Source organism: Pipistrellus kuhlii, unplaced genomic scaffold, assembly GCF_014108245.1.
Source record: "Pipistrellus kuhlii isolate mPipKuh1 unplaced genomic scaffold, mPipKuh1.p scaffold_m20_p_54, whole genome shotgun sequence".
Lineage (NCBI taxonomy): Eukaryota > Metazoa > Chordata > Mammalia > Chiroptera > Vespertilionidae > Pipistrellus > Pipistrellus kuhlii.
This window is the reverse complement of record NW_023425556.1, coordinates 1,542,318-2,119,033: the sequence shown is the minus strand read 5'-3', so window position 1 is coordinate 2,119,033 and position 576,716 is coordinate 1,542,318. Positions and strand designations below refer to the sequence as shown.

Genomic DNA, 576,716 nt, shown 5'->3' with positions numbered 1-576,716 from the left:
GAAGAGTAAAGTGGGTTTCCTGTACATGGTATTTGCCCAAAAGTTTTTTAAAACATTGCTACCTTGGTCCTACCCCCAGATATTTCAATAGATTTAATCAGGGAGACTGGATTTGGGGATTTTTAAATGAACTGTATGTGATTGTGATGTGCACTCAAGATTGAGAACCCCAATGTAAGAGTTAAAATAAATAGCTGTTAAATTAATGATAAATACATTTTTAACTTGTGTTTCTTTATAACAGCTTTATTGAGATACAAATCATGTACTGTAAAATTCACTCATGTGGAATATACAAGCCAATGTTTGTACAATTCCATGATTCCCAACAATCATTACAATTTTACAACATTTTTGTCACCCTTTCCCCTAGAAAACCCAGTACCAATTAGCAATCAATCATCATTTCCCCCAAACTCTTACATGCCTGGAGCCACTAATCTACTTTCCATTTCCATAGATATGCTTATTCTAAATATCCTATATAAGTGTAACCAAATAATATGTGGTCTTTGTGTCTGACTTCTTTTAGTTAGAATAATGTTTTCAAGGTTCATCCACATTTTAATATATATCCAATATTGCATTCTTTCTATGGCTGAGTAATACACAATTGTATGGATATACAACACTTTTAATCCATTTACAAATCGATGGGCATTTTTATTATTTCCACTTTCTGACTATTATGAATTATACCCTGTGAATATTTGCGTGCAAGTTTTTGTATGGACATATATTTTTAATTCTATAGAAATGGAATTGATAAGTCATATGGTAACTTTGTTTAATCTTTTGGAAAAAAAATATTTTACAAAGCACTGCACCATTTTTCATTCCCACCAGCATTAAGGATTTCAATTCCTCCACATCCTGGAAAACACATGTTATTTAGTGTCTTTTTTTTATTGTCATCCAAGTGGAAGTGAAACTGCATGTCATTGTAGTTTTAATTTGCATTTCCCTGATAGCTAAAAGCATTCAGCATGTTTTCATGCACTTTTTGTCCATCTTCTTTGAAAAAATTACTGTCATTATTTATTCTTTTTTTTTTACTAACATAATATTTTAAAATATATTCAAAACACAAGTCTATCATCAGGTATATGATTTATGATTTATTTTATTTTATGGATTGTCTTTCCACTTTATTGGTGGAATAATTTGAGGAAAAAGGTTTTTTCAGTAAATTCTACTTTATTTTTCTTTTGATACTTGTGCTTTTAGTGTCATATCTAAAAATACTTCGTTAAATCCAAGATTATGAAAATATTCCTCCTATATTTTCTTATAATAGTTTATGGTTTTAGCTCTTAAATTATAGAAATCCAATGCCATTTTATTAAATATGTGGCTATCTAGTTTTTCTAGCAATATTTGCTGAGAATACTGGGTTTTTCCCCCATTGAGTTATCTTGGTACCCTTGTCCAAAATAAATTGTGAACAGGAGGATTTATTATGGACTCCTAATTATGTTTCCTTGATCTATATGTTTATTTCTTATTTTTAGTACCACACTGTCTATAGATATTCTTGATTTATAGTAAGCTTTTAATACAGGGTTTTTCTTTTTCCTTTGTAAAAAAAATATATATTTTTGCTATTTTGAGTTCTATACACTGAGTGGCCAGATTGTTATGATCCCTGAACGTATAATAATCTGGGCACTCAGTATATATCCTATATAATAAAATTCTAATATACAAATTGTCCCTTCAAACAGGAGCTCAATCAGCAGGCAGGCCAGCCAACTGCCCATTTCCCCTTCCACTGGCCAGGCTGGCCGGGCACCACCCATGCATGAATTCATGCACTGGGCCTCTAATACTGAGTGACCAGATTATTATGCATTCTGAAATTATAATAATTCTGCCATTCAGTGTATATTTTCATATAAATTTTAGAATCAGCTTGTCAAGTTATTTAAAAATGTAGTTGGATTTATGATAGGAATTATGTTGAATGTAGATTGATTTGAATTTTTGACATCATAACAATATTAAATGTTCTGATTCATGAACATGAGGTATCTATCATTTTATTTAGGTCTTCTTTGCTTTATTTTCATATTTTAAATTTCCACTTTACAAGTTAAAAAAATATATATTTTATTGATTTTTTTTTTTTTTTTTTTTTTACAGAGAGGAAGGGAGAGGGATAGAGAGAAACTTTGATGAGAGATAAACATCTACAAGTTGCCTCCAGCACACTCCCTATTGGGGATGTGCCCACAACCCAGGTACATGCCCTTGACTGGAATCAAACCTGGGACCCTTCAGTTTGCAGGCTGACACTCTATCCACTGAGCCAAACCGGTTAGGGCAAGTTTTAAACTTCCTAAATTTATTCCTATATATTTCATCCTTTAGCAGCTTTTGCAAATTAAATTATTTTCTTTTGAATTATCATTGCTACTGTATAGAAATTCAGATAGGATTTTCCATGTACAAGACTCTATCATCTACAAATAAAGGTAGTGATAATTCTTCCTTTTCAACATGGATGTCATTTGTTAATTTTTCTTGCCTATATCTTCTAGCTAGAATCTTTGTTACAGAATGTGAGAACAGAGGTCCTTGATCTTACTTAGAAAGGAAGCATTTAGTCCTTCACCATTAAATATGATGCTATCTGCAGTTATTTCATAGTCGCCCTTTATTGTGTTGAAAAAGTGTCTTTATAGTTCTTATTTATAGTTGTGTTGATGTCATTGCAGTTTTAGTTAAAAATTTAATTGATTTTCAATTATTAATGAACTTATATGTCTCATTGCTCAAAATTCACTGAAGGAAAAGCAAAAACCTTATGAGCAAAATGTTTAATTCATGCACAACTCATCACATAGTTACTACTGGTTATGTAGTAGCTGATCTTGGCAGTTAATTGTACCTAAAGAAAATCAGTTGCTTAAAAAATGTGTGAGATTGTTCTTAAAGGAATGTACATTTCTTTCTACATTTAAAATGAATGAGTCTTATCTTTATAGGTTTGGAAACAGTACAGTCACTGGACATTGTACATTTATTCCAAAACTATTTAAGGCAGCTGTTCATATAATGTTGGTCATAAACTTTCTTTATAAAATTGCTTTCCATAAAATATTTAAATGATCTCCACATTTATTTTTGAAATATATAGAAAATTGCCTAAGTTAATTAAAAATTATCATACATTTAAAAAATTTTTTCTCTACTAAGAAATGGTTCAATTGTTTTAATCTTCCATGACTAGACAGAATATCTCAAATAATATTTCCTGCATTTAGATTGTAATTGAAGAACTATTTCACTTAAATAATACCAGGAAAGGTATTGTTAACCTTTCTTTATTGGGGGTTCCTAAAAAATTAAGCAATGCAGGTTATTGACTTTGAGATTAGATTGCTTTTAGATGACATAGCCTGAGAGTCTATGACTTATTGCAAGTAGGTGTTCTGACTCAGTGTTAAAGTCTGTTCAATCATGAAATGATCCCTACAATATGATTCTTAAAATAAGTAGATTAAAAGAGACATTTATTTTGTTTATTTCTTTGTGACAATCATTGATTTAAATTTCTTCTATATTCTGATTTTAGTAGAAGCGGATAATGACATAATCTAACAAGGCAAATACACAATTTAGTTTCTCCTTTAGAATATGCAGCCAATATTGATCAGGTCACATAGTTTTGATAACTTCAATATACACCAGGTAAATAGATACATAGAAAAGGGATATATAGAGAACCTATTTTCTTACTTAATTAGCATGAACAATGTTTCCTGAAAAGTCTGATTTTAAAATCTGTGACTTCCAAATACATTTGTAGTCTGCCATTGAAAATGCAATGAGATACAGAAAACAGAAAACCTATTTATTGCTCACCTAAAGAGGCTTTGGTAAAATGAGAATAAAGATTAGAGTAAACCTATTAAGAAATGGGACAAATACAATAATCTATAGAATCTTGGGGGGAAAATCAGCACAAAGGTGAAACTTTTTATTTTAGTGTCAAAGGTGATCATTAAAAAAAAGAGTACAGACAATAGTGGTTGAAAAGAACAACAAAGGAGATAAACTCATAAAACCCAGCTTTAATTAGGCAAAGAGTGAAAATGTTGTTAATTGGCTTGGACAAGAATATGTTTAATTGATTAGAGTCTTTCTTGAATTTGTGTTCACACTTTGGAATGGAGACTACCAAAATGACATTTGCATTGCTTGATAATGATACTAATCATGGTAGTTTGTAAAAATAAAAAAATAAGAGTAATAATAGACCATTATGAGTGCAATTTTTGTTAGGTTGTAAGCATCAATGGTTCGTGAATGTGAGAATCAGAAAATGGAGAGAATATGATACTAAATAAAGAGCTAAGATATAGTTGGAAATGTAGATTTGAGACAATTGCATGATGAAACCAAAAGAGTGTTTGATTTTAAAAGAAAGAAGATCTAATTGTCTAAGCATGACAACTTTGGGTACATCATTTAAATATATGATAAAATGTAGAAGTCTGAATACCATTCATATTTTGCATATATTTCTAAAGCCTTATAGATATAATTAATTTAGTCCTTACACTAACTAAAATAAACATTATTTGATGGTAAAGTCTAGAGTCTTTACCATTTTTGTTCTACCAAGTATGTAATACCATAACTTCATAACTTATTGTACTTCAGCAATAAAAAATGATAGTTTCCCAGCAGCTATCAAATGTGGTTAACCACAGCAGAACAATTCCAGGAAACTTAGTTCTAGCAAAAAAGCATTCATTTAAAGTATACAAAACTTTTAAAATGTAATTTAATCAGTCAGGATGAAGAAAAGTAGATATTGTGCATCTGCAGCTTCCCTGCAAAACAACCACAGCATAGCATAAAGTTCAATTTATAGGGGGGAAGTCTGATTTTGCAAGAAAGCTTGAAGTACAAGTCATAATTTTGCATGATTAATTAATTAGCCTTATTGGATATATGCTATTCAAATATTAGCACCTTAAGTCAGTTTTATTTTTTAACTTTTTGAAGACTGTATGAATGATATATCAAATTTGTACTATCTGAAGAAGATATTATCCCCCAAAAAGGACACACATACATAAAAATATTTGTATATCCTAAAAAATACTTGTATATACATAAAAATACTTGTATATGTGATAACCTATAAATCTCAAAATAAGAACATTCCCATCTATAATTCCATAAAGGCAAATTATTTAGATTGGTCTTCTCTTTTACAGTCAAAGTAACTCTCTTAAAAACACAGAATTTAGTGACAAAAATAAACTCAGAACCCAAACTCTTGACTTTTTATGTACTCATTAATATAACACACTGACACATCATGAGCTTCCTGGAATGAAGCAAAGTGAACCAGAGCAGCTGACATATGGTTCATCATTGAACTGTCAAATTTGTTTTCAAAAATTCAGGATGTACCTAATAACTCACTTCTCAGATTGTGTCTGGACAAAAATGAGTAGAGTTAGAGATACTTTTGACTTGAAAAAAAAAAAATATATATATATACACACACACACACACACACACACACACACACACACACACACACATATATATATATCAATATATATATATATATATATATATATATATATATATATATACACACACACACACCCAGTGACCATAATGGTGGAACAACCAGAACAAATGGACCAACCAGTGGCTATGACACACACTGCAATACCAATCAGCACAATATGGGCCTCAATCAACCCCCAGCACCCTGATCAGGGATTGGGCCAGCCAGCCAACTGCCAGCAGCCCCTCCCCCCAACCAGTCCAGCCCTATGGGCCCCCATCAGGGCAGGTTGGCCGGACCTCACCCATGGATGAATTTTTGCACCCAGTCTCTAGTTTGTCATAATGGATTTCACTTGAGCTTTAAATTTCTCACTGAAAATGTCAAGGAACTTATTTAATTAGACATATCACAAGCTTGAGATATTTTCAGGCAATGTGCTGAGTTGCTTGAAAAGTAAAGCTTTTTTAATCTTCCAAGTTTAAGTTTCTTCAATTCCCAGAATACCTGCCAATACATATATTCATTCAGTGGGCATTATAGTAGGGAATTGTGTTTCAATGAGATCCAGATTCCACATGCAGAACATATGTCAATTCTTTTAAGTTAACCCTTCTAGTCTTGCTTATATTAATAAAACCATATACAGTTCCGTAATTCAAGTCTTCTATTTTTACATGAGAATGGGAGGAGAGAAAATTTTATACTGGGAAATATTACAATATTCTTACCTGAGTTAATAACTATCCATGCATCCCTGATCTTTATTTTTCTCTAGCATACATCAAATCAAGGATCCTTAGAATAGGTTTCCATGCTTTTTTTTTTTTTTTTTTTTTTTTTTTTTTTTTACAGTAAACCACAAGTCAATGATTCTTATTCCAAATTTAGTTTGGGGTTTGGTGCTCTTGTTTATATTTCTATGGGGAAGTTATTGTACAACCAATGAGAGGTTAAAACCTCAGCTAATTGAGAGTAGAATATTTTAACTTTGTAACAAAAGTTTATTTGGGGCTCATATTCAGAAGTCAGATTATTCATAACCTTCTCACACTGGTGTTGGCATATTTTCTAATAGGGAGTGAAACTTACAACAGGCCAATTGAATAGGGACATTTTAAAGTTTGTCATTATTTAACCAAAAAATTGTTTATCCTTTAGTGCTTGTCCACACAAAATTTGGAAACATATTTTGATGTGTTTAACATACCAGAAGATGCATACTACTAAACATAATGGGCATTTTGTGAGTTTTTTAGTCATTTGACTGCCATTTTCAAAATGGCATATTTTATTTTTTTTATTTCAAAAAATAGTTTTACATATAATAATGTTACATGCAATAAAAATTGATATTTTAAGCAAAAGCATTTTAAGTATAATAATTTTATCTGCACTAAACATTGATATTTCAAAAAAAAACTATTTTAAATATGTTACATGCAATAAACATTAATATTTCAAGAAAAAACTATTTTAAATATATTACATGCCTAATGTTAATATTTCAAGAAAAATGATTTAAAATATAATAATGTTACCAAAACTGTTCTAACGAAGTATAAAATCACAAAAGTTGTAGGAAATAATAAAAATTTGCAAATAATAGAATTATTTCTATTATATTCTAAAATATATTTTTCCTCTGGCTCTATTTTGTTTCATCAGTTTATGTTGTTAATTATATTCCAAACATGAATGAGGTCATGTGATATTTACTTTCTCCACCTGACTTATTTCCTGCATAGTATTCCATTGTGTAAATATACCAGTTTTCTAATCCACTCATCTGCTGATGAGCACTTAGGCTGTTTCCAAATCTTAGCTATTGTAAATTTTGCTGCTATGAACATGTCTTTTCTGATTGGTGTTTCTGATTTCTTGGGATATATTCGAAGAAGTTGGATTAAAGTGCCATTTTTAATTTTTTGAGGAAACACCATACTGTTTTCCACAGTGGTTGTACCCATTTGGATTCCCACCAGCAGAACCAAAGCATTCCTTTTTCTCCACAATCTGGTCCGGAACTTGTCATTTGTTGATTTGTTGATGATGGCTATTCTGACAGGTGTGAGATGGCACTGCATTGTTGTTTTGATTTGCATCCCTGGGATGATTAGTGACTTTGAGCATATTTTCATATGTCTTTTGGCTTTCTGTTTGTTCTCTTTTGAAAAGTGTCTATTTAGGCCCTTGGCCCATTTTATGATTGGATTGTTTTTCTTCCTTTTGTTAAGTTGTCTGAGTTCCTTGTAAATTTTGGAAATTAAATCCTTATCAGTGATAACATGGAAAATATGTTCTCCCATGCAGTGGGTTTTCTTGTTGTTTTGTTGATGGTTTCTTTTGATGTACAAAAGCTTTTTGTCTTGATGAAGTCCCATTTGTTTATTTTCTGCTTAGTTTCCATTGCTATAAGAGCTGTATCAGTAAAGATATTGCTATGACATATGTCTGATATTTTGCTGCCTATAAGTTCTTCTAAGATTTTTATGATTTCCCATCTTAAGTTTAAGTGCTTTATCCACTTTATTTTTGTATCTTGTGTAAGTTGGTGGTCTAGTTTGATTTTTTCCATGTATTTGTCCAATTTTCCCAACACCTTTTATTGCAGAGACTATCTTGACTCCATTGTATTCTCATGCTTCCTTTGTCAAATAGTTTTTGTTGAGTATAATGTCTTTGGTCAACTTCTGGGTTCTCTGTTCAGTTCCATTGTTCTATATGTCTATTCTGGTACCAATACCAGACAGTTTTGAGAACAATGGCTTTGTAATATATCTTAATATCTGGTATTGTAATCTCTCCAACTTCATTATTCTTTCTCAGGATTGCTGCAGCTATTCGTGTTTTTTGTTTTGTTTTTTAATATATTTTATTGATTTTTTACAGAAAAGGAGAGGGATAGAGAGTTAGAAACATTGATGAGGGAGAAACATTGACCAGCTGCCTCCTGCACACCTCCCACTGGCAATGTGCCCACAACCAAGGTATGTTCCCTTGACTGGAATCAAACTTGGGACCCTTCAGTCCACAGGCTGATGCTCTATCCACTGTGCCAAACCGGTTTCAGCATAGTGTCTTTTATTTTATTTTATTTTATTTTATTTTATTTTATTTTATTTTATTTCTTTATTTATTTATATCCCAGATACATTTTTGGAGAATTTATTCTAAGATCTTTGAAGTTTTCCCTTGTTTTTTTTTTTTTTTTTTTTTTTTTTTTTTAATGGGGATTGCATTGAATCTGTAGATTGCTTTGGGCAGTATGGACATTTTAATTATATTAATTCTACCAATCCATGAATATGCTTCCATTTGTTTGTCTTCCTCTCTCTTTTTTTTCAATGTCCTATATTTTTTTCAAATATAGGTATTTTACCTCTTTGGTTGTTTATTCCTAAGTGTCTTTTTTTTGTGTGTGTGTGTGCAATGGAAAAAGAACTTTTTTTTTGTTTTGTTTATGTTTCTGTGAGTTCATTATTTTTGTATAAAAAAGCCATAGATTTCTGGGTGTTAATTTTGTATCCTGCTACATTGGCAAATTCGTAAGCATTGGTTTCTCATATATGGCCTTTATCATGTTGAGATATGCTTCCTCTATTCCCACCTTGCTGAGAGTTTTATCAAAAATGGGTGTTGGATTTTTAAATATATATATTTTATTGATTTTTCACAGAGAGGAAGAGAGAGGGATAGAGAGTTAGAAACATTGATGATGAGAGAGAATCATTGATCAGCTGCCTTTTGTACACCCCCCACTGGGGATGTGCCCTCAACCAAGGTACATACCCTTGCCCGGAATTGAACCCTGGACCTTTCAGTCCGCAGGCCGACACTCTATCCACTGAGCCTAACCGGTCTTGGCCGGGTGTTGGATTTTGTTGCATGCTTTTTTCTGCATCTATCAATATGGTCATGTGATATTTGTCTTCCAATTTGTTTATGTGATATATTAAAGTTATTGTTATGTGAATATTGCATCCCTGGGATAAATACTGCTTGATCATGGGTATGATCTTTTTAACATATTGCTGGAAGCGATTTGCTAATATTTTGTTGAGTATTTTAGCATCTATATTCATCAGGGATATTGGCCTATAATTCTCTTTCTTGCAGTGTCTTTACCTGGTTTTGGAATTAGGATAATGCTGGCCTCATAAAAGGAATTTTGAAGTGTTCCTTCCTCTTGGATTTTCTGATATAGTTTGAGGAGTATAGATGTTATTTCTTCCTTAACTATTTGCTAACACTCACCTGTGAAGCCATCTGAAGCAGGGCTTCTGTTTGCTGGGAGTTTTTTTTATTACTAATTTTATTTCATCATGTGTTATTGGCCTATTCATGTATTATTATTATTATTATTATTATTATTCATGCATCAGTTTTGGGGAGTTTGTATTGTTCTAATAATTTATCTATTTCATCCGCATTGTTCAGCTTGTTTTCATATAGTTGTCCGTAGTACTTTTTTATAATACTTTGTATTTCTGTGGTTTCAGTGGTTACTCCCCTACTTTTGTTTCTGATTTTATTTATGTGTGTCCTCTCTATTTCTTCATAGGTCTGGCTAATGTTTTATTGATTTTGTTTATCTTTTCAAAGAACCAGCTCTTGGTTCCATTGATTTTTAATACTGTATTGTTTAGTCTCTTTGTTATTCATTGCTGTGCTAAACGTTATTATTTCCTCCCTTCTACTTAACTCTGGTCATTTCGTGTTGTTCTCTTTATAGTTCTTTAAGTTATAGGGTTAGTCTATTGCTGATTTTACTTTTTTTTTGAGGCATACCTATAGTGCTATGAACTTCCCTTTCAGGACTGTTTATGTGTGTCCCAGAGGTTTTGGGTTATTGTGTGTTCATTTTCATTTGTTTTCAGAATTTTATTTCTTTCCTGATCTCATTGGTAACCCATTCATCCTATCTAATAAAAGAGTAATATACAAATTAACCATCACTCCCCTATACCCACAAGCCTCTCCCACCAGCCACACCCACTAGCCAATCAATAAGGAGTATGCAAATTATCCCAACCAAGATGGCTGTGGCCACAGAGAGAGCAGGAGGCAGGCTTGAGTTTCCCTGGAAATGGAGGAAGCCAAGCTTTCCACACACCCTCGCCAGCCCAGGTATCCACTTAAGGCTACAAAGTTTCAATTATAGAATATAAATAAATCTCAACAAAAATGACGGCAACCACAAAGCTGGAGAGAGCAGGAGGCTGGGATTGTCCCAAGAGATGGAGGAAGCCAAGCTTCTGCAGCCCTGGCCTGCTTTGGCCTCTGTGTAAGGCTACAAAGTTGTAATTATAGGAGATAAATAAATCCCAACAGAAATGGCTGCCATCTCAGAGCAATCAGGAAGCTTGGCTTAGCTCCAGGTTACAAATTTTCAATTGTAGAAGATAAATAAATCCTAGATACCAGGATCCCCACTTGGGTCGGTGTGGATGTGGCCAGCCTGCAAACCACCTCAGGCCATGAGCCCAGGCCACCCCATGACACAGGGGACCTCCATCCTGAACTGGGACACTCTTTATGTCAAACCAGCTGACCCCCACCCATGCACCAGGCCTTTATCCTATTTAATAACAGACTATATGCAGATTGACCATCACTGCAACACACAAGATGGCTGCCCCCCTGTGGTCAAAGATCCTTCCCCCCTGTAGACACAAGTTGGCTGCCACAAGATGGCCAGCAGGAGAGGGCAGTTGGGAGGGACCAGGCCTGCAAGGGAGAGTAGTTTGGGTGATCAAGCCTGCATGGGAGGGCTGTTAGGGGTGACCAGGCTGGCAGAGGAGGGAAGTTGGGGGCAAACAGACTGGCAGCGGAGCAGTTAGACATCAATCAGGCTGGCAAGAAGTGGTTAGGGAGTGATCAGGCTGACAGACAGAAGCAGTTAGGGGCAATCAGGAAGGCAGGCAGGCGAGCAACTAGTTGGGAGTCAGCAGTCCTGATTGTGAGAGGGATCTCAGATTGGAGAGGGTGTATGCTGGGCTGAGGGACACTCCTTCATGCATTAATTTTGTACACTGGGCCTCTAGTTGTTTAATAAAATGCTATTTAGCCTCCATATGTTTGAATGTTTTTGGGTGTTTTTTTACTATAGTTGATTTCTAATTTCATTCCATTGTGATCTGAGAACATGCTTGATGTGATTTCAATCTTCTTGAACTTGTAGAAACTTATTTTGTGTCCTAACATGAGGTCTATCTTTGAGAATGAACCGTGCATACTTCAGAAGAATGCATAATCTGCTGTGTTGGGGTATAATGTTCCATTACCTTGAGTATTTCATTCCATTCCCTTCTTGCCTGTAGAGTTTCTGATGAGAAATCAGGTGTCAGCCTTAGAACACCTTTGTAGGTAACATATTTCTTTTCTCTGCATGGCTTTAAGATTCTCTCTTTTGTCTTTAATTTTTGGCATTTTAATTATGATGTGTCTGGGTCTGGGCCTGTTTGGATTTTTCTTGTTTGGGGTTCTCTGTGCCTCCTGAACTTGTGTGACTTTTTCTTTAACCAGGTTAGGGAATTTTTTCTGCCATTATTTCTTTAAACACCTTCTCTAGGACTTTCTCCTTGTCTGCCTCTTCTGGCAGAGGCCTAATGGCATGTTTCCATACTTTAACATTTTTGAAAGTGATAAAATATTATGGTTAATCCATGCAATTTTGGGACAAGATGAAAGCCTCCATCTCATCAAAAGATGGCCACTCCCACATCATCACAAGATGGGTGGCCCCATGTCACCACAAGATGGCCACCATAAGATGGCTGCCACAAAATGGCCAGCAGGGGAGGGCAGTTGTGGGCAATCAGGCCAGCAGGGAAGGGCAGTTGGGGGTGATTGGGCTGGCAGGAAAGGCAGTTGAGGCCATTAGGCTGGCACAGGAGGGAAGCTGCGGGTGACCAGGATGGCAGGTGAGGGCAGTTGGGGACCATCAGGCCAGCAGGGGAGGGCAGTTGGGGGCAACCAGGTCTTCAGGGGAGGACAGTTATAGGCAATTGGGCCAGCAGGGAAGCAGTTAAGTGTTAAGCAGGCTGGCAGGGTAGTGGTTAGGGGGTGATCAAACTGGCAGGCAAAAGCAGTTAGGGGCAATCAAGCAGGCAGGCAGACAAGTGGTTAGGAGCCAGCAGTCCTGGATTGTGAGAGGGATATCCACAGAGGGGTTCTAGATTGGAGAAGATGCAGGCTAGGCTGAGGGGCTACCCCCAGTGCACAAATTTTGTGCACCAGGTTTCTAGTAGAGAAATAAAGTGAAATGAAAGTATTCTTTTTGCCCTGGCTGGGTGGCTCAGTTGGTTGGAGAATCATTCTGTACACAAAAGGGTTTTGAGTTCAATTCCAGGTCAGGGGACTTAGACTGTGGGTTTAATCCCCAGATGGATGTGTATGGAAGACATCCTATGATATTTCTCTCTCACATTGATGTTTCCTCCCCTTCCTTTCTCTCTCAAATCAATGAAAACCATATCCGCAGGTGAAGATTAAATATAAATGTGCTGTTTCCTTTAAAAAGCTTTGGTGTAATAACAAAATGTCACAATTTCTCATCCATAAAGTGCTTATTACTTTGTGCATAGTGTATAGTTTACCTAATGAAATAGGTAGTGTTAAAAATGAGTTTCATACTTCTCTCATGGAATCCCTTTGAGCTCATTCAGGGAGCAACTGGAGATGATCTGAGTGTAGAAATGTGAAAAATGTTTGGAGAGCCTGAAAGACATCTTATCCTCCCTCCAATAAGAGGTTTGCTCTACCACTTTACTGAAATATCTATAACAAGGTTAATACTTTCCTTTATGTTGCTATATCCAATGATCAGTTTACAATTATTTATCTTATTTGACCCACCTGCAGCATTTGAATCAGATGATGATTTACTTCTACTTGAATTACTTTCTTCTCTTAGCTTCCGGAACCTCACTGTGTCTTGTTACTCTAACACCAAAGCCATTCATTCCCAGTATCATCTGCTGAATGATCTTAATCTTCTCAGACTCTTAACATTGAAGTGACCAGAGCTCCGTTTTCCAATCCCTTCTCTTTACTTTTTCTTTTTTAGCCAAATGTTTTATTATACAACAGTAGAATTGCACATGCATAAGAAATACTCATTTCAAAGTGTGTTTTTTTTATTGTTGACAATCTTATAGATACTCCCATTTTCTTCCCTGCCCCCCTCCACCCAGACCCTGCTCCACCCTATCTACTCTCACTCTTTTGGGGATATCATAGGGTCTCATGGTTTAAATAACATCAACATACTGATAACTTGCAAATTTACATCCTCAGCTCACACTTCTTCTGGATGTCTAATAGGTATTTTCAACTTCATATGCCCGAGACTCAACTTCTGATTCCCTTTCTCCAAATGTGCTCTTCCTGAAGCTTTGTAATCTCAATTGATGGCTCAAACTCTAGACTCCTGTTTCTGTTACACCAGATACCAAATCCTTAAACAACTACTCTGGGCTCTACCTTTAAAATATATACAATCCAACCAGTTTTGACAATGTCACTGCTACCAATCTTGTCCAAGCCACCATCATCTTTTGTCTAGCTTATTGAAATGGCTTCTTAACAGGTATTCCTACATTTTCCGTTTTCGTCCAGGCCATTTATATGGCACCTAGCCAAACACATACCAAACACATTTCTGTGTCACAAAATTTGTTCTTTTTGTTTTATTTCCCAGGATTCTCTTTCCTCAGATATTCAAATGGCTTGCTTTTTTAACTCCTTTAGATCACTGTTCAAAGTCAGCTCCTCAACAAGACCTTCCTTGATGACTCTATGTGAAATAGCAACTGTATCCTCCAGAAAAGTTTATCCCTTTGGTTTGTTTAAAGTTTGTCACACAGAATTGATCACTACATAATGGATTATGTAGATTTTATTATGTTTATTCTCTTTAAAACTTCTTGTAGATTATGTTCCCCATGAGAGCAGATATTTTTTTTTATGGTTCTACTTCACAGCTATGTCCTTAATAAGTGGAGCAGTATATCACACAGAGTAGCTGCTTATTAAATAGTCATTAAATAAATGCTCATATGAAGTGTCCTTGTCTTTTGTGTTCTGGATAGATCATTGGTAGTTTATTCTCATAAAATTTAACATATTTTGAGCTTTGGTGAAGATTCAGATAACGCAAAAGCCACTGAGTTTTCATAAGTACTGACATGTCAGCACTAGTCAGTATTTTCAAGGCATTGGTTGCCATTTAAAATGTTTTGTGTTTAACTTATTTATTTACATATTAGAGACCTGATGCACAAAATTCATACACTCGGGGTGGAGTTGGGAGGTCCCTCAGTCTGGCCTGCTTCCTCTTGCAGTCCAGAAGTCCTCGGGGAATGTCTGACTGGCAGCTTAGTCCTGCTCCCCACAGTCAGACATCCTTAGTGCTGCTGTGGAGGTAGGAGGGGCTCACACCACCACCACTGAGCTCTCCAGCAATGAGCCCAACTCAGGGCTTCTGGATGAGCTGTGCTCACATTGTGGGAGTGCACTGACCACCAGGAGGCAGCTCCTGCATTGAATGTCTGCCTGCTCATGGTCAGTGTGCAACATAGCAACCAATCATTCTGCCATTCGTCCTTTTTATTATATAGGATTTCAGAATATTCATTGTTTTATATAAATTTTTAGGAGGGATATTAATTCCCAATTGCTATCTTATCTAATAAAATATTAATATGAAAATTGACCATACCTCCTCTACATCCACAAGCCATGCCCATCAGTCATGCCCACCAGGCAATCAGAACGAGTATGCAAATTAACCCCAACCAAGATGGCTGCAGCCACAGAGAGGTTTGGGTTTCCCAGGCAATGGAGGAAGCCAAGCTTTCCACCTGCCTTAGCCAGCCTAAGCTTCCACTCAAGGCTACAAAGTTTCAATTATAGAAGGTAAACAAATCCAAACAGAAATGGCAGCAGCCACAGAGCAAGCAGAAGACTTGGCTCCACCCCAGGCTACAAAGTTTCAATTGTAGAAGATAAATAAATTCCAGGTACCAGGGCCTCCACTTGGGCTGCTGGGGGGTGTGGCTGGCCTGCAAACCACCATAGGTCCCTTGCCCAGGCCACCGCACACCCCAAGAGAACCCCCACCTTGATCTGGGACACCCTTCAAGGAAAACCAGATGGCCCCCACCTGTGCACCAGGCCTCTATCCTATCTAATAAAAGAGTAATAAGCAGATTGACCATCATTCCAACAAATAAGATCAAGATAGCTGCTCCCATGTGGTCAAAGATCCTGCCCCCATGTGGAAACAAGATGGTCACCACAAGATGGCCTGCAAGGGAGGGCAGTTGTGGGTGATCAGGCCAGTAGGGGAGGGCAGTTGGGAATGATCAACCCTGCAGGGGAGGGCAGTTAGGGGTGACCAGGCTGGCAGAGGAGGGAAGTTGGGGGCAAACAGACTGGCAGGGGAGCAATGAGACATCAATCAGGCTGGCATGAGATAAGGGGTGATCAGGCTGGCAAGCAGAAGCAGTTAGGGGCAATCAGGAAAGCAGGCAGGAGAGCAGTTGGGAGCTAGCGGTCCTGGATTGTGAGATGGATGTCCATCTGCCCATTTAGGCCCAATCCCAATGGGGCCCCAGATTGGAGAGGGTGCAGGCTGGGCTGAGGGTCACCATAACCCTCTTCCCCCTGTGCATGAATTTCATGCACTGGGCCTCTAATTGTGATATATACCATAAAACTAGTGTCTTAAAACAATGAAAATTTATTACTGCATGATTCTGGAAGACAAAAGTCCAAAATGCTTCTATAAAGGGTAAAACAGCATGCTATTAGGGCTTTATTCCTCCATGGAGGCTCTTGGGATGAATCTGTTTTCCTGTATGTTCCAGCTTCTAAAGAGCTGCCCATATTCTTTGGCAAATTCTCGCATCAATGTGATGTCTGCTTTCCTCTTCAGATATCTTTTTCTGACTCTCTTCCTTCTTATTTTCCCTCATAAGGGCCCTTTGGATTATGTTGCATGCACCTGGATAACCCAGGATAATTTCATGCTTTGAAAACTCTTTAATTTAATCACATCTGCAAGTTAACATATTTATAAGTTCCGTGGTAAGGATGTAGACACTTTTGAATAGTCATTATTCTCTCTACCACATAGGTTTGAATTTTTAATGAAATTAATTTATTTTTTTATTATATAGATTTTTTTTAATTTCACAGAATACATTTTACATTAAAGATTCTCACAGTGAGAAAAAACAATTTATTATTTAAAGTTTTGTATTTGTGAATATTATTTTGGGACAACTAAAATGAACACATTTGAGGAGTTAAGTATCAGCTTAGAACATGTAATATTTTGATACCTTTACAGGGTACCTCTTCCCTCTGACTGGAACTTCTCTATATTCAGAAGTCCTCCAGGCTCTTTTTACCAGGACTTAGAAATTAGTAATGTGAAATATCCTGATAGTAATAGCATTTCCTAACTTTAAAGTTTCCCAAAGACATATAACCATCAGTAACTGGTATCAACTAAACTAAGGGGAAAAATTTTCAAACATTAAGTGTTGTATAAGTTTCTTCTGGCTTTACTTATTAATTAATAGATTTTCCTCTCTCCATAATTCTTAGGGAAAATATAGAATTTTGATTAGTTATTGACAGTAATAAAGCTGAATTCCCTTTAAGAGTTTGGTAAATTAAAATGCAAAAGCTCATATATAATGTTCAGTTACATTGTGAGCCTTGAAAAGCTGGAGGATAACCTCATTCACTTACCAGAATGTGGAACTCTGTCTCACAATTTTTTGGATACAATTCCTCTCAAACCTTTTCCTCACAGATTAAATTCTATAACTATTCAGGTGACTAGGAGAAGAAGTTTATCTCACCAGTGGACTAATCTGTTATTTCTTCCTTATTGTGAGATGAATGGCATGACAGAGCAGAGGCAAAGAAGTGTACAATCAATTTCAAGGTATTAAGTCAGTGCTTTCATAACATAACAACAGCTTTCAATATCCCCACATGATAGTTGAAATAACAAAGCCCAGCAAAGGTGAAAGCCCAGAGAGCCAAGAGGCCTGCCTTGGCATATTTCTGCAATGCATCCTTTTCAACATAGTCAATAACAACTTGTCCCAAGGCCCCAGTGACTATGGAGAGAGAGAGGAGTGCAGCCAGGGAGTAGTCCATCACAGAAGAAGGATTCAAATATGCAGCTGGAAGTAGGCCCAGAAGCAAAACACTGACAACCCTCTCACCAGTTCAGTGGAGAGACACAGCTTTGGAACCAGAATGGTGGTTGGGTGACAGGCGAATGTGCTATATTCCACACCATCTTGAGGTAGGTTGGTCCTGGAGAAATGCTGCTATTTGAGCAAGTCTGACTAGTGGGGTTCGGAGGAAAGGGAGCTTGGCCTCCTCAGGCAACGCAGAGGGCACTCAGCCTCCACACACTCGCCATCTCCCTCCTAGAGGTTCAAGGTCATCTAATGAAATTAATTTAAAGTGGTGATAGGAAACGTGAAAATCTGGAAAAAAAGAAGATGAAAGAAACCATTTCAAAGTAATATATGGATCTTACTATGAGAACTTAGGCATAAGAGTAATGTTTTCCTGTTTTTTTTTATAATTCTGCCAGTACTGTTGAAATAATATATTCTGCAAACCAGTCTGCAAGCTCAGGTTTTCATCTTAGCAAAGAAGGAAATGCAGATACTTATTAAAATTTGATTAAAAACATTGTCAGGTCTTTATTAAATAGCATACTGTTCTGTTTTTAGTCTTGGATGAAGGTTCAAGAGAATTTTATTTGCTCTAATCCTTGGCTAATCCTGAATATAAACACAGAAGTGTTTGTTCTTCTATGTGTTATCATAGACATTAAAATCCTCCTATTGACTTTTATAGTCAGTAAAAAATAGAAAGGTGAGAATGTGGATGAACTGTTCTAGAGAGAGTGAAATTTACCAAACATCTAGCTGAGACAATTCTCACCTCCTTCCATTTATTAAATTTATAAACAAAATTGATATCAAAGATGATTCCAAAGGCATTGATTCTATGACCTCACAAGGGAGAAACTTGAGCAGTGGAAAGTCTATATTTATAGCAATATGCATCTTCAACATAATTACATATTTATGAGATTTTTACCATGACTATGTCTATTTGGAATATAATTTAGCATAGTCAAATTTGTTTGGCCTAAAGCCATAAATATAATGAATGTTAATCTAGTTACATGACTAAGACTGTAAAACCTGTAGGGGGGTCTAAATGTAGTGTTTATATATTAAATTATCTTAGCACTTGTATAAATAAACAGTTTGTCTTTAGGTTTATAGACATGGTATAGGGGAACAGAAACATTCATAATTTAAATATAACAGTAGAATTGCATTAATTATATCTGCAAATATTATAAATACTGGTACAACAAGGGTTACATTTTTTACAGCCTATTACATTATGTATATCCACATTATAAAATTATCTTTAAAATTCTGTATACTGGTATTATAGCAAATTCTTCTGTTGATGAGATTCTAGGTTGAGAAAATATGTGTTGCCTGGAAGGCTTGACTCAACCTTGACCTATGAACCAGGAAGTCATGTTTGATTCCAGGCCAGGGCACATGCCTGGGTTGTGGGCTTGATCTCCAGTTTTGAGCATGCAGAAGGCAGCTGATCAATGATTCTCTCTCATCTTAGATGTTTCTGTTTCTCTCTCTCTCCCTTCCTCTCTGAAATCAACAAAAATATATTTTTAAAAAGAAAAATTGTGCTAATTAACAGATGCCACTTTATTTTTACACTAGAGACCTGGAGCTCAAAACTTGTGCCCCGGTAAGGTCCCTAGGCCTGACTAGTAATCAGAGCCCATCTGTGGGTCGACCAGCAAGGAGATTGGGGAACCTCTGCTGGCACCTACTTGGCTGGCCTGGCATCACCTGCTTGCCAGCCGTGCCCCCCCACCCCCCACCCCTCACTACCTCCGCTGGTCAGGACTGTGGGCTGGAGGCAGCTCCTGCATTGAGTGTCTGCCTGTTGGTAGTCAGTGCATGTCATAGCAATTGGTCGTCCCACAGGTTGTTCTGATGTTCAGTCAATTCACATATTAATCTTTTATTATATAGGATCAAACATATTATTTTGGTTTTTTCAACTGATGATTTCATTTAGAATTTTATGTGATATTTTTATAATAACTATCATGTTTTTAGTATAATCATCTCCCCAAGCTTACATATTTATTTTTGTCTTTATTATTGAAAGTATTACATATGCCCTTTTTTCCCCAAATTTGCTTCTCTCAACCAGCCCTGCCCCCACCCCCACATAAGGCCTTCAAAATATTGTTGTCTGTGTCCATGGGTTATGCATATGTGGATACAAGTTCATTACTGGATCTCTTCCTACCAACCCACCCTTCCCTGCCTTCTCTCTGAGGTTTGACAGTCTATTTGATACTTCAATGACTCTTGGTCTGTTTTTGATCATCAGTTTATTTGTTCATTAGTTTCCACATGTGAGTGAGATTGTGTGATACTTATCTTTCTCTGACTGGATTATTTAATTTATCATAATGCTCTTCAGATCCATCCATACTGTTGCAAATGATAAAAATTCTTTCTCTTTTACAGCTGCATAGCATTCCATTGTGCAGATGTATCACAGTTTTTTGCTTTTCTTAAAATTTTTGTTTGTTTTGTTTTGTCTTTTGCATATCTATATCTATACCTACATATATCTATATTTTTTATTTTAAACTTTATTGTTGAAACTCTTACATGGGCCCTTCTCTCCCCACCCCCATTAACCTCTTCCTGCCTGCTCCCATCCTCCCTACACCCTATCCCAGGCCTTCATCACTCCATTGTCTGTGTCCACATATGTACCATAGTTTTTTTATCCACTCATCTGTTGATGGGCACTTAGGCTATTTGCAAATTTTATCTATTGGAAATTGCATTGCTCTGAACACAGGGATACATAAATTATTTCTGATTGGTGTTTCTAATTTCTTGGGATACATTCTTAGAAGTGGGAATACTGGGTCAAGTGGGAGTTCCATTTTTAATTTTTTGAGGAAACTCCATACTGTTTTCCAAAAGGCTGCACAAGTCTGCATTCCCACAAGCAGTGTATGAAGGTTGACTTTTCTCCACATCCTCACCAACACTTGTCATTTGTTGATTTGTTGATGATAGTCATTCTGAAATTTTAATGATGTTGATTCTACCAATCCATAAGCATGGTATATTCTTCCACTCGTGTGTATCTTCCTCTATCTCTTTTGTCAATATCCTTTAGTTTTCTGAATACAAGTCTTTAATCTTCTCAGTTAAGTTTATTCCAAAGTAACTTAATTTTTGTTGTATTGTTAAATGGGATTTCTTATTTAGTTTCTCATTCTGTGAGTTCATTAATGGTATAGTAAAATGCCATAGATTTCAGGGTGTTGACTTTGTATCCTGATATGTTGCCATATCATATATTAAATCTAGTATTAATAGTTCTTTTTTATGGAGTCTTTAGGGTTTTCTACACACAATTTCATGTCATCTGTGAATAATGACACTTTCATTTCCTCCTTTGCAATTTGGATTGCTTTTATTTCTTCTTGTCTGATCACTATGGCTAGCACTTTCATTATTATGTTAAACAGAAGTGGTGGAAATGGGGATCCCTATCTTGTTTTAAGGACAAATGGTGTGACTTTAAACCACTGAGTATGATGTTGGCTATAGGTTTGTCTTATAAATCTTTTATTATGTTGAGGTATGATCCCTCTATTCTTACTTGGCTGAGAGTTTTTATTTAAAAAAAGGGTGCTGGGTTTTGTTGAATGCTTTTATTGCATCAATTGATATATATGACCATGTAATTTTTGTATTGCAATCTATTAATGTGCTATAGCACATTTATTGATTTTTGGATATTATACCAACCTTGAATACCCAGAATAAATTCCACTTGGTCATGGTGTATTATCTTTTTAATGTATTGCTGGATCCAACTTGCTAACATTTTGTTGAGGTTTTAAGCATCTATGTTCATCAGTGATAATGGCCTGCAGTTCTTTTTCTTGGTAGTGTCTTTATCTGGTTTTGTGATAAAGGTAATGCTTGCTTTATAGAAAAATCTCCTAAATGTTCTTTCCTCTTAAAATTTTTGGAATATTTTGAGGAGGATAGGTGTTAGTACTTCTTTGAATGTTTGTTAATTATTTATAGGTATTTGGATTCAGACCCTGTGTAGTTGTGTAGACCAGGGCTTTTGTTTCCTGGAAGTTTATTTAATTACTGCTTCAATTTCCTCAGTAGTTATTTATCAAAAGTCAGATTTTCTAAATCTTTCTGATTGAGCTTTGGAAGATTGCATGTTTCCAGGTATATGTCAATTTTGTCAAAGTTGTCCAATTTGTTGGAATAGAGTTGTTAATATTTTTTACAATCTTTGAATTTCTGTGTGTCAGTTGTTAGTTCACCTCTTTCATTTCTGATTTTGTTTATTTAGGTTGGTCCTCTATTTTTGTTTCTTGGTGAATCTGGCTAGAGGTTCATCAATCTTGTTTATGCTTTCAAAAAAATGAGCTCTTGTTTTTGTTGATCATTTGTATTTTTTTTTTTTTGTCTCTATGTCATTTATTTCTGTTCTTTTATTTGTTATTTTCTTCCTTCTGCTTACTCTGGGCTTTTCTTCCAGATCTCTTCCTAATTCATTAAGTTGGGTTAGATAACTTATTACTAGTTTTTCTTGTTTTTTGAGATAAGTCTGTAATATCCCTTTCAGGATTCTTTGCACTATATCTTATCAATTTTAGATTGTTGTGTTTTCATTAAAATTTGTTCCAGATGTTTTTATTTCTTCTTTGATCTCTTTGGTAACCCCTTCATTGTTTGACCACATGCTATTTAGGCTCCATGTGTTCTATTTTTATTTTTATTGTTGTTGATTTCTAATTTTATGCCATTGTGATTTTAGAAGATTCTTGATATGATTTCACTCTTTTTGAATTTTTTTATTGGTAGCTATTATTTCTTTTTTCCCTTTATTGATTAAGGTATTTCAAATGTGTCCTCATCCCCTTATTGCCCCCACATCCCCAAAAACCCTAGCTTCACCCTCACTCCCTGTTGTCTGTGTCCATTGCTTTGGCTTCTATGCATGCACACAAGTCCTTTGGTTGATATCTTTCCCTTACCCCACCCTCCCCTACCTTCCCTCTGAGGTTTGAGCATCTGATCAATCCTTCTCTGTCTCTGTCTATGTTCTTATTCATCGGTTTATGTTATTCATTATATTCCTCAAATGAGTGAGATCATGTGATATTTATCTTTCTCTGACTGGCTTATTACGCTTACCATAATGCTCTCCAATTCCATCCAAGCTGTTGCAAATAGTAAGAATTCCTTCTTTTTTATTGCAGTGTAGTATTTCATTGTGCATATGAACCACAGTTGTTTGTAATCCACTCACCTGCTTGTAGGCACTTAGGCTGTTTTAATATATTATTTATAGTGAATTGTGCTGCTATGTGCATATAAACTTCTAATTGGTGTTTCTAGTTTCTTTTTTTTTTTAATCAATCTTTACTGTTCATATTATTACAAAGGTTCCTCATTTCTTCCCCCTTCCACCAGGTTCCCACCCCACCCTCCGCCCCCTCCCCACCCCCCATTGTCCTCATCCATAGGTGCACAGTTTATGTTCAGTCTCTTCCTCCCTCCCTTTCCCCCCCGAGAACAGTCAGTCCACTCCCCTCCCATATCACCGACTCTACTACAATGAACCGCTATTATTGTTCATCAGGTTTTTCAATCTCCTTTTGTTGTTGTTGTTGTTGCTTTTTTTAATTAATAAACTTTTACACTTCTAAGAATAAATTTTAAAATCTAATAATTTTAAACCTTGTTTTTTTCTGCCCTGGGAATTGAGAGCAAACTTGTTTACATGTAAACTTGCCCTTAGGCTATCAAAAGGTGTAGCCAATCAAGTGTGAATGGACACATTGTTTAAACATAGCTGCTGGATGGAATTGGATTACCTGTTCTGGGTGGGAAGGGCTTGTCATTCCCTTTCTCCATTAAAATTAAGGTGTTAGCTTTAAAACCTCTTTTTGGCAAGAGACCTTAAACTTTCAGAACTTTAAATTTTTCAGATAGTAAATCAGTTACTTAGTATTTTCTCAAATCAATAATACCTCCACATGCCCAAGGATACACTTCACACAAAATACATTTCCAAATAGATCAGCCAACCTCATCCAGACCCCACACAAGGTACTCACAGATCAACACCCCAGGGCTACACTAACTCAACACATCCAGATCTAAGCCTTCCTCATTTGATTCAGCATACCCTTAAGTTCCCCCAAAAGTTTCCAGCCATGTCTGAGAGGCAGCCTTGGGGCAGAGGCAGGTGAGGAGCAGGCTGTTCTGGGCCTGGCTGCTCCGGGCCTGGCCTCTGTTGCTCTGGTCCGTTCCCCAACCAGCTGCTCCGGGTCTGGCCACTTCCGCTCCCGATCTTGGCTGCTCCGGGGGTGGCTGCTGCTACTCCGAGCCTGGCTGCACCCAACCCGGCTGCTCTGGGCCCAGCTGCTCCGGGCCCGGCCACTCCGGGCCTGGCAGCTCCCAGCCTGGCTGCTGCTGCTCTGGGCCTGGCCGCACCAGACCCAGCTGCTCTGGGCCGGGCTGCCCAGGGCCCGGAGCAACCGGATAATCCGGGCTTGGCTGCTGATGTTCTGGGTCTGGCTGCTCCGGACCTGGCTGCTCTGGACCCAGCTTCTGCGGGCCCGACCACTCCAGGCCTGGGTGTTCCTGGACTGGCCACCCTGGGCTTGGCCGCCTCCGCCTCAGGCCTGGCTGCCACTGCCCCAGGTCTGGCTGCTCCAGGCCTGGCTGTTGCTGCTCTGGTTCTGACTGCTGCTGCTCTGGGGCCTGGCTGTTGTTGCTCCAGGTCCGGTTACCACTGCCTTGTGCCTGGCCACTCTAGGCCTGGCTGCCGCCATTCCAACATTCTGTCCTTTTTTTAAAAAAAAAAAAACAAAATGCATTTATGTTGCAATGTTGGCTGCTGAGTTGAGTTCTGACTTAGTCTTTGATTTTTCAAGATCTTCTTTATATTCTTCCTTAAGTAATTTTACTATCTTTTGCTCTGACTTGATTTCTTCACATTGAAAACTTCTTCGGTTTCTTCCTCCTTGTCCTGGAAGCTCAGCAGGTTGGCCAGTGGCACCCCTTTGTTCTCCGAGGGCTCCTGTGCAGCTTCAGCCTGTTGCAGGGGTCGGTGCCGCCCAGGAAGCAGCCCCCAGCCTCGGCTCTGTGGCCCGCGCTCAGTGGTCAAAGGCCCAGGGGCACTCCCCACCCCCCCCCCGGGGGCCCCGTTGCCAGGATCCTTGCTGGTGCTAGGCTGGCCAGTGTCCGGCAGGAGTTCCTGCTTCTCATTGCATTCCTCCAATCTGGAGCTTTTATTCTCCTTCCCGCTAGGGGCGTCTAGCATCAGAGTCAACAGACTGTCCTCTGCACGCAATGTGTGTGACTCCTGGGGCTCTGCTTTTTGCTGCTCCCCCGGGATTCCGCCCGAGCCTAGGTCCCCAGGGTCTGGCCCATAACTGGGGTTCAGTGCTGCTGGTTCTGGGGTTCAGCCCAGGCCAGATTTTTTATTTCCTTCCTGCTAGAGAACACTGGGCAGGCACCCAGCCTTCTCCTCCTCTCTGGCTGCGTCCTCTCCACGCGCGCACTTGTGAGTGCGCGCAGTATGTCTCTGTACCTTAGGATTTTTCAGCTCCTCTGATTTTCCTTCTGGTTTTCTCTTTCCTTCTTGTTGTAGAATTTCCAGTCAGTCGACTACCTGTAGCTCTGGGCAATGTCCACTCTACATTTTAGTTGTATTCCATTGAAATTGTTGTGTGCTGCTGCGGTTAGGTGTCTACCTGAGCAGCCATCTTGGATCCTCCCCGCAAAGAGTTTCTCTGGTTTCTTGAGATACACTGAGTGGCCATATTTTTATGATCTCTGAATGCATAATAATCTGGCCACTCAGTGTATATCCTATAAAATAAAAGGCTAATATCCAAATTGTTCCCTCTACCAGGCAGGCCAACTGCCCATGTCCCCTCCCCCTGGCCAGGCTGGACCCCACCCATGCATGAATTAATTTTATTAATGCACAGGGCTTAAAAAATACACACACACACACACACACACACACACGAAAATAAACAAATGAGACTACATCAAAGTAAAAAGCTTTTGCACAGCAAAAGAAGCCATCAAGAAAATAAGAAGGCCCACTGCGTGGGAGAACATATTTTCCAATGTTACCACTGATAAGGGTTTAATCTCCAACCTTTACAGGAAACTCATACAACTTAACAAAAGGAAGCTACACAACCCAATGGGAAGAAAAAGAAAAAGAAAAAGAAAAAGAAAAAAAGGGGGGGGGGGCAATGGACCTAAATAGGTTCTTTTCAAAAGAGGACATAAGGAAGGCCAAGAAACATATGAAAACATGCTCAAAGTCACTAATCATCCAAGAGATGCAAATCAAAATGACAATGGGATACCATCTCACAGCTGTCAGCGTGGCTATCATCAACAAACAACAAATGACAAGTGCTGGTGAGGGTGCAGAGAAAAAGGAACCCTGGTGCACTGTAGTGGGAATGCAGACTGGTACAGCCACTGTGGAGAACAGTATGGAGTTTCTTCAAAAAACTAATATTTGCAAATTTATATGTTGTAGTTTATAACATTTGGTCAAAGTGTTACAGAGTTCCCGAACAATCAAACAATGCAGGAGGAGAGTTTGGAGAGACTCACTTTATTCATCGTGCAATGGGCTTAGAGAAAATGAATTCAAATTCTAAGCAAGGCTACAAGCAGAACTTCTCTTTTTATTAAAGAGCCAGGCCTATGTGCATTTAGTGGTTATCTCAATGTTGGCCTTGAAAACAATACAGTTCTATCCAATTAAAAAATGCACCTGGCATGGCATTGAGATTATGGCATATCTAGTCTCTGGCCTACAAGGTCATACAGCTAAGTTTATTATCATCATTATTCAAACAGGCTAAATCAGACTAGAAATCAAACATTTTTAGAATAAGAGAAGAGGCCACCTAAGTGCAGAAAATTCCAAACAGTAGTTTGTTACAAAATAGGGGTTTTCCTTCTCAAAAGATCTAGAAGCAGTAAAGAACTAAACCAAGCATGAATCAAGAAGATATTTTCAAATGCAAAGAGCAAGGGTCAAAACATGGGTATGCATTGAATGAACAGCAATTACTATGGGGGTCAGCTTGTATGAGCAAGGGCAGACAGAGTAAAACAAAATTAGTAACTAACTTGAGGCTGCAACATAAAGGTGTATTGTAGGTGAGGTTATGCCCAATGAGGTGTGACTTGTAAGAAGATAATGTACAATGAATTAATATTATAAATAAGTTCTGTATTGAACTATGATATTTTTCTTCATGGTATTTATAGCAAGTTAAAATAAATCCTCTTATGCCCTAATGCTTATTATAAATCAGGGTGATTATATTTATCCTGGACTAAGAAGAAAGACGTGGTAGCATTTACTAAATACTAATGATATATTCAAAGAACTATTCTAATTGCTATGTTTCATCCTTAAAACAATTGCATGAGAGAAATGTTTTCATTCTTTTTAAAGATGAGAAAACCAAGATTCAAGTAAGGTAACTAACTTTTACAAGGTTTCAGAACAAGTTACCTTGCCCAAATTGTATTTGAATTCATATCTTTGATCAAGCAAAGTTTGTGTTTATAAATTCTTTCTTATTTTTCCTATCTACTCAAGAGATATATACAATCTATGTGTATAAAAATGCGGGGACCAGAACACTGTAACAACTGGAAATGACCAGTCACTATGACGTCCACTGTGCTAGCAAACCAGTCTGATCAGGGTGGGGCTGGCTGTTCAACCCCCCATGGCTCCTCCCCCTGGCCGGCCTCACCCCTAATCAGCCCATCTCACCCCAATTGGCCCGAAGCTCCTTCCCCCAGGCAGCCATGTCCCTGATTGCCCCTTACACAAATAGGGGGTGGGGCTGGCTGGTCAATCTCCTGCAGGCCCTCCCCCAACTTAGTCCTGCCCCCAAGTGGGCTCCTCCCACACTCATCAGGGGCATGCTTGGCTGGCTAACCTTCCATAGCCCCTCCTCTAGCCACTGACCCCTGATAGGCCCATCCCACTCCAATCAGGGTCAGGGCCCCCTGGGCAATTGCCCAAGGCCCATTAGCCTGGCTGGCCTGGCCCTGATCAGGTCCCAATCAGGGTGGCCTGCCAGCCAACCTCCCATCATCTCCTCCTCCCAACAAGCCCACCCATTTGGGGCCGGGCTGGCAGGATATCACCCATGCATGAATTCGTGCACTGGGCCTCTAGTTATAAATAAAAAGGCAAATTGATTAGATATTTAAAACTTAGAAGACATTCCTAAGGGCTTAAGCTAGAAGGATCTTTTGTCTTCTTATATTCTTTGAGATCCCTATTTGACATATTTTTTTTAATTACTAGAAACCCGGTGCATGGATTCATGCACTGGTGGGGTCCCTCAGCCTGGTCTGTGGGATAGGGCTGAAACTGGCTCTCCAACATCCCTGAGGGGTCCCAGATTACAAGAGGGCACAGGCCAGGCCGAGGGTCCCCACTGGTGCATGATTGGAGCCATGGAGGGATGCCGGAGGTTGGCTCCAGGGTGTGTCCACCCCATTTCGCTCAGTCCTGATAAGCTGGAACCCAGCAGCAAGCTCATCTACCTGGTCAGAGCATCTGCTCCCTGGTGGTCAGTGCATGTCACAGCGACTGGTCAACAAGTTGACTGCTCCCTAGTTGTCAGTGTACATCATAGCTAGCCTTAGCATATCATTAGCATATTACACTTTGGTTGAATGGATGACTGAACAAGTGGACACTTAGCATATTAGGTTTTATTATATAGGATGTTATAATCAGTATAAAGTATGCAGTTTAATAAATAACGGTGGATTAAACTTTGCTGTTAGGTTCATTTCTTCAATCACTTTATTCAGTCAACATTTCAAGCAATTGCATTTTCCTTGATATTCAAAAGAATTCCAGTCTATCTCATCATTCTCAATATTGTTTCTATATATGCATAGAATGAATATGCATTTATATTATTTATTTTTATTTTATTGATTTGAGAGGAGGGAGTGAGGGAGGGAGAGAGAGAGAGAGAGAAAGAGAGAGAGAAAGAACATTGATGTGAGAGGCACACATTAATCTGTTGCCTCCTACACATTTCCAAAGCAGGGATAGAACCTGAAACCTCCATATGTGCCCTGACTAGGAATCCCTGCCATCATTTCATGCACCAGATGACAATACTCCATCCAACCAACTGAGCTGAATGGGTTGAATGTACATTTATTTAAAATAAATTTTCAATGAATCTAGTAAATAAAATTATTTGCTCTTTCCTCAATACATTTGATTGGAAAGTAATAATATAGTGAAGAAAAAATTTTGGTTTATGACATGTTGCTTTCTCAAAAATATAGAGAATTCATCTTTACTTTTTTTTCTTCCCATTTTAACTAGTCTTTAATGATTGCTTACTATAAAATCTGCTATGAAATAAACTGAAGTGATTTTAATTTAGCTTCTGAAGTTTAAAAAATAGAGACATAATAGAGATGTAATTATGATGTTGGTGTTTTATTGAGGCTTTTGTTATTTTTACATGTCATAATATGCAAATATTTCCTAATGCTCAAATAAATAGTGTTATTTTTTCTCCAATTTGTAAATTAACTCTAATTTAAAAATCCAATTTTTATATTTGCTTGTTATTCTTCCTTTGGTCAAGGTAAATTTGCTGTAATTAAACTAAAAATTAGAGTTGGTCAGGATGGGAGTGCAGTTTTATATGTCACATCTATTTTTTTTCTTCAGTTTTCCCAGTTATATTTCAGACAGGTTTTTCCCCCCACCAATTATATTTATTATTTTTCTATTTTTACTTATTTGGATTCCTCTCTATTCCTCTGATTACTCTTTGTTTCAGGTTTTTAGCCAAGTGATGCAGATTGTAGACTAATTTGGTTCAAAACATTTTTTTAGTACATCACGAAATCCCTCGAGGAAACTCACGAAAAATTATAAATGTTATTATTGTATAAAGAGGTTTAATATAATCATAATACATAATTCCATGGTTTCTTTACAAAAGAAATTAGATTTACCAATACCTTAGTTCAACATTTTTTAAAAAATATATTTTATTGATTTTTTTACAGAGAAAAAGGGAGAGAGATAGAGAGCTAGAAACATCGATGAGAGAGAAATATCGACCAGCTGCCTCCTGCGCACACCCTACTGGGGATGTGCCCACAACCAAGGTACATGCCCTTGACTGAAATCTAACCTGGGACCTTTCAGTCCGCAGACCAACGCTCTACCGCTGAGCCAAACCGGTTTCCGCTCAACATTTTTTAAACTATAAAAATCATCTTAGCTTTGTTCATTATTGGCTTATTGATATCAACTAAAGAAATGTAGATATGTATGTTTAGCAAACAATATTATATAATGTTTTTAAATTGTTAATTATTAAGTTCTTTTTTTGCTGAATACTAATTTTAATTAATAGATTAAATAGTGTAACTTCATGATTCTTCTTATTTAATATTGAATTTACACTTAAAAACCAATTTCTCATAGTAGCCATGTTTGTGTTGCCAATAATTTAATGTAAGCAGCAACTTTAAAAAACTCAGAGGACTTCCAAGACAACAACTGCACAGGACAGTTTTTTTTTTTTTTTTTTTTTTTTTTAATTTGAAATCTGTTACTACTTTGTTTCTACCTAGTATGTGGATTTTTCTTGGAGTTGAAAACATTGATTTTCTCAGTTTTAACATTTCTTCACCAAATACTCAAGCTGGGAGGAAGTTCCTTCTTGTGCCTTATGATATGAATCTTGACAAGTCCATAATTTCAATAATAAAATAGAATTGTTCCCTCTTGCTGCTCACATTTGAACCCAATATCCCGATTAGGAGACAATAGGTGTATAATTCCTTACTCCTAATTATTTTATAAAAGAAAAAATAATATAAAATTGCTGTGGCTACCAGTTCCCTGACAAAACTATTCACACAAATTTTGTCTCTAGTTTGGAAAGTGAACTATCGTATATAATAAAAGGCTAATATGCAAATTGTACCCTTTGGAGTTCGACCAATCAGGAGTTCAACTGCTCACTATGATGGGTGCAAATCACCAGGGGACAGCGAGGAATGAAAAAAGGCCCCAGCCAGCAGCCAGAAGAAGCCAGGCCTCCGCTGGCAGCTGACAGCTGGGTGAAGGAAGGCTCCAGCCAGCAGCTTGCAGCTGGCAGCTAAGGAAGGAAGCCTGATCGCCAGCCAGGCCTAGAGACCCCACCCATGTTTAAATTTTGTTCATGGGGCCTCTAGTAGAAAATAAAATGATAAATTCATAAGTCAATTCTCTATATAGTTGGTATAATTTTTATGTCTGAATTATAACAAGCTAGACAGAGGTGATGCAATTATAATTATTATAATTTATAGTTAAGGGCATACCTGTTTAACATTTAGGAATTATCAGTGCATATTTTAATATGTAACTGAAAGATACTTTTCATTTGATATATCATTAGAAATATTTCCTGTAAGCAAAATTGCATGGTAGTGATAAAAACATTATTCTGGAGAAAGGTTAATTCATCTTCACTGTAAATTGTGGGTGTGAGTGGGCAATATTAGTACTATTGATATACAGCAGATCCTCTTCATGATGTCACCTAGTTTATATACAGTATAATTTGTATATATTTTTTTGTAGTAGAGACAGAATTATGCCGTAATCTAAACTGCCCTTGTGCCATATATTTCATTGTAGGGAGTAGTTCAATCTTTAGTTTATCTTTAGCTATACTGTATTTATGTCTATTGATAATAGGAACATTATAATTTTTACTAGAGGCCGAGTACACAAAATTAATGCTTGGTGGGGGTGTTACTCAGCCCAGCCTGCACCCTCTCAATCTAGGACCCTTTGAGGGATGTCCAACTGCCCATTTAGGCCCAATCCAGGTAGGGCAGTTGGATATCCCTCTCACAAACCAGGACTGCTGGCTCCCAACTACTCAATTGCCTGCCATCCTGATTGCCCTTACACACTTCTGTCTGCCAGCCTGATCACCCCCAAACCATTCCCCTGCCAGCCTGTTGGCCCCTAACTGCCCTCCCCTACAGGTTTGATCAACCCCTACTGCCCTCCCTTGCAGGCCTGGTACCTCCCAACTGCTGGCCTGATTGCCCACAACTGTCTCTCTTGCAGATATGGTCCCTCCCAATTGCATTCCTCTGTTGGCCATCTTGTGGTGGCCATCTTATGTCCACTTGGAATCAATCATCTTTGACCACATGGGGGCAGCCATGTTGTGTGTTGAAGTGATGGTCAATTTGCAAATTATTATTTTATTAGATAGGAGGATTAGATAGGATAGAGGCCTGGTACACAAATGGGAGCCAGCTGGATTGTCCCGAAAGGTGTCCTGGATCAGGGTGTTCCCTTGGGGCATGAGACAACATGGGTGAGGGGCCTCTGGTGGTTTGCGGGCCAGCCACACCCCCTGGCAACTCAAGCAAAGGCCCTGGTATCTGGGATTTATTTATCTTCTATAATTGAAACTGCGGGGGCCTGAAGCTGCAGGATCTCCCTTTTCCATGTCCTGCACAGGAAGAGAGATGAACAGACCGGTTCTATGTGGAGGTGGCCAGGGATTGAGAAATATTAGAAATAAAGAGAGAAGACATAGAAATAGATTTCAAGCTGGGAGCTGGGAGGGCCACTGACCTCCTCTGCTGGAGAGGCAGACTGACGACCTCCTAAGCCACCCAGCACATCTATTTATACTTCAATCCAACAAGGGATTTCACAGGACAACAAGGATCCTGGGAGAGCCCAGGTTCCGCCCACTCCTTCCTCCTGGACAAACAGGCCAGGAACTAAGAACATCTCCTCACTCCCAGGGCGGGAGTGCAACTGACATGATTCTGCCAATATCCTGGGTCCAGTCAGCAACAATCTAAAGAATATCCAGGTGTCTTCCCATTTGGCCCTCTACATAAAACTTTGTAGCCTTAAGTGGAGGCCAAGGCAGGCCAAGGCTGTGGAAACTTGGCTTCCTCCATCACTGGGGGACAACTTAAGCCTCTTTCTCTCTCTAACTCTGTGGCTGCCTCCATTTTTGTTGGGATTTATTTATCTTCTATAATTGAAACTTTGTAGCCTTAAGTGGAGGCCAAGGCAGACCAGGGCAGGTGGAAAGCTTGGCTTCCTCCATTGCCAGGGAAACCCAAATCTCCTGCTGTCTCCATGGCCACAGCCATCTTGGTTGTGTTAATTTGCATACTTACTCCTGATTGGCTGGCAGGCTTGGCTTGTAGGTGTAGCAGAGGTATGGTCAATTTGAATATTACTGTTTTATTAGATAGGATGAGTTCATCCATGTCCCCAAACCCTCACTTGTGGCAGCTGACACTCTCTTCTCTGTGTCTATGAATCCATTTCTACTTTGTTTATTAGATTGTTTTGTTCATTAGATTCCACATATAAGTGGCATCATATGGCATTTATTTTTTTTTCTGAATGGTTTATTTCACTTAGCATTAATTGCAATAACATTTAGTATTTGGAGCATACAATTTGCCAAGCTATTATTATATACTAGAATCCTGGTGTACAAAATCCAATGATGGGTGGAGTTCCTAGGCCAGGCCAGCAATCAAGGCCTATGGGGGCTATATCACCCTGTCCTTATAGGGTTCAGGCCAGCCAGGGCCTGATGAATGGGGCCTGCTATATGGGGGAAGGGAGAGAGGTAGGTTGAATGGCCATGGGAGGTTGGGTGTGGGAGCTCACTCATCACCAGGGGTGGCTCTTGTGTTGAGTATCTGCTCCCTGGTGTCATAGCGACTGCTCAACTGGTCATTTTGATTGTTCCAGTTGTTCGGTCTTAATGGTCACTTAGACTTATATATGCAGATTTTTCTTCTCAATTCCAAAATAATACTTTTTTATTTCAAATTAAACATTGATATAACAGGTAATAAAGATTAATATATTTCTCAATTAAAGACATTTATGTGTGAAAATATTTCCAAGTCACTTTTATTTATTTGTTTTTTTGGTTATTTTAATTTTTATTGAGGTAACGTTGATTAATACAGTTATGTAAATTTTAGGTACAACATTATAATTCAATGTCTGCATATTTTAGTGTATGCCCCCTACCAAATGTTTATTTTCTTTATGTTACCATATATTTGACCCTCTTTACTCACTTTTCTTCCTTTACCCATTTTGCTCTCTGTACCCACTCTACCCCTCTGATATCAGTATCTATGAGTTTTCTTTTGTTTTGTTAGTTCATTCATAATTTTTAGTTTTATATTCCACATATGAGTGAAATAATATGGGTTCTTTTGCATCTGACTTATTTCACTTAATACCCCTGAGAGCCATCCATGTTGTTAAAAATTACACTATTTCATGTTTTTAATGGCTGAGTAATATTCCAGTGCATATGTTTGTGTGTGTGTGTGTTTGTGTGTGTTTTTCTGTGTGTGTGTGTGTGTGTGTGAATACACTACGTCTCCTTTATCCATATATCTGTTAATGAACAGTCAGGTTGTTTCCATGTCTCAACTGTTATAAACAATGCAATAGACAAATGGTTACATATAACTTTTTTAAATTATTACTTTCATATTTTTTGAAAAATGACCCAAATGAGTAATTGCTGGATCATACAGTAGCTCTTTTGTTTATTTAAGGAACCTTTACACTATTTTTCCATAAAACAACAGCCTATGAGGGTTTCCTTTTCTCCACAGTCTCTTCAACACTTGTTATTTCTTGTATTTTGATAACAGCCATTTTAACAGACATGAGTTGATATCTCATTATGGTTATGATTTGCTATTCCTTAACATTAGTCATCAACATCTTTTAATATGTCTTTTGGGCAGCTGTATGTCTTCCTCAGAAATATGCCTATTCAGATTCTCTGCCCATCTTTTGAATTATCTTTATCTTTATCTTTATCTTTTTGAATTATTGAGTTATATAAGTTCTTTATATATTTTACATATTTATCCCTTATCAAAAGTAACATTTAAAAATATCTTCTCCCATATTTTTATTTCATTGATAGTTTTCTTTCCTGTGCACAAGTTTTTTGTTTGATATAGTCCCCATTTATTTTAGCTTTTGTTAGGGGTCACATTTACAAAAACACCACTGAAACAAATATACAGAAGCTTAAAGCCTGTGTTTGCTTCTATGTATTTTATTGTTTTAGGCCTTATATACAATTATTTGCTCAATTTTGAATTAATTTGTGTATATGGTATATAATGATGGTTTAGTTTCACTCTTTGTCATGAAGCTGGCTAGTTTTCGCAACACTATTTTTTTGAGAAACTTTAATTTTCCATTATGCACACTTGTCTCCTTTGTTGTAAATTAATTTTTCATATATAAGTGACTTTTTTTTATAAGTTCTTAATTATGTTCCATCGATCTGTGATTTTTTTGCAGCCTGTGCCATAATTTTTCAATTATTGTGCCTTTATAGTATAGTTTGAAATTGAGAAGTGTGATATCTCAGCTTTGTTCTTTTTTTTCAAGATTGCTTTGGCTCTTCAGGATCTTTTGTGGTTCCATACAAATTTTATGATTTTTTTTCTGTTCCTGTGAAAATTGCCATTTGCATTTTGGAAAGAATTACATTGGATCTATAGATTGGTTTTATGTAATATGGACATTTAAAAAATTTAGTTTTTTTCAACACATTAACATGGAATATATTTTTTATTTCTTCATGTGAAAAACACACTTCATTGCTTGTGCAATAATTGCATGAATTATTTATACTCTTACACATTATAGAAAATTTTTAAAAGTAATCAATGTTACCCCAATAAATTAAAAAGAAATAAATAAGTCAAACTAAAATAATGGATAAGGCAGAATCAAAAGTGAATACTTTTATTTTATTTTATTTTATTTTATTTTATTTTATTTTATTTTATTTTATTTTATTTTATTTTATTGATTAAGGTATTACATATGTGTACCTATCTCCCCATTGCCCCAAACCCCAACACTCATGCCTTTACCGCCCTGTTGTCTGTGTCCATTGGTTAAGATTACATGTATGCATACAAGTCCTTTGGTTGATCTCCCCCACTTACCCCCACTCTTCCCTACCTTCCCTTTGAGGTTTGACAGACTGACAGATGCTTCTCTGTCTCTGGATCTATCCTTATTCATTAGTTTATGTTGTTCATTATATTTCATAAATGAGCGAGATCATGTGATATTTATCTTTCTCTGACTGGCTTATTTCATTTAGCACAATGCTCTCCAGTTCCATCCATGCTGTTGCAAATGGTAAGAATTCCTTCTTTTTTTTTTTTTTTTTTTTTTTTTTTTTTTTTTTACCACAGCGTAGTATTCCATTGTGTAGATGTACCACAATTTTTTAATCCACTCATCTGCCGATGACCACTTAGGCAGATTCCAAACCTTAGCTATGGTAAATTGTGCCACTATAAAAATAGGGGTTGATATTTCCTTTCTGAATGGTGTTTCTAGTTCCCTGGGGTATATTCCTAGAAGTGGAATCACTGTCAAATGGGAGTTCCATTTTTAGTTTTTTGTTTTTTTTAGGAAAATCTATACTGTTCTCCACAGTGGCTGCTCCAGTCTGCATTCCCACCACCAGTGCAAAAGAGTTCCTTTTTCTCCACATCCTAGCCAACACTTGTCTTTGTTGATTTGTTGATGATATCCATTCTGACAGGCATGAAATGGTACCGCATAATTGTTTTGATTTGCATCTCTTGGATGACTAGTGACTTTGAGCATGTTTTCATATGTCTCTTGGCCTTCCTTATGTCTTCTTTTAAAAAGTGTCTATTTAGGTCTGTTCCCCATTTTTAGATTGGGTTGTTTATCTTCCTTTTGTTAAATTGTATGAGTTCCCTGTAAATGTTGGAGATTAAACCCTTATTGGAAATAACTTTGGCAGATATATTAGCCCATGTAGTGGGCCTTCTTGTTGTTTTTTTGATGGTTTCTTTTGCTGTGCAAAAGGATTTGTTTTAATGTAGTCCCATTTGTTTATTTTCTCTTTAGTTTCCATTGCCCTAGGAGCAGTATCAGTGAAGAAATTTATTTGGCATATGTCTGAGATTTTGCTTCGTGTGGATGCCTCTAGTATATTTATGGTATCCCATCTTATGTTTAAGTCTTTTATCCATTTTCAGTTTATTTTTGTGTATGGTGTAAGTTGGTAGTCTAGTTTCATTCTTTTGCATGTATCTGTCCAATTTTCCTAACACCATTTATTGAAAAGTATTTAAAGTACTTTTGTATAGTGATCCTATGAAGATATTGGACATTTATATTTTTTCTTTCTAGTAAATGAAGTTGAGCAAGTGATAAATGATTAAAGGTAAAGGAGATTTTAAAATATGGGAAGGATTTGATAGGAAGGAAGGAAAAGGCAGGATAAATGTAGTGAAGTATCTAAACGTGTGGAAAATGTGGGATCAACACCATTTCATCATTTGAAATGGAAGCAGCAAGTAATAATGGGTGACATGGAAACCACTTGAGCTTCTTTTTATTTTCTAAACCATAAAGAAATATTTTTTGAAAGAGGGGACAAAGAGATTAAAAAGCTTGAAAGAATAGTGCAAGTTTTCAGTTATTGTAATGGGAACAGAAGAAATGGAAAATGAACAAAACAATAACACAAGCTTTATTGAGGTAAAACTCATTTTAATGCCCATTTTCACTGAATGTCTAAGCATTCCACAAGGCAAATTTGAGAATTAAATGGTTCCATAAACATAAAGAACTTTATATTAAAAAAATCACCCTATATCAAGCTACTAAATAATCAATTAATCTCACTCTTTTGAACTCTTTCAAGTCCTATTGGGAAAAAAATGTATTATATAGTTTTATGACCTTGTGCTAACAACTTATAAAATTTTGAAAATTTATTATTTTCTTTTGAATTATGTTTAGAATCATTTTAATGCTTTTATAGTCACCTTTTAAAGAGTTAAAAACCTTTTAATAGATTAGTCCTGCTAATCTATGCTGCTTATTTAGTATATTCTTAATAATTCATGGTAACAGCAATGACAATAATCACTTTGAAAATAGGGATCAAATGAAGTTTATAGTAGTGTGTGTGTATGCTCTTGTATACATGTGTCTTCATTTGGGCTTAATTCTTTGAAAAATTATTTCTAAGTCATTAGTTTGAAATATTTGTGTCTACTGCGATTATTTTCAGCCACTCTCATAAATAATCTAATGAATAAGTAAGCATATATTATTCTTTTAAGTTGTTAAAAATAATTTAGTGATATCTTCTGATAAGAAATTATATTTACAAAGTTAAAGTTCAAATTATCTGGTATTAAATAATATGATGACTGCATAACTCTTTTGCTGAGTATTTGAGGGTCAGTATTAAGGCAATACATTAATTGGCTTTCATTAAGAATTTTGAAATATGAACATACATGCAGAATTATAATGTTGTGTAGTTAATATTTTGGTCTTCCATGTGCTAATAAAAATGTATTTTTTTAATTTAATAAATTTAAATTATGCAATAATGAGAAATTTTTCTCAATTAAATTTGATTAACTAGGACTTATTATAAATTATATCATACTTTTCCCCCAATAACTTCTGTAACAGATACAACTTCTGCCAAGTTTCTTGAATAGGCACTTCATAGAGATATATGATCACTAGGTCTTGCTGTCTATATCTGGATGCTTGTCAGGATCAGTGAGCTCTTCACAGAAATATTAAGAAAAAGCTTTTGCAATATGAACATTTCAGCATATATGGATAATCTGTGTGAATAGCATTATTCTGCTATGGATGACCTCTTTGCACAGAGTGATAGCTTCATCCTTTTTCATATCATTATATTTGCTGGGGGGAAATCCTACTGTGCTACATCATAATAACATGTAATCTTCTTGTTCAGTTTAGCTGAGATTTAAGAAGACTGCTCATAAAAGCTGTTCTTTAAAGTCTGATCTATAATTTTTTTCAGAATTACCCCAGCAGAAAAGCAAGAGGCTTTATAAGAAAGATACAACCATTAAAACTCTTAAATGAAGATTAGTTTCAAGTTTTACAATACGGTACCAAGCCATCTGGCAAATCTCATGTCAGGATTTGTTAAACCTCTGAGCTTTCTAAATGTTAATTCATCCCTCTTCTGTTCCATCTCTCCTTCCCTAAACACACACACACATATACACTTGACTTGATGATTAAGATAAAAGATCTAATTAGACACTTGACTTGATGATTAAGATAAAAGATCTAATTAAATGTTCCAAGCTTGTTGATATTTCCACCTAGAGATTTGTTAGCCTTGAAGACAATTTCAAAATTGTTTGCTTTTGGCAGTACCCTCAAAATCCTTTGGATAAATGAATATATTCTTCTCAAATTACTCTCCTCTTTTTACCACATTTTCCTCAGGTCTAATTACATGCAGAAGGAGGATCAGCATACAGGTGTGATATCAACCCACTTCAAGGGGACTCGGATGAGTCTGGAAAATATTAGACAGGTCTATGAAGTAATCCAACATTGTTTTACTGAATATCTCATCACTTTAGCTTTGAAGACAGCAGTTATCCTAGAAAAAGTACAGTCATTAAATCATTTTTATTAAATTGGTGTTAAATTGTTGTTGCACCATTCCATCCACAACTATCAATTTGTGTTTTGCTTTCAGAAATTCATTTCTCTTGACACCAATTTGACAAAACAAACAAACAAACAAACAGAAACCCACAATGTTCTATCTGTGCCAGAATACTGATAAATATAGATTTGCATGTCACTTTAATTCTAACAAATGTCTCCTAATTACCCTGTGGACAGGAACCATTAGTAAATTGTGACTTTGTGTCCAAAAAAACATGGTATAAATTCAGCTTATAAGCTTATACAGGAATACTTTACTTTGTATAACTTATTAGGAAAGCTTAAAATTACTCATATTTCTTCAAGCATGTAATATATACAGTATTTCCAGGAAACATAACATCTTAAGGATATGTGCAAAGTTTAAATGAATATCAATCTCAAACCCATGTTTAAATTTACTCATTCCAACACTATTCTTCTTGTCTCCTTCCAAAAAGGTTTTCATTGATTTTTAAGCAAATTTAAATGTCCTCTTTAACATTTTAATTAGTGAATTTATTTAAAACTTTCAATCATCAATTAGGTTGACATTTTATTTTTATTTCTTTATGAATGAATTTATATGTAATCAAAAGAGGTTTCTCCAATTAGAGAGTATGTACTAATTAGAAAAAGTAATGAATAATTATATGTCTGATTCCCCTGTTCCCTCCACACTCACATTACTGTGCTATTTATTTGTTGAGATATACAGAAGTATTTTGTAAGTAATTAGAATTTCTAGTTTCAAAATGTTGAAGTGAAAGGGAAGAGAAAGTTAGAGAGGGAATCATGTGGTTGATGACTCTAAAAAGCTTCCAGTTTATGTTAAAAGGGAAGATATATCAGTAATAGTTCAAATGAAGAGGATAATTATAAAGCATCAGGCACTTTACTATAGTAACTTAGTACAATATAGTGATACTGAGACTCATGCTATTATACTCATTTCACAGATGATGAAACTAAGAGTCCTTTTTTAATTTGACAAAATTCATAAAACTATTAAGATATAAAGCCAGATGCAAATTCAACAGGCCCTGCTTTTCCACTGTTGCTTGAGTAGATTTCAGTATCTTTTAAACATTTGTTGTTTCCTCAAATATTGACTAGCACCTCTACAGAAACTCATGGCAGGAGGACCTTAAGAAGAGTTAAGGAGATAAAAATTAACTAAGTGCCTTTCCAATTTCAGAATATCTCTAGAGTATATTCACTACCATTGAAAAATTTCCCTGTAATTTATTATAGAATTAAAAATTGATATTTTGCCAAGGCTTTTAACATGAAATTCTTTAACTAAATATATTGTGATAAAAAATAAGTTCCAGATTACAATTCATATTTTATAAATGTCAGTTTTTTATGGATTTATTTCTATAGTAAGGACCTCAATTTTTATAAGGAAATAAATTACAATGAAGGAAAGTTTTCATAAATGTAATCACTAGAAACATCAACCACATCCTGATATGTCTTTTAAGTATCATTATGGTATATACTACATTGACTCCAAAATATTTTTATATGCTGGTTTGAGAAGGTTTTTCCTCCTTCTTGTCAATATGTCAATCGTATGGTAATAAAATATCTATACTCTATCAGTTAAACTCACTTTCAGTCTTTGATAAGCTAAAATAAAGGGATGGCTGTGACAATTTACAATGTCACATTTCTATAAAACCCAAGATTCCTGGAGTGTGTATAATTACCAAGAACATGAAAGCATGCTTACATTTCTAATGGAAATTCTGCTACATTTGAGAAAAGAATGTAATAACTAAATACACTAAAACTCCTCTGGATTCTCATTTTGCTAGATTTTGAAAGAATAATTTAATTTTGAGACTATAGTTAGAAATACCATGTTCTTATTCTAACTATGATATTATTGCCATTAGGTTTGAGTGACAATTAAATTTGCAAGTTGAAGGATAAATGATACATTTCACATTTCTTTTTAAAACTGCCACAGAATCAGTCTGGGTTTATCTCACATAGCAGTTTGGGGATTAGGTTAAAGAATGCAGTTAGTATGTCAGATCATTAAAGTTCGGGTTCTATGCCACACTCAGGAACACATTTGAGAAGAATGATTAGAAGGTTCTGCTGGATTTAGAAGGTTCAATCAAATTATGATGCTTCAAAAGCCTTTTCTTGCAAGAGGGTTAGAATTTGGGAAGTAAATTTTACTCTTTTTGGTCACCTGTAACAATTTCTTGTTATTTTCCTGAAAGACTAAGTCTTTTGGAAAATGAAAATATTTTTCCATTTATCACAAAAGCTGTATCATTGTGGTTATTTTGTGCTATAATTCACAATTGTATGCATAAAAATTTAAATAGCAATTCCCTTACTTCTTGCTTCAGAGAAAAATTGGGAGAGATTTAATAAATTTGGGGGCATTTACTCTGAATTGATGCTTCTTATGAGCAGTCTCCTTCTACATACAATAAATAAAATCATTCAAGCAGACTATAGACATTTTATTAGGGCATGACATTTTTGGATTCTGAAATGTAAAATTATATAAATGAACATATTTCCTTTCATGTATATGTATTTAATTAGGCCAATGGGGCATCACTAATAAATTAATGTATTAGTGCTTAAAGGATTTAATTGATTTTTAAACATTGTTGAATTGTTTTTCAATGTCTAAAGTATGAATCAGGAAAAACAAGAAGATCCAATATTTATCCTTCTCTTGGAAGTATTCCTTTTTCATTTTTATCAATAATGCCAGTGATATGTCTCAAAGAAGATCAATGGTAAGACACACTTCTCACTCTTCAGTTTTGAGCACTGTCTTAATATGAACTGGATTAAAATGAAGTTTAAATATGTGAAGCCTGTGATTATTATGAAGCACTTAACTTTTTATTGACAGCTTGGCATCTTATTCTTAAAGGGAAAGATACAGTTTGGTTCAATACATGGTGCATTTAAGAAAACAGAAATGCAGTTCTGCATTTTATTTCTCAGGTGTCACTGATGAACCATATTTCATTTTCTTAAAATCCTATATAATAAAGAGGTAATATGCAAATTTACCATTACTCTAATACACAATATGGCTGCCCCCATGTGGTCAAAGATGGCTTCTCCCATGTGGACACAAGATGGCTGCCACAAGATAACCAGCAGGGGAGGGCAGTTGTGGGCAATCAGGCTAGCAGGGGAAGGCAGTTAGTGGTGACCGGGCCAGCAAGAGAGGGCAGTTGGAGGTGACCAGGCCTGCAGGGGAGGGCAGTTAGGAGTGACCAGGCCTGCAGGGGAGGGCAGTTGCGGGGGAATAGGCTTGCATGGGAGGGCAACTGGGCTAGCAGCGGAGCAGTTAGGTATTTATCAGGCTGGCAGGGGAGTGGTTAGGGGCAATCAGGCAGTCAGGCAGGTGAGTAGTTGGGAGTCAGCAGTCCTGGATTGTGTGAGGGATGTTCCAGATTAGAGAGGGTGTAGATTGGGCTGAGGGACATCCCCCCCTCCCCCACTCAGTGCATGAATTTCATGCACTGGGCCTCTAGTACTTAATAAAAGTTTTGAGCACTAGTATTTCCTAGAATTGTCATTTCTCTCATTTGCATGACAGTTCATTCTCAGCAGCTCTATATATTGGAGCTATTTTATTAGACAAGGTCCTAGCTATTGACTTTATAACTGTGGGGTTTGGTGAAATGGAAGGGGTAATGAAGGAACATTGCCAGGAATGAGAGTGTTATTTTATCTTTAAGTTATTTTTGTACCAAGCAAAATTCAATAAATTTATAATATTTTTATATTGCTGATGAGGAAGAAACTTTTCTATACCCCCCTAGATTATTTTGGCTTGTATAATAATTAAATCTACACGGGTCAGATTAACAAGTGGAAATAATGAAATTTAATTATTTATATACTAGTGGCCCAGTGCACTGAATTTTTGCACATGAAAAGGGAATTAATTGGAGGAAATATTTTAATATTGCTATTTGCCCTTTCTTTATAATAGAAGTGTCAGAGATGAAAGAAAATTAGTAAAATGTATATGAAAATCTTCCTCCTGTCAGAGTCTGGAGTGCACCACAGGACCCAGAGTCAAGTCCCCGCCCACCTGTTAACACTTCGAAATCGCATGAGACCCAGACTTGGCCATCCCCACCCCCATTGGGCGAGATCCAGACATGGACGGCCCCATGTCCATCAAGCCTTGCCTGGCAGGGGGTGTTGGCTGAGGTCTCCAGTCAAACCCTGCTTGGCAGAGGCCTTAGCCTCAGGTTCTCCACCCTGGCCCAGTACCATGCAGCCTCAGGTCCCTATTGATCACTCATTACGGTAAACCTGCCTCTGCTATGGGTGTAGTCATCTTGTGTTATGGGAACCCCACCTCCACTGTGGGTGCAACCAACTTGTGATGGTGTGAGGGTTAATTTTCATATTAACTCTTTCTTATATAGGATGTATGGGAACCCCACATACATGAGAGGTTCAGAGACAGAAAGGGAAATGAGGTGTTAATGATGAGGTATGACATCTTATAAGTGAAATCTTAGAATTTCATAAGGTCGTTGCAGAACCATAGGAAGTCAATAATTAGTAGTTTGCCCTGCAATAAAGATAGGACAAAAAGGTTATCTCTGATAGTCTCTTATTATGTGCAAATTGTTTAATTAAAGTTTTCAAGCCAGTTAAGTTGGAGTAGAAGTTTCTCTTGAGCCTGCATATTAGTTGCTTTTAGACAAAATCATCTGTACATCAAAGAGAAATATTTTGGGGTGATTCATTCTGAACCCTTATAATATTGAAGGAAGCATGTCATACCATAGAGATGTTTTGTTGCCAGATTTAAATGGATAAGATACATCCACATAGCATTAAACATTTAACCACCTAAAATTCCATTCCCACTTAATTCAATGGGCATTTGAATGTGGCATTATACATTTGATAGAAGGCAACAGAGACAGACATAAAATTGCTCACAGTTGACAAAAACAACAACAAAGTTTAAATTAGTTGCTTAACATATGCATGGAAAATACAACTCTAATAGACTAGGTTTAAAAATAAATCTGAGACCTGAGTACACATCTGCTTAGTAACTTGAGTAGCACAGAACACTTAGCTCACATACATTTGAGTGTATCTACTTTGCTTACTGTAAAACTTTTATAAAATCATCAGCTAACATTGCAAGTCCACTTAGACTGTGTGATTAATTTATTTCCTCATATATTTGTTCCACCATTGAGCTACATTTTCATACCACTTCAGTCATACTGATTACATCCTGGGTTTCCCTACCTTGTGAAAAGAAACAAACAAAATATCTTCTCCATCCTCTGTATCTATAACTCGAAATCACTTATTTCATAGATTTATCCATTAATCATAGTTATTAGTCTGTCTATTATCTTTCTCTAAATCAGGGGTCAGCAAACCTTTTCTGTAAAGGGCCAAAATAGGTCTTTATATAACAAAGGGTAAATATATTTCAAACAAAATCTAATTGATGATATTCAAATAATCAGTTCTAGTAATAATGGGTAGTTTTTATGTAACACAGACCTACTAATGAGATAAAGTGAGGGTTTTTTCACCTTTTTTTAAATTAAGGTATTACATATGTGTCCTTATTCCCTCATTGCCTCCCCACCCAACTCCTGTTCATGCCCTCACCCCCCGGTGTCTGTGTCCATTGGTTATGCTTATATATGTGCATACAAGTCCTTTGGTTGAATTGAGTTTTGAATCTGATCTCTGAAAATGTCCTTTCACACAGACAGGTACTGATAAATACTTCTATCAGAATACAATCACATAGTTGTAGCTCAACATGTTTATGTCTTGAAAGGGATGTAAAGAATTCTATTAGATTATTTTCTTTATGTGTATTTGCCATTTAGCATGCTATTACATTGAATAGTAATCATTTCTAATTGAAGGTTATGCAGAAGCTCTTCAACCTCATATTTGTTGAAACATCATATGGAGATGAAGTTTTGCTTTTGGTTTTAGCTTCTATAGTGCTGGAGTGTAAAAAGTAACTTGACATTACTTTGATGCAAACACTTTTGTCATCAAAATTATTTTATTCCAGCATACATTTTGCATATAAACATTGGTTTAACCTTATAATATCGGGTTGATTTATTAAGAGACATCAAGTCTGCAGCAAAAACTACTTTGAAAAGTGGTTCAGAATTCCATAAGAGTGCTCAAGGTTATTTCTTCTCATTAAGCAAAGTTTCAATCTTGGCTCAGAGTGTAAAAAATCTCAATAAAAATTTGTCACAGTTAAACCATCCAACTGCTTGTGTGCTCAGGAATGTCTGGATATATAAGTGTTTTCTTGTTTGTTTGTTTGTTTGTTTTGCAAAAGTTTACAGAATTACTATCATGTTATTAACAATAGTGTATGAAATTCAATAACATGATAGACTCATATTTTCCACAAAGTATGCGCTCTTGAATAATACAGTAAATAAACATAGGCTTTGAATATCTTACATTTCCCAAATTTTGTAAATTTGTCCAACTGAACTCTTTTCCATACCACATATATTTTACCCACTATTAGATGTAGCACTTCTTAGCATATCCCACTTCAGATTTTACTGAGTTACTGTTTTCTCAAATTTTAAAAAATATCATTCCCTTTTCTGTTCAAGTTTATCCTATCCTATCCTATCCCATCCCATCTCATCCTTTCCTATCCTGTTCTAATTTTCTTCTATACTTTTCATAGTCTGATTCTTTACTAACTTCAAACTTGGCATTGTTTTATCAAATAAATAACAACAACTAAGCATTGTTATAATATCTAATAAAACACAAAGACAAGGAAAACCATTCAAAGTAATTTGTTTTGGTTTTGGTTTTTATTCAGTATTAATGTAGCTGTCAATGTCCTTGAATTTTTGAGTAACTATTCTTGTTGAAAGGATGACAGCCTTAAATTTAGTTTCTCTCAGCACATTTTCTTTGGATGTTATAAGCAAACATAATTTAATGAATTCACCATTAGTGTTTTTGTTGTTGTTTGTTTGTTTTTTCTGAATGGCTAACCAATAATATTTTTAGAGACTTATTTTGGTCACAGCCTTCTTTTCTTGTTTTTGTAAAGAAATTCTGCTGTGATGAGATGTTCCATTTTAATTTTCTAATTCTTCTAGCCATTGCTTTCTTATGAGTTGGGATATTATGATGAGTGCTTGGTCTGTTCATTTCAATGTGTTTTGTATTCATTTTGTCACAGATATACTGTCACTGTATAATAAATGCAACTTGACATTTAATTTGATAAAAAAATAAATAAATTTTGCTCAACTGGGACTTAAAAGTGTGATGTTCCAAATCTGGACATCTCTTATTTTCTTGATTTCAGAGCATGGATACTCATTAGTAACAAAAAATAAATAAACGGTGATGGCAAAACTATACATGTGGGGCACTTGACACTTTAGGGGAGGAAAATAATTTTCCTTCTATTCTTCTAGGTCTCTTGAATGAGACCGCTGTGATAAAGGACAGATTAAGGGGGGGGGGCCACAAGTTGAATAACAACTATATTTCTTGTATTTGTGGGAACTCTAGAAAAACTGAGTAGCTCTCTGAATGTCCCAAGCCATCATCTTAAATATCACCTCTAAAGACAAAAGAAGATTTTGGGAATGGGGAGATGCAGTTATGGAAGGCTGTACTAAAAAGCACCTTAAACAAGAAGAGGGTTGCTATGTAAGTATATGTCTGCTTCCTTCTCCATTGATAAGACTTTCTAGAGATTTAACACATTCTTATCCTCCTAAAACAGAGATGGAAACACCTTTACAAAAGGAAATGTTCTTTTTAAAATGTAAATGTGATTCATAAAAAGGTAACTTCCAGTGGATTTAAAAGATTTTTATATGTCTGCTAATTCTTCAAAATAATCAGCCTCAAATAATTCTTATATGAAAAGACAAGTTTTGCAGTGATAAATTTTGGTCCTTTTCAAACCTTACATAGGTGTAAATTGTAGTATACCAAACAACAGTATGATGTCCTAAGACAGTGGTCTGGAAACTCATTAGTCAACAGAGCCAAATATCAATAGCACAACAATTAAAATTTTTTTTGAGAGCCAATTTTTTAAAACTTAAACTTCTTATAACATCACTTCTTCAAAATAGACTTGCCCAGGCCATGGTATTTTGTGGAAGAGCCACACTCAAGGTGCTAAAGAGCCACATGTGGCTCGCGAATTGCAGTTTGAAGACCACAGCCCTAAGATACATAAGATCTTTGTCACTACCACTCAACCATGCTTATTATAACCAGAAATCTTCCAACAATCACTGGGTTTTTTGTTGTTGTTTTTTTTTTGGTTTCCTTGAAAAATATCTTCCTTTCATATATCAATTTATAATATACTAATGGCCTTGTGAATGGATTCGTGCACATTGAGAGGAAATTAATTAGAAGAAATATTTTAATATCGCTATTGACACTCTATAATAGAAGTGTCAACCAAATTCACGATCAACAATGCCATATCAAAACACATGTGTGTGATTGGCGCCAATGATAGCTTGGTATGTATAGCAAATGCCATGAGTCAACATAGTCTTTTATAAATACAGAATAAACTTGCTTAATTAGATCTGCTTTCTGATGTAGCTAAACTTTTTACAACCCAGTGAAGCACCCCAAATTCTCTTTAAGGTAATTGTTAGCAACACACCAGTAAATATCAACACAAAGCAGATTATTATTGTATATCACACAGGGAGAACAACTGGTAAAATATTTAACTGCACCAGTGTTTGACTGTATTCTGCCAAGTGAGAAAACCTGAAGTCATTTTCAAGGTCCACCATTTCTTACTTCTTTTCAGATGGGTCACGTTTCTAAGCTTTCTAAATCTCCGTTATCCAGCTAATGAAAAGAAAATAGGATTCCATTGAGTCTCCTATCTACCTACTCCAGGACTTCTGTGAGGATCAAATGAGATGAGGCATGAGAAAATGCTTCACAGACATTTGGTTAAAGTGTGAAATATTTGCACCTGGTTATAAAGCAAGTCTTGTTCCTGGGCTGAAGGAACTCCAAGCAGGCTAGTCACTAGGGAGAGGAAACAGGGTGTTGCTATGTGACATCATTACCTGGTGCCCACAATGACTGTTTCCAGGCTGGGCTGGGCTGTGGGCTATATTTTGTGCCATGGGGTCTTGGCAGCATTGGCGGTGATTTGGTGGGCTGTTTCTTCACGGTGGTGGCAGGGCCTGTGTCCCACTTGGGGGAAGCTGAGTATTGCTTTTACAGCTCCAGGTTTGTGGTGCCATTTCTTTGTAAATGGCCAGTGCATGTCACGGCAGCTCCTAATTTGAGCATCTGTCCCCTGGTGGTCATTGTATGTCATAGTGACCAGTCAGATGGACAATTAACATATTAGCTATATATATGTATATGTATATATATATATATATATATATATATATATATATATATATATAGTTACCAAATGCTTTATGTTGTATATGAAAAGCACATATTTAGAAAATGTTATAGTATACATGCAATAATTTAAAGACAGAAAATATATTGTGTGTCCTGAGAAAAATTAAATGGATACAGATATATTCTTTTCAAGACCTTGATAATTATTCTGAGTTGGTAGGTTTTGATCTGTGGATCAGCTCATAAATTTATTAGCATTTGTAACACTTATTAAATATATTTGCATTATAACAAATTTGTGATGTGGTGGCACACAAAGAATAGATTTAAATTTTAGACAATGGTGAATTCCTAAATACAAGCTATTTAAAGCAATTAAGTTGTAAAAGCACTGGACTGAAAGCTCTTTAGCTTATATTTCAACCACTTAAATAGTTTAAATTTTCCTTTATAATTCCATTCATATGTCTAATTGAACTCTAAAATATAACACTGGAATGTAAACTCAATGAGAAAACTATTTTTTTTTTATTCTCAGTACCTAGAGTTGTGCCTATCACATTGTAAATTCTTAATCTGTTGCCTAGAAAAATGTATTTACCTAGGGATTATTTAACTATACTTGATGAATGTGTGCAATACACTATATTTTTATTCTTAACCAACCATTTAAAAACATTTCTTTTTTTTTTTTTCCTTTTCAAAGCCAATGAAGGAGGTTGTAAGATCTCACACCCCCATGAAAGAGACAACAGTGGAGGTCTGGGTGCATCCTCAGCCACAGGTATGAAGGGAAAGACTTGATAGTTGCTCTTTATCCTATTTAATTGATTTTTATGAATGTATAAGAAACATTAAATTTTTAAAATTAATTTACTGATTTTTTAATTTTTGGATTGACTTTGAGAGAGAGAGAGAGAAACAGAGAGAGAGAGAGTTCAATTTGTTATCTCACTTAGCTATACAACCGTTGGTTGATTCTTGTATGTGGCCTGACCAGGGATCAAACCCACAATCTTGGCATATCAGATGATGCTCTAACCAACTGAGCTACCCGGCCAGGGCCTTGCATTATAAGAAATATGCTTAACTTGTGTTTCTTAATGTATTTTCTATAACATTTTACTAGGTGGTTTTGTGCTTGACTCTAAAGTGACAATATGACAATAAATACATATTTTTTCCAGTATGGTTTGATGATGATAATGGAGTTAATTTGTATAAGTATTTAGTTACCATGTGTGTATTAGTGTCAAAATGATATATTCTAAATGATTATATATTCCATTTATGTTTTTTACTTCTCAGATTGTATATTGAAAAAAAGTTGAGAATTTATGTTTTATAATATTAATTAAATTTAAGGTATAGCCTGTTAAAGAGGAAAACACAGGCCCAAACTATCAATGGAAGTGGAGTTCTTGGGGATCCATGAGGAAAATAATTTCTGCAGGCCCCCACAGTAGGATGGAGCTTTGTGGAAAGCATTATTGATGATGTAAAATTAAGGGGTTCCCCTCCAATGTCCCATCTCCCTTCATCTCACCATGGAAGAAGTCTAATCTTGGCTTCAGCAGAGCCAGAATTAAGGCCACTGCCCAGAATTTCTATTCCATATTGAAGTCCAGTCCAAACTAGCATCTGGCTATCTTAGCTTATATTCATAGTGCAGTCCATTGTGTGTGGGGTTTGCATGGCCCTGGGCCATGCACAGAGCAAGAGAGCAATAAGTTGAAAACTAGAGAGAGAAAACTCTTTGTTTGGGGATTTTAACTTTCCAAGATTTCACTTGTTTCCACTACATAGCCAAATCATTATTCCCCAGACGGACTAGCAGGCAAGCATCTTCCCTGCATCACCCCCACTTCATTTCATATTTACCTATCTTTCCCTTCTCCTCCCAAAATCCAGTACCAAATGGCGGAAGGGAGTAACGTTAACCCCCTTTGAGGAACAATAGTGCCTGAAGCAGCGACTTCCTGGTGAAGCTTCCCAGGTGACCATGATTATAATGTCTGGCCTTCCCTTTGCTCTCTTCTGATTGCTATTATTAATAAACTATCTAATTATGATGATAAAAATGCCACCATTCATGCTAATATCCCATGATGCTGAACCTAGACTTTAATACCTGATCTAATTACAGTTCAAGAAACATTGTTAATCAATCAATCTGAAATTTTCTGGTCAAGCACCAGTAAAGTAATTTGTCATGATGTACCTTCTCCATACCCCATACAAACAAGAGACAATCTGCATGATAAAATACCTTTTCTCTTCCCCCAAAGGAAAGATGCCCCAGACCAGTGGTCAGCAAACTCTTTAGTCAAGAGACCCCACTCCCTAACCACTCCCCTGCCAGCCTGATTGATGCCTAACTGCTCTCCTGACAGCATGTTTGATCCTAACACCCTCCCCTGCAGGCCTGGTCCCCCCAACTGTCCTCCCTTGCAGGCCTGGTCCCTCCCAACTGCCCTCCCTTACTGGCCATCTTGTGGTGGCCATCTTGTATCCACATGGGGCAGCTATTTTGTGTGTTGGAGTGGTGATCAATCTGCACATTACTATTTTATTAGATAGGATAGAGACCTAGTGCATGGGTAGGGGCCAGCTGGTTTGCCCTGAAGGGTGTCCCAGATCAGGGTGAGGGTTCCCTTGGGGCCTGGGACAGCCTGGGCTAGGGGTCTGTGGTGGTTTGCAGGCTGGCCACGCCCCCGGGTGACCCAAGCTGAGGCTCTGGTATCTGGGATTTATTTATCTTCTACAATTGAAACTTTGTAACCTGGAGTAGAGCCAAGCCTTCTGCTAGTCTGTGGTAGTAGCCATTTCTGTTGGGATTTATTTATCTTCTATAATTGGAAACTTTGTAGCCTGGAGTGGAGGCCTAGGCCAGCCAGGGCTTCAGAAGCTTGGCTTCCTCCATCACCCAGGGCAATCCTATCCTCCTGCTCTCCTAATCTCCGGTGCCCACTGAGTAACAAGTTTCTCTTTCAAAATGAGTGGGCACTCAGAAGAATTTGGGGACATAGAGGTGAGTTTTGTCATTGGCACCCTGAGTCTGTCCTTGAAGGTCAAGGGATTCTCATCCTTCCCTTAGCCTATAATTGACAACTTAGAATAGTTCAAGGGTTTGGAGTGGCACCTACTTAACCCTTGGATTACATAGGTTGGGGAGTGTTTTCTATTCCAATCTATCAGCTCCTAGTCAAGCCATTTAGGGTCTTCCTGAGGTATAGCCTGTTGGCAGGTGGGGTAGTGATCAATCTGATCATGGGGGACCCCACTGGCATTTTCTAAGAAGTATTCATCCCCAAATTGCTGAGATGCATCATCTAGAACTGACAGCTTTTCTGATCCCAAGAGAGTCTGATTCAAGAGAAGTATTACATCTTCCCATGATAAATCAAAGGTTTATGTCAGGCCCTGAAAAACATCTATGTACTTGTCAGGGTCATCTTATAACTTTCCTAAATGAATCTTAATTTGTCTTAAAGTCCTGTAGGTAAAATGTAACCTGGACCCAGATGGGTCTAAACTCTCCCCAAGCCACTTTCTGGAGAGGGCAAAGGGTAACTGTGGGCATGGGTGGCGAACTTCTCTTGGGTTTAACTTGGAATGGTCCTTCTAAGGGTTTTAGATAAGGAGGACAAGATGGCTCAGAAGTACCGTATTTTTCGGACCATAAGACGCACCAGTTTTTAGAGAAGGGAAATGAAGAAAAAAAGATTCTGAAACAAATAGTGTCCTAAAATATTTTATGTGCATTAAAACCCAACATCACAGTCATAAACACATGTAATCAACCCTGTAAAGTAAACAGCAGCATTTAGAACCATTTTAGAGCCGGGCAAGCACACAGAGACCACACAGGGCCGGGCAAGTAAAAAAACTTTTTTTTTTAAAGTATATGTGTAGGCTATATTTGGACCATAAGACGCAGGGACTTTTCCCCCCCACTTCTGGGGGGAAAAAAGTGCGTCTTATGGTCCTAAAAATATGGTACTCTATAGGCTACTAGCAACTGTCACATACTTAGGCGTTTCTGACTCTCTTGGTAACACCTTGGGGCAATACTTCCTGGAGTGGGGGGTCAATTTTGCATGGATGACACATTTTCTGATTGTCTCTTCAGGAAAATAAGGCCTGAACCTATGGAACTTCAGACCACTTCTCTTCCCTCTTACAGAAAAGATCTAATTGCAAGATGGTATTATAGTTAATACTGCCCCATGATTCTCCATCTGCAAGCTTATATTGAGGCCAAACTTTAGTACAAAAGATCAGCCACTTTTTCTTCAGGGTTTGTGGATCAAATGAGTCTCAGTTCCTTAATACAACCTAGGGGGTTGCTGACCTTGGTGGAAAATGAGGAGTTATCCATCTTAAAAGACAAAAAGAATAAAGAGGTGACCAGCACCATGTTGTTTGGGCCATCACAAGGAGTCTCTTGTGTAGGGAAGATAAGACTGTTTGCTAATGCATGTCCACTAACAGAACTGACCTACAGGACTATATGCAACTAGTGGCCCAGTGCATGAAATCTGTGCACATTAAAAGGGAATTAATTAGAGGAAATATTTTAATATTGCTATTTGCCCTTTCTCTATAATAGAAGTGTCATAGATGAAAGAATATTATTTAAATGTATATGAAAATCTTCCTCTTGTCAGAGCCTGGGGTTCACTGCAGGACCTAGAGTCAAGTCTCTGCCCACCCACCTACACCTCAAAATCATGTGAGACCCAAACCTGGCCAGCACTACCCCAATTGGGTGAGAACTAGACCTGGCTAGACCCACCCCTGTCAAGCCTTGCTGGGTGGGGATGAAATCTCAGGTTCCCTGGCCTGGCACCAGATGGGTGGCACAGTCTCAGGTTCCCTGGCCTGGCACTGGGCGGAGGGTGCACCTCAGATCCTCAGGCACATGCCAGGGTGGGTTGCATGCCTGACATCCTCCATCAAGTACCACTGGGCAAGGGACATGGCCTGAGGTACCCCTTCAAATCCAGCCAGACAGGGAGCATTGTCTGAGGTCCCCTGTCAGGCCCTACTGGGTGGGGGGTGTGGCCTGAGATCCCCCAGCCTGGTGCCAGGGCAGGGGCTACAGCCTCAGGTCCCCCAACCCGGGGTGAAGGGTGCAACCTGAGGTCCTCTGGCCTGGTACCAGAGCGGTGGTTGTGCCTTGAGCTTTGATGTCAAGCCCCACTGGGAGGGGCCATGGCCTGAGGTTAACCATCAAGCCTTTCTGGGTGGGGGCTACAGCCTGAGGTTTCCTAGGCCAGTGCTGGGATAGGGGGCATAGCTTAAGATCCTACAGCCTGGTGCCAAGGCAAAAAGTATGGCCTCAGATCCCCCAAACTGGGGGAAAGGGTGTGGCCTGAGATACCCTGGCCCAGCTTGGCACTACGCAGCCTCAGGTCCTTGCTGATCACTCATATGGGAACCCTGCCTCCACTGTGGGTGTAGCTATTTTGTGTTACAGGAATCCCACCTCTGCTGTGGGCACAGCCATCTTGTGTTATGGAAACTCTGCCTCTGTTTTGGGTGCTGCCATCTTGTGATTGTGTAAGGGTTAATTTGCATATTACCTCTTTATTATATAGGACTGTAGCCCTGGGCACGAATCCATGCATGAGTAGCTTGCTGCCATTTGCCTCAGGGGCCACATGCCCACTGCCACTGGTAGCTCTATGCTGCTCATAGCTCACTGCTATGCCATCCTGTAGTTCTCCACACACTACCCTGCCCTCCTGTAGCTCTCCTATCTCCTAGCTTGCTGCTCTGCCCTTCTGTAGCTCTCCACCACTTGTAGATTGGTCGTGATGTTGCAGCCTAATGGATAATTAGCATATTCCTCTCATTATATAGAATTATCAGTCTGATCTTACTTGATTTAAGTATACATCTGGCTTAAGAAGTATAGAACGGCCACCAGCCAATCTGAAGAGCAGGCTGGGTGGGAGTCTGAGGTGTCAAACTCTCCTGTCCATAGATCCTTATTTTAGTACAGATTAATTCTCAAGGTCCCCTTTTACTTTGTTGTGACCTTCCCAGAAATCATGAGAAGCACCTGGCAACTTTACCTTGCTAAACCTTGAGATTGCTGGCTTCTTTGCTTAGAGAGCAAAATTGCCCTTTTTTCCTTTTATCTTTATCCCTCCCTTTCTGTGTATTCTTTTGTTATGGAGATTTTTTTAACCTATTTGCTCACATGTCCTTGTCTGGGGAAAATAATGGCTTGTTAGATACAAGTAGACTGTAAATTGTCCACATCGTTTTACCTTGTTTTAACTTCCCTGTCTTAGTTTTGTTACAGAAAACTGAAGAAGAACAAAGCAATACTTAGAGAGATGGAGTTATATTTATTACGTGCAAGTCCAGAGGAAAATGACTCAAATTCTGGGCCCCAACACGCAGGAATTTTCCCTATTTATATATTTTTATCTTCTTTGTATCCCAAATATGGAGTGTTTCTGGCCCTTTTTACAAGTTCTTAAAGAGCCCATATATACTGGGGCTTTGAGACCTCAACCAGAGGCTTGGCCTGGTGTCAGCACTGATAACATTGTCTGGGGAAGGTTTAATGGCCTCTCTGTAGTGGGAGTAGTCTTAGCAAGCAAGAATTTACAGAAGCCAAATAGCAGGGTTACAATTTCAAACAGCAGTTTTTATATAAGATGGATGCTTTATTCCCCAGTAGTTTTATGTTACATGTTTCAAATCATTGACTCTTAATCATTGTAGTTATATTTACCCCTGAGGACTATAATCTTAATTTTCTGCCTAATAAAGTTAGTGGGCCTTTTTATAAGATAAGGGCCTAGAATGAGGGCCAAGAGTAATCTCTAGAGTCTGAAGAGTCCTGGACTCTCAATTTTTCCTGGGTTGTCTTAAGCTGAGTTGGGATTCCATTGACCTTGACCACTGTGGAGGTGGTCCTTTCCAGGTAGGAGTCAGTGCTTGAATGGGAAATTCCTTTACCCAAACAGAGTCACCACGGTGGAAGGGATGAACCAGATCAGAAGTTGGTACATACAGAGAGTTTCCTGGGTAGACTGTAAAGCCTGTAAGAACTTGAATAAAGACTGGTTATGGATTTTAGCTTTTCTATCAATAGATTGGGCAGGTCAGGATCTGGAAGAGTCACTAGAATCTTTAGAGGCCCCACTGGTTTTAGGGCAGCCTCCAGGGCAGCTTCATCTGTGGCCCGGTTTCCTCTTGCTTCTGTGGAGAACCCTTACCTTGTTATACTGATGAGTACCTGCTATCAGTATAAATTGTTACTGATATTTCTTTTGTCTACCAGAGAGCCTGAAACTGGGTGACTCAAGTGTTTGACATCAAGTGCTCTAGTGTGCTCTGGAGTAAAACCTTGGAGTCATGTGGGGCAGTTAGGATTAGTTACTGCCTGAGGGTTAACTTATTTGCTTTTTCAATAAGCATAGGTGTGGCTTCTACCGCCCAGAGGCAAGTAAGTCACCCAAATGCAAAGGGGTCAAGTCTATTGGACAAATAGGCTACCAGACTTTTCCAGGGGCTGAGACTTTGGTGAGTACCTCTTTGGCTATGCCCCTTGTCTCACATACATAGAGGTGGAAAGACTTAGTTACATCCTATAGCACTAATTGTCCCACTGTCCTTGTTCTGCTCATGTCGGTATAACTGCCTCAAGGATCCTGGCTCTGGATTCTTTAGGGAAAATGGATGTTGAATTACTTCTGTAGCTGCTTCGTGCTGAGGAGGGATGGAGTTTTCTCTCAGAGCCAAGAGATCCTTGCTGTCTGTCACGGGGATGATGAGGCCTAGGATGATGAGGTGGGCTTTTGACCTGGCAGAGACAAACTGTAGCAATTGGCCCAGTAGAAGGGAAAGAAAACATTTCAGTTTTAATGACCTCTATTAAAATATAATTTTTCTCCTCAAGATTACCTCTATGTTTATCAAAAGAGCCAAATAAAGGCTAATTTATCTATTATATTTAATTTGTCCTGATTGTTTGCATAAACACAACAAGTATGGTAACTGACTACCTTTGCCAGAATTTCATGATTGAATCTTATTGTGCCCTGTAGGGCCAGGAAGCCAAGCCATCCAGCTGCCTTTAGGCCTGCCTGTAGTATCTGCTGAGTTGAGTGAATCCCTCACCTGCACAGCGACTCCACCTGGGCCCACACCCTAGGTTTTAAGGCCCATCACAGAAGCCCTCCTACTTGTCACTGGTACTCGTTTTACCTTGTCACTAGAGTGCATGGGGTTCCTGCAGGGACAGAGAGGTGCCCTTATTACTCCCCTTCTAGTCTGACTAACTGCCACTGATGGCAGGGTATGGGCTTGATACTCCAGCACCAGCCATTTTCAGGGCTACCAAGAAGGATACCAGGCTTTCCCCATGGCACTCTTATTGGCTTCAAGTCTTCAGAGTTCAGAGAGGGCTCTTTAAACATGATACTCTAGTCAAAGTTTCTGGTCAATAAAACCACTATTAGAAACCAGCCTTATTGAATTTATGCAAATAAATGTATTGCCATGATTTATTAAGCATTGCCAAATTTCAGAGGAATTATATAAGGAGAAAAATATACTGACCTGCTTTAAGATCTTCTGATTTTCCTTGTCAGTCATTTCTATGGATTCTTCAGAGTAATATAACTGTGTTCAAATGACAAGGAGGAATCCAAAATGTGCCTATATTCAAGTAGACAATTATAGCTGTCCTTGTAGTAGGGCTCTCCCTATTTGACTTGTCCTTAGAATTTAATATGGTCTCTAAGAGGGGTGACATGCCCTCTGAGAAAGGACTAAGGTAGCTTTATTGCTTTACAGGGTCTCATGTCACAGGACCTCACAGGGTCTGTAATTCCTGTAACAAAGGGCTGGTACTCACGACACTTCCCTCTGTTCCAAACAGGCCTTCCCCAGTTTCCTAATGTTGAGGTTTGTGCCAACCCTGACATGGGCATTTTCACACAGGCCTGCAAGACAGTAACATTGGCATTGTGGCCATCTTAGGTAGCCAAATCTTCTACCATATGTGACACATGGTAGGGCTATACAAATATCTTAGGGAGGTGACTAAAGTCTAATCTTGAACTTCCCACACAAAGCAAAATTGTCCTTGTCTTTCTGGAGTCATGACCATGAAGACACAGGCATTATCTAAATATATCATACAGTTTCCTGAAGGCCGCTGTCAGGGCTGTGCATGGTGGCCAGTTCTTCTTTCTAGCCACAAACACAGCCCGTCTAATTTCCCTGAAATTTATTCTGGCATGGGAAAAAGTTGTTTTGCTGTAAACAGGCAGCTTAACCCCATACAACTGGGCTTGGACATCTGCCTACAAAGCTGTAATTTATAAGTTTAACATGTGGTCTTAGGTCCTTCCAACCCAACAGGGTCTCTGCCATCCCTCAGTCAGACTCCTCCTCTCTTGGATATTCTCAAAATCCTGAAGGCTCCCTGGTCCAGGGAGAGTTCCTTTGCCTTTCCTTTGCTCTTTGACTTTTAAGCTGCCAGTCCAAAACAGCCAGAGTTGCAGTTAGAAACAGCCTTGAATATTACAAAGCGCTTCTGTGGCAGTGGCTTGGATATTAGGCCCCTTGCCTTCCCTCTAGTCCTCTTTGTGGCAGAGCAGCGACTAGGCTTCTCTCAAGGGAGTGCACTGGAAGGGGATCTCAGTCCCTCCTCTTCCAGCAACAATAAGTACTGAACCCTTTCAGTACATTTGCAAACAGGGAGCTTTCACTAGCTCTATCTGCTGCTTTCACAGATCCCAGGCCTGCTGCTCTATCCCTGGGGCTGCAAGGAGACTAGTAGCAGTATCTGGCTTCTGGTTTAACTGCTGGAGCCAGCAAGCCAAAGGCCTAAGTTTTGTATTGCTCACTGGGTAGCAGTGGGGCAGCTCTAGTGTCAGGTTAATGTCTGCTGTCCCCTGCTTTTCTTGCTGCTGAGGCTTCTTCCAGGGCCACTGTAGGCAGCTCAGGCATGTAGCCCCTCTAACCCCCTTCTTTCATCTGGCTCATGGGGGATGAGTCTGCCTAGCAATCAGTTTTCGATCTTAACCCCTACTCCAGCAAAAACGGTCTGCAACCAGTAAAAATAAACAAAAGCCTATCTCTCCCAGCTTCATAATTAACTGCTGACACCTCCCAGTTTTTTGCATTAACCATTTACTCTGTCCTTAGCAGGGGAAATAAGGCAAGTGGTCTGAGATCCTGTATAACCAGGTTTTTACATTTAAGGATACTTTTTTTCTTTTTCTTTCTGTAACCGTTGTTTTCCCTCATAGGTTTTTACTCAAAGCCTCTAGACTCCTAAAGGATCTTAAATCCTCATCTTTTACCACTCTTGGTTTCTCTGTCTACCCTCTCCCCAACCTGTCCCATGCCCGAGTCCAGTTGCTTGTCTCTCTTTTTGATTGTGAGTCAGAGGAAGATAATTCCTACAGAGGGAGAAATAGAAACAGTGGGAGTTTCAGACAAAACTACAGACTACTGCGGTAGCACTCCTCCCTTTTGAAGTCTGAGGCCCACAGACCTGTGGGGGAAAATGATTCTTAGCCTGGAAAGATAGAGGAGGATATGGGTGTGTAGGGAGATTTCTTGAGAACTGAAAGCCTGGATGGTCTCCTGAAAGAAAAGATCTTTAATCCAGTTACAGATGCTATTAGTATTGGGGGTCCATAGATAGTTAATAATAACTTCAGCCTTAGTTCCACCTTGGACTATGATGTCACAGCCAGGGTCAGGGCCTGTAAATCTCTCCTCCCTGTGGAGATGTAAGCCCTGCCCCTGGAAGTATCCGATCACCAAAAGAGATGAGAAAACCATAAATAAAAGTTCTTTGTTCTTTGAAATGTCACAAATTTATACTTTTAAAGTAACCTAGGACTTTAAAATTTCAATTTAATATAGCAAATTCACAGATCAGTACAAACTGAAACCCTTACTTATACAAAATTAGAGACATTTTTATAAGCTAAATGGGCTGATTCCCTTCCACTGTGATAGAGAGCAAACATCTCTGAGAAAAATAACTCAGCAGTGCTGCTTAAGACATTTGCAGACCATCACAGTAGGTCTGCCCTATCTTTAAATAAATTAAACAATAGAAAGAGATAACAAATACTCTCTTTAAACAAATTAAACAATAGAAAGAGATAACAAATACTCTCATGTGTACAGCCAGAAGGCACAAAGTAGCTTTCCCTACACATAGACCAGTTAATGACAGTTAATGAGCAAATAATTATGCCAAGACAGACAAACATCCATACTCACACTCTCTCAGTACACTAGCTCCAACTGAAGCTGAGCAGATAAATGAAACAATGCCCAACTCCCCAGACGGGCTTGGGAGCACTCCAGGCACCCATGCCCTGGAACATAATTCTTGACCAACATCTTGGTGAGAACCTACCACAGGAATTAAGACTGTATTCAGTCCCCCATTCTCAGTAGCAATTGACTAGTCACACACAAACAAACAACAGAGTGAACTCATAATTCCTTCATTCATCTCCAGAGTCCCACATTTATTATACTAGCTAGTCATAGTTTTTTTTTTTTTTTTTTTTTTTTTTTTTTTTTTTTTTTTTTTTTTTTTTACTTCTACTAGATATTTACCCAGAGTTTAAACAGTCACCTGATCCCTGACTCCTGATTAATTTGCCTGAGGAAGCTCTATGGCCTCTGTGGAGGTGATCAAGCTCCCCCTTCCACTCACTTGGAATGGGCTGAACTGATGGGGCCCCTACCTTACAGATTCTGTCAACAGGTCCAGAAGTGTCTGTCAACTCTCTCCAGATGCTGGATGGGTCCTGGGCTGAGGTCTGGGAGTGCCTGGAGTCCCCTGGTTCAATTCTGCTAAATCAACAGAGCAGCATCTCCCAGAGGCCTATCCGGCTCCCCAGGGCCCCTAACCTGGCCCATTCACCAGAGGCCAAAAAAGGTCAATCCTAGTAGTTCCTCGGTTCAGGAAACCAATAATGTTACAGAAAACCAAAGAAGAACAAAGCAATACTTAGAGAGATGGAGTTACATTTATTATGCGTGGGTCCAGAGGAAAATGTCTCTCCAATTCTGGGCCCCAACATGCAGGAATTTTCCCTATTTATATGTTTTTACCTTCTTTGTCTCCCAAATAAGGAGTGTTTCTGGTCCCTTTTGCAAGTTCTTAAAGAGCCCGTATGTACTAGGACCTTGAGACCTCAACTAGAGGTTTGGCCTGGTGCCAACCTTGTCTGGGGAAGGTTTAATGGCCTCTCTGAAGTGTGAGTAGCCTTAGCAAGCAAGAAGTTATAGAAGCCAAATAGCAGGGTTAAAATTTCAAACAACAGTTTTTATATAAGATGGATGCTTCAATTTCCCTTCATAAACCTTTCTACAACTTTCAGGAATACTAGGTTTAGAGCCCATTTTCTTTTACCCTCAAAATGTATCTCCATGCCTCATGCCTTCTATTATCAAATTGCACAATATCAGCTAATAGCCCTTAGAAGCCTCAATTTCCAATGATAAAAAAAGGCAAATAACCAGAATTTCTTAAATTGACCTTTATGAACATATTTTAAACACACTCAGTTTCTGGGCACACTTTTTAAAACTTATTTTTATTGTTGATAGTATTACAGATATCTCCCATCCCCTCTTCTATCCCCTCCTTCCAGCCCCTACTGTCACCCCAGACACACTTAATAAAACCCAAGATTTTACATTTACGATACTTTGAAATTCACTTTACAGACTTTTAGCAATAAAGACAAAATCAGGTGATCTAGCAATGAATTATTTAACAATTGAAATTAGTTAACTAATTTTTTTCAGATGACTAAGTTTATTCCTCCCTCCTCTTCCCTGAGAAACTTGTATTTTTAAAGATGACCTATATAAGAGGTTTTTTTAAAAAAACAAACAAACAGGTATTTGCATTTCAATGGTCCTAGACTTTAGTTTCATAAAGCCAATTATCTATAAGTATTTTGAACTAAACAGAGGAGATTTTCGAATGGTAAAAGGATTTGGTGGCTTAAATTGTTTCTGGAGCCACACCTCTAACCCAGTAAAGATTTTAGCCTAGAGTCTCTGAACCCTCAACTCTTAGTTCCACCTGGAGGACCCCAGAAAGCTCAAAGAAAGTGAGCCTGAACCTAACTTGAAAAAGAAGAAAAGATCATGATTTCAGTCAAAGGACAAGGGTCTCTCTCTTTCTCTCTCCCTCCTTTGGAACCAACCTGACAAGGAAAAGCCACAGGGAAAGGCCCGGTGCTCCTGGGGGCATGGACACCATCCCACAGTGGTGAAACAGAATTTTTGGTCTGGAACATGTGGCATTCCCTGCTCAGACTGATTGACACGCTCTTTGTCGGAGTCGAAAAATTTATCTACGGACTATGGGAGATGGCATAGCAAAGGTGGAAATTTATTAAAGAACAGGTACAGACTCCCACATGGGGAAAGGAAAAGATTTTCACAGCACAGACTCCCACGCAGGGAGAGGGAAGGAGTTGCACCAAGTCTCTGTTTCCACAGTTCATAAAGGCTGTAGATCTTTGTGCCTTGATATCCCCTCTGATTGGTCACTCTTTCCTTGGACTGGTTACTATACTAATTTCTGAGCTCAAAGGAGGACATTCACATGGACACATGAGGTTTTCTTTTCCTCCTTCCTTTTATTTTGTAAATAGACCTTTTGTTGTTTTCAGCTCCCTCATTCTATGGAAATGTACCTGTTGCAACTTTTCAGCCCCCCTATTCTATGGAAATATACCTTCTGCTGCCCTATGTTTCTTCCATGGTTCCCTTAATTTAAAAAATTTCCTAAACCTGTATTTTTCACCCCTAAAAATTCCTGTTGTAGTGGGGTACCTAGTGTAAACTTCCCCAGTCCATGACTGACCCATCCTGCCATGAGCAATAGCTCACCCACAGAAGGGCCAAAATCCTTACCTGCAATGAAAAAAAAAAAAAAAAAGCCTGATAAATGGCTTACTTATCTGGGGTCAAAAGAACAGTTGGCTTTGGAGTATGTCCACCCTTGCCTGCTGCCCAACTGCCTTGCCCCTGGCCCTTCCACATGGCAGCAGTTTCTCCTCTATGCAAGATGGCAAGAGCTCTGGCACTGCTGCTCTGCCACCTTCCTGCCTCCTGGGTCCCCAGCAGGGGTCAGTGGAGCAGCACCTGTGGAGAATGCGAAGACCATGGTCAAACTGGGAAGCAGAGACAAGGAGCAGCATGATTTCCCTGCTTTAGATGTACAAATTTCTAAAAAATAAATTCTACCACTGAAATGACTCACATCACATAGTACTTATCAGGAATCTGTGAAGTCTTGTCACCCTGGTCCAGTGAGCTGGATTCTCCTCCAGCTCCTTCCTCTCCTTAGCTGTGCCCTGTGTTCTGTAGATCTTGATGGAACCTCGAAAGATTCATCCAAAATATGGTTCTCAGGTCTGAGTCCATTGTCTTGCAAAATTGATAAATAAATTCTTAAACAAAAATGGTTAGAGGAAGTGTTGCAGAATTTACCAGACAACCGGAAAACACACAACAGGTACTCAGAAGATTCAGTCAGGGAAAACCCTTTATTTACAGATCTACTAGAATGGTGACTCAGGGGAGTCGGTTTCCAAAGCCTGAGTGATGAATATGGATGAAGCTTTCCCTTTATACCCTTAGTTTCTTTGTCCCTCAAATATTAATCAGGCTTCTGGACTTTTCCTGGGCTTTGCAGCCCTCCATGAGTTGGGATGGGGGAAGTGAGATTACTTTTAGAGGCTTGGCCTGTCTGGTGCTAGCACAGCCAATCCCCTCAGGGATCATGGCCTCTGTAAATCGGAGTATTCGGGACAATAGGTTCTGTAAGGCAGGACAGGCATAACAGATAAGAATGGAGTTAATTATCTGCTAGCAAGAGTGTGTGTCAGAATGCAGGTTACTGGCATAGATTCAGATAGCTACCCCCCAAATGTCTTATTTTGCCTTTCAGAAGCAAAGTTTATTGAGAGAAGCAAGTTCTGGAAAAAGTGCAGCTGGGGTTCCTGGAGAGTTCAAAGCAGGCTGGTGTCCAGAGCTTCCTTTCCATGTTGTAGTGGGATGTAGTTCAGCATCCAAACTAATGAAAGTCCATCAGTCCATGTGTGGAGTCCCATTTGGCCGTAAGCCACGTGGGCACATGGGAACATATTCCCTGCCACAGGAGACCCAGGAACCCAGTATGCCAGAGAGAGAAAAGAGAAGCAAATGTGCTTCTTGGTCTATGGGAAGATATATGCTTTCCTTGCTCTTCATTAATTCTTTATAAGAATTCTGCCTTAGTAACATCCTTGGAATTGGTATTATGTCTCACTGTCTTCTGATTAGTTATCTGCAAGCTGCCTGTCTTAGCAATATCCATACATTTTAAAGCTAAAGTCTCCCACACCCAGCAGTGTTGCTTTGGCAACTCCTGCCAGATGGATTCACTGGCTAAACATGTCCCCTGACTACTAGCTTCCTTTTGTCTCCTCATTATTAACTCTACCAAGTTCTTGCCAATTACTGATACATTTATTGGTTTATTAACTTAAAATCTTGTTAGAGATACAATAGTTTCTTTCCTAATTAGTGCTTTTGGCTTGAAGTTCTTTTATTAGGCCAGTCATTTAAGTATATGACAGCATTGATTTGATTGTCCTTACTACCTGAGAGTTCAATTGAAATATAAGATATATCATAGAGTCCTGACTTACACTGTATAGCTATACTACGCATATAATACAGATAAGGACATTTCAACCTTGTTTTTGATAAACATTGTACTTAGCTTTAAAAAGTTTAAAGGACAGATAAATAATTTTTACAGTTCCTTATGATATAGCTCATATTTAGCATGATATTGAATACTCATCTACAGAATTTAAACAGAAACATTATTATTTTTAATATATATTTTTATTGATTTTTTTTACAGAAAGAAAGAGAGAGGGATAGAGAGTTAGAAACATGGATGAGAGAGACATCGATCAGCCGCCTCCTGCACACACCCTACTGGGGATATGCCTGCAACCAAGGTACATGCCTGTTGCAGAGTTCCCGAACAATCAAACAATGCAGGAGGAGAGTTTGGAGAAACTCACTTTATTCATTGCACGATGGGCTTAGAGAAAATGAATTTAAATTCTAAGCAAAGCTATAAGCAGAATTTCCCTTTTTATTAAAGAGCCAGCCCTATGTGCATTTAGTGGTTATCTCGATGCTGGCCTTGAAAACAATACAATTCTATCCAATTAAAAAATGCACCTGGCATGGCATTAAGATTATGGGCATATCTAGTCTCTGGCCTACAAGGTCATACAGCTAAATTTATTATCATCATTCTTCAAACAGGCTAAAGCAGACTAGAAAGCAACATTTTATCTAAGAATAACAGCAGAAAATTCCAAACAGCAGTTTGTTACAAATAGGGGTTTCCTTCTCATGCCCTTCACCAGAATCGAACCTGGGACCCTTCAGTCCGCAGGCCGATGCTCTATCCATTGAGCCAAACCGGTTTCGGCCAGAAACATTATTAAAATAGAGACATAAAAACTACTTGAACAAGTGTAAAAACTGAAAATTAATTTATTTCTATTCTTCCATTAAAATCATGAAAGTCTTTGATGGTATCTAACATTCAGATGCCAATTAATTAAAATTTAGATACCAATTAGTAATTAAAATTTATGGCATAGGTAATAACTGAAGTTTTATTTTTTAAAGCTGGACAAATGGTTTCCCATTAAGCAGAATGGTTGTTATTTATAAAAGCCTACTCTTCAATGAATTAAATAAATTTTTGAACCATAAAATCATAGGTCAACTTATTCTTTGAGTGAAGAAAATAAAAATGATTTTGTTCCTTTCTTTATTAAAAATATCATTTTATGTCCATTTTTTTGTTAGACTCTTTAAAATGTTTATGGACCAACTAGGAAACATGTCTTCAAGTTCCAAGTGAGATTTTTAAAAATTAACATGGTTTTTATAATAATAACATTGGAAAATAAATCAAATCACCCAGAGAACCATTTCAATGTTTAGGGGATATGGAATTATAATCATTCTCTGTTCCTAACATCTTAGCATCTGTCTAGTACTTCGAAGAAATGGAGAGCTACTTAAAAATGGTGGTTGACCATGTGAGTGATTGGAAATTTTCCTCTTTTCTACTTTAGTTCTTCTTCTAGCTTTTTTAATAATCAAATTGGCACGAGAAAGATCAAAAGGAGAAAACCGTAATAATGTATGTACATTCAGGGGTCATGGGACTGGAGGACAAGTCCTACAGTTGACATTTACACTGAATGGCTAGTTTATTATGATCTCTGAATGCATAATAATCTGGCCACTCAGTGTATATCCCATATAATAAAAGGCTAATATGCAAAGTATCCCCTTGACCAGGATTTTGACCAGCAGGCAGGCCAGCCAACCGTACATGTCCCCTCCCCCTGGCCAGGCTTGCTGGACCCAAACCATTCACAAATTCATGCACTGGACCTCTAATATATATATTAGATTATTATGCATTCAGAGGTCATAATAATTTGGTTACTCAGTAAATATGCCATTCTGGACTAAGAAGGAAGTGGTAGTGATTTGGTCTTCAGGATGGTAGGCAATTCAGCGGTAAATGAGAAGGAGAAAACATTTGGTTAACAAATTTTTGCCAGGCCACCCAGAAACAATGGGTCACAGAGGGTAGTCAAACAAACAAACCTTATTAGATTTCTTCAGATCTGCCACACTTAGTACATATTATGCTAAAGTGGTAGCTCCCTTCCTGGAGCAGGCTTTTCTATCTGAAATTTTTAGGCAGGTAAGGAGAGGTAAAAGGTCTTATTAAGTCTATTTAAAAACAAGCAAACAAACAAACAAACAACAACAAAACACAAAACAACTCAACATAAATATTCCCCCCAAAAGGCATGAAGTGGGGTGGCACAATCTACTCCACCACACCTAGCTCTGTACATGCAGTATACATATGACAGTTGACACAGAATTCTTGTTTTGTTGTAATGCACCAATTTATAATGACTCACTATTTTCCCTTGCATAATAAATCCTCCCACACCTTCCTTGTTCCCATTCTGGAGCAAGTTTAAAACTAAATAAAATTCTGTAAAAAAATTGGAACAAAATAAAATTTAGTATATCATTTGGAGTATTTTCATGGTTTTCTATGATGTTCAATAACAACTGCTTTGCTCATGAAAAATATTCTAAGATAAAATTCTGATTATGAATATAAATGTTAACTTGACTACCACTCTATTAAGTACAGTTATATTGTGATCACAACTTATATTTATTAAGGAATAAGTAACTCAGTGCACTATTTTTAGGCAACTGGTGTAGAATGTGTAAGGGTGGGGAATGGAAATATTATTTAATAGTAATTACCCAAATCTTAATGCCCACAGCTAGTGAATCATATGTATTCCACAAAGAACATAATTGACCTCTGGCACAGAAAGAAAATAAGATAGTACAAACACTGTGAAATGAAACAAGAGAAATAAGGAAAGGAAAACAAATATTTACTTTGAAAAGATGGTGGAAGTTGTAAGTGGCAATAGGATTGTTCGCAGTAGTGAGAATAGCACCAGGTGTTAAATTGGTGGGATCAGACTGGACCTGGGTTCAGCAACCTCAGCACTTGAGTTCTGGCTAGGAAAGAATTCAGAGCCAAGACTCCAACTATAAGAGAATGTTTATTTTAAAGGTCACAGGGCACAGGAAGTAATGTGCCTGGGGGTGGGGCAGGGAGGGGATTGGAAGGGAAAAGAGAGGGTCTGCTCTCAGGAGGTAGAATACCTTGGGTGGTGTTCCTAAGGGCTTTTAAGGGTGGGGATTTTAGGGAAAGTGTCATCCATGTGTTTTTGCTTCTTTTCTGGGCCTCAAGCTGAAATACAACTAAGGGATAGATTTTATCTTTAGGGACATAAGCTTCTGAATTCAGCTATAAATTACTCAGGCATGTTTGTTTGGCTATCTGACTCAGTTTTCCCATTCTACTTGCCAAGGAATTTCCCTAGCATCTTAATATCCTGCCTCAGAATTAATTTTATTTAACAAAACTTATGTAAACTTACTATGTACCAAGTAGACTCCTAAGCAATTAAAATATTAACTCATTTAATTCTCATTACAAACCTATCACTACTATTATACCTATTATTAACCCTGATTAGAAATGAAGAAGTTGGGATTCAGAGAGATGCTAGTAAGTACCAAAGCCAGGATGCAAACTCCTTGAGTCTGGCTTCAAAGTTCCTTTAAAAAAACAACAACATATGACAATTTCCAACTAAGAGTGGACAGCAAAAATGAACGTGGTCCCTAGAAAAAGAAGTATTTTAAAAGAAGTCTCTCTGGTTTTAAACTAACATAATTTTCTACTCAGAACAATTGCACATATGTTCATATGATAAATTAAGATTACCCCTCTTATGATTCTGGCATGAAAATTGAGGAACAATAAAGACATGGGGATCATAAAGAATATGAGGTATTAAACAAGAAGGAAAATGCAGTTTTTAGAAGTATTAAATCTACTATAATAATCCTTAATGAAAACATTTCTGCAAGATGAGAAAGACTATTTACCACTGCTAGAATTCCCAAAGTTTTAAAGAATTATCTTGTAATCTTGGAACAGTAGCTAACAGGATCACTCATTCAATATGTTAACAATAAATTTATTTGATGAAGGAATTGCTACACTAATCTCATATTTTACCAAGGTATAGTTAAGAAATCTACAGAGGTTTGAATAACCAATTTTCATAAAGTAAATTTAGCTCTTATAATTCTTTCATATTCTAAATGACCTACACTCCACACAGAATAAGTCACACAAATTTAATTTTTTTGTTTGAATTTGTTTTTAAATAAAACAACTACAAAGTTTAGATGCTCAGGTTAAGGTTGAATACCAGTGTCTTTACTTCTCTTGCCAGGAAAAAAAAATAACTCAAGAAAACTGCCTTCTTAGACTAGGCATAGCTGAATCAATTGCTAGACTACACTTAGGCAACATTTTGTATTGATTTCAATATGTGTCTACTTGCTGTGTTTCTTCTTTAGCAACAAAAGTATCTTGAAAAAAAATTATTGAGGTCATGAAACTAATGCCATTATAGTAACCTGGTTATTATTAAGGAGGAAAAAGGAGACCAAATAATATATGCATGCCATTTATACAGCTTTGCTGAAAAGCTGCATTTTAACTTAGACACATGCCCAATAAGTTCTGAGTGACATGTTAAGGTGCACTCCTGTAAAGCAGACCTGGGAGGAAATTGGTGGACAGGATGGGTGTTGCCACAGCAAATTCACCAACCTAATAATATATAAAATTCTTGTCTACAAGGACTGGGTGGGATCTTGGGACTTCTGTTGCAGGAGTCTGCACTCCCATAGTCCCATATGGCCCACGTCAGTGTACTAATGGACTTTGATTAGCTTACATGCTAAACTATACCCAGCTGCAACATAGAACAGAAGCTCTGGACACTGGCCCCATTTTTGGCTCCACTGGAACTCCAGCTGCACCTTTCCAGGACTGGCTTAAGGGCATGGGCCTTTACAACCTGAGGAATGTTAACTTCATCCAAATAAAGCCTTTTTCCATATGTCATTCTTCCAAGCTCATCTTAGAAAATTCATTTTCTAAAGATATTGTAAGAACTTCCACCTCACTCCTAGGAGCAAGAGGGAAGTTTGACTAACAAAAATGGGAAACTGTACATGATGGTAATAATAGCTTCCTTTAGTTGTTAGCCTCAGTTTCACATCAGATAGTACTTTTGATAATGTTCTGTAGATATACACCTATTAAATATTTTGATACACTTCATAATTCATGTTTTCATGAAAGCCCAAAGTCTTTATCTTTTGGCTTGAAATTCAGGAAGTGTTTTTGTTGCTATGTTTTCTCTATGTGTGTTCTATAAGAATGTAAGCTATTATGGGAAGGATCAAGGATCAGAATTTCTTCAAACCATAACATAGGAACTTAAAAAAAATCTTTATTGATTGAAGTATCACATATTTGTCCTCATCCCCTCATTCCCTCCCAAACCCCTCCCCACGTATGCTCCCACCCCCCTGTTGTCCATAACCACTGGCTAGGACCACATGCATGCATACAAGTCCTTTGGTTGATCTTTCCCCCTTTCTCTCACCCTCTGCTACCCTCCCTCGGAGGCCCAACAGTCTGATCAATGCTTCCCTGCCTCAGGGTCTGTTTTTGAGTTATTTTCATCCTCCAAGTTTATGTTATGGAAGACCTTAAAATGTCAAGCCAAGTTTAGATATAACTCTTTAGACCAGTGTTTCCCAACCTTCTCTCATGATGAGAATCACCTGGTGGAGTTGTTAAAACACAGATTCCTGAATCCCAACTAAGAAGTGCTAAACTAGAATTTTTGGGAACATATAGGTAAAATTGTATACTTAACTAGTGCTCTAAGACAGATTTTATATACAGAGCACTAAGTTAGGTATGCAATTTTACCTATATGTTCTCAAAAATTCTAGTTTAGCAGTTCTTAGTTGGGATTCAGGAATCTGTGTTTTAACAACTCCACCAGGTGATTCTCATCATGAGAGAAGGTTGGGAAACACTGCTTTAGACAATAGGAAGCCTAATTTAAAGGAAAAAACAATCAACATGCCCTGATGTGGCATTATACAAAGGTGTAAAGTTTTATTTTTAGACATATGGAAAATACTCAACATTGGGAGTCCCAAGATTTAGCCATTGTCCTTGACCTTTAGTGGTGTGTATATTTTACTTTTAATAGTTAATAAATTTTATTTTAAGTGACTCCTAAAAGCATCATGCTGGCTGCGTTCTCTACATTAATTATTTCCTTTTTATTGTCTTTAATTCTTTATAAGCAGTTTTGCTGATGTGTATCTATTAATAACCACATTTTTAAGTTGAGAAAACTAAGGTGCATAGAGATTAAAAAATGTGCCTCAGTATTCTGATTCTAAGTCCATCAACTTTCCCCCAAAATACATTGCTTCCCATTATTACAATTATTTTTAATGAAGGGGACCAAAGTTTTGCCATCACAAAAACTATACCTTTGGGCATATTGATTTTTTAAGCTGATCATTAAGAAACAAAATACTCAAAAAGAACCTTTTACCTTCCCCCTTTCCTGCCTAGGAGATCAGATGGTAAGACCTGGTCCAAGAAATGAATTTTAATCTTAGTATATTAGATAGAAAAGCTGCAAGCAGGAGTCTGTTAAGTACATCCCTCTGATGTTCCACTGTTTTTTAGGATGCCTAGCAGGAATTTGCCTTCATTTGTGTTCCACTGTCCCTCAGCTACCTAAAATTGCCTACTTTCTTTATAAACTTTGTATGTATTTGTCCTATTAAATCTATCTCTGTTATATTAGCCCAGCTCCGTGGTCAGCAAACTGCAACTCAAGAGCCACATGCGGCTCTTTGGCCCCTTGAGTGTGGCTCTTCCACAAAATACCATGGCCTGGTGAGTCTATTTTGAAGAAGTGGCATTAGAAGAAGTTTAAGTTTAAAAATTTGGCTCTCAAAAGAAATTTCAATTGTTGTGCTGTTGATATTTGGCTCTGTTGATATTTGCCAACCACTGGCCCAGCTAGAAGAATTTGCAAGGTGGAAGAAAAATATATATATTTGTAGCTTTCACAATAAAGAATGTCTATTCAGTGAACCTGCATCCCAAGCATGGCCTACAATCCCAATGATTGCTTTGGCATGTTAGTGAATCTCAGGTAGCATAGTGGATTTGTGCCATGGCTACATATACAAGTCATATGAGCATGCACAGTAAATGGGGAACATTTTTCAGAAGCTCTTGAAAAACAAAATATTAGCAACCAATTTTGAAAAGAATTTTGAAACTATGATGTTAATTTCTACTGATTATTACAGGTTTTAACATAGAAAATAAATATATACTTTTTATTTATTTATTTTTAATTTTTTTTGTTTAAGGTATTACAAATAGTAGTACACATGTATCTTTTTTTCCCTACTGACCTCCCCACAGCCTCCCCTACCTCAGCACTTGCCCTAGTCCCCTCTCCCCCAGTGTCTTGAGTGTGTTGGTTGTGCTTATTTCCATGAACACAAGTCCTTCAGTTCATCTCTTACCCCCTCCAACCCTAGACTACCTTCCTGCTGTAGTTTGATAGTCTGTCAGATGCTTCTTTGCTTCTGTTTATTTTTGTTCAACAGGTTGTAATGATCTTTATTATCCATAAATGAGTGAGATCATGTGGTATTTATCTTTCACCAACTGACTTATTTCACTTAGAAGATCCATCCATGCTGTTGTCAATAGTAAGAATTTCTTCTTTTTTACAGCAGTATAGTATTTGATTGTGTAGATGTAGCATAGTTTTCTAATCCACTCATCTGCTATTGGGCATTTAGGCTGTTTCCAACTCTTAGCTATTGAAAATTGCTTAGCTATGAACATAGGGGTGCATATATCCTTTCTGATTGGTGTTTCTGTTTTTTTTTGTTTTTTGTTTTTTTTTATATTCCTAGAAGTGGTATTACTGGGTAAAATATGAGTTCCATTTTTAATTTTTTTGAGGAAAGGCCATACTGTCTTCTCTTCCACAGTGGCTGCACCAGTATGCATTCCCACAGGCAGTGAAAAAAGATTCATTTTTCTCCACATCCTCTCCAGCAGTTGTCATTAGTTGATTTGGTGATGATATCCATTCTGACAGGTATGAGATGATACCTCATTGCTGTTTTGATGTGCATCTCTCAGATGATTAGTGACTTTGAGTATGTTTTAATATGTCTCTTATCTTTCTGAATGTCCTCTTTCAAAAGGTGTTTATTTAGGTCCTTTGTCCACTTTTTAATTGGGTCGTTTATCTTACTTTTGTTAAGTTGTATGACTTCCTTGTAAATGTTGGAGATTAAACCCTTATCAGAGATAACATTGGCAAATATGTTCTTCCATGCAGTGAGCTTTCTTGTTGTTTTGTTGATTGTTTCTTTTGCTGTGCAGAATCTTTGTATTTTGATGTAGTTGTATTTGTTTATTTTCTCTTTAGTTTACATTGCCCTAATAGCTGTATAAGTAAAGTTTGTTTATGTGTGTATCACATTTATTGCTTTGTGGATGTTGTACCCATCCTTGCAACCCGGGATAAATCCTACTTGGTCATGCTGTATGATCTTTTTGATGTACTGCTGGATCTGATTTGCTAGAATTTTGTTGAGGATTTTGGCATCTATGTCCATGAGGGATATTAGCCTATAATTTCTCTTTCTTTGTATTGTCTTTATCTGGTTTTAGGGTTAGGTTCGTAGAAAGAGCTTGGAAGTGCTCCTTCTACTCGAAGTTTTTTGAACATTCTGAGAAAGACAGGTTTTATTTCTTCTTAGAATGTTTGATAAAACTCCCCTGTGAACTCATTTGGTTGAGGGCTTTTGTTTGTTGGAAGTTATTTTATTACTGCTTCAATTTCCTCCATTTATTGACCTATTCAGATTTTTTTTTTATTCCTCCTAGTTGAGTTTTGGAAGGTCATATTTTTTTTAGGAATATGTTCGTTTTTTTCTAGGTTAACCTGTTTGTTGGAGTAGAGTTGCTCATAGTATATTTTTATGATTCTTTGTATTTCTGTGGGGTCTGTTTTATTTCACCTTTTTCATTTCTTATTTTGTTTATTTGGATGCTCTCTCTTTGCTTCTTGATGAGCCTGACTAGAGGGTCATCAATCTCGTTTATCATTTCAAAGAACCAGCTCTTGATTTCATTGATCTTTTGTATTGTTATTGTTATTAATTAATTAATCAATCAATTTATTTATTTATTTATTGGTCTCTATGTCATTTATTTCCACTCTTATCTTTATTATTTCCTTCCTTCTGATCACACTGGGCTTTTCTACTTTCTCTCTTTCTAATTCTTTAAGTTGCAGAATTAGATGGTTTATTACCAGTTTTTCTTGTGTTTTGAGGTAGAACTGTAATGCTATGATCTTCCCTCTCAGGACTGCTTTCACTGTGTTCCAAAGATTTTGGATTGTTGTGTTTTCATTGCCTTTTGTTTCCAGGATGTGTATTTTTCTTATTCTTTGATCTATTTGATAAACCACTCACTATTTAATAGTGTGCTATTCAGCCTCCAAGTATTTGATTTTTTGTGATTGTCTTTATCATAATTGTTTTCTAATTTTTACCATTGAGGTCTGAGAAGATGCTTGATATGATTTCAATCCTCTTGAATTTGGAGAGACTTTGCCTATGCCCTAATATGTGGTCAATCTTTGAAAATGTCTCATGTGCACTTGAGAAGAATGTATATTGTATAGTTTGGGGTGAAATGTTCTAAGGATGTCAATTAAGTCCACCTGATCTAATGAGTCATTTGAGATTGATGTTTCTTTGCTAATTTTTTTGTCTAGAAGATTTATTCAGTGATGTTAATAATGTATTAAAGTCTTCTACTATGATTGTGTTGCTGTCAATCTCTCCCCTGATATCTTCCAGAAGTTGTTTTATGTATTTGGGTGCTCCTGCATTGGTGCATAAATGTTTACTAGAGTTAAATCCTCTTGTTGTATCGATCCCTTTATAATTATGACGTGTCCTTTATTGTTTCTTGTTATGGTCTTCACTTTGAGGTCTATTTTGTCAGATATAAGTATTACTATCCTAGTTTTGTTTTGTTTTGTTTTGTTTTCATTTCTATTTGCCTGATATTTTTTCCATCCCTTCATTTTCAGTCTCTGTGAGTCCATTTACTTAGGTGGGTCATACATGTAGACAGCATATAGATGGGTCATATTTTTTTTTTATCCATTCACTCATTCAATGTATTTTATTGGAACACTTAATACATTTATATTTAATATCATTATTGATAGGTACTTGTTTGTAGCCATTTCTGCACTTTATTCCCGTATTTCTTCCTCCCTTTCTGTTTCTTCTTTTTACATCACTCCCTTTTTCTTGCATTGCTGCCTATGTAGTGATAAAAGTCCCTTAGACTTTTCTTAGACTTTTTTTGTCAGCAAAGCTACTGATTTCCCCTTCAATTTTGATTGATAGTCTTGCTTGATAGAGTATTCTTGGATTCAGTCCTTTGTTTTGCATCATTTTGCATACTTCCTTCCATTCCCTTCTAGCTTGATGTGTTTCTGTTGAGAAATCATTTGACAATCTGATGAGGGCTCTTTTGTAGGTAACTATCTCTCTCTTTCAGCCTTTAAGATTCTCTCTTTGTCATTAACATTTGCCATTGTAATTATGACATGTCTTCTTGTGGTTCTTTTGGGATTCATATTGCTTGGGACTCTGTACTTGTGTGACATTTTTCTGCCCCAATCAGGGAAGTTTTCTCTCTTTATTTCTTCAAATAGATTTTGTTATCCCTGCTGCTCCGTTGTCCTTCTGGCAGTCCTATTATATGTATGTTACTTCATTTCTTGTTATCCCAAAACTCTCTTAGGTTCTCCTCCTGGTATTTAATTTTTCTCCAGTTGCTATTCAGATTGAGCTTGTTACTCTACCTTATCTTTCCTAACTCACTAATTCGGTCCTCTGCTTCTTCTAGTCTACTGTTGAAACCTTCCATGGTGTTTTTTATTCTAGCTATATCTTTTGATTTCTTTCTGATTTTTGCATAGGTTGTTGATTTTCTCATCTATCCTGTGTGTGAACTGTAGGAAGATTACTCTGAATTCTTTTTCTGTCACATTGCATGCTTCATTTCACAATTTGCATTTCTTGCAGATCCCTCATTTTCTTTCCTTTTTGGATTGTTGTTTCTCCCCATTCTTACTATCACCAGAAGGTTCTAAAGAAAAGTTGTGTGGGCCTGGTCCATGTGCAGTGGGAACTTTGCACCCACCCAACTGTCATTGAAGAGCTCAGATACCAAGACTTATGGCTGGTGTAGGTTGGTGGGAGCCACACTCGCCCAGGATTAGAGTCACCAGCGATCAGTGTGGCCTGGTGTATACACCTAGAATCAGGGACCCTGCCTGCGCTGCACTGAAACAGACCATGCTGGCATGTGCCCTGAAAATCAAAGTCTCCTAGTGCATTCCAGAAGTCAGAGTTCCCCTATGCTCACAACAAGAATTGAGTATCAGAGTCTCTGTTTCTTGGTACGGCCTCACACAGAGACCAGGGTCCCTGTGTGTGCATGTACCAATAATTGGAGTCACTGGTCTTAGTGTGATTTTACTGGGAATAAGGGATCCTAGCTGCATGGGAAGAGAAATAGAGTCAAGTCACTGGTGTTCAGTGCTGCCTTTTGCCCAAAGAATCAGGATCCTGGTCATTTTGGGTGACTAGTTTCATAGTAGCACTGTGTCGGAAGGAGGTACACTCTTGTGCTGTGGAAAACAAACTCCCATGTGTGCTTGCCCAGAATCAAAGTCAGGTGGCACTGCCACCCTGTGTGGGTATGAAGTTTGATTGCCTATTGTGTTGTGGGGAACAGATTCCCAGTGTCAGAGTGCTCTCAGGCTCAAATTCCTGTAGCTTCTCTTAGGCCTGTAAGAGGGGAGGGTCTAGCAGTTCCTATGGCACATGCCATGAGCCTGTGGGTGGGGGATGGGCTCTGTGACTCACGAAAATCTGCAGCCAGGATGTCTATTCTTGGTGTCTGTAGGTCTGAAGCAGTGGTCCCACTTCTCTGTCCCCAGTGGCTGCAGGCTTCCTGTTTATGTCTGAGACCAGACTTGGTGGTGCTGAGTCCAGGATCCTAGTCTGAAGCAGCTCTGTTTTTCAAGATGGTGTGGTCTCTGTGCCCACATTGGCCACCCCTAGAGTGTCTGTGGTGGCAATGGGGCTCTACTGTGTAAGACAGCCAGGTTTGCCAGACCCTTGGAAGATCTGTAGAACTTAACTATCTATAGCTCATACACACACACACCACACATGTCAACACACTCCTCTATCTCTCCCTCACTCTCTCACACTCTCTCCCTCCCTATCTTCCTGCTGGTCACCATCTTCAGAATCAAAATCATAAATTTGTACTTTAAACAGCATTTAAAACAACAGTAATTCAAATGAGTAAAATATAAATTCTCTGTTTTTGAAATATATAGAAGACAGCAAGGGCTAACATTTTTTTTTACCATATTAATCATTTCTTTACATAGAATTTGAATTATGATTCACCAGCCTGCATGAGTCTTCGAGCAATGCCTAGCACCCAAGCTAAAACAAATTGTGTTTTTAAAATATATTTTTATTGATTTTTTACAGAGAGGAAGGGAGAAAGATAGAGAGCTAGAAATGTCGATGAGAGAGAAACACCGACCAGCTGCCTCTTGCACACCCCCTACCGAGGATGTGCCCGCAACGAACATACATGCCCTTGACTAGAATCGAACCTGGGACCTTTCAGTCCACAGACAGACGCTCTATCTACTGAGCCAAAATGGTTTCGGCAACAAATTGTGTTTTTAAATGCCCACAGGGGAATACTATAAAGTTGGCTTAACTTCCAGAAGTCAAAGACCCTGAACTAGTGTGTGGGATTATGTAGAAAAAGAATTTAAGCAATGCTAATATTCATGGTCTTGCAACCATATGATAGGGTTCTATTCATAGAAATACTTTGGCCAATAGCTCTCCCATTAGCTATCTGTGAAGCCTTGGGCCAGTGATAAAGTCTTTTTATTTGTCTCTGTATCTGTAACATGGGAATATTTATGCAATTTTCATAAAATTGTTGTTGTTATTGAATGAGAGCATGTCTTCTCTCTCCCAGTTGCTTCTGGGGGTGGGATTCTTATGATATACTGAGAAAAGGAATTTTCTGAGACACACATTGGAGGATGCAATATGGAAGAAAGCTTTATTTCCATGCAATTACACTCCTGGTTTTCCAAAGTCCCAATTTCCCTTAGTCCAGTCAAAGAAGGAGTATAGCTGAGATTTCAGTAGAACTAAAATAACAGCCAGTGACCAGAGTTTCCTTTCCATTTTGGACCTAGGTCCAGTTCAGCATCAGGCTAACTATAGTCCATTAGCCCATTGCAAATAGGAACCACATGTCCATGGGCCATACAGGTAAATGCAAGAGAGCCAAGAGAGCACATCCCAAGCAACAAAAGAGAAAATTCCTTTAAGGGGTTATACCAAATCTTCATGCCATTGTAGTGGCCACTCCCATTCTGGCCAACCAGCTCTGTCCCCAGGTGGATTGATAGAAAAGTACCTTCTTTATGTCACCCCAACTTTACTGGCATGTATCTATTTTCCATATGTGATTCCTTCCCACTGTGTTTTGCAGATAACATGCCTATAATGTTTAGTCTTCCCTTTGATTTTTTCCTGTTACTAATAACTAGTTAGTTACAATAGTATCACTATGAAAGCTAATACAATAGATTCTAAAGCAAACACATAGGTGGTCAATAAAGGAAATATCAAATTCCTTTTTTCTTTCTCCAATCTCATCTCAAAATTAGAAGGTAAAACAAGAAGCAAGGGAAAATTATCATAATATGAGCTGGGCAAATGAAACTGGTATTAAGAAACATGGACATTCAGCTGTGGATGTCCCACCCCAACACATTGATTTCTGCACTTAGATATTATGATTACTGGGCATCATAAAGAACTTTATGATGAACTGAAGATCAGTTCTTGCCCAAGGTAGAGTTGGCTTTCACAATCTGCTTTTATAAAAATATAAATATATTTAAGGGATATATAATGGCAGGGGGCTGCTTAGTATGATGTGGAAGTGTTTCATCTCAGACTTTTGACAGATAACAATCTTAATAATGAATCTTCCTTTCCAGGAATTATTTATTTAGAACACATCTGTGTCACGTGTGACTAAAAGGCACTAACTTAGTCAAATAGCAATTTAGCAGGTTGCATGCCTCTGAGAATTTAAAGATTTTCCTTTTTCCTTTGTTTACTATTTTCTTTGACTTTAGAGTAGCAAGTCCTTCCCTGTTTCTATCTCCATCTCATAATTCTTATTGTCACACACTGTAGAGCATCCTAATCCATCCTAATCCTATATCATAGCCCTTCTCTATGATATAGAGTTCTTTTATATGTTGTTAACTAAAGGTATTGAAAAAAAGAGTAAGACAACTGAAGAATTTCTACTTTATGGGTAGAAAAGTAATTTTTATTCTACCCTTCTAAATTCTTCTGGTTGGTCTAATAATTAAATTGTCATAAAACAGATTAACAGAAGACAATAACCAAATTTATCTTGCATGTACATACAGGGATACCATAGGACTATAGGACTCCAGGACAAATTGGACACTTGAGACATATATCATCTTGAACTAAGGAGAAAGTCCAGTAGTAGTTTGGACTTCAAAGGGAAGGTAGAGAATTCACAGGTAGATGAGAAAAAGCAAATATTTTGTGAACAAATTCTTGCCAGGCCATCCAGAAACAATGGAGCACAGAAGGGAGTCTAACAAATAGACCTTGCTAGGTTCCTTCAGGTCTGCCAACTTTCGTTCATATTATACTAAGGTGATAGCTCCCTTCATAGAACAGTTTTTTCCCCCCATCTGAATTCCTTTAGGCACATAGAGGGGAATGTGTAAAAGGTCATATTGAGTCTTTTGTTTTCCTGAAAAATAATAAGCTTAAACTAATCAATATTCCAAAAAAGGCAGATTTTGGGGTGGCAAAACTCTGGTTCCCCCTCACAAGTAATACTGAAATTTCCACCAGGCTTCTTCGGCAAAGATCTTTTGTCAGGATTGAGTTACCTTAGAAAGAATTCACAAGAGAGTTTCCTAATACAATATTTCATATGCATATTCTTTACAGTAAGATTGCAAAAGCAAATCACCTGGCCGATAGCTGTAAAATTTCTTGTTTATTTTTATTTATTTATTTACTTATTTTTAATTTATGTAATTTCTTTATTGATTAAGGTATCCCATATTTGTCCTCATCTCCTCCATGCCCATCCCAAACCCCTCCCCACACATGCCCCCATCCCACTGTTGTCCTTGACCACTGGTTAGGCTCATCTGCACCCAAACAAGTCCTTTGGTTGATCTCTCTCCTTTATCCCCACCCTCCCCTAACTTTCCTCTGAGGTCCCACAGTCTGATCAATGCTTTTCTGTCTCTGGGTCTATTCTTGTTCATCAGTCTATGTTGTTCATCATTTCCCCTAGATGAGTGAGATCATGTGATACTAGAAATACACTTATAAGAACCGAAAATGAAATAAGCAATAATGGTTATGCTGAGAGGCAAATGAATCAGTCTATAGTGTGTTTCTTTCTGAGCCAACAGTTTTTTTGAGTCCCCCAATTCCTATGTCAACCAGTTCTTTATGTGCACATGTCAGCAATGATATTTCAGTTCTGGATGGTGAACAAATAGTGGTAATGCAGGTCCTCCACTCTCTGGTTTGGTCCTGGGCAACCTTCAGCGACTCACAGCTGCTGACTGCTTGTATGGCAAGGCTTTGTGAGCATCTTCCATCTCTGGACTGTTTCTCTTCTGTCATCATGGCTGGAGCACTCCTACCAATTCCTCTCTATTGGAGGAATCCACATGGTCTCAGAGTTGTTTTCTGAAAATATACAACACATTCTCCACCAAAAGTTAATAAAAATATTTTCTATAAATTTGACTTGGGGTCCTTTTTCATTTGTTGCCCAAACAATTTTCCTTTGTCTTGTTTGACACCATGTATGTTTTACATGGGTGTCTTGCTGTTGGTATTACAAATGAAAGTTAATTTTCTAAAGTAAGAATTTCCTATATGTAATTTACTTACAGGATATTTTTCCTCACATGATATTCTTCTACTATCCCCCTTTTTATTTAAATAGTAGGAGGCTTTTGAAAATTTTGTAATATAATCTTGATAGCTTTTAAATTTTATTATTTTTTTGCACTAAAATATGATTGCTTTCTGTTAATTACATGTTACCCTATTTTACCATGAGATTAATTACCAAAAAAAGTTTAGTTAACACTTTAGGAACAGCTTTTTGTCCAGTACAATTGATTTTTCTAGAATATTAGCTTATTTCAATTAACCAATTTAAATCAGTCTGAAAACTAGACTACCATTCTACTGTCAAACTCAACACTCTAACAACAATCTGATTTTACCGTGTAAATATTAGGGGAAAGGATTATTTGCCTTTTTGAGTAGGCCCCAAACATTCCTGGTACTAGGCTGGGTTTAGATATCAAAAACCCCAGTTCTCCACATCATGGGTACAAGACAACTCAAACAAGTCTTGTTGCAGTGAGAGGGCAGCTGCTATAGGCCAAGTCTCTGTCTGTTATGTGGGTCCTGATTTGAGCTGGGAATTGGAAGGTAAGCAGCCATGGAGGCAGGAGACATCCCTCAGAAGGGGTGAGGGTTCAGGCCCCTGCAAAGTTAGGGGCTTGAGGTCTGTGCCCCACCTCTGTTGACCCCCAAGTTCGCTCCTGATGGCCCCTCTGCAACTGTACCTGTCTTAGGTTGTTCCTTTCCTGAGGAATCTTATCCATCTTTGTCTAACTAGCCATTCTCTGGGTCTAAGCATGATAATGTAAGGTTCAGTTTTATCTCCTTGGTAGCCTACGCCCCAGTGGTTTCCACTCCCAGCACCTGCCTTGGGATTCCCTTGCCTGCGGGCAGGGCCTGGGCACTGATCACATATTTTGTGAAACCCAGGTTTCTTCTCCAGGGAGGGCCCAGCTCACCCCACTGGGCAAGAGACAGATCCATGCTACCAGCCATCAGGAGGCTTCAACCTCAGCATGAACAGAAAGCTCAGGCAACAGCTGTGGGCAATTTGATTGTGAGAAGAAGGTCCCTCTTGGCCAAAAAGACAAGAGCGGCCAATAAAGAATGCTCAGGTACCTTCCCAGGGGTCCTTGTACACAGTGGAAGGGATTAAATTCTTTGATGTCCTTTTTTAAAATATATTTTATTGATTTTTTACAGAGAGGAAGGTAGAGGGATAGAGAGTTAGAAACATCCCTGAGAGAGAGAGAGAGAGAGAGAGAGAGAGAGAGAGAGAGAGAGAGAGATCAGCCGCTTCCTGCACACCCCCTAACAGGGATGTGCTGCAACCAATGTTCATGTCCTTGACCAGAATCGAACCAGGGACCCTTGAGTCTGCAGGCTGACGCTCTATCCAGTGAGCCAAACCGGTTTCCGCCTTTCATATCCTTTTTAAATTGCTGCGAGACATTCAAAGATTTAGTTTGTAAGTTTGTTTGGGATAATTGTACATTATGCTGTTGTAATTTTAAAATATCTTGAGATTTGTCACCTTGTTCTCCAAGCACCAAAAAGATAATTTTTTTTTTCGATACCCAAAGGTACAAGGTACTATTATAGGTATTGGGGGGCGGGGTAACAAAAATCTGGGAAAAATTATAATGTCATTGTAGAATAATATCATGTAAGGATATTCTTTGCTCTAGGCCATGGCAGTTCTATTTCAAACTGGCTGCCAATTTCTTTTTTTTGTATAGACAAGGTCTTAGTTTCATGTTCTACACCTCTCCCAGGAGCAAGTATTGACAGTCCCTTCCTTTGGAAGTCTAACACTGATTATAGATGATGTCTTAACATCTATAAAAATCTTCACGTATCTCTTTTTTTATATTTCTACACCTTTCTTTCTGGTCAATTGACTAATGCATTCTTATGTTCCAATCAATCTAGACTTCTTATTCTTCCCTCAATAGCCTTACACTTTTACACCCATTTACTAGTTCACACACACACACACACACACACACACACACACACACACACACACACGAGGCCTGGTGCATGAAATTCGTTCGAGGGGGAAAAGGGGTCCCTCAGCTTGGCCTGCACCCTCTCATGATCCGGAACCCCTTGAGGGATGTCTGACTGCCAGATTATGCCTGAACCGCTGGGTCCAAACCACTCACCTGCCTGCCTGCCCTTTTTTGGCAAGGGGTCAAATGGTAGGACTTAATAGAACAAGATACCCATGAAGCAAAGCTGACTGTTTTACTTTCCATTTATCATCATTGCTGCTCTTCATAATTCCATCAGTGTTCTTGGAACATCAGGTCAAATCTGAAACATGATCAGAAGAGCTTTGCTGTTTGGAGGCCTCAATAATTGACATCCCAATTAAAGCTACATTTAAAAAATCAGGTATAGTCTTAATTTTTTCAAGACTATCAAGTGATCTTTTAAAATACTCAATAAAAGAAGTTGGAAGCTGGGTTATTTCTAAAGTATTGGTACTGAGCTACTTTTATGTTTTGTGTATTTACAAATAATGGGAATCTGCTTGCTTTGCATAAGTATTGAAGGTACACAGAGGGAATTTAGTAATCTGCCTTGCCTCTTTGATGTAATATATATATAATGAGAGGTAACAGTGAGGCTCTCTTAGGCCATTTTATTTTTTTCTCAGCTTTATTGCGATATCATTTATATATAACATTGTATAACTTTAAGGTGTCCTTTGTGTTAAGAAATAAAAATTGATAACTGTAACTGTGTGAGAAATAAGAACTGCAGCACCTCTGCCTTTCACCCTGAAGCCTCCTTCCCATAGAACATGGGGCTTCATGAAGAAGTATGTAATCAAATTATGCTGAGCATTAAGGCAAAATGAGCACTATATTTAGTCACACAACTGAGCTGTCTCTTAATTGAGGAAGTCATACTTTAGGTTTTTGTCACTCAAAGGCAACACTGGAGTCATTTAACCAGCATAGCATGTGTTCTCCTTGATACTTTAATGAGATTGTAGTAGAGAATATATATATATATATATATATATATATATATATATATATATATATATATATAGAGAGAGAGAGAGAGAGAGAGAGAGAGAGAGAGAGAGAGAGAGAGAGAGAGAATTATTAAAATATTGAGGGCATTTTTCTTTTTTTAATTTCTTGATTAAGGCATTACATATGTGTCCTTATCCCCCCATTGAGGATTTTTTTCATCTTTAAAGGTGTCAAAGTACATTCACTCTTACAAGAAAATAATTAAATGAACAAAAACTGCAACGATCTCTTAAAAGTCATAATTATTCACAGAACATGCACCTTAGGCATCATTTACTTTTACTTTGCCTAAAATATTTATGTCTTGGCAAACTTGTTGGTTTTGTTACTAATGGGAAGATGTCTTTATCCTTACCTGTTGATCCTGGAGGTGGATTTATTGCAATATTATGAGAAAAATAATTTTTTTAGACTAGCACAGGAGGATGAGATATCATCAAAAGCCTTATTTCTGTGGAATTATAGCCCAGAGTTTCCAGAGTCTCATTTCTGTTCATCCAGCCAAGGAAGAAATGTAGCTGTGTCTTCAATTGGGCTAGAATCAGTCAGTGTGCAGAGTTTCCATTCTTCCTTAGGGCACAGTCCAATCCTACATCCAGATAGCTAAGCTTGTTTTTCCCCCTGCAGTCCATTAGTCCTTTGCATGTGAGGACTGCAGTGACACATGGCTATGGAGGAAACACAGGAGAACGCAAGAAGCAGGAACAAGAGAGCCCCAGGAGCCAAAAGTGACAAAAGAAAAAGGAAGTGAACTCATTTGTTTGGGGAATTATGTGTCCCCAAATCTTTACAGGTTTGCATTGGCTCCACCCATTCTGGCCAGTGATCTCTGTTCCCAGGTTTGGCTGATGGACACCTTCTCTAGTTACCCCAACTTCACTGTGCAAACATTCATCTCCCCCTTTGACCAGTCCTTTCCTCCAGCAAACTGAAGGGAATGGGCTGTTGTCTTCCATAAACACAATTATCCTTCTTCCTCTTCTCCCTTGCATCACCTCTGAATATTTGGCATTGCTGTTAATATGTAGCATAGGAACCTATTAAGCTTCTGTTGATATATTTTATTATCATAACAACTTTTAAAAGCTCTGTTGTTAGTCTGAAAGAGAGTTCCACAACATGTTAAATGCAATTTTTTTCTTTTAATATTCTAATGATAGTATCTTTGATAGCTCTTCTGAGGCAGTTACTGGGAGTGGAAATCAGGAAAGAGCTCTGATTTGTAGTGGCATCGGAGCTGAAATTCAAAGCCACGAATGGTCAAGATCAATGACACATTTGTTAAAAAACAACAACAACAATACACACAACAACTACAACACACACACACACACACACACACACACACACACACACACATAAGAACAGAATTTTTCTGTTCTCACACACATAAGAATAGACCCTCAATCAGCAGTAATGGTTTTTATTTCCCAAACTCACACAGAAAGGTAAACATCAAACTAACTCAAAATGTCCCTATCCTGTTTAACAAGATAATGATTTGCTAGTTGCTTTTCAAAACAACAGACAAAAACAGCAAGTCACAGAGTCAAAACATTTGCAAAGGAGAGAACTTTAACCTTTGCCTGCAGTGATAACCAGAATTTTGCCCTTCCCATACACACAGAACCAAAGAACCAGGACATAACCAGGAGAACTTGAACACTAGATCACTTTCTAAAGTGAAGGGTCCATTGTCCAGGAAAATCTGGTGTTGATGCCCCTTACCATAAATGGCCAGCTCCAAGGCCCTCCAATTAAAACTTAACTTATCAATACTTCCCCATAAACCTATAAAATCTGCCCCAACCCAGGGAGTTCAGAATTTCCAACATTAGTTTTCTGTTCTACTAGGTGTTACCATATAAATATATATATATATATATATATATATATATATATATATATATATATATATATATATCCCTATATGCAAAGAGATCAAAAGGAGGAACAACCAAATAAGCGGTTGCTTTCACGTGCGCTGACCACTGGGGGTGCAGCATTTGGAAATGGCAGGCATCAGCTATGGCAAGATGGTGAAACAGGTGAGCTGGAGCACCAAACCAAAGCGGGGCACCAGTCACTGTCATCAGGGAAAACCTTTCATGGTTACTGAAAAATTATTTGCTCCTGCTGGGTGCTCCCACCTGCTGCCAGTGCCAGCCCTGCTCATACTCACTGGCAGTGCAGGGCACCAGTACTGATTGCTTAGCGCCATCAGTGGGTGCAAGCGGCTGCTGGTAGTCCCAATTGCTTCTGAGGGCTTCTCTACCTCCCTCTGATCCGGAGGTGTGATTAGGCAGCAGTCACTGCTCACAACCTCTGCTGGCACTGGCCCCAATTACTCTGCGCAAACAGTGGGTACAAGCAGGGCCAGTACTGTTAGTGAATGAGAATGGTGGCAGGAGTGGGGCAACCTGTCTCAAAGCCCACGATTCCTATCAAGGTGCATGGATTTGTGCACTGGACCCCTAGGCCTATCTAATAAAAGAGTAATATCTAAATTGACTGCACCTCGGCCACACCCAAAAGCCAAGTACACCAGCCAATCAGGAGAAAATATGCAAATTAACCCAATCAAGATGGCTGCAACCATGGAGAGCAGGAGACTTGGGTTTCCCTGGCAATGGAGGAAGCCAAGCTTTCTGCCTGCCCTGGCCTGACTTGGCCTCCACTTAAGGCTACAAAGTTTCAATTATAGGAGATATATAAATCCCAACAAAAATGGTGGCAGCCACGGAGCTGGAGAGAGAAGGAGGCTTGAATCAGCCCCTGGTGATAGAGGGAGCTAAGTTTCCACAGCTCTGGCTTGCCTTGGCCTCCACTTAAGGCTACAAATTTTGAATTATAGAAGAGAAATAAATCCCAGATACTAGGGCCTCCGCTTGGGTCACCAGAGAGTGTGGCCAGCCTATAGACCACCATAGGCCCCTCACCCAGGTCCCCCCACACCCTAAGAGAACACCCAACCTGATCTGGGACAACCTTCAGGGCAAACATGCTGGCCCCCACCTGTGCACCAGGCCTCTGTCCTATCTAATCCTCCTATCTAATAAAATAATAATATGCAAATTGACTGTCACTCCAACACACAAGATGGTTACCTCATTGTGGTCAAAGATGACTGCCCCCTTGTGGACACAAATAGTGGCCACAAGATGGCCAGCAGGGGAGGGCAGTTTGGAGGAATCTGTAAGGGAAGGCAGTTGGGGGTGATCAAGCCTGCAAGGGAGGGTAGTTAGGGGTGATCAGGCTGGTAGAGTAGTGAAGTTAGGGGCAACTGGGCCTGCAGCAAAGGGCGGTGGGAGGGGACCCAGGCCAGCAGGGGAGAGCAGTTGGAGGGGCCCAGGCCTGCAGGAGAGGGCAGTTCAGGGTGACCAGGCCTGCAGGGGAAGGCAGTTAGGGGTGACCAGGTCTGCATGGGAGGGCAGTTAGGGGCAAACAGGCTGTCAGGAGAGCATTTAGGCATCAATTAGGGTGCAGGGGTGTTTAGGGGGTGATCAGGCTGGCAGGTTAGTGGCAATCAGGAAGGCATGCAGGTGGGAGCCAGCAGTTCTGGATTGTGAGGGGGATGTCTGACTGCCTGTTTAGGCCCAATCCAGGTAGGTAGGATCAGGCCTAAATGAGCAGTCAGACATCCCTCAAGGGGTCCCAGATTTGAGAGGGTGCAGGCTGGGCTGAGGGACACCCCCCACCATGCAAGAATTTTGTTCACCAGGCCTCTAGTTTATAATAAAAACAATTTTTCCTCCACTGCAATTCTTGGTGTTTAGTGTTTGGATCTGCTAGTATGGAAAATCTCTTTTTGTTGATAACAGTAGTAAGTGGCATAATTGGAAACCAATCTCCTATTTTACATAATAGTTCCTTTCCATAATAGTTTTCTCCCTAAAGCTAGTATGCTTTGATTAACAGAGTTGTGTCAATATCAACAGAAAACATTTAAATTATATTGGATCAATTTAGACTGAACTGGATTACCTTGAGAAAGTCCATTTTGAGGAACAAGTATGTGAAAGAACAGGTTAAAGATCTAAAAAAACAACTATTGGGTCGGCAACTAAGTACTTGCGTATTTTTAAAAGAAAATCAAAGACAATTTTTTCATGGAACTAAATAATTTTATTCTGTAATGTATTGCCCATTTTGATCAATGACCTTTTGCCATCTTTCAGGCAGCATCATAATCCCACGTTCAAAAAACTTCTGGTTTTTATTAGCAAAAAAACTGAATCAGGTACGATTTGACATCATCATCATTATTGAAATTTTTACCATTCAAGGAGTTTTGTAAAGATCGAAACAAAAAGTAATCAGATGGTGCAAGGTCAGGACTATATGGTGGATGTGGCAAAACATCCCAACCAAGCTCCATTAATTTTTGCTGAGTGACCAAAGATGTGTGTGGCCTTGCATTGTCATGATGGAATACAACACCTTTTCGATTTGTCAATTCGGGCCGCTTTTCTTCAACTGCATTGTTTAATTTCGTTAGTTGTTCAATGTAGACATCAGAATTGATCGTTCGGTTGGGTGGTAAGAGTTCAAAGTAGACAATTCCTTTGTAATCCCACCAAACTGATAACAAAACCTTCTTTTGATGAATATCAGCTTTTGATGTTGTTTGAGTTGGTTCACCTGGCCTGCTCCACGATCTTTTCCGCTTGATATTGTTGGAAACAACCCATTTTTCATCGCCAGTTATCAGTCGTTTTAAAAATGGATCATTTTCATTACGTTTCTTTAGCAAATCGCAGCTGCTAATGCGTTGCGTTAACTGTGATTCTTTCAGTTCGTGAGGAACCCATGTATCGAGTTTTTGAACATAGCCAAGTTGTTTTAAGTGATTTTCAATGCATGTATGTGATACATGAAGCTTCTCTGCAATCTCACGTGTTGTACTGTGACAGTCCGAATTGATTATTGCTTTGATTAGGGCGTCATCAACTTCAACTGGACGACCAGAGCGTTTTTCATCTTTGAGTGAAAAATCACCAGAACGAAATTTGGCAAACCAATTTTGACACTGCCGTTCTTTTAAGGCTTCGTCACCATAAACAGCACATAACTTTTTATGAGCTTGCGATGCGTTTTTCCCTTTGCGGAAATAAAAAAGCAAAATATGACGAAAATGTTCCTTTTGATTTTCCATTTTTCAACGAACGCCAAACGAAAACTACAAAACAGATCAAAAAACCTTTTTTTACTGATTAACAGCTGAATAGCCAACTATCAAATAACAAAATGTGTTTTACATTTGTACTACGTCTGCAACCTAAAAATTCAACTGAAGCCATATATGTGTGAAACCCGCAATTACTTAGCTGCCGACCCAATATATTTTCCTAAATTTTAATTTTTCCAATTACAGTTTATATTTAATATTATTTTGCATTAGTCTGAGGTATACATCACAGTGGTCAAACAATCTTAAACTTTATAAACTGGACCTCCCTGATATTTCCAGTACCCATCTGGGGCTATACATAGTTGTTACAATATTATTAACAATATTCCCTATACTGTACTTTACATCCCCATGACTAAATTGTAACTACCAATCTGTACTTTTCAACCCCTTCACCTTTTCATGCAACCCCCTAACACTCCTCCCCTCTGGGAATCATCAGCCTGTTCTCTGTCTTTGTATCTATGAATCTGTTCTGATTTATTTGATCATTTACATTTAAAAATATATATATTTTATTGATTTTTTACAGAGAGGAAGGGAGAGAGATAGAGAGCCAGAAACATCGATGAGGAAGAAACATCAACCAGCTGCCTCCTGCACATCCCCCACCGGGGTTGTGCCCGCAACTAACATACATGCCCTTGACCGGAATCTAACCCAGGACCCTTAAGTTCGCAGACCGACGCTCTACCACTGAGCCAAACCGGTTTCGGCATGAGCAGAGTAGCAATGATAAGCCAGTTATGGAAGGTTACCAGGTTGCAAAACCTGGGGAACCTAGCAATGGATAATTGTAAGGCCAGATCTCACCACCAGGGTGACCTTTCTACCCCAAACATACTGATGGTCATGAAGTTTTGATGCTTTCCTGACTTTTCCTCTCCAGGCATGTAGTAAGCCATAATGTAGACATCATTAGAAAAACAGGGGTACCATTGAATAGCCTCATACAACTCCCATACAAACCCTTGTATGACCACTCCATTAACAACTAAGCCCTGGATATAACATCTAGGTTTCAGTTGTTTTCAGGCATGGTGACTATGCCATGGCTGACATTAGGATCACCGGCAGTGACTAATGACCCCCTGCCCTGATGCCATACAATGAGTGAAGACAATGATCCTTAAAGAACATATCTGGAAAGCTGATGAGTATTCTATTGAAATCTTACCTGAGACTTCCCCTAAGATCCCACCTCTGGAGAAGAGATAAAAATCCTTAAGATGGAGGATCCAGATTGCAGCTCTCTCTCTCTCTCTCTCTCTCTCTCTCTCTCTCTCTCTCTCTCTCTCTCTCTCTCTCTCTCTCTCACACACACACACACACACACACACACACACACACACACACACACAAACTGGTGCCTTGCTCCACCCCCTTCTTTTCCCAAGATGCATGCTCTTTCTCTCTGGATCAAGCCTGCCCCTTTCCCACTCTCCTTCTCCCAAGAGGGTTTTATTTGCTTTACTTTCTCCTAAGCATCAAAGGCCTTTATTTTGCCATAGTAACTTGTTTCCTGAGTTCACATAGCCCAACTGGCTCACTTCCTCCATGGCTCACTTGTTCTACCCTGTGACTTCCTAAATAAACTTTTGCTTTAATTTGAGTCTTGGATTTGAATACTTTCTTAGTTAGAACTCAAGGGCCAAGGTCTAACATCTGGTGTCAGTTCACCATTAACATTATAATATTTTACTTACTGGTAAGTTACTATTATAGAATCAAGCCATAGAAGAGATAAAGGAAACTTGTTAAGCAAATATTTTTTAGATTTAAGGAAATTTTCTGTAAATGCACTACAATTTGATTTGTACAAAGATAATTTAGTCTGCACTTAATCTAAAAATGTGAAGTTGAACTGCTTTTAGTAAGACAGCCCACAATATATTTACTAGCAGGGCACAGTACTAGATTCACACTACAACAGTAGCTAAAGGAGGAATTTATGTTATCCCAATGGGAAGGAATAAGAAAAGACTTTTTTGTGTGTGGATCTCTTAAACCTTTATTTATCTATCTATTTTTTAAATATATGATTTTATTGATATCAGAAAGAAGAGAGAGAGAGAGAGAGAGAGAGAGAGAGAGAGAGAGAGAGAGAGAGATCAATGATGAGAGAGAATAATTGATTGGCTGCCTCCTGCATGCCCCTCTATGGGAATCCAATCGTGACCTCCTGGTTCCTAGGTCAATCAATGCTCAACCTCTGAGCTATGTAAGCTGAGTATAAACTTTTATTTTATTAAGATCAAGATATATAACAAATATAAAATAATAAACTTGTTTTTTTACTGCCAGAGAAACAGAGCTTTGAGATAATATAATAGAAGCAGACATAGAATCTAAGAATTCTAACAGGAATTCTAACCTTTTATATTTAGATCATGCTGGAAACACTGGTAATTGGCACTACTATTCCGTCATTTGACATCTTAAACAATGCCTAAGAAATTCAAGAACTTTTTTTTCTTTGGGGCTTAAGCAACCTTAATACAGCCAACTAAACTTGTGCATACTAACCATCAGATTAAGTAACTCTAAAGATTGTTTTAATTATTAGAGAAGGATTTTGCAGAGAGGCTTCCCTGTTGGTCTTCCTTCCCTTTTAACTATTTCAAAATGAGAAGCTAATGGTTTAGTCAAATTCAAATGGGAAATTCAGAACCTGCTTTTGAAATGCCAAAAGAAAAATAGACTGAAGCCTTGAGACTACAGGATACACCTACGTTCTGCCCATGTAATTTCATCTATATTCAAATTTGAAAGCAATAATTCTGCACTTGCTCCCTGTTCAATGAATATGATTTCACTTGGGGAGGCAATAAATCATAGTGCTTAAAATAAGTAAACTCTATAAATAGGCAACACCCATCTTTGAATCTTACTTCAGTTCTTACTAATAATCAATGTGGGAGAGAAAAATAATTTTATGCCTTCCTTTCTAAGTTCTTCTGACAGTTCTAATAATCAAATTAACACCAGACATATTAACAGGAAAATAACCAAATTTATTATTGGTTATCATGGAGGAAAATTATATTTTACCTTTCAAGGTTCTTCTGGGTGGACTAATAATCAAATTTACATGAGATAGATTAGCAGAGAAGAACAAGTTAAAGTTTATTAACAAGTATGTTTTCTGTATACATGATAGAGACCCAGTAACAATGAGTAACTGGCCAGTGGTGGAAGCCATCTTAAATACCACCTTCAGCTAAAGACAAAAGATTTTGTGGTTGGTGTCAGTTATGAGAGGGTACCATAAAAAGCACAGCAAACAAGAGTAAGATTGTTCTGCAGATTTAAATAGCCCAAGCCTTCTCCATTGATTGTGAAGGCATGCCTCACACAATGAGGGAAACATTCTCATCAAAGGAGATTTCCTTTACAAATGTAGACTTTTTAAAAAGGATAACTTCTACTTGGTTTTCAAAGTTTCTCCTAGACCTGTTGTTTCTTAATATTAACCAGCCTAAAATAATCAATATCTAAAAGATGCATATTTTGGGATGACAAACTGTACTTCACTTCCATACGTATATTTTAGGCAGTGTGGATGGCACCAGGTGTTAGACCCATGGGGTCAGACTGGACTTGGGTTCAGCAACATCAGTACTTTAGTTCTGGCAGGGGAAGAATTCAGAGCTAAGACTCCAACTATAAAATAATACTTATTTATAAAATCACAGAAGTTGGAAAAGTAACTACATGAAGAAATGAAAGGGACAACGAATGGGTCTGAATTGCCTGTTCTTACTTGAGCCAATTTAGCAGGGACAGGTTTGAATCATATATAAGCATTTATTCCAATAACTAGTGGACTGGTGCATGAAATTTATGCACATTAAAAGAGCATTAACTAGAGAAAATAATTTAATGTTGCTGTTTGCCCTTTCTCTATAATAAAAGTGTCAATGATGAAATAAAATTATTAAAATGTATATGAAAATCTTCTTCCTATCAGAGTCTGGGGTGCGCTGTGGGGCCAGAGTCAAGTCCCCATCCACCTGAGTGTGCCTCAAAATCGCAAGAGACCCAGACCTGACCAGCCCTACCCCTGTCAAGACCCACCATCTGGGGGGACACAGCCTCGGGTCTCCAGTCAAGCCCTGCTGGGCAGGGCATGCAGCCTCAGGTCCCACGGCACATGCTGGGCAGGGGGTACAGCCTGAGGTCCTCTGGCCTGGACCATGGTAGGGGGCATGCTTTGAGGTCCCCCATCAATCCCTGCCAGGTGGGGGCATGGCCTGATGTCCCCAGTCAAGCCCAGCTGGGCAGGGAGCCAAACCTCAGGTCCCCCGGCCCAGCCCTGTGCCACACAGCCTCAGGTCCCTGCTGTTCGCTAGTTATGGGAACCCCACCTCTGCTGTGGTTGCAACCATCTTGTGTTATGGAAACTTTACCTCCACTGTGGATGCAGCCATCTTGTGATGGTGTGGAGGTTAATTTGCATATTACCTCTTTATCATATAGGATGCCCAGTATATGGGAGAGCAGCAGGTCATCCATGAAAATCTGCTTTACAACTCCTCATAAGCCAGTTGCTTATATGGAGTAGAAGGACAAAGGTTACATGGGGAAGTAGGAAAAAAGAATAATAATGGATATACAAAATGAATAAAAAATGGTTCTAATGGTTATAGATTACAGAAGATGGGGCCTGGGGTGTTCCAAAGGGCTTAATCTTTCTATGACAATAATATGTTCTCTCTTTCCATGTTAATAGGCAGTTCTGGGATGGATGGACCACATTCCTGATTAATTTTCTTGTTGGGGTGTACAACTCTCAGCCAGGTTAGAATGAGCTTTCTCTGATCAGAACAGAACAGCCATGGTTAACAGATTGTTCCTAATGTTAATGAGTTTAGGAAACAAGTTATATAAAAGTATATATAGGTAAAGTTATATAGGAAACAAGTTATATAAACAAGGGCCCTTGGAGCTTGGGAGTGAGGAAGCTAATGTCAATGAATCTTGGGGGAGGGGAGAAAAAGGGGAAGGGAAAGGCCCCTGTATGCTCCAGGGAGGAAGATCATGCTGGGTCTTTTATCCTAAGATATTACAGGTGGAGATTTCAGGGGAGATCCCAGGGTAAGATCTCAATAGACTATTTAGCAGTTTTCCAGGTTTGTCCTTTCAGGGTCTAGGACTCCACTGATTGATTGGCCTGCACTAGGGCAGGAGGTCATTATTCAATGCAACTGGTTCTGTGGTCAGCTGTGGCTGTTTTTGTTGCTTTTCTGGGCCTGGAGCTGAAATACAACTGAAGCCTAGATGTTATCTCTAGGGAGGAAAGGTCAGGGAGCCCAAACTTCATGAGCAGCAATATGCTAGGAGAGGAAAGGTCACACGGCGGGGGGGGGGGGGGGGGGGGGGGGGCAAGGTCCTTCTCTACAATTGTAGATTGCTAGGCACCTGAGGCTTTTCACCCTGGTGACCTTTTGTACCTGCCCCATTGTCCTTGCTTTGCTCATGTCTCTCTAACTGCCTATCACACATGCAGGGGTTCCATAAGAATATGGGACCCCTATACAAATTGGCAGTTGAGGCTTATATGCCATTCTGAATTGAGAAGAAGGAGTGAGAGAATGGGACTTCAAAGGGAAAGTAGGCTAGTCACACATGGAGAAAAAGTTCAAGTATTTAGTCAACAAATTCTTGCCAACCTACCTGGGACACAGAGGGGAGTCTAACAAACAAATTTTGTTAGATTCTTCCTTGTGTTGACCTAAGAAAAGTCCAAATTGGTAGAGATATTTTAGGAATTTACTTGTGCCAACCTGACACAATATTCTGAGGAGCAAAATCTTAAATGCTCCAGAAAATAACATTTTAGTAGCTTCTTTTGGCATTTTAAATTAAGAAAGGTTGGAGACCGCAAAGTGGGGATTTGACTCTAGGATTGTTCACAAGACTTTATGCAAAGGTTTTTTCTGAGTCTTTTGTTTCTTAAAAATAAGCAGCTTAAAGTAAGCAACATTCCAAAAAGTATATTTAGAGGTGGCAAAAACTCTGCTTGCTCTCAACAACAATGGACAAAATAGTTAATTTATCTAAGTCTCAGTTTTCTCATAAGTAAGAGAGAGGTGGTAATATTGTACCTGCTGCATAGGGCTGTTGGAAAGATTGAATTCAAGAATGGATGTAAAACATTTGAGTCAGTGCCAGGACTTATTAAAAGTCTGGAACAGCAGCTGTTATTATTTCTCGAATATTCTTTATTTTGACACCTAAGAAGGTACTGCTTGCACTAGCAAGTGCCTTTTTTTCCCCACTAAAAAATTAAGTTTTTACTATGAGATCTTATCAATACTTATAGACATCTAACCCAAAGTGAATAAGCAGAATTTCAGATGTGCATTGTATAGGTGAAAAGATGCACAGAGATATTTAAGACTGCTTTTTAAAAAATAACTTTAGCCAAAACCGGTTTGGCTCAGTGGATAGAGTGTCAGCCTGTGGACTGAAGGGTCCCGAGTTTGATTCCGGTCAAGGGCATGTACCTTGGTTGCGGGCACATCCCCAGTGGGGGTGTGCAGGAGGCAGCTGATCAATGATTCTCTCTCATCGATGTTTCTGACTCTCTGTCCCTCTCTCTTCCTCTCTGTAAAAAAACAATAAAATATATCTTTAAAATAAAATGTCTAAAAAATAAATAAATAAAAAATAACTTTATTGATTAAGGTATTACATGTGTTCTCATCCACCCATTAAAAGACTATTTCTTTATTCAAACAAAATTATGCTTTGGATGGGGAGAAGAGTCACATTTAAAAAAAATCTCAAATCTGCTTTAATTAAGGTTTAATTTTGCATTGCAGACTGTAAGTACTATAGAAGTTCAAAACTAGTGGGACTGATGTGTACTGTAGTACCTAGTAATGACTTATCAGGAAAAAAAAGATTTGAGCTGAGCCTTCAGAGATTATCATGATTTACATAGAAGAAAAAAATGGGGAGAATATTCTATTGGGCTGTAAAGTGGGAAAATTGTCAACAGGGTTAGCAAAGTCATAGTAGGGGAAACAAAATGACATCTGTGGGGTTGGAATAGCAATCCTATATAATAAAGAACTAATATACAAATGGTCATCATGCCATCATGCCCTCATGCCACCATAATGCCTCAGACACTCAACACTGGGAGAGAGAAATGGGGACCAGCTAGGCACAAATGAGCTCACAAGAGAGGAATAGGGATCAGTCAGGCTCTGGCCCTGGAGAGGGACAAGCCACCTTCCCTGCTGTTCCAGTGCCAGAAGCTGTGCCTACAGCCTGGGAGAAGGATAAGCCACCTGCTCTGTGGTCCCGGGTGTCTGCAGCTGCAGCACGGTCCCCTGCAGCTGTGGCCAGCCCAGGTGAAGTTGGCCAGGGTCCTGGGTGCCTGTGGCCAGCCAGAGGAAAGAAAGCCTGGGTCCCTCCCGGGTGCAGGATGAGGCAGAGGTGGTTAGGGGTGATCATGCCAGTAGGGAAGCAGTTCAGAGCAATCAGGCAGGCAGGCAAAGGTGGTTTGTGGCGATCAGGAAGGCAGGCAGACAGGCAGGCAGGCAGAGGGATTAGGGGTTATCAGGCAGGCAGGCAGGTGAGCAGTTAGGAGCCAAGGGTCCTGGATTGTGAGAGACAGTTGGACATTCCTAAAGGTCCTGGATTGGCGAGGGTGCAGGCCGAGCTGAGAGATTCTCCTGTTCCGTGCATGAATTTCAGATTCATGGGCCTCTAGCCATATTATAAAGACAGCCTGAAGCAGCCATCAAGTCTCACATCATTTTGACCAATTCTCATTATTCTTCTCAGACAATTCCAAAAGATGACTGAGTGGTAGGATTGCTTGGCACAGAAGAGTTTAAATTTGTTTTCCTCCCTGCTAAATGATTCTGAAAATAAATGCTAATGCCTAGAGAGTTGCACTTTCAGCTTACTGTGTGATTCCATAAAAGAACCATTAATAATGTCAGAATGCATTAACAGCCTGGAGAGGAGAAAAACTCTAGACTTGAAAATTTCATGAAAGCACCTGGAATAAATTGTTAGCTAATACCAAAGGAGTGGCAGAGTTGACATGAGTTTTTCTGGGTATAATTATATCATAACTTTTCCTATTTTATATTAAGTCATTACCCATTAGGGCTATTGACATGTCTAAAATAACATCTTAATATTTATTCTGGATAAACTGAAATAGAAAAAGGAAGAAGGTTGTAACTAAGCTTATTTCTTACTGGTATAGTATAGCTCCAGTTACTACCCTGTTTCCCTGAAAATAAGACAGTGTCTTATATTAATTTTTTCTCTCAAAGTTGCGCTAGGTCTTATTTTCAGGGGATGTCTTATCTTTCCATGCGCTAGATCTTATTTTCCGCGGCGGATGTCCTATTTTCGGGGAAACACGGTATGTAGCCCAGGCCCTGATATAGTCAGTGAAGAGAACTTATGTGGTTTTGGTTTATAAACCCACTTTATTAAAAAACAATTTTCTGGTCACTCTTAGAAATTACTTCTAATAAATCGGATGCTTTTTTAGGTACAGTTTAAAATATTTTACAAAAAAAGCATTAAAACAATCTTCAAGTTTACAAACTCAGAAATCTTAATTACTTTATTGCTTTGAACTACTATAGATTTCACTGGCAAATCAAAGTCAATGGAGTGCAATCACTAGAAATTTGAAAGCATTTTTATTGATTTTTTAGAGAGAGAGGAAAGGAGAAGGAGAGAGAGAAACATTGATCAGCTGCCTCCTAAACATCCCATACTGGAGATAGAGCCTACAACCCAGGTATGCTCCCTGACATGAATCAAACTGGCAACCTTTCAGTGCATGGGACAATGCCCAACTTACTGAACCACACTGGCCAGGGTGAAATTTGGATAACCTTGAAGGAAAATAATAACCCATCTTTGTATGGCAAAAATCCTGGTCATATTCTGAAATATATTTATGCTAAAACTATTGAAAACCATTTTTAAGTATAAGAAAATTTATTTTACAAGAATAATATCCAGAAATTATGAGCTCTTTTTCCCTTGTAATTTGTAAAATTATAGTAAAAAACAAATAAAGTAAAAACATGTCCTTGAGATAGTTTGTACTTATATACTTACCATGTATTCTGAAACTCAATTCTCTCATTTACTTATCTTTGTTGTGTATATCTCAATTTTGTCCTAAAGAGTTTCTATCTATGCATATGAACACACACACACACACACACACACACACACACACACACACATATATATATATATATATATATATATATATATATATATATATATATATATATAGCATGTGGGAATGTATATGCATTTCTGTGCCCAGAAGTCCTCCTATTTGGGTTGCTATGGATGTTGCTGGAGTCAATAGAATTGGTGTTCGGGTAACTTGTTTGTTCCTTTACTTCTTGGTAACAAAGAGACAACAGGAAAACATTACTGTAAAACTTGCCAGAGATGTTTACAAATGTTATGTCTCTGTCAGCTACCATCTTTCCCCAAAAATAAGACATCCTCAGAAAATAAGACCTACTTACAGGTTTCCTTCTGAGTGAGATATAAGGCATCCCCCGAAAATAAGGCCCCCCTAGGCTAAACATGAGAGATTTGGTCCACTGATTCTGAAAGAAATGGAGTCACAAGAAATTCACCAGGACATTCAGGAATTGGATTGTTATGATGATGTTCCAGAAGCTGATGACATGATTGTCATTGAATAAATGAGTAAATTCTTGATACTGTAGGATTCACAGTTTGTCTGGTTTGTGTTGACAACTACCATACTACCGTACCCTATACAGGTAATAAATTTCCTTTATTTTTATTTAACAATAAATTTGTACCATATTCTTATTCATGGAAAAATAAGACACCCCCTGAAAATAAGACCTAGCACATCTTTGGGAACAAAAATTAATATAAGATACTGTCTTATTTTTGGGAAAACAGGGCAGTACAGTGGTCAACAAATTCATTAATCAACAGAGCCAAATATCAACAGTACAAAGATAGAAATTTCTTTTGAGAGCCAAAATTTTTAAACTTAAATTTCTTCTAATGCCACTTTTTCAAAATAGACTCACCCCCAGGCCATGGTATTTTGTGGAAGAGCCACACTCAAGCATGTGGCTCACTGCTAACCACAGAGCTAGTATATCAGAGATATCACAGACATTCCAATTTGATTCTTGTTGCTTGTCTTACCACAAGAGAATATGGTTGTGCAGAAAGTCCATGAAGTATATTAGTCACTGTTTTAAAGATTTAAATTTTCAATCTGCCACAATGACAGAGTATAGTCTGGAAGTACATAAGGTGGCAATAGGGAATAATCAGTAATTCTTCACTAACATCTATAAATATGGAGAACAAACATAGTAGCTCTGGGCAATTTTCTTTTCTTTCTTTTAAAAGAAATGTAATTTTACTAGAAGTCCACTGCATGAAGATTTGTGTAATAGGCTTTCCTTCCCCTGGCTGCCAGTATCGGTTTTCCTCTGGCACCTGGGACCCAGGCCTTTGCTCTGGCTGCCACCTTCCATCTTCCTTGGGTAAGTGTCTTCACTCTGGCTGGAGCCTTCAGTCTTTGCTGCAGGTGTCCTGCCCCACCTGGCAACTCTGCACCTGCATGTGTACTGCCCAAGAGGCTGGGGGCATGGCCACCACAATCTTTGTTGGGTTAATTTGCATACTCACTCCTGATTGGCTGGTGGACATCACAAAGTAACAGTCAATTTGCATGTTTCACCTTTATTAGTGTAGATTGATTTCAGAAAGGAAGAAAGAGGGAGAGATAGAAACATCAATGATGAGACGGAATCATTGATTGGCTGCCTCCTGCAGACCTTCCATTGGGGATGGAGCCCACAACCCAGGTATGTGCCCTTGACCAGAATCAAACCAGGGACCCTTCAGTCCCAAGCCAGCACTTTATCCATTGAGCCAAAACAGGTAGGGCTGAGCAGTTTTAATAAATATTTCACTTGTTCTAGAGAATTTGTCTATGTAGCATATTATAGATAACCTTGTCCAGAATAGAAATAGAAAGACTACTCTGATTATTTTTATTAAGTCTTGTCTTAGTAGAGAACAATATATGTTTTCTGAAATGTGCCCATTTTGAAGTACTAGAAGATAATTTGAAAATAAACTCTTTCACTGTTTAGTAATTTAAAAAAAATGACCTACTGGGAGAAAACCTTCAGTCATTACATTTTGTAATTTGTTTGTGTACTGTTAGCTATTTTATAGCTGAGTATCTCAGAGGGGGAAAAGCAGCTTATCTGGAAGAAAGGGCATCCTGAAAATTTCTGTTCCTTCCCTCCCCTCCCCCCATTCAAACAATTTTTCTAACAGCAATAAACATGTCAGAAGGAAGCCAAATGGGCAAACTGGGGAAATTCTATTCTATTACAGGGAAACCAAATGCTAAGAAGATCTTTTGTATGAAGCCTACAGGGCCTTTAATATATTTGTATTTTCCCTTTGCAGCTGCATAGAGATATAATGATATACTGGTATAGCTAAATATGTTGTATCTGTTCTTCAGTCATTAGAAATTAGTTGAATCAGATTCTCACAGGTACAAAAAGTATCATCTGGCGTATGAACATGTATGTCAGCATTATAAGTAGGCCTATGCCAATTTTAACTTCTTATGGACATAACTAATAATGTACACTTCTCTCAAAAGATGCCATTTGGTCATGTAAATTCCCAATCCATAATGCTGTATTATTGTGCAAAGGGTCATGGGGGCATCATTGACCGTCTCTTAAATACATCTTTGGGCTGAAAATAACAAGGAAGACTCATTTTATTCCATGTGACTATGTTGAGCAACTTGTAATGTGGGCCACACAAGAGGATTCCTAGGAGGAGGGCAAAGGTTCACATAGACCTCCAAATGCAACACTGGATTTATAAGGAAACATATATGAGTATATTTGGGACTCACCCATTCTTTGATCATGATTTATATCACAGCCGCTATTGTTGCATGAATCAAATGTCATTGATGCAAAGTTTATGTAATTTAAGATGAACAATTACAGAACAATTTATGACAGTTGATATTGTAAAAGCTGTGTTCAATGTGTTAATTTTTCTTAAAAATAATGGACTAGAATGATCAGTGGAAACAGAGACAAAAAGAAGGAAAACACAAATGTGAAGCAAAATTGCAAAATAATAACACTGCAGTCATAGCCCTCCACCAGAGTATATATGGCCATATACCACACTGAACCACTAGATGGTGCAATCTACAATTTTGTTGATTCCATGTTCTCTCAAATTTTGAAAATTACACCCAAAACCCTGTGTATGTAAAATACGTAAATGTCCCTTCTGAAATTGCTAAAAATATACAATATCTGTTGTACTGGCTACTTTCTAAAGGTCATTTCAGCCGGGACCAGTTTGGCTCAGTAGATAGAGCGTCGGCCTGCAGACTGAAAGGTCCTGGGTTCGATTCCGGTCAAGGGCATGTACCTTGGTTGCGGGCACATCCCCAGTAGGGGGTGTGCAAGAGGTAGCTGATCAATGATTCTCTCTCATCGATGTTTCTAACTCTCTGTCCCTCTCAATTCCTCTCTGTGTAAAATCAATAATATATATATATATATATATATATATATATATATATATATATGTGTGTGTGTGTGTGTGTGTGTGTGTGTGTGTGTGTGTGTGTGTGTGTATTTTTTTTTAAAAGGTCATTTCATAACACTACTTGCCAACAAATATGATTTTCTTGCCTCTGGGGGAATTACACATGTGCATACCAAAGTTCATACAAGCACTCACTTCCCCCTCGCCCCATCCCCCAGGCCATATCAAAATGAGTCCAAGGTTGACAATGTAAACCAGAAACTCACAACTAAGAGAAAAGTTCCTAATCATGACATTCAGGCATGACCTAAATATAGTTCAGTAGTAAAATTTGACTCTACCCCAACTCGTTACCTACTCTTATGCATTGTTTCTTTTTATTCCCTGCACCCTAAACCCCACCTAATACCTCCTAGAGCCTCACTCAGTTGTACTCTTTAGCCTAATAACTCATATTGTGGATTGGTTCCTTATATTTAGTAATATTATAGTATGGTAATAAACTATGACCCCCCATTGATTAGGATGATCAAAATGGGGTAGTGATAGGAGAAATATACAAGATAAAGAAGAAATATATTTTTAAAGGTTAAAATGCAATTTCCCAAGGAACAAATAAGAATTGAGCTAGCAAAGAAGAGAAACCTGAAAGGTATTGGCAGGTGATGCTGGTGATATTGGCCGTTCTTACTACCTTGCCAAACATGAAGGTTAGAAAAACTTAACTTATTATTGAAATGTCATAGCTAAGATACATTCTTTAAAATTTCTTTATGGATCAAGGTATCACATCCCCCCATTCGTACCCCAAACCCCTCCCCATGCAAGCCACCATCCCCTGTTGTCCTTGACCACTGGTTAGGCTTATGTGCATGCATACAAGTCCTTTGGTTAATCTCTCCCCCTTATCCCCACCCTACCCTACCTTCCCTCTGAGGTTTGACAGTCTGATCAATGCTTCCCTGTCTCCAGGTCTATTCTTTTTTTTAATACATATATATTTTTATTGATTTTTTTTACAGAGAGGAAGGTAGAGGGATAGAGAGTTAGAAACATCGATGAGAAAGAAACATTGATCAGCTGCCTCTTGCACACCCCCTACTGGGGATGTGCCAGCAACCAAGGTACATGCCCTTGACTGAAATCGAACCTGGGACCTTTGAGTCCGCAGGCCGACGCTCTATCCACTGAGCCAAACCGGTTTCAGCTCCAGGTCTATTCCTGTTCATTAGTTTATGTTGTTCATTATTTCCTCAAGATGAGTGAAATCATGTGATACTAGAAATATACTTATAAGAACCGAAAATGAGATAAGCAATGATGGTTATGCTGAGAGGCAAATGAATCAGTCTATAGTGAGTTTCTTTCTGGGCCAACAGTTCTTTTGAGTCCCTCAATTTCAATGTCAAACGGTTCCTTATGTGTACATGTCAGCCATTGTATTTCAGTTCTGGATGGTGGACAAATGGTGGTAAAACAGGTCCTCCCCTCTCTGGTTTGGTCCTGGGCAAACTTCAGCAACTCACAGCTGCTGACTGCTGAATGGCAAGGTTTTGTCAGTGTCTTCCATCTCTAACTGATTCTCTTCTGTCATCATGGCTGGAGCACTCCTACCAATTCCTCTCTATTGGAGGAATCCACATGGTCTCAGAGTTGTTTTCTGAAAATATACAACACATTCTCCACCAAAAGTTAATAAAAATATTTTCTATAAATTTGACTTGGGATCAAATTTCACTTGTTGCCCAAACAATTTTCCTTTGGCTTGTTTTGATACCATGTATGTTTTTCATGAGTGTCTTGCTGTTCGTATTACAAAAGTTAATTTTCTAAAGTAAGAATTTTCTATATGTAATTTACTTACAGGATATTTTTCCTTACATTATATTCTACTACTATCCCCCCTTTTTGATTTAAATATTAGGAGGCTTTTAGAAATTTTATAATGTAGTCTTGGTAGCTTTTAAATTTTATTTTTTTGCACTTAAATATGACTGCTTTAGGTTTGTTACATAATTTTACGAAATGAACTACCAATAACACTTTAGGAACAGCTTTTTTTTTATATAAGTTTCTTTTTTATGTTTCATTGATTTTTTTTACAGAGAGGAAGGGCAAGGGATAGAGAGTCAGAAACATCGATGAGAGAGATATCCATCAGCTGCCTCCTGCACACCCCCAACCAGGGATGTGCCCGCAGCCAAGGTACATTCCCTTGACCAGAATCCAACCTGGGACCTTTCATTCTACAGGCTGAAGCTCCATCCACTGAGCCAACCCGATTTTGGCTAGGAACTGCTTTTTGTCCAGTACAATTAATGTTTCTAGAATATTTGCTTATTTCAATTAGCCAATTTAAATTAGTCTGAAAACTTGACTACTATTTTACTATCAAATTTAATACTCTAATAGCAATCTTATTTTACTGTAAATATTAGTGGAAAGGATTATTTGCTTTCTTGAGTAAGCCCTGAGCATTCCTGTTGCTAGGCTGGATTTAGATATCAAAAACCCCAGTATCCCACATCATGGGTACAAGACAACTCAAACAAGTCCTGTTGTAGTGAGAGGGCAGCTGCTGGCCAAGTCTCTGTCTGTTATCTGGGTCCCAATTTGAGCTGGGCATGGGAAGTTAAGCAGCCATGGGGGCAGGAGACATCCCTCAGAAGGGGTGAGGGTTCAGGCCCCTGCAAAGTTGGGGGGGGGGTGAAGGTCTGTGCCCCACCTTTGTTGACCCCCAAGTTGTCTCCTGATGGCCCCTCTGAAACTGTGCCTATAGTAGGTTGTTTTTTCCTTAAGGAATCTTATCAGTCATCCTCCAAGTCCAAGCAGGGTGATGTGAGGTTCAGTTTTGTCTCCTTGGTAGCCTATGTCTCCTTGGTAGCCTATGTCTCCTTGGTAGCCTATGCTCCAAGCCCAGCACCTGCCTTGGGATTCCCTTGCCTGCGGGCAGGGCCTGGGCACTGATCACATATCTTGTGAAACCCAGGTTTCTTCTCCAGGGAGAGTCCATCTCACCCCACTGGGCAAGAGACAGAACCATGGTACCAGCCATCAGCAGGCTTCAACCTAGGCATGAACAGAAAACTCAAGCAACAGCTGTGGGCAATTGGATTGTGAGAAGAGGGTCCATCTTGGCTAAGAGGGCAAGAGGAGCCAATATAGAATGCTCAGGTGCCTTCCCAGGGGGGCTTCTATACAGTGGAAAGGATTAAATCCTTTCATGTCCTTTTTAAATTGATGCCATACATTCAAAGAATTAGTTTGTAAGTTTGTTTGAGATAATTGTACATTATGCTGTTGTAATTCTTTTTTTATTTTTTTATTATTATTTTTTAATATATTTTATTGATTTTTTTACAGAGAGGAAGGGAGAGAGATAGAGAGCTAGAAACGTCAATGAGAGGGAAATATCAATCAGCTGCCTCTTGCAAACCCCCTACCGGGGATGTGCCCACAACCAACGTACATGCCCTTCACTGGAATTGAACCTGGGACCTTTCAGTCCACAGACTGACGCTCTACCACTAAGCCAAACCAGCTTTGGCTGTTGTAATTATATTATATCAAGATATCTGTTACCTTTTATCTGGTTAATAAATAGGTGGTACTGTTTATAGGTCTATAAGAAGATAATAAAATTTCTGTGATACATGACTTGTATATTGCATTGTGTGCCCACCATCCATAGTCAAATCTCTTTCTGTCATACATTTGGCCCCTTTTACCTTTTAATACTTCCGACCCCCCTTTCCTCTGGTAAACACCATAAAGTTGTCTGTATCCTCAAGTTTTAGTTTTATATTTCACATATGAATGAAATAATAGGGTTCTTAGATTTTTCTGACTGACTTATTTCAATTAGCATTATATTCTCAAGATCCATCTATGTTGTTGCAAATGGCAGTATTTAATCTTTTCTTATGACTGAGTAGCATTCCATAGTATATACGTACTACATATTCTTTATGCAATTATCTAGTGAAGGATGCTTTTTGGTTTCCATATATTGGAAACAGTAAATCATGCTACAATGAACATAGGAGTGCACATATGTTTGAGAATAAATAGCTTCCAGTTTTTCAGGTAGATACCCAAAAGAGTCAGATGGTAACTCTATTCTTAATTTTTTGAGGAACCACTAAACTGTTTTCCATAGTGGCTGTACCAGTTTACATTTCCACCAGCAGTGAATGAGGATCTATTTTCCTCCTAAATTCTCCAACACTTCTTTAAAAGTCATAACTATAAATTATCTACAATATTCAATTCAAATATCTATTTAAACAGCTTGATACTCACTGAGATTATCAATTTAGGAATCTATTTATATTCTTTTCTTTTTTATTATTTTTAATTAAATTTATGGGGGTGACATTTGTTAATAACATCATATAGGTTTTATTATATCCTATATAATAAAAGAGTAATATTCAAATTGACCATCACTCCATGACACAAGAAGGCCACCCCCATGTGGTCAAAGATGCTGCCCCCATGTGGACACAAGATGGCCACCAAAAGATGGCCTGCAGGGGAAGACAGTTGTGGGCAATTAACAGTGACCAACTCAGCAGGGTAGGATAATTAGTGGCAATCAGACTGGCAAGGGAGAGCAGTTAGGGGTTACAGGGCCAGCAGGGGAGGGCAGTTGGGAGGGACCAGGCCTACAGGGGAGGGCAGTTAGGGGCAATGGGTTGGTCAGGAAGCAGTTAGGTGTCGATCAGGCTGGCAGGGGAGTGGTTAGGGAGTGATCAAGCTGGCAGGCAGAAGTGGTTAGGGCCAATAAGGAAGGCAGGCAACTGAGCAGTTGGGAGTCAGCAGTCTTGGATTTTGAGAGGGATGCCCAACTGCCCATTTAGGCCCAATCCCAGTGGCATACAGCCTAAATGGGCAGTTGAACATCCCTCAAGGGGTCCCAGATTGGAGAGAGTGCAGGCTGGGCTGAGGGACACCCCCTCGTGCACAAATTTTGTGCACTGGGCCTCTAGTCTTATTGAAAATAGCCATTCTAACAGTGTGCGGTGGTACCTCATTATAGTTTTTGTTTGCATTTATTTAATAGTGAAGTTGAATAACTTTTCATATATGTGTTTGCCATTTGTATGTCTTCTTGGGAGATTCAGACTTATAAAACATTTTGCCAAATAAATAGCAATTTTATATCCAACATAGAAACTATGGGTTTCAATTCCTTAAAAGTTGTTGAAAGAAGGAACTATTGGGAAGATGTCAATGGCGGGGAACAGGATAAATATGTAAAACTTAAAACAAATGTAATACTTTATAAATAAATAAATAAATAAATAAATAAATAAATAAATAAATGTTTTAAAATAATTATAAAAATCTGAATTTTATTTATAGATGTTAAACAATATTTAACTGTTCCTTTTCACTCCTACCAGTTTTCCATGGGTAATATTCATGAGGAGTGTATTGTTTTATCTTATCATTAGGAATAAATTCACTCAATACGGCTAATGTTGAGAATCTAGGGCACATGTGTCAAACACAAGGCCCGCGGGCCAAATCCGTCCCACCAGGCCTTGCAATGTGGCCCCCACCGTGCTGTCATCACTGCACTCCGCTGCGTTTCCATCACAATGACAGTTTATGACTGTTCAGTAAACCATTCGGCCCGCGATTTAGGCTGGATTTTAGATTTTGGCCCCTTCTCTGATTGAGTTCGACACCCCTAATCTAGGGTATAGAGTTCTTTGGCAAGCAATCATACATTTCAGTAGATTTTTTTATGGAATTATGACTTAAACAATAGTATTATTTATGCTTAAATCACCCACTATGCTTTTAATCTATGTAATAATGAAGTGTTTCAAAATGATTTAATGGTTCTTAAAATCTGCAATAGTTCATTCCCTCTTTTGTTCTCTTTTCCAGATTAAATAAGTATGAGTTATTTCATATTTTTACTATATTTTATCTTAGTTGTCTTATGTTTTATACTAATTTCAAAAGTGGCATTTCTTTCATTGTGCTAGTAGAGGTAAAGTTTTTATAGGTGGAGGTAGTTGGCTTTTAAAATCTATATTTCAAAAATTGAACAAAGTTAAATATCCTTTAGAATTTACCTGAAATTTATAATAAGATTTAGATGAAAGAAATTAAATCCAAAGGATGAATAACTTTATCAATTTCCAGTATAGCACGCTTTGGAATAATATGAGTTTGGGTTGGAATCCTATCTCCGTTCACCATGGGCAAGTTGTTTGTCCTCTTTGCTCCATTTAAACATTTAAAGTGGGTCTGTAGTTCTGGCCAGGTGACTCAGTTGGTGGGAGCATGGTCTGGTACACCAACAGGTGACAGGTTTGATTTCTAGCCAGAACACCTGCTCAGGTTGCAGCTTTGAGATTGAAGTTATGTATGGAAGGCAACCAATCAATGTTTCTCTCCCTCCTTTCCCCTCTCACTAAGATGAATAAACATATCCTTGAGTGAGGATTACATTTTTAAATGTTTAAAATTTAAAAATAAAAAATAAGGTTGGTCTGAAAAATAGGATAGTAACAGTTCTCAATGTGGAGATGTATTTATAGAATTAAATAAGAAATACATGTACAACTTTAGCATAATGACTGGCATAATGTAAAATCAACAAAAATAAATTATTATTTATAATGACGTTTTTTGTTATTAATGTAATCCAATTGCCAGTAGAAGGATAGAGATTCAAGAGAGTTTATAAACTCCTTTTAGGAGATTATCAATACTCAGTATCTAAAATGAGAACTTCCTTAACCTGTTAACCGAGCGGGACCTATAAATACGTCAAATCTAAACAATATCGGGAATGGGTAGGAATATATGTTTCGCCCCGAGAGGGACGGTATATATTTTTTTGTAATCTTTTTAAAAAATATTGTATTGATTTTTTACAGAGAGGAAGGAAAGGGGAGGGATAGAGAGTTACAAATATCGATGAGATGAGAGAGAAACATCGATCAGCTGCTTCCACACCCCCCACTGGGGATGTGCCGGCAACCAAGGTACATGCCCTTGACCGGAATCGAACCTGGGACCTTTAGATCCAAAGGCTGATGCTCTATCCTCTGAGCCAAACCGGTTTCGGCTATTTTTTGTAATCTTTATCATTGTTTGTAAAACTTATAATTTTTTAATTCGACGTGTCCATTTTATTTTGTCGATATTCTTTTCTATTTTTTTTATAATTTTGTATTTTCCTTTGTGTTTTTTATATATATAAATAAACGAATATATATATATATATATATATATATATATATATGTATTCATTTATATATATAATTTATTTTCATTAAGTATACATAAAAAATAATATGAAATTACGTCCTCCGGGCCTGACATACTGACACATCCTAGTGAAAGAGTACCCGTCATTAAAAAAGGGAACTCCCCAGTTAACAGGTTAATCTTGCCTTATTATCTAAAAGCTCCAATGTAGTGACTCTTCAATCTTCAGTTCCATATTTGTTGTTATTTCTTTTGGTTTCTAAGACCACATTTAATTACAATGATGAAATAAGTCTATTATCTATAAAATCATTTATGCCAAGACTTGGTTAAAACAAGTCAGCAACTTGTCAGTGCTGAATAAAACAATGGCTAACTGGTTGCCACTTTAGAGCAGTAATGAGATTACCTATCATTAATCTGTGGTAAAGTGCTTTGCTCATGTTTCATGTTCCTGGCTGTAATGAAGAAAGCAAGTTTATTTCAGTATTTTATTATGTCTAGTAATAATTAATGTCGTTTTCTAATACTTTTTTAAATCGAATTTATTTAAACAATACAACAAAATTTAAACAACAATATAGTTGCCGTTGTTTTCTACTACTTGTGCCCAACGCTCAGGAAGCATTTTAATCCCTCTGTTGTAAAATTCTTGTGATTTTGATGCAAAAAATTTGGTCAATGCATTTTTGAGGCATTCTTCATTATTAAATTTTTTTCCAAGAAGAAAGTTTTGCAAAGAACGAAACAAATGGTAATCAGAAGGGGCAATATCAAGAGAATATGCAGGTTGAGGGAGAACTTCCTATTCCAACTGGCGCAGTTTTTCAGCAGTGATTCTTGCAGTATGCGGTCGTGCGTTATCGTGGTGAAGAATTACGCCCTTCTGATTAATCAGCGCGGGTTCTTTTTCTCTTAAAGCTTGGGCTAACCTTTCCAATTGGGCACTATATACTGCACTTGTAATGGTTTGGTTAGATGGTAAAAGTTCATAATGAAGAATTCCTTTAAAATTCCACCAAACACACAACATCACTTTTTTTGCATGCAAGTCAGGTTTTGGCGTGGGCTGCAGAGCCTCATTTTTGTCCAATCATTGAGGCCACCTTTTCAAATTAACATACAGCACCCATTTTTCATCTCCGGTAACAATTTGCTCTAAAAACGGCAAACGGTTTTGACGAGAGAGGAGCGAACTGCAAATTGTGACTCTTTGATTACGGTTGTTGTCGGTCAACTCATGAGGAACCCATTTTCCAAACTTTTGGACTTTGCCAAGTGCACGCAATTGATTGGAAATTGTTTTTTTGTGAACAATTTAAAGTTGTCGCAAGCTCTTGTTGGGTAATTTGAGGATTTTGCACCAAAAGAGCTTGAAGAGCTTCTTGATCAAAATTGGACACACAGCCTCGACCACTCCTGTCATCTAACGAAAAATTTCCCTTGCAAAATTTCTCAAACCAACGCTGGCATTTTCTGGCGCTAACTGCATCTTGACCAAGAGCACTACAGATGTTTTTTGCAGCCTCACTTGCTTTTCTTCCTAATTGGAACTCGTAAAGCATGCAGTGCCGAATATGCTCTTCATCCACCATCTTCTTAGCCCTAGTTTTGCAACAAAAACCAAACCAAACACAAACTTTTTCAAGCAAAACTTGTTAAGTGCACTTCACACGTTCTGTAGATACCACGTGTTTGAAGGTTATGTCAATACAAGTCAACGCCAAGCAAGATTTTAAACGAATGTTAAAAAACGGCATTAATTATTACTAGACCCGATATCCATGAAAGGCTCAAAGGCTTTAATGATTCCCTTTCCTACAGAGAAATGAGAGAGCAGGGCAGGGCGAGGCGAACTCCTGACTAGAACCCTGACTCCACTGTGGGGCAGGGCTGAGTTATCCTCCATTTTGTGTAACTGCACCCTAGCCCTCACCCAACCAATCAAGGTCAGCCAAAGCAGTGACATCACCACCAGGGCTTGGCAGAGTTCTGGCTCTCTTTTGCCATGTGGTAGGCCTGTGTGGGACAGAGCACATGTTAACATGAAAGAGGCTCTTTTGTTGATTGCATCGAACTTGGCTCCCTGCTGGTCTTTGGGGATCATGGAATCTCATGGAATCTTGGTACAACACAGATAAACCTCCATATCTTTTAAGAAAACAAAGTTTAGCCAAAAGTTTATGTTTCTGAGAGTTGTGGGATGTTTTGACAATTTTCATATTTAAAAAATATATATATTTAAAAGACCTTATTATCTTGATAACTTTGATTTTTTGTCTTTTTTGTGTGAAATTATAAGATTAAAGTAAAGGCAAATATTTTTTTTGCATGTGTACTGTAAATATTTTACATAGACATCTAATTCCTATGATGATATTATATAATATTGCTATTTATAGACAACATCATACCAAATAGGCAGGCTGGGATTATGCTTCATAACAAACAGTGTTCAAGAAAGATCTTTACATTGAAGTTATATTTTTACCACTTACAAGTTGACTAATTTAGGATGAGTTATATAACACTAGTGAGCTATACTTCATGTTGTGAGAGTTAAAAATATCACTGAGTTATTGCAAAAATTAAACGAGATAATACAGTGTAAAGATTTAAAATAATGTTTGATTCTTGTTAAGATCTCATAAATTAGATCTCATAAAGTCTAGCTATTGCTGTTTTTTCTCATTGTTTCTCCTGTTGTCCATACATTTATAATAATTAAGTAGAACACACTTACATGTACTCATGACAAAGCATACTAGTCATTATTTTAGAAAACATGGTTTGCTTTCATATTTCATTTCTATCCAAATATTTGTGTGTGTGTGTGTGTATGAATATATGTTTCTGCAGTTTGACATGTGCTTAATCTATTTTATAGTCATTTCACTTTATCTCCTATATATCATCTGCCTCTTTTTTCATACATCATTCATTCCTCTTTTATTAATTTTCCACATTTGTCTCATGTATTGGATTTTGGATTAAAAGTTTATGAAATGAGTGGATCCCTCCTTATATATTGATTTAAGAAGTGAGAAGAAATAATATGCACTTTACGTTTAATATGCAATCTGTTAACCAAAAAGGTTTCTGTGCATCACCGACATTTGGCCATTTCTTTTTCTTGTTTAATTAATTTGCATAAATATTGTTGGTTTGGAGTCCACCAAACATAGATTTAATAGTAACATAAATGGTAAGTATTATGCTGATGTCAAATTAAAAATGCATTATGTAGAGAAATAAACTGATTTCAAATGAGAATTACATATGCTTTGCAATATCCATGATAAATATGCTTTCAATTTTAATATACCTAATCATGTAAATTAACTTAAGAGTACCAATATAGATGAACTGCAATTGTCTATGGGACTTTTTAAAAATATTCACAGAACCATGCTGTTTGGTATTATTGACTATACATTCTGGACAACTAAGGAGATTGGTATACAAATCTCAAACTCATACATTAACTGACTCAACTGTATGATTGAACATTGTAATATAACTCAGAACCCTTTATTTCTACTCCATCATGCACCATATACTACAGTCATTTATTATCCTCCATTACCAGTTTCTGTACTATCCTCTGGCATATGCTCAGATGAATTATTACTAAAATTAGTTAGTAGCATTCTTTATTTTTCCACTGAGACCAAAGCTTATTGTTGTGAAGATTTATAAGTCATTTTTACAATACCGTTCATCCTTTAAAATTTTTGCTTATCTCAACATTTAAATAAAATATTCAAATATGCAACAACTTTGAATAATATTGCAGTAAATTATTTTATAACAATTCATTTTATTTTGTTAGCTAACACATTACTCAGTGGCTTAAACATACACACACATTTATCTTATGACTGCTCAAGATCTCACTAGGCTGCTATCATGGCATCAATCAGAGCTGCAATTTTCATCTGGGGCCCAAAGTCCTCTTATTAACACACTGATTGTTTTCAAAATTTATCTGCTTATGGTTGTAAGACTGATGCCCCTGTTCCTGTTTGCCTGCTAGTTGTTGGCTAGGTACAATTCTAGAATCCATCCTTGATTTCTTGATACTTGAGGTAGCCTTCAACTTAGGCAGTCCACAGCATGAATGCTTATTCTCTTTTAGAACACCTGCTCTGCATTTCTCTGATACCCTTTTCTTGAACAAGCTGGAGAAAACCTGTGCTTTTAAATGGTTAAACTGATTAGTAGACCCAACCAAGATAATCTCCCTTTTTGTCATAGGATCCTATATAATAAAAGTGAAATATGCAAATTAACCATCACTCCACTATACTCACAAGCCATACCCACTAACCAATCAGAGCAAGTATGCAAATTAACCCAAACCAAGATGGTTGCAGCCACAGAGATCAGGAGGGAGGCTGTGTTTCCCTGACAATGGAGGAAATCAAGCTTTCCACACACCCTGGCCAGGCCAGGCCTCCACTCAAGGGTACAAAGTTTCAATTATAGAAGGTAAATAAATTCCAACGGAAATGGCAGCAGCCACTGAGCTGGAAGAGCAGGAGGCTGGGTTGCTCCAGGCAATGGAAAAAGCCAAGCTTCTGCAGCCCTGGCTGGCTCAGGCCTTCACTCCAGACAACAAAGTTTCAATTATAGAAGATACATAAATTCCAACAGAAATGGCTGTGGCCAGGGAGTAAGCAGGAGGCTTGGCTCTGCTCAAGGCTGCAAAGTTTCAGTTGTAGAAGATAAATAAATTCCAGATACCAGGGCCTCTTCTTGGGTCACCAGGGTACGTGGCTGGCCTGTAAACCACCACAGGTCCCTCACCCAAGCCTCCCCGTGCCCCAAGGGAACCCCTACCCTGATCCAGGACACCCTTCAGGGCAAACCAGGCAGCCCCGACCCATGTACCAGGCCTCTATCCTATCTAATAAAAGAGTAATATGCAGATTGATTTTCATTCCAACACACAAGATGGCTGCCCCCTTGTGGTCAAAGATCCTGCCTTCATCTGGACACAAGATGGCCACCACAAGATGGCCAGCAGGGGAGGGCAGTTGGGAGGGACCAGGCCTGCAAGGGAGGGCAGTTAGGGGTGACTAGGCTGGCAGAGGAGAGAAGTTGGGGATGACTGGGCCTTCAGGGAAGGGTAGTTGGGTGGGGGGGTCGAACCTGCAGGGGAAAGCAGTTGGGGGGACCAGGTCTGAAGGGGAGGGCAGTTAGGCATCAATCAGGCTGGCAGTGGAGTGGTTAGGGGATTATCAGGCTGGCAGGCAGAAACTGTTAGGGGCAATCAGGAAGGCAGGCAGGTGAGCAGTTGGGAGCCAGCATTCTTGGATTGTGAGAGGGATGCCCGACTGCCCATTTAAGCCCAATCCTGTTTAGGCCTGGCGAGATTGGGCCTAAACGGGGAGTCAGACATCCCTTGAGAGGTCCCAGATTGGAGAGGGTGCAGGCTGGGCTGAGGGACCCCCCCTTTGCACAAATTTCGTGCACTGGGATTCTAGTCCTATATAATAAAAGCCTAATATGATAAGTGTCTGTTCATCAGTTCAACCAATCAAAGAGTAAAATGCTAATGATATGCTAAGGCTGCTCAACCACTCTTTAAGACATGCACTGTCCACCAGGGGACAGATAGTCCAGCAATCAACCAGTTGCTATGTCATGCACTGACCACCGGGGACAGATGCTTCGACCAGTAGGTTAGCCTGCTGCTGTGGTCTGGCCAATCAGGACTGAGAGAGATTATCTAGACATGCCCTGGAGCCTTCCCATGGCCCATCCTAGGCTGGTCAACATCCCATGTTCTTCCCCTGTGCTGATGGTGTACTTGCGGGGTCCTTCAGCCTGGCCTGTGCCCTCTATCAATCCGGGACCCCTCGGGGGATGTTCGAGAACAAGTTTCAGCCCAATCCTGCAGGCCAGGCCAAGGAACCCCACTGGTGCATAAATAGTGCACTGGGTCGCTAGTGTAACATAATCATAAATGTGATATCTCATCATATTCACAGGTTCTACCCACATTCAAAGAACAAGGGGTTTATAGAAGGGTATGTATCATTAGAGGTCAGCTTCTATTTCTGCTTACCACAAACCAACCCTTTTATTCTGTCATTAACATTGTTATAAATTCAGTGAAGTATAATTAGCATTCAATGAAATTCATCCATTACCTTTTAAAATTCAAAGTTTGCATTCTAAATTAAATTATCAATTGGTTGCTGTCGCCATTGTAGCTTAGTTGGTTGGAGATCATTGTTGTCCATGCACCAAAAGGTTGTGGGCTCAATTCCCGGTAGAAGGCTTGTAGGAGGCAGCCAATGGATGTTATGCTCTCACATTATTGTTTCTCCCTCCCTCTCTCTCTCTCAAAAAATCAATAAACTATTCTTTAAAAAATAATCATTTCATTTATTTTTGTAATAAAAATGTTGGCATAGTGATCAAATACATCACTCTGCAAGTCTGTTTTTTGAAATGGCTGAAAAATTATTATTATTTTTTTAATGGTCAACTTTTCTCAATCTCTAAAAGAACCAGACTAAAATTTTCCCCAGTTAATGCTGGCCTAAGGTATTTTACTTTTTATTATTCTCAGCAAAAATCTTGAGATGATGACTAAGACAAATATATATATATTTGAGCTGTTTCCAAATTTTGGATTTTATTACTAAATCTGCTATGAACATTAGTGTTCAAACTTGGTTTGTATGTAATTTTTAATTTCTTTGAGGTAAATGTTTAGTTTTATAGGAAACTGCCAAACTTTTTCACAGCCTCTATACCATTGTTTTATTGCCATTAATGATGAAATATATATATCCCTTTGGTCTCAAGTACTATGTGATCATTATTCAATGAAAATCTTGAACACAGCACAATGTCAATTTTACATATATATTTTTAATGTATGTTACTCTGTCTAAGAAAAATATTGCTCAGTATATATTCATGCTATGATACACAGGAGCTGATATTGAAGTAGCAATGATAAAATGGAACTTATTTTAATGGTACTCATTTAAATATAAATGAGAACAGTGGTCCAAATAAATTATATCATATTTTGAACAGAGTTATTATAAATTAGGGTCACCTTGCCAAAACCAATAAAGAAGACTGGTTGGCTCTGATGTTTACTGAGGACCAATACAAATGAGTATAGCTCTAAAACAAAAGCAAACAAAAAACTGCAGATACAAGCCAGATTATTTTTTCTTAAACAAACTGACAAATAAAATTAGAAATAATAGAATGAATGCATCAACAAAGAAAGGATATTCAGTGACTTATGAAAAAAACACATTTTTTCTCAGTGTAGCTAATCTTATCACTCATATCACACATGAAAGATCTGCTACATTGGTGTCCAAATCCAGTATTTTCCATGATGACGAGATCTTTTCTATTTTGTAGTTAGATCTTATTTCATTTTTCACTTTAAAAATTTTTTCCTTGTCATTTCTGTAAAACAATTGAGCATTAAAAGTTCAATTACTAAAAATTGAAAATTTGCTATAACAAAAAAGTGGACATATATGTCAGGGGAAGTGAGTTGCACCAGAGAAAATGTTACAGTTAATCTATTTTGCCTGAGACATGGAAACTTATGGTTCCTAAAAAGTAATGATTTCCCTTGGTTAGTGTTTTTTTTTTTTTGTTTTTGTTTTTTGTTTTTTTTTTTTCTTTCACTTAAGAAGGTTTTGTTTTTCAAATTCAAAATTTTATTGAGATAATTCTAGAGTTACATGAAGTTGTAAGGAATAATATAGATATATCCCCTGTATTCTTTACCTGTTTTCTTCCAATAGTAACATCTTCTGACACTACAGTATAATATTAAAACCAGGATATCGATATAGATAAAATCTATTGTACTTACTACATGTAAATTTTCTAGATTTACATACACTCATTTGTGTATATGTTCATGTATCCACCACTATAGTCAAGGTACTGTTCAGTTCCATCACCAAAACCTTCCTTCATTTTGACTTTTTATAAACATACTCATCTCTCTTATACCACTCCTTGTATCCCTGTTAAAGGGCATTTGAGCTGTTTCCAAATTTTGGATTTTATTACTAAATCTGCTATGAACATTAGTGTTCAAACTTGGTTTGTATGTAATTTTTAATTTCTTTGAGGTAAATGTTTAGTTTTATAGGAAACTGCCAAACTTTTTCACAGCCTCTATACCATTGTTTTATTGCCATTAATGATGAAATATTTATTTTCTCTGCAATTTCTTTAGTATTTGCTGTTATTATTTTTTATAATTTTTTAATCCATTCTGATATATGCATAAGTGATACCTCATTGTGGTTTAAATTTATATTCCCTGATGGCTAATTGCTATAGTATGAATGTTTGTGTCCCTCATATGCTGCAATCCTAATCCTTTAAGTGATGGCATTAGAAGGTGAGACCTATGGGAGGTGGTTAGGTCATGAGGTCAGAACATCCATGATTGGAATTAGTGTCCTTATAAAGGTAGCATGATAAAGCTACCTTGTTCCTTTCACCATGTGAGAACACACAGAGAAGGTAAGTTTTATGGACCAGGAAGTAGCACTACACAAGACACTGAGCCAACCAGGGCTTTAATCTTAGACTTCCCAGACTCCAGAACTGTGAGTAATAAATGTTTGTCCTGTAAGCCACCCAGTTTATATTATTTTATTATTTATATATGTACTTATTTTATTTATAGCAGCAAAATAGACTAAGACACAAATGATATTGCACATCGTTTAATTTATGATCTATATATCTTGTTCAGTGAAATGAATTTTATATATTTTGTTCTGAATGGATTTTTTGTGCTATTTATACTGTTGCATTTTGAGGGTTCTAAAGTATATTGTAGATACTATTCTTTTATTGTCAGATATATGAATTAAAAATGTATTTTCCCAGATTGTAACTTGTATTTTCATCCTCTTCACAGGGTCTTAAAAAGCAAACATTTTAATTTTGATGAAATCTAATCAAGATTATCTTTTAGGGATTTTGCTTTTAGTTATGAATGTAAATACACTTTGTCTAGCCTTGAATCGTGAAAACTTTCTTTCATTTTTTTTTTTTTTAGTTTTATGTCTTACATGTAAGTTCATGATTTATTTTTAGATAATTTTTCTGTGAGGGTTAGTCAATATTCATTATTTTGCCTATAGATGTTCAATTGCATCAGTAACATTTATCAAAAAGGCTACCCTATCTATATTGAGTTACTTTTGTATCTTATTTGAATGAGTATATTTATTGGCTGTCTATTCTGTTTCAGTGATCTCTATTTCTATTCCTTTGTTAGTATGTCACTTTCTTGATTACTACAGCTATCTAGTAAGGTTTAGTATCAGATGTAATTGTTCTTCCAATGTTATTCCATTTTAGCTGTCTCCAATGCCTTTTTGGGAGTTTGGTAGGGGTTGCATTAAAACTCTAGATGAATAGGAGAAGAATTGAACAATTTACTAGGTTGAGTCTGTTAGTCCATGAACACAGTATTCTTCTCTATTTAGGTCTTTGATTTATTTCTTCAGCATTTTGAAATTTTAAGATTATAGATGTTGCACGTATTTTGGCAGGTCTATACATAGTTATTTCATTGATTTTAAAGAAATTATACATGATATTATATGTTCAATTTTAGTTTATATATGCTCATTTTTGTTATATATAATTATAATTGATTTTTTATTGTGTATTCATCTTATATTTGATGATACTACTAAACTCAATTAGTTCTGGAAGGTTTGTTTTTGTATATTCCTGGGGATTTTCTAAATAGTTATTCATGTGATCTACAAATAAAGGTTGTTTTACTTTTTCCTTTCCAATCGATATGCTCTTACTTCATTTTCTTGCCTTATTGCAGGGCTAGAACTTTCAGTATTATTGAGTAAGAGTGCTGAGTGTACATATATTTGCTTTGTTTCCAGTTTAAGGAAATATAATTAATACTTTTGCAATTAAATATGATTTGAGGTACTGATTTTTTGTATATGTTTTTTATCTAATGGAAATAGTACCCTCTTATTCATAATTTATTGGCTTTTTTTTTTTACTCTCATGAGTGGGTATTGATTTTTTCAAATGCTTTTTCTGCATCAGTTTAGTTAGAATCATATAATTTTCCTCCTTAGTTTGCTTATATGGTGGATTACATATTTTTTCTCCATTGCATACCTGAAATGGTTATGAGTTATAAGTATATTTATTCATTGTTGAATTTGATTTGCTAATATTTTGCTTCTACATTCAGGAGAGATATTATTGGTCAGTAGTTTTCTTTTTTAATAATGTTTTTATCTAATATTGGTACCAGGGCAATACCAGCCTTATAAATTAATTGGAAAGCATTCCTCCTCTGTTTTTTTTCCCCTTGGAATATAGTTGGAATCAATTCTTCTTTAAATGTTTGGAAGATACTCTAGCACTCCAATCATACCATTATAATTTTCAACTAGCATAGATTTTCTCCTTCATTTAAATATTGTTTTAATATATTCCATCATTCCAACAAAGTATACCTATATTAAATTCTGCTTATTTTAACAATAGTTTTATTTATAGAAACAATGGAACAGTCCTGATGAAAACAAAACAAAACAAACAAACCCCCCCACACACAAAAAGTATTGTTGAAAGTGTAACATATGTCCTCTTTTTATTCCATCGACCCCCTCCACCTCCCTAGTCCCCCCAGGCCCTTACCACCACACTGTCTGTGTCCATGGGTTATGCACATATGCATACAAGGTTCTTGGTTGATTATCTCCCATCCACCTACCCACATTCCCCCGCCTTCCCTCTGAGATTCCTCACTCTGTTCCATGCTTCCATGTCTCTGGAAACACTCTGTTCATCAATTTATTTTGTTAATTACATTCCAAATGAGTGGGATCATATGATACTTGTCTTTCTCTGATTTATTTCTCTCCATGCTGATTCAAAGGATAAGAATTTTTTCCTTCTTTTACTGCTGTATAGTATTCCATGGTATAAATGTACCACAGGTTTTTGTTGTTGTTGTTTGTTTGTTTGCAGGGTTTTTGTTTTGTTTTGTTTGTTTGTTGTTGTTGTTTTAATCTACCCATCTACTGATGGGAGCTTGGGGCTCTTTCCAGATATTAGCTATTGTAAGTCATGCTGTTTTGAACATAGGGGTGCATACATTTTTTTATGATTGGTATTTCAGGTTTCTTAAGATACAGTCCTAGATGTGGGATCACTGGGTCAAATGGCAGGGTTTTTTTAAAAAAATATATTTTATTGATTTTGTACAGAGAGGAAGGGAGAGAGATAGAGAGCCAGAAACATCGATGAGAGAGAGTCATTGATCAGCTGCCTCTTGCACACCCCCTACTGGGGATATGCCCGCAACCAAGGTACATGCCCTTGATAGAACCTGGGACCCTCAGTCCCCAAGCCGACGCTCTATCCATTAAGCCAAACTGGTCCCAGCAAAATGGCAGTTTCATATTAATTTTTTTTTTTTTTTTTTTTTTTTTTTTTTTTTTTTTTTTTTTTTTTAGGAAACTCCATATTGTTTTCCCTAATGGTTGTACCAGTCTTCATTCCCATCAGAAGTGTACTTTTCTCCACATCCTCAACCACCCTTGTCATTTATTGACTTGTTGATGGTAGCCATGCTGACACTTGTAAAGTGTTACCTCTTTGTAGTTGTAATTTGCAACTCTCTGATGATCAGTGACTTTCAACATTTTCTCATATGTCTCTTGACCTCCTGTATGTCCACTTTGGAGAAGTGTCAATTTGGTCCCTTGCCCATTTTTTAATTGGATTGTTCATCTTCCTTTTAAGTTGTATGTATATAATATCTTTATATATCTTGATATTAAACCTTAATTATATATATCATTGCCAAATAAATTCTCTCATACAGTGGGATCCCTTGTTGTTTTGTTGATATTTTCTGTTGCTGTATAGAAGCCTTTTATTTTTATGTAGTCCCATTTGTTTATTTTCTCCTCAGTTTCCATTATCCAAGGAGATGTATCTGTAAACATATTGCTACAAGAGATGTCTAAGAATTTGCTGCCTAAGGTTTCTTCTAGGATTTTTATGGTTTACTGACTTACATTTAGGTATTTTATCCATTTTGAGCTTATTCTTGTGGATGGTGTAAGTTGGAGGTCTAGTTTCATTTTTTGCATGTCTCTTTCCAATTTTCATAGAAACATTTATTGAAAAGACTGTCTTGACTCCATTGTATGTTCGTGCCTCATTTATCAAATATTAATGGAGCATGATAACTTGGGTTGGTTTCTGGGTTCTCTGTTCTGTTCCATTGGTCTATATGCTTATTCTTATGCCAGTACCAGGCTGTTTTGATTATGGTGCCTTTGTATTATAACCTGATGTCTGGTATTGTGATTCCTCCAACTTTGTTCTTCTTTCTCAAGATTGCTGCATCTATTCAGCATTTTTCATTTCCATATAAATTTTTGGGAGTATTTGTTCTAGATCTGTGAAATATGCTATTGGTATTTTAATGGGGACTGCACTGAATCTGTAGATTGCCTTCAGTAGTATGGACATTTTAGTGATGTTTATTCTACTAATCCATGAACACCTAATATTCTTCCATTTGTTTATATCTTCTTCTATCTCTTTTTTCAATTACCTGTAGTTTTCCAAGTACAAGTCTTTTACCTCCTTGGTTAAGTTAACTTTTATTTTAATTTTTTATTGCAAAGATAAATGGGATTGTTTTCTTTTAGTTTCTCTTTTTGAAAATTCATTATTGGTGTATAAAAAATATATTTTGGGTAGTTGATTTTGTATTCTGCTGCATTATCAAATTCATTTATTAAATATAGTAGTTTTTGGTTCAGTCTTTAGGGTTTTTTATGTACACTTTCATGTCATCTGCAAATAATTACAGTTTTAGTTTTCTGTTTTTTTCTTTTGTTTTTCAGTTTGGTTGCATTTTATTTCTTCTTGTCTGATTGTTATTGGTAGCCATTCCAATACTCTGTTGAACAGGACTGTGGTGAAAGTGGGCATCCCTGTCTTATTCCTGTTCTTAGGGGAATTGGTTTTAGTTTTTGCCTATTGAGTATGATATTGGCTGTATGTTTGTCATATATGGCTTTTATCATGTTGAGGTATGGTCCTTTTATTCCCACTTTGCTGAGAGTTATCAAAAAAGGATGTTGGATTTTGTTGAATGCTTTTTTTTGCATATATTTATATGATCATATGATTTTTATTTTCCAATTTTTAATGTGATGTATCACCTTTATTGATTTGCAAATATTGTACCAGCTTGCATCCCTGGAATAATTTCCACTTGCTCATGGTGTAATATATTTTAAATGTAATGCCAGATCATTTTTGCTAATGTTTGTCAAAGATTTTAGCATCTATGTTCATCAAGGATATTGGCCTATAATGCTCTTTTCTTTGTAGTCTTTATCTTTTTTTAAAAAATATATTTTATTGATTTTTTACAGAGTGGAAGGGAGAGAGATAGAGAGCCAGAAACGTCGATGAGAGAGAAACATCGACCAGCCTCCTCCTGCACACCCCCCACCGGGGATATGCCCACAACCAACGTATATGCCCTTGACCAGAATCGAACCCGGGACCCCTCAGTCCACAGACCGACGCTCTACCACTGAGCCAAACCGGTTTTGGCTTTAATCTGGTTTTTGAATTGGGATAATGCTGGACTCCTTAAAAGAACTTGGAAGTATTCCTTCCTCTTGAATTTTTTGGAAAAGTTTGAGGAATATAGGTATTAGTTCTTTGAATGTTTGGTAAAACTCCCCTGTGAAGCCATCTGGACCAGGGCTTTTGTTTGCTGGGAATTTTTTTTTTATTACTAATTTTATTTCATCAGGTGTTATTGGCCTATTCAGGTTTTCTGATTCTTCCTGATTCAGTTTTGGAACAATGTAGTTTTTCTAGGAATTTTATAATTTCATCCACATTGTCCATCTTGTTGTCATATACTTGTTCATAGTATTTTTAAAAATAAATATATTTTATTGATTTTTTTACAGGGAGGAAGGGAGAGGGATAGAGAGCTAGAAAGGTCGATGAGAGAAACATCGACCAGCTGCCTCTTGCACACCCCCTAGTGGGGATGTGCCCTCAACCAATGTATAATACATGTCCCTGACCAGAATCGAACCTGGAACCTTTCAGTCCACAGACCGACGCTCTACCACTGAGCCAAACCAGTTTCGGCTGTTCATAGTATTTTCTTAAAACCCTTTGAATTTCTGTGGTGCAGTTGTTACTTCTCCACTTTCATTTCTGATTTTATTTATTCACATTTTCTCTCTTTGTTTCTTGATGATTCTGGCAAATGGTTCATAAATCTTGTTTATCCTTTCAAAATAAACAACAACAAAAACCAGCTCTTGGTTTCATTGACTTTTTTGTATTGCTTTTTAGTCTCTATGTTATTATTCCCTTCCTTCTACTTACTCTGGGCTTTTCTTATTGTTATCCTGCTAGTTCTTTAAGTTGTGGGGTTAAATAGTTTATTATTAACGTTTCTTTTCTTTTTCTTTTTTTTTTTTTTTTTTTTTTTGAGGTAGGTCTATAATGCTACAAACTTCCCTCTCAGGATTGCTTTTGCCATGTCCCAGAAATTTTGGGTTGTTGTGCATTCATTTTCATTTGTTTCCAGGACGTTTTTTTATTTCTTTCTTTAACCAGGTTAGGAAGGTTTTCTGCCATTATTTTTTTTTTTTAATGTTCTCTATTCCTTTCTCCCTTTCTGCCTTTCCTGGCACTTCTGCTATGCGAATATTGTTACATTTCATATTGGCCCACAGCTTCCTTTTAAGCTGTCTGCCTGTTTGTTTGTTTGTTTTTTGTTTTTGTTTTTTTAAATTTTATTATTGTTATTGTTCTCTGATTGACTTTTTTTTTAATCTGTCTTCTAATTCACTGATTTGTTCCTCAGTTTCCCCTAATCTGCTATGTATTTCTCCCAATGGATTTTTTAATTTGTGCTATGTCATTATTTCTGTTTATAGTTACTATATATATTTTTAATATTTTAAAAATATGTTTATTTATTTCAGAGAAGGAGATGAAAACATCATTATGAGAGAGAATCATTGATTGTTACCAACTACACCCCTCCTACTGGGGATTGAGACCACAACCCAGGCTTGTGCCCTTGACCAGAATCAAACCCAGGACACTTCAGTCAGCAGGTCAATGTTCTATCTACTGAGCAAAACCAGCTAGGGGTATAGTTACTATATATTTTCTCATGCTGTGGAGAATATTTACCATCTTTATTCTGAACTCTAGTTCAGATACACTTATTATCTCCATTTCATTTGTCTCTTCTTCTGGAGAATTATCTTCTTCTTTCATTTGGGGTTATTTTTTTGCCTCCACATTTTGGCTGCCTGTATAGGTTTGTGACTATATACTATATTAGGTAGATCTGCTATGCTTCTCAATCTCTCATGCAGATAAATTACATTAGTAGATCAAAGCATCCAGGGACTACTCCTGTCTACAGACTGATAGATTCTGTCTTGAATAGCTCTTAAGTCATATTCCACAGGCATAGCAAGAGTTTTTTCTACAGGGTGGGTGAATTGCTTCTGCCTGGGGGCTAATTATTATTCTCAGTCTCTTAATGGGCTTCATAAACTAAACTGTGGGGCAAGGTGGTTTTCAACAAGGTGGGTCAACTGTCTTACCCTCAGACAAAGCTGCCTGTAGAGCAAGTGCCTGCATGAGAAAGATGACCTCCACAGCATGAGGGAATGACTCAGCACAGGAAACCAGAGTGTCTGCCTTCTGAGCTCAAACCTAGAGCTCCTGATCCTGGCTTCTGTTCCCATAGCTCCAGTCCACTCTGCCCTCCCCTGCCAGAGCACAAGGTGAGTGACTTCATGGAGAATTTTGTGCATTGTCCCTTTAAGTGGATGCTACATTTCCAGCTGTCTCTCCCTGGCAAACAGCTACCACACCGCTTTTCACAGCCAGATATTACGTGGGTACTGTTCTCAGTTCTGATGCTCTCTGCTGGGGGGCCCAGCTTTGGGATTAGAACCCAGAGTTCTCAATGGAAACCCCCTACAGTTGGAATATGTCTTCAGAATTTCAGTTGCTGTCTGTGGGAGCCTGGCCAGCCCTTTCACGCCTCCACCCCTCCTACTGGTCTCGATGTCATCTCCGCTTTCCGTCCTTGGTTATCAGTGTTCTCTCCAGTGATACTTCCATTGATTATTGAGGAAATTTTTCTTGTAATTCCAGTTTGGTCCTGGGAGTGTTTGTATAACATCCATTTACTCTGCTACCATTTTTAATCTCAAATCCTGATTTTTTTAGTGTTCAAATGCTACAGCTTGGAAATATGTTTTTGTGATGAACAAAGAGTCAGAGTGGTAATTCACCTGTGAAGAATGTGCTAATAAGATAAAGCTTTTGGAGATTATTAGTCAAGATAGACAGAAATGTGTGTTTTGCCCTTTCATGGAGTAAAAGAAGATGAATAAATTATCCATAATAGTGGAAGAAAAAGAAGGGTAAATTTAACATTCATCTGAAATCAAATCAGGTTTTATTAGAGCATGTCTAATGATTTACTTTTTATCTGTATTATATCAAGCATTATTACTATAGCTCATTTTCAAGTCTTGCTATCTATCTGTGTAGTATTAGTTATAAAATATTTTTTAAATATATATTTTATTGATTTTGTACAGAGAGGAAGGGAGAGAGATAGTTAGAAACATCGATGAGAGAGAGTCATCGATCAGCTGCCTCTTGCATACCCCCTACTGGGGATATGCCCGCAACCAAGGTACATGCCCTTGACCGGAATCGAACCCGGGACCCTTCAGTCCCCAAGCCGACACTCTATCCATTGAGCTAAACAGGTCTCGGCAATTATAAAATATTTTGAATTCTGCTGTTTTTGCATATAATGTTTGATTCTAGCTAGATAATGAATTTTAATAGAGTAGAAAATACAATTTCTTTATTTTTTCAAATTTTTGTTCTTTTATTGTTTAAAGTAATACAAATAATAGTAAATATGTCTCCTTTTACAATTTCTTTAATCACTTAATAATGTGGGTCCACTGCTCAATTGAGATTTTAGACATATATCTAAAGGAATTATGTCAAATTTTAAATTAATTGCTCTATCCTTAGTGCTGACAAGGTCTCTCTCTCTATTAGAAAATTTGACATAATTCCTAGTCATTTCAAAATGAGCCACAGTCTCGGCCAAAATTCTGATCCCATGAGGCCAAGATAGAAACCTCTGTTTCACTACTGATTTAACATTAAGGGTCATGCATTAAGTCATGTGGCACTGGAGATTTATAAATGTTTAAAGCCATTAATAAACTTAGCTTTTTACTTTTGGATCATAGTCACTAGCTGAATAAAATATTTGATTTTTTAAAACTGGAACTTTATTTTATGCTAGGGGGCTAGTGCATAAATTTATGCACTTTGAAAGGAACTGTGGGCTGTAAGGATGTGGAAGGCACAGTGCCGAGTCTCATAGCATCATCTGTGTCCCTGCTTGGCCCCTCCAGCCATGGCTCTGGTCCCCTGTCTGCCAGCAACCACACTCCTGCCACTGTTGCTCTCAGGTACTGGCCCCACTAGCACCCACTGAAGGCATTGAGCTATTGGGGCCAGTGCCAATAGTGGGTGTGAGCAGGGCCATTGCTGGCAGTGGATGTGAGTGGCAGCTGCAGGCCGAAATCTCCCCTCAGGAGAAGAGAGAAGTAGAGAAGCTCTGAGGGGCAATTGGGGCTGGCAGCCACCACTCACACCCACTGATGGCATTGAGTGATCAGGGCCAGCACTTGGCACCGATAGTGGGTGCAAGTGCCAGATGAGTACAAATAATTTTTAGTAACCACCAGAAGCTAGTCCCGATGAGAGCAACCAGTTCCCCACATTGGTCTTGCTCCCCCCCTCACCTGTTCCATCATCCTGCCATGGCTAATGCCCACCATGTTCTGTGCATGCCCCCTGGTGGTCAGTGCACATCATAGTGACTGGCTGTTCGGTTGTTTGGCTGTTTGGTCTATTTGCATGTTAGCCTTTTATTATATAGAATGGTTCTAACAAACTAGATCAGTATTATACAATTTTTTATAATTCATTTTCATGAAGTGGCAATTCACTTGGGACATCAAAGCAAAAGTTTTCTCTCTCTCACAGACTTACTACCACTCAAAGCTCTTTTATATATACTAGCAATTAATTAATTGACCATCTCTACATATTTTTTAGTAGCTGACAAAGTGAATAGATTATAAAATTCTTTATTATTTATCATAGAGTTTTCAAGTTTCACACCGTGCATGATTAAAATAATAATGATTATAATAGCAATACCAGACAGTGTCTGTTGAGAGCTTACTACTTATATAACAGTGTGTTAAGTGATTTACTGTATGAATTCAATTAGGCTTCATAGGCATTCTATAATACAGCTACTGTTTTTAATATCAGTGTTTTTTTTTGTTTTTTTTTAGAGATATACAGACTCAAGCATCAAATACTTAAGCAACTTTCCCAAGGTCACACAGTTAATATGTGGTGGAGCTGAAGTTTGAATTAGTTTACTTCCAGAGCACTTAATTTTAAGTACTATGTCTGTGATATAGTAGATACTCAATGAATATTTATTGACTGATAAAATGCCATAGTTAAACCTTCAAAGAATTACAACTTTCTCATTCTTCTAAAAATACTAACAATAAATAAACAATAATAAAAATAAAAATGTCTGACTACAGAGCTCTACTACAAACAAACTCAGCCAGAGAGAGATAAATGGAAATGTCTGCTGTTTTATGTTGAATTGTAAGCTGAAAATAACAATGTCACTGTGGTAAATTGAAAAATAAAATATATAATAGATTTAAAAAGCAGTAAAATATATACAAGCCTAAGATATTTTAGATGCTTTAAAACCTAAATACTAGGAAGATTCTTGAGGCAGATGAGCCTCAAGGGGTATGGAATACTTTTTTAAATAAAGCACAGCCCCTATCTTATGCAGTCTTAATGTAGGTCTTTGATAATTCATGACTTCATGGATCATTCATAATGAATACTTTTATTTCTGTATTATTGAAATCTTGTAGCATCATAGATTTTGGAGATGAACTGTGGTAAATATTAAGTTGTGCTTTTAACTAATGTTCACTTTATAACTTTTCTAAAGCTATAACCAAATAATTATTAGAAATTACTGGAAGATGAAATCATATAAAGAAACCTCTATTACTTAAGAAAAAGCTGTCAAACTATTTCATTTCCAAAGTACTATAGTTATCTTATGTTCTTATCTCTATTCTCTTAGAAAAACTATAATTTCTGTCTGGCCAGTGTTGCTCAGTGGTTGAGTGTTGACCCATGAACCAAGAGGTTATGTTTTGATTTCTAGTCAGGCATATGATCCCCTGATTTAGATGTGCAGGAGGCAGCTGATCAGTGATATCTCTCATAAATCTTTCTATCTCTCCCTCTCCATTCCTCACTCACTAAAAAGCAATAATAACAAAATATTGTGACTAAAGACTATAATCTTTTAAATATATATATATATATATATATATATTGTTGACTGTAATTTCTTTATGGTCAAAGATGACTATTTTTGTCTTTGCAATTATTGTGTCCTTAGTAAGTAGCTCGGTGAATGAATGAATGAATTAGAAATGGTATAAGAAACAAAATTCATCCCAGGCTGTATTTCCTTAATATCGTCCCACTGAAAAGTACTCTACATATGATGCATATGAATTAGCCATATTACAATGGAACGAAGAATTAAAATGTCTGAATTCGGAAACTGATCAACTTTTCAATTTCCTAGCTTTTCTACATTATAAACAAACAAAAAAACAAACAAAACAGTTTGTGGAGCTGGCCATGTTACTTGTGTTTGTAAAACATTGAATATTGCCTAACATTAAAATCAATGCAAATGGCTACTGCATTATAAAAACAAACATTTGAATGTTCTGACTCAAGCAGAGAGAGTTATTAGTTAAGGAATTAAGTAGTATAGGGAATATATAATACTTATCTATTCAGAATTATTCACGCACATTTGAAATATTATTCATTGTGTAATTTATTTATTTCCCCACATGAAACAAACTCCTAGCATTATAATATTAAATTTTAATGTGTATACATTGAGTGGCCAGATTATTATGATCTCTGAACCCATCATAATCTGGCCACTCAGTATTTATATATTAGAGGCCCAGTGTATGAATTCATGCATGGAGGGTATCTGTCCAGCCTGGCCAGGAGGAGGGAACATGGATGGTTGGCTGGCCTGTCTGCTGGTCAAACTCTTGGTCAAGGGGACAATTTGCATATTAGCCTTTTATTATATGGTATATACACTGAGTCTTAGATTATTATGCATTCAGAGATCATAATAATCTGGCCACTCAGTGTATATCTAAGATATAAAACAGGCCCCAGTCAAGTGCATATCTAATTCCTGATTTAGTCTACATAATTTTGGTACATAGTATAAATCTTAATTTCCAATCATATAAAATTAGGATAATTTTATTTACAAAAATGAACTATTTTTTAAAAATATATTTTTATTTATTTCAGAGAGGAAGGGTGAGAGAGAGAGATATGGAAACATCAATGATGAGAGAGAGGCTGCCTCCTGCATGCTCCAAACTGCGGATCTAGCCTGCTACCAAGGCATGTGCCCTGACAGGGAATCAAACCATGATTCATAGGTCTATGCTCAACCAATGAGGCTTGCCTGTGCCTCGGGCCTGACCTTGGCGCCTGGGCGCCTGAGGAGACTGAGGGGCTCCAGAAGCAGGTGTGTGGCAAGGCCTGCCACCCTGGTGGGGCTGAGGGGACTAAGCACTGCCATCTTATGGCCATGAGCACCGCCATATTTGAGGATATGGCAGTCAATTAGCATATCCCCTCCTTATTGGCTGTGGGTGCCAATATCTCTGTGATGGTGTAAGAGTCAATTAGCATATTACCTGTTTATTAAATAGGATTTTGGGCATCATCAAAAGTAATATATTATATATTTAGACAAGAATGGTTAGTCTTTAATTCTAAAGTTAAAGTTTGAAAAGTAAATCACCTTGTTAGCAAGGATGTGAAGAAATTCAACTCTTGCCAAAACCGGTTTGGCTCAGTAGATAGACAGAGCATCAGCCTGTGGACTGAAGGGTCCCAGGTTCGATTCCGGTCAAGGGCATGTACCTGGGTTGAGGGCACGTCCCCAGTGGGGGGTGTGCAGGAGGCAGCTGATCAATGATTCTCTGTCATCGATGTTTTTGGCTCTCTATCCCTCTCCTTTCCTCTCAGTACAAAAACCAATAAAATATATTTAAAAAAATATTCAACTCTTGTACACTGTTGGTGAGAATATAAAATGGTACAGCTGTTTTGGGAAGAAGTCCATAAGTTCCTCAAATGATAAAACACAGAATTACTATATTACCCAACAATAGCTATACCCAAGATAAATGAAAAGATGTCCATGCAAAAACTAATATACAAATATTTACAGTCATGTCATTTATAGTAGACACAGCTGTAAACAATCCAAATGTTCAAACAATGAATATGTAACCAAAAGCAGTATATCCATAAAATGAGATATTATTGGTATGTAAAAAGGAATGGTTTACTGAAACATTATGCAATACAAATTAATCTTGAAATTATTATAAGTGAAAGAATCCAGCCACAAAATAATATATGTTATATGATCTCATTCACATGTCCAGAACAGAAAAATTTGAAGAAACAAACAAAATAGATTAGTGGTCATTTAAAGCTTGGGCAAAATGGGAAGATAGGGAGGTGGTAGTTAAAAGGTGTGAGGTTTTTGTTTTTTTATTTTCGAGATAATAAAATGTTCTAAAATTGACTATGATGATGATATAGTCAATTACAGATATTTTTGAATATAGCAAAAAACATTAATTTATACTTTAAATGGATGAGTTATGTGGTATGTGAATTACATACCTACTAGGGGGCCAGTGCACAAAATTCATGCACTGGGATTGGGTCCCTCAGCACAGCCTGCCCCCTCTCACTTACTGGGAGCCCTCAGGAGATATTCTAAGGATGGCTTAAGCCTGCTCCCCATTGGGAGCAGACCTGAGCCATAGTCTGGCTTCTCTTTGCTTGAGATGACTGGGTTGATCAGGGGAAGGCACCAGCCTCTTCACCCTGCTGCTGCAGCCACTGCCAGTCACCACAGCCGCCAAGGTGTTTTCATCAACATGGACTCCAGTCTCTTCACCAAGAAAAAATGACAACTTTCTTTAAGCATTTTCAAGATGTGTCTTTCATAGGATATGACATTTCCTTCTTTATTTTTCTTTTTATCCACACTTGAAGATATTTCCATTGATATTTTCACCTTCCTTCCAATCCCAAACTCAGCCCCTTCCCAAGCTAAAAGCCTCCTCCCCAGGTTTAGGCTTGGGAAAGACCCCCTACCACCACCTATGATTGCAGTCTCGGCCCCAAGCTTTAGGCTTGGGAAGGGCCCCTCCCCCCACTCTGGCACCTCTGATCATAGGCTTGGCCCTTTCCTAAGCCTAAAGCCTCCACCCCCTGCTTTAGGCTTGGGGAGGGGTCCCCCCGACCCCCTGCAAGAAACTGATCACAGGCTCATCCCCTTCCCAAGGTTAAAGCCTCCACCCCAGGCTTTAGGCTTGGGAAGTGGTTCCCTATCCTGCAGCTCAGATCACAGGCTTGGCCCCTTCCCAAGCCTAAAACCTCTGCCTGATGGTCAGCTGGGTGTAATCTGGGTGCCAAGGAGGTTCCCCAGACTCAGGCATGTATGCAAATTAACCACCATCTTTGTTGGGTTAATCTGCATACTCACTCTTCCTGGCTGTGGGCATAGCAAAGGTACAGTCAATTTACATGTTTTTCTATCAATATTATTAGGTAAGATAAAAATATTAAAATAAACTGCCATTAAAATGGAAGCTACTGTGTAAGCACTTAATTTCTTCATTTAATCTTAATTTTAAATATCCTGGAGTAGGAACTGTTATTTCTATATTCTACAGATGATGAAACAAAAGGACAAGAAGAAACATACCTGAAGTCACATACATGATAAGTGAATCTAGGCAATTGAATCCAGACAATATGGCTCCAGAATTTGTTCTTTTGACTAAGATGAATAGTTAATTATTATACTCTAGTTCTAATTAGCAATAATCTCATAATTAAAGAATAAGGGATTATCTTGTTATTTGATTCAGCCTTTAAATATTTATTGCAGTTACACTTTGAACCAGGCACTCATTAAAGCATTGAGGATACAGCAGTGTTCCCAAAGAGAAAATGACAGAATCCCTATTGCCATGGAGCTAATATTCTAGAACCTGCACTTTAGAATCCAGAAAAATTATATTTAAGCCTCATCTGGAGACCATACAAATAGGGTGATTAAGTTTTCTAACCATTTTGATCTACAATGTTTCTTTGTAAAAGGGTATGATAATTTTTCAGGATCAAGTGTCACTATAAGAATGAAATGAGATGATACTTGTGAAGCATTCATGAAAATGCTTTATACTCACTAAATGAAAGATGATGGTAGCAGTGGCAGTGATACTTTTAGAACAATATTACTAATAACAATAATTATCAACCTCATTATCATCATTAAATGTAGCTAATAATCTGAAGTTAGTATAGAATGGAGATAGAGCTTTTTAAAATTTGCTTGGATAAGCTCATACAGCTACTTATGGACCCAAGATCAAAGCTTAAATCTTCTGATTTCATATTTCATGTTCTCTTTATTGCTGTATCTACACTAAATGATTTTTATACCAGTTTCAAATTTAGAAAGAAAAAAAACTCAATAAGGCAATAACAATACGTAGATACATACTCATAAATGTGTTCTTTTGAAATAGTGATTTAAATTTTAGAAAGAAAATGGATAGAATACAGACATTTTGAGGAAGACATTTAGAATCAGTATTATTATTAGATTCAACACTATCTTTTCTTCAAATCCAACAGAATTCTAAGTTTATAACTGAATAAAGTTCTGAAATATAATATTACATGTTACATGTGTCAGTTGTTCATCTTAAATAAAAATTCAGCTAATATTCCTCCAAATAAAAGAGTTTATTCTAGAAAATCAGAAAACTGCAATCAGGAACAAGAAGCCATACCAGGTCACATGTAAGTTCACTAGGACAAAAAAAGAGGATGTTATTTTATAGAAGGGAAGAGGAACTTAGGAAGGCTGTTATAAAGAAAGAGTTCTTCCTGGAGGATTTCTTTATGTAGATAGAAGTGAGAGCTCCCCATACATATCTTCTCCATTTCAATGTTGGTTGAGTTCTTTTAATTTTTTACAGTATACTAAATAAATAAATAAACCAGTCCACAGTAGTAGTTGTATGGAGATTTAAGCCAAGTAAAAATTAGTTACACTTAAAGCTTTGATATATTTTAAGTGCAGACTTAGGGCAGCGAGGTATTCTCCATTGTTGTAGTATTAGAAACTTTACTCCAAAGGCTTCTACTTTGCTATGTTATAAACACACATGCACACAAATGCACACACACATGCAATGATAAAAAACAACAACATACTTTTTCAAGTTTTACCCAGTTATTAGACAAATATTTATTCAGGATTTAATATAAGTTCAGAGTTATAGATATTATAATTTTGACCATGCCAGTCAGAGTATAGCTCCAGTGTTTTGTCCTCGGGTTTCCTCCTCTTTCTCACCTGTAACAACATGGCCTACTTCACTTTTTTTAAAAAAATGTATTTTATTGATTTTGTACAGAGAGGGAGAGAGATAGAGAGTTAGAAACATCGATGAGTGAGAGTCATCGATCAGCTGCCTCTTGCACACCCCCTACTGGGGATAGGCCCACAACCAAGGTACATGCTCTTGACCGAATCGAACCTGGGACCCTTCAGTCTCCAAGCCGATGCTCTATCCATTGAGCCAAACCGATTTTGGCCTACTTAACTTCTGATCCTAGTTTTATTCCCTTTATTATTAATATTAGTAATCAGAAATTCCTAATAATTCTGCAAATGAGGACAGCTATGCTGTAGGTAGCAGAAATTCACAGGAATACCCTACACAGAGCCAGTATGACAATAATAGCTGTACTATACTAAGAAAAGGAAAAGAAAAGGGGTAAACCTGGATATGTGGGAAAAAGAGTTTGGAATTGCCAGAGAGACTGCACACAAGCAATATCCTTTTAGGTTATATAGATATTCTTGCATTGACCTCACCATATGTATCTGGTGTGTTCTTTATGAATTCATAGGCCCAAAATAGACTAAGCTAAAAGCATCTGGTTCCCATCAGTCATAAACATTGAGCACATAGATATTGAGGAATACCAAAATTATTTTATCTTATTTCTTTCAACTCTACCAATACAGCTATAGTCTCAATGAATACATGAATAACCCCTCAATGTGGTGACTTAACTGACGTCATTTTCTACTGTATGATGCAGAAGAAGAGAACTGACTAAATATTTAGGATATTCCCCAAGTTGGATCATACTCTTGACATTAACAATCTTCATTACACCATGTCTTGCTCCTCTTTTTCATAGATTATGTTCAACCAGTTTTATCAATCTAAAAAATCTATAGTAATAAAAGCATAATATGCTAATTAGACTGTATGTCCTTCCAGGCAACCTTCCAGATGAAGCTGGGGCTGGAGGGAAGCCTGGGCCCCAGGTGCTGGAGAGAAGCCAGTGCTGGCAGCTAGGAGAAGGAAGGCCTACTCTTGCATGAATTTTGTGCATCAGGCCTCTATTTAAATATAATTGAAGAAACATTCATTCACTGACAGAAGATTAAAAATGTACATATTCACAGCTGAAGATTAGTAACAGCAAGTGAAACTATTTGACAAATGTATATTATGAAATAATCTGAGCCCATAATATTCAGACAGGTTAACTTTCCTCCCTCCTTTACTATATATAATTTAGTTTGGACAATGATTTTGTTGATTTAATGTTTATCATTTTGCAGTCAGTTTTTAAATAAGGGAAAAAGAACCTACTTTTAAGCATGCCCCCCCCCCACTTCAAGCATGGATTTTAAAAACATTTCTATTATCAAATTTGGTATCAATTTTCCAACCTACTCACATGCTAGACAATATATTCCAGTACTTTATTTTTATTCTAATGCTCACATAGCTGTCATTCAAGAGTACCCAATTATGGCCAAACATAAAAAAACAGCCATTGTCATTCTGCGAAGTAAAAAATAGTGTTATTTAAATGCTATATTCTTAGATTTGGAAAACATTTTATGGGTTTCTTTTGTCCATGATAGTTTTTTTTTCTGAATATTTGACATTTTAAATCTGTTATTTAAGAATTATAATTCATAATAAATATATAAATACCAGTTGTTTAAAGACATTAAAACCCAAGGACATTTAAAAGAGATTACTCAATGCATTATCTTTAGCCTATACTTTCACAGACAAATAGAATTTAACACTAAGCCCTTGGTGGCTGAATTTGATCACATGAGGCAATATGCATATCATAAGATAAAAATAAATACCCAATATGAAATAAAGCATAGTTTGATTTTCTTGTATAACAATTTTTTCCCCATGTCTGGATACTGCTTCAATGTCAATTTTGAAAACTAAATATTAAAATGACAGGAAAAAATATAACCTCTTGGTCTGGGACAATGCCACAGGCTAGAAAATAAAAAACATCCATTCTCTTACTATATTAATTCTATCTCTCCTTGTAGTTACCATATTTCAAAATCAACTCTACTTTCCACTCCGGTTTTCTGGGAGTCTTTGTATCAAAAAAGGCTCTCAAAGAAACTTTAGCATAACTGTAGATATGACAGGGAATTGAGATAAAATTTTGGGAGAAAGGACTTGGAAGTATCATTAGCTAAAAAGTAGGCATTTGATCCACTTATCATATGGTGTATTCATTATCTAAAAAGGAGAATGAATTTAAAGGACAATGGAATTTTGAAAAGTAATTATCCTGTCCCCTGGGGTAGGATGGGGGGGGGGAAACAAGTTTGTAAATAAAAATAAACAAAGACTTATTTTTTTTTATTTTATTGTTTCTACTTTTTTTGTTAACTTAATTAATTATTTTTAATTCCTTTTTTTTAAAAAATAAATCTTTATTCCTCAGATTATTACAATTGTTTCTCCTTTCCCCCTCCCCCCCATAGCTCCCTTCCACCGGGTCCCCGCCCAACCCTCTGCCCTTACCTCCCCCCCCCCCGCCATTGTTCTCATCCATAGGTGTACAATTTTAATCTAGTCTCTTCCTGCACCCCCCACACCCCTTTCCCCCTGATAGTTATCAATCTACTCCCTTTATTTGCCCCTAATTCTATTATATCCACCAGTTTATTCTGTTCTTCAGATTTTTAATTCACTTGATTTTTAGATTCACTTGTTGATATATATGTATTTGTTGATCATAATTTTTATCTTTTTTTCTTCTTCTTCTTCCTCTTCTTAAATAATACCTTTCAGCATTTCATATAATACTGGTTTGGTGGTGATGAACTCCTTTAGCTTTTTTTTTTTTTTTTTTTTTAATCTGTGAAGCTCTTTATCTGCTCATCAATTCTGAATGATAACTTTGCTGGATACAGTAATCTTGGTTGTAGGTTCTCGCTATTCATCACTTTGAATATTTCTTGCCACTCCATTCTGGCCTGCATAGTTTCTGTTGAGAAAGCACCTGATAGTCCTATGGGTGCTCCCTTATAGGTAATCAACTGCTTTTCTCTTGGGCTTGTAAGATCCTCTGTTTGTCTTTTGCCCTTGGCATTTTAATTATGATGTGACTTAGTGTGGTCTTCTTTGGATTGCTCTTGTTTGGGGTTCTGTATAAATCCTGTACTTGTAAGTCTATTTCTTTTGCCAGGTGGGGGAAGTTTTCTGACATTATTTCTTCAAATAGGTTTTCAGTATTTTGCAATCTCTCTTCTTCTGGCACCTCCATAATTCTGATGTTGGTATGCTTGAAGTTGTCCCAGAGGCTCCTTACACTATCTTCAACTTTCTGGATTCTCTTTTCTTCTTGCTTCTCCAGAGGAGTGTCCTTTGTCTCTTTGTATTCCAAATCTTTGACTTGATTCTTGTGTTCCTCCAGGCTGCTGTGGGATCTCTGTTTAATATTTTTTTTTATTTTAGTCAACCTATGTTTAATTTCTAGTTGGGTCTCATTAAATTTATTGGTCTTTTTTAGGAAATTCTTGAAAAACCTTATAACCATGGTTTTGAACTTTATATCCAGTCTTTTGTTCTCCTCCATCTCTTTTGTTTGAGATCTATTTCCTTGTTTTGGCATTTTCGCTACTTCCCAGAGTGGGTAGGATCACTTTGTGTATTTTGTGTCCTATATGGCCCAGTGGGTCAGCCTCCCCAGTTACCTGAGGTAGACATTCTTGGTGCTCCTCTTTGTGGACTGTGTGTACAGCCTTGTTATAGTTAAGTCTTGATTGTTGTTGGTATCATTAGGAGGAATTGGTCTCCAGGCCCATTGGATATGAGTATCAGCTGTGTCTACTCTGGGATACCTTCTGTATTGGAGACAGTCTTATAGGATCAGACTTGCAAAATTGCAAAAGCCTCTGTGCTCAGCTTGGATGGGGTGGAGTCTCGGGGCTGAGCTGACAGTCTTGGCTTCCTTTCAGCCCTGCCCTTGTGTGTGAGCCTCAGATCACTGCCTTCCGCGGCTCCCCTGAGTTTTTGCCTGACAGTCCAGATTCCCCACGCAAGAATGTGGGTGCCCCAGGGGCTCGTTGGGAATTGGGTTGGGTATCTGTAGTCTGGAGCTTCTGACTCCTTCCACTATGGAGAGGCTGCGGCAACCTACGAGGTCAGACCTCTCTGCATGCACTCACTGGCATGTGAATGTAGACCCTGCCTGCTGTGGCTCCCGGCTTCCCCAGTGTCCCAGTCTTTGAGTCTCTAGGTGCCTTTCTCTACAGTCCAGACTCCACCTGTATGAGCCTGGGACCATGGGGTTTTGGCCAGGGCTGGAGTTCAGTGCAGTCAGAAAGGGTTCAGTGCAGTTGGAAAGAATTCAGTGCATTCGGGGACCTCCTTTACCCTCCCAACAGCCAGGCATTCAGCTGCCCTTGCTCTCTGAGCATGAGAATCTCCCTACCTCAGTGCTTTGTGTCTACCAATCAGATCTGTGAGCCTCTCTCCTCCTTCCTAGTTGTAGATTTCCCACTCCATCAGCTTTTCTGTGGTTTTGGATGATGTCTGTTCTGTCTTTTAGTTGTTCTTTTGAAATTGTTGTGTGAGGCAGCAGCTTAGGTGCTTACCTAGGCCTCCATCTTGGTTTCTCCCCTAAATTTCTTTATTGATTAAGGTATCACATATTTGTCCTCAACCCCCCATTCTAATCCCCCACCCCTCCCCATTCATGCCCCCATCTAATGTAGTCACCAATAATACCAAAATTACTTTATTAGGATCACGTCATAAAGTATTTAGTTGAACAGAATTGAATTAAGTTGTTCCTATAAACATTGTTAACATTTTGAGGTAATATCCAATGTGGTTTAGATGTTTTTGTTTATTCCTAATTTATAAATTTCCAACTAGACTAGTTTTTATAAAAAAAAAATATGTTCTTTCTTGAGATAAAGACCCATTCATTTAAAAATGGATGAAAAATATGTGATATAATAAGAAAATAATTGAAAGGATAATTTTTCTTGGCCAACATCTATGTGGACTAAGCATATAACTTAATTTTTTGATGGTGATCAAATTTTTCTATATGACTTCATATTGTTTCATGAGATTTACAATATTATTATATCTCTTTACTGAAATCACTGACAAATTCAGCAAGTGAAAACAGTTTTATTAGAAGAACAAAATTGTGTAGTATTGAACTGGGAATAGTGGCAGGCTTTGCATTTTTTAAACATGTACTTGCAGTTACAAATTGGAGCTAATCTTTTTGTTTTGCTTCATTTTGTTTTCCTTTGCTTCCTTTGCCTTCATTTTATTCTAAATCAGTGGAAATCCGAGGGGGAAAAGGCAGAAAAGGTAAGATTGGAAAAGTCAAAGAAAATTGATTTCAAAATAAGTTGTGCTATTTTTTCTTAAATTACTGAAGCTACAACAGTTACTATATAGAGTTAAAACTAAGTACTTAAGATGGCATATGTTGCATTTCTCCCTTAAAAGAGCTTCAAGCTGAGCTGTTTCCACATTTTGTATCACTTACATGATGCTGGAAGCAATTTTCAAGCCTTATTTTATTTTATTTTATTTTACTTTAGTTTATGATAGTTTAGTTTTTGCCAACACTTTCTTTTTCCAGGGTGCCAAAATGTCATACTGCTGACAGTATCATTTTGTGAATGTGGTGGTAATACAGTTATTTTAAGATAAAGTTTAGCAATAAAAAATTATTTTGGTATCAATTCACAATTTAGCAGTGACAGCAAAAGTTAGTGAATATGTAGAATGATGATGTCTGATAGGGTCACAAGGAAAATTAATGTAACTAAATTAAACATGGTTAATCAGCAAATTGGTTTTCTCTGAAAAACTAGGCTTTAAATATCATCTTTCTTGTGATATTTTTAATTTCTGCTTACATCTATTATACATGGGTAGTCTGGCTCTTTAGAAAACTTTGATTTTCCAATATGTTGCACCACCACTAAAATAAATAGTTTTTCAGCTGTTCATTGACATTTCTTTTCTAGAATTTATGCTTTAGTTTCCACAACATGTTTTGGAGTTAAAATAATTGAGTTTTCTTTAACATTTCGATGTAAGACATTTTAAAAATTAAATTCATTTATTCTTAAATGCTGTCTATATTAGAAAATAAAATGTTACCATAACTGTATTTTTGGTTAAATGTGAGTATAATATTTAAGAATTGGCTCAGTGGATAGAGCATTGGACTGTATATTGAAAAGTCCCAGGTTCAATTCCGGTCAAGGGCATGTACCTTGGTTTCAGGCACATCCCCAGTAGGAGGTGTGCAAGAGGCAGCTGATTGATGATTCTCTCTCATCAATGTTTCTAACTCTCTATCCCTCTCTCTTCCTGTCTGTAAAAAAATCAATAAAATATATTTTTAAAAAAGAATTATCCTTATCTAGTTTGAGGGTAAAAAAAAAAAAAAAAAAAAAAAAGAATCCAACCTTTGTTCTACACTGTGACAGATGTAATCAGTTAGCTCCTGAAAGTCTTTATCAAGTGTGAAAAATACCTCTAAATGGAGCATGACTAAAGTGTCCAAATTAATTTTCATTAATGTTTGAAAGATAAACTAAAATAATGGCATAGATTGTTTTCAATCAATATACCTTTCTGAGAGTTTTCAAATGCTTGTCTGAACTATCTTATCACTGTGACCTTGAAGCAGTGAGTTTTTGAGAAGTAGTTCCTTTCAGAAAGCAAAACATCAGCCGAAACCGGTTTGGCTCAATGGATAGAGTCGGCTTGGGGACTGAAGGGTCCTGGGTTCGATTCCGGTCAGGGGCATGTACCTTGGTTGTGGGCATATCCCCAGTAGGGGGTGTGCAAGAGGCAGCTGATTGATGACTCTCTCTCATCAATGTTTCTAACTCTCTATCTCTCTCCCTTCCTCTCTGTACAAAATCAATAAAATATATTAAAAAAAAGAAAGCAAAAGATCATAGGAGAGTTCAATTAAATTGAGAGAATCAAGAGTAGCAAAATGTATGTTACTGGAGAGACGAGAGAGAGAGAGAGAGAGAGAGAGAGAGAGAGAGAGAGAGAGAGAGGGAGAAGAGAGAGAGAGAGAGAGGGAGAGGGAGAGGGAGAGAGAGAGAGAGAAGCTCTTCAGATATTATTTTTTAAAATGTATTTTTATTGATTTCAGAGAGAAAGGAAGAGGGAGAGAGAGATAGAAACATCAATGATGAGAGAGAATCATTGATTGGCTGCCTCCTCATGTTTCCACTAGGGACTGAGGCCACAACTTGGGCATATGCCCTGACCAGGAATCAATCCAGTGACCTGTTGGTTCATGGGTTGATGCTCAACAGCTGAGCAACACCCGACTGGGAAGCTGTTCAGATTGTAGATGTTATGACATTCTCAACCATTCTGACAAATTGAGAAATAGATCCATTATTCTGTTATTTAAAAATTAGAATTTTGAAGAACATAAATAATGACAACTTTATCTAGTATAGTTCTTTTATTAACAGAAAAATGTCTTTGTTTCAAAAATAAGGACTATGTATACAGCACTCTGAGTGAGTTCATTTTCCTGTTCAGAAAACACATGGGTCATGAAATTTTAATATCAAACATGTTAATAGTAAATTTTAAATCAGTAATGTCACATGGGATGATAGCTGCCAACAGAAAGGCAGACTTTAAGATAGTGCATTAGTGAGAGAATGAAAGTAGAGTGTGTGGTCACATGTGGAGTGTTTATTTGTGAGTTGAGGCACAGCTATACTCCAAGGGATTGTTGGGGATTGCCAGATGGGGTTCCATTGACCAGCAGCCTCCTCTGTTGCTGAAATCCTTCCTGGAACAAAGGGCTTTGACAAGGAGATCATGCCATCTTGAAGGGGAGAGTGACTTATCAGAAGTCTACAAATCATGGGAATCTACAACAACAACATCCAGGGAATAGCTGCAAACCATAGCTGCAAACCAGGAACACTGGACCATAAGCAAAGCAAGTACATGGACTCGGGGAAGCTCTGCACCTTCTCACAGAAATATCAGATTTCTCCTAGGATAAGGAGAGAGAGAACTACATAACCAGACACCAGTAGAAGAGAGATTATGGTGAGACAAAGAAACAGCCCACACATGAAAGAAAAGGAGGCATCACCAGAAAAGGAAGTAAATTAAATGGAGGCAAGCAACCTGTCAGAAAAATAATTCAGACAAATGGTCATAAGGTGACTGAAAAGAATGGAAGATAGATTCAACAATGTGTGTTAAAACCAAGAGGAAATAAAGAAGAACCAAGAAGAAATGAAAAATAACATCACTTATATAAAGAACTCAATAGAAAGCATCAAAAGTAGACTAGAAGAAGCAGAGGACTGACTGCATCAGTGAGCTAAAATACAAGGTAGGAAAAAAGTACCCAAGCAGAGAAGCATCTAGAAAAACAAAATTAAAAACAGGAGGAAAGCCTAAAGAAACTTTGGGACAACAGGATACAAAACAACATCTGCATAACTGGGATGCCAGGAGAGGAAACTTAGCAGGAATAGAAAACCTGTTTGAAGAAATAATGACAGAAAACTTCCCTGATATAAAGAAGAAAAAACTCACACAAATCAAAGAATCTCACAGTCGCAAATAAAATGAACCCCAAAAGACCAATGCCAAGGTACATTATAATTAAATTGGCAAACACCAATGACAAAGTAAGAATCTTAAAAGTGCCAAAGGGAGACAGAAAGATAACTACACAGAATCCACCATTAGACAAGCGACTGATTTCTCAACAGAAACACATCAGGTCAGAAGGAAATGGATAAAATATACAAAGTCACCAGAAGGAACTGTCTGAATCCAAGAATACTGTACCTAGCAAGGCTATCAATCAAAACTGAGAGTGAAATCAGAACTTTCACAGATAAAAAGATACTAAAGAAGTTTATTAACACCAAACCAGCAATGCAAGAAATGCTAAAGGTTCTGCTATAAAAAGAAGAAATAGGAAGCGAAGAAGGAACACAGGGGTAAAGAATAAAAATGGCAACAAACACCCATCAATAATAACTTTATATGTAAAAAGATTATATGCCCCAATCAAAAGACATAGGATAACTGAGTGCATAAGAAAACATGACCCATATATCTGCTGTCTACAGGAAATCCACCTCAGAAAACAAAAAAAGCACACAGACTGATGATGAAGGATGGAAAAGAGTTTTTCAAGAAAATGGAAATGAAAAAAAAAAAGCTGAGGTGGCAATAGTTATATCTGACAAATTAGATCTCAAAGTGAAGGACAGAACAGGAGATAAGGAAGACCACTTCATAATAATAAAGGGAGCAATCCAACAAGAAGAAATGACACTCATAAACATATATACACCCAATATAGGAGGATCCAAATACAAAAACAAACAAAAAACAAGCAAACAAACAAAACAAAAAAACTTCTGGAGGATATCAATGGAGAGATTTACAGCAATACAATCATAGTAGGGGATTTTAATACCACACTATCACCATTGGACAAATCCTCTAAACAGAAAAAATCAGCATAGAAACATCAATCTTAAATGACTCACTAAACCAGATGGAATAAATTGATATCTTTAGAACATTTCACTCCAAAGCCACAGAATTACATTCTTCTTAAGTGCACCTGGGTAATTTTCAAAGATAGACCATATATTAAGTCACAGGCAAAGTCTCTTCAAATTCAAAAAGATAGAAATCATATCAAGCATCTTTTCAGATCACAATAGTGTAAAAGTAGAAATCAACTGCAATAAACACAACAAAAACAAACAAACACACAAACAAACAAACAAAAAACCTGCAGGCTAAATAGTATGCTATTAAACAATGACTGGGTTACCATGGAGACCAAAGAAGAAATAAAAAAGAAACATCGTGGAAACAAATGTCAGTGAAAACACAACAATTCAAAATCTATGGGACACAGGTAATGCACTCTTTTTTTTTTTTTTAAATATATTTTATTGATTTTATACAGAGAGGAAGGGAGAGAGATAGAGAGTTAGAAACATCGATGAGAGTCATCGATCAGCTGCCTCTTGCACACCCCCTACTGGGGATATGCCCGCAACCAAGGTACATGCCCTTGACCGGAATCGAACCCTGGTTCCTTCAGTCCCCAAGCCGACGCTCTATCCATTGAGCCAAACCGGTTTCGGCGGTAATGCACTCTTGAGAGAGAAGTTCATAGATCTACAAGCCTACTGAAAAAAAAAAAAAAAAAAAAAAAGAAAGAAAGAAAGAAAGAAAGAAAGAAAGAAAGAAAAAAAGAAAGAAAGAAAGAAAGAAAGGAACAATGGTAATATATTATCTAACTCTACAACAAGAAAATCCCAGTGAAAGCAGAAGGAAGGAAATATTAAAGATCAGAATGGAGAAAAAAATTACAAAAGAGCAATGAAACGAAGAGTTGGTCCTTTGGAAGGATAAACAATATTGTTGAACCTCTATCCAGGCTCACCACCATGCAAAAAGAGAGGGCACAAATAAACAAAATCAGAAATGAAATAGGTGAAATAACAACAGATCCCACTGAAATACAAAGGATTGTTGAAAAATACTATGAACAACTTTATTCCAACAAGCTGGACACCCTGCAGGAAATGGATATATTCCTAGAAAAATACAACCGTCCAAAACTCAATCAGAAAGAATCTAAAAATATCAATATTTTATATCTGCCAACTATAATGATGCTACAGACACACCATAAGGAAATGTAACTTTCTCTCTTATGAAGCAGTCATCATAAGCTTTCAGCAAACAAAAGCTTGGGGTCAGATGGCTTCAGAAAGATGTTTTACTAAACATTCAAGGAAGAACTTAAACCTATCCTTCTCAGATTACTCCAAAAACTTCAAGAGGAAGGAAAACTTCCAAGCTCATTCTGAGAAGCCAGCATCACCCTAATACTAAAACTAGATAAAGACAACACAATGAAAAAGAATTACAGGCTGATATCCTTCATGATCATAGATGCCAAAATCCTCAACAAAATTCTAGCAAATTGAAACTAGCAGTACTCCAAAAAGATCATACACTATGACCAAGTAGAATTTATTCTGGGGATGCAGGTATGCTACAATATCCACTAGTCAATAAACCTGATATATCACATAAACAAATTAAGATGTAAAAATCACATAGTCATAACAATCGATGCAGAAAAAGCATTTGACAAAATTAAACACCCTTTTTTGATAAAAACTCTCAGCAAGGTGGGGATAAAAGGATCACAACTCAACATAATAAAAGCCATATATGATAAACCCATAGCCAACATCATACTCAATGGGCAAAAACTAAAACCATTTATTTCCCCTAAGAACAGGAACAAGACAGGATGCCCACTCTCACCACTCCTATTCAACATAGTACTGGAAGTACTCTCCATTAGGATCAGAGAAGTAGAAGAAATAAAAGACATCAAAATTAGAAAAGAAGAAGTAAAACTGTCCTTATTCACAGATGACATGATATTTTCCATAAAAACATATAAAGACTCCATTAATTAATTATTAGACTTAATAAATGAATTTGGAAATGTAGCAGGATACAAAATTAATGCCAAGAAATATATTGTATTTCTATCCATTAATAGTGAACTTTCAGAAAGAGAGATTAAAAAAGTTATTCCATTTACCATCTCTCCAAAACATTAAGGTACCTAGGAACAAACTTAATTCAGGAGGTAAAAGACCTATACTCAGAAAACTACAGGACACTGAAAAAAGAGATAGAGGAAGACATAAGCAGATTTAAGAACATACCATGTTCATGGACTGGTAGATTCAACTTCATTAAAATGTACATACTACCCAAAGCAATCTATAGAATCAATGCACTGCCCATTAAAATACCAACAGCATATTTCACAGACCTAGAAAGAACTCTCCAAAAAATCATCTGGAATAAAAAAGATCCCAAATAGCTGCAGCAATCCTGAGAATGAACAAAGTAAGTGGGATCTCAATACCAGATTATAAGCTGTATTACTAAACCACTATTCTCAAAACAACCTGGCACTGGCACAAGAACAGATATCTAGACCAATGGAATAGAATGGAGAACCCAGAGATCAATCCAAAACACTCAATATTTGACAAAGGAGACAAGAACATACAATGGAGTCAAGACAGTCTCTTCAATAAATGGTGTTGGGAAAATTGGACAGATACATAAAAATGAAACTGAACCACCAAGTTATACCATACACAAAAATAAACTCAAAATGAATAAAGGACTTAAAAGTAAGACAGCAAACCATAGAAATACTAGAGGAGTCCACAGGCAGCAAAATGTCAGATACTTGCCGAAGTAATTTCTTCACTGATACCGCTCCTAGGGCGATGGAAACTAAAGAGAAAATTAAAAAATGGGACTAAATCAAAATTAAAAGCTTTTGCAGAGCAAAAAAAAACCCAAAAAACATCAACAAAACAACAAGACAGCCCAATGTATTGGAGAACATATTTGCCAATGTTATCACTGATAAAGGTTTAATCTTCAACATCTACAGGGAACTCATATAACATAATAAAAGGAAGAAAAATGATCCAATAAAAATATGGGCAACAGACCAAAATAGATACTTTTAGAAAGAAGACAGAAGGAAGGCCAAGAGACATATGAAAACATGCTCAAAGTCACTAATTATCTGAGAGATGTAAATCAGAATGATAATGCAGTACCATCTCACACATGTCAGAATGGCTATCCTCAACAAGTCAACAAATGACAAATGCTGTGAGGATGCAGAGAAAGGAACCCTCATGCACTGCTGGTGGGAATGCAGACTGGTGCAGCCACTGTTTCCTCAAAATTCTAAAAATGAAACTCCCATTTATTCCAGTAATAATAATACCACTTCTGGAATATACCCCAAGAAATTAGAAACACCAATCAGAAAGGATATATGCACCCCTATGTTCATAGCAACCCAATTTGCAATAGCTAAGATTTGGAAACAGCCTAAATGCCCATCAGGAGATGAATGGATTTGAAAACTATGTTACATCTACACATTGGAATACTAAGGTGCTTTAAAACAGAAGGAATTCTTACCATTTGCAGCAGCATGGATGGACCTGGAGAGCATTATGCTAAGTGAAATGAGCCAGGCAATGAAAACAAAAAACAAACAAACAAACAAAAACATGATCTCACTTATTTAGGAAAAATAAATAACATTATAACCTGATGAATAAAAAGATAGATACAGAGGTAGTGAAGCATCAAACAGACTGTATTGAAATTACAGCAGAAAGCCCAGGGAGTGTTCAGGAGAGGGTGAATTAGATCAACTGAAGGACTTGTATGCAAGCATATAAGCACAACAAATGGACTGAAGTCACTAGGTGGGGGTGGGGGGTGAGGGGGTTGGGGGATTTTAGGGCATGTGCCAAGGGTAAGGGAGGCTGGGGGAAGGTCTGTGAGGGGAAAAAAGGAGATATAATTATTACTATTTGTAATAATTAAAAAAAAATAAATCAGTAATGTCACAATACATTGTGTAATGGAAAATATGGTTTTGAGTGAAGGATATATATATATATATATATATATATATATATATATATATATATATCCTATATAATAAAAAAGGCTAATACTTAAATTGACCCCTCAACCAGGAGTTGGAACAGGGGGCAGGGCTTGCCAACCTCCTGTTGTTCCTTCCCCCCAGCTGTCCCCACCCCTGATCGCTCCCCTCCAATCAGGGGTGGAGCCGGCCTGCTAATGGCTTGATCTGCCCTCATTGGGTTGGGCCAGCCAGACCCCAACATTGCAGAATTTTGTGCACTGGGCCTCTAGTATGTATGTGTGTGTGTGTGTGTGTGTGTGTGTGTATATATATATATATATATATATATATATATATATATATATATATATATATATATTTTTTTTTTTTTTTTCCCCCCAAATAAAAGCAAACCTGAACTTAGGTAGAGACATTATTCAGACTAGAGTTCTGATCTCTGAAATTTGCAAGGGTCTTAATACCTAACAGAAAAAAATGGTTTCTTTTTTAGGGTAAAGTTGGGCATGTAGAGATAACTAAAATCCTTTAAGAAGAAACTGGACAAGCAAGATAAATAATCAATGGCATCCACCAGGAAAAGTCTCTCCCTGTGGTTAGCCAGTTCCAAGGAGACCCTGATATAGGGACATGTTCCACTGTTTTAGTGCTTGCTCATTGTTTACAAGCCAGCAGAGTTCAGCTTTCCATAGGAAGGAAATGTATCTGATTTAAGTTTGGTAAAGACAAAGCAAAAGTAAAAAAGGTAACTTATAAACACTTGTTTATTTTCACTACTAACTTTCTCTACCAAAAGTACAATAAAATAAATTAATAATATTATGCTTATTCTGTTCTAAGCACTGTGTGTGTATGTATATGTGTGTATATGTACAGGTATGTATGCATATTCAAGTGTACATATATACACATATTTAGTACTAACAGTAACTCTAAAAGTTTTTTTCTTACAAATGTGTAAACCATAAAACATAGTGACTTGTCTAAAGTTACAGAGCTCACAAGTAGAAGAGTCATGGTTTGAACTGAGGCAATCTGTCCAGAATAAGAAAGGAAAGGAAAAGGAAAGAAAAGGAAAACTTGAAGTCATAAACCAAATACTTCTATCTCAAAGTAATTGTTTTATTGTATATTAGTAGTTATATTGAATATATTTAATGTTATTTTTATGAAAGAAAAAGATGTTAACAAAATTTTATATCTGCCAACTATAATGATGCTACAGACACACCATAAAGCAGTGTTCACTGGTGTGTACCCATTATAGACCTAAACTGATATAATATGACTAACATAAACCAAGGAGATCAGGTATGTCCACTGATGTCCTTTATTTTGCACTTATGTATACATTTGAAGGGTATTTTGGATTATAAATTTAAGAAGGCATATACCTTAAATATAGTCAGAATGTTTATTAACTTTGAATTTATTGCAAATGTTTTCATAAAAAGTTGACTTAATCTCTTGAACTCCTGAACTCATAAATTATAAAATACAGCTTTTATGTTCAGTTTAATTCAGAGTAAGTGAAAAAATATAAGGGTCTTGTATTTGGTAAAAAAAAAAAAAAAAAAAAAAAAAAAAAAAAAAGGAGGGTAATGCATTTCCTTAGATAAAAATGAAGTATCCAAATTAATGCTTTATTGTCTTTCAGATTCTAAAACATCAAAGGACCTAGAATTTCACAATGATTTCCCCATGTATTTCAACTTAAATGACTTCAGATGTCTCAACCAACAGGATCTATTTTCATATTCTAAATCAGAAGTTTAAATTCCAGAGATAGGCACTTTTTTCTATTTTCTTCCAATCGGATCTTTTATATTTCACAAAGCTAGTGCATTCAAGGAGCAGAATAAAAGCAAATGATAGACTTCATATTCATTCACTCTTTAACCACATAATTGGGAAGAGGGTGAATTTCAACACATAGCCACCTGTGATTGAATAAATTAGTGAAATAATGTTTATATTCAACTAAAAGAGATAAATACACATTTTAACATGGTTAATATTTTAAAAAAACAATTTCTTGTTTAAACACAAACTAGTTCTCTTAGGTAGTACTAACCTGAACATTTCTCTGTAATTTTTTTCAAGATCCCTACACTTTTGGCTAAGTCTGAGTCTAAATTGCCCTCGGGGTTTGCACAAATGACCAATATTGTTAAAGAGTATGTTCACCCAAGTCCTATACTGAAAAGGACAGAAACAGAACTGAAAGATTCTCAAATGAATTTATTTCTTATTTATGTTTGCCTGAGGTGAAATATAAAGTGGCTTCTTTTAGAGTGAGCTAGTGGGTAACTGAAAGAGTAGCTATAGTAGCAAAGCAAACAAAAGTCATTTTCTGTCATTGCCCTATGTTCTCCCAGACTCCTGTCATTTGTGTACAGTAATCATTTACTCCAAGGCTACACATGAAGGAGAGGCAATAAAAATGTCTGAATAACCACATATTAAAGAATTCACTTTACTGGAGTCTTCAAAGCACCTCTGCATCCCTTATGGCACTCCACTATCCAGAAATGTGTGGAAATCCTTTGGTAAGAAATTCTTCTACACTTATAATTTGGGAGTTTGAACACGGAATGGAGCATTGAGATAGCTTAATAGGTTATATACAAATGAAATTAATTCTAAGGGTATGTTTCTGAAGAGTTGTTTACTTGCCTTGGCTTTGTAAAGTGAAGTATTATTCTCATACATTTCTTTTTGGAGTAATTGCATCAGGCTAAATCTACAGCAATTGTGAATGCCATTTCTTCTATAGATTTAATTATCAAATATTTAATTTTGTGTTGATAATGCTATGAGGGAATCAAATCACACTAAAAGCTCTAATGTAGCATTACAATCTGCAGGGAAACCCATTTACCTTTTTCCTGCATATATTCAATAGATACGCTCTTTCAGGGACATTGTACATCAGGTACTTCTATAGTGTCTTAACAGCTTCTTATTTTGCTTTGGAATACATTCATTATTTAAATCAATGGGTAATGACTGAAAATTTAGTCAGTGGCAAAAAGTGGCAAATAATTTGAAGGGCACTTCTACTTTATCTCTTTGGATTCTCCTTTTATGCTTACTTAAGAATTCTGTCAGCATCTAACTTTAATGTAGCTATCATCCCAGATAAATGTTTTGTCTTATATGTTTGTGTTGATTTGTTTTTGTTGATTTTTGTTGATTCTGTGACCCTTCTATGTACGTATGAGCATTTATGGGATCTTATTATCATGTGATTACAATGATTTCATTGTTTTAAAAAGTGCCTTCCAAATTTATGATTATAATTTTAAAATATATTTATATTGATTTCAGAGAGGAAGGAAGAAAGAGAAGGGGGTAGAAACATCAATGATAGAGAGAAGCATTGATCAACTGCTTCCTGGAGTCTGCAACCTGGGCATGTGCCCTGAATCTAACCATGACCTCCTTCACTAGGTTTCCCTTCACTAGGTGCTGCAATTGCTTAGCCCTTCTTCATTTTACCCACTTATGATATTGTTTCCTATGTACATTTATCTCCCCATCTCTTCATTGCCATCCTTGGTTTCTTACTCTTTTATAGTGCCAGTTTCAAACTGTAGTCTCCTCACAGATTGTATTTTCCACAGGCCACTGAACACTGGTGAGAAAAAAAATCTAAAAATTATACTGAAGATTTAGGTTAATACATATTTATAGTATTAAGCTGTAGGTATTATTCAGAAGTCTTTTTATTCTCCTCTCATTAATTTTCTATCTCAGCTCTCAAGACTGATGTCCAAAACTCTTTCAACCATCTTCAAATTCTTCTCACAAATTCCAACATTGAAATATCCACAGATTACTTTAAGTAATACCATCCTAATATAGAAAAATCTTTGTAAACACAATATATTAATATTTTAGTTCCTTTCCAGTCCCTTGTTTATTCTCTTTAAATTATTGAAATGCATACATTTTTAGTCTCTTTCTACATGTCATTTCCCATATTATTTAAAAAACTAGAGGCCCAGTACTCAAAATTCATGCACGGGTAGGGTCACTAGTGGCTGCTGGTTGCCAGCCATGGCCACCCTTCCCTGGCTGCCAGCCACTGACCTGGGCCTTCCTTCATTCCTCACTGCCGCCGGTGGTCAGTGCACATCATAGGGAGCGATTGAACTCCTGTTCTGCAGAACTCCAGAGGGGACACTTTGCATATTATGCTTTAATATATATGTCATCTGTCAAAAGAAACACAAAATAAAAAAGTACCCCCCTTAGGTAGGCTATTCTCAGATATTGTTGTAGTTTAGTACTAAATTGAAGGAGTCATCTTCCTTCATTTAGTGAATTTTCTCATTACACATTCCCTTCTATAATCTGTTATCTTTATCTGCCAACTATAATAAAATCCTGTAACTATTTGCCCAAGATTTTCTGCTTAGTACATCTAGAAATTTGTTACATTTGACATTTTATTTTTATTTTTGTAATGAGTTGTTCAGTTTATTTTTAATGTGTCTTTATTATTGACAGATGTCCACTTTTTCCCCTCATTGACCCCCTCTACCCTGCTCCCACCCTCTCCCCAGGCCTCCACTGAACTACTGTCTGTGTCCATGGGTTATGCATATAAACACACATGTTCACATTTGACAATATTACCTTTGCTCATCTCTCAGTCTTTTGGGGAACCTTTCTTCTCTAAACCTTCCTATGATCTGTTAAACTATTTTAACTCATGAGTATATAATGTTCATACTTGGATTACGAGCTCTTGTTAATCTGTTATATGTTTCTTCTGTATCTCCTTAATTCCTAGCACAATAACATAATTCACTTTTTATAAACACTTAGTATATTATTCTTTCTTTTATTTCCAAATTTGAAAAAAAAAAAAGAGGTTTGACTTAATCCAAAGAAAACATTTCTCTTTTTTTTGGGGGGGGGGTGTGGATTTTCAAGGAATTTTATTTAAAAATAATCAAGTAAATAAGATCAAAGCATATTTGGTTTATCATCATAATTAATTCAAATATGTATTCTGATTATCAGTGGTTAAATCATCATAATTTAAATTTGTTTACATTTCATGTTAGGTCCTTCTATGGCATTGACCTCCTTCATATTGGTCTCATATCTTTCTTTTAAAATATTTTATTTATTAAATTGATTGGGGTGACATTGGTAAATATGATCACATAGGTTTCATGTGTGGATTTCTATGTTATAAGATTTATGTAACACTGTGTGCCCACCATCCAAAGTCAAATCTTCTCATGTTACCTCATATTAGGACCCTCTTTTCTCCACACACCCTTCCCTCTGGCAATCACCACACTGCTATTTGTGTCCATGAGTTTCAGTTTTTTTGCACATATGAGTGGAATCATAGGGTTCTTAGTTTTTTCTAAGTTATTTCACTTTGAAAAATGTTCTCAAGGTCCATCCATGTTGCTGCAAATGGTGCTAATCCATCCTTTTTTTATGGGTAATTAGTATTCCATTGTGTATATGTTATCAGCAAGACAAGCAATAACAAGTGTTGGAGAGGTTGTGGGAAAAAGGGAATCCTCATTCACTGCTAGTGGGAATGTAGACTGGTACAACCACTATGGAAAGCAGTCTGGTGATTCCTCAAAAATTAAGAATAGAGCTACTATATGACCTAGCAACCCCTCTCCTGGGTATATACCAGGAAAAAAACTAAAAATAATGTATTTGCAAAGATATATGCACCCCTATGCTCATTGCAGCATTATTCATGGTGGCCAAGACATGGAAACAACCAATGTCCAGCTATAGAGGACTGGATAAAGAAGAAAACTTATTTCTAATTTTCCAGAATAAAATATACAATATTCCAATAATATTAAAGGACATTTGCCAATTATGTAGTGAATTAAAAGTGTTTGTTTCATGGTCCTCTGAATTCATGAAAAACAGAAATATGTGCCATGAAGGGTGAACTACATTCTAGACTTCATTCAGGAAACTGTAATCCTGCTTTTTCATTTATGTAGAAGTATTATGGAGAAATCAATTTTGAATATTTTTAAAGTACTTTTTCTGTAAGTTCCTAATTAATTGAAATTTCCAATTTGGACTTCTTTACTTCTTTTTTAAATTAAATCTCAATTATTGAAAGTATTATCTATGTCCCCATTGTTTCCCCATTGATGCCTTCAAACCTGCCCCTGTCCCCTGCCCCAGACCTTCACCAACCTATATTCTATGTCCATGAGTCATGTACATATGCATACAAGTTCTTTGGTTGATCTCTTCCCACATACTCATCTAACTTCCCCCTTAGATTCCACAATTTATGCCATGCTTCTTTGTTTCTGGATTTGTTTTGATCATCATTTTATTTTGTTCATTAGATTCCACATATGAGTGAGATCATGTAATACTTGTATTTCTCTGACTGGCTTATTTCATAATACTCTCCAAGTTCTTCCATGCTGTCTCAAGGTTAAGAGATCTTTCTTTTTGACTGCTGCATAGTTTTCCATGGGGTAAATGTACCACAGTTTTTTATCCATTCATCTACTGATAGGCACTTGGGCTGTTTCCAGATCTTAGCTATTGTAAATTATGCTGCTGTGAACATTGGGGTGCATGTATTCTTTCTTTTTTTAAATATATATTTTATTGATTTTTTTTACAGAGAGGAAGGGAGAGAGATAGAGAGCTAGAAACGTCGATGAGAGAGAAACATCAACCAGATGTCTCCTGCACACCCCTACCGGCGATGTGCCCACAACCAAGATACATGCCCTTGACCGGAATTGAACCCGGGACCTTTCAGTCCGCAGACCGACACTCTGCCAGTGAGCCAAACCGGTTTCGGCAGCATGTATTCTTTCTGATTCCTATTTTCAGTCTCTTAAAAAATATTCCTAGAATTGGGATCACTGGATCAAATGGAAGTTCCATATTTAATCTTTTGACGAAACTCCATACAGTTTTTCCATAATGGCTGCACCCATCGGCATTCCCACCAGTACTATACTAGGGTTCCCTTTTCTCCCCATCCTTGCCACCAATAGTCATTTGTTGATAGCAGCCATTCTGACAGGTGTGAGGTGTTACCTCATTGTCATTTTAATTTGCATCTGTCTAATGAACAGTGACTTTGAGCATTTTTTCATATATCTCTTGCCATGTGTATGTATGCTTTGAAGAAGTGCCTAAGTCCTTTGCCCATTTTTAAAAATTGGACTGTTTGTCTTCCTTTTGAACAGTTGTATTTAGTTCCTTATATATAAATTGGATATTAACAGTTTATCAAATGTTTCATTGCTAAATATGTTCTCCCATACAGTAGGCTATCTTTTCATTTTGTTGATGGTTTCTTTTGCTGTACAGAACCTTTTATTTTGATGTAGTCCTATTTGTTTATTTTCTCCTTAGCTTCCTTTGCTCTAGGAGATGTATCTGTAAACATATTGCTATGAGAGATGGGAATCAAACTGTGACTGCGTGGCTCAACTACTGAACCACCCTGGCCAGACATGACTCTATACTTCTTTTAAAATGTTATTTTATTTAGTTATGCAAAACTGGGAAGGGGTACATAACTACAATGCACCCCTTTTCTTATCCCTTAATAAAAGCTCTAAATCCCACATGAAAATGTTAGCTCTCATGCCTACCATTGTCTCATCTTGCAGCATTAAAATTCACCCACTATATCTCTTGAAACAAATGCTTTCACTTTGTGTGTGTTCTAGTATTGAGGAATTTGTGAAATAAAATTGTACATATTCATTTTAACTCTATGCCCTTTTCTGAGTGTATGGGAAATAATAAATGTGACATCTTAAGTAAAATAAGTCAAGGTTTTAAGAAGTTTTGAAACATTTTATTTAAAACAGTAGAAAAAATAAAACATTTTAAAGTTTTATTTGAATAGTATCCTTATGTATATTAAATACACTATTCTCAGATCTTTAGCTCTATAATATTTTTAGGTGTAGTTACAAATTCATCATTTTGCATATTTATCTTTCATAGATTAGGTGGCTTTTCATTCTTTTATCCCCTAGCAATTAGCAAAATTCATTGCTTTTCTTCACTCAATGCCATCGGAGTCAGTACATAATTTAGTAGCCATTTGGTACTCTCCATGACTAACTCAAAAACTGATACATTGAAATGCATATGCTAAATCTATAACGCTTTCATTATAATTCATGTCTCTTATCTCATCCAAACAATTGATACAATTACATTTCTCTACACTTAGGTTTTCATATACATAGATGTCCTCACTGGAATGATTTCAATATATCAGAGTATGTGCTTGGAGATGAAAAGATCAAAAGGAATGAGATGGGCAATTTCACCTTGAAGACCTGGCTGGATAATAAGTAAAACAGATATTCCAAAAATAATTCAATCTTACTAGTATATAACTAACTCAGTTTACTATAATAACCTCTTATAGAATATTCTTTTTTATTTATTTTTCTTTATTGATTAAGGTATTGCATATGTGTTCTTATTGCCCCACTGCCCCTCCCACTCGTGCCTTCATCCCTGTTGTCTGTGTCCATTGCTTAGACTTATATGCATACATGTCTTTTGGTTTATCTGCCTCTTATCTCCACCCTCCTGTACCTTCACTATGAGGTTTGATAGTCTGATTGATGCTTCTCTTTCTCTGGATCTGTTTTATTTAATCAGTTTGTGTTGTTCATTATATTCTATAAATGAGTGAGATGATGTGATCTTTATTTTTCTCTGACTGGCTTATTTCGCTTAGCATAATGCTCTCCAGTTCCAATCATGCTGTTGCAAATGGTAGTAATACTTTCTTTTTTTCTGCAGCATAGTATTCCATTGTGTAGATGCACCACAGTTTTTTAATCCACTCATCTGCTAATGGGCATTTAGGTTCTTTCCAAATGTAAGCTATGGTGAACATATGGGTGCATATATCCTTTCTGATTAGTGTTTCTAGTTTTTTGGTATATATTCCTACAAGTGAGATCACTGGGTCAAATGGAAGTTTCATTTTTTTTAATTTATAATTTTTGCTTTTTTTATTGATTAAGGTATTAAATATGTGTCCTTATCCCCCCATTGCCCTCCACCCCACTCCCATTCATTCCCTCAACCCCCTGGTGTATATGGCCATTGGTTATGCTTATATGCATGCATGCAAGTCCTTTGGTTGCATTTCTAGTTTTTTGAGGAAACTCCATACTGTTACCCACAGTGGTTTCACCAATCTGCATTCTCACCAGGAGTGCATGAGGATTCCTTTTGCTCTGCATCCACACCAGCACTTGTCCTTTGTTGATTTGCTGATGATAGCCATTCTAACAGGTGTGAGATGATGCCACATTGTCGTTTTGATTTGAATCTCTCAGATGATTAGTGACTTTTAGCATGTTTTCATGTGTCTCTTAGCATTCCTTATGTCTTCTTTTGAAAAGTTTCTATTTAGGTCTTTTGCCCATTTTTTATTGGATTGTTTATCTTCCTTTTGTTAAGTTGTATGAGTTTCCTGTAAATGTTGGAGATTAAACCCTTATCAGTGATAAAATTGGCAAATATATTCTCCCATGTAATGGGCTTTCTTGTTGTTTTGTTGGTTTACTTTGCTGTGCAAAAGTTTTTTGTGTTTTTGTTTGTTTGTTTGTTTGTTTGTAATGTAGTTCCATTTGTTTATTTTCTCTTTAGCTTCCATTGCCCTAAGGGCAGTATCAGTGAATAAGTTCTTTTGGCATATGTCTGAGATCTTGCTGCCTGTGGATTCCTCTAATATTTTTATGATTTCCCATATTATGTTTAAGTAATTTAACCATTTTGAGTTTTTTTGTATATGGTGTAAGTTGGTGGACTACTTTTATTTATTTTTTTTACATGTATCTGTCCAATTTTCCCAACACCATTTATTGAAGAGACTGTCTTGACTCAACTGTATGTTTATGCCTCCTATGTCAAATATTAATTGTGCATAGTGATTTGGGTCAATTCTTGGTTCTGTATTCTATTCCATTGATCTGTATGTCGGTTCTAGTGCCAGTACTAGGCTGATTTGAGAAGAGTGGCTTTGTAATATAGCTTGATGTCTGTTATTGAAATCTCACCTACTTTGTTCTTCTTTCTCAAGATTGCTGCAGCTTTTTGGGTCTTCTTTTTATTCCAGATGAATTTTTGGAGAGTTTGTTTTAGGTCTGTGAAATATGCTATTGGTATTTTAATGGGAGAGTGCATTGAATCTATAGATTGTTTTGGGTATTATGGGCCACTTAATGATGTTGATGCTACAAATCCCTGAAACGGTTTGTTCTTCCTTCTGTTTATGTCTTCCTCTATCTCCTTCTTCATTGTCCTATACTTTTCCACGTACAGACATTTTATCACTTTAGTTATGTTTATTCCTAAGTATCTTAATTTTTTGGTGAGATGGTAAATGGGATTATTTTTCTCAGTCTCTCTTTCTGTAAGTTCACTATTGTTTTATAAAAATGGCATAGATTTCTTGGTGTTAATTTTGTATCCTGCTACATTGCCGAATTTATTGATTAAGTCAAATAATTTTTTATGGAGTCTTAAGGGTTTTCTATGTACAATATCATGTAATCTGTGAATAAGGACAGTTTTACATCTTCTTTTCATATTTTGATGCATTTTATTTATTCTTCTTCTCTGATCATAATGGCTCGTACTTCCATTACTATGTTGAACATGAATGGTGAGAGTGGACATCCCTGTCTTGTTCCTGTTCTTAGGGGAAATAAATAGTTTTAGTTTTTGCCCATTGAGTATGATGTTGACTGTGAGTTTGTCATATATAGCTTTTATTATATTGAGGTATGATCCTTCTATTCCCACACTGCTGAGAGTTTATATCAGGAAAGAGTGCTGGATTTTGTCAAATGCTTTTTGTGCATCAATTGATATGACTATGTGATTATCTCTTTGCTTATGTCATGATTCACCTTTATTGATTCGTGGATATTGTACCATCCTTGTAATCCCAGAATAAATCCCACTTGGTCATGGTGTATGATCTTTCTGATTTAATGCTGGATCCCATTTGCTGGAATTTTGTTGAGGATTTTGGCATCAATGTTCTTGAGGAATATTGGCCTGTAATTCTCTTTCATTGTGTTGTCTTTATCTGGTTTTGGTATCAGGGTAATGCTGGATTTGTTAGAATATTCTTCTTGCATAAGTCTAAATTTCATTTACATGTACTTAGATTTTCTTACAGGTTTACACATTTAGAGGTAAGGGCTTCCATAAATTCACTAAATTTTCTTAAAATTGAATGACTTCTTGATCTGTACGTTTTAGACCATATCTACATTTTTGTCTCTTTGTACTATACTAGAGGCCTGGTGCATGAAATTCTTACATAAGAGGGACGGTGTCCCTCAGACCAGCCTGCACCCTCTCCAATCTTAAACCACTTAAGTGATGTCCGACTGCTCATTTAGACCCAATCCCGGTGGGATAGGGCCTAAATGGGCAGTCAGACATCCCTCTCACAATCCAGGACTGCTGGCTCCCAACTGCTCCTGCCTTCCTTCCTGATTTCCCCTAACCACTTCTGCCTGCTAGCCTGATTACCCCCAACCACTCCCACACCAACCTGATTGATGTCTAACTGATCCCCTTCCAGCCTGTTTGTCCCTAACTTCCCTCCTCTGCCAGCCTGGTCACCTCTAACTGCCCTCCCCTGCAGGGTTGATCATCTCCAACAGCCCTCACTTTCAGGCCTGGTCCCGCTCAACTATCCTCCCTTGCAGGCCTCCCAACTGCTCTCTTCTACTGGCCATCTTGTGGTGGCCATCTTGTGTCCACATGGAGGTGGCATCTTTGACCACATGGGGGGAGCCACATTATGTGTTGGAGTGATGGTCAATCTGCATATTATTCTTATATTAGATAGGATAGAGGCCTGATGCATGGCTGGGGGGCAGCTGGTTTGCCCTGAAGGGTGTCCTAGATAAGAGTGGGCATTCCCTTGGAGCATGGGGTGGCCTGAACAAGGTGGTCTATGGTGGTTTGCAGGCCAGTCATGCCCCCCAGCAACCCAAGTGGAGGCCCTGATATCTGGAATTTATTTACTTTCTATTGATACAATTGAAACTTTTTTAGCCTGGAGCAAAGCCAACCTTCCTGTTCGCTCTGTGGTTGCCACCATTTCTGTTTGGATTTGTTTACCTTCTATAATTACAACTTTGTAGCCTTTAGTGGAGGCTTAGGCTGGCAAGGGCAGGCAGAAAGCTTTGCCTCCTCTGTTGCCTGGGAAACACAAGCCTCCCTCCTGCTCTCTGTGGCTGTAGCCATCTTGGTTGGGTATATTTGCATACTCACTTTGATTGGCTGGTGGGCATGGATGGTGGGTGTGGCTTGTGGGTGTAGAGGAGGTATGGCCAATTTGCATATTACCTTTTTATTAGGTAGGATGAATGATATAAGCCTTCATGTTTTTGTTTTGTTCAAATAGCATCCCTTTTCCCATTATATTTTACTCCTTTTGGCTATAGTATTTATCAGATACCCTTTAACAGCTTCTTTTATTATACATGAAAGAGAGCTATTGTTTTCCAAATATAGTTTCAACATTGATTTAGGAGTTTTGTTTTCTCCTTGAAGTGCATAATGCTTCCAGTACGCCATCTCTTTACTAACATGACAGATTATCCTCCTTATTTTACTAAAAACAAGATGTGTAGTGGAGCAAATCTTTTCCATAGTAACTATTGATAGTTATAAATTTAATGCAGTAAATCTCTAACATTAAACTAACTGTCTCTGTGTTCTGTTTCATATTCTGTAATAAAGGTGATTGCTGGGAATTGTTTGTTGTGTAACTCTGGAACAGGCTGTGCATCATTTTTATTGATGCTAAGATGCCATATCTGTAATGTCTGTGTAAAGTTGTTTGGGTATTAAATTGATTTAAAACATTATGCATCAGATTGGTCATAACAATTGCAGTGGCTATTGCAAAAACAGGAAATCCCATTAAAAAACTGAGCAAAGAAGCCACCTGCAGTAGGATAAAATTTCATAATTCACAGCAGAAATTACCAAGGCTAAACTTAGCAGAAGTTTGTAGGGAGCTTGATTTTTAACGTTTTTTGGGCACTGTGAAACAGATAGATAACAAATGCTCATTAGTTGAGTTGCTTCTCCCATGTCTTAATATTCATAAATGAATGTGGTTTACTGCACAGTGATTCTCAAGTAGGGAGAGAGTTTATGTAGTGCTTCTCAACTCTGGCTGCATGTTCCAATCATGTAGGAACCTTTGAAATCTTGCAACGCCCAGTTTGTATCCCAAACCAATTATATCAACATCCCTAAGGTGGAACCCTATTATTGATACTTCTTAAAGTTTCCTAGATGCTTCAAATACATAGTCAAACTTGAGAAATACTTTGTTCAGTTCTTAAATTTAGATTTAGTATATTTTATTTGTTTTTGTGGAGAAACCTCTGTATTAACTCGAAAGTATCAATTGAGAAAAAATATGAGTTTTAATAAAAGATAGCCACAATTTTGTTTTGATGTAAAATATGATCCACATGCCATGGAAAAGGCCAGCAATAACCAGTAATGCATTTGTCAATGAGTTTAATCAACACAATTTAAAATATTTGCATGTGACTATGAATGATAGAAAATCTTTCAAAAAGGCAGCACATGTCTTCAACATGTTTAATCAATCCCCAGTTAATAACCCGCAGTTAAATAGCTTTTAGAACCTTACAATTTAGAAATATTTAAAAGATTCTATGATGGTTTTAACAGACTAATTTTAAATTTAGGTATTAAAAAAAGTACTGTGTTCATTTATATTGATCAAAATAACAACCATGTAATATGTAACTTTCCATATTTTATTGTCATTCCATGAAATATTTAAATAACATTGCTTCATGACACCCTTCCTATTTAAATTAATAATAGGTTAAATATACTCATTTGAAATCTGTAAATGTATAACAGCTGAATAGTATTTCCATTCTTCCTGTGGCTATATTGTAGTACTGCTAGATAAATAAAAACTTTGCCAGTCCAGAAATATTTCAAGAAAATTATCAGAGTAGGAGGTAACCAGATAAAACTTGAGATCAAATGGATGATGGGGTGAATTAAAGGCAAAGGTAACAAGGTAAGTACTAGCATATAAATATTGGATGGCAAGGTAATATTATGCATGAAAGATATAAAGCTCTGTAGATTAATGATATATGTGAGTACTCTTTTGTCCATTTACAAAATGTATAAAAATCCAATATTGCACTTTCCCAAAGAGTATGAACTGTGAATCTTTGATATTTTACTCTGAATTCATTACTCAAGGGACTGTTATCAAATGGTATATGTAAATATGAAAAGCACCCCACCAATCCTTGATGCAGGCAATAGAAGAATAGAGAAAGTTCTTAGGTATAAACTTTAATTAGTAAAAATAAATATCTGCCTAGCATATAGCTATTTGATATGTGAAATCTCTTTACGTGACACATAGAATATTTTTTAAATGTTCAAACTCAGTAATTTATCAAGAATTTGATTTTTATAATGTTTTTACTCCCTTCAGATTGGCAAAAATCTTAAAGACTAATGTTATCCAGCATTGATGAAGATGTAGGGAAGCAGACACCCATGCACTATTAGTACAAATGTAAATTGATAAAGCCTTTTGAAGGGCAATTTATCAGTGAAAAAAAAAACAAAGCAAAGAAACAAACAAAAAAAAGAATTCATTATAGATGATTCATGCTTCATGTTGTACCATGGGAAGAGATATAGAACCCCTGTCTACCTCACTGTTAGTGATGCTCACTCACAGTAATCACTAGATTAAGGTGATGCTAGGCTGATACTTCCTTGTGAAATTATATTTTCTTTTGTGAAAATACAGTATTCTATATGTATTACTTTGGCACTAATGTGAATGCACATCTCTCTATTATCCATTCTTCTAATGCTTTAACACCATTTGATAATTTTTACCTGAATCAGTAACTTCATTATGGTTTACAAACTATGGTATTTTTATTTCTGTCATTGCTTCTGCAATGACATAGAATATTTTAAGAAATGTAATAATTGTGCATTCAGTTGTTACAATGCTCTATTGTTAATATTTTGTAGCAGAAAATATTACTGCTATTTCAGGATTCCTTTAATACAAAATGCCAGAATATCAACCCCTCTGGGGATGCTATACCAACTACTAATCATGTTTAAGTTAATATTTGATGCAAGTTATTCTCATTAGCACTATCAAGAGAAAACAGACACTGCCATTTTCTTATATATCCTGCGTACAACTTTTCAAGTGGAGGTCATAACTACATTGAGAAAGTGCCCAAGAATAGACTTATAAACTTTTCTCATGCCAAAAACATAATTCAGACATTGACCATTGAAATATGGTCTCAAAAAAGCTCACCTTTTTGGCCATAAATTAACCAATACTTCCTAAAGTGAAGAGGATGAAAATTCATGAGTGATAAAACAGTTTACCAGTTGAGAATTAACCCACTGAAAATGCTCCCTCCTAAGTAATTTAAATCAATACCAATTGTCTTAAGCTATACTTACCCTATTAATGAAGGTTTAGTTCTCTACATAAGAAGTCTATTTATTGAATAACTATTAAAACATTATAGTGAGAAATGGCTCTTCATTTATTAGATACTAGAGGCCTGGACCATGACATTTGTGCAGTTAGATGTCACTCAGCCTGCCCTGCACCCTCTCCAATCTGGAACCTTTCAGGGGATTGGGCCTAAATAAGCAGTTGGACATCTCTTTCACAATCTAGGACTGCTAGCTCCCAACTGCTATCCTGCCTGCCTTCCTGATTGCCCTAACAACTTATACCTGCAAGCCTGATCACCTTCTAACCACTCCCATGCCAGCCTGATTGACACCTAACTATTCCCCTGCCAGTCCAATTGCCACTAACTGGTCTTCCCTGCCTGTCTATTCAAACCTAACTGCCGTCCACTGCCAGCTTCTTTGCCCCCAACTGCCCTCACTGGCAGTCCTGGTCAGCCCAAACTGCCCTCCCCTGTAGGCCTGCCCCCCCCCCCCAACTACCCTCCCCTGCATGCCTGGGTCCCCCCACAACTTATCTCCCCTGCAGGCCTGGTCAACCCCAACTGCTCTCTCCTGCCTGCCATCTTAGGGTGGCCATCTTATTTCCACATGGGGGTAGCCAGTTTTTACTACATTGGGGTGGCCATCTTGTGTGTTGGAGTGATGGTCAATTTGCATATTACCTCTTTATTAGATAGGACTGGAGGCACAATGCATGAAATTTATGCACAGGCAGAGTATCCCTCAGCCCAGCCTGCACTCTCTCCAATCTGGGAACCCCAGGTAAGAGCAGGCCTAAACGGGCAATGGGACATCCCTCTCACAATCCAGGACTGCTGGATCCCACTGGTCCTGCCTTCCTTCCTGATTGCCCCTCACCACTTCTGCCTGCCAGCCTGATTACTCCCTAACCACTCCCATACCAGCATGATTGATGTCTAATTGATCCCCCTGCTAGCCTATTTGCTCCTAACTTCCTTCCTCTGCCAGCCTGATCACCCCTAACTGCCTTCCCCTGCAGAGTTGAATGCCCCCAACTGTCCTCCCTTGCAGGCCTGGTCCCTCCCAACTGCCCTTCCCTGCTGACCATCTTGTGGTGGCCATCTTTTGTCCACATGGAGGCAAGATATTTGACCACATGGGGGAAGCCATCTTGTGTGTTAGAGTGATGGTCAATTTGCATATTATTTTTTTATTAGATAGGATAGAGGCCTGGTGCTAGGGTGGGGGCCAGCTGGTTTGCCCTGAGGGGTGTCCCAGATTAGGGTGGGGGTTCCCTTGGGTTATGGGGCAGCCTGGGCGAGGGACCTGTTGTGGTTTGCAGGCTGGCCATGCTTCCCGTCCACCCAATCAGAGGCCCTTGTATCTGGTGCTTATTTATCTTCTACAATTGAAATTTTGCAGCCTGGAGCAGAGCCAAGCCTATGCTCACTCCCTGGCCTCAGTCATTTCTGTACAAATTTATGTATCTTCTATAATTAAAACTTTGTTGCCTGGAGTGAAGGCCTGAGCCATCTAGGGCTGCAGAAGCTTGGCTTCCTCCATTGCTCAGGGCAACCCAGCCTCCTGCTCTTCCAGCTCAATGGTTGCCACCATTTCTGTTGGAATTTATTTCCCTTCTATTGTATTGTATAATTGAAACTTTGTACCCTTAAGTGGAGTTTTGGGATGGCCAGGGTGTGTGTAAAGCTTGGTTCCCTCCATTTCCAGGGAAACCCAAGCCTCCCTCCTGCTCTCTGTGGCAGCAGCTATCTTGGTTGGAGTTAATTTGCATACTTGTTCTAATTGGCTGGTGGGCGTGGTGGAGTGATGGTTAATTTGCATGTTACTCTTTTATTAGATAGAATAGTCTTAAGTGTAGAAAAAAACTTGAAACCTAGTCTAAAATTACTACCAAAATCAATAAATGAAATAAAAAGAAGAAAAAAATGTTTTCAGCAAATTAACCAAGGTACTCACAGAATATATTTTGCAGTTCAATATAAGTTTCCTCTATAGTATTATAAGCATAAGTATCTGCTTTCTTATCCAAATGAATTTCATGTATCATTGTTGGCAATGGCAGTTGGATGGTGATAATGAATAAGGAACATTTGTGCACTGAGTTCATTGCACAAAACATACTAAAAGATTATATGCCAAGAAAGCATGTTTCTCAATGTCTTCCTGGATATTTCTATGGTTAGGCTGTTCGTTCTCTGTAGAGCAACTTAACCTCCTTACCATTCTGAATAAAGGTGTTTTTTTTTTTTTTTATACTATAAAGCATTTGGATGCATAGTTCCATGTGTACTTTGATCTATTCAATTTTAATTTGTGTTTGTTTATATAGTGGGTGAAATGGTAAAAAAATAAAATAAAAACACACAAAAAGTAGACATCTGTAATACTATATGTAATACTTTAACCAATAATGAACTAAAAAAGAAAAAAAAGAAAAAATAAAACAACAATTGGGCAGTTGACACTTAAAATTGCAAAGTTGGATCTCACAATATGATTAATACAAGAAAATAGCCAATATGAAACAAGGACAGATAGCAATGTGATTGAGTGACATACAATTTATAGGGAACATAACATCAATTAATATTAAAAGTCCTAAAATATGAGGCATAGAATTGTTACCTCTGGTGAATCTGTTTCATAACTCCCTTGTCATATGGCTTTTTCTTCTAACAGCAAAAGCAAAAATTAAAAAACAAGTGAATTATGGATTATTAATCCAATAATCATCCCATATTTTAAACTAATCTGGATCCTAGATGATGCCATTATAGTCTTCTTAGACTAATTTGGTGGCAAAATAAAATTGACCTGCAGCATCTAAAATATACATTTTGTGTATGCTATAGAGCTTTAAATTCATTTAGTCATTCAAAAACATTTATGGAAGGGTTATTTTGTGGCTGGAACTGTCTAATAATTAGGTTGTGATATATATAAATGCATAATAATCTGGCCACTCAAAATATTAGAGGTGTGGTGCATGAATTTGTGCATGGGTGGGATCCGGCCAGCCTGGCTAGGGGGAGGGTACATGGCCGGTTGGCCAGCCTGCCTGCTGGTCAAGGGGACAATTTGCATATTAGCCTTTTATTATATAGGATATACACTGAGTGGCCAGATTATTATGTGTTCAGAGATCATAATAATCTGGCCACTCATTATTATGACCACCCCATCAGTATTTCATTGGGCCACCTTTTGCCTTCAATACTGCTGTGATTCTTTTTGGCATTTACTCCACAAGATGCTTAAAGGTGATGTGAGACATTTGACACAATGCCTGATGAATAGCACTGTCCATTTCTGTGAGATTTAATGGTTGTGGAACCAGCCGCCTGATGGCTCTTTTAACTTCATCCCACAAGTGCTCAATTGGATTGAGATCTGATAATTGTGGGGGCCACCTAAGAAAGGTAAATTCTTCCTCATATCCTTTCTCTCTCTCTTTTTTTTTTTTTGTTGTTGTTGTTATGGCAGCACCAGAATTTATTTATTTATTATTTATTTATTTATTTATTTATTTTAATTTTTATTAAATTATTATCTGTGTACATATATCATAGCCCTTCCTCCCTTACATGCCCTCCATCCCCAGAGTTTTGTGTCCATTGGTTGTACTTATATGCATGTATACAAGTCCTTCGGTTGATCTATTATCTCTCCAAGATCTCCCTACCCTCCCCGCTGTAATCTGACCATCTGCTTGTTGCTTTACTGTCTCTATATCTATCTTTTGGTTCATCAGTTTATAATGTTCTTTATTATCCATAAATGAGTGAGGTCATGTGGTGTTTCTCTTTCATTGACTGGCTTATTTCACTCAGCATGATATTCTCCAATTCCATCCAGGTTGCTGAAAATGAAGATACTGTCTTCTTTTTTTATGGCAGCATAATATTCCATTCTGTAGATGTACCACAGTTTTTTGATCCAATCATCTGCTGATGGGCACCTAGGCTGTTTCCAAATCTTAGCTATTCCTCATATTCTTGACACCACACCTCAATAATATAAGCACCTTGGCATGGCGCATTGTCTTGTTAGAAAAAGTCATCTCCATTGGGATATGCCATCAACATGATAGGATGAATTTGATCAGCAATAATATGTTGTGCTATTCAAACACTGTTCCACACAAATTAAAGGGCCCAAATCATGCCAGGAAAACATGTGCCAAACCATAACACTGCCCCCACCAGCTTGAAGGTTTGTACTCATGCATGTGGGGTGCATGCTTTAGTGCTATTTCTGCAAAATTTTCACTCTGCCATCTGCATTATGCAACTGGAAATGTAATTTATGGGACCACATGACTTTTTTTTTTGCAATGCTTGATTGTCCAATTCTTGTGTTCCTGTGCAAATTGTAGAACTTTTATCTTTGTAACTGCAGACAGCAAAGGTGTTAGAATAGGCCTTTGGCTTCCATATCCCATATGATTCAGTGTACAGTGAACAGTGCTTTTGGAGATCATTTGATAGGATCCCTGATTAAGATATGCAGTAATTTAAAATGAAAATGAAAATATGGAATAGTATAGGTGTTGTTAAAGATATAATAAAAGGAGATATGCTGAAATTTTGAAATGAATTGTGCTAAGTAATGTAATTTTAGCATTTATTCTTTTTGGCCAAGTTTCAATATTTATGTGCTAGATGGCTTATAAGGTAGGAGGTAAATTTAGTGATCAAATGTAAATACTTGCTGAAACTGGTTTGGCTCAGTGGATAGAGCGTCAGCTTGCGTATTGAAAGGTCCCACATTCGATTCCAGTCAAGGGCACATATCTTGGTTGTGGGGCACATCCCCTGTGGGGGGCATGCATGAGGCAACTGATCGATGTTTCTAACTCTCTATTTCTCTCCCTTTCTGTAAAAAAATCAATGAAATATATATTTCTAAAAATGTAAACACTTAACTTCATATAAATGTACTCTGAACACAATGAATGACAAGTGTATATTATAATGTTCCACTTTTTCTGATGGGAAGACATGGGCAAAATGTTAAGAGGTTTTTCATTATTGAGAAATTGAGTGTTACTTCCTTTATTGTTGTTGCCTACCTAATCCATTCTGACACCTCCTCTACATTCATATACCCTGGTCTACTACCCCTTCTCCAACTTCTCCCTTCAGATTTTTCTACCCATGTTCTCTTTGATCATGAACTGTATCTCATCTAAGTGATACATAAAGCCACTCACCTTTGATGTCTCCAAAAATATAAATTATACCCTATTCATCTTTGTATTCATTTTACCTGGATTAATGGGTTCTAACATTTAAAAATAGAGCTAATAATTAAAAATAAAACTATTGACAACCTTTGATTCCTATCTTTAAGAGTGAGAATTGTTGGCATAAAACTATTGTAGTTGGGAAAATGGGTTGCTAAAGACCTACCTGATCAAAATCTTTAAGGTTGAGGCTTGGCAACCTACAGAAATCAAATGTCCTTCAGGAGATTGCGATGATCAGTGAATTTTGGTAGGCTCTGTTATATATATATATATATATTTTTCTTCCTTTATTTTTATTGTTGACATTATTAAAAACTAGAGGCTTGGTGCACAAAATTCTTGCATGTGTGTGGGGGTGTCCCTCAGCCTAGCCTGCATCCTATCTAATCTGTAACCCCTTGAAGGATGTCCTACAGCCTGTTTACAGGGATTGAGCCTAAATCAGCAGTCAGACATCCCTCTTGCAATCTGAGACTGCTGGCTCCTAACTGCTCACCTGCCTGCCTGCCTGCCTGATTTCCCCTAACCACTCTGCCTACTGGCCTGGTCGCCCCCAACTGCCCACCACCACCGGCCTGCTCACCCCAAATCCCCCCCCCACCAGCCTGATCACCTTTAACAGCCCCCTGTGACAGTGTGCTCACCCCCAACTACTTCACCTGCTGGCCTGCTGGAACCAAATTGCCCCCCCTCTTGCTGGCCTGCTTGCCCCCACCTTCCCTCCCCACTGGCCTGCTCACCCCCAATTGCCCCCCCTGTTGGTCTTCTCACCCCAAACACAACCTCCTACTGGCCTGATCACACACAACTGCCCTTCCCTCTTGGCCTCTAACTGACTTTACTTCGGCCCCACCACCATGGCTTTTTCAAGAAGAATGTCCAGAAGGTCCCCTGGAAGGACTACTAATATAAATAGTAATTACCCTTTCATTAGTATAGATACAGGCCTGGTGCACAGGTGGGGGCCACCTGGTTTGCCCTGAAGAGTGTCCTGGATCACAGTGGGGATTCCTTTGGGGCATGGGGTGGCCTAGGCAAGAGGCCTGTGTTGGTTTGTAGGCTAGCCCTACCCCCATGGGTTGAGTATCCCTGCTGGGGGTGGCAATGCCCAGTCTTTGTGAGGGCCTGAGGGCTGTTTACAAGCTTGCCATAGACCCTTTAGGGTGGGGGGGTCTACTTGGGGTGCCTGGCCAGCCTGGGTGAGGGCCTGAGGTCTGTTAGCAGGCAGGCCAAGCCCCGCAGTGGGGACCTGAACTCATGGGATTGTGGCCAGCCTGGGTAAGGGGCTTTTTTTCTTTTTGTTTTTTTTCATCACTTCCTTGAGTGGAGGCCAGAGCCAGCTAAAAGCAGATAACTGGATTTTATTTATCTTCTATAATTGAAACTGTAGCCTTGAGCAGAGGCCAAAGCTGGTCAGAGTGGGCAGGAAGCTTGGCTTCCTCCATCGCTGGGGGAAACCCAAGCCTCCTATTTTCTCCAGCTCCATGGCTGCCACCATCTTTGTTGGGTTAATTTGCATAATCATTCCTGATTGGCTGGTGGGTATATTGGAGTGATGGTTAATTTGCATGTTTCTCTTTTATTAATGTAGAAGTCTATATCCTACCTTTTCCCACCTCCATTCAACCCCTATCCCCTTTTCCTTCTGTCCATAACCACACTGTTGTCTGTCTCTGTGGTTAGACATATATGTTCTTATGGTAATCTCTTCACCTTCTTTCCTATAGTTCCCTTTTCCCCCATCCCCTCTCACAAATGTAAGTTTGTTCCATATATCCATGCCTCAGTTTCTATTTTGTTCTTCAGTTTATTTTGTTCATTATATTCCATATATTAGTGATATCACATGATATTTGTCTTTCTCTAACTGGTTTATTTCACTTAGCGTAATAATCTCTAGGTCCATCCATGCATTCCCAGATGTAAGATTTCCTTCTTTTTCTTAAACATATAATATATTATTATGTAAATGTACCACAGCTTTTTTATCTACTCATCTACTGATGGAAACTTGGTCAATTCCATATCTTGGTTATTGTAATTAATGCTGCAATGAATACAGGTGTATATGGTATGTATTCTTTTGAGTTGATGTTTACAGATTTTTAGGATATATTCCCAGAAGTGGGATCACTGAGTCAAAAGGCAGTTCCATTTTTAAATTTTTGAGGAAACTCCATAATGATCTCCACAGTGGCTGCACCAAGGTGCATTTCTACCAATAGTACACTAAGGTTACCTTTTCTCCACATCCTTGCCAGCACTTGTTTGTTGATTTACTAGGGTATTGGTGGTAGCCATTCTGGCAGGTGTGATCTGATATCTCTTTGTGGTTCTAATTTGCATATCTCTGATGATTAGTGTCACTGAGCATTTTTTTCATGTATAATGTCCATGTGTATGTGCTCTTGGAAAAGTGTCTATTCAGGTCCTTTGCCAATTTTTCAATTGGATTGTTTCTCTTTCTGGTGTTGAGTTGTATAAGTTCTCTATATATTTTTAAAATTAACCCATTATCAGATGTATAATTAGCAAATATGTTCTCCCATATAGTGAGTTCCCTTTTCACTCTGTTGATGGTTTCTTTTGCTGGAAAGAAGGTCTTTATTTTCATTTAGTTCCAATTGTTTATTTTTCCTTTGTTTCCCATGGCCAAAGAGTAATATCTCCAAAAACAATTCTACAAGAGATGTCTGAGATTTAATTGCCTGTGACTTCTGGAATTTTTATGGTTTCACTACTTACATTTAAGTCTTTTATTCATTTTGAGTTTATTTTTCTGTATGATGTAATTTAATGGTCTAGTTTAATTTTTTGCACATACCTCTCCAATTTTCCCAATGCTATTTATTGAGTAGACTGTATTTCATTTTTCATGATTGCCTCCTTTGTCAAATATTAATTGAGCTTATAGTCATGGGTGTGTTCCTGGGCTCTCTTTACTGTTTCATTAATCCATATGCCTGTTCTTGTGTCAGTACCATGCTGCTTTGATTACCATAGCCTTGATGTGTTATTTTATTTCAGATATTATGATGCCTCTAACTTTGTTCTCCTTTCTCAGAATTCCTGAGGGTATTTGGGCTCTTTTTTGGTTCCATATAAATTTTTCAAAATTTTTTATAGATCTATGAAATATGGGATTTGTATTTTAAAAAGAATTGCATTAAATTAATAAATTGTTCTTGGTAGTATGAACATTTTAATTATGTTAATTATTCAATCCATGAATATTATATATGCTCCCATTTATTTGCAGCTTTTGCAATTACTTTCTTCAAAGTCCTATAGTTTTCTGAATACAGAATTTTTACCTCATTGGGTAAATGTATTCCTTGGTACCTTATTTTGTTGTTGTTGGAATAGTAAATGAAATTGTTTTCTTAGTTTCTCTTTCTGATAGTTAACTAGTGATATATAGAAATGTCAGCAACTTCTGAATATTAACTTTATATCCTGCTATTCTGCTGAATTCATTTAGTAGATATAGTAGTATTTTGGATAAGTCTTTTGGGTTTTCTATGTACATATCATGTCATCTGTGAATAACAACAGTTTTATTTCCTCCTTTCCAATTTGGGTGTCTATCATTTCTTTTTTTTTGCTTATTTCTGTGGCTGGGACTTTGAGAACTCTGTTGAGTAAGAGTGTTGAAAGTGGACATCCCTGTCTTGTTCCTGATCTTAAAGAAAACACTTTTAGTTTTTACCCATTAGTGTTGGCTATGGGTTTGTCATATATAACTTTTATTACATTGAGGTATATTTCTCTATTCCTACTTTGCTGAGTTCTTATCATAAACTATAAGCCTGATGCACAAAGATTCATGCAAGAATGGGCCTTTCTTCCCTTGGCTGTCAGCACCACCTTTGCTCTGGCCTGGAGCCACCTTTCTGTCTTTCCATGCTACCCAGAGGCCCAGAATGGCTGGGGCAGTGCAGAATGCCTACATTGTCACCATGATGATGATGCAAGCATCCCATCCCTGGCTGCTGGGCACCTACATATGCAAATTAACCAGTCTTCTTTATTGGGCTATTTTGAATACTCACTCCTGATTGGCTGGTTGGCATACAAAGGTAAGGTCAATTTGAATCTTTCTTTTTTATTAGTGTAGATGATTGCTGATTTTTATCAAATTTTTTTCTGCATCTATTGATATGATAATATGGATTTTGCCCTTCATTTGTTTATGTGGTGTATCACATTTATTGATTTGCAAATACTGTATCAACCTTGCATCCCAAGAATAAGGCCCACTTCATTGTGGTCTATATAATTTACTACTGGGTCTGATTTGCTAGTATCTTGTTGAGGATTTTAGCATCTATGTTCATCAGGAATATTGGCCTATAATTTTTTTGTAGTGTCTTTATCTAAATTTAGAATTAGAATAATGCTGGCCTTGTATTATAAGTTTAGGAGTTTTCCTCTGTTTGAATTTTTTGGAATAGTTTAAGAAGGATAAGCATTGTTTTTTCTTTGAGAGTTTTGTAAAATCCACCTGTAAAGCTTTCCATTCCATGACTTTTATTTGTTGGGAGTTTTTTATTTTTGCTTCAAATACACTAGTTGTAATCTGTCTATTCAGATTCTCCCATTCTTCTCAATTCACTTTGGAAGATTTTATTTTATTTCTAGGAATTTATCCATTTCTTCCAGACTGTCCAATTTAATGGCATATATATATATATATATATATATATATATATATATATATATATATACACACACACACACACACACACATTTTACAATCCTTTGCATTTGTTTGGTGTCAGTTGTTAGTTCTCCTCTTGCATTTCTGATTTTATTTATTTTGGTCCTCTATTTTTCTCAGTGAGTTTTGTTAAAGGTTGGTCAGTCTTATTTACTTTTCAAAGAAGCAGCTCTTGGTTTCATCAATCTTTTGTATTTTTTAAATAATATATTTAGTTTAGTTCTGCTCTGATCTTTATTACTTATTTCCTTCTACTCAATTTGGGCTTTTTTTGTTGTTAGTTTTTCCCCACAGTTTCTTTAAGTGTAAAGTTATATTGTTTATTTGAGTTTTTTGTTTGTTTGTTTTGTTTTTCCCCCTAATTAGGACTGTAATGCTTTGAATTTTCCTCCTAAGACAGCTTTTTATTTGCCCCATAGACTTTGTGTTTTGTTATCATTTTAATTTGTTTCAAGGTTTTTTTTTTGTTTTTGTTTTTTGGTTTCTTTCTTGACCTCATTGTTAAACTCATTGTTTGCTTAATAGAATGTTATTGAGCCCCATGAATTTGTGTATTTTTCAGGGTGTTTTTTCCTGTGATTGATTTCTAGGTTTATGCCATTATGGTTGGAGAAGATGCTTGATATGATTTCAGTCTTCTTAAATTTATTGTGACTTGGTTTGTGTCCTAGCATGTGGTCTCATCTAGGAAATGATCCAGATGACCTTGATTTTCTATTTTATTAATTTGGGGTACAAGTATCTGAAGATATCAATTAAATACATCGAATCTGGGCTGTCATTTAAGATGGCCTTTCATTGTTGATTTTCTGCTTGGAAAATCTATCCATTGATGTCAATGTGATGTTAAAATCCCCTAACATGATTGTATTACTGTCAATATCTCCCTTTATGTCCATCAATATTTTCTTTATGTATTTAGGTGGTCCTATTTGGGTGCATAAAACTTTACCTGATTTATATATTCTTATTGAATTGCTTTTTTATCATTATGCAGTTTCTTTCTTGTTATCTTACTATAACCTATGAATCTATTTTTATTTTCTTTGTTTCATTCTTTAAAATCTACATATAAGGGAAATCATATGGTATTTGAGTTTCTCTATCTGAGAAACTAATAAAAATACTACTTAATGTCAACTGTAATTGAAAAACTTAGGAAGGCAAAATAATTATCTCTAATAAGAGAGAAACATACAAATTGACCGAACCTTTACTACACCCACAAGCCACACTCACCAGCCAATCAGGGTGAGTATTCAAATTAACCGAACCAAGATGGTGGTTAATTTGCATATACAGGCCAGAGTGCAGACTGAAGACAGCATAGAAAGAAGCTATGTGTTGCTGAAGGGAGTAAAGCTGTGGAGAATCAAGTGAGCGGGGAGGCGGAGAAGGAAGGGAAGCAGGCAGGGCTGGGAGAAGGGAGAAAAGCTGGTGGGGCTGTGGAGGAGGGAAGCAGGCAGGGAAGAAGAGACTGCAGCAGGAAGCCCTATTGCGGAATCTTCCTGCAAGGGGCCTCTAGTTAAAAATAAATTTCTATAAAAATGTGAAAAAAAAGAATTCAGTTTTATTTCATTTTCTCTTTTAATTTTTAAATCTTTATGGTTGAAAGTAATACTTAGGTCCTCTTTTTCCTCCATTAACCTCTTCTAGCCTGCTCCCATCCTCCCCTAATCTCCATAGACACTCACCATTCCATTATCTGTGTCCACGAATAATGCATATATGCATACAAGTTCATTGGTTAATCTCTTACCACCCACTCTCCCATGCCTTCTTTTGAGATTCAACAGTGTGTTCATGCTTCGATGAATCTGGGTCTATTTTTGATTATTAGTTTATTTGGTTCATTAGATTCCACATATGAGTGACATCATATGATACTTATCTTTCTCTGGCTGGTTTATTTCACTTGGCATAATACTCTCCAGATCCATCCATGGTGTTGCAAATTGCCAGAGTTCTTTCTTTTAGATAATTTATTATAAGTTTTTCTTGTTTATTTTGAGATAGACCTATAGTGCTATGAGCTTTCACTAAGTATCGTTTTCACTGTGTCCCATAGACTTGGATTGTTGTGTTTTCATTGTTATTTATTTCCAGGATATTTTAAAAAGATTTGATCCCTTTGATAACCTATTAATTGCTTAATATCATGCTATTAATGTATTTGAGTGTTTTTGAATATTTTCATTGTAATTGATTCCTAATTTTATGCAATTGTGATCTGAGAAGATGCTTGATATGATTTCAATCTTGAATTTTTAAAGACTTTGCCTGTGTCCTAACACGTGGTCTATCTTTGAAAATGACACATGTGCACTTGAGAAGAATGTATATTCTGTACCATTTGGGGTAAAATGTTCTGAAGATGAGGTAATTCTATCTGATCTAGTGATTCATTTAGTATTGCTGTTTCTTTGTAGATATATATATATTTTTTTTTTGCCTAGAAGATTTATCCAGTGATGTTAGTGGGGTATTAAAGTCCCTACTATGATTGTATTGCTGTCCATATCTCCCTTGATTTCTTCCAAAAGGTTTTGTATGTATTTTGTTGCTCCTGTATTAGGTGTGTATATGTTTACCAGAGATATATCCTCTTGTTGAATTGCTCCCTTTTGTATTATGAATTGGCCTTCCTTATCTCTTGTTATGACCTTCCCTTGAAGGTCAATTTTGTCAGATATAAGTAATGCTACTCCAACTTTTTTTCATTTGCATTTATCTGAAAAATTTTTCCACACTTTCACTTTCAGTCTGTTGTGAGTGCATTGTTCTGAGGTGGGTCTCTTTTAGACAGCATATATATCGGTCATATTTTCTTATCCATTCAGCCACCATATATGTCTTTTGATTGGAGCAGTTAATCCACTTATATTTACGGTGTGTTTTTTTTTTTAATGTATTTTATTGAGTTTTTACAGAGAGGAAGAGAGAGGGATAGAGAGTTAGAAACATCGATAAGAGAGAAACATCAATTAGCTGCCTCTTTCACAACCCCCATTGGTGATGTACCTTCAGCCAAGGTACATACCCTTGACTGGAATCGAATTCAGGACCTTTCAGTCCATAGGCCAAAGCTCTATCCACTGAGCCAAACTGGTTTCAGCTTAAGATTATTATTGACTAGAGGCCTGATGCACATAGATTTGTACAGGAATAGGCTTTCTTTCCCCTGGCTGCCAACACTGCCTTGGCTCAGGCCCAGAGCTGCCTTTCTGCCTTCTCACACTGCTCAAAGGCCAGGAGCTGCTGAGGCAATGCCTGTGTATGCAAATTATCCCACCATCTTTGTTGGTTAATTTGCATACTCACTCCTTATTGGCTGGTGATTGTCTCAAAGGTATGGTCTTTCTCTTTTATTAGTGTATATAGGTACTTGTTGCCATTTTTATTCTTTATAACTGTGTTCCTTCTTCCATTTCTATTTCTTCTTTTTATAGCAGTCCTTTTAGCATTTCTAGCATTGCTAGCTTGATAGTAATAAACTCCCTTAGTTTTTTGTTTGTGTATGTGTTTTGTTTTATGATTTTTGTTGTTGTTGTTTATTTGTGTGTGTTTTTGTTTGTTTGTTTTAGTTTTTTTTGTCTCAGAAGCTCCTGATTTCCCTTTCAATTTTGAATGATGGCCTTGATAGATAGAGTATTCTTGATTACGTAGCCTTGCTTGAATCACCTTGTATACTTAATTCTATTTCCTTCTGGCCTGATGTGTTTCTTTCTTTCTTCCTTTCTTTCTTTTCTATATTTTATTTTTAAATATATATATATATATATATATATATATATATATATATATATTTATTTATTTATTTATTTTTTAATTACAATTGACATACAATATTATATTAGTTTCAGATGTATACCCCAGTTCTTAGACATTATATAACTTACTAAGTGATCCTTCCAATAAATCTCAATCCCATCTGACACCATACAGTTATTAGAATACTATTTACTCTAATCCTTATGCTATATTTTACATCATCATGACTATGCTGTAAAAACGAAACTGTATTTTTTTCTTTTTTTTCTTTCACAACTTGATTTTTTATTGTTTAAAGTATTAAAAATAATATTACATATGACTCCTTTTTTTCCACAATTAACCTTCCACCAGCCCTCACCCCACTCCCAGTGTCTTGCATCCATTGATTATGCTTATATGCATGCATACAAGTCCTTCAGTAAATCTCATACCTTCCCCCAACCACCAGCCCTCCCCAGCCTTCCCATGCTTATTTGCCTCTCTATCTGTTTTTGTTCATCAGTTTATAATGCCCTTTATTATCTATAAATAAGTGAGATCATGTGGTATTTTTCTTTCATTGCCTGGCTTATTTCACTTAGCATAATGCTCTCCAGTTCCATCCATACAGTATCCATGATGTTGCAAATGGTAAGAATTCCTTTTTTATAACAGTGTAGAATTCTGTTTTGTACATGTACCACAGTTTTCTAATCCACTCATCTGCTGATGGGCATTTAGGCTGTTTCCAAATCCTAGCTATTATAAATTGTGCTTCTATGAACATAGGGGTGCATATATTCTTTCTGATTGATGTTTCTGATTTCTTGGGATATATTCTTAGAAGTGGTATTATTGGGTCAAATGACAGTTCCATTTTTAGGTTGTTTTTTTTTTTTAGAAAACTTCAAAACTTTCCACAGTGGCTGCACCAGTCTGTATTCCCACCAGCAGTGAGGGAAGGTTCCTTTCTCTCCGCATCCCCTCCAGCACTTTTCAGTTGTGATTTATTAATGATAGCCATTCTACCAGGTGTGAGGTGGTACGTCAGTGTTGTTTTGATTTGCATCTCTCAGATAATTAGTGATTTTGAGCATGTTTTCATGTGTCTCTTGGCTTTCTGAATATCCTCTTTCATAAAGTCTCTATTTACATAATGTGCCCATTTTTAAACTGGGTTGTTTATTTTCCTTTTTAAAGTTGCATGAGTTCTCTGTAACTGTTGGAGATTAAAACTTTATTGGAAATAACATTAGCAAATATGTTCTCCCATGCAGTGGGCATTCGTGTTTTGTTGTTCATGGTTTTTTTTGCTGTGCAGAAGCTTTTTATTTTGATGTACTCTCAATTGTTTATTTTCTTCTTAGTTTTGACAGCCTTAGGAGCTATTTCACTAAATATATTGCTGTGACAAATGTCTGCTATTTTTCTGCCTATGGCTTCTTCTAAGAATTTTATGTTTTCCCATCTTATGTTTAAGTCCTTTATATATTTTTAGTATATAATACTTTTGTTTATGGTGTAAGTTTGTGGTCTAGTTTAATTTTTTTAAAGTATTTGCCCAGTTTTCCCAACACCATTTATTGAAGAGACTGTCTTGACTCCATTATATGGTTTTGCCCCCTTTGTCAAATAATAATAGATCATAATGGCTTGTGTTGATTTCTGGGTTCTCTGTTGTGTTCCACTAGTCTATAGTGCCCTGATCAGGATCTTTTGAGAACAATGGCTTTGTAGTAAGTATAGCTTGATATCTGGTATTGTGATCCCTTTTACATTGTTCTTCTTTCTCAAGATTGCTGCAGCTATTTGTGGTCTTTAAAAATCCAGATGAATTTTTAGGGAATTTGTTCTAGGTCTTTGAAGTATGCCATTGATATTTTAATGGGGAATACATTGAATTTATAGATTGCTATGGGTAGTATGGTCATTTTATTTATTTATTTATTTATTTATTTATTTATTTATTATTTTATTGATTTTCCACAGAGAGGAAGGGAGAGGGATAGAGAGCTAAAAACGTTGATGAGAGAGAAACATCAACCAGCTGCCTCCTGCACACCCCCCACCAGGGATGTGCCCACAACCAATGTACATGCCCTTGACCAAAATCAAACCTGGACCTTTCAGTCCGAAGACCAATGCTCTATCCACTGAGCCAAACTGGTTTCGGCAATATGGTCATTTTAATGATGTTGATTCTACCAATCTATGAACATGGTGTATTTTTCCATGTGTTCATGTCTTCCTGTATCTCTATTTTCAGAGTTCTGAAATTTTCTGAGTATAGGTTCTTTATCTCCTTCGTTAATTTTATTCCTAGGTATCTGAATTTTTTTGTTACAATTGTAAATCGGATTGTTTTTTTTTTAAGTTTCTCTTTCCGTGAGTTCATTATTGGGGTATATAAAATCCATAGAATTCTGGGTACTTAGTTTGCATCCTGATACATTGCCAAATTCATTTATTAAGTCTAGTAGTTTTTTGATAGAGTGTTTGGGGTTTTCTATAAAAAATGTTATGTCATCTGCAAATAAGGACAGTTTTACTTTTTCTTTTCCAATTTGGATGCCTTTTATTTAATCTTCTTCTCTGATTGCAATGGCTAGTACTTCCAGTACTACATCAAAGAGGAATGGTGAGAATGGCCATCCCTGTCTTGTCTCTGTTCTTAGGAGAAGTGTTTTTAGTGTTTGCCCATTGAGTATGATGTTGCCTGTGGGTTTGTCATATATGAATTTTATTATGTTGAGGTATGATCCTTCTATTCCCACCTTGCTGAAGATTTTTATCAAGAACGATTGTTGGATTTTGTCAAATGCTTTTTCTGCCTCAATTGATATGATTATATGTGTCTCTTTATCTCTTAGTTTGTTTATATGGTGTTTCACATTTATTGATTTGTGGATATTTTACCATCCTTGCATCCCTGAATAAATCCCATTTGGTCATGGTCTTTCTGATATACTGCTGAATCCAATTTGCTAGAATTTTGTTGAGGATTTTGGCATTTATGTTCAAGAAGGATATTGGCCTGTAATTCTGTTTCTTTGTACTGTCTTTATCTAGTTTTTGTATTACAGTAATGCTAGATTTATAGAAAGAGCATGGGCGTACTCCCTCTTCTTGAATTTTTTTTTTTTTTGAGAGTCTGAGGATGTTAGGTTTTATTTCTTCTTTGAATGTTTGATAAAACACCCATGTGAAACCTTCTGGTCCAGGGCTTTTGTTAGTAGGAAGATTTTTAATTACTGCTTCAAGTTCCTCCATAGTTATTGGCCTATTCAGATTTTTTTATTCCTCCTGGAGTTTTGGAAGGTTGTATTGTTTTTAAAATATGTCCATTTCTTCTAGGTTGACCAGTTTGTAGGAGCAGAGTTGCTGATAATGTTTTTATGATTCTTGTATAACTTTATTCTTCTCCATATCAGGGAAACTTTCTATCATTATTTCTTCAACTAGAGTTTTTAAACTTTGTTGCTCCTCTTATGTTGTCCCAAAGCTCCCTTAGGCTCTCCTCCTGCTTTTTAATTTTTTTTCTCCAGTTGCTATGCAGATTGAACTTGTTTCTCTTATCTTCTAACTCACTAATTTGGTCCTCTGCTTCTTCTAGTCTACTGTGGAAACATTCCATGATGTGTTTGATTGTAGTTATATCACTTTTGATTTCTTCCTATTTTATGCATAGATTGTTAATATTATTGTCATTCCAGTGTATTAACTGTATGTCCATTACTCTGCATTATTTTTCTGTCATGCTGCATGCTTCCTTTACACTTATCTCCTTTCTTGGAAATTCCTCATTTTCTTTCCTCTGGGGATTATTTTGTTGTTGCCCCATTCTATTACCAAAAGGTTATATGTTGAGTTGCGGGAGTCTGGGCCATGCGCAGTGGGAGCTTCACATCCCCTGAGTGTCATTGAAGAGCTTCGATCCCAAGACATATGGCTGCTGTGGGTTGGTGGGAGCCACACTGGCCCAGGATCATAGTCACAGGTGCTTATTGTGGCCTCATGTGCGCACCTAGAGTCAGGGACCCCACCTGTGCTGCACTGAAAAAGAGGCCCCACTAGCATGTGCCAAAAATCAGAGTCCCCTAGTGATTTTCAGGAGTCAAAAATGCCCTGTGCGTATCAGAGTCTCTGTTGCTTGGGCATCTTTGTGCCAAGAATCAGGTTCCCTGTGTGTGTGTGCACCAAGAATTGGAGTCACTGGCTCTTAGTGTGAATGCACTGGAAATCTGGGATCCTAGGTTTGCGCGATGAGAAACAGAGTCAAGTCCTTGGTGCACAGTGCTGCCTCTCACACAGGGAATGAGGGTCCCTGGTCTGTTTGGGGGACCAGGTTACACAGTTGCACTGTGTTGGCAGGAGGTCCACTTCTGCTCTGTGGAAAACAGCCTTCCATGTATGCTTTCCCTAAGTCAAGGTCAGATGGCTCTGCCAACCAGTCCGGGTGTTGGGTCTGGTCATGCCTGTGTGCACTAAGGGAAACAAACTCCCAGTGTTTGTGTACCTAAGCTCAAATTCAGTCAGCCTTCCTTTGTGGATCTGGGGATTGGCCACGGGAAACAAAGGTCCCATGTCCACACACCCAGACTCAAATTCAGGGCAGCCTCCCTGTGTGGGCACGGCGTCTAATCACAGGAAACAAACTCCCTGCATTTGTACTCTCAGGCTCAAAATCATCAGAGCCTCCCTGTGTGGGTCCATGGTCTGGCCATGGGAAACAAACTTCCATATCCATACACTCAGGCTTAAATTCAGGTAGAGCTGCTGCTGCTGTGTGTGGGCAGGAGGCCTGTTTGAGTGGAGAGGGTCCGGCACTTCCTATGCCACTGCCACGAGCTGGTGAGGAGGGGTATTGGCTCTGTGACTTACAGAAACCTGAGGCCGAGGTGCCTGGTTCTTGGTGTATGTGGGTCTGCAGCTGTGATCTCAGGTCTTTTACCCGAGTGGCTGTAGCATCCCAGTTTGCATCTGATTGGGTAGTGGCGAGGTTAGAATCCTAGCCTCGAACAGCTTTGTTCTTCAAGATTGCATGGTCTCTGTGCCTGTGCTGGCCGCCCCCAAGTTGTTTGCAGTGGCAATGGGGTTTTGCCACCTAAAATTGCCTGATTTGGAAGCCCCTTGGAATACCTACAGGATCTAACTTTCCCTAGCTCTCTCACACACACCACACACGTCCACACACTCCTCTATTGCTCCCTCACTCTCTCACACTCTCCCTCCCTACCATCTTGCTTGCCACCATTTTCCAATCTCACCTGATGTGTTTCTATTGATATATCAGTTAATAGTCTAATTGGGGATTCCTTTTATATAGTATTCTATCTCTCTATGGCAGCCTTTAAGTTTTTTTCTTTGCAGTTGATGTTTGCCAGTTTGATTATGATGGGTCTTGGTGTCAGCCTTTTTTTCATCTCATTTGACACACTGTGTGCTTCTTGGACTTGTGTGACTATTTTCTTCTCAAAGTCAGGGAAGTTTTCTGTCATAATTTCTTCAAACAGCTTCCTCCCTTGCTCAGCTTCTTCTCCTTCTAGCACCCTTTTATGTGGATGGTTTCATTTCATGTTCTGCCAAAACTCCCTTAAAAAGTCAAAAAAATTCTTCTCCTGATTTTTTTTCCAGTTGCTGCTCTGCTTGAGTGTTTTTCTACCTTGTCTGATTTATCTGATTACTAGCTGATTTAGTCCTTATCTTCTTCTAGTCTATTGTTGAAACCTTCCATTAAGTTTTTTATTGTACTAGTAACTATATCATTCTTCATTTCCTCTTCATTCTTACATATGTTGGTGCATTTCTCACTGTCATTTGAGCATACTCTAACCATTGCTCTGAATTATTTATCTGACAAATTGCTTTCCTCCATTTCATTTAGTTCTCTTTCTGTTGATTCCTCCTTTTCTTTCCTTTTGGGATTATTTCTTTGTCTCCCTATTGTTGCTATTCCTTTGTAATTATTCCTATTTATTAGATCAAACTGCTCTGCCACCCAGATTATTGAAATCGTCTTATGTAGTAGATGTTTTTAGGTACTAGTGGTTTAGTCTCTGAGGTCTTCTGGGTTGGGTGTTCTCAGGAGGCCCCCTACTTGAGATATTTGGGTTCTTCTGATGTAGTAGTGTCCTGAATTCATTGTCTCCTTTGTGAGTCGAGTTTCCTCTCATGGTGTCTGATTGTGCAGTTTGCTCCCTACAACATAGTGCCAACCTTTGTGGAGGTGATGATTGAAAATTCTCCACAATAATACTCAACGCAGAAGGAACAGAACATGGATGTGTACAAGATTCCTATAACCCCAACAAAAGTGACCACCAGAGAAAATGGAATTAGGAAAGAGAAAAGAGATCAATAATAATAGCAAGGAAAAAAAAAGAATAAAGAAAATAGAGAAAGAATATGTGGCAAAAAACTCAATAAAACAAACAAGTAAACCAAATAGTACAAACAAAAAACACCCATAGAATGGGAGGGGGGCAGAATATGTGGATGCAAAGCTTTAATAATAAAAATAAGATTAAATAATTAAATACATAAGGGAAGAATTGTGGTTTAAAATAAAGGAGTGAGAAAATAAATTAGAAAACAAGAAGAAAAAAATAAAAATAAAATAAATTTATTTTTGAAAAGGAAAATAGAAGAGAGAGCAGATAGACTTAAATTTAGGAAGTGATACAAGTTATAAAATTAGGAGTAGAAAAGAGCAAGAGAGGAGAGAAAAAATTTAGTAGTGAATAAAAAGATAAAAGAAGGAGAAATAGAGTAGGAGCAGTGAAGAGGAAATTACATATATGAATAAACTAAAAGAATAATAAAACATCAATAAAGCAGGCAATTATTGGTTTTCAAAAATGGGAAGAAATAAAGGAAAGAGAAAAACTAAAATTGGGAAAGGAGAAGAAAAAATAGTAGGATATAAAGAGACCCTACCCGAGCACTATTTTCATGCACCAAACCTCTAGTAAACAAATAATAAAAATAGTAATACAAATTAAAAAAATGAAGTTTCCTTCATTGTAGCTAAGTTTTAATGCCCCATGGGAACTTGTTTAGGACCTGAATATTCTGTTCTGTCTGTCTGCAAATTCTGGGTTTCCTATTAAGTACTTAGGTGCTGTCCACTATCAGGTACTATCTTTTGGATTTTAGCACCCTGCTTGAAACTCCAAGTGATCCACTGGTCCTCTGCTAATGTGTGTCTCTGCAGGCCTTTGCTGCAAAAATGGAGAGCCAATTTGCCGCCCTCTTTGCCTTTCTGACAGTTGTCAATATTAATCACTCAAGTTTTTGTTTCTGACAGGGCATTAGGTGGGGTTGGTGCTGTTTTGCTTTCAGAAAATAAGATGTTTTTGTTTGTTTGTTTGTTTGTTTCTCTCTGACCCAAAGCTACTTCTTCACCAGTGGCCCAAAATACAACTCTGGCCGTGGTTGGTCAGAGACCCATGTATGGAGACCAAAGTGGTTGGCTAAAAACCTGGAGTTTTTATCAATATTGTTCCCAGAATAGCTGGGCAGAAGGTCCCTTTTCCAATCCAGTAACTGAAGGCTCAATAGGACTATTCAGACCCAAAAGCTTTGCCTTTGTCTTTATTTCCTCTGTAAAGCTCAAAATGTTCAGTGTGGCAGGCTGCATCACCTGTCCTAAGGCTAGTGGGAGGTTTGGAACTTAAAAACATCACGAATCTGAGAAACCCAAATCAAAATTACAATGAGATATAACCTCACTCTTGTCAGAATGGTTATCATCAACAAATCAACCAACTACAAGTGTTGCCAAGGTTGTGAAGAAAATGGGACCCTCCTGCACTGCTGATGGGAATGCAGACTGGTTCAGCGACTGTGTCAAACAGTATGGAGTTTCCTCAAAAAGTTAAAAATTGAACTCTCACTTGAGCCAGTCATCCCATTTCTAGAAATATATCCTATGAAACCTGAAACCCTCACCACAAAGAATACATGCACTTCTATGTTCATAACAGTATAATTTATAATAGCTAAGTGCTCATCAGCAGATGAGTGGATAAAATTCCATGGTGCATTTACACAATGGAATACTAGGCAGCAATATAAGAGAAAGAACACTTACCATTAGCAACAGAATGTATGGACCTGGAGAGTATTACACTGAGTGAAATAAGTCAGTCAGAGAAAGATAACTATCACATGATCTTGCTCATATGTAGAATCTAATGAATAAAATTAAATGATGATCAAAACTAAACTCAGAGTCATAGCTGCAGGAACAGACTGTTGAACTTCAGAAGGAAGGCAGAAGAGGGTGGGTGTGGATATCAACCAGTGAACTTATATATATCTCTATATCTCTATATCTCTATCTCTATCTCTATCTATCTATCTATCTATCTATCTATCTATCATCTATCTATCATCTGTCTTTCTATCTATCTATATATCTATCTAGATATTAGGGGATATATATATATATATATATATATATATATATATATATATATATATATATAACCTAATAGTAGACAAACATGTAAATTGACCATACCTTCACTACACCACCAGCCAATCAGGAGTGATATGCAAATTAACCCAAAATTATGATGGGTAAATTTGCATACGCAGGCAGGGAAGGCAGTGCCAGGCTCCAACCACATGGTCCTGATCCAACAGGGGCCCAGGTTGTTGGGGCAGGCAGTGAAAAGCTCTTTAGGCTTCTGTAGGGCATGAGGGAAGGCCCACATTTCCGGCTGTTTCTAGCAACACAATTGTTTCTTTATTGTGTCTGAATTCTTCTCCCCTTTACAAGGTCTCTACATTCCAGTGGGTTTACCTTCAATGATAGCTGTTCATGGGAATTACTTGAGGAGTGTGTGTGTGTGTGTGTGTGTGTGTGTGTAAAATATTCCAAAAAACAAGTTTACCTCTTCAGAAATTACTGACAGTCAGACATTCCTGAGGGGTCCCAGATTGGAGAGGGTGCAGACCCACACCTCCTGTGTACATATGTTGTGCACCAGGGAAATATATATATATATATATATATATATATATATATATATATATATATATATATATATCCCATAGATACAGACAATAGGGTAATGAGGGTCTGGGGGTGGGAGGACTGGAGAAGGCTGGAAGAGGTTTATGGGGGGAGGGAAGGAGGACCTATGTGGTACTTTCAACAATAAATATATATATTTTTCAATTTGTGGAGGGAAAAAGAACATCCCAATGCAAGACTCCTGACCATGTCTCCCTGCCCCACTTCCTTCCTCAGCCTCTCTTTAGGCACCTCAAGTTTTCTTTTAATTTCAATTTTATGGCCAACATTGATGAATCAGTGATTTAGTGTGATTTCATTTCATTTTGTCTTTGACAACTATGTTTTGTTTTATGATGCCTTATTTTTCTCCTACAGGATTTCATTTCAAGTTCCAAAAATCACATTACTTTCTAATACAAAAGCATTAAGATTTTTCATGGTATGATGAATAATTTTGCAGATATGGGCATATAAAATGCTGTATCTATCATATAATACACTTAATGTTTTAAGCATGTTTATTCCATTAATTCACTTTTCACTAGCCATTGAGCTATATATAACTTATTTTATTTGAGGTATATTTTTGGACTATTTAGATTAAATGTCTCTTTTTACATGAAGTTGAGTATGGAATAAGGAATGATATCTTCCTTAAATTGTAGTGTCTTTTCCTGGTTAATTATGCTAAGTGTCTTAAGTCAGAGAAAGACATATATCAGATTATTTCTTTTTTCTTGATGGATATTACACAGTTTTTGTCAACTGATTTAAAACTTCTCATTTTAGACAAGTTATCTTTTATTAGTTGATTAAATTGCCCATATTTCTTTTAGTGGGTTCAAATTTTCAGACTCTCTATGCAATCATAAACTAACTGAACTGGACATATTAAACTGATTGTTGTAGTTAATATTTTCCTAATAAAATTCAAATTATGATATAAATTAATTCTATTTAGAGTTATATTTATAATAAATATAGGAAAATACTATCAACATGAACATATTTATATAACTTAAATAACCAATATAAAATATTATTATATTTTACTATTCTCTGAAGAAATGGCTCATACTCCTGCTAGCACTAAAGTTGTGCTTATAAATTTCATTTTAGAAAGACAAAAAAATCAAAGTTGCATGTATGAAATAGAATGTGTGTAAGACTGGATCAAGCTATTAGACATTGTAAATTATTATATGATTTTGAAACACTTATTTAACAGCCAAAGGAATTTTTTCCCCCTAAAAACTGTTGTAATGTTTATTTTATTATACTTACCTAGGATGAAATATATCAGATAAGCTTGGTAGTGTGGCTCAGTTGGTTGAGCATTGTCCCATGCACTAAGAGGCTGCTGGTTCAATTCCAAGTCAAAGCGTATGCCCATGTTGTAGGCTCCATCCCCAATACACTGCATGCAGAAGGCATCCAATTAAGCTTTCTGTCTCTCTCTCTTTCTCCCTTCCCCGTTCTCTAAAAAAACAATAAAAACATATTTTAAAAATATATAATACAATATTTTAATCCACCATGAATGTCAACAATTAAGGATAGTCATGAGAACTGGAAAACATGTCTCTCAGTCTTTTCTATATAGACAGTTACTCTTTTTGACTAACTGTCAAACGCAGGATGAAAACAGAACAATTTTTGTTGAGAGGTAAGGCCACTTTTTTGAAACCTTTAAGGAAGTTAAAATTGTATGTGTACAATAATATTTCAACTGCCTACAAAATATAGTTCATTTTTTATGTTTGAATGAGATATTTCAAATGCAATATATAGATTTTATTTGCGGGATAATCTGGTGTAAACTCTCAATGGCTTTTTGAAAAAAAATTGTGTAAAAACAAGCCTGGACTCTAGGGTCATAAAATGCTATATTTTCATATTTGGGAATGCATTTCAAATTTAATCTGAAGAACTTGATAAGATATGCCAAAATGCATGAAAACAATTTGGGTAGCTACAGAACTATGGTGTTGGAGGCCCAGAAACATTGACAGAAACTTTTATTTGCTTTTTCTCCCCTTCTACCTTTTCACTCCACATAATTGCAGATTGCATACATACAAACCTATACTGATATTGTAATGAAGACACAAGAACAGATGCGTTTTATTTTTATGAAAGATAACATTTATCCAATACCTGTTGGAGAGTGAGAATTTTTGAGCATGCTTCCAGAGAGGCCCTAGACTATGCCCCAGATAGAGTTATCAGTGCTAACACCAGGTCAGGCCTTAAGATACAGTCTCATGGCCCCTTCCCAGCAAGTAGGCCTTCTTTCAAGGGCAGAGCAGGACTGACTCTGATTTGTACTGTGCCCTCCATCTTGTGTAACTTTGTCTCCGGCATGTCTCCTTTTTGAGAAAAAACACAAAATGTGTCAATTACCCAACCTACCCTTAAATCAGCCAATATCAATGCAGCGGGAAGTAACCCAGCCTAACTGGACCTGGGCCCTCACCCCACCAATCTGAACCAACTCAGTGGTCTGAGCATCACCCCACCACCCAACCCTAAGCCCTATAAAAATGCTATACTTTCAGAGCCCAGGGCTCTCTTCATCCTGCCACTGCATAGGTAGAGGTGGAGAGACCAGGCTCGAGGTTGAATAAAGGCTCTTTGCTTTTGCATTGGACTCTGCTCCCTGGTGGTCCTTGGGGATCTTGAAATCTTGGCATAACACACAGTTTATTATTATTATACTAGAGGCCAAGTGCATAAAGTTTGAGCACTGGTGTGGGGGGGTGTCCCTCAGGCCAGCCTGCACCTCTCCAGTCTAGAGTCTCTTGAGGGATGTGCTACGTTGGATGGGGCCAAAACCGGCAGTCAGACATCCCTCTCACAATCCAGAACTACTGGCTCCAAACCACTTGCCTGCCTGCCTGACTGATGGCCCCCAACTGTCCTTCCCTGCTGGCCCCAAACTGCCTTCCCCTGATGGCCCCAACTGTCCTCCCCTGCCAGCCTGATCTCCCACAACTGCCCTCCCCTGCTGGCCATCTTGTGGTGGCCATCTTGTGACAGCCATCTTTTGGTGGCCATCCTGCAGTGGCCATCCTGTGGAGGCCATCTTGTGATGATGTGAGGGCACAAGAGCCACCTAGGCTTTTATTAATATAGATATCAGTATGCAGTGCGATGCAGATGTGCTAGCAAAATATATGGTACTTCTCTCAAGTTATTATTGAATGTGAATTTTCTGAAAAACTGCAGAATATTTTAAGAAAATAGTACAGCTGTCTATGTATGTGATAGTGTATCTTTATTCTTTAAGTTAGACTTTTGTCAGAGAAATAAAATTGAAAAAAAATTAACATAAATTATCTATTTTTTATTCAAATATATAAAATATTCACTAGAAAAAAACAAGTTTTCACACTGCTTTATTACAGACAGGTATTTTTCTTTGTTTCTTTTGTTTTACTATTATTAATGAGCCAAAAAAAAATCTGTACTGTTAGTGCACAAATATATTCAAGCAATGGCAGAAGATTCAGATTTGCCTGTAATTGAGGGGTATTGATGTTAGCCAAAAATCAACTTAACATGTTGAAAAATTAGTTGTGTGTTAGGCAGTATTGTTTAGTTCTTTAAATGTTATTTTTAAAAATATAAATAGATAAATAAATAAATAAATAAATAAATAAATAAATAATGGAATAACAAGCCATAGTTCTCAAAACTCTCTATTGCTGGAACAAGAACAGACATATAGACCAATGAAACAGAATAGAGGACCCAGAAATGGACCCAAGCCATTATACTCAATTAATATTTGACAAAGGATGCAAGAGCATACAATGGAGTTAAAACAACCTATTTAATAAATGGTGCTGTTAAATTTGCTCAGATACATGCAAAAAATGCAACTAGATCACCAACTTATACCATTCACAAAAACAAACTTAAAATGGCTAAAGGACTTGAACATAAGATGGAAAACCATAAAAATCTTACAAGACTCCATAGGCAGCAAAATTGCAGAAATGTGTCATAGCAATTTCTTTACAGGCACAGATTCTAGGGCAAGAGAGACTAAGGAGAAAATAAACAAATGGGGCTACATCAAAATAAAAAGCTTCTGTACAGCAAGATAAACCATCAACAAAACAACAAGAAAGCCCACTGCATGGGAAAACATATTTGCCAATGTTATCTCCAATAAGGGTGTAATTTCCATCATCTACAGCAGTGTTTCCCAAACTTCTCTCATGATGAGAATCACCTGGTGGAGTTGTTAAAATACAGATTCCTGAATCCCAACTAAGAAGTGCTAAACTAGAATTTTTGGGAACATATAGATAAAATTATTCAGGCGTCTTCAAACTACGGCCCGTGGGCCACATGCGGCCCTCAGAGGAGTCTGATCCGGCCCGCCAGGTTTTTTGGGCAGTGAGCGCAGCCGAGGTGTTACAGTAGGAATTAGTAGTTCATATAGTCCGGCCCTCCAGCTCTCTAAGGGACCGTGATCTGGCCCCCACTTTAAAAAGTTTGAGGACCCCTGTAACTAGATCACATGTGATCTTTGTCCTACCCTATCTAAGCAGCTGGCTTATGGGGAGCTGCAAAGCAGTTTGGTGGATGACCTGCTGCTCTTCCATACTGCCAGTGGTTTGGAATAAATGCTCACATATGATTCAAAAAATAATAACAATAAATGGAAAAGCAAATGTATATATGCAGACAGTCTCCTTAAAAGAGGTCATTTATCTCACTACAAATTAAATGGGCTTCTGCACTTTCAAATTGATACTTAGACACTGGTTTATTCTTCTAAATGATCTTACTAGTTTTAATTCTGGAGATTCTCTATTAGATAATTTAGTTTATTTTTAGGACCATAGAAATATTTTTATTTATTTTTCAATCACAGTTTACATTAAATATTATTCTGAATTAGTTTCAGGTGTACAACAAAGTGGTTAAATGATAATTTACGAAGTGGTCCTTCTGATGCTTAAAGACCCCACCTAGCACATAGTTATTACAATATATAGTTATTACAATGTTATTTACTATATTCCCCATACTGTACTTTAAGTCCCCATGACTATTTTATAACTGCTAATTTGTACTTCATTTCTTTTAAATATACTTCTTTATTGATTTCAGAGAGGAAGAAAGAAGGAAAGAGAAATGGAAACATCAATGATGAAAGAATCATTGACCATTTGCCTAGTGCATGCTCCCTACTGGGGATTGAGCCCACAACCCAGGCATGTGACCTTGGCCAGAATCAAATCTGCGACCCTTCAGTCCACAGGCTGATGCTCTATCCACTGAGCCAAGCCAGCTAGGGCCAATTTGTACTTCTTAATCCCTCCCTCTTTTCCACCCAATCCCCAAACTCCTCCCTTTGACAACTGTCAGTCTATTCTATACATCTATGAGGCTGTTTCTATTTTACTTGCTTTTTTGTGAAGAACAAAGTAGCAATGACTGAAAATACAGCAAGAAAGGGGATATAATTCATATATATTAATTTTCTTTAAACAACTCAGATCTCATGCCTACAAACATGAAAGTATTTTAAGTTAATAAGTAAAGTTTGTAAAAATAGTAAAATGGAGATTATAATCATACTTCATTGAGTTGTTGTAAGGATTAAATAAGTATCTATTAAATAAGTTTATGTATCTAAAATTAATTTTAACGGTATCTGACATATAGAAGTGCTATACAAGGTTAGCCATTATCATTAGTGGTAGTGATTATAATATTCAGTAAACTCTATTTACATGACTTTAAAACAATGGATACAAACTAGTAGCTTGCTGTTGGAATTGACTGTCAGTAAAAAAAATAGAACATGAAAATAGTGTTTCTGTTCTACCTATCTCAACACATCTCTATCTCAGTATCCACCATCCATATTGTGTATCTCTCTACTTCATGTCCTCATTCAACCAGCATCACGGATACTTTTATAAGGAGATTGAGAAGTCAAAAGTCAATGACTACTTATGGAAATTTTTGGCTGGAAGCCAGAGAGAGGTCTGGGATAGTTTGCCCTTTCAGGAGCCAGTGGGCTTTTTTAATGCCTACTAGAGGCTTGGTGCATGAAATTCATGAACTTGATGGGGGGAGGCGATCTCTCAGCACAGACTGCACTCTCTCACAGTCTGGGAGCCCTCAGGAAATGTCTGACTGATGGCTTAGGCCTGCTCCCTATTTTGGATATACTTAGCACTGCTGTAGAAGCAGGAGAGGCTCCCATCACCACTGCTGAGCTAGCCAGCCATGAGCCTGGCTTCTGACTGAGCAGCACTCTCCTTTTGAGAGCACATTGCATTGATCATCTGCCCCCTGGTGGTCACTGCTTGTTATAGCACCTGGTCCTTCTGCTGTTCAGTTGATTTGCATATTAGTCTTTTATTATATAGGACTATAGGTCCAGTGTACCCTCTCCAATCTGGGATCCCTTGAGGGATGCCCAACTGCCCCAACTGCTCGCCTGCTTGCCTTCCTAATTGTCCCTAACCGCTTCTGCCTGACAGCCTGATCACCCCCTAACTATTATACTTTCTTGACAGCCTGATTAATGCCTAACTGCTCCATTGCCAGCCTGTTTGCCTCTAACTGCCCTCCCCTGCAGGCCTGGTCACCTGTAACTGCCCTCCTGTGCAAGGCTGCTCCCCCCACCCCAATTGCTCTCCCATGCAGTCCTGGGTCCCACCCAACTGCCCTCCCTTGCAGTCCTGATCCCTCTCAAAAGCCCTCCCCTGCTGGCCATCTTGTGGTGGCCATCTTGTGTCCACATGGGGGCAGCCATCTTGTTTGTTGGAGTGATGATCAATCTGCATATTACTCTTTTATTAGATAGGATAGAGGCCTGGTGCATGGCTGGGAGCCAGCTGGTTTGCCCTGAAGGGTATCCCAGATCAGGATGGGGGTTCCCTTGGGGTATAGGGAGGCTTGTGGTGTGTTGCAGGCTGGCCATGACCCCAGTGACCCAAGCGGAGGCCCTGGTATCTGGGGTTTATTTATCCTCTACAATTGAAACTTTTAGCCTGGAGTGGAACCAATCCTACTGTTCACTCTGTGGTGGCAGCCATTTCTTTTGGAATTTATGTATAATTGAAACTTTGTAGCCTGGAGTAAAGGCCTGAACTGTCTAGGGCTGCAGAAGCTTGGCTTCCTCCATCACCCAGGGCAACCCTAGCCTCCTGCTTTTCCAGCTCAGCGGCCATTTCTGCTAGACTTTATTTACTTTCTATAATTGAAACTTTCTACTCTTAAGTAGAGGCTTGGTCCTGCCAGGGTGTGCAGAAAGCTTGGCTTCCTCCATTGCCAGAGAAACCCAAGCCTCCCTCCTGCTCTCTGTGGCTGCAGCCATCTTGGTTGGGGTTAATTTGCATAGTCGTTCTGATTGGCTGGTGGGATGGTGGTGGGTATGGCTTGTGTGGTGTAGCAGAGTGATGGTTAATTTTCATATTACTCTATTATTAGATAGGATTACTGATGATTACAGTGAAGATTTTATCTGAATTTAAGGCTATCTACTTAAAATAACTTTTGAAATTATATATCTGCTATTTTATCAGTGCATTTGTAGCACCAATATTAAATGCTTATTAAAGTGGATTTTGCTGTTTGAAATGGGCCTTTTTTTCTAACTTCATATAGCCCAGGCTAAAACAACTTCTAAAGCATTTTGAAGTCAAATAACAGCATTTCCATGATTTAAATTACAACCCATTTTATTTCAGCTTTCATTTATTATAATAAATAAGTACTTATGTACTGATTAATATGAACAAATGCACTTAAAATAGAAAAGGTAATTGTTATTTAAATAAATTTGTTGAATTAACCACAGAGTACAATTGAGAGAATAAAAAGAAAAAGAACTGAAGATATCCACATATAAATAAATAGCAAAAATTGTTATAATTAGGTCAGACACTAAGATTCAGCTAAAAAATGCAACTATATTTTATATTGTGTAGACATGGTAATCAGAGAAACAATCTAGAAAAAGAGCATAATTTAATATACAGAAATAAATTCACTTAAAAAGTTTATTTTAACTAATTAATAACATCTCAATCCTTTTTATGAATGGTTTAATAGAATTATGTAATAGCTCACCTAATAATTTTCTAGGGAAGATTATAATTTTTAAAGTACTTTTCAATCATATTTTGTTTTAACATTTTTTAAGTAATTGATTAATATGAAATCAGAAATACTTCAGTTTAAAATACTTCTTTTATGTAAGAGTAGTAGTTGAAATGACAGGTGACATTTAAAATTGTCATTAAATATACTTGTAGGTTGTTATTATTTTTATTATAATTTGATTATGGTCATTGAAGCTGTTCTTATTTGTTTCATATATGATAAAATTATTGATGAATCAAATTAGTAACAGTTAATTATTTCTTCATTTATTATTTACCTTCTATTTACAGATATAAGTACAAAATATCAGACACAAAATATGCTAATTTTACAACCTATGACATATATTTCACCATGGTGGAATAGAGCACATGTGTCAAACACAAGGCCCGCGGGCCAAATCTGTCCCGCCAGGCCTTGCAATGTGGCCCCCACCGTGCTGTAATCACTGCACTCCGCTGCGTTTCCATCACAATGACAGTTTATGACTGTTCAGTAAAGCATTCGGCCCGCGATTTAGGCTGGATTTTAGATTTTGGCCCCTTCTCTGATTGAGTTCGACACCCCTAGAATAGAGGTTAAATTATTATAGCACTTCCACAGATTCATTCAGTGGTTAAAATGCATTGTCACCACTATTCAATGAAATAACCAGAAAACAATAGTTTATTTCTAACTTCTGACTCCAGAAATACATGTTTTAACATTAATTCAAATTTCATTTTCTAAATAACACATTTTGGAACCATCAAGGGAAGTCACAATAAAGATACTTCCAGTGATTTTATAGAAAGCATATCAATATGTTGACTTGTGCAGAAATTGAGTTTGTTATCTGTAAAAGGGGAAAAAAGTGTTTGAAAAAAGTATGCTCCTATATTATCATGTTTGTCTGAAAAGAGTTTAATATTTAGAAATTACTAAGCAGTGGCATAACTAAATGTGCAAATATTTTGAAAATAAATGATCTGATTGAATTTATTGAACCAATTTTCTCAGTCACATAGTTTCAGTAGGAAAAGGTATTACATACAGCTACATTTGTATGTTAATAAGAAAAAGTGTACACATCATAGTATTTATTTATTATATGATTTATGCTTGCTTTTATATTCTCCAAGTAATTTATGTAGAGGATACAATTAGTAGAGGAGAGAAGAACTATGAAAAAAAATTGATTTGTTAAACAACACTGGTATAACATTGTCTTTCCAAAGAGTTTTGCTTGTGGAATGATAAATAGCTCTCTCTGTGTGTTTATGGTAGAGAGAAATATATCCTGTGGCCTATATTTAGTAGTGAAGAAAGAGGAAAGAGAAGGGGAAATGGAGTTGGAGCATGGAAGAAGAAATTAAAAATATAAATAAGCCAAGATAATAGTAATAATAATAACACATCAGTAAAGTGGGTAAAAAAGATAATTTTTTAACAAAAGGTGAAAAGAAAGAAAATGGAAAAGCTAATGCGGGAAAGGAGAAAAAATACAGGATGAAAACGGAGAAATGAGGAAGAAAAGATGATAAAAATAAAATAAAATTATAAAAATATATAATACTAAAAAATTTAAAAAGAAAATAAATAAGTAAAAATGTGAAGTGGTGTTCCTTTGAGGCATGTTTTAATGCCAAGATGGGCTGGTTTAGGACCCCATTATTCTGTTTTATTTGCCAATTCTGGGCTCCCTGTTAGGTATTTAGGTGCTGACCCCTGTTAGGCACTGTCTGGTGATCCACTGCACCTTTGCTTGTGTCTGTCTCCACAGGCCTTTGCTGCAAGCAGGTTGGACCAATCTGCCTGTTATGTCTGCTAGCTGCCATTCTTAATCTCTCAAGCATCTGTTTCTGTCAAAGCTTTAGGTGGAGTTGGTGCTGTTTTGCTATCTGGGGATCAGATGGATATATTTTCCCAGACCCAGGGCCACTCCTCCACAAGAGGCCCAAATTATAACTCTGGCCTTGGTTGGTAAGAGATCTTTGTATGAAGACCAGTGGGTTGGCTCTTAACCTCCAGAATAGTGGAATGGGTAGGCCTGTATTCCAACCTAGTCACTGAAGGATCTTTGGGTCTATTCAGAGCCTTTGTTTCCTTTGTGGAGTTCACAATGTAGGCAGGGTGTGGCAGGTTACTGGGAGGGGCTAGCTCTTCTGGGGAGAAATGGCCACATTGGTTTGGAGGACTAGGAAGGGTCTTGGCCACATCTTGCTGCCCTGCCTTCTTCCCCAGCCTCTCCTCAGGCCCCACAAATCTATATATCTTCCTGCATTGGAGTCTCCGGTGAGTTTTTGAAGCTGAAAAATCCTATATTCTGGGTTTAAATAATAAAAGCAAAGACAAAATGAAAGCAAAGTAACCATGAGACTGGGTTTATCTCCCCCCTGGAACCACACTGATTGGGCCACTTTTCAGGCTGCCTTTCAGGGCTTAATTCCCAGTGGCTATATTCCCAGGTCTAGATTCCCTGATATTCCAATAGCGCTGTGGATTTCCCTTTTCACAATTGGGTATTATGCCTGTCACGGAAGGATGTAACTTTGGTGTGATGTAATGTAACTCACTCTCTTGGCCTCAAGGCCAGGCATCCCTCTCAAACCCAAATCCCTGCTCCTACCATTCTGCAGGCATCTCTGCCCTTTATTATTGAAAAGTATATCTTAAGCTGTGTCTAACTTGTTAATTCTGGGTCAGTGTTCTCTGATTTAGTTGTTTCTCCAGCCTGGCCCCAGAAGGAAGTGTGCAACATGTCTGCCTATTCAGCTGCAATTTTCTTCTCTACTTGTTTTTTTTGAAAATAGATAAAAGTTCCTCAAAATTTTAGGAAATGTGTGTCTTTGTTACATAATTTACTGATAATTGGTATTTTTCCAATAGTTTTATAGATATACTATCCTTTCTAAAATTGAATTTGATTCCTTTTTTAACTTTATTGTCATCCTTAATTCTAAACTAATTTTTTTTATTATATGTTGGTAGACATTCAGTCTATTTCACTGGCTGTTTCTGGATTTTTTTTTCAATAAGTTAGACATGAAAAAGTAATTGCTATAATTCTAATTGACTTTGTAGTATTTGGAAATTAAAGTGGCCTGCTGGTTGCTGTCAAAGATGTAGGAGGTTAGTTTACCTTTCAATGAATTTTCTAGAATTGTGGTAAATATTTTGAAATATATTTTTCTGATTGACTCTATGTCTATTTCTTTTATTTTTCTGTCTGTGTGTGTGTGTAGGGGGGGGGGCAAACCTCATAGAGGATAGTTCTCCATTGATTTTTAGAAAGTGGAAGGGAGAGGGAAAGACAAAGAGAAACATCAATGTGAAAGAGACACATTGATTAGTTGCTCTGAATGCATCCTGACTAGGGCTGGAGATCAAACCTGACATGAAGGTACATACCCTTGACTTGACTCGAATCCAGAATCCATGAACTTAGTCCATGGTCAAAACTCTATTTTACTGAGCCAAACTGGCTAGGGCTATGTGTGTTTCTTATTATGAAAAACAGAAAAGAAATGAAAAACCAAGATGGCGGCCTAGGCAAACACCTAAACTACCGCCTCGCATAACAATTTCAAAACAACAACTAACAGACAGAACAAACATCATCTAAAACCACGGGAAAGCTGGCTGAATGGAAATTATACAACTAGAAAGAAAGAGAAAACCTCATGGATCAGGGGAGCCACAAAGTACTGAGATAGGGAGACATGTGTACACACAGAGAGGAAAGGTGGCCTGGCTGGTGGGAGGGGAAAGGAAGCCCCTGAGTGCACTGAACCCCAGCCCCTGCTGAAACCCCAGGGACCCAGGTTCATACCAGTAAAGTCTGGACTGTAAAGAAATGCCCACTGAAACTCAGAGACGTGGAGACTTGGGGGAGCTGGGAACTGCATCCAGCAGGGTCTAGAGCAGGGGTCCTCAAACTTTTTAAAGTGGGGGCCAGATCACGGTCCCTCAGAGAGCTGGAGGGCCGGACTATATGAACTACTAATTCCTACTGTAACACCTCGGCTGCGCTCACTGCCCAAAAAACCTGGCGAGCCGGATCAGACTCTTCTGCAGGCCGCATGTGGCCCGAGGGCTGTAGTTTGAAGACGCCTGGTAGAGGCTTGCACATGAGCACAAGTGATTGCGCACAGAGAGATCTAACTGTGGAGGTGCCACAGCTCCTCACTGCACTTAATCCCAGTTCCGACTGCACTAGCATTAAAAATATTATACAGAGACCCAATCCAGTTCAAGGCGAGCCCCCCGGGCATCCACACTCTTACAGGGGGAATCTGGACTGTCAGGCGGAAACTCAGGGGATCCATGGAAGGCAGAGGTCTGAGGTGCATGCACAAGGGCAGAGCTGAGGGTAAGCCCTGAGACTCCACCCCATCCAAGCTGAGCACAGAGACTTTTGCAATTTTTAAGTCTGATCCTATAAGACTGTCTCTAATACAGAATGTATCCCCTGCGTAGACACAGCTGATACTCACATCCAATGGGTCTGGAGGTCAATTCCTCCCAGTGACACCAACAACAATCAAGACTTAACTACAAAGCTATACACACAGTCCACAAAGAGGAGCACCAAGAGTGTCTACCTCAGGTAACTGGGGAGGCTCACCCACCAGTGCATATAGGACACCAAGCACACAAATCCACCCTAGCAACTCAGGGATGCAGCAAAAATGAGGAGACAAGAAAACAGATCTCAAACAAAAGAAATGGAGGAGAACAAATGACTGGATATAAACTTCAAAACCACGGTTATAAAGTTATAAGGTCTTTCAAGAATTTCCTAGAAAAGGCTGGTAAATTTAATGAGACCCTCGAGGATATGAAAAAGGACCAACTAGAAATTACACATACACTGACTGAAATTTATATATATATATATATATATATATAATACAGAGACTCAACAGCAGACTAGAGGAACACAAGAATCAAGTCAAAGATTTGAAATATAAAGAGGCAAAGGGTACTCCTCTGGAAAAGCAAGAAGAGACGCAAATCCAGAAAGTTGAAGATAGTGTAAGGAGCCTCTGGGACAACTTCAAGCATAGCGACATTTTTTTTTGTCTCTGCATTTTGGCTTATTCCCTGTGTCAAAAGCGTGGCTTTGTGGGCTAGGTGTCCTATAGGGCCCAGTGGCTCAGTCTCCCTCATCATCTGAGGTGGATGCTCTCGGTGCACCCCTTTGTGGGTTGTGTGCACAGTCATGTAATTAAGCCTTGATTGCTCTTGATACACTGGGCAGAATTCACCTCCAGACCAGTTGACTGTGAGGACCAGTTGTGTCTACAATTAGAGAACTGCTGTGTTGAAGACATCTTTATGGAGCAAGACTTGCTTTGGTGCTCACTGAGGCTGCCCCCAGAGTTTGTCTCTTATGGATCTGAAGAGTTGTAATCTGCTGTGGTCTCCTTTGACCACTGGGTGCACTAGCTCTTCAATATCCAAGGAGGTGGTAAGACAACCCCTGCCTCAGGACACCCAGCAGTAGCTACAGAGAGATCTGCAGTTTCCTCCTCTTAGTTTGGGGTTTGGAGATGCCCAAATGAGGCACAGCTGTGAAGCAAGGCAGGCTTCTGCTGCTAGCCTTAGACCATCTTTTGGAAGCTTTGGGATTCTTTGACCCAACTGCAGTTTGTAAAGTTAGGTTACAAAAGGCCAGGCCATTAATATGCAAACATCTCCGTGTTTAGCTTGGGTGATGTTGTAAATTGGATGGGACGGGGTCTCAGTAAATCAGGGGAAAGAGCAAACAGCAATGGATTCCCATCAGCCCTGCCCCAAAGAGGCCCACTGGGTCTCTGTGTCTGGCGGCCCTGTGCAGGAACAATGAACTCTGTGACCTCCTCTGAGAGAAAGCTGTCCTTGTGTTCCGACCTGATGCCAGGCAGTCCAGTTTCTCACCATATGAGTCTGGGTACCCAGTGTCTCACCTGGTACTGAAATTCAGAGCAGTTTGGAATTTGTATCTCCCTCCTGATTGAAAAAGACCACAGCATACTCAGTTGCCAGCCCATTTCCATATGCCTCCTTACCTTCACTCTTCTGCACTTCTGCTCCTCCTTCCAGTCTAGATGCACTTTTCTCTTACTTTCTTGTTGTAGAACTTCCTCTCAGCCAGCCTTCCTGTGGTTATAGATTATATCTGTTTTTTTCTTTTAGTTGTAGTTTTAATGTAGTTGTGTGAGACTGCAAATTCAGGTGTTTACCTATGCTTCCATCTTGGGTCCTCACTGATGGTCTTGAATTTCTTTATGATTAAAATTGTTTACAGACATTTGAGAAATAAATAACATGTATTTGTTTGTTTCTGTAAAATCTGACATACAGATTTTAGTTGTGTCTTAGATAACCTAAAATTCCAGGCAAAATAATTAGGGCAGTTTGATGTGTAAAAAGAACATTAGGTAAATGGAAACTGGCCAAGTAATTCATTTCTCAAAGTTTGAGTTTTCTGAATAGCCCAGTTGAATTTATCTATAGTGATTTTATCTCAGCCAAACTTCCATTTTACATAACTTTTATTAGGTAAAAAGTATATGGGGCATAAAATTTGTTATGTGAAATATTTAAGAAAAAATAGAAATGTAAAATGGGGATTGTACCAATCTTTCAATGTGTTCCAAAATAAGAAGTAAAATAATTCATAATGGTACAGGATGAATATTAGATATTCAATTATAATAGGCTTTTTTATGTTTTCAAGTAAGTTTTATTTTTCACCTTGAATCCTCTTCAAGGTAGAGTTGTATTCTATAGCAGCTAATTGTTATTTCTCTAAGTAGTGGCTAATGTTTGCATTTATTACTTCTTATCTTTCTGATTATTTTGTAAAGTTACTTGAAGTAATATCAGAGAGGGAATTATTATTTAAACAAGTAGTTCTTTTTTAAAAATATATTTTATTGATTTTTTTCACAGAGAGGAAGGGAGAGGGATAGATATAGTCAGAAACATCGATGAGAGAGAATCATTGACCAGCTGCCTCCTGCACACCCCCTACTGGGGATGTGCCTGCAACCAATGTACATGCCCTTGACCAGAATCAAACCTGGGACCTTTCAGTCCGCAAACCAACACTCTATCCACTGAGCCAAACCGGTTTCCGCTAAACATGTAGTTCTTAAAATAAAAGAGGAAAATAGAAAACAAAGCTCTAGTTTGTAAATATTGACATTGTTTATCCTATATAATAAAAGCCTAATATGCTAAGTGTCTGGTCATCAGGTAATCTGTTCAACCAATCAAAGTGTAATATGCTAATGATATTCTAAGGCCACTCAACCACTTGCTCTGAGGTGCACTGACCACCAGGAGGCAGACTCTCCAATCAGTAGGTTAGTTTGCTGCTGAGGTCCAGTCCATTGGGACTGATTAAGATGGACTGGCCATACCCAGGAGCCTGCCTATGATCCATCACTGGCTGGCCAACCACCCATGCCTCCCCAGTTCTGATCATGCACTGGTAGGGTCCCTCAGCATGGCCTGCGACATCTCACAATCCATGAACCTTTTGGGGGAAGTTAGAGAGCTGGTTTCTGCAGATCTTGCAGGCCATGCCAAGGGACCCCTCTTAGTGCAGGAATTCATGCATTTTTCCTGTAGTTTAAAATAAGTAGCAACATTACTTTGCAACTGAAAGCAAATTCTCTAGAAAAGCCATGATATTATTATTTTTTTTTTCCTAGTGGATAATAGGATTTATCTCCCATCACTAGTGGTTGCTTCATACACTCCAGAAAGGAAGCAATTATAGTGTTCAAGATATTAGTTTTTCACACAACAAAAATGTTTTTGTTGCCTTTTTACTATAAAAATAAACAAGCATTAGTTATTATTATTTAGAAAATATGGCTAAAAAAAGTCATATTTTGAAAATTAAGTGTCTGCATTGAATAGATTAGATAATCTAAGCATTGCCAACTAAACTGCAGGTTTTCAATTATTTCACATTACCAAATTTGGCATTACTGCTGAAAAAGCATGCCTGGAGTCCTTTTAGATAAAAGGGTAAGACACGTCTTTTCATTGACTCTTTCTGCTAGTAGTTATAAAATTATTCCATGATAAACTAATTTTTCTACATTTTGCCTTCCACAAAATTGTAATTTATCTTCTTTTTATAATATAGTTGAATGTTTGACATTGCATACTTTTATGTTTTAAAGGACTTACAGAAAAAAGTAACAAAATGGTGAAACATAAAAAAATCACTGCCAAATAAGTTCAAAGAGGAGTTTGTATTAATATATATATATATATATATATATATATATATATATATATATATGAAAGCCAAGTGACCAGAATGATGAGACAACCAGAATGACCAGAATGACAGGTCACTATGACACATACTGTAATGGCCAACTGGCCTGACCAGGGCTCTGATCAGCCCCCCACAACCTCAAATAGCACCCCCTGCCAGGCGGCCCCATACCCAATAGGCTCCCCCCGACCTATCAGAGGAAGACCTGGCAGCCAACCTCCTGCATCCCCTCCACTCTGCCAGCCTAGGCCCATTGGCCTCCATTGAAGTGCGCTGGCTGGACCACACCCATACATGAATTCATGCACCTGGCCTCTAGTATAATATGAAAAAAAATATTAGCTTAGATTTCTTTTATTTAATAAAATGATTTCATTTCAGGACAAGTTTCCTTTAAATTAATGTTGACAAAATTAAATTCTATTTTTATGTTAACTTATATGTTAATGTTAGAAATTAGGTTCCCTAGAAAAAATGTTTTGACTAATCTAATACCCAAATTGACATAAATATTGTATTATTTTCTAGTAAGTTCTACTTAAGAACTCTAAATTAAAAAAAAAGACAGGTGCCTGCCTTGAGTAATTTTACCATTTGTATCAATAGGAATGGCTAGTAGCTATTACAACCTTAGTTAGAAATTTGAATGGACTTTTCACCTGCCATAAATCATATTAACAGTTTTAAATTTACATTAAAGTGAAATTTCCCCTCTTTGAAAACCATTATTTACTACTATTTGAATTTACTACTTTATTTTAGATAATTTTTGTACTAACACAATATTTTAAAAATAATATATATCCTTTATAAATATTTCTCTCTTGGACTGCGACCAACATGGCTAGAGAGAAGATGACGAGTCCTGAATAGGAGCAATGGGGGATTGAGAAAAAGAAAGCTACAGACACAGAGACAGTAGGGAAAGCTGGGACTGGGTGGGACAGCTGCCCAATGATGGAGAGATATTGAAGAAGAGCTGGTGCAGCACATTTATTATATACAGCATGATTCCAGATAGTTTTACTAGAGTTTAAGACAAAGGAATTATGTGAAATCATGGTTATAGATCAATTTATAATTCTTCATTCTTGTGGCTTCTTTGTAATTGTTACTCTTGGCTGAACCTGGATAATTGTATCCATTCCTTGCACCTGGCTGATTTTTGATTATGAAACCCACCCCCTGGCAGCTGAGCTAATGTTCAGGCTGACAACATACCTGCCTCTGGCACAATATGTTTCCAGGACCTGGTTCTACCAATGCTACTGGACTCAGCAGACAATTATCTCCTGTGCCTTCCCAGACACTCTCTATAATCCTCAAATGAGAGAAATTAACCAGGATACATTTGAAGGCCTAAAATGCCTAACTCTCTTCTTCAGGAATGCAGGCTTTGCACAGTATCTTTTGGTGACATGGAGTTATTCAGTCAAATATCTAAAGCTGTCAATGATGGGAATGGCTGGGTTGCTGTGCACTGATCATTGTCCATGTTTTTTAAGCAATAGGAGTTTTTCGTTAGTCCTTACTTAGGTGTACAGCAAAGTTCTATGGCCATAGCAGAGGACAAAAGACAGTGCCTCTGTCCTCCGTGGTTCTATAGAATGTAAGCCTTTTGTTTTTGTTTGTAAGAAGGATAGTACCTATTATATGATAAAGACACTACAAAATACTTCACCTGAAGGTAGATACGTTTAGCTTTCTTTGTAGATGAAGAAACAGAGTCTTACAGAGGTTGACTAATTTGGCCAAGGTCATGGGGTTCTTCACATAGAAAAAACAAACCTGCATCAATCTGGACAAAAGCAGTGCTACTTCTAATATTACATACTGACTTCACATTTAAGAAAAAATGATTAATTTCTTATGGTCCTTACATTTGAATATTTGTTCAATAATTTTTGAACAAGTTATGATTGTATGTTTTTTATTGAAATGATACCAACTCATAAATGCCTAATACTGTTGTTTGCACAATCTTATAAAATACATGAACAAAGAATGCTGGATTGTTTTTACAATACCTAAAACATTGAGATATTCAATGTGTTGATTATATAAATATAGTATAAAACTGTTTATTATGAAAACTGACAGTGCAATGACTGGCAACCAGGATAAATTCATATTTTTATGAAAGCCTCTACAGTTTCAGATTTCAATATGTTTAAAATCTGAAGGCCTTATAATATGCCCTGATTTGGGTTTCCATTTAATTTATTTTCCTTTCAAGTACCATCATGAATTTTGTGAATTTCCATCCATGTCCCTGGGAAGTGCATGCCTCAGGAAGAGTGTAATCAATATATAGACTTCCCAGAAAGCCCTGAGCAAGTTGAATTACTACACATATTTCAAATCTTTGAACTTTTACAGATGCACATGAATGCACAGCAACATTAACTATACACTGTATGCATACTCACATATTCTGTAAAGTACAATTTACTCACAGAAAACCTATCTAGCATGAAGTATATTGCAAGATTGGCATCTGCCCATACATTGTAATCAACAGAGAGTCAATTTAGATATTTCAGTCTCTTTTTAACAGCTGTGTTTTGACTTGTTTTGTTTGCTAGCTAGAATGCTTGCTTAATTATTGACTGGAGTCATCTGAATAAAATTTCACTTCCGCAGAACTGGCCTCAGAGAGGTGACCTTAAGCCATAACATCCATGTTAGAAATAACAGAAACCTTTCCTTTGGGGATATTGTTTTGCAGTTATTCTTGCTCTAACCTCTTAATCAAAGCCAAGTAGAGAGTTGAAAAACAACTTATAAAATTAATTAAAGTATAACAACCAAGACAAAAATATACTTTATTTATTCATTTATAGTTTCCCAGATGGACTTGGCAAATAAACTCAATCAACTTAAATGTCACTTCATTAATAGAACAAATAATTAATTCCAGATTAAGGTCCAGGAAAGTATGAACCCTATATGATCATCTTTTTTTTTTTCACCTTTTGTTCCTGGAGCTGTGCTAGATGTTGAAGATGATAAACAAGCTGGCCATACTGTTTGCTTTGGACAAACTCACATAATAGGGAGAAATACAAAGAAATTATAAATTATAATAAAACAATATAAATTTACCAGATGCTAGGCAAATAATAATGTGATAATGGCTGAGAAAATCATGGAAGGATATATATTTGGGTTGATTTGGAATGATTAGGTATTTTAACAAAGAGAAGCAGAGGGAATGGCATTGTTCGCAAAAGTAATAGCAGAGATATAACAGTACAGGCATACTCTAGATTTGATGATAATTTTGCTTTAGCATCAGTGGAAGTCATATACCAATGCACATGGTAATATATGAAGGGGTGAGGAACAGAGAAATATTTCTTTGTGGCATATCTGGAATAAAACCAGGATAAGTAAAATTAGAGCTACTTAAATAAATAGAGAAAAATTAAGGCTATTTTTTTCTCATCACCCCAACTCCAGATCAAAGTATGTCAGTATTGGCCGAAGCTAGTTTGGCTCAGTGGTAGAGCTTCAGTCTGCGGACTGAAAGGTCCCAGGTTCGATTCCGGTCAAGGGCATGTACATTGGTTGTGGGCACATCCCAGGTAGGGGGTGTGCAAGAGGCAGCTGGTTGATGTTTCTCTCTCATCGATGTCTCTAGCTATCTCTCTCCCATCCTCTCTATAAAAAATCAATAAAATATATTTGAAAAAAAAGTATGTCAGTATTGGCCAATTCATTTTGTTCATTAGATTCCACAAATAAGTGACCAAAGAACATATATATATATTAGAGGCCCAGTGCATGAAATTCGTGCATGAGTAGGGTCCCTAGTGCTGGCCTGAAATCAGGGCCGATGTGTGGGTTGACCAGTGAGGTAATCAGGGCCCCTGCTCACACCTGCGTTGGCTTGCCTGGTGCTTCCCATTCACTGGCCCCCTCCCCACTGCCACCACCGGTCTCCTTCCTCTGCTGGGTGACCAGCAGGACAACCAGGGGCCCCCCTGCTGGCACCTGCCTTGGCTGGCCTGGCACTGCCTGCTCCCCAGCCCTGCCCCCCAACACCAGTTGTCAAGGCCTGTGGGCTGGGGGCAGTTTCTGTGTTGAGCATCTGCCTCCTGGTCGTCAGTGCACATCATAGCTACCAGTCGTTCTGCTCCTTTGTTCAGCTGTTCAGTGAATTTGCATATTAGGGTTTTATTATATAGGATATGCATAGCTCATGGACATGCACAATAGTGTATGAAGACTTGGAGGTATGGATGGGGTCTTTGAAGATAGAGGTAAAGGGGGGAAAGGCAAAATATCTGCAATACTATCAACACTAAAAATAAATTTATAAAATAAAGGTATTAATATATAATGACCTTTTAATTTAGGTTATCAACTGATATGGAGGTTGGGAAGGGTGGGGCTATGGATAGTTGTGCTAAAGGTTCTTCAGTAATGATAAATACTTTGTATTTGCCAAATAATTATTAAATAAAAGGTTTTGGTTTTATTTCCTCATTTGGTGGCTATATAGGTAGATAGCAGAGTGAGATGATGGAGATAAAAATCTCTTTTTCTGTTCTCTCCTGTTTCTGTCTCTGTCTGTCTCCCTCTAAACACATACCACACACACACACACACACACACACACACACACACACACACTTTGCTTGGGGAAGTGGTTTCTTAAGCCTATAAATATTATTAGTTAAAACTGAACTTTTGAATTATTCTCAAATATCCACTACTTCTAAGAAATCTTTCAAGAATTAAAATTTGAACATTGTGCACCTAGGTCTTTAAAGACTCTTACTTCCAGCAGTGTCTTCTGATTTCATTTTAAGGGAACATCATCATAAAATAAGAACTGGCATGTTTATTCTATATCATGCTTTAGCTCTGCTGACATACTTAATAAAATCAGTTGTTATAATCCCACCAGAAAATTGCTTAAGATGCAGAGAACCCTCTCTAAGTAAAATAGTAAATACTGAATTTGATTAATCAAGTAGACAAAATTAATTTTTCAAAAGTAGTTCCCAAATAGTTTCTGCTTCATATCCAAGGCAATTTAAAATAATGTAAAACTTCTTTTCATAAAAAAATCTATGTTTTATACCCAATAATTTATTTATTTTTAGTTTCTTTATTGATTAAGGTATTACATGTGTGTCCTTATCCCCCCATTTACTCCATCAACCCTCCCAACTCATGCTTTCATCCCCTTGTTGTCTGTGTCCATTTGTTAGCCTTATACATGCATAGAAGTTCTTTGGTTGATCTGTCCCCCTACAATCTGGTCGATGTTTCTCTGTCTCTGAATCTGTTCTTGTTCAATTTATTTAATTTATAAATTTAATTAAATTATTTTAGCAATATTTAGTGTCATTGTGAAATACACAACTATGAAATGAAGTCAGTGATGTTGTGTTTTTATTATTGTCATTGACCTAATCTATATAGTTTCTTTAATTTTCTACTATTTACAAATAAATTATTAGGGTCAAAACTTCTCTGAGACTGATATGAGAAAGAAATTTGAGAAGAAAAAAAAAGATGTTACTTTTTATTTCAAAGTATAAGAAACTTAGAATTTGTAGGTTTTGGAAACTATTCTCTTGTTGGTTCTACTAAACCAGGGACCTTCTTTGAAATTTTAATCCCTATATTCACTGAAGAACCAATTTAGACAGGTATTTATTCATTGTGCCCTTCTACATTGAAAAGCTCAATTAGGTTCTACGGCGCCAAAAGTTAAAATGTCTATGTCTCAAGGATAGGCAAACACATAATGTCAAAAAAAATTACAGTCAAGGATAAAAAAAAGAAAATGTCATCTTTAAAAGTATTAGTTTAAAATGTTTGAGTTAGAGAGTACAAATATGATATGAATAAAAATAGATAAATGTGAATTGAAGATAATTTGTTGTTATTAATTGTTTTGAAACTGTTCTCCCCACCCCCAAGTGTAAAATTTGTTTGAAAACATACTGTTAGACAAAAATAGTGTGATATGTCTTTAAAGGTTTCTTATCCATCCTATTTTAATCCATAAAGAATATTTATATATTTCCACCTCAGATTTATTCAGCATGCTACTAAATTTATTTAAAGAACCCAAAACTCTGAGCTATATAAATATGGTTATTTATGTTTGTTAATAGTTTTTTTCTTCAATTTCTCTCTTCCCCTTTCTCTCCCTCTCTCCCCCACTCTCTCTTAACAAACACAGACACCTTTTTGTCAACCAAATCAAACATATCAGACTGTATGACCCATAAATTATTAGTCATGCTCGTATCATTATCAAGTAAATGTATTACAGGTTTTTCAAATCATTATGATTAACTAGAGGCACAGTGCACGGAATTCATGCACTCAGAGGAGGGGGTTCCTGATCCCAGTCTACACCCTCTTGCAGTACTGAATCCCTCTGGGGATGTCGGACTGATGGCTTAGGACCACTCCCAATGGCCTTAAGCCATCAGTTGGACATCCTTAGTGCTGCAGTGGAGGCAGGATAGGCTCCCACCACCTCTGCTACACTAGTCAGCCATGAGCCCAGCTTCTGGCTGAGAGGCACTCCCCCTGTGGGAACACACTGACCATCAGGGGACAGATCCTGCATTGAGCATCTGCCCCCTGACGGTCAGTGTGTGTCAAAGAGACCAGTTATTCTGCTGTTCCATATATTTGCATATTAGCCTTTTATTATATAGAATAATGTCTTATTATGGGCAAGACTTCTAATTCCATTATTTTTTTTTTTTAGTTAATTAAAGGGAGAGACAGAATTTTCATCTGAGCCTGAAGCTAAAATTGCCCTTAGCTCAAAAATCTTCACATCACTGAGATACCTCTTGGTGAGGCTTATTCTAAACCCCCACACTATTCTATTATATTTATAAGTATCGGGGACTATATTATCTCTTTATTGAAAGGAACCTTTGTTGCAATGACTAACTTTACCTCATGAGTTGTGTTTTTGCTTCAAGCCTGTATCCAGTATTCATGCAGCAACTTCAGTTCTTCTGTTAAATATTTCCCTGGTATATCTTTCCTTTTCTATAAATAGTTCTAGATTTTCATCTATTAGATGGGAATAGCCCATGGACACAGACAATAGTCTGGCGAAGGCCTGGAAGGGCTGGTGCAGGGTGGAGAAGATCAATGGGAAAACAAACTTAAACAGAGGGACATCTGTAATACTTTCAATAATAAAGATCCATTTTAAATAAAGGAAAATATCTTACTTGAAAATAGTTTTATGTGAAATAATATAAGTAATTGCTCTACATTGTAATTTATATTCTCAACTCCTCTCAAAGAGATATTAATTGACCCTGTGTTCACTTAATATTAATTGACCCTATGTTCACTGACTGCAGGACTGACTTGTGCCACACAAAGACAACACTGACTGCCACAGGGGCTACGATCAGACCCTGCTTTTCTCTGCAGGCCTCTGTCTGGGCCTGATCACAGCCCCTGTGATCACAGTAGTCAGTGCTGGGTCATTGAAGTGCCCGCAGCACTGACTGCAGGATTGACTTTCACCACGGCAACCCAGCACTGACTGCAGAATTGACATCTGCTATTCTGACCCAGCACTGACCCAGCACTGACTGCCACTGGGGCTGCAATCAGACCCTGCTTCTCTCTCCCAGCCTCTGTCCAGGCCTGACTTCCTGTGTTAAGTCAAGCCTTCAGTCATTTTGGACATTACGGAACCTGGCGCTCGCTCGCTCTCTCTCTCTCTCTCTCTCTCTCTCTCTCTCTCTCTCATATATATATATATATATATATATATATATATATATATATATATATATATATATATATATATTCATTCCACAGTTAATTATAACAATATATGAAGTCTAGAGGCCCAATTCATGCACGGGGTGTGTGTGCATGTCCCAATGTCCCGTGTCCCTCAGCCCTGCCTGCATCCTCTGGGACCCTAGAGGGGTGTCCAACTGCCCTTTTATCTTTAGGATTGGGCCTAAAAGGGCAGTCAGACATCCCTCTCATAATTCAAGACTACTGGCTCTCAACCATTCACCTGCCTGACTAAATTTAATTCTTGGCATAGAATATAATTTAAGAGTTGTTTTTAACATAATAGTAATTCAATTGCTACTACAATGTTATTAACAATACTATTAATAACACTAATAAAACCTATTGCAACAGTAATATTTTCATTTTAAGGATAAAAGAGTGACAGAACTATAAAAATTGCTTTAACTAAAAAAGCTATAGCAAAATTGAAATGAAGAGTATACTTATTAATACAACTTAATTTCAATAGAAGTTTTGGTTCTTTTTTAGTGGTGTAATGTCCTTATGATCTGGCAAATAACTTTCTTTTTTCTAATTTTTATGTTGTCCTCTCATTGGAACCACTGAAAAAGACTATTAACTTGAACTTGATGATATTTTTACAGATACTTAATTTAGTTGCTGAATAATGACACTATCTTTTTTAGGTCTTTTGCTTGCTTAAGCAAGAAACTAATTAATAAGCAAGTGCATTGTAATAAACAAATACTTCAAAAAGATTTCATCAGGGGTAAAGCATATTTCTTTCTATTTACACCATTCTATGTGAACAGGAAATAGTAAAGCTTTTGCTTTAAAGGCAAAATAAGGACTTCTATAGATTCAATTAAAAGTATGATACACTATAAAAACTAATCAGAAAAGCTATCAGGCCATGATTTTTTTCTTTGTTATTATACTATTTAGGTTGGTAGTCAAACTTCTTCAGCATAAGAAAGATGGTAACTGTAGGATTTGTTCTTTACCTCATACCATAAAATGAATAAGCAAACAATAAATCCAGAAATCCATTCTTGAGCACTAGCTTTTATACATTACTTTTCACTGGTGGTCTGGTGAGGCCCTAGAAGAATGTTCTGTGCTCATCTTGAAGTCTAGCCCATTCTCCTCAACATTCAGATAGTGATATTTTACTAGGAACAGAGATGTGCATCTCTGTGGAAGGATTATTTCACCCCAAGACACCTAATCAGATTCACCCTACTTATAAAAGACTCAAATTTATTTATTATGAATATTTGGATTTCTCTTCATTTCAATTACAAAAAATGAAGTGAGATCATTTTATGCATTTAAAAAATTTTACCAGGCCATAACATATTTATGGCCAAATATTCATTATATTAAGAATAAAATTCAGCCAACTTTCCTGAGATGTGGTTTAGATAATAATATATTCTGTATTTCTTTACCAAAATTATCTTGAAAACAATGATAAGTGTATATCTCCTTTATATCTCCTAATTTATAAAAGGTGCAAGCATTACAAAAACACCTCATATACTTTTTTGATGAATAGAAGTGTGACAATAGTAAATGACAAGCTGTAGAGGTCATTGATGCCTGCTCTGCCCTATTATGTAAAGCAGTCAGGTCACACATGAGACCATCTCAGTGCAAGTGGTCTCCTATGTAAACATGACAACCTGTTGCTGGAAGGCAGTACATTAATTTAGTGTGTTCACAGTACTTAAAATCAACTTTAGCAATCCTTTTCTTCAGTATCAACAGAGTGAACAATCTGGTTTCATAAGACAGATAAATTTTCCTTCATTTTTAGCTTTGGAGCTTTGCAGGACTCTAGTATTGTTGAAATAATTCATTGACATCTTATTTTTCTTTTAATACCTTTAGGTAACAAGAAGATATATTATCCTGATAATATGTATACAATTTATTGCTGAATTAAGTTCCAAATGTAGAAAAGGTATTACTCACCATCACCTTATCAATCTTTATTAATGTACTGCAAATCTTTCAACTAAAGGACATTCCAGTGGAGAAGAATAGAAACTGAACAATCAATCTTTAGGGATGGTGTTGTACACTTCTGAATGTAACACCATTTTATGACTAAGCATTTAAAAAATAATGATTCTCACTCTTTTCACACCACACATTCTCTGACCTTAAATCAAATAATTAAAAACAGAAAAAATGGTAGTAACCAACAACTATTACTTTTCTCACAAAATTTATATAAATTTCAAATTTCAAAGAGCAATAACCAGGAGGGCAATCAAAATTGTACTGAAATAATCTAACATTAAATTATTCCAACATCAAGGCAAACACTATTTTAACAAATAAATTTTAGAAAATCCATCTTTCCAATTTAAGTAGCAAGATTGATTTTAAATGTTGGCCAGTTAAATGGAAATAAAAATTCACAATTTTAACTATATTGTTCCAGTTTTTTCCCTGTGCTGTAGAGGAGGCAGATCATAACTGTGCAGAGGCAGCACAATGCTGACTTATGCTTTAATAACAATTTGATTTAGCAGTCAAATTTTATCACTGCCTCCAATGCATCCATTAATCTAGCTCCTGTCCTCATGTTGTACCCTGGTTGTCCATCTTATGTTAGTTTCATTTATTGCTCCAGAATTTTTCTGAGCTCTACTTACCTATCAAAACTAACCTGCCCTTGTAGCTCCCCTATATAATCAACTGCTATTCAGATAAATCAATATACCACAGTGTTAATATCTAATGAGAGCAAAACATGCTACCTGTTTCAGTTATCAATGTATTAAAGTAAATCAAAGGAAAAATAATCTAATTATCTATTTCTATGTAAATAAATCATTTCAAAATTCAGTGGCTTAAAGAACATCAATTAATTTAATTTTATTATTATTATTATTATTATTATTATTATTTTTACATTTCAGAGTGTCAATGGGTCAGGTATCAAGACATGGCTGGAATGGACAGTTCTAGTTCAGGGACTCTTAAGTGGTTACAATCAGCAGTTGGGTAGACTTATAAAAGCAGGTGGCTGAAAATAAAAATTTGCCAGTATGAGAAATATAGGCATTTTGTGGCCTACATTATATTTACTAAATTACATGTTATATTCAATTACTTTTGATAAATGTTTTTGTATGCATGCTTATAAGCCTAAGCAATGGACACAGATAACAGGGGGTTGAGGGCATGTATGGGGGGCATTGGGGTGATAAGCACAAGTATGTAATACCTTAATTTATATATTAAATAAATTGAACAAAAACAGATCCAGTGACAGTCAGTCCTGGGTCATAATAGCGGATGTCAATCCTGCAATCAGTGCTGGGTCTGCCTGGTGGAAGTCAGTCCTGTAGTCAGTGCTGTGGGCATCTCAATGAGCCAGCACTGACTACTGTATGAGTTCCCTGTAAATGTTGGAGATTAAACCCTTATCAATGATGTCATTGGCAAATATGTCCTCCCCTGTAGTGGGCTTTCTTGTTGTTTTGTTGATGGCTTCTTTTGCTATGCAAAAGCATTTTATTTTGATGTAGTCCCATTTGTTTATTTTCTCTTTAGTTTCCATTGCCCTAGGAGCAGTATTAGTGAAGAAGTTCCTTCAGCATATGTCAGATTTTTATGCCTGTGGATTCCTCTAGTATTTTTATGGTTTCCCATCCTATGTTTAAGTCCTTTATCCATTTTGAGTTTATTTTTTTGTATGGTGTAAGTTGTTGGTCTAGTTTCATTTTTTCCATTTTGAGTTTATTTTTTTATGGTGTAAGTTGTTGGTCTAGTTTCATTTTTTCTTGCATGTATCTGTCCAATTTTGCCAATACCATTTGCTGAAGAGACTATCTTGACTCCATTTTATGTTCATGCCTCCTTTGTCAAATATTAATTGGGGATAGTGGTTTGGGTCGATTTCTGGGTTATCTATTCTATTCTATTGATCTATATCCTGCTACATTGTCAGATTAATTTATTAAGTCTAATAATTTTTATGTGGTCTTTAGGATTTTTTATGTACAGTGCCATGTTATCTAATACTTATATCTGACAATATAGATATCAAATTGAGGCCATAACCAGAGATAAGGAATGCAACTTCATAATACTACATGGATCAATACAACAATGGATATAACTCTGGTAAACATATATGCACCCAATGCAGGAGCACCTCATAAACAAACAAACAAACAAACAAACAAACAAAAACTGCTGGAAGATATCAAGGGAAAGATTGACAACAATATAATCATAGTAGCGAATTTATCATAATACCCCACTGACACCACTGGATAAATACTCTATACAAAAAAAAAAAAAAACCACACACAAATCAGCAAAGAATCAGCAATCCTAAATGACTCACTAGATCAGATGGACTTAATTGATATCTTCAAAACATTTCACCCCAAAGTAAAACATTTGTATATGAAGTCTCTCATCAGCTCTTAGGTATCTGTTTCAATGGTAAGAAAAGCTAAAGCATGTATAGCCCATATAACTTCAGCACATAATTATATTCACTCTAAGTCCATATCTGCAGGAAATTATTATTATAGTATAGAAATGGAGATGTTAGTATTAAACCTGAAAAATCTTACATTGGAGAGTTAAACATTGAACTTGGAACCCTTTGAACATTTTTAGTCTTTGAATTATATTGTTTCAAACCAACCATAATAAATAATCTTATATAGCTCTATATAGTGGTTTTGCAGTGCTCAATTGTCCTCAAAATTTCCCATTTGTCACCTGCTGTTGGACAGTCTAAGTGACTATATATTGAGCTATACTTTGAAGGTTCAAGTGGGTTTATTAGAAAGAACTAATAAGAAGCTTATGTTAGACTATCTGTAAGGCTGCCATGTGTTCTTTTTTTTGAAAAAAATATCAATTATTGTGTGAGAATTAATAATTTTCATTCTGAAAAGAAATAAATGCTTTCATTATTTTACTTTGGGTCCTGGCAGCTTTTGATTGTGGCTTTTATGAATTTAATTATTGAAAACATCTTAAACTCTCATAAAATGTGTACCTGGCATTATTACACACAGTGAGACTTCTGTTCAAAGTATATTTTAATCCTCCTTGCAGGGAATTTCTTCAAAAGAAATTCTTCTTTTTCTTTTGATAAGGTGACCAGACATCCCGCTTCTGATGGGACAGTCCCAATTTTTAACAATTTGTCCGACTGTTTTAAATCACCACGAGACATGGGACAAATTGTTAAAAATCAGGACTGTCCCATCAAAAGCTAGACATCTGGTCACCTTATCTTTTGAGTGACTATATTGGTAATTAACATGTAAATAAGATCAAGCCTGTAAACATTTCTTTCTCAGAAATATAAAGTATCCAATACATACCTTAGATGATTCTGAGTTGTGGAATGTGTTACTAAGAATTCTCCTTACATTTTTTTAAAAAGCCAAATACTTAAGGTAATTATTATATTTAAATAAAAACAACAAAATCACTTGAGACTTCTTCCTCTGCTCACAAGGAGAGGGCTTATCCTCCCCCTGAAATAACAAAGAAACCAAAAAAGTGTATGAAATGATGCTTTCAAAATATTGTACATATAATTACTAGCACACTGACACTAAGAAATAGACAACTAATGTGATGTCTATTATTGCATTAACTTAATGTCTGTATAACATTTCTGGTTTGTAACACAGGGAGAGGGAAACAAGGCAGAGCATAGTCAACCCTTAAAGTTGACTTTTCTGCAATTGAGTCCAGGGATGCCAAAGTGATTAGAGTCCCAGAGCAGTATTAAAAGGAAATTTATAACATAAAATTCTTAGAAAAAAAGATTTCTGATCAAGTTTCCACACTAAGAAATTAGTAATAGAATATTTAAAAAAGAAAAAAAAAGTAAGTAAAGGACAGGAAGTTAAAAAAAACTTAGAGAATAAATCAATGAAATTAAAAATAAAACAATGGACAAAATCAATTAAATCAAAAGCTGATTCTTTAGGAAGATTAATAAAAGTGATAAAACTCTAGCCAGACTGATCAGAGAAAAGAGAAGACCAATATCTTAATATTAGATTATAGTGTAATAGTATCATTACAAATTTTACAGATATTAGAAGTATAAAAGGGGAGTATTAATATGTATACATATACATTTGACAACATTGGTGAACTATATAAACTACTTTTCAAAATTAAATAATACCAAAGCTCTCTAAGGGAGAAACAGAAACCTGAATACCTTTATATCAATTAAATAAATTGAATTTATGGTTTAAAAGAGTCTCTTGAAAATGAATATTGCAAGCATGGATGGGTTCACTAGGGAATTCCACCCAGTATTTAAGAACTGGATAAGATCAATTGCTGAGAAAAATCCAGAGCAGAAAATATATCCCAACTTGTTCTTTGAGCCTGGCATTACTCTGCTATCAACACCTGAAACTGATATTAGACAAGAAAATGTGCACACCAATATTTTTCATAAACATAGATGCAAAAATTTAGTGAATCAAACCTGACAGTATAGTAAAAGTATAATATCTCATGAACAAAAGGGGCTTACCCCTAGAATGCAAGAATGGTTTAAACATTCAAAATCAATTAAAATCATGATATTAATGAATTAAAAAAAGAAAACCATATGAGCTTCTCAATTTATACAGAAAAAGAATATGAAAAATATAGCATTTATTTGTTATAAAAATAGCAATAGACTGCAAATAAAAGTTTTGCAACCTGAAAAGAAGATCTATGAAAACCCATAGTTAACATCATACAAAATGATGAAAGACTTTATGATTTCACTGTAGGAATAGGAACCAGGCAAGAATTCTCATACCTTCTATTCAACATACACTGAAGGTATCAGCCAATGTTTAATGTAAGAAAAAGAAGTAACTTAAGAAAGAATTAAAACTCTTCTGTCACTAATCATATGATTGTCTATGTAGAAAATCCTACCAAAAATTTTAATTCGCTATAATGAACACATGAATTTTTGAAGGCTATAGGATACAAGATCAATATTGAAATGTAAATTGCATATCTAGATACTAGTAGAGAACAACCAAAATACTAATCATTGATTGAAATTCTGAATGTTGTTAAGATGTAAGTTTCCCCTAAATGATTTATAGTTCTTTTATTTATTTATTTATTTATTTATTTATTTATTTATTTATTTATCTATTTATTTCTTACTTTATTGAAAGCTGAAATTAAAGAGCATGTATAAAACCTAAAGTGACCAACTCTAATTATTTTTTATCATTACTATTATTATTGCAATAACTACATTGGGAGTGACTCAGGGGAACCAGGACCCTCCTAAGAAGAAGTGTGATAATTTAGAAGTGTGTATGGAGCAGAGACTAACTTTCCAATACCTGGAAACATGCTCAGATTAAGTTGTCAGTCTTATTTTTTGTTGTTGTTGTTCTTCTTCCATTTCATTGAATTTTTTGGGGGGAGGGGGGTTCTCTTTTTTCAACTTTTATATTTTAATAATCAGAGTAATAATAATAGTCATTTATTAAAAATTTCTTTATATCAGGTATTACATAAAATATTAGCCATTCTTATCATCTACTCAAGTTATTATAATTTCCATTTGATAAATGAAATATGTGCTGGGATTGGACTTTTACTCAATTCTATGTAAACTCTAAGTTCATGTTCTTTCATATATATTTGGGGGGATGAACAGATCCATGGACTAGAATAAAGAGTTCAGAAATAGACTCACACATATACAAACAACTGATTTTTACCAAAGCTACAGAAACAATTCAGTGGATGAAGTATTGTCTTTCCAATGCATGGTACTAAAATATTTGGATATCCACATTTGAAAGAATGAACTTCAAATTTAGGTCAATAATTTAAAAATTAACTCAATATGGATCATCAATGGAAACATAAAACCTATTACCAAAGAAATTAAAGCAGTGATCAAAAATCTTTCAGCAAACAAAAGCCCTGGTCTGGATGGCTTTACAGGGGAGTTCAACCAAGCATTTAGAGAAGAATTAAAACCTATCCTCAGACTGTTCCAAAAAATTCAAGAGGAAGCAATACATTCAAGCTATTTTTATGAAACCAGAATTACCCTGATTCCAACATCAGATAAAGACATCACAAAGAAAGATAACTACATGCCAAAATCCTTGATGAACATAGAAGCTAAAATTCTCAACAAAATTTTAGCAAATCAGATTCAGCATTACATTAGAGAGATCATACATCATGAGGAAGTGGGATTTATTCTGAGAATTCAAGGATGGTACAATATCAACAAATCTATAAATGTGATACATCATGTAAACAAATTGAGAGACAAAAATCACATAATCATATCAATCGATGCAGACAAAGCAGTTGGCAAAATCCAAAATCCTTTCTTGATAAAAACTCTCAACAAAGTGAGAATAGAGGGATCATACCTCAACATAATAAAATACTTTATGACAAACATATAGCCAACATCATACTCAATGGGCAAAAACTAAACTCATTTCTCCTGAGAACAGGACAATACGGTGATGCCCACTTTACCACTCCTGTTCGATATAGCACTGGATATACTAGGCATAGTAATCAGGCAAGAAGAAGAAATAAAAGCATACACATTGGAAAAGAAGTAAAACTCTCCTTATTCACAGGTGACATGATACTATACATAGATAATCCCAAAGACTCCACCAAGAAACTACTAGATCTAATAAATGAATTTAGCAATGTAATAGGATAAAATTCAACACCCAGAAATCTATGGTATTTTTATACACCAATAATGAACTCAAAGAAAGAGAAATGAAAAATTCAACCCCATTTGTCATTGCACCAAAGAAATTAAGATTCTTAGGAAAAAACTTAAATAAGGAGTTAAAATATCTATACTCAAAAAAATACAGGGCATTAAAAAAAGAGGTATAGGAAGACATAAACAAATGGAAGAACATACCATGTTCATGGATTGATAGAATCAACATCATTAAAATGTCCATATGACCCATAGCAATCTATAGATTTAATGTAATTCCCACTAAAATACCAAAGATGTACATTTTTATGGCAGTATAGTATTCCATTGTGTAGATGTACCATAGCTTTTGGATCCAATCATCTGCTGAGGGGCACCTAGGCTGTTTCCAAATTCTGGCTATTGTAGATTGTGCTGCTATGAAGATAGGGGTGCATATATCCTTTCTGATTGGTGTTTATAGTTTCTTGGGATATATTCCTAGAAGTGGAATTACTGGGTCAAATGAGAGTTCCATTTTCAGTTTTTTGAGGAAATTCCACACTGTTCTCCACAGTGGTTGCACCAGTCTGCAGTGAACGAGGGTTACTTTTTCTCTGCAACCTTGCCAACACTTGTCCTTTGTTGATTTGTTGATGTTGGCCATTCTGACAGGTGTGAGATGGTACTGCATTGTTGTTTTGATTTGCATCTCTTAACAATTAGTGACTTTGAGCATGTTTTCATGTGCCTTTTGGCCTTCCTTCTGTCTTCTTTTAAAAATATTCTATTTAGGTCCATTGCCCATTTTTTAATTGGATCATTCATCTTCCTTTTATTTAGTTGTATAAGCTGTCTGTAAATCTTGGAGATTAAGCCTTTATCAGTGGTATTATTTGCAAATATGTTCTCCCACACTGCGGACTTTCTTGTTGTTTTGTTGATGGTTTCTTTTGCTGTAAAAAAGCTTTTTATTTTGATGTAGTCCCATTTGTTTATTTTCTCTTTAGCTTCCATTGCCCTAGGGGCAGTATCAGTGAAGAAGTTCTTTTGGCATATGTCTGAGATTTTGCTGCCTGTGGATGCTTCTAGTATTTTTATGGTTTCCCATCAGATGTTTAAGTCCTGTATCCATTTTGAGTTTATTTTTGTGAATGGTGTAAGTTGGTGATCTAGTTTCATTCTTTTACATGTGTCTGTCCAATTTTCTCAACACCATTTATTGAAGAGACTGTCTTGACTCCATTGTATATTCGTGCCTCCTTTGTCAAATATTAATTGAGCATAGTGATTTGGGTTGATATCTGGATTCTCGATTCTATTCCATTGATCTATATGTCTGTTCTTGTGCCAGTACCAGGCTGTTTTGAGAACAGTGGCTTTGTAATATAGTTTGAAGTCTGGTATTGAGATCCCTCCTACCTTACTCTTCTTTCTCAGGATTGCTGTGGCTATTCGGGGTCTTCTATTGTTCCAAATGAACTTTTGGAGAGTTCTTTCTAGGTCAGTGAAATATGTCGTTGGTATTTTAATGGGGAGTGCATTGAACCTATAGATTGCTTTACGAAGTATGGACATTTTGATGATATTGATTCTACCAATCCATGAACATGGTATATTCTTCCATCTCTTTACATCTTCCTCTATCTCTTTTTCCAGTATCTTGTAGTTTTCCCCATATAGGTCCTTTACTTCCTTAGTTAAATTTATTCCTAGGTATATTATTTTTTTTGGTGCTATGGTAAATGGAATTGCTTTTTTAGTCTCTGTTTCTGTAGTTTCAGTGTTGGTGTATAGAAATGCCATGGATTTCTTGGCATTAATTTTGTATCCTGCTACATTGCCAAATAAATTTATTAAGTCAATTAGTTTTTTAATGGAGTCTTTTGGTTTTTTTATGTACAATATCATGTCACCTGCAAATAAGGATAATTTTACTTCTTCTTTTCCAATTTGGAGGCCTTTTATTTCCTCCTCTTGTCTAATTGCAATGGCTAGTACTTCCAGTACTATGTCAAACAGGAGTGGTGAGAGTGGGCATCCCTGTCTTGTTCCTGTTCTTAGAGGGAATGGTTTTAGTTTTTGCTCATTAAGTATAATGTTGGCTGTGGGTTTATCATATATGGCTTTTATTATGTTGAGGTATGATCCTTGTACTCCCACCTTGTTAAGAGTTTTTATCAGGAAAGGGTGTTGGATTTTATCAAATGCTTTTTCTGCATCAATTGATAGGACTATATGATTTTTATCTTTCAATTTGTTTATGTGATGTATCATGTTTATTGATTTGCGGATATTGTACCATCCTTGCATTCCTGGAATAAATCCTACTTGGTCATGGTGTATGATCTTTGTGATGTTCTTCTGGAGTCGATTTGCTAGAATTTTGTTGAGGATTTTGGCATTTATGTTCATGAGGGATATTGGCCTGTAATTCTCTTTCATTGAGTTCTCTTTATCTGGTTTTGGTAGTAGGGTGATGCTGGCTTCATAGAAGGAGTTTGGAAGTGGTCCTTCCTCTTGGATTTTTTGGAATAGTCTGAGGAGGATAGGTTTTAGTTCTTCCTTGAATGTTTGGTAAAACTCTCCTGTGAAGCCATCTGGCCCTGGGCTTTTGTTTTCTGGAAGCTTTTTGATGACTGTTTCAATTTCTTCCCAAGTCACTGGTCTATTGAGATTTTTAGATTCTTCCTGGTTGAGTTTTGGAAATTTGTATTTTTCTAGGAATATGTCCATTTCCTCCAGGTTGTTCAGTTTGTTGGAATAGAATTGTTTGTAGTATTTTGTAACAATCCATTGTATTTCTGTGGGTTCTGTTGTTATTTCACCTCTTTCATTTCTGATTTTGTTTATTTGGGTCCTCTCTCTTTGTTTCTTGATTAGCCTGGCTAGAGGTCCATCTATCTTGTTTATCCTTTCAAAGAACCAGCTCTTGGTTTTGTTGATCTTATGTATTGTTTCTTTGGTCTCTATGTCCTTTATCTCCACTTGGATTTTTTTTAATTTCCTTCCTTCTGCTTACACTGGGCTTTTCTTGTTGCTCTTTTTCTAACTCTTTGAGTTGTAGAATTAGATCCTTTGTTACCATTTTTTCAAATTTTTTGCAATAGGCTTGTAAGGATATGAACTTCCCTCTCAAAACTGCTTTTGCTGTGTCCCATAGATTTTGGATTGTTGTGTTTTCATTGCCATTTGTTTCCAGGATGTTTTTAATTTCTTCCTTGATTTCTCTGGTAACCCAGTCCTTGTTTAATAGCATGCTGTTTAGTCTCCATGTGTTTGATTTATTTGGATAAAAATTTAGAACACAGTCTCTAAAAATTTCTCTGTAATCAAAAAAAAAAAAAAAAAAAAGACCCTTAATAGACAGAGCAATTCTGAGAAAGAACAAAGATGGAAGGATCACAATACCAGATATCAAACTATATTATCAAGCCACTTTTCTCAGAACTGCCTGGTCCTGGAACAAGGACAGACATATAAAACAATACAACAAAACAGAGAACCCAGAAATCAACCCAGGCTATTATGTTCAATCAATATTTGAAAAAGGAGGTAATAGCATACAATGGAGTCAAGATAACCTTCAATAAATGGTGTTGGGAAATTTGGTCAGATACATGCAAAATAAATAAATAAATAAATAAATAAATAAATAAATCAAGATCACCAACTTAAACCATGAACAAAAACAAACTCAAAATGGCTAAAAGACTTAAATGTGAGATGGGAAACTATAAAAATCCTATAAGACTCCATAGACAGCAAAATAACAGACATATTATATGTCATAACAGACACAGCTCCTATGGCAATGGAGGTTAATGATAAAATTAAGAAATGGGACTACACCACAGAAATGGGCGGCAAAATAAATAAATAAATAAATAAATAAATAAATAATCAACAAAACAACAGGAAAAATGGGAGAACCTATTTGCCAATTCTGTTACAGACAAGGGTTTAATCTCCAAAATTTAAGGGAACTCAAAAAAACTTAACAAAAGGAAGATAAATGATCCAATCAAAAAATGGGCAAAGGACCTAAAACGACACTTTTTGAAAGAGGACATACAGAAGTTTGAGAGACATATGAGAACATGCTCAAAGTCACTAGTCATCTGAGAGATGCAAATCAAAACAACAATGAGATAACATTGCACACCTGTCAGAATGGCTATCATCAACAAATCAACAAAGGGCAAGTGCTGGCTAGGATGTGGAGAAAAAGCAACACTTGTGCACTGCTGGTGGGAATGCAGATTGGTGCAGCCACTGTGGAAGACAGTATAAAGTTTCCTCAAAATGTTAAAAAAGGAATTCCCATTTGACCCAGTAATCCTACTTCTAGGACTCTATCCTAAGAAACCAGAAACAACAATCAGAAAGGATATCTGCACCCCTATGCTCATAGCAGCACAATTTACAATAGTTAAGGTTTGGAAACAACCTAAGTTCCCATCAGAAGATGAGTGGATTAAAATACTGTGGTACATCTACACAATGGAATATTATGCCGCTATTAAAATATAAGGATCATTTACTATTTACAACAGCATGGATGGAACAGGAAAGCATTATGCTAAGCAAAATAAGCCAGTAGGAGAAAGATAAATATCACATGATCTCATTCATATGTGGGATATAATGATCAACATAATTTGATGAACAATAATAGATCCAGTGACAAATGGCAGGGGATGGGGCGATTAGAGAGCAACCAAAGGACTGTGTGCATGCATATTTGCATAACCAATGGACACAGACACTGGGGAGGTGAAGGCTTGCCTGAGGTGGGAATGGCTGGTGGGAAAGGTGGGGTCAAGCAGGGAAAAGGGAGACATGTGTAAACCTTTAGACAATAAAATAAATTAATTAAAATTCAAACAATAAATAGAAATAAATACAAACTTAAAAGTATAAATGTTCCCAAAGAAAACACCTTTCTGACCTTGGATTATATAATAATTTCTTATGTGCAACACCAAAAAAGGATAATGCTTCATCAAAATGAATTATTTCGGCTTTTTTAAAAGTCTTACCTAAGAGAATGGAAAGAGAAGCCACCAAAAAAAAATCTTTGCAAGTATTATGCGTTAAAGGACTTGTATATACAATATATAAAAATTTAAAAACTCAATAATAAAATATAATGTAATTTAACATGATCAAAACAATTTTAACAGACAGTTTGAAAAAGAAGCTATATGGGTGACAAACAAGCACATTAAAATATGCACCTCCCTAGTTAGTAGTGAAATGAGAAATTAAAAAAAAAAAAATAGAATACTTGAAATTGAAAACTCTCCAAAGGAAGTGTTAGTGAGGATGTGAAGCAACTAGAATTTGCTGGTGGAAATGCAAAATGGAGGAAACATGTTGAGAAACAGTTTGATAGTCTTTTAAAGAGGTAAATATACCTAGTAACGCTACTCTTAGTCATTTGATTAAGAGAAATGAAACTAACTATAGGTCCATAAAAAGACTTTTGTGTACATATTCATAGCAGCTTTATTTATTACTAGAGGCCTGGTGCACAAAATTTGTGCACTCAGGGGTGGGGGTCCCACCTCGCAGTCTGGGAGCCCTCAGGGCCTGAGTATCATTTGGACACACTTAATGGTGTCATGAAAGGGGGAGAGGCTCCCACCACAATTATTGTGCTCGCTAGCCCTGAGCCTGGCTTCTGGCTGAGCAGCACTCCTACTGTGGGATCAGGTAAAAAGCAGCTATCCTACATACCCCAAGGTGTCTCTATTGCAAGAGGGTGCAAGCCAGGCTGAGGGACCCCATTGGTGCAAGATTGGGGTTGGGGAGATACATGGGAGATTGGCCAGCCGGGGAGGGACCACAGGAGGGATCCAAGTGAGTCCAGTCCATCTTGCTCAGCTGGCCAGTCTGGCTCATCTGGCTGGACCCCAGCAGCAAGATAACCCCCTGGTCAGAGCATTTGCCCCCTGCTGGTTAGTGCACAGTATAGAGACTGGTTGACTGTTTGCCCCTGATGGTCAGTGCATGGCATAGCAAGCAATTTAGCAGCCTTAGCATATCATTAGCATATTACACTTTGATTGGTTAAATGGCTGGCCAGTCATATGGACACTTAGCATATTAAGATTTTATTATATAGGATAGCCAATATCTAGAAGCATCTCAAAGTCCATCAATGGGAAAATGGGTAAGAAAATTGTGGTAAATCAATACAAAAGACTTCTATTTCTCAATTAAAAGCAATGTACCATTGATACATGCAGCAAAGTTCATGAATTACAAGATATCCTACATGAAATAATAAGACAAAAGTGAGCATATATGATTTTTTTTATACTACTCTTGAGAATAAAAAGTAACCTATATTGAAAGAAAGTAATTTAGTGTTCTCTGAGGTAGGTGAGTGAATAAGCAAATGGAAACAATTTAAGGTGGGAATATATGTTCATTATATATACTTTTAACTTTATTTTTATTGTTGACACTATTACAGATGTCCCCATTCGCCCTACCCTTTGCTTATATCCACACAGCCCCTGCCCACCCCCTTCCTTCTGGCCATCATTATAATATAATTTGTGTCTATTGGCTATGCATATATGTTCTTTGGATTATCCTTTCCCATCAGTATGAGTGGATAAAAATGTTGCAATACATCTACACAATGGAATTCAATGCAGCTGTAAAAAAGGAGGAAATCTTACCCTTTACATCAGCATAGATGGACCAGGAAAGTATTAGGCTAAGTGAAATAAGCCACTCAGAGAAAGACAAGTATCATTTGATCTCATTTATATATGGAAACTAGTTAAAAAATAAGCTGACAAACAAAATAGGAACAGAGGTATAAATAGATTCACTATCTTAATAATAGTGATAATTTATTTAACATATACACATGTCACAATTTGTATTGTGAACTTTAAATGTGTACAGTTTGTTGTATGTCAATTATATCTCAATGAGGTAGTTAATAGTTTTTACAGATGATTCTGGTATTCTACATTTTAAATGATATAATCAATATCACAATATCACAAAGGATAATCCAAAGGTATCTTAGGAAAACCTAAATACCTGGCAAAAAAATAATCATCAGAAGACTGTTTAGTCTTGATGTCATTTATGGCCTGATCTCTTCTTTCTTCTCCTTTAAAATTTCCTGGAGTATGGCCAAAACCCGTTTGGCTCAGTGTTTAGAGCTTTGGTCTGCAGACTGAAGGGTCCCAGAATCGATTCTGGTCATAGGCATGTACCTTAGTTGCGGGCACATTGCCGGTAGGGGGTGTGCAGGAGGCAGCTGGTCAATGTTTCTCTCTCATCAATGTTTCTAGCTCTCTATCCCTCTCCCTTCCTCTCTGTGGAAAATCAATAAAATATATTTTTAAAAATCCTGGAGTATGCTCAGTCTTGTGCTGGCTGCCTAAATGCCCATGTTAGCTGTGATATATTATTCAAATGATGATTTTCCTTCTTAACCAATCTATGCCTTTCTCACAAACGTGGTTTTAAAACCACCTCCTCTATAAAGCCTTTCCTTATTAATTTTCTGCCACTCATCTCCAAGCTTTGAGTCACTCACTACCTTTCAAACATATTGAGCTCATTTTTTCTAAATTATTCTACTTGGTTACAGCATGACATATATGATTTGAATCAATGTGAATATGGACCTTATTTTTATTTTTATTTTGGGTGCATCCTTGCTTAAGTCAGTGTTCCATGAAGAGGCATTCTTATAACTACCATTACCTGGCCCACCAAAGTTATAATATATGCCATAACTAGGGTTTTACTTTACAAAATTTGAAGTTTACGGTTTTAGACTGTTTATTAAAAATGCCCTTTTAATACAGTTACAGTGAAATCACTACCATCTGTTAGTTGTCTGCTAAACATTTAACAGTTAAGATCAGCTAAATTTCCTAAAGAAAATGTCATTAATATTCAGTGTAAATAGACATACAAATAAGAGAAATTAAGAAATCAAATACATATTTTGAACAAGTATTTCATTACTTTTGATTAAAGAATGTATTTATTTGTATTGCAGGGCAGCTTCACGCTTAACAAGAAAATTCAGGTTGTACTTTTGTCTTATTTTCCTAAACTCTTGGGAGAGAGAGAGAGAGAGAGAGAGAGAGAGAGAGAGAGAGATCACATGCATACACCTCTTGAATGTAAGGTTACAAATGTTATAAGAAGAGCATAAGATAAGAAACCTCTGGTATTTTAATTTGGCTCTATGTGTTTCTTGAATTATCACTATCACCACTTACTTTTAATACACATTGTCTGTTAGTGAATAAAAATAGATCAAAAAGAAAAATTATTGGATTTGATTTAAAAATTATGTCCTGCCCTAATCAGTTTGGCTCAGTGGGTAGAGTGCTGGCCTGTGGATTGAGAGGTCCCAGGTTCAATTCCAGTCAAGGGCATGTACCTTGGTTGCGGGTGCATCCCTAGTGGTGGGTGTGCAGGAGGCAGCTGATTAATGGTTCTCTCTCATTGATGTTTCTAATTATCCCTCTCCCTTCCTCTCTGCAAAAAATCAATAAAATACATAATAAAAAATAAAAAATAAAAATTATGTCCTAAGAATTTCTGGAGCTAAAAGTTAAAATTTAACTTTATATGTGATTTTACAAAATATTGTGTCTATGGCAATGGATTGAGTTAGTAGACCAATGGTCATCAAACTGTAGTTCCTGAAACAACAACAGTAGCAGCATTGGGAATTGGCTCTAAATGCAAATTCTCAAGCTCCACCTTATACCAACTTAACAAAAACTTCAAGCTTGGGCTTCAATTATGGATGTTTTAATAGGCCTCTGGGTTATTCTAATGCATGTTTAAGTTGATAACAACTGAATCAAACTAAGTAAAACAAAAACCTGAGTTCATATCTAGGCATTGAGAGGCTCATTCAATGAGAAATGCTCTCATGTTAAATCCCAGGATAAAGAATAAACACTGAGGGTAGATTTATGCAACATGTACATGGTTCTGAGACCTTGTTCTTGTTTGAAACTTAAAATTTAATGCCAAGCTTCACCAAGAATTAGTCATAAAATATTAAGTAAGTTATTCAGAAGTTCTGTGCTTGAATTTCTTATATACAAAATATGGATGATTATTCCAGTACATGAAGAATAGCATTTTATGATGATTAAATGGATTAATACATATGAATAATTTTAATTTCAAGACATTTAAATACTAGTATTTTGCATGAAAAGATTTTTTTTCATTATTGTATTTTTGTAACTTATACAGCTGATACTCAATGTCTGTATATGAATTGTGGCATAATTAAATAATTTCTACTATTTGAGAAAGCATTTTCACTGATGAACTAGTTTTATCAAGCATTAAAATTTCAAGTATTGGTTTGGAAATAACTTTTCACTACTAATTAATTCACTTGAAGTTGAATTTTCCTCTAGCAGGCCATATTCAGCTTCATGAGTATAGGTATTGAAAGGACTCACTTTTAGACCTTTCTTGAAGGAAAGTGGACAAAGAAGCAGGTTTCATATTCTGAATAGAGGTAGTAGCCACCCAACACTGATCACTTGATTGGTTTTACTTGACAATTTGTCCAATTTGGTTTAAACACTGTTTCATTAACTCTTCCCCCCCTCCCAAATATATATATTTTTGTTGGTAGTATTACCGATATCTCTGATTCCCCCCCCCCCTTGAGTTTTGTATCAGGTTTTTTTTTAAATAAATGTTAGAGATAAACCACTTATAAGATGTATAATTGGAAAATATGTTCTCTCATTCAACAAGTCCCCTTTTTAATTTGATGGTAGTTTCTTTTGCTATGCAGAATCTTTTTTTATTTTGATGTAGCCCCATTTATTTTCTCCTTAGTTTCCTTTGCATTAAGAGATGTATCTGTAAAGATATTGCTACATGAGATGGCTGAGATTTTACCTATGTTTTCCTGGAAGATTTTTATGGCTTCATGTCTTACATGTAAGTCTTTTATCCACCTTGAGTTTATTCTTGTGTGTGATGTGAGTTTGTAGTTTAGTTTAATCTTTTTGTATGTGTCTGTCCAATTTTCCCAGCACCATTTTTGAAAGAGTCTGTCTTACTCCATTGTATGTTCTTGTCTCCTTTGTCAAATATTAATTTACCACAATGGTTAAGGTCAATTTCTGGGGTCTCTATTCGGATACATTGTTCTATAAGCCCATTCTTGTGCCAGTACCAGGCTGTTTTGGTTATAATGGCTATGCAATATAGTTTGATATCGGTATTGTGATATCCTCCTACTTCATTCTTCTTTTTCAATATTGATGAAGCTATTAAGGATATTTTTGTGTTATTTGTTCTAGTTCTGTGAAATATGCCATTGGTATTATAATAGGGACTGTGTTAAATCTGTAGATTTCTTTGGATAATATAGACATTTTAATGATATTAATGCTTCCAATCCATGAACATGCCATACACTTCCATTTGTTTGTATCTTCATCTATTTCTTTTTCCCATGTTCTATAGTTTTCCAAGTACAGTATTTTACCTCCTTGATTTAATTTATTCCTAGGTGTATTATTATCTTTGTTGCAATGCCAAATGGCAGTGCTTTTTTGGTTTCTCTTTGTGAGAGTTCATTATTGGTGTATACAAACATCATTGATTTGTGGTGTTATTTTGTATCCTACTATCTTGCTGAATTCATTTATTAAGTCTAGTAGTTTCCTGGTGGAGTATTTAGGGTTTTCTATGTACTATATAATGTTATCTGCAAATAATGACAGTTTTATTTCCTCCTTTCCATTGTGGATGCTTTTTATATTTTCTTCTTGTCTGATTGATGTGGCTAGGACTTATGGTACTATGTTGTTACTGTTCTTAAGAGTGGTAAAAGTGGACATCCTTGTCTTGTTCCTGTTCTTAAGGGAAACACTTTTAGTTTTTGCCATTTAGTATTATGTTGGCTATAGGTTTGTCGTATATGGCCTTTATTATGTTGAAGTATGATCCGTTATTACCACTTTACTAAGAGTTTTTATCAAGAAAGGGTCCTGGATTTTGTCAAATGCATTTTCTTCATTTATTGATATGATCATGTGATTTTCATCTTTCAATTTGTTTACGTGATGTATCACATTTATTTTTGATTTGCAAATATTGTACCATCCTTTCATGTCTGGAATAAATTCTACTTGATCATAGGGTATGATCATCTTAATATATTGCATGGTCCAATTTGCTAAACTTTTATTGAGGACTTTAGCATCCATTTTCATCATAGATATTGGACTGTTATTCTCTTTCTTTTTAGTGTCTTTATCTGGTTTTGAAAATGAGATAATTCTGACTTCAAGAAAGAGCTTGGAAGTGTGCCTTCCTCTTGAATTTTTTTGAATAGTTTGAGGAGCCTAGGTGTTAGTTCTTTGAATGTTTGGTAAAATTCATCTATAAATCCATCTGGTCCAGAACTTTTGTTTTCTGGAAGTTTTTCATCAGATTGTATTTTCCTAGTGAGGTTTTTTGATTCTTCCTGATTGAGGTTTGGAAGATTATATGTTTCTAGGAATTTTCCCATTTCACCCAGATTGTCCAGTTTGTTCACATATAGTTGTTTATGGTATTTACTTATAATCCTTTGTATTTCTCCGGTGTCCATTGTTATATTTAAATCACTGATTAGACATTTATATGACTTACTAAGTGATCCATCCCCCTGGTAAGTCTAGTACTCACTTGACATCATAACAGTGTTATTATAATATTATTAATCTATATTATAATTTATGTCACCATGACTATTTTGTAAGTACCAATTTGAATTTTTAATACCTTATCCTTTTTAACAGTCCCCCTCTCGTCTGGAAACCATCAAAATGTTGTTTGTATCTCATCCGTTTGTCTCTGTTTTTTGTTTGTTTTACTTTTTTTTCCAATCCCACATATAAGTGAAATCATATGGCATTGGTCTTTCTCTGTCTGACTTATTTCACTCAGCACAATATCCTCTAGGTCAATGGCTCTCAACCTTTCTAATGGTGAAACCTTTTAATACAGTTCCTCATGCCATGGTGACACCCAACCATAAAATTATTTTTTTCATTGCTACTTCATAATTGAAATTTGCTATTGTTATGAATCATAATGTAAAAATCTGCATTTTCCTATGGTCTTAGGCTCTACAGCAGTGACTCACAGGTTGAGAACCGCTAGCAGGGTCACCTAAGACCATGGGAAACACAGATATTTACATTAAGATTCATAACAGTAGTAAAATTACAGTTATGAAGTAAAAATGAAAATAATTTTATGGTTGGGGTTCACCACAACATGAGGAACTATATTAAACGGTCACATAATTAGAAAGGTTGAGAACCACTGTTCTAGGTACATCCATGTTGTTGTGAATGGCAAGATTTCATTCCTTTTTATGGCTGAGTCATATTCCATTGTATCTATGCACCATTTCTTTTTTATCTGTTTATATATAGATGGACAGTTAGGTTGCATCCATTTTGTGGCTGTTGTGAATAATGCCACAATAAGCATATAGATGCATGTCTATTTAAATCAGTATTTTGGGTTTCTTTGAATAGATATCCAAAAGCACAATTTTTTTGTCTCTCATGATAGCCTTTGCTTAAATTCCATTTTGTCTGGTATAAGTATTGCTACCCTAGCTTTTTCATTCCATTTCTATTTTCTTTTTTTTAATATATTTTATTAATTTTTTACAGAGAGGAAGGGAGAGAGAGAGAGAGCTAGAAACATCGATGAGAGAGAAACATCGACCAGCTGCCTCTTGCACACCCCCTACCGGGGATGTGCCCGCAACCAAGGTACATGCCCTTGACCGGAATCGAACCCGGGACCTTTCAGTCCGCAGACCGACGCTCTACCACTGAGCCAAACCGGTTTTGGCTCCATTTCTATTTTCATGAAATATATATTTTTTTTATCATTTTACTTTAAGTTTCTGTGTTTCTTTTCATCTGAAGTGAATCTCTTGTAGGCATATATGCAATGATCTTCTGTGTGTTTTTAAAAATATTTTTATTTATTTCAGAGAGAAAGGACAAGGAGTGAGAGATAGAAACATCAATGATGAGAGAGAATCATTGATCGGCTGCTTCATGCACCCCGCACCCCACTTCAAGCCCGCAACCCAGGCACATGCCTTTGACCAGACTCAAACCTGGAGCTTTTCAGTCCATAGGAGGATGGTCTGACTCTAACCACTGAACAAACCAGCTAGGGCAGGTCTTCTTTCCTTATCAATTCAGCTACCTTATGCCTTTTAATTGGAACATTTAATTAATTTACATTTAAAGTAACTTGATAGACATGTAGTTATTAACTTTTATTTTTATATTAAATTATTATCTGTGTATATATCTTACCACCCCCCCTTCCATAAATACCCTCCCTCCCCAGAGTTTTGTGTCCATTGGTTGTACTTATATGCATGTATAAAAGTCCTTCGGTTGATCTATTATCTCCCCCAGATCTCCCTACCCTCCCTGCTGTAATTTGACTGTCTGCTTGTTGCTTTACTGTCTCTATATCTGTCTTTTGGTTCATCAGTTTATAATGTTCTTTATTATCCATAAATGAGTGAGGTCATGTGGTGTTTCTCTTTCATTGACTGGCTTATTTCACTCAGCATGATGGTCTCCAATTCCATCCAGGTTGCTGCAAATGATGAGAATTCCTTCTTTTTATGGCAGCATAATATTCCATTATGTAGATGTACCATAGTTTTTTGATACAATCATCTGCTGATGGGCACCTAGGCTGTTTCCAAATTCTAGCTACTGTAGATTGTGCTCCTATGAACATAGGGGTGCATATATCCTTTCTGATTGGTGTTTCTAGTTTCTTGGGATATATTCTTAGGAGTGGGATTACTGAGTCAAATGGGAGTTCCATTTTCAGTGTTTTGAGGAAACTCCATACTGTTCTCCACAATGGATGCACCAGACTGCATTCTCACTAGAGGTTCACGAGGGTTCTTTTTCTCTGCAACCTCTCCAACACTTGTCGTTTGTTGATTTGTTGATATCGGCCATTCTGACAGGTTTTAGATGGTACTGCATTGTTGTTTTGATATGTATCTCTCAGATAATTAGTGACTTTGAGCATGTTTTCATGTGCCTCTTGGCCTTCCTTCTGTCTTCTTTTGAGAAGATTCTATTTAGATCCATTGCCCATTTTTTAATTGGGTGATTTATCTTCCTTTTATTAAGCTGTATAAGCTGTCTGTAGATGTTGGAGATTAAACCTTTATCAGCAGTAACATTTGCAAATATATTCTCCCATACAGTGGCCTTTCTTGTAGTTTTGTTGATGGTTTCTTTTGCTGTAAAAAAGCTTTTTATTTTGATGTAGTCCCATTTGTTTATTTTCTTGTTAGCTTCTATTGCCCTAGGGGCAGTATCAGTGAAGTTCTTTTGACATATGTCTGAGATTTTGCTGCCTGTGGATGCCTCTAGTATTTTTAGGGTTTCCTGTCTTATGTTTAAGTCCTGTATCCATTTTGAGTTTATTTTTGTGTATGGTGTAAGTTGATGACCTAGTTTCATTCTTTTGCATGTGTCTGTCCAATTTTCCCATCAACATTTATTGAAGAGACTGTCTTGACTCCATTGTATAATCATGCCTCCTCTGTCAAATATTAATTGAGTATAGTGATCTGGGTTTATATCTGGGTTCTTGATTCAATTCCATTGATCTATATGTTTGTTCTTGTGCCAGTACCAGGCTGTTTTGAGAACAGTGGCTTTATAATACAGCTTGAAATCTGGTATTGAGATCCCTCCTTCTTTACTCTTCTTTCTCAGGATTGCTGTGGCTATTCGGGGTCTTTTGTTTTTCCAAATGAACTTTTGGAGAGTTTTTTGAAGTCAGTGAAATATGCCATTGGTATTTTAATGCTAAGTGCATTGAACCAATAGATTGCTTTGGGAAGTATGGATATTTTGATAACATTGATTCTACCAATCCATGAACATGGTATGTTCTTCCATCTGTTTACATCTTCCTCTATCACTTTTTTCAGTCTCGTTTAGTTTTCCCCATATAGATCGTTTACCTTCTTAGTTAAGTTTATTCCTAAGTATCTTAATTTTTTGGTGCGATGGTAAATGGAATTGCTTTTTGAGTCTGTTTCTGCAAGTTCACTGTTGGCATATAGAAATGCACTGGCATTAATTTTGTATCCTGCTACATTGCCAAATTCATTTAAGTCAATTAGTTTTTTGATGGAGTACTTTGGGTTTTTTTACGTACAATATATCAGCAGCAAATAAGGGTAACTTTACTTCTTCTTTTCCAATTTGGATGCCTTTTATTTCCTCTTCTTGTCTAACTGCAATGGCTAGTACTTTCAATACTATGTCAAATAGGAGTGGTGAGAGTGGGCATCCCTGTCTTGTTCCTGTTCTTAGAGAAAATGTTTTTAGTTTTTGCCCATTGAGTATGATGTTGACTGTGGGTTTATCATATATAGCTTTTATTATTTTGAGGTATGATCCTTGTACTCCCACCATGTTGAGAGTTTTTATCAGGAAAGGGTGTTGAATTTTATCAAATGCTTTTTCTGTATCAATTGATATGACTATATAATTTTTATCTTTCAATTAGTTTATGTGATGTATCACGTTTATTGATTTGTGAATATTGTACCATTCTTGCATTCCTGGAATATATCCAACTTGATCATGGTGTATGATTTTTCTGATGTTCTGCTGGATCCTATTATTTGCTAAAGTTTTGTTGAGGATTTTGGCATTTTTGTTTATGAGGGATAATTCTATATTGTCTTTCATTATGTTGTCTTTATCTGGATTTGGTATTAGGATGATGCTGGCTTCATAGAAGGAGTTTGGAAGTGGTCCTTCCTCTTTAATTTTTTGGAATAGTCTGAGGAGGATAGGTTTTAGTTCTTTCTTGAATGTTTGGTAAAACTCTCCTGTGAAGCCATCTGGCCCTGGGCTTTTGTTTTCTGGAAGCTTTTTGATGACTGTTTCAATTTCTTCCCAAGTCACTGGTCTATTGAGATTTTTAGATTCTTCCTGATTGAGTTTTGGAAGTTTGTATTTTTCTAGGAATATGTCCATTTCCTCCAGGTTGTTCAGTTTGTTGGAATAGAGTTGTTCATAGTATTTTATAACAATCTGTTGTATTTCGGTGGGGTCTGTTGTTATTTCACCTCTTTCATTTCTGATTTTGTTTATTTGGGTCCTCTCTCTTTGTTTCTTGGTTAGCCTGGCTAGAGATTCATTAATCCTGTTAATCCTTTCAAAGAACCAGCTCTTGGTTTTGTTGATTTTATGTATTGTTTCTTTACTCTCTATGTCCTTTATCTCTGCTCAGATTTTTATTATTTCCTTCCTTCTGCTTACACTGAGCAGTTCTTGTTTCTCTTCTTCTATCACTTTGAGTTGTAGAGTTAGATAATTTGTTACCATTCTTTCTTGTTTTTTGCAAAAGGCTTGTAGAGATATGAATTTCCCTGTCCAAACTGCTTTTGCTGTGTCCCATAGATTTTGGATTGATGTGTTTTCACTGTCATTTGTTTCCATTCTGTTTTTAATTTCTTCCTTGATTTCTCTGGTAATCCAGTCCTTGTTTAATAGCATGCTTTTTAGTCTCTAGGTGTTTGATTTTGTTGGATTATTTTTATTGTAGTTAATTTTCAGTTTTATACCACTATGGTGTGAGAAGATGCTTGATATGATTTCTTTCTTCTTGAATTTGAAGTGACTTTGCCTATGTCCCAAAATGTGGTCTATCTTTGAAAATGAGCCATGTGCACTTGAGAAGAATGTATATTCTGTGGCTTTGGGGTGGAATGTTCTGAAGATGTTGATTAATGCCATCTGGTGTAGTGAGTAATTTAGGATTGATATTTTTTTGCTGATTTTTTGTTTAGATAATTTGTCCAAAGGTGTATTATAAAGTGGGGTATTAAAATCTCCTACTATGATTTTATTGCTATTAATCTCTTCATTAATATCCTCCAGCAGTTTGTGTTTTTTTTTTTATGTATTTGGGTGGTCCTGTATTGGGTGCATATATATTTACCAGGGTTATTTCTTCTTGTTGGATTGCTCCCTTTAGTATTATGAAGTGGCCTTCATTATCTCTTGTTATGTCCTTCACTCTGAGATCTAATTTTTCAGATATAAGTATTGCTACCCCAGCTTTTTTTTTTTCCATATCCATTCTCCTGGAAAACCTTTTTTCATCCCTTCACCCTCAGTCTGTGTGAGTCTTTTTTTTCTGAAGTGGGTTTCTTGTAGACAACAGTTATATAGGTCTTGTTTTCTTATACATTCTGTTACCCTATATCTTTTGATTGGAGCATTTAATCCATTTACATGTAAAGTTATTATTGATAGGTACTCATTTGAGGCCATTTTTATTCTATACCCCCATGTTCCTCCTTTGCTTCCTATTTCTTTATCTTTACAGTAGACCCTTTAGCATTTCTTGCATTGCTCGCTTGGTGGTGATAAATTCCTTTAGTCTTTTTTGTCTATGAAGCTTCTGATTGCACCTTCAATTTTGAGTGATATTCTTGGATTCAGACCCTCCTTTGCATGACTTTGTATATTTCATCCCATTCTTTCTGGCCTGATGAGTTTCTGTTGAGAAATCAGTTGCTAGTCTGATGGGGGTTCCTTCTTCTTTTCCAATTACTTAAGGTCTCTCTCTGGCTGCTTTTAAGATTCTTACTTTGTCATTGGTGTTTGCCAATTTAATTATAATGTGCCTTGGCGTCGGTCTTCTGGGATTCCTTTTGCTTCGGACTCTGCAAGCATCTTGGATTTGTGTGGTTTTTTTATTCTCTATCTCAGGAAAGTTTTCTGTCATTATTTCTTGAAATATATTTTCCATGTCTTCCTCAGTTTCCTTTCCTTCTGCAACCCCTATTATTTGAATATTGTTTTGTTTTGTATTGACACAAAGCTCCCGTAGACTCTCCTCCTGCTTTTTAATTTTTTTTCTAGAAGCTGCTCTAATTGGGTATTTTTTTCCATTTTGTCTTCTAGCTCACGGATGCAGTCCTCTGCTTCTTCTAGTCTACTCTTTATGCTTCCTGTTGAGTCCTTCATTGTAGCGATGTCATTTTTCATTCCTTCTTGGTTCATCTTCATTTCCTCTTGGTTCTTCTTAAATTCCTCTTGGTTCTTCATTTCTTCTTGGTTCTTACTCATATTGTCAAATTTCTCTTCCATTCTTTTTAGCCATCTTATGATCATTACTCTAAATTCTTAATCGGGTAGGTTGCTTGCCTCTAACTTGTATACTTCCTTTTCTGGTGATGCCTGCCTTTCTTTCATGTGCAGGCTTTTTCTTTGTCTCCCCATGGTCTCTCTTTTCAGGAGGTCTGGTTATGTGGTTTTCTTTCTCCTGCATTGATTTAAAGGCACAAAATACAACACTACCAGATACAACACAAAAAGCACTGAACAGGAATGTATTTGAGATATTAATAACCTCTAATAAAGGTGACCTCTAGAGAAAGGCAAATTAGAGGATAGGAGAGAAAGAAGAAAGGTAAAAGTGAGAGAGAGGGGGGGGAATAAATAAAGAGATAGAAAAAAGAAGGAAAAAAGTAGTGTCAAAATTGTCAAAATGAAATTGGGAAATAGGAAAAGAGAGAAAGAGAGAGTCAGAGAGATAGACAGAGAGACAGATTAGAAGCAAACTAAGAGAGAAAGGGAAAACAAACTATATATATATATATATATATATATATATATATATATATATGGAGAAAATTCCCATAGTACAACCACTAATCCCAGCAAATGCTAGCAACAATACTTGGACATTAATACAAACTACAATATCCACTATTATTAAGCAAGGCTATGATAAACAGAAGTAAAAAAAGCATTTAAAATACTAAGCAACAATAACAACAAAAGAAAAAGCATATCAATTTCACTAAAAAGCAAAAAAAATTCAGTATAATAAACTTTCACACAAATAACAACAAAAGGATAGAGAGGAAAACAGTTTTTTGTTGTTGTTGTTTGTTTGTTTTTAACTACTTAATATAGCAAAGAGAGTGGTATTTATGCACTTGAGCAGGGGGTTTAAAATTAGGTCTATAAGTATGGTGAGAATTTTAGCAGGGGGTACACAGAAAGAATAGGGAAAAACTAAAGCCAGAAAGGGATAAAATAAACAGGAGATAAAAAGGTTAAAGGTTAGTAAGAGAGTGATGGCGTAAAGGTTGAGTTGAGATAGGGTTGAATGATGCTATAGTAGAGATTAAAATAGAATGAAGACTAATCCCAATGTAAAATAAAAATAAAATAATACTTAAAAAAAGAAGAAAGAAAAAAAATATAAGAAGAAAAAAAGGAAACAAAAATTGAAAAAAAGCAGTAGTAATAATGATGATTGAAATTGAAAAATGTAATAATTGAAAAGGTAAAATAAAGCTAGGGAAAAAAGAAAAAATTCATTTGTTAAGTAAAAGCTACAAAAATGAAAATAAAATAAAAAATAGAAAAATTAGCAGAAAAATATGCAGTAGTGGTCATTCACTTCCTCTGTTATTCTATTTGCACACCTGTTTCTCTGCCCCAACAGTATTGCAGTTCCCTGCATTCCACTGCACCTCAGTTTTGTAAGCTAGTCCTTAATTTTAAGTAGGCTATTTCTTAGTTATTTGTGTGTTTATTTTTGATTAATTATAAGTAATAAAAAAAAAGAAAGAAAGAAGGAAAGGAAAAAAAGAGGGCGGGGGGAGGGGAAAGAAAGTCAGTTTGTAATTCAGCCCCTAGAAGGCAGTGTTTCTGGTTTGACTTCCCAGTCTTTTTGGCTGCTCTAACTTTCTTTCTCTATGGCTCTATGTTTTGTTGAGGTAGGCTGCCTGGGTGCCGGCTTCCAGATTGTCTCTTCTCGCTCTGATCCCTTTTCCTGGAAGGCAATTTCCCCCTGCAATCTCCCAGGATATGCCAAACTGGCCAGTCCTTCCCTAGTATTCAGAAGCAAGGCGGTGAAGGGGATTAGGCACAGGAGGGGTCTGCACCAAGGTGTCCAGATGTTTTGCTTTTAGAGGGACAGTCCCGATTCTTAACAATTTGTCCCTCGTCCCTTGGCTTTTTTGGAAAGTCCCGATTTTTGGAAAGATCACACCAAATGCAGCAGTGGGTCTTGCAGCACGTGATTCTCTCGGCAGCCTCTACCTCTTTTGGCATAGCTCTGCCTGCGGAGCTGCTCTGGTGTACAGCGGCTACAGTTACTGCCTGCGCAGTGGTGACCCAGATCCCTCACATTATCCCCCCAAACTCTGTCCTTTCGGTGGGTGATTGAAGAACTCCCCTGAATCCATGTGTTTGCGCCAATTGGGGTGTCATGGCTGTTCAATGGTCTCCTCTGTTGTGGGTTTTTCAGGCCTCAGAGAAGATCCTCTTTTCTTGGTAAGATGTCATAGTTTTCCCTCTGAGCCAGTAGCACCAGGGGAGGTCTCCGCCGCCTCAGTGTTGGCTGCTTGGTCAGGAAATCCTGTCCAGCGTACCCTTACCTTCTTTTAGAGTTCTGCTACCCCTTAGCTTGCCAATTAATACTCCCTGAGCAACTCTCAGACCTTCCTTCTATCTGTTCTGGGACTAGGCTCAGAACAAGTCCATCTGTTTGGCAGCCATCTTGTCCTATTAACATTTTTTATTCATAGTTTTTATAATTTGCTGCTTCTAAGATTCTCTCTTTGTCTTTAACATTTGGTATTTTAATTATGATGTGTTTTGGTGTGGGCCTCTTTGGTTTCATCTTGTTTGCTACTCTGCTGGTTCCTCACTTCCACCCCACCTACTACTATTGACATGGCTCCTCCTGTATATCTTCACTATAGAACTTCTGTTCAGCTAGATTTCAGACATTTCTCAATGTTGGTTATTCTATAGTTTAGCTGTGATTTTGAAATGGAGGGGGCTGTTGGAACAGTATATTTCCAGTAAGTTTTTTATTTGGGCATATTATTTTCCTTAAACTATAAACTTATTTTTACCATGTGTATTGTAGTGAAAACTATATGCTGCAAAATTGTACATCAAATTTACTCAAATTTTTCAAATTTTACAAATATGTATCACAGTCATGAGGTGCATAATTCATGGACATGTCATTAACGTATTTATCTCTTTGCATCTGAGCCATTTCTAATAAAGGTCTTCAACATAAATTGTTTTTAGAAAATAAGCAGAGTCTGATTTCATTAACTCAACCCTACCAAAAAATTCATACAATACACCTTTGGATTTGGTTCCTTACAATGCCATCTCTTAGCATTAAATATATTAATACATAAGGTGAAATTGATGGGCCATAATATTTGACTTCTCACCAAAGTTACAGTGGGTTTGTCCAAAAATAAATGGAGGTGGAAAAGTATTCTTCAACCTTGCACAAATGACTTTGCTCCTATTTAAAATATACATAGTTGAAGTGTATAGTAAAATCACCTATAATTCTTTTTATGTGGCTGATCAATGAATACCTCTGTGTGCAGGGTGATGCAATTTCTATACTTCGGCTTTTAAGGTAAGCCATTTGCATTTGTGAATCAGGAAGCTCTCAACATGTTCTTCAAGTTCTGAATGCCTTGCACTTCTTCTGTAGTATTGATAAATTACTTAAGTTCTCTGTGAAGAACCTAGCCCTGTGCCTTGGTCATGGTAGATAATAAGTAAATGTTAGTTCTCCTTCCCTTTGGAAAGTTAACAGATTTTTTTATCTTTTACCCTAATTTTTCAAAGTTTTTCATTGCTCCCAGTAACATCACTGCAAAAACTACTGATATTCATAGATCATTTATTATTTTTATTTTTCAGCAATTTTTATTGAATATCCTCAATTCATTGATTATTTTCAGCCATGGGGATATATAGCTGAATAAGAAAAGCTTCTGGCTGGAGTGATGTTCATAATTACTTAAGAGAGAAAGACATGAGAATGTAAAGATGTAATACAATGTGACTAAATTGTATAATAGAGATATTCATTGATATGAGAACCTACCCGTTAACAGAGGAGGAAGCAAGTGAAATCTGTCTGTGTAATTAGAGCAGATTCCTAGAGATTAATTGAGATAAACAGTATTGATTCCTAAAAGATCATCATAAGGATTTCTTAAGGTTATAAATATGGGTAAACATATAACAGGTGGTAATTACAATGGGAAAAATAAATATCTATATATATATCCACCAGTTATAATCTTTAGTATTTCTAGGTGCCATACTAAGGAATGTAATTATAATTAAAAGCCAGCAAACAAAAAAATCCCTTCAGAATATGAATATGTAAATTTAAACACACACACACACACACACAAATTTCTTAATTTATATATATATATATATAAATTAAGAAATTAGGAAAATAGGCTTAAATAGTACAAAATACTTGCTTATAGTCACACAGATATTTAAGTATTTGAACTTCCATCTCAGTTTTTTTTTATTATTATACTCCAAACATGAATTCTTAACTTGTAAATTATATTGCCCCCTCTTAGGTCCACATTTCCATATCTAACAACTAGAATGATTTTTTTACTGTGAAGTTTGTTTTAAAAACGATTTTAAATTGAAAAACATATATTCACACAAAGAAGGCATGATTCAATTTTATCAAACCCCTATTCAAATTCTTAACACTTTTTCAAATACAATACACCAGATTCACAGCCTTTTCACATACTTTTCACAAGCTTTGTATTCAAATAGATCCCATAATTAAGCTATTATATAGATTTCTCATTCCTCAATTAGGCTAAGTTAAAAGGTTACATTTTATACTGCTTTGAAGAATTTAGACTACATTCTGTAGTCATGAATTGATTAGCTAATCCAGGTTAGGATAGCAGAGTGCAAAATTTGCAACTGTGGAGTACTGTCACAATATTATTTTTTAAAATTGCATAATTTGAATATGGAGATAGAAAGTAATCTTATCTAATAAAAGAGTAATATGCAAAATGACCATATTTATGCTACATCCACCAGCCAATCAGGAGTGAGTATGCAAATTAACCCAACCAAGATGGCTGCAACTACAGAGAGAGAAAGAGGCTTGAGTTTCCAGTGCAATAAAGGAAGCCAAGCTTTCCACCTGCCTTGGCCTGCAATGGCCTCTGCTTAAGGCTACAAATTTTCAATTATAGAAGATAAATAAATCCCAACAAAAATGGCTGCAGCCAAGGAGTGAGCAGGAGGCTTGGCTCCACTCAAGGCTACAAATTTCAATTATAGAAGATAAATAAATTTCAGATATCTGGGCCTCAGCATGGGTCACCAGGCTGCAAACCACCACAGGCCCCTCGCCCAGGCCACCCCACACCCCAAGGCACCCCCAACCTGATCCAGGATACCATTCAGGGCAAACCAACTGGCCCCCACCCATGCTCCAGGCCTCTATCCTTTCTAATCCTATCTAATAAAATAATAATATGCAAATTGAGCATCACTCCAACACACAAGATGGCTGTCTCCATGTGATCAAAGATGACTGCCTCCATGTGGACACAAGATGATCACCACAAAATGGCCAGCAGGAGAAAGCAGTTGGGAGGGACCAGGTCTGCAAGGGAGGGCATTTAGGGGTAAAAAGGCTGGCAGGGGAGAAGTTAAGCATTGGTCAGGCTGGAAGGAGAGTGGTTAGGGGTGATCAGGCTGGCAGGCAGAAGTGATTAGGGGCAATCAGGAAGGGAGGCATGCAAGCATTTGGGAGCCAGCATTCCTACATTGTAAGAAGATGTCCCACATTGGAGAGGGTGCAGGCTGAGCTGAGGGACACACGGCCCCATGCACTAATTTCATGTACCAATCCCCTAGTGTATACATAAACAACTATAGGCACTTTTAAGTAGGGAACCTGTAATTACTTTTCTATCTCATAATAGAATTCATGAGATTGCACAAAAATAAAGTAAGTTTTTATATGTTGGAAGCCCTCTAATACAGAACAATGTTTTCTTGCCTTGAATAATTATTGGATACAAACCCCAGAATAGTGGTCTTAAAGTGCCTTAGAAATATAGAAATAGATAAGGGTGTCAAATGCTTATAAATAACCCACAGTTAGATTAAATTATTTGTTTGTATTACTACCAATTCTTCTGCAATACAGTGGCTGGGCCATGTTTGATGTCCTAAAGCTCAGAAATTAACATTGATTTTAAAGTGTTTGGTTTGTTTTCTCTATATTCACAATCACTAGTGGGCTGATCAATGCTACACATTTGAATTTATTTACCATGTTAAGAAATTTCAAAGAAATTCAATAAATTATTTGAAAAAAGATTAATTGATTATTTCTATTGCAATCTCCTTTGTAACTAATCTGAAACATTTTTTTAAAGACAAACAACTGACTAAATGTACCAATATTTCTATTCAGAGTGAATATTGTATTTAATCAGAATCTGGGTGAAGACTCAGTTTACTAAATTTGGCTTGAGACTAAACATCTTTATTTGAAACTTAAGTTGTCTCAGTGTAAATATGTATTAGGTAGAGTTCAGGCAAAATCTATTTTCATTTTGGTTTTGCATCAAAGAAATTTGGAAGAGTAAAATTTAAAATTAAATTTATTTTGGAAATTCTATCTGCCTTGTTGAGTGTTAGATAGAATAGATTATAGCACAAATCAGTTCAACCCAGATGATATAAATTTATATGGTTCTATAACTTTAGAAACCAATCAAAAGCATTTGGAGGGCAGTTGGTAGGGGCCAGGCCTGCAAGGGAGGGCAGTTGGTGGTGATCAAGAAATATAGAAATAGATAAGGATGTCAAATGCTTATAAATAACCCACAGTTAGATTAAATTATTTGTATCGCTACCAATTCCTCTGCAATTCAGACTTACTTGCAGAGTAAAGTTTCACCTTACTCTTCAGTAGGACAGGTGAAATTACAGTCAAGGATGAGGAAAGAGAATAATAATTCTTAAACATGTAGTTAATTTTATTTCAAAATTAATCATATTACTAATAAATATGAGAATAAAGGACCATACATAAAATTTTTATCTAAGGTTACATCTCTAAGTATAATTTTTCATATTAATTTTTTTGTCTTTGGATAAAAATATTTACATTAAGTATGATTTTAATGCTATCAAACTAGTTTTAAATTATCTGATTGCTCTTGTTATCCATAGTTTAAAATCCACAATCCGTGCCTTTGGCAATTACTTTTTAAAAAATATTTTTAATGGAGAAAACTGGGAAAATAATGCTACTAAATTTGATACCTATTTTAATAGCATTCAGTATTATATTTGGACATTTAATTAGATATTATATATAATCTAAATTAGACTTTATGTTGATTCTGGACAGCATGAATACTGTACAATTGAGTATTCAAGAACTTAGCTTCATGAGAAAACTTTTCTTTGTGTATTTATTCTACCTCTACATCAAATTGGAAATTCCTTTAAAGTTGATTACATGACTTTTGTTTGTATTTTTATTTTTTTATTTTTTTATTTTTTTATTTTTTTGCCTCTTACCAACAAGTCCTTTGGCTCCTCAAGTTTTAGCATGATTTTCTGTACATAATATATATTCAATTATAATAAAAAACAAAAACAAAAACAAAAAAACAAAACAAAAACTAGAGGTCTGGTGCACAAAACTTGTGCACAGGGAGTCCCCTCAGCCCAGCCTCCACACTCTTCAAACCAGGACCCCTGGGGGAATGTTCAACTCACTGTCCCCCTTGCCAACATGGTAACTCCCACCTGCCACCACTATCAGCCTGGTCACCCCTCATTGTCACTCTCTTCTGGCCTGGTTGCCCCTCGCTGCCCCCACCTCTTTGTCAGCCTAGTTACCCCCAACTGCCAGCCTGGTGGCCTGGTCACACCCAACAACCCCCCTGCTGCTCTGGTTGCTCCTCACACACCCCCACCCTGCCAGCCTGGTTTCCTCCAACTGCCCCCCTTGCTGGCCTGGTCACCCCACACAGCCTCCTGTCACTCATTTTTTTTTAATTTATTTATTTATCTTTTTACAGATTTTAATGATTTTTTTGCCCCCCTCCCTCCCTCCCACATATCCCCTCCCTCCCCAGAGTTTTATGTCCATTGGTTGTACTTATATGCATGTATACAAGTCCTTGGTTGATCTATTATCTCCCCCAGCTCCTCCTCCCCTCCCCGCATTTTGTCATCCCGCAGTAACCCCCCTGCCATCCTTGTCACCCCACACAGCCTGCTGTTTGGCCATTACTGTGAGGGAGTCCTAACCAATTTGCATATTACCCTTTTATTAGTATAGATTCTAACTTAACAAAATATAAAGCTAATGAATAATCATGCCTGGGAATTATGACCATCTGGCCCTTTCTTCATGTCTTTAGGAGCAAATTAAAGGTATTATTTAATTAATGATAAGGGAGCAAGAAGCTAGAAAGTACTGTTAATTCTGTTTTATAAACCAATTAACAATATGGCTAGCAATCAAGGCAGATAGAAAAATCATTGTCTATATCTTTTCTCTCAGTCTCAGTTCTTCCTTGTAATAAGCTGCTTTTCTCTTCCAATTTATAAGGAGAGGTGATGAATATGTCAAAGAAATTTATATGGAGTGCTAAATACTTGTAAAATTAAAATCTTATTATTTACATTTTCAACAATTGTACTATAGGATTGTATTATAGAAATGCTATTAATCATAATAACTTTCATATATTATAAATACAACACTAAGGCAAAGAAAACAAATGACATTTGATAAGGAAATAAAATGGATTTATTTGTCAATAACATTTTCAGTGTAAATTATTTCTGTAGTCTTTCTCAACATCAAAGTTTATAGAATAAACTAAATTTAAATAAAAGACAAAGAAAAGGGTCAAAGGCAGAAGTAATAACTGCAAAGGATATTAAATTAATAATGTTGATTGGAAAGAAAACAATAAAATAATGGGTGTAAATCTTGGAAGATAATAAAGCAACATAACAGTATGCTATCTATTATATCTTCAGGAAACAGAAAAGGACGAATATTCCCACATATTCCTCCCAGTTTATATGATAAAGAGGTGGAAGTGCTTGTTCTTCACTTCTATTTGTCATTGTTGTTGTTATTCCTTTGTCATTTTTCTTCCTTTGATTTTCTCCATATTCTCTGTATTTTTTGTAGTTCTGTTCCTCTTGGCTTAGTTTATTGATCTCTTTGAAGGACAAGGTGTTTATAAATCTTATTAAACAAACAATAAAAATATGAAAATACAATAATGCAGGTTTATTGGGGGCAAAGCTAAAACAGATACAAATAAACAAAGGGCTGTTCAATTGCTGCATAATTTCCCTGTTAAATGTAACTATTTGCTTTTTAGTATCTTGACTGAATTTAACTCTAACTACTGTAACATATAAACAAAGCAAATAAACATAACAAAAGTCACTTAGCTTGAATCCAGGGAAACTGGTTGTTAGTCCTTTTACACAAACATTCTGACAGGTCCCAATGAGAAAACAACAGCAAAACTAACTTAGGGTATGAACCTTTCTCCCCTTTCTCCCATTGCCCCCAACTATACAATACAAATATGCTCAACATATCCTATATAATAAAGAATTAATATGCTAATTAGATCAAACAGCAGAATGACTGTCTGGAAGACCTTCCAGATGAAGCAGGGGTTGCTAGGGCCGAACCCTGTGCATGAATTTCATGCATCGGGCCTCTTGTATGATTAGAATATTAGAACATGCCTTAAAATTTTTAAAGAAATATTTATATTTTACTAAATCCAGAATGCTGTTAATTTATTATTTTAATTTATGTTATTTCCAATAACTGTGGTAATCTCAGAAGAAAACTCAAACAAAATAGAATTGCTCTATATAATGAGCTCATGTTCTTAATAATTATTTATCTTCCTTCTCAAATTATAGAAATTCAACAAGTTATTTCTGTCATCTGAATCTGTCCTTTGGAGTTACTTCACAACCCACTAAAATAAAGTCATTCATTGTTTTTCAGAATAAATTAACATACTTAATATGGTATTGGTAGCTAATTAGCCACTTTTCAGCATATACCAAAATAGTGTCAAAGGGTTAGTATCTTTATTTTTTCTGATAAAATGGATAGCTTTTAATGTATGAATAATTAATATTTCAAAAGAAACCTAAAATATAAAATCTAAGGAGAAAATACATAAATATCCACCTTTATAATAAAATGTTGTTTTGAATTTCTAATTGAAAGTTTTGGGTCTTTTTTCTTCAAATAAAGCATCATATATTAATGGGATTCTTGCATGTAGTAAAAACTACCAATGCTATATTAGCAATGAATCTATTAACTAATATGATGGATTCATGATTTGGTTCTTATAACTTCTATGACATTTAGAAGTAGACCATTTTTGTTGTGGGAGAAAGAAGGGAGAAAATGAAAGGTCACGAAATGTTTATCAGTCAATATATTGTCCTGTAAAATGGAAATGTCTGTTTAATGTCAGTGAGCAATTCAGATGGGGTCTCATGGATTATTTGCTGGGGCAAAGCATTTTTACCTCATTTTACACATTGAAGCTTATCTTCCTTTAAACTTTGCAATTATAGAATACTCAGTCTCTTACTAGGTGGATCCTCTATGCAAGATAAGCTATTTGTGCTTTCCAAGCCTCCTCTGATAAATATCAATAAAATCCAACAAATCCAAGAATAAAGAGCCTTATCTAACCATCTTCTTAGAAAATAAGGCTTTGTATTAAAATATTTACCAGTGACACATTAAATTATATGTTTAAGTGAAAGCTTAGACATATATAATAGACTATAGCCAACATTAAACAATGCTTGCATATCTTTATTTCTTACAAAACAATTATATAGTATTCAAAAATTATATTAGGTCTGTTTACTTGATGTTTAATAATTCATTCCAGTTAAGAAGGTTATCATATTTAGTTATTATATGAATACAAAATGCTTAAATTCATTACTATGTCATAGCTTTGAACATGCATTTTTCTATAGGCATTCAAACCTTAAGAAAGAATATGATATATTTTTCTGATACAAAATGTTTTATGTAGCATACAGGCGTCTTCAAACTACGGCCCGCGGGCCACATGCGGCCCGCAGAGGAGTCTGATCCAGCCCGCCAGGTTTTTTGGGCAGTGAGCGCAGCTGAGGTGTTACAGTAGGAATTAGTAGTTCATATAGTCCAGCCCTCCAGCTCTCTGAGGGACCGTGATCTGGCCCCCACTTTAAAAAGTTTGAAGATGCCTGCAAGATATGATCATTTGCCCTAGCTGGTTTGGTTCAGTGGATAGAGTATTGTCTTGGTGGACTGAAGGGTCCTGAGTTCATTTCTGGTCAAGGGCATATGACTGGGTTGTGGGCTTGATCTCCAGTAGGGTTGTGCAGGAGGCAGCCAATCAATGATTTTCTCTCATTGTTGTTTCTAGATTGTTCTCTCCCCCTCCTTTCCTCTCTGAAATCAATAATGTTAATTTTCTAATCTGCTTTGTTCCAATTTTATGCTAATTATGAATAAAAAGGACTAGGTTTTATGAAATAACTTTTAACTTATTTCCATGAATTTTCTATGTATATATGTCTATTTTGTGCTAAAATAATCTTTTTATCTTTATTTATGCTAAAAATTATCTTTTACATTCTTAATTATATATTGAATTATTTTGCTTTATAAAATAGATATTTTAAGCATTTGCATATATAGCCATATTTGTCTGTGCATATGTCTAAGCTTAGCCATAAAACTTGTTATGGTAGTGATATATGTCAAATTAAACAATTATCATATAAAGAAGTTATTCATATATAAGTAACCCATTAGGTAATTTAGGAAATTATAGAACGTTAGATGTCATTATAAATTCACATAGTTGAACTTAATGAAATGTTTGATTCTAAACATATTAATAGTTAAAGATTATTTTTTTTCCTCTTCAGGATGCCAAAATTCTGACAGTTGGAAGCAGAAAATAAAAATTTGGAAAAAATAAAGGACACTTGAAATCATAGTCTAAATTCCTGAAAGTCTTCTGCATAGAAATGGATTTGCTAAGTACAGCTATGTGATAAGAAAAACAGCTGACCCTCAGGAACAGTCTAAGCCATTTATACCCAAGTAATAACATCAGATTTGTGTCATAATATATAGTGGAGGTTCTAAATGCCTAGATTTGCATGAGGTCAAATCTATATCCTCCTTTATGATTTAATAGATCCTTCTTTTTCAGTCTATTTTAACATATTCTCATGTAAGAAAATTTAACAATTGTGCTCATCTATATAGCAGTAGAAAAGTAGATTCCACAGAAATATTTGAATATATAATTGATCTATAAATCAAATATTATCTTTATTTTTCTTATTTCCTTCAAATGGCATCATTTCAGTGCTCAATGCCATCCTTGAAGACAAACATTATATTATGTTGTGGCCATAGGTATTACATGAAACAGGAAGAGATTATGCATGGGGACCAGAGAGATATTTTAAAAGAAAACAATGGTTGATGCTCAGTTGGAGCCTCATTTTTACCTGGGAGTTGTGGGATTTCTTGTTAGGGTAATTTATAGTTTCCACTCTCCCCCACTAAACTCTGAAATTTATGTTAATTTGTACACCACTTTCACCAGGATTCCTTAAGCTCAAGCAAAGAGGTTGTTTAAGTGATTAAAACCATCTTGTCATCTCACTTCCTATATCCTCTGATGGTGAAGCTGTGGGAGACCAGGAACCAGTAATTCAGCCACTGGGTTATTCACAAAATCAAAACCAACTACAAAAATAAATATTAAACATTTTAAGTCAATGACTCTGCCATGTTAGTAAATAGCAGAAATAAGATTCTAATTATGATATATTTTACTCCTCCACTCATCTATGAGATGTTTTAACTCAGGAAAACCAAAATCAACATATGATAATGACAAATAAAGTATAGGACACTGATCACAGTCAGCACCATTGGCTTTTTGACAATCAAAATTTTCTGCAGATTTGTTCTCTTAAAATTAAGCATTTATTTTAAAAAGATCTTGAAGCACCTGACATATATGACAGGTGTGATTAGTGCATAATTGCAACTCTGTGCATGTGGCTATAGCTGGTAGTGATCATAAAATCTGAACATGGTAATTTTTGCTTAGACACTTGTGAAATGGACGTTAATGCATATATTTAGATAGTTATAAAGCTAGTGTGTACTTATATACTAATCCTTACATAAAGCATAAAGCCTTAATAATGAGAATTTCTTTTTTGTAAATTTAAATTTTAAAAATTATGAAAAATAACTAATTGTTTCTTTTAAATATTTCTAATAATTCTTACTTAACTTTTTGTAAAATAATGGCCAATATAAGGCAAATATTTAAAAATTATTTTAGTCAAAGGAAAATATGCTTTCCTGCTTGAAGTTTATCTATAATATATATTTACCTAAAAGTAAGTATAGTTTGGCATATCCTATATAATAAAGAGGTAATATGCAAATTGACCATCATTCCAACACACAAATGGTGTCCCCATGTGTCAAAGATGGCCACCCCATGGTGACACAAGATGGCTGCCACAAGATGCCCTGCAGGGGAGGGCAGTTATGGGCCATCGGGCCAGCAGGGGAGGACAGTTGGGATTGACCAGGCCTGCAGGGTATGGCAGTTAGGGGTGACCAGGCATATAGGGGAGGACAGTTGGGGGTGACCAGGCCAGTAGGGGTGACCAGGCTGGCAGGGGATCAGTTAGGTATCAATCAGGCTTGCAGGGTAGTCATTAGGAGGTGATCAGGCTGGCAGGCAGAAACAGTTAGGAGCAATCAGGCAGGTAGGCAGGCGAACGGTTGGCAACCAGCAGTCCTGGATTGTGAGAAGGATGTCCAACTGCCAGCAGGGGTCCAAGATTGGAGTGGGTGCAGGCTGAGTTGAGGGACACACACCCTCCATGCACAAATGTCATGTACCAGGCCTCTAGTATTTACATAAGAATGATCTTAGTAATCAAAGCTGTAAATGCCCCTCATTACTCATTTCTCAATAAAGCTACCAAAGCTCTTTTTTATTTTTATTTTTTTATTTTTTTTATTAATTTATTATCTGTGTACATTTTTTAACATTGGCTCCCCCCTCCCCTACATACCCTTCCTCCCCAGAGTTTTGTGTCCATTGATTGTACTTATATGCATGTATACAAGTCCTTCGGTTGATCTATTATCTCCCCCAGATCTCCCTACCCTCCCAGATGTAATTTGACAGTCTGCTTCTTGCTTTACTGTCTCTATATCTGTCTTTTGGTTCATCAGTTTATAATGTTCTTTATTATTCATAAATGAGTGAGGTCATGTGGTGTTTCTCTTTCATTGACTGGCTTATTTCACTCAGCATGATGTTCTCCAATTCCATCCAGGTTGCTGCAAATGATGATAATTCCTTTTTTTATGGCAGCATAGTATTCCATTGTGTAGATGTACCATATCTTTTAAAAATAAAAGACATATCACATTAATCTTCTCACAAACCATCAACTGCTTCCCATTCCTCTCAAAGGAAATTGAAACACTTGATCAGGACCTACAAAGCCCTCTACAAATTTCCCCTCTCCTTTCCACTCTTTCTCTGATCTTTTTTCCTAGCATTCTCTCCTGATCTTATTGAGGTCCAGTTACCCTGACCTACTTTGCTATTTTTTGAACATGCACACTACAATTTTAGGGGTTTTGTTCAATATATTCACTATCCCAGAATACTTTTCCTGCAGATCCATGCATGGCTATACCTATAATAGGATAATGCACATCCAAAAGCACTTCAGTCTTAATCCTTGGAGCCAGTAAATACACTATTTTACATGGCAAAATAGATTCTGCAGACGTGATTAAGGTTTTCAGACTGGGAGATTATGGTAGATTATCTGGGTAAATCCACATTCCTAAAAACAGAGAATCTTTACTGGCTGCAGTCAGAAGGGGATTCTCTCAGGGTCTTTCAGAAAGGACCATATCCCTACTGACACTTTGATTTCATCCCAGTGAAACCCATGTCAGAATTATGACCTAAAGAACGGTAATGTACTAAGTGTGTTTTGTTTTAAGTCACCATGTTTGTGGTCATGGTTTACAGCAGCAGTGGAAACTAAAATACTACCCTTAGCTCTTTCAGTTCTTTACTTAAAATGTCACATTTTCAGTAAAATCTGTCCTGTAGTTGCTATTTTAAATTTTCATTGCTTAATGTTCCTTATATAATTTTTTGCTTTATTGTTTCATAGTGCTTACACTATCTATTGTATTTCTATATCTGTATTGGTACAGATGTAGATATAAATATATGTATCCATATTTACTTTTGTCTCCCTCCACTAGATTGTTAGTTTTATTAAACTCAAAATATTTTTATTTTGTTTCATTCATAATTGATATATCATCATTGTATAAAACAATTTTACATACATAAAATGTTGAATCACTATTTTTGACTATATATGGTTGTTAGTTAATGATTAAGTTAACTAGATAAGGAAATTTAAGAATTGACTAAAAATAAATCGTATAATAATTGAAACCACACCCAATCCTGCCTGATATATATAATTTATGTGCTTATATAATGATTTTGTTAATGTCCATAAAATTTTTCTAGCTCTTTCCTTACTTCAGAAAATATTCTACTGAATATAAATTTATATATATTTATATTTTTAACATGAGCATAAATGAAGCAGAATAGCTTATCAGTATGTGTGAAATAATTGTAGACCTGTGACCATTTAACTTGCTGTTACATTCATTTTGTTCTATTGTGCATCAAAACATATCTATTCCACCCATACAATTTTGTCACAAAATATTTGTGCCATGATAGACATCAAAAATTGGCATGTTTCTGTAGGTTTTCCATTTTGGCAGCTTTTGAACTTATATAAACTTTGCAATTCAAAGGGTAAGAAAGAACTCGTGAGTTGATTTCAAACTTCTGAGAAACCTCTATTCAGCATGATGTTTACTTACTGTGATCACAGGACTATTTTTCTTCAGTCCTAACAAATAATACTTCCTAATCAGGTACTTCTCTTTCAAGAAGTAAAATTACACTCATTTTATAAGATTCACTTCCTTTCAACCATCTTTTCAACTGAATTCTACCCCTGTAAAACAAATTATTTCAAATTTCCTTGCCTTCAGAATAAATTGTCAAAGAACAAATCAGAGTAGGTTCAAATAAAGGATGACCTAATTTAACTTCATGTAGGTTAATGATATTCAATTTTATTAAAATATTTTATTTCACTTAAATTTATGAAGTGCACTTAATAGTAAGATTTCCTCCATTTCCTTATCTTTCTTTAAAATTCAAATTGAGTAATTTTCTATGCACGATTTTATATTAATTAGTAAAATACTAATTATATTACTTTTACATTTAAATAGCATAAACTGTGCTTGAGCCAGATTTTGTAACAAAGTGATCAAAAACTGCACACGAATTTACTGCAAGTATCATGATTCCAGTTATATGAAGTTAAATGCATGCTTCTTCAACTGTCATTATCTGTACTGTGGTTCCTTCTTCACTCAGGCAACTCTGACTGAAGGGATCTTCCAGTGTTGGGTGCAGGAGACATTCATTTACCTTCATTTACTGACACATCAACTATTGATTTACTGAAAGAATGATACAATTCCTTATGATAATCTAGAATCTAGATGTTGCCTATAAAGCATCACATAAACTATGAAGAAGAGCCATGAAATGTTTATATGGAAACTTTTGCTATTTTCACACAGTGAGAAAATTGGGGGGAGTAACTCAATCCAACTACATTATCACACCTTCAATTGGGGAGAAAGTATTTCCAGTTGTCCTATAATGAACAGAGTGATTTTTATTACCATTAAGATGTTCTACTTTATACAATAAACAATAGAAAATTTTATCATCCAAAGAATTTATATGCATCCATATGAGCATAATCAATGAATACAGAGAATAGGGGGTGAGGTATGTGCTGGGGGTGAGGACATCGGGAGAAAGGTCAATGGGGGGAAAGGAGTCTCATGTAATACTTTGAACAATGAAGAATTTAAAAAAAAAAAAAGAAGAAGAAAGAAATTTTGAAGGTGCAGTATGTTATTTTCATACTAGGGCTTGTGCCTAGAGTTAATCTATTCCTATAAATGCCATCGAATTTTGGAGAGGAAATGAACATTAGAAAGCAATTATACAGGGATACAACCCTTTCATTTGACAGATGAGAAAACTAATGCCTAGTTTTTATTATCCCAATTTACATGAACTAGAACTGAAACTGTAATGTGGGTCTCTCAATCTAGAGCACATTCTACTTCATTAAATTCTCTTTATTATGAACTATGCCCTGCAAATTTTAATAGAAACAAAGTATTCAGTGTAGGATTTTTTTCATCACGAAGATAAGTGTTGTTGTTGGCATACAAAGTCAAAGAGGAAACAACATGTTTGAAATTAACTGAATTCATGATAAAGGCACCAAGAAAAATCATTGAATATAAGTAAGGTACTCAGGGGTGGGGAGGAAGGAATTTAGCTTGTTAGTTTCAAAAACCTTAATAAAGATGAGGTTGGAAAAAAATGAAAATGGTCCTCTAACATGACTTACAGGCTAGCACTGAAATTTAATCTGAAAGAGAAACAGCAAGATAGTGGGACATTGAAATAAATAGTCCTTATTTATGCTAGTCTATAATTAAAGTTCTAATTATAATAACTTGTATTTTTAATTTATTTCACTTTTTCAAAGAAACTGTTCTTGTAATCTTTATCTCCTTTCACATCCAATAAAGTTTAGGCTTATTACTTTTCAGGAAAAAAAAAAAAAAAGATTGTTGATGGACAATCTCCTATAAAAAATAATGCAAAAACAAAGAAAAACATTCTTTACTATATCTGAAGGCTACAAATAAAATGTACACTGTCAAGTTTTATTACCTTGATATTTTATTAAAACACTAGAGGCCCAGGGCACAAAATTTGTGCATAGGGAGGGGTCCCCCTAAGCCAAGCCTGCACCCTCTCCAATCTGGGACCACTTAGGCGATTTAGTCAGATATTCCTCTCAAAATCCTAGACCACTGGCTCCTCATTGTCACCTGCCTGCCTGGTCGCCCCTAACTGCCCCCCTGCTGGTCTGATTGCTCTCACTGCCCCCTACTGGCCTAGTCCCTTACTGCTCGCCCCTACCAGCCTAATTGCCCTCAACTGCCCTTCCTGTTGGCCTGCTCTCCCCCAATTGCCCTCCCTGCAGGCTTGTTCACCCCACACAACCTGCTTGTTCAGTCGTTTGGTCATCCCTTACTAACCTCCCCTGCAGGCTTGTCACCCTATGCAGCCTGCTTGTTCAGTCATTTGGTTGTCTCTCACTAACCCCCCTGCCAGCCTAGTCATAGGCAGCCATCTTGTGAGGGCATGAGGGTTAATATGCATATTACCTCTTTATTATATAGGATGATGTTGTGAATGGTTTCCTCATTTATTAACCGAACTTAAATTATCATTGTACATTTCTGAAAATCTTTGCTTTTTTTTGCAAATATCATATGATCTAACATAAATATCCCATGTTCTATATCTGGCTCTAGTTTGTTTACATCTAAGTATTAGCAGCCTACAGATCTAATTAGGCTGCAGAGAGAGAATATAGATTCGTATGCAATGGTTTTTGAACATTTGCTATTGATCACTGCCATCAGAGAAATGTACTACCTGATCTTGAGACTGTACAAAATATACTATTTCTGTAGGTTCATATTTGCTGGCTAAGCAATTCATATATAGAATGAAAGAATAGTTCTTATTATTTATTTTGATTAGACAATCAGGATTATGATCCTGGTAAATACTTCAACTTTCATTTTCTATATGAAACCCTAGGAGATAATTTGGAGAGCAAAGCAGAAATTGTAACATTTTTTCTCTCTGTCTCTGATGCACTAATAATTAATTTAAATTATTCACAGACTGGCCTTTCTTTGCCAGGAAAGAAGCTATACTTTATATTGCTAAAAAGAATCCATTAGCAATATTAAAAACTGTCAGGTCTCTAAAAATGTGGTGTGTAATTACCTAATACTGAATTATTTAAAGAAATAAAACATATACCAAATTTAGCTCTAATATACCTGGCTATATGTCATATACTAGTAAATTCCATTCACTATTTATCTTAAGCTTATAATTATTAAGTGATTCCCTTTTCAAAATATTTCCCTTATGGTTAAAGCATAAATTATAATAGAATTAGCTTATAATAATAAAATTTAAATTCCATATACTCTCCTCCAATACTAGTAAACAAGTAAATGAAGCTAAAATATAGTAGCATAAGTGAAAGTAGAAAACCAGTTTGAATTGAAAGGGTGCCTTTCATAAATGAGGTGCCAAGCCAGCATCACTGACCTGTGAACCAGGAGGTCACTGTTTGATTCCTGGTCAGGGCACATGTCTGGGTTTGTGGGCTGGATCCCCAGTGTGGGGCATGCAGGAGGCAGCTAATCAATGATTTACTCTTATCATTGCTGTTTCTATCTTTCTCTCCCTCTCCCTTCTTCTCTGAAATCAATAAAAATATATTAAAAAATAAATAAGGTAATGGCATTTGTTCCTTATCATTTTGGTACTGTTTTCATAATCACTGAGTAAGAAAAATGAAATAGCTTGAGCTATGTGTGTTTCAACCTTAAAAGAATAAATATAGCTCAAACTATTAGGGCTGTGGCAAAGGTATCTTAGTAGGGAATTTCCATGATCTTTGGAGTAGTGTCTTGCGTCATGTAATTCCCTTAGTCATCTAAATACTTAAAGTGAATGACATTTATATAGTAACTAGGGGCCCAATGCATGAAATTCATGCAAAAGTAAGCCTTCCATCCCCTGACTGTGGGCACCCGCTTCCCTCTGGCACCTGAGACCTGAGCTTCCCTCCCACCACCAGCAGGGATCAGGGACCTGGGCTTCCCTCTCAGCCCTGGCTTTGTCTGGAAGGTGATCCGGAAGGATGTACAGAAGGATGTCTGGTCTAATTAGCATATTATGTTTTTATTATTACAGATTGCTATTTACCAAAGGTAGTCTACATAAAGTTGGCCACTACAGATGATTCAGGGATCGTAATAGAGATTATCATTGTGTGAGACAGCAGAAAATGCTTGCCTTTACAGTGAATTTGGCTCCTATGGAAGACTAAAAATTCACTAAGTACCTACTGCCAAAAATTGGTGATTCATAATGGAACAAAGTTTCAAAATCACACTTTGATTCTCACTGGAGAATACTTTTTGCTAAATAAATCATCAAAAGTATTATTTGTTAAATTTCTCTAAAAACAGAAAATGTAGGTCTTTAATTAGAATTTTTGGTGTTTTCTTTGCTTCTTTCTAAAAATGCAGTTGAATATGATTGTCAAGATTAAAGATCAGGAAGAATCTAAAAACAAAACAAAACATATTGATTTCCTGATATTGTCTTTAGTATTAACTCTTACAATAGAGAATTCAATTCTTTAACTCAGTTACAAAATTTGGAAAAACAAAATAAAATAGTGTTTTTATTACCCTATATTACCTGTACTAATCTCATTACCCATATATGTGGGTATATTTTTTTTTTTTTTAGATTTTCAGTTTTCTGCCTGTTTTTAATACTTAAAATAATTGAAGGTTGTTGAAAGATAATGTTCAGGGATATATTTTACTTTTAATTTTTTTAACCTACAGATAATTTTCATCACAAGCAGTGATTGTAGGAATAAAGCAAGAGATGTGGAAGGAGGGGGGGAGGGAATTATTTGAGGCAGGTAGAGAGTTTAGAATGGACAAGAATTGATAATATCATATATATGGGGCCAAGGTCAAGGGACCACAAGGGATGTAAAACAGAAAGTATGAGAAGTCTGGGGCAAGGATAATATGAGTTCTATTTCTGTTTATGTTGATTTTGAAAGGTCTATAAACAGCCAGTTAGAGATCTTTGATATGTAGTTGAAAAACACACACATAGGTCTAAGTATCCAAAAAGACATCTGACTAGCTTGAAAACAGAGTTGGAAATAATTGGCTAGCAGTGATAATTGAAGTTGTGAAGGAAGTAAAGATTCTAGATCCTCTTAATATACACATGTATTCATGTATACAACAAATACTTTAAAAATGTATTTATTGATTTTTTACAGAAAGGAAGGGAGAGGGATAGTTACTCATGAGTAATAAATAAATGTTTATTTATTCCAGTTCAATTCCAGTCAAGGGCATGTACCTTTATTGAGGGCACCTCCCCAGTAGTGGGTGTGCAGAAGGCAGCTGAATGATGTTTCTTTCTCATCGATGTTTCTAACTATCCCTCTCCCTTCCTTTCTGTAAAAAATCAATAAATACATTTTTAAAGTATTTGTTGTATACATGAATACATGTGTATATTAAGAGGATCTAGAATCTTTACTTCCTTCACAACTTCAATTATCACTGCTAGCCAATTATTTCCAACTCTGTTTTCAAGCTAGTCAGATGTCTTTTTGGATACTTAGACCTATGTGTGTGTTTTTCAACTACATATCAAAGATCTCTAACTGGCTGTTTATAGACCTTTCAAAATCAACATAAACAGAAATAGAACTCATATTATCCTTGCCCCAGACTTCTCATACTTTCTGTTTTACATCTGAGCCAAACCAATCAGGGCAACAAATACTTTTGAGTGCCACACACAAAATGGTAAAAAGAACATAACATTCATGCTGAAAACACAACAGTATTGAAAGTGTATTAATTTAAAGGAGAATTTGTAATTTTGGCCATTGCCAGATCCTTTTAGGTCCTAGATTTACATTTTTCTGGCAAAAAAAAAAAAAAAAAAAAAAAAAAAAAAAAAAAAAAAAAAAAAAAAAAAAAAAAAAAAAACGGGAAAAAAAAGCAATTTCAATAATACTTCTGGTAGGTTATGTATATATTTGTTACATATGTAGGTTGTTTGCTTCACTGAACTTTGTTCTAACTGATACTTGATTATTTGGATATTTCTTTCTCATGCCATAATCACACAACATTTATTGTGACTTAAAGAAACTCAGTATTCCTCTTAGCTCTGAAGTTACCAAAGACACAATCTGAAGGCCCAGGCATGAGGAAATCCTCTATCTATTGTATTATGCTCACAAATAGAGATAAAGTGTAACCTTGGGCAAACCAAATAACATTTTCCCCACTTCCAGTAGTTCCTCTTATTGCCTTTTAGCATCTTGAAAGTCTTATCTATAGGTTCTTATGTTCGTTTATTCCAAATTTGCTTATAAGGGACATGCATATAGAAAGTTTATACATCAATCTGTAGAGTACTAATAAAGAAATAACATTTATGGTTTCATCAATTCTCACTAACCTGTAGTCCTGCAGCCTTAGAATCTGAGTATTGTATAAAGTTGTCATTCAAAGACAGTAGCTAAAGTGTACATTTTACTGGGAAATTGATTGTCACCCATTGTTCAGTGGTGGTACCTCATGCCTGGGGTAAGAATAGCTGTTTTTCATCTTATCTCATTTGTGCTCCTTAACACTTACCTGCCCTTTGTTAAAAACAAAGAGAGTGAGGATACATTTTTTATGTGTGAATTATTTCCACTTTTGGGTTGTTCATAAGTGGTAATTTGTAATCACCACTAATACGGTCAAATTCTGTTTCTCATTATTTAAACTTATTGATCTCCAGGAAAGAAAAAGCACTGTGAGAACAAATTGTAGTTAAGAGTCTATACTATAGGCCATTAGCTTAAAACATCTAAATAGGTTTCTCACAATAATTAAGGATAAATGTATCCCTTTATACATATACACAATGAAGAGCTTGGACTGTTGTATTCAGTTTCTTTTAAAAAATATATATTTTATTTATTTATTTATTTATTTATTTATTTTACACAGAGGAAGAGAGAGGAATAGAGAATTAGAAACATCAATGAGAGAGAAACATCATTCAGCTTCTTCCTGCACAATTCCCACTGAGGATGTGCTCGCAACCAAGGTAAATGCTCTTGACTGGAATCAAACCTGGGACCCTTCAGTCCCCAGGCTGATGCTCTATCCAATGAGCCAAACTGGTTAACCTGTTAACCGGGGAATTCCCTTTTTAATTATGCAACTTATAACGGGCGCGTACTCTTTCACTAGGATGTGTCAGTATGTCACGCTAGGAGGATGTAATTTCATATATATTTTTTTAATTTATACTTAAAATAAATGAAAAGACTATGAAATATAATTGTTTTGCTCATTTATATATAAAGCAGAAAGGAAAATACAAAATTACAAACAAATAGAAAAGAATACCAACAAAAAAATGGAAACATTGAATTAAAAAATTATAAATTTTACAAACAATTATAAAGATTACAAAAAATATATATATTTTATTTCTATACACAATAAAAATATAAAAAGTTAACAATTACAGAACAATAAACAAAAGCACACAAATAAAATAGAAATATTGAGTTTAAAAAATTGAAATATAGATGTAAAAATTCAAAACTCAACTTCCGTGTGATATATTTTAAAACAATTGTTGATACATAGTGCTACCTTACAATTCGGACACCAGTATGTAGATTCTTTCCTAACACCTTTTTTGTAGCAAACTTGGCATTTCCTGGATTTAGTTTTTCCTATATAGCTTTTCATTTGTTCTGGAAAATGCCTTTCACTAAGCGTGATGGTTTAGATGTAGAGCTGCTTATTGATGTCTTTGGGTGGGTTTTCACTATGTTGTTATCTACCAATTTCTCTACACACTCTATCAAAAAGTGTAATTGATCCAAATGACCTTTATCTTTTTTGTATATAATATATGCATTGAAGCAGCACATATCAATTAATCGTAGAAAAATTTTTAATAAAATTTTTTACTCTATTACGGGCAGCCGTGTAGGCCACCATAACTCCATCTCCCAAATCTACGCCGCCCATATTCTTGTTATAATCCAGGACAACATTCGTTTTTTCTTGCCTTCTTCCTCTCTTTTCAATCATTGTCTTTTTGTCATTATGAATAGAACTGAGCATCAATACGTCTTTTTTATCCTTCCATTTTAAAACCATAAGTTTGTCTTTGATTTGTACTATATGTTCATTTTTTCTGTAATTTTTTTGTTTTTATTTCACTGGGGATTCCGACTCTGTTTATCCTCATTGTTCCAACAATGTCTGTATTGCTTTGATACAAGAGTTCAGCCAAATGAATTGACCTATAGAAATTATCTAAGTAAATCCTATACCCTTTATTCAGTAAGTCATGTGTTAACTCCAAAACAATTCTTGTTGAACACATCCACCACTTTCACTAGCAAAATTATACTGATTCCCTCTGTGTCTTAAATTCATTTCCAGACATGTATGGATGACTAATACCTTTGTTGTTTGGAAATATACATCCCGCCCATTTCAGGGCGCAACATATATTTCAAGGACGTATTCATATGTCCTACCCGTACCCGATATTGTTTACGTTTGACGTATTTATACTTTCCGCTCGGTTAACAGGTTTTAAGGCTGTATTCAGTTTCTTACACAGGAAAATAAAGGCAAGATAATTGAAGTTAAACTTTATTTTAAAGCAAAGCTCATATCTCTATGATACAATTCAGTGGGTAAAAGACAACAACAACAAAAACAAAACAACAGTGTTTCTAGCTGACAACATCCAATTCACTTCACAACACAATGGATTTGATATGTATAAAATATGAACTAAAATATGTATAATTCAGTGGTTGCATATACAAGAAAATTCTGTTTCCATCATTTCATTTTGGGCTATGTACATAGTAACTAGATCTTAGAAGAACAAGCAAACAAACATGTTATTTAATAGCCATATCATAAACAGGATTGTTTGATTATGGGTAAAATACTATAGATAGAACATTTTCTCATAGAGAGAATTATTTAAAGCTTCTGTTAATTTTATAAAATTTACTTAAAATACAATAGTGCTCCATTTAAAAATCAGTATGGTCCTGAGATCTTGGCACACTATCTTTTTATTTTTATTTATTTATTTAAAAAAATCTTTAATTTTGAAAATATTACCCTTTTCCCCCATTCACCTATCCTAACCCACTATGACCACCCAGGCCTTCACCACCCTATTGTTTGTATCTATCGTTTATGCATATACACATATGAGTTCATTGGTCGATTTCTTTCCAACCCCCCCCTCCCAACACACACACACACACACACACACACACACACACACACACACACACACTCCAATTTATGTTTGATATTTCTATGTCTCTGGGTCTATTTTTGTTTGCTATATTCCACAAATGAATCACCTCATGTAATACTTATATTTCTCTGACTGATTTATACCACTTAACACAATGCTTTCTAGGTCCATCCAGGCTGTTGCAAATGGTAAGAGTTTTTTCTTTTTTAAAGGTATTCCATTATATAGATGTACCAGTCTTTAGTCCATTCATCTGTTGATGGGCACTTAGGCTGTTTCCAAATCTTACCTATTGTAAATTTTACTGCTATGAACATGAGAGTGCATATATTCTTTCTGATTAGTGTTTCTGATTTATTGGGATATAATCCTAGAAGTAGGATAACTAAATCAAATGGAAGTTCCATTGAGGAAACTCCAAATTGTATTCTACAGAGGCTGAACCAGTCTGCATTCCCACCATCAGTATATTAGGGTTCCCTTTTATCCACATCCTTGCCAACATTGTTTGTTTGCTGATATGTTGATGATAGCCATTCTAACAGGTGTCAGGTTGTCATATTGATTTGCATCTCTCAGATGATTAGTGACTTTGAGCATTTTTTCATATGTCTCTTGACCTTTTGTATGTGCACTTTGGAGAACTAGTTAATTAGACCTTTTGCCCATTTTTATTGGATTGTTTATCTTCCTTATGTTAAGTTGTATGACTTCCCTATAAATTATGGAGGATAACCCCTTATCGGATATGTAATTGGCAAATATGTTCTCCCATGCAGTGGGCTCTCTTGCTTTTTTTAATGGTTTCTTTTGCTGTGCATAAGCTTTTTATATTGATATAGTCCCATTTGTTTATTTTCTCCATAGTTTTCTTTGCCCTAGGAGATGTATCTATAAGTATATTGCTATGAGAGATGTCTGATATTTTCCTGCCAATCGTTTCTTCTAGGATTTTTATGGTTTCATGTCTTACATCTTTTTTACTTTTTTATTAAATTATTATCTGTATACATATTTTAACATTGCCATCCCTCCAATACATACCCTCCCTCCCCAGAGTTTTGTGTCCATTGGTTGTACTTATATGCATGTATACAAGTTCTTCAGTTGATCTCTTATCTCCCCCAGATCTCCCTACCCTCCTCGCTGTCATGTCTTACATTTAAGTCTTTTTTTTTCCATTTTGAGTTTATTTTTGTGTATGGCATAAGTTGGTGGTCTAGTTTCATTTTTTGCATATATCTGTCCAGTTTTCTCAACGCCATTTATTGAAAATACTGTTTTGATTCCATTGTAGAGTCGACTCTTGCCTCCTTTAGCAAATATTAATTGAGAGTAATGTCTTAGGTCAATTTCTGGGTTCTTTTTTCTGTTCCATTGATCTATATGTCTGTTCTTGTGCTTGTACCAAACTATTTGGAGTACAGTGGCTTTGTAATATATCTTGATATCTGGTATTATGATTCCTCCAACTTTGATCTTGATCCTCAAGATGGCTGTGGTTATTCTGGGTCTTTTTTGTTTCCATATAAAATTTTGGAGTGTTTTTTTTAGGTCTCTGAAATATGCTGTTAGTATTTTAAAATGGATTGCATTGAATTTATAGATTGCTTTGGGTAGTATGGTCATTTTAATGATGTTGATTCTACCAATCCATGAATACAATATATTAAATATTCTTTCATTTTCATATATCATCTTCTATTTTTTCCCAATGTCCTGTAGATTTCTGAGTACAAGTCTTTTACCTCTTTGGTTTAGTTCATTTCTAAATATCTTATTTTTTGTTGCAATGGTAAATGGGATTTTTTGTTTAGTTTTACTCTCTGGTAGTTTATTATTGGTATATAAAAATGCCATAGGTTTCTGGGTGTTACTATTGTATCCTGCTATGTTGCTGAATTCATTTATTTGATGTAGGAGTTTTTTAATGGAGTCTTTATGGTTTTCTATGTACAATATCATATTTTCTGGGAATAATGACAGTTTTACTTCCTCTTATCCAATTTGGATGCCCTTTATTTCTTGCTCTTGTCCAATTGCTATGGCTAGCACTTTTAGTACTATGCCGAACAGGAGTCATGAAAGTGGGCACCCCTGTCTTGTTTCTGTTCTTATGGGAAATAGTTTTACATTTTGCCCATTGAGTACAATATTGACTATAGATTTGTCATATAAGGCTTTATATTGTTGAGGTATGATCCCTCTATTCTCACTTTGCTGAGAGTTTTTATCAAAACAGTGTGTTGGATTTTTTCCAATTATTTTTTCCTATAACTATTTATATGATCATGTGTTTTCTTTTATCTTTTAGTTTGTTTATGTGATGTATCACCTTTATTGATTTACATATTTTTACCAGTATTGCACCCCCAAAATAAATCCCTCTTGGTCATGATGTATGGTCTTTTTAATGTATTGCTAGATCCCATTTGTTGAAATTTTGTTGAGTATATTAGCTATTATGTTCATCATGAATATTGGCTTGTAATTCGCTTTCTTTGTAGTTTCTTTATCTGGTTTGGGGATTAGGGTAATGCTGGTGTCATAAAAAGAGATTGGAAGTGTCCCTTCTGAATTTTTTGGAATAATTTGTGGAGACTAGGTGTTAGTTCTTCTTTGAATATTTGGTAAAACTCTTCTTTGGAGAGTGGCTACATAGTTTGGACAAGTTCAAGCCTCAGACTGATGATAGGGCATGATCCTCCTATCGCAAAGCCACATACAAGTCCCAGCTTGGAGGTCAAAGCCTGCCCAGCACAATTATAGCCAAAGGCTGTTGTTGTATGTAAGCTTGACCTTATAGTCTGTCCTTGTAGTCCTAAGTAGCTGAGAGATGTGGGCTGTGGGAGGTAAATCAAGTGCTGCCCCAAAAAAGCTTGATTGAGTTCATAGAATTACAATAATAGGAAAGAAGCAGATTTGAAACTTACAAGAACATTATTTTTATAATATTAGTCAATAGTTAACATTTCCTGGTTGTTAAATTATTCTTTCCTCTGGGGATTGTTTCTTTGTCTCCCATTTTTCTGTCCCTTTGTATTTGTTTCTATGTCTTAGATCAAACTCTATGGCACCCAGATTTTTTGGAGGTGGTCTTACATAGTAGATTTTTGTTTGGTTGGTTGTTGTTTTTTTGTTTTGTTTTGTTTTGTTTTGTGGTACTCAGTAGTTTAATCTCTCAAAGTCTCTCAAATATCCTGAACTCTGTGTTGTAGAAAAGCCCTCAACTTGAGTTATTTGGGTTTTCCTGATTTACTGAGATCTTGAATGTTATTGACCCATCTGTGGATAGAGTCTTCTCACATGTTGTCTTACTATGTAACTCATGCCTAACCTCATCATGCAAGATCTTGTGGATGTGCTTGGGGTCCAAGTTCTTGTGACAAGGGTCACATGAGGTCTCACAGGCATGTGATTTACTGTGAGGTCCTGGAGCCCAAGGCCAGGGAAACAGGGGTCCTGGTGTCTGGAGCTGAGTTGGTTTGACTAGGGCTGGGCTGGCATCATTTAGTGAGTCACTGCAGGGATCCCAAAGCCCATAGCCATGGAGGTGGGTGTCCCTGAATCTACCGCTGAGGTAGTGCAACTCAAGCTGGGATGGTATACACTCTGAAAATCACTATGCAATCTGGGGTGGTGTTCTAAGCCAGTCTGTGTGGTGGAGAGTCTGAGCTCCTTGCCATGGCCCCTCTCTCCTTCAATATGGCATGGTTTCCATGCCTTAGCTATGCTTCCCAGGCAGTGCCCAAGCCATATCAGGGGCTCCCCATTTAGGAGATCCTAGTCTGCCAAGCCACAAGATACCTGCAAGACCTCATTGTCCCTCACTCACACACACATCCATCATGCACATTTGTACACTCCCATCTCACTTCCTTACTCACTCAAACTCTCTGTCTCACTCCTGTCCTGCCACCCAACATCTTTCTATCTACTCACCCTATATTTTTAAATGAGTTGTCTGTAAGAGCAAATAAACCTTAATGTCTAAGTATTTTTTAAAATCCCTCAATCAAGATTTATTGCTAACATCCTTATTTTCTTACTCCTTTGGTAATATTTCTTACAATATTGAATTTTAAAAACCTAAAGTCTAATTTTTATAAAGCTTAACATTGCACTTCATTTTAAAACTATATTGATTCTAGTTGTTTCCTTTTTTGAAGTGCTTACATATTATTTTTCTCATTCTGTGAAAGTAAAGTATAGCTTTATCTCTTGCTTTTTTATGCTACTTTTACTTTTTCCTTACACTGAAAATTTATTTTCAGGCAATAGTATAATTTCTTTTTCTATAACATTTGAAAAACTGGAATACTTTAATATGCATAATATTTTGAATTTGTGAACTATATTGGGCAAGAGATGAATAAATAGTTTTTATAGGAATTGAGCTAATCTAAATTGATGTCCATAAATCAGATAAGCAATTCTCAATTGGAGAAGATTATTTAAAAACTAGAAGCCCAGTGCATGAAAGGAGGTTGGACACCACTCTCATAATCTGGGACTGCTGGTTCCCAACCACTCGGCTGCCTGCCTGCCTGATTCCCCCTAACCACTTGTGTCTGTCAGCCTGATCACCCCCTAACAACTCCCCTGCTAGCCTGATTGGTGCCAAACTGCTTTCCTGCTGAATCAATTTCCCCCCACTGCCCTCCTCTGCTGGCCCAGTCACCCCCAACTGCCCTCCCCTGTAGGCCTGGTCCCAACCCCCCAACTGCCCTTCTCTGCAGGCCTGGTTGACCCCAACTGCCCTCCCCTGCAAGCCTGGTCCCCCCTCAACTTCCTTCCCTTGCTGACCTGATCTCGCCCCCAACTGTCCTCCACTGCTGGCCATCTTATGGCAGCCATCTTGTGCAAGGGTGTGATGGTCAATTTGCATATTACCTCTTTATTATATAGGATTTAGCTTAGAAAAAAAATTGGACATCATTCAATTCAAAATGTTCCTTTAGTATTTCTGGTTCCTAAACTAAAGCTTACATTTCTCTCTTTTATGTTGTAATTTTTCTTTTTTAAATATTAGCAGAACTGCTTTTGTCTAAATTTTTAAAAATGTCTTCTACTACCTCATGCTTTAAAAGAAGTTACATCATTAATCAATCAACACAATCTGTTTAGTGGCTATATGTTCCAGCCACCATTCTGGGCACAGTTGGTCTTCATGAGGTCACTAAAGTATCATTCATGTTAAACTGCATCTTGTGTAAGTGAATATTTTTTCTTTTCTGTTGCCCAATGTCCAAGAAATGCTGGAAAATATATATTTAAACATGATTACCAAGTTATGCTTTCTAATTACCAGAGCTCTTGGTGCCTTTGGGTATTTTGTGTGTGTGTGTGTGTGTGTGTGTGTGCGCGCGTGTGTTTAATTATCCTTATTTCTCATTACATTATTCTCAGAAGCTGATGTAACATTTTCAGTCTCTTCAAATTTCTAGTCCCCATCCTATGCTACTTAAAAGCCATAACTCAGCTACTGTTTTTAAAAGGAGATTATGGTGATTTAAACTGTTTTCTTACCTTCCCTTCCTCTGCACTTCAGAATATTATTAAATTTTTCCATTCATTGTCTTTTCTTGTTCCCATCTTTGAGGAATATACATATATATATATATATATATATATATATATATATATATAGTGGAATTGAAAGTATATATATATACTTTCAATTCCACTATTTTGCATATTTAAGTCATTTTTTGCATATTTAAGTCATTTAAGTCTATGTCTTTACACATGCTCAGTTATTCATTAATTTTTAAACCTATAAAAATTCTAAACATCTTAATATCTGATTTTTCTCTCAGACATATGGCCAAACCATTCACTTTCTTGCCTTCAAATTCTTTAAAGTATCATTCTATAACTTCTACTAAAAGACATCAACCTTTTAACTTACTGAAACCTGGAATTATTTTTTACAGCTTTATTATTTTATGTTCTCAAAGAAAATCACTGTTTACCAATCTCAACTGGTTTTTATAAATTCATAGCTTCATGGAAATCCCTGATGTATTAGATTTTTTTACTGTCCCCATTTTATATGGTTCTCTTCTCTCTGAACATTTGTGGTATTCCACTATTAACAGTTTTTAAATAGTAGAAAATATAAATAACATAAAATATACACCTTAATAAATTTCAGTTATGCATTTCAATAGTATTAAGTACAGGTGCACTTTTGTTCAGCCACCTAACCCCCCATCTTCAGAAAACTTTCATCTTGCACACTGGAATTTTCTACCTATTAAACAATAATTGTCCATTCCTCCCTTACCTCAGCCCCAGAAAACCACCATTTATTTTTTGTACCTGAATTTCAGTATTCTAGGTACCTCAGAGAACTGAAATCACACACAATTTGTTTTTCTGGCTTATTTCATTTAGGATAATATTCATCCATGTTGTATTTTATATTAAAATTTCTTTCTTTTTAAGTCAGAATAACATTTCATTATATGTATGTATCACATTTTATTTATCCATTTATTGATTGATGGACCTTTCAGTTGTTTCCACCTATTGGCTATTCTGAATAATTCTATTATGAATATGAGTGCACAGATATATCTTAATAACCCAGCTTTAAATTCATTTGGGTGCATATCTAAAAGTGCAATTTCTGTACTATATGGTAATTTTACTTTTAATTTTTAGAAAATGTCATATTGCTTTCAATAATGGTTGTAACATTTTACATTCCAACCAATGCTGCCCAAGGATTCCACTTTCTCTCTATTCTTGTCAACACTTGTTTTCCATGGTTTTTGTGGGGTGTTTTTGTTTGTTTGTTTTATTAGCAGCCATCCTAATGAGTGTCAAGTAGTATATCAATGTGGGTTTGACTTGCATTTCCACAACGCTTAAGGCCATTTGTATATCTTCTTTGGTGAAATGTATATTGAAGTCCTTTGCCCATTTTTTATTTATTGTGTTTTTTTATTGAGTTGTAAGAGTTTTTATATATTTTATATAAACTCTGTATCAGATATATAAATTACAAATACTTTGTCCCATTTTGTGAGTTGCATTTTAACTCTGTGATTGTGTGTTTTGATGCACAGAAGTTTTAATTTTTTATGCAATGCAATTTATGTATTTATTCATTTGTTGACTGTGCTTTTGCTGCCTTATCTGAGAAATCATTATCAAATCTAAAATCATGAAGTTCTTTTACATTTTAATTTTAAATGTTTAATAGTTACCTTTTGTGCGTAGCTCTTTGATGCATTTTGAGTTAGTTTTTGTATATGGTATAAAGAAAGGTTCTATTTTCATTATATTGCATGCATATGTCATATTTTTCAACACTATTTGTTGAAAAGATTATCCATTTTTCATTAAATGATCTTGACATCCTTTTTAAAAATCATTTGAGCATGTAGGTGAAAATTTATTTCTGGACTTATTTATTCTGCAGGTTTATTTTATTCCAATGGCTTTTTATATTATGCTAATAACACAGTGCTTTGATTACTGCAGCTTTGAAATAAATTTTGAAATCTGGAAGTGTGAGACTTCGGATTTTCTTTGTCATTGTTTTGACTTTTGGGTGTTTCTTGAGAAGTCTTTCAATCCATTAACACAAGATGCTTTAAAAAAAAATATATATATATATATATATATATATATATATATATATATATATATATATATATATATAATTGATTTTTTTTACAGAGAGGAAGAGAAAGAGATAGAGACTTAGAAACATCGATGAGAGAGAATCATTGACCAGCTGCCTCCTGCACCCAAAGGCACATGCCCTTGACCGGAATTGAACCCAGGACCCTTCAGTCTGCATAGATCTTTGGCTCTATCCATTGTGTCAACCCGGTTTTGGCAAGATGCTTTTAATTTTTATGGCTTCTTCAATTTCTTTAAGCAAAGTTATATAGTTTTCACTGAGTCCTTCTTTGTATCCTTAGATAAGTTTATACAAAAGGTTGTAGGTGCAATTCCCAGTTGGGGCACATATGGGAGGTGACTAATCTATGTCTCTCTCTCTATATCTCTCTCTCTCTCCCTCCCTGCCCCTAAAACATATCCTCAAGTGAAGATTAATTAAAAACATTATGTTCCTCAAACATATCACATAACAAGTATTATATTCTCTTTTGCAAATAGTCCTTAAATTCATTCATTCATTTTTAATTCAGCCTATATTTATTGAATTCTTCCTACTAAGTTATTGGCATTGTTCTAGGTACTGAACATATTACAGGAAACAAGATAGACAATAGTCTCTACTCCAATGGAAATACACAATAAATATACTAAAAATATATAATGTATTAGAATGTATTTATGTGCTGTGGGAAAATTAAAGTAGTAATACCACTTGAAAGTGGGTAAGTCATATTTTCAATAATGTACCAAGGTATGTTTATAAGGTGACATTTGAACAAAGTCTTGAAGAAGAAGAGAGGCTCCTACTATGGCAACTTGCAACTCTTTCCCAGCACATTGGTGGGCTGTTGGAGTGATGTGATTGGAAGGTAACTTGGAGAAGAACATTTCCATGATAGGGAATAGGCTGTGTAAAGTCTATGAGGCAGGGACATGCTTAGTGTGTATAATAATTGGTATGAGGCCATAACGGCTAAGCAATTTGAGGAAGAGAAGAATGTGAGTATGAAAGATGAGAGAGAGAAGGAAGGGCCAGATCATGTACAGATTAGAAGGTTACTCTTAGGAATTTTTAAAAACATAGCAAGCCCAATTAGAAAGCTAATCTACAATTCTTGGCAAGAAGTGTTGGTGGCATGGACCAGTGTGCTAACAGTGGAGGCAAAGAAATTGTTCAGATTCTATGTATTTCCAGCAATAATTAATGGCTTCTCTACATCAGAAGTTGCCACATTAAAATACAATAACGTATGATGAAAATATGTAAATATTTATATATCTATTAATGTATAACTTAAGTTGCTAATTATTAATATGTTAGCGTACAGTGTGCCAAAAATGTATACACATACATATAAAGGCAGTATATGAAAATCATTTCATTCTCAAAATTGAGCAATGAGCTGTTAAAATGTTTATACACTTGTCCTAACCAGTTTGGCTCAGAGGATAGAGCATCGGCCTTGAACTCAAGGATCCCAGGTTCAATTCCAGTTAAGGGCATGTACCTTGGTTGCAGGCACATATCCAGTGGGGAGTGTGCAGGAGGTGGCTGACCCATGTTTCTCTCTCATTGATGTTTCTAACTCTATCCCTCTCCATTTCTCTCTGTAATAGATTTTTGAAAAATAAAATGTTTATAAACTTTTTTGGACACTTGTATATTAATAAGGTATAATAAATACATTTTTTATAAATGAATATTTCTGAGTACAGCAAATCAGTAACTAACATAATTTACTTTTGTATCTCATATAAATGTTTATATGTAAATATATTTGTCATGTTACTAATATGTAATGTTATAAATCAATAAAGGAAACATTCCTTACCAATTTTTATGCAAATATATATATATGAGAAAAGTGCTAATTGACCATACCTTTGCTATGCCCACAGCCAATCAGGAGTGATATGCAAATTAAGCAAAAAAGATGGAGGGTAAATTTGCATATGCAAGAGGGGCGAGCTGGGTTTGATGCCACCAGTTGGGACCAGTCCACCATTGGGGACCTGGCAGGCCAAGCGGGGAGTGTCTAACATCCTCTGCAGGGTCGAGCTGATAGGTAAGTGGGTAGGGGTGGGGGAAGTGCCTGACACCAACCGCTGGGTCAAGGCAGCCCTCAGGACCCTTGGTAGGCTGTGGTGGCTAAGGTCTCTGGGATCACTGTGTGCCCCTGGGCCACCTGTGGACACAGGTGGAGCAGGCCCAGGTTGAACATTTTAATGAAAATAGGTTGCCTATGCCCTGGCCCACCACGCAGGTCCCTCGCGAGGAGAGGGCAATGGGCAGTTAGCAGGCACTAGGACTTGGAAAGGACTGGGAGCAACCTGCAGGCATGCTACCAGGAAGAGGTGCTAAACCATGATGACGCAGAGGGCTGGCTGATGGAGGCACTCAAAGGTGCAGATGAGGTGGCTCTCATTGACACTGGCTTCATAATAACAAAATCTGATTAACTAAATCGCCTTCTGAAGAACATGCATGAAGAGGAGATTGCCAAGCTGCAGGTGCAGATCCAGTAGCTCAGATCTCCTTGGAGATGGACATGTTTTTCAAGTCCGACCTCTCTGCCATGCTCAATGACATCAGCACCCAAAACTAGAAGCTGGCTGCCAAGGACATGCAGAATGCAGAAGAATGGTACAAGAACTGCTTCACCATGCTGACCAAGAGCACTGCCAAGAACACCTACACGGTGTGCACCATCAAGGAGGAAGTGTCTGAAAGCTGCCGCCTGTTCAAGACCAAGACCCTGGATATCAAAGCATGCAGACCATCATGAACTAAGCTCTGGGAAAGCAGCTGCGAGAGCTGGAGGATAAACAGAACTCCAATGCTAGTGCTATGCAGGACACAATCAACAAATTAGAAAATGAGTTGAGAACTACAAAGAGTGAAATGGCATGATATTAAAAAAAAAAAAAAATACCAGGAACTCCTCAATGTGACTTTGGACATTCACATTGCAGCTTTCAGGAAACTCTTGGAAGGTGCAGAGACCCAGCTCAGTTTCACCAGCGTGGGAAGCTTAGCCAGCTACTGCTCCCAGAGTTCCCAGATCTTTGGTCAATCTGCCTAAGGTGGTTTACAGACTAGCTCCTACTTGATGTCCGCTCACTCCTTCCCTTCTTAATGCACCAGCCACATCCAGGAGGAGCAGATTGAGGTGGAGGAGACCATTGAGGCTGCAAAAGCCAAGGAATCTAAGGATCAACACCCCTCTGAAGGAGAAGCTGAAGAGGAGAAGGAGAAGGAAGAAACTGATGAAGAGGAAGGAGAGGAAGAGGAAGAAGGTGCCAAGGCAGAATTTGGGGATGCAAAAGAGGAAGACGAAGAAGGTGAAGGAGAAGATGCCCAAGAAGCTGAGGATGAGAAGAAAGATGAAGGTGCTGGGGAGGAGCAAGCAACCAAGAAAAGATTGAGCCCCCTTTTCTTTAATTATTTCAGGAATAATCCTCCTGAAACCAGGTCAACCAAGCAGTTGAGTTCCTGATACTATATGAATTAAGAAGTCAATATATGTGATATTCTGAAGTGACTCAGGATGGACATTAAATGTTGTGCTATGACTTTTTTCCTTATGCAGAGTATCTGTGTGCTTGCAAAATGGCTTCTTGGCTTGCTGCCAGCCTGTGCATGTCCATGCTTATGAGTTCAGGATCTATGACAATGTGAATAATTTAGATGTTTACAATAAAAACTTATGAATGCATGAACTCACTGATGTTAATGTTAAACTTCATGGAGAAAATAGTTCTTTGAGTCTTTGGTGGTTAGAAATTAAAGACCTCAGATTGTGTGAAATAAACAGTAAATAAAGTTACACTGAATGACAAAAACAAACATTAGGGGCCAGGAAACATTCAAAGAGCTGGGGAACCATTATCAGATCAGGAAGGGAAGTTGCAGAGTGCTTATTATTTCTATGAATATAGCATTTTCTACTACTTACAACATATATATTATACTGTAATGTATTAGATGCCTTCCTATGGCATGAAGTATGTATTCTCATAGAATAATACTGGTATACCTTATAATTATGGCAGTATATCATATCCTATCTATATTAATAAAAAGAGTAATATGCTAATTAGACCATGAGACCTTCCAGAAGTCCTTCAAGACAAAGCCATGGTGTTGGGGCCTAGGCAGAGGCGGTTGGGGGTGATCAGGCTGGCAGGGGAGGGCAATTGAGGGCTAGCAGGCTAGCAGAGGGGCCCAGTTGGGGGTGAGCAGGCCAGCAGGGGTGTGCAGTTGGGGGCAATCAGGCCAGTAAGCAGAGTGGTTAGGGGTGATCAAGCAGGCAGGCAGGTGAGTGGTTAGGAGCTAGCAGTCTTGGATTTCGAGGGGATTGTCCAACTGCCAGTTTAGGCACTATCCTACAGGGGTCTCAGATTGGAGAGGATGCAGACTGGGATGAGAATCACTTCCCTCCCCCCTGTGCACGAATTTATATATATATATCTTGAAAGCCTTACAAGCATGATGGGAAATGTTTTTTGTTTTGTTTTCTCTTGCTAGCTCTTGAATATGAAGGTTTAGATACTTAAGGGATACAAGGGAGACAATCAGCTTGATTTGTGTCATACTGCTAATAAAGACCCTAGGTATGAGGTGAAAATAATTATATTTTGGGACACATATGAGGTTTGAATTATCTTTACAATGCAAGAAATTATATTATGTATTTGTTTCATTTTCAAATCACATTGAAAATTGATAACTCAGTAAATCTCCTCTTAAGCTCATATGCAATCAATGAATCTGAATAACTTTCAATATCAGAATCTCTTTTCAGAGGGCTAATACAAAAATATGCTGATATGCATTGTGGAGGGGAAATAGTTCTGGAAGAGTCACTGTCCTATTATTTTCTTTTCATCTGTTTATTTATTTATTATTATTATTATTATTATTATTATTATTATTATTTTGTAACAAGCAATCCTTGTTGCTTTCCTTTCGTGGTGGACAATAAACCAGTCCTCAATTTTAAGCTGTTTTGAAGAATCTTCTATAATAAAAGGGCAATAAACTAATAGACCGAATGGCAGAACAATCGAACAACCAATCAAAGCCTAATATGCCAATAATATGCTAAGTATGCTCAACCACTTGCTATGACGTTCACTGACCACCAGGGGCCAGATGCTCCAACGGGTAGGTTAGCTTGCTGACCACCAGGGCCAGATGCTCCAACGGGTAGGTTAGCTTGCTGCTGGGATTCAGCTGATCAGGACTGAGCAGGAGCCCTCCAGCGGTCCCTCCCCAGACCAATTGTGCACCAGTGGGGTCCTGCCTGCCTGCACCCTCTCATAATATGGGACCCCTTGGAGGATGTCGGAGGGCTGGTTTTAACCCGATACCACAGGCTACTCCCGTTGGGAGGGCACCAGATGCAGGGCTCAGAGCTGGCGAGTGCTGCTGTGGCACCATGAGCCTCTCCCAATTGGAACTGATTGGGCATGAGCCCACAGCAGGCACAGTGGGGCCAGGATGAACTGGATTAGCAGAGAGGAGCTGCAGGAGGCATTGGACTGTGGGTTTTGGCTTGATCCCTGCAGCCCACCCAGAGGAACCTCAACCAAGCATGAATTCATGCACTGGGTCTCTAGTAAGTTTTATAATGAATTGAACTACAAAAACAAACAAACAAACAAACAAACAAACAAAAAATATATTCACCAATAGTCTTTCCCATTCTATATTAAATATTGCTTGGTTTAGGAGCTATTAATAACCTATTAAAAATGTGAGAACGAAGACTTAGCTTTTATTACCTATTTGTAACAGAAATGAAATAACTTTTAAAAGTAAAGCCAGTGTTCCAAATGTCCATACCATGGTAGAACTGGGTCCAGTGTGGTATTAGGTTAGTTGCAATCTGTTAGTTCATTTTATGGTGTCCACATGGCCTTGAACCAAATGGGTGAATGCAGGAGCATGAAAGCCTCACAAGACAAGAGTCAAACATGAGAAAGCAAGAGCATAAGAGAACAAACATCTTTGTTCAGGAGTTTAAGCATTTCAAATCTCCCCCTTGCTTGTAGAGGCCACACCTGCTTTGGCCATTGACCTGTCCCCAGGCTTAATTGACATACAAGTATGTCACGTGGGCATGTGTCTCAATGCCCCCTGTCCATAGACCAGTGGCTTTCTGCAGAGTGTTACACTGAAGCTTTCTGGCAAAGCTGCACAAATAAATGCCTATAATATTTGGCCTTCCTCTTACTCCTTTGCTCTTATTAATAAACAGCTTATTTACATCATATCAATGGAATCTAGCAATTTGAATCTTTATGTCAACTTTTTCACCACTACCACTACTGCCATTATTTATAGACCAAGTACTGAGAAATATAAGTTTAAATTATGCAATCTTCATGCTAGTGTGGGGGAAGAATCTTTTTTGTTCCCTTTATCCTTCTAGGTTCTTGTCAAACCCCTTACCCATAATAAAAAGCAGATTAACAGGGGAAGAAAACAGTAGTTTAATAACATGTATACCTCCTGTGTGCATGGGAGATACCCAAAAAAAGAGTACATCTCCAAAATGGCCTAGGCAGTTCTATTCAATACTATTTTCAACTAAACACAAAAGATGATGGGTAGAGGAGTGCCTTGATTTCAGGCAAAGTAAATGAACTGGGGTAAGTTGTTATGCAGATTTAGGTCTGTTGCCTTCTCCATTGATAAGACTTTTTGGAGATTTATTCATCCTCTTCTTGGTACCTAGAGGGACACACTCTTATAAATAGAGATTTCCCTTGTAAAAGTAAATGTCTGTTACAAAAGAATAATTTCTACTCAGTTTTTGCAGTTTTTCCTATGACTACTGTTTCATAAATCTAATCAGCATAAAATAATCCTTATGCCAAAGAGACACAGTTTGGGGTGTCAAATCTTGCTTCCCTTTGCATAATACATATTATGGCTGCTGCTTGAAGTATTTGTCATTTTAATTGATCACTGTTAACATAAGAAACATTTAAACCTATAGAGAATTTTTATGAGTTAATTTCAGCCAACAGTTGCTGGGAAGCAAAATCTGAAAGCATTGAGAAAATGGTCCAGAGAATGGCAGTTTGGCAGCTTCTTTTAGACACCTCTGGGATTGGATAAAAAGTAAAACAAATAGACACTTTCTACATTGTGGATATATGATAGTTAGCATTCAACAGTTAATATGATAACAATAACAGGGCTTTTGTGTTTTCTAGTCTGGGGGGAAAAAAGAAACGTGCCCTGATATTCTAAAGTTATTTTATCTGAGATTCAAAAAGACAATATATAGGCTCAATTAAGCTAAAGATTGACCTTTTTTCAGGGAAGATACTGGCCTAGGACTTGGCTACCTGCCAAATCAATTTTAGTTAGAGCTTGTGAATTCAATCACATTTTCTTCTATAATCTCATTCAAGTTAGTATACTTTACTCATTTGAATTTCAGATATTTTAAATAATTGTATATATACACATTGGTAATGGGAAATAAGTTTTTTGGAGACCATATTAGATTTCAAAGTAAGAAAAGATCAAAATATTACTTTTAAATGGATGCTTTTGAACCTTAAAATTTCTGACAGGGATTATGAAGTAGCCATTTTTGAAAGAGGCTAAGAGGCATTGTAGGAGAGGGGGGAAAAATTCCTTCTATTCTTCGAGGTTTCTTGGCTGGCCAAGTAATTAAGTTGACATAAGGCAGATTAACAGGGGGGAAAAAAGTTAATTTTGTGCATATGAGAGCCCTATAAAAATATGAACTTCAAAGATAGCCCAGTAATTGAGGCTTAATTGCCATCCTGAGATAAAGAATTGGATAAGGGCCTGCAGCATCCATGAGGAGAAGAGTAATGCACAGGATAATAAAGAGAGTATATGTTTGGTAATTAGATGTTTGCCCTACCATACATATAGATCATTCAGATAAAAAGTGATCACTGGTAATAGGTCTCTTTCTGGGCTACCCTATCTAAATTGTTTTAGGTAGTGAAGGGAGAGGTAAAAGTTTTACTTAAGTTTGCAAGATTGCCTTCAACTCTAAGTAATCCACATACCAAAGTGACACACTTTGGGGTAATAAATTCTGCTACCTTCAGCATTAACAAATTTATTTTTATCTAAAAGCTATGCCTAAGCAACCTTTAGGGCAGAACAACAGAAATGACCAGTCATTATGATGCTCACTGTCCACCAGGGGGAAGACACTCAAGGCAGGGGCTGCCCCCTGGTGGTCAGTGCACTTCCACAGGAGAAGCACTGCTCAGCACTGCTACATCCTCTGAAGGGTCCCGGACTGCGAGATGTCCAAATGTCAGCTTAGGCCTGATCCCAGTGCTGTTCTCTGTAGAAGGCAGTCAGTCTGAACAACTCAGTCACTCAGGGAAGTGCAGGGAACTCAGGGTCAGCTTGCCTCCACACTTGACTCACCACTCAATGGTGTTCACAGGACAGACCGTGGTGGCCCAACCCATGCACATGCAACAGCTTCTGAAGCTCAAGCAGCAGAAAGCCATCCAGCCACAATCCAGCAGTCAGACATCCCCTGAGTTTTCCCAGACTGGGAGAGGGAACAGGCAGGACTGAGGGACAACCCTCCCACTCCCAGTGCACGAATGTCATGGACTGGGACTCTAGTAATCAAATAATCATTGATTCCAAAGGTATGTTATCTGATATTCAGAAATACAATAAACAGGATCAGTTAAGGTAAAAAAAATAATAATTGACATGATTATTTGATTGTTGATCTTTATAAATGCACCTAAATATATAAGTATAGCATATTAGTTTAAGGTGTACAGCATAATCATTTGATATTTTGTATTAGATAGAGGGGTGGGCAAAAGTAGGTTTATGAGTATACAAAACATAGTTTATCCCTGTATTATTATTAATTTTGTGTTATTTATTTGTATTGTAACTACAAACATACTTTTTCCCCTCATCTGTATTGAGAGCTTACAATGAGGTAACATCTCACACCTGTCAGAATGGCTATCATCAACAAATCAACAAATGACAAATGCTGGTGATAATGTGGAGAAAAAAGGAGCCATTGTGGACTGCTGATGAGAATGCAGACTAGTGCAGCCACTGTGGAGAACAGTATAGAGTTTCCTTAAAAAACTAAAAAGGGAACTCCCATTTGACCCAATGATCCCACTTCTAGGAATATATCCTAAGAAACTAGAAACATCAATCAGAAATGATTTGTGCACCCCTATGTTTATAGAGGCACAATTGTCAATAGCTAAGATTTGGAAACAGCAGATGAGTGGATTAGAATACTGTGGTACATCAAACAATGGAATACTACGCTGCTGTAAAAAAGAAGGAATTCTTACCATTTTCAACAGCATGGATGGAACTGGAGAGCATTATGCTAAGCAAAATAACCCAGTCTGAGAAAGATAAATATCACATGATCTCACTCATTTGTGGAATATAATGAACAACATAAACTGATGAACAAAAACAGATCCAGAGACAGAGAAGCATTGAACAGACCATCAAACCTCAGAGGGAATGTAGGGGAGGGTGGGGGTAAGATGGAGAGATCAACCAAAGGATTTATATAAATGCATATAAGCCTATCCAATGGACACAGACACCAGGGGGTGAGGGCATGGGTATGGGGGTGTGGGGGTTAATGAGGGGATAAGGTCACATACCTTAATCAATAAAGAAAAAGAAAAAAGAGAGCTTAAATAACAATTGTTTACTAAATAACCTAAACTTTTAAACAGTATGCAAACAAAGCAAATAAAATAGGTTGATTTGCTTTCTTTTACCTAAATGTAATTGCATCCTATTTTAATAAGTAGTCCCTCACTCTATTCCAGGAACCTATATTGTATTGTAACCCTAACTCCTTTGAAAAAAAAATATATAGTTTTATTAACAATACAGATTTATAAAAATCAGACATTTGAAAGATCTAAGATAGGTGTCTCTACATTAAAACTGAGTAATATTTTCAACTTTTTACATGTGATTTTTTTTAATAAAGTGAAGTTATAACTTTTAGTGGAAAGTTTAATAAACAGTAGGTACTTGGATAATGTAAAATTTATCAATAATGTTTTATCATAACATTAATGATATACCATGGGTATTAACTCGTGGTTATTTTAATTAGTTTATGGTCAAATTAGTTTTCTTTTACATCGTCTCACTTAATGTCACAGTTTATCTACAATGTTAAGTGAGGATTATTGTAGTCTTTGGGTTGTTTATTTAATTTTCAAAGCTTCATTTTTATTTATTTATTATTTTCATTTATTTAATTTTAATTAAATATATTGGTTGGATATTGGTTAATAAAAGTCTATAGATTTTATGTATAGAGTTTTAAAATACATCATCTATATATTGTACTGTGTATTCTCTACCTAAAGTCAAGTCTCCTCCCATCACTATTTATCCTCCCTTTACCATCTTCTATGGTTAGAGCATGGTTCTAATCAAAGCTTCATTTTTACATTAGAATTTTTTCTTCCAAAATGGATAACAAAACTGTACATTTTCCTCACTACTTTTATTATGTAAGTTTTAACATTCAAATAAATTCTTTTTCACAATACATGCATCAAAGTCTAAATTTCTGAAGACTATTATAAATTGATTGAGTTTAAAACACATTATATCCATTCCAACTCAGATTACTAACTCAGATTTTCATAACACAAGTAGATTATTTTAATCCTCTTTTATCCAAAGATTTTTTTTTTCAGGATCCCCCCACCCCCACCCTCCCTTTCCTTCCCAGAGTGCTCATGCCTGGTTTCCAGATATTTAATCATAAGATTATAAAAGCCAGAAAGAACTTTCTTAAAATTTAAAATAACAATGGAAAGTCTAATTTACCTTTCACAAATGACTATTTGCTGTGTAAACTTCATATGATGTTATTTTTCTAGTTTGATAATTGATTTAACTTCCTCTTGGAAATTAAGCCTTCTGTTGGTTCACTTGGAATAACAGAAAGTGCCACAGCTCACCCTCTGGATCTGAGTTGTTTTCAAGTGCAATACATTTATCTGCCCAACCTCACCTTGAAGTGTGAATTTCTACTCTTTATTCATGTTTTTGTCCCATGCATTTAGCACAATATCTAATACATTGTGGAAATTTAACAATATTTATTACACTGTGAACAATTTAACAAATATCTTTGGAATTTCATTGAATGATATATTTAAAATGATATTTCATATCACTGTATGTAAGGTAATTTGGATGTTGTTATCCAAATTTAATTTTTTTAATCCTCACATAAGGAAATATTTATTTTAGAGAAAGAAAGGGAGAGTAAGAGAGAGAATTAGAGAGAAACATTGATGTAAGAGAGGAATATCAATCAGTTGTTTCCTTTATGTGCCCAGATTGTGGATCAAACCCGCAATCTAGGTATGTGCCCTGACCAGGATCAAACCTGAAACTTTTAGATGTACGAGATAATGCTCCAAGCAACTAAGCCACACAGCCAGGGCTGTTACCACATTTAAGTGTGTATAAGAATAAAATATTTTCCAAAAGAACTATCAAATTGAATCATCACTACCCATCTTGAAATCATTGATGTGATATATTTTAGTGTTTTTGTTAATGTTAATATTAATGCTTGAATGAGCAAACTTAGATGTGATTTCTTCATAAAATATTAGCATCACAAAGATCAAAAAATAAAAGCTCTTAAATATGTGAGTTCTTAAATATTAAATCTCAAATTAAACATGCACATTTAAATAATTTATTTAACTTTCTTTTTTATGTTAATGTTTATTGATTTTATTTGAATGTTGTTGGTTGATAAAATTATATAGGTTTCAAGTGTACAATTCTATAATTTATCATCTTTTTGTTGTGTTATGTGTTCACCATCCCAAGTCAAGTCTCCTTCTATCACCATTTATGCCCCCTTTATCCTCTGCTAGCTCCCCCACTCCTCTTTCCCTCTGGTAATCACCGTACTATTGTCTGTATATATACTTCATTTCCTTTTGACTCATTCCATTTGTTTACATTTTTAAAAGTTAATGTTAAATTTATGTATTTAAAATTATTACTTTAAACAATATAGCAAATAGTGTCTAGCTAAAGAATATTCTCAATTTGAAGTTTATTATCACCAGTATTTGTTTTAGTGATTTTTAATATTTCAATTTGTTTAAGATCATTTTTAAATTATCTTATATAACCCCAGCAGAAAAATAAGATATTTATTTAGTTGGATTTTTGAAAAACATGTTGTGTGTGTGTGTGTGTGTGTGTGTGTGTCCTTTGTAACTTCAAGAATGTCTCTGTTTTGCCCTCCCTATGCCCTATCAGGTCTAAGGTCATATTGTTAAGTTAAAAGATAGTAATTTTTTGTTATCATTTAGACCAGAGTAAACTCTCATCTGTAAAAGGAAGCACAAATAGACATTTCAAATTTGTTTAAAAAAAAACAAACAAACACAAATTGTGAAATGAACAATGTATTTAATTTGAATTTATCTCACTTCTTTTTTTAAATTTCTTTATTGATTAAGGTATCACATATTTGTCCTCATTCCCCCATCCCCATCCCAAACCCTGCCCCACACATGCCCCCACCCCGCTGTGGTCTGTGACCACTGGTTAGGCTCATATGCATGCACACAAGTCCATTGGTTGATCTCTCTCTCTCTTATCCCCACCCTCCCCTTCCTTCCCTCTGAGGTCCTACAGTCTGATATATGCTTCCTTGTCTCTGGGTCTGTTCTTGTTCATCAATCTTGTTCATCATTTCCCCTAAATGAGCGAGATCATGTGCTACTAGAAATACACTTATAAAAACTGAAAATGAGACAAACAATAATGGTTATGCTGAGAGGCAAATGAATCAGTCTGTAGTGAGTTTCTTTCTGGGCCAACAGTTCTTTTGAGTCCCAATTTCAATGTCAAACATCTCCTTATGTGTACATTTCAGCAATTATATTTCTGTTCACTTCTTATGACCAAGTTCTACTCTTAGTGTTAACCCAAACAAATTTGAATTGGTTTATGGATAAGCTAATTTAAAGAAACATAAAAACTAACCAATTTTAATCTAAACACACTGAACAAATTTGAAGATTTTCAATTCCATGATGCTATTGAACAAAAAACTCTCTAACAAATCCATCTTTCAACCACACAGCTAAATTAATTATTTTATGCTATATTTATATTAGAAACTGTAGAAGATTTTAAGTTACTTGATTCCCATGGTTGCTGAGTGAAAGTGGTCTTGGTTAGTAAAATATTTTCCAGGAAATGATGGAAAAATGAAAGCATATGTTATCAGTTTACTACATTCTTCTTTTGGCAGTAAAAGTAGTAGTTGGTTACTCCTAACTCTTCTCATTATCAAATTTTTGGAAAAAATATGTATATTTACTTATTTATAGCAATAACTTAATGCTCTAATATATTTAAGTTTAACATTATATCTAAATTTATCCAATGGCATTTTTTGAAGTTTCACCAGTTCTTACTTATAATACTAATGACTACTATGCAATTTACTTATTAGTAAGATATTTGCCTTAAAATTTGGAAAACAAAATGTTCAAAATAATTATTTTCAAAACAGGTCTTTACATAGTAATGAAGAAAATAATACTAAAACATTTTCAGACACCAAGACGATATTCTATATAATTTCTAGGTGCAATTATAATTATTCTATGCAATATTCACCTAAGAATGTTCAAGGTATAAGTGGAAATCACTACATGGCATTATTTTGAGATATAATAGGAACATCAGAATTCTAGAGATAACATTTAAAATTGTAAAATATGACCAACTATACTTTGGAGTATCTAATCTTTTCAATTTGTATATTTTAATCCAAAGTATAGAATGAACTTCAGAAATAAGGACTTTTGGGAGTTTCAGTGAGACCATCTGATTTAGAACCAGAATGAAGGCCAGCCAGTTTCAGTAGAAAAGGTCTGTTTCCAAAGGTATTAAGGACAAAGATTAATAGTCTCAAGAAACAGCCTGATCACAATGGAATAAGGCTGAAGAGCCAAAATGATTACTTACAGAAAACAGGGCCTTTGACAAAAAAGTAAGAAACGTGTGTGTGTGTGTGTGTGTGTGTGTGTGTTATATCTTTGTTGATTAAGGTGTTACATATGTGTCCTTATTCTCCCATTACCCTCCATAATTGCCACTCATGTCCTCACCATCCTGTTGTCTGTGTCCATTGGTTAGGCTTATATGCATGCATATAAGTCCTTTGGTTGATCTCTCCCCCTTATCCCTACCCTCACCTACCTTCCCTCTGAAGTTTGATGGTCTGATCTATGTTTCTCTCTCAGAAGCTTTTGGACATATCCTGAATAGAGCCTGTGACTCTTCAAAATGCAAAGCAAGTAGAAGTTGTGGTATAGGAGGAAGCTTATCCTCAACTTACCCTCAAATTCTGGGATGATAAGTAAACAGTAAACTCAGTGGATTCTGTGGATGCCTCATCTGTTTTCTCACCAGCCTCAGAGATATCAAGGGTATTTTCTGGATCCTCCTACGGCCTACCAAATTTGTTGCCAAGATAGCTCTCCACCAAATTGGGATGATTTGAGAACAGCAAGGCATTACAATCTGCTACATGCATCCATAATAAGACCAGTGTAAGTCCCCTACACAAAGGTAGCTCTTTTCTAGAGGGGAAGAGGAAGTTGGGAATGTCCACTACAATGAGTTTCCCCTTTTGTACATTGTAGTTGATTATAGTGCTCCCTCATCTGGCCTCCTTATTTCACTTTAAGTGAGTTTTCTGTTAACTAATTTTATACAGATTGTAATTCAGCTTCCCTTCAATAAATTCATTCAGGGTTGCCTTTGTTTATTCATCCTTCCATTAATGTCAAGATAACAGATGGGATTAACTAGAATATTGGGGCAGAAAGAAAATGTCAATTATATAAAATTTTTAAAATAATAAATTTGTAAAATTTTATAACTAGAGTTTGGCATTAGAATTTTATTATTCTATGAGGTTAGTTTACTGTAAACTGTCAAATAAGTTGCTAATTTAAAATTATTTAGAAAATATGACTATTGAATCTTGTTTTCCCTTTTTTCCCCCTGAAATATTGGTCAGGACTCATAAGCCTCCACATCTGACATGTACCTTAGACCGACCCAATGAGAATATTTGAGAGTTGGAACATAGGATTTTACATGATTAACACATTAACTCCAGTTATTTATATATATTTAGTGTTTTCAAAAACACTGGATAAAAGATTTCATTAGCTAGCTATCAATTGTATCAAAATCAAATTTCTTTTTCTCCCTAAGTCTCAGGTATAATGAAAGGTAACAAAATTAATATAACAATGAGTCAAGATGATATATTTAAGGTAAATATATAAGATTGATTTGAGGGTTTTAATTTAGGAGACTAAATTTATTTTTGCATTTCATTCTCAGTTTATATTTAAGAAATATATGTATATAACCTTTAAAAGCAATGGAAATAATAGTATCATACAAATTTCCTTCTGGGATCATAGCATTGTTAAACTTGTAGGTTAATTTAAGATTATTTTACACCATTTATGCATGTATGTATATGTGTGTGTATGTGTATGTAGGATAAATGGGTATGGTAATTGGAATGTAGGGCCATTCTTCTTTGAATGTTATCTAATAAAAGAGCAATATGCAAATTAACCATCACTTTGCTATAGCCACAAGCCATGCCCACAAGCCAATCAGGAGCAAATATGCAAATAAACCCAACCAAGATGGCTATCACCACAGAGAGCAGGAGAGAGGCTTGTGTTTCCCCAGCAATGGAAGAAGCCAAGCTTTCTGAACACCCTGGCCTGCCCAGCCCTCTACTTAAGTCTACAAAGTTTCAATTATAGAAGATACATAAGTCCCAACAGAAATGGCTGCCACCATGGAGCAAGCAGAAGACTTGGCTCCACTCTAGGCTACAAAGTTTCAATTGTAGAAGATAAATAAACCACAGATACCAGGGTTTCTGCTTGGCTACCCAGGGGGCATGGCTGGCCTGCAAACCACCACAGGCCCTTCACTCAGGCCTCCCCACATCCCAAGGGAACCCCCTCCCTGATCTTGGAAACCTTTTCGGGCAAACCAGCTGGCCCCCACCCATGTACCAGGCATCTATCCTATCTAATAAAAGAGTCATATTCAGATTGACCATCATTCCAACACACAAGATGGCTGCCCCCATGTGGTCAAAGATCCTGCCCCCATGTGGACACAAGATGGCCACCACAAGATGCCCAGCAGGGGAAGGCAGTTGGGAGGGACCAGGCTTACAAGGGAGGGCACTTGGGGGCAATCAAGCCTGCAGGAGAGGGAAGTTAGGGGCAATCAGGCTTACAGGGAAGGACAGTTGGGAGGGACTGCAGGGGAGAGTTGTTGGGGGTGACCAGGCCTGCAGGAGAGGGCATTAGGGGTGACCAGGCTAGCATAAAAAGGAAGTTTGGGGCAAACAGGCTGGCAGGGGAGTAGTAGGGGGTGATCAGACTGGCAGTCAGAAGCAGTTAGGAACAATCAGGAAGGGAGGCAGGCGAGCAGTTGGGAGCCAGCAATCCTGGATTGTGAGGGATGTATGACTGCCAGGTGGGATTGGGCCTAAACAGGCGGTCAGACATCCTTTAAAGGGTCCCAGATTGGAGAGGTTGAAGGCTGGGTTAAGGGACACCCTCCTCCCTGTGCACGAATTTTGTGCACTAGGCCTCTAGTGTAAAATAGAAGGGGAGGACAGATTTTAGGAAAATACATCTGTATAGCAAGCTGTACAATAAAAGTGTACAGTAGTGCTACAGATATTAATTTTTTGCAATTTGTTTCCTTACATTTTCAACTATATGTAGTTCAACATTGCTTGCTGCTACCTTTCATCATTAGTAATTGTTGTTGAAAGATACAGCTACATTAGTGTGCTCTTTGATGTCTAGTGGGAATTACAAAACTCCAAGTCTTAAAAAAATTAAGAATACTTCAAAGAAAAACATTCTTTTAATCTTAGATTCATTTCCAAGAAGGGACACATTCTACATGAGTAGCAATTGTTTTTAATGTGTTGAGCACTAGGTATAGAAGATAGCAGATGGGATTAACTAGAATATTGTGGCAAAAAGAAAATGTCATTTTATAATTGAACATGGTATATGTACTATCTGAAGGGTCTAAAGCAAACAGGTTACCAATGTTTGGTATAACAAACTAAAGAAATTATTAGCATGGCTGAAACCAGTTTGGCTCAGTGGATAGAGCGTTGGTCTGGGGACTGAAAGGTCCCAGGTTCGATTCTGGTCAAGGGCATATACCTTGGTTGCAGGTGAATCCCTTGTGGGGGGGGGGTGCAGGAGTCAGCTGGTCACTGTATCTCTCTCATTGATGTTTCTATCTCTCTATTTCTCTCCCTTCCTCTATGTGAAAAATCAATAAAATATATTAAAAAAAATATTAGCATGCTAGTTGATGTTCAATCTCTTAACTTTATTTTTAAAATGTGCTAGTCATTATTATTTTTGAACTGATATTTGATCACTATCATATACATTTTTTCCATTTTATTCCTTTATTTATTTTTGATTTTTTAAAAATTGAATTCATTGGCGGTAACATTGGTTAATAAAACTATATAGGTTTCAAGTATACAAGTCTATAATACATAATCTGTATATTTTATTGTGTGCTTACCACCCAATGTCTACCCTACGTTTGTCACCACATATTTGATTCCCTTGATCCTCTTCCTCTTTCTACCACCTCCTCTCCCTTCTTGTAAACACCATACTATTGCCTGCCATCACATATTTTTGTTGTGATTTCTCTTAACATTAATCAAGAGAATATTTTGTTTCAAGTTTTTATGCAACAAATGACAATGCTAAGATTTTTATCTTTCACTGTACACTGCATAATGATCCCAACCTATATAATTCAAGTCAGAAACCATCTGTTGTTTGAGTGACATTTGGTTTGTTTAAAAGGCATCAAGTAAACAGACATGTTGTATAACTATGACCATGAAAATATATTTTGCAAATATAAAGAAGTAACATCTGAGACACAGCAATGTTAAAATAAAACTTGTGCCTTCTTCCTAGAAACAGATTTTCAAATAATTTAACAACCAGGAAATGTTAACTATTGACTAATATTATAAAAATAATTGTTTGTATCTTATGTGATTTATAAATCCATCATCTCTCAAAATCATATATCAACAGCAATAAAGAATTGAATACTCAAAGATTTGACTTTGTTAATTATGGAAATAAATTACATGGACAAAAAAAGAAAAAGGGTAGTAAGATGGTAAAAGGTCTGAAAGCCATGCCAAATTAAGATGGGGATGTTAACATGGAATTGGAATGAGGCCATGAGGCGGAATTATCTTCAGACACTTGAAGGTTTGTCATGTAGAAGGAGAATCACACTTATTATGCCGATCTACAGAAGGCAGATCTAGGGATAATTGGTGGAAATTTCTCTTTCTGTTTATGTTTTTGTTTCTAGCAGCTACCAATCGTTCAAACACACTTTAAGTTGAAGACTAAGATAACCCAAATTGTTAAAACACAGTAAGGTAGTTACGATTTTGTGCATGAACTTAGTGATAAGTATTTTAGCAATTTGCATGCCTTTTACTTCTCCTGGCATTGCTGTGTTTTTAATAGTTTGAGGCTACCTGAGGACTGGTTCTCGAAATTGGAGGCCTCTGATAATTTTTTAAAATATATTTTATTGATTTTTTTACAGAGAGGAAGAGATAGGGATAGAGAGTTAGAAACATCGATGAGAGAGAAACATTGATCAGCTGCCTCTTGCACACCCCCTACTGGGGATGTGCCCCAACCAAGGTACATGCCCTTGATAGGAATCAAACCCTTGACCCTTCAGTCCACAGGCCAAAGCTCTATCCACTGAGCCAGACCAGTTTTGACTATGATAACTTATTCATTTTAATGTAAGTCTCTAAACCTACACATGGTTTGCATAAAAAATAATGTAGATGCTTCTTTTTCTTTTCTTTTTCAAATTGATATTTGGCTTTTTTCTTCTAGACAATTGTAATGATCTGCTTTTGGCTTAATAGCTGGTTTTAATACTCCTTAATGTCACTTTTGGACACATGCCAGTTTAAAAGTTCTAGTATGTTCACTTTCAGTTTGTCTTATTCTAACTGTTAGTGATGCAACTGTAATTTCTCAAACATTTGCAATAATGGTATTTTATTTAAAAAGTCACAAAACTCTGGCAATTGCCAATTTACAGTAAACAACATTCCAGAAAGCAGAAGTTTAATCCTACCTAACTACAAATAGACCGCTTTCATTTTGATTGCTTTGAAATGAATAATGATTTAAAAAATGTAATTATGTAATGCCATGTAGTCTTCTATCATCAAAAAATATGTCTGGCCCTGGACAGTGTGGCTCAGTTTGTTGCAGTGTCCTCGGTACACCAAAATATGGTGGATTTGATTTCTGATCAGGGCACGTGTAGGACCCACCTGATAGATATTTCTCACCTCTCTCTCTCTCTCTCTCTCTCTCTCTCTCTCTCTCTCTCTCTCTCTCTCTCTCTCTCTCTCTCTCTCTCTCTCTCTCTTTTCTCTCTCTCCCTCCTTCTTTTTCTTTTTTTAAAGTATGCCTAACTCATCTGCCAAAAACTAATAAAATAAAATATATATTTTTTTTAAATCACCAAGTGCCAGGAAAGATTTAAGAGTTAACTAGAGCTAAGGAGAGATATGATTCTGGTATAATTGAGCAACATGAAGAACTTTCTGCACATGCTAAAAATATGTTATGGTATTTTTTATAAAGCCCGAAAATGTAAAAAACAAACAAAACAAACAAAAAAACACAAAAAACTTCAGAATGTGAAAGGGAAAATGAGAAATGAGACATAAACAACTAAAAATATTTTTTGAAATTAAATGAGGTTTAACTTATAACTAAATGTGCATTTGACTTCTTAGAAAGAGAGCAGTCAAATCCAACTTTGCTGGTCTGAGAAAAATTGCTTGCTGTTTTCTCACATGGCAGAAGTTGGAGCATGAACTTTCTGGTGCTATTTTTATTATAAGGACACTAGTGCCATGAATGGAGACTCCAATCTACCAATCATCTCCCCAAAGTCCCACCTCTAAATTCCATAATGTTGGTTATTAGGTTTCAACATACGAATTTTCAGGGGCAATAGACATTCAGTCTAAAGCAAGAATATTCAAATGTTTTCATATCTCCATCTGAAGAGATTGTTGACTGCCAAACTTGAATTTGCAAAAACATCCTCATTCTGTCATGGAAATTATTTTTTATTCCCTATATTTTATTGAATTTATTGTGACATTGGTAATAAAATTATATAGGTTTCAAGTGTACAATTCTATAATATATCATTTGTATATTGCATTGTGTGTTCACCACCCCAAGTCAAGACGCCTTCCATCACTATTTATCCTCCCTTCAACCTCTCCTACCTCCTCTCACCACCTTTTCCCTCCCGAAAACCATCACACTATTATCTGTCTATCAGATGTATTTTTTTGCTTACATTTTTCTACCTATTTTATCAAGCCTCTTTTGCCTTTGACAGCTGTCAGTCTGTTCTATCAATGAATTTATTTCTATTTTGTTAATTGTGTTCATTGGATTCCACATATAAATGAAATCATATGGTATTTTTCGTTCTCTGACTGGCTTATTTTACTTAGCTTTGTATAGATTTCTTAAAAAATTATATCTTAACTGTTTATTGCCTACTGCTAGTAATGAAGTATTTTGGTTAGTTTATTGTTACATATCAAACTATTCCTAATCTTTGAAGCATAACACAAAATCAATTGTACATTACATTTTTTAAGTCAAGAATTGGGGTTGTGCACAGAAGAGATAACTATCTCTGCTCCACAATGGAGGGTGACTAAAATGGGATGACTTACCAAAAAGCTTCCAGCAAACAAAAGCCCAGGGCCAGATGGCTTCACAGGAGAGTTTTACCAAACATTCAAGGAAGAACTAAAAACTATCCTCCTCAGACTATTCAAAAAAATCCAAGAGGAAGGAACACTTCCAAATTCCTTCTATGAAGCCAGCATCACCCTAATACCAAAACCAGATAAAGACAACTCAATGAAAGAGAATTACAGGCCAATATCCCTCATGAACATAGATGCCAAAATCCTCAACAAAATTCTAGCAAATCGACTCCAGAAGAACATCACAAAGATCATACACCACGACCAAGTAGGATTTATTCCAGGAATGCAAGGATGGTACAATATCCGCAAATCAATAAACGTGATACATCACTTAAACAAATTGAAAGATAAAAATCATATAGTCATATCAATTGATGCAGAAAAAGCATTTGATAAAATCCAACACCCTTTTCTGATAAAAACTCTTAACAAGGTAGGAGTACAAGGATCATACCTCAACATAATAAAAGCTCTATATGATAAACCCACAGCCAACATTATACTCAATGGGCAAAAACTAAAACCATTCCCTCTAAGAACAGGAACAAGACAGGGATGCCCACTCTCACCACTCCTGTTTGACATAGTACTGGAAGTACTAGCCATTGCAATTAGACAAGAGGAGGAAATAAAAGGCATCCAAATTGGAAAAGAAGAAGTAAAGTTATCCTTATTTGCAGATGACATGATATTGTACATAAAAAACCCAAAAGACTCCATTAAAAAACTAATTGACTTAATAAATGAATTTGGCAATGTAGCAGGATACAAAATTAATGTCAAGAAATCCATGGCTTTTCTATACACCAACAGAGAAACTGCAGAAACAGAGACTAAAAAAGCAATTACATTTACCATCGCACCAAAAAAATTAAGATACCTAGGAATAAATTTAACTAAGGAAGTAAAGGACCTATATGCGGAAAACTACACAACACTGAAAAAAGAGATAGAGGAAGATGTAAGGAGATGGCAGAACATACCATGTTCATGGATTGGTAGGATCAACATCATCAAAATGTCCATACTTCCTAAAGCAATCTATAGGTTCAATGCACTCCCCATTAAAATACCAAGGACATATTTCACCGACCTAGAAAGAACTCTCCAAAAGTTCATTTGGAACAATAAAAGACCCCGAATAGCCACAGCAATCCTGAGAAAGAAGAGTAAAGTAGGAGGGATCTCAATACCAGATTTCAAACTATATTACAAAGCCACTGTTCTCAAAACAGCCTGGTACTGGCACAAGAACAGACATATAGATCAATGGAATCGAATTGAGAACCCAGATATCAACCCAAATCACTATGCTCAATTAATATTTGACAAAGGAGGCACGAATATACAATGGAGTCAAGACAGTTTCTTCAATAAATGGTGTTGGGAAAATTGGACAGACACATGCAAAAGAATGAAACTAGATCACCAACTTAACACCATTCACAAAAATAAACTCAAAATGGATACAGGACTGAAACATCCGATGGGAAACCATAAAAATACTAGAAGCATCCACAGGCAGCAAAATCTCAGATGTATGCCAAAAGAACTTCTTCACTGATACTACCCCTAGGGCAATGGAAGCTAAAGAGAAAATAAACAAATGGGACTACATCAAAATAAAAAGCTTTTTTACAGCAAAAGAAACCATGAACAAAACAACAAGAAAACCCACAGTGTGGGAGAACATATTTGCAAATGATACCACTGATAAAGGTTTAATCTCCAACATCTACAAACAGCTTATACAACTAAATAAAAGGAAGATAAATAATCCAATTAAAAAATGGGCAATGGACCTAAATAGAACATTTTCAAAAGAAGACAGAAGGAAGGCCAAAAGGCACATGAAAACATGCTCAAAGTCACTAATTGTCCGAGAGATGCAAATCAAAACAACCATGGGGTAACATCTCACACCTGTCAGAATGGCCAACATCAACAAATCAACAAACGACAAGTGTTGGCGAGGTTGCGGAGAAAAAGGAACCCTCGTGCACTGCTGGTGGGAATGCAGACTGGTGCAACCACTGTGGAGAACAGTGTGGAGTTTCCTCAAAAAACTGAAAATGGAACTCCCATTTGACCCAGTAATCCCACTTCTAGGAATATATCCCAAGAAACTAGAAACACCAATCAGAATGGATATATGCACCCCTATGTTCATAGCAGCACAATCTACAATAGCCAGAATTTGGAAACAGCCTAAGTGTCCGTCAGCAGATGATTGGATCCAAAAACTATGGTACATCTACACAATGGAATACTATGCTGCCATAAAAAAGAAGGAATTCTCATCATTTGCAGCAACTTGGATGGAATTGGAGAACATCATGCTGAGTGAAATAAGCCAATCAATGAAAGAGAAACACCACATGACCTCACTCATTTGTGGATAATAAAGAGCATTATTAACTGATGAACCAAAAGATAGATATAGAGACAGTATATCAACAAGTAGACTGTCAAATTACAGCGGGGAGGGGAGGAAGATCTGGGGGAGATAATAGATCAACCGAAGGACTTTTATACAATACATGCATATAAGTACAACCAATGGACACAAAACTCTGGGGAGGGAGGGGATATGTGGGAGGGAGGAAGGGGGGCAAAAAAAATCAATAAAATGTATTAAAAAAATAAATAAATAGGAAAAAAAATAAAATGGGATGACTTAAATGTTTGGAGATGGCTGGGATGACTCAAATGAGGCCCAAAACTGTAATGAACAAAATGATTTCTTCACATTCATATTTAGCACCTGAACTACAGTGGCTGGAACAGCTGGGTCTCTCTGTCCTTTCTATGCAGTCTTTCCACACAGCTATCTTTAACTTTCTTATAGCAAGGCAGTCTCCTAGTAGTCAGACTTTTTTCAATGCATCTGGTCTCCTCCCCCTCCCCACAGTGAGTGCAAAACATAAGCTGCAAAATTTGGTTACAGAGGGCCTCCCATAATTAGTGTGGTGGAGTACTACATAAGGGTATGAATATGAAGAAATATGAATATTCATTGCAGATATCTTTGTAGACTAACTACTACATATAAAATTGCTGAAAACAAAATACAGCTACTGCTGGTAGAGTTATCACCCTTATTGGTTGTCTTGAGCTTTTTGTTTTGGAGACAAAATATTTGGCATCAACTGTTATCCATATTGTGTAATTGTTTTTGTTTTTTAAAGTGTAGAATCAATTTAAATGAGTTCAGATTCAAAATATTGCCTCTAATTTCTTTGAAAATATGATTTATACTTTAAATTTTCTAAGCCTACCTGATTGAATAAATTTGTTTATATTTACTGTTTTATCCCACCAGAATTTTATAGATACAGCAGTAAAATGTTGTTATATTTATTCATGCTTATTATTTAAAAAAAGAATAGTTGTCAAATAGTAACTCAATAAATTAATGTTGAAATGATTATCAGAATTTTCAATGTGCTTAAATATCTATAAAGGCTGACAGCTTCTTGCTTTAGAGCAAGTTGACTTTATTCTGCACCTGGATGTGCCTTGTTTTAAAATATAATGAAAACAACTCTGTTGCCAGGTGCAGCAGGTTCACAGAAGCCTGAAAGTGTTCCCAAAGCAACATAATGTTAGTGTGACTTCACTAGATAGTTGAAATAATGTATTTCTAAATTGGCTGCATTAAGCAATTATTCAGATCATTGCTAAAATCCTGTAATTTGCTTTCTTCCTTTCAGTCCCAGCGGCGTGTCACATTTCACCTACCAGAAGGCTCTCAGGAAAGCAGCAGTGATGGCGGACTGGGAGACCATGATGCAGGCAGTCTTCCCAGCACATCCCATGCTCTGCCCCTGGGTTATCTTCAAGAGGTGTATTTTGATCATGCTGCACCCAACAACCGCACTGAAGGGGATGGCAACTCTGATCCTGAATCCAGTAAGTTATACCTCTCTTTTCCTGAAGTATTAATGGGTTTATTGTTTGCAAGTCAAACAACTGTAGCCATAATAACACAGGCTATTTATTAATGTTAATATGCATTACACATTTTAAAAGGTAAAAATACTCAATTATCTAGGAGGCCTATATACATCCATTTATAGTATTTGAAATGTGTGATCATATCTACTTTGAATAAAACTATTTATGAAATTTAGCAGTCATTTATTTTGTTTAGTCATAGCTAGTTTTTTTCTTTATATCTGCACATATATGTATTTATATGTACATAGCAAGTCATTTTACTTTATTCATTTAATTTATTTGCATATATATATAAATTATTTTTATAATTCATGAAAATTATTTTAGGTCTATTAGGAACCATATAAAATTAATTTTGAAGGTAATAAGAAATCCTGACTCCAATGCATAGTAGTTGGTTTTAGATTTTCAATGATGTACAGAACACATGTCTTATGCCATGTTACTATTTATAAAGAGTCAGATTTGGTCTCCATACTAAAGGCATAAAAGGCTATATTTTATAAAATCTAAAGATGTTGAATTCTTAAAAAGGATCATGAAGCTAAATGGAGAACTTCGTTAAATTTATTACCTTTAAATGTATTGAACATACTGCTTCCTGACAATTGTAGGAAATACAAAATTTGGTAAGGTTATAGATATCTCAAAATATTCTGATTTCCAATAATCATAATTTGCTCCAGGTATGTTTCCTATACATAAAAGTGTATACGTACAAAAGAGCATACCATATATGAGAGAAGAGACATAGGTATAAAACAATATAAAGAAAAGAGACCTAGTAATGAGAGTAAACATATGAAATAAATTAATAGAAAATAGAAATTTTGAAAAGCTATTTTGAACACTAAGGTTTGATTGTGTGCATAATTCAAATAAAGCATGTTGTTCTGAGAACAAAATGGCTTCCCCATCATTATGTTTTAATTCTCTATTTTTGAGATTCCAAAAAATAAGGGAAATCAAGTGGTTGAACATCAAGATGTAATCTAAATACACAGAACCAATGATAACAACATTAACTGTTTTCTCTCTATAAGAGTAGATATTGGATATTAAAGGTGTTTCAGTATAAAGACTTTATAGACTTTTAGTCACCATTCCAGAAAGTCCAAAACATCTGCTATGCCTATATTCAATTTTATACTTACAATCATTTCTCACTGTTCATTCTGAGAATGAAAAATTTTATAACATGCAACACTAATTTACCTTTCATTTACTGTGTACATGCGGGCATAATGATTTCTAGTTGTGACTATATCCACTACCTGAATAAACTCAGAGTCAATCTCTAGTAAGAATATGATTATAAGTAACAGATATGTATTAAACTAAGTATTTTTCTCTTTTTTTTTTACTCCATACATTATTGTTTTAATTGTAGGCCTATAACTTCCTGCTTAACAGATAATATAAAGTTGAAATTAGCATCATTTCTATAAACTAAAGAGAGCTGATTCCTTTGAACATGCTACGTTACTAAGAACTTTTAGAGATTGCAAAGCCAACAATGAAAAAACAAACTAAGAGTAAGCATTCACAGTGTGGATCTACACTAAAATAAAATTTCAAACTGAATGAGACCAAAATGGGATGTTATTAATAATAAAAAGGCCATATTTGGTATATGCCAGAAATTATGAAACATTTACAATATCCAATACAGGTTTATTGATCCCAATTACATATGATAAATTATATATAATAATAATAGCTGTTTTAAAAATACTCACATGATGAGTTTTTTACAGGACCCTATTTTATTTACATTTAAGAGTGGACAGATTTCCCTGACCGGTTTTGTTCAGTGGATAGAGCGTCAGCCTCTGGACTGAAGGGTCTCAGCTTCAATTACAGTCAAGGACATGTACCTTGGTTGCTGGCACATCCTCTGTAGGGGGTGTACAAAAGGCAGCTTATTGATGTTTCTAACTCTCTATCCCTCTCCCTTCTTCTCTGTAAAAAGCAATAATATATATACATATATATATATATATATATATATATATATATATATATATTTTTTTTTTTTTTTTTTTTTAAAGAGTGTAAGGGTTAGCAACAATCCATGTACTAATATAGTTAAGAGCTATTTTTTAATAGCTTATTTCTACCTAGGACTAAGCATTTCTTTCTTTTAATTATATTGGCACTGTTATTTTGACCATTAAATATTTTGTTCATAATTACAGGATGAGGCAATGGCAAAATGTAAGTTAACAAAGTTATTTGTTAATTAGGATTTATTTTAAAATCGGGATAGCTGTAGGCACTAATGATAGTCATACAAATAATATATTTTTCTATTTGCTATTTTAATAAACTTATGCAAAGGGCATAGGTAATTAATAATTAATGTCCATTTCTGTATATGTCTAAAATATTAATGGGTCAATTTTTAAGTTTATTTTTACTCTGAGTAATATCAACTACCTATTCTCCTACTGGACCTAAAACTTCCCTCTAAACTATGTTCCAAAATAATATTTTGATTAGTTATTTCATTTTGGAAAATAAAGGATCTTATTATTATAAGTGTAAGAAGCATAATATTTCACTTTTAAAAGAAGTTGTATTATCCTAAAATGGCATATTAGTAAGATTTTTATACAGTGTATGTGTGTGTTTTGTTTTGAGTTAAAAGGAAAAAATAGCTGATACAAACTTTGCCATAGGAAAATAATTCTCTTAGATTAATACAGATGATAAGATATATTGATTCTTAAAAAAGAAACTCTATAGCTCTGAAACAATACATAATAATAGAGTTTGTGATATGGAGCAAATGCAAATAAACTGTGAAGTGTTAGCAAATAGTTCCACAAATAGGAATGTAAACTGCTGGAAGAAATAAATGTTGTCCTTAAGCAACTGAATTAATTTATGCAGATCCCATTTCATATTGTGAAATGCATTATAGCCTCAATCTGCTTTCTTTTCTGCTAATGAATAGCCAAAATAGTACATAGTTCTGAAAATTCCTTGTAACTTCACAAAACAAATAAAATATTTTATTAATATAATTTCCCCAAAATGTGCTAAAGGGATTTATCATTGCTACTTTAACATATAGTTCCCAGGTTGATAAAAATCTGCTGATTAGATGAAAAAATTATGCTATTCATTCTCTAGAGTGTTTTGCCAAGAATATTAATTTTCTTTAAAAAACACGCAAATGTAACCCAATTGTTTATTTCTCTTTTAGGAGACAAGTTTAATAAGACATTCTGTCTTATTCCACTTGAAAGCTTTCTGAATTCTGAAATTTCACAATTGCAATCTTCTGACTTTAGCCTTTGGTATGAAAGTCACTTAATGCCATCCTATGAGTTTTTGTCTTTCTTGGCTAACAGGTTCTGTCCCAGAGCTTTCCTCCCATGACAGCCCCATCAAATAAGGTGCATCATTTCCAATGGACCCTGCTCTTCAAAGCTAGCTATTTTGGTAGAAACAAACAAACAGAAGTCCAGTTCATAAACAGAGTTATTGATTGGTTCCAGGTTATTGTGGATACTCTAACAAGTAATGTTTTTGCATTTTCAAAGGCTATTGTGGAGATATCCAAGGGTTTGGCCCTAGTAGAGAACAGGGCATTTTATATATTAAGATATGGTATAAGTTGAGAGATTTGAGGACAGTGTGATCCTCTTGGGAATAGTCTAAAAACACTAATTACATATGGCTCAATATTCATATCTACTTATTCCATAAGTAGCATTAGGTAAAATCTAATTTATGAAAAGAAGAGTTAAACATGCTTCCAAGCTTTTTAAACAAAACAAAAAAAACACATTGCTCTGATATTATAATTCAGGCTAGGTTCTGACACATGGAAATATTAGTAAAGTTTACCATGCTAAATGTCAGAGATTTTTTGAATGTTTCATATATATGAAATCAGGTGTGTGTGTGTGTGTGTGTGTGTGTGTGTGTGTGTTCTCTTAAATAGAGAATGCATTGCCACTCTCTCACTATGGTTGATTTAAAAAAGGGTACCTTCTAAATTTCTAAAAAGCAATTGGCATATTATAATTTCAATGATCATAGATAACATGCAAGATTTTTTGGAAGAGAAATGGTGAAAGAGAATGTTTTTAAACAAATTCAAATCAGTAAGTCAGTCTTCAGTTTACCAGCCATAAATCAGTTCATTTTCAGAGAGAATTATCCTAACTGAAGAGGGGAAAGGTCCTAGTTTAAGTTATGTTTTAATTTTCTTTAACTGTCTTTCATATACATTTTAAAACCTTTTCCTGGATATGGTAATTTCACAAATTAAGTCACTTTATCTAAAAATGTTACAGTTTGTCTAGTGTCTAAAATTTGAGGTTAAAGTAATATTTATGTGGAAAATTTTATCATCTTTGAAAAAAGATATTTTCTTTCACATCACAAATTTCTATGATGCAAAAGAAAAAAATGAGTTCTAAGAGTATTTAGGACTAAAGAAGTTCTACATTTAAAATAAAAAGGAATTATTTTTCATTAATGGAAAAATTATAAATCTCTCTGCCAAACTATAGCTCAGGTTAACATCTCTTTGACATTCATTTATCTTTTGCTAGATTAGGTTTGCTTAGCACTTTAATATGGTACTAATTAATTCACAAAAGGAAGTAATTAATCTTTCCCTGACAACACAATTTGATCCTCTGTCAGTAATTAAATTACATGTTATAAAAAGTGGAAGACCAATTTGATTGACTAGAGTACTACTTAGAAAAATGATAAATTTTGTCTTGATCTGTGGAGACTATTAGTATGGGATAATATTAATTATTAGTTGAATGTTTGATTAGTAAATATATAATTCTGAATGTAGACAATTGGTAAAATTTTAAAAAGAATACTATGAAACTTTAAAGAGAATAACCTATTGGTTGCCTCTTAGTTGGGAGATGATATGTGCAAAGAGTAGCTCCCAAAAAGGTTTAATATCCAAAATATATAAAGAACTCATAAAAATCAACACCAAAGAAACAACCCAATTGAAAGGTGGACAGATGACGTGAAAATAAGCCTCTCCCAAGAAGACATATCAACAGCCAACAGATATATGAAAAGATGTTCAATCTCACAATCAGGGACATGCAAATTGAAACTTCAATGAGGTGCCACCTCACACCTATTAGATTGGCTATTATCAACAAGACAAGCAATAACATGTGTTGGAGAGGTTGTGGAGAAAAGAGGATCCTCAATCTCTGCTGAATGGAATGTAGACTGCTACCACCTATATGAAAAGCAGTCTGTTGATTCCTAAGAAAGAAAAAAAAATTAAGAACAGAGCTACCATAAGACTCAGCAATCCCTCTCCTTTATATACTGAAAAAATAAAAAGTATTCACAAAATGATATGCACCCGTATGTTGATTGCATCATTATTCATGGTGGCTAAGACATGTAAACAACCAAAGTGCCTTGCATTAAAGGACTGGATAAATAAGATGTGGTACATAAACACAATAGAATACTACTAAGCCATACAAAAGGATGAAATATTGCCATTTGCAACAACATGGATGGACCTTGGGAATATTACCCTAAGTGAAATAAGTCCTTCAGAAAAAGCTAAGAACGATATGATTTCACTCATGTGGGATATAAAACTGAATCTTGTGAACACAAACAGCAGAGTGGTGTTTGCCAGAGGAAAAAGGATGGAGGGAGCAGAGCAGGGGGTCCTAATATAAAATGACAGGAGAAGGTTTGACTTTGGGTGGTGGGCATACAATGCAATATACAGATCTTGTAACATAGAAACCCACACCAGAAACCTATATGATCATGTTGACCAATGTCACCCCAGTAAATTTAATAGAAAATTTTAAAAAATAAATTAGTCATGGATCATTAAAATACTGCATTTCATAATTAAGAATATTAGAGGTCAGATATCTAAAGGCAAAATAAAGCTGTCCAAATATTTTCCCAAGAACATTTTAATATACATGTACCATTATTTATCTGAAAAATTCATCAAGAAAATACCATTCAGTTTGTTAAAAAATAATAATTGGTTATATATTTTATATGGATGATAGTGCGTACTCTTCCAGAGTATGTCACAGAAAATTACATAAATTCGTTTAGCAAGTGTTACCCATGTAACTGTTCATTGGGTATTTTTATTTGTTGCCAAATACCTAGGTTATTTAACTTCATAAGTCCTCTATATTTCTATAAAATATTTTTGTGGGAACCCAAATATCAATTCCTGTATTACAACAAAAATAAAAGTAAATGCTGTCATTTTGTTAATAATGATATGTGAAACAAATGACAAAAGCACTGAACCTAAGAAAGAAGAGCTATGATCCTTTAGTTGTTAATTATCCATCCAGGCCAATTCTTTCTCTGCTGGCTATGTATTTGAAGTATAGCTTCCTAAAACTGTGTTCATTCTTATCCTGTAATGAACTGTCAGTCCATGAGGGTGGAGGGAGTAAAGTAATTAAATAAAGAATTTGAATCAGCTCAGCAAAATTGAAGGCACATATAGAAAGATAAATAATAAATGTGTCTCTGGAGTGATACTATCAATGGTCATTTCTATCATATTTCACTTGGTGAAAGGGACTGGACTCAATGGTCCTGGATTCTAGAAGTATAAGACAAATCCATGCCAACTTTCATTGCCTTGCCAAGTGACAAGGCTATATAGTTTTATCCTTCTATTGAAATAAAATAAAATTATTCATGTAGAATAATATTTTAAGCTAACAATAATATTAACATCACTTTTTTAAATTCTCAAAGGAAAATCACTGCATTTATGAATACTTTCTCTGACTACCAGCTTATTTCAACCCTTGATGTGTTATATAAATAAAGTGTATATAAACAGATTACAAAGAATGGTTTTTACCCAAGTGTTCGGCTGGCTGGCATTGCTTGGGAAAGAATAAGGCACACTTGATAATAGTTAGTATACTAAATGAGCTTAGACAGATATAAATATTGATCTAGTGGCAGATGATCTGTAATATACATTAATTTTATCACTTAAACTGACATGCTTTTGCAAAGACAGTTTTGCTCTATACAGGCTTATGAAAGTTTAAAATATATATCTTAAGAAAATGGGTGAAACAAATCATACCATACCATCTTGTCATATCCAACTTTCTATACAGGAAATGCAAGCACATCATAGACCAATTGAAAAATAACTTGTAACTTGTGGTATATAGGTTTGTGAAGGCAATGAAGGATTTATACTAGAGATAATCTAAAGAATAAGTCACAAAGTCATAGATCAAAATGAAAATTAAATCTCTAAAGTTGAAAACTTGACATTTATAGGATTCTATTTGGGTGACAGCATCTAAGATGACTATATTTTTAGTATCTTAAATCTAATATAGATTAGATAGATGTTTATCATTCAAAAAGAGGCCACACTGAACAAAGCAATCTCTTATGTTGTCTTTCATTTTCAAAAAGACAAGAGCTAGGAGCTTGGCACAAGCTGGCAATTGAAAGCCAATGCCATAAGGTCTGGAATGTCAGTAAACTTGAATAACTGCCTTCAATGACAGAGAATAGGTGGCCTTTACTTCACAATAACACTTACTTTCCTTTGAAATTTTAATCAGGCTACCTACACCAAAAGTTCATTTGACATTTATATTTCCATTATTTATGAGCCAGGAGGCATTTTTTATGACCTTCTTCTGTCTTCTGCTTCTACTATCAAAATCTCACTCCTCATTTTTCTTTGCCTATAAGACGGTGCCATTTATTCTTCTTTATACTTCTTTGAAATATAATATCAGTCATGCAAAATGCAACTTTTGGGTCACTTGGGGTATTTAGTAACTTTAGTCACAGTCTAATTTTTGTTTTAAAATAATTTATATTTTAATGAATGAAGATAAATATAGGAATACTAGAGGCCCAGTGCACAAAATTCATGCATGGGGTTGGGGGGGAAGTGTCCTTCAGCCCAGCCTTCACCCTCTCCAATCTGGGACGCCTTGAGGGATGTCTGACTACTCATTTAGGCCAGATCCTGGTGGGATCGGGTCTAAACTGGCAGTAGGACATCCCTCTCACAATCCAGGACTGCTGGCTCCCATTGTTCACCTGCCTGCCTTCCTGATTGCCCATAAATGCTTCTGCCTGCCAGCCTGATCACCCCCTAACCACTCACATGCCAGCCTGATTGATGTCTAATTGCACCCCTGCCATACAGTTTGCTGCCAACTTTCCTCCTCTGCTGGCCTTGTCACCCCTAACTGTCCTCTCCTCCCACAGGGTGATCACTTCCAACTGCCTTTCCCTACAGGCCTGCTCCCCCTCATCTGTCCTCCCTTGCAGGCCTGGTGCATCCCCACTGCCCTCCACTGCTGGCCATCTTGTGGTGGCCATTTTGTGTCCACATAGGGGCAGCCACCTTTGACCACATGGGGGCAGTCATCTTGTGTGTTGGACTGATGGTCAATCTGCATATTTCTCTTTTATTATATAGGATAGAGGCCTGATGAACAGGTGGGGGCCAGCTGGTTTGCCCTGAAGGGTGTCCCGGATCAGGGTGGGGGTTCCTTTGGGGTATGGGGTGGCCTGGGCAAGGGGCCTGTGGTGGTTTGCAGGCCAGCCATGCCCCCTGGTGACCCAAGTGGAGGCCTTGGTATCTTGAATTTTTTTATGTTCTACAATCGGAAGTTTGTCACCTCGAGTGGAGCCAAAACCTCCTGCTCACTACCTGGCTGGCAGCCATTTCTGTTTGGATTTGTTTACCTTCTATAATTGAAACTTTGTAGCCTTGAGTGGAGGCTTAGGCCTGTCATGGTGTGCAGAAAGCTTGGCTTCTTCCATTGCCTAAGAAACCCAAGCCTCCCTCCTGCTAGCTGTGGCTATAGCCATCTTGGTTGGATTTATTTGCATACTCACTCTGATTGGCTTGTGGGTGTAGCAGAGTGATGGTTAATTTGCATATTACCCTTTCATTAGGTAGGCTATTTTTTCAATGACACTTTTACATTGTACAGTAACTTGCAACTCTCATATTATATTTCATCAACAGGACACTCAACAACTAATAAGTATCAAGGAATAAATTAAATAATGAATAACTATAGACAATCTTACCAGGCTTTCTGCATTTTGTTAATTTAATCTTTACTGGATGTTGAAGATACCCAATAGAAAATAGAAGTGACAGTGTTTGCTGAATCTGATTTTTTCCATTTTAATCAGTAATCTTAGTAGTTGTTGCTTAAGTTCCATTGAAATGAAAATAAAGTACATAACTTTTTATCAAAGTTATATCAGAAAGATTTGTAGGTTACATAAAAAATATTCTAAATAGAATATATGAAATTAGTCTTTAAGACTTTATTTTTCTCAGAAATTTCATGTCCTCTAAATTATACAGCTCTTAAAAAGCAATGAAAAAACAGGTGATTTTAAATATTAATTTTGGTAATCTATTTAAATTATACTTTAAAAAATTTGGATGTTAACTAATCATTTTATTGTAATGCATCATTCTGTAATCATCCTATCTAATAAAAGAGTAATATGCAAATTAATCCAACCAAGATGGCTATGGCCACAGAGGGAGCAGGAGGCTTGGGTTTCTTCGGCAGTGGAGGAAGCCATGCTTTCCACACACCCAGGCAGGCCCAGGCCTCCACTCAAGGCTACAAAGTTTCAATTATATAAGATAAATAAATCTCAACAAAAATGGCAGCAGCCACGGAGCTGGACAGAGGCTTTGTTTGTCCTGGCGATGGAGGAAGCCAAGTTTTCTGCACACCCTGGCTGGCCTAGGCCTCTGCTCAAGGCTACAAAGTTTCAATTATAGAACACTAGAGGACCAGTGCATGAAAATCCATGAACTTGAGAGGGGGTCCCTCAGCCCAGCCTGCACCCTCTCATAATCCAAGAGCCCTCAGGGGTAGGAGGCAACCTGGTGATCAGGGGAAGTTGATGCACCCATCACACCTCTGCTGTTGCCACTGAAAGCAGTGCAAGACTCAGCCTGCCCTGGTTACCTGAGCCTCGGGTGCCCTGTGGGACTCTGCTGGCAGGCACACAGAACTGCAGGGCCTGATTAGGCCATGCATCTGCTGCCCAGTTTGGCTACGGGGACTGTGCGCCACAATATTGTGGCTGTGTGTGCCGCCATCTTTGAGGGCATGGCAGTCAATTAGCATATTCTCCCCTTATTGGCTGTGGTGCCACCATCTTTGAGGGTGTGGCACTTCAGTTAGCATATTACCTCCTTTTTGGCTTTGGGCATTGCCAACTTTGTGGTGCCATGAGTGTCAATTAGTATATTCCCTCTTTCTTAGATAGGATAAATAAATCCTAGATCCCAGGCCTATGCTTGGGTTTCCAGGGGATGTGTCCCACCTGCAAACCACCAAACACCCCTGGCCCATGCCACAACATCCCCCAAGGAAACCCCCACTCTACTCTGAGACACATTTCAGAGCAAACCAGCGGGCCCCCACCTATGCACCAGGCCTCTATCCTACTTAATAAGAGGAATATGCAAATTGAAAATCATTCCAACACACAGGATGACTGCCCCCATGTGGACACAAGATGGCTACCACAAGATGGCCAACAGGGGAGGGCAGTTGGGAGAAACCAGGCCTACAGAGGAGGGAATTTGAGGGCAATCAAGCCTACAGGGGAGGGCAGTTAGGGCTGAGCAGGCCAACAGAGGAAAGAAGTTGAGGGTGAATGCGCCTTCAGGGAAGGGCAGTTGGGGGGAACCCAAGTCTCCAGGGGAGAGTAGTTGAGGGGGAACAGGCCTGCAGGGGAGGGCAGTTAGGAGCATTCATGCTGATAGGGGAGCAGTTAGGCTTCAATCAGGCTATTAGGGGAGTGGTTAGGGGGTGATAAGGCTGGCAGGCAGAAGCTCATAGGGGCAATCAGGAAGGCAGGCAGGTGAGCAATTGGGAGCCAGCAGTCCTGGATTGTGAGAGGGATGTCTGGACATCCCTCAAGTGGTTCCAGATTGGAGAGGGTGTAGGCTTGGCTAACAGAAACACACCCCCATGCACGATTTCATGCGCTGGTCTCTAGTTATTCATAAAATCTCCTTTCCACAGACTATATCAGATCCTCTATTTTAGGACATACAATAGGTTTGCTTATTACAAGTTCTAATTCAGACACTGAAATTAACTGGCTATGTGGCCTTTTAACCTTATTGTGTCTTCTTTTCTTTAGCTATAAAATGAGGGAATTATACTGATATGTTAATGCCCCTGCTAGAATCATTATTTTGTAACTTTTATAATCCAGAAATGTACATGTTAAGGTGTTGACTTTTATAAAGTTTTTAAATTTGAACCTCTAAGAGTCCTTAATGCCATCTTGTCCAACTACCTCATTATGCAAATTAGAGAACTGTTATTTAGTCCTTTTAAACAATAACCTAATGTCCTAAACCAAGATTTGATGTTTATCTTGTAGTAAGCCAGATCAGTATCAATATTGATAAGCAGCCACCTTTTGCAATCAATAAAGCAATTTGTTAAAGAATAAACATGTATAAAATTTAAATATGATGCATTCCTCAAGGGTAATGTTAATTTGGGGGGATTTTTTTCAAATCTTTTTAAATGCAATTTTCAATTGTAATTGACATCCAATATTGTATTTGTTTTAGGAATACAACATAGTGATTAGACATTTGCATACCTTTGAAGTGATCACCCACTATATTATGTCACTTATACCTGGAATCTAAGATAAATAAACGAACAAACAAAAGAGAAACAAATTCATAGGTACAGAGAACAAATTGAGAATGCTGTTTTACTATTTCCATACTGGCAATATATTTTTATATGCATGATAAGGTCTTATATTAAAAATAAAAAGGTTTTTATTTGGAATCTTCTAGATTTATAAAGACAATTTGAACAATATAGACAGCAGCTTTCCAAAATTACTATTAGTTTTAACCAGTAAAGTTTTATAAGGAAATGGCAATCATGCAAAATGTTAATGATCACTATATAAGGAAAGCTAGCTAATATTTACTACTGTTATCTACATAGACATGTATCATTTATTTATTTAATGTGTGTACTATTTACAAAACAATTGGGATTATAATAAATTATTTATGGTAAATTTCATCTGAATATTTTTTTAAAAGATGTAAACAGAATATCAAGGAGGTAAACATGGAAAAACGATGTAAATATACCCCTCATCTAATCTGCTAAAAACTAGACTATTCTTGAATTTCTGCCATTCTACACTACTTCAATTTTCTGGAAGAAAGACCCTATCTAATAAAATAGTAATATGCAAATTAACCATAATTCTGCTATACCCACAAGCCACGCCCACCAGCCAATCAGAAGCGAGTATGCAATTTAACCCAACCAAGATAGCTGTGGCCACTGAGAGAACAGGATGCTTGGATTTCCTTGGCAATGGAGGAAGCAAAGCTTTCCTCAAGCCGTGTCCACCCCACGTCTCCCCTCAAGGCTACAAAGTTTCAATTATAGAAGATAAATAAATCCCAGATACCAGGGCCTCCACTTGGGTGGTTGGGAGGTGTGGCCACTCACCCAGGCCTCCCCACGCCCCAAGGAAACCCCCACCCTGATCCAGAACACCATTCATGGCAAACCAGCTGGCCCAGATCCATGCACCAGCCCTCTATCCTAGCTAATAAAAGAGTAACATGCAAATTGATCAGCACACCAACACACAAGATGGCTACCCCCATATGTGGCCAAAGATCCTTCCCCCTTGAGGACACAAGATGGCCACCATAAGATGGCCAGCAGAGGAGGGCAGTTGGGAGGAACCAGGCCTGCAAGGCAGGGCAGTTGTGGGCTATCAGGCCAGCAGAGGAGGGAAGTTGGGGATAACCAGGCCTGCAAGGTAGGACATTTAGAGGCAAACAGATTGGCAGGGGAGCAGTTAGGCATCAATCAGGCTATCAGGGAGAGGTTATGGGATGATCATGCTGGCAGGCAGAAGAGGTTAGGGCCAATCAGGAAAGCAGGCAAGCAAACAGTTGGGAGCCAGCAGTCCTGAATTGTGAGAGGGATGTCCCAGATTGGAGAGGGTACAGGTTGGTCTGTGGGACAACCAAGACCAACTGCACAAATTTCATGCACCAAGTCTCCAGTGAGGTTATAATTAACAATGAACTGATCTTGATATACTCAAGACTACTGAGTTAATATTATGCCATATAGTAAAAATGTTTGGAATAAACTTTATACTCGGTTTTTATGGAGAATGATTAGAACTGGAGATGAAATGAGGATAATTTTAGGAACAAAAAGAAGCCGCACTCTTTTCAAACTTTTAGGAAGATTGTTTGCTTCCATTAATAATAAATTTATGACATGCAATGTAATTCTCTGGATTGAGAAAGTTATGCTGAAATTTTAATACATATTTTTTGAGAAAAGTAATTTTTCATCTTAAAAAATCATTGTTTTCATAGCACAAAATTAACTAAGCATGTAAAAACATTTTTTATTGAATTTAGAATATCCCACTTCTGTTCCTTAGCACATCAGTATTATATTACAAGGCTCACTAACGCAATATAGGTTTTGTTTGTTTGTTTAGTTTATTGATTGATTTCTTTATTTTTCAATCTAATTATTGATGTGAAATTGGTTAATAAAATTACATAGGCTTCCAGTGTACAATTCTATAATATGTCACCTGTATATTGTATTGTGTGTCCATCATCCTAAATCAAGTCCCCTTCCATTACCATTTATCCCCCCTTTACCCTCTTTTAACTCCTTGCCTCTTTCCCTCTGGTAATGACCATATTGTTGTCTGTGTCTATGAGATTTTTTTTTTCTTAATTCATTCACCTGATACATTTTTCCAGAGCTGGAATAAGATTGTTTCCTTTAGATCTATGTATGAAAATTAATCCAAAACTTAGCTGCACATTTTTTTTCCTATTTGAAACATCTATTCAACTACACACTGCCTATAGCCTTAAAGTTGTGTCCTCATAATATATAAGTACTTCTTGAGTTTGATTGGAAGGATGAGCCACTTTTACAGAGGCATATACATGTTAAGTCTTTTAAAGAATACAACAAATTAATATCTTTATTTATGACTAAAGTTTAAAATATTAAATTAAAATTAAAAAAAAGGAATTCAGGGATACATTTCTTTATTAAGACTCTAGTTACAGTTAGAAGGATGCAGTATTCATCAGAGTATTTTTGAAATATGAATACAACAAGGGCCTTGGCAATTGTTGGATTATCATGTCTTATATTCACTTATTTGTTTTTTCTCCAGAGATACTTTTCTGTAAAAGACAGTTTTACTAGTTCAGAGCCACTGCAAACATTGCAATACTAATGGCTTTTAATGTTTAGTTCCCATTCTCAGGATTGATTCTTAATTGAATTTGACAGAAGATGATATTCTGAAAAACACCATCCAAATATCTGTTTTTATTCAAGTAGAAAATTAGAGTTTCAGGATTAAAATAGTATAAAGTCCAAATATTGAAATTACAATTAAAACTGCCATCATATTTAGCTAAAACAGCCTGGTACTGGCACAAGAATATACATATATTCCAAAGGAATAGAATAGAGAACCCAGAAATTGACCCAAACCACTATGCCCCATTAATATTTGACAAATGAGGCATGAACATACAGTGGAGTCAAGACAGTCTCTTCAATAAATAAAGTTGGAAAACTTGGACAGATACATGAAAACAAAACAAAACAAAACAAAACAAACAAACAAAAAACACTAGATCACCAACTTACACCATACAGAAAAATAAAATTAAAATGGATAGAGAACTTAAATATAAAACAGGAAACCATAAAAATACTAAAGGAATCAACAGGGAGCAAAATATCAGACATATGCCAAAGGAACTTCTTCACTGTTACTATACTGCTCCAAGGACAATGGAAACTGAAGAGAAAATAAATAAATTGTACTAGGGCAATGGAAACTAAAGAGAAAATAAATAAATTGGACTAAATCAAAATAAAAAGCTTTTGCACAGAAAAGGAAACCATCAATAAGACAAAAAGAAAGCCCACTACATGGGAGAACATATTTGCTAATGATATCAATGATAAGGGTTTAATCTCCAATATTTACAGATAAATCATACAACTTAACAAAAAAAAAGATAAACAGCCCAATCAAAAACTGGGCAACTGATCTAAATAAATACTTTTTGAAAGAAGACAGAAGGAAGGCCAAGAGACATATGAAAACATGTTCAAAGTCACTAATCATCAGAGATATGCAAATCAAAACAACAATGCAGTATTATCTCACACCTGTCAAATTGGCTATCATCAACAAATCAACAAACTACAATTGTCAAGGAGGATGTGGAGAAAAAGGTACTCATTTGCACTGCTGGTGGGAATGCCACTGTATGGCATAGGCTATACAAAACTAAAAATGTAACTCCCATTTGACCCAGTGATCCAACTTCTAGGAATATATTCCAATAAACTAGAAACATGAATCAGAAAGGATATATGCATCCCTATGTTCATAACAGCACAATTCACCGTAGCTAATATTTGGAAACCTCCTAAGTGCCCATCAGCAGAAGAGTAGATTAAAAAACTGTGGTATATGTACATAATGGAATACTCTACTGCAGTAAAAAATGGTTTTATGTTTTCTTGATCTCACTTCTTACTAATATATCATAGTTTAGTTTTAAAGAGTGAAGAATTATTGACTGATTATTTGTTCTTGCATCTTATTTTATTATCATAATTTTTCTACAATTTTTCCCTTTAATCCCCTCCAAATATATTTTAGGAGGCTCTATACCATTTTATTTAATTTTATGAACATAAAATGAAGGGCAGTTTTTGTTTTTAGTATCCTTGATGCTTTCTGAATATAGATGCTAAGGTAAATTGTAAGAAGATATGTTTTCATCCCTTTTTCTATTCTACAGTTAAAATTAAAGGGAGCCAAGTTCTCTAGTCAACACTGTGGGTTCTTTAAATTAAAACTTCACAAAGTTTAGAATATATTATCTTTTTTATTTCAGTGTTTTAAGTTTTTCAAATTAATAATCAGAACACTTTCCAAACATGAATAATTTATGATATTAATAACAGCAGCAGCAACAGCAATAATCAGATGGTCAAAAGTAAAAGATTCATGTTTAAATTTGCAGACAATATACATTTATTTGTAAGTGGGTGGGTTGATTTGTTAGAAAGGGGTATATTGAGAATATGTTATTGCTAATGTATAAATCAAGCTTACATCCATACTCCACAGGCATAAATACAAATAAATATCCCTCCCCTAAGTTAATTTGAAGGTTAACCAAATTAACTTACTTTCAACAAGAAATAATTAAAAGAATACTTGCCATTTTTATAACTTCAAACAATTTTCAGAGATATAAACCATCTCTAGTGTTATGTTTTTATTTTATAAACATGGGAGCTTCATTTTTTTCTCCAACACAAGAGTGTTTCGTGCTATATATATAATAAATATGTAATATGCAAATTCACCATCACACCCTCACAAGGTGGCTGCCTATGACCAGGCTGGCAGGGGCTTAATGAGGGACAACCAAATGACTGAATGAGCAGGCTGTGTGGGGAGACCAAACCAGCAGGGGGGTAAGTTAGGGACAACCAAGCACCTGAATGAAAAGGCTCCATGCAGTGACCAAACAGTTGAGGGGACAGTTAGGGGCAACCAAGCTGGCGGGGGGGCAGTTAGGGGCAACCCAGCTGGTGAGACAGGTGTAGTTGGAGACAACTAGTCAGAAGCAAATGCAGTTCTGGGTAATTAGGCTGGAAGGTGGGCAGTGAGGGGTGACTAAGCTAGTGGGTGGGGAAGTTGGGAGAAACCTGGTGGGCAAAGGGGGCAATAAGGGGTCACCAGGCCTGAAGGGGGGACAGCTAGGAGCTACAAGGTTAGCAGGGAGGTGGCAGTTGGGAGCTACCTATCAATGGGGGTCAATTAGGGGTGATCAGATTGGCAGGGAAGCAGTTAGAGATAACCAGGTAGGCAGGCAGATGAGCAATTAGGAGCCAGTAGTCCAGGATTGCGAGAGGGAAGTCAGACTGCCAGGTAAGGCCTGATCCCACAGGGCCTAAACCAGCAGTCATACATCCACAGAAGAGTCCCGGATTGGAGATGGTGCTGAGCTCCCCAAACCCATGCATGAATTTTGTGGACTGGCCTCTACTTATAAAATAAGAGTATATATTTTTGTTCAAACTTTATTTTATTGTTTAAAGTATTAAAAATAATAGTAATTATATCTCCTTTTTTTAATCCAATTGACCTCCCCCCAGCATCCCCTACCCCCTTGCACAAGCCCGCATCCCATCCACCTAGTGTCTTGTGTCCATTGGTTGTGCTTATATGCATGCATACAAGTCCTTTGGTTGATCTCTTTTTCCCCCTCCCCAAAATTCCCCAGATTTCCCACTATAATTTGACAGTCTGTCTGATGCTTCACTGTCTCAGTATCTATGTTTTTATTCATCAGGTGATTATGTTCTTTATGTTCCATAAATAAGTGAGATCATGTGGTATTTTTCTTTCATTGCCTGGCTTATTTCACTTAGCATAATGCTCTCCAGTTCCACCCATGCTGTTGCAAAAGGTAAGAATTCCTTCTTTTTACAGCAGCATAGTATTCCATTGTGTAGATGTACCAAAGTTTTCTAATACACTCATCTGTTGATGTGCATTTTGGTTGTTTCCAAATCTTAGCTACTGTAAATTGTGCTGCTATGAACATAGGGGTTCCTATATCTTCTCTGATTGGTGTTTATGATTTCTTGAAATATATTACTCAGAGTGAAATTACTGGATCAAATGGCAATTTCATATTTAGGTTTTTGAGGAAACTCCATACTGTTTTCTACAGTGGCTGCACCAGTCTGCATTCTCACCAGCAGTACACAAGGGTTTCTTTTTCTCCGCATCCTCACCAGGAGTTGTCATTTGTTGATGTGTTGATGATAGCCATTCTGACAGGTGTGAGATGGTATCACATTGCTGTTTTGATTTACATCTCTCAAATAATTAGTGACTTTGAGCATGTTTTCATATGTCTCTTGGCATTCCTTCTGTCTTCTTTCAAAAGGTATCTATTTAAATATGTTGCCCATTTTCCTACTGGATTGTTTATCTTCCTTTTTTTTATTTGTATGAGTCCCCTGTAAATGTTGGAGATTTAACATTTATCGGTGGAAACATTGGCCAATATGTTCTCCCATAGAGTAGGCTTTCTTGCTGTTTTGTTGATGGTTTATATTGCTGTGCAACATTTTTATTTTGATGTAGTCTCATTTGTTTATTTTTTCTTTAGTTTCCATTGCCCTAAGAGCGGTATTGGTGAAGAAATTGTTTTGGCATATGTCTGAGATTTCGCTGCCTGTGGATTCCTCTAGTATTTTTATGGTTTCCCATCTTATGTTTAAGTCCTTTATCCATTTTGAGGTTGTTTTTTTTTTAATGAATGACAACTTTATTTCTTAAAGGCTGATAAAAAAACATTATGATTTCTAATAAAGAAAATACAACATCTCAATTAAAAACTATAGCTATATTTTCTTATTAAATACTAAGTTTTCTAAAACACAACTTGAAAACATCTGGCATGCATGTTTAATCTCAGTACAGTGAATTAAAAATCAAGTATACATGTTACACATCAAGGCTAAATTACAAATTATCATAGTCATCATCATCTTAACGTTTTCTTTTCAAAGCATTTGTTGATTCATTGGCAGCATTTTGTGATGACACCATGTTAGTGGTAATAAGAATGTTTTTGGACCCAATTAATGATGGATTAATCAGAACATTATGAACAGCTGATGTTGTAAGAATTGATGGGTTTACAGCTGGGGACTGTGAAGTGGGCATCTGTACTGAAACCTTTGCCCTGAGAGGGACATTGGAGTCCCTACTTTAGTTGAAACTGACACGGTTTTGGGGGTTGTTGTGCCAAGTGTGCGAGTATTTGGTCTACTAGTAACTGAACCAACACTTTCCCGTGGAACTGTTATTCTTCCCACAGAAGTAGAAGACTTTTTTTTGTAAAGATTTAAGTCTATAGTTTGGAGCAGTCAAGCAATATCTATCAGGTGGCAATCTAGGACCTGAATATGGCTTGATCAATGGCAATGGGGTTTAATTTCTTTGCCTTGAAATAGCTAATAAAAAAAAAATCTCTTGGGGGAAGAGAGGTAAAAGACTGGTCAGCAGGACACTGGATTGCCAATCACACATCATCTGCAACAATGGTAGTTTTCTTAACATGGCTTGAATAAATTTTTGCATCATCTAGAATTGTGGTTATATATCAGAAGGAAAACTCCAACATCTGATTTATAACTCTTGGCTCATATTCTGTAATCCCCATATCTGTCAGGATTTGTGCCATCATCTGTGCATCTTTCAGCATGCTTTTGGGAGAAGCTATCTTGCCAGACTCCATGATATCCAGTGATCAGACTTCTCTAGATAAATCACCCACATTAAATTATTTCAGTCCTGATCTTTCTGTAAGTTCTTTGCCCAGTGAGTTTTTTCCAACCCCTGGTGCACCCATGTAGGATGTTCGCAAGCAATCCATTTTGAGTTTATTTTGTGTGCAGTATAAGTTGGTAGTCTAGTTTCATCTATTGCATATATCTGTCCAATTTTCCCAACACAATTTATTGAAGAAACTCTTAACTCCATTGTATGTTCATGCCTCCTTTGTCAAATATTAATTGAACATTGCGGTTTGGGTTGATATCTGGGTTCTCGATTCTATTCCATGGGAATATACGTCTGTTCTTGTGCCAGTACCAGGCTGTTTTGAGAACAGTGGCTTTGTAGTACAGCTTGAAATCTGATATTGAGATCCTTCCCACTTATTCTTTTTTCTCAAGATTGCTGCACCTTTTTGGGGTCTTTTTTTATTCCAGATAAATTTTTGGAGAGTTCTTTCTAGGCCTGTGAAATATGCCATTGGATTTTAATGGGGAGTGCATTGAATCTATAGAGTGCTTTGGGTAGTATTTAATTTTTATTATGTTGATTCTACCAATACTTGAATATAGTATGTTCTTCCATCTATTTATATCTTTCTCTATTTTTTTAATGCCCTGTAGTTTTCCAAGTATAGGTCTTTTACCTCCTTAGTTAAGTTTATTTCTAGGTATCTTAATTTTGTTTGGTCCCATGGTAAATGGGATTGCTTTTTTACAATACTTTCTCTTTCTGTAAGTTCACTAATGGTGGATGGAAATATCATATATTTCTTGGAATTAATTTTGTATCCTGCTATATTTCTGAATTCATTTATTAAGTCTAATATTTTTATGGAGTCATTAGGGTTTTTAATGTACAATATAATGTCATTTGCAAATAAGGGCAGTTTTACTTCTTTTCTAATTTGGATGCCTTTTATTTCTTCTTCATGTCTAATCCCAGTGGTAGTACTTTCAGTACTATGTGGAATAAGAGTGGTGAGAGTGGGCATCCCTGTCTTGTTCCTGTTCTTAGGGGAAATGGTTTTAGTTTTTGCCCATTGAGTTTGATGTTGGCTGTGGGTTGGTTTATCATATATGGCTTTCATTATGTTGAGGCATGATTCTTCTATTCCCACCTTGTTGGGAGTTATTTCCAAGAAAGGGTGTTGGATTTTGTCAAATGTTTTTGTTTTTTTCTGCATCAATTGATATGACTATGTAATATTTATCTCACAGTTTGTTTATGTGATGTATCAATTGATTTGCAGATATTTTACCATCCTTGCATTACTGGGATAAATTCTACTTGGTTATACAGTATGATCTTTCTGATGTACTGCTGGATACGATTTGCTAGGATTTTGTTAAAGATTTTGGAATCTATATTCATCAGGGATATTGGGCTATAATTCTCTTTCATTGTGTTGTCTTTATCTGGTTTTGGTATTAGGGTGATGTTGATTTCATTGAATGAGCTTGGACATGTTCCTTCCTCTTGAATTTTTTGGAATAGACAGGGGAGGATAGGTTTTATTTCTTACTTGAATTTTTGGTAAAACTCCCTGTGAAGCCATCTGTCCCTGGAGTTTTATTTACAAGAAACTTTTTGATGACAGCTTCAATTTCTTCCATAGTTATTGGCCTATTGAGATGTTTACATTCTTGCTGATTGAGTTTTGGAAGGTTGCATTTTTCCAGGAACATGTACATTTCCTCCAGGTTGTCCAGTTTGTTGGAATAGAGTTGTTTATAGTATTTTTTTTTTTAACAATCCTCTGTATTTCGGTGGGTTCTGTTATTTCTCCTCTTTCATTTATAATTTTGTTTATTGCGACCTCTCTCTTTGCTTCTTGGTGATCCTGGCTAGAGGTTCATCAATCTTGTTTATCCTTTCAAAGGACCAGCTCTTGGTTTTGATGATCTTTTGTATTTTTTTTTCTCTATGTCTTTTATCTCCATTCTGGTCTTTAGTATTTCCTTCCTTCTCCTTACCCTGGGCTTTTCTTGTTGCTCTCTTTCTCTTTGATTTGTAGGTATAGATAATTTATTACCATTTTTTTTCTTGTTTATTGAAGTAGACTTGCAAAGCTATGAAATTCCCTCTCAAGACTACTTTTGCTGTGTCTAATAGATATTGCAATTTTTTGTTTTGTCACCATGATGCTTTTTCATTTCTTCTTTGATCTCTTTGGTAACCCAGTCATTGCTTAATAGCATGCTGTTTAGTCTCCAGGTGTTTGATTTTTTGGATTGTTTTTATTGTAGTTGATTTTCAGTTTTATGCCATTGTGAACTGAGAAGATGCTTGATATGATTTCTATCATTTTGAATTTGAAGAGACTTTTCCTGTGACCCAATAATGGTCTATCTTTGAAAATGACCCATGTGCACTTGAGAAGAATGTATATTCTTTGGCATTGTGGTGAAATGTCCTGAAGATTTCAATTAATTACATCTGATAAAGTGAGTCATTTAGGTGTGATGCTAAATGGTAAATGTCTTTTTGCTAATTTTTTGTTTAGAGAATGTGTCCAATGATTATACTAGGGTATTAAAGTCCCCTACTATTATTTTATTGCTATCAATATATCTCTTAATATCCTCCTGAAGTGTTTTCTTTTTCTTTTTCTTTTTTATGTATTTGGTTGTTCCTGTATTGGGTGAGTATATGTTTACCAGATTTATTACTTCTTGTTGGATTGCTCTCTTTAGTAATATGAAGGGGTCTTCCTTATCTCTTGTTATTTATTTCACTTTGAGATCTAATTTGTCAGAATAGGTATTGCTATCCTACCTTTTTTTTAATATTTCCATTCGCTTGAAAAACCTTTCTCCATCCCTTCACCATCAGTCTGTGTGCGACTTTCCGCCCCCTGCCCCCCTTGAGGTGTTTCCTGTAAACAGCAGATATATGGGTCACGTTTTCTTAACCACTCAGTTCCCCTTTGTCTTTTGATTGGGGCATTTAATCCTTTTACATTTAAAGTTATTATTGATAGGTACTAGTTTGTCATCATTTTTATTCTTTACCCCTGTGTCCCTTCTTCTCTTCCTATTTCTTTCTTTTACAGCAGACCTTTTAGCTTTTTTTGCATTGCTGGTTTGGTGGTAATAAACCACCTTTGTTTTGTTTTGTTTGTCTGTGAAGCTCCTGATTTCACCTTCAATTTTTATTGAATGCCGTGCTGGATACAGCCTTCTTGGATTCAGAACCTTCCTTTGCATTACTTTGTATACTTCATTCCATTCCTTTCTGGCCTAATGTGTTTCTGTTTAGAAATCAGTCGCTGGTTTGTTTGGGGATCATTGTTAGATAATTTTCTGTCTCTAGGAGGCCACTTTTAAGATTCTTACTTTGTCGTTGATGTTGGCCAATTTAATTATAATGTGTCATGGCATTTGTTTCTTGGGATTCATTTGTTTGGGACTTTGTGAGCTTCTTCAATTTGTGTGAGTTTTTGTTCCCTAAATCAGGGAAGTTTTCTGTCATTATTTCTTCAAAATGGTTTTCTATTCCTTGCCCAGTTTCCTCTCCTTCTGGCATTCCTTTGTGTAAATGTTGTTTTGTTGCTTTCTTAAAAATATATTTTATTGATTTTTCTACAGAAACGAAGGGAGAGGGGTAGAGAACTAGAAACATCAATGAGAGAGAAACATCAAATTGCTGCCTCCTGCACACCCCGCCCCCCGCAGTGGGAATGTGCCCACAACGAATGCACATGCCCTTGACCAGAATGGATCTTAGGATGCTTCAGTCCACAGACCAATGCTCAATCCACTGAACCATACCGGTTTTGGCTGTTTCTTTTAGTTTTGTCCCAAAGTTACCTTAGGCTTTCCTCCTGTTTTTTTTGTTTTTTTTTTTTTTGTTTTTTGTTTTTTGTGTTTTTTTGTTGTTGTTGTTGTTTTGTTTTTTGTTGTGTTTTTTTGTTGTTGTTTTGTTTGTTTTTTTATGCTGTTCTGCTAGGGTATTTTTTTCCTACCTTGTATTTTAGCTCTCTGATGTGGTCCTATGCTTCTTCTAGTCTACTTTTGATGCTTTCTATTGAGTTCTTTAGAGCAGAAATGTCATTTTTCATTTCTTCTTGTTTTTTATTCATTTACTCTTGGTTCTTACACATATTTTTGAATTTGTATTCCATTATTTTCTTCCACCTTATGACTATTTATGTGAATTCTTTCTCTGATAGGTTGATTGCCTCCATTTCATTAATTTCCTTTTCTAGTGACGCCTCTTTTTCTTTCATATGTAGGCTGTCTCTGCATTATCTCTCTTTTCTGGGTGTTTGGTTATGTAGTTCTTTCTCTCCTTCATTGTTTTAAAGACATAAAAATACAACACAACAAGGCACAGAACAGAAGGCACTGAGCACAAATGTATTCACTATACTAGTAACCACAAATAAATGTGACCACGAGACAAAATAGCATTAGGGGATAATAAACAAAGAAGGGGGAAGGGTAGAAAAGGACTGCAAAAATGAAATTGAGAAAAGGAAAAAAATAAGTGTGAAAAGAAAGAGAATAAAAAAGAAGAGGGAAAAATAAAGCAATTAATATGGGAGAAAACTCCAATAGAACAGCCAATAATCCCAACAAATGCAAGCAACAAATAACTAGAGATGAAAGCAAACAACAAATAACAACTAATATCAAGTGAGACAAGGAAAAACAAAAGCAAAAGACAAACAGATAAAACAAAAGGCAAAAAGAGAAAGTGAAACAATCTCACAAACAAGCATTAAAAAACCATTATAATCAACGATCAAGCAAACAACAAAAGGACAAAAATAAAAAAAAAATTTTGGAAAAGGAAGAAAGAAGAAAAAAGGTGTGTATGGATTTAGAGCAGGGGATTGAAAATTAGATATATATGTAGGATGAATTTTTAACAGGGCATAAAAAGAAGAAATTGGGAAAATCTAAAGCAAAATAGTGTAAGAAAAAGAGGGCACAAAAAGGGGAAAAGTGAGGAACATAGTGTTGGAAAAAGGTAAAGTTGAGATAGAGTAAAATGATGCTAAAAGAAAGATGAAAATAGAATGTAGAACACTAATCCCAAAATAAAATAGAGAGAAAATAAAATGACACTAAAAAAAGAAAAAAATAGTAGTAATAATAATACTGATTAAAAATAAAATGTGATAATTAAAAAGGTAAAATCAAGTGAGGAAAAAAATTAATTTCTTAAGTAAAAGATGAAAAAAAAAGTGTGCAGTTGTGAAGGTCATTCACTTCCTCTACTATTCTGTTTGGCATGCCTATTTCCTAGTCAGGACAGTATTAACATTCCCTGCATTCTACTGCTCTACAGTGTTGTAAGACACTGTCCTGATTTTCAAACAGGCAGTACTTCTTTGTTTCTTATACTCCTTTATTTGGGTTTAAACAAAAGTCAATTTGTGATTCAACCCCTGGGGTGGAAGTGTTTCTGGATCAACTTCCAGGTCTATAGGTCCTCTCTAGCTAGTGCTTAGATTTTGTTTTCCCTGTCAGTCTTTTTTTTTTTTTTCTTAATATATTTTATTGATTTTTTACAGAAAGGGAGAGGGGTAGAGTTAGAAACATTGATGAGACAGAATCATTGATCACTCTTGTACACTCCCTACTGGAGATGTGCCTGCAACCAAGGTACATGCCCTTGACCGGAATTGAACCTGGGACTTTTCAGTCCACAGGCCAACGCTCTGTCCACTGAGCCAAATCAGTTTTGGCTCCCTGTAACTCTTAATACTGGTTTGGGGGAATGGGCTTCCCAGAGCTGGTTCTCTGATCATTATTCCCAGCTCTGATCCCCAAGTTCCACAAAAATAACTTTCCCCTGCATTATCTTGGAGTGTCCCCAATTGGGTGATCCTATGATCTGGGCTTTGTAATAAAAAATAAGAATTTAAAGAGAATAAATAAAATAAAAACAGAGCCAGAGTAACTGCAAGAACTTGGGACTTTGACCCTCTGGCACTGTGTGCAAATCTGTGCAGTCCTTTTTCCCCCTGGCTCTAAGTATCCAGCACACTGTTAAAACTTTGAGGCTGTCCTTTTGTGCCCAGTTCAGGTATGGGTTGCTTTTTATTTATTTATTTTTATTTATATATATTTTTTTACTTTTTAGAATTTAGACTTTATTATTATTTTTTAAATTTAATAAATCATAATTGTTGAAATTGTTCCTATATTTCCCTGCATAGCCCCCCCCCCACCCAGTTCCCACCCCACCTCTGCCCTTACCTCCCCCACACTGTCCTCATCCATAGGTGTAAGATTTTTGTCCATTCACTTCCTGAACCCCCCACATCTATTTCTGCATGAGAATTGTCAGTCCACTACTTTTCTATGCCCCTGATTCTATTATATTCACCAGTTTATTTTGTTCATCAGATTTTTTTATTCACTTGATTTTTAGATTCACTTGTGGATAGATATTTGTTGTTCACAATTTTTATCTTTACCTTTTTCTTCTTCTTCCTCTTCTTAAAGAATACCTTTCAACATTTCATATAATACTGGTTTAGTGGTGACGAACTCTTTTAGCTTTTTCTTATCTGTGAAGCTCTTTATCTAACCTTCAATTCTGAATGATAACTTTAATGGGTAGAGTAATTTTGGTTGTAGGTTCTTGTTGTTCATCACTTTGACTATTTCTTGCCACTCCTGTCTGGCCTGCATAGTTTCTGTTGAGAAATCAGCTGACAATTCTATGGGTGCACCCTTGTATGTAATCAACTGTTTTTCTCTTGCTGCTTTTAATATTTTGTCTTTAGCACTTGGCATTTTAATTATGATGGCTTGGTGTGGTCCTCTTTGGATTCCTTTTGTTTGGGGTTCTCTGTGCTTCCTGGACTCATAAGTCTATTTCTTCCACTAGGTAAGGGAAGTTATTTATTGATTTATTTTGTTTTGTTTTTGTTTTCACTGCAGAATATCTTTGTTTTCTATTTTTTTTAATTAAGGTATTATATGTGTACATATCTTAAAAATCCCCCCCGCTCCCATACATGCTCTCCCTCCCCAGAGTTTTGCATTCATTGGTTATGATTATATGCATGCATACAAGTTGATCTCTTGTCTCTCCCATATATCCCTACGCTCCCCACTATAATTTGACAGTCTGTTTGTTGCTTTATTGACTCTGTACCTATCTTTTTGTTCATCAGTATATAATGTTCATGATTATCCATAAATGAGTGAGATCATGTGGTGTTTTTCTTTCATTGACTGGTTTATTTCACTCAGCATGATGTTCTTCAATTCCATACAGGTTGCTACAAATTATAAGAATCCCTTCTTTTTATGGCAGCATAGTATTCCATTGTGTAGATGCACCATATTTTTTTGATCCAATAATCTGCTGATGGGCACCTAAGCTGTTTCCTAATCCTAGCTATTGTAAATTGTGCTGCTATGAACATAGGGCTGCATATATCCTTTTTGATTGGTGTTTCTAGTGTCTTAGGATATATTCCTAGGAGTGGGATTACTCGATCAAATGGGAGTTCCATTTTCAGTTTTTTGAGGAAACTCCATACTGTTCTCCACAGTGGTTGCACCAGTCTGCATTCTCACCAGAAGTGCACTAGGGTCCCTTTTTCTCCACATCCTCACCAACACTTGCCGTTTGTTGATTTGTTGATGATAGCCATTCAGACAGGTGTGAGATGATATTGCATTGACATTTTGATTTGCATGTCTCGGATAATTAGTGACTTTGAGCATGTTTTTCTGTGATTCTTGGCCTTCCTTCTGTCTTCTTTTGAGAGTATTCTATTTAGGTCCATTGCCCATTTTTTTAATTGGATCATTTATCTTCATTTTATTAAGTTGTATGAGCTGTCTATAGATGTAGGAGATTAAACATTTATAAGTGATAACATTTGCAAACATGTTCTCCCATACAGTGGGCTATCTTGTTGTTTTATTGATGGATTTTTTTTTTATACTCTAAAAAAGCTTTTTATTTTGATGTAGTCCCATTTGTTTATTTTCTCTTTAGCTACCATTGGCCTTGGGGCAGTATCAGTGAAGAAGTTCTTTCGGCATATTTCTGAGATCTTGCTGCCTGTGGATTCCTCTAGTATTTTTATGGTTCCCCATCTTATATTTAAGTCTTGTATCCATTTTGAGTTTATTTTTGTGTATGGTGTAAGTTGGTGATCTAGTTTCATTCTTTTGCATGTATCTGTCCAATTCTCCCAACACAATTTATTGAAGAGACTGTCTTGATTCCATTGTATGTTCATGCCTCATTTGTCAAATATTGAGTATAGAGGTTTGGCTTGATATCTGGATTCTCTATTCTATTCCATTAATCTATATGTCTGTTCTTGTGCCAGTACCAGGCTGTTTTGAGAATAGTGGCTTTGTAATACAGCCTTAAATCTGGTATTGAGATCCGTCCTACTTTATTCTTCTTTCTCAGGATTGCTGTGGCTATTTGAGGTCTTTATCTGTTCCAGATGAATTTTTGAAGAGTTCTTTCTAGGTCAGTGAAATATGCTGTTGGAATTTTAATGGGGTGTACATTGAACCTATAAATTGCTTTGGGCAGTATGGACATTTTGATGATGTTGATTTTACCAATCCACGGACATGATATATTTTCCATCTGTTTACTTCTTCCACTGTCTCTTTTTTCGGTGCCCTGTAGTTATCTGCATATAGGTCTTTTACCTCCGTAGTTAAGTTTATTCCTAGGTATCCTAATTTTTTTGGTGTGATGATAAATGGGATTAATTTTTTAGTCTCTGTTTCAGTAAGTTCACTATTGGTGTATAGAAATGCCATAGATTTTCTTGGTATTAATTTTGTATCCTGCTACATTGCTGAATTCACTTATTAAGTCATTAGTTGTTGTTGTTTTTTGTGGAGTCTTTTGGGTTTTTTATGTACAATATCATGTCATCTGCAAATAAAGACAACTTTACTTCTTTTTTCCCAATTTGGATACCTTTTATTTCTTCTTCTTATCTAATTGCCATGGCTAGTACTTCCAGTACTATATCAAACAGGAGTGGTGAGAGTGGGCATCCCTGTCTTGTTTCTGTTCTTTGAGGGAATGGTTTTAGATTTGCCCATTGAGTATGATGCTTGCTGTGAGGTTATCATATATAGCTTTTATTATATTGAGGTATGATTCTTCTATTCCCACCTTGTTGAGAGTTTTTATCAGGAAAGGGTTTTGGATTTTATCAAATGCTTTTTCTGCATCAAGTGTAATGACTATATGAATTTTATCTCTCAATTTGTTTATGTGATGTATCTTATTTATTGATTTGCAGATATTGTACCATCCTTGCATTCCCGGGATAAATCCTACTTGGTCATGGTGTATGATCTTTCTGATGTCCTGCTGGAACCAATTTGCTAGAAATTTGTTGAGGATTTTGGCCTCTATGTTCATGAGGGATATTGGGCTGTAATTATCTTTCATTGTGTTTTCTTTATCTTGTTTTGGTATTAGGGTGATGGTGGCTTCATAGAAGGAGCTTGGAAGTGTTCCTTCCTCTTGAGGTTTTTGTAATAGTCTGAGGAAGATAGGTTTTAATTCTTCCTTGAATATTTGTTAAAACTCCTATGAATCCATCTGGCTCTGGGCTTTTTTTACCTGAAGCCTTTTGATGACTGCTTCAATTACTTCCATAGTTACAGGCCTATTGAAATTTTTAGATTCCTTCTGATTGAGTTTTGGAAGATTATATTTTTCCATGAATATGTCCATTAACTCCAGGTTGTCCAGTTTGTTAGAATAGAGTTGTTCGTAGTATTTTGTAACAATCCTTCATATTTCGGTAGTGTTTGTTGTTATTTCACCTCTTTGGTTTCTGATTTTGTTTATTTGTGTCTCTCTGTTTGTTTCTTAATGAGCCTGGCTGGAGGTTCATCAATCTTATTTATCCTTTCAAATAACAATCTCTTGGTTTTGTTGATCTTTTGCATTGTTTCTTTGGTCTCTAGGTAATTTACCTACACTCTGATTTTTTATTATTTCCTTCTTGCTGCTTACACTGGGCTTTTCTTATTGATTTTTTTCTAACTTTTTGAGTTGTAGAGTTAGATAATTTCTAACTTTTTTTTTTTTTTTTTTTTTTTTTTTTTTTTTTGCAGTAGGCTTGTAGAGCTATGAACTTTTCTCTTGAGACTGCTTTTGTTGTGGCACATAGATGTTTGACTTTTGTGTTTTCATGGTCATTTTCTACCAGGGTGTTTTTATTTCTTCCTTGGTTTCTCTGGTAACCCAGTCATTGTTTAATAGCATGCTATTTAGTCCATGTGTTTGATTTCTTTGGATTATTTTTATTGTAGTTGATTTCCAGTTTTATGCCACTATGATCTGAGAAGATGCTTGATATGATTTCTATTTTCTTGAATTTGAAGAAACTTTTCCTATGTCCCAGCATGTGGTCTATCTTTGAAAATGACTCATGTGGACTTGAGATTAATGTATATTCTGTGGCTTTGGGGTGAAATGTTATGAAGATGTTAATTAATTACATCTTGTCTAGTGAGTAATTTAGGATTGATGTTGCTTTGCTGATTTTTTGTTTAGATGATTTGTCCAAAGTTGATAGGGTATTAAAATCTCCTACTATGATTTTATTGCCAATAATATCTCCCTTAATGTCCTCCAGCAGTTTTTTTTTTTTTTTTTATGTATTTGGGTGCTCCTATATTGGGTGCATATATGTTTATCAGAGTTATTTCTTCTCATTGGATTGCTCCCTTTAGTATTATGAAGTGGTCTTCCTTATTTCTTGTTATGTCCTTCACTTTGATATCTAATTTGTCACATATAAGTATTGCTACCCCAGCTTTTTTTTTTTTTTTTTTTTTTTTTTTTTCATTTCCATTCACCTGAAACAACCTTTTTTCATCCCTTCACCCTCAATCTGTGTGTGTCTTTTTTTCTGAAATGGGTTTCTGTAGACAGCAGATATGCAGGTCTTGTTTTATTATCTGATCCGTTACCTTATGTCTTTTGATTGGGGAATTTAATCAGTTTACATTTAAAGTTATTATAGATGGATACTTATTTGTTGACATTTTTATTCTATATCCATGTTCCTTCTTCTCTTCGTATTTCTTTTTATTTTTTTATTTTTACAGAAGACCCTTTAGCATTTCTTGCATTGCTGGTTTGATGGTGATAAAATCCCTTAGTCTTTTTTTGTCTGTCAAGCTCCTGATTTCACCTGCAGTTGTTATTGTTAGCTTTGCTGAGTACATTATTCTTAGGTTTAGATCCTTCTTCTGCATGACATTGTATATTTCATTACCTTCTTGCCTGATGAGATATCAGTTGCTAGTCTGATGGGGTTCCTTTATATGTAACTTTCTGTCTCTCTCTGGCTGCTTTTAAAATTCTTACTTTATCATTGGTGTTTGCCAATTTAATTATAATGTGCCTTGGCGTCAGTCTTTTGGATTCATTTTGCTTGGAACTCTGTGAGCTTCTTGGATTTGTGTGAGCTTTTTCTTCTCTATATCAGGAAACTTTCTGTCATTATTTCTTGAAACAAGTTTTCTATGCCTTCCTCAGTTTCCTTTCCTTATGGAACCCCTATTATGAGAATATTGTTTTGTTTTCTACTGTCCCAAACTTCCCTTTGGCTCTCCTCCTGCTTTTTATTTATTTATTTAATTTTTTCTAGAAGCTGCTCTAATTGGGTGATTTTTTTTTCTATCTTGTCTTATAGCTCACTTATGTGGCCCTCTGCTTCTTCTAGTCTACTCTTGATGCTTTCTATTGAGTCCTTTACAGTAGTGATGTCATTTTTCATTTCTTCTTGGTTCTTCTTCATTTCTTCTTGGTTTTTACTCATATTGTCAAATTTGTCTTCCATTCTTTTTAGCCATCTTATGACCATTTCTCTGAATTCTTGCTCTCATAGGTTTCTTGCCTCTAATTCATTTATTTCCTTTTCTAATGATGCCTCCTTTTCTTTCATATGCGGGCTATTTTTTTGTCACCCCATGGTCTCTCTTTTCAGGATGTCTGGTTATGTATTTCTCTCTCTCCTTGGTTTAAGGCTCCTCTCCGTCTCTGGTACCTTGGTCAGGGCTCCTGCAGAAGGCAACCAATTGGTGTGATTCTCTTTCATTGATCTTTCTGTCTTTCACTGTCTCTTCCAGTCTCTCTCTGCCTGGGACTCACAACCTCAAGCAGCCTTCAGGTACCTCCGACTCTGTATTCATGGGTTGCTTTTTAGAGTTCCTTTCTGGTTGCAGCCCTATGGATCCCCTTCCACATTCACAGATCACACTAGTCCCAAGGGCTGCAGGATTTGCAGTACACAGACTTCCCCAAATCCTCTAGATTCTATTGTGCACATTTCTTTCTCTCTCTCCTGCCTGGGTCACAGACCTCACATTATACTAGGTGAAATCTGACCTTTCTGTGAGAAGGTGAAGAGCTCCTCTGAGTCTGTGTATTCACTCTCTTTGAAGTCCAATGTTCCTGGGTTCGCAGCTGTTCCCTGGGTGTTGTTGTTGTAGATTCACAGGATTTTTAGACTTCTGATGACAGCCACTCTCCCCTAAAAAATGGTGTTGTTTCTGCATCAGAGATGGTTGCTCCAGGAGGTATTTCAGCAGCAATGGAGGCTGCCCAGTCAGGAGAACCCAGTCTGACAATCCCCAACAAACCCTTGGAGTATAGCTGTCCCTCAACTCACAAATAAACTCTCTCCATGCAACCACACACTCTCTTTTTATTTTCTCATTCACACACAATCTTGCAGTCTGCCTCCTGTCAGCATCCGTCCTCCCTCTTCCATAAGAGTATATTTTTAATGCTCTGTCTAATGTGCATATTATATGAGACCAAAATTGTACTGGGATATTGCAACATCATTTATTGCAAGGAAATCCATGGAAAAATGCATTTTTCTTACTATAAAAACTATAGGTGAAAACAAAATAAAAAATATTTTAATTAATGAAATTTATTTTAAAGGATTTTATACTGAGGTTAGTAAAGAAACTGCTATATATCTGGAATACTGAGTGCTTTTTTTTTACTTTAGCCTGTGCTGACTTACAAGTAATTATCTAATGACTTTAGTGGTAGGAATGCCTAAGAATTCTTGAAGCAATGATTTTCAGTTTGACAAATTATTATAGATCAAATACTAATGACTCATTTGTATTCTTCTCGTTCTTGAATCTTTAAGAAAATATAGAAATAGCTTTTAAAAGAAATGCTCATTCAAATGTGAAAGTAAATGGCCCTTAGGGAAATACATGAATTACTCCTTAATAGCTTCCTTAAATTATTTAGTCCTGTTTTTGAAGAAAATAACAAGTTTCTTATCAAATTAATAGATGCATCTTTACTTGGTATGATATATTCAGTAGAAAGAACATTGTTAAGAATAAGGGGGATTGAAATGTAGTCTAGATTTTGTGATAAGTCTGTTTTCACCTTGAAGTGGTCAGGTATTCTTTTTAGGCCTATGTTACATGTTTGTAAAATAATAGGCTTGGAATAGCTCTGTAATTTGTAGTTCAGTTTTCCTATTCATAACATTGTACTCCTTTTAAATGACAATTTAAAATTCTTGTTTTAAGTATATTACCTTTTTTTGTTTATATGTAATAACAAAAGCATAAGCATAATATGCTAATAATACTGGACATCCTTCCAGACAAAGCCACATCTGCAAGGGAAGCCTAGATCCTGGGTGCCTTTCTTCATCCAATCTAATAAAGAGGGGATATGCTAATTGACCCTCATACTGTTGCCAAGATGGTGGCACCCACAGCCAATAAGGAGGGAATATGCTCATTGACTGCTCCACTCTCAAAGAAGGTGGCATCCACAGCCAATAAGAGGGGATATGCTAATTGACTGTCACACCCTCATAGATGGCAGCACAAACAGCCACAAGATGGAATCACCCAGTCCCCTCAACCCTGTTAGGGGGGCAGATGAACAGTAAATCTGGGCTCACCCCAAGGCACAGGCAAGTCTCAGATGGCAGCTACCAGCCACCTGAGGCTCAGGTAACCAGGGCCAGCTGAGGCTTGCACTGCCAGCAGTGATACCAGCAGAGGTGTGATTGGGGCATTGCCTTCCCCTGAAAATTGGGTCACTTCCTGCCATGAGTGCTCCAGACTGTGAGAGAGGCTGGGCTTAGGACCCCCACTCCAGTGCATGAATTTTTACGCATTGGGCCTCTAGTTGTAAATAAAGAACTGGACAAAGTCTATGAAACATCTGTTTGAAAACATTGGACAACTGGCAATGCAGAATTTTGATCACTGAGAAAAGGGAAAGAAAGGGAGAGGGCCCTAATATGTATGTGCCTGATTTTATGTCTGTAGAAACTTTCTGGATCAAATACAGTATATGGAAGGGGATTCTAAACAGAGAATGGTGGTCTCGCTGAGGTGGGGAAACATTTCTGGGATCGGAGAGTCTACAGTGGCTGGACTTTGTGGGCCAGTGTGTCAGATAGAAGGGCATTGCCCAGATAAAGAGCTCCAAACATCTGCATGGTATCTAGTTGAGTATTGTGTCCTGCATACTTAGAATGAGATTTCAAGTGGTTGGTCAAAGAACAGTTACTGAGAACAGAACAAATTGATAAGAATCTATAGGCTAAATAATTCCCTAACAAAGAATTGAGAGATGGTAAAGTTCTGATCCCACACAGTAATGAGACCTTTTTGAACATCTGGTACAGTTAATAGAGACCCCAGAAGTGTCATGCCTTGTTATTAAGGTTACTAGTAAATAGCCTTAGATTAAAGGCCACCATAAGTCCATACCAAAAGAGTTTAAATTTAAGTCTTGGAAGTTGATCTGCAGGCATTTTAACTGTCTTCCAAGTAAAGCTGGTCTTTAAAAAAAGAAGAAGAAAATAAACACTCAGCAATTACTGGAAAGAAAGAGGAAAGTGGGAATCAATATCAGGAAAATAGACTAAAAATACAAGGACTAAAAAAACACTAATGATCGAAAGCAGACAAGAATTTTAGACAGCTATTATAAATATGTTGAGGAGCTTAAAAGAAAAGCATGAACATAATAAGGCAATAAATAGAAGACATGGAAAAGAGCAAAGTGTGCCCTAGCTGGTTCGGCTCAGTGGATAGAGCATTGGTCTATGAACTGAAGGATCCCAGGTTTGATTCCATCCAAAGGCACATGTTTGGGTTCTGGCTTGATCCAGGGACATTCAGGACACAGCTAATCAATGAGTCCCTCTCATCATTGATACTTCTATCTCTCTTTCCCTCTCCCTTTCTCTCTGAAATATATATAAAACAACAAAAAAGAGCAAATAACAAAGTGGAATATCTAGAAGAAAAAAAACCCCTATATAATAAAAGGCTAATATGCAAATTGGTTGAAGAGTGGAACTACTGGTCTACTGGTCAGTGGCTGTGACACACACTGACTACCAGGGACAGATGCTCAATGCAAGAGCTGCCTCCTGGTGGTCAGTATGCTCCAATAGAAGGAGTGCTGCTCAGCCAGAAGCCCTGAGCCAGGCTCATGGTTTGTGAGTGCAGGAGTGGTGGCCTTTCTTACATCTGTTGCACACTAAGGATGTCAGTTGGACATCCCCATAGGGCTCTGGGACTACAATAGAGCGCAGGCCAGGCTGAGGGACTCTCTCCCCCAGTGCACGAATTTCATGTACTGGGCCTCTAGTGTCTAATAATAACTATCACCAATACTTGCTATTTCCCAAAGGATTAAGTCTGAATTTTCTCTTTGAGCTAACAAAACGATGTGCAGTGTTAAATATATAATAACTTCAAAATGATGGTGAATACCTTAGAATATTTCAAAACTAACCAGCGAAATTCCTAGAGTCTCAGTTTCAGCCTCAAAGAAAATTCTGGTAGACAAATAGGTATAACTTTAAGAAATATTGGCAAAATTAAAGAAAACTTTTCAAATGATCCAAGCAGCAGAAAAACAGTTTTTAAAAAAGATCATTAAAATATTCTACTATACATGTTGATTCAGTGTCAATGATTCAAAAGTACTGAATAATCACATAAACATTTTGGAGAGACAGTAGAAAATTTCCTAGAAAATTTTAATAAAACATGGGGGGGGGGGTTTCAAAGTAAATACTATATAAGGATAATTATTATAACTTAAGAAATGTTTATTTTTTTTTCATTTGAACATGTTAAAGGGTAACTTAAATGATCCAAAAAAAATAACTTTTATTTTTTTTTATGTGATGTGTAATCTATTTACAAATATAGGTGAAACTATTTGGTGCAGCTTTAAGAATGAAGGAGGGAGCTGCTGGTGAAGTGTTATCTGTCATATAAATTAGCTTATGAAAAAGGCCATTTCACCATTGTCCACTATCTTACCAGAAATGCTTAAAGCTTTTTATCACTTTTACCGTGGAGATTTTTATATGTTTCCTTAATAACACTGAAACTCAATTGTTTCTTAGACAAATGCAAGACAAAACAATTAACAATAACTTTTCAAATATTGTAATTCCATTTTTTATGTATGCTTACAATTCATATACTGTCCAAAAGTATATATAGTCATACATAATCGCTTAAAGTTTTTTTTTAATTAATTAAAGAACATGTCATTTAGCCAAATGTTAGGATGAAACATTTTTATCCCTGTGAATCTGCTGAGGGATTGTGTGTGTGTGTGTGTGTGTGTGTGTGTGTGTGTGTGTTTTAACTATATTTTATTGATTTTTTACAGAAAGGAAGGGAGAGGGAGACAGAGTTAGAAACATCAATGAGAGAGAAACATTAATCAGCTGCCTCCTGTACACCCTCTACTGGGAATGTGCATCATTCAAGGTACTTGCCCTTGCCTGGAATGGAACCTGGGACCCTTGAGTCTGAAGGGCAATGCTCTATACACTGAGCCAAACCGGTTAGGGAGGGTTTATGCTTTTTATGGGTTAATGATGAGTTTTACTTCCCACCTGTGTGTTGATGAATAGAGATAATTATTTTATTAGATTTCATTAGTGGTGGGAAGTGAGAATATATGTAGGTAAATAAAAAGTTAATTACATCTTCCTTTTTTAATACACAGTAGCATAAAAAGACTTGCTTCATTCAGCACAGGCCTAGTGATAATGTTTAATTATTGTATTTTTGTTAGAGGATACAGTACAGGTAAGAGAAGGTAATGAGTACCTTATGTAAACATAGTCTCACTTTGGGAGCAATTTGGTAATCTATCTAAACAACACAAATACATGCATATATATATATATATATATATATATATATATATATATATATATGCTTTAATAATATTGTGTATTTTGTGTTATTTCTGGAATGATCCATGAAGTTTTAAGAACCTATGGAAATATTATATTAAAGACATATTGCATATTTGCCATATACTTGAAGCAAAATCAACTTAAAATATCTTACTCATTGAAATAAAGTTTCTATTAAATATAATATAATATATAGTATACAATAAGAACTCATATCTTGTTCTAAGAATATTAATATAATGATTATCTGATGAAGTCTTGACAGAGTTTCAAACACAATTTTTTTTGTAATTTTTTTAATTTTTTAATTTTTAATTTATTTATTTTTTAAAACATATTTTATTGATTTTTTTTGCCCCCCTCCCTCCCTCCCACACATTCCCTACCTCCCCAGAGTTTTGTGTCCATTGGTTGTACTTATATGCATGTATAAAAGTCCTTCGGTTGATTTATTATCTCCCCCAGATCTTCCTCCCCTCCCCGCTGTAATTTGACAGTCTACTTGTTGATATACTGTCTCTATATCTATCTTTTGGTTCATCAGTTTATAATGCTCTTTATTATCCACAAATGAGTGAGGTCATGTGGTGTTTCTCTTTCATTGATTGGCTTATTTCACTCAGCATGATGTTCTCCAATTCCATCCAGGTTGCTGCAAATGATGAGAATTCCTTCTTTTTTATGGCAGCATAGTATTCCATTGTGTAGATGTACCATAATTTTTGGATCCAATCATCTGCTGACGGACACTTAGGCTGTCAAACACAATTTTTGATAGCCTTAATGCCTACCATAGAAGTCTAACACAAAGGGCACTCCCATTGTCACAACATTGGTATAATGGATTATTTAAAATTTATGAATTTAAAGGTTTTGGGACTTTAATCTAAGTTATGTTAGTTTTCATGTTGAATGCCTAAGGCAATTTGAAGTTTTCTATGGAAATGATGGTGACCTTAATATAGTAGTATTTTTTTAAATTGTGAAGAAAAATTAGCTTGATACAGTATCTTCTATTTCTTAATTTGCACTATAGAATGATAGTTAGACAGTCATTTCCTAATGGCTGGGTATTAAACAATAAAGTCACTTTTTCTCTGAGATTATGTTATACTTCTGATATCAATATTAGTTATAAGAATGACCACTGTTTGATAATCCATAGGACCTTTTGTGTTGGTATTTTGCTTTTGTGTGTGTGTGTGTGTGTGTGTGTGTGTGTGTGTGTGATTCCATACAGTGTTTTGTTGTTGTTGTTGTTGTTGTTGTTGTTATTGTTCTAAGTCTGTGAAAAGTGCCATTGATATTTTGGTAATAATTGTGTTGAATCTGTAGATGGCTTTAAGTAGTATGGACATTCTAATTATGTTAATTCTTCCTGTCCATGAACACAGTATATGCTTTTATTTATTTGTATCTTCTTCAATTTATTTCTTCAGGATCTTATAATTTTCTGAATACAGGTCTTTTATCCCCTTGGTTAAATTTATTCCTAAGTATTTTATTCTTTTTTATTCCATTGTAAATGCATTAGTTTTCTTAGTTTCATTTTTTAATAGTTCATTATTGCTGTATAAAAATACAACCAATTTTTGAATCCTATTACTTTCCTGGATTCATTTATCAGTTCCAGTATTTTTTATATGGTGTCTTTAGTGTTCTCTGTATATAAAATTGTGTCATCTGAAAATAATGATAGTTTTACTTCTCCTTTTACGATTAGGATGCTTTTTAGTTCTTCTTGTCTGATTGCTGTGGCTAGAACTTCCAGTACTATGTCGAACAGGAGTGGTGAAAGTGGATATCCCTCTTATTCCTGATCTTAAGGGAAATGCTTTTAGTTGTTCCCTGTGAGTATGATGCTGGCTATGGATTTTGCATCTATGACCTTTACTATGTTGGAGTATGATCCCTCTATTTCCCCTTTGCTGAGAGTTCTTATGATAAATGAATGCTGGATTTTACAAAAAAAAAAAAAAAAAAAAACAAACAAAAAAAACTTTTTCCTGTATCTATTGACATGATTTGTGGTTTTTAACCTTTATTTTATTTATGTTGTGTATCACATTTATTGATTTTTTTAATATTATACCAACCCCAAATCCCCAAAATAAATTACACATGATCATAGTATATGATCTTTTTATGTATTCCTGGATGAGGTTTGCTAAAGATTTTGTTGAAAATTTTTACACCCATGTTAATCAGGTACATTGGCCTATAATATATTTCTTTGTAATTTGTTTACCTGATTTTGGAATTAGGATAATGCTGGCTTGGTGAAATGAGCTTGGGAGTCTTCTCTTCTCTTATATTTTTAAGAATATTCTGAGAAAGATAGATTTTAGTTTTTTTTTTTTAATGTTTGGTAAAATTCACCTGTGAAGCCATATGGTTCAGGACCTTTGTTTGCTGGCAGATTTTGTTACTGCATGGTTTCATTAATTCACATCTGTCTTTTTAGACTTTTGAATTTTTCTTGATTCAGCTGACACCATGGTAATACAAAGGATTATAAGAAAATAGTACAAACAACTACATGACAACAAATTGGACACTTTAGAAGAAATGGACAAATTTTTAAAAACTTACAATTTTCCAAAAATGTCTATTTCATAAGACTTTCCAAAATACAAATATTTCCTTAAATCCCATCATCTGCAAATTCTTCTGCTTATCTCATGACTCAACTGAAAATTAGTGGCATATTTTACATTGAAAACCTTACTGACAAAATCATTTATAAAATAATGTAAGAAATAAATTCCTTGAATAGAAACCTTATTTTTAAATGGAAGGATAAATAAAGGGGGAGGGGGGGAAGTATAGTTAAGAACATTGAATGTAGTGATCTAGTGATGTTGAAACTTAGAAATCTGGGTATTATATGAACTTAAATCAGTGTGAATTATTAATTTCCACATAGATATTCAACTTTTAACTTTATAACTATCCTATTTATCTTGGTTTAAAACATCATGAGTGTCTTTGAGTACCTCAATATAAGTTTATATGTGTGTACAGAGATATGTGTCAGATATATGCTTGCTATTATTTTGTTGAATGCAAATTTGTAAGTAATTTCATACACTGCTCTCTGAGTGTAAAAATAAATATGTCCTGGTTTTAAATTAAGTTGTAAACAACTCATTTAGTCTGCTACTATAGTAACTCATAAGAGGAGAAAGGTTGCGTTTCCATATTTTACCTATGGCCTCATCTTATGCTGGTGACTGCTGATTTTAAGTACTATTTGTGAAACAGAAATCAGCATGGGGCACTCAAGTTGCTTTTCAAATAAAGTTCTTATTTCAGCATTTTGTTTCCCAAAAGGCTTTTAATCAAGGTTATAGAAAAGTCCATAAACTTTCTGCTGAATATTTAACAAGCTGGAGGTCATTGCAAACATGTCTTATCAAGGGCAAGTGAAATGAGATTGCAATCAGGAAAATAGAAGACTGGCTAATAAGCAAAGCTTTGTCTCCTAGATATAATCTTACACACATACACACACACACACACAAAAAAAAAAACCCACAAACAAACAAACAAACAAAAAAAAAAAACTAAGTGACTCACATGATCACATTTCTTTTGTAGGATTTAATTTTTGTAGTTTGAGCAAGAATTTTCTAAAATGGTAAATAAGACTGAAGTTAATTATTGAAATTTATTCTGCACAATGTGGATACTGGCAGAACTTAACTAAGAAGCCTTCACTAAAATTTCACTGTTTAATATTAAAAGCATAATTATTTTTGTTAAATTAAATTTACAAATGCCATGTGATATATGTACATTTTCTAAGTGCCCCAACTACTTTTACTAATACTTAAATTTAAACAAAAAATCTAAAGAAAATGTTCCTATCTTTTTAGGAACCCTAATATATAAAAACCATGGATCCTTAATGAATAATAATGACCACAGGCTCAAAGGGATGCCAGGCTAGGGAGCTGGAGCTGTAGTCCCCTGAAGGCCCAAGGCTGCAGCTGGGAGAGGGAGCTGTGGACCCAAGAGTCCAAAGGTCAGGTCAGATTCTTATGGCAGAGCTATGGAGGCTGAGTAGCCTTGTGGGGCAGGGGCAATGAGCTTGGAGTTTCTCAAGGCAGTGAGGCCAAGGAGCCTCACGGGGTGGGGCTGTTAGCAGGGAGCTTCCCAAGGTGGCTGAGGCAGAGGAGCATTGCAGAGCAGGTGCACCAAGTGTGAAGCATCTCAGGGCTATGGAGTCAAGGTGGAGGAGTGGGGCAGAGGCTGTGAGTATGGAGCTTTGAGGGTGTGCCAAGGCAGAGGAGCAGGGTAGGGGCTGTTAGTGTGGAGTGTTCCAGGGCAGCAGAAGCAGGGCGGGGGCTGGGAGCCTGGAGCTTCGCGGGGCTGATGAGACAGAAGAGTGTCATGGAGCATGGGAAGCGGAGGCCAAGGACTATCGCGGGGTAGGGGCTGTTAGAGTGGAGGTTTACAGGGCAGGAGCCACGGAGGTGGAGGAGGAGTGTTGCTTTGCAGCAGACAGGGCCCTGATTGAAGCTAGGCCTGGAGAACCCACAAGATTTAATTGTGCGCAGGGCTACTAGTCAAAGTTATGAAAGAAGATAAAAACAGATGTAAAAATACTTACATATTACACGGTCTTCTGAAATAAATGAATTAATGAATTTTCAATCTACCTGCATTTATGTTACTTATACACAGAAGTTGTATTTAGCTGAATCACCTAAAAAAGTAGAATGAAGATTTCTACTGTATTTACTGTCTTTGTTAATTAACTACCGTGTTTCCCCAAAAATAAGACCTAACGCATGGAAAGATAAGACATCCCCTGAAAATAAGACCTAGCACAACTTTGAGAGAAAAAATTAATATAAGACACTGTCTTATTTTCGGGGAAACAGGGTATATATACATGAGATTGAGTCTTACTCTACTTTCAAACTTTAATCGATAGTGAAAAATATTCTACCATTTGTTATTTATGTTAAAATGTATGTATAGGGAGAGGAAACATTCTTTTATAAAAATATATTTTTATTGATTTCAGAGAAGAAGGGAGAGGGTGAAATATAAACATCAATAATGTGAGAGAATCATTGATCAGCTGCCTCCTGCATAAACCCCTACTTGGGATCAAGCCTGCAACCCGGGTATGTGCCCTGATTGGAAATCCAACCATGTTCTCCTGGTTCATAGGTTGACACTACGCCACTAAGCAACACTGGCTGGGCTGAACTTTATTCTCTTGTGAAGAGAAATTTTAAAGGGAAAACAGAAGAACTTCAATTAGATGACAACTTACTATAGCTTTTCTGCTTACAAACTTTTGGAACCTGTTCTGCAAACACAATTTAACTAGAACTCTGTGTGACTAGGCAAATAGTTTCATTTTAAAATTAATTTTACAAGCTTCAATTACAGTTTACATTCAATATTATTTTGTAATAGTCTCAGATGTACAGAAAAGTGGTTAGAAAATCATGTAATTTCCAGAGTGGTTCCTCTGTTGCTTCAAGTACCCATCTATCATCATACATATTTATCTCAATATACTGGTAACTAACTATATTCTCTATGTTGTAATCTACATCTCTGTAACTATTCTGTAACTAACAATTTATATTGTTTAATCCCTTACCTTTCACCCAACCCCCTCCTCTGACAGCTGTTTTCTGTATCTTGAATCTGTTTCTAGTTTACTTTGTTCATTAGATTCTACATATAAGTAAAATTATTTGGAAACTCAAAAGGATATATGCATTCCTATATTCATTGCAACATTATCTATATATATAAAAGGCTAATATGCTAAGTGTCTGACCTTCTGACCAGTCGCTATGACACACACTGACCACCAGAGGGCAGACGTTCAATGTAGGAGCTACTGTGATGTGCACTGGCCATTTACAGAGAAATGGCACCATGGACCTGATGCCCACAAAGCAACACTTGGCCTCCCCCAAGTGGGACACAGGCACTGCCACTACCCTAGAACTACAGCCCACCAAATCACAGCCAATGCGGGCAAGACCTCATGGCGCAAAATGTGGCTCACAGCTCAGACTAGCCCGGAAATGGTGGCTGTGGGCACCAGGTAATGATATCACGTAGCAATGCCCAACTTTCTCTCCCTAGCAACTAGCCTCATTGCAATTTCTTCAGCCCAGGAACATGACTTGCTTTATAGCCAGGTGCAAACATTTTACACTTTGACCAAATGTTTGTGAAGCATCCCATGCCTCATCTCTTTTGATCCTCACAGAAGTCCTGGAGTAGGTAGATAGGAAACTTGGTGGAATAGTATTTTCTTTTCATTAGCTGGAAAGCAGAGATTTAGAAAGCTTAGAAACTTGACCTGACTGAAAAGAAGTAAGAAATGGTCGACCTTGAAAATGATTTTAGATTTTCTCACTGTGCAGAATATAGTCAAACACTGCTACAGTTAAATATTTTACACTCTGTTCTCCCTGTGTGATCTACATAATAATCTGCTTTGTGTTGATGCTGTGTTTCTGACAATTACCTTAAAGAGAAGTTGGGGTGCTTCACTGGGCTGGAAAAGGTTTAGCTAAATCAGAAAGCAGGACTAATTAAGCAAGTTTATTCTATATCTATAAAAGTCTAAGTTGATTCTCACATGCACGATACATATAAAGCTCTCACTGGTGCCAATCATGTGCATGTGTTTTGATCTGTCATTGTTGATAGTGAATTTGGTTGACACTTCTATTACAGAGAAAGGGCAAATTGTGATATTAAAATATGTATTCTAATTAATTTCCTTTCAATGTTCTTGGATTTGTGCACTGGGCCACTAGTTTACAATAAATAGCCAAAATATAGAAGCAGCCCAAGTACCCATTGGTAGATGAGTGGATAAAATAGCAGTGGTAGAGTTACACACTGGAATGACAGCCATACAAAAGAAGGAAACCTTACGTTTTTTGACAGCATGGATGGACCTGAAGATTATTATGCTAAGTGAAATAAGCCAGTTAAAGAAAGACAAATACTATATGATTTCACTTTTATGTGGAATCTAATGAATAAAGTAAACAAACAAACTAGAAACAGAGTTATAGATACAAAGAACAGACTGATAGCTTCAGATAGGAAGGGGTTTGGGAGTTGGCTGAAAAAGTTGAAGGGAGTAAGCAAAAAATAAAATAAAACACATCATAGAGAGACAACTGAATGATGATTATCAGAGGGAAAGGGGGATGGGACGAGGTAGGACAGGGTTAAGGGGGAATAAATGGTGATGAAAGAAGTATTGACTTGCCTGGTGAACACTCAATACAATATACAAATTATTTATTATAAAACCTATATAATTTGTAAAAATATGTTTTTATTTTTTAGAGAAAGAGGAAGGGAGAGGGACAGAGAGCTAAAACACATTGATGAGAGATGGATTGGCTGCTTCCGGCCCATCCCCTACTCAGGACAGAGACTGCAACCCAGGCATGTGCCCTGGCAGGGATTCAAGCCACTAACCTTTTGGTTTGGGTTAATGCTCAACCACTAAGCCACACCAGCCAGGCTGAAACCTATATAATTGGAATGAGCAATATCACCCCAATAAATTCAATAAAAAGGAAACCATAAAAGAGGCATCAATGACATACTGAATTAACATGAAAGGGATTTTCAAAAGTAGACACCATCCAGCACAAACAATAAGCATAAAACTATCTTCACTGAAATATTTAATCAATTTGATTGTTAGATGCCAAGCAATATTATTGTATTAAATATGTCTCTTTTTACATAAAAGGACATATTACTGTATTTTGTAGAAGAGTAAATTTAAAACTTTACTACTAATAAAAAAACTATCTGTCCTAAAAAAAAAAAAAATGTTTTGCAACAACATGGATAGAATTGGGTATTATGCTAAATGAAATAATTCAGACAGAGAAAAGAAAATAGGTCAATATTTTTAAACTAATCACTAAATTCTATTACTCCATTTGGTGGATGGGTGAGGAAGGCAGGTACTGGAGAATCGACTTAACTACATAAAGTGGAGACAACTGTGACCTTTATGATTTTGTCTAAGCAAAAACGAAATTGAAGAATTTTTGGGACAGTGATTTGCTGTGACAAAGTAATTTTCAACACATGTAATCAATAACATGTTATTTCCCCAACACTCCCTATCTTATATAATAAAAGGCTAACATGCAAATTGACTGAATGGTAGAATGACTGGTCACTATGACACACACTGACCACCAGGGGGCACGGTCAATGCAGAAACTGCCCTCTGGTGGTCAGTGTGCTCCAACAGGGGGAGAACAGCTCAGCCAGAAGCCCTGAGCCAGGCTCACAGCTGGCAAGTGCAGTGGAGGTAGCTGGAGCCTCTCCCACCTCTATAGCAGTCTGACATCCTCTGAGGGCTCCCAGACTGTGAGAGGGCAAAGGCCGGGCTGACGGACCCACCTCCCCAAGTGCAGGAATTTTGTGCACCAAGTCTCTAGTGAAATATAAAGATGGTGTTTGGTTGTGACTTTGAGGGAGTTACATACTTATGGTCCATCAAACTTCCCCCTTTATATAAAGGTGTATAAGAATAAAACATATTTCACTTGTCTCTGGGTTCCATGGCACGCCCCAGACTCTGACAGGAGAGAGATTTTCATATACATTTTACTAATTTTCTTTCATCTCTGACACTTTTAGAGAAGGGCAAATAAAAATATTAAAATATTTCCTCTAATTAATTCCCTTTTAATGTGCAAAAATGTTGTGCACTGGGCCATTAGTATATATGTATGAACATTTAATCACCACCTGCAAGGTATGAAATGGAAAGTCAACGTCTTCTTCAACTCTCTTCACTGGTCACAATGATCGCTTTCTACACAGAACTGCTGTTAGAAGCTTTTTGTGTGCATCCTCACCCCACCAATTCATGTACCAGCATGTATGCTTAAGTGTATAATTAATTTTTAAATACTACACAAATGAAAACTACTATCCATTAGTGTATTGTATGTGCCCTTTTTTACTTAAAATACATCTTTCAAGATATTCTGCATTAAAAATAACTTATTTATTTTAGCTGCAGAATGTTTTAATGAATTATAATGGGCCATAATTGATGTCACTATTGATAGACATTTAGGAATTATCCAATTTTCATTAATATCAACAATACTGCAATAAATATTTTTGAACATATTTTGTAATGTTGCAATAGGTGTTACTTTTACCAATTACTGCAGGGTTTTTAAAGTAAATTTTCAAAAATTTTAATTACGTAAATCTGGCCTTATAGAAATGAATTTGCATTAAGTTCATGAAGAATGCTGAGGAAACAGTGAAAATGTTAGTGTTTCCTATAGTTTATTGGAATGCATATTTTTGTGAGAAATGACTTATTTATTACTATTCTTTGCAGAATTTTATTTTATATAAATCTATATAAAAGCATATTTAGCATTATAATTTTAAAATATACTTGGCTAATTACATTTAGACTAATTACGGTTTAAGCTGGGAAATGTCCATATTACATTAATATATGTATATTATATACTTCCTGAGTAGTAGGGGGAAAATAATGTGACTTCTAATCCTTTCCTATGACTCTTAAATTAATTTAAATATGCCTTTATTTTTCCTTCTTTCCTTTACATTTATTTCATCTTGTTGTATATTATTTTTCCCCCTCATCTATTTGGTTGTGGTTAATAATGGTGGGGAGAAGAACTTTGGTGATTGTTAGGTGAAAAACATGCAAATCAATAGGCAGTATCTGATAGTGTTGACACCACACCCAGAGAATACTGGTCTTTCAGTCCTTTGAACATTAAGAGAAGTTCATATTTGAGTCTTTAAACAGTAATAACATATGCATGCCATAATTATAGTCATCTCTCAGATTTCAGGGGGCAGGGGCATTTTTTTCACACTGTGGCTTATTTTGCCATCAACTAGGCATAATTACTTTGTTGATAACTAGATTTTAGCCCCCCCACCCCAATATAGTAAGAAAAGCAAGACAAGTCCTGACATTTATTTATTTATTTATTATTTTATTGATTTTTTACAGAGAGGAAAAGAGAGGGATAGAGAGTTAGAAACATCAATGAGAGAGAATCATTGATCAGCTTCCTCTTGCACACCTCCCACTGGGGATGTGCCCACAACTCAGGTACATGCCCTTGACCAGAATTGAACCCGGGACCCTTCAGTCTGCAGGCTGACACTCTATCCACTGAGCCAAACCGGTTTCGGCAAGTCCTGACATTTAAAAGTGTTGTGAAGTGGAGACCACCTGCACGCGGACGCCCACCCAACTCGAGTAATTCCGGAACAAACTCCTCAGCGGTCCAATTTGAGGAAGCAAAAGAATTTTATTTCAGATTCGAATCTGGTCTGCTGCCGCCAGGAAGGAGCAGGCAACAACAGCAGCAAGCAGTTACAAATCCAGCTTTTTATGCACATTTCAAACAAGGGGGTGGAGGTCCACGGGGCTGAAGCTGATTAGTTTCTATATTGCTTAACCTTGTGGTTGCATGCATCGGCCAGATGGCCTAATCTCTTGGTTCGTTCTGTTATTTTAGCCTTGACTAATCCAGACTGTTGATTTGGCCTTCAGCCTTGACTAACCCAGACTGTTGATTTGGCCTTCAGGTCCAGGAGGGGGAGGGAGTAGTAACTTTCTACCCTCCAGGCAAGGTCAGTAATTTTCCATTCCTCAAAAATAATCTCCAATTCCCCAGAGACCTATTTAAGAAAAAGCATCCTAAGTGGTGTCACAATAAAAGCCTAGGTGGCATCACAAGATGGCTGCCACAAGATGACCACCACAAGATGTCTGGCAGAGAAGGGAAGTTGGGAATGAACAGGCAAGCAGGGCAGGGGAGTTGGCCATAGGGTCAGCAGGGGAGGGCAGTTGGGGGCGATCGGGTTGGCAGAGGAGCAGTTAGGTATCAATCAGGTCATCAGGGGAGAGGTTAGGGGGAAATCAGGCTGGCAGGCAGAAGCAGTTAGGGGCAATCAGGCAGACAGGCAGACGAGTGATTTGGAGCCAGCAGTCCTGGATTCTGAGAGGGATGTCCAACTGACTGTTTAGGCCCAATCCCACAGGGCCTAAACCTGCAGTCAGACATCCCCAGAGGGTCCCACATTGGAGAGGGTGCAGGCTTGGCTGAGGGACACCCTCTCCCATGCACAAATTTCATGTACCTGACCACTAGTATATTATAAAGAATACAGAGAACACATCTCTGATGTTCTGTATTATTCTAGATTAGAGGCCCTCTGCATGGATTCATGCACTGGTGGGTTCCCTCAGCCTGGCCTGAACCATCTCACCATCCAGGACCACTTGGGAGATATCGGAGGCTGGGGCATGGATTCTGCCTGATCCCCGCAGGCCAGGTCAAGGGACAATGTCCATTAGCCTTTAGTATGAATACAAGATCTTTAGTTAATCTCTTCTTGGCCTCCGCCTAACCCTTCCTTCTGAGATTCATCAGTCTGTTTCATGTTTTCATGCCTGTGCATTGAGCATCTGCCTCTGATGGTCAGTGTATGTCATAGCTACTGGTCAAATGGTCTCTTAGGTTTTTATATATATACTAGATGCCCCTTGTAGGAAGATTCCTGCAATAGGGCTTCCTACTGAGGCCTCCACTGGCCCACCAGCTTCTCTCCCTTCTCCCGGCCCAACCTGCTTCCTTGCCTTCTCCACCGCCCCGCTTGCTTGCTTCTCCACAGCTTCGCTCCTTCTGAAGCACTTGGCTTCTTTCTACACTGTCTTTAGTCTTCACTATGGCCTGGATATGCAAATTAGCCACCACCTTGGTTGGGTTAATTTGCATATTTGACCTGATTGCCTGGGGGCGTGGCATGTGGGTGTAGCGAAGGTAAGGTCAATTTGCATGTTTCTCTTTTATTAGAGAGGATAGATGTTTAATCTAATAGTAAAAAAGAATGCACACAGTGTATAATATTATTTTAGGTTCCTGAACTTTTAGAGTAACAGACATAATAATCTTATTTAAATCTAATTATTTTTAAAACTATACTTATGATCCCTCATTTTAGCCATAATGTAACCAATTATTTGTTAAAATAAACATAGCAGTTAATAAAAATCTTAATAAAATTTCACAAATAGGTTAGTTGAACATTAAAAAGCAAATAAATATGTTGTATTTTATATGAATGGCTATTTCTATAAAGTATTGATAAATTTTATTTGTTTTTTCTAATACAGTGCTAATGTCTTACGATATTATAAAATCAATACTTTTTATAAGGTTTTTACAAATTTGGTCTGCATTAAAACAAATAATATGTGCTCTACATTGGTAGCAGTTGGCATAGCTCCCAAATGTGTCAGTATTTGAATTACAGACATTTTACCAGCCTTCAAATAAATATTTTAATAAATTATAATATTAAAATAAATTGTTATTCTAATTTCCTTTCAAATATGACATTCAAGGAATACTCGGTATGGATTTGAAAAGTATATTTTAATGTTTAGATACTTTAATCTATATATGCAATTTTTGTTCAATTTTGTTTCTGCTCCTTGTTCACTTTAAATTAAAAGTCAACAATGACTGGTTAAGAAGACTATGAAATTGTTATGGTCTATGCATATTGCAAAGGTTTAGCTGCTTACATAATATGTTTAATTAGTATTGCACAGTGGCCAAATTACTTTAGCTTATATTTATGGTCACACATTTTGCTTTGTTTTTTTCTCTACCTTTTTTCTGTGTATTTCCTTTACAAAGGTCTGACTAATTGAATGTACTAGAAAGCTAAACCTTGAATACCCCATTTCTGATTAATTGCATTACTGAATAAGATGTGTTCAGTTTGCTCATTTTTAATATAATAAGCCTTTGAGCTAGTTGGGTAAAGGTTTCCATGTTTTTTATATGATGTTGAATAAAATTCAACTAATGTTATACTAAGGTACATTGGCACATACCTGAACTACTCATCACCTACACTTATGGCATGTTTCCATTGCCCAAAGTCAGGGCTCTTCTCTGTCTACTAATTATTATATAATATATATTGTTTTTGTTTTAGCACATGTATCAATAGTTTTGGCTACTTTATGTGAAATAGTTATGATTAAGGTTTGTTGCCTACTGAGACAAAAATGATCAAACTTTTGGTGTCTCCTATACTTTGATATTCATAAATTATTCATTTAGAAGAAAAATACTGGTGAAGTAAAGCAACTTTTAAGATTTTCCCAAGCACTTGTGCACTTTTATGGCACTATAAAATTAGTTGTTCTTTCTCTCCTGCTTGCCCTTTCAGAACATATAAAAATCAGTTTGTTATTGGGAAAGGAAAAAAAATTTTTCTGTCATTCAACTTACATTCAAGTGATAGAATGTTAACCAAATCTGACTGTTATTGATTTTTAATACATATAATGATAGATGTTGCTATTTATATAATAATCAACAAGATAAAAGGGCTCTTTAGATAATCAAAGCAATAAAATTGAAGGAAGGGAAAGGGATTCCTAAACTTGAATAACACAAGATCAGTCCCCATGATATTATTTTTATAAATTATTCAAATTACCCACCTAGAACATCATCAAATTACCTTATGATATCTCTAGGTGGGACCTCAATAGAAATGATAGTTTCTTAGTGCAATACAACATTATTAGAATAGTGAAAAAATGGACCAGAGGACAAAATTTTATTATCTATTTAGCAGAAGGTTCATAGCTTTTTATTTTCTTTCTCCCTTTAGTTTCCCTATATTCACTTATTGTCATAATTCATTTAATAATTTGTTTACTAATTAGAAAACTGACAGATAAATGTCATTTCATAGACATAGGTTCCTGGGCAGCAAAGCCAGAGCCTTCTACAAATCTGGTAAATTTAATATGGCCTTCGCATTTTGCTATTGATTGTGAGTATTATTGGACATATCCAGAGTAAATTCCATTTTAAGAGGAAAGTTTATATAAAAAATACATCTAATGCAATTGTGAGGGAAACAAAATGCCAAACAAAATAAATATATTTATAGTTTCATTTTTTAAATTTGTCTGATGAGATATATATGGCATCGTCCTATCCCCAATTAGCTTTAATAGGGGATAATTAAATTTAAATTCTTTTTTAAAATATATTTTATTGATTTTTTACAGAGAGGAAGGGAGAGAGATACAGAGCTAGAAACATCAATGAGAGAGAAACATCGACCAACTGCCGCTTGCACACCCCCTACCGGGGATGTGCCTGCAACCAATGTACATGCCCCTGACCGGAATCGAACCTGGGATCTTTCGGTCCGCAGACTGACTCTCTACCACTAAGCCAAACCGGTTTTGGCAAATTTAAATTCTTTATTGTTTAAAGTATTATGTAAGTCTCCATTTTCTTCCATTTTCTTGCCCTTAACTCCTCCTTGTCTGTATCCATTGGTTATGCTCATATGCATGCATATAAGTCCTTTGGTTGATCTCTTATCCCCCCCCCACCACCTTCCCTCATAGGTTGGACAGTCTGTTACATGCTTATATGATGCTGGTTCTATTTTTGTTCATCAGCTTATGTTGTTCATTATGTTCCATAAATAGCTTATTTTGCTTAGCATAATGATCTCCAGTTCCATCCATGCTGTTGCAAATGGTAAGAATTCCTTCTTTTTACAGTAACATAGCATCCATTGTGTAGATGTACCACAGTTTTCTAATCCACTCATCTGCTGATGGGCTCTTAAATTGTTTCCAAATCTTAGCTGCTATGAACATAGAGGTTCATATATCCTTTCTGATTGGTGCTTCTGATTTCTTGGGATACCTTCCTGGAAGTGGAATTACTGAGTCAAATGGCAATTCCATTTTTAAGTTTTTGAGGAAATTTCATACTGTTTTCCACAGTGGCTGCACCAGTCTGCATTCCTATCAGCAGTGAATGCATAAGGGTTCCTTTTTATCCACATCCTCACCAGTACTATCGAATTGTTGATGATAGTCATTCTGACAGTTGTGAGATGGTATCTCATCGTTGTTTTTAATTTTTTCTCTCAGATTATTAATGACATTAAGCATGTTTTCATATGTCTCTTGGCCTTCTGTATGTCATCTTTCAAAAAGTGTCTATTATAGTTAGGTCCTTTGCCCATTTTTTTTATTGGATTGCTTATCTTCCTTTTGTTAAGTTGTATGAGTTCCCTGTAAATTTTGGAGATTATTTTCTTATCAGAGTAACACTGACACATATATTCTCCCATACAGGGAGTTCCATATTCAATGAGCATACAATTTTGGAGTCATGGTAATTTTCTTTCATCAGTTTAAAGATGCTGTTTCACTTTCTTCTGGACTTTATAATTTTTAATGAAAAACCAGATGTTATTCAAATCATTATTCTCTTAATTATAATAATATGTTGTTTTATCAAGCTGTTTTCAAAGTTTTGTTTTCTTAGTATGTTGTTTTAGTAGTTTGATTATGATATAACTGAGCATAGTTTTCTTTGAGTTTATCATGTTTGAGGTCTGTTGACCTTCTTTAATCTAGAATTTTATGTCCTTCATCAGATGTGGAAATTTGAGAACCTCATTTCTTCAAATATATAGTTTTTGCAGTGATCTCTTTCTCTTCTATGCCTCTCTAATGACATGTATTTTAAAACTTTGAGACTGTTCTACTATACCTTGAGACACTTTTTTTCATTATTTTCTTATTTTTTGTTTTTAGAATCCATAAGTTCAATTGATCTGTCTTCAATTCCATGAACTCTTCTATGACCTCCATTCTGTTATTGATCACATTAATTATTCATTTTTATATTGCATTTTCAGTTCTATAATTTTCATTTGAATACATTTTTAAAATATTTTAACTTCTATGAAAGAAGTAGAAGTAGAAATTCTATCTTTACATTTAACTCATGGAAGAGTATATAGTTATAATAGCTGCTTTAAAATATTTGTCTCACAACTTTAATACCTGGCTAATCTCAGTATTGGCATCTGTTCATTTTCTTCTCATAATTCTTTAAAATTAGTCATATTATTTAGTCTTTGTTATGTCAAATGTTATGTGGTATATATCCTAGATTGCATTTGAATTCTCCAAATGTTCATTTTTCATTTGCTTGTTTCTTTAGCAGACATTTGTTTAATCTCCTGTCTTAACTTTCTTTAAAAATCTTAAGACTTTGCAATACAATTTGAGTTAATGCTATACATGAATGCATCAAATATCAGTCTGAAGCTTAGGTTTACATTACAGTTTATTTCTGAAAACTCTGCTATTTTGCTGTGGGTCTGTCCCTAGTTTTTGCAGCATAGAAGTGAGCCCGGGATTTGTGTGTGTTTATACACATTATTGGAAAGTCTCTATTTTTTTTTCCAGTCTCTTTTTTTATTTTTCATTATATTTTTATTGTTGACACTATTACATATGTCCTTAACCCCTCTCATTGACTTTCACCAAGCTCCATCCCCCCGTCTGGCCATCCCCACACTGTTGTCTGTGTCCATGGGGTATGCATATATGTTATTTGACTAAACTCTTCATGTTATTTCACTTAGTGCCAACCTTCTCACCCTCCCCTGCCATCCATGCCTCTGTTTCTATTTGTTCATTAGATTCCACATATAAGTGAAGACATATGCTGTTTGTCTTTCTCCGACTGACTTATTTTAAAATGTAGCATAATAATATCCAGATTTGATTGTGCACATTGCCCACAGAGGACAGAATGTTGACTCTGATGCTGTATTGCCCTGGTGGAAAGAAACAAAATTTCCGGCGGTGCTGAGCCCCACTCCTGACTGCCCTAATCTCCAGCTCTAGGCCAATCCCTGGGGACCCAGGCTCAAGCAGAGGGAGACGGGGCTGTGAGGTGGAGTCCTGGGGGAGCAGCGAAAAGCGAGCCCCCGGAGTCACGCACATAGCGCGCAGAGGACAGTCTGTTGACTCTGATGCTAGACTCCCCTAGCGGGAAGGAGAAAAAAAGCTCCAGACTGCAGGAACGGGACGAGGAGCAGGAGCCCCTGCCGGACACTGGCTAGCCAGGCGCCAGCAAGGAACTGGGCGATGGGGCCCCCAGGGGTGGGGGGTGCCCCTGAGCCTTCGACCACTGAGCGCGGGCAATGGAGCCGAGGTCGGGGGCTGCTTCCTGGGCGGCGGTGCTGACCCTGGTGACAGGCTGAAGCAGTGCAGGAGCCCACGGAGAACAAAGGGGTGCCACAGGCCAACCTGCTGAGCTTCCAGGACAAGGAGGAAGAAATCGAAGAAGTTCTCAATGTGAAGAAATCAAGGGAGAGCAAAAGATAGTAAAATTACTTAAGAAAGAATACAAAGATACAAAGAAGATCTTGAAAAATCAAAGACTAAGTCAGAACTCAACTCAGCAGCCAACATTGCAACATAAATGCGTTTTTAAAATTAAAAAAAAAAAGGACAGAATGATGGAACAGCGGCGGCCAGCCCTAGAGTGGCCAGGGACAAGGCAGTGGCAGCCGGGCCTGGAGCAGCAACAGCCAGGCCCCAGAGCAGCAGCCAGAACCAGAGCAGCAACAGCCAGACCTGGAGCAGCCAGACCTGGGGGCAGTGGCAGCCAGGCCTGAGGCGGAGGCGGCCAAGCCCAGGGTGGCCAGTCCAGGAACACCCAGACCCGGAGTGGCAGGGCCCAGAGCAGCCGGGTCGGGTGTGGCCTGGCCCGCAGCAGCAGCTGCCAGGCTGGGAGCAGCCGGGCCCAGAGCAGCCGGGTTGTGTGTGGCCAGGCCCGGAGCAGCAGCAGCCAAGCCCGGAGCAACCAGGTCGGGTGCGGCAGTGGCCAGACCCGGAGCAGCTGGCTGTGGAATGGACCAGAGCAACAGAGGCCAGGCCCCGGAGCAGCCAGGCCCGGAACAGCTAGCTCCTTGGCTGCCCCTGCACCAAGGCTGCCTCTCAGACATGGCTGGAAACTTTTGCGGGAACTTGAGGGTCTGCTGAATCAAGTGATGAAGGCTTAGATCTGGATGTGTTGAGTTAGTATAGCTCTGGGGTGTTGATCTGTGAGTGCCTTGTGCAGGGCCTGGATGAGGTTGGTTGACCTATTTGGAAATGTCTTTTGTGTGAAGTGTATCTTTGGGCATGTGGAGGTATTATTGATATGAGAAAATGCTAAGTAACTGATTTACTATCTGAAAAGGGATTTACTATCTGGGAAAGGGAGGGAGGAAGAGACTGAACATAAATTGTGCACCTATGGATGAGGACAATGGGGGAGGGGAAGGGGGCGGAGGGTGGGTGGGAACCTGGTGGAGGGGGGAAGAAATGAGGAACCTTTGTAATAATATGAACAATAAAGATTGATTTTAAAAAAAAAGAACACATTGGAAGGAACAGAAAAAAAAACAAATAATATCCAGATTTTATGAGTGTATGTGTGGGAGGTCCAATCTTTTACAAGAGGTGAGGTTATCCATACTTTTACAAAAGGTGAGATTTCCATTTTTTATAGCCATGCATTATCCCATTATGCAAATGAACCACATCTTTTTTATCCACTCTTCTACTGATGAGCACTCAGGCTGTTTCTAGAACTTGGCTATTGTAAATAATGCTGCTGCAAACAAATTGGTGCATATATATTCTTTCTGATTAGTGTTTTCAGATTCTTATGATATATTCCCAGAAGTGAGATCAATGGGTCTAAAGGCAGCTCCATGGTTAATCATTTGAGAAAACTCCATACTGTTTTTCACAATGGCTGAACCAATCTGCATTCTCACCAACAGTGCACTAGATTTCCTTTTCTCCACATCCTTTCCAACACTTGTTTCTCGATTTATTGATAGTAGACACTTTGGTAGGTGTGAGGTGATATTTCATTGTGGCTTTAATTTGCTCCTCTTTGATGATTAGTGACATTGAGCATTTTTTTTTCATATGTCCATTGGCCAACTGTATGTAATCTTTGGAGAAATATGTATTCAGGTCACTTGCCCATATTTTAATTGGACTGTTGTCTTCCTAGAGTTGAGTTATATAAATACTTTATATATTTTTGGAAATTAACCTCTTATCAGATGTGTCATTGGCAAATATCTTCTCCTACACAGTGTGTTCCCTTTTCTTTTGTTGATAGTTTCTTTTGCTGTTTAGAAGCTTTTTAGTTTGACATAGTCTCTTTCTTTTCCTTTTGTTTCCCATGCTTGAAGAGATATTGACCAAAGAAAATGTTGCTGCATGTCTGAGATTTAATTGCCTATGGTTTCTTCTAGAACTTTTAGTTTCACAATTTACATTTAAGTCATTTATCCATTTTGAGTTTATTTTTTGTATGGTCTAGTTTCATTTTTTATGCATGTACCTGTCCAGTTTTTCCAATGTCATTTATTGAAGAGACTATTCACTGTGTGTTCTTGCCTCCTTTGTCAAATATTAATTGGCCTTTCTGTAGCTACCACACTGTTCACCATTTGTGTCTGCATATACTGAACCTGAGTGTATGTGTGGGAGGTCCAATCTAGGTAGAAGGGTCAGTTGCTTCCAGCTTAGAGCTGGGGCCAGATCTGAAAAACGAGTGCAGCTCCTGGAGGTCCACCTCTACCTGTCAGCTCCTCCACCTCCCCTTGAGTTTGGTTGATCTCGAAGATTCCTCCAGAGTCTTTGGAAGAAAGACTGTAAGTGTGCTAGCTGAGATCCACAGCCCTTTCCACATGTTGAGAGCTGGGTAGGACAGAGCAACCAGGTTTGAGAAGGGTTAATGGTTTTCCTACTTAGGGATCACACAGACAAGCACTCAATGAGGAGAAAAAAACAAAACAAAACAAAACAAACAAACAAAAAACACCTCTTCAAAGCCGAACCCTTCAGTCTCAGCAAAAGTCTCCAACTCCAGTTCTTCCTGGGAGGAGAGTAGGGGTTCTGTAGGTTCAGGTTAGGTACATTCAGCTGTCCCCTCTGCAGTTGCAATCTCAGTGGCCCCTGGCTCTCGGAGATAGATCAAAAGAGTTTCCCATAGGGAATGATGCTAGCATAGCCTGGGCAGGGAGCTAAGCACTTAATCCAGATCCCAGACAATAGGCTCCTAGGGACTCACACTTTGAATATCCCTGCTCTGGTCTGCTCTCCCTCCCCCCAACACACAGAGAACTGCATCCTGTGGGGGTGTTTGGGACTTGCCAGAGTTGATTCAAACAGTCTTCCATTGGGATACTGCCTGCAAGCCTGTAGTAGGGGTCAGTCATTTCTTCCCTTTCCCATGGTAGCATGGCTGACCTCACAGGGGAGATTGGATTCCTCTCTGCAATGTAACCACACAGACCAGCACTTGTTCCTCTGGCTTACAGACAAAAGCCTCTCTGGGATACACAGTCCAAAAATCCAAACTTTGTGGGGGCTTCTAAGTCCCCTGGCACCATAGAACCAAGCAGAACAAGGCTAAGGGTCTCAGCCCTGCATGGTATTCTAATCTCTCAGGTTGGCTTGCCTCAGCAGGGCACACGCTAAAGTCCTGGTTTGGCATAGCTTTCCTGCCCTGCCACACCCAGCAGGATGTGGCCAAAAGTCCCAGTTCTTCACTGCCAAACTCAGCAGGACAAGGGTGACAAAGTGGCTTAACAGGTGGGGGGAAGGGAGCCAGTTTAGTCACAGTCTGGGTATTTGCCAAAAACCTCCAGAGAAAATAGAGGGCCCCTTCAAGTCATTGTTGGGTGGGGTTAACTGACCCCTCTGCAGCACCTGAATATAGCAGAGTAGCCTCTCCAGCAGTAGAAATCAGGACTATGAACTCCCCATGAGGTACTACAACAAAAGGAGAGCTCATCCCTGGAAGGGTTAGGTCTGAGTCTCCCAGGTAGACTGAATTTCTGCTGATTTTCATCTCCAGATGTTACCAGCTCCTCTTTCTTTCTTTGTTACTCTGGGTTGGGGATCTTCTGCATGGAGTTGAGACTCCAGTCTCCTAGGAAAAGGAAGTTCTGCAGTCTGGATATCCCTCTGGCCTCTGAGCCACTACTGCACCTATGTGTGTGTGGAGGTGGGGGAGGGAGAGGGGAGCATTGCTATCTGTGTCTCCACCTTGCAAGAACTTTGAAACAATATTGTCCTGTCATATGTGGCTTCTTCTGTAATCCTTTGTTATAATATTTCAGTTCAGCTTGCCTTTAGTTGTTTGTGCAGCTCCATTGCTTGTCAATTTAGCTGTAAATCCAGTTTGGGGCTGGGAACATGTGAGTGCAGCTTCTATTTACTCTAGAGACATCTTGGAATCCCCTAGAGTCTTTATTTATTTGTGTGTGTTTTTTAATTTCTTAATTGATTAAGGTATCACATATTTGTCCTCAACCTCCCATTCCAATCCCCTACCCCCCCCACTCATGCCCCCACACCCCTATTGCCCTTGACCACTGGTTAGGCTCATCTGTGTGCACGTACGTCCTTTGGTTTATCTCTCCCTTTATCCACACCGTCCCTTTGAGGTCCAACAGTCTGACCCATGGACCCATGGCTCCTTATCTCTGGCTCTGTTCTTGTTCATCAGTCTATGTTGTTCACCATTTCCCCTAGATGAGTGAGATCATGCCCTACTGGAAATATATTTATAAGAATCAAAAATGAGACAAGCAATAATTGTTATGCCAAACGGCATATGAATCAGTCTATAGTGAGCTTCTTTCTGGGCCACCAGTTCTTTTGAGACCCAATTTCAATGTCAAACAATTCCTTATGTGTACATGTCTGCAATGACATTTCAGTTCTGGATGGTCTTTATTTTTAACATTAGAGGCCTTATGCACGGATACGTGCACTGATGGAGTCCCTCATCCTGGCCTGTGCCCTCTCGCAATCTGCGACCCCTCGGGGATGTCAGACTGCAGGTTTCTGCCCAATCCCTGGCAGTCCAACATCCCCTGAGGGTGGTAGTAGTAAAATGGCAGGCAGCCTGGGAGAAGCCCAAGCCCTCACTGGACACTGTGTGCTTCTGCTCATCCCAGCCCTGCTGCACCTGCCAGCTGCTGCCACTCCATAAGTTTGCTGAATGGCACTCCTGCTGTGGGAGCACACTGACCACTAGGGGGAAGTTCCTGTGTTGAGCGACTGACCCCTGGTGGTCAGTGTGCATCATAGCAACCAGTTGAACAGTTAACTGGTCAAATGTTTGACTGGTCGCTTAGGGTTTTATATACATAGATTTCTGTTTCTAGGAGTTCCCTCACATTCTCTGATTCTTTTATGGTCCCTCTAGCCAGAAATAGTTTTCAATGCAGTTTCTATTAGAAATTTAGCTGCCAGCTCTATATCTTTGCCTAGCTTTGCAATTGTGATGCTATAGGCTAATTTGTGAGAGATAAGAAAAAACAAACAAACAAACAAACAAACAAAAACACAAACACAAACGAACAAGAAAAATGTATGGGGACTCTCATCCTTGAATGAGTTACTTATGTATATTTTGACTCCTCTCCTCAATTTCCCTCTTTCCACTTCCATTTCAGAGTTCTCTGATAGTTGATTCTTAAATATTTTCTAGAGATTTTAGTTATAATTAATGTTAAACCTAGGCTATAATGGGCTGACTACATTTTGGATACAACTAAAACCTCTGAGTAGGAGATGCATCTTGGTTGGTGCTTGTTTCTGATGACCATCTTGGAGGGTTCTGTGAGCATAAATTCAGACCTTTGAAAGTGGATGCTGGACAGCTGGTATTTGTATCTCTGAGGAGGCTTATATTATCCAATTGGTTCTTCAAGTATTAAAAATACTGCAAGCTGTCTTTAGCAGTGGCTCCTGGGACAAGGTATTATCAGCATGAAGGGATAAGGCTGGGAATAATCCCAAAGGAGTGTTTTGAAAATAAATGTGGCATTATCTAATGATTGTTTTGTGATAATCACTCTGTTTACTTTTTGGAGAACAGATCCAATGAGACTAGAGCAAAAATGAGGGGACCATATAGAACATTTTGCAATAATTCAAGTGAATTATTATGGCTTATGCCAGGATAGTAGCAATATGCATGGAGAATAGTTGTCTTATTGCAGGTATATATTTGAAGATAAAGCCAACAGAAATTTTAAGTGTATTGGATATGGAATTTAAGAATAATAAAGGAATCAAGGGTGATTCTAGTACTATTTAACTACAGAAAATTGATTTTTTTAAATTTTAAAATTAAAATTATAATGTTGTGGAGAAGCAAGTTTAGGTTAAATAAAGTTTTGTGAGTTATATTTGCATTGTGATACCCCTCTCACATGCAAAGAAAGATGTTAAGTAGGAACTTAGATATATAAAGCTGGGTTTTAGGCACATTCTCTTGGCTTAAAGTTAAGCCACTGGAAGAAATGTTTCAAGAAGCATGATCCACAATATCAAATGCATCATCAAGAAATGAAATCTGAAAATTAACTATTTTATTTTAGCACCATTCAAGTTATTTATACATTTCTAAGAGAATTTTCAGAATAATACTGTAAGTGAAAGTCTGGAACAAATGGATTTGAGACAGAATCAAAATAAAGAAATTGGATACATCTTGTATAGACAATTATTTTGAAGAGTTTGCTAAAAGGCATGTAGGGAAATTGTATAAGTTCAGCAGATAATTTTTTTAAAACAGAAATATAGAATGCTTGTATTTTAGTAAAACATTATGCTTTTTTAAAACATGTTGCTTCTTTCAGCTATTGCATTTATTTTTTTATTTTTTATAATTAAGCTATTGAAGGATCAATATGTACTTATTAACCTCAAAGTATAATAGATTTGACCAAAATATTTTACTCCTAATAAATAGAGCATACATAATATTTATAGAGCTAGAAGGACATTTCAATAGTTCTAAACATTAGTTATTACTGTGAGCACTTTGAAACAGTATTGTCCTATATTAAAAGGATAATGCAAGATAAAGAGAACAACCTTAAATGATTAGAAATGCATTTTAACCAATGTCATGAATTTTAATAACATATTTAGGATATATATTTGTATGTATATATTTCAAAACAATGAAAATTTTGTTTCAAACTGTACTTTCATGGAGATGCTAAAAAGTGTAATGAACAATATAAAAATCTCAATTTCAACAATGTCATATCTAATATCAATGTTTACATACATACAGAAAATATTAGTTTATAAAATTATTAAATATGATGTATTTATATTCATGGAGTTGAATATAAGTTGAAATTGTGAAAACAAAACATTGCTTATCTTTAATGTGCTCTTTTAAAATAGTATTTTATCTTTTACCTAGGGGAAATTATCATAAAAAAAAATATTTGCCAGGGACTCTGGAGGTGATCTAGTCCAAGTTTCTGTATGTATAAATATAAAAATTGAAATTCAGTATATGCAATGACTCATCCAAGATAACCCAGCTAATTTTGACAAAGTTTGGTATTGCATGGTTTTCAGCACTCTTGACATTTTTACTGTTCAGAATCACATGAGAGAAAATAAATAAACATATTAGAAAATGTCTCTTATCTTCTTTCCTCATCCCCTGCCTTTTTTCCTTTTCTTCTCTCCCTTCTTTTCTCCCTACTCCTTTTACCCATTTTCTTTTCCTCTCCTTTAAGAAAAGGATACTTAAGTGTTAATGAATTAATGAGGTGGAGAAAAGTTTAAATACATTTATTTATAATAATTTTAATAATGTTTAACCTATACACACACACACACACACACACACACACACACACACACACCACTATAGGGTTTTGGGAGACGTAACACAAAGAGCTCTAACATACACAATTTTTTTGTATTTTGAAAAATAACCTCTACTATCAATATTTCAGAGAACAAAATAGTTCATATATTCTCAGACAGAAAGAAATAATAGAATCCTAAAGAATTATTTATTGAGCTTCAAATCAGTCATGTTCTGAGGTTTCTCTTTTCTCTGGGCTATTTATCAATATTACTAAAAGTTATTGGATTCAGAGTGCAGACAACCACTCTAAAACCAATCATCTTTCAGAGCAATCAATCTTTTAAAATGTTCAAGTGATCTGACACCTGATATCCTCAGTATATTAATCTAGAAAATAGGATGATAATAATGCCTACCCTATAAAGCTATTGCTGGCTTTAAACTGTATACCTGGTACAGTATAAATACTCATGTGTTAACTATTTAATTACTATTATTATCAATGTTATTATCATTAACAACACTCTTCAAATGGGAAATACCTGTCTGGAAACTGATGAACATATTAATAGTCAAGGATTCAAACAATAGCCATAAGTAGTACCGATGATCTTGTCTACTTAAAATTCAGCTACTTACATCATAAATAAGTGGATACATAAAAAGATACATAATAAAACATAATGTTATCTTTTTAAGACCTTTATCATGTGTTCATATTTTATCCTATGAAATCCGATTCTTTTAATAATTGTAATCAGATTGAACTTGCTATTAGAATGTTTAGCTGTACTATTGAAATTGATTTGACATTAAAATATATATGGAGTATTCTGTTTATGAACTTCAAATGATACCATTGTAATCTTTCATTGTATACAGATTAGTATACAAACTGTATAGCAACATCTCTTGCAGGTGCTACCTTCAGAATTATAATAAAACTCTTTTAGAACATGTGTATATCATGAATGAAATGGCAATGAATTGTCTCTGGAAATGGATAGTTCTTATTAGCATGAATTGAATTATGAATCTATGTCTGCAATCGGCTGAGTTTTGTGACAATGTATCGCTTTGTACACATTCCTGTACTTATAATTCTATTTATATTGCTGTGTTTTATGCTCTCACCTAGCCCACATAGGTCAAAGTGACATTTTTCCTTCCAACTTCACTGTCTGGAGATAATGGAAGAAGGCAGGAGCCTGTACTAATGTACCAGTTGTTATAGTCTCCCGTTTCTGGTGTCCCTCTTTATTTACATCTCTATCTTTTACATTCTAGACAAAACTCCTTTAGAACACATAATAATATGGCCTCTCCCACTCATTAATAGGAAGGTGGTTGAATGTGTAGCACACCATAGCCTTTATTCGTCTATATTTATAAAAAGTACTCTTCATTTAGCACAGTGGTTAGAGAGTCAGTCCAATAATTTAAGGGTCACAGGTTCGGTTCTGATCAAGGACACATACCTCATTTGCAGGCTCAATCCCAAACCCTGGTTGGGGAGTGTGCAGGAGGCAACCAATCTATGTGTCTCTCTCACATTGATGTTTCTCTCTGTTTCTGCCCTCCTTTCCACTCTCTGTATAAAATCGATGGGAAAATATCCTCAGGTGAGGATTAACAACAAAAAAAAGTGTCTTTTTTTTTCATTTAGCATTGCTAACTCTCATCTATCTATCTATCTATCTATCTATCTATCTATCTATCTATCTATCTACCTACCCAACTCTTACACACACACACACACACACACACACACACACACACACACACACACACATATGGTGTCAGTAATCATGCTGATACTGTTATGCCACCTGAAAATTCAGCCTTTTATCTTATTTTATGATATAACTAGGGACTCATTGCATGAATTTGTGCACATTGAAAGGAACTGTGGGCTGCAAGGCTTTGGTGGACACAGGGGTGGGTCTTGGCCCATCCTTCACATCCCAGCCTGGCCCCTCCAGCTAGTCCCCAGTCCCCTGTCTGCCAGCAGCCCTGCTGCAGCTGCCACCGCCACTCACAGGTGCTAACTGCGCTGGCCTGCCTCTAACCCACTGACTGTGAGGAGCGACTGGGGCCAGCGCCCGCAGCGGGAGAAATCGGGGGCAACAGCTTCAGCTTGCACCCGCTGATGGCACCTAGAAATCAGGACCAGTGCCAGGTTCTAGCAGCAGGTGCAAGTGGCGGCTCAGGCGCCAGTAGCAGGTGCAAGCAGGGCTGGCATACAACAGGTGTGAACACCAGGTGGGACCACGGTGGATGGGAGCAAAGAATTTTCAGTAAAACCCAAGGCTCCCCTCAATGGCAGTAACTGTTGCCCCACTTTGGTCTGGCACCCCTGCTCACCTGTTCCACCATCTTGCCACAGCTGACACCCACCATGTTCCGTGCTCTGCAACCTGCTGCTGATGCTCACTGTGTTCCACGTGCACTGTATGGTGGTTATCACAGGTCATAGTGATTGGTTGTTCAGTTGTTCTGTTGTTGGGTCTATTTGCATATTAGAGATATAGATAGATAGATATAGATATAGATATAGATATAGATAGATATAGATTATATAGATATAGATATAGATTATATAGATATAGATATAGATATAGATATAGATATAGATATAGATATAGATATAGATATAGATAGATTTACATGAACTAAATAAATCCAGCTGTGCCACAGCTGTCAAAGCACCTGAGTATTTATAGTTCCATCCTATCTTCTGAGGCAGGAGAGCTTTCATAACACATATGGAAGGATGACTCTGAAGCAGATGAACTCATATACTCTGTATTCCATTAAAGCAAGAGGGGAAAACAATGTGCAGGGACAGACACAGCTCTGTCCAGGGTACAGATCTCAATGTGTCCTGTACCAGATGATGGTTGTGCCCAACCAAATGCATTTTAGATGCTTTGATACTGGATTTTTTAGTCCTGCATTTTTCAATAAAAATAAAATGTTACTTTATAAGAAAAATTTAAAAAAAATTATCTTGTTAGTGGTTAATGACTTGAACTATCATTTATTCGGGAGATGATAACTCAGACAGCTAAGTGACTTGGCACTTTCAGCTATATGACAAAGCTTACCTTGACTAATGAGAAATGAATCATTATCTGAAAATAAACTCCTGGAAGGATAGAGGACAAGATAAGATCTGTAAGTGACAATTGGTGTATAAAAAATTGGCTTGAGAAGTCTGTAAGATGGCAAAGAAACCCTCCTACATACAGAATTATACTGCTCAGATAGCATATATGTAGCAGCTAGCAGCCTGATGATTGACACAGATAACTTTATTTTCTGTTGATAGTATCTGCCATACACATCCTCAAAAATGAATAGACCATCAAAAGCTAATGTCATGGAGTTACTGAAATCTTAACAGAATAATCCATACGTGGCTAATGAAAAGTTAGGATGAATCAAGTTTTAGAAGCTATTATACACAAGCCCTTGTTCATAGTATTTTATGACTTATAGGAGGAGAGAAATCAGTGATTTTTAAGAGGATGAGTGGGTGGCAATGCACCTGTAGGGGACTGAGGTCATGATAACTGAAGGCTCTTTCAAGTTACACCTCTCCACTACCCAGATTCTCTGACCCCCTAAAGCTGCATAGCCCTGTGAGAAGAACTGCCTAGTGACCTTTAAAAAAAATTCCACTGTATTATTAAAAAAGGTTTTTTTTTTTTTCAATTTTAGCAGCTTCTTTGTATGAAACCATAAATTACCCTTTCTGTGAGAATTTGAGACTTACCATATGTTTTACTGTCTTAAAAGAATAGTTATCAATGACTTATTTCCAAGTTTATAATTAATATACTTGAGCTTATTGTACTGTGAGCATTATTAGGATTTTGCCAATTTTAAAAATATCCTCTAAGTGGCATTCTGCAAACTTTTAGTCTTTCTTATGTAATGTTTTGATAGTTCATCTTAAAATGCATATTTCTGTTTGTGATTCAATATTTAAACTTTTGTGTTCAATTTCTCTCTGAGAATAAAGTTAAGGTTAAGTAAAATTCAGAAGAAAAATATTAAATGTGAGAAACAATAGTTAAGAATACTACAGCCTCGATAGTGTTGTGCAGTAGTTAGAGCATCATCCTGCACACCAAAGGGTCTAGGGCTCGAATCCCAATCAAAGGCACTTAGCTGGGTTCAGGCCATTCTCATCCCTTGGTGGGGCATCTAACAATTGATGTATATCTCTCACCTCTCTCTCTCTCTCTCTCTCTCTCTCTCTCTCTCTCTCTCTCTCTCTCTCTCTCTCTCTCTTTCTTTCTTTCTCTCTTTCTCTCCCCCTCATTCCCTTCCACTCTCTGTCTAAATAAAAAGTCAATGGAAAAAAATATTCTCTGGTGAGGATTAACAACAACAACAAAAAACAAACAAACAAACAAAAACACAAAGAATTAATGATTTCCCATGGCAATTGATGGAATGTTTATGCAGTACTTTAACATAATTGTTTGACTAGAATTTCATTTCTAGTGCCAAATGAGAAGCTCATTCATGTTATTTTAATAATCATTTTTGTAATAATTTTATTTTTCACAATAAATCTTATTGATTTTTTTACAGAGAGGAGGGAGAGGGATAGAGAGTTAGGAATATCGATGAGAGAGAAACATCATTCAGCTGCCTCCTGTACACACCCTACTGGGGATGTGTCCTCAACCAAGGTACATGCATTTGACTGGAATCAACCTGGGACCCTTCAATCCGCAGGCCAACGCTCTATCCACTGAGCCAAACAGGTTAAGGCATTAATAATTTTAATGTTTTTGTACTAATTATGTCTGAGCAAGAGATAACTTGCTAATAGGTCAGTTGAATTTTTAAGTAGTTTTGTCTTATTAGTGGCTGCTAATGTCTTGAATAGGTAGTTGAACTTCCTCTGAAAAATGTATTATTTCTCCTCTAAAAACATTGAAAACTCCACCAGGACCGATATTAAATCTCTATCATTAATTATATCTTAGAAAGTATATGGAACAGTCACAGAAGAAAATAGTTGTGTTATTTTTGTTGTGTATTAATGGTTTAAAATATTTGTTACAAATATTCTGAAAATATAACATATTGTAATTTATTGTATGTGATTCATTACCATTAGAGAGGCAGTACTATATATAGTGAATTAAACAAAATACATCAGGTTTACAACAGTTTGCATCCATCTGTAATGCATGACAGTTTATGTTTTACAGTGCTGATGATTAAGAAAATATCGTTTTATTCTCAAAACTTTAACTTGAAATTTCTTTGCTCCTAAGAAATTGATGCTTGAGAATTGAACACTAAAGTGAATTCCATTGTGCTTAATCTTCTAATATACTGAGCTTAAAATATACAGATTTATTTGTAGGGTGCATTCCTTTTCTTAAAAAAAAAAAAAGGTGAAAATGTGAAGAAGAAAAAACAAAGCTAATTTTACCTTACATCATCTTATATAATAAAAGTCTAGGAGGTGTTGTGTGATGTCATAACAAGATGGCCATCTCAATGTCATCACAACATGGCTAGCACAAGATGGCTGGCAGGGGAGGGCAGTTGGGGGCAACCAAGCCTGGATCAGGGGTCCTCAAACTTTTTAAAGTGGGGGCCAGATCACGGTCCCTCAGAGAGCTGGAGGGCCGGACTATATGAACTACTAATTCCTACTGTAACACCTCGGCTGCGCTCACTGCCCAAAAAACCTGGCGAGCCAGATCAGACTCCTCTGCGGGCCGCATATGGCCTGCGGGCCATAGTTTGAAGACGCCTGTAAGGCACTTGGGGGTGACCAAGCCATAGAGGAGGACAGTTGTGGAGGTGGAGGGAAAGGGTGGCAGGAGAGGGCAGTTGGCTGTGAGATCAGGCCAACAATGGGGATCAGTGGGGCTTTATCAGGCCAGCAGGGGAGGGCAGTTGCAGGCAATCAGGTCAGCAGGGGAGCAGTTAGGCATCAATCAGGCCAACAGGGGAGTAGTTAGGGGGTGATCAGGCAGGAAGACAAGTGAGTGTTTAGGAACCAGTGGTCCCAGATTGTGAGAGAGATATCTGACTACTGGTTTAGGCCTGATCTGGGAGAGGGTCCCAGATTGGAGAGGGTGCAGGCTGGCCTGAGGGACAACACCCTCTGTGCACAAATTTTGTACACTGGGCTTCTAGTCTATATAATAAAAGCCTAAGTGGCCATTACAGTGGAATGACCAGAACAACCAGTTGCTATGATGTGCACTGACCACCACGGAGCAGACAGTCAATGCAGGAGCTGCATCCTGGTTGTCAGTGTTATCCCACAGGGGTAATGCTGCTCAGCCTAGTGGTAAAGAGCAAGGAGTCCCAGACTGCGAGAGGGTATGTGCCAGGCTGAGGGACCCCATCCAGTGCTGTATCAGTAAAGATATTTCTACCACATATGTCTGATATTTTGCTGCCTATGGATTCTTTTAAGATTTTTATGGTTTCCCATCTTACATTTTACATCCTTTATCCATTTTTGAGTTTATTTTTGAGCATGGTGTAAGTTGGTGTTCTAGTTTCATTTTTTTTTTGCATGTATTTGTCAGATTTTTGCACCAGCATTTATTGAGGAGACAGTCTTGCCTCCTTTGTCAAATATTAATTGAGCATAATGGCTTGTTTCAGTCTCTGGGTTCTCTGTTCTGTTCCACTGGTCTATATATCGAATATATGTTCTTGTGCCAATGGCAGAAAATTTTGAAAACCGTGGCTTAATAACTGGTATTGTCATACCTCCAGCTTTGTTTTATTTCTCAGAATTTCTTCAGCTTTTGGGGGACATTTTTATTTCAGGTGAATACTTGGATAGTCTTTTCTTGGTCTGTGAAATATGCTGTTTGTATTTTGATGGGAATTGTGTTGAATCTTTAGATTGCTTTGGATAGTATGGACCTTTTAATGATGTTGATTCTACCAACCCATGAACACAGTATATATTTTCATTTATTATGTCTTCCTCTATCTCTTTTTTCAATGTCCTATAGTTTTCCAAGTACAGGTGTTTTACCTCATTATCTAAGTTTATTCCTCAGTACATTAATATTTTTGGTTCAATGGTAAGTGGGATTGTTTTTTTGTTTGTTTCTCTTTATTTGAGTTCAATATTGATGTATAAAAAATTCATAGATTTTGGGGTGTTAATTTTGTATGCTGCTGCATTGCCAAATTCACTTATTAAGCCTAATAATTTTTGATGGAGTCTTTAGATTTTTTTTTATGTACAATATCATGTCATCTGTGAATAATGACAATTTTATCTCTTCTTCTCCAATTTGGATGCCTTTTATTTCTTCTTCTTGTCTGATGGCTATGGCTAACAATTCTAGTACTCTGCTGAGCAGGAATGATGATATTTGGAATCCCTGTCTTGTTCCTGTTCTTAGGGGAATTTATTTTAGCTTTTGCCTATTGAATATAATGTTGGCTCTGAATTTGTCACATATGGCTTTTACTATGTTGAAAAATTATCTCTCTTACCAAAACCAGTTTGGCTCAGCAGTAGAGCGTAGGTCTAAAGACTGAAGGGTCCCAGGTTTGATTCCAGTAAAGGGCATATACATTGGCTGTGGGAACATCCCTGGTAGGGGGTGTGCAAGAGGCAGCTGGTCAATGTTTCTCTCTCATCGACGTTTCTAGCTCTCTATCTCTCTCCCTTCCTCTCTGTAAAAAAAATCAATAAAATATATTAAATAAAAAAAGAAATATGATCTCTCTATTCCCACTTTGCTGAGAGGTGTTATTGTGTTATTGTTGTTTTCAAGAAAAGGTGTTGGATATTGTCAAATGCTTTTTTTTTTAATCAATAGATATGATTATGTGATATTTATCTCTCATTTTTTTTGTGATGTATCATGTTTTTGTTTGTTTGTTTTTGTGTGTTTTTTTTATTTGTTTGTGTGTTTTTTGTTTTTTTTTTCCAGATATACCAGCATTGGATCCCTGGAATAAATCCCATTTGATCATGGTGTATGATCTTTCTAATGCAATGCTGGATCCAAATTGCTAGAACTTTGTTGAGGATTTTAGCTTCTATGTTCATCAGTGATATTGGCCTGCAGTTCTTTTCCTTTGTGGTGTCTTTATGTGTTTTTGGAATTTGGATAATGCTGGCTTCTTAGGAAGATCTTGGAATTGTTCCTTACTCTCAATTTTTTTTTGCAGTAGTCTAAGAATGATAGGTGTTAGTTCTTCTTTGAATATTTTGTAATACTCCCCTGTAAAGCCATCTGGCTCAGGGCTTTTGTTTGCAGAAAGTTTTTTGATGACTGCTTCAATTTCCTCCATGATTATTGACCTATTTATATTTTATATTCTTCCTAATTGAGTTTTGGAAGGTGGTATTTTTCTACAAATATGTATAATCCTCCTAGATTGAACAATTTTTCTAATAGAGTTGTTCATATTATTTTTTAACAATCCTTTGTATTTCTGTGCAATCTGTTTTCTGTGTTTTCTTTTTCCTTTTTTTTTTCTTTTACTTTTTTTCTGCTGTGATCTTTATGATTTCCTTCCTACTGAACACTCTGGGCTTTTCTTGTTGCTCTATTTCTAATTATTTAAGTTGTAGAGTTAGATAATTTATTACCAGTTTTTCTTGGTCTTTTTGAAGTAGGCCTAAGATCCTTCAAACTTCCCTCTCACTAATGTTTTCACTGTGTCCCATAGATTTAGGATTGTTCTCTTTTAATTGTCACTTTTCAAAGGGTGCTTTTTTTATTCTTTGATCTCTTTTGTAACCCAATCATTGCTTAATAACATGCTATTTAGTCTCCAATTTTGACTATTTTATTGTTTTATTGTAGTTTATTTCTAATATTATGTCATTGTGATCTGAGAAAATGCTTGATATAATTTCGATCTTCTTGAATTTGAAGAGACTTTACCTGTGTCCCAATATGTGGTCTATTTTTGAAAATGTTCCATGTTCACTTGAGAAGAATGTATATTCTGTAGCTTTGGGATAAAATGTTCTGAAGAGGTCAATTAAGTCCATCTGATCTAGTGAGTCATTGAGGATTGCCATTTCTATGTTGATTTTTTTGTCTAGAAGATTTATCCAGTGATGTCTATTGGGTATTAAAGTCCCCTGCAATGATTGTATTGCTATTGATCTCTCTCTCTCTCTCTCTCTCTCTCTCTCTCTCTATATATATATATATATATATATATATATATATATAATTTGTATAATATATATTATATAATATATTATATAATATATATTATATAATATATTATATAAATATATTTTTTTCCAGGAGTTTTTTTTGTTGTTGTTTGTTTTTGTTTTTGTGTTTTTAATGTACTTGAGTGCTCCTGCAGTTGGCATTTGGGTGCATATATGTTTACCAGAGTTATATCATCTTGGTGAATTGTTTCCCTTAGTATTATGAAGTGGCCTTCCTTATCTCTTTTTATGGCCTTCTCTTTGAGATCTATTTTGTCAGATATAGTATTGCTACCCCAGCATTTATTTTTTCATTTCCATTTGCCTAAAATATATTTTTCTATCCCTGTACTTTCAGTCTGTGTGAGTGCCTTGTTTGAGTTGGGCCTCTTGTAGATAGCATAGAAATGGAGTATAAAAATCCCATTGGATTGTGGTGCTGATTTGGTATCCTGCTAACTTGCCAAATTCGTTTTTTAAGTCTAGTAGTGTCCTGGTAGAGTTTTTAGGGTTTCCTATTCACAGTACCATGTCATCTATGAAAAATAATAGTTTTACTTCCTCCTTTCCAACTTGGATGCCTTTTATTTCTTCTTCTTTACTGATTGCTGTGGCTAGGACTTCTGGTACTATGTATATTAATAAAAGTATAATATGCTAATTAGAGCAGATGTCTTCTAGACTTCCATCTGGACAAAGCCACAGTGGCTGCAAGGCCCAGAGCTCAGTCAGCCATGGGCTCAGTCAGCCCTAAGCCCCAGTGGCTGCAAGGCCCAGTGCTCAGGCATTGCAGCCATGGCTGGCAGCAGTGGCTGAAGCAGGGTGGTGATAGGGGTTTTGCCTTCCACTGATCACCCTGCTTGCCTCCCACAGAAGGAGGCCAGACTGCGGCTTAGGCCTGCTCCTAAGAGGGCCTAAGCCATCAGTAAGACACCCCATGAGGGCTCCTGGTCTATGAGAGGGGGCAAGCCAGGTTTAGAGAACCCCCTCAGAGTATGATTTTCATGCACCAGGCTTCTAATGTTGAATAAATTGGTGAAAGTAGTCATCCCTGTCTTGTTCCTGCTCTTAGGAGAAATGGTTTTAATTTTATCTATTGAGTATTACGTTGCCTGTAGGTTTGTCATACGTGGCCTTTATTATGTTGATTTTCTGAATCACTTGATCATGGTGTATGCCCTTTTTAATATATTACTGGATCCAAATTGCTAATATTTTGTTGAGGATTTTAGCATCTGTGTTCATCAGCGATACTGGCCTGTAAGTTTTTTTTGTTTTTGGTTTTGTTTTTTGGTTTTTTTTCTTTATCTGAATTTAGAATTAGGATAATTCTGGCTTGGTTAAAAAAAAAGCTTGGAAGTGTTTCTTCCTCATGAACTTTTTTTTTAATTGTTTTACAAAGATATGTATTTATTCTTATTTGAATGTCTGGTAAAATTCATCTGTAAGTTCACAATGTTCAGGAATTTAGTTTGCTGGAATTTTTGTAATTATTGCTTCTATTTAATTAGTTGTTATTGGTTAGTCAGGTTTTCTGATTCTTCCTGATTGACTTTTGAAAGATTGTTTCTAGGAATTTATCCATTTCACCCAGGTTGTTAAGTTTGTTGATATATACTTGTTCATAGCATTTGTTTACAATCCTTTGTATTTCTGTGGTGTTTATTGTTATAGTGCCTCTTTCATTTATGATTTTATTTGGGCCCTCTCTCTTTGTTTTTTGGTGAGTCTGGCTACAGGATATTCAATCTTGTTTACCTTTTCAAAGATCCATCTCTTTGACTTATTGATATTTTATACTTTTTGGGTTTTTTTTTCCACTCTCTACGTAATTTATTCCACAATTCCACTCTGATATTTATTATTCTTTCCTTCTACTTCCTCTGGGCTTTTCTTGTTGTTCTCTTTTTAATTTACTTATTTGTAGGGTAGAGAGTTTATTTTTCCTTTTTGTTGAGAAAAGCCTGTAGTTCTATGAACTTAACTCTCAGGACTACTTTTGCTGTGTCCCATAGGTTTTCGGTAGTTATATATTCATTTTCATTTTTTCCTGGAAGTTTTATTTTCTTGCTTGATCCCATTGGTAATCAATTCATTGTTTAAGAACATGCTATTTAGCCTCCATGTAGTTCAGTGTTTGTTTTTTTTTTTTTTTTGTGTGTGTGTGTGTTTTATATGTTGATTTCTAATTTCTTATCATTGTGATCTGAGGAGATGATTGGTATTACATAAAACTCCTTGAATTGTAATAGACTTATTTTTGCCCTAACATGTGATCTATCTTTGAGAATGTTCCATGTACACTTCAGAAGAGTATATATTCTGTTGCTTTTGGGTGAAATATTCTGTAAATATCAGTTAGATCCATCTAATATAATGTGTGATGTAAGGCCTCTGTTTCCTTGTCAATTTTTTGTCTAGAGGATCTATCCAGTGATGTCAGTGGAGTGTTCAAGTCCCCTGCTCTGACTGTCTTGCTATTATTACCTCCTTTAAAGTTCAACAAGAGACTTTTTATTTTTTGTACTTGGCTCACCTTTATTGGGTGCATATATGTTTACAAAAGTTAAATTTTCTTGTTCAATCATTCCCTTCAGTATTATGAAGTGGCCTTGTTTTTGTTTTGTCATGGCATTTGTTTTGAAATCTATTTTGTCTGATATGAGTATTTCTACTCAAGTTTTTATTCATTTCAATTTCAATGGAATATATTCTTCATCGCTTCACTTTCAGTCTGTGTGCAACTTTTATGAGGTGGGTATCTTATAGACACCATATATGTGGGTCATGTTTTCTTATACAATCTGTCACCCTATATCTTTTGACTAGAGCATGTAATCCACTTACATTTAAGGTTATTATTGACTAGTGGCCTGATGCACTGATTCATGCATATTGAAAGGAAAGTAATAAGAAGAAATATTTTAATATAACTTTTCACTTTTTCTCTTTAATAGAAGTGTCAACCAAATTAATGATCAAAATGACATATTGAACAGAAACCGGTTTGGCTCAGTGGATAGAGTATCGGCCTGCAGACTGAAAGGTCCCAGGTTTGATTCCAATCAAGAGCATGTACCTTGGTTGTGGGCACATCACCAGTATGGGATGTGCAAGAGACAGCTGATCAATGATTCTCTCATCGATGTCTCTAACTCTCTCTCCCTCTCTCTTCCTCTCTGTAAAAAAAAAAAAAAAAAAAAAAAAAAAAAAAAAAAAAGAGAGAGAAAAAAAGTGACATATCAAAACACACATGTGTAATTGGTCCCAGTAAGACTAAACATTTTTCAGTCCAGTGAAGCACCCCAACTTCTATTTCAGGTAATTGTAAGCAACACAGCAGTAAATATCAACAAGAAGCAGATTATTATTATAGAACATGCAGTGAGAAAAAAAGAATAAAATATTTAACTACAGCAGTGTTTGACTATATTCTGTCAAACCTGAAGTCATTTTCAAGGTCTACCATTTCTAATTTCTTTTCAGTTGGGTCAAGTTTATAAACTTTCTAAATTTCCATTTTCCAGCTAATGAAAATAAAATAGAATTCTACTGAGTCTCTTCAACAACTTCTGTGAGGATCAAATGAGATGAGGCACAGGAAAATGCTTCACAGACATTTGGTTAAAGTGTAAAATCTTTGCACCTGGCTATAAAGCAAGTTGTGTTCCTGGGCTGAAGAAACTGCAAGGAGGCTAGTCACTAGGGAGAGCAAGTGGGGCATTGCTATGTGACATCTTTACCCAATGCACACAGTGACTGTTTCAGGACTGGGCTGGGCTGTGGGCCACATTTTGTGCCATGTTTTCTCATCAGTGTTGGCTGCGATTTGGTGGGCTGTTGCTCCAGGGTGGTGGCAAGGCCTATGTCGCACTTAGGGGAAACTGAGGTTTGCTTTATTGGTGCCAGGTCTGAGGTGCCATTTCTTTGTAAATGGCCAGTGCGAATTGCAGCAGCTCTGGCATTGAGCATCTGCCCTCCAGTGGTTAGTGCTCAAAATAGCAATCACTTGGATGGTTAGAGGGGACACTTAGCATATCAGCCTTTTATCCTATATAATAAAGAGGTAATATGCAAATTAACTGCCACACTGTCACAAGATGGCTGTGTCCACAACGGAGGTGGGGTTCCCGTAACACAAGATGGCTGCAAACAAAGTGGAGGCAGGGTTTTCCATAAAGAGTAATCAGCAGGGATCTGAGGCTGTGAGGAGACAGGCCAGGGCGGGATACCTGAGGCTGGACCCCCACCCACAGGGGCTAGACTGGGGATCTTAGTCCACACCCTGCACCCTGGCAACAGGCCAGAGGACCTCAGGTTGTGCATCCCACCCATGGGAGCTTAATGGGGACCTCAGACTATGCCCTCTGCCCATGGGAGCTTGATAGAGGACCTCAAGGCATGCCCCCCACCCCACTGTTAAGCCTGGGGACCTCAGGCAATGCCCTTCACACACACACACCCCGCCCCAGTGTCAGGTTGAGGAATCTGAGGTCATGTTCCCAACCTGGTGAGGCTTGACTGGGGACCTAAGGCTAGACCACCCACCTGGCTTCGGGCTAGGGTACCTGAGGCTGGTCCCCCCACCTGGTGCCAAGCCAGGAGACCTGAGGTTGCACCACTGATGGGGCTTCATGGGGGTGGGGTCAGTTGGGTTTAGCTCTCATCCAATGGGGGTGGGGTCAGCCTGCTGGGTCTAGGTCTTGCACAATTTTGAGGCAAACAAGTGTGGTCAGGGACTTGACTCTGAGGCCGGCAGTTTTACCCAGACTCTGACAGGAGGAATATTTTCATATACATTTTACTAATTTCCTTTCATCTCTGACATTTCTATTATAGAGAAAGGGCAAACAGCAGTATTAAAATAATTCCTCTAATTAATCCCCTTTTAATATGCATGACATTTTTGCACTAAGGGGGGTTCCTTAGCCTGGCCTCTGCCCTCTTGCAGTCTGGGAGTCCTTGGAGGATGTACAACTGATGGCTTAGGGAGCAAGCTTAAGCTGGCAGTCAGACATCCTTAGGGCTGCCACAGAGGCTGGAGAGACTCCCGCTACCACCACTGCACTTGCCAGCTGTGAGCCTGGCTCAGGGCTTCTGCCTGAGTGGAGCTCCCCCTGTGGAAGTTCACTGACCACCAGGGGGATGCTCCTGTTTGTTGTGCCTCTTCCCCCTGGTGGTTAGTGTGCCTCATAGCAACTGGTCGTTCTGCTGTCTGGTCAATTTACATATTAGCCTTTTATTGATTAGGGTATGTTGCCAAATTTTCTTCTTCTTAAAGTAGTCTCTTTAAAATTTCTTGCACTACTGTTTTGGTGGTAATGTACATCATTAAACTGTTTCATCAGGAACGTTTTTTAATTCACCTCAATTTAAATGAATGCTTTACTGGATATAGTATGATAGTCTTAGATTCATGCCCTTGCTTTTCATTACTTGTGTACTTCATGTCCTCCTTTCTGGCCTGAAATGTTTCTATTGAGAAGTCAGGTGACATCCTAAAAGGAACTCCTTTGCAAGTAATTTTCTGTCTCTCACTTGCTGCCTTTAAAATTTCTTTAATATTTTTCATTTTAAATATGATGTGTTTAGGTTTGAGACTCTTTGGGTTTCTCTTGATTAGGGCTCTGTGCCTCCTGAACTTGTGTGACAATTTCCTTCACCATGTTGGGAAGTTTTCTGTCATTATTTATTTAAAGAGTTTCTCTGTTCCTTAATCTCCCTCTTCCCCTTCTGTGATTCCTATAATGCAGATGTTATGTTTTATGTTGCCTTAGAGCTTCCTTAAGCGATCTTCCTGCTTTTTAATTATTTTTTATATTTGCTGCTCTAATTGGGTATTCCTTTCTACCTTGAGTTCCAAATCACTAACTTGATCCTCTGCTTCATCTAATCTATTTTTAATTCCTTCCAGTGTGTTTTTAATGTCAGATATATAATTCTACATTTCTGTTTCATTTTTGTTCATGGCTTCTATTTTCTTTCTCATGCTGTTGTAAGTTAATATAAGTTCCTTAGGCATCTTTATAACCATTGTTTTAAACTCTATGTCTGAAAATTTGCTTACCTCCATCTCATTTATTTCTTTTATTGGAGAATTCTTCTTTTCTCTCATTTGGGTGTTGTTTCTTTGTCTCCCGATTTTGCAGTCTCTTTGTTTGCTTCTTATTTATTGGATAGAACTGTAATGCTTCTCAGACTTTGTGGGATGGTCTTATGTAGAAAGTTTCTTCACAGGTCCAGTGGTGCTATCTCTTTTTTCACCTGAGCTGGATGTTCTAAAATGTCCCTTGTGTACATTTTTTGGCCTCTTCTCTTGTAATTAGGACTTGATTGTTGATGTCCCTTTTGTTTGAGGAAGTTCCCCTCCAACATGCTGCTAGTGAGCCATGCCAGCAGGTGTTTTGGGTCAGTGATTTGTGAGTCTGGATGAATTTTGCTCTGATATTGTTGAATCTGATCTATTGTTGTGCCTATCATGGGCCTCCTGGAGCTCCTCTAGTGCAGGTGAATGTGAGTCACTGTTCCTTCCTGGCTCTGGGAAACTTGAGTGGTTGAATCTCCTATTAGTCCAGTGGTTGGGGACTCCTTACCTCAGAGGCTGGGTCTGCTTTGAATGCCACACTTTGATTAACTCTATTCTGTACTATACTCTCTTCCCTCATGGAGCTGGTCCTGAAGGTTTCAGCTAAAGGCACTAGCTTATGTCTTGTTGATAAGTCTGTTTGGTGTTTGAATCAGGAACCCAAACTGCTGTTTCTGACTAATTTGACCAGGCAAAGACATAAAGCCTCCAGAGATCTCTGCTTGCAGACTGATTGGATTCAGTTTGGAACAGCCTCAAGCAATCATCTACAGGTGGTATGATTTTCTGAATGGGTGAGACAATTGTTTCTGCTTGAAGGCTATCACCTGAATCTCATAATGGAACTCAGAAACTCCACAGGGTGGGGCAATGGATTTTCCAATAGGGTGGGTCAACTGTTTTAATCCCAGGCCAAAACTACTGGATACCTTGTTTCCCCGAAAATAAAACATCCTCAGAAAATAAGACCTACTTACAGGTTTCCTTCTGAGTGAAATATAAGGCATCCCCCTGAAAATAAGTTTGCCCCAGGCTCTGTCTCAGAATGAAAATTAATTTACTGAAAACTGGTCTCTTGGGCCACCCGGACTGGCATCTAGCAACCAGTGACGCTATGTGGAATCCTGACATCACTGCTGTGTGGAGGTGGAGCAGAGGTCAGAGTGAGCGGTGAGCACGTGGTTGGAGAGAGGAGGAGAATTTTGCAGATGTGTGTAGAAGAACAGGAGGATTAGAGCGGACAGGACACGGTGAAGGTGGTGAGTGCTGGTCTGTCTCTGGTGACACTACCCGATGCTCACAGCCACACTCATGATGACTGAAGGTTCTCAGTCAGTGGCAGACCCTGCTACAGCCCAGATCCAGGCCCCAGCAAGCCCAGTGACAGTCCCCAGGCAGGCCCCAGGGGGTAAATGTCTGATAAAGAGGTAGGGGGGATGTCTGGTGAAGGTGTTCAGTGGCACAGGGGTGGGGGGAGGGAGATCACTTAAAATGACACATGAAGATCAGAGGGGGCAATCAAAATGACACAGGAGGATCAAAAGGAATTACTAAAATGGTAATCCGCCCTCTGATTCTCCTGTGCCATTTTGATTCTCCCCTCTGATCCCCCTGTGTCATTTTAAGTGATCCCCTTCCCTTATCTTGATACCCCAATTCCTTTTTTTTTTTTTTTACCCCTAGAAATGAGCGCAGAAAGAAAAAACTACTCCGTGCTGTACAAGAAAGAAATCGTGGAAGATTCTTGGGGCCAAAATCTTACTGCTTTCTGCAAAGAGAAGATGTTGAGTATCCGATTGGTCCAAAAATGGTGAGCAGAGTATGGTAACCTCATTGAACAAGTGGACAAGGGAAATGCTAAAAAGCACAAGTGTGGATCAGGTCAGCAACCATTATTTTCTGAGCTGGAAGACCTGATCTGTGAATGGGTTGTTGACAGGAGAGCAAAGCCTTTGGTTGTCAATAGGGCTCAGATTTTGAATTTGCCCTTGCAATGGCACCACAGTTTGACATAGCCCCCGAAGACTTCAAAGCATCACAACACTTGCTGGATAATTTCCTTCAGCGAAGTGAACTGTCTTTAAGAAGATCTACAAGATTGTTTAGGTTGGAAGATACTCAAGTTATTAAGCGAGCACTTGCATTCAAGTACTTTATTGATGATGCTGACTTCTCTAAATATAATCTTTCCAACATGATTGCTATGGATGAAACTGCAGTGTTTATGGGCCAGTCATCTCAAAAACCAATTGGACAGGGGGGTGCCTCCTTTGTGTACATTCCCTCCACTGCTTACAAAAGTGCACATGTTTCCTGTATTTTGGCAATTCGTCTGGATGGCACTAAAATCCCACCTTTAATCATTTCTAAAGGCAAGAAGGAAAAGAATGAACATCTTTTGGGAGTTTTTATTCTTGAAACTGAAAAAAGCCTGGGCCAAATAAGAATTTAAAAGGAAGTGGGTCAATTTAATGTCACCACTTGTTATGCAAGGGAGCCAAAGAGGTCTCCTAGTCTGGGATGCAGCCAGCACTCACCTTGCTAAAGATATGAAGACATTTCTTCACGAAAGAAAAATAGATCAGATAATGATTCCCGCAGGAATGACGGCCTATCTCCAAACTCTTGATATTGTAATAAACAAGCCATTCAAAGACAATTTGTGCATGGAAATTAATGACTACATTGAAAATAGAATGGAGAGAAATCAGCGTGGAAACTTTGTGGAACCTAAACTGCAAGAAGTTGTGACTTGGGTGATGAATTCATGGGAGAAAATCACTGACAGTTGCATTGCAAATGCACTGCGAGCAGGCTACCTTGACAAGAAGTACTCATTTAAAGACAGTGCTATTGCTAAACATGAGAGATTTGGTCCACTGATTCTGAAAGAAATGGAGTCACAAGAAATTCACCAGGATATTCAGGAATTGGATTGTTATGATGCTGTTCTAGAAGATGATGACATGATTGTCATCGAATAAATGAGTAAATTCTTGATACTGTAGGATTCAATTTGTCTGGTTTGTGTTGACAACTACCACACTACCGTACCGTATACAGGTAATAAATTCCCTTTATTTTCATTTAACAATAAATGGGTACCATATTCTTCTTCATGGAAAAATAAGACATCCCCTGAAAATAAGACCTAGCACAATTTGGGAGCAAAAATTAATATAAGACACTGTCTTATTTTCAGGGAAACAGGGTAGCAAAGTTTCGCGTGAGAAAGATGACCTCCACAGTGTGATGGAATGACTCAGTATAGGAAACCAGGGTGTCTGCATTTTGATCTCTAATCTTAAAGTCCCCAACCTTATGTTATGTTGATAAAGTTACAGAACCCTCTGCTCTCCCTCTTCTGGAGCCCAAAATGAGTGGCTGTACTCAAAATGTTGTAAATTGTTTCTTTAAGGGGGACCCTGAATTTACAGCTGTATTTCAGGCAAACAGAAACTCTGCTGCTTTTCACAGCCAGATGTTATGTGGGCACCTTTCTCAGTTCTGGCACTCTCTGCTTGGTGCCCAACTTAGGGATTAGACCCCAGAGTTCTCAGTGTCAACGCCCTCAGCTGAGATATCTCTCCAGAACTTCAGCTGCTATCTGTGGGAGCCTGGCCAGCCCTTTCTCACCTCAGCCCTTCATACTAATCTATATGCAGTCTCCACTTTCTTTCCTTGGTTTTCAGTGTTCTCCCCAACTAGTCTTTCATTGATTATTTAGGGTTATTATTTTTTATATATTTTGGTTGTAATTCCAGATTTGTTCTGAGAGCATATTTGTGAGCTTCCACTTACTCCATCACCATTGTTAATCTCTATAATTAGAGCTCTTAACTGTTAGAGAAATCCAGAGAAAATACTGATGAGCAAACTTTAATATTTCATATACACTGTATATTCATGCTTTAAATTAATTAAGACTTAATTTTGAATTAAGTCTTTTTCAACACAATTTTGGTTGAGATACATTAAGGCATGTTGTACTTCTCCAAATCATACTGTAAAACTGTTAATATGGATTTGGTTCTGGCAAAATATAACTTGGTTTAACCAGAAATAGACAACACATGAAATATCTTCTTATCTGCAGTAGAAGATTGTGAGGGAGGGATTTGTAGTAGTAATTTTTACACATTGCATATTTTGATATATTTTTGTTTATTTGTTTTTAGAAACTATCATTATGATTGTCACTAGAAAATATAAGATAATCCCACAATAATTTTATCCAAAAAGTGACTTATACACCATTTACTAGTAATATTTTAAAATTTTAATATTTCCTTCTTCATTTGGCCTTACCAAGCAACCAAAATTAGCAAGGATATGAATAATTAGCATACATGTAAGTGTTGTTATTTACAATAAGTAAATAACAGTAATAAATAAATACATTCAACTTTCTCTCCTGATTGGTACCAGAAGAGTGGGCTACATTTTGGAGGTATTCTCTAGAAGCGTCCTTTCACACTGGAGTACTCACCTTTTATCATTATTAACATGAATTCCTATGAACATATGGAAGGAATGCATGAAAGCTAGAAGATATCCCACAAGTCTTACTATTTCTTAGATTTTTATATTCTGAGAACATCTATGATAGAAGTCCATGCTGTGTTGGCAAAATGTTAGTGACATGAACATTTGTAATTGATTTCAAAAATGATCCTCAGTGAAGGGAACATGCATTTTGTAATCAGTTATCAAAGTAAATGCTAATAGGCTAAGTGTTCTACCATCTGACCACTATGAGGTGCACTGACCACCAGGGGGCAAACACTCAAAGCAGGAGCTGTCAAACTGCAGTGACTTGGCAGTGGTGGTTCTTGGTGACACACTCCAAAACCAGAGAATTGCAGGGGGCCATGCAATTCCACCTTGTCCATGGGTTATATTGGTACTGGGGCACTGTTGGTCCAGAATATGGATTACTGCACACTTAGGTTTATGTTCTACATCCTGTATGGCAGCAACTTTGCAGAGTGTACTTTCTCACTGCAGGATCCCTCAGGGGATCTCAGAGAGTCAGTTTTGACTTGATCCCTTCAGGCTAAGCCAAGGGACCTAACCTGCCAGAGGGACCCCACTCACTCTTACAGATGCCCTTTGAGCCACAGTGCCACCCCAGGTGTGGCCAGGTGGAGAGGGACCAAGAGAAGTTGGATCCAGGACATGTCTTGCTCATCTTGCCCAGTGCCACCCTGCTGACCACCTTTTAATTAATTTCCTTTCAATGTACCTGAATCCATGCACCAGGGCATGAGTTTTTCTATAAAATGGGTAGTATATTATTGTGTATCTCAGAGAGTAGATGTGCAAACTAAATGACACATTTATGTAAAACTCCCAGTGTAGTGTTTGACATTTACTAGCTGTATATTTATATTTTGTTTTTTTATTGTTTTCATTGATGTATGGAGATTTAGGAGCACAAGTGTAACTTGAAATGTACATTTTCTTTCATAATCAAGTAGCATTAATAATATGAGTTGTGGTTTAGCTGGTTTTCCTCAGTGGATAGAGCATTAGCCTGTAGACTAAAAGTTTCTGTGTTTGATCCTGGTCAGAAGCACATACTTTGGTTGCAGACTCAATTCCCAGTCCTGATCTGGATGGGTAGGGGAGACAACCAATCAATGTGTTTCTCTCACATTGACATTTCTCTCTCTCTACCTATTCCCCTCCCTTCCACTCTCCCTAAAAATCAATGAGAAAATATCCTCAAGTGAGGATTAACAATAACAACAACAAAATCTTCCTGCTGTTGATTTCAGTGTAATTGAGTTTAGTCTCTCTTTCTAATGTAAAAAGAAAAAAAATAGTATTAGTTGTAGTAACACAGTGACAAAAGTCTCTGAACACACAGTACATTCATGGAAGCAGGAGAATACCAAAGCAAACTAACTTTGCCTAGAGTCAGCTTCATATTATGGATCCAAGAAGAATCTATGTCATTTTTTTCCTTATTCTAAGATCCCCTAGTGGCCTAGCCTAAGAACAGGGTTTGAATAGGTGCACTTTAACCTAAATTTTATCTATACATCATCTATCTATTTTTTCCATTTACAAATTCATGTCACAATGTGCAAATTGGGTTTTAACATTTACCAATATGCTGTTCAATAAAAAGGAGCAATTGAAAAGAACATAAATGAACTATCTTTCATAAATGCTACACATGCATTTTTGAAAAATCATAACAAGATTTTATAATTTAATGATATTACTTTTTGTTAGCATATCTTATGAAAAGAGAAAATGACAAAATGTGTCAGTCTTGTACAGAGTGTATTAAATATTTTTACTTGTAGTTAATAAACTATCATTGGCTAAAAGTGGACTGAAATTTTTTTAAAAAAAATATTCAATTAATAGATATCATAAGTAATTGTGTATGGCCATACTGAAAACTTAAATCTCCTAATTTGTTGGACAGGTTTTCTAGTGCTAATTTAGGGGAGGGGATACCATCAAGTAAAACACATTAAAACCCATTAATTTGTAGTGAAAATAACTTAGAGACTAATAAAATTAAAGAATTTAAAAAAATTGGAAAAAAGTGATAACATATTTTTTTTTACAAAGGAGTAAAACTGTTTGAAATTTTAAAATGTAGTGCAAACTAAAAACCTCACATTTTGTTTTGAATTAAATAAGCATGGACAAAAAATGTAAGGTGTGTAGGAGACAGCCGATCAATAGTTCACTCTCATCATTGATGTTTCTTTGTATCTCTTTCCTTTGCCCTTCCTCTCTGAAATCAATAAAATATATATTAGTATATATATATGAGAAACAATATATTATTGGCAATTATAAAATACTACTGTCCTTTGATTCAACTGGTATTAATTCAATGTGATTTTACAAAAAAAATTACAACTCAGTAGTCTCTATGATAGCATCTGAGAGTATGAAAACATACATAAAGAGAATCATCAAGTCAGATGGCACTTTCAGCCCCATACTTTTTATTCCAACCATTTTGTCTGTTTAAATATATGACATGCAAATAATAAAATATGCATAATAAAATAATCAATTTATTTGAAAAATTGAAGTAGTCCATTCAGATAATCTCTCTAAATTGATGTATTGGGAGAAAAAAACAAAAAACCATTCTCAATAAATAATGTTCACTAAGGGTCTCAATTTTTAGATAAATTTAAAGTAAAATTAACAGAACATTGCTTTGGAGAATTATACAATATTTATAACAGCAAAATATATAATTTTGAAATTAGTTCATATTCATTATGGATTTTTCGAAATCATGCTTTAATGTACAAATATGTATCAACCTCTGCCCCAAATAGAATTTACGGAGATAATATTCAAAATTTAGTCATATGATCTATTTTCTTTATGCTTTCTATATGTGATAGAAAAATACATAATATTTTTGTAATATATGTTTGTAACACAAATATACATATAAATAAAATCTTTTTGTCTCCAAACTATACCTGAAGCAGTGTGTAGAGCTTAATATTCCTAGAAAACCATCTGTTACTGCACAAGGACTAACACTCTGAAACTTACAAAATGAATTTTTACTAATGAAATAATATCTTCAAGTATTTTAGTAAAAGCCATTTTCTGATATCATGTCCACTTATACAAATATTTTAACTACTGCTTTCTTTATATGAAAGCTGATTTTTAAAATTTGTTATAGAGCAAACAAGTTGGTGAATATATAAGGGAAAGGTTTCAAACCTATATATTATAATAAAAGGCTAATATGCAAATCGACAGAATGGTGGAACAACTGGTCACTATGATGTGCCCTGACCAGCAGGGTGGTGCACACAGAATGTGGCGGACATTGGCAGTGGTAGGATGGTGGAGCAGGTGAGCAGGAGTGCCAGACCAAGGCACAGCACTGGTTACTTTCATTGGGGGGAGCCTCTCGTGGATACTGAAAATTCTTTGTTCCTGCATGCCAAGGTCCTGCCTGGCACTCACACCTGCTGCTGGCACCAGAGCTGTTGCTCACACCCACTGCCAGTGCCCGAAGTGGCACCATCAATTACTGGGCACAATCAATGTGTGAGAGTGGCGGCTCCTGTCCCTGATCACCCCTGAGGGATTCTCCACCTCCCCCTGCTCCTGAAGGGCAATTGGGGCAGCAGCCACTGCTTGCACCTGCTGATGGGCTGGCCCCAATAGATCCATGCACTTAGCAAGTGTGAGTGGGGCCTTTGTCATTGAGATGTGGGAGCTGCAGCTGCTGGCAGACAAGGGACCAGGGCCTGCAGCAGGAGGGGCCCCCGGCAGGGGCACAGAGGATGGGCCGAGACCACCTCTGTGCCCACTGCAGCCTCAGAACTCACAATACCTTTCAAGGTGAACAAATTTGTACACTGGTCCCTAGTTTTACTATAAAAAGTATTTTTAAAGGAAAATTTTATTCTATTACAGCACATGCCTCTAGATATAATTGAGTTTCATCTCTAGTATTTTTATGTGTAAACAACTCATATAGGTTTGTTGACAAGCCAGCCAAAGCTTCTAAGCTTGTGTAAACTAACTAAAAGAAAGTCATAATTAATTTCATAAAGAAGAGATTAAAAACTTAAATCCTTTAGTAATGTATAGATTGTACTGGTACACTATATAACTTGGAGACATGCATTTTGCCTGCATAATAAGGCAAGAAAAAAGTCTTTAAAATAAATTTATTTTTATTTTATTTTTATTTTTTTATTGATTATGGTCTCACATAATTGTCCTTATTCACCCAAAAATTGCACAGCATGTTATGAACCTAAAGTAGTCATAGTGTAGCGCAAATAAGTTAAAATGTAAAAGCTATCAAGACTACATTTTATAAAATTTCCAAAAGTTTCCTAATATTTAAAGTAAAAAAGGGGGTGACAGTGGAAGAATATCATGTAAGGAAAAATATCCTAAAATAAATTTCTTTATGGACAGAAAGACCAGAGACATTACTTAGTCTTATCATAAAATGATCTTAATTTAATATGTTATTGGATAAAGATTGAACAGTAAAAAGTGAAATATTTGAGAGCTACAATTGTTTCAAACATTTTGGATAGCTAAGAAATATTGATTTATTAGTATTTTCCTTGCCTAACTGAAAAAAAAAAAAAAATGGATCCAGCCCATTGATAACTTTTGGAATTTAAAGCTTTCACTTTTGGAATTTCTCACAACCATTTAAATTTGCATATCATCAGCACTCTTTCATGTGCCTCTTAAAGTAGTGGAACAAGGACCTTGGTAGAAACTTTCAATGGACTGTGAAACTAATCCCCACTTGCTTTCATGAAAACTTCAATCCATCATGCTCTGATTTTTTTATTGATTGATTGATTGTTGATTGATTAAGGTATTACATATGTGTCCTTATTTCCAATTGCTCCCTGACTCTCCCCCCAACACTCATGCCCTTACCCACGACCCCCCCGTGTCTGTTTATTGGTTAGGCTTATATGCATGTATACAAGTCCTTTGGTTGATCTCTCACCCTAACCCCCACCCTCCCCTACCTTCCCACTAAGGTTTGATGGTCTGATCCATGCTTCTCTGTCTCTGGACCTGTTTTTATTCATCAGTTTATGTTTTTCGTTATATTCCACAAATGAGTTAGATCATGTGATATTAATATTTCTCTGACTGACTTATTTTGATTAGCATAATGCTCTCCAGTCCATCCATGATGTTGAAAATGGTAGAAATTCTTTCTTTTTAACTGCAGCATAGTATTCCATTGTGTAACCACAGTGTTTTAATCCACTCAACTGCTAATGGACACTTGGGCTGTTTCCAAATCTTAGCTATTGTAAATTGCATTTCTATGAACATATGGGTGCATATATTCTTTCTGATTGGTGTTTCTAGTTTCTTGGGATATATTCCTAGAAGTGGAATCACTGGGTCAAGTGGGAGTTCCATTTTTAGTTTTTTTGTTTGTTTGTTTGTTTTCCTTTTTTTTTCTTCTTTTTTTCTATTTATTTATTTATTAAATTATTATCTGTGTACATATTTTGAGGGAACTCCAAATTGTTTGCACCAGTCTGCATCCCCACCAGCAGTGCACGAGCATTTTTTATTCTCTGCATCCTCACTAGTACTTGTCGTTCGTTAATTTGTTGATGATAACCATTCTGACAGGTGTGAGATGGTACCACATTGTAATTTTGATTTGCTTCTCTCAGATGATTAATGACTTTTAGCATGTTTTCATATGTCTCTTCGTCTTCCTTATGTCCTCTTCAAAATTATATATATATTTAGATCCATTGCCCATTTTTTTATTGTGTAATCCTCCTTTTATTAAGTGTATGAGTTCCCTTTAAATGTTGCAGATGAAACCTTTATCAGTGATAACATTGGCAAATACCAGATATCAAGCTGTATTACAAAGCCACTGTTATCAAAACTGCCTGGTACTGGCACAAATAAAGACATATAGACCTATGGAATAGTATAGAGAACCCACAAATTGATTGAAAACACTATGCTCAATTAATATTTGACAAAGGAAGCAAGAGCATACAATGGGAGTCAAGACATTATCTTCAATAAATGGTGTTGGGAAAATAGGACAGATACATTTAAAAAAATAAAACTAGACCACCAACTTACACCATACACAAAAATGAACTCTAAATGGATAAAGGACTTAAACGTAAGATGGGAAACCATAAAAATCTTAGAGGCATTCATAGGAAATAACATCTTAGACATATGCCGAAGCAATATCTTCACTAATACAGCTCCTAGGGCAATAGAAACTAAGGAGAAGATAAACAAAGGAGACTATATCAAAATAAAAAGTTCTGTACAGCAAAGGAAACAAACCATCAACAAAACAACAAGAAAGCCTGATCCAATTTTCTTAAGTTCCTTTTTAGGAGTCTGCATAATCCTTAAAAGAGAATCTTCTCCCTTAAATAACTAACCTAACCTGAGGTTTTGAAATGAAATTTGTGTTGTTTGGAAGAGTTTAACAATGTAAGTAATGAAGCCAAATTATTTGGAGAAAAACAGTTGACAAAATAATGTGTCCATATGATTTTTTTCTCTCTCTAGGGTATCCAGTCCTATATATCTCAGAATTTTTCTTCTCTTAATTATAACTGTCAAAAGAAATTATACTGATAGGGCAAATTCTCTCCATATGGTTTTTAATCATTTAAAACAGTAAGGCCAGATTTTGAGATGAAATGTTTTGCCTTAAATCTTTTGGGAAAATGAGGAATTGCATTCTATTTTGCTTTAGGACGAACATAAATTACAAATTACTACTTTTAATTGGTATTGTCAAGTTTATATTTGTCAAATCAACATTTTACTTCTTTAAGTATCATCTTCTATTGATCTCCCCTTGTCAATTGTTGTGTACACGAGGAGGAAAATTACATTTAATATTCACCTAAGTTGGAATTTTCCAAATATATATACTAAAAAGCACTGATCTTTTGATAATTCCCTCCAATAAATTATGCCTTGGGCAAAAATGTTTGAGTATACATATTATTTCCATGTCTTGACGTTGCCAGTTGATAGTAGTATTTTATAGTATAATAGTGACCCAGTGCATGAGATTTGTGCACGGGAGGGGGGGTTTCCTTCAGCCCATCCTTCACTCTCTCCAATTGGGGACCCATTGGGGAATGTCCTAATGCCTGTTTAGGCACGCAGTCATATATCCCTATCACAATCATGGACTACTGATTCCTAACCATTCACCTGCCTGCCTGCATTATCTCCCCTAACTTCCTCTGCCTGCCTGATCACCCCTAACTGTTCCCCTTTGTCAGCCTTTTCTTGCCCCCAACAGTCCTCACCTGCCAGACTGATATCTCCTCCAAAGGCCCTCCCCTGCTGGTGTGATCTTGTTCCCAACTGCCCACCCCTTGCCAGCCTGGTTGCCCCCAACTGCCCTCCTCTGCTGGCCAATTTTTTTTCTAATTGGTCAGTTTCTATGGCAGTCAGTGTCAAAAGTTTCACCTCCTAGGCAGCTATTGGCTTCTCACAGTTGACCCAGATTTGGTTCTAATTGGTCAGTTTCTATGCCAATCAGAGTCTCTGGGCCAATCAACAAGTCCTGATCAGAAAGGCAGGGCTTATTAGCAGCCCCCATGAAGGCTTGAAGAGAAATGGAGGCAGGGCTGCTGGCCAGGCTGAGAGGGAAAAATAGAGGCAAGTGCTGGTCAAAAGCTCTCTCAGATGCTGCATATCAGCCCTGCTTCTCTCTTCAGGTCTCTTTCTGGGCCTGATTCAAAGACCCCTCAGCAGTCACTGCTGGGTCACCAGGCCTGCAGCCACAATAGTCAGTGCTGGGTCACGATGGCAACCCAATGCTGACTTCTGGTTGGTTAGCCTTTGGTCGTGATCAGTCGTTATACCCTGGCTCTTTATTATAGAGATGAGTTCTTTAATAGAGAAAACATGAATTCCTATTCTACTTCTAACTTGTTGTATAGATCTTAGACATGTAATTTCAGTTATTATTTAAATTTGACATATAACGCTGTGCAAGTTTAAGGTGTACAATGTGTTTACTTAATACATTTGTATATTGAAATATGATTGCCACTATAGCTTTAACTGCCACCTCTATCACATCACATAATTGTAATTTATTTTCCAGGAGATATCTAGTCTCCTAGAAATTCCAAAGACTATAATACAATACAATATACTCACTATGCTGTACCTTAGACCTCCAGAACTTATTCATCTTCTAGCTACAAGTTTCTACCTTTCAAGCCATTTCTTTATCTTGATCCCATTTACACACATACACACACACACACACACACACACACACACACACACACACTGAGTATGTTCAATCAGATTTCTGTGATGGTAATGAGCCTCTTCCATGAAATCATGAGAAAAGAATTCCAAGGATCCATGCAAGAGATAGTGATGTGGAAAGGTGTTTTTTTTTGTTTGTTTGTTTTTTCTGTTGTTTTTGATGGCTGCCCCTGCTGCTGAACTTCCAATGTCCCATTTCCTTAATAGATAAAATCCAACCCTCGCTTCATCAAAACAGTGTTTAGAAATTCTGCTTCATAGTTCTTGAAAGCCCAAGCTGTCTTCAGGCTCCAGGTGGCCACTAGACCCACAGGTTCATATGCTGCCAGGTGGTAGAGAACTGGAGAAGAAACAGGGTGGAGTGAGTGTGTGGGAGGGAAAGGAAAGAAAAAAAGAGGGAGAGAGAAAGAGAGAAAGATAGAGTTATGCTATCCTGGCATTCTGTATATTTAGGCTTAAGAGAAACCAAAAGCTTATCTACACTAATAAAAGAGAAATATGTAAATTGGCCATACCTTTGCAACCCCCGCCAGCCAACCAGGAATGAGTTTGCAAATTAAGATAACAAAGAAGGCTGGTTAATTTGCATACACAGGTACCAAGTGGCGGGGAACAGGCCGCTTGTGTCATTGCCAGCTATCATGTAGGCATTCCACACTGATCCAGTCTCTCCAGTCCTCTGGGCAGCATAGGAAGGTGGAAAGGCAGCTCTGGCCAGAGCAAAGGCAGTGGTGCCAGCAGCCAAGGGAAGGAAGGCCCATTCTTACATGAATCTTCATGCATCTAGACTCTAATTCAAAATAAATAATCAGCTTCCCAAATATTTTGCAGGCTTGCATTAAGGGTCCACACCACACTCAATCTTTTTCTCAGATTAGACTGTCAGGTCTCTATGGTCCAACACTTCCCCCACACCATTTTGGCTTTATTGTGCATGTCTTTTTCTCCCCCTACTCTCCCTCCAGGGCACACACAATATGAATGAAAGGGGGCAAGTGAGGGCTGCTAGTCCCCTTGGAGGGACAATGCTGCCTGCCATTTCTCAGGGTGTGAGGCTGTAGCTTCCTTGAAACAGACTCAGTATCCAAACTCCACTTTGCTTTCTTTTCGTTATTAATAAGTAATACAATGACTTTCTAAGGACTCTGGTCCTTGGCCTGTAATATTGTTTTATTTTAGATAAAATATAAGTTGTACCTCTTTGCCCTTTATTTTTAAAAGGATTTTTAAAAAGATATGTTTTATTGATTTTTTTATAGAGAGGAAGTGAGAGGGATAGAGAGTTAGAAATGTTGATCAGCTATCTCCTGCACACCCCCCACTGGGGATGTGCCTGCAACCAAGGCACATGCCCTTGACTGATATCAAACCTGGGACCCTTCAGTCCACAAGCCGACACTCTATCCACTGAGCCAAACCAGTTACAGCCCTCTTTGTTCTTTAAAGTGCTAGAACACTGTCAATTTTGGGGGGGAAATGTTTGAAAATACTATGTGTTTTAGTGGTACCAAAGGTACCACTCAAATAAAAGCTTAGAAAATGTAACCAAGATTATAGATTACAAAGATTTTGTGATGAATAGGAAATTTTAGTTAATTTCAGAAATTTATAAAAGTCATACAACTCTGGCTATAAAGAAGAAGGAGTCATTTGGTATGGCACAGCAAGAGTTTGGTCAACCAGTATTCTATTGATGAGGAAAATGGTAATTACATATTTAATTAAAAAGTTTAATTTTTATTTCTAAGACTTTGATGAACTCCATAATAAAGCCAACACCATGATTTTAGTTGTCAATTTTGAAATGAATATTTCTTTGATATAGTAATAAATTAACTTTTATAAAAATCAGGACCCAGAGAGCTATGGATGGAAATTTTAATATACAGAGATGAGAAATGTATTATATGTTTGCAACATTGCTTTCAATGTAAATAAATATAATTATATTAATCATCTTGCAGAATTTGTATTTGTAATCTTAATCTTTCACACAATTTGAACAGAAAATTTGATTTGAACTTCACTATTTTTGTGGTTTAGACTCCATGTGATCTACATAAGTACATTAATGCCACAGCTTATTAGTTTTGCAATCCGCAGTAGATGCACTGGGGTGATTTGAATTCTACATCAAGAAGAACTGAATATTTTGGCACATCTTGTAGAATGCTTTAAAATTAGCATTATTCAAAGAAAACTAGGTATAGGCCTATTAATTTGGCATTATGATCTTCAAGTACATTGTTGTGTGTTTTTGTTTTTTTTCTTCATACTGATTTTGGAATGTTCTGTGACTTTTGGTACAAAACCCTGTGGGGCTGATATAAGAAAATAATTGAGGAACTTCTTAAAAGTTAATCTATAATACTTTTGAACTGTTAGGTTTCAGGTACATTTAAACTTGATTGATCAGATTTTTCTCTGGAAACAAAATAAATATTGAAATGCACTTAGTTAAGAATAAATATTTATTTAATTAATATTTATATAAAACATTATCCTTCAATTGATTCTAGTGACAAAGATATCTAATGATTTCCCAATGAACGTCCATAAAATTATTTTAAATTTTATTCATCTGCAACAATTATGACATTTTAAATTTCATTAAAGTAGCTTTATGATGTGACTCTAAAATTATGCATAATAAAATATGTAAACTGTTACTTCTCTCCAACACCCTTTCCTGATAAAAACTCTTAACAAGGTGGGAGTACAAGGATCATACCTCAACATAATAAAAGCTATATATGATAAACCCACAGCCAACATTATACTCAATGGGCAAAAACTAAAACCATTCCCTCTAAGAACAGGAACAAGGCAGGGATGCCCACTCTCGCCACTCCTGTTTGACATAGTACTGGAAGTACTAGCCATTGCAATTAGTCAAGAGGAGGAAATAAAAGGCATCCAAATTGGAAAAGAAGAAGTAAAGTTATCCTTATTTGCAGATGACATGATATTGTACATAAAAAACCCAAAAGACTCCATTAAAAAACTAATTGACTTAATAAATGAATTTGGCAATGTAGCAGGATACAAAATTAATGCCAAGAAATCCATGGCATTTCTATACACCAACAGTGAAACTACAGAAACAGAGGCTAAAAAAGCAATTCCATTTACCATCACACCAAAAAAATTAAGACACCTAGGAATAAATTTAACAAAGGAAGTAAAGGATCTATTTGAGGAAAACTACAAGACACTGAAAAAAGAGATAGAGGAAGATGTAAGGAGATGGAAGAACATACCATGTTCATGGATTGGTAGAATCAACATCATCAAAATGTCCATACTTCCTAAAGCAATCTATAGGTTCAATGCACTCCCCATTAAAATACCAATGACATATTTCACTGACCTAGAAAGAACTCTCCAAAAGTTCATTTGGAACAATAAAAGACCCCGAATAGCCACAGCAATCCTGAGAAAGAAGAGTAAAGTAGGAGGGATCTCAATACCAGACTTCAAACTATATTACAAAGCCACTGTTCTCAAAACAGCCTGGTACTGGCACAAGAACAGACATATAGATCAATGGAATAGAATCGAGAACCCAGATATCAACCCAAATCACTATGCTCAATTAATATTTGACAAAGGAGGAACGAATATACAATGGAGTCAAGACAGTTTCTTCAATAAATGGTGTTGGGAAAATTGGACAGACACATTCAAAAGAATGAAACTAGATCACCAACTTCCACCATTCACAAAAATAAACTCAAAATGGATACAGGACTTAAACATCAGACAGGAAACCATAAAAATACTAGAAGCATCCACAGGCAGCAAAATCTCAGATGTATGCCAAAAGAACTTCTTCACCGATACTGCCCCTAGGACAATGGAAGCTAAAGAGAAAATAAACAAATGGGACTTCATCAAAATAAAAAGCTTTTTTACAGCAAAAGAAACCATCAACAAAACAACAAGAAAGCTCATGGTGTGGGAGAACATATTTGCAAATAATACCACAGATAAAGATTTAATCTCTAACATTTACAGACAGCTTATACAAATAAATAAAAGGAAGATGAATGATCCAATTAAAAAATGGGCAATGGACCTAAATAGAATATTTTCAAAAGAAGACAGAAGGAAGGCCAAAAGGCACATGAAAACATGCTCAAAGTCACTAATTGTCCTAGAGGTGCAAATTAAAACAACAATGCAGTACCATCTCACACCTGTCAGAATGGCCAACATCAACAAATCAACAAACGACAAGTGTTGGCGAGGTTGCGGAGAAAAAGGAACCCTCGTGCACTGCTGGTGGGAATGCAGACTGGTACAACCACTGTGGAGAACAGTATGGAGTTTCCTCAAAAAACTGAAAATGAAACTCCCATTTGACCCAGTAATCCTACTTCTAGGAATATATCCAGAGAAACTAGAAACAACAATCAGAAAGGATATTTGCACCCCTATGTTCATAGCAGCACAACCTACAATAGCCAGAATTTGGAAACAGCCTAGTTGCCCGTCAGCAGATGATTGGATCCAAAAACTATGGTACATCTATACAATGGAATACTATGCTGCCATAAAAAAGAAGGAATTCTCATCATTTGCAGCAACCTGGATGGAATTGGAGAACATCATGCTGAGTGAAATAAGCCAATCAATGAAGGAGAAACACCACATGACCTCACTCATTGGTGGATGATAAAGATCATTATAAACTGATGAACCAAGAGACAGATATAGAGAAAGTAAAGCAACAGGCAGACTGTCAAATAACAGTGGGGAGGGGAGGAAGATCTGGAGGTGATAATAGATCAACAGAAGGACTTGTATACATGCATATAAGTACAACCAATGGACACAAAACTCTGGGGAGGGAGGGGATGTGTGGGAGGGAGGAAGGGGGGCAAAAAAAATTAATAAAATATGTAAAACTAACTAAATAAAAAAGACAAAAAAATAAAAAAATAAAAAAATAAATGGCAATTATAGATTTATGGATGATACTTCATTAACAAGTATTTTCTTAATACTATCAATTTTGTAGTGAGCTCCTTTTACCTTTAAGCTAGACATACATTATTTATTTATTTGTAATTATGTCTTTCACATTAGGCAGAGTTCTCTGATGTGCATGGGTACTTAAAAACGTGTGTTAAGATTATAAATAAATATTAAAATATGTTCATTTATAACAATATAGAATGTTTTGGCAGTGTTCTAATGATAAAATTTAGCAATTTTATATAACTTAAATAGGAGCTACTTTTATAATAATAAAAGGGTAATATGCAAATTGACCTAACAATGAACTTTGAAATGACCATCTGACAACCTATCTGAGGAAGCCTGGCCTGTGAGGGTTGGGGCAGCAGCCGGGGCTGCCAGGACCTACCCTTGTACAAATTTCATGCATCAGGACTTTAGTTTTTATTATAAAGCGTGTTTTCTTAATTTAAACTCTGTAATACAAGATCTTCAATACTTGTTATTTTAATTTACTAATTAAAATATTTTTGAGTCTATAGACTCAGAAAATAATATAAAAAAAACTCTGTTATATTTAAAAGTAAGCACATACACAAACTTAAATTTTAATATTATTATTGCATTTATGCAAGTAAAATATATATGAATTTTTATTTTGTTTTAATTTATTAATTAATAAATTTAGTTTCAGAATATTTAATAACCTGAAAACAAGTTTCTCTGTGGAAACATATTTAAGTATTTAGCTGTATTCATTTTGTATATTAGTAAAATTATAATTTAAGTTACACATAGATGATATACAGAGTCATTCATAGCATAACACTTGGTTGTATTAATAAATTTCATTTCTGTTATAGTGATTCAAAGCAACTGTTATATTTCAAAGGATTAGGACTGTGCTTACCTTGATATTGAAAAACTCCTGAACAGTATGAATGCTTTAAAAATATCAAATAATAAATTTTTAAACTTTAAGAAACATCTTGAAATTTAAGGATATATTTGGAGATGGACTTTATGAAAAATATTTTGTAACTATAATGGATGTAGCTATTAATTTCCATGTCAGCATATATTATTACCTTAGAGGGCAGAAAAGGTTACCCACTTTTTTTTTTACCATGTTTCAAATGATGAATTTAAATGCCTCTTAGAGTCAGTCTTGAAAATTTTATACAGAATCTGTTTATTATCCTGAATTTTAATGAAAAATTAATCAACATTTGACTTTAGTGGATTACAAACCAATTTTCATTTTTCAGCTTGGGAGCTAATAGTCCCCTGGGATAATTTTTTTAAATGTGTTCTTTATTGTTGTCATGTCACTTGTTTTGTTTCTTTTACTTGTACCTCTTTACCCTTAGAAAAGTCTATTCAATTATTTTCTGACCTTTTCAGTTACCAAATTAGAAACGATTTGATAGCTAAGGTCTAGACTAAAGTGATATTGCATTCTTCAAAATGAAAGCAAGCACTTTATTGCTTCTCTGCTTAAAGAGCCTTTTTTCACTCAAGTATTTTTGAAAACTACATTTAAATATTACACGAGTTGGTTATATATTACAATAATAAGTTAGAAATATTTTGTGTGCCATGTGTTCACAGTAGTTATTGAAGTAGAATGATTATTTGAGAGGTAAGGGTTGTGAAATTTATTTAGAGGTTCAATCCTACTTGAAGTGACCTGGGAAAGCACTGTTTTGATACTTCCACATATATTACCATTAAATTACATTGCTAATAGAAGGTGTCCCAAAATTTATACATACTTTAACAGCTGATAGTTCAATTTTGAAAATGAAAGGCATTTGAATAAATGCTTCCTTTATAATTATTCAAAGTGTGTGTATACATTTTTGGTTAAACCCCATGATGAAACAAATGTATGGTATGTGTCAATAACATTAAAATAGTTTAGTGTTCTCTCATTAATCCTCATCATTTCATAAGGACATTACTTTCACATACACTTTTCTATATCTGACCAGTTCATTTTCTCTAAGCATTTAATATGTCCTTAGTTTCATGGTATTTTAATTTTATTAAAAATCCATTTTAAAACAAGTTCACAATGTTTATTTTTAAAGTTTTATCCTTATATGTATATTGTTGGCCTTAAATTTTACAAAAAAATAAATCTAATAGTCTTTTGGCCAGATCAGCACATTTTAAAGTTTTTATAAACAAATTAGAGGTTTGATGCACAAAGATTTGTACAAGAATGGGCCTTCTTTCCTATGGCTGCTGGCAATGCCTTCTCTCAGGCACAGAGCTGGATTTCCACCTTCCCATGCAGCCTAGAGGCACAGAGCTTCTGGGGTGGTGTGGACTGCCTGCGTCGTCCCCATGGCCACTCAGTGCCTGTGTGTGCAAATTAAGCCACCATCTTTGTTGAGTTAATTTGAATACTCACTCCTGATTGGCTGGTGGGTGGAGTGAAGGTATGGTCAATTTACATCTTTCTCTTTTAATAGTATAGATAATTGTTTTGTTTAAAAATAAACTTTGGGAGAAAACAAAGATGGCGACATAGGATAGACACTCGAATGCAGCCTACCACAACAAATTTGAATTTAGAACTGAAAAACAGGGGAGGCATTGCCCTGAAGCGCCGGATGGCTAGCTGAGAGGAGGCTCTGCCATCTGGAAGGAGAGAGAAGGCACACTGAACCTCAGGAACTGTGAAGGTAAGGAGAACTGTGTGCGCGAAAAGGCCCTGGCTTACTCCAGGCATGCAGAGAGAAAGGGCTGGACCGAGATTGCTGCTGGCTTACTTCTGGTGCGCAGAGAGGGCAGGCTGGGCTGAATTCGCTACTGGCTTACTCGTGGCACGTGGCGGACAGCTAACGCGTGGCTGGCTTTCTTGTTCAGAATCACCCTATTGCTCTGATAGACGGCCCCAGACAGGGAGAAGCCAGACTTTCAGGCAGTGGGCAGAGATCTCTTGGAGGTGAGTGAAGCCAGAGGCCATTGCTGCGGGACTTGGGGAAGAGCTTAAGGGAAAACAAAGTTTGTCTGCACTAACCCAAGATTCAGCCCCATCTGTGGCTGAGCACAGAAGCTCTCCCAGAGGCTGGCTTTCTCTAAGGAGGGACTGGCCAGAATCTAAAGCTTGTCTGCACCTTTACCAAAGAGGTGCATGTGCCTGCAACCAATCTTCCTAAACTCTCCATGAACAGGAGTTTTCTAAGGCGAGACTGACAGGGAACCAAAGATTGTCTGTGCCAAGCTGAGACCCCGCTCTATCCAAGCAGAGTACAGAAGCCCTCCTAGCTGAGACACTGTTGATCTTCACAGCCAATTGGCTTGGAGATCAACGCTTCCCAGTGATACCAACAATAAGCAAGGCTTAACAACAAGACGGCACACACAGCCCACATAGGGCTACACCAAGACTGTCCACCACAGGTAACTGGGAAGGCTGTGCTACTGGGCTCTACCAGAACACCTAGGACACAAAACTATTCCATCAAATCAGGGAAACAACTAAAATGCAGACAAGAAAAAGGACACAAAGGAAGGAGATGGAGGAAAAGAAAAGATTGGACATTGAGTTCAAAACTACAGTTATAAGGTTATTCAACAATATCCTAAAAAAGGCCGATAAAATAAATGAGACCTATGAGGATATGAAAAGGGAGCAAGTAGAAATAATAAGGGATCAACCAGAAATGAAGAAAACATTGTCTGAAATAAAAAATATTATACAAAGTCCTAAAAACAGACTGGAAGATGGCAAGAATCAAGACAAAGATTTAGAACACAAAGAGCCAGAGGACACTCCTCTGCAGAAGGGAGAAGATAAGAGAATCCAGAAAGTTGAAGATAGTGTAAGAAACCTCTGGGCCAATTTCAAGCAAACCAACATCAGAATTATGGGGATTCCAGAAGAAAAGAGAGAACAAGATACTGAAAGAATACTGGAAGAAATAGTGACAGAAAACTTCCCCCACCTGGGGAAAGAAATAGATTTACAAGTCCAGGAAGCCCGCAGAACCCCAAACAAAAGAATCCAAGGAGGACCACACCAAGACACATCATAATTAAAATTCTAAGAGCAAAAGACAAAGAGAAAATATTAAAAGCAGCAAGAGAAAAGCAGGTAGTTACCTATAAAGGAGCACCCATACGATTGTCAGTTGATTTCTCAACAGAAACCATGCAGACCAGTCAGGAATGGCAAGAAATATTCAAGGTGATGAATAGCAAGAACCTACAGCCAAAAATAATCTACCCAGCAAAACTATCACTCAGAATCGAAGGACAGATAAAGAGCTTCACAAATAAAAAAAAAAAGCTAAAAGAGTTCATCAGTGCCAAACCAGAATTATATGAATTGCTGAAGGGGGTTATATAGGAAGAGGAAGAAGATAAAGATAAAAATTATGGTCAACAAATATGTAACTATCAACAAGTGAATCTAAAAACCAAGGGAATTAAAAAATCTGATGAACAATATTAACTGGTGAATATAATAGAATCAGAGGTATGGAAGGGGAGTGGACTGACGATTCTCGGGGAAAAGGGGAGTAGGGGTGCAGGAAGAGACTGAACAAAAACTGTGCACCTATGGATGAGGACAATAAGGGATGGGGAAAGGACAGAGGCTGGGTTGGGAACCTGGTGGAGGGGAGCAATTGAGTGGGGAAAAAGGATCACATTTCTAATAATCTGAACAATAAAGATTTATTTTTTAAAAAATTTTAAAAAATAAAAATAAACTTTGTTGCCAAAACCGGTTTGGCTCAGTGGATAGGCGTCAGCCTGCTGACTGAAAGGTCCTAGGTTCAATTCCTGTCAAGGGCATGTACCTTGATTGCGGGCACATCCCCAGTAGGGGGCGTGCAGGAGGCAGCTGATCGATATTTCTCTCCCATTGATGTTTCTAACTATCTCCTTTCCTCTCTGTAAAAAATAAATAAAATGTATTAAAAAAAAAAAACTGTTATTGGTCCAAGGTGAAGCAGAATCTCAGTGTTTTGAAAGAAGTCACTTAATGCAATGCCTAAATTTATTTATGTGGAAAATAAATAAATTTATTTTAATCCCCATATTCTAATTATGAAAAATAAATGAAATTTTAGTTATGAAAATAGGTATATTAAAGAAAAAGTATCTAAATAAAGAAGAATTCTTCTATTGGGCCATCTTCATGTTAGTCCGTTGATTATTTTATTTTCTCATTACTTTTTCCACATCAGATTTGTAGTCAAAGAAAGCTAAGACAAAAATATTCCCCTGTAATATTACATTTCTTGTAGGAGGTTCTATGAGAAAAACTGAAATTTCAATGTAGGGTTATACTTTGCTAACATAGAAAATGAAACTAAAATCTGTCAAGTTTTTACAAAATATTGCATTCAACAATGCAGTGGCTTTAGGTTAAGAACCAATCATTTCTTCCCAAGAAGCCAGCATATAGTATAGGTTTTTTTCTGATATTATAAAAACATATTACAGTAGGAGATTTAATGGTCTATTGGTTTTCTACCTTATTTATCTCAGCCATTACATTATCTGCAAAATGAAGTTGAAAATATATTGTCATATATTATAATTTACATTTGTTTACTAAATTAATATAATGTCTAACTTTATTAAACTCTCTTTTTAGCTTTCATTCCTGGACTAAAGAAAGGTATAGTAGAAATCACCACAAACCATAACCATGGTGTATGTGTCATTTTAAAGTGTATTGTGAAACTGTGTTTGCTTTAAGAACTTTTGGCCTTTTCACTTCTCATAAAACATTTTAATTTCAACTGTGTGTTTCAAACACATTTTATTATGTTTAAAATGAACTTATATCTAGTAAAATATTTAGTTGGTTGTGTATCTTATATATGTCAATATTTTTCCCCCAAGTTATGTGTAATTCATCTTTATTAAGCAAAATTACCATGAGCCTATAGTCAGTCATTTTCTTATTTACAGTAACTATCTTCCAATTATCTACATATTTAATTATTCATTTTTTCCCTCTGACACAGTAAACATATTCAGCATTTTGTCTGAGGAGACATTAAAGATATAATCTACTTTTACATATTTTTACTTAAACTCTATCTGTAAAATGTACATGCCTAAAAATTACCCATTTATATTCTTTGTGAATTTATAAATAATATGCATTTTATTTGCCAAATTATAATGCATATATTACATGTGAATATATATTAAGTTATGGCTGAAAGAAATTAAATTTATTTAAATGTAAAGTTTAAACAATCATTTAAATACATATAATTTTATTGTGCTGATAAAGTTGGAAAAAAGATGCAGGATATTTTGTATATTTGCACTCATTATGAATTATGTACCCATTTATTTGTCATCTACTTTATATTTGGGTATGAATCTGTCATATTGTTCCATTGCTATTTTTATTTTGCTTCATACACTTATTTTGAATGTAGTTTATGATCCACTAATATTTTGACCAAGTAGACGTAGTACTCAAATAATAAAATCTTCATGAAATTAATCATAAACATTTAAATTATTATGTAAAGAACCTCACTTTCAATCTTTTATTTGGACATATCAATACTATCAAAATGCTTCATTATTTTTGGTATTTTAAATGTTTATAAAATGTTGTTTGGGTCGCTTTTATATTATATTGGAATAGCTATATTGAGATCTTATATATTTAGTTCTAAAGTACATTGTATTGATAAATTTTTTACTATCACCTAACTAACGGAATTTCAAGCTAAAAATCTTATTCTCCTTGAAAGTCTTGTGTAGGCAATGCTTATATAGGTAACTCAGGTGGAAATGAATACATTGCCTGTGTTTTTCTTTTTGTATCTTTCCTTCTCATTAGTTTTTAGGTGCCCCATAATAAATTTTGCTGAGGAACTATAGCTATCTCAAGTCATGGGGATGTATTTGCAGTTGTAATACAAAGTCACGGTGTTTTGGTCATAACTATTGAGAGGAATAGTGGAAAGAACATTTGAATTTGTGTCAGGACATACTGAGTTCTAATGATAGTTCTCCACCTGACTAGATGTACACACTTGGCCAAGTCATTTAACTGATTCTCCATTTTTCCTCCTCATTTAAAAAAAAAATGTAGTGATCATATTTATGTTTAAACATCACAGAGAAACCATACTGCTGAAATGTAAAAATACAATAATAACAAACAAAAACCCAACAACAGTTATTGAGTGTGTACTATGTTCTAAATATTTTATTTAATAATCTACAAGTTTCTATTTTTATATTTACAACACTTTTATTTGGAAGTGTTATTATTTTTCTTAATTTTTTTCAGAGATGGAAGCTGAAGCAAATAAATATTAAACAATATAGGGATTCATTTGACCATTTATAAAGCACTATATCTGTGCAAGCATTAATATTACTTTGATTTTGAACCTTCTTCAGTACACCAAAGTGTAATGATCATTACAATTAAAACCACACTTTAAATTTTACTGTAATTTACTTAGTATATTCATAACATAATTGAGCTTTGACTTGAAGCTACACTGAAACAGCATAATAACTTTTGTGATTATATTTTGTGACTAGAGGCCCGTTACACAAAGAGTCATACAGTAGGCTTTCCTTCCCCTGGCTGCTGTTACCAGTTTTCCTCTGGCACCTGGGACTCAGGCCTTCACTCTGGCAGCCACCTCCCATCTTTGTTCTGGCCAGAGTCTTTGCTCAGGCTGGAGCCTCTAGTGTTCACTCTGGCTGGAGCCTTCAGCCTTCACTCTGGCCGGAATCTTCAGTCTTCTTTGCTCCAGTGGGAGTGCCGCTTCTGTAGCTCCCTCCACCTCCTGCCATTCCCATCATAGCAGGTGGCTCACTCCTCCTGACCACTCCATGCCTATGTGTGCAAATTAACCCACCATCTTTGTTAGGTTGATTTGCATATTCACTCCTGATTGGCTGGTGGGTGTTGCAGAGGTACAGTCAATTTGTATATTCCTCTTTTATTAGTGTATAAATTTCATATCATATTTTGTATAACCCTTTTCCATTATTAGTTCATTTCAGTAGACTTGCTATTATTTGCCTCAAATAATATAATTTCTTAGGCATATTTCGTATTAATAAATGTTAGTACTTAAGAGAAAAAAAGCTTTCTGTGACCCTAATCATAAATTTATAAAACAAAGATTTTTTTCATTCATTTAAACTTCAATTGAAGGCTGACTGACTACCTAGAATGACATTATTTTCTTAAGTATAAGAAAGGAGGTTCTTTCTTTCATAATAAATTAGATATGCAAATGCATGTTCTTTTTAGTAAGAGAATTGCCTCTACTTCTAGGGATGCTTTACTGATCCCCAGTGAAGAAACTGCAAGTGCAGGGTGGAACAAAAGTAAGTTTACAGTTGTTTGTATGGAAATTAATACAATAGTTAATATATAAGAATATAATAATAAACTTCGTTTCATGTATTCACAAATGTAAACCTACTTTTGCCCCACCCTGTATGTACTTATCAATTAATTCAGTGCACAATCTTTTATCCCCCCTCCTAAGGAAAATATACATTAATAAACATTTATAAAGTAAAAACTTTCATTGAATTTGTTTGCAAGTGTTTTTTTCCTGTTTTTGGAACATGTTTTCATATCAGAGTGAAAGTTTCAGCTATCGCATTTCCTATTTTAATTGAGGTCTAAGATTTGAGCAGTAGAATGTTAACTCGTTTGTCTTTCAGCTGTCATTTGTCGGTTGTCCACAGCAAAAGCTCAATTACACAAGCTGATTTTTTTCATATTCTTATAGTGTTTTATTAGACAACCTTTAATCTTTTGGCCGTCAGATTACTCTAAGATCTGTTCTAGAGCTAGGATTCAGTATTTATTATTTGTTTTCAAAGGCCAGCTGTAATCTATGAGTTCATTACTTAGATTTAATTTTGAGTAAGGGGAAACTGGTTTAGGGCTGAGAATATGGAGGGAAAGCAAGTTGAGTTGTAAGGTTTTAGGAGAGACTGACAAAACAAATTATCTCTAAGCCGAATGAATCTCTTTACCTATATTCATTTGACTACTTAATTAATAGGAGTTTGTGAACGTAAAACATAATTAATACTTGTGCATGATATTTATGAAGTTTTTCATTTGTCAATTAATAAAAAAATTAATGCGTTATCACAAAGTATTTTTCCCATGGTCAGGAGTTAATGAAAACGCATGAGTAAGTTTTCAAATGACAGATTTATAGCACAGATCATAATATTAATTCCTTTATGTTAATTTAATGTCACTAAGTTCTCTGACCACAGAACTGAATCAACATGAAGTTTTTTTAGACTATTAATAATAGACTCAAAAATATAATAGAACAATATTTGTAAAAATATTTAGTCTTTTGAAGCAGTTGATATTTTAACATCTAAAATTCCTTTCTTTAGATAACATAAAATAAGTTAATTCCACCATATTCATTATATATTATACATTGATACATGGAGCTAGAAAAATATGCTTTACTATAAAACTGTATGCTTTTTAATATTATTTTCAAAATAAAAAATAAACAAATGTGATATTATTTGTCACAGAAAAGTAGACTAGGTTGAAAATTAGTATATTTTTTGAAGCTATACAGTGTTATTAAAGTTAGAAAATAAGTGTGATACTGTAATGTCATCCTGATAAAATCCTTTTGCATAGTTTTGAAACAGTTTGCAATCTGTTAATATAAAATGCATTTTTAAAAATGGAATGTTCTGGGTTTATTGGTTTATTCTGTTTTGTTTTGTTTTAATTTCATGTGTGTTAAATACATGTCTTTGCTAAGTGACATATTAGCTGCTTCTTGGCAAAACACTCCTCAAACTTAAGCCATAAACATTGAGAAAGTTCTAAATACTCATTTCTGCTACAGCTAATTTGAATAGTAGTCTTCATTTCATAAAGCATAATTTTAACATGTGTCACTTTTCTCCAGGTTGTCTGAAGTTGATTCTATTTGACATGGAAAAAATAAAATATTAAATTTATTTACTTACATTTGCAGATGCCACATCAAAAGTTAGGTCTATTATGAGGTGGAGATTTTTGGTTGAAATATACTTTACAAATAGGAATTTTTTTTTGTAGAATACACACAAAAATTGATTATTGTAAAGGCAACATTTTTGTTAAGTAAAATGTCAATCTAAGAATATAGCCCAAAAGTCTTGAATTTCAAGTGGTTTATTATCATTGATTTTTATCTTCACTGTCAAAGGAAAGTATAATGAGATACACAGTTATACTTTTAAATGGTATAATTGGTATACATTTTAAAAAGTAAAAACAAACAGGCGAAATTAATTTTGGTTATATATTTATGTAACCCATATACCCAAAATATAATTATTCCTCCATGTAATCAATATAAATTTGTTAATGAAATATTTTACATTTTTATAGCACTACTTGCAATTGGTATGCAGTTTACACATTTGGCACTTCTTCAACTAACCTCATTTCAAGTGTTCAATAGCTATGCGTAGGTAGTGGCTACTATATCAGCACAGCTTTAGATCCTTCTCAAATACAAAGGATTAGTAATAATTGTTGGGTTTGGGCTGCAGAGAAAAAAAAGGCCTTTGTATACATTTGTTTGATATTATACCTTGAAGAAAAATAAACAAACAAGCAGAAGCCCTTGAAGCCCTTGATTTTATGCTTGTTCATCTGAGAATATTTCCCCCCTGGCTGGTCAAAGTTCAAAGGAAGAAGGAAAATATGTGGGGAAAATACTCTACTTGATTTTTACTGCCATGAGCAATGAAAAAAAAATTAAATGTGAAGCAGCAAAGAATTGTATAGATCAAAGTCAACACTTTTAATTGCATACTTTGTGTAATATGTTTGAGGCTCTTAAGAACCACAATTTCTTACAGTTCACTTCTTGAAACTCCTGAGGAGTTTGCAAGAGGAGCCTTTAGTATAGAAAACTGATTGGAACTAGTTAATCTGGAGGCTACACAGGCATGGCTAATTTTTTAAAATATATGTTTTTGTTGATTTCAGAGAGGAATGATATTTCAGAGGGGGAGATAGAAACATCAATGATGTGAGAGAATCATTGATTGGCTGCATCCTGTACACCCCCTCCTGGGTAATGAGCCTGAAACTTGGGCATTCCCTAGTTCATGGGTTGATGCTCAACCACTGAGCAACACTGGCAGGATGGCCTGGGTGAGTTTTGAATGTGTATTGTATAATGTTTTATAATAGTCAGTACTAATCACTGCCAGAACTGGAGCCAAAAGGCTGCAAAGTTTTTATCTCCCAGTGCAGTACTTCAATTTTAAGAGATTAATAATAAAATTTACAATGTTAATTTGAATCTAAGAATCTGAATTTCTAAGAATGTTATATAATAAAGAGGTAATATGCAAATTTCTATCACTCCAACACACAAGATGGATCCCCCATGTAGTCAAAGATGGTTGCCCCCAAGTAGACACAAGATAGCCCCCACAAGATGGCCAGAGGGGAGGGCAGTTGGGAGGGGACAGGCCTGCAGGGGAGGGCAGTTAGAGGCAATGGAGCCTGCAGGGGATAGCAGTTGGGGGTGACCAGTCAAGCAGAGGAGGTCAGTTAGGGGCGATTAGACTGGCAAGGGAGGGCAGTTAAGGGTGACTGGGCCAGCAGGGGAGGACAGTTAGGGGTGAACAGGCTGCCAGGGAAAGGTTATTAGGGATGACCAGGCTATTGGGGAGGACAGTTGGGGGCAACCAGGCCGACAGGGGAGCAGTTAGATGTTGATCAGGGGCAATCAGGCAGGCAAGCAGGAGAGCAGTTGGAAGCCAGGAGTCCTGGATTATGAGTGGCCTGAATGGGCAGTTGGAGATCCCTCAAAGGGCTCAGATTGGAGATGGTGCAGGCTAGGCTGAGGGACACACACACACACACACACACACACACACACACCATGAATGAATTCCATGCACTTGGCCTCTAATATTAAAAAAGAGTATATAATATCTTAAGAAAATGCAAAATATTTATATAATAGAAGTCTACATGTGTTCTTCATGGTGCTCATACTTACAGGATATAGTTCTGAGACTTATCAGCTATAAAAATAATTCGAAATAGCGTTGTGTGTCAGAGACAATTTAAAACATTGTTTTATTTACTCTATAATTACTTATTATTGGCTCAAATTATCACCAAACTAAAAACAGAAAATGTCGCTGGGGCTGGTTTGGCTAAGTGGGTAGAGTGTCGGCCTGCGGACTGAAGGGTCCCAGGTTTGATTCTGGTCAAAGACATATACATTGGTTGCGGGCACTTCATCGGTGGGGCGCGTGCAGGAGGCAGCTGGTCGATGATTCTCTCTCATCGATGTTTCTAGCTCTCTATCCCTCTCCCTTCCTCTCTGTAAAAAATCAATAAAATATATTTTAAAAAAACAAACAAACAAAAAACAAACAAACAGAAAATGTCTTACAAAGTGATTAAATTCAATGTTCATTTAGTAGAACAACATTCCAATAAATTGATAAATGCTTTATATTTTAACTACAATCCATCTAATTATATCATGGCTTATTGATTAATATGTGAACTATATTATGCAGCTATTATTCATAATCCAAGTGAAATTTAGAACATATATTTGCACAGTTTGCAGCTTGGAGAAAGCAACTGTTGATGCTTTAAACAGTTTGATTTTTTACCAGATTAATAAAAGTGTATTTCCTTTGTTGTCAGTAGTTGCAGCTGATCTCCAAATGTAATATTATCCAATAAGATAAGTGGAAAGAAATAGGAAACTTTAGAGAAACAACATTAAACATTTTTCAAATATATTTACTTAGGCCTTCTTAAACTTTTAAAAATGCATTTAAAATCTAAAGAATAAGAATATATTAAAAACTAAAAAAAAGGGAAATGTTTTTGTGAGAAAGTGTCAGAATATATAGCCAAAACCTGTTTGGCTCAGTGGATAGAGAGCGTCGGCCTGCGGACTGAAGGGTCCCAGGTTCGATTCCTGTCAATGGCATGTATCTTGGTTGTAGGCACGTCCCCAATAGGGGGCGTGCAGGAGGCAGCTGATCAATGACTCTCTCATCGATGTTTCCAGCTATCTCTTTCCCTTCCTCTCTGTAAGAAATCAATAAAATATATATATATTTTTAAAAAGAATATATAAAGTGTAAACAAAGCATGATGGTAACTATGCAGAAATTGGTAGATCAATTTGGTAAAACAAAATAGTATTGAAATGGACCATAAAGCATATCTAAAGTTAATATACGATTTAAAAATAATCAAAATAAGATATGATGACATTAATTATTTTTTTTAAAGTGCTTGGAAAGTTGGCAAAGTTTTTGGGAAAAAATTATCACTCCAAAATACATATACAAGAATTGTATAGCAGATCAAAGATATGACTATGTTAGTAAGTCTATTGACAAAGTCATTTGCCTCTCAGCAAGTAACCATTATGGCTTGTCTCATTTTCGTTTCTTATAAGTGTATTCCTTGTATCACATGATCTCAAGCATCTAAGGGAAATAATGAACAACATAAGCTGAAGAACAAAAACAGACCCGGTGACAGGGAAGCATCAGACTGTCAAACCTCAGAAGGAAGGCAGGGGAGGGTAGAGGAAAGGGGAGAGATCAACCAAAGGACTTGTATAATCCTAACCAGTGGTCATGGACAATAGGGTGATGGGGACATACGTGGGGGAGGGGTTTGGGATGGGAATAGGGGGATGAGGACAATTATGTGATACCATAACCACTAAAGATTAAAAAAAAAAGAAGATAATAGCCTATCTAATAAAAGGGTAATATGCAAATTAACAATTATTCCATTACAAAGAAGCCAGTGCCCATAGCCACAAACAAGATGGTGCTGCCCAGTCCCCTCAGTCTTGCTAGAGTCCCCCAGTCCTGGGGTGGGGGGTGGCTACTGCTGAGAGTGGGCAGCGTGAGGGGCCTGGCGGGATGTGTGCTTTGTCACCACAGCATTGGAGGGCCTCTGGGCACCAGGTGTGGAGCAGCTGGGGTGGGACACTTGCTTCATCACCACGGTGATGTTCCAGCTTTAGAGGGTCTCTGGGGGAGAGGAGGAAGGCAGCAGTCTCAGTGGCCAAGCTCAGACCTGGAGAGGAGATGGTAGGCCAGCCTCCCACAGAAGCAACATGGCTCCTCGCAGCAAGTTGCAGTTCCCACTGGCTTCAGTGGAAGCAGCAGGTGTCCTACTGCTTGCCATATCTCACAATGGCCCCCTAGTAAGTAAATATTGACCAATCAAAGAAAGATGCATTTTAACTTTTATTCTTGAATATCTGTAAAATTAGTGGAAAAACTAATCTTAAACAGTTCTAATAGAACTATTTAGTTGCATTACATTACTGAAATTAGTTCTCATCATGCACTGTAGAAATTACTGTTACTTTAGTTTCACAAAACATTTCAATTCTAGAATGGTTCTCTCATCATTAATTTAGACACAGTTCTTGAACTAAAGCATGAGCATAGAAGGCAGCATTAAGTACTAATTTTCTCTTTTTTAAATATTAATTTTGATGATCAGGATAAAAATAATCAACTTTCAATGAGCAGGTGTAAAACATTACTCATTGTATGCATTTCAAAACAGCAAGAGATTAAGTCACTTTGAAACAAAATATTATTTTTAAATAGATTCATTTCTTCTAACAATATTTGATCAAATGATCTCTGTATTTACAGATGTATCCCTATTTATCCTTTAAACTAAAATTTATTTTGAGTGCATGTTTCATATGTTTTGTCCTACCTTTTCCTCTCACCTCTCCTTTTTACAGGCCTCTTGAGAGCTCTCCTTTCCTTCCTTTCTTTTATTCAACAATCATTGTTGAGTACTTGTTACATACAAGGCACTATACTAAATGCCCTTCTTTCATCCTCTTCTCTCTCTGTAATGGGCAAGGTATAATAGGAGAAAATTAGTAAGTGGAAGTAAGATAGAAGTAGAAGTAGAGGTACTTATTCATCAGTAGGTTAAAATAAGATTTTTATTACTAGTATTCAATGATATTATATGTAAGAAATTTTGATATATTATGACCTTGCTTCAGGATAGCATAGAAATAAATTTTGAATGGGGTTTCCAGATAGAGAAGAAGAAAAAAAAAAACTACATCCATACTTCTCAGCATTTTCTCAAAATACTCATAGGCAGAAGGTATAAGCCAAAGTCTGCCTAAAGGGGATCACTTTGATAATGTGCCCTTATATGCCTGATATAAAATTCCTTTTCATTTTTAAAACCAAAATGTTAAATAAGTAGCTCCATCATGAAAAAATAATATTATTGGAATTTTACTTAGAAATTTATAAAAATACTTTTTATCACAGATAACTTTCTGTATTTTTCAAGGCCCTAAAACCATCAGAATTGTTTGAGAGTTAGATAACAGAACTACTTAATCTTATAATCTAATTGCTGAAGTATAAAAACATTTTCTTTCTGTAGTTAGCAATAATGACTTTGTATAATTTATTTTGATGTTAGGGCTGTGATGTCCTTAAACTTAATATTTCACTGTAATTACTTGATGCTCAAAAACAGATTTTTTATGAAGGGGAAATGCTCCTAAAGTTTTATTTATTTCATCTTTTCTCTTAGGTTTCCATGTGAGTCTCTGAATTTCAATTTTATCTATGATAATGTAATAATAATAACTTTATTTACACTCTAATGGAAATTCAAAATTATTATTATATTTTGCAACATTTACTTACTTTTAGTATTTACTTAGCAAATACAATCAAATTAATGAGCTAAATAAACTGTCTTGAAAAGATTTTCTTTTGGAAATCATAAAAGCTTTTATACTGACTAATCAATAGACTTTATATTTTAGGAATTTTGTATTATTATAGAATTGGATTGTAGAAGTTTATTCAACTCTCCTGTCTTCCCTTGAATACAATTGCTGTAAAAGTTTTATCTTTGTAAGTTTATGTAGAACTATAATGTGTTGATTATTTTTATTGAGATATAATTCACATATTTACAGTTCAAATTTTAGAGTGCACAATTCAATAGTTTTTAATATATTTATGTATTTGGGCAACCTTCACCACTATTAAATTGGAGAACATTTTCATTACCCACAAAACCCCCACATAACCATTAGCAGTCACTCCCCAATCCCTGAAATCTCCATTTTGAAAATCAATATTCTTACTTCTGTCTCTATAGCTTTCCTATATTGGACATGTCTAAAAAAAACCCATACATTTTGTAGTCTTTCATTTTTGGCTTCTTTTATATAGATACTACGAGGGGGGTGTCCCTCAGCCCAGCCTGAGCCCTCTTCAATCTAGGACCTCTCAAGGGATGTCCAACAGCTGGTTTAAACTGGCAGTCAGACATCCCTTGCACAATCCAGGACTGATGGCTCCTAACTGCTTGCCTGCCTGCCTTCCTGATTACACCTAACTGCTTCAGCATGTCAGCTTGATTGCTCCCTAACCTCTCCCCTGTTGGCCTAATTGACACCAAAGCACTCCCCTGCCAACAGCATTGACACCTAACTGCTCCCCTGTAGGCCGGGTCACCCTCAACTGCCCTCCCCTCTATGCCTAGTTGCCCCCAACTCCCTCACTGCAGGCCTGGTCCCCCCCAACTGCTTTTCCATTCAGGCCTGGTCACCCTCAACTGCCCTCCTCTGCCGGCCATCTTGTGACAATGTGGGGGTGGCCATCTTGTGACACAAGGACGGATGTGAGGGCCAATTTGCATATTACCACTTTTATTATATAAGATGTTTTTAAGATTTATCCATATTTATAAGTATACTTCACTACCTAATTCCTTAGTATGGCTTATTAATATATCATTACATGATATACCATTTTATTATCCATTCATTAGTTGATTAACATTTCTCATATTTTGGCTATTAAGAGTAATACTACTAAGTACATTTATATAGTAGTTTTTCTGCGGGCATATATTTAAGAATATAATTGCTGAGACATTTGCTGGAATTGTGCTGGCAGCCAAATAAAAAATGGTAACAGTATGTTTAATATTTTAAGAAATTTCCAAAGTTTTCTAAAGTGACTGTATGCACCATTTAACATTCCCATTAACAATGTATGGCCAGTGGTTGAGTGTCTACTACCCATAAACCAAGAAGTCACAGATCAATTCCAAGTCAGGGAATATGCCAGGATTGTAGGCTTGATCCCCAGTAAGGGGTATACAGGAGGCAGCAGATCAATGCTACTCTCTCATTATTGATGTTTTGTCTCTCCTTTGCCTTTCCTTGCTGAAATCAATAAAAATATATTAGAAAAAAATGTATGAGGGTTTCAATTCTTACCAATACTTTCTAATGTCTCTTTTTAAAAAATATATATATTTTATTGATTTATTACAGAGAGGAAGGGAGAGAGATAAAGAGCTAGAAACATTGATGAGAGAGAAACATAGACCAGCTGCCTCCTGCACACCCCCTACCGGGGATGTGCCCGCAACCAACGTACATGCCCCTGCCAGGTATCGAACCTGGGACCCTTCAGTCTGCAGACCGATGCTCTACCACTGTGCCAAACCAGTTTTGGCTCTAATATATCTTTTTAATTATAACCATACTAGTGAGTGTGAAATATTTTCCCATTGCAGCTTTCATTTACATTTCCCAAATGGTTAATGATGCTGAGAAGCTTCATATGTGTATGGGTAATTTGTATAACTTTTTTGCTCATTTTTCATTTGTGTTATCTTTTTATTATTGTTATAATAGATCTTGATACATTCTAGATTTTATTGTTATATAAGATATAACATCTGCAAATAATTTCTCTCATTTTGCAGGTTGTCTTCCCATTCTGTTGATAATGTTTTTTGAACCACAAAAGTTTTTATTTTGATAAAATTTTATTAGTATACACACACATGTATATTTGTGCAACCTTCATGTATATGTTGTGTGTGTGTATGTGTGTGTTTTCTTATTGACAGCAGTATAGTATTACAGACGTTTCCCATCCTCTCCTTTTTCTTCCTCCACTGAGGCCCTGTGCCACCTCAGGCCTTGATATATTTTTAATTTGCTTGTTTATGCTTTGGGTTTTATATTTAAAATAATTGTTTAACCTGAAGTTGTCAAAATTTGCAACCATGTTTTCTTATAGAAATGCTTATAGTTTTGGCCCTTATATTTAGGTATTTGATTCATTTTGAGTTGTTGTTTGTATATGGTGTGAGGTAAAGATCTAACTTAATTTATCTGCATATGGAAATAAAATTGTTCAAGCAGTATTCATTGAAATTGCTGGAATTGTGTTGGCAGCCAAATAAAAAATGGAGCAAAATAAATGGTTTCGTTTCTGAATTACAAATTGTGGTCCACTAATCTTTATCTCTGTCCTCATGATTTTGCCTCTAAGTCTTGAGAATTGTAATTTTGCTCTGTTTTGGAATCAAAGAACATGAGGCCTCCAAATGTGTTTCTCATTTTCAAAATTATTTTTGTTAATTTGGATCTCTTGAATTTCCATAAGAATTTTATTATCAGCTACTCAATTTCTTAAAAGAATCAGCTTGAATTTTAATAAGTATTTTGTTGGATCATTAGATCTATTCATAGAATGTAATCATCCTGATAATATTAAACCTTCTGATGTAAGAACATAAATGTTTTCAATTTATTCAGATTAGATTAAAAATTCTCAATGTTTTTGTTGTTTTAATGTATGAGTTGTATTTTTTTATTAATTATATTCCTATCCTATCTAATAAAGAGAGAATATGCTAATTTGACCCTCATGCTGTCACAAAGATGGTGGTGCTCAAAGCCAATAAGGAGGTCTTATGCTAATTGACTGTCCAGCCCTAAAAAATGACAGCGACCCCAGCCTCAAGATTGTGGGACACATGTCTCAGAGTCCCCCAGTCCCCTCAACCCCTCAGCCACCCAGGGTAGGCCCAAGGTACATGCAAACCTTGAGTCATGGCTGCCCAGCCACCTAGGGCCACCCAAGGCTCAGGTAACTGGGGCCAGCTGAGGCTTGCACTACCATCAGTGTCAGCAGCAGAGGTGTGATGGGGCATAGCCTTCCCCTGATCACTGGGTCACCTTCTGCCCTGAGGGCTCCTGGACAGTGAGAAGGGGCAGGCTGGGCTGAGGGGCCCCCATTCAGTGCATGAATTTTCATGCACCGGGCCTCTAGTTTGTGTGTGTGTGTGTGTGTGTGTGTGTGCACGTGTGTGTATTATTCATTTAATATGAATAAAATTTTAATTAATTTTTATAGTTTATGGCTAGTGTATAAAAAAATCTATCGAATTTTCTACTTTGATCTTGTATCCTAAAACTTTGCTAAATGGTTTATTAATTCTAACATTCTTTGTGTGGTATTTGTTTGGATTTTCTTGGCACAAGATTATCTCATATGTGAATAGAGATAGTTTTAGTTCTTCTCTTCCAATATGGATGTTTTTTCTTTTTCTTTTTTGCATAATATACTTCTTTGTTGCTACAACATTTTTTTTTCTTTTCCTACTGTGTCTTTTGTCTGTTTGCATAATTACTACATCTCTCTTTTCATTACCATTTCCCTGGTATCTCTGTTTTAAATTATGTTTTAAATTCATTAACAGACTTCTAATAAATATTTGTGATCAGTATTTTAAATAACATTTAGATTTCTAGTACATTAATCTAGCATATTAGAGCAACTTTTAACTTGTATTAATTTCTTATTAATGCTGTAACAAATTATCACCATCTCGATGTCTTTAAACAGCTTAAATTTCATATTTTACAGTTCTTGAGGGAAGAAGTTCAAAATACATTCCATTCAGATAAAATCAAGACATGGATTAGACTGTGTTGCATTCTGGAAGCTCAAGAGAAGAATCCATTTTCTTGCCTTTGCCCAATTGCCAGAATTCTTGGCTCATGACTGCTTTCCATTTTCAAAACCAACAGATGTTGGTTGATATTTTTCTCATGATGTCATCTCTGTCTTTGACTCTTATTACTCTCTTTTCTCCTTTTAAGGACCTTTGTGACTATGTTGGGTCCACTGAGATAACCCAGGAAAATTTCCTTATTTTAAGATCATCTGTTTAACAATATTAATGTCACACAGAATTTTACTTCCCCCTTGCCATGTAATATAAAACATACAAATATCTGAAGGATTAGGACTTAATGTTTTGGAGGAAGGGAATGTTATATTACCTACCACACTACCCTTTATTCTCTGAAATACAATTCTATTGAGGTAATCATGATCAGAAGGTGCCTAAACAACATTTTAATAAAGCAATTTTAATAACGTTTATCTTTGAGATATACCCAAGTCAAGAACTATCTTGGAAATTGGAGTAATTTCTGACATTCCATGTTCATTCAGGTTTTTAGAATTTTAAATCCCGATCATAAAATGGATTTAAAATATTAAAAAAAATAATGACTCATTGCACAGTTTATAATCTGATTTGCTGTAAAAATATGTCCTTGCCTTTGCATCTCAAATTAAAGAAAAACACTCAACTTTTTCCCTAGCAAAGACTTATTTAGCCTCTTCAAGTCTGTTTTCTCATTTGTAGAATATAAATACCAGTCAAAAATATCTCATACAGTGTGGTGAGGATATAATGAACTAACTCTTCAAAGAACTTAGCACCATTCATTCTTTTGACATTATAGGTATTCAATATTATGCTAATATAAACACAAAATTATTATTTTCCTGTTACTATTATTTATCTGAATGCAACTTTTAGTAGCCTGCTTACACTTTAGTCAGAATTCATATTATTATATTTTATTCTAAATATTAATAAAGAATTGCCTTCTATTTCATTAAACGTGGAATCTATTTCTATAAATTTTTAAAACAATGCTTGATGTATAATTCTGATTTTTGTTTGTTTTTTGCTTTTTACCATTGTCAGTATATATATATTTAGTTGAAAATAAGGAGAGTTTCTAATGAGTTTATATAAAATTAGAACTGTTAGATATGCTTTGAACCTTCCAGTATCCTAACTGTATTCAGTTTGACCTTTACCTTTAACCAAGCTAGCTTCTCTGTTAACTCAATTAATGTCTAACTCTAAAAATGATAAGAAAGTTAGCAAGGTTGAATTTGCATAGTTTTGCATATTTTAATATTTTAACAAAGTCTTGATAGAAATTATTACATATATACATATAAATCTATGGTTATAGTATATCTCATAACCATGTGTATTTTATTAAAATTATAGGGACTTTCTTCTTTTATCCTGTTTTTAGTCTCCAAATATTTATGTGTATAGACTCCTTATAAATAGTCTCAATTTGATTGTGAGTTATGCAAAAGGATACCATTTTTAGAATCAGACAGCAACATTTGCATTTTAACATCTGTGGGAATGCTATATTGTGTCTAAATTAAGAACTTGACATTAAACATTTAACATAACATTTTATCTCATCCTTTGATACATTTTAGTGTATCAAGTATGTCAAGGAAAGATGTGGAACATGCAAATTAATTATTTGTTTTACCCTTCAATGCTAATTAGGATATTTATTAAATTCCCTGAAAGCATATGACATAGAGCTAAACTCAAACTTAATTCTCTGACTCTTGTAGGTTTTATGTATGACATAATAATAATCCAAAATCTGTTCTTTAAAAAAAATAGACAAGATGAATTTATAAGTTATCGCTGACACATGAATTACCATAATTTCATAAAGACAAAGAGAATCACTACTATATAGCACGTGCCTCTTTGACATTCTTTGCCGCTAAATGATTCATTACCTTTTACACAGACTAAATTCAGAGGTAGTGAAGGATTACTGTGAAAACAACATTTTCTCAGGGCTTTAGAGTTCGAATTATTCAGCAAAGACAAAGTTCCTGCAGTGGAGAATGTAGCTGTGTTGCCAACTAAAATTTGGAAAATTTTTTCTCAGCCTTTCTTATGTACTTGCAGGTACTGATTCTTAATGATCATAATGCATATGAACAGTTTTGCATTGAAGGGGGATTGTGAGTACATAAATAGAAAAATAATTATTCAAGACCATAATATCTGGAACTGTAGTTAGTTCACAAAGCCTCAGAACACTAAGGAGCCAATAATACACTGCAAATAATCTCTATATTATTGCAGTTATATAAAATAATATTCATTTTCATACATGATATATTTCTGTGTTGTATATTATACAATTTATTTTATTTATAAAATCATATTCAATATATTGCTGAAATTTATTACCCCATACCCTAAGACAAGTGATGTTGCCTCTTAGATTCTGTACTTTGATGATGCCAATAATTTAACATGTATATGTTTCATCATGAAAGGGAAGAACATGAGATAAAACATTTTTACCATATATACATTATATTTATTATAAAAACCATATTTTACTATTAATATTTTACCACTGAAAGAATAATTTTGTATCTTTTTAATTAAGTTATCTGTAAATTGGAAGTAATAGTCACATGTACTATATTTCTAATATTTTATTATAGTCAAATTTGTTATTTATTGTATTTTAGAATACTTCTTTTTAAAGAAAATCTGTGAAGATGATACAGTTCCCAGGTAGCTGTCACCCAGGTTACCCTGATATTAATATCTGACATAAATATGGTACATTTATTAAAACTAAGAAATCAATACAGCTAAAAAGCAGCTAAACTATAGACACTATTCAAATTCAACCAGTTTTCCCAATAATGTTATTTTATCCAGGATTTTATCCAGGATAGCACATTGAATTTAGTTGACATTTTCCCTTTGTCTTTACTGATCTGCGACAAACTCTCATGAACTTAACTATTTCAACTGGTCTGGTTTATCTAGACTGAAAATCCATTTGCTTTTGTCTAATATCTGTTTTATGATTAGGCTGTGGTTATGGGTTACAGGGAGGAATGACATGGGTGAAATGCTTGTTTATGTCACATTATTTCAGGGAGTACATGATATCCCTATGACATCATTGGTGTTAGTTTTTTTGAACACTTGCTTAAAGTGTTTTCTGCCAGGTCTTCAAAGTTGTTTCGTTTCACACTCTATTCTTCAGAAGTGAGCCTCTATGACAGACAGAGATAGATATCAATTGATCAATAGATGATAGATGATAGATAGATATAGATAGATAGATAAATTTTAGCAGCTTCACTGGGGTATAATTTAAGTACAATAAAATTTAGGGGTTAAAACATTCAATTTGATGTTTTTAGTATATTTAGAGAATTGTGCAATCATCACCACAGTGTAACTTTATAATATACTAGAGGCCTGGTGCATGAAATTTGTGCACTGGGGGGGGTCCCTCAGCCCAGCCTGAACCCTCTCCAATCTGGGACCCCTCATGGGATGTCCAACTGACAGGCTGATCACCCCTAACTGCCCTCCTCTGCAGGCTTGGTCACCCCCAAATGCCCACTACTGCAGCCCTGGTTCCCACCAACTACCCTCTTCTGTAGGCTGGGTCCCCTCAAACTATCCTCCCTCCCCTGCAGGCTGTGGTCACCCCAACTTCCCTCTCCTAAAAGCCTGTTCTCCCCCAACTGCCCTCCTCTGCAGGCCCGGTTGCCCCCAAGTGCCCTCCCTTGCTGGCCTGATCACCCACAACTGCCCTCCCCTGCCGGCAATCTTGTGGTGGCTATCTTGTGACCACATGGGGGTGGCCATCTTATGCCAGGTCATGATGGTCAATTTGCATATTACCTCTTTATTATATAGTATTCTTCACCCCATAAAGAAACCCCATACTCATGAGCACTCACCTGCAATTACTCCACTCCACCTTCTTTTGCTATAGGCAACCAACCATTAATCTATTTCTATCCCTATTAATTTGCTTATTCTGGATATTAAATAAAACGAAATGATTTATTTGGAATCTTTAGTTACTGTAATCTTTTAATTATCATAAAACATTCAAAGTTCATCTCCATTATATGTATATCAGTATTTCTATTCCTGTGTTGTTTATAGATGCAAAAAATAACAACACATGACATAAAATATATCTTCTTAATCATTTTAAATATACAGTTCAGTATTTTTATTGATAAAAAAAATCCTCATTGTATTAATATATCACATATTGCCTAGCCAGCCACATTTGATGGATATTTGTTTTCCCACATTTGGGGTATTATAAATAATGCTGCTATCATTAATTTTGTGTGCATATATATATATTTTTTCAATTCTCTTTGGTATATATTTTGTCTTTTTTTTTTATTGTGACCATTATAGTGGGTGTAAAGCAATATCTTGTGATTTTTATTTGAATTTTAATAACACTAATAATGATGAATATATTTTTATGTGCTTATTGTCATTCATATACCAGTATTTTACCAATATAAATATCTACTCAAAGTTTTTGCCCATTTTTAATTGGGTTATCTATCTTTTATTGTTGAGTTGTAAGAGCTTTTTGTATATTCCCTTATCAGATAATGATTTGAAAATATTAATACTCAGTACCAGTATATTGCTTATTGTTTTTGTCCTGTTAGTAGAGTCTTTAATCTTTTTAATATGGCTTTTCTTAAAGCAATTTTTAAATATTTGATAAAATTTAATTTTGTTGCTGTGTGTACTTTTGGTGGCATATCTAAAAAATCATTGCCAAATCTAAGTCACAATTTGCTTTAAAGTTTTCTTCTTTATGTTTAATTCTAAAATGTACTTTGAATTTATTTTGTATATAGTGTTAGTTTTGCATGTGGATATATAGCAGAATTTGTTAAAAAGACGACTTCCAACTCCTGCTATTGAATTATATTGGCATAATATTCTTTATAATGTATTAATAGATTAAATTCCCTAAAATCTATTGAATTCTATAATAAAAAAAACACCTTTGTTATTGGTTAATTGTACTATTTTGAAGCTTATAATATTGTACTTGAATTGTGAGTTGGGCATGGACATGAAAATCTGTACACAAAAAAGAGGGTTATGTTGCTCTGAAAACAATCAGTACTGAACAATTATGTCATTTGATACTCTGGGCATTATGAAGGAGGGGACACAGTGATTTTCAGTGAGATATTAATCTGGCAACCTAAAGTGACATTAAGAGAAATAGAATGTGCCTTAACTGGTTTGGCTCAGTGGATAGAGTGTCAGCCTGCAGAATGAAGGGTCCCAGGTTCAATTCCGGTCAAGGGCATGTACCTTGGTTGCTGGCACATACCCAGGAGGGGATGCAGGAGGCAGCTGATCCATGTTTCTTTCTCATCAATGTTTCTAACTTCTACCCCTCTCACTCCCTTGCTTTAAAAAATCAATAAAATATGTTTTAAAAAAGAGAGAGAAATAGAATATGACCTAACCAACCTCACATCAGGAATTGTATCCATTTCCTTTTTCTCTATTCTTCACTTTATTGACAAGAATTCTGTAGTATATTCCAACTTTTTATATAATGTTAGAATACCTAAGATTTTTTAACACTGTCTATCTGTTAGGTACATTGCTATGTGATTTGCATAAGCCCATGTTCTAAATGCATGAATATAATCTTTTCTTAAAGTGTAAGGGAGTAGATATAGAGCATTTAACAGCACTATATAATATTATATATTAATTTTACTACATCAAAAATATATTAATGATAATACAACTCTATTATTTGTGCAGGTTATTTTATGTTTACTAGATAATGCCACTAGCTGTTTGCCACGGGAACAAGTAACTTAATTTGTTTGTGCCTTCAGGCTTTATGTAGCAGTCTCACAGTTTAAATTCATCCTACATTATTAGAAACCCCTTTCTCATTCTATGATCTCCAAAAGATACAATAAGTTGTAGATAAAATGTAAATTATGTTATTTTCAATGTAATTTTCTTTTTAAAAATGTGTGCACACATTAAAATTATTTTGCGAACTTATAATCATTTGAATTAAGAAATTCTAGATTCTATTTCATATCACACAAGATGAGAACAGTGTCTGAATAAATAGAATTATACATATGAAAGGTTATAAATACATTAGATCCTGACATTTTATCATTGTCTATAGCTTGAGAAATAACAGACTGAGTTATTTTTACTGTTTCTATCTTATGGTTTCCTCTAAACGCTTATGTCAATTATCTATGGATATTCTGAGTTAGAGTTAGAAGGATGGATTAGAGGACTACATTACATAAAGCCATATCACAAATGAGTGTCAATTTGGAAAATGTTCTGAGCTGAAAGTAGCACCACAATTCTTTGGACCATATAATGAGAGCATGTGAAAAAAGTGTCTCCCAGAAACTATAACTAAAATCTATGACTGGGTCAAGGGAAAGGGTGATGTGAGGACACATAACTGGAAAACAGAAACACAGCTAGAGAGGTAGTTCTTTTTGTTATCAGAGTTATCTCTATCATTAAAATTTGCAGTTAATGGTTTTAGAAATGAATGTGTTCACGATTGCAAGAGAGCTTCATCTGTAGATGATTTAGACTGAATTTTAGACTTGCTTATCAATTAAATGTTATTGCTATTTTATAACAGCATATTTTAAACAAGAATTTATAACTAAGTATTTACATACTCTACCTCTGTTTTCTCAGAATATAATTCAGTGTGTATTTACACACATATTTTTAATCATTCCATTTTTTCTCAGTAATATGAACTTTAATTTTAAATTATTTAGAGGAAAACACTGTTTTTAGCTTTTAAGATATGTTCAATTCATAAAGTGATAATTTTATTTATTGTTTAGAAGAAGGTGGTTTACTTTATCCCTTTACTGTTATTTATTTGACTTTTTTCAGAGTGGTATGAGTATCTGAATATCACACAGAGTCCCAGAATGTGCATAGTAAGGGATAGCTTCACTTACTGGTAAAATGTCTCTTGATACAAATTTACTGATTATCTAGGAGATCAGCACTAAATAATGTATCTTCTCAGTTATATTATAGCACCTTATAAGTCATGATCCTTTTACAAATAATTTTATTTAGCTGAGACCGGTTTGGCTCAATGGATAGAGCGTCGGCTTGGGGACTGAAGGGTCCCGGGTTTGATTCCGGTGAAGGGCATGTACCTTGGTTGCGGGCATATCCCCAGTAGGGGGTGTGCAAGAGGCAGCTGATCGATGACTCTCTCTCATCGGTGTTTCTAACTCTCTATCTCTCTCCCTTCCTCTCTGTACAAAATCAATAAAATATATTAAAAAATAATAATAATTTCATTTATATATCAGATTTATTAGGGAAATATGCATTTAAAATTTTTCATGAAATCGATCTGAATTACTTTGTCTAGCTCTAGTTATTCTTGTAAAAAGCCAATAGATATGATAAACTCTAGGAAATCCCCAATTAATTAAATATTCAAACTCCTTGTAGTTAAGTCCTTAGCCCTATGCATCTATAAGCATCAGTTAAATTTAAATCCCTACCCTCAGCAAATGAGCTTATCTATTTTTTCATCCATACATTAAAAAAATGACTTCATCATAATAGTTTAAACATTCAAGCAATATTTTGCATTTGATATGTTACTTACAAATCAAAGTCTAAATCTTAGTGTGAGGTTATTTCTGACTTTATGTCATTTCTTCTAGACAATGTGAATAGCTGAGGATGCAGCGGGATACCCATGTAATATGTAACTGTACTCCTCAGAGTATTGTTGGTTAGAGAAGGAGCATGGTTCAATAGAAAGAACACTAAAGTTGCCGAAACCGGTTTGGCTCAGTTGATAGAGCGTAGGCCTGTGGACTGAAAGGTCCCAGGTTCAATTCCGGTTGGGAGCATGTACCTTGGTTGCGGGTACATCCCCAGTAGGAGGTGTGCAAGAGGCAGCTGATCAATGATTCTCTCTCATTGATGTTTTTAACTCTCTATCCCTCTCTCTTCCTCTCTGTAAAAAATCAATAAAATATATTTTTTAAAAAAGAAAGAACACTAACGTAGACTTCAGAGGTCATAGTCATGTACATTTGATTACCATTCAAGTGCTAAATGATGAGCCACGTTGATCCTTGTAAAAAGTAATGTATAAGCCACAAAACACCATTCAAATTAATGAATTAGAAATAACTGATATACTAAAAGTATTAATCATCTGTTACAGAAGTTTCCACTATGCCTAGGTACCAAAGGGTATTCTAATATTAATAGCAGTTTTGTTTTGTTTCTTTTCTATGTCCGGAATGGTAATTATCCACTTTCGTTAAGATGAGGAATGCTGACTGTATCTTGAGGAACTTTATTTTCATTCATATATAGGCTCTGCTTATATGATACCAAATTAGTATTTCAGACTGTTACTAACTGGAGTTAGGGGGATAGATCTCAATTTTTGTTGGCTTTTCTTTCATCTTAGCCTTCACAGTCAAGTAATGCAGTTATAAGACTATTTTATAATTTTTTTATACTTTCTTTTCTCATTGGCTAATAAAGTTCAAATTTGGGCATCCAAATTTCTAAGATTAATAAAGATAAACCCTTATAATATATTGTATAGATACATATGGATAATACACATGAGAGAAATTCCATGTTTTCAAAAATCAGTACTTTAAAAATATCCTAGCCAAAACAGGTTTGGCTCAGTGGATACAGAGTCAGTCTGCGGACTGAATGGTCCCAGGTTCAATTCAGGTCAAGGGCATGTACATTGGTTACAGGCACATCCCCGGTGGGGGTGTGCAAGAGGCAGGTGGTCGATGTATCTCTCTCATTGATGTTTCTAGCTCTCTATCCCTCTCCCTTCCTCTCTCTGAAAAATTAATAAAATATATTTTTAAAAATATATCCTATCTAATAAAAGAGTAATATGCAAATTTACAATCATTCTGCCATACCCACAAGCCATGCCCATCAGCAATCAAGAGCAAATATTCAAATAAACCCAACCAAGATGGCTACGGCCACAGAGATCAGGAGGGAGTCTTGGGATTCTCTGGCAATGGAGAAAGCCAAGCTTTCTCCCTGCTCTTGCCAGCCTAGGACTCCACTCAAGGCTACAAAGTTTCAGTTATAGAAGATACATAAATTCCAACAGAAATGGCTGCTGCCAAGGAGCAAGCAGAAGGCTTGGCTCCTCACCAGGCTACAAAGTTTCAATTGTAGAAGATAACAAAACCACAGACACCAAGGCCTCTGATTGGGTCACTGGGGGGCATGGCCGCCTGCAAACGACCACAGGCCCCCTCCCAGGCCAATCCATGCCCCAAGGAAACCCCCACCCTAATCTGGGACATCCTTCAGGCCAAACCAGTTGTCTCCCACCAGTGCACCAGGCCCTCTATCTTATCTAATAAAAGAGTAATATGCAGATTGACCATCACTCCAACACACAAGATGGCTGTCCCCATGTGGTCAAAGATCCTTCCCACAGGTGGACAGAAGTTGGAAACCACAAGATGACCATCTGGTTAGGGCAGTTGGGAGGAATGGAGACCTGCAATGGAGGGCAATTGGGGGCAATTAAGCCTGCAGGGGAGGGCAGTTAGTGGTGACCAAGCAAGCAGAGGAGGGAAGTTGCGGCCAACCAGGCCTGCATGAAAGAGCAGTTGGGAGGGAACCAGGTCTGCAGGGAAGAGTAGTGGGAGGGGGGGCAGGCCTGCAAGAGAGGGCAGTTAGGGGCAAACAGGCTTGCACGGGAGCAGTTAGGCATCAATCAGGATGGCAGGGGAGTGGTTAGGGGGTGATCAGGCTGGCAGGCAAAAGCGGTTATGGGGAATCAGGAAGGCAGTCAGGCAAGCAGTTGGGAGCCAGCAGTCCTGGATTGTGAGAGGGATGTCTGACTGCCCGTATAGGTCCTAAACAGGCAGTCAGACATCCCTCCAGGGATCCCAGATTGGATAGGGTGCAGGCTGGGCTGAGGGACAACCCCCTCGCCCTGTGCATGCCTGTACTGGGCCTCTAGTAACTATATAAAATGAAGAAGATACATTATATAAAAAACATGTATAAAATTTCCAATTTATTTTGGATAAGTACCCTTGGATCATATTAAAACTACCCAATTTTCATCAAAGGCCAACATAAATTTTCAAGTTAAAAAAGGTTAAGACATATTTATTTGTAAAATTAGCATTGAGACTTTTCAAATGAAGTATGTTTTTGGATTTACTTTATAATTATTATAATAGTAAAAATTATAAATATTGTAGGCAGTCATATTTGGAGTATTTTATTGGTCATGTTCCTAAAATTATTAAAAATATATTTTAAAAAAGATAACTGACATAAACAAATAGCAGTGCATTTATTTCCCCCTGCCCCCAAATTACTTCCCTCTCTTGCAGGCCTACCTTTTAGTGGAGGCATTGGCTCATCAATTTGTGTGAAAAGCTTGTCTTCCTCCATCGCTGGGGAAACCCTTGCTTTCCTCCTGCTTGCTCTGTGGTTGCAGCAATCTTGGTTGGGGTTAATTTGCATACTCACTCCTGCTTGGCTGATGGGCCTGGCTTGTGGGCATGGCTTGTGGTGTAGCATAGTGATGGTTAATTTTCATATTGCTCTTTTATTAGATAGTTTTCCCCTTTTGTTTCCCTCACTGACCCCCTCCACCCCACTCCACACCCCCGACACCTTCACATACATGGGTTATATATGGTGTACATGGTTATGTATATATGAATACTTGATCTTATTATTTTTCACAAAATTAACTGTGCACAAATTGAGAATATTTTTAGCATGCATTTTTTTATTGTTTGGAGAATTACATATGACTCCTTTTTCCCCAATTGACCCCAGTTAGCCACTCCCACCCACAAGGGAGAGCCTCCACCAACACAGTCTCTGTATCCATTGGTTATGCTAATATGTATGCATATGAGTCCTTTGTTTGATCTCCACTACCCTCCCTTGCCTTCTCTCTGAGATTGGAATGTCTTTTCAGTGCTACCTTATCTCTGGATATATTTTTGTTCATCAGTTTATGTTGATAATTATATCCTACAAATTAGTGAGATCATGTGATATTTATCTTTCTCCAACTGGCTTTTTCACTTAGCATAATGCTCTCCAGCTCCTTCCATGCTATTGCAAATGGCAAAAGTTCCTTATTTTTCATATTAGTGTAGTATTCCATTGTGTACATGTGCTACAGTTTTTGTAATCAACTCATATGCTAACGGGGACTTAGGCTGTTTTCAAATATTAGCTATTGTAAATAGAAAACTAACAAACAAACAAACAACAAAAAAAATATTGGCTAGTAAAGAAAGAGAAAATAGAAGGGTACATGCGCTTGGAGGAGGGGAGAGGAAATTAGATAATTTGATATATTTATATGAGTAAGCCAACAGAGACTACTATAATAGTAAGGCATTAATAAAGCAGATAAAGATCAATTTTTAACAAGGTGTAAAAAGAAAGTAGAGAGAAAAACTAATGCCAGAACAGTTGAAGAGAAATAGGATGAAGAAAGGGGAAGTGAGGAAAAAAGGGTTGGCATAAAGGAAAAAATGTAATAGAGTAAAATAATAAAAAATAAAAGTAGATTGTAGAACATTAATCCAAAAAAGTGAAAGGTTAAAATAATAATAATAATAATAATAATAACAACAACAACAACAACAACAATAAAAATAATAATAAAATAAACTGAAACCTGTTTGGCTCAGTGGATAGAGCATCGGTCTGCGGACTGAAGGGTCCCAGGTTCGATTCCAGTTAAGGGCATGCACATTGGTTGCGGGCACATCCCAGGTTGGGGATGTGCAGGAGGCAGCTGGTCGATGTAATAATAAATAAATAAAAGAGAGAAAAGTTAGTTTGATAAGTAAAAGATAAAAAATAAAGAAGTGAAGTGTGTTTTCTTCAGCTGAATTTTAATGTGTCATGGGGGCTGGTTTAAGAACCCTCTCTACTGTTCTGCCTGCCACATCTCAGTTTCCTGTTAGTCAGCACTGTGCTGAAGTTCCTAGTGTTCCACTGCTCCTCAGTGTCAGATGCCACGTGTCAGATGCCACAGCCTTGATTTCAGGCAGGCAGGATCAACCTGCCCACTTTGTTTTTCTGCCTGCTTTCAGTCATATGTACACAAGGATCTATTTCTGACATGGCCTCTAGATGGCGATATTCCTATATTAGTTTCTGGGACTAAATGGCCCCTCAACCCAGTCTCTGAGGGCTCCCTGAGGGTATTTAGCATCTTTGTTCCCAAAAGAGCTCAAGGCTGGGTACAGCTGCACTGTTAGGTGAGGCCTGATCTTCAGGAGGGAAAAAAAAAAGAAAAAAAAAAAGAAAAAAAAAGAAAAAAAAAAGAAAGTCTGTTCAAGGTTGGAGGGATGGCACAGTCCCAGAGATGGCTTTTTGATCGCCTCTCCCTATTTTACTCCCCAGTTTCCACAAAACCACCTTCCTCTGCACCTCAGCCTCAGTGAGTAATTGTAAATGAAAGATTCTATGAACTGGGTTTAGTGAGTAAAAGCAAGGAAATTATAAAGACACTAGAGGCCCGGTGTACAAAAATTGTACAAGATGGGGGAAGGGTGTCCCTCAGCCCGGCCTGCACCCTCTCCAATCTGGACTCCTTGAGTAACCAGCAGTCAGACATCCCTCTCACAATCCAGAATTGCTGGCTCCTAACCACTCATCTGCCTGTCTGATTGCCCCTAACTGATTCTGCCTGCCAGCCTGATCATCCCTAATTGCTCCCCTGCTGGCTTGATTGCCCCTAACCACACATGGGATTCAGGATCCCTCCTCCAGCCTACCACAGGCACCCAGGATCTGGACTTCCCTCCCTCTGGTCAGCCATTGGCACCTAGGCAGGCTGAAGCTGCAGAGTATGATTGGCAAGTGGCTTTGGCTAGGCTGCAGATGCAAGTGTTGGTGCCCAGGACTGCAGGGTGGATGGCTTCTCCATCTACCAAGGTGTAGCCAGCTGCAAGTGCTGGTGCCTGGACCATAGGTGGGTGGCTTCTCTGTTTTCCCTAGGATGCAGTGTGGGGGACTTCTCTAGCTGGCTGTGACATGGGATCAAGGGGCAGGTGGCTTCTTCTTCTCCTGGCCCACACCCAGCCTCAGGCACTGGCACCAGGTTTCTCCATCTCCCCCAGGATGTGGGGCAGGTGCACATGAGGCTTCTGCTGTTAGCTGTGGCCTGGGATCATGGGGAAGGCGGCTTCTTTATCTTTTGGGCTGCAGCCAGCCTTAGCCACTGAGGCCTGATTTCTTCATTTCCCCTAGGTCACAGTGTTTCCCAAACTTTTGACATATGTATACCCCTTTTATAATTTTGGTAATGATGAGTACCCCTGGTACTCATGAGAACGTAGAATTATGCGCAGCTAAGCACGGTGCAGTGCATATCCCCACCAAACTCCAGTGCAACGCATACCCCCACCAAACTCTTCCCTTACCCCTGGGGGTACGTGTACCACACTTCGGGAAACACTGCCCTAGGATGTAGGGCGAGTGGCTTCTCCAGCTGGCTGTGGCCTGGAATCATGGGCAGGCAGCTTCTTTGTCTCTCAGGCTGCAGCCTGCCTCAGGAGCTGGGGCCCAGTTTCTTTGTTTCCCCCAGGATGTGGGGCAGTCAGACATGAGGCTTCTGCTGCTGGCTGTGGCCTGGGATCACAGGCAGGCAGCTTCTTCTCCTGAGCCGCACCCAACCTCAGGTGCTGGGGCCTGGTTTCTCTGTCTCCCCCAGTACTTGGGGCAGGCAGACATGGGCCGGTGGCTTCTGCGACCTGGGATAAAGGGGCAGGCGACTTCTTGGTCTCCCTGGCCGCAACAAGCTTCTCTGGCACTGGCGCCCTACTTCTCTGACTCCTACAGGCTTGGAGTGGCTGGTGGATGGGGCTGCTGCCATCTTTGCAGGTTAATTTGCATACTCACTCCTGATTGGTTGGTAGGCAGAGCAGAGGTACAGTCAATTTGCATATTTCTCTTTTATTAGTGTAGATAGTAATCATGCTGCTGTGCATCTCCCTCTCCCCCCAGCACTACATGGAAGGTGGAGAATTTCAGGCTGCCTTTCTGGGTGCAACTTCCCACATCTGTGGGCTTAGATATAGAGTTCCATACTGCCAGCAGCCCTATAAAGCCCCTTCCACATATGAGTGTTACATGTGTCCCCAAGGGACATGTATTTGGTGCATCACAGTCTCCCTCTGGGACTCTAGACCCCACTGCACGCATTTCTCCCTTCAGCCCAGATCCCTGATCTCACTGCTCTCCAGGTGACCTCTACATTTCTGGCCATGGATTGCCTCAATAGCTGTGTTTAATTCCCAATTCTGGGTGGATATTATTTGAATCAGCTGTTTCTTCTATCTGCTCCATGAGAAAGCACAGGACCCATTTGCCTATTTGGCTGTCATTCTGTCTTCCCCTGGATAATCTTTTTAGGTACCTGTGGCCAGGGAGGCTGAGTCTCCGTATTCATAGATTTGCAGCTGAGGTAGCAGTTCCCTAGTGTGTGTCACTGAAGGGTCATTAGTGGTGTCCCAGGTCTCCGCAGGTAGAGGTGAGGCTGGGCTCCCAGTCACAGCCACTCTCCCCTTCAAGATGACAAGGTCTCTGTGGCAGAGCTAGCCACTCTGGGAAATATTTCAGCAGTAGTAGAGGCCATTTAGACAGGGAAACCTGGTCTTCCAGTACCCAATAGTCCTGTGGAATATAACTGTCCCTTACACATACACACATGCCCCACACATCCACACACTCCCCTTTCACTCATTCACTCACACTCTCTTCCTCACTGCTGCCCTGTAGGCCACCATCTTGAATCTTCGAGCATGCATTTTTAAGAGAAAGTAAGTTCATCATCATATGGAAAAGGATTTTAGAAATATCCTCTTAGAGATTTTGTATTGCAGTTTTCTAACTGTCATATAATCCCATGTTAAGTATTAAATTGATGTATTACATTGTAAAGCCTTAGAACTTTATATGATTTGTGGATAAAGTACTTTCCTTAGGAAAGCTTTAGTTACATGAAAAATGCATAGTGTTTTTTTTCCATTTTCAATAAATACGTTTTATACTTTTTTGTTTAACTTGAACTTACCAAAATGCAACTTCCTAATTTATTTAGTCTATTAAAGACTTTGGAATGAATTTAAGAAGAAAAGATTAGCCGAAACCGGTTTGGCTCAATGGATAGAGCCTCAGCTTGGGGACTGAAGGGTCCCGGGTTCGATTCCGGTCAAGGGCATGTACCTTGGTTGTGGGCATGTCCCCAGTAGGGGGTGTGCAGAAGACAGCTGATCGATGACTCTCTCTCATCGATGTTTCTAACTCTCTATCTCTCTCCCTTCCTGTCTGTACAAAAATCAATAAAATATATTTTTTTTTAAAAAAGAAGAAAAGATTACAGTGATACTACTTAATGTTAACTTTTCTGCCATTACAGATTTATGAAAAAGATCCTACTTGTTTAGCGAATATCTGTGGCTACCATTACCAGATAATATCTTTAAAACATAGTTTTATATGAACATGCCCATCCCAACTTTCTTTAGGTTCTAAAACAAAAATTCCAGATTGTTTTAGAATGTTACACTTATTTACTTAATAATGCCCCAAAATGAAAAGAAAAACTGTTTCTATGTATAAACCTTATCAACAAGAATCACGGAAAAGAGATAAGAGGGAATCGCTAATACTTGTTAATAGTGATATACCATTATGATTTTTTCTCTTTCTTTTTTCAAGCCCCTATGAGCAAATTTAAGAGATAATATCTCATGCCTGTATTGTCCAATATGGTAACCACTAGCAACATGTGGCTAATGAATCCTTAGCACAAATTGAAATGTTCCCTAAGGGTAAATTATACACGTGATTTTAAACACATAATGCTAAAAATGTAAAATATCTTAAAAATTTTATATTTATTACATGTTGAAATGATATATCATGTTAAATAACATATATTCACATTAATTTCACCTGTTTTTTCTTACTTTTTTTTAAATGAGGCTAAGGAGAGTTCTAAATTACCTTTGTGGCTTGCATTTGTGCCTATCACACACACACACACACACACACACACACACACACACACACACATATATATATATATATATATATATATATATATATATAATTTTAAATTATTTTATTAAGGTATCACATATTTGTCCTCATCCCATCCCAACCCCATCCCAGCGCATGCCCCCACCCCCCTGTTGCCCATGACCACTGATTAGGCTCATATGCATACATACAAGTCCTTTGGTTGATCTCTCTCCCTTATCCCCACCCTCCCCTACCTTCCCTCTGAGGTCCAACAGTCTGATCAATGCTGTTCTTGTTCATCACTCTATGTTGTTCATCATTTCCCCTAGATGAGTGAGCTCATATCATACTAGAAATACACTTATAAGAACCTAAAATGAGACAAGCAATAATGGTTATGCTGAGAGGCAAATGAATCAGTCTGTAGTGAGTTTCTTTCTTGGCCAACAGTTCTTTTGAGTCACAATTTCTATGTCAAACAGTTCCTTATGTGTACATGTCAGCAATGATTTTTAAGTTCTGGATGGTGGACAAAAGGTGGTAATGCAGGTCCGACTCTCTCTGGATTGGTCCTGGGCAACCTGCAGCGATGCACAGCTGTTGACTGCTAGTAAGGCAAGCATCTTCCATCACTGGACTATTTCTCTTCTGTCTTCATGGCTGGAGCACTCCTGAATCACATATTTTTTACAATGCTGTTGTAGAGGAAAGGAGTAGGTTACTGAGGAGTTACTTGTTAGTATCAGGTGATACAACAAAAACTGAGTCCCAGAAACCATGTTAATTTCCCTGAGACCTCAAAGTTGGTGTTGCATTTAAAGGAAAAGGGTGCTTATTTATATTCCCTTTTAATTTATTTTTAAAAACACATTAGAAGAAGCACCTTTTGTGGATATTTATGAACTTAAAACTCTACTAGTTGATAGATGTTGCTTGTGCTGTGACTTTAAATGTAGAGTCAGAAATAAAAGTACCAAAATTGCATAGCTTTCCCATTCTTGAACCTTATCATGCATTTATCTTTTAAAATATATTTCCTTGCTGCAATGACAAGATATTTAGTTTTTTTTCCCTACAGGTTTGACATGAGATGTGGCTTTTGGTATCTCTTTTGACTTGAAGATGTCTTTAATGTCATTTTCGTCCTGGATAAAGCCACAGTTCAGGATAATCTGCAGTAAAGGAGGTTGCAGGTCTGTGATGAGGATAGATTGAATCAGATATTATTTACACTACTGCACTCTAGAACCAGTTAACATTTGTTAGGTTATTATTTTCCCATCTGAAAAATAAAAGGTTGGCATGCTTGAATGTGCTTTCTTGTTGCCCCCTGATTATCCTTTATATATGAAATTCAGAAGAAAGGTGCTCAGAGGAAAGAGAAGACTTTCATATATTTTCAGGTACTGTCTTTATAAAATTTCTCCTCAGTATCAGCCATATTCAGGTAATCTGAAAGTATTACCCACCTTGAATCACATTTGGCAATGTACATATGTTCATTATCAAATAACAAATATTCAGCTGTTTTAGAGGCAATTAATATTTGGTTCTACTGAAAAAGTAGGACTCAAAGCTTATTTTAAATTAGAATAGAAATTTAACATTAATTGTCTCTGGGTTATGGGACTGTGGAAATTTTTATCTTCCTTCTACTTTTCAAGCCCTCCCTCCCTCCATATTTTACCAATTTTTCATTAATGGAACATTTAGCCACCATCATCATCTAGATTTTTACAAATTATGGTAGAATTTTTATTTTCTATAATCTTTTAGTCTGCATTTATCTAATGCAGAGTTTCTCATTCTCAACACAATTAACATTTTGGGCTGGATAATTCTTTGTTGTGAGGTAGCTGTCCTGCATATCGCAGCATGTTAAACAGTATTTGAGGCCACTATTTTTTATCCAGTGATGCCAATAGTAATCCAACACTCATCCTAAGATGTGACAACCAAAAATGTATCTAGATATTACCACATATCATGATTGAGATCACTAATCAGATACCTTTTTCATCTTGTATTTGAACTAATACTAAATAATAATAGTTTCATAATTATCAGTATTTTAGTATTTAATTATGCCAAGTTATTCTGCAAACCGAAAAATATAGCAAAAATGGTATGATTTTAAAGTGGTTGCTGCTTATAAATGATATTTAAATTTTGATTATAAAAAAGAATCTACTTACTCAGTGATAGCTCAGTTAGGAGTCTGAGTCCTAATGCTGTGTCAGGTATTGTGGTAGAACGTGGGGTTCAGAAATAAGAATGCTGTTATCTCAAATTCTAGGAGAGATTTAGAGTAAAAATATATTATTTCAATATAATATATAAGTGATTAAATCATTATGGAAAAGGTTTTCTATTCCAAAGATATAAGATTCTTTTTTATTCCTATGAACTTACCTATTTCTCTCAGGACCTTTAATGTTGACAAATTAATGATGTGTACATACCACTGGCAAGAATACACTATCCTTGAATGAACACCCTGTAATAATGTGAATGAATTACCTTTCAATTAATCTCAAATCCTGAATAGCAGTAAGGAGAAAACTTGGTTAAGTATTATTAGAACATAATCATCTTCTTGGTTAAGTTCTTAGCATCAATATCTTCTTTTGAAGGTGTGAGAGCCTCTACAGGTTGTAAAAATTGAGAGGAGGTCTCTATTATTGGGAGAGTTATATTTAGTGTCCTGAATATTAGCAGAGGTATTTCTCTTTAGAATCACTTGAACTTAAGTTCATCATTATATAAGGTCCATAGTAGCAGAGGTCTTGACTGCATTGCTCACTGATGTTTCCCACAAGCCTATAATAGTACCTGACATTTAGAAGCTTTTCAAAAATACCTATTCATTAAGATTTTACTCCAATGTAACAATTATTTATCTATTCCTGCAGTAGAGTACAATTATTCTAGGAGTCTTACAAATATACACAAGACCTGTGCAGTATAAATAAGGTTGAATTATCTTTTCAGCTAGTTAACTACTAGACAACATAATTGCTAGACTCAGGCAGGCTCCCTTTTGTTCTCCCCCCCCCATTTTTTTAATTGATAATGGTATCACATAATTGTTCACACCCCTCCCAATACCATCCCAAACCCCTCCCTACATATGCTCTCACCCCCACCCCCTTCATTGTCCATGGCCACTCGCCAGGCCCATATGCATGCACACAAGTCCTTTGGTTGATCTCTTCCCCTTTATCCCCACCCTCCCCTACTTTCCCTCTGAGGTTTGAAAGTCTGTTCGGTGCTTCTCTTTCTCTGAGTCTGTTTTTGTGCATCAGTCTATGTTGTTCATCATTTTCTCTAGATGTGTGAGATCTTGTGATCTAAGAAATACTCTTGTAAGAACCTAAACTGAGAAAAGCCATAATGGTTATGCTGAGAGGCAAATGAATCAGTCTGTAGTGAGTTCGTTTCTGGACCAACAGTTCTTTTGAGTCCCAATTTCAATGTCAAATAGTTCCTTTTTATACATGTCAGCCATGCTATTTCAGATCTGGTTGGTGGCCAAACAGTGGTGATGCAGGTCCGACCGTCTCTGGTTTGGTCCTGGGCATCCTTCAGCAACACACAGCTGCTATCTGCTGGTATGGCGAGGTGTCTTCAGCATCTCCCATCTCTGAATTGTTTCTCTTCTGTCTTCATGGCTGGAGCACTTCTGTCTATTCCTCCCTGTTACAGGATTCCAGATGGTCTCAGAGTTGTTTTCTAAAAATATACATGTTCTTACTTAAAGAAGTCAATGTTTGTTTTTCAAAATGTACATTCAAAATAGTTTCAATGTGGTGTGCAAAACAAAAAAACAAAAACAAAAACCACTCAGTCTAAATCTAGATTTAGTAAAATCTTATTGCTACAAAGCAGGTATATACTATACAAATTCTCATCTGCAGGAAGAACACTGTTGCAGATAATGTATGGATTCCATTATATTTTATCTTCATGTGGACAGGGAGGGAAGAAAGAACAGGAATGGGTGATATGACAAACTTTAAGATGGTGATTTGGAATAATGAATTCCAGCTCAACTTTATAGAACACGACACCTGAAACTTTGTGGGGATGATTTCCTACACAAACTAATTTGTATCTCTTCCAAATGTTTAGATGAGCCCAAATCCAGAATACAGATACACACCCACATTCAGCAAGCATTTTTCAATATGCTATCCAATAGCATAGTTTCATATCAAAACTATTTTTTTTTTAAATCAATCTTTATTGTTCATATTGTTACAAAGGTTCCTCATTTCTTCCCCCCTCCACCAGGTTCCCACCACACCCTCCGCCCCCTCCCCATCCCCCATTGTCCTCATTTATAGGTGCAGTTTATGTTCAGTCTCTTCCTCCCTCCCTTTCCCCGATAGTAAATCCCTTTTCAGATAGTAAATCAGTTACTTAGCATTTTCTCATATCAATAATACCACCACATGCCCAATGATACATTTCACACAAAAGACATTTCCAAATAAGTCAACCAGCCTCATCCAGGCCCCACCAAAGGCACTCACAGATCAATACCCCAGCCCTATACTAACTCAACACATCCAGATCTAAGCCTTCATCACTTGATTCAGCAGACCCTCAAGTTCCCACAAAAGTTTCCAGCCATGTCTGAGAGGCCACCGTGGGGCAGGGGCAGGCGAGAAGCGAGCTGTTCCGGGCCTGGCTGCTTCGGGCCTAGCCTCTGTTGCTCTGGTTCGTTCCACAACCAGCTGCTCCGGGTCTGGTCACCGCTGCTCCTGACCAAGTTGCTCTGGACCTGGCTGCTGCTGCTCCGGGCCTGGCCGCACCCGACCCGGCTGCTCTGGGCCCGGCTGCTCCGGGCCTGGCCGCTCCCAGCCTGGCAGCCGCTGCTCCGGGCCTGGCGGCACCAGACCTGGCTGCTCTGGGCCCGGCTGCCCCGGGCCCGGCCGATCTGAGTCTGGCCGCTCCCAGCCTGGATGCTCTGGGCTTGGCTACTGCTGTTCTGGACCTAGCTGCTCCCAACCTGGCTGCTCTGGGCCCAGCTTCTCCGGGTCCGGCCACTCCGTGTCTGGGTATTCCTGGACTGGCCACCCTGGGCTTGGCTGCCTCCTCCTCAGGTCTGGCTGCTCCAGTGCTGGCTGTTGTTGCTCTAGTTCTGGCTGCTGCTGCTCTGGGGCCTGGCCGTTGCTGCTCCGGGCCTGGTTGCCACTGCTTTGTGCCTGGGCACTCTAGGCCTGGCAGCCGCTGTTCCAACATTCTGTCCTTTTTTAAAAAAAAAGAAAACCGCATTTATGTTGCAATGTTGGCTAGTGAGTTGAGTTCTGACTTAGTCTTTGATTTTTCAAGATCTTCTTTGTATTCTTTCTTAAGTAATTTTACTATCTTTTGCTCTCACTTGATTTCTTCACATTGAGAACTTTGGTTACTTCCTCTTTGTCCTGGGAGCTCAGCAGGTTGGCCTGTGGCACCCCTTTGTTCTCCGTGGGCTCCTGCGCTGCTTCAGCCTGTTGCCGGGGTCGGTGCCGCCCAGGAAGCAGCCCCCGGCCTTGGCTCTGTTGCCCGCGCTCAGAGGTTGAAGGCTCAGGGGCACCCCCCGCCCCCCGGGGGCCCCGTCGCCCGGCTCCCTGCTGGCGCCTGGCTGGCTGGTGTCCTGCAGCGGCTCCTGCTCCCTGTCGCATTCCTCCAGTCTGGAGCTTTTTTTTTTTTTTCTCCTTCCCTCTAGGGGAGTCTAGGATCAGAGTCAACAGAATGTCCTCTGCACACAGTGCCTGCGACTCTGGGGGCTCCGCTTTTCACCACTCTCCTGGAATTCCGCCTCACAGCCCCGTCTCCCCCTGCCCGAGCCTGGGTCCCCAGGGTCTGGTCCAGGACTGGGGTTCAGAGCAGACCGGACTGAAGCTCAGTGCCGCTGGAGGCTTTGTTTCTTCCCACTAGGGTAATCCAGCATCAGAGTCAACATTCAGTCCTCTGCGCGCAATGTGCGCACGACTCTGGGGGCCCTGCTTCTCGCTGCTCGCTTGGGGTTCCGCCTCACAGCCCCGTCTCCCCCACCGGAGCCTGGGTCCCCAGGGTCTGGCTCATATCTGGGACTCAGCGCTGCCAATTCGGGGGTTCAGCCCAGGCTGGGGGTTTTATTTTCTTCCTGCTAGGGAACGCCAGGCAGCACCCAGCCCTCTCCTCCTCTCTGGCTGTGACCTCTCCGTGTGCACGCGCGCACGCGTGCAAGCGCGCAGCATGTCTCCGTACCTTAGGCTTTTTTTCAGCTCCTCTGATTTTCCTTCTGGTTTTCTCTTTCCTTCTTGTTGTAGAATTTTCAGTCAGTCGACTACCTGTAGCTCTGGGCGATGTCCACTCTACATTTTAGTTGTACTCCATTGAAATTGTTGTGTGCTGCTGCAGTTAGGTGTCTACCCGAGCAGCCATCTTGGATCCTCTCCCAAACTGTTTTTTTAACTGTGAACTTCTAACCTATAAACATGAGGGAAGGATTAAATTAAATTTAAGCATTACAATAGATTATCATTTATCATGAGTATAATTATTGTGGCATTATACCCTTAGAGAGATAAATGTTACTGAGTTATTTCACTCACTTTTGAAGTCTACTTGATTATCCCTACATCTGAAGAATTAAAGGTATGAAATACAGTGTTTATGGAATTATTGCCTGGGGAAGGGAACTCAGCATCAGCTCTGAGCCAAAATAGCTGTCACTGTCAAAATGACAACCATAGGCAATGCCCAACCAAGTTAGGCTTGGGAAAGACAATGACATTTTAGAGAGCCACACCCAGAAATCCAGACATATTTGCAATTATATTTTTATTTACTAGGCAATATATTTGTCCCTTATCCCTTCCCTCACAATGTGTATTTTCTTCTTGGTCAGAGTCAAATTTTTTAATTTACTTAGGAAATTTGTTTAGGTAGCCCCACTCCTCCTTCCCTGCACCCCTTTCAGATAAATGAAGACAGAATAATATACTTCTGTCTGACTCCATTCTGTTCTTACTATCAAAAAAGATTTTCAACAATCTGAATCTCCATCCATTTACTCTCTAACTCTGCTCCATTTCATTTATTGAAATAATAAAAATTATGCCATAGAATTATCTACTAATAAAAGAGTAACATACTAATTGACGTAACTTTGTGACACCCACCATCCAATCAGGATTGAGGATGCAAATTAACCCAACAAAGATGGTGGGCTAATTTGCATATACAGGCGCTGAATGGCCAGGGATGGGGCAGGATGCAGCCATTCTGCACCACCCCAGCTGTACCAGGCCTCTGGGCAGCATGGGAAGGTAGAAAGGCAGTTCTGGGCCAGAGCAGCCTTTCTGCTCTGGCCAGAGCTAAGGTGGTGTAGGCAGCCAGGGGAACAAAGGCCCATTCTTGCACGAAGCTTCATTAATACATTGGGCCAGTATATAATAATTTTCATTCTTAAAATCAATAATATTCTCATACAAGTTGATGCACTAAATAAAGTGATCTTATTTGAACTTAATGAGTATTAATTATGGTATGTCATTTTTAACATCTATAATACTGTAATAATAATCATAATAGTGTTATAATAGTTAAAGTAATAATGTAATAGTTTTACAAATAAAATTTTGCTACTATTTGAGAACCGGGAGCTTCCAATTGCTTTTGTACAAGTTCTTAGCATCAGAAATACTAGGAATGTATTGATTATCATTTCAGCAGATGAGTGGATAAAAAAAACTGTGGTACATTTACACAATGGAATACCTTACACCAATAAAAAATAAATAAATAAAAGGCTTTCTTACCCTTTCAGACAGCACAAAGGGACCTAAGAGTATTATGCTAAGAAAAACAAGCCAGTCAGAGAAAGACAAGAATCACATGATCTCACTCTTATATTTAATCTAATACATATATATATATATATATATATATATATATATATGAAATATGCAAATTAGCCCAGATACCATAATGCAATAACAGAACAGCAGATACATGAGCAGCTGCAGGCTACAAGTGCCAACAGCCCCTGAACACCAGCACACCCTTGGGCCTGGAATAATGATGCATTTACAATGAGCCCAGAGTCACTGCACAGGGGGCTGCAGATCAGGGGGGCTGTGGATGGGGGGGGACTGCAGATTGGAGGGAGCTGCATATCAGGGGCAGCAGATCAGAGAGTTATGGAGCAGGGGGGCTTCAGTTCAGGGGGGGCTGTGGCTCGGGGGGCTGCAAAAATCAGGTGGTCTGCAGATTAGGGTGCTGCAGCACGGGGGACCCCAGCTCCAAGCCCAGAGCCTGGCCACAAGGCTGCAGCTGTGGCTGTGCTACCCAGCGGGGAGCCCCAAAATCTGCTCGCACAGATTCAGGAGAGCCAAGGGGTCCATGGGAATGGCCAGGAAGAGGCCTCACCTGGCGCCTTTTACTCCATGAGGAGGACCCCATGGATGGGAGTTGGGGACCAGACCATGACCAGTGACCAGTGTTTGAAAAAGGAGGCTTCAACCCTGTGAACTTTCTCTTGCAAAGAAGCTCTGGCTCCTCCCAGCACTCTGGCCCTGCCAGAGGGCCATGCTGGGCCCACATGGCTACTGCTCACACCCACTGGTATCTGCAGTCCCACGTAGGACCGTGAACTATGTCTGAGCCACTCTGGGTGAAGCCCATGTCATCTCTTTAAAGTTTTCATTTTTGCTGATCAGACCTTTGCCTTCTGAGGAATAGAAACCAGGATGGTGGGCACAGTGGAGCCCACAGTCAGGAACCCAGAAGCTCCTTGAATCCAGCTGCTTTATTAAGAGAAGGCCCCCATGCATCTCCCCACTGGCAACGCTCACCTTGGCCTGTGGGGAGCAGCACAGTCACCGCAACAGGCAAGGCCCCAAAGCTGCTCCTGAACCTCACTCTTCCTCCCTCAGCTCCCAAAGCCCAATGCAGCCTGTGTCCAACCCTGCAGAGGATTGGCTGGTGCCCCAAGGCCCTCACCAGTACCAGACTGGACCAGGCAGAAGGGGGGTGAGGATGGCCTGGTCAGACTTAGCACCTGAAAGCTGTGTCACAGTGGATCTTAAAGAGTGAGAACTTATCAATAGGAATATTTGTGAAGACATTTTAAACAACTTCCACTTTTAAAACTGAATTGAAAAGCATAGATTGTTGTTCTAGAGAGCAAAGCTTTGGCGGGACTCAGGTCACCATGGAGGCTAGAACCAAAAGTTTCATGATAGCAAGTGTTGGTGAGGATGTGGACAAATCCGAGCCCTCACACACTGCTGTTGGGATGGAAATGGTAAGGCTGCTCCTCAAATGATTAATATCAGTCACATAGGACCCTTAAACCTGCCACTCTGGGGTATATACCCAAGTGAGGCAGCAGGTCACAAACCACCCATTGTGTATGATCTCATTCCCATGAAATGTCTGAAACAGCAGTGTGCAGATGGCTGGGTGGGGCAGGCAGGAAGATAGAGAAGGTGGCAAAAGGTTTCTTCTAGAAGCAATACAACATTCTAAAAATGACTTGTGGTGCCCTGGCTGGTTTGGCTCAGTGGATAGAGGGTCAGCCTGCAGAATATAAGATCCAGAGTTCAATAGTGGTTAAGGGCATATGCCTGGGTTATGGGCTCCATCCCCAGTAGGGGGCATGCAGGAAGCAGCTAATCCATGATTCTCTATCATTGATGTTTCTCTCCCCCCCTTCCTCTCTGAAATTAAAATAAATAAATAAATAAAAACAAATAAATATATACATTTATATTATTATATTATATATAGCAATAAGACATGTAAATTGACAATACCTTCATGACACCCACGTCCAAATTAACCTAAACAAAGATGATGGGTTAATTTTCATATGCAAGCATGGAACGGCCAGGATGGGCAGGATGCCTGCTATGACGGGGAGGGAGGATGGCTGAGGGAGCTATAGGAGTGGTGCTTAGGCTCGGAGCTAGGACTTGCAGGTTGCAGGCAGCTGGGAGTGAAGCTAGGGGAAGGAAGGTCTAATCTTGCATGAATATCGTGCAATGGGCCTCTAGTCTACACTAATAAAAGATAAAAAATGTTAATTGACCATACCTCCAATATGCCCACAGCCAATCAGGAGTGATATGCAAATTAACCCAGCAAAGATGGTCGGTAAATTTACATATGCAGGCTGCAGAGGCAGAGATCTTATGTGGCTGATGGAGTTGGGGAAAGGGCAGGCAGTGGGGAAGGGGGGCCAGCACCTGAAGCCACAGGTGGGTCCAAGCTGAGATGGGGACCCTAGCAGGCAGCATCAGGTGGCTTGGACCCAGGCAGTCAGTGCCTGATGCCACCTTCCCGGGACCAAGCCACCCCAATTGTGGGGTGAAGAGCCAGTGTCCAAGCCACCCTGCAATGAGCAGCAAAGAGCCTGGGTCCAGGCCACCTCACAATCACTGGATGAGCAGACCAGGCCGAGCCGCCCCTCAATCACAGGGCAAGAACCTGGGTCCAAGCAGCCCTGCGATCATGGGGCAAAGAGCCAGAGTCCAAGCCACCCTGTGATCATAGGTGAAGAGCCCATGTCCAAGCTGACCCATGATCACAGGGCGAAGAGCACGGGTCAAAGCTGCCCCTCAATCACGGGGTGAAGAGCCTGGGTCCAAGCCGCCCCACGATCATGGGGCAAACAGGCAAGGTCGAGCTGACCTGTGATCTTGGAGAGAACAGACCTCTGATCATGAGGTGAACAGGCCAGGCACAGCCTGGCCAAGCCACCCTGCAATTCCAGGTGAAGAAGCCACTCTGCTGATCAACCTGCACTATGGACCTGTTCTAGCATGAGGTGCGGAGTTCAGGGCCTCTAGCCTGCAGCCATGGGAAATCTCATTTTCCCCAGAGTTAGGAGCAACAGCCCAGCTCTACCCAGCAACCTGGTCCTGACTGTGGTGGTCCCAGTGGCCAGCTTAGCAAAATATTAAGAATAATTCTGTTGGGGTTTCCACAAATTCCCTCAGCCCGTACTCACCCCTCTGTTAAGGTGCAGAATAAGTGAGGCCCTTAAATAAAAATCAGAGGTCTCCAGCAACAGTGGGCCTCTCTCATCATAGTCATTTGGACTGGATGGCATTTGAGTATTTATCTAGACACCATGACAGAGAAACACAAGCTCAAATCATGGTCTCTGCCCTTAAAAAATTCACAATCTTATTAAAACGAGTGGATTATAAAAGCACAGTAATAACATCAGAATGTAACTCAACAATACAGATAGGCAATTGTAGGATGACTTTCCAATAATTAGTACAAAGAGTATGTGCTGTGAATTAAATTTAAAACATGTGTGGAAGTAGCTGCTTCATGAGTATAGCATCCCTTCCTATTTTAAAGGAAGCTGAGTTCCATGTGAACTGTGTACTATGCTATGATATCTGAGGCACAGGACAAGGGAGGCCCAAAGTGTACTATACTTTGATACTTGAGTCATTCTTTATTGTTCAATGTAATTTATTTCTGTATACCTCAGTTTTGTAATAGATAAATTACTAGAATAATACATCTTGCTATAAAATATTACTAGAAGATCAAACGATCAGGTGACATTTATTGTTATTTTCTATAAAATAACACAATCTCTGGTATGCTAAAGTGGTAGGTATTACAGAAATATTCAGATAGAGAGACCTACAGGCTTGATTACAACTGAGACTTACTATCACAACCCAAATTTATTTCTTAAAAAAATCAGGGAGTCAACTAGAAACTGAACCAAATATAAGCCATTGAAGGGCAAATGTAAATTGGATAAGCTTTGGTATAAGAGCAAGGAGAAAAAATTCAGATGCAAGAATGAAAACTATATTGCATACACTCTAAGAAACTGTTAAAGAAAAAGAATGCTATACTATGAAAATACTTAATACAGATTGTAAAGACATTTGTTTAAAGAGTAGGTGACATTTCGGTTATTTTTTTTAATGTGAAAGGGTTAACTAGATAACAAAAAGGTGTAGGGGTTCCAAATTCCAGAGGGTGAAGGCAGAGCAGGGGGAACCCTCCTTCAGCGCACAAATTTCATGCACCAGGCCTCTAGGCCTCAATAATAAAAGAGTAATATGCAAATTAACCATTACTCTGTTACACCCATAAGCCATGCCCACCAGCCAATCAGGAACAAGTATGCAAATTAACTAATCTAAGATGGCTACAGCCATGGAGAGAGCAGGAGGGAGGCTTGGGTTTCCCCGGTGATGGAGGAAGCCAAATTTTCTACACACCATGGATAGTCCAGGTCTCCACTTAAGGCCACAAAGTTTCAATTGTAGAACATAAATAAATCCCAGATACCAGGGCCTCCACTTGGGTTGCCAGGGGCCTTGGGCGACCTGAAAACCACCATAGGCTCCTCACCCAGTCAGCCTCTCACCCAAGAGAACCCCCATCCTAATTCGGGACACCCTTCAGGGCAAACCAGCCTCCCCCCCCCCATGCACCAGGTCTTTATCCTATCTAATAAAAGAGTAATATGTAGATTGACCATCACTCCAACACACAAAATGGCTGCCCCCATATGGTCAAAGATCGTGCCCCCATATGGACACAAGAGGCCACCACAAGATGGCCAAAAGGGAGGACAGTTGGGAGGGACCAGGTCTGCAAGGAATGGCAGTTAGGGGTGACCAGGCCTGCAGGGGAGGGCCTTTAGGGGCAAACAGGCTGACAGGGGATGAGTTAATCATCAATCAGGCTTTCAGGGAAGTGGTTAGACATTAATAATGCTGGCAGAGGAGAAGGTGCAGGATGGGCTGAGGGGCACCCCTCATGCACAAATGTGGTGCACTGGGCCTTTCATATATTAAAAAAAGGGTAATATGCTAATTAGACTGGAAGGCCTTCAGACAAAGACATGGTGACAGGTCCAAGGTAGAGGCAATTAGGAGTGATCAGGTGAGGAGGGGAGGGCAGTTGGGGGTGAGCAGGCCAGCAGGGACTTATTTGTGGGCAAGCAAGACAATGGGGGAGGGGGATAGTTGGGGGTAATAAGACCAGCAGGGGGGAGCATTTGGGGGTAATCAGGCCAGCAAGGGTGAGAAGGTCAGTGGGTTGGCAGTTTGGGGCAAGCATGCTGGCAAGCAGAGTTGTTAGGTGCAATAAGCCAGGAAGGCAGGTGAGTGGTTAGGAGCCAGCAGTACCAGATTATGAGAGGGATTTCCAGCTGCCAGTTTAGGCCTGATCCTGGCATTCAGACATCCCCCTAGGGGTCCCAAATTGGAGAGGGTGCAGGTTGGGCTGAGGGATACCCCCACCTGTAAACAAATTTCATGCACCAGGACACTAGTTAACAAAATAAACTGATGAACAAAAATAGATCCAGATACATAGAAGCATCAAAAAGACTGTCAAGCCGGGACCAGTTTGGCTCAATGGATAGAGCGTCAGCTTGGGGACTGAAGGTTCTTTGGTTCTATTCCAGTCAAGGGCATGTACCTTGGTTGTGGGCATATTCCCAGTAGGGGGTGTGCAAGAGGCAGCTGATCAATGACTCTCTCTCATCGATGTTTCTAACTCTCTATCTCTTTCCCTTCCTCTCTGTATAAAATCAATAAAATATATTAAAAAAAAAAAAGACTGTCAAACTTCAGAAGGAAGGCAGGGGAGTGTGGGTGGGTAGGAAGAGATCAACCAATGAACTTGGATATATATATATATATATATATATATATATATATATATATATATGCATAATCCATGGACACAGACAATAATGTGGTTAAGGCCTGGGGTGAGGGACATGGTGGGCTAGAAGAGGTCATTGGAGGGAAGGAGACATATGTAACACTTTAAAAATTAAATATTTTTTTAATTAAAAAAATAATAAAAACAGAATTCTAGCTGTGAAGTTTTTAAAAATTTTCAGAAACAAATTGTTAAAAAAAAGTAAGGACATGGGTTATCTTTAAAGTATTCCTATATAATAAAAGAGTAATATGCAAATTGACTGTACCTCCTCTACACCCACAGAGGAGCAATGCCCACCAGCCAACCAGGAGCAAATATACAAATAAAGCCAACCATGATGGCTGCAGCCACAGAGAGCAGAAGGGAGGCTTGGGATGGCAATGGAAGAAGCCAAGCTTTTCACCTACCCTTTGCTAGTCTAGGCTTCCAATCAAGGCTACAATGATTCAATGATAGAAGATAAATAAATTTCAACAAAAATGGTGGCAGCCATGGAGCTGAAAAGAGCAGGAGGCTAGGGTTGCCCCTGGTGATAGAGGAAGCCAAGCTTTCTACCTGGTCTGATTATCCCAGGCCTCCACTTAAGACTCCAAAGTTTAATTATAGAAGAGAAATAAATCCCAACAGAAATTGCTGCTGCCATGGAGCAAGCAAAAGGCTTGCTACCCTCTAGGCTACAAAGTTTCAATTTAGAAGATAAATAAACCCCAGACACCAGGGCCTTCACTTGGGTCACCAGGGGCCATGGCTGACCTGCAAATCACCACAGGCCCCTCGCCCAGGCAGACTCACACCCCAAGGGAACCACTACCCTGAACTGGGATACCCTTCAGGGCAAACCAGCTGGCCCCCACCCATGCACCAGGCCTCTATCCTATCTAATAAAAGAGTAATATGCAGATTGACCATAACTCCAACACATAAGATGGCTTCCCCCATGTGGACAAAGATCCTGCCCCCATATGGACACAAGATGGTCACCACAAGATGGCCAGCAGGGGAGGGAATTTGGGAGGGACCAGGCCTGCAAGAGAAGGCAGTTGGGGGAACCAGGCCTGTAGGGAAGAGCATTTAAGGGTGATCAAGCCTTCAGGGAAGAGCAGTTAGGTGTGACCAGGACTGCAGGAGAGGGCAGTTAGGGGCTATCAGCCTGGCAGGGGAGCAGTTAGGCTTCGAACAGGCTGGCAGGAGAGTTATTAGGGGGTGATCAGGCTGGCAAGCAGAAGTGGTTAGGGTCAATCAGAAAGGTAAGCAGGAAAGCAGTTGGGAGCCAGCAGTCCTGGATTGTGAAAAGGATGTCTGAATGCCTGTTTAGATTATCCTAAATGGGCAGTCGGATATCCCTTGAGGGGTCCCCAATTGGAGAGGCTGCTGGTTAGGCTGAAGGACACCCCCCCTCCTGTGCACGATTTTTGATCACCTGCTCTGTAGTATGCATATAAATTCTTTGGTTAATCTCTTTCTATCCTCCTCTCCCATTTTCTCTGAGATTCATCAGTCCATTCCATGTTTCCACACCTCTGGTTCTATTCTATTCATCACTATTTTATTCATTAGATTCCTTGTTCATTTATTTTGATCTTTTTATGCAGTTGTTGATAGATGTGTATTTATTGCCATTTTATTGTTCATTTCTTTAAAAACAGTTTAAAAAGGGAAACAGGAGTTGAAAGAGGGAAAACAACAATGTATGTTACATAATAAATTGCACTTCAAAATTTCCATGATTCTTCCAGTGAAACATAAGCAATAAATTAAATGGAGAAAATACTGTGCATTCCTCCATGTGTTGCATTGTCAGAACTGTGTTATATAGTTTGAATGGCTTAAAACAAGAAATTTGGTGTACCAATATCTTATATAAAGTCATGCTTATTAATAGTGTGTTTCATGTGGCTTTGTTTTGGCCATATCTATACCCAATATCAAGAAACTAATCCTTTTTTTATTTAGTAGAGCAAAATTTACATTAATTGGGAAAATTGCAGCTTTTAATGATAACTTATGTGCTTTTTAAGTTTTATTTTTGTCCTCAACCCTCTATTTTAGCTGTTTCTAAAAATTAAAGTGAGTTGTGATTAATTAACTTTTTAATTTTTTTTAAAGAATTGTATGTATTTGTTATTTTTTTGGTAATTACTTCTGAGCCTCAGGAAACAACTTGAATGATTAGAAGCTAATTATATGTCTACAATAAAATAATAAGCCATTTAAACTTTAAGGTAATCTACATCATATTAGAAAACATTATTTTCACATTGGCAGCCTAAACAAAGAAGTTGATACAACTCAACTCTTTTGAATTTGCTTTTGCAAACATAACAACCTTTATTGTGATACTAGAGGCCTGGTGCATGAAATTCGTGCAGTGGGGGTGGAGTGGGGTCCCTCAGCCCGGTATGCTCCCTCTCTCAGTCTAGAAGCCCTCAAGAGATATCTGACTGACAGCTTAGCCGCCCCCCTCCCGCCATGGAGAGCTGGCCAAAGCCTTCAATCAGACATCCTTAGCATTGCTGCGGAGGCAGGAGAGGCTCCCACTACTGCTGCTGTGCTCGCCATCTATGAGTCCAGCTTATAGCTGAATAGTGTTCCCCCTGTGGGAGCGCACTGACCACCAGGGGGAAGCTCCTGCATTGAGCGTCTGCCCCTGGTGGTCAGTGTGTGTCATAGTAACTGGTCGTTTCATTGTCATGCTGAAACCGGCTCTCCAAAATCCCCTGAGGAGTTCTGGATTGCAAGAAGATGCAGGCCAGGCCAAGAGACCCCACTGGTGCACTTTCAGGACCAGGGAGGGATGTGGGTGATTGGCCAGCTGGAGAGGTGCTGTGGGAGGGCTGCAGGTTGGGTCTGGCCTGTCTCATTCAGTCCCAATCTACCAGACCCAACAGCAATTTACTGGTAACCTACTGGTTCCAGCATCTGCTCCCTGGTGGTCAGTGCATGTCATAGTAAGCAGTTGATAGGCCTTAGCATATCATTAGTATATTATGCTTTGATTGGTTGAATGGCTAACTGGATGACCGGACACTTAGCATATTAGGCTTTTATTATATAGGATGATGTAAATATATCATAACAGAGGCTGCGTGGTAAGGCATAAGAAGTCCCCTCTATTAAAGAAATCAGGGACCATATTTTCACACACTAATTCAGATGAACATCTCCAGCACTTTCTCTAGCCTTGAGCAGTCTTTCTATGGGGTCACAGGTGACAGAATCTCTGCCAACAACCCCTCGGGCCCCTAGGAGGAGACACTGCCAACAGATACTACACTGGCTTATCTGGCTCTCAGATTTGTTTTATTTTGTTCATTTGTATATTTCTTACAGTGGGATCTGTGTCTGACATGCAAGACTTGGACAGTTTCACATTGACAAAAATCTGTGTCTCTAGGCTCCCAAGCAAAATGTCCTCTGCAAGTCCTCCTGGGAGATCTGACAACTACCCATGGGGCCCATGGAGAATGGAACTGTTGTCTCCTTGGACAAACAGTTGGCAGGAGTCACACATTTCCCAACATTTAAGGTCAAAACAACTCTATGATAGGGTCTAGGGTGACTGGTGCCCATGGTGGGCAGAACCCCATGGCCCTGGTGTCCTGCCTTATGTGAACGCTTCCTCTTGAGTGTGGGAGAGGCTGTGGCTGCTCCTAACATTCCAGCCAGGGAGCTGGGATGTGGCTCCTGAGCTTCCCTGAGGCCTGTCCTCCTTGGTCATGGCAGCTGTGGACTTAGGCCCCCTTGGGGACTGGAGAAGCCATGGCAAGAAGCCGTGGTGGCCTCTAGGACCTCAGGGGGTTTCTGTCCACAGCCAGTATTCAGCTGAGCCTCTAGTCAGACAGTCCCCAGGACGGGTTCTGTCAGTGAACTGATGAGCATGGGCCAGAAGGATCTCCACTCTCCACAGCCTTTCACAGTGTGTGAGAGCTGGAACAGAGGATCTGCTTAGCTTCCCCACCCTGACCACAGGACCCTGTTGTTGGCTGAGTGCATGGGGGTTTTATTACCCCTCACCACTACCTCCCCTCTTATGAAGCACTGCTGTCTGTCTGCCCAGCTCCCATGTTCCTGCACTGCTCAGCACCCCCTCCCCCGCCCATGTATTCCTGAGTGAACCTCACTTTCTGAAGTTCTGGCCTCACCCTCCCCACCACTTTCTCTCCACTTGCTCGCTCATTAGCCACAGAGCTTCTGACCCCATCCCCAGGGCCAGTTTCTATCCTCCTATAATGAAGGACCACACACATGGGCTGACATCAGCACATGCTGACAGATTTGCAGTTTTGTCGGTGGAGACACAGTAGCAACACTGGGTGTGGCAGGTGTGGCTCTACCCAGGGGCTCAGGAGAACCACTGGCTCTGAGTCCAGCCTCTTCCTTCAGCAATAACAGCCCAGCCCCTAACACTTCCTCAGGTCCTCCTTCTGCCTCCCTCACCCTGTGCTAGGACTCCAGTGATCACAGAGACCCAGGGATTCAGGGCAATCTCCTGCCTCAGTCAGCTGAGAAGCCATCTCAATTCAACCCTTTTAACTTTGCCTGTAGCCCTGCAACACCTGGGGATGAGATGCAAATTTCATAGCAGGTGTTGGTTTTCTACCTTCACACATTGTGAGAGCTGCAAGTTCAAACAGTGGTCTGAGGCCTCCATAAAGCCTGGTATTCACATTCTAGGGGACGTACATCCTCAGGAGACACTAAAACACACAGAATGCTCATATTTAAGGGCTTTGCTCCCTGTGGTCTCCCTGGCACTGGGAACACTCTGAGGATATATTTTAAGGGGGGACATTTATTGGTTCACAAACCACATCATAAAAATGACTATGGGTCCGCCCTCTTGTGAAAACCTCTCCCAGTTTGGCCTTCACAGTTCACACCCTCTTATTCTCCTCTCACAACCTGAAGGGTTGGAGGTGCAGCTGTGATGATGAGCTGAGCAGTGAGAGTGCTGACCTCTTCAGAGCCGGTGCCAGGCCTGCAGGGCAGGGGAGTAGGGGGGCAGCCACTGTGTAACAGCCCCCAGCAGCAGTCATTTCAGGGGCTCTGCTGGGTGACACCCCAGCGTGCATAAATGGTTTCAATGTGAGTCCCAAATTTCACAATAAATCTCCAAACAAAATTAATTTTAATGGCTTTAATTAGCCTTAATGGAATATTCCTATTAGTATATGGTCCTTTTGTGAGGTTGTTGAGGACATACTTAAAGAGGAACAAACCAACAGGCCAATGAGGGAAACGATTGTTTCAAAACCTTTTGAAATTAATTTCTTGTGTGCTTTCTACTCATATCTCCTTCCATGTGCAGTGTGCACACACTTCATCTGAAGTTGGGCGGGCAACCTGGAGGAAACACTGGGAGAGCAGTAATCGCTGATGCTGTAAAGCAGTAACAGTGCTAGATGGTGCTGCTGGATATATCCTTTCTCCCTTGTGGAATGTCTAGGGAGGAGAAGCGGCCACAGTGCCCAAGGTCAAGTTCCAGGAGGCCAGCAATGCTATCAGGATCATGCTGGTGTTACGCCCAGACTTCGTGATCCCCAAGGACCACCAGGGATGCAATAAACAAAAGAGCCTTTTCCATGCTGGCCTGGGCTCTGTCCCACTCACGCCGGCAGCATGGCGGAAGAGAGAGCAAATTTCGCCCAGTCCAGGGGTTTTACTCTGATCGGTGGTGATGTCACTGCCTCGGCTAACCATGATTGGTTGGGTAAGAGCTAGGGATAACTCCGCCCTGCCCCACAGTGGAGTCAGGAGCTCATCCTCGCCCCACCCTGCCCTCTCATTCCCCCCTTGTCTAATGTGCCTAGTCAAATCATTGACTCAGCCTACTTCTTTTCAGCATAAACAACAAATACAGTTACCAAGACCCTTAGTACCACAGTTCCCATCAGTATTGTCCTCACAAAAGTCCAATTCCCCTCCTGCAGGCATCAGTACTCCTCCTGGCTTATAGTTGCCAGGATCCAGGCCATGCAGGAGCTGGGAGTCATGTAGTCAGGTCTGAGTGCCATCTACTTCAACAGCAGTGGGCGTGCTCAAGATAACAGTGCAGTGTCCCTTTGAGTCCTTGGGCAGTGAATTTCTTTGCCCACATTGAGTTCCTGGGCTACAGGGTCTACAGTGGGCACTGGCAGTGCATCTGGAACAAGCAAACTGCAGAGCCTGTAAGGACTTGAGCAAGGGAATGGTTACCATACATGATCCCCTCCCAAAAAAGGGGAAACTTGTCCCAGTAAGGGGTACACCTGGCCCTCAAGAGGGCAAAGGACAGGGGGCTGGTCCAATTTTCACCGATTCTAGGACACATTTAGTTAAACTCTTTTTCCAGAGTCTCACTTTACCTGTCCTAAGGCTAGAGCTATACTCTGAGATACCTTTGCTACCAAGGTAGGGCTGTTATCTGATACTGGCAGCCCAAATCTAGGTATAATCTCCTGAAGTAATCTCTTGACTACTATAGAGGTAGTTTCCATTCTAGTGGGGTATACTTCAACCTAATCTGAAGTGTCTACAAAAACTAGACCTTAATGCTGGTGGTCTAATCTCTGAAATCCACCTAACAATGCCCTCCTGGGGAAGTTCCCTGGGACCCGAATTCCCAAGGGGACCCCCCTTACTTTGCTTAGCATTTACCTGTGTACAGACAGTACTTCTAGCAATTCTGCCACACAGAAGTTCAGAAGTCTTGGTGACACTTAAGTGGGTAACCTGGTGTCACCCGGAAACTCTGACCTAGAGCCTCTGGGACCAACAGTCTTGTCATCTAAAGGGTCCACCCATCATCTGATCTGTCAGGGGCTTGCTTCTGTTCAGCCAATTCCTTCTGGTTGCAGTTGGTAACCCTCTTTTCTCTGTGGAAGGCACAGTGTCTTCATCAAAGGGCATGGATTAAGGCCAAAAGTTCTGAAACTGTGCCCAAATGGTGTGGTCCAGGGTAACTACCACTGCCCCTGCATATTAGGTCCCATCCTGAACGTAACTGCTCCAATCCTTGAACAGTACCTTGTTGTCTGTTACCTCTGTGCAGTCATGAATGAGTTCCTCCATCATCATCTGGAAGCAGGCTGGCAGGGTTGATGGCCAGAGTCTTATGACTGGTCCAGGAGAAAAGCCTGGCCCATCCAGGTTAGCTCTTGGCCCAGAGTCTGCTTATCTGCCTCCTTCACCAGCAATGCTGTGGTGGTCACTGCCTGGAAGCATGCTGGCCACCCTGCTGCCACAGGGTCCAGTCTCTTAGACAGATCAGCAACAGGTCTCTTCCAGGGACCCTAGAGTCTAAGTGAGAACCCCTTTGGCAATGCTTCTTACATCACTCATGTAGAGGTGGAAGGGCTTTGCGACATCTGGCAAGGCTAGGGCAGCTGTTGAGATGAGAGCCTTCTTTAGCTCCTCAAAGGCCCGTTGTTCCACTTTGGACCAGTTCAACATCTGCATTCCCCCAGTACGTGTTCCTTCCAAGGACCACAGTCCTTCTTGATGTCCAAGGAAAACAGGCAGTTTGTCCGGTGGCTTCCTGGGCTGATGTACAAGTCCTATCAGCTCTCTCAAGACTAAATAGGATTCCACAGTGCCCATCAGGAAACTAACAGGCTTGCCTCTCCTAGCTAACCTGTCAGGACATACTCTTTATAACTTTTATAAAAATCTTATCTTCCAAAAATACATAACCATGCCTAAAATTTTAAAGAAAAGGCAAGGGAGGAGGGAGCAGGTCCAGTACACTGTTCCCAGGCCTCCAGCCACTTGAAATTTAAAATGCCACATTTTTCCTACAGATACAGATTTATCTGCATTTCTAAGCCCCTTTCTACTCCCCCCCTCCTCCCGCAGAACATCGGTGAAAATTGTCCAAGCAGTCGCGGGGGGTTAAATCATACAAATAATTGTTTTCACATTGTTTTAACACAATTCTAAATAAATTATAAACCTTTGTGATGAAGTCTACTTAAATCTATAAAGTAGACACACATGACTGAAACAAAAAATGATTCCCAAAGTTTAAACAAAATACAAGATGCAGGTACAAGCCCAAATTCAACAACAATGGCATATGAGAAAAGCAAAACAAAACAAATTAATATGGCTATCACTTTTTCTACATTAAGAGAAAAATATATGACTTGGCCTACTTCTTCACAAGAGGCACATTATAAATTCCCAACAATTTTACTTAGGTCTGTATGAAACATCCTGGATAGGGCTCAAGCATCATATAGATACCTCATCTGACAAATGAGAATAAATCAATCCTTGAGATCTTTGATCATTACTGCTTATTCTTAACACATGTAATACAGTTTAGCCTGCCATATTCTAGGCATTTAGTTTCTGCAATTGACTCTTCCTAATTCAATTTATACTTTGAACTTTTAAAGCTGGCAAGTCAAATATAAACAAAGCACTGAATAATCTCTTTGCAGGAGAGCAAATAGTCTTGCCCTCTCCGGCCTCCCCTAGACCTCTCCGCACCAGAGGCAGTTTACTAAGATTTAAGACAATGTCAGAAAAAAGAATGAATTTTGTTCATAGGTCCATCACAATTCATACTTAAGTAGCTGTGACTCTCCTTAGCTGATACCAATGACAAAGACTAAACATTGTAAGCAAGGCCATCTGGGCAGCTTCACCACGGAATCACTTGCCACTCTCTGCAGATCACTGGAGTAGCATTCAAATGCAAATGAACACATTCTTTAGCTGAAGATTCCCAGCCAGCCATTCAGGTAAACTTGTTACCATTACCATCTAGTTTCCACCTCATGGCGGGGAATTTCAAAAGCTGCTTACAATTACTTGGGAAACGAGTTTTAATTTATCTCCCAGATAATCTCTACCATTTTTAAAGCTCATTCTGTACACAGAAAGAGTTTTAAGCACAGCCCAAAACTATGCACACTCGTTTTGAACTGGCCTTTTCTCTTTACTGAGCACAGAAATTCGCCCTTGAGCTCTACTCCCATACCCAATGTCTCTACGGACCAGATACCTCCATGCCGGCCCAGGGGGCCCAGGCCCCCAGAGCGAAGCTGCTTCGGCCACCCCAGCCACCTTACTCAGGTGGTCCCCGAGGAGAAAGCGTGGGTCTGCTCAGCGGCTTCCCAGCTCCGCCTCCCCTTCTCCAGGCAGCAAGCAAAGTTCACCCAGGTGCTTGCTCCCCGAGCGAGGCCACCACTGCCCAGCCCCGCTCCAACACACAGACTGAGCTCCGCAGAAGCCACCCTCCGACCCAGCGCCACCAGGGGGCCCCGCACCGCCATGCCGGCCACACTTCGCCGGCTCCATCCTGGGACACCATGTCGCCCACAGGTACCAAACTCAGACCTGGGAAAGGTTCCACAGGTGACCCAACAGCTCACACCACTCACCTCATCTTGGGAGAGGCTTCCATCCCTCTCCCCACATGAGGGTCCCTCTAGGGCCCTCCCGGGAGGTCAGAACATCTTCTGACCTTCTGCCTGTGGCCTTCATGGTGCGTCCACCAGGCATATTCAGGCACCAATTTCATGAGGGGTCTTACGTCCCTCCAGAGCACTCACACAAGGATACAGACAAACACACACCTACCGCGGCCAGTCAGACTCTCTGGATCGGGTTCCTCATGGACCTGGCTGAGGATCCCAGATGAATTCCCCCATATGTTACGCCCAGACTTCATGATCCCCAAGGACCACCAGGGAGCCGAGTCCGATGCAATAAACAAAAGAGCCTTTTACATGCTAGCATGGGCTCTGTCCCACTCACACCGGCAGCATGGAGGAAGAGAGAGCGAATTTTGCACAGTCCAGGGGTTTTACTCTGGTCAGTGGTGATGTCACTGCATCGGCTAACCCTGATTGGTTGGGTGAGAGCTAGGGATAACTCTGCCCTGCCCCGCAGTGGAGTCCGGAGCTCATCCTCGCCCTGCCCTCCCCTCTCACTGGCAGCTCTAGTCCATTAATGCCTGACCTTTCCTCTTGAGGTTGACCCTGTAGGACTATGAAGGAAGCCAGTCCAAGGGAGGGGAAGCTGCCTCAGTGCCCAAGGCTGAGTTCCAGGAGGCCGGCAGCGCTATTGGTATCATGCTGGCAGTGGTAGTCTGTTGGTACCTGGCCTGTCCTCTTGAGATTGACCCTGCAGGACTACTAAGGGAGCCAGTCCCCAGTTCTGCCCCTCCTCTGCAACCAATTGATTGGAGTCTGAGGGCCAGGAGGAGAAACCAAGAGGCCTGCCTTCCAACTGTTCACTAGTCCCAGCTCCACTCACTCCAGTTCCCTGTTAACCATTCCCTGATCAATGGAAGCCTGTGGGCTGAGGGAGGGACCAAGCTGCCTGCCTTCTGCCCTCTCACCAGTCGCTGCTGCCATGGATTCATTGGAGCCTGAGGAACCTCTTTTCCCCCATTAGCTATTCCCTGATCAATGGAGCCTGAGGGTCAGGGGATAGACTGTCAGGTCCTTATAGACCCTGGGTTTTTATATATAAGGATTATCTTCACTGTGGAATAGCTAGGTGCCAAATATTTATTTAACTTGCCATGCATATTTCTTTACCTTAGATAATCATTTTATTTTACTCTCTCTTGCAATTTTCAGAGTAAAATATATTTGCTTTGGAGAAAGCTGCTGTTTTTCTGTATCTTGTTGAGTTCCATCTAAAGTATTATTGTATTATTGATTAGAAATTCAGGTAGTGAAATTTTCTCCAAGTGGTTGAACAATTGGGGGGGAAAGTGTGTTTCAGACCTAACTATGCTCATAAAAAAGGAAAGGAAAGTACTTGCTTTATTGCGGTGGTCTAGAACTGAACCTGCAATATCTCTGACGTATGTCCCTATAAAAGCTAACACTTTTATGGAGATGTCTCACTTTCATTTACAATCCTTCCACAGAAAAAGTAATCTATTTGATCATGACAATCCATCAGTGTTTCAATTTATCCATAAGCTTTGTTCTTGTTTAACATTACTTCTGGGGTGTGGGTGAAAATAAAGGTTTATTTTGATTATTGAAAACATGCTACATATTTTAGGCTGATTTCTTCCATTAGTCCTAATAGAAGAATGGTAAGTTTCCTACATCAGCTGTTTAGGAACTTCAATGTACCTGAGGCTGGGGACTTAGAGATTTGCATTCCAGTCCTAGCTTTATTTCTGTCATTGACTTTGAGAAAAAGTCTACAGATTATATATAGCTCAATTGCTCCCATGTCAGATGGGGATAACCCTGCATTATTGCCTGGCTTGTGAAATTCAGATGGGAGGTAGGAGACTCATTATGAAAGTTAAACACAAATTAACATATTAGGCATAGATGTACTTCTCAGCAACTCACTTGTGAAGTTAGTCAGGTTGCTTCAACTCTTCGTTTTGGTGATTTTTAGTTCATTTTTACACATTGGCATACCATAGGGGTAGTCAAATTTATTCACCAGTATGAAAATGAGGCCACTGTGTTTTAACTTGCTTAGAATACAGGTATGCCCTATGAAAATAATCTGTATATATCCACGTTGAGGCCCTTTAGAAGCATAAATTGTATTCCAGTAGCATTGAAATATTTAAGTTCCAGGCACTAGAACTTGCCTGTGTGCCCTCCTCTGAAGTGCTTAATATCACTGAGATTTATCTGGAAAATGAGCCTACATAATGTCATAGATAAGGCACCAAATGATAACATTTTATTCAATCTAATATCCTACCTATTAAAAAAGTAATATCCAAATTAACTATCACTCCACTACAAGCCAAACCCACCAGCCATGCCCACCAGCCAATCAGAGCAAGTATGCAAATAAACCCAATCAAGATGGCTACCAGACACAGAGAACAGGAGGGAGGCTTGGGTTTCCCAGGCAACAGAAGAATCCAAGGTTTCCACCTGCCCTTGCCTGCCTACGCCTGCACTCAAGACTACAAAATTTCAAATATAGTCAATAAATTCCAATAGAAATGGCAGCTGGCCACAGAGTGAGCAGGAGGTTTGGCTCTTCTACATGCTACAAAGTTTCAATTGTAGAAGGTAAATAAATTCTAGATACCAGGACATCCACTAGAGTTGCCAGGGGGTGTGGCCAGCCTGCAAACCACCTCACTCAGTAGCCCCATGCCCAAGGAAACCCCCACCCTGATCCAGGACACCCTTCAGGGCAAACCAGTTGCCCCCCACCTGTGCACCACGCCTCTATCCTATCTAATAAAAGAGTAATATGCAGATTGACCATCACTCCAACACACAATATGGCTCCCCCAATGTGGTCAAAGGTCCTGCCCCTACGTGGACACAAGATGGCCACCACAAGATGGCCAGCAGGGAAGGGCAGTTGGGAGGCACCAGGTCTGAAAGGGAGGGCAGTTGGAGATGATCAACCCTGCAGGGGAGGGCAATTAGGGGTGACCAGGCCGGCAGAGGATGGAAATTGGGGACTAACAGGATGGCAGGGGAGCAGTTAGACATCAATCAGGCTGGCATGGGAGTGGTTAGGGGGTGATCAGGCTGGCAGGCAGAAATGGTTAGGGACAATCAGGCAGTCAGGCAGGTGAGTAGTTGGGAGTCAGCAGTCCTGGATTGTGAGAGGGATGTTCCAGATTAGAGAGGGTGCAGACTGGGCTGAGAGACACCCCCCCCACCACCACCCCATGCACAAATTTTGTGCACCGAGCCTCTAGTATATATCATATTACTGTGTAAAGATATGGATATATGAATGGAGAAGAGGTGTTCATCAACATGTATGTCATTGTCAAACAATATACTAGAAAATATGAAAATACAGGTGCTGGGTGATAAATGGAACTTTTGGAACAAGTATTTGGGTGAACCTGAGGGGCTTTGGTGAAAGATTAAAGAAGACAGACAAGAAAATAAAGCTGGATCTAGGTGGGACACTGCTTTAGGATGGAGAGACAGTGTCACAGCCTGCAAGCCAAGTCTTTATTTAGTAGCCAGATTCAACTAGGCAAAGTAAGGGTGTGGCCAATATGTTTAGAATGTTCTTGAGGGTTTTGAATCTACTCAATTAGATGCACCTGAACTCTATCAAGCTTTATTTTGACAGCACTTGATGCACCTCCTGCAGCCTACCTCACTTATCCACCTGGGACCACAGCTTGGACCATAAGGTCAAGCTTACCACTATTGCCTTTGGCTATAAAAAGCTGAGACTTTCACGTGGTTTTACCATGAGAGGACCTATTCTTGAACCTGTTGAAACACTGTAGCTACTCTCCACATTTGGGAACTGATTTTCAAAGAGCATCAGAACAAAATTTTCTAATATTTATTTTTCTGTTTCTTTAATATCTTCTTTCCTATCTCTAAAAGTCTACTCATATATTTCTTTAACTCATCTACCACATTACCAAGTGATAGTTAAGAGCTGAAAAACACTTTGTAATTTGCAAACCTCTTTATAAAACACACTTGAGAGCCCAATATGGCCTATGCATAGTTTGTGATTTCTCGAAATGTATGCTAATAATTAATTTATAATGTTTCTTTTATTCAAAATCAGACTCTTTTGAAACAAATATACATTTCTGAAGTATTTATATAAATATGCATGTGTTATGAATATATGGATGCATATTACACATGTTAAAATGTCATAAATACAGATCTCACTGTGTGAGATTATAGTTCATGAGGTATTTTAGTTTGGATTGGAAAAAGGAGGACCTACGTAATAATTTAAACAATAAAGTTTTTTTTTTTTAAATGCCCTGGCTAGTTTGGCTCAGTGGATGGAGTGTTGGCCTACAGACTGAAGAGTCCCAGGTTTGATTCTGGTCAAGAGCACATGCCTGAGTTGGGGGTTCAATCTTCTGTGGGGTGGGGATGGGAGGAAGCCAATCAATGATTATCTCTGACCATTGATGTTTCTTTCTCTCTTTCCTTCTCACTTCCTCTCTGAAAGCAATAAAAATATATTTTAAAGATCAACTGAAGTTTATTTCAGTAAATAAAACAAAATTTTCATAAATAAATGATAACATTGGCAATACACTATAATAAATAGGCTGCTCACACCTCTGTCAGTTTCAGTTTCACCAGAAGCCAATGAGGCAGTAGGGTGTTTATTTCAATTATAAAATTAATCTTTTTCAACCAAAAGAGATAGAAAAATTTTATTCAATACTTAGATTCTACCTAACACAGAAGCTACTGGGATCAAACCATAAAAGCTACATAATATTTACCCTTTTTATTACAGACGTCCTCAAACTTTTTAAAGTGGGGGCCAGATCACGGTCCCTCAGAGAGCTGGAGGGCCCGACTATATGAACTACTAATTCCTACTGTAACACCTCGGCTGCGCTCACTGCCCAAAAAACCTGGCGGGCTGGATCAGACTCCTCTGCGGGCCGCATGTGGCCCGCGAGCCGTAGTTTGAAGACGCCTGATTAATATTGGTTTTTATATCCTTATCACATTTTTTAAAAAGTATTTATTGTTGAGGGTAATTCAAATGTCCCTCTTTTTCCCCCTCATTGTGATCCTCCATCCAGTTTCCACCACACCCGGGTCATTTGCTACTATATTGTCTGTGTACATACATAATGCATATATGCATATAAGACCATTGGTTAATTCTTTCTCCCCCAATGCTCTTCCCTTTGAGAATCATCAGTCTGTTTTCATTTCCATGCCTCTGATTCTATTTTATTTACCAGTTTATTCTGCCCATTAGGTTTTTATTCATTCATTTTGCTTTTTATATTCAATTGTTGATATGTATTTATTGCCATTTTATTGTTTATATTTTTTATCTGTATATATTTCTTCTTCATCATCCTCTTCTTTAAAAATACCGTTCGACATTCCATATAGTTCTGGTTTGTTAGAGATGAACTTTAGCTTTTTCTTGTCTATGAAGCTTCTTACGGACCTTCAATTCTAAATGATAGCTTTGCTGGGTAGAGTAATATTGGTTGTAGGTTCTTGCTATTCATCAATTTGTATATTCTTGTCACTCCCTTCTAGCCTGCATAGTATCTGTTGAGAAATCAGCTGAAAATTATATGGGCACTCCCTTGTAGGTAACTAACTGCCTTTGTCTTGCTGCTTTTAAGATTATCTCTGTCTTTAACCTTTGACATTTTAATTATGATGTGTCTTGGTCTGGGCCTCCTTGGGTTCCTCTTGTTTGGGACTCTCTGTGATTCTTGGACTATTTCTGTTACCAAGTAGAAAAAGTTTTCTGTCATTATTTCTTCAAATAGGTTTTCAATACCTTGCTCTCTCTCTTATCCTTCTGGTACCCCCATAATGCAAATGTTGGTATGCTTGAAGTTGTTCCTTATATTATCTTCATATTTTGTTGTTGTTTTTTCTAATTGGGTGGTTTTTGTTTGTTTGTTTGTTTGTTTTTGTTTTTGTTTGTTTTGTTTTTGCTTCCTCATATATTATAATAAAACCAATGGCTGTTTGTTTGAGATATTTTAGGAAAGTCTGAAGCCTGATCCAGACAGGCCTTTAATATGGAAAATCTGTTGCAAACAGCTTGGATGGAGCTGAAAATTGCATGGGGTGGGGTCTCAGGGAATCACTAGGGCAGAGTAAACAGTGTACTGCAGGTTGATGGGGACTCAGATATGGTTGTCAGTCAGCCCTGGGACAGGGGAGGAACCAGCACAGGAACAATGACCCATGAAAGCACCTCTTCCTGGTAGAGAACCACTCCAGAGTTCCTGTCCCAATGCCAAACAATCAAGTTCCTCCCCGTATATGTCTGGGTCTCCCTGGGCTGCCTGGTGTTGTGAGTCTAAGTAAGTTCATACCTAGCCCTTTAAGAGGGACACCTAGGTCTCCAGCAGCCTCTGTGTCACTCAGCCATAATCCATGCTGTTTTTTTATAGCCCAAAGTTACAGGGACTTCGCTTCCCAGCTCTGGGACACTGGTTGGGGGGTCTTGTGTGGGGCTGTGACCCCCTTGCTTCTCACGGTCATCTCCACTGGAATAACCTCCCTCTGGATTAAAAAACAAAATAATAAAAAGCAGCCCAGTTGGATAACTCCACCCCTCCAACCAGTATCAACATGCTTTATTTATTACTTTGCTAGTTGTAAGACTTCCATTCAACCAGCTTTCAGACAGTTCTGACTGATGATTGCTCTTTATTTTAGTTGTAATTTTAATGTGGTTGTGGAAAGCGGCAAGTACCAGCATTTACCTACACTGCCATCTCGGTTCCTCTTTACTATAATACAACATTTTAAGAGAAAAAATCTTTCTTTTCACAAGGCTAATTATTGTAACACAAACAATAAGAAACAAACAAAACAAAACAAAAATGAGAGAAGCATATGCTAAATGGCCAAATACCCTTACCAAACAATCCATTTTGATATTTTATTCACTACTATTCTAAAGGGAGTTGAGAAAGCCACACCCTGAACTCATTCACACATAGTTTAACAATCCCTTTAAAGAAAACCAGGGTTAGATTATTCTACCTGAAATAATAAAGAATTATAAATTGTTCCAAACCTGTGATAAAATACCCTGGAGATTGTGGAAATATAGTTGTTCTAAAACCTTTTCATGCTATTTGTGATTCAAGAGATGTATGTTGCCTGGCCTTTCAATAGAATATCAATGCGATTTTGTCTTTTCTGTATGAACTGTCAAGCAGTTTCACAGATCAGGACAGCTATCCCCTGTTAGGAGTATTACATGTCACTGTCATTTTATTCTATGAAAAATTAAGTTTATGTTGGTGGGGCTGTCATGCCATATGTATAAACAGTTTAGCTATTACTTTCTTTAGAGAGAGGATGACACTTGATATTTTTTTAATTCAGCCATGTTCTTCCAGTGAATATTATAGGTCAGAAACACTGTAATCCATTATTTCTTGCTGACAATACTGAATTTATATAATGCACTCAAGGAAATGCATTGATCTACAGCTATGTCCTCTTCCAGGAATAAAGCTCCAAAGATAAACAGCTGTAAAAACATTTTTCTTTAATTTTAGTTATTACTAAATGCATAAGACTTGGGAATGGTTCACCTGTGCTATCAGTAAAAGTGAACATAATCATTTGCCTTTTTCAGTTCTCATTTTACAGCCACACACACACACACACACACACACACACACACACACACACACTAGGGGCTCAGTGCAAGAAATTCATGGGCTGGGGAAGATCCCTCAGCCCAGCCTGCCCCCTCTCACATAGGAGCCCTCAGGGGATGTCCTATTGATGCTTAGACTCGCTCCTCTTTGGGAGAGGACCTAAGCCACAGTCTGGCCTCCCTTTGCATGAGGCAACCAGGCTGATCAGGGGAAGATGTCAGCCACATTACCTTGCTGCTGCAGCCACTGCCAGTCACCACAGCCACCAAGGTGTTTTCAACAACATGACTCCAGTCCCTGTACCATGAAAAAAATGACAACTTTCTTTAGGCATTTTTCAGATGTGTCTTTCATATGATATGACAATACTTCCTTTATTTTTATTTTTATCCTCTCCTGAGGATATGTTTCCACTGATATTTTCCCCTCTCCTCCAATTCCAGGCTTGGTCCCTGCCCAAGTCTAAAGCCTCCACTCCAGGCTCCTCCAATCATGGGCTCAGGCTGCCAAGGCTTTAGGCTTGGGAAGGGGACCCCTCGAATTGCAGGCTCAATCCCTTCCCAAGCCTAAAGCCTGGGTTGGAGGCTTTAGTCTTGGGAAAGGGACCCCTACCCCTCCATTTGCCATCTGGGAGTGACCTGGGTGCAGAAGATGTTCCCAGGATACAGGTATGTATGCAAATTAACTGCCATCATTGTTGGGTTAATTTGCATACTCACTCTAATTGGCTTTGGGCCTAGAGGAAGTACAGTCAATTTACATGCTTCTCTATTATTAGGTAAGACATATATATCAGTATAGCATTTCACAGTTGATGAATCTTCCAGATATAAGTTTTTCCATACCATTGCTGGCACACCCATGATATCTAAGTAATTTGACTTGTTCACATGTACAAGTGGTTTAATATGTTAAGTAACTTGCCTGTGATCATAAAATTATTAAATAGAAGGGGTGATACTTAAACTCTGATTTGTCATACTCTATCCATATCCTTTTCTCATTACATCACACTGCATTTAATAGTGAGGTTTCTTTAATATTTGTATGAAATATTTTAAATTGATGCAACTTTATTTTTCTGGTTGCCATTGTCTTATTAACTAATGTAAATTAACTAGTCTAACAAGTCTTCAGTGATCTGCATCCCATTCATTCTCATCTCTCCACTTGTTACTCAATTCCATTGCTTTAATCATTCCAAATAAAAGTTACAGGTAATTTAATGATTCACTCAGCTTCATGTGTTTGCTTACACACTATTCTGTAATGTTCATTTTAAAACATCCTTCAATGCAAAGTTCAAGAGTTGATTCCTCTTATAATGCTTTCTGGGACTCCTCCCTCAGCTAGAAGTGTGCATTCTCTCCTCTATGACCTCACAATACCCTTTCACAGCAGCTAAAATAAGCTGAGTCTTTCGTCAGCTGTGCCCAATCTCCTATTGAGCCCCTCAAAACCATTCAAAAATAAAGCACAAAACAATTTCTCTTTTAGTATTTTTGATCTCTAGCATTTCTTTTTGCTTCTTTCCATTACTTTGTTTACATTGCCCATCTGTTTCTGTATACTGTCTATTATATTTATTAGGCTTCTCAGCATATTAATCATAGTTGTTTTATTTTATTATTTTCTTCTCTTCTTATACTTTTTATTTCTTCTTGTGGGATTTATAATTTTTTTAAATTTTTTAATTAAATTATTATCTTTGTACATATACCATTGCCCAACACCTCCCATACATGCCCTCCCTCCACGGGGTTTTGTGTCCATTGGTTATACTTATATGCATGTATATAAGTCCTTTGGTTGACCTATTATCTCCCCCAGATCTCCCTACCCTCCCCACTGTAAATTGACAGTCTGCTTGTTGATTTACTGTCTCTATATCTATCTTTTGGTTCTTCAGTTTATAATGTTCTTTATCATCCATAAATAAGTGACATCATGTGGTGTTTCTCTTTCATTGACTGGCTTGTTTCACTCAGGATGATGTTCTCCAATTCCATCCAGGTTGCTGCAAATGATGAGAATTTCATATTTTTATGGCAGCATAATATTCCATTGTGAAGATGTACCATGGTTTTTTTATCCAATTATCTGCTGATGGGCACCTAGGCTGTTTCCAAATCCTAGCTATTGTAGATTGTGCTGCTATGAACATAGGGGTGCATATATTCTTTCTGATTGGTGTTTCTAGTTTCTTGGGATATATTCCTAGGAAGGGGATTACTGGGTCAAATAGGAGTTCCATTTTCAGTTTTTTGAGGAAGCTCCATACTGTTCTCCACAGTGGTTGCGCCACTCTATATTCCCACCAGCAGTGCACGAGGGTTCCTTTTTCTCCGCAACCTCGCCAACTCTTGTAGATTGTTGATTTGTTGATGTTGGCCATTCTGACAGGTGTGAGATGGTACAGCATTGTTGTTTTGATTTGCATCTCTCAAATAATTAGTGACTTTGAGCATGTTTTCATATGCCTCTTGGCCTTCCTTCTGTCTTCTTTGGAGAAGATTCTATTTAGATCCATTGTCCATTTTTTAATTGGTTCATTTATCTTCCTTTTATTAAGTTGTATAAGCTGTCTGTAGATATTGGAAATTAAACCTTTATCAGTGATAATATTTGCAAATATGTTCTCCCATACAGTGGGCTTTCTTGTTGTTTTGTTGATGGTTTATTTTGCTGTAAAAAAGCTTTTTATTTCGATGTAGTCCCATTTGTTTATTTTCTCATTAGCTTCCATTGCCTTAGGGGCAGTATCAGTGAAGAAGTTCTTTTGGCATATGTCTGAGATTTTGTTGCCTGTGGATGCCTCTAGTATTTTTATGGTTTCCCGTCTTATGTTTAAGTCCTGTATCCATTTTGAGTTTATTTTTGTGTGTGTTGTAATTGGTGATCTAGTTTCATTCTTTTGCATGTATCTGTCCAATTTTCCCAACACCATTTATTGAAGAGACTGTCTTGACTCCATTGTATGTTTGTGCCTCTTTTGTCAAATATTAATTGAGCATAGTGATTTGGGTTGATATTTGGATTCTCTATTCTATTTCTTGATCTATATGTCTGTTCTTGTGCCAGTACTAGGCTGTTTTGAGAACAGTGCCTTTGTAATACAGCTTGAAATTTAGTATTGAGATCCCTCCTACTTTACTCTTCTTTCTCAGGATTGCTGTGGCTATTCAGGGTTTTTTATTGTTCTGAATGAATTTTTGGAGAGTTCTTTCTAGGTCAGTGAAATATGCTGTTGGAATTTTAATGGGGAGTGCATTGAACCTATAAATTGCTTTGGGCAATGTGGACATTTTAATTATGTTGATTCTACCAATCCATGAACATGCTATTTTCTTCCATTTACATCTTCCTCTATCTCTTTTTTCAGTATCGTGTAGTTTTCCACGTATAGGTCTTTTACCTCCTTAGTAAAGTTTATTCCTAGGAATCTTAATTTTTTTGGTGCGATGGGAAATGGGATTGCCTTATAAGTCTCTGTTTCTGCAAGTTCACTGTTGGTGTATAGAAATGCCATAGATTTCTTGGCATTAATTTTGTATCCTGCTACATTTCAAAATTCATTTATTAAGTCCATTAGTATTTTGATGTGGTCTTTTGGGTTTTTTATGTACAATATCGTGTCATCTGCAAATAAGGATAACTTTACTTCTAATTTTCCAATTTGGATGCCTTTTATTTCCTCTTCTTCTCTAATTGCAATGGCTAGTACTTCCAATACTATGTCAAACAAGAGTGGTGAGAGTGGGCATCCCTGTCTTGTTCCTCTTTTTAGAGGAAACGGTTTTAGTTTTTGCCCATTGAGTATGATGTTGGCTGTGGGTTTATCATATATAGCTTTTATTATGTTGAGATATATTTCCTTGTACTCCCACCTTGTTGAGAGTTTTTATCAGGAAAGGGTGTTGGATTTCATCAAATGCTTTTTCTGCATCAATTGATATGACTATATGGTTTTTATCTTTCAATTTGTTTATGTGATGTATCACGTTTATTGATTTGCGGATATTGTACCATCCTTGCATTCCTGGAATAAATCCTACTTGGTTCTGGTGTATGATCTTTCTGATGTTCTGCTGGAGCCGATTTGTTAGAATTTTGTTGAGGATTTTGGCATCTAAGTTCATGAGGGATATTGGCTTGTAATTCTCTTCCATTGAGTTGTCTTTATCTGGTTTTGGTATTAGGGTGATGCTGGCTTCATAGAAGGAGTTTGGAAGTGTTCCTTCCTTTTGAATTTTTTGGAATATTCTGAATAGGATCGGTTTTAGTTCTTCCTTGAATGTTTGGTAAAACTCTCCTGTGAAGCCATCTGGCCCTGGGCTTTTGTTTGCTGGAAGTTTTTTGATTACTGTTTCAATTTCTTCACAAGTCACTTTTCTATTGAGGTTTTTAGATTCTTCCTGATTGAGTTTTGGAAGGTTGTATTTTTCTAGGAATCTGTCCATTTCCTCCAGGTTGTTCAGTTTGTTGGAATAGAGTTGTTTGTAGTATTTTGTTACAATCATTTGTATTTTGGCGGGGTCTGTTGTTATTTCACCTCTTTCATTTATGATTTTGTTTATTTGGGTCCTCCAAGGGGCTGTCAAACTGGGCAGTCTTTGCACCACACACAAAGCAGACACTTTTGGGTGGCAGGTGTGGGCATGGAGACCAGGTCATTTGAGAAACAGAGCTGTTTGAGACTAGGATCCTGGCCTAAGACACAAACCAAGACCCTGCAATTACTGGGGGCAAAAAACTGCGACCACAGCTTCATACCAACAGACAATAAGAATCAAGGATTCCTGGCAGCAGATTTCTGTGAATCAAAGAGCCTATCCCACTCCACACAGGCTTGTGGATAGAACCATAGCAATTGATAGACCAGCCCCTGGCCCAAGCTGCAATGCCCCTACTGGGAATTTGAGAGCCTGGGCTGGACTCAGTTCACCTTTGGGGAATTTGAGAGTGCACAATGCCTTAGCAATTTTGGTTCAGTAGAGGGAACATGCAGGGACCCCAGCGCTGCTACTGGAATTTGAGAGACTGGAATCTGCTCCCCTCAACGCAATCGGGTGACCAAACCCAAAGCTCCCTGAGGGCAGGAGTGCCACCTGACTTTGATTCTGAACAATCCACATAGAAGTCAGGATTCTGCAGCACAGGCACCCCATAGAGCTATTGTGCAATCTAGTCCTGCATGGTAACCTGAACCCAAATTCCTCCTGCAAGAGGCAGCACTGAGCACTTGATTTGACTAGTTTCTTACCATGTGCGCCTGGGATTCGTGACTCATAGTGCATTCACACTAAGAGCCAGTGACTCCAATTCTCGGTGCATGCACACACAGGGACCCTGATTCTCAGCAAGAAGCTGCACAAGGCAATGGAGACACTGACACTAGATTTTTGGTACAGACACAGGGAAACTCTGACACCTGTGACCTGCTAAGGGACTCCTTTTGAGCACATACCAACAGTGTGGAGCAGGCAAGGTCCCTGATTCTAAGTGCGCACATGAGACCACAATGAACACTGGGGACACTGACCCTGGGCAAGTCTAGTTCCCACCAACCCACGGTAGCCACACTTCCTAGTGTGAGAGCACTTCAGTGAAACCCAGGTGATGTGAAGTTCCCAAGGAACATGGCCTAGGTCCACGCAAATTGGAGCTTGAATCTCCTGGTGATAGTCAGAATGAGGAGATGACACAATCCCCAGAGGAAAGAAAATTAGGAGTTGCCAAGAAAGGAAATTAGTGAAATTGAAGCATGCAGCATGACCAAAAAAGAGTTCAGAGTAATGTTCGTGGATTTTATACATCTGATGTATGAGAAAATCAGCAAATTATGCAAGAATCAGAAAGAAATGAAACATGATATAGCTACAATTAAAAACACCATGGAAAGTTTCAACAGTAGACCGGAAGAAACAGAAGACCAAATTAGTGAGTTAAAACATCTGGTTCAGGAAAAAGCTCAATCTGAAGAGCAATTGGTGAAAAATATTTAAAAAGCAGGTGGAAAGTCTAAGGGAGCTTTGGGACAGCATGAAATGAAGTAACATATGTATAACAGGACTGCCAGAAGGACAAGAACAGCAAGGTTCAGAAAAAAACTATTTGAAGAATAATGACAGAAAACTTCCCAGATATGGGAAAGAAAAAAGTTACATAAGTGCAGAGAGTCCCAAGAAGGATGCCAAAAGACCCATAAAACACACAATAAGACAGGTCATAATTTCAATAGCAAATATAAATGACAGAGTATCTTAAAGGTGACAAGGAGAGACAGAGAGTTACCTACAAAGGAACACCCATCAGATTATCAAATGATTACTCAACAGAAACACATCAATCTTGAAGGGAATGAAAGGAGGTATACAAAGTGTTGAAAAGCAAAAGACTGAATCCACGAATACTCTATCCAAGCAGGACTATCAATCAAAATTGAAGGGGAAATCAGGAGCTTCGCAAGCAGAAAAACGCTAAGGGAGTTTATCATGGCCAAATCAGCAATGCAAGAAATGCTAAAGGGAATACTGTAAAAGGAAGAAATAAACAGGTAAGAAGAATCACAGACACAAAAATAGATATGACTATAAAAAATACCTTTCAGTAACACTTTAAAAGTAAATGGACTAAATGTTCCAATCAAAAGACATCTAATGGGTGAATGGATTAAAAAAATTTACCCATATATATGCTGTCTACAAAAGGCCCACCTACAAGAGATCAAGAACAAGAGACTCAGACAGATTGAAAGTGAAGAGATGGAAAATATCTTTCAGGCAAATGGAAATGAAAAAAAAATTAAGATACCTAGGAATAAACTTAACTAAGGCAATAAAGACCTATATTTGAAAAAAACTGCAGGACACTGAAAAAAGAGATAGAGAAAGACATAAACAGATGAAGAACATACTGTGTTCATTGATTGGTAGAATCAACATCATCAAAATGTACATATTACCCAAAGCAATCTACAGATTCAGTGTAATCCCCAGTAAAATACCAATTGCATATTTCACATACCTAGAAAGAACTTTCCAAAAATGTATCTGGAATTAAAAAAGACCCCGAATAGCTGCAGCAATGCTGAGAAAGAAGAACAAAGTACATGGAATCTCAATACCAGATTTCAAGCTGTATTACAAAGCCATTGTTCCCAAAACAGCCTGGTACTGGCACAAGAACAGACATATAGATCAATGGAATAGAATAGAGAATCCAGATATCAACCTAAACCACTTTGCCCAATTAATATTTGACAAAGGAGGCATGAACATAAAATGAAGTCAAGATAGTCTCTTCAACAAATGGTGATGGGAAAATTGGACAGATACATGCAAAAAAATGAAACTAGACCAACAACTTACACCATAAACAAAAATAAACTCAAAATGGATAAAGGACTTAAACATAAGACCGGAAACCATAAAAATACTAGAGGAATCCACAGACAGAAACATCTCAGACATAAGCTGAAGGAAGTTCTCCATTGATACTGCTTCTAGGGCAATGGAAATTAAAGAGAAAATAAACAAGCGGGGCTACATCAAAATAAAAAGCTTTTGCATAGCAAAAGAAACCATCAACAAAACAACAAGAAAGCCCACTACAGAGGAGAACATATTTGCAAATGACATCACCAATAAGGGTTTAATCTCCATCATTTACAGGGAACTCATACAACTTAACAATTGGAAGAGAAACAATCCAATCAAGAAATGGGCAAAGGACCTAAATAGATACTTTTCAAAGGAGGACAGAAGGAAGGCTAAGAGACATATGAAAACGTGCTCAAAGTCACTAATTATCTGAGAGATACAAATCAAAACAACAATGTGATACCATCTCACACCCATGAGAATGGCTATCATCAACAAATCAACAAAGGACAAATGTTGGCAAGGATGCAGAGAAAAAGGAACTGTTTTGCACTATTGGTGGGAATGCAGACTGGTGCAGCCACTGTGGAGAACAGTAAGGAGTTTCCTCAAAAAACAAAAGAATGAAGCTCCCATTTGACCCAGTGATCACACTTTTAGGAATATATTCCAAGAAACTAGAAACACAAATCAGAAAGGCTATATGCACCTCTATGTTCATAGCAGCACAATTAACCATAGTTAAGATTTGGAAACAACCTAAATGCCCATCAGCAGATGAGTGGATTAGAAAACTGTGGTTTTCTACACACTGGAATACTATGCTGCAGTAAAAAAAGGCGTTCTTACCATTTGCAACAGCATGGATAGAACTGGAGAGCATTATGCTAAGTGAAATAAGCCATTCAGAGAAAGAAAAATACCACATGATTTCACTCATGTGTGGGAATATAATGAACAACATAAAATGAAGAACAGGGACCGAGTTAGAGGCAGAAAAGCATCAATCCGACTTCCAGACCTCAGAGGGAAGCTAGGGAGGGTGGGAGAAAGGAGATAAACCAAAGGACTTGTATGCATGAATATAAGCCTAACCAATGGACATAAATACCAGGGGGCTGAGGACATGAGTGGGGGGAGGTCGGTCGGGGGGTTAATGGAGGGATGAGGACACATATGTAGAAATTAAAAAAAATAAAAAGGGCAAAAATTATGTATAAAATTATAGAGGCTTTAGCTATACAATTCTATAATACATCATCTGTATATTATATTGTGTGTTCACCATTCCAAGTCAAGTTTCCTTCCCTCATAATTTATTATCCCTACACCCTCTTCAACCTCCCTCCACCCACTTTTGCTCTGGTAATCAGCATTCTGGTGTCTTTGTACATGAGGCCTTATTTCTGGTTGTTTTCTTTTTTTGCTGTAATTTTTTTTTTCTTGAGAGTAATACATAATAATTAGCAACCACTACTGAGGCAGGAATTTTTTGGGAATGTTACAAATGTGCCAGGAATAATGAATTCTTACAGTATGGCTGCTTTGGGCAGCCATTGTCTTCACCTTTCTGAGGATGTTAGGAACTATTTATTTTCATCCTTCATGGTGATGCTTCCAATACGTGACCAGTACTCTGCTGAATACCTTGGGGTGAGCCATTTTAGATTTCTATAGTCCTCTTTTTCCCACTCTCTCTGTCTCTATCTGTACTATTGTGTCCTGCTAATTTATCAGTTTTAAACTCCTTGACTAAAAGAGCTTTCCAGGCTCTGCCTATTTCTTGTGCAAGAGTCTGCATAATCAGATCTTACTTCACTTGTGTCTTGTCACTTGGTGATTGTTATCCTTTCTGTCTAATATCCAATATTAAAACAAACAAACAAACAAATAAAAAAACACTTTTTCACATATTCTGTATGTTTCCTTTTGTTTTTGTTATTTTTGTTTCAGGCAAGATGGTAAATCAGGTCCCTGTTTCTTCATCTTGGAAGTGGAGGCTCTTTATTATATTTATACTGATGGCCCGGTACACAAAATTCATGCACATTAAAAGGGATTTAACTGGAGAAAATATTTTTAAATTGCTATTTGTCCTTTCCCTATAATAGAAGTGTCAGAAATAAAAGAAAATTATTATATATTAAAATATCCCTCCAATCAGAGTCAAGGGCAAACCCCAGGACCCAGAGTCAAGTCCCTGCCCACCCATATGCACCTTGAAATCATGCAAGACCCAGACCAGGCTGGCCCCAACCAAACTGGGCGAGATCCAGGCCCAGATGGCTCCATCCTGGTCAAGACCCGCTGGTTGGGGGGCACAGCCTCAGGTCCCCTGGCCTGGAGCTGGGAGGGGACAGAGCCTCAGGTTTCCCATCAAGCCTCACTGGGTGGGGGCCACATCCTCAGGTCCCCCTTTAATCACCATTGGGCAGGGAGTGCAGCCTCAAGTCCCCCAGCTCATGCCAGGTGGGAGGGTGCAGTCTCAGGTCTCCCAGCACACCCTCAGGTCACCTAGCCCAGTGAGGAAGGGAGAAGGATAGAGAGTTAGAAACATCGATGAAAAAGAAACATCAATCAGCCACCTCCTGCACACACCCTACTGAGGATGTGCCCTCAAATCAGGTGCATACCCTTGTCTGGAATCGAACCTGGGACCCTTCAGTCAGCAAGCCAACACTCTATCCACTGAGTCAAATAGGTTAAGGCATAAAAAGCTTTATCACAGAAAAAGAACCATCAACAAAATAGCAAGAGAGCCCACTGTATGGAAGAACATATTTGCAAATGTCATCACTGATAAAGGTTTAATCTCCAACATCTACAGGCAGCTTATAAAACTTAATGAAAGGAAGATAAATGTTCCAATAAAATAATGGGCAACGGGCCTAAATAGAATCTTCTCAAAAGAAGACAGGAAGAAGGCCAAGAGACACATGAAAACATATTCAAAGTCACTAATTATCCAAGAGACGCAAATCAAAATTACTATGTGGTACCATCTCACATCTGTCAGAATGGCTATCATCAACAAATCAACAAACCACAAGTGTTGGCGAGGATGTGGAGAAAAAGGAACCCTTGTGCACTACTGGTGGGAATACAGAATGATGCAGCCACTGTGGAGAACAGTATGGAGTTTCCTTAAAAAACTGAAAATGGAACTCCCATTTGACCTAGTAATCCAACTCCTAGGAATATGTCCTAAGAAACTAGAAACACCAATCAGAAAGGATATATGCACCCCTATGTTCATAGAAGCACAATTTATAATAGCTAAGATTTGGAAACAGCCTAGGTGCCTGTCAGCAGATGACTGGATCAAAAAACGATGGTGCATCTACACAGTAGAATACTATGCTGCCATAAAAAGAAAGAATTCTCATCATTTGCAGCAACCTGGATGGAACTGAAGAGCATTATGCTAAGTGAAATAAGCCAGTCAATAAAAGAAAAAGACGACATGATCTAACTTATTTGTGGATAATAAAGAACATTATAAACTGATGAACAAAAAGGTAGATACAGAGGTGGTAAAAGATCAAACAGACTGTCAAATTACAGCAGGAAGGTTAGTGAGAAGTAGGGGATATAAAGATCAACCAAAGGACATGTATGCATGCATATAAGGATAACCAATGGACACAAAACACGGGGGTGAGAGGGCATGTATGGGAGTGGGGTGGGGGGACAATGGTTAGATATGTACACATATAATACCTTAAAAAATATAAAAGAGTAATATGCAAATTGACCATACATCTGCAACATCCACAAGCCACACCCACCAGCCAATCAGGTGTGAGTATGTAAATCAACCCAACAAAATTGGCTGCAGCCATGGAGAGTAGCAGGGAGGCTTGGGTTTCCCTGGCAATGGAGGAAGCCAATCTTTCTGCCCTGGACTGCCTTGGCCTCTGCTTAAGGCTACAAAGTTATAGTCACAGAGGACAAGTAAATCCCAACAAAAATGGTGGCAGCCATTGAGCTGCAGAGAGCAGGAGTCTTGAGTTGCCCTCAGTGATGGAGGAAGCCAAGCTTTTCTCAGCACTGGCCTGCCTTGGCCTCCACTTAAAACTATAAAGTTTCAATTATAGAACATTAATAAATCCCAAATAAAATGGCTGCAGCCACGGAGCAAGCAGGAGGCTTGGCTCTGCTCAAGGCTACAAAGTTTCAATTACAGAAGATAAATAAATCCCATATACTAGGGCCTCCACTTGGTTCGCCGGGGGTCATGGCTGGCCTGAAAACTACCAGAGACCCCTCACTCAGGCCTCTCCATGCCCCAAGGGAACCCCCACCTTGATTCAGGACACCCTTCAGGGCAAACCAGCTGGCCCCAACCCATGCATCAGGCCTCTATCCTATCTAATAAAAGAGTTATATGTAGATTGACTATCACTCCAACACACAAGATGGCTGTCCCCATGTGGTCAAAGATCCTGCTCCCATGTGGACACCAGATGGCTATCACAAGATGGCCAGCAGGGGAGGGCATTTAGGAGTGACCAGGCATGTAAGGGAAGGCAGTTGTGGGTGATTAGGCCAGCAGGGCAGGGCAGCTGGCAGGGACCAGATCTGCAAGGGAGGGCAGTTGGGGGCAATCAAGCCTGCTGGGGAGGGCTGTTAGGGGTGACCAGATCAGCAGAGGAGGAGAGTTGGGGCCAACTAGGTCTGCAGGGAGGGGCAGTAGGTGGGGGACCCTGCCTGCAGGGGAGAGCAGTTGAGGGGGGCAGGCTTGAACAGGAGGGCAATTCGGGGCAAACAGGCTGTCAGGGGAGCAGTTAGGCATCAATCAGGCTGACAGGGAGTGGTTAGGGAGTGATTAGGCTGGCAGGCAGAAAGAGTTAGGCGCATTCAGGAAGGCAGGCAGATGAGCAGTTGGCAGTCAGCAGTCCTGGAGAGTCAGCTGCAGAGAGCAGGAGTCTTGAGTTGCCCTCAGTGATGGAGGAAGCCAAGCTTTGTTAGAGGGAAGTCCGACTGCAGTCTGCAGTCGGACATCCCTTTAGGGGTCCACGATTAGAGAGGATACAGGCTGGGCTGAGGGACACCCTCCTCCCCCATGCATGAATTTTGTGCACTGGACCTCTAGTTATATTATAATTACTATGTATATTGACAAGTGGATATTGGAAATATCAGGGGAACACTTTTTAAAATATATGATTGTCTAACTAGTATGATGTACACCTGAAATTAATACAAAATAACTACTGCAAACTATAATTGGGGAAAAAGAAAAAAAAATGGCAAATTTGAAAGTTCCCCATAATGGCCATTGATATTTTAAATTACTTTTGGTCAAATCAGTCCATTTAGTTATACATAAATTAGCATGAAGAAAGACTGTGGATTTTAAAGATTAAATTAATTGGCTCATGTCACTTGGGTGAGGGTGGTGAAAATTCTGAAAGTATTTAAATCACTGGGATCCCATTTTTTTCTGAATATTTTATCTGGGACATAAGGCCCAAATAGCCTTCAGGCCAAGAGCCATGTAGTCCCACTAAGTACAAGCTGATCCCAAAGGAACAGAGCAACACAGTCTGATAGTGAAGGAGTCAAGCCAAAGGCTAAAGCAGTCAGTTTTGAAGAAAGGACCCATTCCTGAGGAGCCATGTTGAAGCTGAACAGTGCAACTTTTGTAGAACATCCTGCTTCCAAGGTGGCAGGCTGAAGGCTAAAGCAGAGTTTCAATGAGACAACCCAGTCTAGAATTGGACTAAAGGCCATTCCGTTTCAGTAGAAACAATTTGGTTGCAAAGAAAATCAGGCTAAAGGCCAGTAATGTCTCAAGAAACATCCTGATCCTTAAGAAGTCAGACCCAAGTGCCAAACAGATAACTCACAGAAAACAGGACCTTTAACAGAAAAGTACAACGTCTCTGAATATATCCTAAATAGAACCTTGAGAGCTTCAAATGTAAAGAGACCAGAAATACTGATACAGGAGAAAACTGACCCTTAAACTCTATGGTCAATGAGTTCTGCAAATGCCTCACCTGTTAGTTCACCAGGCTCAGAGCCATCAGGGGTCTTTTCTGGATCCCCACAAAGACCACCAAATATGTTGAAGGTAAACAAATTGCAAGCCAAATAGTTCTCCATCAACATAGGTTTATTCAAGAGCAACAAAGAATTGCAATCTTATATATAAATCTTGGCAACCCTCATGTAAGTCCACTAAAAAAAAATAAAATAAAATAGGACCTTCTTTTATAAAAGGGGAAAGGAAGCTGGGAAGAGCTATTACAAACAGTACCTCTTGTGTTTTTCTATCAGAATAGGGTCTGGGAGCTATCCTTTCTAGTCTCCATAACTCACTTTAAATGGGGTTTATAGACACACTCTGTAGACTCAGTCCAGTGATTTCTAGAGAATATGATCTGAATCAATTCAACTGAGCAAATTATCTTTTTGAAATAACATCACAGTAAACATTCATGACTATGAAAAGAAGCTGATATTTTGCATTCTCCATTTAGTCCAAGCCCTTTTTTGACTTGCTTGCTTAAGACCTAGTAGTATTTCCTCAATTTCACAAAAGCTAGAATGATCAGACCCTTCAGCATTATATCCTAACATGACACAAACTAATCTCATAGGGAGCATTCACTATGCTACTACTTATTGTGTGACCTTGGTCAAGTTCTTAAACACTCTGAACCCCATTTCCTCATCTGTAAAAATGATGATGGCTATGTTAACTACTTAATTTTGTGCGGAAATACATACAACAATGCATGTCAAGTGCATTGTCAGGTAAAATAGGTGTGTAGAAGTTAAATAACTCACTCGAGCTCACACAGCTAAGGAAAAATAGGACTAAGTATTAACTCATTCATAATCAAACCCAAGCTTGTATTTAACCTAATACAATATTATAGTAGCAAATAGACTTATCATCTCTATAAAAACATGATAAAAGTTTGACCTCCTCCTTCCCCTATAAACAGGCAATATGTGCTGTGTCTTTATTTTACTTTATGATTAAGCTAGTGCCACTTTCTGTATTGGAAAATGCTTAGTTAAATAATTATTACTCTTTCTTTTGTAGAGATACAAATATCATTCATTATTCTAGACTCATATATTAAAAGGTATATTAACCTATCAGTAGTAATTAGTTCAATTTATTGTTGGCATCTCAAAGCAGAAATACCATAATGAGATCATGTTCTGTGTTTTGTTTTACTTGTGACAGGAAAATGAGTAAAATTATATTTTTACGATTTTCATTTTTATTTATTTATTATTGGTTTTGAGTGTAAAGCTTAGTTGTTAAACAATCATAAACTTTACATAGTTTTTTCCTCAATATTTTCAGTTCCCCATCAGCATTACACACATAGCTATGTCAATATTATTGACAATATTCTCTATTCTGTTCCTGCATCTCCATGACTATTCTGTCACTACCAATTTTTACTTATCAATCCCTTTATCTCTTTTACTCAGCCCTCCTAACACATATCCCCTGGGGCAATCACCAGTTTGCTCTCTGTATCTATGAGTATTTGAAATTTTTGTTTGTTTATTTTGTTCTTTAGTTTCCACATACAATTGAAATCAGTTGGTATTTGTCTTTCTCTGACTGACTTACAAAATTATATCTTTGTCATTAGTTGATTTTAATAGTCACTCTATATTTAAATAGTATCTTTTAGTTCTTCATCATGTTATGAATACAGTAATATACTTTATCTTTATGCCTCTCACTCTCTTTTGCTTTGTTATCCCCCTTTAAATGCATATTAATAACAAATGATTGTTTCTTTACATGATTTTGAGGGCTTTTGAGGGTTTGTGGCCAGAGATAACAATAACATCAATAGCTACATCTTTGTACATTGAATATTTAATATAATAGTTGGAAACTATACTGACAAATATCAAGTGATTTCTTTGTCTTTGGGAAGGAACATTTGATTGACTTTTAATTATATAAATGAGAGATAAAATAGGATATTTGGACATCATTTGTTAAAATGATTCAGTGTGCAGAAAAATTGGTTAAAATACCAATATCTTGGGGTGGGCGTGACAAATAGAAAGGAATAAACATTAACATTTATTGTACCAGTAAATGTTATTTTAATGTATTTACCAGGTCCTATGTTTAGCAATTTACATACATTATGTCTAATTTCCTAAACAGTACTTCTGAGGGTTAGGAATTACAAACTCACTCTGGAGCTGATAAAAGGGGAATAAGGGGTTCTGAGAGAGATAGCTTTCTCAAGGTAAAAAATTACAAAGTGCCAACACAGATATTCAAGCCCACATCTGTCTGACCCTAATATGCATGATTTATCTACAACTTGTCACCACTGGATGAACTATATACAAGACTTGTTCTAAGCAGCTAAGATTTTGACCTTTCAGAAAGCAATGCTCTCTGACAAATCTGCCATAGATAGGCCAGTCAGAGTGTGAGATGAAATGTGGGAAAGAAACTTATGGACTAAGCCTCCTGCATTATTTTAATGATCATTAAAATAAATGTTGTGTTTGGGGGCATAATTGCTGAAGGTAGCAAAATAAAACTTCTCAGACTGTTTAAGAAAACTATAAAATTTGGCTGGAGATGATTTGTTTTGGAATATTGTTTAGATCATGCAGAAATTACATAAATATTCATATTTCTTAAAAGGTGTCTCATTTAAAATCTTTCGGCAACAGGCAATTCATTTGGTCATTGCTATCCAATGTCTTGTCACCTTTTTTTCAATGATGTACTGCTTTTTGACCAAAATGATGATATTTATTAGTTTGGATAAATCACCTCTTTTGCTTTTTGCTCTGCCCACAGGCTCTTTTGAATTATTTTCTAGATACACACAAAATTATAGTTGATCTATCTCTAAAATTTCATATTATTAAATTGGTCCACAAATGTTTTATCCACTCATCTCATTATTTCCCCCTAATATGAGCTACATTTTCATTCTATAAATAGTAAGACTAATGTTGGGCATTTCTCACATCTTGGATTAAAGATTGAAATTTGACTGAATAAAGATTGAAATTTGACATTACCAGGTGCTACCATAGACTTCACTATGTGAGCACCAAAGTACATTTTGGGACTCAGTGGCAGGAATCTTCTCCAATTTCCTCCATCTCTTCTTTGGTCACCCTTCCCTTAAAGTTCACATGGCCTCCCTAAAGGAAGGGGCATGCACATTAATGCACACTTATCTTCTCTTATAAAGATTTCCAGGAAAAAAGATTCTGCAGTGTTGAATCAGCCTTTCTATTACTTAACAGCTCATACCATCACTTTCTTGTTACTCACAGCCATGCTTCCTACATATTGAATCTAACACTTTCACTCTATTGTTTTTATTTTGAAAAAAATGTTCTTGACCTCACAATTCAGCACATATTTGTTTGTAGTGTTTATTTTTTTAAACATTTTTAAATGATTTAGACCCCATTTCTCTATCATTTTTCTATGACTCCATTTTCTAATTAAGTGTTTTAGAACATCTGGAAGATGACTTAAAGTATAAACAAATTGAGCCAAAATTTTGTTTTCAGAGTTAAATTTTAAATATCATGACATTTCAGTACCCAGTTTCTACAATTACCTCTACTGATTTTAAAAGAGCTATTTTTATTATTATCTTTTTAAGTTGCTTTGGATATATAATCAGTGTTTATAATATGAAGCACATAAATCATAAATCAACTTGAATTAATGGGGAAGATAATGACTTCCTGTCTAGTCTACTTAAAACTATCTGATGTCCAACTTGTGATAGGTATACCTTACCCAAAATCTGAATTCTTGCCCTATTCATTTTATTATAAGGAGTTCATGTAAATACATAGTATGGTAAAACTAAGCCAATAATATTTATCTGGCTTATACACTAATTTCTGACATGTTATCTTTCAATATAGGTATCTACTCCCACTTATCAGTTATCCCATCCCTATTTTTGTAACCTTACAAAATATTTTTGTTTAGTTTTCATTAGAGCAGTAGTTTTTAGGCTAAATTTGACCGCATATTTTCCAGAACCAAATACAGATTAAATTTAACTTCTCAGACTGATGCTCTGTCCACATAATAGACAATTGTTTCAATGTAAAGCCGTTTTGTGCCTTGCCATTCTCCTGAAATCTGGTGACTGACCAAAGTCACCTTAACAGTGAGATGGGGAATTAAGATAATGTCTTCTATTAGAAGTGTGTATTGTTAATGATTAAAGTCCAGCATAGGGCATGTGCTCATGTCTGTGACCAGTACCTAGTTTTTCTGCTATGAAGACATTCATGATTTTTGATACTTGATCCACAATTTTCATACAAAAAAAAAAATAAGTCTGACTATGAGAAACAACCTTGTAAAGCTTTTTCTTACCCACTTAAGTGAAAAACTGTGCCTGAAGAGTTCTTAAACGGAAACTTTTTAGAATATTTTAAAAAATATTACATCTTTAGCCCATAAAAATGAACTTAAACTTAGTTTTGATACGGCACTATGATTAATATTATCATGAATTTTATTCATTTTTAAGTTTGACTTTATATCCATTTTGATAACTGTTAATCTTTTTCTTTCTTAATTATATCTTCTTTTCAACTTGACAAGAAGCTGAGTTTTTTTTTTATAGATACAGGCCTAATGTCAAGAAAAGAAAAAATAATTCAAATTATTCACAAAAGCAATACTACATAAAATTACCAAAAATAATACCCTTTTTTTTTTTAACATAGAATCTTTATCTGACCAGGTTTTGGTCAATAGGCTACACAATTGCTTATTAAAAAGTTATTCCATTGGCTATCAACCTTGTCTTAAGAACATCCTAATTGTAATCTTTCTCAAAACCAGTCTGTTAAGTTTTAATTGATAACAATTTAAAAGGAAATATTACATGGGTCATGCAATTTTAGCAGAGCATAAAATAGGTCATTAGGTCATTTCTTAATTCCTTGTTCTATTTATTTTTAAATGAGAAGATAAAGAACAGAGTGCTATTGAAGTGACCTAAGAAGTACTTGGGATACAAGATTAAGAAATAGAACTCAGTACTCTGGCAGCAGATTCCATGCTGTTCCCTGTAGCCAAATACTTTTCAGGTGTCAGAATACAATAGGTCAGCATCTGAACTTTGAAAAGTACACCTATCCTTGAAATAAAAGTCATTCTTTATTCACTACAGAAGTTTTGTATCCTGGTAGATTCACCTTAGCATTGTCTTTCTTCTTTTATCACATGAAGCATTTGCTATATGCTCCCACTTCTATGATCATTAGCAGCTTTTTGAGTACTGCAGGTGGTGGAAGTCAAGTGAGAAAAATAAGTAATATGTATTTCTTCCATGAAGCTGAGATTTTAGATGAGATTTTTTTTTTTATGAGCTCTGCTTTACTCACTTAATAGCTCATGGTTATAAGGGAGAGTCATTGTTTCCATCTACTTTGTTCTATACTAGTGGTTGGCAAACTCATTAGTCTACAGAGCCAAATATCAACAGTACACAGTACAGTGATTAAAATTTCTTTTGATAGCCCAACTTTTTTAACTTAAAATTCTTCTAATGCCACTTCTTCAAAATAGACTTGCCCAGGCCATGGTATTTTTTGGGAGAGCCACACTCAAAAGGCCAAAGAGCTGCATGTGGCTCGTGAACCACAGTTTGCTGACCACAGTTCTATACCATCACACTTTAAAACAAAACCCTGCACTTTCTGAAAATTAAGAGTTTTTATGCTATGGAATTGGTTAGAGAGAGAAAGACATTTTTACTGAAAAATCCTAAGTTATTTGATATAAATACAAATCAAGTCAATATTAATCAGAATAAGAGCAAATACACATGCATGTTTAGATTCAGAGTGAAACAAAATGTGATTTATTCTACTAATAAAAATTGAATATTTTTGTTTTCAATTATGGCTCATTTGGAATGCACAATTTCCAAATATCTATAATATTATGATTGAAATGTTTATGTATATAACTAAACAAGCACTGTAATATCTGACATAATGTATTTGATTAATGTAACTTTGGAAAGGAATTTCATATATTGCCTGATTAGACAAAATACAAGATTGAATTAATTTTGTATTAAATCTTAGAAATGCCTGTGACAGAACACATGCATAAAAGAATATATTATAAAAATTAATGTAATATATAAAAATGAAATCAATGTCCCCATTTAAAAATATTGTGGAGTACAATTTCACATGGAAGATATTTGAAATAACTGGACACATGTATTTCATTTTTAACTACACGTGGTGTTATTCCCATATCAATAACCTGTTTTAGAATGCTGAGAATTTTGATAACCTTGTATTAGATGGCTTGTGTTACCTAATACAGGCTGGGAAATTAGCCATGATATTAATTTACCTTAAGAAATTTATCACTGCTGCAGGCATATCACCCTCAACCTAAAAATATTTTCAAAAAGATAAATATATCAAATTTCATTTAAGAACTAGAGATCCAGTGCATGAAATTTGTGCATGGGTAGGGTCCCTAGGCCTGGCCAGCTATCAGGGCCGATTAGGGCCTTCTGGCTGCTGGCCAGGACTTCCCTTCCCTGTTTACCAGCTGCCAGACAGGGTCTTGCTTCATTCTGCACCTCCCCGTGTTGGTCAGTGAAATCATAGCAAGTGATCAAACTCCAGGTCTCCTGGTCAAACTCCTGAGGAGACAATTTGCATATTAGGATTTTATATATATATATATATATATATATATATATATATATATATATATATATATATATATATAACTAGAGGCCCAGTGCATAATTCAATCATGTGCATGTAGGGTTCCCTAGGCCTAGGCTGCCATCAGGGCCATGTTCACCACCCCGAGATGCCTCACGTGCTTCACAGATGCTGCCAGTGCCCTGCTATGCTCCGCCAATGCTGCTGACACCCCAGGGAGGTTAGAGGGAAGGCCCAAGAGGTTCTCCAGCACCTTCTAGTGACCAGGTGTTTGTTCATTCTGCCGTTAAGGTGTCATGATCACAGGTCTTTTATTATATAGATAATGGCCAGTAGAAGTTACCTAATATAATTGACTATTTCTTTGGCAGAACATTCATTCATTCCTTCAAGTCCCAAGTAAATTGCTTAACCCAAATATCAGAATTGTACTTCACATCAAAAAAAGAAATCCTTCTTTTTAGCCAATAATGGGAAGTACATAGTCATGTGCTGCATAATCATCTTTTGATCAATGATGAACTGCATATATGATGGTGGTACCATAATATTGTAATGGAGCTGAAAATTCCTACCATATCATGACTTCATAGCCAGAATAACAGCATAATGCAACACATTATGTATGTGTTTTTGATGATGCTGGTGTAAATAAACCTACTGCACCACCTGTATAAAGGTGCCTACTATGATGTATAGTTCAAAAAATATAGTCATAATAATAATTTACTATATTACTTATTATTCATTAACTATGCTATGCTTGTTATTGTTATTTTAGAGTATACTCATTACTTATTAAAAAATGTATGCTGCAAAATAGTATCCCATGTTATGCTTGCAGCCTCATATATCTTGTGTTTAACACATGTCTTGATTGCATCTTTTTTTTTCTTGTACTTGATTTTATCTCATATTGTTTTGAGCAATAGCATCTTGTATACGCTTATAGCCTAGGAGAAATAGGCTATAGTCTATAGCACACGTGTGCAATTGGCTATGCCACCTAGGTTTGTGTAAGTGCATCCTATAAGATTTGCACAAAGATAAAATCACCTCATGACATATTTATCAGAATTTATCTCAATTGCTAAATAGTGAATGACTGTATTTAAAAATTACATATTGATTTCTTATGAATTAATGTAAAAATGTGTGATTAAATGAAATGCACCATGATTTGACAGGATGACAGATAGTTCTTTTCCTGTGAAAGGCCTTCTTGGATCCAGATGAATAGGTGGAAGTGATGGGTAATTGTAAGAACTAATAATAATGCATTTTTTATAAAAGAAGAATGAGAGTGGTAACTGTGGGATTAGTGGTAAAATAAGGTTTCTGGTTGGTTAAAATTTTTGATTCTCTAAGAACAAGAAATCAAATAATGCCACAAAAACTTAAAGAGAATTTTTTCTTTTAAGACAATTAAATTATATACATGCACAATGCACATGCATTTAATGAACCCTAGGTTGTGACAAGACTATTCAATGAAAATTTAGTTCAAGTTATTTCCATGTAACCCTGAAAAGACTATATGTGTCTATGTTTTATTAAAGATTTAAATTATCATGTCAAAATATCTGAGAAAGAAATGGTGATATTAAATATATATATATATATATATATATATATATATATATATATATATATATATATATGTGTGTGTGTATATATATATATATTTGAATATCCAAGAAAGAACATTTAGTGGTCTTTGTCCCTACAAATGTATATTAAATTATAGTTATAAAATAAGGGTATTAATATTGAGACTTAGAAAATTATGCTATTTTAAGTCATAGTATTTGTTATAATAGTGAAAGATCAATATAAGGTTAATAAAAAACATAGAGGGAAACATTAAATGATATAATAATCAGAACCACATATCTTATAAAAACCTATATTAGACTTAGATTTCTGGCTGGATTAAAGTGTAGAACTTCTTAATGCACTACTTTTTCCTGACATGTTATATTTTACACTGTGAAAGACTTCCCTTATTATCCCATATAATAAAAGTCTAATATGCAAATTGTTCAACCTGGAATTCGACCAGTCACTATGATGTGTGCTGACCACCTGAGGGAAGCATGGAACATGGTAAGCATTGGTGGTGACCCAGTGCTGGTAGCAGGTGGCAGTGAAGGTGCTGCTGACACTGATGGGCCCTGATGAGAATGGGACCATGGCAGGATGGTGGAGCAAGTGAAGGGGCAGCACCGGGACAAGGCAGGTGCAAGAGGGAACTCGATCACCCTGCTGATTGCCCCACAGACAGTGACCAGTGGTAGCAGTAGGGGGCAGAGCTGATGCCCCGCTCCCAGAAGCTGAGGGAGTTGGATAAGAAGCATAGCCCCAACCAATCATCCCTCAGATGGCAACCAGTGGCTGATAGGCCCTGATTTCCTGATTAGAGCTGGGCCCGGGGCTCAGATTGGGAACTGGGTGTGGGTGGTGGTGACTAACATCTTATGGTGCCCAGCTTGGGGCTGCATCCTCTTACCATTGACCCAAGAACATCTATAAGTACTATAAAAAATGCCAAAGCTACTTTGTTTAGCAGAATGGCAGTGTTCCAACATTTTTAATTTTAGATTTAAATGTTATCACCCCCATTAGTAAATGTAATTTCCTGTAATAGAAATATTTTACAGAAATGTGCTGTTTTCTGAAGATAGGAACTCTGTGTATATCCTTAGTGAATTTGTTTGATTCATAAATATGTTCCTATATATGACTTGCTTAAACCATCTTATTGGATATTAGCATCCTATCTAATAAAAGAGTAATATGCAAATTGGTGTACCTCCACTACACCCACAAGCCACACCCACCAACCATTTAGGAGCAAGTATGCAAATTAATCCAACAAAGATTTGGCAGAAATAACAATTCAAAATTACCTTATATAAGGATTTATTGATAAATATACAACCAAAGTACTTCTTTATGAGATACCATTTCTTAGAGAGCTCTAGCCTTTTTGTGTGTGAAATAGTTTCATAAATAAAATATGTCTAATAGACTTAAGGATATTAAAATGTGCATTGAAATATTGTGACATCATGTTTTTCTTCAACAAATAAAGGAAAGAAACCTTTGAACCTGAAAATTAACTTTCAATTCCTCTCCTCAAAGAAAAACAATGATATTTTTAAAGATTAATATTTTTTTATTATTCTTTAAACCCAAAATTCAAGGTGTATAATAGATTGCCTAAGTAGCCCTGATATATGATGGAAGTAGAAATTATTCCAACAAGACTTAAAATCATTTGAATATTGACTATTTTTTTCAACTTAGCTTGACTCCTCATTTTATCTGTAATGTTTATGAATGCAAAACTTCTTGTGAAGGATGGGAGAGAGCATCCACTTCTATAAAAACAGACACCACATTGGTGTTGTTTCAATTATAAAATATATAAATTATTTTACCAATAATAGATACAATCTATAGCTATTAGGCAGTGGAAATCCCAAGAGATGACTAGAAACAATGTTACCAGCATGTGTAGCACTTTGCTAATTCTTTGTCATGCATGCTCTTTTAAAATATCTTGTGATCTCTTCATACATAAATTACAGTAATGTCTCACAATGGTTTGTGCTCAAAAAATAAGATTGCAAAATTTTGAAAAGGCATACCATAAATACCTCTACCACAAATACTCCAAAGATAGAATATGATATCACTTAGGAGATGAGTATCTGAATAAACTGTTTTTACCTTATTTTTTAGTCTCTCTTGACAACTGAATTCCATAGAAACAATTGCATTAGTCATGGAGACATCTGATATGGACCTAAGGTTGATCACAGAATTTCAAGCCAAGATTTTAAATTACACTTTCACAAATTGAAACTGATATAGATGGTACCAATTTCAGTTGGTGGTAAGGTAGATTGGTAGCAAATATAGATATAAAATATACTTTTAAAAGTTATCAGGTTAATGCATTATTTATTTTTAAATTTAATTTAATTTTTAAATTAGAGTTCAGGCACAGAATAGTTTCAGGTATACAACTCAGTGATTGGACATTTATATGTTACAAAGTGATCATCCCTATAAACCTAGTACCATCTAACGCCATATATATTTGTTATAATATTATTGACTATATGTTTTATGCTATACTTTACATCCCCATGCCTAGTCTGTATCTGCTACATTATTTCTAAAACAATTTCTCTTATGTTGGGAGAAACACAACTGTGGCACTCCCACGTGTGAAGAAAAAAAAAAGATGAGAAATGGAAATGTTTCCTTGAGACAAGAGTATATATATTTAGTAGGAGTAAACCTTCAATTTAAAAGTCTGTGTGCACACACACACAGGGTCTTACTCAAGTCAACTCTTCTAAATTGTCTTTTAAGATTTTAAACCCAAATGTAATGTCTTAATTTAAAACCGACTCTGTGAATAAAACTCATAAAACTCTATCTCTTGCATCCCCAGATTAAACAGGAGGCTCGGGTTTCCCTGGCAATGGAGGGTCTCAAGCTTCCTGCACACCCTGGCCAGACCAGGCCTCCATCCCAGGCTACAAAATTTCAATTATAGAAGATAAATAAACCCCAGATATCAGGGCCTCCTCTTGGGTCGCCAGGGGCATGGCCAGCCTGAAAACCACCACAGGCACCTTGCCCAGGCCACCCCTCGCCCCAAGGGAACCCCCACCCTGATCCAGAACACCCTCGGGGCAAATCAGCTGGCCCCCACCCATGCACCAGGCCTCTATCCTATCTAAAAAAGAGTAATATGCAGATTTACCATCACTCCAACACACAAGATGGCTGTCCCCATGTGGACACAAGATGGCCACCATAAGATGGCTAATAGGGGAGGGAAATGGGAGGGACCAGGCCAGCAAGGGAGGGCAGTTGGTAGAAACCAGGCCTGCAAGGGAAGGCAGTTAGGGGTGACTAGGCCAGCAGAGGAGGGAAGTTGGGGCGACTGGGCCTATATGAAAGGGCAGTTGGAGAAGAGCCAAGCCCACAGGGAGAGCATTTGTGGTGGGACCAGGCCTGCAGGGGAGGGCAGTTAGGGGCAAACAGGTCAGCAGGGGAGCAGTTAGGTATCAATCAGGCTGGCAGGAGAATGGTTAGGGGGTGATCTGGCTGGCAGGCAGAAGGGGTCAGGGGCAATCAGGAAGGCAGGCAGGCAAGAAGTTGGGAGCCAACAGTCCTGGATATTGTGAGAGGGATTTCTGACTGCCCTTTTAGGCACAATGTCAGTCGGACATCTCTTGAGGGGTCCCAGACTGGAGAGGGTGCAGACTGGGCTGAGGGACACCCTCTCCCCCATGCATCAATTTTGTGCACCCGGCCTCTAGTATTACATAACAAGTTCTGAGAATTTGTTCTATACCAGTTTATGAAAAATTGGCATAGGAAAGTTTTTATGAATGTATTAAGACTAAAAATCTAATTTTGACGATATTTTATATACCTGAAAACTTCACTTGGAAAATATTAATATTAAATGACTGACCCATTTATGTAATCATCCTTAGCTTTTTCTGAGGTTAGTGAGAGCCTTGCTTTGTAAAAAAAAAAATAATAAAGTCAATTATCTGTTTCAGAGAGAAAATCATGATAGATCATGGCCTAACAATGTGCCTGCAGGACTGGAAATGAAAAGTTATTTGAGTTTATTAATTTCATTAATGTGGATAATATAATATCTATTTTTTTCATTGATATTATGAGTATATATGAGATTTTTGTCAGGTTTAAGTAATATATCAATAATGATTCCACAGAGGCACCTCAGTAATCAGTGTGCATTGTACAGGTAAATAGACACTGGGGAAAATACTGCCTAATGTATGGAATATATAAAAGAAAACTATACCAGTAGTAATACATTTTAATTGTAGTAGAACCTATGGTACCTTGAGAGTAACTGGTCTGGTTTTTTTTAACAATTCAAGTTTCCATTACTTAGCTGATATTTATAAAGATTGGTTGATTATAAATATAGTGTTCATTTTTCCAGGTCAATAAAAGGTGAGAGAGGACATTTAATACTAAAATCTTTTCAAATAGAGATGATTAAATTAAACTAAATTTCACTTAAATTTGCATTATCCTTAATAAATTAAATTTAATGATACCTTTACTATTCAAATACAATGAATAGCTCTAATTTTCCTTCATTTTTTAAAGAAAAAAATACTAAACACAATATACTAGTAAATAGAATAATATTATTATAAATCAACTATATTATTATAACCAACTAAATTATATGTGAGAGTATACAGTAGAGACAAGTTGTATTTAGTAAAATTAAAAAGAATAAATCAGAAGATAATACAAAATGATAAGGGATAGGTATTAGTTTCAAGTAAAATTCAACATATTAAGTGAGGCGATGTTCACATTTGGATATAGTGAGGTTTAAAATATATTAAAAGGAACTCAAGATAAGTTGTGCAGTATGTATTTAGCAATTAAAGTTTCTTTATGTAACCCAAACATTACTATAAATTTAAAAATTGTAAACATTAAGAACTGATTAGAAAAGAAAAAACAGGTTGTATGGAATCCATGAGAAGGATATCATAGTAAAGATACAATACAAAAAAGTGTCTTTGAGAGACAAATATTAAAAAGATAAATAACAGTAAAATATAGCCATGAAACTTGTTATTTTATAAAATAATTTATATGTATTATCAAATTTTATGTAATAATTGCCAAAACCGGTTTGGTTCAGTGGTAGAGCATCAGTCTGCGGACTGAAAGGTCCCAGGTTCAATTCCAGTCAAGGGCATGTACTGTGGTTGCAGGCACATCCCCAGTAGGTAGATGTTTCTCTCTCGACGTTTCTAGCTCTCTCTCTCTCTCTCTTCCTCTCTGTAAAATATCAATAAAATATATATTTTTTTAAAATTTCATGTAATAATATTTACCAAATATTCTATACCAAGTCCTCTTCTAAGTAGGTGGGTTCTATCAGAATTCAAAACAAAGAAAAAGTGGCACTGCCCTCTATGAACTTATATTTTAGAGGTGAATGTAATGCAATAAACAATCAACGTAAGAAGTAATTTTTGTAATATTTATTAAGGTGACAGTGCTGTGAAGAAACATAAGGCAGAGGTAGGGATTTGCAAGTTGATATTTAGAGGCCGGTCAGACTGCAATTTTAGATAGGACTGTCTAGGGAAGTATCTTGAAACGGTGATGGTTTTTCAAGACCTGAAGCAAGTAGCCACATTTACATTTAAATTTTCCTTATGTAACCCAAACATTACTATTAGATTAATATTTTATATCTATATTAAGGAGGAGTTATGTATCTAGTAAGATTTTTGAAATTATAATAAATTATTAGTCTCTCACTCTAGAACTTTTATAACCATTTTTCAAACAAAGATATTAATGTGATATTCTCAAGCAATCCTTTACTTTTTAAAAGCTCCATAAAACATAGTGTAATAGTTTCCATAATGTAATGATAAAGTTTGTACAAGCTTCTTAGAAGCTATGTTATTCTCTAGGACAGTATGTTTCAAGAGTGAAATTTTATTTAGTGAAACTTGGTATTTCCATATGAGGAAATTATTAACTGCTACTCTGTATTGTTAGTCAAAAGACTGCATAGCCAATTAAAATACTGATCTTTTCCTTAATAAGCAGTATAGCAAAACCAAACTCTGGTTAAGATGGTAAGACACACAGAATGATAACAAATATTAATTTTTTCAATTTTAATTGATTAAGTATTATATGTGTTCATATCTCCTCATTGCCCCCACCCCCCTCCCATACATGCTCTCAACCCCCAGTGTCTTGCTTCCATTGGTTATGCTTATATCCATGCATACAAGTCCTTCTATTGATCTCTTAACTCCCCCCTTCCCAATCTTCCAGCTGTAATTTGACAGTCTGTTTGATGCTTCTCTGCATCTGTATTTATTTTTTTGCTCATCAGGTTATAATGTTCTTTATTATCTATAAATGAGTGAGGTCATGTGGTATTTTTTCTTTCATTGACTGGCTTATTTCACTTAGCATAAAGCTTTTCAGTTCCATCCATGCTGCTGCTAATGGTAAGAATTCCTTCTTTTTTATAGCAGCATAATATTCCATTGTGTAGATGTACCATTGTTTTCTAATCCAGTCATATGTTGATAGGTATTTAGACTGTTTCCAAATATTAGCTATGGTGAATTGTGCTTTTATGAACATAGGGATGCATCATATATTCTTTCTGATAGGTGTTTCTAGTTTCTTGGGATATATTCCTAGAAGTGGGATTACTGGGTCAAACGGGAGTTCCATTTTTAGGGTATTTTTGTTTGTTTGTTTTGTTTTGGCGTGTGTGTGTGTGTGTGCTTTGTTGTTGTTGTTTTTTTAACATTAGGGATATTCTCGACTGTGGCTGCACCAGTCTGCATCCCCACAAGCAGTGCATAAAGGTTCCTTTTTCTCCTCATACTCACCAGCACTTGTGGTTTGTTGATTTGTTGATGATAGACATTCTGACAAGTAGGAGATGGTACCTCATTGTTGTTTTGATTTGCATCTCTGGGGTGATTAGTGAATTTGGACATGTTTTCATTTGCCTCTGGGCCTTCCTATGTCCTCTTTCAAAAGTATCTATTTAGGTCCAGTGCCCATTTTTTGATTGGGTTGTTTATCTTCCTCTTGTTAAGTTGTTTGAGTTCCATGTAAATGTTGGAAATTAAACCTTTATCAGAAATAACATAGGCAAATATGTTCTTCCATGCAGTAAACTTTCATGTTGTTTTGTTGGTTTCTTTTGTTGTGCAAAAGCTTTTTATTTTGATGCAGTCCAAGTTGTTTATTTTCTCTTTAGTTTCTATTGTCATAGGAGCTGTATCAGTGAAAATATTGCTTCAGCAAATGTCTGAGATTTTGCTGCCAGTATATTTCTCTAGTATTTTTATGGTTTTCCATTTTACATTTAAGTCCTTCATCCATTGGGTTCCTTTTTGTGTATGGTGTAAGTTTGTGGTATAGTTTCATTTTTTTTGCATGTATTTGTACAATTTTCCAAAGACCATTTATTGATGAAACTATCTGGACTTTATTGTATGCTCTTCCCTCCTTTGTCAAATATTAATTGATCAGAGTTTTGGGTCAATTTATGGGTTCTATATTCTATTCTATTGGTCTATATGTCTGTTTTTATGCCAGTACCAGGCAGTTTTGAGAATAGTGGCTTTGTAATAGAGCTTGATATCTGGTATTGAGATCCTTTCTACAATATTTTTCTTTCTCAGAATTGCTGCAGCTATTTTTTTTTAATTTCAGTTGAATTTTTGGAGTTAATTTAGGTCTGTGAAATATGCCATTGGCATTTTAATGGAGAGTGATTTGAATCTATAGATTGCTTTGGGTAGTATAGATATTTTAATGATGTTGATTCTAGCAGTCCATGAACACTGTATGCTCTTCCATCTACTTTTGTCTTCCTTTATCTCTTTTTTTCAATGTCCTGTAGTTTTGTGAGTAGATATATTTTACCTCCTTAATTAAGTTTATCCCTAGGTATCTTTTTTTAAATTAATTTTTTAATTTTATTGATTATGGTCTCACATAATTGTCCTTATCCCCCCATTCCCATCCCAAATCCCTCCCTACATATGCCCCCATCCCCATGTTGTCCGTGGCCACTGGCTAGGCCCATTTGCATGCACACAAGTCCTTTGGTTGATCTCTTCCCCTTACCCCCACCCTCCCTTACTTTCACTCTGAGGTTTGAGAGTCTGATCACTGCTTCTCTTTCTCTGGGTCTGTTTTTGTTCATCAGTTTATGTTGTTCATTAGGTATCTTAATTTTTTTTTTTTTTGGTGTGATTGTAAATGGGATTTTTTTTCTTAGTCTCTTCCTGTAGGTTCAGTTTGTGTATAGAATGCCATATATTTCTTAGCATTAATTTTGTATCCTGCTACATTGCCAAATTGATTTATTAGATCTAATAATTTTTATGAAGGTTTAGGGTTTTGTATGTACAGTATCATGTCATCTGTGAATAATGATAATTTTACTTTGTCTTTTACAATTTAGATGCCCTTTGTTTCTTCTTGTTGTCTGATTGCTGTGGCTACCACTTCCAGTACTATGTTGAACAGGAGTGGTGAAATAGGGCATCCTTGTCTTGTTCCTGTTCTTAGTGGAAATGGTTTTAGTTTTTGCCCATTGAGTATGATGTAGGCTGTAGGTTTTTCATATAAGGCTTTTATTATGTTGAATAAATAAAAATTTATTCTATTTCCACCTTGCTGAGCGTTTTTATCTGAAAAGGCTATTGAATTTTGTCAAATGGCTTTTCTGCAACAAGTTATATGATTATGTGATATTTGTCTCTCACTTTGTTTATGTGATGTATCACATTTATTGATTTGCCCATATCATACCAGCTATGCATTCCTAAGATAAAGTCTACTTGGTTATGATGTATGATCTTTCTAATGTAATGCTGGATCAAATTTGCTAGAATTTTGTTGAAGATCTATTGTATGTTCATCAAGTATAGTGGCCTGTAATTTTCTTTCTTTGTGGTGTCTTTTTTTTCAATATATTTTATTGAATTTTTAGAGAGAAAGGGAGAGGGATAGAGAGCTAGAAACATCGATGAGAGAGAAACATTGACATACTAGGGATGTGCCCACAACCAATGTACATGCCCTTGACCAGAATCGAACCTCAGACCTTCCAGTCCACAGACCTACCCTCTATCCACTGAGCCAAACCAGTTTTGTCTCTTTGTGGTGTCTTTATCAGGTTTTGGGATTAGGGTAATGCTGGCTTCATAGAAGGAGTTTGGGAGTGTGTGTTCTTCTTTAATTTTTGGAATAATCTGAGAAGGATTGGTTTTTAGTTCTTCTTTGAATGTTTGGTAAAACTCCCCTGTGAAGCCATCTGGTCCAGTGCTTATGTTTGCTAGAAACTTTTTGATTACTGTTTCAATTTCATCAGTAGTTATCTGCCTAATCACTTTTTTTTGAAGCTTCCTGGTGAGTTTTGGAAGGTTGTATTTTTCTAGGAATGTGTCCATTTTGTGGAGGTTGTCTACTTTGTTGGAGTGGAGTTGTTCATAGTATATATTTTTAAAATCCTTTGGGTGTAAATATCTCCACTTTCATTTCTGATTTTGTTTATTTGGGCCCTCTTTCTTGTTTCTTTGTGAGTCTGACTAGAGTTTCATCAATCTTGTTTCTTCTTTCAAAGAACCAGATCTTGGTTTCATTGATCATATGTATTGTGGGGTTTTTTTTGTTTTCTTTTCTTTTCTTTTCTTTTTTATCTCTATGTCATTTATTTCTGCTTTGATCTTTATTATCTCCTTTTCTTCTGGTTACCTTGGGCTTTTATTGTTGCTCTGCTTCTAGTTCTTTAAGTTGCAAGGTTAGATAGTTTACCATTTTTTCTTTTTGACGTAGGCCTGTAAAGCTATGAACTTCCCTCTCAGGACTGTTTTCATTGTGACTCAGATTTTTGGATTATTCTAAAATCTATGACTCATTTCATTATCATTTGTTTCCCAATCATTGTTTAATATCATGCTATTTAGCTTTCAAGTGTTTGATTTTTTTCATTATTTTTATTGTATTTGATTTATAGTTTTATGCCATTATGGTCTGAGAAGATGCTTGTTACGATTTCTATCTTCTTGAATTCAAAGAGACTTTGCCTGTATAACAATATGTAGTCTATCTTTAAAAAATGTTCCCAACTGCTCCCTCCAACAGCCTGGTTGCCCTTCACTGCCCCCCTCTGCTGGCCTGGTCACCCCTCACTGCCCCCCTGCTTGTCTGGTAGTCCCCAACTGCCACCCCCTGTGGGCCTGGTCTCCCCATACAACATGCTGTTCGTTCATTTGGTCACCCCTTACTACCCCTCCTGCTGGCCTGGTTACCCATGCAGCCTGTTTGGTTGTCTGTTCAGTTGCAATGGTCACTTAGGCTTTTATTATTATGGATAAATCAATTTTAAGAAAAAGTTGATAAATCAATCTAGAGAGTTTATAAACTATCACTAATAAGAAATATTAATAGGAAATATAGAGTCCATAGGAAGGGGATAGTTAAAGGTAAATTAATTAAGGCTTAGGTACTTGAAGTACCTTATGGAAAAAAGCAAAAAGCAAATGAAGGTCTTCCACCATTGCACTCAATTCAATCATGTGTTTTACTGACCTGATATAGGATAAATTATTTTTAAAGTATCAGAAACCATTCTGGCACTCAGAAGAAAATTAATTATATATATATATATATATATATATATATATATATATATATATATATATATATATGCCTAAGCAACTATTACAACTGAATAACCAGAATGATCAGAATGAAGTTGACCAGTCGCTATGATGTGCACTGAGCACGAGGCGTCAGACGCTCAACACAGGAGCTGCCCGCTGGTGGTCAGTGTGCTCCCATAGAGAGAGCGCTGCTCATCCAGAAGCCAAGCTCACAACTGGTGAGCACAGCTGCAGTGGCTGCAAGAGCCTTTCTCAAATCCATGGAAGTGCTAATGAGCAGCAGGCACAGTGGGCCTGGATGAGCACAATGCTGGCTTGAGCTTCTCCTTGGACACCTACTGCTTGGCACAGTACAACATCCCCCAAGGGGTGCTGGATTGAGAGAGGGTGCAGGCTAGGCCTAGGGGCCCCTCCTCCTGCTGGGCACAAATCCGTGCACCAGGCCTCTAGTTTTAAAATATATGTAGAAAATATAAGAACCAATTTGAAATAATTAGCTTCCTTTCAATATATGTTTTCCATCCTATGAATATGTTTTATTTATGCTTGTTTTGGTCATTAACAAATTATAGATAGCTTCAGGATAAGTTGGTGGTATCTAAACTTGATTAATTATGCTTAACTAGTTAGTTTATATACAGTTTAGTAATTGCCATGTCAAATAATAGTAAAAATAATTGTTCTTGCTAGGGCTTTAAGCTTATTTCAAGCATCAAATGTTATAGAAATTATGAATCATATAAGTATTTTTAAATATATATATATATTACTATTTTTAGCTTGACTTTTTAAAATGTATTTATTGTTGGCAGTATTACAGATGTTCCCCAATAGCCCCCCTTTACCCATCTCCTCACAGCTCCTGCCTCCCTTCCTTCTGGCCATCACCACACTGTTGTCTGTGTCCATGGGCTATACATGTATGTTATTAGGTTAATCCCCTCACGTCTTTCATCTAGTTCCCCCTCCCCAGACCCCTCTGACTTTTGTCAGTCTGTCCCATGTATCAATGCTTCTATTTTTATTTTGTGTGTCAGTTTATTTTGTTCATTAGATGCCATGTGAACACATTGCAATTTAATATTTAAGATAAAAACTAAAATTCAAATTGGATAATCTTTGTCAAATATTCCATCTGACATGTAGTTTATTATACTTGTCATTAATTCAAAGTGGTGAGCAGGCACATAGAAATGTGTTTGAAAATATTTCTATATTTTGTAAGTAATCTAGACTCTCTGAATGAAAAAAGAGATGTCAACAATTGTCTGAAAACTATGCTCATACCAGAGGCCTGATGCACAAAATTCATGCAAGAATAGGCCTTCCTTCCCCCTTAAGCCAGCACCAGCTTTCCTCAGGCATCTGGGACCTGGGCTTCCCTCACAGAGGAAGTCCCCACCTACCCACCGCAGCCCACAGGTCAGTGGTCTGGGTCTTCCTCTTTGGGGAAATGATGGAATTCCCCCAATTGATCACCCTGGCCTGCCAGTGGCCTGGGCCTCCCTCTGTGGGACAATCATTGGGAAATGGCCCAGCCCTGGATCAATCACATTGCATCTGTGGTGGCTATCCTGGCGCCAGTGGGTATCATAGCGTGGTCCTGGATGGTTGTCTGGATCAATTTGCATATTATGCTTTTATTATATAGGATATATTGTCATGAGTGCTTTGGGAAATATAAAACATAATTATTTTCAGAGTTAAAAAATTGAAATGCTATAAAATAGATCTCTGTTTCTAAATTTTATGACTAATAAATATTGCTGTTTATTAAATATTCCGTTTAAAAATAAAAATTAAAGCCAAAACCGGTTTGGCTCAGTGAATAGAGCGTTTGTCTGGGGACTGAAAGGTCCCAGGTTCGATTCTGGTCAAGGGCATGTACCTTAGTTGCTGGCACATCCCCAGTAGGGGATGTGCAAGAGGCAGTTGATCAATGATTCTCTCTCATTGATGTTTCTAGCTCTCTGTCCCTCTCTCTTCCTCTCAGTAAAAAATCAATAAAATATATTTTTTTAAAAATTAAAATGAAAATGAAAAAATAAAAATAATATGCTTAGTTCATACTAACTGAAGATAAATCTAATTTCAGATATACTACAGATCTTTGAAACAGTTATTCTGGTGAATGTGATTTTCTATACAATACATATATCCAATTAACATCAACAGGAAATGTTCAATTAAAAAACATTTTGCTGTTCCTTTGGTCTGAATATTACCATGTAATAAGCCATATAAAACCCAAAATAATCCATCAAATCATATTAATGAAATGATTTTATTAAAACGCCAGTAGATATAAAAAAGTATAATATGAAGTTGGTTACTATATTTTTATATCACTTAATGATTAGATGGTGAAAAATATATTTGAGAATATGCAAAGACCAAATATCAATATAAAAGCAGACAAATCTATTAGTATTTTATTCAAAAAGTAGTTAACTTGACCTCTAATTGTAACTAATTGGAGGGAGAAATAGATATTACAAATAAATGTTGCTATTTAAGGAAATATATTTATCACATCTGTTTAAACATATTTAGATGAATTAAATCTAAATTTAGAAATACATATTCCAAAGAATAACCTGAATGAATTTTCTTTTACTCTTTAAAATATACATTTTTCACCCAAAAGAATGTGGTAAAACTAATGCTGGATGATACTTCCTGCCAAATGTGCCTGCATTTCAACTGTAAAAAAAAATTAAGCAACTATGTTTACTTCAATGATGCATATTTCAAAAGTAAATATTTATGATAACTGAGCACTTAGTTACCATTTACCTTGAGTATTCCATTTTGAAAAAACAATTTTAACTTTTTACTGAGTTTTTGTACCCCAGTGATATTGAATATTTTGGTGTTTTTAAACACACTATGTTTTCTAGGTTTTAATGTTTTAAAAATCATTAGAGTTACAATAGATACAAAGAACATACTGATGGTTAGCAGAAGGGTGGAAGGTTTGGGTGCTACCAAAAAAAAAAAGGTGAAGGGATTAGCAAGTACAAATTGTAGTTGCAAAAGAGTCATGTGGATTTAAAACACAGTATAGGGAACATAGCCAATAATATTGTAATAATTAAGAATGGTATTAGGTTGGTACTTGAATAATCAAGGGAATCACTTTGTAAATTATATAACTGCCTAACGATATGCATTAAATATGAAACTAATATAAAATAATGTGTCAACTATAATTGAAAAATAAAAATTTTAAAAATAACAAGAGTTATCCTAAAGTATCTTGAAGCCAGACTTGAAAATTGAATTTCACCAAAGCACAGAAATATCCATGAGGTGATAGGGGTGGAGGCTATGGGGGGATAAGGACACATATGTAATACATTAAGCAATAAGAAAAAAAGAAATACCTATGAGAAATAATAGAATGAAGCATAGGTAAGTTTCAAGAATAAAAACTATTATTTAATTATACATATATTAATCCTTAACTATCTCTGAAAAATTTAGAAGCTGTATTTAAACACCCAGAATCTTTAAATAAGATTCCATGATTACCAGCATCACTTTATTGTGAAATCTGGGAAAAACATACAACTGAAAGCATCATAATTGTACAAAATCTTATCTAATAAAAGAGTAAGATGAAAATTAATCATCACTCCACTACACCCACAAGCCATGCCCACCAGCCAATCAGGAGCAAGTATGAGAATTAACCCAAACAAGATGGCTGTGGACACAGAGAGCAGGAGGCTTGGGTTTTTCAGGCAATGGAGTAAGCCAAACTTTCTGCATACGCTGGCAGGCCCAGGCCTCCACACAAGGCTATAAATTTTCAATTATATAAGATAAATAAATCCCAACAAAAATGGTTGTGGCCCAGAGCAAGCAGGAAGCTTGGCTCCACTCAAGGCTGCCAAGTTTCAATTATAGAACATAAATAAATCCCAGATACCAAGGCTTCTGCTGGGGTCGCTGGGGGAGGGCTTGGCAAGCCTGCAAACCACCCCAGGCCCCTCACCCAGGGCACCCCATTCCCCAAGAGAACCCTCACCCTGTTCCAGGAAACCCTTCAGGGCAAACCAACCAGCCCCCACCAGGCCTCTATCCTATCTAATAAAAGAGTAATATGCAAATTGACTATCACTCCAACACACAAGATGGCTGCCCCCATGTGATCAAAGATGGCTGCCCCCATGTGGACATAAGATGGCCACCACAAGATGGCCAGAAGATGAGGGCAGTTGGGAGGGACCAGGCCAACAGGAGAGGGCAGTTGTGAGTGAACAGGCCAGCATGGGAGGGAAGTTGGGAGGGACCAGGCCTGCAAGGGAGAGCAGTTGCGGGGGGACCAGACCTACAGGGGAGGGCAGTTAAAGGTGACCAGGCCTACAGGGGAGAGCAGTTATAGGCAAATAGGCAGGCAGGAAAGCAGTTAGGCATCAATCAGACTGGCAGGGGAGTGGCTAGGGGGTGATCAGGCTGGCAGGCAGAAGCAGTTAGGGACAATCAGGAAGGTGGGCAGGTGAGCAGTTGGGCGCCAACAGTCCTGTATTGTGAGAGCAATGTCCAACTGACCATTTAGGCCCAATTCCTAAACAGGCAGTTGGACATTCCTTGAGGGGTCCCAAATTGGAGAGTGTGCAAGCTGGCTTGAGGGGAAACCCCCTCCCCTGTGCACAAATTTTGTGCACCAGGCCACTAGTTGGTATATAAAAATGCCATACATTTCTGGATATTAATTTTGTATCCTGCTACATTGCTGAATTCATTTATTAAATCTAGTATTTCTTTGATGGAGTCTTTAGAGTTTTCTATGAGCAATATCATGTTATCTGTGAATAATGACAATTTTACTTCTTTTCCAATTTGGATACCTTTTATTTCTTCTTCTTGTCTGATCACTATGGATAGCAATTTTAATAGTATGTTGAATAGGAGTGGTGAGAGTGGGCATCTCTTTCTTGTTCCTCTTCTTAGGGGAAATGGTTTTAGTGTTTTTCCATGATGTATGATGTTGGCTATAAGTTTGTAATATAAGGTTTTTATTATGGTGAGATATGATCCATCTATTCCTTCTTTGGAATACTCCACTGCTGTAAAAAAACAAAAAACTAAAAACAAAAAACAAAAAAAACAGCTCTTACTATTTACAGCAGAATGGATTGACCTGGAGAGCATTTTGATAAGTGACATAAACTAGTCAGAGAAAGATTAAGTATCATATGATCTCACTCTTTTGTGAAATATAATGAACTACATAAAATTATGAACATAAACGGATCCAGAGACAGAGAGGCATTGAACAAACTGTCAAATCTCAGAGGGAGAGGAAGGGAGTGAGGAAGGGTAAGAGATTAACTAAGGGGCTTGTATGCATGCATATAAGCATAACCAATGGACACAGACATTAGGAGGATGAAGGCTTGTGCTGGGTGGTGGGAGTACCTGGGGAGAGGTCAATGAGGGAAAAAGATACGTATATAATACTTTCAACAATAAAGAGTTTTAAAAAATAAAACAAATAAAGATTAAAAAAAGAAGCAATTTTGCCCCTAGGGCAATGGAAGCTAAAGAGAAAATAAACAAATGGGACTACATCAAAATAAAAAGCTTTTTTACAGCAAAAGAAACCATCAACAAAACAACAAGAAAGCCCACTGTATGGGAGAACATATCAATATTTGCAAATATTATCACTGATAAAGGTTTAATCTCCAACATCTACAGACAGCTTACACAACTAAATAAAAGGAAGACAAATGATCCAATTAAGAAATGGGCAATGGACCTAAATAGAATATTTTCAAAAGAAGACAGAAGGATGGCCAAAAGGCACATGAAAACATGCTCAAAGTCACTAATTATCCGAGAGATGCAAATCAAAACAACAATGCGGTACCATCTCACACCTGTTAGAATGGCCAACATCAACAAATCAACAAAAGACAAGTGTTGGCGAGGTTGTGGAGAAAAAGGAACCCTCGTGCACTGCTGGTGGGAATGCAGACTGGTGCAACCACTGTGGAGTACAGTGTGGAGTTTCCTCAAAAAACTGAAAATGGAATTCCCATTTGACTCAGTAATCCCCTTCCTAGGAATATATCCCAAGAAACTAGAAACACCAATCAGAAAGGATATATGCACCCCTATGTTCATAGCAGCACAATCTACAATAGCCAGAATTTGGAAACAGCCTAGGTGCCCATCAGCAGATGATTGGATCCAAAAACTATGGTACATCTACACAATGGTACCATCTACGCTATGATGCCATAAAAAAGAAGGAATTCTCATCATTTGCAGCAACCTGGATGGAATTGGAGAACATCATGCTGAGTGAAATAAGCCAATCAATGAAAGAGAAGCACCACATGACCTCTTTCATTTATGGATAATACAGAACATTATAAACTGATGAACCAAAAGATAGATATAGAGACAGTAAAGCAACAAGCAGAATGTCAAATTACAGTGGGGAGGGGAGAGAGATCTGGGGGAGATAATAGATCAACCGAAGGACTTGTATACATGCATATAAGTACAACCAATGGGCATAAAACTCTGGGGATGGAGGGTATGTATGGGAGTGAGGGAGGGGGGGCAAAAAAATCAATAAAATATATATATATATATTTTAAAATAAAATAAAAAAGAAGCAATTTTCACCTTGGTTGTTTTTTCTCAGTGGATAGTGTGTTGCCACATGGACTAAAATGTCTCAGGTTTGATTCTGGTCAAGGGCACATACCTCTGTTGCAAGCTTGAGCCCCCAGCTCTCATGGGGGCCTGTGTGGGATGCAACCATTTCAATGTGTTTCACATCAATGTTTCTCTCTTTCTATCTCTCTTCCTCCCTTTCACTCTCTTAAAAAAATCAATGAAAAAGAATCTTCAGGTAAGGATTAATAAAAATTTTTTTACCACCCCCATAATTTCTTACCTTACAAGGTTGCCATTATAATAATAAAATCATAATATGTTAGTTAGACCATAAAACTGAACGACCTTCTGGATGTCATTCCAGATGTCTTTCTGGAAGAAGCCGCTGCTGCAAGGCCCAAGGCAGAGGCAGTTAGAGGCAATCAGGCAGGTAGGAAAATGGTAAGGGGCAATCAGGCAGGCAGGCGAATGGTTGGGGTGGTCTGGCTGGCAGAGTAGTTAGGGGCAATTAGGCAGGAGGCCAGGAGTTGGGGTGATCAGGCAGGCATGTGGTTAGGAGCCAGCAGTCTCAGATTGCAAGAGGGATGTCCAACTCCCAGTTTAGGTCCAATCCTGCAGGTATCCTGGATTGTGAGAGGGTGCAGGCTAGGCTGAGGGAACCCCCTTCCATGCATGAATTTCATGCACCAGGCTTCTAGTAACAAATAAAATGTCACATGAACTGTACCACACACTGCATGTGACATGTAATTGGTTCTTAATAAATGTGATTAATATTTAATGGTGAGTCAAACTATATGCTGAATACTGTGCCACACAACATACACACTTAAAACTTATTTTATTCATGCATTGATACACATTTAGAAATCTGTTAAAAAACAAGCATTTAAAAACATTAAAGCATTACAATCAAAATCATTTAGGCATAAATAATGTTAAAATATTTATGTAATACTGATTTACTGCATTCATTTCTAAAATTTTAGTATATGCAACATTTTTTGCTTTGGTTTTAAAATACTGGGAACATTAACTATTTGATATCTTTATTTTACACCATTAGCTCTTCCAATATCATTAACTATTCGTAGGTATATGCAGTTTTTAAATGATGCAGTTTAAATTTTACCATATGCACCAAAAATGTTTTCTCTAATGAAATGCACATGTGCAGTTTTATGTGTATATCTTGCTAGAAAAAAATAGTAGTTATTATTTCCATATCTTAGAACTATATTAATTCATATTTTATGAAATACTATTATAGACAGTATATTAAGACAGAAAAAACATTGTCTAACAAGAATCGCTTGACTGTGTTAGACTATTGATTAGCGTTTGTATTTCCCAATGAACCAAATAGCATTTCTGAAAAGCTAAATAAACTCCCTGTTAATCACATTACTTCTTTGAGGTGCCATTATAAAACTACAGTCTTCACTGTATGCAAAAATAAGTCAGTGATCTTACTGGTCATTATAGCCTCAGAGTAGCAAGGATAGAGGGGATAATTTAAAAAAATTAATCAAATTCAATATTGTGAAATATGCATATTTTAACTTCGTTTTCCCCTATTTTCTAATCTCCACTGTTACTGAGTATTCCAAAAATACATTTTCATTTTCCAAAACACATGCAGCCTAGTTGGAATGATGAATGTTCATATCTATGAAAAATTATTCACTGTCAGAATTTATATTTATCATTTAAGTCTGATTATTTTTGATGAATATATTCTGCTAACATGATCTTCAAAAAAGCAGTGAGCTATAATGAATAAACTATAGACTATAAATGGTTTTTCTTTGAAAAGCAGATTAGAAAATAAATGAAAGCAGAGAAAAAAAATAAACATGCAGATATTTAACACTCCTTATGAGGCCTCTTTGTTTTAATTTACATGGATTAATTGAGTAGTAAATTCAATAAAGAATATCTATGGCAATTTTCAGAATTTACATAAATTACCTCATATTTTTCAAATTAATGACAGAGTTAATTTAAAGGTTTTATAAAACCATACATCATCTTTATTGTTAATTCCCAGGCACATGTTGTGAATGAAGCACAGAATAAGTATGATACATTAACATCCCTTTGTTCCAAGGTTGTTCTTTCTGGGATGAGTTTGATCATCAGATACTTGCATTTTTCATCTATATATATATATATATAAAACCCAAATATGCAAATAGATTGAACAGCGGAACAATTGAACAACTGAACAACCAGTTGCTATGATGTGCATCGATCACCAGGGGGCACATGCAGAACATGGTGGGCATTAGCAACAGAGGGCAAAGTGCAGAACCTAGTGAGCAGCTGGTGGAGCAGGTGATCAGGGGTGCCAGACCAAAGTGGGTCACAGGTTGCTGTCATTGAGGCGAGCCTTGAGTGGCTACTGAAAATTCTTTACTCTCACCTGCTATAGTCCTGCCTGGCACTAAGTCTGCTGCTGGTGCCAGCCCCACTGGAGCCACTCACACCTGCTTCTGATGCCCAGTGCTGGCCCTGATCCCTTGGTGCCATAAATGAGTGCCAGTGGAGGCTGATGGTCCCAATCACCCATGAGGGCTTCTCCACCTCCCCCTGCTCCTGAGGGACAATTGAGGCCAGCAGTCACCTCTTGCTCCCTCTGCTAGTGCTGGCCCCATTCTCACTCACTGCTAGTGCCAGCCCCAATTGCTTCATGCTGTTGGCGGGTGCAAGCAGCAGGAGTGGGGCTGCTGACAGATGGAACTGGGACTGTGCCAGGAGGGGTTGGGTGGGGTGTGGAGGATGGACCAAGACCCACCCCTCTGCCCACTGTAGTCTCAGGGACCACAGTTCCTTTCAAGATGCATGAATTCATGAATTGGGCCCCTAGTTTATATCTATGAGGGGAAATCTGTCATTGGTCTGCTTAGTTTATGGCCAGACCACACAAACCCAGTTATTACTGTCCATTAAGTTTTAATTACTATTAATTAAATTAATAGTTTAGTAAATTAAAAACAAATGAAAATAAAATAGTAATCAGTAATTAAATATTAAGTTGATGTTAAGGAAAATTATTTGGTAGAAAAACATGGAGTTAATATTTGGTATTATAATAATACTAGAGGCCCGGTGCATGAAACTCATACACGGGGAGGGGTGGGGTGGGGGAGAAGGAGGTGGTGGTGTCCCTCAGCCCATCCTGCACTTTCTCCAATCTGGAACCCCTTGACGGACGTGCAACTGCCTGTTTAGGCCCGATCCCTGGAATAGGGCCTAAACGGGCAGTCGGATGTCCCTCTCATGATCAGGACTGCTGGCTCCCAACTGCTCCCCTGTCAGCCTTCCTGATTGCCCCTAACCGCTTCTGCCTACCAGCCTGATCACTCCCTAACCACTCCCATGCCAGCCTGATTGATGCCTAACTGCTCCCCTGTGTGCCTGTTTGTCTCCAACTTCACTCCTCTGCTGGCCTGGTCACCCCTAAATGCCCCCCACCCCTGCAGGGTTGATTGCCCCCAACTGCCCTGCCTTTAAGGCCTGGTGCCTCCCAACTGCCCTCCCTTGCTTGCCTGATCACCCACAACTGCCCTCCTTTGCAGGCCTGGTCCCTCCCAACTCCCATCCCCTGCTGGCCATCTTGTGTCGACATGGGGCAGGATCTTTGACCACACGAGGGCATCTATTGTGTGTTGGAGTGATGGTCAATCTCCATATTACTCTTTTATTAGACAGGATAGAGGCCTAGTGCACGGGTGGGGGCCAGCTGGTTTGCCCTGAAAGGTGTCTTGGATCAGGATGGGGGTTCCCTTGGGATGTGGGGCGCCCTGAGCGAGGGGCTTGTCGTGGTTTGCAGGCCAGCCAAGACCCCTGGTGACCCAAGTGGAGGCCCTGGTATCTGGAATTTATTTATCTTCTACAATACAATTTAAATTTTGTAGCTTGGTGTAGAGCCAAGCCTCCTGCTTGCTCTGTGCTGGCAGTCATTTCTGTTGGAATTTGTTCACCCTCTATAATTGAAACATAGCCTTGAGTGGAGGCTTAACCTGGCAAAGACAAGCAGAAAGCTTGGCTTCAACCATTGCCAGAGAAACTGTCATGGCTGGTGGGTCTGGCTTGTGGGTGTAGCGGAGTGATGGTTAATTTGCATATTACTTTTTTATTATGTAGGATGCAGTAAAATTGCCTAGAGTCTCTGGGACTATAACTGAAACTTTTATAAAAAGAAATTTGGGGTTTTAATGAACTATTTGGAATTATAATAGTGTTGACTCTAAAAGGTCCTAGATTGAAAAATTTCTGTGATGGATTAAAACAATGACTATTCTAGAAGAAAAACAATACTCTGTATATGTTTTCATCATTTCTTTTTATTTAAACTAGCTTTTAATAGGAAGTTCTACTGAGAAATCATCTGTATTCATTGCAGGAATAAAATCTCATTCACCTCCACTACCACCTACACTGTTTCGAGTCTTTATCACTAAATCTGTGGAAAGGAAAAATAAATGGTTTTGGGGAGGTAGAATATTTCTCTACCCTACAGTTTCTCTTGGGTGATGTAATAATCAAATTGGCATGGAAGAGACTAACAGGAGAAAACCAAATTTAATTCTGTACATACAGGAAATATACATACATGAGATGTTCAATGACAAAAAGGTAAAATGAGTTACATATACCATTTTTAGCCAAAGAATAGAATGGAGGCCTGGGCTTCAGAGAGGAGGATAGTAATTCACAGGATAATAACAGCAGACATTCAGTATTTAGGCGTTCTCACTATCTTACAGATAGGTCATAAAAACTTGTTTCTGGTAATAATAAGGTCAAGGCCCCCAATTAAAAATCTCTACTCGTGCCAAAACCGGTTTGGCTCAATGGATAGAGCGTCGGCTTGGGGACTGAAAGGTCCCGGGTTCGATTCCGGTCAAGGGCATGTACCTTGGTTGCGGGCATATCCCCAGTAGGGGGTGTGCAAGAGGCAGCTGATAGATGACTCTCTCTCATCGGTGTTTCTAACTCTCTATCTCTCTCCCTTCCTCTCTGTACAAAATCAATAAAAATATATTTTTACAAAAAAAAAAAAATCTCTACTCGAGAAGTAAAAGTTTCTTTTAAGCCCATAGGGCCCTGATTGCCTTCAGCTCAAAATGTTTCAATTATAGAGGGTGAATCCTCATGCTTGTCAACTGTAAACATGAAGTTTACTTGGTATTCTATCAATGAAAAGGATTTAGTCATGAAAAAAAGGAAAAGAAAAAAAAGAGTGGTAATCCATTAAGCACAGCCATGGTGAGTAACATTCAAGTTCCTGGGAGCAAGAATAAGGAAGTTCATAGAGTTATGTTATAACCATAGAGTTCTTGCTGTAGGACCTTTGCAGCCAACATAGGGTATGGAAGAACTTGCTATAGGTCAACCCAATACCTGTATTACTTAAGGTCTCTAACATAAATTTTGACATTTCCCAATTTTGATTGAGATTTCTCTATGAGATCATCAGAGATCAATAGTCACATATTTAAATTTCAGCATACCTTTTATACTCCACAACAGGAAGGACTTTTTCTGGATGCCTGGTCCCATGTCAGAGGAAATGTATGCTGACTGGAACCATCTGGGTTAATATTTGGCAAGCAACAGGTCCAGAACTTAAATAATAAGAATACAAAGCAAAATTAACAACAGCATAACAACTTAGCCTTTATGATTACTCTGAACCAGGCTCTCCAATCTGAAGATAGGGAAATAGTGAATCATTATTTTATTGGATAAATTGAAGATCTTATTGACAGACAGGTCCAGCAACTGGAGAGTTTTTCCACTTTCACAATAAATTGGGAAATGTGGAAGCAGGCAATTCCTTCTAAGAAAGAAAAATGAAACTAATATAAGAAACAACAGTAAGAAATATACAGATCTGATCCCATTGTTTTGGGAAAATTGTCTCCTTCTGATGCTGTCTGATTCAGTTTTTTTGACATGTTTAATTTTAGGTGAACAGACTGTGCTGTGTGCCATTCCCAGTCAAGGTTTGGTGCCTTATTTATATGCAACACATGAATCCAAGAATCTATTCCTTGTAGTTTAACAGCACAGGAGTTATTCAACAGTACCTGATAGAGACCTTTCTAGTGAGGCTGGAAGGAATAATTTTAGAGGTGGCTTTCCCAGTAAATAAAGTATCCATGTTGTAGAGTGTGGTCTTTAGAATTTTAATCTCCTTGGAGAACACTGTGAAAATATTGCTGAACCAAGCACATTTTCAGTGGAAGCAGTTAGGCCTTAACAATATTGAGGTATATCTCCCTTTATCAACTGTGGGTGGAAAGAAGCAAGAGTCAAATGCATGGGAAATCCAATAATTATCTCTAGAGGTGAGAATGAATAAGTTGTAAGAGGAATGGACCTGAGATTTATTATTTTGTTTTTTAAAATATATTTTATTGATTTTCTTACAGAGAGCAAGGGAGAGGGATAGAGAGTTAGAAACAGTGATCAGCTTCCTCCTGCACACCCCCTACTGGGGACACACCTGCAACCAAGGTACATGCCCTTGACCAGAATCGAATCTGGGACCTTTTAGTCCGCAGGCCGATGCTTTATCCACTGAGCCAAACCGGTTTTGGCTAGACCTGAGATTTAAAAGGACCAATGGCAATGCTTTTGGCAGAGCTATTTGAAGGGTCTCTACAAAATTTGGCAATTGAATTGTAATAATGCCAAATAATCCATTATACTAAAATGAGGATTGAGAGTAGTAGCCATGGTGAAAATATTGTAGGAATGGCCAAAGAGCATAGACTTGATCACAGTGGAGTTTAAGAGAAAATTCTCAAGTAGGAATAATCTTTTCTAATATGACTTTAGCCAATAAAGAGGCAGTAGCTTGTCTAAAATGGAAAACATTAGTGCAGTGAGAAAACATAAGAATCATGACTAAAACATGTGTGTATCCATGAGAGGATCAGTGATTATAGAAACTAGAAGACTTTTGGTTTTGTATAGGACCCTACATTTGCTAGGACTAAAATTAAAAATCTTAGTGACATCCTATCTAATAAAAGGGTAATATGCAAATTAACCATCATTCTGTCACAAAGATGGCAGCACCCATAGCCACAAGATGGTGGTGCTCAGTACTCTCAACCCTGCCAGAAACCTCCTTTCCAGGAGGGTGGCCACTGAGAGCTGGCAGTGTGAGAGGCCTGGCAGAATGTTGGCTTTGTCAGTGTGGCCACAGAGACTCTGAAAGCAGGTAGGAGGAATTCTCACCTCCACAGAATCAACCAGAATCAGCCATTGGTCAGATACCTCTCAATGGCCTGGCAGCCAGGACTCCCATTCACCTGCATCTCAGACCTTGACAGCAGGGAGGTGGGACTATGTCTAAAGAGCAACTATTGATACAAAGTAGCTAAACAGCCAAAAGAAGCTGGCTTTATCAACAGAAAATGTCTGAAGACCAATGTGCATCTGATTTTGAAAGAAGGCAATGCCTGTGACAATGTATCTGAAAAGTTACTATTGTCAAAATGTAGCTCTGAAGCTGAAAAAAAGCAGCTATCATGGACAAAAATGTCAAAAGACGAACATGCCTTTGAAGTTGAAAGAAGGTGGTGTGGATGACAGAATATGTCTAAAGAACAGTCATCAACAAGTACTACCAATACTGGTAGGAACTGCCTACTCACACAAAATTGAATACCATGGTGAAAATGTTGTAAGGATGCAATTCTCGAACATAGGAACATAGTTGTGGTGGAATGTAATTCTCAAACATAGGAACATAGTTGTGGTGCAATGACTATAAGATGTCAATTTTGCCTATCACTAAATTTCTCTGATGAAAAAACATCTGATAGAAAATTTACTAGATCTTGTAACAAAGGTAAAGTTTGTCCAAATGATATACATTTTCCAGAATACCCAGCGTATTTATAAAAATTAATGACAAATGAAAATTCTAACAGTAAAAATGTCATGGAAAATATTTTTTCCATAAATAATTATTTTGCTTTTGCTTTCATGGGCACAAATATTGCATTGCCATCAGGATATGGGCCATACTGTTTTAGATTACAAGGACAAGTTTATCACCGTACTGGAACTTTACATCCTATGGATGGTTCTTCTCAGAAGCAGAGGAGGGCAGTTGGGAAGGGACCAGGCCTGCAGGGGAGGGCAGTTGGTGGCAATCATCAGGCACAGGAGCGATTAGGCATTGATCAGGCTGGCAGGGGAGTGGTTAGGGGAATTCAGTCAGGCAAACAAGCAAGTGGTTCGGATCGGGTTTAAACAGGCAGTTGGACATCCTTCGTGGGGTTCCAGATTGGAGAGAGTGCAGGCTGGGCTGAGGGACACCCCCCCCCCCCAAGTGCATGAATTTCATGCACTGGGCCTCTACTTACTTATAAATGTCTAAGGTGTGAGCAACCTTATTTACCAAATTAACCAAATCTAAAGTGGATATGTTTTCCCATTCCATCCTGATTCTTTTTACTAAAAATGAAAAGAGCAAGGACATTGGAAAACAATTTGTCACAAATATAAGTCCTTGAGGCACCCTAACCTTCCCAGTGGTCCACTGACAAAAAGTTATAATTTATAAATCAATATTGGTGGAGAAATAATAAGGACACAAGATGGCCACCTCAAGATGGGCAGCAGGGGAGGGCATTTGGGAGGGACCAGGCCTGCAGGGGAAGGCAGTTTGGGGGACCAGGCCTATAAGAATGGACAGTTTGGGTTGACCAGGCTGGCCAGGCAGGGCAGTTAGGAACAATTGGGCCAGCCAGATAATGCAGTTAGGGGTGACCAGGCCAGCATGGGAGGGCAGTTAGGGGCAATTGAGATGGCAGAGGAGGACAGTTAGAAGTGACCAGGCTGGCAAGGGAGGGCAGTTAGGGGTGACAGGGCCAGCAGGATAGGGCAGTTGGGGTAGACTAGGCTAGCAGGGGAGGACAATGGGGGTGACCAGGCCAGCAGGGAAGGCAATTAGGGGCAATTGGGCCAGCAAAGGAACAGTTAGGCGTCAATCAGCCTGCCAGGGGAATGATTAGGGAGTGATCAGGCTGGTAAGCAGAAGCGGTTAGTGGCAATCAGAAAGGCAGGCAGGCAGGCAGGTGAGCAGTTCAGAGCCAGCAGTCCTGGATTGTGAGAGGGGTGTCTGACTGCCTTTTGAGGCCACACCCACTGGAATCAGGTTTAAATGGGCAGTCAGACATCCCTCGAGGGGTCCCAGATTAGAGAGAGTGCAGGCTGGGCTGAGGGACACACACACACACACACACACACACACACACACACACACACACACAGCATGCATGAATTTCATGCACTGGACCTCTAGTCATAATAATAAAAGACCAAGAGGTGTCATGTCCTAAACAACCAAGCAACCAGTCTCCATGAGAGGACCTCCCACCTGGATCAAGGGCATGGCCAACTTGTAAACTGCCAGCAGCCTCACCTAGGCTGTCCCTTCACCCAAGACCCATCCGCCTTACCAGAAGCAGTGGCCATCTACCAGGGCTGTCACTTCATAGGCATGCCCGAATGTGAGGTGCTTCTGGCCCAGTGTGTAGTCTATTTTTCCAGAGCCCCAAAGTCTATTGAGGTGTTCAGTGCCTACAACAAAGTCAAAACCTGCCTTCAGAACCACCAGGGTTCTCTCCCCCATCACGCTGCACCTGAGGAGCACGCCTAACCAGCTCATGAAGGACCTGGGCTATGGCAAGGGTTACAAGTACAACCTCATGTACAGCGAGCCTGTGGACTAGGAATACCTGCCAGAAGAATTGAGAAGAGTGGATTTCTTCAAGCAGAGGTAATGCTGACTCTTTGAGGTTATGACAGCAGACTGAGGCTATACTTTCTTTTCTTTCTTCTTTAAATAGGAATGGCCAGAGAGAGAGTAAATGGGTTGTGAGGTTTGTTTCCTGGTAAAAGTTAAAACAACCCAACTTTTTGTGCTGGAAATGTGAGAGTTTCTTAAGTGGAGACACAGCTGCTTTAGCTAAGTGTGTAATTTGCACTCTGCAATGGTTATGCGTATGGAAGTGTCTGGCAGCTTTGTGCAATGAGTTAATTCTATTAGGAATTATCTATTTTGTCATAGTATTTAAATCATAATGTCATTTCAGAATTCAGTTCTGTAGGATTTTTTTCCCCCTTTAAAAATGTGTGTTCTGGATAGTTTTAATTGGGAAAAAAAAGGAATTGTGATTTAATACTGCATAGTGATCTAGGGTATTATTTTTTACATGCAAAGGTATTATGAGCCAATAAAACTATTTCAAAGTAAAAAACAAACAAACAAACACACACAGAGAAACTTTGCTGGGGAGGCTGGTGGGACTCCAGCATGTTTCGGGGTAGCCTATTTATGTCGGGACCAGGTGGGCAGACACAAACATGTGGTGGGCATGTGCTGGGAGAGTGTCGCAGTCATTATATGGGCATTTGTGCATGAAAAGGTGTGCACATACCTTTGTGTGCATAAATATATCTCTTTCTCAGAAGTGTACCTGGAAAGGTGCTTTATCTGTAATAGGCATTTTCAAGATATAACCCAGAGCAAGGGATCTGTAGTAAAACACGCTCACAAGAAAAGGTTTTTGATACTAAACACAAAGCTGCGATTGAAGTGTTCATGCCCAAATGTACCGTGAATCAAACATATGGTGATATTTATCATCTGGTGGGTCTGTTTGAAAGGTTTGGTATTATAAATCAGTTCTCATTTCACAAAAATAAAATAATGTAACTAAGTGATTACTAAATATATACTTCTAAGGCAGAGTAGATTGCTGACTCTGTGTACTTTTTGCACGTGTGTAGTACATCAAGGCTGTTTTTAAAGTAACTCTTGGATGATGTGACAATATGGTTGAGGAAGGGGTGTGGCAAGTTTTTTTTTTAAATGAGGCACCTCACAGTTTTGTTTTGTTTTGTTTTTTTGTTTTGTTTGACACATCACAGTTTTTAAGACAAACATGTTAACCTAAAATATTCAAAAGGCAGGGTCATGGGTCTTTTAAAAACATTGTATAGGCCTAAGACATAAAAAAAGCTGCTACCTTGCTGAAACCGGTTTGGCTCACTGGATAGAGTGTCGATCTGTGGACTGAAAGGTCCCGGGTTCAATTCTGGTCAAGGGCATGTACATTGGTTACGGGCACATTCCTGTAGGGGTGTGCAAGAGGCAGCTGGTCAATGTCCCTCTCTCATCAACATTTCTAGCTCTCTATCCCTCTACCTTGCTCTCTGTAGAAAAATCAATAAAAAATATATATATTTTTAAAGCTGCTACCTTTTTAGGATGTGGCCTAAAAGAAACCTGTTATTTTCAGTTATTACTGTCTTCAAATAAAATAACATTTTGCAGCCTTTTTATGTGAGATTTTTTTTCATTACAGTATTTGAAATAGGTGTTGCCATTTTTTTTAAGCAATAGTTTTTTTCCTCTCAATATCAGAGACCCAGTTTTTCACATACACCCCAAAAGTGTTTATTTGAAGTAACTTATGCATCTGGACTCCGGGAGGCCGAATAAGCTCAGTGATTAAACAGGTGCTTTTATAGCCAAGATCAAAGGCTCTTTCCCTGATTAGCCCTTCAGGGGGGAGCAGCCAGAAGCTCTCCTGACCAGCATAGGGAAAGTGGGGAGTGGCAGGAAAACCATTAGAGGAAAAGGAGTGGGATTGGAAACTACCTCCCAACCACCCTTAAGAGAGTTCAAATGCTGTGAGCAGCGGGGGGCAGGTGGGCCTTGCACAGATGGGCAGGGTGATGGACTACCATACTATTTTGTGTGCTAGGCCTCTAGTCTATCTATACCACATGTGTCAAACACAAGGCCCGCGGGCCAAATCCGTCCCGCCAGGCCTTGCAATGTGGCCCGCACCGCGCTGTCATCACTGCACTCCGCTGCGTTTCCATCAGAATGACAGTTTATGACTGTTCAGAAAACCATTCGGCCCGCGATTTAGGCTGGATTTTAGATTTTGGCCCCTTCTCTGATTGAGTTCGACACCCCTAATCTATACTAATAAAAGGGTAATATGCAAATTGGCCAGGACACCCACACAGTAACAACCAAACAGCAGGCTGCATGGGGCAACCAGGCCAGCATGGAGGACAATTGGGGGCAACCAGATCAGCAGGGGCAGGTAGTTGGGGGTGACCAGGCTGGTGGGGGTGGGGGCAGTTAGGGGAGGCCAGACTGCTATAGGGAGGAAGTTGGGGGCGACCAGGGAAGCAGGGGAGGCAGTTAGGGGAGACCAGGAAGGCAGGCAGGTGAGCAATTAGGAGCCAGCAGCCCAGGATTTGGAGCAAGATATCAGATTGCATGTGTAGACCCCCTGAGGGGTCCTGGATTGGAGAGGGTGCAATCTTGACTGAGGGAAGCCCCCCATGCATGAATTTTGTGCACCAGATCTCTAGCATCCTACCTAATAAAAGAGTAATATGTAAATTAACCATCACTCCACTCAAGCCATGCCCACCAGCCACTCAGAGTGAGTATGCAAATTAACCAAGATGGCTGCAGCCACAGAGAGCAGTTGAGAGGCTTGGGTTACCCCGGCAACAGAAGCCAAGCTTTCCGACTGCCCTAGACGGCCTAGGCCTCCACTCAAGGATACAAAGTTTCAATTATAGAAGATAAATCCCAAGAAAAATGGTGGCAGCCATGGAGCTGGAGAGAGCAGGCTAGGGTTGCCCCCGGCAACAGAGGAAGCAAAGCTTTCCACCTGCCCAGGCCAGCCTAGGCCTCCACTCCAGGCTACAAAGTTTCAATTATACAAGACACATAAAACCAAACAGAAATGGCGGCAGCTAGAGTGAGAAGGGGGCTTGGCTCTGATCCAGACTACAAAGTTTCAATTGTAGAAGGTAAATAAATTTCAGATACCAAAACCTCGGCTTGGGGCGCCGGGGGGGGGGGGGGGGGGGGGGGGGGGGGGGGGGGGGGCATGGCTGGCCAGCAAACCACCACAGGCACCTTGCTTAGGCCACCCCACACCCCAAGGGAATAGGTCTAAGCCACAGTTGGACATTGCCCAAGGGTTCCTGGACTGCCAGAGGGATGTCTCACTGCCAGGTTAGGCTCAATGCCCCTGCAGGTGGACATCCTCCAAGGGGTTTCATACTGTGAGAGGGCACAGGCCAGAATGAGGGACCCTCCCTCAAGTGCATGGATTGTCATGCACCAGGCCTCTAGTAGCTTATAAACTGCTACATCCAAAACACAGTTAAACAATGAAGATTGCTTCTGCAGTATTTGAAAAAGAGAATCTTTGGCTTCTTAGTCCTAATTAACGAGAAGACTCATCAAACTGTCCACATCGTGTTTATTCTACATGGGTATGAACATGCATTCCTATATATTGGAAATAGTCTCCTAGATTTAAAAATTAAAACCTGGCAAGGCTGCTCTAACACTAAAAAAAAAGATGATTTAGCAATGACATTCATGGACTCTGGCTTGCACATTTTGTGGTCAACCCTGATTCTGACATTTATAACTGTGACAAAGCCAATTACGTGACTTTTCTGCTTCAGTTTTCCACCAATAAGATATGGAAAATGGTCCTACTGCCTCAGAATGATCATGTTATGTATACTTTTTATAATCAGGGCAAATAATGTAGCTCCCATACAACAGCAAGATGCCTTTCACCTGTGTGAAAAGTCTGGTCACTGGTGCATGCAGTGTCCCAGATTGCAAGAGGGAAATCCGGGATTGCAAGATGGTGCAGGCTGGGCTGAGGGAACCCTCCCTTACCCCCTCGGGCAAAATTTCATGCACCAGGCCTCTATTTTCAAGTACAACAGAGAAGACTGTCAAGGACATTTTCAATTTCCTAATGGACCATTTGAGGTTTGGCAGATACATTTCATACAGATCCACCTTCTCTTATACAATTGACATGAGCAGTAGGAAATTATCACATATAACTGATAATAGCTGATTGTGGCTCACATTCTAAAGAGAGGAAAGATAAATAATAAAGTGCTTAACTGTCTAAATACAGAATACCAACTTCAACACTGGTTGAATTTTGTTAGTTTATATCTAACACATAGGAGTGCTTTTTCCCCCCAGCAACTTAAATATTATTGCTCTAAATTATTCAATCTTTTACAAAAAATGAAAAGTAAAATAAAATTAGAGTTCAATATGTATAAAGGAAGTTCAGAAACTTTGAGAATAAATGTACATTATTTTCCAGAAAGAATCACAACACAACCTGTGATGCACTTATTAAACATTGTATTTTGTCAATCCTAAAAATCATTCCATCTTTTTAATATAAATCAAATGTTTTTGAATAGAGAATATAGCACATTACATGTTGTAGTCATTATCCCACAGGAGCAAAAGATAATTAGAAAAACAATAAATTGGGTGTTAAGAATAATAATATTCTAGGTCTGTCTATAGGGTTAACAATCTCTGTGGATGTGGACATTTCACTTATAGTAAGAGTTATTTAATTTCACTCTTTCTAGGGTCTAATAAAAATTGATAAGTTTATCCTTGGACTATGGAAAAACATTCATTCACCTATAGGGAACTACATGAAGCATTTATGATAGAAATTTACACCACATTCCAACTGAAAAAGAACTAAAATTGTTATTCATGTTTGTAAAATCATTTAAATAAATTCAATTACCTAGACACCACTATATATGTATTTTTTTGCCTTTATATTTTATTTCTTGGAAATAATAATAGATGTAATAAGATATTAAGGTGAAGTTCTGTAGGATTCTAATATAATGAAAATTTAGTATGCTTCCATGATTACAAAATATGTGCTTAAGAAGACAGTAATAGAAATAGTCAAAAATAATACAAATTAATCCTCATTTATGAAGATCATCTTAGTTAAAATTAAGCATTCCGTATGCCAAAGCAAAAACTGTAGTTTAATGCAAAGTCAGGTCGTTTTTAATGCTTTTAGATGAAATTCATTTGTCTCATTTAAGATTGTGAATGTCCTTTCACTATATAATTATGGTATTTAGAATGCATAAATTATTTTCCATACTGGAAATAAAGTGTATGTCATATGAACTGCATGGGATAGGAATAAGTTCTAAACTATTTTCATCATAATATGGAGACTATGGTAAATAGACCTTTTTTTCTTTTGTAGATATTGGATCTAGTAATAATTAATGTCGTTTTTTTAACATTCGTTTAAAATCTTGCTTGGCATTGACTTGTATTGACATAACCTTCAAACACGTGGTATCTACAGAACGTGTGAAGTGCAATTAACAAGTTTTGCTTGAAAAAGTTTGTGTTTGGTTTGGTTTTTGTTGCAAAACTAGGGCTAAGAAGATGGCGGATGAAGAGCATATTTGGCACTGCATGCTTTACGAGTTCCAATTAGGAAGAAAAGCAAGTGAGGCTGCAAAAAACATCTGTAGTGCTCTTGGTCAAGATGCAGTTAGTGCCAGAAAATGCCAGCGTTGGTTTGAGAAATTCGCGAGGGAAATTTTTCGTTAGATGACAAGAGTGGTAGAGGCCGTGTGTCCAATTTTGATCAAGAAGCTCTTCAAGCTCTTTTGGTGCAAAATCCTCAAATTACCCAACAAGAGCTTGCGACAACTTTAAATTATTCACAAAAAACAATTTCCAATCAATTGCGTGCACTTGGCAAAGTCCAAAAGTTTGGAAAATGGGTTCCTCATGAGTTGACCGACAACAACCGTAATCAAAGAGTCACAATTTGCAGTTCACTCCTCTCTCGTCAAAACCGTTTGCCGTTTTTAGAGCAAATTGTTACCGGAGATGAAGAATGGGTGCTGTATGTTAATTTGAAAAGGCAGCCTCAATGGTTGGACAAAAATGAGGCTTCGCAGCCCACGCCAAAACCTGACTTGCATGCGAAAAAAGTGATGTTGTGTGTTTGGTGGAATTTTAAAGGAATTCTTCATTATGAACTTTTACCATCTACCCAAACCATTACAAGTGCAGTGTATAGTGCCCAATTGGAAAGGTTAGCCCAAGCTTTAAGAGAAAAAGAACCCGCGCTGATTAATTGGAAGGGCGTAATTCTTCACCACGATAACACATGACCGCATACTTTAAGAATCACTGCTGAAAAACTGCGCCAGTTGGAATGGGAAGTTCTCCCTCAACCTGCATATTCTCCTGATATTGCCCCTTCCAATTACCATTTGCTTCGTTCTTTGCAAAACTTTCTTTTTGGAAAAAAATTTAATAATGAAGAATGCCTCAAAAATCCATTGACAGAATTTTTTGCATCAAAATCACAAGAATTTTACAACAGAGGAATTAAAATGCTTCCTGAGCGTTGGGCACAAGTAGTAGAAAACAACGGCAACTATATTGTTGATTAAATTTTGTTGTATTGTTTAAATAAATTCGATTTAAAAAAGTATTAGAAAACGACATTAAATATTACTAGACCTAGATTCACTTTTAAGTGCTAAAACCATTTTTTTTTTGTCACCATGTCTTGGGGAGTAAATTTTCAATACTATTAAATTCTATGTTGAAAATAAGGAGTCTACTTTTTGTTAAAAATCACTACTGAGAATTTAAATAAAATTAGTGAGTGGTGGTCTGATTAATTTGCCTCCACGTTATTTTGAAAAGAGTTACACTTTCTTTATATAAAGTAGAAAGTGTTCACTATGATGAATTATATTCAATTTATCAAGACCAATAAATGTGAAATGCCTTCATCATGACACATTAATTCATTCTGATAATACTCACATCCTGAGGTAATTATGGTAGAAATACAGGGTTTCATGTAGTTGAGAGATATGAAAATCCTTTGCCAAAATATACATTTTGCTTTTAAGGACTTCTTATATTCTACCTAATTCATGAATATAATATACAGAAGTCAGGATATTATTCATTTATTTTCTCAAATATAATAAGACCTTTAGTTAATTTCAGTTATTAAAATGCCCTTCAAGTCTTTCACTATCATCATCTGATTAAATTAATTGATTTGTTCTTCCTCCATATCAAGTGCATAGAAATGAGGTGATTGATTTACTAACAACTAAGATTAATATTTATTTATACAATTTTAGTAATTGCTTATAAATTTATAAAACTTTATACATTTTATATTTTTTTAGTTTTCAAGTAGAGTTTATATTTAGTATTATTTTGTATTAATTTCAGGTGTACAGCATAGCGGTTAATTGAAATATTAGGGGTGTAACTTTGAAAGGTTTATACATTTTAGAGGTAGTCATCTATTATATATTAGGTGCCCAGATAAGCAGGTTTTTATATGTAAAGATTATTAGAATTTTTTTAATACTTTGCTTAATAGCTATTTCTCTTAAAGCTTGAAAGTTTGGTTGAGCAAGCTAGAATGAGTACTACTTCAAAAGTGGTAAAATATTGGGAATTTTTTTTCAAGCATTTAATAATATCTTAAATAAGACTGTAAAAGTATGTAATTTTGGTATTTTAGAAAATTTAAATAATCTAGAATGCTTAAATTATAAGAAAGGCTGATGAAAGATTTATCAGTTCATATTATTTAGCTTGTTACATTGTTTTGCTATAAATAAGCACGCATTTATACATACATATGCATTTCTATCTCAAAGTTCCTTAAATTTGGGCATATATGGGTAAAAACTAATTTTTAAAAAATATTAGGTTTCCCTCAGCCCAGCCTGCACCCTCTCCAACTGAGGACCCCTTCGGGGATGTTTGATTGCTGGCTTAAGCATAATCCCTCTTTCAATCTGGGACTGCTGGCTTCTAACCACATACCTGCCTGCCTGCCTGCCTGATCACCCCTAACTGCCTCTGCCTGTCTGCCTAATTGTCCCTAACTGCCCTCCCCTGCCAACCTAATCTCACCCACAACTTTCCTCCTTGCCAGCCTGATCTCACCCCCCAACTGCCTCTGCCTGCCTGATCACCTCTAACTGCCCTCCTCTGCTGGCCTGACCTCGCCCCCCAATGGTGCTCCCCTGCCAGCCTGGTTGCCACCAACTTCCCTCCCCTGCCAGCCTGATAGTCCCTAACTGCTGCTGTCTCGGCCCACACCACCATGGCTTTATCTGGAAGCAATTTGGATGCCCAGAAGATGGCCAGTCTAATTAACATATTACTCTTTTAGTAGTACCTTGTTTCCCCGAAAATAAAACATCCTCTGAAAATAAGACCTATTTACAGGTTTCCTTCTAAGTGAAATATAAGGCATCCCCACGAAAATACGGCCTGCCCTAGGCTCTGTCCAGAATGAAAATTATTTTAACCATAAACTAAACTGGTCGCTAGGGCCACCCCGACTGGAGTCTAGCAACCAGTGACATTACCCAGAGTCCTGACATCACTGCTGTGTGGAGGCGGAGCTGAGGTCAGAGTGAGCAGTGAGCACGGGGCAGGAGAGAGGAGGAGACTTTCACAGATGCCTGTAGAAGAACAGGAGGATTAGAGCAGACAGGACTCAGTGAAGGTGGTGAGTGCTGGTCTTTCTCTGGTGACACTACCTGATGCTCGCGGCCGCCCTCATGATGACTGAAGGTTCTCAGTCAGTGGCAGACCCTGCTCCAGCCCAGAACCAGGCCCCAGCAAGCCCAATGACAGTCCCCAGGCAGGCCCCAGGGGGTAAATGTCTGATAAAGAGGTAGGGGGGATGTCTGGTGAAGGTGTTCAGTGGCACAGAGGTGGGGGGTGGGGGATCACTTAAAATGACACAGGAGGATCAAAAGGGGTTACTAAAATGGTAATTCCCCCTCTGATTCTCCTGTGCCATTTTGATACCCCCCTCTGATCCTCCCTGTGTCATTTTAAGTGATCCCCTCCCCCCACCTTGATACCCCAATTCCTTTTTTTTTTTTTACCCCTAATAATGAGCACAAAAAGAAAAAGCTACTCCGTGGAGTACAAGAAAGGAATCATGGAAGACTCTTGGGGCCAAAATCTTACTGCTTTCTGCAAAGAGAAGATGTTGAGTATCCAATTGGTCTGAAAATGGTGAGCAGAGTATGGTAACCTCATTGAACAAGTGGATAAGGGAAATGCTAAAAAGCGCAAGTGTGGATCAGGTCGGCAACCATTATTTTCTGAGCTGGAAGACCTGATCTGTGAATGGGTTGTTGACAGGAGAGCAAAGGCTTTGGTTGTGAATAGGGCTGAGATTCAAGAATTTGCCCTTGCAATGGCACCACAGTTTGACATAGCCCCCAAGACTTCAAAGCATCACAACACTGGCTGGATAATTTCCTTCAGCGAAGTGAACTGTCTTTAAAAAGATCTACAACATCGTTTAGGTTGGAAGATATTCAAGTTATTAAGAAAGCACTTGCATTCAAGTCCTTTTTTGATGATACTGACTTCTCTAAATACAATCTTTCCAACATGATTGCTAAGGATGAAACTGCAGTGTTTATGGGCCAATCATCTCAAACAACAATTGAACAGCAGGGTGCCTCCTTAGTTTGCATTCCCTCCACTGCTTATGAAAGTGCATGTGTTTCCTGTATTTTGCCAATTCGTCTGGATGGCACTAAAATCCCACCTTTAATCATTTCTAAGGGCAAAAAGGAAAAGATTGAATGTGTTTTGGGCGTTTTTATTCTTGAAGCTGAAAAAGCCTGGGCCACACAAGCAGTTATAAGGAAGTGGGTCGATTTAATGCTGCCACTTGTTATGCAAGGGAGCCAAAGAGGTCTGCTAGTCTGGGATGCAGCCAGCACTCACCTTGCTAAACACATGAAGACATTTCTTCACGAAAGAAAAATAGATCAGATAATGATTCCTGCAGTAATGATGGCCTATCTCCAGACTCTTGATATTGCAATAAACAAGCCATTCAAAGACAACTTGCACATGGAAATTAATGACTACCTTGAAAATAGAATGAAGAGAAATCAGCGTGGAAACTTTGTGGAACCTAAACTGCAAGAAGTTGTGACTTGGGTGATGAATTCATGGGAGAAAATCACTGATAGTTGCATTGCAAATGCACTATGAGCAGGCTACCTTGACAAGAAGTACTCATTTAAAGACAGTGCTATTGCTAAATATGAGAGATTTGGTCCACTGATTCTAAAAGAAATGGAGTCTCAGGAAACTCAGGAATTGGATTGTTATGATGATGTTTCAGAAGATAATGACATAATTGTCATTGAATAAATGAGTAAATTCTTGATACTGTAGGATTCACAGTTTGTCTGGTTTGTGTTGACAACTACCATACTACCGTAACGTATACAAGTAATACATTTCCTTTATTTTCATTTTACAATAAATGTGTACCGTATTCTTCTTCATGGAAAAATAAGACATCCCCTGAAAATAAGACCTAGCACATCTTTGGGAGCAAAAATTAATATAAGACACTGTCTTATTTTCAGGGAAACAGGGTATATATAGATTATATAGAATAGGATTGTTGAACTGTAGGGGAAAACCTTTTTCAGCAGGAAGAGATGCTCTTGGCAGACAAAAACTCATAATCCCTGTGTTTGGACTGATAGCCAGCCATATGCACTATATTACCAAACCAGTCATGAAAAAATTTAATCACTTTCTTATACCTTGTACCAAACAGCTGTTGCCCTTAAAAACCCTCTTCACCCCCCACCTTAGGTTCTGCCTTTGCAGTTCATCCAGATTAGATTCTGATTGGTTGGTTTCTATGCCAGTCAGCATCAAAAGTTCTGCCTCTTAGGCAACCATTGGCTCCTCACACTTCACCCAGATTAGGATCTGATTGGTAAGTTTCTATGCCAATCAATTTTAAAAGCTGCATCTCCTAGGCAGCCATTGGCAACTCACACTTCACTCAAATTTGGTTTTGATTGTTGGTTTTTATGCCAGTCAGCATCAAAACCTCCATTTCCTAGGCAGCCATTGGCTCCTAGCACTTCACCCGTATTTGGTTTTGATTGGTTGGTTTCTTTACCAGTCAGCAACTCCGAATCCATCTTTTGGCCTAATAAGAGGCAGAGCTGATCAGCAGCCTGGAGAGAAACAGAGACAGGGGTGCTGGCGAAGTCTGGAGAGAAAGAGAGAGGCAATGGCTGATGAACAGCTGCCACAAAGGCTGGAGATTAGAACCTGCTTCTCTCTCTGAAGGCCTCTCTCTTGGCCTGATCTGCAGCCCCCTCAGCAGTCAGTGCTAGGTTGCCACAACAACCCAGCACTGACTTCTGGTGTTCAGTAGAGCCTTGGTTGTTACAAACCCTGGCTCTTTATGTATATAAATATACAGAGTGGCTGGATTACTATGATCTCTGAATGCAAAATAATCTGGTCACTCAGTGTATGTCCTATATAATAAAAGGCTAATATGCAAATTGTTCCCTCAACCAAGAGTTCGACCAGCAGGCAGGCCAGCCAACTGCTCAAGTCCCCTCCCCCTGACCAGGCTGGCCGGACCCTACTCATGCATGAATTCATGCACCAAGCCTCTAATATATATCTATATATACACTGATTGGCCAGATTATTATGTGTTCAGAGATTATAATAATCTGGCCACTCACTGTGTGTGTGTGTATGTGTATTGTATTTATGTGAATAAATGAATGCATATGTAATTTAAAGATTTCATAGCTAATTTACTTAAGTTATCTATGGTAAACTAGCTAGTACTACAGACTATGCTTTATTTTTCTTGCTATCATTTAAAAATCCATATTGCTTTCACCACAATCTTTTAACATGTTGCAGGGGTTGTTTCTAATTTCTAAATATTCTACTTATAGGGAAAGAAATATTATAATTTATTAAAAATTTATTTTAAATTGTACTAAAATAATGCAAGGTGCAATAATTCAGTTTACTGTATTCTTCCCCTCCCCGCCCCCTTTTGCTACAGTTGACTTTTTTAGAATGAGGCTATCATAGGTTCATTACTAAAGAAAAATGGTGACTACTATTAGGCTTATGTAAAATTATGACTGAAGTAAATGATGATGCCATACCTCTATCTAACACAATTTAAATTGTTACTATATTCATTTAATAACTAAACTCCCACACAAATTCCCACAAACATATTCAGAACACAATAAAGAAATAAGGCTCTTCTGTGTGATTAGCTAGTATCTGTATTATAAAGAAGAAAATAGCTCCCAAAAGTTAATTATATTAATCTTTTTGGTTCTTATTGATATGCAGTTCTTAATCTTGACTCATTTTAATATATCATACCCCTATGACTCTAAGTATAGTGCACTGACATGAACTTGCTGGAAGGGAATTTTGTAGATTTCCTGGGGAGCCAATCCAGTAGCTTTTGGCCAACTGTTGCTATGACATATATAAGCAAATATCTATTTATACATTTCAGAATGCCAGAAAAATCTTAATTGGATTCATGTGTTATTGTTATTTATTTTTTCATATCACAATATATATTATTAATAATTAATTAATGTAGTATTTTATATCCATTGTACAAATATTTACCCCTTATACCTGGAAAAATGTGTTGGAAGTGTTAAGTGGTAACTATTTTATAAAAAGTTATTTTTACTTTTTAAAGTCTGATCAAAAGGATGCAAGTAAGCCACCCACTAACAATATACTACCCCAATCCACTCTTCTAATAAGCAACACCAATTATAGAAATGCCAGATGATGTACAGTACATTACTCAGAAACACACTTTAGAACTGTTACCTTTGGTAGAGGCACAGTGAAATCTGGGTCATACTATTTTAAATTTTTATACATATTAAAAATAATTTTATTTATCAAATAAGTTTTAAATGACTGTAGCCAAGACCAGTTTGACTCAATGGATAGAGCATGGGCCTGCTGACTGAAAGGTCCTGGGGTCAATTCCAGTCAAGGGCCGGTACCTTGGTTGCAGGCACATCCCCAGTGGGGGTGGTGCAAGAGTCAGCTGATCGATGATTCTCTTTCATTGATGTTTCTATCTCTCTATCCCTCTCCCTTCCTCTCTGTAAAAAAAATAATAATAATAATATATATATATATATATATATATATATATATATATACACACATTTTTTTCACTTTAGAAGAGTTTATTTATATATAATAATAAGCTCTAAATTCATGCTAATCTAAAAGTTTATTTTGGAAAGGGAATAGATAGAAATGTAAATTATATTCAAAGAACTATCAATGGCCTTAATAAGGAAGAGTTAATCTAAAATATGAATATTAACACAAATTTTATCTTTTGTTAGAAATGTAATTTACTCACCTTATCACTTCTTTTTTTTATCAATCTTTATTGTTCATATTATTACAAAGGTTCCTCATTTCTTCCCCCCTCCACCAGGTTCCCACCCCACCCTCCACCCCATCCCCATCCCCCATTGTCCTCATCCATAGGTGCATAGTTTATGTTCAGTCTCTTCCTCCCTCCCTTTCCCCGATAGTAAATCCCTTTTCAGATAGTAAATCAGTTACTTAGCATTTTCTCATATCAATAATACCTCCACATGCCCAATAATACACTTCACACAAAAGACATTTCCAAATAGGTCAACCAGCCTCATCCAGGCCCCACCCAAGGCACTCACAGATCAACACCCCAGTGCTATACTAACTCAACACATCCAGATCTAAGCCTTCACCACTTGATTCAGCAGACCCTCAAGTTCCCACAAAAGTTTCCAGCCATGTCTGAGAGGCAGCCGTGGGGCAGGGGCAAGCGAGGAGCGAGCTGTTCCGGGCCTGGCTGCTCCGGGCCTGACCTCTGTTGCTCTGGTTCGTTCCACAACCATCTGCTCCGGGTCTGGTCACTGCCGCTCCCGACCTAGTTGCTCTGGACTTGGCAGCTGCTGCTCCGGGCCTGGCTGCTCCCAGCCAGGCAACCACTGTTTTGGGCCTGGCCGCACCTGACCGGGCTGCTCCGGGCCTGGCCGCTCCCAGCCTGGCAGCTGCTGCTCCGGACCTGGCCACACCCAACCCGGCTGCTCTGGACCCTGCTGCCCTGGGCCCTGCCGCTCCGAGTCTGGCCGCTCCTGGCCTGGATGCTCCGGGCTTGGCTACTGCTGTTCTGAGCCTGGCTGCTCCCAACCTGGCTGCTCCCAACCTGGCTGCTATGGGCCCAGCTTTTCTGGGCCCGGCCACTCCTGGTCTGGGTGTCCCTGGACTGGCCTCCCTGGGCTTGGCCGCCTCCGCCTCAAGCCTGGCTCCCACTGCCCCAGGTCTGGCTGCTCCAGCGCTGGCTGTTGATGCTCTGGTTCTGGCTGGTGCTGCTCTGAAGCCTGGCCGTTGCTGCTCCAGGCCAGGCTGCTCCCAGGCTGCCACTGCCTTGTGCCTGGCCACTATAGGCCTGGCCACAGCTGTTCCAACATTCTGTCCTTTTTTGTTTGTTTTTTTTTGTTTTTTAAAACACATTTATGTTGCAATGTTGGCTGGTGAGTTGAGTTCTGACTTAGTCTTTGATTTTTCAAGATCTTCTTTGTATTCTTTCTTAAGTAATTTTACTATCTTTTGCTCTCACTTGATTTCTTCACATTGAGAACTTCTTTGGTTTCTTCCTCCTTTTCCTGGGAGCTCAGCAGGTTGGCCTGTGGCACCCCTTTGTTCTCCACGGGCTCCTGCGCTGCTTCAGCCTGTTGCCCGGGTCGGCGCTGCCCAGGAAGCAGCCCCCGGCCTTGGCTCCATTGCCTGCGCTCAGCGGTCTAAGGCTCAGGGGCACCCCCGCCCCTGGGGGCCCCGTCGCCCAGCTCCTTTCTGGTGCCCGGCTGGCCGGTGTCCTGCAGGGGCTCCTGCTCCTTGTCGCGTTCCTCCAGTCTGGAGCTTTTTTTTCCTCCTTTTCGCTAAGGGAGTCTAGGATCAGAGTCAACAGACTGTCCTCTGAGTGCAGTGTGCGCGACTCTGGGGGCTCCGCTTTTCGCCGCTCCCCTGGAATTCCGCCTCACAGCCCCTTCTCCCCCTGCCGGAGCCTGGGTCCCCAGGGTCTGGCCCATAACTGGGGCTCAGCGCTGCTGGTTCAGGGGTTCCGCCGAGGCTGGAGGTTTTATTTCCTTCCTGCTAGGGAATGCCAGGTGGGCCCCCATCCTTCTCCTCCTCTCCGGCTGCGACCTCTCCGCCCGTGCATGAGTGCGGGCGCGCAGCATGTCTCCGTACCTTAGGCTTTTTTTCAGCTCCTCTGATTTTCCTTCTTGTTTTCTCTTTCCTTCTTGTTGTAGCATTATCAGTCAGTCGACTACCTGTAGCTCTGAGTGATGTCCACTCTACATTTTAGTTGTATTCCATGAAATTGTTGTGTGCTGCTGAGGTTAGATGTCTACCCGAGCAGCCATCTTGGATCCTCCCTGTAGTTTTTCACCTTATCCCTTCTTGATTAAAGCAGACAATTCATGAATCTTTGGCTAAAACTGGTTAATAGGTTTAGCCTTTTCAAATATACTCAGTGCATCATTCAGCTTCTTTGGATTGGATGCAGCATGTGAATTTTTTAATTTTTTTTTAATAAATTATTATCTCTGTACATATACTATTGCCCACCCATACATGTACTCCCTCCCCAGAGTTTTGTGTCCATTGGTTTTACTTATTTGCATGTATACAAGTCCTTCGGTTGATCTCTTATCTTCCTAGGATCTCCCTCCCCTCTCCACTGTAATTTGACAGTCTGCTTGTTGCTTTACTGTCTCTATATCTATCTTATGGTTCATCAGTTTATAATGTTCTTTATTATCCATAAATGAGTGAGATCATGTGGTGTTTCTCTTTCATTGACTGGCTTATTTCACTCAGCATGATGCTCTCCCATTCCATCCAGGTTGCTGCAAATGATGAGAATTCCTTCTTTTTAATGGCAGCATAATACTCCATGTGTAGATGTACCATGTTTTTTTATGCAATCATCTGATGGTGGGCACCTAGGCTGTTTCCAAATCCTAGCTATTGTAAATTGTGCTACTATGAACATAGGGGTGCATATGTCCTTTCTGATTGTTGTTTCTATGGATATATTCCTAGGAAGGGGATTACTGGGTCAAATGGGAGTTCCATTTTCAGTTTTTTGAGGAAGTTCCATACTGTTTTCCACAGTGGTTGCACCAGTCTACATCCCACCAGCAGTGCACAAGGGATCCTTTTTCTCCGCAACCACGCCAACACTTGTCCTTTGTTGATTTGTTGATATTGGCCATTCTGACAGGTGTGCAATGGTACCGCATTGTTGTTTTGATTTGCATCTCTCAAATAATTAGTGACTTTGAGCATGATTTATGTGTCTCTTGCCCTTCCTTCTGTCTTCTTTTGAGAAGATTCTATTTAGAAACATTGCCAATTTTTTTTTATTGGCTCATTTATCTTCCTTTTATTAAGTTGTGTAAGCTTTCTGTAGATGTTGAAGATTAAACTTTTATCAGTGGTTAACATTTGCAAATATGTTCTCCCACACAGTGGGCTTTCTTGTTGTTTTGTTGATGGTTTCTTTTGCTGTAAAAAAGCTTTTTATTTTGATGTAGTCCCATTTGTTTATTTTCTAGTTAGCTTCCATTGCCGTAAGGGCAGTATCAGTGAAGAAGTTCTTTTGGCATATGTCTGAGATTTTGTTGCCTGTGGATGCCTCTAGTATTTTTATGGTTTCCCGTCTTATGTTTAAGTCCTATATCCATTTTGAGTTTATTTTTGTGTATGGTGTAAGTTGGTGATCTAGTTCTTTTGCAAGTGTCTGTCCAATTTTCCCAACACCATTTATTGAAGAGACTGTCTTGACTGCATTGTATGTTCGTGCCTCCTTTGTCAAATATTGATTGAGTATAGTGATTTGGGTTGATATCTGGATTCTCTATTCTATTCCATTGATCGATATGTCTGTTCTTGTGCCAGTACCAGGCTGTTTTGGGAACAATGGCTTTGTAATACAGCTTGAAATCTGGTATTGAGATCCCTCCTACTTTACTCTTCTTTCTCAGGATTGCTGTGCCTTTTTTGGGTCTTTTATTGTTCCAAAGGAACTTTTTGAGAGTTCTTTCTAGGTCAGTGAAATATGTGGTTGGAATTTTAATGGGGAGTGCATTGAACCTATAAATTGCTTTGGGAAGTATGGACATTTTAATGATGTTGATTCTACCAATCCATGAACAAGGCATGTTCTTCCATCTGTTTACATCGTCATCTATCTATTTTTTTCAGTGTTATGTAGTTTTCCGCATATAGGTCTTTTACCTCCTTAGTTAAGTTTATTCCTAAGTATCTAAATTTTTTTGGTGCTATGGTAAATGGGATTGCCTTTTTAGTCTGTTTCTGTAAGTTCACTATTGGTCTATAGAAAAGCCATAGATTTCTTGGCATTAATTTTGTATCCTTCTACATTGCCAAATTCATTTATTAAGTCAATTAGTTTTTTGATAGAGTCTTTTGGGTTTTTATGTACAATATCATGTCATCTTCAAATAAGGATAATTTTACTTCTTTTACAATTTTGATGCCTTTTATTTCCTCTTCTTTTCTAATTGCAATGACTAGTACTTCCAGTACTATGTCAAACAGGAGTGGTGAGAGTGGGCATCCCTGTTCTTAGAGGGAATGGTTTTAGTTTTTGCCCATTGAGTATGATATTGGCTGTGGCTTTATCATATATAGCTTTTATTATGTTTAGGTATGATCCTTCTATTCTCACCTTGTTGAGAGTTTTAATCAGGAAAGGGTTTTGGATTTTATCAAATGCTTTTTCTGCATCGAGTGATATGATTATATGATTTTCATCTCTCAACTGGTTTATGTGATTTTCGGATATTGTACCATCCTTGCATTCCCGAAATAAATCCGACTTGGTCATGGTGTATGATCTTTCTGACATTCTGCTGGAGCTTATTTTATAGAATTTTGTTGAGAATTTTGGCATCTATGTTCATGAGGGATATTGGCCTGTAATTCTCTTTCATTGAGTTGTCTTTATCTGGATTTGGTATTAGGGTGATGCTGGGTTCATAGAAGGAGTTTGGAAGTGTTCCTTCCCCTTGGATTTTTTGGATTAGTCTCAGGAGGATAGGTTTTAGTCCTTCCTTAAATGTTTGGTAAAACTCTCCTTTGAAGCCATCTGGTCCCAGGCTTTTGTTTGCTGGAGGCTTTTTGACGACCGTTTCAATTTCTTCCCAAGTCACTGGTCTATTAGGATTTTTAGATTCTTCCTGATTGAGTTTTGGAAGGTTGTATTTTTCCAGGAATATGTCATTTCTTCCAGGTTGTCCAGTTTGTTGGAATAGAGATGTTCGTAGTATTTTGGAACAATCCTTTGTATTTCAGCAGGGTCTGTTGTTATTTCAACTCTTTCGTTTCTGATTTTGTTTATTTGGGTCCTCTCTCTTTGTTTCTTGGTTAGTCTGGCTAGAGGTTCATCAATCTTGTTTATCCTTTCAAAGAACCAGCTCTTTGTTTTGTTGATCTTATGTATTGTTTCTTTGGTCTCTATGTCATTTATCTTCACTCTGATTTTTGTTATTCCCTTCCTTCTGCTTACACTGGGCTTTTCTTGTTGCTCTTTTTCTAACTCCTTGAGTTATAGAGTTAGATAATTTGTTACCATTTTTTCTTGTTTTTTTTTCAATAGGTTGTAGAGATATGAACTTCCCTCTCAAAACTGCTTTTGTTGTATCCCATAGATTTGGGATTGTTGTGTTTTCATTGTCATTTGTTGCCAGGATATTTTTAATTTCTTCCTGATTAATCTGGTAACCCATTCCTTGTTCAGTAGCATGCTATTTAGTCTCCATGTGTTTGATTTCTTTGGATTATTTTTATTGTAGTTGATTTCCAATTTTATGCCACTATGATCTGAGAAGAAGCTTTATATTATTTCTATCTTCTTAAATTTGAAGAGACTTTGCCTATGTCCCAAAATGTGGTCTGTCTTTGAAAATTACCCATGTGCACTTGAGAAGAATGTATATTCTGTGGCTTTGGTGTGAAATGTTCTAAAGATGTTGATTAATTCCATCTGGTCTAGTGTGTCATTTATGATTAATGTTTCTTTGGTGGTTTTTTATTTAGATGATTTGTCCAAAGGTGACAGTGGGGTATTAAAATCTCCTACTATGATTTTATTGCTATTAATCTCTCCTTTAATGTCCTCCAGCAGTTTTTTTTTTTTGTTGTTGTTTTGTTTTTTTTTTTTTTTTTTTTGTATTTGGGTGCTCTTGTATTGGGTTTACCAGGGTTATTTCTTCTTGTTGGATTGCTCCCTTTAGTATTATGAAGTGTCCTTTATTATCTATTGTTATGTCCTTCACTTTGAGATCTAATTTGTCAGATATAAGTATTGCTACCCTAGTTTATTTATTATTATCATTATTATTTTTTTCATTTCCATTCGCCTGGAAAATTGTTTTCCATCCCTTCACCCTCAGTCTGTGTGCGTCTTTTTTTTTCTGAAATGGGTTTCTTGTAGACAGCAGCTATATGAGTCTTGTTTTCTTATCCAATCTGTTACCCTGTCTTTTGATTGGAGAATTTAGTCAATTTGCATTTAAAGTTATTATTGATAGGTTCTTATTTGATGCCATTTTTATTCTATACCCCTGTGTTCCTTCTTTGCTTCCTATTTCTTTATTTTTACAGTAGACCCTTTAGCATTTCATGTATTGCTGGTTTGGTGGAGATAAATTCCTTTAGTCTTTTTTTTTTTTTTTTTTTTTTTTTCTGTGAAGCTCCTGATTTCCCCTTCAATTTTGATGGATAGCATTGCTGGGTACAGTATTCTTGGATTCAGACCCTTCCTTTGCATGACTTTCTATATTCCATCTCATTCCCTTCTGGCTTGATGAGTTTCTGTGGAGAAATCAGTTGTTAGTCTGATGGGGGTTCCTTTATATGTAACTTTCTGTCTCTCTCTAGCTGCTTTTAAGATTCTTATTTTGTCTTTGGTGTTTGCCAATTTAATTATAATGTGCCTTTGTGTCGGTCTTTAGGGATTCCTTTTGCTTGGGACTCTGAGAGCATCTTGGATTTGTGTGGGGTTTTTTTTTCTCTATCTCAGAAATGTTTTCTGTCATTATTTTTTGAAATACATTTTCCATGTCTTCCTCAGTTTCCTTTCCTTCTGAAACTCCTATTATTAGAATATTGATTTGTTTTTTATTGTCCCAAAGCTCCCTTAGGCTCTCCTCCTTCTTCTTCTTCTTCTTTTTTTTTTTTTTTTTCCTGGAAGCTGCTCTAATTGTTTATTTTTTTTTTTCCATCTTGTCTTCTAGCTCACTGGTGTGGTCCTCTATTTCTTCTAGTCTGCTCTTGATGCTTTCTATTGAGTTCATAGTAGCAATGTCATTTTTCATTTCTTCTCGGTTCATCTTCATTTCCTCTTGGTTCTTCTTTATTTCCTCTTGGTTCTTACTCATATTGTCAAATTTTTCTTTCATTCTTTTTAGCCATCTTATGTTATTACTCTGAATTTTTGCTCTTGTAGTTTGCTTACCTCTAACTCATTTACTTCCTTTTGTGGTGATGCCTGCTTTTCTTTCATTTGTGGTCTGTTTCTTTGTTGCCCCATGTTCTCTCTTTTCAGGATGTCTGGTTATGTAGACCTCTCTCTCCTGTGCTGATTTAAAGGCACAAAATACAACACAACCAGGTACAACAAAGAAAGCACTGAACCAAAATGCATTTGCAATATTAATAACCTCCAATAAAGGTGACCACTAGGCAAAGGCAAATTAGAGGATAGGAGAGAAAGAAGAAGAGTAAAAAGAGAAGGGGGAGGGAGCAAAAGAAAAAGATAGGGGGGAAATATATATATATATATATATATATATATATATATATATATATATATATGGAGTGTCAAAATGAAATTGGAAAACAGGTAGAAGAAAAAAGAATGAAAAAAAGAGAGCAAGAGAGAGACAAGAAAGAGACTATGGGAGAAAAGGGGAACAAACTATATATGGGTGGAAAATTTCAGTAGAACAACCACTAACCCCAGAAAATGCTGGCAACAGTATTTGGAGAATAATACACTACACACCCCCACTAATATCCAGCAAAGGAAGGGAAAACAGAAGTAAAAAACAAACAAACAAAAACAAAGCAAATAAAAAAAAAATACCAAGCAACAGCAACAACAAAAGAATAAAAAAAATACTCTCACTAAAAAGCATAAAAATACAATATTATCAACATTCACACAAACAGCATCAAAAGGACAGAGAGGAAAACTTTTTTTTTTGTTTGCTAGTTAATAGAGAGTTGTGTGTATGCACTTGGCACAGGGGATTGGAAATTAGATATACAAGTAGGGTAAAAATTTTAGCAATGGGGAGACGGAAAGAGTTGGGAAAATCTAAAGCAGGAAAGGGTTAAGATAAACAGGATAGCCAAAAGGGGGAAGGTTAGGAAGAGAGTGATGGTGTAAAGGTCTTGTTGAGGTAGGGTAAACAATGCTAAAGGGGAATTGGAGATAGAATGAAGAAAAGTAATTCCAATGTAAAATAAAGAGAAAATAAAATGGCACTTAAAAAAAAGTTAAAATAGCAGTAGTAATAATGCTGATTGAACCTAAAAATGTAATAATTAAAAAGTTAAAATCAAGTGAGGAAAAAAGGAAAAAAATTGTTTCTTAAGTAAAAGATGCAAAAAATGAAAATAAAATAAAAAAATTAGCAAAACAGTGTGCAGTTGTGAAGGCTATTCACTTCTTCCATTATTCTGTTTGGCATGCCTGTTTCTCAGTCCAGACAGTATTGCAGTTCCCTGCGTTCCACTGCACCTCAGTGTTGTAAACTAGTCCTTAATTTTAAGATGGCGATTCCTTAGTTTCTTGGTTTCTGATTAAATAAAACTAGTAATAAACACAGTCAGTTTGTACTCCTAGGTGACAGTGTTTCTGGATTGATGTCCCCGTCTTTTTGGCTGCTCTAGCCATCTTTTTCTATTGCACTCAATACTGTTTTTTTTGCCTCGGAGCTGAATCCTGGATTATTTCTCCCGGCTCTGCTTCCAAAAAAGCTGTTTCCCCCTGTCTTATCTCAGGGCCAGCTAATCTGGGTGGTCTCTCCTTTGTAATCAGAAGCAAAAGGGTGTAGGGGAACCAACCAAGGTACGGGATGGGCTAGTCTGCGCGCACTTATAAACAGACTGTGTACCTTTTCAACTCCTATGTTCCCCCTCCTTGTCTGATCAGAATGGGTTGCTCCCTAGAGAACCCCACTATTAGCAACCATGGGGACTCCCGGCCACTCTCTCAAATCATGCCAGACCCAACAGCAGCTGGGGGCTTTTGTGGACACAGATTTCCGAGGTCCCAGTGTGCATGCGCCTTTGTCTCTGCAGCCACAGCTGCCACAGCCTCTGCAGCTGCTGCCCTTGCTGCCTGGACTCAGACACCCCACGTTATCCCCAGCAAAATCCAACCTTTCTGTGGAATCCGTGTGTCCGCACCGGTAAGGTCACAGCTGCTCGGTGGTCTCCACAGTTGTGGTCTTTTCAGTTCTCAGATAAGACACCCAGTCTCAGCTTTGCTGTGGTTGTGAGAGACAGCATGTACATGTGTTCACCTTGCCGCCATCTTCCCTGGGCCCTTCCCAATAAAATATATTTTAAAAATTAAATAAATAAAATGACTGTAATTCAAGAGTTTGACCTGACATTGATGTGAAAATTTTAGAGTTTATATCATTTCTATTTCTCAGTTTGACTAAACATTTTCCCTTCATCTAAATACTGAATTATTTCTTCAAAGCATGTTTCATTTTATGTTTATATTTTCTAGTGCAATTACCTAATAATAAAAATGTATCACACTCTTTACCCTTTTTATAGTATAAGACATTATTACACATTTAAAAAAATATATACTTAACTATACCTACATTTAATTCACATGAAAATGATTTAATTTTCAATGACAGGAAGTAATTTGTTTTTCAATGAAGAAGTAATTATAATTCATAATATATAAAATAAAACTTTAAAAGCCTATAACAATCAGATATTAACTAAAAAATAAAAATAAATTGTGCACACACTTTTGCATGTATTTAATGTGTATGTATGATATATTTACCATCATAATTTGGATTGGTATAAATGTGAGGCACTGGTATTATAAATCCTAATATACATCTTTCATATTAGTTGTGTTTGTATTCCTGGGAACATGACAAATGGAACCTAATAAAATTTCTAAGTTGTATGATATAAAAATGAAATTAGTTAAAGAACATGAAATAGAATTCAATTATATTTTACTAACTCTACAATATTGCAAATAATTGGCAAACTAGCTGTGAATAACCATAGTAGTTGGGTATTGAAAACTTCATGCATTGTATTGTTCCTAGAGGTGTAATATTATCAGAGCAATTTAGAATATATTTTTACCTAAGTAAATAGTATGCATCATTACAAAGCTATAGCAAACTTTTAAATGTGAAATCATCAAGGTATAAAGTGCATTTTCGAAAATGTTACTATAATAGTATATTGACTGTCTTAAACTAATTTGGTAAAATATTTAAATAGTTTTAATAATGTTTCATTTTACAACTTATGAAACCACACAATATTATAAAATGTCTAATTCAAAATTATGCACATTTCAATTATATAATGTTTGCTCTGTGAAATTGAAAGATATTTCAAACCTTGGGGAAAAATGTGTTTTGGGTTGAAGTTGAAACATTTTATGGATAAATAAAAATATAGGCATACTTTATATTTATTGACATTTTTAGATGCAATAGCTTTGGTACAAATAAAAAATATAGGTACATACAATCACTTGTGTATAAAACATACTTTTATTGTATAATAGTTCAGAAATCTCACTGTACTTCGTGTGATAAAAAGGCAAAAATAGGTTTGTCTTTCTTCAAATGTGGATCCTTGGTCATAGGACAAGAAAGAAAGTGTTAATATTATTGTATCATAAATCATCAAATGAGATACAAGATTCCTTAATTATCCTCTATTCTAGAGGAAGGTGTCTTTTTCCAAATCTGAGCAATCATACAGGAAGTTTTTCAGTATTTATACTTTTTGAGCCTCTTTATTTGCAGATATTACAAAGGGCTCTGTGTAAGTTATTGTTACAGACAGTTGTAACCTTGAATACATAATGAGTTTGTACTTGGAATAATAATTATCAGTATTAGTCTATAGTAGTCTATTACATTGCATGGCTAGCTTGCAAGGTCACAAAGTTAAGTTTATCTTTTTATATTATTTGAACTAAAAACAAAGTCATCTTACAGAATAACAGACTGTCTTAAAGTGACAGAGTTTATAATGACAGACTTTACAGGACCAGGGATTATCTAACAATAGCAGAGAATTCAAACAGCAATTTTTATACAAGATGGACATTACTATGCTTCAATATAACAGTGTAAAACTGTGACTGCCCTCAGAAAGACCTCAAATTATTTCCCTTATTTGCTTTGAATTAGTACAATAATATTTATAAGTGGATAATAACTTATCAGTTAATTTAAGATGACCAGAATAAGTGAATGCATTTCCTTAAACATTGTTTCTTAGTCATAAGCTGAAATAGATTGGGTCACAACAACAACAAAACAAACAAACAAAAAAAAAAAAAACCAACAGATTTACCAAAATACATCTATATATGGTTGAGCCTTCATAAATATCAGAAATATTAGAACCTAACACATATTAACTACTCAATACAATTTGTCTAAAATATATCATACCGTAATTGTATTCATTAAAATATTTACCTATTATATTATACATATACAGGGATTAAAGTTATTATCTATACTAGAAGCCCAGTGCATGAAATTCCTGCATGGGTAGGGTCTCTAGCAGCTGCTGGCTGATGGCTTGGGCCTCCTGCTGGATGCCTGCTGCCTCAGACAGCCAGGGCTTCCTTTTGCACATGTCTTGGCCTGGCACCACCTTCTCACCTGCTCCACCATCCCGCTGCAGTCCCACTTTTGTTGGGGCCCATCATTGAGGCTGTATTGCCAACGCCTACCATGTTCCACACCACCTCCTGGTCCTCAGAGCATGTCTAACTCCCCATCAGTCAAACTCCTACCTGAAGGGACAATTTGCATATTAGCCTTTTATTATATCCTATCCTACATAATAAAAGGCTAATATGCAAATAGACCAAACAGTAGAACAACTGGTCTCTATGACATGCACTGACCACCAAGGGGCTCACACAAACCATGGCAAGCGACAGAAGCAGGTGGCAGAGTGCAGAACATGGCAGGTGATGGCCTGGCGGGATGGTGGAGCAGGTGAATGAGAGCACCAGAACAAGGCAGGGTGCCTGTCGCTGTCATCGAGGCGAGCCTCTGGTGGCTACTGAAAATCCCTTACTCCCATGTACTGCAGTCCTTCCCAGGCTCACACCCACTGCCAACGCTTGCCCAGCTCTCACCTGCAGTTGGAGCCACTGCTCGTATCTGCTGCCAGTGCTTGGCACCAGCCCCAATTGCTCAGCACTGTCAGTGGGTACCAGTGGTGGTTGCTGCCCCCGATCGCCCCTGAGAGCTTCTCCACCTCCCCTTGCTCCTTAGGGGCAATCATGGAAGCAGCTGCCACTAGCATCCACTAAGGGTGCCTACACTGCTTAAACCAGCTGCTAGTGTTGGACCCAATCGCTCTGTGACATCAACGGGTGCAAGCAGAACCAGCGCCATCAGCGCATGGGAGCAGTGGCAGTGGGAATATGACTGCCAGCAGAGCTGGTACCAGGGGCTATGGAGGGAGGGGCAGGGTGGGGTCATGGAGGATGGGCTGACACCCATCCCTGTGCCCACCACAGCCTCATGGCCCACAGTTCCTTTCAAGGTGCATGAATTCATGCACTGGGCCTCTAGTAGGACATATAAAAGGTTAATATATAATACATACTATGTGTCCCTCCCTCCATCCAACTGGTAGCTATGATGTGCACTGACCACCAGGCGGAAGGTGCTCTACACAGGAGCTGCTGAGCTACAATGACTTGGCAGCATCGGTTTTTGGGTGATGCAACCCCAAACCAGAGAAGAGGGAGCCTGATTCCTCCTTCAGTAGTGGGTTATGTTGTTACTTGGGCACTGTTGGCCTGGAATCTGGTTTACTGCACATTTCCATTTACATTCCACACCCTGTATGATGGCAACTTTGCAGAGTGCACTCTTGCACTCCAGGACCCATTGGAGAATGTCAGAGAGCCAGTTTTTGCCTGATCCCACAGGCCAGGCTGAAAGACCTCACCTGCTAGAGGGACCTTGCTCACTCTGCAGATGCCTTATGAGCCACCGCACCACCCAGGTGTGGCCAGCTGTGGATGGGCCACCTTAGGTTTGCTCTAGGGTGTGTCTGGATGGTTTCACCCAGTCCTGCCATATTGTCCATTTCTAATTAATTTCCTTTCAATATGCATGAATCCATGAACCAGGTCACTAGTTTTAGCATAAGCTTGAAAGTAATTTATCAATGATGTTATTTATAATAACTATGCACTTATAGAAAAAGCATGGATATACTGGAACATCATAATAAGAATAGGACTACCAGATATATCTGATACCCAGATAAATTTGAATTACAGATCAATAGCAAATTTTCTGATAATTAGTTGCATTTCTTGAAGGAGGCATATTTACACTGAAAAATTAAGTATAGTTTATATGAAATTAAAAATTAACTGGGTATCCCATACTTTATTTTTCAAATATGGAAAACCTAGTGAAAAAGCATTCTTAAAATCCTTTAGGTTGAATAAAAGAACATGGTCTTGGAAGATTTTCTGTTAACTCTTATATTTGTATTAAAAACAAACAAACAAACAAAATAACACAAACAAACAAACAAAAAACTGTAAAAGTTTTTCGGTAATGTGCCTACAGGATTTAATATAACCACAACAGCAATTATTATTATTATTATTATTATTATTATTACTATTTAAGAAAATAATGTTGAAACTGTTACCTATGTCTCCTTTTTCCCCATTGACCTCTCCCCATCCACTCCCACATTCCCAATACATGACTTCAACTTCTATTATCTATGTTCCTAGATTGTGCTTATATGCATGCATACAAGTCCTTTGGTTGAACTCTTACCCCACCACACACACACCCTTCCCTGCCTTTCCTCTGAGGTTTGCCAGTCTGTTTCATGCTTCTGTCTCTGTATCTATTTTTGTCCACCAGTTTATGTTTTTCATTATATTCCACAAATGAGTAAGATCATGCAATATTTACCTTTCTCCAACTGGCTTTTCACTTAGCATAATGCTCTCAGATCTATCCATGCTGTTGCAAACAGTAAGAGTTCTTTCAATAATAACAGGAAGCTAAGAGTCCTTAGCTTCCTGTTATTATTGCCTTTTTTACTGCAGCAGAGTATTCCATTGTGCAGATGTACCACAGTTTTTTAATTCACCCATCTACTAATGGGCATTTAGGTTGTTTACAAATCTTAGCTATGGTGAATTATGCTTCTATGAACATAGGGGTAAATATTGATATATCCTTTCTGGTTGGTATTTCTGGTTTCTTGGGATATAGTCCTAGAAATGAGATTACTGGGTCAAATGGGAGTTCCATTTTTAGATTTTTGAAGAAACTCAGTACAGTTTTCCACAGTGGCTATACCAGTCTGCATTCCCACCAGCAGTGCACAATGTTTCTTTTTATCCACATCCTCGCCAGAACGTGTCCTTGTTTGATTTGTTGATGATAGCCATTTTCACGGGTGTGAGATGGTACCACATTGTAGTTTTGATTTGCATCTCTCAAATGATTAGTGACTTTGAGCATGTTTTCATATGTCTCTTGGCCTTCCTTATGTCTTCTTTCAAAAAGTATATATATAGGTCCTTTGCCCATTTTTGATTGGGTTGTCTATCTTCCTTTTGTTATGTTGTATGAGTTCCCTGTAAATGTTGGAGATTAAACCCTTATTGGTGATAACATTGGCAAATATGTTCTCCCATGCAATGACTCTCTTATTGTTTTGTTGGTTTCTTTTGTGATGCAGAAGATTTTATTTTGATGTAGTCCCATTTGCTTTTTTTTCTCCTTAGTTTCAACTGTATTAGGAGATGTATCAGTAAATATATTGCTCCAAGATATGTCTGATATTTTGTGGCTTATGCATTCTTCTAAGATTATTTGGTTTCCCATCTTATGTTTAAGTCCTTTATTGATTTTGAGTTTATTTTTGTGTATGGTGTAAGTTGGTGGTCCAATTTCATATTTTTTGCATGTATCTATCCAATTTTCCCAACAACATTTATTGAGGCGACTGTTTTGACTCTATTGTATGCTCTTGCCCCCTTTGCCAAATATTAATTGAGCAAAACGACATTGGTAAGTTTCTGGGTTATCTATTCTGTTCCATTGATCTATATGTCTGTTCTTGTGCCAGTACCAGGCAGTTTTGAGAACAGTTGCTATGTATTGTAGCTTGATATTGTGATATGAATTATTATTCCCTCCAAATTTGTTATCCTGTAATTCTCTTTCTTTGTAGTGTCTTTATTTGTTTTGTTTTGTTTTGTTTGCTTGTTTGTTTGTTTGTTTGTTTATTAGGGTAGTTCTGTCTTTGTAGAAAGTACTTGGAAGTGTTCTGTCCTCTTGAATTTTTTTTGGGTAGTCTGAAGAGGAATGTTATTAATTCTTCCTTGAATGTTTGGTAAAACTCCCCTGAGAAGCTATCTGGACCAGGGATTTTGTTTGCTGAAAGTTTGTTTGTTTGTTTTTTAATTCCTGATTTAATTTGATCAGTAGTTATCAGCCTATTCAGATTTTCTGATTATTCCTGATTGAGTTTTAGAATATTGTATTTTTCTAGGAATGTGTCCATTTCATCTAGGTTGTCTAGTTTGTTGGAGTAGAGTTGTTCATAGTATTTATACAATCCTTTGTATTTCTGAGTTGTCAGTGGTTACTTTTCTATTTCATTTCTGATTTTGTTTATTTGGGTCTTCTCTCTTTGTTTCTTTATAAGGCTGGCTAGAGGTTCATCAATCTTATCTATCCATTCAAAGAACCAGTTCTTGGTGCTATTTACTTTTTTTTTTTTTTTTTTTTTTGGTCTCTATGTCATTCATTTCTCCTCTGATCTTTATTATTTCCTTCCTCTACTTACTTTGGATTTTTGTTGTTGTTGTTGCTCTCTGTCTAGTTCTTAAAGTTGTAGGGTTAGATAAATTATTAACAGTTTTTGTCATTTTTTGAGGTAGGCCTGTTTGCTGTAAACATCCCTCTCAGGACTGAATTTATTGTGTCCAGTAAAATTCAGATTGCTGTGTGTTTTTTTTTAATTTCGATTGTATCCAGAATGATTTTTATTTCTTCTTTGATATCTTTTGTAACAATCATTGTTTAATAGCATGCTATTTAGACTCCATGTGTTTGATTATTTTTGAGTTTTTTATTGCAGTTGATTTCTAATTTTATGCAATTGTGATCTGTGATGATGCTTGATATGACTTCAGTCTTCTTGAATTTGTAGAGAATTAGCATGTGTAATAATATATGGCCTATCTTTGAAAGTGTCCCATGTCCATTTGAGAAAAATCTATATTCCATAGCTTTGGGGTGGAATGTTCTGAAGATGTAAATTAGTTCTATCTGTTCTAGTGTGTCATTTAGGGATGCTGGTTCTTGGCTTATTTTTTGACCATAGGATTTATCCAGTGGTGTCAAAGATGTGTTAAAGTCCCTAACTATGACTCTATTGCTGTCAATGTCTCCCTTGATATCTTCCATAAATTATTTTTATTTGGGTGCTTTCTTATTTGGTACATATATGTTTACCAGAGATATATCCTCTTTTTGAATTGATACTTTTAGTATTATGCAGTGGTCTTCCTTATCTCTTGTTATGAGTTCTGTCAGATATAAGTATTGCTACCCCAGCTTTTTTTTCCTTTTTGTTTGACTTAAATTTTTTCCATCCCTTCATTTTCAGTCTGTGTGAGTTCTTTGTTCTGAGGTGGGTCTCTTGTAGACAGCAGATATGTATGGGTCATGTTGTATTATCGAATCAGCTACCCTATATCTTTTGATTGGAGCATTTAATCCATTTATGTTTAAGGTTATTATTGATCAGTACTTGTTTGTTGACATTTTTATTCTTTATGCAGTGTTCCTCAATTTCTTTCTATTCCTATTTCTTCTCTCTCTCTCTCTTTTTTTTTCAGCAGTCACTTTAGCATTTCTCTGCATTAGTGGCTTTGTGGTAATAAACTCCTTTAGCCTTTTTATTGTGTGCAAAGTTCCTGATATCCCTTTCAATTTTCAATGTTGGCTTTGCTGTATGGAATACTCTTGGATTCAGTCCCTTGTTTCATAGCACTTTGTATACTTCATTCCAATCCATTCTGACCTGATGTGTTTCTGTTGAGAAAGCAGTTAATAGTCAAATTGGAGATCTCTTGTAGGTAAATTTCTGTCTCTCTCTGGCAGACTTTAAGATTCTTTGTCATTGATGTTTTCCATTTAATTACAATGTGTCTTGGTATTGGTTTGGGTTTTTTTTGGTGTTTTTTTGTGGTGGTGGTGGTGGTGAGTTCTTCTTGTCTTGGACTCTCTGTGCTTCTTGGACTTGTGTGGCTTTTTTTTTTCTTCCCAAAGTCAAGGAAGTTTTCTGTTATTATTTCCTCAAATAGGCTTTCTATTCCTTGCTCAGCTTTCTATCCCTCTGGCACCCCTATTACGCAGATGCTGTGGTATCTTTTTGTTTTGTTTTGTTTTGTTTTGTTTTGTTTTGTTTTGTTTTTGATTTGACAAAAAGCTTCCTTAGACTCTGCTCTCACTTTTTATTTATTTTTTCCAGTTGCTGCTCTGCATGGATGTTTTTCTACCTTGTATTCTAAGTCACTTATTTAGTCCTTAGCTTCCTCTATTCTACTGTTGAAATCTTCCATTGCATTATTTATTACAGCTATTCTATTCTTTATTTATTCTTGATTTCCACACATGTTGGTGAATTTCTTGCCTAGCCTTTTGAACATCTGTATATCCATTACTCTGAATTCTTTCCCTGACAAATTGCTTGCCTACTTTTCATTTATTTCCTTTCTGGTGATCCCTCCTTTTATTTCATATGAGGTTTGTTTCCTTGTTCATTTTTGCTGTTGCTTTGTGATTGATTTTTATGTATTAGATCAAAATGCTATGCCACTAAAAATTTTTGGATTTGTCTTATGTAGTGGATGTTTTGAGGGATCCAGTGGTGAAGTCTCTCAGGTCGTCCTGGCTTTCAATTCTGGAGATGCCCACTACTTGAGATATTTGAGTTTTCTTGATGTGGTTGGGACTTGAAAATTATTGTCCTGTTCATAGCATCTTCTCTAGTGTTTATGGTTAGGTGTCTCACCCTCTCCAACATTGTATCGATATTAACCATTGTGGAGGTGCTGATCCACCAGACCAAAACATGACACAACACAACACAAAAGGAACAGAACATCAATTTACATAAGACTCTGACAGCCCCAATTAAAGTGACCACCAGAGAAGGAAAAGGAAAGAGAAAACAGCAAAAATGCTTATGAAAAAAAGATAAGAAAAAAATAAAGAATATGGGGAGATAAAACAACAAAACAAACAATTAAATTAAAAACTGCAAGCAAAAAACATCCAGAAAAGAGAAGGGTGCAGAATTCTAGAGGTAGAGCTTAAATACAGAAAATAAGGTTAAGGAATTGGATGAATAGGGGAAGAACAATAGTTTAGTGTAGAGGAGGGATAAAAAGAATGAGTAGATAAGAAGAAAACTAAATAAATAAAATTACAAAAATATTTATTTATTTATCTATTTATTTATTTATTTAAAAGGGGAATAGAGGAGAGAGCATATAGGCCTGAGTTTAAGAAATAGAACTAATTAAGCATTAGGGGGAGAAAAAAGTAAGATAGGAGAGGGGGAAAATGAGTAGTGAAGAAAAAGAGAAGGGAAAATGGATTAAAAGCAGGGAAGAGAAAATTTTATATATGAATAAGCCAACAGAGAGTACAGTAATAATAACACATTAATAAAACAGATAAAGAAGATCAATTTTTAACAAGGGTAAAAAGAAAGAGAAAAAAATAAAGTGTGGAAAGGACAAGAAAAAAAAGCTGAACAAGCAAGAAGCAAGGAAGAAAAAAAAAGGTGAGCCGAAACCGGTTTGGCTCAATGGATAGAGCATCCGCTTGGGGACTGAAAGGTCCCGGGTTCGATTCCGGTCAAGGGCATGTACCTTGGTTGAGGGCATATCCTCAGTAGGGGGTGTGCAAGAGGCAGCTGATCGATGACACTCTCTCATCGATGTTTCAAACTCTCTATCTCTCTTCCTTCCTCTCTGTACAAAATCAATAAAATTTATTTTTTTAAAAAGGTGAAAGAAAAAAAGAGAAAATAAAATAAAAAGGTAAAAATAAAATAAATTAGAATACTAAAAAATATATAAAAGTGAAGTGTTGTTTGCTTCAGCCACATTTTAATAGGGGCTGGTTTAGGGCCCACTCTTCTGTTCTGTCTGACAATTCTGGGCTTCTTTTTAGATAGTAGGTGCATTTAGTGCCAAAGTGATCCACCGCTCCTTTGCTTGTATCTATCTCCATACCCTTGGCTGCAAGCAGACAGGGCCAATCTTCCTGCTTTGGCTATATGTCATCTGTTAATTTTAATCACTTAATCTTCTATATTTGACAGGGCTTTAGGTGGAGGTGGTGCTGTTTCACTTTCCAGGAATCAGATGGATTTTTTTTTCCCTGAGAGCTACTCCTCTACTAGTGGCCCAAGATATTACTCTGGCCTTGGTTGGTCAGAGATCCTTGTGTGGAAGCCAGTGGTGTTGGCTGGCAACCTAGAGTTTTTTGTGTTTTTTTTTAATATTTGTCTGGTTCCTAGAATAGTTGGCCTCTTTTCCAACCCAGTCACTGAGGGTTCTTTGGGTCTATTCAGAGCTTTTGTTTCCTTTGTAGAGAACAAAATGCAGGTAGGTTGTGAGAGACTGTATTCCTTGTCTTAAGGTACTGGAGTGGCTGGGTCTTTAGGGGACAAATGGCTTAGGTTTGGAAGATTAGGAATGTCCCAATGCTAGAGTCCTGGTCATGTCTCCCTGCCCTGCTTTCCTGCACAGCCACTCCTCAGGCTCCACAAATCTGTGTCTCTCTCTGCTCCACAGCCTTGGGTGAGTTCTTGCAACTAAATAGTCCTATGTTCTCGGTTTAGATTTTTAAAGCAAAGACAAACCAAAAGTGAAACAAACCATCAGAAAACTGGGTTTCTCTCCCACTAGCACTGACCTGCTCAGGCCACTTTAAAGGCAGCCTGTCGGGGGCATAGCATTTTGTGGCTGTGGTCTTAAGTCTAGAATCCCCAGTCACTAGCAGCCCTGTGGGTTTTCCTTTTCTCAGTTGAGTATTAGGCCTGTCACCAAGGGACATGGCTTTGGTACAATGCAGCTTCTACCTTGCTCTCCCTACCTGGTGGCCTAGTGGCCCTCTCAAACACAGATCCCTATTCCTACCATTCTCTAGGTATCCTCCGCCCTTCCTTGTTGATAATTATCTCCTCAGCTATGTCTTATTTGTTAATTCCTGGTGGATGTTCTCTGGATTTAGTTGCGTTTGCAGTCTGGCACCAGGATGAGGTGCACAACACATATGCCTATTCGGCTGCCATTTTCTTCTCAAAATATAATTATTATTAATGAGTCATTGCTCAAAGAAAATAGAGACATTTAGCCCTAACCAGTTTGGCTCAGTGGATATAGTGTTGGCCTGTGGACTGAAGGGTCCCAGGTTTGATTCAGGTCAAGGGCATGTACCTTGGTTGCGGTCATATCCCCAGTAGCGGGTGTGCAGGAGGAAGCTGATCAATGTTTCTAACTCAATTGCTCTCCCTTCCTCTCCTAAAAAATCAAGAAGATATATTAAAAAAATAAAATAGAAATATTTAAAATCTATTTAAGTTATAAATATAATTAAAATATTTCATATTTTCTTAATCAATTAGTAGATGAGTTTTCTTTACATATTTTTCTTCTTTCACGATATCAATTTTCTTTTATAATAAAGAAATTATATTCTTTAAGTCTTCTCCAAAGAAATATGTAGGGGAATGACAAACTGAGTCATTAAAAAACATTGTTATGCAAAATAGCTTCACAATTCTTGCTTAATACCCTATATTTTGGTATGTATTCCAAATAATCCTATATCATAAAAGCCTAATATGCTAAGTATCTGGTCATTTGGTCATCCATTCAACCAATCAAAGCATAATATGCTACTGATATGCTAAGGCTGCTCAACCGCTTGCCATGACATACACTGACCACCAGGTGGCATACAGTCAACTGGTTGACCCGTCATTATGATGTGCACTGACCACCAGGGGGCAGATTATCTGACCAATATGTGAGTTTTGCTTCTGGGGTCAGTCCAATTGGAACTGAATGAGATGTGTCAGACATACCCAGGAGCCCTCCCATGGTTCCTTCCCAACTGGCCCACCTCCTGCCTCCCTACCCAGCCCTGATTGTTCACCAGTGGACCCCTCAGATTGGCCTTTGCCCTCTCCAATCCAGGACCCTTCAGGGGATGCTGTAGAGCCAGTTTAGGCCAATGGCAGAACAACTGATCACTGTGATGCTCACTGACCACCATGGGGCAGAAGTTCAATGCAAGAGTTGCCCCCTGGTGGTCAGTGCACTCCACAGAAGGAGTGCTGCTCAGGCAGAAGCCGGGCTAAGGATGTCTGACTGCCCATGGGGAGTGGGCCTAAGCCATCAATCAGACATTTCCTAGGGCTCCTGGACTGTGAGAGGGCATAGGCTGGGCTGAGGAACCCCCGCACCCTGAGTGCAAGAATTTCATGCACCAGGCCTCTAGTAAATCAATCAATAAAATAAAAATAAATAAAGGCAGAAAGAAATATTCAACTTTTTGAAGTCTGGAAAAGATGCACTTGAAAAATGTAAAGATACAGAATCCTTGAATATAAATGGATGTGTAAAGATGTATCATTTAACAGTAAGTATAAGGAAGCCAGAGTGGCTATATCAATATTAGAACATAGTTTACAAGACAAATAATTATTACCAAAGAAGTCTATTTCATAATGATAAATGTGTTAATGTATTAGGAAGACCAAAACAACACAATCAACCACATTGGCTTACTTGAGACTTGCATAAAGAACATTTAATCGTAAATGCATTTTTTCCAAATGCTCATAGTACATGAACTAAGGTAGGCCACTTGGTGATCTAAACAAATCCTAATGTGCTTTCAAAAATTGAAATCACACAGAATATGTTTATTGACCTTAATAAAATTAAGTTATAAATAACAATAAGATATCTAGAAAAATCACTATATTTGGAAATTAAACACATATTTCCATAAGATTAAAAAGAAATTTAAAAGTAAATTAGAAAATATTTCAAACTGAATGGAAATACAGTGGTGCCTCACACAACGAACTTAATTCGTTCCAGGAGCAAGTTTGTTATGCGAAAAGTTCGTTATGTGAAACGTGTTTTCCCATAACAATACATGTTACAAAAAATAATTCGTTCTGTAGCATAAAATATGCTAAGATGACATAAAAAAAGATAAATTTTTTTGTTATTATTTTTATTTAGATAAATCTAAAAACATATTAAAAAAAAAAAAACATTTTTTTAATTTTAAGACAGACTAAGTAGAGTCTACCGAATCTTGCACATCTTCATCCATTTTCTGCTTTTTGGCCGATGGTTTCATGAAAAACCTGTCCAAAGTCGTTTGTTTTTCTCTTTTCTCCAACATCTGCCGGAAATAACGGACAAGAGTATCGGAGTAAAGATCGTTGATCCTGTTTGCTTCAGCTGAATCCGGATAGTGGGCATTGGTAAACTCCTGAACTGCTTTCCATTTGACCAGGATGTTCTTGATGTCAGCAGTTGGGATTGGTTGATTGTTTGATTGTTGCTCCTTGTTATCAGATGATGCTTCCCTTTGAGCATTGTCCTGTTGCTGGACCAGAAGTGCTTGGAGCTCTTCAGTTGTCAGCTCTTCTTCGTGTTCCTCAATAAGCTCCTCTACATCCTCTTCCTCTACCTCTAATTCCAACCTTTGGGCCACTGTGATGATATCCTTCACCACTTCTGTGTCATCAACTACTGCTTCTTCCTGGGTCCACGAAGGCACAAGCATCTTCCAAGCAGAAATGAGGGTCCTTTGTGACACTTCTTCCCAGGCCTTCTGTATAAGTCGTATTGCCATAAGGACATCAAATTTCTCCTTCCAAAACTTTCGGACAGTCATATTGTCTCCACCAAACTCGCATTCTTCAAACACCTTATTAAAGAGGGCTCTAGTGTAGAGTTTTTTAAAGTTCGCAATAACTTGCTGATCCATTGGCTGAAGAATGGATGTGGTGTTTGGTGGTAAATACTGCACCTTGATAAAAGAATAATTTTCCTGCAATATTTCCTCTAGGTCTTTTGGGTGAGAAGGGGCATTGTCAAGTATCAGAAGGGCTTTGAGCGGCAGTTCTTTTTCCAGCAAGAATTTCTTCACAGCAGGAGCAAAGGTTTCCAGAATCCATTCATTGAAGATAACTTGGGTCACCCAGGCTTTTTGATTGGACTTCCAATGGACGGGCAGTTTGGACTTAATAACGTTATTTTTCTTGAAAATTCTTGGATTTTCAGAGTGATAAACCAATAGAGGTTTGATCTTGAGGTCTCAGCTGGCATTAGACGAAAACATAAGGGTAAGTCTGTCCTTCATGGCTTTGTGTCCTGGCAATTTCTTCTCCTCTTTTGTAATGAAGGTTCTGCTCGGCATTCTTTTCCAGAAAAGACCCATTTCATCGGCATTGAACACTTGTTGTTGGCAGTATCCTTCATCCTTAATACATTTTTGAAAGTTAATAGAGAACTTTTCTGCTTCTTTCTTGTCAGCACTGCCAGCCTCACCATGCATAGTCACGCTGTGGATTCCACACCTTTTCTTAAATCTAAAAAACCACCCCCTGCTGGCTTTGAATTCTTCTTCATTATCTTGATTGCTGCTACTTCCAGGGACGTTTTTCTTTAGATCGTCATAAATTCTCTTGGCTTTGTGACAGATATCTTGGGTTGTTACGTCACCTTTCACCTGCCTGTCCTTAATCCAAATCGCTAATAGCCTCTCCATTTCCTCGTGGATTGAAGACCTGTTTTTCATGAAATAGTTTTGATACTCCTTTGGCTACTTTGGCTGATTTGATTGCATCCTTATTTGTCAAAATGGTGAAAATGGTGGTCTTGCTGAGGCCAAACTCTTTGACGAGGTCACACTGTTTTACCCCACATTCACTCCTTCTAATTATTTCCTGTTTCATTTCAACAGAAATCACCTTCCTGCTTTTTTTAGAAGCCATGATATAAAAAAAATATTGAGTTTAACTTAAAAGGACGACTGCCGTGATACGTGTGTGATTTAATTCGTAATGAAGAACGATTGCCGCGATACGTGCTTAAGTTAAGCGCAGTGACTAACGACTGCCTGCAGTGCCTGCGCGGAAGGATGCAATACATCGGCAGCGATCGTGGAAGCTCGGGCGAAGCAGTCGTGGAAGCTCGGGCAAAGCGGTCGTGGAAGCTCAGGCGACTTCGTTGTGTGAAACGAAGTTTGTTGTATGAATCATGAAATGAAGTTCGTTGTGTGTAGCGTTCGCTGTGCGAGGCGTTCTTTATGCGAGGCACCACTGTAAAATATATCAAATTTAATGAGTTGCAACTAACAAATATTGTGTTCAGAGAAAAATTTCTAGCTCTACTTATATTAGAAAAGTCTAAAATTAATGACCAAAATAAATGCAAAGTAAACCCAAAGCAAGTAAAAGAAAATAATAAAGAAAAAAGCATAACTCAACAAAATAGAAAACAGTCAAGAAAATAAATAAGCCAATAGTTTATCCTTTGAAAACTTTAACAAAATTGATATATTCCTAGCTAGATTGCTCATGAAAATAAATAAGGAACAACAACAACAAAAAAAAGTCATCTCTACAGATCTTAATGACAGCAAAAAATAAGAGAATAATTATGCACAACTTGTTTCCCAAAAAAATGGACAACTTAAAAAACACAAATGTCTTGAAAGACACAAGCTACCTAAGTTATCTCAAGAAAAAATTACATAATCTGAATAGTTCTATGTATATTTATAATACATGTTTTTAAAATTTTTCCACAAAAAACACACCAGGCCCAGATGGCATCAAAAGTCTACTTTACCAAAGATTTTTTGAAAAAAGCATAATAATTCTACACAATTAAAAACAAAACAAAACACACATGCACACAAAAGAAAGGAATGCTTTACAACACACTTATGGGTCCAACATTACTCTGATACCATGAACTAGAAAATTATTATGAAAGGAGAAAAAAAAATGATAAAAACATGAATATAGACACAACCTTCCTAAATCAAATCTAACTGTATAGAAAATGTTAGATAAATATTGAGGTATGAGGTGCATCCAAAGAATTTATGGTTTATTTGATACTCAGAAATATGTCTATATAATTCAGCCCAAAAACATAGTAAAATAAACTTAATACTTTATGTGGTAGAATGATAAAAGTGACTAGGAAACTTAAAGAGTTAATGAGAAAATAAAAATGTGAGGTTAATCCTTTCTCCTTTACTAATTAAAAGAAAGTGCATGAATATGTACTAAATTTAACTGAAGTTGTATATGTATATATCTTCAATAAATCCATATTTAGAAAAGGGTATACGTGTTGGTAGAGAAAAAAGACAATTTTAGTGAAAAATATATTGAAATAAGTATTCTGTTTAATTCAGAGAATGTTCTTATATTCTATCTTAATCTATATACAATTCACATGTTTCTTCTATTGCTGTGCCAATTTATCAGGATTATTTTGGTTCATTTCTCTTAACTGAAAAAGAGTACTGCCTTTGGGACTTTCTCTTCTGTTAAGGTCCCAAATATCTGTTTGTCAAAAAAAGTATTTACACTAGCTCACTGCAAATCTCTCTATACCTATTTCTTTCCTTTGTTTCAGTTATGTTCCATGCCAAGTTCTCTAAATGTATTGCACTCTCCCCAATATACCCATTATAGTCACATCCTCCCTAACTTTACACACACACACACACACACACACACACACACCTCCCATACTTTATTTATCATCTTCCTCTTAATGAAATAGTTAAATTGGTTGTCATAAATTACATGTATATGATGCTTGGATCAAATATTGATACATTTCTTAAAATCCCATTTTTTCCCTTTCTCTCTTTCTCCATTTTGTAAGCAACATATGATTGGTTCCTTATATCATTACAGTTTATCTATACTGTTAATTAAAATTCATTTTCTGTGAAGAAAGGGTATTATTTAAAGGAATACCATACCCCATAATACTCTATAGGTTTTGATAATACATACACTTCCTTAAAAATCTTGCAGAGAATTTCAAATTCAAGCTTTTGGCAGTGCAAACATCAAAGTTACAATTTATTAGACAAAATTTGATTTATTGCTTGTCTATCTTACAGCTGTACAAACATTCTAATATCTACTCATTGCAATGATTGATACCATATCTATCTATATAAAAGCCTAAGCAGTCATAGCAACCAGACAGGCGACTGAACAGGTTGTGTGCGGTGACCAGGTAGGCAGGGAGCTTAGTGAGGGTGGCCAAATGACCAAGTAGCAGGTTGCATGGGGCAGGGGAGGGGGGGCAGTTGGAGATGATCAATCCAGCAGGCAGAGGCAGTTAGGGGTGATCAGGCTCGCAGGGGGGCATTGAGGGGCAATCAGATGGGCAGACCAAGGAAGTTAGGGGTGATCTGGCAAAAGGGGCAGTTAGGGGCGATCAGGTAAGTAGGTAGGTGAGCAGTTAGGAGCCAGTGGTCCAGGATTGTGAGAGGGATGTGTGACTGCCAGTTTAGGCCCAATCCCTGGGATGGGGCCTAAACCAGCAGTGAGACAACCCCCGAGGAGTCCTAGATTGGAGAGGGTGCAGGCTGGGCTGAGGAGATCCTCCCCCTGTGCACAAATTTCATGTGCCAGGCCTCTAGTCCTTTATAATAAAAGGCTAATATGCAATTAGATTGAATGGCTGGTCACTATGATGCCCACTGACCACCATGGGACAGATGCTCAACACAGGAGGTAACATGTATTGCCATATAACTGGAATAGACTTTAGTATTAAATAAATTGGACAGCATTTGTTATTAATGATTCGGGATTCTAAGACAACTCTGCTTGAAGGACCTATTATGCTTACTAGAAACTCTTGGAATTTATAGAAGGAGAAGTTTATAATGGTAGCATTAATTTTTATATGTAAAAAACAACTTCTATTTCCTGTAAGATTTATTCAAAAGAGTAGAATGGATTAAGACTGAACTGAGGATATTTTTCCAAATGAGTTATTGAAATAAGGTAACTGTGTCCGTTTCCTCAATGTAAATAAAAACAGGTATCCTACTTTATGGAGTAGCAATAGTTATTATCAAATCCATTTAGCAAATCATTAGCAAAAATTAGCCAAGATTATTGGATGAATGTCATTGGCTACATTTACTGGTCACTAATAATTCTGTTACATCTTTCATAGTATATGTAAACCAAAGGGCGCTTTTCCCATTTACTGAAAAGGAGAATCTATGTCTGATAAATTCTCTATTAAACTAAAAATGTTACAAGTAATACTGATGGCATACAAGTCCTTTGGTTGATCTCTTACCTCCCCCCTCCAACACTCTCCAGCCCCGTTCTGGGGCTCTGTAATCAATCTCAGAGCAGAGGTAGGTTCTTGCCACCTGGCCTGGGCTTTGCCATTCATCGCCACCCACAGGGAGGCCCTGCCCACCTAGCCTGGGGCTCTGCAATGGGCCCTCCCAGCCATGGAGGCTTGCCTCGGCTCTCGTAACTGTGGCTTTTGTCGAGAAGGACGTCTGGAAGACGTCTGGTCTATTTGGTCTACTTAGCATATTCCCATTTTACTAGTTTAGATTATTGACAATATTCTCTATCCACTTCTTTATATTCCCATTACTCTTTTGTGTCTACAACTTTGTAGTTCTTAATACCTTGAACTTTTCCACCCATCTCTCTGACATCTGTCCCCTCTAACAATCAGCAGTCTGTATCTGTGAGTCTGTTCCTATTTTGTTTATTGTACTCTTTAGATTTCATGAATAAGTTAAATCATATGGAATTTGTCTTTGTCTGATTAACTTATTTCACTTAACATAATACCCTCTAAGTCCATCCATGCTGTTAAAAATAGTAAGGTTTTATTATTTTTATGACCAAGTAATATTCCATTGTATATATTGTACCACTGCTTTTTTATCCCCTCAATTATTGATGGGCACTTGGGTTGCTTCCATATATCCACTATTCTCCATAATGCTGCAATGAACATGAGAGTGCATATATTCTTTTGAACTTGTGCTTTGAATTTCTTCAGATATATAAACCCAGAAATGAAATCATTGGGTAATAAGGTAATTATTATATACATTTTTTTAGGAAACTTTATATTGTTTTCCACAGTTACTGCACCAATCTGCATCCTCACAAACAGTGCAAGGGGTTCTCTTTTTCCTACATCCTCAACAACATTGTTTTTTGTTGTTTTATCAATGTTAGCTCCTCATATCTCATTGTGATTTTAATTTGCAATTCATTGATGATTAGTGACTTTGAGCATCTTTTAAATGTTCTATTGGCCATCTATATGTTTTCTTTGGGGAAATTGTCTATTCAGATTTTCTGTCCATTTTTAAATTAAATTGCTTGTTTTATTGGTAATTTGTATGAGTTCTTTATAGTTTTGGATATTAATCCCTTATTGGATATATCATTGACAAATATCTCCCATTTTAGTAAGTTGTCTGTTTTGTTTTATTTCTGTTTTTTTTTAATATATATTTTGATGATTTTTCACAGAGAGGAAGGGAGAGAGATAGAGAGCTAGAAACATCGATGAGAGAGAAACATCGACCAGCTGCCTCCTGCACACCCCGCACTGGGGATGTGCCCGCAACCCAGGCACATGCCCCTGACCGGAATCGAACCCGGTCAGACTGACGCTCCACCACTGAGCCAAACCGGTTTCAGCAGTTGTCTGTTTTGTTGATGGTTTCTTTTGCTGTGTAAAAAACTTTTTAGTTTGATGTAATCATATTTGTTTATTTCTTCTTTTGTTTCCCTTGCCTGAGGCAATATGTCATAACAAATATTGCTATGAAAATATAATACCTTAATAAAAAATGAAAAATAATAATAAATAAAATAAATAAATTTTAAAAATGTCTGAGATTTTACTGCCTATGTTTTCTTCTAGATTTTTATGGCATGGAGTCTTACATTAAGTCTTTAATCCATTTTGAGTTAAATCTTATCTATGGTGTAAGAAGGTGGTCTTGTTTCATTTTTTTCCCAAACACCATTTATTGAAAAGACTGTCTTCGCTCCATTTTGTGTTTTTGTCTCTTTTGTCATATATTAGTTAAACTTAAAGGTATAGGTTTATTTATGTGCTCTCTATTCTGTTCCATTGATCTATGTCTGTTTTTATGCAAGTCTCATGCTTTTTGATTGCTATAGACTTGTATTATAATTTGTTATCAGGTAGAATAATTCCAGGCACAAAAGGCTCCAGGTGAAGGATTTAATTTATATTACATGTTTAGAATTAGCTAATATCTAAAATAAATAAAAGGTAGATTAATGGTTTCTTAGGGCTGTGGAGTTTAGGGGGAAATGAGCTGAGACTGCTAATGTAGACAAGTTTCTTTTTATAGGATAAGAATATCCCCAAATTGATTGTGTGATAGTTGCACAACTTTGTTGAATATAATAAAACTATTAGATTGTTAATTTTAAATGGTGAATTATATCTCAATTGAGCTCTTTAAAAGAATGCTTATAATATTTCCTTTCAGTGAAAATGACTGTATGAATTTCCTTATCATAAATAGGCAAATGATTCAATGTTGAAGTTATAATGTATTATTTTCTTGTAAAACTTAAGTCTACCAGATGATTTGCTTTTATGATGATCAGGAAATTATTTTTTTCTTTATGGTCATATGTGCATTCATATATTTCAGCACAAAATTTATAATTTAATATCACCCAAAATACATCAAACTCTATCTTTCTAACTATTTCTCAAATATGATTAGGTAAAAAGATAGGATATTTTAAATTTTAATCTCATAGGGACATTTTTTAAATGAAGAAATGTTAATGGTTACCTAATGGAGATATTTAGTCTTAATGGAAGTCAGTTTGCATGCATCTTGTTCTTTAGTTGTAAGTGTGATAGGATAATAACAGTATTTGGACTCTATTTTTTTTAAGATTTATAGGATCAGGAATTTATATTTTTAAATTTTGGATTATGTCTTCTTAGAAAATGAACCTTTTATTATGATGCAATATCATTCATTATAGCTAATAACATTATTTGTTCTAAAGTTATTTTTATATTGATATAGCTACTCTATTTTGATTTTGCTAGTCTTTGTATGGTGTACTTACTGATATTTGAAACCTATTGGCATTTGAAAACTTTACAGAGCCCTGATAAAAGAGTTTTAGAAAGTATTAAGTTAGTACAAAGTACTTTATATAAGTAGTTCATTATGTTTCTATACTGATTTGTCATGATTTCAGAAAATGAGAAATACAGAAATCAATTACCTTTGAGGTAATTGTAGCTATATTCATTCTTAAAAGAAAAGGCATTTTAGAGTTTAATAAACTGTTTTCAAATTAACCTAAATTATTTTTATTGATTCTCAAATTAATTAATTAGACTCTTAACCAAATGGTTAGCTATAATTGGTTAGTTCATTATATGTTTCTATGACTGGTTTTCCTATTCATTTCACTTATGTCCTTACTTTGTGTTAGTTAGAAGCCAAATATTAACTGACTAATGTATAGATCAATGGTCATAGTTTCCATATATAGTCACAAACACAATTAAAAGTATATTCATTTGGGGGACCAGGCCAAAATATCCTAATTATGAAAATGAGACCCATCCATCCACTCCTGGTTATTTCTTTTCCTTTAGGAATTATTTCCTGAGAAATCAAGAATCAGTTGTTAAAATAGTGTAAGTCCCTAATGTACTTACAGTATACTAGAGGCCCAGTACACAAATTTGTGTACTGATGGGGTCCCTTGGCCTGGCCGGTGATTGGGTCTAATCATGTCTATTCCCCCACCCTGATGGTTGCCCAGGGTCTATTGGTGCAGGCTGGCCAGGGAGAAGGACTGTGGAAGGTTGGCCTGCTGACCTGCTCTGATTGGCCATGATTGGGGCAGCCAGCCAGAAGGAGTGGCCACCCTATCTGGGCTGATTGGGGCAGGCATACTCAGGGAAGGGGCTGCAGGTTGGCCAGCCAGTCACCCCAGTCAGTGCTAATGGGGACAGGCCTGGGGAGGAGGGGCTGCACAAGGTTGGTGGGTCAGCAAGCTAGCCAGGGGGAAGGGCTGTGGAGGCTGGCCGGCAGCAGGAGGTTGGCAGTAGGAGTACACTGACCACCAGGTGATAGCACTTGAATTGAATGTCTGCCCCCTGGTGATCAGTGCATGTCATAGCTACTGGCCAGTCTTCCCATCATAATGGTCATATAGGCTTTTATATATATAGATAAATATTTTATTTTATTTTATTTATTTATTTTTTTTACAGAGAGGAAGAGAGAGGGCTAGAGAGTTAGAAACATCTATGTGAGAGAAACACCGATCAGCTGCCTCTTGCATACCTGCTACTGGGGATGTGCCCACAACCAAGGTACATGCCCTTGATCAGAATCGAACCTGGGACCTTTCACTCCGCAGGCTCTATCCTCTGAGCTAAACTGGTTTCGGCAATAGATAGATATTTATAATTTTTCCTGTAACAGTAAGATTTATTTTAAGTACCTTTGTACTATAATTTTGATTTAAGTAGCTAATTAAAATATGCCTTTGTAATATATTTTTTATCATTTGTTTCCCACCCTAACAGCTGCAGAAATAACTGTTCAACCAATGGTGGAAGAAGCCTCTGACAACTGCACTCAAGAATGTCTCATCTTGGGCCATTCCGATGCCTGCTGGATGCCAGCTTCTCTCACCCATGCCAGCCCTTCACACACACAGGCCTCTGCTCTATGCCACAGCCCACCCCTGACACCAGCCTTTGCTCCTTGCTGCAGCCCTCCAGTGACACAGACCATTGCTATTTGCCATAGCCCTTCGGTGACCCAAGTTATGGCACTGTGCCATAGTCCTCCACCAACACAGGTCTCTGCTCTCCAACACAGTCCTCCTCTAGCACATGCTACTGCTCTTAGCCATAGCCCCCCACCAGCACAGGCTGCTGTACTGCACCACAGCCCTCCACTGCCACAGGCAACTGCACACCATCGCAGTCCTGCACAGCCACTGAAGGGTTTGCAGCAAGGTTGGGGTCAAGAGGCTGGACCTGAAGGACTACTGTCTCTTGATCATGGAGTGCCAATTAGTACAAGATCTCAGTTTTAAACTCTGTCCGAAAGAATTCATCCTAATGATGATTCAGTTAAAATAATTCCTTTGAAAACCTTCACTGCAGGCAAAAAGGGTAAACCCTCTAGGGATGATTCTCCAATTAAGGAAGAACATCCCCTGTAAAGCTACAATGGCTAATTTACATTTTTCAACATAATGTATAAAATCAAAATTTATGATCCAATTTCAATGAATATTGCAAATTGTTAAGTTTGTAAATAGCTATGTAAATAGACACAAATACTAGAATATAGAGCTAGACCCTTAGTCAAAAGATAAAAATAAATGTACAATTTGTTTAATTTAAAATGTATATTTTAAAAAGAAATAGAAAATGTCATACCTTTTGTACAGAAAGGCTAATCACGACAGATATTAATATGTAATGTATAGTATTTCTGATGCACAGTAGTTTTTTTTTCATTTATTTTTACCAAATTTTGCAATATTATTGATTTTTCCCCCCCACACTGATTGTTGTAGGCCTATTAGATAGCAAATGGAAAACTAGAAAATATCTGATTTTCCAAGAATACTTTTAGTTTATTTCAACTTTTGTTCAGATAACATTAGATGGTATAAATAGTTTCATATTTTGTTTGTCTTTTTGTTAGATATTTGTTGTTAGTCTCCAGTTTTTGTTATTAGTGTTTGTACAAAATTGCACAGCGCTTAGTGTAAATATCTCTTATTTTTTTGTCTCTGTCTTTTTATGTTTTCTACCTTTATTTGAAGAATATATTGATGATATAATTTGTATATACATTTTCTGTAAAGAATATACATAAACTATACAAATTTCTGTCAGTAACCTATTCTCTACTCTTTAGTAGAGTTCGAGACACTGAAGTGCAATATCTGTGCCCAAATTAAGCAAGTATTTGCTAAAAGGGCCTCTTTCTATAAAATTTTGTCTTTATAATTTAGTGTAAAGTGCATCAGAAATCATATTTTATCTGCCATTTTAAGCCTATGTTCCATTATAAATTGGGTCTTTCTTTTTTGGAAAAACCACAGCCTAGAAAATCACAAGGAATGAGAATGCAGTTAATGGATGATTCATTTACACCTATGATTGGAAACTGCTATTTTCTAAAGACTATCAAGAAGATTTAAATGTTGTTATAACTGCTGAATATGCTGATAGCAAAAGATGTTCAGTAAAAAAGTAAACAAGTGAATATCACGGTAGATAAAACCACATAATAAACCTATATGACTAAGGGATTTTTACCATTCTAGCTCCACTAACTAAAGACAACCACTGATAACAAGATCAGAGTCAGGAAAGAACTTTTCAAGTAATGGAATTATAAATTTACATTACAGATGTTACAGTATAGAATTCTAAGGAGATGTGCAGAGGGAGATATGAGGTTTATGACTGCTTCTTGGGATAGATGAAAAATACCCCAAGAAGCAGTCATAAAAAAGGCACACAAAAAAGACACAACAAAATATCATATATGACAACAAAATATGTTCTAAGCAAATAATACAGTAGTATTCCTTGGAAACATTAGTTTCCTTCTGTTGTCTGTTTTAATTTTTTTTTTTTTGTCCTTATAACTGGCAATGATTGTCTATGTGCACATTTCACCAATATACAGAAACAGCACCAACTCAATTTTCCTCCATAGCAAAACCAATAAAATGTCTTGTTTCCATATTACACTAAATCGAGAGACAATTGATGTATTAATTGGGGTGGGTGAGTGAATATTTCTTGTTAATTAAATTAGATGTAGACTTTGTAATGTGTAACTTGAATATATATGTAATTTATGGTTAAACTGGGTGTAAATGTTGTAATATAAAGTGTGGTAAATGTATAATTTCATTGGTGAAGGTTCCCACTGAATGTTGAGAAAGCTTCTCTTCTTGTGCCCAGCAGATTACACAGCTTTTTGAGAATATGAGACTCTTCTCATTATGAGACTCTTTAAATTATATTTGATTTGGTGTGTAGAACAACTTATTCACTTATAACTACAAGACTTTAATTAGTGGAATTTCAAATTAATTAGTATTGTTAATATTTTCTCCATTGTATTTGTTAATATTTAAAGAGGTTTGGAGCATACTGGTAGTCCAGATGCATGTCCTGAAAGACTGATGATGATTGAAAGTTTATTGAAATATGACTGTGTGTAGTTGTTGATATTGTTGCTGATATTATTGACAATGAAGATTTAAACCTGGGGAAGATAAAGAAAACCAAAATGACAAAATCAGAGCTTCCAGTAGAATTTAGGTTTTTTTCTCTCTAAAAACTAGGGAAGATAAATGTGTGAGAATATCTTCTTCTATTTAGCTATTTTCACATTTTCTTATTTATACATTTTAGTTGTGGTCTATACACACAAATTAAATAAAAAGAGATAAAGGGGGAAACTGAAAAAAATATGTTAGTAATATGATTAAGTATTATGTTGAAAAAAATCAGAATAGGAACCAAAATTAGATATTTAGAGATTTTTTCTTATATAATGTGATTTATTGAGTTTTAAGTGTGGTTCTTAATTCCTTCTATGTAAAAATTGGCAATATTTTGATACCTTTCCTAGTGATATAGAAATGAACAAATATGCTTTTACTGCCCTTTCTAACTCTGACTATATGGTCAGGCTTAGACTGTGTTAATAATATTAAAAGACTGGGCATCCTCTTCTGGGTTTATACCAGAACGACATTGAATGGAAGCAGGCTAGAAGTAGCCAAAAAGGCAAAAGGAGTGATCCCAGTTATTCTCCCCTGTTCATTCTCTTTCAAAGCTTCCACAGGTCTGGCCTTGGCAGCCTGTAACTTCCAAGGCTTCAGATCTGATGAGATCTTTCTCATCATATTGCAAATTCTTTCTTTGAATGGATGGACAGAGCTATAGATTGACAAAGCTTGAAGGTGGCTCTTCTGATGTGCAAAAATTTAGACTCAGAAGTAGAAAAAGTATTGTTTTACCATCAATTGAAAAGAATTCCCTTGAAAAAAAGAGAGATTTTATTTAGTTTGAAAGAAAAACTTCAAATTGAATGGCAAATATTATAATATGTTCAGTGAGACTGGTTATTCAATTTTTGTGGCTGTGTTCAGTTATATGTAGTTAATAATTTACTAGCTATAGCATTAATATATCACATTTATAAGTATGTATTCAAACACTGTATAGCCTATATGCTAAGTATATACACATTTTTTATTGAATCTTATCTTCAAGTTTTAGCTAATACTGTGTGGGTATATTAAAAACAAACTGGTACAGACAGTGTAATAAATTTAGAGAGTATATTTTTTGTAGTCTCATTTAGCGATTAACATTTTGTTTCTGGTAATGTAAACTTGGTTACCAAATATGTCTGTTAAAAAAAATTAGTGCTATTGTGTATTTGTGACATTTATGAAGAGCCTCTGCCTTCCCAAACTAATACTTGTCACACACTTTCATTAAAATGAGTAAAAGTAGACCAAAAAGTCACAAATTGTGCAGTCTTTCCTTATAATTAAGTCATGTCACACACACACACACACACACACATACACACAAAATCCTTTTTAGTTATGGAAATTTTAAGTAAAATTGACCCACAGGTATCTGTCAAAATTAGTTTCTTGTTATTTACATTAAGACTGAATGTGTATATACCTCCTAATATATATTTATTTATGAACATCTAGTTGCTTAGTTTTTTTAACACTCTTTTGATTCATATTTTCCAGTTTGTTTATTTCTGTTTTTCTTCTTTCATATTTGTTTCAAACCAAATTTGTACTTACATTTTCAAAAAATTTTCATCACAACCATTACACACTATTTTGGCTGTTTCCAATTTGCACAAATTCCCTGGAAAATGTGGAAACAAGAGAAGATGAACTGTATTTGAAACAAAAAAAAACTTTTTACATTATGTGCCAATTACCACATCAGAGCAATTTCATGCAGATGCCTTAAAATATTCATTCATAGTAGTGTTTGGACATTAACAATACATGTGCTTGCAGTAAACGTGATTTTTAAAAATCAGTGAAATTGACAACAGCTGACAGTTGATAATAGTAAGGAAAAGGCTACTCAGAAAAATGTGTGTGCACAAATGAAAAAATATACATGAAGGCAATTGTTTCGTGACTGTATGTGTATTTTTAAAAATAAAATACTGAAATTTATGCTATCTTTGTTTAAAATACTTGGAATTTTATGAAATATAGATTTATGTTTGTATTTGGAGAAGATTCTTCCTCTGTGACATCATACAGTATCTGAAAGTGAACGGTATCCCAAAGCAGCTCTTGCTATGCTTTGGAAGTGAGAAGGTTGAATATTGTACGATCCAGGATGGCAGTATGTAGTCCAGTGGCAAATGTGTATTAATTGTTCTATTCAAGGTTCTGTGTTGCATGTTTTCTTATATTAATATAGGTATTAATAAAATTATAAAAATAAAGGTGGATTTTTACTGTGTGTTTGTTAGTTCAAAAGTCAAAAGTTTAATTTCATTTTAAATTCATAGAGTGAAATACACCATGCTGGTGGTACACTTCTATGTTATACTTTTTTGTTTTCTCCATTAAGCCTTTCTATATAATTCTGTAAATGAACATCATTTCTCTCACTTTTCACAGGTGGTAAACAATATTGTAGTGTTTAGAACATTTTTTTTTTATATAGCAAAGGTGGAAATTTATTGAAGAACAAGTACAGATTTCCACATGGGGAGAGGGAAAGAGTCCCACAGAATGGACTCCCACGTGGGGAGGAGAAAGGGTCCCCAAAACATTTACTTTACCTATTTCAAGACTAAATTAAGAAATATTTACCCATGTCAGTGTGGCTCAGTTGTACATTGATTCCTGGTCAGGGCACATACCCAAGTTATAGGCTTGGCCTCCAGCCCTGGCATGTGCAGGAGGAAATCGATTAATGCTTCTCTCACATCATTGTTTGACATGTGTGATGTAGATGCTCAGTTTCTTACCATTAAGTATGATGTTAGCTATGGGCTTTTGTAGATGTCCTATATCATGTTCAGGAATCATAGTGAGCTGAGTTTTTATCATGAAAAAATGTTGAATTGTGCCAAATCTATTTTCTACATATATTGATATAATAATGTGATTTTTTTAGCCTATGATGTAATGAATTAAATTAATTTATTTTCAAATGTTAAAATTATATAGCTATTTCTGCTTCATTTTGATTTGTGTTAGCATGGCCTACTTTTCTCAATTAATTTACTTTAAAGTATATTCTATATCACACATGTCAAACACAAGGCCCGCGGGCCAAATCTGGCCCGCAAGGCCTTGCAATGTGGCCCGCACCTCGCTGTCATCACTGCACTCCACTGTGTTCCATCACAATGACGCGCGGTGACATAGGAGGCTTGTGATCTCGCCGGCTGCCTCGCCGGCCGCAGTACTTGCTATCTATTACGCATGCGCATAGATAACAAGTCACTCGAGATTCAGAAGGCGTGACCTATAGTCCGGCATCCGATGTGGTTGTGCGGGTGGCAGAGCAGAGGAGAGAGTGAGTGTGCGGGCATAAAAAATACACAGCAGAAGCTGCCAGTTCCTGGCATAAAGTGCAGGCATAAAAATCTCAACAGAATCTGCTATCTGTACCCAGCCAGGCATTTATTGACTGACGTTTTTCTTCTCCACTCCATCTGCCAAATCAAGCTATCCCTGTGCAGTTTTCAACTTTTTCCTTCTAACGCAGATTTCCAATAAACTACATCTTTTACTGCCAATATTGATCCCAAAATGTCCAGAAAAAGAAAAGTTGACGGTGAAGGCAGACAATGTAATGACAAATGGGGAAATGAATACATGTTTGTGCTTAGAGAGAGCAAACCAGTGTGTATATTGTGTTATGAGACAGTGTCGGTGATGAAAGAGTACAATATACGTCGTCATTTTGACACCAAACATAATGTTAAGTATGGCAAATATACTTTGGAAGAAAAGCATAAAATTGTTAAAGAACCAAAAGGCATACTACAATCACAGCAGCAAATGTTTACAAAGGCTACAGCGAAAAATGATGCTGCAGTGAAAGCAAGCTTTATAGTGGCTGAAGAAATTGCCCATACTTCAAGGTGTTTTTCAGAGGGTGCCTTTTTGAAGCAATGCATGCTAAAATTGTGTGAGCAAGTATGCCCAGACCAGATACAGAGTTTTCAAAATGTGAGTTTGTCAAGAAACACCATTGCAGATAGAGTTCAAGAACTCTCAGGAAATCTATCATCACAGCTGGCCAAACAGGCATGCAGTTATCTCGCTTTTTCACTTGCTATCGATGAAAGCACAGACAACACTGATACAGCACAGCTGTCCATCTTTATACGTGCTACGAAGACCGACCTCTCTGTCACTGAGGAACTTTTGGATGTAGCTGCCATGCATGGGACGATGACTGGTAGAGATATATTTGAGGCTGTGGAGAAATCTATAAATAATTTTAAATTACCCTGGGAAAAGTTGGTGGGGCTAACTACCGATGGCGCACCTTCAATGTGCGGAGAAAAGAAAGGCTTGGTTGGACTAATGAAGGAAAGAATGCAAAAAAGTCACTGCCACACACCCTTGATTACTTATCATTGCATTATCCACCAAGAGGCTATGTGTGGAAAAGTTCTGGACATGAATGACATAATGACCACAGTCATTAAAACTATTAACTTTATACGGGCACGTGGCCTGAATCATCGCCAGTTCCAGCAGTTTTTACAGGAGGTGGGTGCAGAGCATGGAGACGTGCCATACCACACAGAAGTAAGATGGCTGAGCAAGAGCGCAGTCCTCAAAAGATTTTTTGAGCTCAGAGAACAAATCGCTCTTTTCATGGAAAGTAAAGGAAAGCCCTTGCCTGAACTGTCGGATCCCGCCTGGCTATGTGATTTTGCTATGATGTGTGACATATGCGAGCATCTTGCCCAACTGAATCTGAAGCTGCAGGGACGCAAACAAGTCATCACGAAGATGTCTGACATGATCACAGCATTCCAGCGTAAACTTCAACTATGGAAGTCCCAACTGGAACAGGACAATCTTGCCCACTTTCCCGTTTGTTTGAGTATCTCAACCACTATTTCTGGTACTTTTCCTTGCAGTCGGCTGGCTACCAAAGTTAGCAGTTTACTAAGTGAATTTGAGCGGCGCTTCTCTGACTTTAGAACACAGCACTCAGGCTTTGACATCTTTGCCAATCCTTTTACAGTTGATGTCAACAATGTGCCCCATCACCTTCAGATGGAGATAATCGAGCTTCAGTCTGACAGTGGCCTGAAATCAAGGTTTCAGGATGTTGAAATTGAGGACTTCTACCCTCTACTGCCCCCTGACTCAATGCCAGAGCTCCGACTTCATGCTGCCCGTATTCTAACCATGTTCGGGAGCACCTATCTTTGTGAACAGATGTTTTCAATAATGAATCTGAACAAAAACAAGCACAGATCAGGCATTACCGATGACAACCTCCATGCTGTTTTGCGGGTTGCTACAGCCCAAGAAATAAAACCGAACATTGACTCATTGATCCGGGGAAAACGGTGTCAGACATCTAGCCAGAAAACAAAACAAGGAGCATTTTAGGTACATTCCAATATTACTGTTTTGCTTGATACCAATATTACTGTTTTGCTTGATAGCATGTGAGTTGGTTAACAGCACTGTTAAGGAAAAGATTGTTCCACTCATTTTAAATTCACATTTCTGGTTAACATTGTCAGTTTATGACTGTTCAGTAAACCATTCGGCCCTCGATTTAGGCTGGATTTTAGATTTTGGCCCCTTCTCTGATTGAGTTCGACACCCCTATTCTATATAATAAAAGGCTTACATGTAAATCTACCATAAGGTGGAACAACTGAACAACCTATTGCTATGATATGTGCTGACTACCAGGGGGTACATGCAGAACATGATGGTGGTAGGCAGCAGGCAGCAGAGAGTAGAACATGGTGAGCCCTAGCTATGTTGGGATGGTGGAGAAGGTGAGTGGTGGTGCAAGACCAGGGAGGGACACCGGTCACTGTCATAGGGGCAAGCCTCTGGTGGTTACTGAAATTCTTTGCTCCCAGCAGTCGTACCTGCTGCTGGCACTGGCCTCGCTCGCACCCATTGCTGGAGCCCCACAACTGCCCTGATTGTTCAGCACTATCAGTTGGTGTGAACAGCTGCTGCCAGCCCTTATTGCCCCTGAGGTTTCTCCACCTCCCCCTGGTCCTGAGGGATGATCGAGGCAGCTGCTCACACCTACTGACAGTGCCAGCTCTGCTCGCACCCACTACTAGCACTGGCCCCAACTGCTCCACTGTCAGTGGGTACAAGCAGGACTAGCGCTGTCATCACATGGGAGCAGTACCACGGCTACAGGCAGATAGAGGACCTGGGGCCACTGCAGGAGGGGCCAGGCTAGTGCATGGAGGATGGGCCAAGCCCCACCCCTGTACCCACTGTAGCCTCGTGACCCACAGTTCCTTTCAAGGTGTACAAATTCATGCACTACTAGACCCATAGTGTCTTTATATTTAAAGTGGGTTTCTTATAGAAAATAATAGAGGCCCAATGCATGAAAATTCATGCAAAAATGGGTCTTCCTTTCTCTCACTGCTGGTACTGCCTTTGCTCTGGTTCATAGCTACCTTTCCGCCTTCCCATGCTGCCCAGAGACCTGGAGAGGCTGTGGCGGTGCGAAATGCCTGCATTATCGCCATGGTGACAACAAAGTGTCCCAACTCACCCCAGGGTGTTGGGTGCCTGCATATGCAAATTAACCCACCATCTTTGTTGGGTTACTTTTCATACTCACTCTTGATTGGCTGGTGGGTGTTGTGAAGGTACTGTCAATTTGCATCGTACTATTTTGTTAGTATAGATTAGTTGGTGTTATAGACTGAATGCTTATGTCTCACCCAAATTCATATTATGAAATCTTAACCCCAATGTACCAATGTTAGAAAATGAACCCTCTGTGTGGTAATTAGAATTATATCAGGTAATGTGGGTTGAGTCCTCATTAATATAATATAAAAGCATAGACCTGACAGAGCTTGCTTCTCTCAGCTCTTTGTCATGTGATTATACATGGAGAAGATCGCCCTCTGAAAACCAGTAACCAGGTCCTCACTAGACACTACATCTAACAAACATCTTGATATTGTACTTTCCAGCCTTCAGGAGTGTGAAAAAAAATTGATTGATGTTTATGCCTCCCAATCTATGGTTATAAAAGCCCAAATTGGCTGTGGCAATTGAATCTTGTTATTTGATTACTGTGACAATGTTTTTATTTTAACCAGTACATTTAAGTTGTTAACAATCAAAATGATTATTGATATAATTGGGTTAATATTTACCGTATCTGTTACTGTTTTTTAATTGTTTCCCTTGAGTTATATTCTTAGGTTTTTCTTCCACTTTTTTCTGTCTTTTATAGTTTTATTTGACCATTTTATATAATTTTATATTATTTTCTTTCTGAGTATATCAGTTATACTACTTCTTTTATTTTTCATAGTGCTTGCCTAAAATTTTTTAATATACATTTACAGTTAATCCAAGTTTACTTTCAAATAGCACTATACCACTTCATGGGTAATGAAATACTCTATAACAAAATAATCCTAGTCCTTTTTTTGCATCCCTTTCATAATAGCTATACACATGGGAATGCATATTTTAACATGTTATTGCTATTTTAAACAAATATTTATATGTTTGATCAATTACAAATAAAAAACATTTTTTTTCTTTATCCCGTCTCCAATGTTTTCTTTTTTTTAAATGTTGTTCTGAGTTTCTGACTGATATTTTCCTTCTCTGTGAAGAACTTTAAACATATTTTGCAAGTCAAGTCTACTGGCAACAAATTTTTTCAATATTTCTTTGTCTGATAAAATATTCTTCACTTTTTTAAGAGTAATTTTGCACAGTACAGAATTCTAGGTTTGTGCATGCTATTGTTTTTTTCTCTCATCATTTTAAATATTTCATTCTAGTCTCTTTTTCTTTGTGTAGTTTATGACATAATCCTTATTTTTTAATATCTCTAGAGACTGTATTTTTTCTGAAATTGGTCTTTATTTTTTATCTCCTGTAATTTAAATATTATATGTGTCTGTGCAGGTTATTTTTTTAAACATTTTTTTTTGTGTGTTCCCTGATATTTCTGAATCTGTGATTAGGTGAATGACATTAATTTGGAGAAACTTTTAAACATTATTGTATCAAATATGTTTTCCATTCTTCTCTTTCCTCTGGTATTATCATAACATGTTTGTTACACCTTTTGTAGTTGTTTCACATTGCTTGAATATCCTGTTCTGTTTTGTTTGTTTAGTTCTCCTCCTTCTCCTTCCCCTTCTCTTTCCCCTTCTCCTTCCCCTTCCCTTTCCTCTCTTTCCCCTTCCCCTCCTTCCCCTTCTCCTCCTCCTCCTCCTCCTCCTCCTCCTCCTCCTCCTCCTCTTCCTCCTCCTCCTCCTCCTCCTCCTCCTCCTCCTTCTTCTTCTTCTTCTTCTTCTTCTTCTTCCTCTTCCTCTTCTTCTTCATTTGCTTTTTAATTTAAAAAGTTTCTTTTGAGACACATGCAGGTTGAGACACTTTCCTCAGCTATGTTTATTCTACTAATAAACCACTCAGAGGAATTTTTAATGTCTGTTAATGGAGTTTTTAATCTTAATGTGTTTTTTTTCTTTGAATTTCTGTATCTTAGCTTATATTGATCATCATTTCTTGAATACTGTTGTGGATAAAAAGGGACCTAAATCTAACCAAAAGTAACATCACAGAGGAATCTGATCATAAATTTGTAACTAATCGTAATGAGTAGTCATACCTTAGACCTATAACTTTACTAGTAAAAGTTTATCTTTTCCCTAAGCAAGCCCTATCCATTGTTTCTCTGTATTCAGGTTAATACACCTTTGAAATAACTATTTTTCAGACCCCCCAAAAGCAGTAACCATTCACAAGAAGGAACAAAATTTTGTAAACTTCTCTGTAATCTAATCCAAGCTTGTTTTCTCCACATTTATGTAATCTTACTTACTTGTAACCATAATTTCAAATTCATAAAGCAAACTGCAAACTGTCATTCTGGACAGCATTTTTCTCAGTTTATTGAGATTTTGCTTCTTGGCATACCTTCTGTCTGGTTCAAATAAACTGTTATAAGAATTCTCTACAGGTTTGAATGTTCACACATGAACATGTCTACTTTATCCATTAAAGTCTTTAGCACGGTGGTTGACAAACTGCGGCTCATGGGCCACATGCAACTCTTTGGCCCCTTGAGTGTTCTAATGCCACTTTTTCAAAATAGACTCGCCCAGGGCGAAAACCGACTTCTGTGCATGGGCCACGTAGTTTCAATAGCACTGTGTGTGTGCACCCGCACGTGGTATTTTGTGGAAGAGCCACACTCAAGGAGCCAAAGAGCCGCATGTGGCTTGCAAGCAGGGTTTTGCCAACCACTGCTTTAGCATATTAATCATAGTTGTTTTAATTTGCTAATCCGATCATTCCAACATCCCTATTATAACCAAGTCTATTTCAGAATCTTTCTCTGTTTCTTAAACTATATTTTCTGCCTTTAAATATGCTTTGTAATTTTCTCTTGATAGCCAGACATGATGTGCTTGGTAAAAGGAACTATTGTAAATAGGTATTTAATAATGTAGTAGTGAGGTGTGTGAGGAGAGGAAGCACTTTATAGTCCTATGATTAGGTCTCAGTATTTTAGTTAGCCTCTGTCTCTGGACTATAAACTTCACAAGTATATCACATCAGTAGCCCATCCCGTAGGAGGAACAGAATATCTAGAGTGTACCATGGGCTGAAATTGGATAAATTCCTTCACCCATATAGATTGAGGAGGTTTTTGTTGAGTATTTTAGTACCTCCAAATTAGTTATATTTTGATAAAACCTCAGTAAATTTGGCCCCTATTAAATGACTAGAGGTCCAATGCATAAAACTTATACACTTGGGGGGGGGGGGGGTCTTCTCAACCAGGCCTGTGCCCTCTCACAGTCTAAGAACATTCAGAGAATGTCTGACTGACAGCTCACCGGAAGGAGTGGGACAAAACCGTCAGTTGGATATCCTTAGAGCTACACTGGCCACCTGTGAGCCTGGCTTCTGGCTGAGTAGTGCTCCCTCTGTGGGAACACACTGACCACCAGGGGGCAACTCCTACACTGAGCGTTTGCCCCCTGGTGTTCAGTGTGCATCATAGCAACCAGTCATTTTGCCATCAGGCTGAAATTGGCTCTCTGACATCCCTAGAGGGGTCCTGGCTTGCAAAAGGGCACAGGCCAGGCCGAGGGACCCCATTGATGCACAATCAAGATCAGGGAGGGATGTGAGAGGTTGGCCAGCTAGGATGGGACTGTAGGGCTCCAGGGCAGGTCCAGCCCATCTCACTCAGTTCCAATCAGCTGTACCCCAGCAACAAGCTAAACTATGGGTTGGAGCCTCTGTCACCTCTTGGTCAGTTCATATCATAGTGACTCATCAGGTTTGCATTGTGGAAGGTGTTGGTGTGACCCCACTTGGCACAGCCGCAGTGAGGAGAGGACACACTGGGCTCATCAAAACAATGCACAACATAGCAAGCTGTTGAGTGGCCTTAGCATATCTATACTAATATAAGAACAATATGCAAATTGACAGTACCTCCTCATAGCAAGCTGTTGAGTGGCCTTAGCATATCTATACTAATATAAGAACAATATGCAAATTGACAGTACCTCCACAATGCAAACCAGTCCATCAGAAGTGAGTATGCAAATTAACCTGACAAAGATAGAGGGTTAATTTGAATAAGCAGGCACTGAGTGGCCAGGGACAGGTTGGGGGCATGTCCTAAGCCATGCAATGGCTGTGCGGCTTGGGTCCACGCCCACAGCATGGTTGGACCTTCTGAATGCCAAAGCTGACCCCATGCAGATACTGCAAGGTGGAACCCATAGGCATGCAGCCTGCAGACCTTCCCCCATGGCCTTGCCAATCCCTCCTTCCTCCCACATTCCCCATTCTAGGGCCAAGCCCCAGGGTGGAATGGAACCTGCAGCCTCACATCCCATTGTGCCCTCACAGCATCCCCTCCACAGGCCGGCAGGCCCACCTACCCATTTCCAAGCTGCCTCACCAGCCCTTCTGAGTGCCCCAGGCATCTGTCCTGCCAGGACATTGTTCTTCATCTCCAGTGCCCTGAGCATCAGAACTGGCCCCAGATACCCCCCTCCTCCCGCATCCTAGACTGAGGCCCCAAGAGACTGAGCTGTGGGTCCCTGCGCTGCATCTTTGTGCAACCACTGTGAGGCCTCTAACTCTCCCCGTGGGGTGCCAGCTCTCAGGGCTTCCTGCACATCCCTAGTCAGGTCTGTGACCTAAAGGGACCCAGTGTGCAAAGCTGGGTCATGTGTGGCCCCCACTGTGCAGGTCCTGGTGATTTGAAAAGTAGACCACAGGTGGTTCAGGAGCTTTGGAGTTCAACTCTAGACCTGAGAGGATGCTCTCTCTACGTCCAGCACGCTGCCCTCCAAGGGCCACATGGCACTCTCTGGTGGCCTGAGGGCCTGGCTGGCGGGCAGGGGTGCTGCCTGAGGGCCCTGAGCAGCCATGGCACATTTTCTAGGAAAGGGAAAGCCCTCCGCTTGCAAGCCTGTGTTCACCAAGGGAGCCATGAGCCTCTAAACATGACCACCTTATATTTGTAGACTTTGTGTGTAAACACACTAGCAAATCCAGCAGCCACCAGGGGCTGATTTTCACTTTAAAAACAGAGACACCATAATAAAAATCACTTCTAAAAACCGGCCTCTGTAGCACAGGTCCATGCCAGGCACATAGCTGATGCTGTTAGAGTGTATCTAACATGTAACTCTCATTCCACGTGCATTTGTAACCTTTAATACTTATGAACTTTAGAAACTATGAAGATTCAAATACAAATTGGCTAGGGGTTCACTGGGTCCCGAGGACTAGAACACCTGAAGGCTGGCAGGGAGAGTGCTGAGCCCGTCTCCCACCTGAGGCCAGAGGCCCCGACGCACCTGCAGGAAGCTGGCTGGGGCTGCGGTGGGGCGGTAGGCGGGCGGAGGTGGAGGCAGGCTGCTGCAGGGCATCTGCACTGGGAAGCAGGGCCTGGCTCTGTGGGAATGTGTGGGTGTTGTGCAGGAAGAAGAAAGAGACCTTTTAGGAAGGTGTTGGTGTGACCCCACTTGGCACAGCCGCAGTGAGGAGAGGACACACTGGGCTCATCAAAACAAAAGCCGTCTGTGCATCAGAGGACACTGTGAAAATGCCCCGGAAGTGTCTGCAGGTCCCCGTATGTGAAGGGACCCACACCTGGGGCCTGGGAGCCCTCCCCTCCCTAGACCCCAGCACCAACCTAACTGGAACGTGGGCAAGGGCCTCTGATGGACATTTCTCTAAAGAAAAGATGCAAATGTTCCCTGAGCAGCTGAACAGACGCTCAACTCACTCACAAGGAATCACAATCAAAGAAAGATGCGATGCCACTCGCACCCACTCCCTGGCTGTGGTGAAGGCTCTCCCCTGAAACAGCAGTGCTGGTGGGATGCAGAGAAACCTGCGCTCCACCGCTGGTGGGAAATTAAAGTGGGGCAGCCACTGTGCAAACAGCCTGGTGATTCCTAAAAAGTGAAACATAGCCCAGCTGGTGTGCTCAGTAGTTATCATCCTGTGTACCAGGAGGTCACAGTTTGATGCCCAGTCAGAGCAAATGCCTGTGGTGCAGGCTCGATCCCCAGTAAGAGTCGTGCAGGAGGCAGCTGATCAATTATGTTTCTATCTCTCACTATTGATGTTTCTATCTCTCACCCTCTTCCTCTCTGAAATCAAGAAAAAATCCTACCTAATAAACCCTTCCCCTGGTCACCAGATCACTCACCCCTGAGGGTTCCCGGATTGTGGAATGGGGCAGGCCAGTCTGAGGGATGCCCCCTCCAATGCATGAATTTTCATGCACTGGGCCTCTAGTAATTAGCATATTACACTTTCATTGGTTGAACGGCCCACTGGACAACTGGACACTTAGAATATTAGGCTTTTATTATATAGTATACTTTTCTGAATGCAGACCTTGTTAAGAAGAACACATTATTCTAATACATTTCAAAATGGCTACCTTTTGCCCTTTTTCTGACAGAAAAAGGAGGAGTTTCTTCTTAAACATTCACTGTGAGGGCCTGTTCAAGTTCTAAGTGGTAAATATCACAAAATTGTAGATACATACCTCCTTGTGACTGGGCTCCCCTGGAGATAGTAACTCTCATATACGTCAAGGCCGAGCCTCCAGCAGTTAATTAAATACAGGTTTTCTTAAGCCATCATAGTTTTCCAAGGAGTTTTTCCTCTGTTAACTTATAATTTTTAGTATTTATCTTTGTTTCTGTTCCATTTTGGAGACAGTGGTTTGCCTAGTGACTTCATTTCTCTTCTGAATCTAAAAAGTTGTTGATTTTTCAATTTGTTCTGATCTCTGCTTATTATTAGTATAGACTGGTGATTTATAATCTCTTTATACCACCAGTATAAACATAAATATTATTTATGCTCTTAAATTGCTTAGATATTACTTGGGATGAAGTTGCAAGTAGAGCTGTAAGATGGGGATGGAAGGGAGATAAGTGAAAAACATCTAAAATAAAAATCAGGATCTGACAGTTGCATTAAAATAGGTATAAGGCTGTAGGAACGATGGAATAAAGAATCACATCTAATTAGAAGGATCAGAAAAGGTTTCTTTAAATAGGTGGTGAGATAGAAAGGTAGAATTTTAAAATGTGGAGTCCATGGTGGATACAGAAGGCATTTCATAAAGATGAACTAAAATAATCATGGATGAATCAAAAGCATGAGCCAGTAAACATCCCAGAATGCCTGTGGATTGATAATTTGTAGATAATCTAGCAGATTAGACAAATAAAAGCTAAGAAAAGTAATTTGAAACAAAATGATGAAGTCTTTGATGCAAAGTTGAGCAGTTTCAAGTTTAATGTGATAGCTGGGGAGGAGCAATAGATATCTTTAAGTAGGAAAATAAAATATATAAAGCTTTACTTGAAGAAATTTCTGATAGAACAGTAGGGCAATTTGGATGTGAAAAAGCTGGAGAGATGAAAATAAGAGAAGGTCTTATAAAATCTCACGATTGAGTTAATGAAGCCTGAACTTAAACAGTGGCAGAGGAAATAGAAAAAAATGGATAAAATGTATCCCCTAGAAACTAAAATTAATACAATTCAGCAACTGGTTGGTCATAGAAAATAGGAGAGAGGGAGGAATAAAAAATTATATAGAGATTTCAAGCCTGAATAGGACTGTTGGAATAAATTAAATGTCAGGAAAATAAATTGTCTTCAGCAATAAAATGAGGAGTTCAATTCTAAAACCTTTAAATTTATAGTATCAGTGAGATGGAAATATCAGTGAAGCAGTCAGGTTTACAGATCTCCTGCTGTATAGGGATATTAGGAATAAAGATATTGATTTAAGGGTAATTTACATAGAAGTGATAGTTAAATATATGATGTAGATGAATTTACTGAGGAATTGATTTTAAAGAAAAAATTACCAGAAAGCTGTGAACAGAATCTTAAGGAATATACTAAAATAATTGGAACAGGCATAAAGGAAAAAGAGATTAAGAGAAAACCATAAGTAGCTATATAACTCATGGGATGGACCTGCAAAGTAAATTGTATGAGAAGAATGTGGGAAAATAATTCAGATATAATTAGGCATGTCTAGCAAACTGGTGGACTCTTTTAACATAAGTTCTTTGGCAAGGTTTAAAAATGCTGTGATTGACCTGGTACCAATCCTTCGTTAATTTAGGAAAGGACAATCTAGAACTCTGAAAGATGTTCAAATAACCTAACCTCTACTCTAGATGGTAGAGGTTAGGTTATTTGACTTTGGGTGGTAGGGGCATAATTCAATATACACATAATGTATTATAGAAATATACAAATGAAATATATATGATCTTATTAACCAACTAGAAACCTGATGCACTAAATTTGTGCAAGGGACTTGGCCCTCACAGCCAAGGCGGCTTACCTCAATGCTCACAGTCACGTGGGGCTGTCTCAGCCCTCACAGCCTGGACTTCATCCATAAGGTCATCCAGAAGAATGTCCAGAAGGACAACTGGAAGGTTGTTAGGCTGTTTAGTCTAATTAGCATATTATATTTTTATTATTATAGATGTCAACCCAGTACATTTAATTACAAAAAATAGAATCTCTAGAGCCAGAGTATGTGAGTTTGATTCCCTGCCCTGTCACTCACTAGCTGTGTGGTTTGATGCAAGCATCTTAAGCTCTCAGTGCCTCAGTATCTTCAAAAGCATAATTGAGAAAATAATACCACCCCATGGGTTTGTTGTAGTCTTTAAGCAGTTAAAATATAGTAAGTATGTAGAACAGTTTTTGAGACTATTATTTATTATGTTTAGTCTACTGGCTCATTTCCAGTTGGATTTTCTGAGACCTATAGAGAGATATGTCACTAAATATTCTTGAATATATGGAAGCATAAGAACATTTTTTAGGATTCATTTAGAAATTGTAAAATAAAGTAGGAGGTATTACTCTCCATCATACTGTCACACAAACCCTTTTAGCTTCGGGATCAGGAAGAGATAACTATGTAAAAAGTAGATCAAAGAAAAATAATACGGTATCCTGAAAAGCAGTAACAAATCAGTAGCAACATTCTGACCTGCTATCTCAGAGTAATACTTGCTATACTAAGCAGAGCAGCAGCCATTAAAATTAGAGTACTTATCAGAAAGAATATCTGCACTCCTATGATCATAGTAGCACAATTTACAATAGCTATGAATTGGAAACACCTAAGTGCCCATCAGCAGATAAGTGGATTAAAAAAAAACTATGGTACATCTATATCATGGAATACTATGCTGCTATATAAAAAGAAGAAACTCTTACCATTTGCATCAGCATAAATGGACCTGAATGGCATCATGCAAAGTGAAGTAAGCCAATCTGAGAAATAAAAATATCACATGAACTCACTTATATGTGGAATCCACTGAACAAAATAAACTGATGGACAAAAATAGGCCCAGAGACATAGAAGCATGGAACAGACTGTCAGACCTCAGAGGGAAGGCAGGGGACCTCAGAGAGAAAGTGGGGTGAAATCAACAATGAACTTGTATGCACACTATTATTTATTATGTTTAGTCTATTGGCTCATCTCCAGTTGGATTTTCTGAGACCTATGCATAACCTGTGGACACAGACAATGGTGTGGTGAGGACCTGGGGGGCAGAGGGAGGAGCAGGCTGGAAAAGGTCAATGGGGGAAAAGGGGAAAGACTTATGTAAAACTTTCAACAATAAAGATTTAAAATTTTATTTAAAAAATGAAAAATGTTTGAGTACTACTGTCCTATAATACCTAATAGTATAATGAAGATACATTGAAAGCATAGTACTAAAGGTATTCCTCCAAAGTAAGAAGTGATAAGACTAGCCATTATAAAGGGAATGGAGTAAATTTGTCAGTAAGTAGGATGACATGATAATTAAATCTGGATGACATATATAATATTTAACAGACTAGAATAATAAGAGAATATTACAAAGGATATAGAAGAACTAATTTGATAGAAATGAGAAGTGTATACTTTTACAGAATCCAAAAGAGAAGGGATTCAAAGAAATATGAAATTGTCAACAGCTACAAATATTGCAAAAATGTCAAGAATATTGACTATTTACATAGGTGATTAATATGAAAACAAAGAAAAACACTATTTGTAATATCTAGTAAAGAAGTTTCTGGCCAAAACCGGTTTGGCTCAAGGACAGAGTGTCGGCTTGGGGACTGAAGGGTCCCAGGTTCGATTCCGGTCAGGGGCATACCTTGGTTGTGGGCTTATCCCCAGTAGGGGGTGTGCAAGAGGCAGCTGATTGATGACTCTCTCTCATTGATGTTTCTAACTATCTCTCTCCCTTCCTCTCTGTACAAAATCAATAAAATATATTAAAAAAAAGAAGTTTCTGAATAATGATAGTGTTAAGAGACTGATTTTATGAACTAAAATTGTGACTAGGTGGTGAGGAAGTTAACACAATTGTGAAATAATCTCTGAAGGAAATGTGGAAGAAAAAGAGACAAGATAGTATGCAGAAGTGAAAGACATAAATTTTTGCTTTAGGGAAGACTAAGTTATATTTACAGATACAGGAAGAAAACCAAACACTGGGAGTTATTAAAAATTCAAGGAATAGAGAAACAAATTAATGGATTATGAAAAGAACAGATAGATAAGAGCTTTCTTATTTTATATGTCTTTTCTAGCAGCATGAAACAGGGTCCCTCTATAAAGAGTTCAAGTTATAGGCATTAAAATATCGAAAAATATGGGAAAATTGTGATAGGGCTTCTATGGAAATGGCAAAATACTAGACATATAGTAGCTCAATTTCACAGAGACAGGAACTATAACATGGTTCTGAAACTATGTTATGGACTGTTGGGACTGTTCCAAGAACCTCTGTGGCAGTTGCTTGTGGATTTTCACTATTGTTCTACTATTTATGTGACACAGCTACTGTTTAAGTTTTTGATGTGTATTTTGTGCCTATTAAGTTGTCCTTCTGTGCATTTGGCTATTTTACCTTCTAAATATATTTTATCTGTTCCCTGATACTAACCATATTAACTATATATAATTCACTATATTCCAATATTCCTAAATATATTATAAACATATATATAATACATTTTACTTATTTTTAATTTGTTATACTGACATTCTAAAACACAATGTCCAATTTACTCAAATTTTTGGATTGCTTATAATTTTGATCAAGCCATGAACTTCAGTTTAATATTTTATTTATTTATTTATTTATTTATTTATTTATTTATTTATAAACATATTTTATTGATTTTCCACAGAGAGGAAGGGAGAAGGATAGAGAGCTAGAAACGTCGATGAGAGAAACATTGACCAGCTGTCTCCTGCACAACCCCATCGGGAATATGCCCACAACCAAAGTACATGCCCCTGACCAGAATCGAACCTGGGACCTTTCAGTCCTCAGGCCGACGCTCTATCCACTGAGCCAAACTGGTTTCGGCTATTTTTTTTTTTATTGTTGACACTATTATAGACACTATATAGTCTAGCAACTCCCCACCTTTTGCCCACCTCCACATATTCCTCCCCACCCTCCCCTGGCCTTCACTTTTGTTTGTGTCCATGGGCTATGTGTATATATTTTTAGTTTACACTTTCTTTTTTAAATTTATTTTTAATTATTTTATTGATTAAGGTATCACATATTTGTCCTCATCCCCCCAATTCCCATCCCAAACCCTTCCCCACTCATGCCCTCACCCTCCTGTTGTCCCTGTCCACGGGTTAGGCTCATATGCATGCACACAAGTCCTTTGGTTGATCTCTCCCTCTTATCCTCACTCTCCCCTACCTTCCCTCTGAGGTCTGACAGTCTCTTCGATGCTGTTCTTGTTCCTAAGTCTGCTCATCATTTCCCTTAGATGAGTGAGCTCATGTGATACTAGAAATACACTTATAAGACAAAACTGAGACAAGCAATAATGGGAATACTGAGAGGCAAATGAATCTGTCTGTAGTGAGTTTCTTTCTGAGCCAACAGTTTTTTTTTGAGTCCCAATTTCTATATCAAACAGTTCCTTATGTATACATGTCAGCAATGATATTTCAGTTCTGGATGGTGGACAAATGGTAGTAATGCAGGTCCACCCCTCTCTGGTTTGGTCCTGGGCAACCTGCAATGATGCACAGCTGCTGACTGCTAGTATGACAAGGTATCTTCAGTGTCTTCCATCTCTGGACTGTTTCTCTTCTATCTTCATGGGTGGAGCACTTCTGACAATTCTTCTCTGTTGGAGGAATCCACATGGTCTTGGAGTTGTTTTCTGAAAAGATAGAAACATATTCTCGACCAAAGGTTAATAAAGGAATATTTTCTATAAATTTGACTTGCAATCTGTAAAGGGCCACCGGGAAAGACACGTGGGCATTTTCCTTTAAATTGTTAGCTGAGTCTGAGACAACTGGCAAAGCCGAGGCTCAGATACACATTTCCCCAAGATGGCTGAAAGTGTAATCAGCTTGGACTTCATATCAAGCCCAGGTGTTGGCAGGGGCTGGTCTAGATATGTAAATCCAGACTAGCAACAGGCATGCTAGGGCCTACTTAAGAATACAAATAAGGTCCTTTGATCCTAAGTTTTAGTCTTACTTCCTGGTATTGCAGGAATAAAATAAATGCACTGGGAGGGGTAGTCATCATCCTTGCAGCCTCTCTATCAGAGAGAATGGATGGGGTCCCATCAAGCTCCCAGATTTAAATCTATTTCTGCTGCTTCTTTCTTTATTTCTATTATTTCTCAATCCCTGACTACCTCCACTTAGAACTGGTTCATTCATCTCTCTTTGTCTGCAGGACGTGTAAAAGGGAGATCCCCGCCATGTCTGGCCCCCACCACATCAGGCCCCCACAACAATCCTTTTTCATTTTTTGCCCAAACAATTTTCCTTTGGCTTGTTTTGACACCATGTATGTTTTACCTGGGTGTCTTGCTGTTAGCATTACAAATTAAAGTTAATTTTCTAAAGTAAAAATTTTCTAGGTGTAACTTACTTATAGGATATTTTTTCCTTACATGATATTCTTCTTCTATGGTCCCTTTATTGATTTAAATATTAGGAGATTTTTGGAAATTTTATAATGTAGTCTTGATATCTTTTAAATTTTAAATTTGCACTAAAATGTGACTACTTTGGGCGCATTACATGTTATGCAATTTTACCATGAGATGAACTATCAATAAAAATTTTAGTTAACACTGTAGGAACAGCTTTTTTGTCCAGTACAATTGATTTTTATAGAATATTTGTTTATTTCAATTAGCCAATTTAAATTAGCCTGAAAACTTTCTACTATTTTACTGTCAAATTTAATACTCTAACAACCATCTTATTTACCTTGTAAATATTAGTGGAAAGGATTATTTGCCTATTTGAGTAGGCCCTGAGTATTCCTGGTGCTATGCTGGGTTTAGATATCAAAAACCCCAGTTCCCCACATCATGGGAACAAGACATCTCAAACAAATCTTGTTGCAGTAAGAGGGTAGGTGCTGTAGGTCAAGTCTCTGTCTGTTACCTGGGTCCCAATTTGAGCTGGGCATGGGAAGCTAAGCAGCCATGGGGGCAGGAGACCTCCCTCAGCAGGGTTGAGGGTTCAGGCCCCTGCAAAGTTGGGGCGGGTTGTGCCCCACCTCTGTTGACACCCAAGTTCCCTCCTGATGGCCCCTTTCCGACAGTGCCTGTCTTAGGTTGTTCCTTCCCTAAGGAATCTTACCTGTCTCTGGCTAACCAGCCATCAGGGCCAAGCAGGCTGATGTGAGGTTCAGTTCTGTCTCCTTGGTAGCCTACGCTCCTTTGGCCTCTATGCCCAGCACCTGCCTTGGCATCCCCTGGCCTGTTGTCAGGGCCTCAGCACTGATCACATAACTTGTGAAACCCAAGTTTCTTCTCCAGAGAGGGCCCATCTTACCCCACTGGTCAAGAGACAGATCCATGGTACCAGCCACCATGAGGTTTCAACCTGGGAATGAACAGAAATCTGTCAACAGCTGTGGACAATTGGATTGTGAGAAGAGGGTCTCTCTTGGCAAAAAGGGCGAAAGGGGCCAATGTATTATAGAATGCTCAGGTGTCTTCCCAGGGTGCCTCTACACAGTGGAAGGGATTAAATCTTTTCATGTCCTTTAAAAATTGTTGCCAGACATTCAAAGAAATAGTTTATAAGTTTGTTTGGGATAATTGTACATTGTGCTGTTGTAATTCTAAAATATCTAGAGATATGTGACCTTTATCTCCAAGCACCAAAAAGATGATTTTTATTGATACCAAAAGTATGAGGTACTATTATAGTTAATGAGGATAACACAAATCTGGGAAATATTAGAATGACATTGTAGAATAATATCATGTAAGGATATTTTTTGCTCTAGGCCATGGCAATTCTATTTCAAACTGGCTGCCAATTTCTTTTTGTATAGATAAAGTCTTAGTTACATTTTCTGCATCTCTCCCAGGAGCAAATAGTGATAGTCCCTTCCTTTGGTATCCACACAAGCCAAAAACCTCTCTATAATTTTACATACAAAGGAGCAATGCTTTGATTTTGTGTCATAACAAAGGGAAGCTGGGTGGAGACTCCATTTTAATTATACTTCCTTGCCCCAATCATGGTCCTCCTGGATGACCAAGGTGTTTGGTATTATTGGTGACTACATTAGGAGGAGAATCAGCCCACTTAAGGGCTCTTACCCATGAAGGGTCAGGAACATAAATCCAAAATACTTCCCCATTTGCCCCAGGTAATATTACCATACAGCTGATGACTGCTAGCATGGCAAGAAAGATGTTCTCAGGCATCCTTGGGGTTTTGGTTACCTCACAATTTCTTTTTTATTTTTTTAAATTTACTATTATTATCATTTTATATGTATTTTTATTCCCCCATTACTTGCTTCCCCAGTTCGTGCCCCACCCCCCTGTTATCTGTGTCCATTGATTAGGCTTATCGCATGTAAATAAGTCTCTTGGTTGATCTCTCCTCCTTTCTCCCACCGACCCCCTCCTTCCCTGAGGTTTGAGATTCTGATAGATGTTTCTCAGTCTCTGGATCTATTCATGTTCATCAATCTATGCTGTTCATTATATTCCACAAATGAGTGAGATCATGTGATATTTATCTTTCTCTGCCAGGCTTAATTCACTTAGCATAATGTTCTCCATCTCCATCCATGTTGTCGCAAATGGTAGGAGCTCCTTCTTTTTTACCACAGCATAGAATTCCATTGTGTAGATATACCACAGTTTTTTAATCCACTCATGTGCTAATGGGTATTTGGGCTGTTTCCAAATTTTAGCTATTGTAAATTGTGCTGCTATGAACATAGGGGTACATACATCCTTTCTGATTCGTGTTTCTACTTTCTTGGGATATATTCCTAGAAGTGGGATCACTGGGTCAAATGGGAGTTCCATTTCCAGTTTTTTGAGGAAACTCCATACTGTTCTCCACAGTGGTTGCACCAGTCTGCATTCCCACCAGAAGTGCACCAAGGTTCCTTTTTCTCTGCATCCTCAGCCAACAATTCCTGTTTGTTGATTTGTTGATTATAGCCATTCTGACAGGTGTAAGTTGTACCGCATTGTTGTTTTGATTTACATCTCTCTGATGATTAGTGACTTTGAGCATGTTTTCTTATGTTTCTTGGCCATCCTTCTGTCTTCTTTCAAAAAGTGTCTATTTAGATCAGTTGCCCATTTTTTGATTGGGTTGTATATCTTCTTTTTATTATGCTGTATGAGTTTCCTGCAAATTTTAGAGATTAAACCCTTATCTGAGATAACATTGGCAAATATGTTCTCCCATGCAGTGGGCTTTCTTGTTGTTTTATTGACGGTTTCCTTTGCTGTGCAAAAGCTTTTTATTTTGATTTTGTCCCATTTGTTTATTTTCTCTTTAGCTTCCATTGCCCTTAGAACAGTATCAGAGAAGTTCTGAGATTTTGCTGCCTGTGGATACCTCTAGTACTTTTATGGTTTCCAGTCTTATGTTAAATTCTGTATCCATTTTGAGTTTATTTTTGTGTATGGTGAAATTTAGCGATCTAGTTTCATTTTTTTGTATGTATCTGTCCAATTTTCCCAACACCATTTGTTGAAGAGATTGTCTTGACTCCACTGTATATTCATGCCTCCTTTATTAAATATTAATTGGGCATAATTGTTTGGGTCAATTTCTGGGTTCTCTATTCTATTCCATTGATCTATATGTCTGTTCTTGTGCCAGTACCAGGCTGTTTTAAGAACAGTGGCTTTGTAATACAGCTTGAAATCTGGTATTGAGATTCCATGTACTTTGTTCTTCTTTCTCAGGATTGCTGCAGCTGTTCGGTGTCTTTTTTTATTCCAGATAAATTTTTGGAGTATCCATGTTCATTCATTCAATCCCCCAACCCACTCCCCTCTGACCTCTGTCAGCTGTTACATGAATCAGTGACTCTGGTTATGTTTTGTTTGTCAGTTTATTTTTTTCATTAGGTTCCAGATATAAGTGAGATCATGTGGTATTTGCCTTTCTCTGAATGGCTTATTTTGCTTAGCATAACAATCTCCAGGTACATCCAAGCTGTAACAAAGAATAAGACTTTTTTCCTTTTTTACAACTGTATGGTATTCCATTGAGTATATACCACAGTTTTTTATTCACTCATAGGCTGACAGGCACTTGGGCTGTTTCAAAATCTTAGCTATCATAAATTGTGCTGCTATGAATATATTCTTTCTGATGGGTATTTAGTAATTCTTAGTATATATTCCCAGAAGTGTATTTTTAGGTCAAAATGCATTTCCATTTTTAATTTTTTGAGGAAACTCCGTATTGTTTATCATACTAGCTGCACCAATCTGCATTCTGACCAGCAGTGAACTAGAGTTCCCTTTTCTCCACAGCCTCACCAACACTCGTTGTTTGTTGATTAATTGATGATAGCCATTCTGACAGGTGTGAGGTGATACCTCATTGTGGATTTAATTTGCATTTCTCTGATGATTAGTGACAGCATTTTTGCATATGTGTCTTGGCTTTTTGTATGTCCTCTTCAGATAAATGTCTATTCAGGTCTTCTGACCATTTTTTAATTGGATTGTTTGTCTTCCTGATTTTGAGTTGTATAAGTTTTCTATATAATTTAAAAATTAATCCTTTATCCTATGTATCATTGGCAAATATGTTCTCCCATCCACTGGTTTCCCCTTTCATTGTGTTGATGGTTTCTTTTGCTGTACAAAAGGCTTTTTCATTTGATGTAGTTTCATTTGTTTACTTTTTCCTTTATTTCCCTTACCCTATGAGATATATCAGTAAATATATTACTACTCAAGTGGTCTATGATTTTATTTCCTATGTATTCTTCTAGGATTTTTGTGGATTTGAAAGGAATTTTAGGGATAAAATAAGTATGTTTAGAGATTTTAGGGATAAAGAGGGTTCATGGGGGAGGAATGCATAGGTAATAAGACACCAGAAGACATGCATTCATAGAGAATAGAAAAGTGCCACAGTGTAAGGGGAGAGGAAGACATATATTCACAGAGGAGAAAGCAAAGTCACAAAATGTGGGGGAAAAGGAAACACACTTTCACAGAGGATAGAGAAATGTAGACAGATGCTGGATGAAAAGAAACATATGTTCACAGAAGATAGAAGAATGTTACAAGATAAGGGGGAGAGCAAGAAGGAGGCACCACTTGGATTTAGGGCTTTGAAGCTGATATTCTGCAAAAAGAGTGGCCAATTAAAAAAGTACAGGGTTATAAAATAAGAATGGGGTCCAATTAGAAGGCAGCATGAAGAGACAAACTACAGCACTTATAAACCATAGAAAAAGGAGCTTGGTTGGTTACCCCTTGGGAACCTCTCTCTATGTGGGAGTCTATATTTGCTTCCAATAAATCCCCACACTTTTACTAACAAGTCCTTTTAGTCTGCAAATTTTATTCTTCAAACTTCTTGAGGCAAAATCCTACAAGGGGGAGATCCACTCCCCATACCCCACATTTCAGTTTCACTACTTACATTTAAGTCTTTAATCTGTTTTGAATTTATTTTTGTGTATTAGTTACTCATTTTTCCCATGATCCTTCTTGGATTTGTATCCCTTTGTACATGTTCTCAGACTTAGCTGTTTTTTATGAACTACATAGTTTTATTAGGACTCCAATATATAGGTCTTAAAAAGAGACTATGATTGGCTCAGTTCATACCTATTTTATCAGAATTGTTCATGTTATGTAATCTCATAGACTAGTGTGGCTGTTAGGGCTAGCATGATCTGTGTTAAGTTATAAATTTAGGGAATGGCTTGTGATGGTCAAGTGGCAATTTGTAATCTAACCCATCATAGCTGAGTTTGGCTGTGGTGAAGTATGCAGGTATATGTCATGGGCAGAAAATAAGAAACTATCAGAAGTAATTTCCCTTATCAGGATCGAGTGAAT

The 576,716-nt window shown here is 37.3% G+C and overlaps 1 protein-coding gene, 2 long non-coding RNA genes and 2 pseudogenes across 3 annotated transcripts; 2 read left to right on the top strand and 3 right to left on the bottom strand.

The window, feature by feature from the left end:
- Positions 1 to 17,518: 17,518 nt before the first annotated feature.
- Positions 17,519 to 18,010, bottom strand: LOC118706741 (annotated as a pseudogene).
- A 39,237-nt stretch (positions 18,011 to 57,247) lies between these two features.
- LOC118706729 lies at positions 57,248 to 80,300 on the bottom strand. The gene is made up of 3 exons (XR_004984109.1): positions 80,286 to 80,300; positions 78,652 to 78,654; positions 57,248 to 57,405 (listed from the first exon to the last, which is right to left on the bottom strand). It is a non-coding gene; the product is annotated as an uncharacterized LOC118706729 (long non-coding RNA).
- Positions 80,301 to 293,792: 213,492 nt separating this feature from the next.
- Positions 293,793 to 549,894, top strand: LOC118706727 (protocadherin-11 X-linked-like). The gene is made up of 2 exons (XM_036416314.2): positions 293,793 to 293,988; positions 549,053 to 549,894. The coding sequence occupies exon 2, from the start codon at positions 549,076 to 549,078 to the stop codon at positions 549,568 to 549,570; it is 495 nt and encodes a 164-aa protein (XP_036272207.2). The 5' UTR covers positions 293,793 to 293,988; positions 549,053 to 549,075; the 3' UTR covers positions 549,571 to 549,894.
- On the top strand, positions 303,494 to 318,445 carry LOC123651442. The gene is made up of 3 exons (XR_006740166.1): positions 303,494 to 303,504; positions 314,513 to 314,516; positions 318,338 to 318,445. It is a non-coding gene; the product is annotated as an uncharacterized LOC123651442 (long non-coding RNA).
- Positions 312,500 to 313,582, bottom strand: LOC118706728 (annotated as a pseudogene).
- Positions 549,895 to 576,716: the final 26,822 nt, after the last annotated feature.

Excerpts from the sequence above, each read along its gene's own strand:
- LOC118706727 (XM_036416314.2), top strand. The coding sequence starts at position 549,076 with ATGGTGGAAGAAGCCTCTGACAACTGCACTCAAGAATGTCTCATCTTG.